The 557,617-nt window shown below is 41.1% G+C and overlaps 24 protein-coding genes across 47 annotated transcripts in view; 13 read left to right on the top strand and 11 right to left on the bottom strand.

Annotated features, from left to right (window-relative positions):
• The window catches only part of fyco1b (FYVE and coiled-coil domain autophagy adaptor 1b), a 16,920-nt gene extending 6,902 nt beyond the window's left edge, over positions 1-10,018 (top strand). For 2 of the 3 annotated variants that reach the window (XM_030075356.1, XM_030075357.1), the window contains exons 8-18: positions 1-1,658; positions 1,835-1,927; positions 2,279-2,397; positions 2,663-2,830; positions 3,017-3,157; positions 3,523-3,725; positions 3,891-4,032; positions 4,517-4,615; positions 5,633-5,843; positions 5,952-6,061; positions 6,300-10,018. The exon at positions 1-1,658 is cut by the window's left edge and continues 781 nt beyond it. In XM_030075356.1, coding sequence (XP_029931216.1) covers positions 1-1,658; positions 1,835-1,927; positions 2,279-2,397; positions 2,663-2,830; positions 3,017-3,157; positions 3,523-3,725; positions 3,891-4,032; positions 4,517-4,615; positions 5,633-5,843; positions 5,952-6,061; positions 6,300-6,375 — 3,020 coding nt within the window. In that variant the 3' untranslated portion in view covers positions 6,376-10,018. The remainder of the gene's footprint in view (positions 1,659-1,834; positions 1,928-2,278; positions 2,398-2,662; positions 2,831-3,016; positions 3,158-3,522; positions 3,726-3,890; positions 4,033-4,516; positions 4,616-5,632; positions 5,844-5,951; positions 6,062-6,299) is intronic. The other variant, XM_030075358.1, reaches the window with a different exon arrangement.
• Positions 10,019-39,696: 29,678 nt separating this feature from the next.
• Positions 39,697-60,054, top strand: adcyap1r1a (adenylate cyclase activating polypeptide 1a (pituitary) receptor type I). The gene is made up of 14 exons (XM_030075378.1): positions 39,697-39,762; positions 42,965-43,144; positions 46,957-47,053; positions 51,279-51,389; positions 51,502-51,602; positions 51,697-51,794; positions 52,148-52,280; positions 53,662-53,815; positions 54,226-54,286; positions 54,767-54,836; positions 55,017-55,108; positions 57,231-57,360; positions 58,618-58,659; positions 59,464-60,054. The coding sequence occupies exons 2-14, from the start codon at positions 43,103-43,105 to the stop codon at positions 59,665-59,667; spliced, it is 1,335 nt and encodes a 444-aa protein (XP_029931238.1). The 5' UTR covers positions 39,697-39,762; positions 42,965-43,102; the 3' UTR covers positions 59,668-60,054.
• Positions 60,055-69,205: 9,151 nt separating this feature from the next.
• On the bottom strand, positions 69,206-88,660 carry ghrhra (growth hormone releasing hormone receptor a). Its single transcript, XM_030073971.1, has 13 exons — positions 88,574-88,660; positions 87,562-87,670; positions 82,247-82,354; positions 78,587-78,687; positions 78,217-78,314; positions 77,546-77,678; positions 75,669-75,822; positions 74,714-74,774; positions 74,462-74,531; positions 74,136-74,230; positions 71,150-71,279; positions 70,509-70,550; positions 69,206-69,358 (listed from the first exon to the last, which is right to left on the bottom strand). Exons 1-13 carry the CDS (start codon positions 88,658-88,660, stop codon positions 69,206-69,208), a joined length of 1,341 nt encoding a protein of 446 aa, XP_029929831.1.
• A 5,109-nt stretch (positions 88,661-93,769) lies between these two features.
• On the top strand, positions 93,770-103,294 carry eef1da (eukaryotic translation elongation factor 1 delta a (guanine nucleotide exchange protein)). 5 transcript variants are annotated; one of them, XM_030075386.1, is made up of 9 exons: positions 93,770-93,894; positions 96,890-97,016; positions 98,407-98,478; positions 99,275-99,331; positions 101,134-101,215; positions 101,306-101,400; positions 101,865-102,059; positions 102,699-102,893; positions 103,170-103,294. In XM_030075386.1, exons 2-9 carry the CDS (start codon positions 96,897-96,899, stop codon positions 103,206-103,208), a joined length of 855 nt encoding a protein of 284 aa, XP_029931246.1. In that variant the 5' UTR covers positions 93,770-93,894; positions 96,890-96,896; the 3' UTR covers positions 103,209-103,294. The 5 variants fall into 5 exon arrangements, with proteins under 5 accessions (XP_029931246.1, XP_029931249.1, XP_029931248.1 ...); XM_030075387.1 differs by lacking the exon at positions 93,770-93,894 and adding an exon at positions 96,773-96,791; XM_030075389.1 differs by lacking the exon at positions 98,407-98,478.
• A 56-nt stretch (positions 103,295-103,350) lies between these two features.
• Positions 103,351-107,846, bottom strand: LOC115375813 (E3 ubiquitin/ISG15 ligase TRIM25-like). Its single transcript, XM_030075369.1, has 7 exons — positions 107,194-107,846; positions 105,891-105,977; positions 105,512-105,745; positions 104,302-104,461; positions 104,156-104,203; positions 104,021-104,080; positions 103,351-103,914 (listed from the first exon to the last, which is right to left on the bottom strand). Exons 1-7 carry the CDS (start codon positions 107,779-107,781, stop codon positions 103,376-103,378), a joined length of 1,716 nt encoding a protein of 571 aa, XP_029931229.1. The 5' UTR covers positions 107,782-107,846; the 3' UTR covers positions 103,351-103,375.
• A 1,338-nt stretch (positions 107,847-109,184) lies between these two features.
• Positions 109,185-115,378, bottom strand: ftr67 (finTRIM family, member 67). 2 transcript variants are annotated; one of them, XM_030075376.1, is made up of 7 exons: positions 114,687-115,378; positions 113,730-113,825; positions 112,624-112,857; positions 112,201-112,360; positions 111,996-112,094; positions 111,556-111,663; positions 109,185-109,783 (listed from the first exon to the last, which is right to left on the bottom strand). In XM_030075376.1, the coding sequence occupies exons 1-7, from the start codon at positions 115,284-115,286 to the stop codon at positions 109,671-109,673; spliced, it is 1,410 nt and encodes a 469-aa protein (XP_029931236.1). In that variant the 5' UTR covers positions 115,287-115,378; the 3' UTR covers positions 109,185-109,670. The 2 variants fall into 2 exon arrangements, with proteins under 2 accessions (XP_029931236.1, XP_029931237.1); XM_030075377.1 differs by having other exon boundaries at positions 109,185-109,738; positions 114,687-115,377.
• A 925-nt stretch (positions 115,379-116,303) lies between these two features.
• On the bottom strand, positions 116,304-125,386 carry LOC115375828 (protein THEM6-like). Of its 3 annotated transcripts, none has more exons than XM_030075398.1 (4): positions 125,257-125,386; positions 123,114-123,618; positions 122,842-122,977; positions 116,304-116,755 (listed from the first exon to the last, which is right to left on the bottom strand). In XM_030075398.1, exons 2-3 carry the CDS (start codon positions 123,612-123,614, stop codon positions 122,870-122,872), a joined length of 609 nt encoding a protein of 202 aa, XP_029931258.1. In that variant the 5' UTR covers positions 123,615-123,618; positions 125,257-125,386; the 3' UTR covers positions 116,304-116,755; positions 122,842-122,869. The 3 variants fall into 3 exon arrangements, with proteins under 3 accessions (XP_029931258.1, XP_029931257.1, XP_029931256.1); XM_030075397.1 differs by having other exon boundaries at positions 116,304-117,426; positions 122,860-122,977; XM_030075396.1 differs by having other exon boundaries at positions 122,874-122,977.
• Positions 125,387-126,226: 840 nt separating this feature from the next.
• Positions 126,227-129,848, bottom strand: LOC115375829 (protein THEM6-like). 2 transcript variants are annotated; one of them, XM_030075399.1, is made up of 3 exons: positions 129,714-129,848; positions 126,741-127,248; positions 126,227-126,590 (listed from the first exon to the last, which is right to left on the bottom strand). In XM_030075399.1, the coding sequence occupies exons 2-3, from the start codon at positions 127,242-127,244 to the stop codon at positions 126,483-126,485; spliced, it is 612 nt and encodes a 203-aa protein (XP_029931259.1). In that variant the 5' UTR covers positions 127,245-127,248; positions 129,714-129,848; the 3' UTR covers positions 126,227-126,482. The 2 variants fall into 2 exon arrangements, with proteins under 2 accessions (XP_029931259.1, XP_029931260.1); XM_030075400.1 differs by having other exon boundaries at positions 126,741-127,276; positions 129,714-129,837.
• A 627-nt stretch (positions 129,849-130,475) lies between these two features.
• LOC115375808 (uncharacterized) lies at positions 130,476-152,497 on the bottom strand. Its single transcript, XM_030075359.1, has 25 exons — positions 152,478-152,497; positions 152,191-152,320; positions 149,731-149,898; positions 149,169-149,306; positions 148,774-148,925; positions 148,374-148,477; positions 147,443-147,632; positions 145,480-145,611; positions 145,035-145,178; positions 144,482-144,611; positions 143,565-143,715; positions 142,405-142,541; positions 141,399-141,510; positions 141,065-141,128; positions 139,400-139,603; positions 139,097-139,242; positions 138,787-138,905; positions 137,631-137,755; positions 137,429-137,526; positions 136,845-136,981; positions 134,714-134,838; positions 134,372-134,517; positions 132,700-132,802; positions 132,167-132,303; positions 130,476-131,858 (listed from the first exon to the last, which is right to left on the bottom strand). The coding sequence occupies exons 2-25, from the start codon at positions 152,318-152,320 to the stop codon at positions 131,735-131,737; spliced, it is 3,216 nt and encodes a 1,071-aa protein (XP_029931219.1). The 5' UTR covers positions 152,478-152,497; the 3' UTR covers positions 130,476-131,734.
• Positions 152,498-153,316: 819 nt separating this feature from the next.
• Positions 153,317-177,580, bottom strand: ccdc24 (coiled-coil domain containing 24). 2 transcript variants are annotated; one of them, XM_030075366.1, is made up of 9 exons: positions 177,524-177,580; positions 176,882-177,025; positions 168,858-169,027; positions 163,427-163,570; positions 163,148-163,252; positions 161,763-161,817; positions 155,675-155,735; positions 154,966-155,107; positions 153,317-154,398 (listed from the first exon to the last, which is right to left on the bottom strand). In XM_030075366.1, the coding sequence occupies exons 2-9, from the start codon at positions 177,011-177,013 to the stop codon at positions 153,450-153,452; spliced, it is 1,758 nt and encodes a 585-aa protein (XP_029931226.1). In that variant the 5' UTR covers positions 177,014-177,025; positions 177,524-177,580; the 3' UTR covers positions 153,317-153,449. The 2 variants fall into 2 exon arrangements, with proteins under 2 accessions (XP_029931226.1, XP_029931227.1); XM_030075367.1 differs by lacking the exon at positions 177,524-177,580 and adding an exon at positions 177,251-177,390.
• A 393-nt stretch (positions 177,581-177,973) lies between these two features.
• LOC115375826 (von Willebrand factor C domain-containing protein 2-like) lies at positions 177,974-180,874 on the top strand. The gene is made up of 3 exons (XM_030075393.1): positions 177,974-178,491; positions 179,507-179,636; positions 180,434-180,874. Exons 1-3 carry the CDS (start codon positions 178,135-178,137, stop codon positions 180,622-180,624), a joined length of 678 nt encoding a protein of 225 aa, XP_029931253.1. The 5' UTR covers positions 177,974-178,134; the 3' UTR covers positions 180,625-180,874.
• Positions 180,875-187,275: 6,401 nt separating this feature from the next.
• On the bottom strand, positions 187,276-332,268 carry b4galt2 (UDP-Gal:betaGlcNAc beta 1,4- galactosyltransferase, polypeptide 2). The gene is made up of 7 exons (XM_030075405.1): positions 331,914-332,268; positions 269,563-269,681; positions 268,773-268,889; positions 219,171-219,358; positions 213,731-213,853; positions 196,979-197,083; positions 187,276-187,590 (listed from the first exon to the last, which is right to left on the bottom strand). Exons 1-7 carry the CDS (start codon positions 332,260-332,262, stop codon positions 187,440-187,442), a joined length of 1,152 nt encoding a protein of 383 aa, XP_029931265.1. The 5' UTR covers positions 332,263-332,268; the 3' UTR covers positions 187,276-187,439.
• Positions 332,269-357,828: 25,560 nt separating this feature from the next.
• Positions 357,829-366,172, bottom strand: atp6v0b (ATPase H+ transporting V0 subunit b). Its single transcript, XM_030075395.1, has 8 exons — positions 365,899-366,172; positions 364,998-365,046; positions 364,285-364,368; positions 362,723-362,800; positions 362,461-362,530; positions 362,219-362,270; positions 361,175-361,365; positions 357,829-360,362 (listed from the first exon to the last, which is right to left on the bottom strand). The coding sequence occupies exons 1-8, from the start codon at positions 365,981-365,983 to the stop codon at positions 360,336-360,338; spliced, it is 636 nt and encodes a 211-aa protein (XP_029931255.1). The 5' UTR covers positions 365,984-366,172; the 3' UTR covers positions 357,829-360,335.
• A 36,178-nt stretch (positions 366,173-402,350) lies between these two features.
• Positions 402,351-418,385, top strand: kiss1ra (KISS1 receptor a). Its single transcript, XM_030075385.1, has 5 exons — positions 402,351-402,597; positions 406,900-407,024; positions 416,154-416,289; positions 416,771-417,009; positions 418,005-418,385. The coding sequence occupies exons 1-5, from the start codon at positions 402,351-402,353 to the stop codon at positions 418,383-418,385; spliced, it is 1,128 nt and encodes a 375-aa protein (XP_029931245.1).
• A 70,631-nt stretch (positions 418,386-489,016) lies between these two features.
• LOC115375833 (ATP synthase subunit g, mitochondrial-like) lies at positions 489,017-491,371 on the top strand. The gene is made up of 3 exons (XM_030075406.1): positions 489,017-489,177; positions 489,438-489,598; positions 491,173-491,371. Exons 1-3 carry the CDS (start codon positions 489,126-489,128, stop codon positions 491,269-491,271), a joined length of 312 nt encoding a protein of 103 aa, XP_029931266.1. The 5' UTR covers positions 489,017-489,125; the 3' UTR covers positions 491,272-491,371.
• On the top strand, positions 490,628-499,987 carry LOC115375809 (outer dense fiber protein 2). Of its 3 annotated transcripts, none has more exons than XM_030075361.1 (16): positions 493,065-493,168; positions 493,494-493,653; positions 493,778-493,904; positions 494,066-494,197; positions 494,386-494,460; positions 494,843-494,914; positions 494,997-495,113; positions 495,211-495,396; positions 495,488-495,597; positions 495,705-495,840; positions 496,673-496,783; positions 497,093-497,197; positions 498,318-498,418; positions 498,587-498,749; positions 499,429-499,554; positions 499,653-499,987. In XM_030075361.1, the coding sequence occupies exons 2-16, from the start codon at positions 493,502-493,504 to the stop codon at positions 499,824-499,826; spliced, it is 1,887 nt and encodes a 628-aa protein (XP_029931221.1). In that variant the 5' UTR covers positions 493,065-493,168; positions 493,494-493,501; the 3' UTR covers positions 499,827-499,987. The 3 variants fall into 3 exon arrangements, with proteins under 3 accessions (XP_029931222.1, XP_029931221.1, XP_029931220.1); XM_030075360.1 differs by having other exon boundaries at positions 493,491-493,653; XM_030075362.1 differs by lacking the exons at positions 493,065-493,168; positions 493,494-493,653; positions 493,778-493,904 and adding an exon at positions 490,628-490,634 and having other exon boundaries at positions 494,034-494,197.
• On the bottom strand, positions 491,113-492,943 carry ift22 (intraflagellar transport 22 homolog (Chlamydomonas)). 4 transcript variants are annotated; one of them, XM_030075402.1, is made up of 6 exons: positions 492,656-492,943; positions 492,463-492,545; positions 492,199-492,288; positions 491,876-492,078; positions 491,620-491,776; positions 491,113-491,479 (listed from the first exon to the last, which is right to left on the bottom strand). In XM_030075402.1, the coding sequence occupies exons 1-5, from the start codon at positions 492,692-492,694 to the stop codon at positions 491,628-491,630; spliced, it is 564 nt and encodes a 187-aa protein (XP_029931262.1). In that variant the 5' UTR covers positions 492,695-492,943; the 3' UTR covers positions 491,113-491,479; positions 491,620-491,627. The 4 variants fall into 4 exon arrangements, with proteins under 4 accessions (XP_029931262.1, XP_029931263.1, XP_029931261.1 ...); XM_030075403.1 differs by having other exon boundaries at positions 491,409-491,776; positions 491,876-491,954; positions 492,027-492,078; XM_030075401.1 differs by having other exon boundaries at positions 491,409-491,776.
• A 2,301-nt stretch (positions 499,988-502,288) lies between the features above and the next one.
• LOC115375820 (CCN family member 1-like) lies at positions 502,289-504,367 on the bottom strand. Of its 2 annotated transcripts, none has more exons than XM_030075380.1 (5): positions 504,224-504,367; positions 503,918-504,116; positions 503,478-503,810; positions 503,113-503,315; positions 502,289-502,944 (listed from the first exon to the last, which is right to left on the bottom strand). In XM_030075380.1, the coding sequence occupies exons 1-5, from the start codon at positions 504,290-504,292 to the stop codon at positions 502,642-502,644; spliced, it is 1,107 nt and encodes a 368-aa protein (XP_029931240.1). In that variant the 5' UTR covers positions 504,293-504,367; the 3' UTR covers positions 502,289-502,641. The 2 variants fall into 2 exon arrangements, with proteins under 2 accessions (XP_029931240.1, XP_029931242.1); XM_030075382.1 differs by having other exon boundaries at positions 503,113-503,312.
• A 3,878-nt stretch (positions 504,368-508,245) lies between these two features.
• bcl10 (BCL10 immune signaling adaptor) lies at positions 508,246-510,853 on the top strand. Of its 2 annotated transcripts, none has more exons than XM_030075392.1 (3): positions 508,246-508,726; positions 509,141-509,429; positions 509,566-510,853. In XM_030075392.1, the coding sequence occupies exons 1-3, from the start codon at positions 508,676-508,678 to the stop codon at positions 509,988-509,990; spliced, it is 765 nt and encodes a 254-aa protein (XP_029931252.1). In that variant the 5' UTR covers positions 508,246-508,675; the 3' UTR covers positions 509,991-510,853. The 2 variants fall into 2 exon arrangements, with proteins under 2 accessions (XP_029931252.1, XP_029931251.1); XM_030075391.1 differs by having other exon boundaries at positions 509,563-510,853.
• Positions 510,854-510,993: 140 nt separating this feature from the next.
• Positions 510,994-517,353, top strand: LOC115375814 (mucolipin-3-like). Of its 2 annotated transcripts, none has more exons than XM_030075371.1 (13): positions 510,994-511,627; positions 513,064-513,285; positions 513,376-513,543; positions 513,673-513,826; positions 514,304-514,385; positions 514,462-514,558; positions 514,688-514,787; positions 514,998-515,110; positions 515,581-515,730; positions 515,989-516,090; positions 516,198-516,320; positions 516,470-516,676; positions 516,855-517,353. In XM_030075371.1, the coding sequence occupies exons 2-13, from the start codon at positions 513,064-513,066 to the stop codon at positions 516,993-516,995; spliced, it is 1,659 nt and encodes a 552-aa protein (XP_029931231.1). In that variant the 5' UTR covers positions 510,994-511,627; the 3' UTR covers positions 516,996-517,353. The 2 variants fall into 2 exon arrangements, with proteins under 2 accessions (XP_029931231.1, XP_029931230.1); XM_030075370.1 differs by having other exon boundaries at positions 513,059-513,285.
• A 677-nt stretch (positions 517,354-518,030) lies between these two features.
• ssx2ipa (synovial sarcoma, X breakpoint 2 interacting protein a) lies at positions 518,031-526,348 on the top strand. Of its 2 annotated transcripts, none has more exons than XM_030075365.1 (14): positions 518,031-518,148; positions 519,327-519,473; positions 519,683-519,846; positions 520,007-520,216; positions 520,991-521,101; positions 521,204-521,339; positions 521,904-521,979; positions 522,084-522,264; positions 523,622-523,769; positions 524,006-524,142; positions 524,378-524,551; positions 524,643-524,760; positions 525,348-525,501; positions 525,694-526,348. In XM_030075365.1, exons 2-14 carry the CDS (start codon positions 519,431-519,433, stop codon positions 525,884-525,886), a joined length of 1,845 nt encoding a protein of 614 aa, XP_029931225.1. In that variant the 5' UTR covers positions 518,031-518,148; positions 519,327-519,430; the 3' UTR covers positions 525,887-526,348. The 2 variants fall into 2 exon arrangements, with proteins under 2 accessions (XP_029931225.1, XP_029931224.1); XM_030075364.1 differs by having other exon boundaries at positions 518,100-518,314.
• Positions 526,349-526,435: 87 nt separating this feature from the next.
• On the top strand, positions 526,436-529,570 carry LOC115375834 (guanine nucleotide-binding protein G(I)/G(S)/G(O) subunit gamma-5-like). Its single transcript, XM_030075408.1, has 3 exons — positions 526,436-526,596; positions 527,884-528,026; positions 529,287-529,570. The coding sequence occupies exons 1-2, from the start codon at positions 526,516-526,518 to the stop codon at positions 528,007-528,009; spliced, it is 207 nt and encodes a 68-aa protein (XP_029931268.1). The 5' UTR covers positions 526,436-526,515; the 3' UTR covers positions 528,010-528,026; positions 529,287-529,570.
• Positions 529,571-531,064: 1,494 nt separating this feature from the next.
• Positions 531,065-547,965, top strand: gpt (glutamic--pyruvic transaminase). 4 transcript variants are annotated; one of them, XM_030075374.1, is made up of 12 exons: positions 531,065-531,157; positions 535,057-535,222; positions 540,700-540,789; positions 540,981-541,089; positions 541,286-541,419; positions 541,950-542,193; positions 543,454-543,533; positions 543,639-543,775; positions 543,987-544,161; positions 544,695-544,850; positions 547,302-547,414; positions 547,646-547,965. In XM_030075374.1, exons 2-12 carry the CDS (start codon positions 535,085-535,087, stop codon positions 547,734-547,736), a joined length of 1,467 nt encoding a protein of 488 aa, XP_029931234.1. In that variant the 5' UTR covers positions 531,065-531,157; positions 535,057-535,084; the 3' UTR covers positions 547,737-547,965. The 4 variants fall into 4 exon arrangements, with proteins under 4 accessions (XP_029931234.1, XP_029931233.1, XP_029931235.1 ...); XM_030075373.1 differs by lacking the exon at positions 531,065-531,157 and adding an exon at positions 534,389-534,538; XM_030075375.1 differs by lacking the exon at positions 531,065-531,157 and adding an exon at positions 534,572-534,646.
• On the top strand, positions 531,164-533,646 carry fuz (fuzzy planar cell polarity protein). The gene has a single exon (XM_030075379.1). It carries the CDS (start codon positions 531,609-531,611, stop codon positions 532,896-532,898), a length of 1,290 nt encoding a protein of 429 aa, XP_029931239.1. The 5' UTR covers positions 531,164-531,608; the 3' UTR covers positions 532,899-533,646.
• Positions 547,966-557,617: the final 9,652 nt, after the last annotated feature.

The raw sequence follows: 557,617 nt of genomic DNA, 5'->3' as shown, positions 1-557,617 counted from the left end.
CAGAGGAACTGAGGAAAAGACTGCAGGAAGAGAGGGAGGAGATTGAGCAAAGATCTAGTGCAAGCGGCAGCCAGAGTGAAGTGCTCCATAGCCAGGTCCTAGAGTTGAAAAAGAATCTAAAAACCAGAGAGAAAGAGCTAGCTATTAGTTTAGAGAGAGTCAGACATCTAGAAGAACAGTTGGAGAAGCTAGATATTGAGAAACAAAGTCTGAGCACAAGTCTTGCTGGTAATGAAACCATTTCCTGTCATCAGAATGAGAAGCTTGAGGACTACAAATCCCAATGCACCAGTCTCATGGAAATCAATGCTAAGCTACTCCAAACAGTTAAGAGGAGTGAGGAAAGCACTCGGGAGCTTGCTGAGAGCAGGGCTGCCATGCTAGACCAGCTAGCTTCTTTGAGGGCCTCTGAAAAACATTTAAAGAGCAGGGTGGAGGCTACCAAGTTGAATTTGGAGGACCGGGAGAAGAAACTTTTAGATGAAAACCTGCATTTAGAGGAGATTGTTCAGAAGTGCCTTGCCCAGAAGGAAGCATCAGATGGCCAGTTAAAGAGGCTTGAGCATGATAACAGGGAGCTTACTGAGGTTCAGGCATCTTTAAAGAAACAGTTAGCCTCAGCTCAAGAGGAGCTGGACTCACTCACAGCCAAAGCCTCTGAGTTGGACAAGAACCTCACAAGATCCCAAAGAAACCAAGCTGAGCTGCAGGAAAAACTCCATGGAGCTGAGGCTAAGCTAAGAGACCAGACCATTAAATGTGAAATTCTGCAAGCTAGGGCAGATGAGCTGGAAAGTAGGACTGGAGAGCTAGACGATGAAAAGGGAGCTGCAGAGAGTACTGAGAAGATGCAGAAACTTCATCAAACTTCCTCCATGGAAGCCAAAAACACCCCCTCCAGGCTGGTGATAGCCGAGGCTCAGCTAGAGCTCAACCTAAGGGAAGTAAGCAGGCTCCAGGGGGAAGTGGTGGAGCTCAGGGCTCAGCTTCTAGCTGGGACTGAGGAGAAAATGAAAGTTCAGGCCTTGCAGGAGGTAACAGAGGCCTCCAGAGAAGACCTCCGTGTCTTAGCGGAACAGCTCAAATCCCAGGTAGAGGAGCTAAACCGCCGGCATGTGGACGAAATCCTACGCTCCAGGGAGCGAGAGGAGGCTATTAGCCGTGACCGGGATGGTGAGGCCCAGGCCCGGGCCAGTCTGGCTTCCGAGGTGATTGCCTCCAGAGAGGAGATCAACAATCTTAAACTGAGGTATGAAGCCTTGTGTCTGGAGAACAATGAATCCAAAGAAGCACTGCATAGAGCCAACACAGAAACAGCAGAACTTGGGGTGCATGTGTGCATGCTAACTGCTGAGAACGAAGAGGCCCGTCTGCGCTGGGAGGGCCTGTCAACAAGGCTACAAGAACTTGAGGAGGAGGCATCTCAGGAGGCAGATAGGTTGAATAACAGCATTGAACAGCTGCAGCAGGAGAACCAGAAGCTCCTTGAGCAGCTCCATAAAAAGGAGGGTCTGTTAGCAGCCATGCAGGAGCTGCAGGAGAAACTGGACAAGGCCCAGCAGGAGGCAAAGGCCCTGCAGGACGCGAGCCAGGAGGAAATCCAGGTACTCCGTTTCCAGCTCAGCAGCCAAGCTATGAGCCATGGCAACCAAGTCCAGGTCAGGCATAATCAATACTTTCAGTTGTGCATAATTGATTTTAATATGTCCGCATTATCAAAGAAAGATTTTAGCCAGGAGATCTTACAATCTGATATGATTGTTTTAACCTGATTGTAATTTTAACCATATTTTCTTAATAACATGATGTATTGCTTTTGTATATCTTCCTCCAGAGTGTGAGCCAAGAGCTACAGGACGTGAGGTTACAGCTGGAGTCCGAGCATGATAAAGTGGGCATCCTAGAGAGTAAACTCAAACAGCTACAGGTGAAAGAATAACCTGATCCCACCTCTGACACCTAATACACAGCTAATCACTTGCATCAAGTAGTTCTCGGAAGGTTTTACATTGTGTATACATGACTGACCTAGATCTGTTGTATTCAAAATAGCTTTCTGTAAGAAGCTGAATGCACAACAGTTCAAGTTTTGCTGCAACTCCGACATCTCTTACAAAATTCATAAATATAGGGCTGTATGTATGCATGCATGTCTGAGTGAGATATGTAAAAATACAAATTCCAGTGACACTACCTTAAAAGTACTTGTAATTTGACTTGCCATGTTTATTTCATGTAAAAAGAGAGACAATACTTTGCTTTGCTGTACTGATTGCAGACTGAGAATCAGAGGTACAGCCAACAGATTGAGGAGAAAAACATCCAGATGGCTCAGTCTGAAAGCCTCATCCAGCAGAAAGAAGATGAGCTACATCAGCTGAAAGGAAATTTATCAAGGTAAGATACTGTATTTGTAATCACACATTTTGGGCCAAATTAAAGCTCAGTAAACAGAGCTGTCTAATCCTGTGCTTTTAGAATAGGGTGTTTATTCTTTATAATGTTCCTGCCTGGGACCTTGGTTTACTTGGTTTTTCTACTTCTAAAATTCAATCTGAAGGCCTACTTTACTTATGATAACTGCAGTGACAGTATTAAAATCAACTAGGCAATCCTTTAGTTTTTTCATATCATTAACCATCCTGCCTGTGTATGCGTGCAGATCTGAGGAAGGCCTAGCACTGGCTGAGCGGACCTGTCAGGAGTTGAATGAGAATCTACGGAGAGTCAAGCAGGACAAACAGAGCTTTGATCTGAAGGCGGCTGCTGAGCTCGATGACTTGTACCGCACCAAGATCAATCTGGAGGAAAGACTTATAGAACTCATCAGGTAAAAACTAACTCTCTGTTACTTCAGCTTTACTCTCATCTGTTGATGTTCATTTTAAAACCACAGCCTGAGTCTTTTAGTTTTCAAATGTAAACTGTAGACTAAACCACCCAGATGCTACAATCTGTAGTTTATCATGTTTGATTTTAACGGGTATGTAAATATGCGTGTTGATGCCCTCTGCAGGGAGAAAGATGCACTGTGGCAGAAGACAGATGCCCTGGAGTTTGAGCAGAAGCTTCGGGATGAGGAGACGGAGAGAGATGTCAACTACTGTCTGGGCTGCAACAGTCAATTCAGCTGGTGGCTGCGCAAGTACAACTGCAGGTCAGACACACTCTTTGCCTCGGTCATCAGTCATTGTAACAAACCATTCAAATACATGATACAATACAATATTCACATACACATATCACTATGACAAGCAATAAATGAGCTAAATGTACTGTCATGTCAACTATTATTATGATTAAATCTCATATAACCATTCCTTCAAATGTTATCAAGATGACAGTGTCACAATCATCTCAGCAGTGGGTTTTTATTGAACATAAACCAACTGCGAAAGGAACAGTGGAAATAGAGCACAAATAGCACAACACTCATTCTCCCGTCCTATATTATAATAATCTGCATTCGACAGCATGGAGCTGTTTTGAACACATTCCAGATCCTGTGATGTCTCTTCGCAGGCTGTGTGGGCGTCCCTTCTGTTACTACTGCTGCAGCAACACAGTGAGCACCCAGCAGGGCGGCAACAGGGAGCGCTGCTGCAGAGACTGCTACACCCAGCACTCTGCAGTGCTAGAGCGCCACCCACAGGAGGCTAACAATATACAAGACACACCCTTCAGCACTCTGCCCCAGCCAGGCAGAGGCATGACTGGTGTTGCAGGTGACAGGACACACACACACACACACACACACACACACACACACACACACACAGAGGAATAATTTGTAAAATATTGAGGTTTGTGCACTTGGTTATGTTTTGGTAGTGGCAAACACTGTAGAAACAACAAATGCAACAATGAACAGGTAAAATGTGTTTTTCCAGGAGCAGACGACAGTTACAAGCTGGATGATGGCGTCTTCGACATCATCACAGACGAAGAAGTGAGCGGTGTGTACGACAGTGACTCTCTCTCCTTTGCTACAGCCTGCTCTCCTGGACACGGGCAGCAGGGGGCAGCGCAGCTGTAAGTATCTCACACACACACACTGCCAGAGAGACTGAGCAGCCAGCAGTAAAGGTTGTAAACTACAGGATGATACTCACACTCCCCACAGATTTTGCATTTACAGATGTTTAATTCACCAAATGACACCTTCCAAACAAGCTGTTGAGGTCATTTCAATCTAACCTTACAGGACAACACGGTGACATAAAAAAAAAAAAAAAAAAAGAGCACATATGCTGCAAAATTGATAAACCTAGCAGCAGCTGAAAGAAAATTCAGGAGAAAGATCTTGGAAAATGATTGAAAAATGACTATCCCTACTTTGCAATAAACTTTGTACATGATGTTTCTCAGCTTTTCCAGTTTTATAAGTAGCATTTAGAATTTATTTCAGGCATATATTTCATACTGTTAAAATAGTATTCTTGTAAAACGCATTATTAGCTCTATCTTTTATTCATTGATCTTTTTGTCAGCAGTTATTTCCTGTTGCTTCTTCTAGAAACAGTAGTGCAGGTGACACCGCTTCAGAGGACGCTGAGGACCTCAGTGCTGCAGTACAGGATGCTGAGATCTGCCTGCTCAAGGCCGGAGAACTCACGTGAGTTTGCTTATTATGCAGCTGAATTTACAATATAAATTATGAGTTTCATGCAGCTTTTTGCATTTGTTTTTCATTGGCATTTCTGTTGACACTACAACTTACAAAATGAAGAGGAAGTGAAATATGAAAGTAACCCATGCGAGCCAAGGACAGCTTATCCACATTTTTCTTCATACATGAGGAGGATCATTTCTTTGGTGGCAGCTTGCAGCGGGTCAGTGTAATGAGTAGGCTGTCAGTCATTCAATCTGAGGAGCCATATCAGCAAGCATCCACCCTATAGTAGCGTCCTTGAGCAACTCATTGAATCCCTACTAGATGGGGTTGGGTATTGATAAGATGTAATCAGCAATAATCAACTACGTGGCTACACACTGATTATCTAGAAGTGCTCACAATTGCATGATTGGGACCTGCATGCACTTTGATGATGACAAAAATGCTGGCATTAATGGTGCTGTCATGGAGCAATTATTTTCATTGTTCTGCTGTTGAACACTCGACCCCTGTTTAAAAAAAAAAAAAAAAAAAAAGATCCTTGTTTCTTGGCCGAGTTTCAGTAAAAATGTAACATTAACTCAGAAGCCCATGTGAGCAAGACAGTTTCTTATTGAGGAAGTTGCGTTGAGGACAGAATGAGGTTTTTAAAGCCACACTCGAACGGTGTCTTGTAGTTTTCCTGTTTTGAGCCTCAAGCTTGTCTACATGACATCTGCACAGCCCCATCCCCATCACATCACATAAAGGTGCAAACATGAAAAATACTGACAAAAATCTAAACCCCGGAGCCGATTAAGGGAACTGTTAAGTGAAATGCTTTTGATATTATCAGTTCTTGCAACGTTGAAGCCGGTTCTTCTAATTCTAGTTCCATCAATGCCCACTACCACCGACACTGGTACTGGCAGAAAACTCAAGGACTCCTTTCTCAAGAGCACTTAATGAGGCGTTTTGTCATCACCGTTATTATTATTATCATTATTATTGTTTTCTGTCTCCTTGCCTTGTTTGTAGGCTGTCTGTCCGCTTCACGGTGGATGACATCTCAGGGTTCGGCGACAGCTCCAGGGAGCTCTTCATCAAGTCTAGCTGTTACAGCACCATCCCCATCACCATCGGCAGTCCTGGTCCCACTGTCACTTGGGTGTTTACCTCTGAACCCAAGAGCATCTCCTTCAGTGTTGTCTACAGGGAGAACACAGACACTCCGCTGGAACAGGCCAAGGTTAGACTCTGGGGATTTCACCAACACCTAATGTGTGCAGAAACATAATTTTTCGTGGTTCCTGTTATGTCTCTATATCTCTGTCTCTATATCCATTGTTATTCCCAGGTCTTGATCCCACTGACCCGTTGTAACTCCCACAAAGAGACAATCCAGGGAGAACTGAAAGTCAGAAACCCTGGAGAATACACACTCATCTTTGACAACTCCTTTTCCAGGTCAGTCACCCTGCATCACAGTTACATCTGTTTGTGTTATGCAAAGGCTTTCTCTTCCTGTTTCTATTCACCCTTGAATTTTTTTTTTTTTTTTTTTTTTTTTTTTTTTTGCATAGCCTTGTTTCTCACAAAACGAGACAGGACGGCGCAATAGAAAACGATCTTGACGAGTGAAGCACTGATCAGCTCTGTATTCTCATCAAATTTTAATGAGCTTTTCCCCTCGCCTGTTTAACAGGTTCATCTCAAAGAAAGTGCTGTATCGCCTGAGTGTAGAGAAGCCTGTGGTCTATGATGGAAGTGACTGCCTGTGAACGGGAGAGAGAGGAAGAAGAAGGAAAATGTGAGGTCCTTATATCTCTCCTCTCTTTTATGATATCTGCCGCAGCATCCCTGTGTAAAAATTGTGCCTCTGTTAGATACTGACATGACAAAGCTGTAGGGCTCATGGACTTTTGCTGGTTTATAAATATATCATCTCAGATGTATCGCTATTGTAGCAGAGGGAGGTGTAAAAGTGAGTGAGTTTTTGTACTATCATTCATGGTGTTCAGGCTCATGCACATGTTGAAGCGAATGGGTCAGTGTCTGCTGGTGTACAGCAAGCTAAATGAAAGGTTATGGCATTTTGAAACATCTCCCACAGCTAGCTGCTCGCTCATGAGGTGTGTTACATCAAATGAATTCTGATCATGAAGTAGCTGAACAAAGGGTGGAAGGAAAATGACGTGAAACACTGGTATATTATTGAATGTGAGCATGCACTACCTTCTGTAAAAGCTTGAATAGAAGTTTAAATGTAGCATTAAGGGTGTCAGACATTAAGCTTATTCTTAAGGTAGAGGTTTGTTACATATTTGAATGTGAATCTCTTTTTTTTTTTTTTCTTGTCAAACATAAACAGTGCACATACAAGTCTGTCAGCACCTGTGTATGTAGCCTATTATAGATGCCTTTTTACAGCATGCTTGCTGAATTACAGTGCAGCTGCATTTTACTCAGTCTCCAAAAGGGATTGTTTGGAAAATTAAGTTTTTTCCCCTTTTCCTGCCTGGTCTCACAAAGCATGATGTAAAAAAAAAAAAAAAAAAAAAAATGGGCATGGAAATAACTTGGATGAAAACTAAAAGTGCAAGAAATATGTGGTAACACTTTATTTGAAGGGGTGTTCACAAGACTGACATAATACTGTCAGGTATCATGAAGATGAATGAATATTGACTGATGTCATTAAGTGTCTTTCGGTCAGTTATGTCACTTTGCCTGCAAAGTTGATGTTGGGTCTTCACCTGGAGTATTACCAATGGTGATTGGAGTTTGACAGTGTAATGACAGCTTTATGGTCATGGAAGGAGCTCATTACACTGTCACAACAGGTAATAACACCTTTTTGATGTCATTACACCAAAAAGAGTCCAAATTGTACCATTATAGTTTAGGACAAGGGCATTATTTACATTGGTTGCATAACACATAATTTCAAAATCAGCAGTTAGTCAGCGTATGAGTACAACACTGAATCGTGGCCTTGTTTTGGAGTCATAGTTCGTACATCAGAGTTGAGCTTCAGTTCCTTTGTGATTAAGACCAAGTCACCATTTGTAACACTCTAGTGAAGAACCTACAACCAGAATCCCCTCCACATCTACGTGTGTTTTGATGGTGGGTGACAGTGCTCCAGTTTCTTTTCCAAAACCAGCTGTCAGGTACTACAACACTACCAAACATCTGTAAGTATGCCTGCTGTGTCATGTTTATGATAGGTTGTAGTGCCTTGGCTAATCGTTGTCATAACCGTAGCATAACATAGCAACCAGACATCTACTTCATTGGAAGTGACAGAAGAGACCACTTGTGACATTAGTCATAACCTTGGCTAATGTCAAGTAGTCATGATAAAGAAGAATGTCACGCTGTCATGACAGAGACATCCCAGGCAATGTCAGCTTTGCAGGGAAAGTGGCATAATTGACCAAATGACACTTTATGACAACAGTCATAAATATTAATTAATGTGTATGACAGCTGTCATGCCACACTCATGAGAGTCTTGAGAAGACCCCCCTCAAATAAATACCAAATATGTTTCCCTACCAAGAAAGGATTACATGGAGGGGAAATGACTAGATGGATAGTGTAATTTGATACTGCTATAGCATGGAAGGCCATGGAGGTCAGAGTGGTGGATGAGTGTATACATTTACTTTCAGCTCTGGCCACTAGGATTCACATCCCAACTTATGGGGAGCTGTAATAGGTTTTCCCTTCCACCTTAAGTTTCTCTTATTGATCTGTGATCAAAACCTTATTCTAATCATAACTGTATTCTTTTAGGTGCCCAACCCAAGCCCTAATATTAAAGCTAACCTTAACCAAAATGAATTTATTTGATTAAATTTGACCACTGTAGTGTTAATAATAATGATAATTATATTAGCCAGCCTTTTCACTAAGAAACATGTCTAATTTGAGCTGTTGCCCAATAATCCCTTCTTGGTGGAGGAACTTAATCTTCATAAAATGGGTGTCTACGACATGTGAACTGTGTTACAGAGTCCATGCTCATTTTTATCAGTTGTTGTGAGACTTGTGTTGCCTACTTAGTTACTGGAGCTGGTTAAGAGTTAGACTTGTTTTGCAAGAAGCTAATTTGTCCAGACTCTGTAACATTCAAGAAAGAACTGTCTTCACTGCTAATGCAGGAGAAATACAGGAGGGCAGAGGGACTTCTGTGAGGGCCGCCACTGCATTATATGGTTGTATTTGTGCCCTTCTAACATATGCTTTAATTGAGTGCAGGGCCTCTGATGATTGCAGTTTAAAATAGGCCTCACTTGACAGATTGTGGCTATTTGGTCCTACTTCTACCTTTTTTTCTATGCATGTGAACACTACGAATGTTTACATGGTTCCGCTATACTTCACCTTCAAAGGGTGAAGAGAGGGAACACAAAACATGTAAGTTTAAATGCTTTAAATATTTATAGTTCTAAGTAAAGAAGTTCTGACTTTGAGTTTAACATCAATCACTGATGTTTTGAAAATGCATGAAATGTAATGAAATTATGAGCCACATTATCTGTTTGTGTAGGAAATAACATGAAGCCTTCAGGTGAAAAACCACATTGTTTTTGAAATATTGATAACTTCCAACATATTTGTAGTTGTAATCAAAATCAATGCAGATTATTTAGTGTGTCAAAATGACAACACATCTCAGCATGCAGCCTTCAAAAAATAAAACTTGAAAAAAACATCACTGATATAATTCAAATAGTCTTATATGGGCTTTCATCTGAAGGTTTAAATTCTGAGATGTACATTTTTTTTTCACTCAAGAAACCTGAGTGTCTTAGAGCTGGTATTTGTGATGATACTTACTTGATTATACTGAAACTCTAAAGTGATATTTCTGTGCTGTCGGTGGCACAGGCCGTGCTTTGCTGCTGATCAGAGAATTTAAAATTCCAAAATGTCTTCCAACATTTTTTTTAAGCATTTGTAATGATATTTTGGACATATAACTGACACGAGGAAGAAACAGGAAAACTACAAATGACATTTTTTTAACTTAACTAAAGAGTAATATATTGCCAAAAAATAATGGGGAAGGTATTTGTCTATTTTACTGTTCTATAAATGGTGAATTCTATTTAAAGGCATTGCAACATGACTGCTGTATACAATGCACTTTTGAAAGAGCTATTTTTAAATCTGTATCCCATGAGCCTTTGTACCAGTTGATGAATGGTTTTCTTCTTCTTTGTATCAGTTTGCCACTGAGTGTGATTGTAGAGGACAGTTTATTGCTGGATTTGCCAGAGGGGAACTTTCACTCTCTGGTTTTTCTGTAAGTGATTGTCTACATTGTTCCATAGAAATATGAATTAAATACTAAAGATTTGTAATAGATTGGATTTAATATTGTGAACAAATAAATAAGGATAGCGTGGTAAACCCTGGTCATTGTTGAATGGTTAATTTACACCGTATCATAGTGTGATTGCTGTAGTTAACAAGTCTTCTGGCCCTACTGGCGCACAAACACATGCTTAGAGAGTTAATAATAGCTAACATACTGACAAGTTCAGTGGCTGTTTTTTATTAATTTGTTGGGATGGAATGAGATTTGCGAATTGTGAGTGCTTGAATTCGCTTTTTGTCCATGTAAGTGTACGCCTGTCCGTGCATCTGTTCGTATGTGTTTGCCCGCACATTCACTTGTGTGTGTGGCCACGTGTGTCCAGGCCACTGTTGTTGCGAAGATTTCCGTCCGACAGTGTTTATGTCGCAGAGGCCATTCCGCTGCTCAAGGTTAATGATCTCATTGTAAATCATGTCACATCCTTCTCTCCTCCACCTCCCCTCCTCTTTTTCTCCACACCTCCTCTCTCCTGCTTTCCTCTCTCCCTGCCTGCCGCCACTGATTTGTGATTCGTACTCATGGCAGTGTGTGTGTGTGTGTGTGTGTGTGTGTGTGCATGTGTGTCGGGGGTGGCAGTAGATGAGGATGTATGTGTGTGTGTGCATGTGTATCTGTGCACAGAATGTCAATGCGGCTAAGAGAGGGTGAATGCTCATGCACCAATCACAGACGTGGGCATTTTACACACACATAAGTATGCAGAGGCAAAAGCGTTCACTTGCACGCGCGCATGAACATACACATTTTATGTTTTGTTGCTTGAGCTGCACATGGCTGCTGCATCCTAATAATAGCAAATCATCGCCTTAGTAAGCCTGGAATGATCTGAGATATATTGGTAATCCAAACAAGCCAGTAGCTGAGTATCAGCTTGATGTGTCTATTAGTGTCCTGACAGAATGAGCGAGGGAGACATACAGCACCTTCCACCTTCAGCAATATTAATATCATTTCCCATTAAAGCAATGCTGTCCACATCTCACATATGTGCATGCCCACACATAAATACAAACGTATGGATAACGTAATGAAGAACATCTCTTAACCTCTCCCCTCCTCTTCAGATCTGACCATTACATACATATCTGACAGCGTGAGAGGAATTCAGCTCTGAAACAAAACGATTGGCCAGCATCCAACTTCCTGCCACCCCCCCTTAAAACAAAAGGGAACCGTGATTATCTGTGCCCTGCCGCCTGTCAAAGCCTTCCGCCATTCATCATTCAAACCTAAAGATGCCCAGACATTGCAGAGTGTAGCTGCTGCAGAGGGTGTGCAAGGCGCCGGCCATTTTGGATTTGCCCGTGTGACCTGAGATGTGTCATCAATCATTTGTTCAAAGGGTTTTTGTGCGCAGAGTTCAATGCCAAACCACTCCAGCAGATGAAAATGTGTCTGTCAACAGTAGAAGGGGGCAGATTGAAATAATTATACCCATCGCTGGATGCACGCCCATGTGGAAGCATAACCTGTGCTGCTGTGTGTGCTGTCAAAACTGGCTGTGTTTCCATTTTTTTGGTACAAGTTACTGAAACACCAAGGCTGCTGTCGGTGGTGTTTTTATGTAAGAATACATTTGTTCTTTCAGCCTAAATCGCAAAAGTGGACCAATAACAGAACATTACCATCGAGCTATAAATGTTTAATGCGCACATGTGGGAACATGGCGAGAGACGAGATGGAACGGGACACGGCACCTTACTTATGTTTTCCTCTTCTTTCTTCTCCACCTTTCTTTCTTCGATATAAAACTTTCAGCCAATAGCTTAGCATTCTCAGTCACAGACAATTCCTGCTACTAGACAAACCAAAAATAAAATGGAAAATAAAGCTGGATTGTACTCAATTACACTGAAATTTGCACTGTAATTGTGTAAGTAAAAGTAAAACTGTTTCATAAAGACAATGTCTCATAACAGAAAAAAAAGCGCCAGAAATGAGCAAAAACTTCATGCTAGAAATGTCCTTGCACATCCTTAGGTGTAAGTTATTAGTGATTTAAGACCACTGCTTACAAATAATTTCATATGCACAGAGAACTACATGTTTAAAGCTGTTACTCAAGTGACCTGGTTTCAGGTTGACACATGTAAATGTCATAGCTCTGTCAGAACCACACCGGTAAGCTTGTTTTCCAATTATGAGACAACCTGTTATGATGCCAGCTTACTCTTATATTAAACAATTAACTGTTGCACATAAATAAATAAGTCCCTTTACTTCCCCCTCCCCCTACTCCTGATGAAATGTCAGACATAATTGTCAGGTATTCAGTGCTGACATCATCAGCAAATTTCTAAAGGTGGAAAATCTAATTGCTTGTGATATTTGGGTATTGTCAGAGGTGAGGATGGCACATTCTCATGTATTTGAAGTAAACTATTATTGCTTCGCTCAGCCAAAGAGACTTTTTGTGGGCAGGCTGTCAAATCTGTGACTTTGGTTAATATGTTGATTGACAGCAACAAGGATGTTGGATTGTAGGGTAACAATGTGAACAGCTTAACCCAAATTAAACTTATAAAGTTATCTGGGGTCCTTTCTTTTTTCCGCTTAGGGTAATACAGTGTGTGTTTACACAAAATCAATTTAATGAACTTTTATTTGCTCAAAAGGAATACTCCAATGTTTGTACAAAATCCTTTTTTTTCCTGACTTACCAAGACTAAGACATGATGTTCAATACCATTTTCACCTCTGTACAACCAGTGGTTTGATGCCGTGGTTAGCATTTTGTGTTAGCTTAGCAGAAAGACTGGAAGTCTATGGGAGTCACTAGCTCTGAAAAAAGTGAAGCTGAAGCCAAAGCTGTCTCATTTGCATAGTGTAGCATGTGCATTTGAAATATACGTCTTAAAATTTTGCTCCAAAAAAGAGTAATTTTCCACATTTATCCTTAAACCTAGTGCAGTGATCTACACAACGCTCAGGACTAATGACTAGGCTAATGACTCCCATAGATTTCAAGTGTTTATGCTAAGCTAATACGAAATTCTACTCAAAGGAACTGAACCAGTGGACATCCAGAGGTGAGAATGTGATCAAATATCTTGTCTCAGTCCGGGTAAGTGTGAAAAGGAGGTATTTTTCCCAGATGTTAGAGTATTCCTTTAACGGCAACTACATTGTAATCATTTTGTGAAGTCCACCTATATGCACCTCCAAAGTGGATAAAAAAAAATTGTACAATCATTTTCAAATCATCCCAGGTGAAATATCAAATAGCACCTTCACTGACACTCTCAACTTGAGAGCTCTTATCCACTCTCCAAGCTTTCCCCTCTGAACACCTTAATATAATCTACCTGCGTGACACTGCATTACCATAACTGAATAAAGATAGGTCAAAATAAGTTGGCAGGCTGTCTGTGTGCAGAGGGCACAACATTGATGGCAAACTCGCCTCTGTGTCCCTGCAGAATATGCTTGTGTGTGTGTGTGTGTGTGCGCACACATCCGTCTGTCTTCTCATGTGCATGTGTGTTCCCTGCGTCCCCAGGCTGAACAGCCCCCTGTAGTGGTAAATGGCAGGTCGTGCTCCCCCCCTCGCAGACAGTTTGCTCCTGTCACATAGAGTTTCACCCTGACACTTTGAGCTTGTGTTTCACCGGGAGTCTCCATCACAAACTACAGGCCTGTCAGATAACTGGCACAACACAACAGCAGAGCGGCGTCTCCTGCTTTTTTTTTTTTTTTTTCTCTCTTTCCTTGCTCCATTATTGCTTGTTCTATTTTTTCTGTTGTCTTTATCTGTTCTCTTTGTGCCCTTTTCCTCTTTTCTGTCCTTCTCTCTTTCTCTCTCCCTCCAACTATTTTCCTCTCTGTGCCCTATCTGCATTCACATGCTACATATGCAAACACATGCAAACATGAACACATGCACGCACACACACACACACACACAAACCTGCCTCCTCCTTTTATTCCTTCTATCTCTCTTTTTTCACTCTGCTTCACTCCATGTTTTTCTCCATTTCCTATCACTCTTTTGCTGTCTCTCTGTGGCTCACTGAAGGAAAACAATTAATGCGTCTGCACTCTTATCTCCTTTGCAAATAATATTTATTAAGCTGAACTTTTGGTTGAGAAAGACCCTCAGAGCATGAGACACACCACCACACATGTACACACAAAATTGCAAATTGCAGTTGACACATCTGCAGACTTCCCACCATTTTTAGAATAAGCTCTGCAACAAACACCATTCAAATGACTCATTTCTCAAGCCAATATATACTATAATGGCAACTGGCCAAAATGTAGCTGTCGATATATAACACCACAGACATACTGTATAGTGGCTCACTCTCTTTCACTGTGAGCAACGGTGATGCCTGTCTCTTAGTGATCAGGGGGAAAAGGAATAAACAGGAGAACATTCACCATCCCCATCTCTGCCTCCACTCTCGACAGTAAATACACCAAACCTCAATCAAGCTGCTCATTCAACCAATCTAACACTTGATTATGAAGGAAATGAACTGGAAAACAATGGACCTGACTGAACACGCGGCGCAGAGCACAGTGGTCACCGCTGAAGCTCCCGCAGCAGGCCCTGGTGGGAGACTTATTACTGCAGGTGTTTCCAGGAAATTCTCTTGCAGGGCGGAGCAGCCGTGCAGTCAGCAAGTGGTTTGTATGGTACTCTAGTTTTTTTTTTTTTTTTTCTTTTTTTTTCTCCCCCCACCACAGGTCTCTCAGGTATCGTGTATTTGTGATGTGTTTGTCACCCTTGGCTCTCTGTGATCCATCATGTCTGGAGTGTTGTCTCTCCAGTTACTCGCCTGTGGCATTTCAGGCAGCCCTGCCAACATGGCGCAGCTATAGGAGCGTCACTAAGATTAATGTGCAGGGTTTATAGAGGGCTGGGGATATAGATCCGCTAGGGAGATCATTAACTTACCCAGGTTCAACAGGAGAGGTGGGAGAGAGACAAGCATGCATGGGTGTATGGACATGTTTGCATGAGTGGGTGTTTGTCTCCTTGTTGTTTCTGTGTCTGTGTATGTGTGTCTCAGGTTACATATGTGTGAAAGACAAAATGAGTGCCATATGTGCTATATATATATATGCATATTGCCCTCATCTACCCACCAACCCCACATAAAATCACACAGATAGGTGCGGAGCATCACACTCGTTCATTAATGCCTTCTATCTAGTGGTAGATAGCGTACTGGTAGCTTGATAGCCACTGTTTCCATGGCAACTCTGTAAGAACAACCTCTGCCTACAACATCTCAAAACATAAGAGATGTTATTTTTAAAGTATATAAGACAAGCTGGCTTCTAAGGCTTGAGAATTGCAAAAAAGATAATTGGTGATCTCTCTCTACATATTGGACTGAATACATGAATACATGAACACACATATTCACGCGGAAAGAGGATCAAACTCAGCAGGTACAAACCAGTCATTTTGCAGATGGAGTGCGGTGCAGAGGCCACAGAAATCTGTGCCTTTGTGATAGCAGGAGTCGGACTGCACAGGCAGAGGAGCGGCTGAAAGGCACAGCTACTCACCCGCTGTTATTTAGAATGAGAGGGACAGGCTGGCTGACAGAAAGAAATGTGATATTTGTATATTTTAATATTCTTTACTGCTTCTGGCAATGCCATTTTAAAAGATATGTCAATAAAATATTTAAACTGGACTAACCTGAGCTGAGGGAACTTGAAATCTAACTTGCTGCTCTCTCTCTCTCTCTCTTTTAATTTCAGTTTACAACAGTGTTATGGGCATACTTAAAGCAGTACAAGGGCACTTTGCACTCAGCATCTCAGATATGCCTTTTCCACCAAAAAGGTTGTGGTTCTAAAACTGGTTTGGTTCAAGATTCTAGGAACCAAGGTGCAAACTAAGGAACTGGCCCGCATTTTGACCAGTTTTTTGGAGTGGAACCATTACATCATCGATGGTGGGTGTGAGCAACACAAGTAAATACTGTGGCAGCTCATGACAGCAGTGTCGTGGTGGCCCCCGCCGCCTGCTGTCAGCTGCAGCACAGAGCACGACCCCTCATGCCTGTTGGAATAACCAGCGTACATAATCTGAGCCTGATTCAGGTTGAGATTTTTTTTGTTTGTATGTTCTGTTTTGATTTGCAGATGTGTATGGAAGTGTGGGGGAATCTCTGTTTAGTGTTGGCAAAAACATTTTTAACCAGTATTTTTAACCAAACCACAAAGTCATCTCCCATCTCTCCGTTCTCCATCGGTTCTGACCTGAGAACTAATTTTTTCTGATTCCAGCTGAGAACCAACTTTTCCATTTGGGAATCAATCTATATTTGGTGGAAATGCAAAGAACTGCTCAAAATTTGGCACAGAAACCAGAGTAGAACCGATTCTTTGTTCTTGGAAAAGTTTGACTTCATCACCCCAACATCTTATGGTGTGTCCTTAAATTTCTGTTTCAGTGGCTGGTTGGGGTGGAAATAGTGAGGAAACCCTTTTTGGCAGCAGGTCCAGCCCACACCAGAATGTTCCTGGTTCAAGTCAGGCCACCACTTACATGACCCAGACATAGTGAAACAATTCAGCATTATAATTTAATCATCTCCTAGTGTTTCAAAGGTTGTAGGGGATGTTACAAACTTCTTCATCTGTCCATCTGAGTCTCCCTCATGCATGCACCAGCGCGCTAACAATCACACACACATGCATGCGCACACTGCTCCCCTGACAGTCTCAGTCTCCCTCTAGACATGCTTCATTTGACATGGAGCATCATGGTTTGGTGTTTGATAGGCTGTCCGTGCAGACTTGTCCGTTTTCCTGTAATGGCAAAGATCCTTTAATGTCGTCTGTACAATGACTAGAAGAGGGACTCGTGGAACATCGCTCCTTCATCAGAGCTCCACATCCAAGGTGGAGACAATAAGAGGATCGCCTCCGCAGCATGACTCTCCTGCTCCTGTCCTCATGCGGCTGGTGCTGCTGATATCACCCCCCTGCCTGCTCCATGTAGCCGAGCTTCAATTGGCTGTGTACAGTAATTCCAATGTAATGCTGCCGGCTCTTCAATGGACACACTTGACAGCATGCGTTTCCATGGTTACGCAATTTGTTCACGGGCCCCCTGCGGCGTGTGTCATTGACTTCAATTAGTGCGGAGGGCCATCTCCCCTAAGCACATACTTACACATGGAGGCCGCCGCTAAGAATGGGAGAAATGCATCATTAGAACAGAGGAGATCAGAGAGTGCAGGACACATTGGCAAGGACTGCAGGGTGACACCAAGGCTTCATGGTGTAATGGCATTCATTGTTAGAGGGAGGGTGTGGTTGTCTGCGGGTGCTGGAGGTTTGTAGTTGTATTTAAGGTCTGTGAACCATCTGCAGTAACCCTTGAAGTTTTCAGAACAACTTTGCGATGTATGTTTTTAATGATTTTTGAAGTAATGGTGTTGGTATAACTGTGAGATGCGGTTTAAATGTGTCTATTGTAATATTTGTAATAACATGACCTATTAGGCTATGCAATAAGCCAGTTTCTTAAGGAATAGTGAATCAGGAATAGTGTATGCACCTCTCTGATGAAGGCCTAGTTGCTGACAACATTTTGGGAAGATTAACAAAATACATATTTCATGGGTGTCTTCTTTCACAGGTATGTGTACTCTCACTCTGAAAAGTTTATTGAGGAATGTGAATGACAATACTTCTACTAATAATAATAATACAAATAACAACAACAATAATAACGGTACTCAAGTTTAAACTCTTCCATGTCGCCAGTAACAACAAATTGGAGCAGTGCAACGTGGAGGTAAAACTTTCTAGGCAACAGCATTTCTTTACGACAACTAAAGTTGCACAGATTCTAACTAAATCCCATGATGCACTACATGGTTTGTTACAGAGAACCATCTGAGAAGTCCTCATTGGAAATTGTTTGAAACAGGACAGGCACATATAAAAAATACTTGGCAGATGATTGGGTGAACCATCTACCAATCACCGGCTAGCCTCAACCAATCAGATCACCAAACCATGCTCCGTAGTAGGAAATTGACGCAGAGAAAACAACAACAAACTGTAGTCTAAGGAATGTTGACAGCAAGTCGGTGTAGCTACCTATGAATTCAATGAATATTCAGTGAAAAAATACACGCCAGTTCTGATATAAGTGATACTACAGCAACATTTACGCTAACCCCTTTAGGAGCATGGTTGGTGCCTGTCACTGTCATCGCCCATAAAGCACACCTGTAGCTGCAAGAAGAGCACTGATTGGTGCAAACCGCCCTGGTTCAGCCACAAGTGCATAACTTGAAGCCTGGCGAGGTGAATTTTCATGTGATTGTGATCTCACTAATCCAGCTGCAAGGTAATAAGTCCACCAGTCTTAAAAAAAAAAAAAATGTGAAGAATTTACTTGCCTTTTGAAGACAAAATCACACAAACCACAGTGAACATTGCTAAACTGCTCCCTGATATGCAAACTTGAGTTTGTTATGAGTATACGTCATCTGGCGGTATGGCATACTTCTCTGATATTACCCTCAGAGAAGGTGATGAGGTTGCACGGCTGCTCCAGTCCTCCCTTAACCTTTTTAAAAGTGTGTCCTGAAGTGGTGGTGTTCACAGCACCATGTAATCTGGGAGCTGTGAACACCAGATTACATGGTGCATCTCTTTGAACTGCTACTGTCGAATCATTGCCAAAGAAGAGCAGTGTACATCCCTCAATAATCAGCAATTCTAGGTCAGTATCTTCGCTCACTTGTCTCCATTCAACTGTGTGCAGGAAGGGTCATTAGCCTCAGCTCAGGCTACCCATTCTGGCACTCTTTCTCTCTCTGTCTGTCTGTTTCAGATCTCAAAAGGATATTCCAGTTCAGTGAGGGTTTGACTCTGGATTAAAGTACTAGTAAAAAAAAAAAACAAAACACTATTATCTCTCTGCAACTTTAAGATGATCCTAGATAAATCAGATGAATGTCTCATTAGTCTAGTCTCTTGGAAATCAAAAACGACTGAGTGTGTTCCCGGAATCATCTCCCAGTAGACGACTGCGATTGCCATTTAGCCACAAACATCACCGGCAAAGTGGCAGGGTGTGCTTTTAAAGTGATTCAACCTTGACTATCCCAACTCATTACAGACACACTCCCAGGCTGCATCCGTAATTACCGTGAACAGGTGCATCACTCAGCCACGTCGCCACCGAGTGAGAGATTTAATTTAGAGATGCTGCCCAGGATATTAACCCCGCTAATTACAACAGCGAGCTCCACGTTCAACCACGGGGATGAAACGTGGACCTTGGGGCGAGGAAAAGCACACAATTACTTTCTCTTTTATTCTAAGGGGAGTGCAGGTGGAGAGGATGTGGTGTTGACACAGAGGAGGAATCCAGATTGGGCTCTTGAGTGCAAAATGTGTTACAGCCAAAGAAGATTGCTTTCTGTTTGAGGACGGACACACGCCGTGAGCACGTTTTGCATCTCAGACGGAAAATTCAAGCCTGAGAGCAAATGTTGTGCAAGACCACTCGTCTGCTCACACGGATACGGAAATGGGATTCCCTGATAGGCCTGGGCATGTAACACTGTCACAAAAAACGCAACAGGATAGTGCCGTTTTTTCTGAGGGTGCCAAGACTCATGTTTGAAAAGAGATTCTTTGCTGTTGGCACGCACCGCAGCACTGCCGTTTTAGGGGCTGTGAAGAATCCTTTTATGAGGCTTCCCTATCAGGGTTTGCCAAATCTTTTCATGCTAGGATCCACAGGTTTGTAGATCTTATTTCTCCTGGGACCCACCAAATATTTTGCGAAGTAAAATTAAGTTGTCAAAACATAGTTAAGTTTCAGTGAAGTTATATTCATCATTAGGCTGAATCCTAAGGATCCCTCTTCATTTCTACTTTTTCAATCAAAACATTATATTAGCATCCCAGGTACTATTGACTTTTCCAACACAATTTTGGATTTTGGATTCAGAAAGAATGTGAAACTTTACAGTCAACAGTAAGTTCTTTTTTCAGGGATGGCATGTATCTGTTTTTGAAGATACATTTTAAAAGTTCTTACATTCTGTATCAGTAAAATAATCAAATCTATCATTATGTGTTGGACATTACATGTCAAAGCATCAGCATCAATTTCTGTCACCCCTTACCGTGAAAAGAATTTATTGATGTAGCCGTCAGGCTCCACGCTGGGACCCACCAGTGGGTCAGGACCCACAGTTTGAAAATCACTGCCCTATAAAACCAGAGCTGGTTGGTCGACATCAAAGCTTTTCGTTGAACTTGAACTTCCGCAGTTTCCAGATTGCATTCACATCAACAACTCACTATGAACATTGAAAGCTCTCTTCTTTGGTATTCCTCATCTAGGAAAATTCAATTTCTTCCTCCTGTACACTTATATTTACCCCAAGTTCACACCATGAACCTATTGTTCTCACAGGTCAGAAATTTAGAAAGACCTAAGATGAAGTGAATGCAGCATTAGTCAGCAGAATACTAAACAACAACTTGTTAGAGGAGAAACCTTTTTTGAACAATTTCAAGACAGATTTCTCTGTGCTTTGAGTTTCAAAAGGACATTTATTATGTTTTTTGGCCTGAAAACTACTGCCAACCCGGTGACAGGCATTTAGAATAAGAGCCTGCTTCATAACCAGTTAAAAGCTCCTTGAATATGTTTTAAGGACCACCCTGGGTCCGTGCTAAAGTTTTAAGTAAAATAATTGAACACTTTTTGTTTTGTTACTCTCTACCATCAGTCAATCAATGAACAGAAGTGGTTCAAGTTACACCGTGTTCATCAGAGAACATAACTCACCCCAAAGGTTGGTGTAGGTAGCTGCTTGTTATATAGTCCTGTAGATCGATGACGATGTAGCCTGATGGTGCTCTAGTCTTCTTTCTGCAGCAGTTTTGCATTTAGTGAAAGTCTGGGAAGGCTCACTCTGGGTTATGGCACAAGGGATTGTAACACCATATCATGTGTATAGATAAACTGCAGTTCTAAACATCCTGTTTCAAATAGCTGTTTCCTGGGGGAAATCTTCTAGTTCACACGAGTGAGAAGTGCGTGTTTTACTCTTGCAGCAGCAGCAACGGCACTTTCTTTGGAATAAACAGAGGAAGAATTAGATAGTTAGAATGACCAGTTTTAGTCACTTTAGATTAAAAAAAAAAAAAAATGTGCCACCTACAGAAACTCAAAGTTCATCAACTGAAAGTCTGCGGAGAATGATGTCACAGTTTATTAGTTGTCACCACAACTAATAACTACTAATAACTACTTCCCTAACTACTTCCATACCTCTTCAAACAAACCTAACTTTTGTGTGAGTCGAGCCATACAGTTATTCTTTCTCCCTTTCTCCCTCTCTCGTACACACACATACACTCACACAGCACACACCAGCATTTTTCATTTCATGTGCATCTGCGTCAGAAACTTTTTTTTTTTTCATTTGAAAAGGGAATAGGGTGATAGCTAGCCTGTGATCTTTTATTCATCCATCCGTCCTCTTTCCTCACTCCTCGCCTCCGCACCAGGGAGCTCAGCATCTGACAGCCCTTACAGAAAACCACCAGCTGGAGTGGCAACAAGAGGAAGAGAGGAGGTAAGGAAGGAAATGGAGAGGAGAGGAGGGGAGGAGAGGAGAGTAAGCAGATACATGAGGGCACCTAGGTTCAAATATTAGAGGTGAGCTCATGTCTCTGTGTGTGTGTGTGTGTGTGTGTGTGTGTGTATCTGCCAGGGACAGGAGGACGGTCAGGGGCAGAATGTGCTGACAGCAGCCCAGCCCCCAGAGCAGAGCAGATGGTTCGAACAGGGACGCGCTGCAGCTCCAGATCAAACCCTTACCCCTCAAAATGTCAGCACAAGCTTTGAATAAAATGAACTTCTAGGTTTTCAATTAACTCGCTCCTTTTCTAAACTCAGTCCCGCTTTGGACTGCCCTGCCTGGAGGACGGAAGTTGGTGAAACATCTTCTGAGTCACCTCTTGAGTCTGGCTTGTTGTGTTACTGTAATGACTTCACACCATATCATTATGACCATATAGGGAAGCCGGGGCATCATGTCATACTTTTCACTCTTTTGTATATATCCTGGGATCAACACATCATAATGTTATGACTGGCATACCAAATGAAAGAACAAAGTCTCACTCTTGCATTCTGTATTCATTATATTTTCATATCATTTCAGTACGGAGTTATAGGCAGTTAAATAGCGAGTGTGGTTGGCTAGTTTTCTCACCTCAGTTGGCTACAAAGCTAAACAGATGTCAGCTGATCTCACACAATACCGCTCAAGGTGCAGCTCCAGGTCCAGGCTAACACCTGCCGTGGAGCTGCACAGCCAACCACTGTAGTCGGGATGGCTGCCTGACTCTCCGTTTCACCTGCGGCGAACGTCTCACAGTATCAAGCCAGCGTGTGGTAATTAATGTTATAATCCTTCACTGTACTCCTGGTTTGTTTTCCAACTTCACGTCAGGTGGTGTGCTGGCATTTTCTGTTTTTCTTTTGTAATCCTGGACCATTTCTGCTCCCTTGCTTCTGTCCTGCCTTCCGTCCCCTAAAACCATATTCACACTACTATATGTTAAAAAGCATTATGCACTACAGTTAGTCCAAGGCAGCACTCCCTCTTGTGAGATACTGCCTAATTTAATATCATTATAGTAGCTGATTAAACAGTACCACAGTGATAGATGCCCCAAAATTTCTGAGATAAGATGCCATGTTTGCTCATGTGCATGAGCAAAAATATAACAAGACACCTCCTCTACTAAGTACGAATACATAATTATTAATATTCTTTATGAAAGAAAAAATTACATAAAATGCAATGCTCCTCCCAGTGCCACACCTGTCCTGTGTCTGTTAATCACCCCTGATTGTTCTGATCCCTCCCAGTGTTTCCCTCAGCCTATCCTCTGTGTTCTCCTGTCTTGTGCTCCAGCCCCCTTCCCCAGGTGTGTCTTGTTTGATGATTAGTTCTCATGTATTTAAGTCCTGTTTTAGTTCTGTTCCTCGTCGGTTCATTGTTTTGTGTTGTACCGTGTTGTTCAGTGTTTTGCCATTCCCTGTGAGACCAGTAAACATTTTGTTAACTTGAGCTCCGTGCAAGTCTGGCTCCTGCTTTTGGGTCCTTCATCCACCGTCCCTCTCGACACACTAAAAGCACTAGGCTAATGTATGAAATAAACTGACAAAGATGAAAACTAAAGACATTTTCTCCATAATTTTGGTTTATTTTATTTAGTTCTGTAAACTTGCAATACAGTTTCAGTTAGTGATTGCTTTACTTTGTAAAGCCTCATTTTTATTTCATTGTGTTTTTCATGCCTAGTTTTTGTTATTTTGTTAGCTCATTAACAATAATAACCTTTGCTATGGCAGTTTCACAATGATTTGAACCAACTTGTGAGCACTCTCAGGTCGTCGAGACAAACTATCAGGTCTCTCAGAAACGGCATGAATGTCACATAGCAGGGAGGGCAGAGGTAACAACGATTCCCATCAGTTGCAAGTGTTAATGCATGTTTTATGACTGGCAGTAGATGGCTTGTTGGTGGCATTAAATTTTGATGTGTTTACATTTAACGACTGCCATTAAAGATAATTCCATGTTGTTTAACACCTAGTCGGATAAACCAAAGCCTTCAGAAAAATATTAGATTCCCGTTTCTAGTCTTAAGCTTGATTACATGAATGTTATTAACAAGTCGGAAAGTGGCACGGTAAATACCATCTGACAACGGGCGTTAGGTGTTGCTGTGCACTGACATGAATATTAAGTTGATATCTTTGCCTGCTGCTGTACTGATTCATGTGCAAAATCCTGAAATGTATGGCAGTTCACATTGGCTAACGTATACAGTACAGGCCAAAAGTTTGGACACACCTTCTCATTCAATGCATTTTCTTTATTTTCATGTCTATTTACATTGTAGATTCTAACTGAAGGAATCAAAACTATGAATGAACACATGTGGAGTTATGTACTTAACAAAAAAAGGTGAAATAACTGAAAACATGTTTTATATTCTAGTTTCTTCAAAATAGCCACCCTTTGCTCTGATTACTGCTTTGCACACTCTTGGCATTCTCTCGATGAGCTTCAAGAGGTAGTCACCTGAAATGGTTTTCACTTCACAGGTGTGCCTTATCAGGGTTAATTAGTGGAATTTCTTGCTTTATCAATGGGGTTGGGACCATCAGTTGTGTTGTGCAGAAGTCAGGTTACTACACAGCCGACAGCCCTATTGGACAACTGTTAAAATTCATATTATGGCAAGAACCAATCAGCTAACTAAAGAAAAACGAGTGGCCATCATTACTTTAAGAAATGAAGGTCAGTCAGTCTGGAAAATTGCAAAAACTTTAAATGTGTCCCCAAGTGGAGTCGCAAAAACCATCAAGCGCTACAACGAAACTGGCACACATGAGGACTGACCCAGGAAAGGAAGACCAAGAGTCACCTCTGCTTCTGAGGACAAGTTCATCCGAGTCACCAGCCTCAGAAATCGCAAGTTAACAGCAGCTCAGATCAGAGAGCAGATAAATGCCACACAGAGTTCTAGCAGCAGACCCATCTCTAGAACAACTGTTAAGAGGAGACTGCGCCAATCAGGCCTTCATGGTCAAATAGCTGCTAGGAAACCACTGCTAAGGAGAGGCAACAAGCAGAAGAGATTTGTTTGGGCCAAGAAACACAAGGAATGGACATTAGACCAGTGGAAATCTGTGCTTTGGTCTGATGAGTCCAAATTTGAGATCTTTGGTTCCAACCGCCGTGTCTTTGTGAGACGCAGAAAAGGTGAACGGATGGATTCCACATGCCTGGTTCCCACTGTGAAGCATGGAGGAGGAGGTGTGATGGTGTGGGGGTGTTTTGCTGGTGACACTGTTGGGGATTTATTCAAAATTGAAGGCACACTGAACCAGCATGGCTACCACAGCATCCTGCAGCGACATGCCATCCCATCCGGTTTGCGTTTAGTTGGACGATCATTTATTTTTCAACAGGACAATGAGCCCAAACACACCTCCAGGCTGTGTAAGGGCTATTTGACCAAGAAGGAGAGTGATGGAGTGCTGCGGCAGATGACCTGGCCTCCATAGTCACCGGACCTGAACCCAATCGAGATGGTTTGGGGTGAGCTGGACCGCAGAGTGAAGGCAAAGGGGCCAGCAAGTGCTAAACACCTCTGGGAACTCCTTCAAGACTGTTGGAAAACCATTTCAGGTGACTACCTCTTGAAGCTTATTTATTTCACCTCTTATTTCACCTTTTTTTGTTAAGTACATAACTCCACATGTGTTCATTCATAGTTTTGATTCCTTCAGTTAGAATCTACAATGTAAATAGTGATGAAAATAAAGAAAACGCATTGAATGAGAAGGTGTGTCCAAACTTTTGGCCTGTACTGTATGCTCCAAAAACAAGTGAGTGTAACCTACTATTAGTGCCTCTGTGGAGTGGCAGGAACCACACACACACACACACACTCACATACACACATACACTCACATACACACATACACAACGCTGACAGCAACAGGAGGAAGTGGAGGCTTAAATTGAAGGGTTAATTGCAGTGAAAGTCAGTTTTGAGTTGATTTACTAAATGGATACATCTCATTGCTGATTCAGGCAGTTAACATGTCATTGTTGTTGACATTAATAACACTTACCTACTGTCTTTTATTTTATTTTTTTTAAACCATTTTTTACATGGACAAACACTGTCAAAATGCAGTGAAACTCAGGCATTAGTTCTGTCTCTCTCTGCCTCAGTTGACAAGCATGCTGTCTAACAAAAGCGTATTGTTTCGAATCAGCCACTGCTCTGGAAAAAGCAGTCGTGCTTTTTATGGAGTGAGAGGATGACATGCATGTGAACCTGCTAGCCCCCGCCACTCAACGTCCTCCAACACTCAAGCAACCAGAAGCCACCTGCTGTCTTCTGTCTTATTTTTCACCCTCTTCAGCCACTCATCCTCCTCCTCTCTCTCTGTCTAATTGTTTTCATGTCCGTCTTTCCTGCCTTTGTATCTACTCCTACCCAATCTTGGTCATTTTCTCTCTTTCTCTCCCTCTCATTCTCTTTCCCTTCCCACCCTTTCGTCCGTTTTCCTTGCTTGAATTTGTCAGCACATCTGACAGGTGGGAGCCTCGCTGCTTTATTCAAGTTTTTCTGTGTCATCTAACATCTGTGGCCAGCTACCTTAGATCTTGCAGGTCTTTTTGCATTTTGTGTCCCTCAGTGCTTGCACGAACATGCACACACACACACGCGCGCACCGACACGCGCACACGCACAATCTGATGCTGCAGGTAAGAGTTGCCATGGCAATCTGTTATCTGTTGATAAGGAGCTACGACTGAGTTTCATTTTCTCAGCGTCCTCTGTCATGGCCCACTGTTCTGCTGATGGATACTGAGCTGAAGCAGTAACAGGCTGTTCACTTGTAGCCAATTAAAACTCACAGTGATGTGTGGTGTCATTTAGGATGTTGTAGGGAACTTCTGTTTGTTTGTTTGTTTGTTTGTCTGCCTGCTGTGGGTGTTGTTGAGCTTTCATGCATTGTCAGTCAACACTTTCGATACTGGTGAGATTTCTGTTTCTTTGTTTAGCATTAGCTGAATGTGCATGAAACTCCTTTGCGATGTGTCGTGCAGACAGAAGGCTTCATTGAGAAAAGAAGAAACGGAACCACTTTTTGATAAAATGTCGAGTGCAGGTGTGTGTGGGGGCGCGTTTGTTGATGTCCTGTGTATCTGTGAAATCTTGCACAAAGCCCACATTTAGATTATTTACACCTAAATACTGGTACATTTATTGAGCATCAGGCCATAATATTCAATATTTAGGATTGACACTGTGGGAAGACAAAGGATTATAGCCTTTGGGCAAATGCTTTTCATGTTTGTCTTCAGGTGAAGTGGACAGTACTGATGAGTAATGACAGCTACTCTGGTTTGTGGTTTCTATTTGATTTAACACTGTTTGTCAGGTCTCTATTTTTGCTTATTTACTCTTTTGAATAGGTTTTATTTCCAGACATAAAGACAGTAATTACATTAAGATCAGACATCTGCATGTTTCTGCTGTTTTCTTATTTATTGTAGTTGAGTATAAATGTCAAGCTAAACACTTAAAGTATTTCCACTTGAATGAATGAGTTCAGTATAAGAATATTGTATATGTTTGATTTTCTTCAGTTACATTCTGTGCACTTAGATGGACTCACTGCACAGACTTATTGTGACCTGAAAGGCATGAATCATATTTTCCCTGTAAAGTGTGTGCGTCAGTGCTGTCAGTGACTGAAATAGAGCCACCAAGATGTGAATGCTGCACAGGGATCGTCAGGCCGGGGTTTAAGCTTTTATTAAGCAGACGTATGCTGCTGCTGTACAAGTAAAGCAACCCGGGGAATACGGAGATTTTCATAAAGGCTGGGGTGACTGCACGCACATGTTAAAATTGAACTCGCAGCATGCAGACAGGAAGCAAACATGATTTAAAAACCAGCACCTCCCTCTTCCATCTTGCCAGTAATACACACCGACACATTTTTCTACCGAAGTACTTGCCAAATAGCTCACTGCATGAGTTACAGCGCAGAGCAGAGGAAAAGTCAGTCTGGGATGATGAATGTACACACATATACAAGAATATCATGACAATGACTGCGCCCCAAGAGCTGTTCAAATATGCATTTGCAGGTGAAAGCACAGTCAGGGGTTTAATTAGCTGGTACTTACACATCTACAGCAGAGTCAACTATAATATTGCTTGATGTAGAGTAAATAATAAATGGCTGTCTGTGTCGTGGCCCCATACAAAAAAGATGAAGCAGACTTTAGTTTTGTGCTTATTCTACCTTTATTTCCTGTTGATGGCAGGGGAAAAGTAAAGTAAAGGAAGGGATGAAAGCAATGAAATTTTCAGTTAACCTATGTGACAAATGCCATTGAAATTTACTTGATGGATATAAATTAAAATCCTGAGATCATCCAGATTATACACAAACAATATTCCATCTGCAGTTGTATTTGTACCAGTATGTACCAATACCAAGTATGGAAGCAGTTCTGGTTATTCACTCAGAGAGCCTCTGTTTCTTATGTCAATATGCTCAGCTTAATGTTTGATCACAACCCTTTTAGGTTTCCATGTGGATGTTATCAAATATTAATAAGTTGTTGTGCTGTGAAAACATTGTTAGTGATGCAGTATATGTCAGTGCTGTTAAATGTAAGTATGTGTGTCTTTCAGTGGGTCTCTACATGCCTAATCAGACTGTAAAAAGTAGAATATGATTTACATCAGAAGTGATGTGAATTAAAAACCATCATGTTGATGTTCAGCTCTGGATTCTGTCTCCAAAGTGTAAATTCATATTAAATTTGAAGTCTTGGGTTAACAGTTGCCCCCATAAAGAGAGAAACCAACCTGTCTCTCAACCAGACACTAACACACTTTGATCTGATGATGAATACCATCATGTTCAGTAGCATCCGGTAGGGTTACAGCAGCCCTGGCATGGTCTGCTCCCTATCTTCAAGCTGACTCAAGCAATCTCTCCTCTGGATAACTTGAAGAAAAAAAAGAAAAAAGAAAAAAAAAAACATCAGACCACCCCATATTTTTTTAGTGTTTCTATTTTTGAATGACAGCAGATCCCAAACCTCTCCTTGAGGTACCTTCATCATTCCATGTTGGTTACAGATCGTGCCAGGAGTTGGAGAAAGTCAGCCAAAAAGAATGTCAGCAAATACATTGTTATTCTTAAGATTTATTTATAGCTCTGCACTTGTTAAATTTACATAATTCAATGCATAATGAGATTGTGTTGTTTTGGTGTTTTGCAGAGGTGTCATTTTCTTCACATAAATAAATCTGCAAATAAGAGCTGATTAACAACATTTTTGTTTGATATCAAAATCCTTGATATTACTGCTGTTTGTTTTCAGCACACCATTTGATGCAAATGACGGTGCCATTATAATCGATAAGGTTTTTACTGGACAGAGTGTTTTTGTGTCCTGCTGACCTGTGGAGTTCAGCAAGAGTCAGTTTTGGGCCCTACTTTATTCTCATTGTATTGTCTGTGCTTCTCCTGTGCCAAATTATAGTTTGCCAGCTAACTAACAAACTGATTAACTAACTAATTAGTCAAAAAAATAAATGAATGCGCTCTTCTCCCATTTGATGAAAACCTTAATAGCATACCATAATACCACAGGAAACACAAATGGCAGTATTCCTGGCAGACCGTGCCATGTAAATCCCTTTTGCCATTCTTCTTCCCATGGCAATATTCACAGTATTGTCCTAATTTGTGAAAACAGGAACTCGGATATGACCCGGAGTTTGGACCACTCCGCATGGGCATGTAAACAAACTGTTGAGAGCATGCTGGTTTTGATAATAATTTAGTTTTGTTGTCCCTTGATATTTGCCTGCCTGCGTGTTTATGGAAGCAGTAGAGTGTGTAAAAAAATGTCCAATAAATAAATAAAAAATACACTATCCCATGTGTCCCATGTGTATTGTGTGCTTACAGTGAAAGGTTTGGTTGTAAATCATAAAACTCTGACTTACTGTATGTTTTTGTTCAATGTGAGTCATCCACTGCTGATAACGCCTCTGACAGCCTCAATAAATACGACACTTAAGACCCTTACTTTCAGTCTACACTGTATAGCATTTGAGAATGCCACATAGCTCAAAGATACACAGTGATGTGCTCTCTATGTGCTTTTACGAGCACATAGAGTGTGTAATATTACACGTCGGAGCAATATCACACCGCTGACCTTGAATTACTGCTTCAGCACACAGCTCGTATTTGCTTTCTGCTAGTTGGCTTTAAACTGTACATCCTCCATGCAGAACTGTACATACTGTATGAGCCAAACAGCCCTTTGCTTGACTTTTTTGTTCCCTGTTTCGTCCCAGCCCACCAGACTCTCCGCGGCCATCACAGAGTGCCAACATTTCATGCTTTCATGCATCATTGGGCTTGGAGAGTTGCACGGCATGTCCTTTCTTTGAGAATACAAACTAAACATCTGTGTTTGTGTTTGTGTGTGTAGGACCATCTCCTTTGGGGAGTCTGCGCTGTCATAGTCTGATGGCTTCAGTGGTCCATTCCTCGGAAAAACTGTTTTTCCTCTGCATGCTTAGAAGTCTCCCTTGATTTTCCTTGAGTCTCCTCATGCAGACTGATATCTGTAGTGGACTGTTTTACATAAACCACTGATAAAGATACTGTTTACGTAAGCATGAAAAATTTCTATGTTCCTGTCCTGTTTGTTACAATATGTAGAAAATGAATGCGTAACAGAAACAATTGTCTCAAAGAGGGATTTAAACTGTATTAGCGCGGTGGAGCTTAGGGCTTTGAATTGCATGTTGCAAATGTTTGGGAATATAGAAGTGTGCATGCCTCCATTTGTGTGTGGTTGTGTGTGAGTGTGCATTAATGCATTAGCTCATGCTGTGTGTGCATGTACCCACTTCGTCTGATGTGTTGGCGAATGATAAAGAAACCATTTCTACAGTTCAGTTTGTTATCATAGATACAGACCTGTATGCATGTGTGTGTGTGTGTGTGTGTGTGTGTGTGTGATAACTGTCTCCAAGCGTTGCTCCCTTTTTTCCATATGAAACCTAATGGAAATAAATAATTCAGTCTTCAGGAACAGTACAACTTCCAGCAGTATTCCGCCACCGCTTTTTTCTTTACCGATCATGATCTAAAATCTTCATTTAAAAAACCCTTGAGGCTGCTGTCTTGCCTCATGAATTTCAAATATTCTTTATTTCCTTCTTTCCTTCTTTATTGCATTCTTTCTTTAACATTGCCAAAACCTCCCTTTGACTCTCTGGCCTGTTTCTTCCCTCCCTGTTCTCCCTGGAAGAGTCAGTACACTGCTTTGAGTCTTGTTTCTGGGTACAGGGCATGTGTACACTTCTCATTCTTGTTCATTTCCCAAATCAAGAAAAGCAAAGACTGGCATCTCAGTACTTCACATACCCAACAGCATCGTATGTAAAGCACTTTAGCCTCTCTCTGTCTCCATGACAACAGGGACGTTGTGTTCCTACATTTTTTTTTCGAAAGCTTTTCGAGCCATATCCGTTTGTGATTGACAGAATGCCGCCGAATTAAAACTCTTCAGTGATGTTTTTGCTGAACTGCATCTTTTCTGTTACATATTTTTTTATTCCTTGAGGTTTCAACTTGGACATCTGAGAAAGCCGTGCAGCTGACATGTATTGTATATGCAGCACTGATTATGTCAGTGAAAATCACCTTATTTTTCTTTAAATTAATATTTCAGGATCATACAGCCTTAAGTGTTTCACATGCTGCAAGATCCTACTCACCAGAATGGGCCAAATGGTCATTCTAGCATACTGAAAGACTCCAGCTGCCTCAACAATGCCTTCAAGCCATGCAGCTGGCCTCTCCTCGCCTTATAATTAGTGGTCCAGGACACAATGACAGTGATTACTATGTTACACACTGCAACCATTAATCAACCACACAACTGCATAGGGATCAGCGTAACACATCTTTGCACATGGATAGGCCTGTTTCAGAATGTCGAAACTAAATGTTTAGCATGACCCTCCATTTTGGAAGAATTAATGCATATATAAAAATATCCACATCAGCAAAAAGAGTGAAACACACTGCTCCACCATACATGCATGTAGGTTTTTCACCACAAATTCTTAAAGCGACGGTATACTCAGTTTTCTTACAGTATTATGTTTGAGTGTTATCTTCATCTCCATCAAGATTTGACAGTTCCTCAAAGTGAATAGCTGTAATTAAATTGAGTTTTAGGGGCTGCATTTTCTACAGTAATCCATTCCAGCAGGGCTTGGTGGGCTTTAGTTCCCCTTGTAGGGTAACAGTATCGTCTGGACCCTATAGATTAACCTACTTTCCGGCAAAGTGAAAATATCCTGCTTGCTGAACTGAAATAACCACGGCTCTTACTAGAGCTGCAAAAATATGTCAGCTAATGTTTTCCTGGATAACATTGCTGTAGAGCTCATCTGCAAAAACTTTGAAAGCTTGTAATAGTAAAGCAGATGTGAGAAAGTCCACGTGTGTCACCACCACCACCTAAAGCTCTGTGTAAGACTGAAGCACTTTACTAGTCCACACCTGTTTGGATAACGTCAGATTGGTAAATTAATCCCGAGTGTTAACAAGTTAACACCTACTGTTACTAGCAGAGGATAACAGGTGCAGCTGAAGTATACATTAAATAGGGCTGGAGGAATAAAATCCTAAATTGTGTTCTGATTGGGACACAATGATTACTGATTTAAAGCGTTTTAATCTCCATCAAAAGCAATGGTTTGACTCAGGAGAAAGACTTTGTCTGGATAGTAAAGATAATTTCATGGTGATTCAGTGATGAAAAAAAAAAACAATAATAATGAAAAATGACGCATTTTAGTTTACTATCCCTTTAACAACACCGTCCAGTATCGCTCTGTGTTTTATTTACTATCAGCTGGATCTGAAGTCCTGTCTAATACGTCTACCTGGCGCAGAACATTTGCCTACAGCTGCTGACTGCCTCAGGGAAAACTGACTAACTGTTTCCATCTTCATAAAGTGCTCTCTGTCCCGATTCAGGTGCATTAACCCTCCTATTCTGTTCATTTTGGGCTAACACTCATGAGGTTCCCGGTCACATGTGACCGGTAACATTGTATTTGATTATAAATCCACTATGATACATATTATCACCTAATGTTGTGTTAGATCTTTTTATCAACTTCTGCTCTTGTGAAAATGACAAGTTTTGAACTTCTATTTGTTATGTATGTGCTGTAGGCCTAATTTACCTGAGATCATACCATTCGTTTTTTAGGGAAAAAAACATTATATAGATATTATTTTGACTATAACAATACTCAGATGAAACATATTGTAGTATTTATCACAGAGTACTTCATTTCAATGTTTTCCAAGGACACTGTTTTGAAAACATTTCAATTTTCTAAATAGTGGCAAAAAAATAGCATCTTTTGTGTTCCCGTCAGCATTGACCACTATGATTTAGTTAGTCATCCTCATGACATTTTCACATGGAAGCTGACCGTTCCTCTCAGGTGGGGATGAGGTCCAGGAAAAATGACCATTTTTGGACCAAAAGGTGACCACAACATCAGCTGGGTCTTCTTCCTGACACCTGACACCTGACAGGTGTCAGGTGTCAGGTGTCAGGTGTTGGCAGTTCCCGTGAGGGTTGCCATGGAAGCCAAAAAGGGGCAAAGTTGTGTGTGTCTGTGTGTGTCTGTGTCCGTGTGTGTGTGTGTGTGTGTGTGTTTGTGTGTGTGTGTGTGTGTGTGCGTGTGCCTGCTCAAAGACACCTACATGTTGGGGTGTGGGAAAGAAGTCTGAGAGATACTTTCCCGTGGGGGTTGCCATGGAAGCCAGAAAGGGGTATAAGGGGTGTGTGTGTGTGTGTGTGTGTGTGTGTGTGTGTGTGTGTGCCTGCTCAAAGACACCTACATGTTGGGGTGTGGGAAAGAAGTCTGAGAGATACTTTCCCGTGGGGGTTGCCATGGAAGCCAGAAAGGGGTATAAGGGGTGTGTGTGTGTTTGTGTGTGTGTGTGTGTGTGTGTGTGTGCCTGCTCAAAGACACCTACATGTTGGGGTGTGGGAAAGAAGTCTGAGAGATACTTTCCCGTGGGGGTTGCCATGGAAGCCAGAAAGGGTTATAAGGTGTGTGTGTGTGTGTGTGTGTGTGTGTGTGTGTGTGTGTGTGTGTGTGTGTGCCTGCTCAAAGACACCTACATGTTGGGGTGTGGGAAAGAAGTCAGAGAGATACTTTCCTGTGGGGGTTGCCATGGAAGCCAGAAAGGGTTATAAGGTGTGTGTGTGTGTGTGTGTGTGTGTGTGTGTGTGTGTGTGTGTGTGTGTGTGTGTGCTGCTCGTCCCCACTGCCTCCCTCGTGTGTTCACACACATCTGTGTCTGCTCAAAGACACCTGCATGTTGTGGGAAAGGAGTGTGGGAATGTGTTTAACTCTATTTTATACACTAATTGTAGTCTTACCCATTCATTTCTAATGACCGGTCATTTGTGACCGGGAACACGATGGGTGTATACAAGTTAAATAAAACATTCAAAAATTAATAAAAATTCTCCAAATTTATTTTATGTGTTCAGATGCCATGTGTGAACAAAGTCATGGAACCTCATGACAAACAGATTAAATTAACTGCATTTTTTGGAGAGAAAACTTGTACACCGGTCAGATTTGACCGCGAACACGACAGGAGGGTTAAGTGTGATTATTCACCAAGGGGAAGAAAAAAAAAAATTATCCGTAATTGTCTCTCAAATTTAATGTGTGCAGAAGACACATAATGGTCCAAACAAATCATTAAGTTTAGAAGCAACCTGTGAAATACCATTTGGAAGTTTGTTATGTTGTTGCTTGTGATCATTAGCGCGGCAATGACTGGGAAATAAAACACAACGTGGCAAAAACAAAGACATCAGTGCAATTTTTTTTTTTTAGAATAAACAGACCCTCATTGAATGTAAAATTAGAGCGCCCTAAACATTTTGATTTCCAGTTTCCATTTTTACTGCATATTGCACTGATCGACACTCTTGCATCATTTCCATTTCAATATGCTCCTATTAATTTGCCTCTCTTTTTGTTCACAGAGGATGGGATACAATCTCTTGTCTTTTTGTGACTCTGTCTAGCCTTTATCGTGTGATATTTGTGTGAAACAAAACCTGCAGAATCCCATACACAATCCACAACAGAGGACACAGAAATATAAAACTGATTTGAGTGTGTTACCAGCCGTATGTGTTCCCAAATCAGTCAGCTGTGAAATATCGGAGACACACTCAACCATAACGCAGCTCGTCTCTTTGATGGTCTGCTTATTGTTTACAGTAACAATAGTGTAGAGCAGCAGTGCCTCCAACCAATTAGTCCCTCATGTTCAAGTTTATGTATTTTGGCCTGAAAAAGCCCCAGACCCGTGTTTTGATGAACTGAACAGAAAAAACAAAGATGCATCCAAGACTGCAGAGAAGAAAAAAGGCAAAGATTAAAGCTTTTTTTTTTTTTTTTTTTTTTTTTACCAAGGTTCAGGAGGGTAAAAATGTAATTCCTGATCTTATCAAGAGTGTCTCCAAACGCACTGTCACGCACTTCCTTTTGTTTAAGGTTTAAGCAGTGGCCTAAGTTCAAAGTTAAAGGAAAAGTCCTTCAATCCATACGACCACATAGACCGTTTGTTCCAACCCTCTAATACAACCGACAGGAGTGTTTCCTAAATTAATAGCACATGTGAGCTGTCGTTCTTCCATTAACACTACACCACAATGTCGTTATTTACAGGACCACTGGAGCTCATTTAACTTTAAAACTATAGTTTGTAATAAGCTGCTGTATAAACAAGCTATGGGGTTGTTGTTTTTTTTTTGTTGGACAACAGCTGCTGCAGTAATCAGGAATGCAACATCGGGGGATTAATCCTCTTTTATGTCTCTTAACAATCAAGGTGTGTCCATTCTAGCTCTGGGTGTGACTGGGAACTGAGATCAAAGTCTGATTTTTTAAGGTCAGAGCAGAGTTTAGTTGCACGGACATTGAAATGTACAGGATGATGTGGTGCTTAGGGAAGATACAGTGGTCAGCTGCACTGTCTGACCTGGTTTATTGATATTCAAAAGGGAACAGTGGTAGAAATGCATGAAAATTTTAGCTAACAGACACACACACACACACGCTCACAAACACACCCGCACACACATACTCAAACCTCACCCTCAGACCTCTTATGCATGATTTAGGGCTCTTTTCCTGCACACCAGGGAAAGGACATCGTGATGACATACGTCATTCATTACAGAACATTTTATTGAGCTGCTTTTCTCTCCTCTGACAACCTGCAATTACATCAGCTTGCTCTGTGAAGTCTATCCACATTGCCAGCCTCACATTAAAGGCAATCAAGAGCTTTTGAGCAGGCTTGCTGAGAACAAAATGGAAGTCCAAGCCCCGTGCTGCCTTGCCGTCACTGACAGCTTCTGAACAAGCCTCTGGCAGACTTTTTCAGCAGGTTAGGTGTTCAATGCAGCATTTTTATAAATCAAAATATCATTGTCGAATCAATTGTGATACCATTTTAAAATCAGGTCAGTTCATAGTTTCTATTTCACAGCAGTTACGTTTAATCAGATTTTTTTTTTTTTTTAATAAATCCTGTAGTTTCCTGACACAGACAATGCTTGTTGGCATTCCCTGTGTACATTTATTTTAAAGAGCAAGAAGAAGTATAAAAGCTGATAATTGACAGCTAATTTTCCATCTGCCTTTCACATGTTCACCTTCTGCCATTGTGAGAAACTCTCAAAGCTTTTCTTCTGTTTCCTTTTGAAAAGCAGCCCTCTTCCTACGTTTTGCCATTAAACAGTACATTCAGTCCCTGCTCCAGTAGTGTACAATGTAAAATGGAGTTTAAAGTCCTAGAGACTGCTTTTCATCTTATTGATGCTCTTGTTTGTTTAGAAGAATTACATGGATGTCTCAGAATTAAAGTGGTAATGATTTGTTGATGGCAATACTACACCTAAAGCTTCAGTGAAACTGGAAACACAAGTTAGCACTGAGAACAGGCAGAAATATGTTTACTATGAAGCTGAAGTTGCCCGAAATGGAATCACGGGTGAACAGATCACTGCATGCAAATAGTGTGTACGCTCATGGCAGCTGCAATACAACAAATAATGTGATATTTTAGTCAAATTTCAGATGATCCCACACTGGAGGCTGGAGTGTTATACTGCAGAAGCTGAAGGCAACTGACACATCATTTTCTTCACCCACATGTCCTTTGTAAGAGAGAGAGAAAAAAAAACAAACAACCAAAAAAGGAAAAGCTGAATATCATTTCCATCATATCCTGCCAGTTTAATGAACAACTAACCTAAAAGAAATGTTTTTTTTTCCTCCTGATTTAGTTTTAATGGAACAATGCAGGGAGCTCTTTCCAAATTCTCTTTTTAATCTTACATTTTTTTAGTGTATTCTGTAAAAACGGACTTGATAGATAGTCCTCTTTTTCATGTGTTCTGTCTTTTTTCACATGTAAGGACTGATTGATTGATCCCCCCACCACTGTAACACCCAGCGGGAGAGAGGTATGTGGGCGTAAGTTGAAGAGAGAATGTGGCAAAGATGAGATCTTTCCCAGTTCCCCACAGTGTTTTCGTTAATGGCCCTTTTCCACTGGAAGAACTCACTGAGGCATGTCGTGACATGATGGCTATTACACCTGTTCTGAAATCACTTCCAATGGCAATGACAAGGTTACACATCGAGTTCCTGGAGCCTGATTTAGTCTCTGCTCGGAAGGTGATACCAAACTCTGAATTTCAGGAACTTTCACGGGCTAAAATGGGGTGAGTAGGTGGACTTAGCACTCAACCACTTGGTGCTTCCCTCCCACATCCTGCCGGAGACGAGTCACCATGGCAATCTAAGGGTCTGATTGACACGAGATGGTGAGAGAGAGAGAAGTAGAGAGCGAGAGAGACGTCCTGTGGAGAGCCTTATTGAGTCGAATAGCAGTGGATCATTCACACCCTCGAGAGACCCTGTCATCCCAATAAAACGACTGACGAAACAAACCACAATCTGTCTGTGTCTCTATTCTCAATTCCCTAAAAATGTCTGCTTTTAATTGCACTTAAGCAAATAGCATGACATCATGATAGTCAGGTATGTAATGCACGATAATGCCTGATTTAACATTGGGAACTGACAAGATGTATGTGAATTGTGACGAAGAAATAAGAGCACCACATTTCAAATTTTTATTAATGCTGAAGTATTTATCATGCAGGTAGGCAGGCTGGTGTGGAGGTAGAGAGCTCAACTAATAGCCAGAAGGCTGCTTTGATCCTTGACACTCAGACACTGCATTTGTGCTACCCACCATCACTGTCAAAATGTCCTTGAGCAAACCACTAAAATCCTAATCTTATCAAGGCCACTGCAATGTGGATTTCTCTGACCTCACTGAAGAAACACATGCTCTGTCTGTGCATTTAAGGGCGTCTTCTCAAAAGACAGTGTTGTGTTGTCTGTTCCCTTTCTTGTTAGTCTGTTCACATTAATTAACATGACAGCGCAGACAACCACTGGCTTTATCTTGCTCTTTGGTCTCAAGTTCCTAGGCAGTCGGAAGGGCAAAACACTTGAAGCCAGAGGAAGATGAAGCAGAGAGTGTTTGCCATGGAAACAGCACTCAAACTGGTGATTCAAACTTTGTTTTACCTGCTATTAGTGTGATAAAAATAGCCACAAGACTGCTGACTGTAATGATGGAGAAACGTTGAAATTTTCTGAATGGGAGCATTTCCATAGATGTCCTTGAAAGTGGTCCAATAACCGTGTTCAAATGGTCCAGAGCAGGCAGGGAGACATGCATCATTCTGGCAGAGGTACTCATGAGATTTTTGATTTTTGATTAATTTTGATAGGACCAGCATCTTAGCTACAGTTTGTGATCTCCTATTTCCGGTTTTGTTCTCTGAGAATATCAACATGGCAGGATTTAATACTACTTATGCCCCATTGATTTATTGCCAAGCCATCAAAACACCCCAGCTGTGTGATCAATCATTTCTATGTTGCGCTCTGCTCAAAACACCAGTCAGCCTTGCTGCCTCTGAATTTCTCTGATGTAGATCATAACAAATCCCAGAGAGGTTTTCTTGCAACAGCAATTTGTATTCTGATGAGGAAATCCAATTATTTATTTTGTAAATAAAATGTGAGGCTAAGGAAGTGATGGGCTTTAGCTGGGCCTATGCTATACCCCTCTGGAATCAACCCAAAGGCAATCATTTGGTCGCTGTCCGTGGTGCTGAAAATAAAACAGGTTGCCTGCGGGCATAATGGGCCAGTCAAAATGTTGCTGGCCAAATGAATGTGAAAGACAACCTCCCCAGATAATTGTGTGTCAGTGAACTAAAGCAAAATCCTCAGTTCCTTAGTACAAGCATGCGCCAAAGTACCTCTAGGAATGACTAAACTTGTGAAAGACTCATACATCGGCGGCGGATTGAGTTCCCTACAAGTTGCTCTCAGCAGGGAACCGGTGCGCCGCCTGGACCTGAGGCCTCCAACATCTGGTCCGGGGGCGTCTGGGAGGCGCAGGCGCAACCGTGAAAAGTTGCGTCACTTTTCTGAGTAGTTTCATTTTTTGTTTAAAAGAAATGCTTGTGAAAGCCACGCGGCTTGTAGTACAGGAGGAAACGTAAAAGAAACGTTAGTTCCAGTTCAGTTTTTTGGGATACAGACAGTGTCTTTTTAAGAGATGTTTCCTCGTTTCTTTCCTTTCTTTTCATGCTGTCTCCTTTGCCTGCATTTGTAGACTAAACTGTTGTCTCGGTTTGTTGCCTATCAGTCTGAAAAGCTGCAAATCCCGAAGGAACCGACACCCTCCTCCTCCTCCTCCTTGTGTTGCAGCAGCAGCAGCCAGCACGGTGAGCGCGTCCTGCAGCAGCAAGCAGCAGCGGCGGCGGCAGCAACAGCAGTACCTGTCATTTGAAGACGATCACTGAGAGACGTGCACCACTCCAAGACAACGGAGAGCACCGAGGTATTTCAACTAAAACAATTACACATCAAACACCACTGAGATCACTGGAGAATAAAGGGTTCGTGTGTAGATATGTGCGCCTCCGAAAATTACGCAATGGTAAGTTCGCCTCGTTGATTTTCTATACCGACTGCTGCGCGCTTTCACTCACATTTCAGTGTAGCTTTCGCTGCTGGGGACCAATTTAGTCGGGTTTCACTTAAGAAAACGGCTGTTTCTACGTGAGATATGAATGGATTTCCTTCTCTTTTTTCTTTTTTCTTATTTTGGCACAAGTCATCTCACCATGCCTTTCTAGAGAAAGCCAGAGAGAGTGTAAATAAGATGGTATGTGGGCGCTTTTATTGCTGATGTTTTCCCCTTGCAAAAGCAAAGGTCACCCACATAAATTCACGATTAAACGTATGCATGCGGGAATTAGAAGGATAAGGCTGGAAAAATTAACCTATCGATTCTGCGCTGCCGAGGTGGGAATTTATTCTCCACTGATAGATATAATTAGCCTATATCCCTTTCCCACGATATGCCTGCAAATCCTGAATATTAGAATACGAGAATTTAAATGATCACACAAGAGTCTTTAGCAGTGGAGATAAACTGTTTTTCCAATACTGTTGGCTGGAGCCTGTAGGAGCTGACACCCTCCTCCTCCTGGTGTTGCAGCAGCTGATTACGACAGGACAGCATCATATTAACTTAACTTACTATATTAACTGAGCTGTCAAGATTTAATCGTTTTGAATGGCTGACAGACACTCGAGGCAACCCCCCCCCCCCCCCCCCCCCCCCCCCACACACACACACACACACACACATACAAACACACACTTGCAACATTAAAAGGCTTGAATTTGGGTCATTTGCAAGCATGTCAAACCATGCTCCCTTTAAAGTTGAAATGAATTATTCATGTTCACCAAGATGTACAGAGGAATTCAGCACACATGGGGAGGCTGGTATTATGCTGAGCCAGATCTATATTCCTCATATATCCCTTATACAATGGGATTAAATAATTAAGGCCAGCATGAAGAGTGTCACTAATAAGCTTTCTCATTTTCTCCTCACCCACAGATAGAGTTATACATCTCTTTCTCTCTCTCTCTCTCTCTCTCTCTCTCTCTCTCTCTCTCTCTCTGTCCATGTATATTTCAGTGTTAGCGTGTGTGTATGCATACGTGGGCCTTTGAGCCGTTCCTTTATCAAGCGTGTAGCCAATATTCATGCTTGACTGTCTTATGGTCGATTGACAACACAGTGATCTCAGTCTCATTGTGGTTGACAAGACAATAGGGCCCCAGTCTGTTTGACATGTTTGAGACGTCTAATGCCTCGTCTGTCATTGGTTCAGCCACTATTCCCACTTATTGAGAGTCTTATGAGGTGCCACGTCCTGCAGTGTGTGATATCTCTTAGGTCGTGCTGTGTAACTTTCAGAGAATGAAATATACCATGCATTCACTCTATAATTTAATCCTTTTTGTAGTTTGCCTCCATTGTCATACTGAACTATACCCAGGGTTAGAGTTTTTCTATCTTGGTATGAATTGCATGTACAATTTCTCCAGCATCTAGGGCATAAAAAATCTTTTCAGGTTTTTAAGTTACTCCTATCCGTCCAGTGCAAAGTAAAGAATCTCCTGCTCCTTGCCCTCAGGACAATACAGTGTTATAGTCTCTGTTGTTTCCTATCCAGCTGTAGTCACTGCCAAACACACAGGGATTAGTCATAGATTCTGAAGACTGTTTTTTAAGTAGCTTTTTATTTGGAGCCTCTAGCAAAATGGTCGCTGTGACATTTTCTCTTGTGGGTCAAATGGATGGGGACAAACAGAGATAATTGATCTTATGTCTGTCTCTGTAACAGTCTGGTTGGGGTCTGTTTAGCTGTTCATTTGCCTGCCTGGCTGCTGAAGTCATCTCCGCCTTTTGCTCTGTCCGTATGTCTGATTGTGTGTTTGTCTGTTTGTCTGTTTGACTGTACATCCGAGCCAGTTTGGTAGCGGCCGTACTTGACAGTTATTATCCTTGTCTATATCTCTGGGTTTTTCCTCTGAGCATGGTCTGTCCTATTACTTGATAAAGCATCCGAGAGCTGCTTTAGATGTAATTGGATTCGGCACTAGAGGGTAGGGACACAGAGAGGAATTTGTGTGTATGTGTGTTTATGTGTGCCTGCGTTAGCCTATGTCCATGTGTGTGTGGGAAAGAGATAGCACTTTTATGTGTGTGTGTCATGCTGCTTGTGCTGTAATGATTGTGCGTGTGTGTGTGTGTATGTGTGTGTGTGTGCACGCGCGTGCGTCATTTTGTGAATTCTCGTGTTTGCTGCCTCTGCTACGGAGCGTGTTTGCTCTGTTTGCAGTGAATCATGGTGTTTTTTGAGAAGCTGTGCAGATGAGTAAGACGTGGAGGCGGTGGGGGCTGACCACCCCCCCCACCACCCTCAGCCCCACCACTCCACCCCCTCCTCCCCTCCTCCCCCGTTCCTCATACGGATCTCAACACTGTCACCACCTTGCTGTGTCGCTGCACAGCGACAGTCTGGCTGATCAGGAACTCGCTGTTGCATCAAGGGATTTGATTGGATTGGATTTATGTGATGAATTGAAAATCAACTTAAGCCTGGTTAAAGATGTCTAAAATCAGCAAGAATGCCAAAATGAAGTTCAGGTTTATTTCCACAGGGGTCCTTGTCATGTACAGATGAGGCATATACAGTATTATGGAGTTAACATTCACAATGCTCTGTAGAATTGCCTCATTAAAGCCTCATTCTCACCTTTCCTAGTCTGCATTAGGTTTATAAGTGTAAAATAATCATAATAATATAATAATGATATCACATGTTCATATGAAGTTGTTGAGTCCCTTTATAATATCTCTAAGATATTTTAAAAATTTAAATTCTTGTACATAATGAATGAATATAGCTGTAAAAAGTCAAATTCTTCATTTTTGTTATTTGAAATGATGGACTAGTTAACAAAAAAAAACAGACATTTCTAGAGATCTGTTCTGACTGAAATGCAAATTTTGTTAATATTCCAAGTATCTTCTTCTCTGTTTATAAAATTGATTCTTCACTCTTCCTGTGCATTTCCATATGGAGCAATTCAACTTCCAAGGCAGTGGCATTATGTGGAGGTTTTATGTTAGAATTTGAGTGTAGCTAAGCAGCAGTCTGTAGTATGAGCCACAACTTTGCACCATCACAGTGGAGAGAATCTGTGAAGACGCTCTGTTATTGTATTGTTTTTCCCCTCACATGACGTCCTTTCCTCTGTGTGTTGCATTTCAGAGCCCTTGATGCCGAAGTGTCGCGAAGCTGAGGGGAGCATTTTCAGTGCATCCCTGTGAACACACACACATACTCACACTCACGCACACCCTGCCTATTGTATCTTGCCTCTGGGAGATAACCACTTCACAGGAGACAATGAGAGGCTTCCTGCTGACAGCTATCATTCTGCTGCCCTTGGTGAGTAACCAGCAAAAGTACTGTGTACATTTGTGTGTGTTTCTGTATTTGTATGTGCATATCGGAGTGTGCAACCTTGTGTCATGCAAGAGGCGTTGGTGTGTGCATGTGCATTAGCGTACATGCCAAGGTACTACTGGTATCCGGCATCCATCTCTGGCTTGCGTGGCACATTTATAAGGATCTGTTTGTGGCAGGCACTGGAAGGAAGGAAAAATCACCATATGCCGCATCAGCACATCAGCATACGCTACAGGTCCTTGATCAGCTCTGTGTTAAGGCGACTGACCGCCTGTTAGAACAATAACAGATGGCCTGGCTGACCGGAGAGCTGCCTATCCATCTGCTCTGACTCACTTTTATTAGCGGTGTCATTGAAAAAAACAGTAGAATGGACGATTTGCAGAGGATATGTGGGAGGAATACACTGGAGTGTTTTAAAGGGAATTATGCAGCATGTGTGCCCACCACTGTAGCTTTGGTTTGTCTGCAAGCTATTATGTGACTGGTCATCCTGGACATCATCCTTTTCTTACATGTAGTTTTGATGATGATGTCCTTGCACTCCTACTTCATCATTTTCTTTTTCCACTTCTTCTTCTTCTTCTTCTGCCTTGGGGTGCAAGCACAACGCACTAGAACCCTATTTTTATTGTGCTGATTCTTCTTTATTTCCCCCCCTAAAATTATCTGGAGCTCAGAAACCATAACAGCTTACAGCAACAAAACCTGCCAGGCTCAGGCTCAAAATCCAAATGCCAAATGCCACTAACCTCTTCAACTCTTTTGGTCAAATCAGTGGGTTCATTATTACAAATTAATGCTGTTTTGTCAAACCTACTGTTTATTTTAAAATCCATTAGAGATCCCAAGGTTTTCCAAAGATACCAAACATGTCCTGCTGAATTACAGGGAAGTGTGTGTAATATGATGCACAAGACGTAGCTTCAGTAAAGCATTGCAACCAACAGATACAGAATGTGTCACATTTGTTGTACAATATTTAGTGGAAATTCACAGTATAAGGGGCTTAATTAACATATTGTTCCATCACAACCAAATATGATGAATGAAGGATATGATCCATTTGAACATGAGAGTGACTCTGGCAATATCATGAATTTACCAGCTGCCAATAACTCATTGGTTATTTGATTCACTTGACATTTTGCAAATGTCATCTCTGTGTTCAGGCCCAACAAGATCTGACGTGATGTACCTCATGAAATTTAGTGGCATTTGGTGATGGATGTCACTTTTTTGACTGTTTGCAGCTATATTCATTGTTATCATTAGCAGCATTAATAGTACTGGCTGTGGTAGTACTCCTAATAATATTACTGAAGTAGTGGTAATGATAAAGGTAAGAGTTGTAGTACTAGTGGTTGTAGAGGTGGGAGTAGTAGTGGTAGGGTGAGGTTGGTGGATGGGTAGGTGGATGGTAAGGGGAGAGTGTTCCAATATGACCTTCTAGTCACAAGCCTGCCTCTCTAACCTTAAGGCTGCCGCCACCCTCGACATATGTTAAGTGTGTCATATTATATGTGTCACACAACTCATTCTCAGTTTGACCTTCTGTGGCTGATGTGGCACCTGGAGCTGGATGTGATGCACTTGTTCTTTGTCTAATGCGTCTGTGCTGTGTGGTAGCGGGCCGGTAGTGGGCCACATCAAATGGTAGTTTTATTATCTATGTGGTGGTGCAGTGGGAGTTACTGAGTTATCTGTCCCTCGAAAACAGCCTTGGGGAAAAACAGGGTTCTGCTGCCCCAAACTGGAAGGCTTGTCGGGATGACATCTGGCGAGGAGAGAGGAGAGGAGAGGAGAGGAGAGAAGAGGAAAGGGGGAGGAAAAAAGCTTAGACTGACAAAGCTTGAATATGGGAAAGTGAGGAGCACACTTGAAAATTTTCATGCTGATTTGCCTATACATTGTTTCATGCAGTGCCATCAGTGCCTTTTAAACCCCCTGTAGTCTCTCCTGTAAGGCTCCAGAGGGTTTGGTATATGTGTGTGTGTGTGTGTGTGTGTGTGTGTGTGTGTGTGTGTGTGTGTGTGTGTGTGTGTGTGTGTGTGTGTCCATCCCAGCTGTGCAGTTTCACTCTAAAACTCTTCACTGTGGGAAGTGTATGACCGAGCACAGTTGGGCCACAGAGGACACATGAAATAATGATACAGCTAAGAACAACAATGGATGCTTGTAGTACTTGGCTGTGAGGCAGACACACACAGATATGGTTTTTGGTGCAAAAAACACTGTAATTTATTTAATAACTGGTGTGCAAGAGTAGTGAGGGTAAAAAAGCAAAGTGACTGGGGAAGCCCTGGGCACAGGCCATTGGGATGCTCGCAGGAAGAGGGAGTGAGTCACACCACAGTCAGGCACACAGCTGTGTGTTTAGCTTCACTCCAGATCCTTTCCTTTTGCGCAAACACTTCCAAACAAGCTTGTCGCAAGTTTGCTCCGTGCCTCTCGCTACACCAGAGAGATTCAGGTCACCACACTGCCTCCACCTTCTTCTCTTCTCTTGGAAGTTGTTAAACTGGTTTTCAGGCTGGGCTGTCAGGGGAGTTGCCAACAGGTGGCCTCTCCCTTAAAAAATCTACCCAGAAAATCCATCTTCCACAAGGAATATATGAGTGCATGTGTGAATGTATGCATAGGTGCTCAAACGTATGGGTTTATATGTCTGTATGTTTATTGTTCATTTGTCTGAGGAATGGTTTGTGTCTGGCATTGATTTTTCATAGAAAAGAAAGGAAGAAAAAGAAACAGTGCCAGCTCAACAATACTCACGACCTGTTATCCAGGCCTCCTTATCATGAAAATGATCAAAACAGAGACGAAACATTTCATACTTTGATTTAGCACGTCTGTCTGCTGTCATGTCAAATAGATACCACTCATCTGCATCCAATTATTTCTCATTTCTTGGAAGGCTTGCCCACAGTATCAGCTAGCTCTTAGCTGGCTACCTGCTGCCTAGCAACGTGGATGTTTGTCATGGGATACAAAGAGTTTCCTCTAACAATGCTTGTAGAGGTTTCATTGAATAGTATCAAACACTAGCAACAACTTGAAAAAAAATGAGGTCATGAATACACATTTTTCCGCCCCTTAACAGTAATGAGACACTTCTGCTGTGGCAGGGAAGCAGACAAAAAAAAAAAAAGAAAAAGAAAAAAAGAAAAATCAGATCGTGTCCAGCTCTGGACAAATGTTTTCTGTCGACCGGGGACTTAAGGGATAAAAACCACCAGGCTAAACAGGCCTAATGGTGTTTCAGTGTTTTAAAATTCTGCCCATTTGCACACAGTAAATTTCTAGGACATCTTCACTAGAGGTTAAGCCCCAGTGGTCTATCTTATCTAGCCAGTTAGGCCTGAAGCCCATTCATATTGTATTAGAGGGCAGAGAGATGGAGAGATGAGACCGCCATGGCTTGGAGGGCTGGGAAAGATTACACTTATAGACTATCATGGTGAGGTAGAGACAGGGGAGGGCGGTTGAGGCTTTGGATGGATGTTCAAACCAGATATGGACTCAAGAGAGTAAGAGTGGGAGAGTTATGGAAGCCAGGTTGAAAGCCATTGATAGACTACACAGATAAATGTGCCACTTATACTGTAAATGAGTAAATAAAGTAGTTCCCCTCACTGCACCATGTGGAGGGACAGTGATTTTTTTTTTCCCCTTTGCTGATAAACACTACTCTGGAAAGGTCCAGTATGTCGGTACAATTTTTACTATGACTGACAGAATGTGTGTGTGTGTGTGTGTGTGTGTGTGTGTGTGTGTGTGTGTTCTTCCAGGTGGCGGCAGAGTCAGAGCACTGCATCATCAAGCGTGAACATGAGAAATGCATGGAGAGGATCGCGCTCCATAACCCCGTCGATGACCTTGAATTTGGTAAGCGGGGATGTGTCCAGTGTGTCCGCTTGTGCTTGTGCTTGTGCGTCTGGAGTGTGTCATCACATCCTTGTGTGTCTATAATTTGGCATGAAGCCAGTGGCTGCTTTCATGGCTCTGCAGTGATTCAACTGTTTACATCTTGGGTAACTTAGCAAACACAGAGCTGATGTTGGACGAAAAGCTCAAACGAAGCTCGTTTTCTGCTCGACCACCATGCGTTGTTCGGTCTTTCCAGTTGGTTTTACTCGTTTCGTAACCCACAGAGGACAGTGTTATCCTTAAATTTAAGTTGAAACATGAACATCGCTGAAATTACAGCAGCATGGTGTCCATCCACCACAACACTAGTTTCATACGATGTTCATAATACAAGTATATCATAAATGACCTCCATCCATCCAGTAATACAGGATTCTTCAAACCAAATGTCCACGTGCGATGTCATGCTGTGCTGCTTTCACAGTTTTCCCACCCGTCCCCTTCCAAAAACATAGGAAGCCAACTAGGTGAAACCTGGAAACAATTATTTTCTTGGCTATGGACCATGGTTTTCATTAGAAACTGCTGTACGCCTCCTGCTGGGGCACTGTGAGAAACTTGCCCAACAGACTGCAACTCCCAGACTGCACTCTGACTCATGGCTTTGTCAGCAGCTACTGGCTAGTGTGGATGAGAAAAAAAAAACATGGAACATTTAAAATGGGAGATAACAAGTTTAAAGAGGAAAGGAGCAGTGAGTTGAGCAGGGAGTGAAACAATTCTGATGTCGATATGCTGGCTAATATATACATAAGCACCCATTTTTTACAATGATCCCTCAAATGTGGTTATCAAATACTTGTGACAAAGCTATGCATGGAGACAGGCTATTTTACAGTTTAATGATAAACTTTACTATCCAAAAAGATGTTAGTGCACTGATGTTAAATGAACTTTACTGGGAATGTAACAATTATGAATAGCTAAATAAAAAACACACTAATAGAACTATACATTTAAATATGTTAATTACACTTGAATTAAGAAAAAGGAAAAATGATCAATTATACATTTCTAAATTACCCAACTCATCTTTTTCTGTGTTATGTTCACATTATCTTAGGTCTTATTATTAGGTCAATAACAATACTGGTCAATTGGTATATATTGGTCTGGTACTAATAAATAACGAATGTTCATTTTCTGTTTTCAGTTGCTTGCATTTAAATGTAAAGCACCAGACCCTTACACCTTCTGTAAAGTGGACGCTTTGTTTATGCATTTGTTCAGCTGTCCAATCTCAGATAATTTGGTAACATATGTCAGCCTTCCCTGCCCCTTTAATTGATTCCTATCTCCCTGCTGTCCCTTTAAAAGGAGCTGTCCTGTGTTTCTGCTGACAGCAAATTGTTGGCGAGGAAATAAAAACGCCTGCTCTGCAGAAATCTGACTGGATAGGAGAGGGAAAGTGGAAAAGGTAGAAAAGAGAAATGAGGACAGCGCAATGGCAACAACATGACAGGAAAGAGAACAATGGCGTCCTCAGAGTGATGTTAAGAACACACCGGAGATACCGTTTTGACAGTTTTCTGAAATGTGAATTGAGTGGCGTGGACCGACTTGAGGCTCGTTCTGATGTTTATTTGTGCCTTACAGAGACAGACTCAAAGATGAAGTACAGGCCTTGCATACCAACTTCTATTCCATCACTCAGCCCTTATGCTAGATTAGTCTGCTCACGGTGATTTTCCCTTATTCAGGTTTATCAAGATCCATTTTAAAGGCAGTGGAATGTATAATTTATGTTATTATTTTGTGAAATGGGCTTCTTTGTCCTGAGATTAGGCTAGAGCACATGTGAAATTGGTGCATAACATTTTGCTCCCTGGTAATCACCATCCAGCTAAATTTAGCTATAAGAGTTCTGAAAGCAACAGTAAAATATTTCCGATTATTCATGACTCATAACTAAATCATCTTCAATCAAAACTTTACCCAGTACTTTTAATGAGAATCATTTTAATCCAAATTACAGACATTTCATAGTGATTATGGGATCTAGCTCCTAACCGTGGTGCTGTTACACTACTATATATCTCAGTTTGTTGCACTGAAGATTGCACTAAAGATTGGGCTGCATATGATACTCATTTAATCAAGTGGCCTTAAACTTTGTTGCATGAGTTACTACGGCATCATGTTTTTGTTTTAGTTTTTTTGTTTTTTTGTTTTTGCTTAACTTCTGATCAGTATTCTGCAGCAGTTGCATTGAACCCCATGACTGGAATATTCCTGATATAAAAATTTACATTCAGTCCACAGCCTGTGTGTTATCAGATCAGCTGTAACAAGAAGAAATTTCCATCTTGTGAATCCAACCATCCACCTTGTGAATGTATGTGTGTGTTCCTATCTGCTCCTCTTGCTCACATTATGTGCATGGCTGTGCCGGACAGGTACACCATCGATGTACGACATGTGCTTAATGTCTAATGCTGCATATTCTCGGTCTTTGAAGCCAGCTGAAGACCCAGTATACTGTGGGATCGTCTGTGCGATAGGCAGCGATGCAGACACATTGCTTTCTGTGCCTCAGTGCAGCTCATTTGGCTCCTATTTGCCCTTTAAAAGGTAATTGGCTTTGTGTCCAGCTCACCAGACAGAACCAAAACAGATTAGAGACTGAAGCAGAATAGAAGCAGATCTCCAAACACACAAATGCGCGTCCACACACACCCATAAACACACACACAAACACAAACACACACATGTGCATCTGCATCCGTGAACGCAATCATACAATAAAGCCCACAGACACACACACACACACACACACACACACACAGATACGCTCTTGCGGATGTCATGAGCCGACAGTCTTGTACCTGCCTCTGCAGCATATAAAACCGCCCGAGCATAAACAACGCAGTAAACCTGGAAAGATAGAGAGAGAAAGAGGGAGGGGGTGCTGAAGATAAAGGAGGGAGAGGAAAGAAATGCAGGCAGACAAGACAGAATGAAAGCCGGCGCAGTCATAACCTCACTGAAAATCAATTATCAAAGATGGATAGTGAGGACGATATTGAGGCAGATGAATACGTAGATAGATAAAAGGAATAATAAAATGTGAAAATGTACTCAGCCTTCCATGTCATCCTACTTGCACTTAGACATTTATCCTACCCATAATTACCAGCCAAGATCATTCACTAACTGTTGCACCCCCTTCTGAGAGCTGGAGGTGAATTGAGAACACTGTTATTTGGGTAGAAATTGTTTTAGTGGACAAATGTGACAAAATACAAGAAGTGTGAGGAACATAGACAATATGCTCACATGCCCCACCACACTCCTCCTGGTAACACTGCTGTTTGCAGCCAAATAGCTGTGGCAAAATGGTTTCTGCAAAGGAATGGGGTTAGTGTTTTGTGATAGGTAGTGGATAAATTGAGCTGGAATTCAGGTTAATTTTAGATTCTTCAGTGAAACCATCGATTTGAACTCACCCATTTATCCAGTTGACACAAAATACAACAGTATCAAAGGTAGTCTATAGATATTCAATGTCTAGGTTAGTATGTATTACAGGAGTACTCTTGTTATGGTGTATTGCTTGGTGCAACGACACAAACAAACTCTGCTGCTGGAATGAGGCCCACTGCAATATAATTTTGGAGCCTCAATGGGAGGTGTAGAGAGGTATCAAAATGAAGCTGCAGGGGTGAGGCTGGCACCTGCAGCTGTAAGCCCCTGAGAAAATGAGGGGAAGGGATAACCATCATTAAAAATTAAAAATACATTCATAAGAGGCAAGGTGGAAGAAAAGCAGGGAAGCCAAAAAGGGTTTTAAAGGCGTTGCTGTTGCCCTGGTCTCACCTTGTATTGATCAGGTAGGCAGAGTCTGTCTGCTCCCACAAGCAGCCAGGTGGAACCATGAATAAGTTAGGGCACTAAAGTTCAGTATGACTCCCCTGCTTCAGAGAGGATCCGACTGAGCTCTTCCCTTTTTGTGAAAAAATAATAATGTACATCCCCTAAGAAAAGGGGAGGGAAAGGCACAAAAGCCAGAAGAAGCTTTTAAGACATGCCAGTACCCCGGTGGTCCCATTAATATGTGATGCAACTGGGGTTTTGGTATTTCCTTAGCATTCCAGTACCACATCATGTTGTGTAATAGCCTAACATTCACTGCATGAGCCCTGCATTTCCTGTTTGCTATTGTATGTTATCTTTTTCTGCTCAGCATGCCCGTGGATGTGGGACAACCTGACATGCTGGCAGGCGGCCAGCGTTGGGGAGGTTATCGTGGTCAACTGTCCGGAGCTTTTCCACGACTTCATGGGCCCTGAGGACGGTGAGTGCCACTGGGAGACGGGCTGGGTCTGCCATTAGAGTTCAAACCCAGTTCAGCTTCACTGCAGTTCAGTTCATTTCACTTCAGCTCATGCGTATCTTCTTGCTGTCAGAGATGGGGAAGGTCAGTCGTAACTGCACCGAGGACGGCTGGTCTGAACCGTTCCCTCACTACTTGGATGTCTGCCTCTTCGATGACAACGCCACCAAACCTGTACGACCTCATTCCCCTCATTTAAATTTTTGATTTATTACACGAACACCTGCTGCTTATACAAAATGACTGACCCTCTGTTTCTTGACTTTAGGACATGTACTATGCGTCAGTCAAGGCTCTGTACACAGTTGGCTACAGCACATCCCTAGTGTCTCTCACCACAGCCATGGTCATTCTCTGCAGGTTCAGGTGAGCTTCATAATGTAGCTTCCAAAGCCAGTCTTCTCTGCCATGGCATGGGTGCCCCAGTGTTGGTCCCCTGATATGATCATTTTACACTGTACATGGCGTTTCACTTGTTCCAGTTCAGGTCATTTTCAGCATTGTCTTCAAACAAATGCAATCACCTCTAACAAGTGCAAAGATCTGCCTTTCTTCAAAGTAACACTATCATGTTTGAAAAAAACAATCCCATTCCAAGTTTCTGAAGCAAGTAAAACCCAGTATTTTTATTTTATTTTTTTTATTTGCTGTAGAGAAATGAGTTTGAAGACATGATGGAATAACTTAAAGATCAGTAAAGCGTGCTCTCTCCCCTCCAGGAAGCTGCATTGCACCAGGAACTTCATCCACATGAATCTGTTTGTGTCCTTCATCCTGAGGGCCATCTCAGTCTTCATCAAGGACGGCGTGCTGTACGCTGAGGAGGACAGCGACCACTGCGTCGTCCACACAGTCAGTAACAGCAGCTACTCCATTTGTGCAGCATCATTAAGAGGCTTTAATAATCACATCATCTGTGACTATTAACAACTACTTCCTCATTTGGTCATCATCAACAAGCATGACCTAAACATCCACACAAGCTTGTTTGGCTGATAACAGCAAATAAAGCTCCCATTTGCAATTTAAAAGCTCAGATTTTTGTCATTGATTTAATTTTGAAGCATATAATTGCAAAAGGAAGTATTTACCTTAGGGAAAAAAAATACCCCTGCTTTAAAATAATGATTTCTGCCATGAAAGTAATCATGCTGTCTTACTAGTTTTGAACATTTTACAGAAGAAAGTTTTTATGTTTTTTTCTTGAACAGACATATAGCACAGTGTTTTGCAGTAAAACCTTCATTTCATTAAGGAGTGCATGTGTATATTATGGACAGTTAATTTGCCTGTTGCATATGAGATATAAATACACGTTCAAAAACTGAGGGCTTGACCCTCCTCTCTCCTACTGTTTTTTGTTTGATGTGCACCTTTGAAAAAACTTCAATCAAATGCAAATATTTTACAAACATGTTATTAGGTGACTAATAGCGTCTCATTGCTAATGAAGGACAACCTCTTAGCCTTTGTCCAGTAACAACACATTTCTCGGTGTTAAGCAGGCATGATAAATAAACCTAATTAGGTACACTAATGGCTCTAGCAATGGCAATAGAAATCTTCTGTTAGCGGAGAATTAACATATCAGTGGCTACTGAGCCCTCTATTCAAACCCTCTGCCTTCACACTGTCGTCATGGCAATCAGAGGTTACCTTAATGGCATCGCGGTACCAGGAATTAGATCTGTGCTCTAATTGGCTGACCCCACTGCGAATATGGACTCTCTCATTAACATGATGTCATTAGATTACGATCCATCTGAGATGTTGTGGGCCGTTGTGTTTGTTGTGCAGTTTTATTACAGATATAGGTTGACAATTTATTTCATGCAGGTGTGTTAAAGGTCAAATCTGTAATTGCTGTGCGCTGCCCTCCATTACAGTGACTACCATTTCGGTTTGCATGGTGATTTACTGGAACAATGAAACTGGTTGCATTGGGTTTTACTGACATGGGCTTTTAAAGGTCATATTTGAGCATATGCAAAAGTTAGATGGTTTGACAAATTGCTAGATTTATCTGTAATGTTTTAGGGGTGCTTGTTCTGGGTGATAGAATAGCAGAATTTACTCTTAGAAATCATTTTGAGAGAGATGATAAGAATCCATTTGAGATATCTCACTGGAAGGAGCTGACCCATATCAGTGACATGAAATCAATATAATATCAGTGGATTTACCTCTGTCATTTGCTCCACAAATACAGCTGACCGTGTGTTTTCCTGTCCAGGTGGCATGTAAAGCAGTGATGGTGTTCTTCCATTACTGTGTCATGTCCAACTACTTCTGGCTGTTCATTGAAGGCCTGTATCTCTTCACTCTGCTGGTGGAGACTTTCTTCCCTGAGAGACGTTACTTCTACTGGTACACCATTGTGGGATGGGGTGCGTATCCAGGCATGAAAAATTATCAGAGGTGGAAAGGCACTATTATCAACTTTTTTGACACTTCTATTTAGAGTAGACTGTACAGGTTTATTCCTGTTCCTATCTGTGATTACTTACCAGGACACAAAGAGTTAAAAATTGTCATAAATAACAAAGCACTTTTAATACTTTAGTTTTATATGACTGATTTAGAGGTGCCATCTTGAGAAAAAGCATGTCTGTACAAACAAACCAGTCTGCTATATATAATCGTAACATAGAAAAAAGAAAAGGGTTTATATAAAGTATGACTTAGAGTCTATGCTTGGAGGGTATTGCTTTATGTTGACATTTCCCTTTAACTGCAGAACTCGAAGCATGAAAAACATTTTTCGCTTTATTATCAATAACGATCTCTGTTATTACAGGAACTCCCACCATTTGTGTGACCGTGTGGGCAGTTCTGAGACTCCATTTCGATGACACAGGGTATGTCTAAATTCCTCTTCACATTTTCATATTTACTGTCAAAAAGGGAAGAGAAATGCATTTCCTCTATTAGCCATGCTGATCATGTAAAAGATTGAGATCACAAAGCACTACAACCAAATTACAAATACATACAAGTTACAAATATCTTTCATGATGCAGGTAAACAAACCTAAAAGTTTAAAATCCATATTAAGACAGAAAACAGCCCTGCATCACAGTCACCTGCACAGCTATGGGGGTTACACAGCTGATATGAATTTGCAGGAACTTTCTTCCTTTGTATGTTTTATATCTTACAGTAAATATGAGGACCACAATTGAAATAAGCCTGCGGGACATGACTGATGATTTGATCTGTGGTTACAATGTGTTTATATTCAACAAACAAATCAAATCACAGATCTCTGGCAAGTGTCATAAAATGGGATAAGCTTTGTTTTGGCAATGAGAATCAAGCCTCTTCTCCTCCTACTCCAGCTGCTGGGATACATATGAGAACACCGCCCTCTGGTGGGTGATCAAGGGACCAGTGGTGGCCTCCATAATGGTATGACAGACTGTGACTCATTCATTCTGCCTCTCAGGTATTGATCACGACTCTTACAAGCACTGAAACGCTGCTCATCTGGCCTAATTTATGACAAGCCTTCCAGATCGATTATTAATGTGTTATGCTCTGTTCAGACACAGTAAAGAGATCATGCCCGTGCTGTTTGTCTCATTTCAGATCAATTTTGTCCTGTTCATCGGGATTATCATTATCCTGGTCCAGAAGCTGCAGTCCCCTGATATTGGAGGGAATGAATCCAGCATTTACCTGTAAGTTACAATCTGGACATCATCAGGAGAGCTGTCATGTTCACTAATACGAGTGCCGTGTGTCTCCAGTGAAGGGTGTGTGCAATTTTCACACTTGAAGTTTCACACTTGAAAATTGTGAAAAATGCAAGTAAATGAGCTGTTTTATGTTGGTTTTGATATATTTAATAGACAGTGCACCTAAAAAACCCTCTGCAGCTGCAAAGACTGTATTGATATTTCCCAAACATCATAGCTTGCTATGGTTTATATTTCGCTGTACTGAGATGTGGAAAAAAAAAAAAAACACAGAAAGTTAGTTAGTGCTCTTTTTTACCTCCTTTCCCTCCCTTTCAGTCTTATTTATGAATACAAAATTGAAGAAATACTCGCAGACAGGACACATGCCACCTGTAAAGTCATTAAATAAAAGCCATAATACCCGGAGGACATTTTTGCTGTGATTATGGTTATTTCAATGACACTAGCTGTTTTAATGTGTTATTAGTGTTTACATCGTTCCTATGAATACAGTAAACACCACTGTCTTTCAAATTTATTGCCATAACTTCCAAGAAGTTTGTCATCTGTCCAATTCTCCCGCAGAATATTCTAAAGAGACCACATGAGGCTGATGAGTAACTGTGACATGCAGTCATGTTGCCTGTCTTACAGCAGCCTGCATCATTTACATATTATTATCATATTATCATAAAGCATCTGACGTGTCCTCCTGAAACCGGGTTGTCTTTCAATGCAGAATTCTTTGCTGTACCTGTTGGCTGTGCAAACCGAACGCCTCAGTCTCATTAAGCATTTGTACTATAGCCAGAAGTTTGTCTTGTTCTGCACCACCAGAGAATAGTGTCTTTTGAGGCCTAGCAGTGAGTGCCACTCTCATCTGTTGCATAGACCTATGCGTGTGTGTGTGTGTGTATGTGTGTGTGTGTGTGTGTGTGTGTGTGTGTGTGTGTGTGTGTGTGTGTGTGTGTGTGTGAGACTGTGTGTCTGTGTCCCTAAAGACGTTGTCTTTGTTGTACTGTTGTGTTGTCTTTGTGCTGTGTAGCAGCTGTGCTCAGAAATGCTTCAGTGAGCCCACACAGGCTGTTCAGCATTCGTGCAGGATGTCAGAGTTATCCGCTATCACAGTGTAAGTGTGTGTGAGTGTGTGTGTGTGCATGCGTGTGTTTATGTGTATTTGATTGCGTGGATGTGTGTCCTTGTGTTTGTGTGTGTGAATGCACGTAAATGTGTTTATGTGTGCTTGTGTTGACCCGCATGTGTGTGTGTGTGTGTGTGTGTGTGTGTGTGTGTTTTAGACTAGAGGTTATTATAGTTTTTCATGCCCTGGACTCCCAAATGCACACATGAGCCAACCCCTACACCAACCCTAAAACCTCTAAAGAATTATGATCAGATCCTAAACAGACATATTGATCTCTTGTTGAGCTACAAGTAGATAAACAAGATGAAAGCAGCTTGACCTTGTGGCTCTATGGTGTCATCACATCTAATGAGACTGTCCTCCACCAAAAAAATGACCCCATAGGTCGTTTGTACAAGCAGGTTAGTGCTACCTGTAGTCATGTAAATAACAACAATGAGGTGGGTCTTAAAGTGAGGTGACGTGCCGTAGCTTAACGAGGTGCTGGGAGGTGTTTGGGGTGGTAAATGAGACACCCCTTCACAGGATTTTCATCTCAGAGACCGCAGTTTGATTGCTGTTTGAAGCGAGTCTCATGTTTGTTTCCGGGTGTTTTGTTTTATTGTTTTATTATTTCTGCATGCCTATTGTTGTCACCATGATGACAAGGTCCTCTAACCTTAACCTCAACATTATACCAACCTTATCGAAGCCTAAACGTAACCAAACTGCGACCGCTTTGACACATGCACCCCACAGCTTGTGGCATATCCCCTGCCGCCCCTAGGGTGTGCTAATTTACGAAACACTCCTGTGGGTCATATTAGAGGGCAGGAACAAACGACCCATGTGGTCGTACGGGTTGGAGGACTCATCTAATATGAAATGATGACATGTGTTCATATACAGTAGGATGACTTTGATTCACGTCTCACCTTATCAAAGTGTGCCTCTGTCCAAAAAGGTTTTTAAAGTAATGCAACTGTGTGTTGGGTGTAGGCGTCTGGCGCGCTCCACGCTCCTGCTCATCCCCCTGTTTGGGATTCACTACACCGTGTTCGCCTTCTCACCTGAGGACGTCAGCAAGAGAGAGAGGCTGGTGTTCGAGCTGGGTCTGGGGTCCTTCCAGGTACACACACTCGCTCTCGCCGCTCTTTCAACTCATGGCTTAAATAAAGGAGTGATGAAGGCTGGGATAGACAAGATAATGAAGCATTTGGAATATAGATGAAAAGAGACATCTGTGCTAAAACTACATTCATCTCAGCGTAAATCACAAATCGGGACCTAAGCAATGAGGAGTGTTACTCCGGTCTGCCCGCAGGAGATGGCAAATCATTTATGAAGTGGAATTCAAATTGTCTCTTCAATAAAGGCTGCAGGTCATGTGGTGTAAAGCGATCAGAGTGTTGTTGACTGATGCATGACATGACCTCTGGGCAGCGAAGTTCAGATTTTTCAAACAGTTATCCATTTCTGCCATTTGGAGCTGTCAAGCGCACAGTTGCTTTGTGCAGCTTTAATAGCGGTGATTGAATCTGTCAGCAGAAGCCTTCAGCTCATCCTGGCCCACAAGCAAACTTTGTTTTACGTAAAATAAGCTGTAACACTTGTAGCTATGAAGGTGCAGTGATTTTTTTTTAAACCAAACCCAACTCTCTGTGAAGTCTGACATCAAACACTGTGTTCAAATGGCATGCGTCGTGTCAAGGCATGAAACAATAAATTCATCTTTTTCCTCTTTAACCTCTTCAACTCCGCTGCTCCGGTGGGTGGGTTTGTCACTGCTTTGTTGCCAAGCTTTTTTCAAATTTAATTTAGAAATTTAATCTAAATTCTTGTGGTGATCCCAAGGTTTCCAAAGACACCAAATATCTCCTACTGAATTACAGGGAAACGTCTGTAAAATGAACAAGGCCTCCAGATATTTTCTAGTTGAGGTAATGCTGCAGCCATAAAACAATGACATCTCGGCTTTGAATATTTCACTCAGTATAAGTGTGATGTAGCATTAATGAGGCGCTTCAGCCAGCAGGGTTGCAGCAGAATATGTATGTGCCATTGTAATGAAAGTCATATCTGTATATAAATATATGTGATTTAGCCCTCACTTGGATGAGGTACGCAAGAGTAGAGCTAGAACAGAAACTTGCAGGAAAGGGGGCTCTTGAGGACCGAGGTGGGGACCACGGTTACAGAGGGTGACATCACTGGGACTGGCCAATAGCAGACCACCTCAGTACTCCCACTTTTCACCGTTAGATGTCAGGCTACACACAGAGTTGAGTTTGAGGTTTGGTTAATCTCTAAAGATGAAAACAAACCACCAGCTGTCCATTTCAAGCTTCTTTTCTCCTAATTCTTGCCTCTGTTTTTTTCTCTTCAGGGCTTCGTGGTCGCTGTCCTCTACTGTTTCCTCAATGGAGAGGTAAGTTCATATCCTGGGTCATACCCAGTCATTCTGATTGAAATCTTATTCAATATTGACATGCACCGACACCAGAAACAATTACAGTGCTAGTTTTGATTTCCATAGATTTCCTTTTATGTATGCATGGCTTTAAGGAATACTCAGGGTTTGTGGTTTGTAATAGTGAGTAACCTGAAAGAGCTATTCACGGATGACAAGTATGCAAGTTTCAGCAGCCTTTACAAGTTTGGTACTTTAAAGGAATACTCTAACATTTTGTGCAAAACTGACTTACCAAGACTGAGACAAGATGCTCATTATCATTTTATGTGAGTCCAGTGCTTCAGTTCCTATATGTAGCATTTTGTGTTAGTTTAGCATAAAGATTTAAAGCTCCATCAAAGTGAAAAAATAAACCTAACAGCAACTCTGAAGCTCTCTTATTTACACAGTGTGTCTAATACGTATTTAAAACACACGTATTAGACGTAGGAGAAGTTAGATGGTGGAACTATAACCATTGAACACATTGAACAGTGTACTGCTGAAGGTGCAGGTAAATCCGGCACAAATTGACTTCTCCGAAAATGACTCTTGCTTTTTAACATTTTTTTTTTTTTTATTATTCCAAGACATCTGTTTCATGTTGTCTCAATCTGGGTAAGCTGGAAAAAGGGTATTTTGCCCAAAGCGTAGGAGTCGTCCTTTAAACTAGATATGGTGACTGATACGAGCACAATACTGCAGTGTTCCGTGCCTTTTCATGGAGCTGGTACAGCTTAAAGTACATTAAAAATGACCTTGTGAAGTTTCTCCCTGAAGGTGCAGTCGGAGATCAAGAGGAAATGGCGCAGCTGGACGGTGAACCGGTACTTTGCTGTGGACCTGAAGCAGCAGAGGCACCCTTCGTTGGCCAGCAGTGGAGTGAACGGGGGGACTCAGCTGTCCATCCTGAGCAAAAGCAGCTCCCAGATACGCATGTCCAGCCCCCTGGCCGAGAACACCAACCTGAGCCTCCCCACCTGAGCGTCTGATTGGTCAGAGTCAGTTTCAAGGTGCCGTCCTACATACATCTAGACCAATCAGAGCAGACCAAAGTGTCCCTAATGTCTTATATCTCCGATTTGGCTATTAGCAAATGAGGTATTTCAGAAAGCATTTATTGAAGATTGAAGATTTATTGGCTTTGTTATTTTATAATTTTGTCGGTTATATAATTTGTCTAATTCATTTATTGGCACAGTGCGCTCTTCAAAGGCATGCCATTTGAATTGTGTTATGATTGATAATGCCCTTAAGATTTTGCAGACAGTTTACCGCATCCATTCAATTGTATTTATTTATTTATTTATTTAAGAAGAAGAAGCTAGAGTTGTTTTTTTTTTTGTTTTTTTTTTTTTATTGAGAAGTTAGACGGGTAAATCTGCATTTTAATTTTACCCCAGTGTTTAATTTTACCTCAGTGTCATTGTTTCCTTTCAGTTGTTAATGTGCAATATCTGCCAAAATATAGCAGATTTGGAAATTTAGGGGGAAAAATGGGGTCATATTTGGCTGTTGGTGTGTACAGTAAATGTGCTTCAAAGTGCCATACAGGTTGCCTGATTGGATCTGATCTGACAACAGTCCAAAGCTGAATAGCAACCAAATCTTCGCCTTGCCTGTACAAATGCTAAATGTTTAAATGTTTCATCGAAAACTCTGTTTTTTTCTACAGTCAGCCATAAGTACAAAGTATGTCAAAAGATATATATATATATATATAAAAAAAAAAAAAAAAAAAAACAACTCATGGATGAATAACTTGTAAATAGTTCAGTTTTGTGTCTGCATTTGATTTGTTTATTTTTTTTATTTTTTTTTTGCATAAAGCGGTATTGTAATGACCTTTTCAACAAAAAAAGGAACTGGAGCCCAAATCTGTAGACTTCATCCCACATCCTGAACGACCTGTAATATCCTTCCCGCTCTGTTCAGATCGATTTTGACAGCTACTGTATCCTTTTCTTCCCGCTCCTTCTACGATTGTCTCGTCTAGATGAAACGAAGTCACTCTGCATTTGACAGTACGCCTTTTTTCTAACTTCATAAAAGTGCTAAAAAAAAAAGAGAGAGAGAGAGAGAGAAAAGAAAAAATAGCATTGTAATCAGGCAAATGTGCCCTTTTGGAAAGGAATCCATAAAAAAAATGTTTGTTATTATTATTACTAGTTGTAGCTGTAGTAGTAGCATTAGCAGTAGTACTAATAGTAGCAGTAGTAGCTGCAGTGGTTACAATAGTAGCTATAGAAGCAGTAGCTATCGTAATAATAATAACAATAATAATAATTTGTAGACTATATAATAATATAAACATGGTGCCATTGTGAATATGTACCTAGATTGACAGTACATGAATGAACAGACAATTAAAAAAAACAAATATATTTAAAATCTTCATTACGACCTGATCTTGGAGAGCGCTTTACTTTTTACTTCCCAGTCATTTCCCCTTTTGGAAGGCGTGTCTGGCATTTTTTTTTTTTTTTTTTTTTTTTTTACCACTGGCAGACTGTGAAAACAAATAGTGAATCTATATTTTTAGTATGGGACGCCCCACTAGAAATGAAACCCCCACCAAACCATGCTTTTTGCCCTCTGAGAGTCATAGCGCTCTGTAGTCTTTGTCCCATCCTTGTTTCCTGTGTCCCGTTCATCCAACCCTGATGCACCACTCTTCCTCTTCCTCTTCCTCTTCCTCTCCTCTTCTGTAAGGTTTAGACCTAAACATCTCTTCAACTCACATTCCAAAGTGCCTACTCAGTCACAAACAGCCACCACATCGATTTCTGACAAATGGACGAACATGAGAGAGTAGCGTGAGGACTTTTTTCTGCAAAGAATGTACAGCTCTGTGTCATTGTGAAGCTACAGATGCCTTTAAGATGCTTTTTGCTGATTTGGTTTCATTTTCTTTCTCATTAGGGATTTGCAGCTTATACACAATGTGGAAAAAAAAAATAGATCCCTGCCGGCTTATTTGAGTAACAATGTGCTCGATGTGCATGAAGTAAAAACACATAATTGCTGTTTTTATCCTGCCTCTTTGTGTAATGATCACCTCTTCAAGGTAACCTGCAAATCCCATTGGACTTGGAACAGGGACAATTAAGCGTGAACCTCCAACCCATGAACAACATCAAAACAGAAACGTGTGTTGCAAATGTTTTAATGTGATCGCTCTTGACAATCGTGGAGTGTTGCCCAATTTTCTTTCCTTTCTTTCTTGTGTCTGTGCACTTTCTGTATCAAGAAAAAAAGCAAACAACAACAACCGCTCAGGTGGATAAATCAATCAAGACGATGGAGAGACATGAACAAATGATGCGAACAGGAGGATTTATCCACTATAATTTTTTTGTACTCCCATTACTGAGTGGAACAAGAATGCGTTCTAGCTTTTTGAAGTGCTGATGTTGTTGAGCAGATAGAGAATATATTTATTCATATCAAATGAAATGGCTCAGTTGAAGCCTGCATGTAAGATAGGTGACAGGTTGATGTTGACCGCTTGCAGTGATGAAGTGTAAGTGCCATTATTGAAGGTGACGGCACGCAATGTGTGGCACAATGTCGCTTATTTCTGTTTCAGAAGAAAAACAAAAAAACACATACAAAAAATAACAAAAAAAGAGTTGCAACGGGTATTATTACCCTCTTGATGTGAGATACGACCATTAAAATAGCACTGTCAGGATGAGATAAGATGCAAGTTAGACATGTGGAGGTGAGAGAAACGCGCCACTCAAAGGGAAGTGTTGCTCTCAGAATCTCTGCGTGTCTAAACTGGGACTAAACACTCTTGTGCTGGAAATGTCACGCGTCAGAGGAGAAGGTATCAAGGGACGGGGAGGTGCCGGAGATAAGTGAGGTTTCAGATGGCGTGCCAGTCGCGATAGATAACGCACAACGTGTGTCCGAGGGCTGTCTTGAAAACAATCTGCTGCTTTCTAACGTGTTCTATCACCAGCCGTCACTCTGAGTCCGTCGGCTCAGATGGAAACGACCATGTCTCAAAGCTGTTACTGTCTGTCAAAAGAATAGGAGCTCCTTCCTTGTGCTATGTCATGTGTCCGCCATGAGGTGGCAGTCAAGTGTTTTTTCAGTTTCTTATAGTTTTTGTAGGTTGGACAGGAAAAGTTAAGTGGCTCGGGGGATGGAGGGGTGGGGTTGTTTTTGACGTAGATTTGCATCGTGAGCCTTGTGCTTTGGATTTAGTTTCTCCTTTTTTTGGAACGTGGATGGTGATGGAGAATTGAGGCACTTATATGCCACATGCATGTTTGACACTGATCACATATTTCTTCTTCTTTTTGTTGTTGTTGTTGTTTTTTTACTACTCACACCAACAGCAAACCGGCTTGCAGGTTTACAGGTTTTCTAACTTTGGAGTGAAGTGCATTCCAAATCCTAAGCGTCACTTTGCCATTTTCTTGTCTATTGTACCCGACCAAGGAAAAAATACATCCTACACGTTTTGTCAGGCGGTTGATTCAGTGTTGCAAAAACACACATTAATCTTTAGTGTTGAAAAAAAAAAAACTCGATTTACTTAAATGTGAGTGTTCTCTGTGTGGCATATCTCTGTCTGTCTTCAGATGCCTTTTATTTGGCAGATGTGCCTGTTTAGCCTGTAATCTGCAGTGTTGAGGTGTGCTCGGTGTGTGTGTGTGTGTGTTTACGTGTGAGAGTGTGTGTGTGTGTGGTGTGTGAGTTCTATTGATTGCCATTGAATTCTGAATGTATCTTTGTTGCTCAGCTGCTCTTAAATGTTGCCTGCTCTCAGTTGCCATGGTGTACAAATGATGTCTCTTCTTGATCATATGTATATACTGTATATGTATATTTTTGGCACACAGGTGGACCCCTTGATGAAGACCTGTGACATTTGTGACTGTGTTTTTTGTACATTTATGTTTGTCTACCTGTTTTCAATGTGTGAAAGTGAACCATAGCGAATCTGTCTATGAGAGTGTATGTGGGCATTTTCTGTGCGCGTGAGAGCGTTTGAAAAAGCTGGTGAATGTATTCCGTGCGCATGTTTGTGTATGACAAACTTTCATGAGGATTATTAACCCTAAATGTGAAAAAAAAAATCTATGAATCCATCATTCGAGGTGTGTTTTAGCTGTGACATGGTGTACAGTTCGTCATGTGGAACATGCGTGGCAGTGTCCAGAACCAGGTCCAAGTTATCGTGTGTACATTTGACTGCAAAATAAAACCACTTGTGGTGAGTTTCTGTGTGGAGCTGATGATTCTTTGCACACCCATAGCTAAAATGGAAACAGGCTCTTGTTGATTTACCCATAATAATTTTGCGGCATATTTCAGTACTATAGTGTCTAAGTCAGGGAATTTATTTTCTCCACAGGCAGATTTTTTTAGACACATAAACAGAACCCAGGTGATATTTTCAGCATTCATGAAATGAATTTAGAATATGAGTATATTAATATGAGTTGGTGTACAGGTATTCTCTTAGTTTTTCCATTTTCTGTTGTTGTGTTGTTTTTTTTTTGTTTGTTTGTTTGTTTGTTTTTTTCTTACCACCAAGGAATCCACATTCTGGGGCAAATTAAACTTTAGGGTGTTTTTTGCTTTTGTTTTTCTTTTGTTTTTGTTTTTTGCTTTTTGTTTTTCCTGAGTCTTTTCATTTTCTACCCTGCTCCCAAAGATGCTGGTGTTATGGAACTCAGTATTAAAGGAATGTCAGACACTAGCACACAGAAGTAAATAAAATTCACATTCTCAAGCATATTTTCAGTCACTGAAAATATTCCACCTCAGCAAAGAACAAATGGAAACAGATTCAATGGAAAATGAAGTGATAGATCACATCATATTGTGTATATACAATGACCATGAAAGGGCTGCCAGAGGTTAACATTACAGTACAGTGCACTATTTATTTATTTGAGCAGTTCCATCATCGCAGCCAAAGTGCACCTCGCTTCCATCCCTTCGAAAGCTTTCCACCGTGCTGGTATGACTGATGACTCATTCTTTATTGCAAGCGACTATTCAGTCATCTTCAGTTCGGCAATATTCAGTATTACACGTCCCCTGCTTCTGCGCTCTTGCCTCGTAAAGAGCTGCTTAACATCAAAGATGAATGTATTCCTCTGCCTGATGTACGCAAGACTTTGACACCCCGAATGCCATTTCTCATCACCTGTAGCAGAGACAGGGACGCAAGTTTGGATTACTCAGGAGCTTTCCTTTAATTAAAGGTTTTGAATTTAATGTTTTCTCTGCAGACAAGAGCACACAGTTGGTCAGATTAGAAGGAACTGGCCTTCTCCTAATCCCCCAGACGAACTACTGAATCCACACACATGAAGTAACAAACATGTTGGTTTTCTGAACCGGGTTTATTCATTTATAAACAACTGTGGCATTCATATGAAGCCATTATGTTATAATCATGAGTTACCTTTGAATCTTTCAGGAAAGGAGAACCAATTTTCCCTACCTCCCCTCTCTCTGTATCACACCACAGACAAACGGGTATAAAATCATACTCATAATTTTGTCTTCCCTATCTTTGCGTATAGTCCAAATGAATCTTTGAATCAATCATAAATGCATACTAAAATGTGGAGACATACAGAGTTTGATTTATCTAAGCATTGCTGGCTTTGTTACGTCTTAATGTCCTTGAAATACCCCATTAGGACACCAAGACCTTGAGGAACACCATATAAAAATCCATGCTGTGATTTGGTATCAAAAACGTTTGACATTTGGAGATTTCCACTTTTTTTGTCAATATGCCTAGAAAGTCATACATCCTCTGAATGGCCTCAGTCTCTAGTTAGTGGTTGTGAAGTTTCATGAGGCTGTGATTATCCCAAGGTCACTACAGGTCATTTTATACGGTGACGTCAAGTTACAAAAAATGGTCTCATTGCAATGAAATGGCTACAATGGAGGCTAACATCATCACACATGAATAAAATTAAATTGACAAGAGTCTCGGCTTTCCAGTCAAAACCAATTTATACAAATTCAATACCGTTAGGCCCCAGCATGCAGAAATACATCATGACAAAAATAACACATTTGCACTGCATGCAAACTACTGCATGGTTTGAGCCGCAAACTGCATGGGATTAGCATGAGGTGGGTTTGTCTGCAAAGGGGAGACCCGTGGGTGCCCATAATATCATTTTCATTCAGGTATCTTTTTTTTTTTTTTTTTGATCAAAATTTTATTTTCATTTTCAATTTGAATAACAAAGGGAGCATGAGTGAATTATACAGAGGCACAGGGAGGTAAAATAACAAACAAGAAAAAAACAGAGGAAATTAATAATAAATAATAAAAAAATAAATAAAAATTAAAAAATAATAAAAATAAATTTAAAAAAGCAAGGGCATTAAGAAACACAAGGTAGAGAATTAGGAATGAAGCTAATCCATAATTAATAGGGGTGGTTAAAAAAAAAAAAAAAGTGCCTCCTTTCCATTTATTCAGACGATTATCATTCCGATTCCAATTTCCAATTTCATTCAGGTATCTTGAGGTCAGAGGTCAAGGGACCCATTTGAAAATGGCTGTGTCATTTTCACCTCACCTAAATTTAGCATTTAGCCATTAACATAAAATACTTGTCATCAGTCGATTCCTTAGCTCCTGAGCTCACTACAGTCTCAAAAAGACAGCATGTTCAAATCTGTAGTTTCACACAGAACCTGTTCAGTCTCTATAATGGTACCATATTGCATTTTTCTAAGACCATGGATTGACAAATATACTAGTATTGCACTGAGGTACTTAATACTTAACCAATAAGTGTTTTATTTAGCTATGATTTGATTGATGGAACCATGTATACTTGAGATGTGTTCTGCTGTAACATGGTTCTTAGCTGCAGCTGAGGGAATTGTTTATTTATATATTTATTGTTTATGTTATTGCTTTCATTCTGTTTTTACTTGGGTTAGCAGTTTCTAAGTATTTACAAATACAGATTTCCATGAGATATTGCAAGTATGTCACCTTCAAATATTTCCCTTTAGACAGGATAAGTGCAAAATTATTTTCCTCATATGAGGGCAAGGTAAGTATTTCCTGCTCACACAAAGAAATTAATTAGTAAACATGGGTGTTCCTTCAAAAGCTATAAATTTCAAACTATAAAGTTGGTGACAGCCCTTTGAATTCATCTTTTTCCACTCCTCCGAGCTTTATGCTCTGTATATTTGGCTTTAGTTGTCCTGTATTGCGTTTGGACTCATTTCTAATTTTGTTGACCTCCAAATGAATTCACTCATTAATTCTGTTGGCAGTAACTGTATATTTAATGTCCATGCACTTATCCACTCCTCCATTTTTTCCCTTTCATTCAGTTATTCATGCACAATTTTGTTCACTGTTTATTCTATTTGTATATATGTACATGTATTGGGAAACCTTACTGAACTGGCACTAGGACCCAGTTGAGAAGGAGAGGGCATAAAAAGAGGAAGAGGGGTGACCTCAGCCTCTTTCCCTGCGTTCGTTCAGCTCAGTTTGTTTGGTGTGCTCCTGTGCTGCAGCAAGCTTTCCATTTTGGGACAGTTGGGTGAGGGACTCGGCCAGGGAGCGAGATGCTCAAGTGCAGACTGGTTTAAGGTTGGCTGAGTGTATCTTGAATCTTGATGGTGAAATGTGGGTTACACAACCTGCAGTATGCGTTAGATAAAGGGTTACAAGACCCTGAAACCAGCTGAGATCCAGCCACTGTTTTTACCCTCAGCTAAAATACACTGATAGCTGTGCCTACATCTGAATTTACCCTGATTGTAAGGGACCCTAAAGGATTTATGTGGGTCCCTTGGGGGTTGAGCAGGAGGGACCCAGAGTGACCGTACCTTGAGTGTGCATTGATATGCCCTTATTTGTGTGTGTAAAGCTGTTTGGAGTGGTACAGCCTTGTTTGCAGTTTGATCCCAATTCATACACTCATAAATATATTGAAGTGTGACCTCCAGACCCGTGTTAACCATTCCCTGTTTGGATAAAAGTTCATCATGTGGTGTGTGGTGTCCGTTGAGTAAACCATCATACTCACCGCTTTAATGTCCAGTTGCACCCCCACAGTGTATTCTGCATGGTTTTCTTTAATTTCCATATATTCACTGGTTTTGGTTGTAACTATTGTCAAATAAATCCAGTATTTTTCGTATGACACCCCTTGCTTATTCTCCTACTGGTGTGTGTGTGTGTGTGTGTGTGTGTGTGTGTGTGTGTATAATCCTCAGTGAGTGGGCCCACTTGGTTACATATATGTTCATTTATCCCATTAGTTATTTCAATAGATATTCCTATCTAGAGCAAGTTGTTATGTGTACTTCTTCATCTGAGAGGTGACGTAATTACTGTTCAGATTATAGCATATCACTACACACTTGAGTATTTTTAAATCCTTTATTGACCTGAAGGGGGCTTGAGCAAACTCTTCTTCTCTCCTCCAGTGCACCAAATGTGCCAAAAAAAAAAAAAAAAAAGAAAAAGAAAACATGGGATTTGTCACATCTGGTAGAAGAAAAAAAATGACAGATGAAGATAAAAAAAACTTATGAATATTCACAAATACTGTATTTCAAAGACGCCTCATCAAAGGCTGCAGACAGCTCCTCAAAATATAAACTCTTCTGTGGTGTGACATACCAGTGTATGGCAGCTTAAGATACACAGGCACACACACTGAAATACACTTGTTCAGGTCCCTCTCGAGCTTGCTTCGAACTCTTTGCCCACTGCAGCCCGCGATAATAAAACAAGCAGAATACAAGCTAGAAGTAAATTTGGCACTACTTCAGTAACCAATGTAAATGGATGATTTTTTGGAAATAAGCATGTGTCTATAATAACCCATAAACACACTCACAATAGCGGTGACTTTATGACCTGAGCAGCCTTAACCCACATCAGTCCTGCACACATCTGGCCCGGGCCTGTCCCAAAAACCAAATGTGTGGCTATGTAACCTGTCCAGCTCAATGCAATCCAGCACAGGTCAATTAGACAAGTTCAGCCTGGCCGGCATAATTAATCCATTCACAAACACACAGTGTTTCCTCAGCTGTCTGTGTGCAATCCCTCACTATTTCCCCCTTGTTGAATCCAAACAGGATTATGCGTTCAAATTGTGAACCAGCAGCCTCACAGAGGTTAGGGCCAGCTCTGACTCTAACTCCAACTGTGGTAAGCTATTTTCACACTGTTGCCACTGCATTCTTCCAAACCAACCACCAGCATAACTCTACTTTTTGGCCAGCAGCCATAATATGAGAGGGGAATGCATTATTATTAAAATCAGACGTGTCATAAACCTTCCTTCACTGTAGTCACGGCTGCTGCTGACACTGACGCATTGCATCCTGACATTCTCACATTTCCTCAGTCACCCACCAAAGTTTGTGCTGGAATAATATCAGCAGCCTGTCAAGCTGTCATGGCTGCATTTCGCTTGACATTCTCACCACGTCCTCGCACTATTACCACAACCTTCCTGTCACTTGATGCTCTCCAAAATCAGACGGAGGAGAAGTTGCTGGTGGAAAGAGGCCTCTGCTGCCCTCCACGTGCCACAACTGTGATCTGAGTGACGGTGATGCTCCTCTTGGACGGGGCGAGGTGGTTCTGGGTGTGACACCTCCACAGCCACCGCCGCAGCTCTGTCTGGACCTGCTGACACAGGCATGCGGGTAAACACACACGTGCACATAGACACACGCGCATACACACAGGGAAGAAAGTGACGAAACTCAATGACATCAAATTCTAGTGAGGCTACTAAAACTGTTGGTGAAAGTAATTTGTAGGATGCAAATTTGGAGTTGGGATTAGAGGATATCGCACTAATAACAAAACTGCTCAACACAAAATACAAATAGCTTCCTACTTTTGATGTCAGTGTCTTAATCCAGATTAGATTTTTAGCCATACAAACACTACTTGGAGGTAGAGTTGCCTCCAAGACAAAAATATACATATTGCTTGACTTAATGCTTCCTGATTCCAGTCTTCGGAGATGGAAAACTCAAATGAAACAGGGCGTCAAGTCAGAATTCCTGGTTGGGAAATTGGGTTAAACTTCTCAACCCTTATTTCACAACTAACATTGTAGAAACATGGCTGCCCACAACATCAACCACAAAAAAGTATGCTTTAAAAAAACGGAACTAGTTGAGTCTCTGCGTGTCGTTTGATCATTCAACGATACCAAAACAGCAGTTGATTTAAAATTTTCACATTGTCTGATGTCAGTTTTAGCTCTTTTTAGCATTAGGAAGCATTCACATCTTCCCACCTTTTGTAGCTCAAATGCGTGTATATCAAATAGTCGGCATCTGACCTCACACATTCCACAGTCAAATGCAGTATAAATTTCAGTAGGTGGTGCCAAATAACCTCAGTTTATTTGTGGTTTGTGGTGCATTCAGGGTACAGGCTACACAAGCTGTAAAACAGTCTGGCAAACCATACTTAACTCTTAGCTGTGTAGCAGGTGGATGATTTGTCTTTCTAATATTTACTAGGCATATAATCAGTCTTGTTAGACAACAGTAAATTATAAAAAAGTAAATGTTACTACTCTATCCTCTCCCTACTCCAATTTTGGTTTACACTTCACCAGAGCATGAAAAAAAGTCGATGCCAGCTGAACTTCTATGTACTTATATACTTTTTATGCGCTCAGCTTCATAGCTCAGTGTTGTGACTGCACTGATAATGAATGAACTATTGTAGCAGTAAGTGATGTTAGAATGAAGTCCAGAGGAAAAGGCAAGAGTGACTTTTGTGAGGTGTAATCTGCTGCACACGTAACACCTACCTCTCCGTTCATGAAGCAGTACAGCAGCGCCACCACGAAACCCTGCAACACAAGACGTTTTGTTCTTGTGAGAGGTTTGATTACCACGTCCTCTCTTCTAAACACCAAATACATTATCCTCTTACGTGCTGTTTTTGGTAACTTCAGTCTTAGAAAATGACTAAAGAAAAGCATATACTCATCAAAATATTTTTAATAGTTTTCGAAGCATTTATTTTCAGCTTCTCTGCTTCACTGCCTGAGCACAAACTGATTAATAAGTAGGATTCTTTACTTCTACTTTTTTTTTTAAACTGTAAAATAACAAAATTGTTGAGATGACAAGGTTTTCCTTAAAAACACATGATGGAAAACTAAGTAGGTTAATAATTGTACTTACTGTATCTTACATTTTAAGCTCATCAGTTTATTTGGTGCACATCTCAAGTCCCATGACACAAAGCTAGCAAGCTTTACCCAGCCTGCACTTATTAGGCCTTTAGCCAAAAAGTAAAAAACTCTGTCTTTGCTTTTTCATAAAATTAAAGTTACCAGTTTAGTCAGCCAACACAATTGTTTTTAAGGTAAGGCTTATTTGAGAAGCTATGAGTGAAAATCCAAAAGACCAGTTTGTGAATCGGGCTCTATTTTTCTGCCTGTACCTGAAAGGATCCCAGTCCCAGCTCGATGTAGAGCCTGGCTGCCACTCCGGTGTTCTCCGGCAGGAAGGCAAACACAGTGTAGTGCATCCCAAACAGGGGGATGAGGAACAGGGTGGATTTAGCCAGCCTCCTGAGGGTGACAGAGAGGGAGGCGGCATGCAGGCACGAAGACAGAGAGTCACGGGATGAAGGGAAACAAGATGCAAAGAAGAAAAAACAAATATTAGGAAATATTAGACGTATGAATGAAATAAATATTGAGGAGGAAACATGTCGTCCCCTGCAAATCATGCATCTCTTGAGCCAATCAGTATCAAAGCGCATCAGCCCTTCAGGTTTAATCAAAATCGGGGCCAGTGGTGGAGCAGCTATGGCTTTGAAATTTTGACCTTTGATCACAGCATCCCCATCAGGCAAATCAGTGTAATTTATAAGGACTGCTGGATTTATGAAGCAAGTTTTGTGTCGATCAGAGTCATGGTGGAGGAGTTAGGGCCTGTCAGAAATTTTGACCTTTTGACTATAGCAAACCCTCCGGCTAATCAGTGCAATTTTTTTTTTTTTCTAAATCAGACCACAGTGCCAAAATGTCCCATCCCTTCGTTTTCATCTAAATAGCACTAATGGTATCTGATATATTATGCTTCAGTTTAAAATTTGGACCTTTAAGTATGGCACTTCTATTGAAAACGTGAAAGGCAGGGTGAAAAAATATAATGGGAAGTTGATTTATCTCATTCAAACAACTTTGTAAATCCAAGATAAACTTTGGAATTGGCTGCAAATTTCTTTCTTTTGTTATTTTATTTATTTATTTCCCACTATTCCTCTCAGAACTTCTGTAAACCTCCATTAGACCAATCTGACTGATTTGTATGCATACATGCACGTGTGACAGTGAAAGTGTAGATATTAGGGCCTCTTATATGACAAAATATGAAGCCCCTTAGTATAATTTTTAACACCAGCACACAGAGCCAAGATGCATCATAAAGTGGACCAATGGTGTCCCCCATGTAAATGCTGACCTTTAATTATATTGCCCCATTACATTAAGCACTGTGATGCTTTTAGAGGCACAGGATCTCAGTGTCAAGATGCATTATCATTCAAAGTTTCACCAAAATCACACCAGTGTTTTGAAATTACATCATCAGTATCACTTTTGACCAACAGAGGGACAGAAAAACAGCCCAATTCATGGTCAAACCGACGGTCCTGAACATCACGGGCCACTATCACTATCATGTTATAGCCCAACAATATCCTCTAGCACTGTACTGTATCCTTCCAACCCTCAGCTCTTATGATCTAACATGCATTAGACTCCTTCAAACAACATTAGATCACAACTGCAACTCATCACAGCCTGTAGCTAGTTACCATTTCTCTGTAGCTGCGCTTTCCTCAGTTATGCCACGAGTTCAGCCATGGGTACTGTAATGTAATCTAGCAGGCCACATATTGATGCAATATGATCATGTTATAATCTTTATTCAGGATCAGACATTGTTGTCTTTGTTACGTCAGGTCATCAAACAGCAACTGATCAAACTCCAACAGAAACATGCATGTTGCTATCATGGATGTATTTATCAAATTCGACGCTTGCATCTGAGTCTGGCTCTCCATCATGTCGCTTTGACTGCCTTTAGTATCGCACAAATGCAGGTGCAGGGCAGCACATAAACATGGGATGTCATTTGAGCACTGTGAGTAATCAAAATACCTGAGAAAATCATAATGACCTGAAAAAAACTGTAAATTACAGTCGCAAGTGAGATATGACTGAAGGATCAAATTCTAAAAAACAACAACAACCAAATAAACAAAAACATCTAATTGCATTTTCAAGGATGTAATAGGATTATGTTCCTCTTTTGTCACACCTGGGATTTCAAACAAGTCCTGCCTTTGTGTGAGCATCACATGATCCGTCTGAATCTGATTGCAGTCGGTGAGACTGAGATGAAGCATTCGGACGTGCAAAACAGTCACTGGAATGGGGAACAATCCTGTTGTGCCACAGTGGAGGAAACATCTATTTTTGGGACCGAGCGCTATTTATATGTGCTCTCATTCTCAAATTAATTCACTTAAGGTGGAATCTACACCAGCCAAGCCCTGCTTGCACTAGAAAAATCATACAGGTAAATCAGGACTTCCGTATTCCCATATGTGCATTTTTTTCTCTCCTCTTAAATGACAGGAAAGAGCTCTGCGTTTGGTCAGCTCACTTTCAGTTTGATCTTTTTTGACAGTTTGATACCATTTGAAATAGCTCAGGATTGTGCTCGGGCCTGGAGTCAGTTAACCTTTAATTCAAACTCACTGGAGCAACAGGCTGGCCCCACAGTGAGAGAGATCATCCCTTCACCTAGATCAGTGGTTCTCAACATTTTGGGCCCCCCAAACTCCATATTTGATAAGATGTAGTGTCAGAGATCCCCATCTGATAAAATTTGGTTATTTCATATCTTTCTGCCCTGTAGATTGGCAGATTAACAGTGAAGAGTGGGTTAAGAGTGGGAAACTTATGAACTGAATAGTCATTCATATACATTCTCTCACTGGACTAACCTCTGGTTAATGAATAATTGTGAAATTAAAATATTCCCCATTTTTCTAGGAACCCACTGGAACCCCCTCAAGGACCCCTTGGGCCCCCAGGACCCAAGGTTGAGAACCACTGACCTGGGGGACCTGGTGTCACCATTTATGTCTGTAAACACTCCAGGAACTTCCCTATAGGGATCAACTGAGTATCACATTATTAAACCCCTTCTCAGAAACTGTAATTTATTTGCTAGCTAGATTATTCATTCTCAGTCATCCTCAGCTCTTAATAAACAAATACAGATATTAAAACTCCTAATGTTTCAATATTTCAATAAAAAAGGCATTGAACTAAGTGAACTGAAAGTGGTCCTGAGTGTTTCGTTGTGTTTGGAAAATGAAAGCCATTGTCTCTTGAGTCATGACTTACATAAAATGCCCAGTGTCATTGTTCCCACTCATGGCGGGAGACTTGAGCTTCTGAACCAGAATCCGGATCACATTGATGAAGATAACGATGTTGACCTGGGAGGGGCAGATGCGCACACAAACAACAAAAGCATGCAATCACACGCAAGCACACAAACATCGAAAACGCGAGAAACACCAAAGTTTAAATGCCGGCTCAGCCATTTCTCCCGCTTAGTCCTGCCTTAACAAAGTTTTTAATATTTATTAAAGTGCAAGATGTATCTGAATAAAAGGAGTAGGATAATGAGTCAAGGCGGAGTTATTTCCCCTCGGGGCTCCACTCACCAGCAGCGAGGCTGTTATGGGTCCTTTAATAATCCACCATATACCAACATTGTCTGTGTCATCCCAGCAACTGCAATAAAAGTCAGACAGAATTCATCTCAGCATTAAAGTTAGACAACAGCAAAGACTGACATGCAACCACTGGATGGAGGTCTCAACCATTACTGTTTGAAGTGGAGCATTTAACGTTGTGCTGTCGCAGTGAAATGGTGACAAGCCACTGGTTGTCATGTAACATGTTGTAGGTCGTACCCTCTGTTGTCGTAGAAGTATCTGGCCAAAACCCACAGTATGAGAACGGTCGACGGGAGCCCTACAACGTCAAATCAGAAGTTATTATTTATGCTCTGTGTAGCAGCAGGTATTAATCATTCAGAATCACTTTACTTGTCAAGTCAAATGAATGTAAAGCAGTTGTTCTTGTTGACGTGACACGCTGGTGACGTGTCCCAGCAACGAAAAGACCCACAGCTCACACAGACAAACTGTGAGTACACACTGAGACACAAAGACACGGGACCAAGCAGAGGACAACACAAATCACTCTCCAATCACTTAAGTAGGATGGATGTGCACCAAATAAGCCTTTGTATGAGGGCGTCAGTCATTTCATATAATTTAGAGTATCTTATTGTCAGACAATCCATTTTAACCCTTAAGCCACAAATACAGTATAAGTTTCCCTAATTCATTTAGAAACAACACATATTTTATAGAAATGTAGAGCTCATTTGAGGGGAGGATTGATTTTATATAACATGCTCCCTGAATCCAAATTTTTTGCTGCAAGAGTCGCTTTTATCATTTTTTATTCATTTACTTTTAAGTAATATAAATTAATACAACTGCAGATATGTTTTTGCAAATTAACTCTTAACTTAACTCTTATTCTCTAATATTGTAACAAATATAAAATCTTTTTTTAATCAAAAATGAGAGTATACTGTAAATGTCTTATTACAATCACAACACTTATTAAATTAAAAAAAAAAAAACATACTGTAACATAAATTTTGTAATTACTTGGTCATTCTAAAGAAAAAAAAACATAGATTTAAACAACTATTTATTTGGTTTTTATGGTATTTATTTGGAAGGATTAGTTATTTTAAATTATTTCTACATTGTTTACATTCTTGGGGCCAAAAAAAATGTACAGTAAGAGAATGAACCTGCCATAGGCTTTATGTCCTGAAACCCAACTCACCCCAGCCAATCAGGATGTACCACCAGAAGTATTTCCTCTGAGAGACGAAGGTGAGGGCCAGCAGAGTCTGCAGGTACATGCCCTCCACCAGCAGCCAGAAGTAATTGGCCAGGATGCTGAACTGGAAGAAAGCTACGGCCGACTTACATGCCACCTGGAGAGGAGACAGCAACACAAGTCTTCAGTGTGTCACACACAGCCATGAGGACTGAGGACATAATCAATACTGGATGTGTCCTTCCAGTATAAAAGTTTGTTTGTTTGATTCATAAAGTTTGGATGGGGCAGTATGGCTGACAGGCCCTCAGATGACTCATCAGTTTTTCTCTCTTGGTTTTACACATTTCTCCAAAGTTAGGTTCATAATCTCAAAACATTTCATTTCATGTCTAAACTCTAGTATATGGCCTAATTATACATTTTTATCACTTTCACACAAATTTAAAAAGGCTGATACTGAATTAAGTGACTGTTAGTTTTTTAAGCAGCTTGAATTTGATCACATTCATCAGTTTCTATGAGTCTTAAATCTATCACACGTGATAATGTCAGAAAAAACATAATAATAATAAACATGTTTGTAAAATATCAGATATGACATCACCATAATTGTCAAATCACTTAGATGTGAAATGATATGTGAAATATAATACAAGCTTTAGTATTTCCAAATGTTTGATGAACAGGCATTTTGCTTACATTTTTTCCACAAATTATGGATATAAATCCATGAAATCATATTATAGAAAAACTCGTACACATGTGCAAGCATAATAATTCAAGAGTTCAAGACAAGAACATGCACATCCGGCACAATAAACAAGTTTCATCATCAGCACCGGTGCGAATATTAATGAATATGTCTTCAAAAGATGGCTTGTGCAGTTTTGATGTCAACATTTGTTTCCATAAAAATATGATTTCAAAGAAATGGAGCTTTTCACTTTGAGTTGGGCTGTTTGGCAAAATGAAAGCATGTTTCAGTGGCTGTGTTAATGGTTTTGAGACGATGACGCTCACCGTGGAAACGTGTCAAATCCAATGAGAAAACACGGAGAGCTTTTTAATTCACACATGATGGGATGGGGAGATGATACTGCACTTTTCATTCTGCTTTTATTTTCTCCAGCCTATACATCAAAGGCATAGTCAATACACTTCACCGAGCATATGTCTTCTGTTGCACATACGTGTCATCATGATACTTTCTAAACCACCCTGGATCAAAAACATGCAGTGTTTGTGCAGGTCCTTAAATAGGCCTACCTTTTGAATATGTCCGGTCTAAGCTTTTGAAACATTTTTATATGGAGTGAAACTGACCTTCACAAAGGCAAGAATTAATTGCAATAAATGAATATGAATTTTGTTTAAAAAGTTAAAGGTAGAAATTTACAACCTTGTCCTACACCACAACTACTGGCCTAGAGACTGGAATTGCCCTAAAAATACCACTGCAATAAAAAAAAAGTATTAGAATAATAATCAGTGTATTTTCAGCAGAATAAAATGGTTTTATGAGTCATGCCACCCCCGCTTAGTTGTAACCTCGTTGTCAGGCTTTGGGGAAATCATCTCAAAAATCTGGGATAAAACCAAAACATTTCAAGCACTCGATCCGACTGAAATGCACTCAGTTTACCTCATAGATACCTCTGCAGCATCAAGAGAGCAGACCTCCTTGCTAATTTTTTGTAAATTGTTAATTAAGGATATATCTTAGCGTTTAAAAAATGTTTTGATGATGATTTTGTTAGTAGCATTATTTGGTGTTTTTTCTACCTGTGGCACTACCTCAGCAGACTGAGACAGATACCATATAGCCACAACCACATGATACCAAGCAGACATGAAATCAAAACACTGCGAGTGCTCACCGTGGACATGGAGCAGTGGTCCAGAGTCTCATCAGCAAACAGCACCGTGTCTTTGATGAAGACAGCGCTGGCCCTCAGGACGAAGGAGGAGAACAGGTTGATGTGGATGTAGTTCCTGGTGCAGCGGAACTTTCTAAAGGGTGGCAGAGAAGCGGAGAGAAATGTACAGGAAGAGACTCACATACGCACATGCTATACGACATCATACATCAAACATCACAAAATTAACACATACTGATTGACTTGCTTGTAATACAGTGACAAATGAATGCCTTCTGATGATTAACATCATTGCTGCATGGACCTTTATATGCACAAGACACCCAGATATGTTCTGTTTGAAATAATGATACAGCCATTAATGATAATAAGAATATTTCACTCAATATAAGTGTCATAGAGGTTCAATGAAGTGTTGCATCCAGCAGATACAGAATATGGCTGTGACATTGTTGTACTGTTGTATTGTTGTAATATGAAAAAAAAAAAAAAATCAAGTTCAAATTCAAGCATGTAAGGTTTATCATAAACCGGTATTTGTAATGGTTCAATTGTTCATAATTGCACTTAGAATATATGATTTGTATCATAACCGGATGAGATTTCCCTTTTATAGCCCTTTCTATTCGTATCTTTATGATCTGTAGCAACACACAGTGTCCAGGTCTTACCTGAAGGCTGTAAACACCACTATGGCCGTGATAAGAGAGATGAGAGAGGTGGCATAGCCCACAGTGTAAACCTGTCTGAATGTGGACAGATAACTAGTCTGGAGAGAGAAACAGACAGAGAGACAGAGTAAGAGAGAGAGACAGAGTAAGAGAGAGAGAGAGAGAGAGAGAGAGAGAGAGAACAAAAGTAATGCAAATGTCAGTTGTCCTGCGCTAAACACACAAATAAGTCTAAAATTACAAGGAATCAAATGAAATCATATAATATTACAACATCAGAGAGAGACACAAAAAGCGAGAGAAAGAGAGAGAGGAAGTCAGATAAATATGTGTTACTAATTGGCACGACAACATGAGATTAAACGTCTACCTCAGATTCGGGCTCAGTGTCATCATTAAAAACACAGGCGTCTTCGTAAGGGGGGTACATTTCAGTCCAGCCATCAACTGTGCAGTTCCTGTAAACATACCCTGGGGTGCGGGTGGACATTAACAGTGAAATTTATTCAGTTTGAAGGTTTTAACAATGTTTTTAAAAGCCTTTCCTACCCAAAATGAATGGATTATAATGAATGTTTTCATAAGTATGTAAAGCCATTTTTAAATTGTCTTGTTACTCATTTTGCACTCATCTTTACTGTGAGTTTTCACTCATACTTGAATGCTGTTCTGTCTATGCATTTACTTCAAATGTTGCACATTACCATAAAATTAACATGTTAACATGGAAACAAGTCCTCTGCTGATGGGTTTTAATGCACAAGGCAGCATGGCCAGCGACCATCAAAACTAATTAATGTTGATAATAGTGTACTTAATATTAATCAATCTGTTTTTCTTCTGTTATGCTGGATACACTGTGGCATAAACCCTTGACTCCTATTACCAACATGCATTAATCTTTGTTTGCAAAATTTTTTACTCCCTCATTTCAGTAAGTTCTTTTGTGAATGGTGGATCTTCAGAATAATTACAAGTTAAAAAGGAAATAGTACTCAAAGAAGTTTTCCCTGTTCTTACAGCTGTCACCTTAACTGTCACCTCTCCTTTTTATCGCATCGGGAGATTTGTCATTTTCTATATTACACAGCGGCACTGTTCTTGAAAGTTGACACTGCTGCACTGCTGAAAATTAGAACTGGCAACCTCTGATTTACTGTGCTGCTATTTTTGATATTGGAGCATGTCTGTGCATCTGTGTTTTATGCTTTCAGCAGAGCAAATATTTTTTGTTTTTTTCATGTCTTTGTCCAAGTCTGTATTGACATTTACTGCTGGTCCACATCCATTTGGAAACAATGCGTGAGGAGAGGGAGCTGTCAGCTGGGTTTGTCCCTGCTATGTGTGTGTGTGTATTCGTGTGTGTGTGTGCGTGTGTATGTGAGTATGAGCAAGTGTGTGTGCCTAAATGTGTATGCCGCAGATAAAGCATGCTGGCATTAGCTGCATATTTTAACATAGACACACAGCGATTCATGGCAGTGGGTTTTCTCTATTCCCTTTGAGCTGGGCAAACATGAACCAGTAGAGGCCAAGTGCAGCCATCTGCACAGCCCCTGTTGTTGAAAAGAGACTGTGATCTGTGTGGGTGACCTGAAATTCAGGTTCCATCAGACTACAGAAGAAAGCACATTATACTAACCACAGAGATAATCGGGCACAAACAATCCACCCTCATGCGATTACAACATGTGTGCCTTTGAATCTGCAAACAGGGATGGTGACCCCATCGTTTGAAATGGGATGGGGGGGTGTGATCTAAGTACTGGGGTGCTGCTTAGCCTCCCTGGCAAAGTCTACACCAAGGCACTTGAAATGAGAATCCATTCCCCATGATCATGAGTTCTGAATATTGATCAAAATTAGCGTTCTCTACAGGGTGGCTGAACTGACTCTACCTTTGGAGGTTAATTGAGCATGATTGACTGGGAGGAGACCCTGGTGCAAAGCCAGGACTCATTAGAGGAACTCCATGTCCCGGCAGGACCCGGGAGAACTTGGAAATCCTCCAGGAAAAGCTGGAGGAACCTGCCAATGAAAATTCCATGCCTTGAACCAAAGGCGTGGAATTATCTCCAGCACGTCCTCAAGATTGTCACTAGCCCCGGACAATTCAAGACTATGATCTCAATCCGCTTCACCTCAGAGTGCAATTGTTCTCTTTTGATTGAATTTTACGCATTTCTCTGTATCTCGACATCATCACAAAAGAGGGAAACCTCAATGATTTTTGAGGCTTAAATAAAGGTTTGAAAGAGTGAATGAGTGAAGTGGCAAGAAAATGGATGGATGGATGGATGGATGGATGGATGGATGGTTCAGTAAATCCTTACTGCTAGCTATGAAAAGATGACTACGTTTTTGGGTCTACTGCACAGAACGGCAGTGCATTTCACACTACTCCTCCAGATATTGAGACTCGCATGGCTGGCAGCTGTAACAGACGATAAGAAAAAGCAGGTATTCTGGACTGGGAATAACTTAAGTGCTTATCTCTCCTATTTTGTCCACGGCTTCACTGTCAGATCACTGACACTTGAATAAATACAGTCCACTGGGGCCAGCTGACCTCTAGATAATCACTAACACAACAAATTTGAAATGCATTCATCTGTGCTCAACCCTTGCTATGCAGATACAGTACAGTTTCAAAGGACTAAACAATCAAACACAAACTTATGTATGTGCATGGACACACACTCATACTTGCTCTGTGGACCATTTCTGTTCTAAACACACTGTATTCTACTTATTTGGAGCACATTATGTAACTGGGTTATTCTAACAGGCCGTCCCATAAACTGAGATGTAAATATATGATGATTAATGATTAATGAAAATTACTATGGGACTTGTCAGACACAGTAAAATCTATTTGTTAATGAGCCAAGTAACATATATCAAAGTGTAAATGTTTGTTCTGAAGTGGCTGTTTCCCAAAGGATATTACATAAGTGCTTTTGGTCACTGAGATATTCACAAGATACAAGGAAGTTAATTCAAATTGCCAAAGCACAGAAAATTATATGAAACTTCTGCTCAGTAAATGGTTATCATTGATTACAAGGTATTTACTGGTCATACTCTAATATAAGGGTGTTTTGAATATGTGCCTTTAAATCAAAATATGTGTGTCATTTGATGACACCAGCACGTTTCCTGTGAAGGCAAATCCTGCAATGCAACCAGTGCCCAAAAGAATGACAGCTGATGACGTTACGAAGCCTTGCCAAAGGATTTTACATCAGCAATCAACAAAGTACGCTGCCAGAAATCCAGAAATCTCCCAGAGCACATATGTTCTTGCCAACAAAGATACGTGAATAATTCATACCAGTGGTGCTTATTATTGATGTCCCTCCACAACTGTGATTCTCTCCAGCATTAGTGCCATGTGGATTATCCAAATATTTATTCTTCTGGGTGGAGCACAAGCACAAGCGCAACAGACAAAGGGACGTCTATAATTGATATTCTGTATTTTGCAACATGTTGACTATGTTTTGTTTTTCTGTTGCTTACAAAGACATTTTTGCCAATGTGTAAGTGCAAATTCAAAGAGTATAAAACATAAGACAAAAAATAACGTCATTTTAATACCACATATTCACCCCTTGCACACTAACAGGTACACCTGTTACAAACTCCACGGAATCTAATCCTTTTAAAATGATTGCAGATGTCCGTGACAATACATATTCATGTGATAATAACAGGTAATGTCCAATGATGACCAAGATATCAGATTAAGTTGTGTTTTTTTTTTATATAGAGAACATGAAGAGGGAGAGAGACAAATGGATGTAGGGTGAAGGGGGGGGGTGGAGAGGGATCCTCCTGCCTCTTTTATGACTCATCCTTGTCTTCCTCGGTGAGTGAAGCCTGTAAACTCTCATAGTGCTGCAAAAAAAACAAAAGCGGGTACCCAAATCCTCACAAATTTTTGTGCAGCTCATTGTAACTGTGTTTTGGTGTATAAATAGATGGGAATCAAATGTGTTCGCTCACATAGCCTGAAATGGAAACCAACCTTGATTGCTGGAGAAGTGCTGGAAGACCTCAGAACAGGATACGTTGACCACCTGGCCCACTTCAGCTCTCAGCCAACACCGTATCTCATCCCACTCTGTTTTACAGCCTGTCAAAACAAACAACACAGGTACAGCAGGTAGGTGGGGGTCAATCATCAGCCAGACAATCAATCAGTCAATTTGGTTCAGCTGTCCAAATATCAATGTATCCATTTAATGTTCTTATGTCATCATTATCACCTTTACTGTACATCTGACTGATTAGTTCAGCCTGCAGGGCCCAAGCTGTCACACACATCTCTCCAGAAAACACAGCACAGCATGGCGCCAAGACAAACAGAGACATCATTTAACTCTCCTGGGTTAGCCAGGGCCCAGACTGTGGATGGGATATCAGTTATGGGTGTGTCTCCCGCTGTAAACACACGGTGTGGAAGTGGTTGCAAAGACAGTCATCACCGCCACACCTGCCAGAGCGTTCCATCTCCTGTCTTAAATCCACAATGTGCCACATATAAATCCTGAGACAAGTCTCTCACCTGTCAACTAGTCATGTTCAAGGAGACAGACAGTGCAAGTCAAGATGGTCTAAAATTAATTATGGTGTTAAATGAGCACAATGTGTGGTGACTGCTCTGGTCAAGGTTTAGATGAAATCCACCTATGAATAGAGCAGCCATTTCTGTTCAAAATAGTTTGTCTGCATGTCAAACAAATTAAGATTTCCTCTCTCAGCAGGACATTGCTGAATTTTGAGCAAAGGCTGTCATTAATTTATTCCAAAGTACACATCAATACTATGCACTGGCTGGCAAAGGGGAGCTTTGGTGTGATCAAAATATGGTATGGACAGGACAATGGATAGAATAGATGGAATAGATGTTTGTACTATCTCAAAGTTCCTTCAAAGTTGTCAAACTTTCCTGGTTTGATATGATTTTTTTTTATGTTTATCAGCTATTACAGTGGCACACTGTACCTTGTTTGTCAAGTTGTCATTAAAAAAAAAAAAAAAGAATATATTGATCGCTGTGCACACAGCAGATGTTGTGTGAGTTGTGTTCTGTGGGTTGCACTGTGCCTCCTTTGAGCCCATCCATAATAATAATCTACGACATTGACAGTGACTTAGGGGCCGCAATCTGTCCAGAGGAATATCCAGTCTCTCTCACGGCCTTATTCCATTTGCACATATTCATCATGTCCAATGCATTACTTAATCCTTCTCCCATGTTTCTGAAATTCTTTGAAAGCCAACCTCTTGTGTCTGTTGGGGTTTCTCAGTGAAAATGATGTCAGTTCCAGTTCAATACACTGACATGATATCAGGGCAGGGGTGTGGTGTTTTTCAGGAGAAAAACCGTCGGTTTTTGCGACAATGATTCAGTGGAAACATCAACATCTTCTCTGTTGGTGTCAAGCTGGTTTCTCTAGAGAATGCAGTCCCCTTCACTGAGCCTGAATCTGGGGATTCATTTGGGGCAGATGTCCTTCTGGGTTGCTCATGACCTCACAGTGTCCTCTCAGCAAGATGGGTGAGTGGTCTTAGGGGTGTCATAAACACATGCACTACCCTGATAGCTCTAAAATGTGCTTTAAGCACACTTTCACTAATGGTCCCAAGTTCAAAATCAATCTAATCCCTTTTCAACACTTGACCACTGTAAAACAAAAGTATTAAATCTGCATAAAGACTTGGCAACCACTTTAGTCCAGACAATTTAGGGGTTTTCCCACAGTTTGCCATGCTGAGTTGTCAGTACTTACATAAATTTCGAACCACACGTTACATTACATACATTAGTAAAAGACAGAGGAGGCTAGTTGAAGGACCCACTGTGGATCATAGCTATGGATGAGTGGCTGACAGTAAGTATGTGAGTGAATGAATAAATTAATGAAATCCTCCATTATTTGGATTGTATATTTAATGTAGGTTCTTTCCACTGCATCTGAACAGCACAAGCTCATGAGTACATCCAGATTGTTTACTTAAGTGTTGGGTGGATTGCTGTGACAGATTAGATTGTGTGTTGGAAGTGTAAATGACTCATGCTGGTACAATATTCCCACATGGGAATTCCCACTCTTACATACTCAAATTTAGATCTTTGGATTTGAGTCATTCAAATGATGAAACACCTTTGAGAAGAAGAAGAAGAAGAAGAAGAAGAAGAAGAAGAAGAAGAAGAAGAAGAAGAAGAAGAAGAAGAAGAAGAATGCATTAAAGATGTTGTGCTGTTCTGATTCTAAAGGATTTCATTTTTAGCTCTTGAGATTAGAGCAGCTAAAGAAAGATGCACCATTATGCAGTGTGTGTTCAATGAGACTTTTGTGCTCATTCATTCACACAACAAAAGAAAAATGATTGCTTCTCTCTCTGAAGAAAACCATGAAATGTGGAAATACCTACACTAGGACTGACATCTTTGTGTTTGGGCTTAATCACATGGGAAATCTTGAACTTTTGGCTGGGATGAATCATAGTGCCATATTCCCTGATGTGTCTCACTATTAATCGTTTCAGGCTGATGATTCGTTTCTACCATCTCGGTTTTTCAGCAAGGCTCTATTCTTGGACCTTTATTAGTAGGCAGTACTCAAGGGAGCTATACACCTTACCCAGAGAGTATCACCTCGTTTAGGACAATAACTTTTGGAATTATTCTGATAAACAAGTAGTTTATCACTCCACAGCATCACTGGAAGATCTGGATGCCCTCATTTACAGACAAGAATGATTTACAGGTAGAGTCTGTGATTCTAGAGAAAGATTGTTGAAATCAAAAACCAGATTTGCAGTCCCTCTCACTTGCACTGCCTCGGTTCCCCCGTCTCCCCTGATCCTTCCTTCCTTTTGCCATTTACAGAATCAGGGTTGTGTGTGAACCCCAGATTTTTTTTTTTTTTTTTTAGCACACACACAGAATGGACAGCTTGTGGACCGTGATAATTGCTGACTTTGACTGACTTCAGATATCAACAATCTTCCTCCAGAGTCACTGACTCCACCATTAAAGTGATACTTAAGGGAGGAGTTTGCATTTGAATGCAAATACCAATGCTGTTATTTTTGCACTGAAGCTGGTAGTTTGCCAATTTAAAATATCTTCAAATATTTTCACATAAAGTATAAGCTACTCCACATTCAGATTTTCAGTCTTGACAGGGTGAGCAGCATGAGCTCTGGGGCCCTACCACAAAGTTAGGCACTAATGACCATGATCTCTTGCATTATTTCAGAAAAGTAAAACTTTTTTCTGTGTGACTTTCCAACTCTGCATGACCATATGTCTCCTGCACAGTCGGCATCATGCCTACAAAAGTATAAACACACATACACCGACAGTGAAATGTAACAGCAGACATTTATCTGTGTAATGAGCAGCAGATCTGAACTTTGTGCCAAAGTATTGTGTTGGTTCAGTGTTGGAAGTCATCAAGGGTAATTAAGATCAAATTAGTCTCAAAAATGTGAAAGTTCATTACTCTCACTGAGGGGCGCTGCCAGACTTTTCTCATTCTGGGGCAGTTTGTGATGAAGTGGGGATGAGTAGTATTGGTGACACAGCCCATTAGGGAGACATTCACCATAGCCCTCTAGGGGACACCAAGTTCATTAGTATCTAATGAAGTGAATCACTCAGAGACGAAGGACAAGCAGGTGAACCTGCCAAGGAGGAGTGGCAAAATGTCAGTGTGTATCAGCATGTTAGGTGATCTATGTGTGTATGTATGTGTTGGATATTGAAATTATTGTGAACTAACTGTACACATTTTGCAAAATATCTTGCCTACATTGAGTGTGTTGTACTATCTTTTTAATAGCTGCATTTACAGGCCAGTTTTTAAAAGTAAATGCTCGTTCTGATGTCGAGGCCAGTGTGTGTGTTCAGATCCAGGCTCATGCTGTGCTGTGCCATCTTTCTCTCTCCTCTCCTGTCTCTCATCACGCAGGAGGCTAGGATCAAGGATCAATGATCAAGGATCAAGGAAATCTTTATTATCCCTGAGTGCCAATTTGTTGTGGATTCAGCAGTAACCACACAACCGTCAGACAAGCAATAATAAGTGGACAATAAATGCAACAGAAAAATCACATTGAGTTACTTAAAAGGCCAATGGCAGTCAGGACAAATGTGTTCTTTGGTCTTGCATGTTGGCAGATTGTATTTGCAGCCAGACAGAGGCAACTTGAGTGACTGACTGGGCCTTCTTCAAAGCCCTCACCTTGTACAGATGAGTGAAGTCATTCAAGGTCGTGCCTCCAATTTTGGTGCACACTTTGACTATACCCTGCAATCTGTTCTGTCTTTGAGGTTAAGTGACCCATGCCAGCTGACAAAGGAGAACACGAGGACAGATTCAGTAAAACAAGAATAAAACATGAAGCTGTTGTCAACATTAAACCTTCAAAGCTTGTGATAACAGCACATGCACTGATGCACCTTTCTACACACAGCAGCCACCTGAAGCTACAAGGTCATCAATGACAATACAAAGCTATTTGTATTGCCGCACAAAGTCAACAGCCTGATCATTACACACCACAGGACAGATGATTGTATAAGTCTTCCTAAAATCTGTTGTCATTTCATTAGTTTTAGGCATACTAATGTCCAAGAAGGACAACTTGCACCTCAGTGTGAGTTCTGCCACAACAGTGCCATGATCGGGGTCATCGCTGCTGAGAAGACACACGGTCAGAGAATCTTAATATAATGCTTCACACCGCTGCTGCATGCTGCCATTTCCAGTGCCATTCTCCTCCTGGAGTTATGCTGGGGAAGAAAACATGCCACCATGCTCTCTCATAGTAAAGTGATGGCATTATTAGCACGCTTTCCACTGTCCTTTAAAGCAAAATCCATTCATGGCATTCACACAGCATTCATAGCTACCATGATTCGACTAAAGCTACAAAGCAGGATATGTTTTAGCCGTGAAATCCTACAGAAACATGTTTACTACATTAAATCCAATTTCTCTGAATGATTGAAGTCTTCAGTTTTGCCTATAATTTTCATCACTTTTTTTTTTTTTTTTTTTTTTTTTTGCCCCAGTGATTTAGCCCCCAGCCTCTCTCCACACTCTTCTCCTTTTTTAAGTTTAGCCTACATTTCCATCTAGGCCTATTAAAAACCTCTCCCCTTTCTCCTCTGCTGCAAGTAAATCAGGATTTTCCCCAATTATGGTCTTATTTTAGTGTGTGTGGGTGTATGTGTGTCTCTCTCTGTATGTGTATATATTTACTTTAACCCTAAAACTTTGGATAACTAGCCCAGGGGACGCAAAGCATCTCATATGGACCTACCGGTGTGGCCGGTCTGGTTTTCTGCCTCTCTCGTCCTAATCAGGCTACAAATCTCCAGAGACCTCAGGTGCTGCGAAATGATGGCGCAGTCTGGATGAATTGCTTCTGCCTGAAAATATGAGACAACTTAGTTATCTGAAGCAAACACATGCAGCAGAGATACATGCCCTCTGTCAGAATGGATGCAAAATGCAGGGATGCTGGGTTACAAATTGAGTGGCTATCTGCATATATTAAAACATCAGTTCTGGTGGAATAAACATTTATTTCCAGACGTCTAGAAGTATTTTTCAGGGAAAGAGCTGCACTGTTTGCATGTTAGACATTTGCCTCTTTCACATTCCCGTAAGGTAGCCATAAAACTATCAGAACTACATTTCCAGTAGTCGGGGAAGCCCCGGAAATTTTAAGATCCCCAGATGAATGCCTGTGGGTTTGCTGATTTCTGAATCCAGCGCTTGTTATAATTTCGAATCAGAATCAAAGTCAGTCTCTATCATCGAGACAAAATCAACTTCAAAGGTCGATGGAAAAGCAACATCTGGACCGCTCAGAACATTTTATGAATTTTTGACGCATCTCTTTCCCAGCTGATCTCGCCTTTGATTGAGACCGCATGCATGGTGAGGGTATATGAGTTAGGATAAGCACTAATTAGGGTGTGCGGCTTAATGAGGACATGTACTCTCTGATTCTGCACAAGCAGCCCAAGTGTGTGCTCGAAACAGACTGGGGAAGACAGAGACAGAGAGATGGTAATAGCTTGCAATAAAATGTCATTAGGCAGTAGATTATTTCAAAATCAGCATATTGGTTTGTTAAATGGAACAGCAGAGGCACCAACTTTTTCATTGTGCATTACTGCGCACTTCAAATCCATGCAACGGACGGACCTAGATCTAAAAAAAAAAAATAATACGATGGCCCAAATAGGAGGCTATTTTTCAACACTTTACAGTAAGAAATTCATCAGAAATGACTTAAGAGTAAACTAAGCCAAAATGACACTCACGATTGGTTTGCTCCACAGATTCAGGTAAAAAATGAGGAGTATACATTTGTAGTTTCGTCCTGGCAGTCCCCTGCAGTACAGTTCCATTTTTATATCTTTCTTTATATCCCACTTCGGATGACAGAAGAGCAAATCCAGGCTTTTTGTTCCTCTGCGCCTTTTAAAGACGATCCGACCTGAAAAAAATGAAGCCCCAATCTCACTGCGAGCTGCAAACTTGCAGGAGTCTCTCTCTCTCTCTCTCTCTCTCTCTCTCTCTCTCTCTCTCTCTCTCTCTCTCTCTCTCTCTCTCTCTCTCTCTCTCTCTCTCGCTGAGTAGAGCCAAAGCAGGTGAATGAATAAGTATTTCCATTCAGAGAAAGGCGAGCCACCTATTTTGAATCTGTGTGCCTGAATGGTGGATGAATGGTGGAGGATTTCCCAAATAAAACCTTTATTTCCATATAGGCCAGGCCAGGATTTACATCATTCACTGTTACAGCTGCACTGGTTGATGAAAAGGTGATAATAATAATACTATTGTATGCCATCATTTAAGCAGCTCTAACATGTAACCCAAGGGAAACTGTCCATGGTGCTGATTTAGCTTTGGAGCCCTTTTGCACCCACTGTGGATTCCAGTAAACATTTTAGATATTTATCCAGAGTTTCCAATAAATAAAGCACGCCTAAATGGTTAAATAACCAAAGGCACAAGGACCATAAGACCTTTTCTAATATTCATGTGACCATGGAACAATGATGTAAGGTTTTTTGTTGTGTTGTTTAGACAGGAGCAATTAGAGTGAGGAGAGAGAAGATATCATTTCAGCTTGTTGTGAACTTTTAACCATCCTCCCTCTCAAAAATCAGTCCTTCAGGGAGACTGATACACATGTAACAATATGTAAGCCTACAAAAAGCTATAATAGCCATGGAGTGAAGGTAATGGCTATTTTATTAATATGGTCAGTTCTGCACAAGGAAAGAATAACTTACTCTTTACAGGGAATATATTTCTGTAGGGCTTAGCAATCAATAATTTTCAACCAGTTCAACACCCATTATTATGGTTTCTTGCACAAAGATTTTCAACCAGCTCTGCACGGTCAGTGGTGCTTTAGATGGTATGTTAGGGAAGGATGATTTCCTTTAATTTGTGTAAGGGGTTGATCTGGCTGTCAATAATTACATTTTTGAAGATGCTGCGGTTGCAACAGCTTAAATGTTGGACAGGTGGGTTATAACTATAAGGAGAGCAGTTACAGTCCCCTGAATGGCTTGGAGGATTTAGGCAGGGAAATTGAGTGATTAATTGTTTGCCTTCCCTTGGTAGTTACCACCGTGATCAGTGGTTCCCAACCCAGTCCTCAAGGACCCCCTATGCTGCAGGTTTTTAGTTCTTAGTTGGATCAGGTGTGCAAAAGTAGAGCTGGACCTTAAGGACTGGGTTGGGAACCACTGATGAAGGTGTCCATGAGCAAGACATTCAACCTCCCTCTACATACTTGGAGTGGTTTTATAGTGAATAGTTGGCAGTTGTAGTCATACCAGGCAGTTTCCAGATGTGAATGTAGAACAGGACATTGCTGAAAAGGAATGCAGGAGCTTAACAACCCTCCTCCCTTCAGCTGCTGCACCCAAGAAACATTTTAACCTCCAATTACACCATTGGAGTTACTCAGCTGGTAATGTGTCATTTTATGCCACAATTACATCTAAGGCAAACATGTACCTGATTAAATAAAGATTAAAAAATAATAATTGTGGAACAGGGAATCAGGTTTCAATCATCTCTGTAGCACAGAGATGATTGAAACCTGGTATTTATCTAATCTTAACACACTATGACTCATGCCCAAACAAAGGGTAACAAAAGGTTTGCAATGTGCCACTGACATCTGTTCATATTATTCTAACATAATGTATTTGCTGTTTAAGCCATTGCTTGTTTGGTTACTGTTTTTTTAATTTTGCTAAGCTGTTTTATCAAAATGAAGGGTGTTGTGTGACGTGAAGTCGCCTAAGAGGTACCAGTAAAGTCGACTAGTGGTTCGCTCATCATAGAAAGTTCACAGGTTAGATCCAAGATCTCTATAAAAGCAACCTACCATTCCTACATGCTCATTCACCATAACCTGATCTGGATTAACGTGTCAGCCAAAATTATTGAGCTTAGGGAAAGCATGGGGCATGTGACTCCAGTGATTGATAATGATTAGTCAGCTGGTATTGACATGTCATTCTGTTGTGAAATGAAGTAATTTGCGTGAGCCATTTTGACCATAATTCACCACCTTTTTCTCTTACCAAAGTCAAACATGAAGATTTCTCCTGTTGTCTCTTAGATATTAATTGCTACTGTGTACTTTGCCTTGATTTTAATCCTTAGAGAGCCAAGCAGGTATAATTTTAAAAAATCATATTAGTTTGACACTATATTTTATCAGCAATATCCCTAACTACTGAATGGGTGCTCTCTTTGTGTTTAAAGCTGTTTTGCTCATAACCATGATTTGTGACTGCTTAAAACTTAAGAACTTCTGGTCCAGAAGTTAACACTTCACACCAAAAGCAAGGAATGCATAATTACAAGGTTCCTTAAATTTCACATCTGGTAAGTGTTGCGAATGGGTTGGATTCTGTTATAGCTGCAAAATAAAGCAGAGCAATCAGTAGCCCATTTTTCCACGTGAAGTCCAATCACAACAGAGAAGAACACAATCTGCAGCAGTGGTCTTGAACGATGCCGTGGAGGGCTGAGTCTTCATTCAGACTCTACACATGTGGTCTCCAGCAGGCAGCTCCTCTCCTCAATTAAAATTAGCATTCCCTCCGCCATCAGTGGCACATGATTGGAGACTCTTGTTCTACAGGAAATCATCAATAAAGAGCGTGTTCTGTAGATGCTGATAGTGCATTTGATGACTCACAGGCCAATCGGCTTTATATTAGATAATTATTTAAGATAATCCATGCCATAACAACTATTCAGTATGTGACCACTGGAAAGCAAAACCATAACCATTTTTATCCACTGAGCCGCACAGGAACCCAACATAACTTCTATATGTGTAATTGGTAGGAATATACAGTATATTCAGTAGGAAGGAACCAAGAATTCAGTGTAGTTGGTACTTAGGGGAGACCAGGTACAATCGTAACATGGGACGGTTGTATCACCTTGAACTCTTTCAATCAGAAACAAGCCAGAGTGATTATACTCACTCTGCACACGCTCAGTTAGATCCCTGTACACTGGGATATTTGTACCAGTGGAGTGACTGCATTTAAATCTATTTTGGAACCTGTATATATTTCATAAAGCCACTTAAATACATTGTTTCAGTAGCTGACACATTTAAGTCTACAATATGGCAAACTGGCTATCCAGTGTAAATTGTTTTTGATTTCATCGCAAAAGGTGTTACAGCTGTCCCTGGTCTCCCCCACGTTCCAGCAAACTGCAAATAAAATGAGTCATTCTTCATGGGGTGAAATTAATGTGGCAAAGCTTTGTGTTACTCTCACATCGCAAACATTCATATCGTGCTCTCTGACTGTATGGCAAATGTTCTGCTCTTATCTGAACATCCCAGCGCAGCCACACTCCTCTCATAGCCCCAGGAGTTACAAGGCGTTACGTGACTTGCTTTAAGTTCAAACTATCTGTCAAAGAAGTAAAGTGCTACTCATTTTCAGCACTTAAAGTTAGCACGCTGGTCCGGGAAGTCAAACGGGCTGCTTCTCTAGCCCTCACCTTGTCAGCCTCCCACACTCTTTGGAGAGTTACTTCTCTGTCAGTTCACATAATGCTGAGTACAGGAACTGTCCTTTTTAAACTTGAGAACATGAAAGGTCAGAGGCGGATGTCTTGCAAATCAGTGGTGTCATGGCCTTGCCTTTCTGCCACACAGACCAGACCCTCTCAAAAGGAATACTTCATCAATAGCCTGAACTCTCGAGAGTGTTCAGTGCTACATAGCACTTTTGAACTCTGTAAATATAGCTTTCACCAACCTTTTCAATCTGACTTGAAAGCTAAAGCGAGCTGAAAGTGAGTGTCAGTGCTGCCTTAAATACCCAGGATGGCTGAGCGGGTAAGGCACTGGATTTAAGGCACAGAGGACATGTAGTGTCCTCATGGGCTCAAAGCCAACTCCTCTTTGAAACCTCACATTTGGAGATGGAGAATGGAGATATTTTAAGATATTTTGTGACACTTTTTAAAGTAGACTAAATTGCTGGTCCTGCTGTGTGTAATAGCCCCTAGCTCTGCCTACAGGCAACAAAGGGATTGTCTCACAGCTGTCAAACGTAGTCCTCCACCATGCTTTGAGTGTGTAATTTAAGTAATGCTCCCCTGCTTCTGCTTCCTGACTGTGGCTTAATAAATGAATTTATAAAAGAATATGCCAGTAGGAATGAAAAAGTTTCTCTACATTACAACCAAAAGCTTGATTGTGTCTACATAGAGTGTCTTAATAGAGTTTTAGGATTTCCATTCCTTTTAATTGTGGATTAGTTTTAGATTCTTTTCAGACACTGTTTTCAAGAGAGGAGAGAGTTTTTAGTGTCTTCTTGTTTACACGCAGGGAGAAAAATACCTTTAAGCTGAGAGTTTTGAAGCCCTCCCAATCAAGCTGGTTGATGACGTATTGAAAATGTAAGTATCCTTGAAAAACAATTAATGAATTATTTATAATATCGCGCATTGCTGATAAACATCCAAAATTGTTCTCGCTACACCTTAATAATTAATATATATATATATATATATATATATATATATATATATATATATATATATATATATATATATATATATATATATATATATATTACGCCACAAAATACTTGAGCAACAATTAAAAATAGCACACATAACACGTAGCCTATTAATAAGTCCTAAATAAAGTAAATAAGTTAAACAGTGAAAGGCAAAAACACCTGACACATTACTGTAAATCTGTGTTAACTAGAACCGCAACTTCAACGCTCCAACCCTTGCGCGTCTTGTGGAATCATGGGAAATGTAGTCCATGACGAAAAGGGATCGTACCAAGTTGTAAAGTATGCTATAATGGTAGCATGAGATTCGCTCTTTTTGTGTGTAGCGATGACTCACAAATATCGAGTCATATCTTTATTTTATATTTAAATGATATACATTATCCAACAGACTGTTATAAACGATTTAGACGAGGAAAACTAACACTCCCCCCTTCGGTTTCAGAGAAATACGAGCGGTCCGCTGATGCGAGCTCTCTTCCACCATCGGATTACAGCCGAGAGCAGGCGAGCGACCGTCACCTAGCCATAAAACGTCGATTAAATCAAGAGTAAGTGCTGTAAATTTGCATTTTTGATGGCATGGGTTGCAAAAGTAAAGTAAACTGAACTTTGTTAAGTCCAGAAAATACAAAAAGTGTGTAGTTTTTCGTGCGCCACGTGGCTGTCTGGACGACAACTTGGTGCGGCTGTCAAAGAAACTTGAGTGGAGGTGGCCGAGTGTGCGAGCAACAGTTGGAATACACAAATGTTTTTTATTATTATTATTTTTTTTTATCAGTATTTAATTGTGTATATTTGCCTTTGCTGTGACCTTTACTGTATATAAACCGCCCGCTGGGGCTTGTCTGTGATGCTCAATATTGAGTTAATGGCCATTTCGTACTTACTTCCTGTGGTATCACTTCAATATTAACGGTACAAGACTTGTAGCCTCGCTGTGATATTTATATCTTCCTGGAAGTCGTTATAGGATTATTTTACTTTCACAAGGAGATGTAAAAATCCCAGCGTTCAGTATATGGGAGCTTTTATTTCTCAATCTCTGTTTCTCTATTGGGGGATGTGTTTAACGTCCTGCATCAGCTTCCCATTCCAGTTTCAAAGGTGAGTGTTGATGTTGAAGCTGCTTTACAGACTGATGCTCTAACCACAGAGAGGCTGGCACTGCTGACTGGAGTTGTGGTGGCAAAAATGTACACATTTATTTGTAGACTGGCAATGCACTGGTTGTGTTTGCACATCTTTTTTTTTCCCAGTATTGTTTGCGTTGCTGTTTTTATTTGATGCATGAAAGTGTCATAGGTTAACTTTCCATGCTTGATAAATCTGTGCGAGTGATATAATTTGAACTTTTGGATTTCAGTACTCCATTCCAATAGGTAGTCTTCCTTATTCTCCAACATGCCAAAACAAAGGTGAGCCCAAACGGGGTTGTACATTTTGTACTTTAGGATGTTTCCAGCAGAAACATCATGTCCCATTTTATAACCTACATAAACACGTTCTAACCTTAACGCCGGTCATTTTCACCCCGTCATGTGTATTACCCATGCAACATTTTGTGTTGTTGGTTTTGGCTTTGGGTTTTCAAAGTCCAGTGTGAGATTGATCAGTGAACTTTTGACTTTGGAACATTATGCAATCTTATAACCCAAAAAATCTACCAAAAAAGACCTTCCTGCATTTTCAGGTTTAGTCTGCAGTTGACATAGAGTTTAAGCTTATGTTGAACAGTTCCTTTAAAAAAAAAAAAAAAAAAAAAAAAAAGTTTTCATGGTCATTGAAATATTCAGACTAAACCTGATGATTTTGATCGATGCTCTGTCTCCTTGGCTTGAAGACCACATTGGCATCACCATACCTGTTTGTTTTTGCTTCCTTCAAAAACCACATCCTGTGATCTTTCTAACCAGTTAGTTCTCTGTGACACTAACTTCACATTGAACTTACGGCTCCGGCTTCTACCTGTTGCTTCTTTCTTTTTATCTCCTGTGTCTGTAAAAAGATTAAGTACAGAAGAGACCCCTTTAATTATTAAGCAATGGATCAGACGTGGAGAAACCCTGAGCATGGAAGAGCCCCTCAGAGTGCCATACCCGTGGGGACGTTCAGACACGGTAATGGTCCCAGTGTGGAGAGAGGTGTCCTGAATGGAGATGACATTCAACTTGGCAGGATGAGACGGCATACACGCTTGTCCCAGTCAGAAAGCCAAGGCTCTGGGGCTGAAGAGGAGTGTTGGGGCTCTTACGGCCGAAGCCCCGTCCTGGAGGGCATGGCGTGGCGCAGCAGCAATAGCAATGGAACGCTCTCATCCTCTCCGAGGAGTCCAAGGGGCTCGTTGACCTTCCGCTGCAAACGCCCGTCTAGCCAGCAGCAGGACCAGGAGCACCCGCCCCACCCCGTTAGCACTGTCAAGGCTTCTGGTACCCCCCACCGCCAGGCCAGTAAGGGCCGAAACCGCACCTCCTCTGAGACCGAGCAGGGGGGCAAGGGCAGCAGGGGGCCGACCCACAGGAAGAGGGGCTTCTCCGAGTCAGAAAGCAAGCCCAAACGGGACAAGTATGACACCTTCCCTCACTCAGGGAATGGGAGAGACATGATGTTGCCTGATGTGTTTTCTCTTTTTTTTTTTTCTTTTGTACCTGTCTGTCTGCATTTTGGTTTTGCCTTTTTTGTATTATCCATTTTGTTAAATATACAATGTTTTGATCATTTCATTTTTGTTTGGATATGCTGGTTTATGGTTGTTTAACGTGAAGTCTTATGTTATGTAATGTATGTCACATTAGGTCTGCCCTTTCTATTTGTTCAGTAGAGTGAACATCTGCTATAATGAAAGATGAGCGTTGGTGGGCAGGGGCCAACCCTTTGTTCTGTAATCCAGAGTTTGCAGACAAGGCAACTCTGTTTCATAGACGGAGGAATGTTCAGATGCCTATGTGTTGTGGTAATCCATCAGTAAAACGACACAGGGAGGTGATGCACATGAGCCCCTTTGAGCCCCTTTCTTTGTATTCACTTATTTTAAGTTCTCTAATGTCACATTGTGTTGTGTTAAAAGCTGTCCATATGCCTAACTTTGATTTGTCTCTCCCTATTGACCTTTTTCACAGCAGCCTTTTTGACATGAAGTGGTTAGCTAATCACAGGTGTAGCTAATGATGTTAATTAAGGCTCTGTTCCATTCAGGTCCTCTTACTGGGGCTCCGATACACTTAAATGGAATAGAGCCAGACACCTGTGTTAACCTGCTTTTTCATGTCAAAATAGTTGTGGTGAAAAAGGTCTATTCCCACCAAATAAACTCGTCTGTGGCTCTGCATGCTGCTTGAATTGTAACTCGTAATATTCATTGTCCTGGTCCAGCATCTAATGAAACACTTGATTAAATGGTTGATTGGTTGCGCTGGCGAACAGATTTAGTATAACAACCTTGTTTTAGGTATACTGTCATGTACTGATCAGTATTTCTGCATTAATGTCAGAATTTCATTATGATGCTTCCTCACTAAATGTGTCTCTCCCATCCTCCCTCCTCAGTACCATCATGAGTGGACTGGAGTGCCTTGCCGCTGAGAACATCTGGTTCGATAAAAACCGTTACGATGAGGCCGAGAGGCGCTTCTACGAGGGCGTCAATGGCCCCTGCACACAGTCACACCAACAGGTAGGAACACACGTGTTGTAGTCCTGAAAGGAGTTTCCTTTGATGGGTTTGCAAAGAACAAAGGTTCCTTGGTTTGGGGTAGTTGGGACATTTTTTATTTTACTTAATTTATTTATTGTTTTTGTCGTTGTTGTTAGACAGGTATGAGTGAACATTCTTACAAAGTCAACCTGTTGACGAGCCCTCTCTTTAACTGTGTCCTGCGGCCATCTTGGTCATCCAGCGCTCCTCTGCTTGGCACCATCTCAAATCATGTTGCTTTGTCAGCGGTAGCTCAGTTCCCTGCCAGTCATTGGTCTGCTCTGAGCAGTAGTTACATCATCGCCGGTCACTGCACTCACCAGCCCCTAGCAGCTGTGAGCTTGTGTGTTAAGCCACTCGATTTAGAAGGTGGCTCAGCTGAGCGGCAGGGGTCAGGTGGTTTGGCAGCTGTCCTGGCTTTTCAGGCTGTCGGGGGGCTGCAGCAGCAGTTTCTACATGGGTCTGGAAAAGAGAACGAAAAGCATACTGTATGATTAGTTCCAGTTCTTAAAAATGGTGAATTACAAAGTCTAAAGTATTTTATGAGGAATTAATTTTCAGCCATTGAAAAGTGAGCACCATTTAACCCAGCTGGAGGGAAATTAATTGTACATTTTTTTCTGTTAATCGTTATCATTATTATTATTTTATTTTTTGGGAGGGGTTATAATTGCCATTTGTCTAGAAACGCACCATTTTTTTCAGCTTCGGCACTCTTCCAATACCTGAATTTGAAAATATGTACATCCGTACTCTGGATATCTTTGTAGAACTGTTTAATGACTTAATTATGTGCTACAGTATTTTGACTTTGGGCTTAAAATTGCATTATTAATATTTAGAATCCATGCAAAAATCTGACTATGGAGTCTGGATCGGTATGGGGGGGTCGATAACATCAGTCTATTGTCTTTAGTATATTTACAGCGGAGAAAGCATCGCTTTTCAGGTGTCGGTGTGACACATTCAGATAAAACATTGATTCAGCTTTTTCTTTTTAGTAGTCCTTAATCACAAGAAATCATAATATTGAAATGCAATACTTGATACTAGAATTGTAATACATGACAAAGTTTTTGTAAATTGCATGGTGTTGAAAGGTCCTGCTAATTCCCACCCCTGGTGAGAACTACAGGGGAGTTTATCATCTGGAGTTTGTGTACCTTCCAGTCTGCTGCCAAAATGTGTTGGAACATTTTTTTTTCTGATGTCATGATATTTGATTTTGTCCATATCGCCCAGTCCTAGGAAGGGTATATGTGTGTGTGTGTGTGTGTGTGTCAGCTTGCTTTTGTCTGTCTGCCATGCTCCTTTCTTTCCTCCCCTCCGCTCTCCCTTCATCACTGTTGTACCCCCACATTGCCCGCAGGAGAGAGAAGCTAGTGCCATCCTGCAGGACATTGCTAATTCGCGCCAGTATATCCAGCAGTGCCTTAACGGAGTGAGTACTGCACTGTAAATGACCGGCAGGCCGACCCCCTGTAGTGGCAGTACTGTTCTCAATAATGTCCGTGTACCAGCCCTAAATGGGGGAATAACTATTGAGATGAAATGGTTTAATCATGACGCCTAATTATGATTAAAGATTAAGTAGCCAGGCCTTTTTAGGAGTTTTTAGCTTGAGCTTAATTTAGCTCCTCATATGGCATAAATAGCCTGAAAGATAATACAGTAATGTCTAATTTTCTAATTTAGGCTGTACTTGACGTGTTCAGTACTACAGTCTCTAAAATGCAATTCATCATTCTTCCCTTCACATCTGCTTGCTTGCTTTCACATCATCTCCATTTGGTGCATTGTACTGTCTGCCAGGAAACTGCTTGTCTGTGCATATGTGTTTAAAGCATTTTTGTACCAAAACTTGTTCAAAGGTGCAGTGATGTTGTCAGGAATTTTGTCTGTAGCTGCTGCAACCACTGTGCGCTTGACATCAGCATATCCAAGTGGATGCCTGACTTTGATGTCATCCAGAAATGTGTTTTCCAAGTCGACTTTATTTTTCCTCAGTACCTGTGTTTCTCTAGTCTTTTTCAAAATCTGGTTTGATCCAGTCTCGATTCCAGTATCAAATACATTTTTAACCTGTTACTGATGACTCATAAGCTGGGTATATGTAAATGTGTATCATCCCGGCATCTGCCTCCAACCTCTACTTTTTCTTTGTCTTTGCCTTTTCTCCTTCCTTTCCTTCCTCTTTACCCACCCTTCACCTGAACCCTGTGCGCTTACGGGTGCAGGTGAAGACAGCCCTGCAGCAAGCCAAAGGGCGTCCTCAGAAACGGCAGCACAGAAACGTAAGTGGTCCTCGAGCACACGCGCTGCTCAGGCTGGGAGATGCTGCATGGCTGGATCAGTCAGCCAGGTGTGGGTTGAACTGCATCTGCCGCTGCCTGCAATGGAGTGTGTGCCTCTGTTACCACAGCTCTAAGATGTTGTGTTTCTCACCGCCCACCTCACTTCCACTTCCTTCCCAGTCATAAGAAGCAGCTTCATTGTCACTAGCTGAAGCAGAAGCTTTATAATATTTGGGCTGCTTGATTATGTAACGTAAATTATAATCCCAATTATTTTGGTTAATGTAGAGATGCAAAGTGGACAGGGTTGTATTGGATGGCCGGGGTTCCAGACAGTAAAAATCTCATTCATTTTTCCAAATGCAAAGTTACTGAGCCTCCTGTTTGGGCATTTCCAAACTTGAATGGGAATGAAACTCTTGTGGTTCAGTCATCACCACAAACAAATAAGCAGTTCATTGAAATAATCCAGGTTCATTGGGGGGAAAAAAGTCAAGGGTACAAGACTGTGTATGTATGTGTGACAACTTTTAGGAGACACACACGTGGACAAAATTGTTGGTATCCTTCCATTAAAGAAAGAAAAACCCACAATGGTCACTGAAATAACTTGAAACAGACAAAAGTAGTAATAAATTAAAAATTACTGAAAATTAACTAATGAAAATCAGACATTGCTTTTGAATTGTGGTTCAACAGAATTATTTAAAAAAACAAAATAAGTAGACTGAGTCCCACAGTGCTTTGCCTCTTGAAACAACCAGTCACCAACACATGCTTGGATCACTTCAGCAAATACAGTGAGGTGTTTTTTTTTTTTTTTATTCCTAGTTGCAACCACTGATCTGGAATACAGCATAGCACAAAACAATATTAACATTATATTGACAATATTTACAGCTTTATTTGGCAACTTTACCATAGTAATGCTTGAGGCTCATGGGTACTGTAGTATTTGGAGCCATTTGACACTAAACCAACGGAAAAACAGTACAGGGCTTCTCAGAAATGAAGTTGAAACATTTAGTGATGGCCATAACATCCCCCTGCAGTATTTGTTTTATTCATCCAGAAGACTCCCTGGATTCTGGATTGACTAATATAGCAGGTGGTTTTTTTTTTTAAAGTAAAATTAGAAATGGGGGAAATACTTCTGGAACCATAGGCCCCGCCCACCTTGCAGCGCTCTTGTGATCACAATTATCAATCATTGCTAATATTGATTTTGGGAAGAAATTTATTTTACTGGACTGTTTTTTGTGCACCCCTAACAACTTTGATTCTCAACCACAACTGACCTTTTAATCAACATTCAGTTGCTATTAAAAGTGGAAAAATAAAGCCATGCTTGACATTCATTCATGATCAATTTTGCATCCTGTGTGACAGCATTTTTACATCTGTGTTGTGAGTTGTCAGTTTCTTGGCTTTGAAAAAATATAAAAATAAAAACTTTGCCAAGAAAAGGTCTGCATGCTGGTATTGTAAATGTTAGATGATGTGTTTGATGTGTAGCAGGAGGAACTCATTTTAATATCAAGTGTGTTGGTGTGTGAAGTGTAGCCAAATCATTATTTTGTAATAATCTTTTTCCTTGCATGGCATTATGTTATTTCATTCCCCACTGCTGGCTATCATAAATGTTTTGACCACTTTTTTTTTTTTTTATTGCCATTTTGCTTGTTTCTTCACTTAAGAATTGGACAGGATCTCAGCCTGGGTGATGATTTTACCTTGTTGCCATTTTGGCCCCGGCCTGTAACATGACTCTCGCTGATTAATTTGTTTGTGTTTGTGTACAGTCATCCTCACATGCCGGAGGGGACCAGGAGTTGATCTCACGCATGAGGAGCTTGGAACTGGAGAACCAGAGCCTGCACCAAGGCATGTGCTTCCATTACGTTTTCTGTGTGTTTGGTGCTTGTATTCACCTGTTCACTTGTGTAACCCCGTGTTCATACTTGTGTTTCTCAGTGGTGGAGGAGATGAGGGCAGCCCTGCAGAAGCTTGAGTCCAGAGTGGCTGTGCTGGAACGGTCGCCTTCAACAGGAGCCGTCCCATGTGCTAAGGTACATTAGTTTGTATTTACAAAACAGATCTCTTTCAGCAGTAACCCATTTTATACTCTTTCTTACTTTTTAACTGTGTTACTTACCTTCTAGAAAGAAATCCTAAATAAATAAATAAACTTACCTGTCCCAAATTCAGTGGGGGAAAAGTAATGTATTTATTGTAGTTACACCTTGCTATCTAACCTAAAGATTATTGGGTCACCTAGTTAATAATCAATCATATTCCTGCTTAAAACATACCTCTGCACTGGAACAAATATCATTTACCTTTATATTTAGCTGCAATGCTTAATTGAATAAAAAAGATCAGTCTGAAGTTTAAGTGAAATTAGTTTTAAATAGGTCTTACTAAACATTAAATTGAACTGTGTGATTAGACTGTTTGAAGCTATCTGTCCAAACCATCATTCAGCCTCTCCCTTGTCTCTCCTCATTCTCATCTACATTTCCTTGGTGCCCAGGCTGCTCCTGTCCAGCAGGTCAAGGTGGAAAATGGTGGTGATGATGATGATGACCTCGACTTGTTTGGCAGTGATGAAGAGGAGGATGCGGAGGCAGCACGTATCAGACAGGAGCGCCTGGATGCCTATGCAGCCAAGAAGGCCAAGAAACCCGCCCTCATTGCCAAGTCATCTATCTTGCTGGATGTCAAGCCTGTATGTATCTCCTGTGTGCTTACATACAAACACACTTGTAAATCAGCTTCTGCAGTTTTCTTGTCCATTAGGCATTGAATTAGCTTCCTACAGTGTTATAGGCATGGAAAACACATTGTGCAGTAATTGTGGAAAAGTCATGAAAATTGCAAAATGTTGGTGCAATTTTAATCTATAATGCACTGGATGCACTATTTTTTAAGTAGCTGTTACCTCCATCAAAAGAGCAACCTGTCCATTCTTTACCAAGGACCCAATACAGCTGTCTTTCTTTTAAAAATTATTTCCCGAAACTTTTCCAGGTATGGAAAACAACAGTCAAACGTTTTGGATAAGTCATGATCTTTGCCTTTAAAACAGTGTATTTTTGATCCTATCAATGGATTTCTCAACATTGTTTCAAAATTACACCAATACAACAGTCTGATTATGAAGTAGCACGCTAGTTAAGATAACTCTGCAGAAATATGTATCGAAGCGGAACCTTCACATTGTGGAAACTTCCCTATATATATATAATGGGAACTGATTACAAGTATCTGTAAAATCTGTTTTGCAAGCTTGTGAATCCTGTGTTGAATATCATCTTGTGAAACATTGTTCTGCTGACTGATCTGTCTCTGCCTCCTCTCCGCTCAGTGGGACGATGAGACAGACATGGCGAAGCTGGAGGAGTGTGTGCGCTCGGTGCAGGCCGATGGGCTCCTGTGGGGAGCGTCCAAGCTGGTGCCTGTGGGCTACGGCATCAAGAAGCTGCAGATCAACTGTGTGGTCGAGGACGACAAGGTGGGAACAGACATGCTCGAGGAGGAGATCATCAAGTTTGAGGACTACGTAAGTAACTACCCTGCTTGTAATTGATGATACAAAAAGAACTGTCATCTCTTAAGAAGTTTATTATTAAGTCAGATAACTAAAAAAATATTAAATGTTGAGGGTAACACCTGAAAAATCACATACCACGAAATGTTAGTGTATGCAAAATGTTTTATTGATTTTAAATTTTAAAAAAAATCGCTATGATATGATACATTAATTTATGCTTGATGTTTAAATAACTTGGCATTCCTTCATAATGTTCCAGCTTTTGATGTTTTTCTTCGATTGCAGGTCCAGAGTGTGGATGTTGCTGCCTTCAACAAGATCTAAGCTCCTCCTCCTCCCTCCACCAAAGTGTTGCTGCTGCTCTCGGCTTGTAGTGTTATTAATAAAATACTTTGCTTTGAGCACAAAAATCTGTTCCTGTTTCATTACTATTCTTAATGTTTAAATTAATGAAAATACGTTGTAAAAACTTGAAGGTACTGAGAATGTAATCAGTTTAGCCCTTTGAAAGAGCAGAGCTTCAACGTAGAGCCCAGCCCCACCCAAAATCCGGGGTAGAGGGGCTGGCTGAACGTGGTCTTGGCTTTATGAAGCAGAACCATTGCTTCAGAAACGTTGTAGAAAGACAGCGTCCCAGCCCTGAAGTCCAGATACACTCCTATTCTGTTGCCACAGGGAACAGCGATCACCACGCTGTCCTTGTTGTGCTGAAACGAGCAGGACGAGTAGCAGCAGTCCAGGCTCCAGGATTTGGAGTTGTGTCCCAGCTTGCTGTCGCTCCCTCCTCCATTCCGGTTCATGCCTTTGTAGCAGACGCCAATGGAAACCCCTCCGGTGCCGGCCCACTCTACCTCCCAGTAGCAGCGTCCGGCAATTCCGGCTCTACCCAGCACCTGCGCCCAGTTGGTGAAGCGGTCTGGGTTTTCGGGGTAGGGCTGTGGCTCGGACCGCGTGGTCACCCCTCTGCGACCGTCGGAGAGGGACAGGTAGGGGTTGGCTGTGCCGGAGTCCAGCGTTATGTCGTTGTAGTCTGGACACAGAGGATGGATGCTGTCAGACTGTCAACTGTTGCTCATTGGGATCAAAAAGTAAGACTGTCAGTCCACTGCCAAAGAGTTTCTCAAATAACTACTTACAATGTAGGAATTCAGCTCTTGTCCTCGGCTCCGAGTTGGGAGGTATGTCAGTATCTCTTACTGTCAGAGAGATTGTATCAAGATGAGTTTATTGTGTATTAGTTTAATTTTGTCATAAAAATGAAGTTACACTACCTTTATTTTTTGCAGTGCCACTGTGGCTCGTTTCTTTCAGTGAAATTGCTAGAAATGCAGAGAGGCAAAAAGCTGTTAGATTTACAATTCTAAATAATTGCTCTATAATAAAATAACCAGCATTCATCCATAATGGAGAGACATACCCTTCTCAGAAATCCTGTTGAATTCTCTCTCACACACTTCATCCAGACTGCCTTTCAGATCAGCCAGGGCCCCTCTCATGGTTTTGTACATGAAATATGGAAGCAGATCGGCGCTGGGCAGCTCCACACTCTTTGAAGGGAAGTGGAGCGACTTGCATTTCTGCAGTCGCAGGGAAAAAACAAATGAGAAGATAGAACTGAATGCACACTAGTGGCTCACTGTGCCTGGTGGAGTGCAGTTGATAAATTGTCCCTTTTTAAATCAGAGAGGTTTACATAAATTTGATGGTTTACAGGGTTCCCAACTGGTCATGGAGTTTGACAGAATTTGATCAGTTCTCTGGTGAAGTCGATGTGCAGAATGTATTTTACAACTTTGCTTCACACTTTCATCGTGCTGGATGTTGTTTTTCAGCTGGTTTTCTCAGCCAGTTGTTTGGGTAACCAGATCATTTGCAACCTGAAAATATTAATTTTTCAGATCATGGAAGCTCTTCCAATAACTTAAAGAAAGTCATGAAATTTTACACAAAGACCAAAATTCAACACAATGTGTCACCAAGCATGATGGAGCCTCAGTACATTTTACTTCTTCAACAAAGAAGAGAGGCTTAGCCTTAACGTCAGGGTTTCTTTGCCATATTGAAGAGGCCTCTAGGACCAAGTGACGGAAAAAGAATAATACATTTTGTAAATGACTAAAAATGTAATAAAAGGTAGTTATATATGCATTTTTAGAACTGTGCAGCACTATAGGGTTGTGCAATATATTAGCATGTGTTTTGGGGTTACAAAAAGTTATTTTACCTTATTACATTCTTATTACATTACAAATACCTTATTACATAATTGGGAATTGATCATATATATTACCTTATTATATTACAGGGACCTTATTATATGTATGAGTTGTTTTTTCCCCCTAAAGTGGATGATGTGATGATTTTGTCTGTTCATTTTCAGTTTAAATATTTGAAAATATTGTAGAGGGCCACATTACCACTGCAGTAATGTAATAAGGTGTTAAATACTGCATTAATTAATGAACATCAACAGTTAATTAAAATTATAATACTGTTCAAGGCACTGTGCGTCATTAGGCAAGTTCTTTTTTTGACTAAGCTAAGTGCAGAATTTGTTACATTATTGGGAAATAATTACAGAATTTTTATAACTATTTCCCAGTACCTTGTTGGGTGCCGATGCGTACCTGCAGGAAGTGGATGTGGTCCTCAGTGTGAGAGAGCTTCTCGAGCTCTGCCTCACTCCTGCGCAGCACCGTGATCTCCCTCTGGATCTTCTCCAGCAGCTCCTCAGCCTGGCTGACAGCCGTCTTCTCCTGGGCTCTGATCAGCTCCCTCACCTCACACCGATGCTTCTCGATGGAGCGGATCAGCTTGGAGAAAATCCTCTCGCTCTCCTCCACTGCTGCTTCTGTAGAGTGCTGCAAAGGAAATTATTTTCTACCTTTTTTTTCTCCTCCCCGAGTCAGACTCACCTTCAGTTCATGCTCAGGAGCTATTTTGGGTGTGTACCCAGTATGTCAGAACAGTGTGTTGGAAACTCCTCTACAGTGGCAGTGCACTCACCTTGATGTACCTGACAACATATCTGAGTTCCTTCTCAACTTCCTTCAATTTCTGCAAAGACTTCAAAGACGACTCTTCCAGCTTTTTCTGAGGAGATACAAAAGATGAATATCACATGTTTCCGTCCCCTTGGGTGCCCGATGCAATTTTGCTGCCGTTGACATTAAAGATAGATAGTCAGTTTTGATGCTGGGATCAAAGGGTGGCACTGCAAGGTCTATCAGCCTGAACCCGAACACAGTAACAAGCTGCAGGACCGAGGCACGGTGCAATATACATTTTTCAATCTGCCTCGACTCAATATTTGAAACACTGAAGCATCTACCAGTTATATAATGTCTATTAAAAAATAAATTTTAAAAAAAGTCTATTTGCCATAAACAGGGTGCTTCACCTGTGCCACAAAAAATCCAAAAATGAGTGTATGCTGTCATGCCTCTGTCACTGAAACAGAACGATTTTTACAGAATCAAAAGGACAGTGAGGCATTATTTGCTGAAAAGCGTTCACTCAATGAATACATTATTTTCACTCTCAGATTTAATATTTGAGCTGTTGGTATAAGAGCTAATAGGGATGGGACAATATGTTTGTTTGGTTTTGTTTAGGCCTTTGCCTATTTTCAAACGGCCAATGTCAATAATAATTTAAATGTTTGCATGAACTGGAAAACACATGCAGGTGTAAAACATGCCCAGCTTTTCAGACAGGCCTGTCTTTAGCAATTTGCAAAGAAAATACCATGTTAGTTTGTTCTGCTGTTAATTTGATAGTTTACTATAACACAATTTTATGATATTTCTTCTTAGATTATTACTTTATATATTGTTTTTGCAATAATTCAAAGGTGCAATAGCCCGTGTATATTTGGTGTATATGGGTGTGCCTCTACATAATTCTTTTTCATATTCTCTGTATACATTGTAATATTATTGTATATGATCCTTTTTAATAATGCACGTTTTTACAAATTCTAATGCACATCACAAATTCTATTTTTATAGTTCTTATCCTCCTTTCTATTTCTTATCATTTCACGTATACTAATAGACATATTTCTCTAGTGTTTGAGCAGCTGCAACGAAAGCAATTCCCCTCTGGGATCATTGAAGTATCTCTGCTTCTGAAAGCTGCTATGAGCCATTATCGACTGTCCGCTGGCCTTCTGAGGCTACAGACCTTCATGTTGCGGTAAACCTGAATTTCGAGTTATTTCAAGCTAAGCCTCTCAGCATGTGCAAGCCAAGCACTTCAGGAACACACTGGATGTAACTGAATGATGACTAGAGGAAAATAAACAAACCTGTTGAGCTGCTCTCTCATCCGCCACTGGGACCGTGTCATGGTCCTTATGCCTCTCTTTGGCGCACTGTGAGCACACACACTGCTGGTCGCTGCGGCAGTACACCCTCAGCTGCTTGTCGTGATGCGGACAGAGCCTCTCCCTGGGCTGATCCACCGCCGAGCTCAGCTTGTGGCCCTTGCCGTGAAAGCGGTCCTCATGGGCCCTCAGGTGAGCCTCGCAGTAAGACTCCTGGCACACGGCACAGGATCTGACGGCCCTGGCCTTTCTCCCCGTGCACACACCACACCGGACATCCTCGGCTTTGGCTGCTGGCTGTGGAGCCGCGGCTTGGAGCCCCGTCCGCTGTAACTTGTCCACCACCTCCTGGAGCACGGTGTTCCTGCTGAGCGCCGGTCTGGGGCTGAACAGCTGGCGGCACTGCGGACAGCTGTACTGGCCCTTCTGCGTGGGCCTGTTCCAGTAGTCCTCGATGCAGTCCAGGCAGTAGCTGTGGCCACAGGGGATGGTCACCGGCTCCCGCAGTACATCCAGACACACCGGACAGCTAAACTGATCTTCTTCTATAGAAATAGTTGTTGCAGCCATTTTCGTGTCACAGCAAACAGGTACAGCGAGAACAACCGACAATGGTAGGCGTGGCCCGCAGGTGTGCAAATGACTTCTTCTCAGGTTTCACCTGTGCGCATGCGGCCTCGAGCCAGCCAGGTCATGGGTTTTCCCCAGGTACACTGAGTTCAATCACTTTCTCTGCTGAGTCATATCATTAGTATGCTCTGCTTTTTTTTTTTTTTTTTTTTTTTACATTAAAGGCAGACTATGCAGTTTCAAATGGGAAAGTCACCCTGCCTTGTTATGATGTAAAGAATCATGAATGGCACTCAGTTCTCCAAATAACAACTCTTTCACACTATCCTAACCCAAAATATAAGTGGATTTTGCTCTGCTGTTTGTATGTACATTTTGTTAGCTCCCGATTCTTTTGTCGCATGCCAAAGAACAAACCGGAGTCAATCTTCAATTTTCAGATGAAATATTTATTATGGTCACATATAAAGCAAGGCAGCGCTGGTCTCAGAGTGACAGGCAGGATCTCTATCAGAATGAGCCCTGATATTAGGAAATGATGCACATTTATCTTCTTGGGCTGGGCCTGCCCCGTACAGAGGTTGGACTTAGACGCAACTGAGAATAATTGGCGGACATGGACAGGCCAACCACTGTCCACGCCTTGTTTCTAGAATGTGTGATGCTATGTGTGTGAATGTTGACTGGGCGTGTATCAAATGCAACAGACCTAACTAACAAGATAGAGAAGGTACATCTGGCTCCTGCTTTAGCTGTCCTCTGCTTAGCGGTCAAGCTGTCCTGAACTACATAATACATTGGATAATTCAAGAGACATTTAACTATAAGGCCAGTTGTAAAAATTTGACATTGAAAACATTGGGTTCACTACAGGCATTTAAATGTGTTCCATTAATTCTATTAGTCTTGGGCATGAACCTTTCAAACTGCATGTCTGCCTTTAAACATTTGCAAAAGTTTTGTGTGTGTGTAATTGTGGCAACCTTCTCAACCTCTGACAGCTGTTTTTACCTTGCAGGTGGGCGGGGACAGAGTGAGCTGCAGAACTGGCACACCTTGGCTCTGTGTGTTGAGGCAGCTTTAAAAAGCCTCTGGAGCTCAGTTTCATCTCCCTCCTGCCTGAGACTGTTGGTTTTTGTTGCTGCACCATACAACACTGCTCTACCACTTTTCCACCCATGCACTTTTAGATTATCCATATGTTTATTGATTTACTTTAATACATTCATTTATTAGCTGTTCTCATTGTGTGCGTCTCCCTTGTTGGTCATGGCTGTGCAGCCTGGCTGTGACATTAATCAACTTATGTCAATTGTATGTTGGACACCATATAGCCCGTGTTTTGTTCAAAGTACAATGAGCAATAACCCCACCTTTCTGCAAAGAACAAACAACCTTGAGAGAGTGTTTAACATTGTTTGCTTTTTTAATCTAAGCATGTCACAAATCACATTGTATTACACTTGTCTGCAAAGTAAAATGATTGTTACAAATCTTTGGTTAAAAAAAAGGAGAATGATTAATTAGAAAACCATAATATTTTATAAAAACATAAATTCTCTCCTAAATGTCACTTGCAAATACTGAAATGTGGCAAGTAGTGAGGTGAGCTCTCCTTTCATGTAGCTTAATTTAGACACAGTTAATACACAGTCAGTGTGGTCTTCAGTGGCCCCTATAAGAGCACATCCTTGTGTCTTTCCCACATGCACTGATGCGAAGATAAATGACTGGCAGTTGCCAAAAAATGAAATATTAAATACAATTCAGATGTATCAGTGCTGATGAGAGTGAAGACAACAAAAGGAGAGCGCTTTAGCATAATGACATTCAACCACTGTATCTTCATCTCCAGTAATGAGATGTGGATTCTGATGTCTGCTACATGGCTATTTCCTCCTGGGGTGTGAGCGTCGCTGCAGGTGCCTCTGCCTGGATCCAGACGACAGTTTGGAGCCTGAGCAGACAGAAGTGGAGTTAGTCAGGAACACCCTGGGGGAACCTGGACCCAGAGGAGATAGTTAGTACTGAGAGGGGTCTTAAGGGGTGATGACATAGACAAATAGTGTAATGAGTTGACATTTCAGTAATTGTATTACAGTTTTAAAAAACTGTTACTTTTGCCATCACCCCCTCTAAATATCAGCTTGAAACTGCATTTGAAATTGCACTATATGCCACCCCTACACCAGTTTTTTGCCCCTTATCCAGAAATGTGTCGCAGTGGAAGCAGGCTGAGGAGGTCCGCCCAGACGGTCCTTTCCCCAGCCACATCCATTAGCTCCTCCTGGGGGATCCCGAGGTGTTCCCAGACCAGACAGGAGACATAGTCCCCCCAGCATGTCGTGGGTCTGCCCAGGGGCCTCTTCCCAGGTAACCCTAACCCTAACCCTGGAACACCTCCACCGGGAGGTGCCAGGAGGCATCCTAACTAGATGCCCGAACCACCTTAACTGGCTCCTCGCAATGCGGAGGAGCAGCGGCTCTACTCCGAGCTCCTCACAGATTTACAAGCTAATTTCCCTATCCCTAAGGGTGTGCCTGGCCACCCTGCGGAGGAAAGCCATTTCCACTGCTTGTACCTCTACCCATGGAGAGGGCAAACTACCTTTTTCCAGTTGAGAACCATGGCCTCAGACTTAGAGGTACTGATCCTCAACCCGACTGTTTCACAATCAGCTGCAAACCGCCCCAGCAACTGCTGAAGGTCACAGCCTGATGAGGCCAGCAGGACCACATCATCTGCGAAAAGCAGGGACGCAATCCTGTGGTCGCCAAACTGGACACCCTCCATTCCCCAACTGCGCCTTGAAATCCTGTCCATGAAGATCATGAACAGAATTAGAGACAAGGGGCAGCCCAGTGCCAAGAACGTGGACACAGTTCTCACTGTGGTTATACAGGGACCAGATGGCCCCCAGAAGTACACCCAGTATCCCATAGTCTCGCAGCACCACCCACCGGATCCCCGGGGACACAGCTGTGAGCCTTCTCCAAATCCACAAAGTACATGCAGACTGGACAGTCAAACTGCCATGCCCTCTTCAGTATCCATGCGAGGGGGAAGAGCAGATCCACTGTTCCACAGCCGGGACGGTAGTCAATTGACAGCTCTGCTCCTCTCTTCACCTGAGTGTCCAGAACATATGGACGTAGGTCTGATGAAACGACTACAAAGTCAATCAATGACCACTGGCCTAAGGAGCCCTGGTTCCAAGTACACTTGAGCCTCCTTATGCTGAAACATGGTGTTCATTATGGACAATCCGAAGTGAGCCCGACTATATCTAGTCGGTAATGCTCCAAGGCTGCGGTTCCAGGTTGACACAGGAGACACAAAAGTCATTCCATGAAATGGGCTTTCCTTGGGAATAAATAGAACAGAAGAGCAACGACTAGACCATATTTGCCCCGGTCAGTCAAGCTTCCTTGATGGCTTCCTGTTAATTGATAACTAATTTTAAGATCCAACTGTTAGTTTTGAAAGCTCAATGAGCTCTGAGATCCCAAGAGACCTTCTACAATAGCTGGCTGCATTTGCAGACTTTTGACTACCTCTGTTTTAGTACCTTGTCTCTGTAAAGCATTTTGTAACTTTGTTATTGAAGTGCCTTGGAACTAAAGATATTATACTACTTGTTCTTATTATTACATAATGAGACAAACATGCTTCATGATGTGCATGAGTTTGCTCACGGAAACCAAGCAATGGGAACTGTACATGGAGTGTTTTCCCCTAGAATACATTTGCTTTTTGATAAAGGTTTCATTTACCAAACGGTGAGAAGGCAAAGCCGCCGAAGGTAGGAACGGCAGGTGCTGGAGTGAGGAAAGGGTTGAGAGGGCTCCCGGTGCTTTGGTCCAGCCCAGGTGTAGGGGTCACTGCAATGACACAGAGCACAAACATTAGATAGTGCAGTGTTTTAGCTCTCCAAACTGACAGCATGCCCTACCAGCCTTCCTTGCACTTATGCACATTCAGCAAACACAACCTAAAAACAAACAAGTCAAGTAAGGAAGCCATGTGCCACATGATAGCACCTACACTTAGATATTCGATTAATGTCTGTAATGGTTAAGTTTTTAATTAAAGCTATTTCAAAACTCTATTCCAGTTATTTCATTCCTGAGGATGGCAGACAGTTCCGCTTCCTCTTACTCTTTAACTTCAAAATTGAAAAATACTGTGAAAAATAAGAATGAGATATAATTACAGCATATCAGTTCATCTGAACTGGACTGGGCATTGTTGGCTTGCATCGTTTCTATCTGGCCAGTGTGATTCGGAGAATCTATAATTGTCACATCTCTCACTGCAAAAGAAAGACAGTAAAAACAGAGACATACATCAGATTGATAGAGTAATTTATGTCAGGAAAAAAAGACTGACAAATATGATCCCTAGTATGGGTTCTTTACCTCTCTCGTAGATGCTGACAAATCCACCCTGACAAACTTCCTGCAATAAAACTTTAAAATCTGAGACAGCTGTCATCACCGGGCCAAAGGTGAGGTTGGTGTCAGCTGTGAGTGACGGCAAGGGTCCCAGCACAGGTGGAGCACGGAGAGACTGACAGCTCTGGTGAGGAAAAACATGTATGATGCTAAGTATAATATGGCGTAAGTAAAGATGAAGTATTGATTTTAATTATGTAACAGAATTAAATTCCATCTGTGGATGGTAGCTTGTGTACAGTACAAGCCTATTTGTCAGGTAAACAACTAATTCTAAGAATGAATTTTCTATATTGAGCTTGTAAAATAGCTATTTTTTTGCTCTGATTGTAGCCTTTCAAGTGTCTCTACTGTGATGATCAGCCAGGACTGCAACAGTGGTATTACCTGAAGGAAGTGGATGTGGTCCTCGGTATGTGCAAGTTTCTCCAGTTCAGCGTCGTTCCTCTTCAGCTCAGCGATCTCCTTCTGGATCTTCTCCAGCAGCTCCTCCGCCTGACTCACAGCCGTCTTCTCCTGGACTTTGATCAGCTCCCTCACTTCAAAACGCTTCAGCTCGATCGAGCGAATCAGTTCAGTGAAGACCTTGTCGCTCTCCTCAGTGGCTACTCGAGCAGAACGCTAGAGAAAGGCACACAGCAAGACAGTGAGCCACATCTCAGTTAGAACCCAACCAATATACCGATATTGTTATGTGGAAGTAAAAAAAAAAAAAAAAAAAAAAATGATGCCAATACTGATATGTGGAAGTAAAAAACTTGTGATGATGGTATTTAATGATAACACTATTTTTAAACTATCTAATGTTATTTACTACTAGATGTACTGTTTTTTGTGGTACATATTAACATATACACTGATATCGAGCACTGAGCACTGAGCACTATATCAGTATTATATTGATATCATGATACAAGACTATATATTGGGGATTTTGGATATGGTAATATTGTGATATGGCATGAGTGCTGTCTTTTCCTGGTTTTAAAGGCTGCACAGCTTTTAAGGGATGCAGTTTTCTTAACTTATTAGACTGTTGTAGCTGTTATGTTATTTGCATCTACCTGTCTGGACATCATATCCACATTTCTAATGAGTTTTTATCAAACATATTGTGTAAATATTTTGTGGAAGCACAAATTGCCATCTCTGCGGGATCGTCAGTCTTAATAAAATGTAGGCCCTCACACAGCACTGCTACTCTCCAACATGTGTATTACTCAGTGTGTGTCTGCAATGAATGCACTACATAGTGACAGTGGTGAAAGTAATAAAACGGCAATGGTGTGTGTGTGTGCCAACTTTTGAATATCTGTTACTTTTGCTTTGCCTAGCACCCATAATAAATCTGGATATAAATGCAAAGCTTTTTAATAAAAAATGTTTGATAAAGCCATCTCAGAGTGAACAGTCAGCAGGACAAGGAGCTAGGACATTGTGATCATCTACTTTGTGATCAACTGTATTCAGCATCAGATGTAACTGGTACTTACAGTGAGAGACAAAACAGCTTGTTTCAGGTGCTGGACCTCTTTCTCTCTCTCCTGGATTCTCTGCTGAGAGCTTCGCTTCATCTCTCCGAGCTGACTCTGAGGAAAATGTTCACGTTACTGATATGAATAAAAACAAGATGCTCTCCTCAGCTGGGCAGCCCCTGCGGATCTAGTGCAACACAGTCTAAATACAGCAGCCCTATGAACAATTTTAGCAGGGTAGAATACTACTATTTACATAGAAAAACAGCAAAACTATAAGAGGATACCCTTTAACCATATGCGTACAACTGTAGGTTTCAGCACAATGAAATCACTATACACAAGGTGTCCATAGATATTAGAGACTTAATTATTGATTATTAAGCCAAATTTTACCCAAATCTAACACTGACTGTGGACAGAATTGCCTTGTCCCTCTGTAAATAAGCACTGCCGGTAAAGTATAAGGATGAGTACTATATATTTGCTTTAGTGTGACGAAAGTTTTAGGCTGGCATGTGGCAAGGTATTAAGTAGATGGATCTATGAACAGTTTCAAGTTTTAAAGTATTTACAAGGACAATTTTGCTTTAGATGCTACTGTAATAAAACTGATTTCCACATTTAAGCACAAACATTGTCAGGGCTTTCTTCTTACAGTTGAGTATGGCAGTTAAGTGTAAAGACAGCTGGGTAAACTGAATATCTACAGGCCCTTTCTCAAACAGATAGTATAGTAGGGAGTTATAAAGGTGGTATTGTGTTTATTAGTGTTATAACATTACAAACTAATGCTGAAGAAAAGAAACAGAAGCATAAATGAAATCATATCGAGTGTCTATATTGTAATTAACACGTCAAAGTGCCACTCATGCAACAATATGGAGTTGTTTGTTGTTTTGCATTCATGTGGGTCAGCAGCCCTATCTCCCCTCAGCCCTGACTTGAATCAATCAGTCAGAAGGTATTGATTACCTGCTTCTGCTGTTTTTCCACCTCGGCCAGCACCGTGTCGTGTCCCCTGTGCTCGTCTGTCAGACACAGGTAACAGATACACTTGTTGTCGGTGCGGCAGTAGACCTCCAGCAGCTTGTCGTGGACCGGGCAGATGGTGTCCTGCAGCGTCCGGGAGGCCGGCACCAGCCTGTGCTTCTTGAAGGCGGCTGACTCGTAGTGGGGCTGCAGGTGAGCCTCGCAGTACGAGGCCAGGCACACCAGGCACGACTTGACGGCTTTGTTTTTCCTCCCGGTGCACACATCACACCCCACGTCCTCGGGCCCGGCCACACTCTGGGTTTCGGGCGGGGTGTCCGCCGTCTGGAGTCCCGTGTTTTTGAATTTCTCCACCACGTCGGCTAGCATGGTGTTCCTGCCGAGCTGCGGCCTCGGGCTGAAACTCTGCCGGCACTGCGGGCAGCCGTACACCCCGAGGTAGTCGTCCTGGTCCCAGTAGTGCTGGATACAGCCGGAGCAGTAGCTGTGGCCGCACGGAATGGTCACAGGCTCCTTCAACACGTCCAGACATATCGAGCAGTTGAACTGGTCCTTGTCGAGGACCACTCCGGCCTGCGCCATGTTGGAAAACACCGTTTAAAGGGCCCAAACTCGGCAGGACTCCTGACAGCTGGCAGCTTTGTTTACAGGATGAGGGCGGAAGTGGGCGTGGCCAACACGGCGTAAGCGGAAGTGTCGCAGCTAATTTCTCCTTCAAGCAGGCAACACAAAACTTTACAATAATGCCGAAATAATGAACATCTTACATTACACACAAGCAGACACATTATAGGTCAGCTAAGGAAAGATGGATGAATGGATGACCAAAGTATAAAAGAGCAGATAAAACAAATGAACGAAACATAATATAAAAATTAAAGCATTAAAATTAGAAGTTCTGCATTAATTCAGTGGATTAACTCTTTTATTCTCCAATGTCGAAAATGTTTATATATGCACCTCTCTCTTTGATAACTGTTTTTTAAAACTGAAATACATTGATGGATATTATATCGAATTTAGACAAGTGTGTAAAATTATAGTTACAGCACCGGAAAGTCCACAATGAGGATTTTTTTTCCTTTATACTCTTTCAAATGTAATCGGTTTTCAGTGTTTTAACTACTTTTTACGCGGTCGAAAATTGAGATTATTTAATTACAGTACTTTTTAAAAAATTATTTACATTTATGGATAATTTTAGATAGAAAGATATATTTTAAAATGGTACACTAGTTTTTCTTGCTCTTTCACATGTGATCGCTTAAACAAGAATGAAGTGAAGGCTGCCTTCAAAGTGAAAAGCAACAAAAGATGACATCAATACAGCTTCACATTTCCAGTTTTTTCCTCTTAACTGTGGCTTACATGGCTGCTCAAATGGCTACAGCCACTAGATGGCGCCACTCGCCCTTGAATACATGTAGAGAGGTAATCTGTAGAGGTGTAGTAAGTTAGATAAGCCCTTAAGGATAGGAGCACAGCACCTCAGGTTATTGCTGGAGGAGGCACGATATGCTGTTCCAGTCCAAATAAAAACAATAATGCAATGCCAGTAACCAAGCCAACTATATCCAATCATCACTGACACACTCCACTAGTTTCCAATGCATTGTTTAATTCAAAATGCATTTAAAGAATTAACAGTCACAATAAATAAAAGACTGACACATGAATCCCTTGGAATAATTTATGTATAATAATAACAGAACAAGTGGAATCTAAATGAACAGTGTATATCATCTTCAAATCACCAGTTTTACCACCAACCAAATAGCCAAACTTTTTGTTCCCAGTGCAATGACAAAATACATGATATAACATTGATGTACAGACATTTTCTTCAAAAATAAATATATATTTTTTTCATACAGAATAATACATACTTTGGTAGAAAAAAAGGTGACAAAAACCTTAGTGCATCAAAAGGGTGGGTTCAAGATTTTAAGACACCTGTCCTGATGATAACAGAGTCTCACTCTACATTCCAAGTGGCCATCTTGAAGGTGCACACTTTGAGGAGTTGCCAGCAGCCTCATGTTAGCATTTGCCTGTGAAAGTCAAATGTGAACCAAGCTATTTGTAAGTGGCTCAAGCAACCCACCCTTGACATGCCTCAGGGATCCCTCAGAATGATGACAGCAAATCAAACAACAGGAATCCAGTTCACCTATATACTTAGGATGATTTGTGCAAACTTTTTGGGTAAAGTGAACACAACCTCCAGAACATACTGAAAAAGCCCATTCAAGTAATTGATCAAACTCAAAATTGGTAAAACGTTACTGTTAATTCTCCTACATTGTTACTATAAATTGCTGCTTATGAGATACAGGCACAAAAAAAAAATCATCCCTTTGTTTCAAAACATGCACAGATGTCGATGGAAAATTATCTCGTGTTCCACATGCATATCTCGAGTCAGATTCTGCTAAAACATAACAAAAGTCTGGAATCTATTTATAGTATGAGCTGCATGGAGAAAGTGCCTTCCCTAGGTTGTCATCACTTCCTTCTGAGACAACAATTGGCTTTCATTATACAGTACTTTTGAAAACATGGAATACCTCAGAGATCAAGTTTTCATATTCAACTGGTCTAAGTATTTCTGTTCAGATCAAGCTTTCAACTAAATTTTCTCTAGAATGTTCCACTGTGTGTGTGGATGTACATGTGCGTGCAAATGATATGTAGAGACTACTTATGATGGGCCCTGGTGTCCACGGGGCCAGATTTATATTCCACACCAAAAGGTTACGTAAGCACAAAACAGGAAAAGTACTTATGCCAAAGAACTTTGCGTGGTTTCATAAATTCAGATTTATAAAACCGCACACCTAAACACAATTACCATTTTATAACAGCCAGGGCTGTGTGTGCAACACTGCGCCTCTTGCAAAGTTTAAATGCCACTACTAGGAGGCTCCAGTAAGTTGGCTCTGCACCATCACTTGTAATGTTTAATGTTGCCACTAGCAGGTTCCACTATCTTATTTCTGAATAAAGTCTGTCAGTAGGTCAGTGAGTAGTCTTGCATAGGAAAACCTAGCTTCACACTTCATTTTAACGCTGCACTAGTGCTGGAGAACAGTCTGGCTGAACTCACTATCACTCTGCTGTGGGGGGAACAAAAACCCTGGCTTGTTTGTATTTGTTTAAACCATGCATAATCATCTTGGGCAGTGCTAAGCCCAGGAAGCCCAGAGTGTGGCTATCTGCAGCCTGCAGCTAGTACAAAATATGCACTCCACAGTTCAACATATGCCCACATCAGTGCAAGAAATACCCACTCCACAGAGGTTAAGTGGAGGCGAAGTGATTTGAGAGGCGTGTCTTGGACTAGTACTGCCGACTGCAGCTGGACCCTCCAGGATGCAGCGAAGGTGCAAAATAGTGTCGGGGAGAGGACATTTGTACACAGGGAAGTGAGCCCAGGCATTAAAATGGGAAAACCCCACATAAGAAAGTGCCACATAAAACAGTAAAAGAGCATGTCAACTGTATGGTTTGACAGCGTAAAAATGAAGTGTGGAGATTCTGGCTATGTGAGACTAGCTCATAGGTGATTGTTTCACGTAGCAATGGGGATTTTGAAAATGGCAACATACAAATAGCAGAAGGGGAGGGAAATTCTAACTAAAACAGTCTGCCAATGGAAAGCATATACCCACAGTCTACATCCTGGCAGTGAGTGCCATACTAGTTTCTAGGCTTTTCCACTATAGCCGCAGTCCGGCAATCACAATCTGTCTGTAATGGTATGCATCTGCATAAGCCTGAATTTGCACTTGAACACACACAATGAGCCATAAATGTTCAAAAAACACCCTTCATGATATGCATGATATACACACTCAAGGAGAAAACCACAATTGGAGTGCAGGGCAGTGAGAAGTTTCCCAGAGTGTGAAATCAACGTCCTTGTGGGACAGGTGGAAACGAGAGAGAGGATATTGTTGGTGGCCTTAATACAAACTTGAAAAGTTTTGCTGAGTGGGAATCACAGCAGGAACGATGGGAGGTAATTAAGCTTTTTGTGTAACTTATACTTTTTGAGTATTTTTATTTTTTCATTATGAAGTGTTGTAGCCTACTCAGCTACATTTTACATCATACTGCTCAGTACAGATTATGTCCAGTAGCCTATCCATAGGTTAAACGAACAAACTGAAGAGCTACCCACAGTGAGCAGTCAGTAAAGAGTCAGGCACTAGCCTACTCTGTGCACTGTAACATCTCCAATACAAAGAATCAGACTGCTTGGAATTGCATTAAACAAATGCAAAACCTTATCCTCTTTTCGAAAAGCTTCCACTTTTCTTTTCTTTTCAAAATTTCTGCATAGACTACTTCTGCTTGAGTTGGGTGTTTTATGCTTTTTTCCACTCTTGCATGAGATGCCAAGAAGCAGGCTACCTTTCTGTGCATCATCACAGTGTCGGTGGCACCTATGGGTATGCGGACCGTGGAGCTCACTCATCTAGATCAGCATCTGGCATCAATAATTACAGAAGCTGACATTACTGGAGCAGTGCCAGACAGAGGGAGATTTTGTTGTTAATAGCCAGGCTACTGCTACCAGCTAGAGGCCACTATTTCATCCTGTTGATGGAAACAGTGCACCAAACACTGACTAATTATTAGGTTGCACCAAATATCAGCATATAATAGAACCCAGGCCAAGTCAGGGGCATAGCCATTTTTTCAGGAGTGAGGGGGACAGAAAGTTCAGGTTCAAGAACAACTTTCTTTTTTTGCTTGTTTTTGACACAGGTAATATTTTGTGTGACTTTCCTTGAACGCACATATTAACAGTTCAGCTCTGTAAATGTTTTGTTAAGGAGGAGCATGAAAACTGCCAAATTTACACTTCCTTCCACAGCAAAAAGCAACAACTGTAAAAACAATGAAACTGAGTAAAACTGATGACATTCATTTGCTCTCCAAACAAAGAGAAAATATGAAGATAAAATAATATAACAGAACATAGCAGCATTTTCTGTGGGGAAAAAGCAACGCTTTAAGTAAACAAGAGCCTTATTAGGACATAGCCATCACATTTTTCCCCCCAGTTAATAACACTGATACTTAAGTGAAGCACGCCAAGTGTTTCTAAAACTCTGCTGCAAGCAATTTTGGCTGTCAAGTTTATCTTAGGAAATGACACACAGGAACTGTTGAGCTGAAAGTGTCACTGCTTCAGGGCCAAGTTCTTAATCTCTAAAGGTTACTAAAGCTTCTATCTTTATTTATTTCCCCATTTGCTTCCACAAGGTGGTCCCTACTCTTCCCGAGGTCTACATAACGGTCTACATAACAACAAACAATACAAAATTCACAATGCGTAAAATAAAAAAAAAAAAATACCCTAAAGCTACTGCAACAAAACATAAACTATTAGATGAGTAAATTTATTTTACACAACCTAAAGTGGACAACAGAAATTATATTAGACATAACAAAACTATAAACTGTCCAAAAGAAAACATAAGAAATTACCAAGCAACTTAAGAAAACAAAAACACAATGCTCGTGAGAAACAACAATAAATACCTGCTTCTGCAGAAGAAGCAAGCACAGCGAGGAGCAATCTCACAACAATTTCCATTTCACTGAGGACAACATACCTGGCACCAACCTTGCAGCATGGTTGCAGCTTCACTGCTTGGCTCAAAGACACATGGACACACTGAGTGAAGCCCTGGGGCCTATTTCACAAAACCTAGATTAGGCTTTAAGCCTGGATTTAGCAGCTATCCTGGCTTAATCTAGCCAGGATTAGGGATTAATGGGTTTCATGAAAGGTGGATTATCTTGCGAGATTAACATGGCCAGTAAGCCTGGCTATAATTAGCCTGAACTCTGTTTCATGAAAGTAATCCCACTTTAGTTACCATGGAAACTTAGCCTAAGCCTTAGCCTGCTCCGACCAGGCTAGAAGTCAAGCTTAAATTAATCCAGTGCCCTGTTGTTCAACTTTGTCAAATTACTATTAGTCAATGACTCCAATCGTAAACCAATGACTTTGCTAATTCAACACCTGTTAGTATATGGAGTAATTTCAAATTATGCTACACTCAAATAAAATGAAAATAAATGCATTAAGATATAATCAATTTAATTATATTACTCTAATAGTGTGTGACCATGAATCATAATTGTTTCACAATGGCTCATGTGATATAATCACTGACACTCTCAGTCTCTCATAATTATGGAAGAACACATTTAATTGGTATTGCCATGCAATTGTGACATTGCACAGCACTGCAGATAGATAGAGTGATAGATAGAGTGCATATAATAGGCCTATAGCATTGGAGATTAGTAGGCCTATATATTGTAAAATGAGATTTATTTTTGTGAGGACATATTCAGAAGCTTGCCTTATTTTGCATTGTACATTATTTTGAGTCCACATAATTTAATTAATTGTAACTACATTTATAAATATTAAATTCGGCTGTTTAGGTTTCATCTGGAACTATATAATACGGTGCACTTTACGTGCAGGTAATGTGAGTTATGATTAAGACTGGTGGAATGATATGTAGACGGTGAGATGTCACTTTTGTTGTCAGTGTTCAGTTGTCCAGTTTTCCTTCTTCTTCTTCAGACATTAAAGTGGATCGAGGTACTCCAGAGAAGTTGTTCCCGTGCTCTTGCTACACCCACAGCCCTTCGATCATTTAATTAAGTAACATATAAGACCATAGGTAAGACATACAAAACCATGTCTTATAATATTTATGGACTAAATGATAATAATATAAATAATATATATATATATTTTTTGGACGACTTACGCATTAAGTTTGTCGGCAACACTTTGCCACGCTTTCTCCCTTGCTTTAATTATAACGCTTGTATTGCCTTTACGGTTAATAACCTCCTTTACTTCCTCATATGCTTGTATTAGGCGCTGAGTCTCGTCCAGACTGAATGACGCAGCCCTCTGCTTCGCTTCCATGATTGGTCACGTTCAAGGAATCGACGATCGACTGGCATGGTCTTTTGAAAGGAGACGTGATCGTGCACCAGCCTGGCTTTCACAATCCAGACTCGCTAAAGTCACTCCTTCTCAGCCTGACAGCCTGGCTTTAGTGGAACGGAATAAGATAGGCTGTACGGGGCAGGCTTTAGCAAACCTGGATTTGTCTTATATCCTGGCTTATTTAATCCACCCTTCAGGAAATAGACCCCTGTGCAGTTCTGGGTTTTGTTGCGAAACATCAGCTCTCACTGTTAATGGTGCCATGTTAAAATTCCCTTCTCCCTTTTCAAAACATTAATGTAAGTTGCATGATCACAACATCAAGAAGCTTGAAACATTTTGCTGAGGTATTCAGCAGCGGAGGGAGGAACATGTGTGACAGCCTGACCAGTCAGGCTTCAGGGAATGGTTTCGGACACAAGGCATTTCAACCGGATAAAGGCTGAGGGCTTCACACATTTGTGGTGCTTTGTTCTATTCCTTGAAATTTCTCCTGTGTTCTTTTGTCGGCTCTTGTCTTGTACACAAGTGACAGCAGCAAGCATGTCATTAATGGTCTGTGCAATAACCAGGAATAAGCTGGAAACTGGACTTCATTTTCACCAACGGGCCAATCAAAAGTCTTCATTCATGAACCAACTGCAAAGAATCACAGACACCTAGAGCGGCTGCATAAAACCCTGTCTGACATGAAGGTGTACAGGGCCAAAAGTGACTGGACAACGGTAACAATCTGTAGCAATCTGTGCACAATGCAGAGGACAGAGGGGGCAGGTACAAGAACTGAGGGGGACACTCCCCCCTCTTCCTTCATGTCCCCTGTGTCCTAACTACAAAGCAAGTGATGCTTTCCAATTATCTTTGGGTTTAGGCTTTCATAAAGAAAGTTAAAGTATTCATGTGCAATGATACCCTGGTAACAAAGGATATCTTCATCATATGATTGTGTATTTAATATTAACAGGGTGAAGGGGTGATTTGAACATTATTTTATGTATTTACTACTTTGCCATTGGAGTCGCCATTTTTAACGAGGGCACACATTCTCACGTCATGTTTTTTTTTTTTTTTTTTAATAAATCCCTACTTTTGCAGTAAAAGTGCCAGACACACATTTCAAGCTTTGTTTTGTGCTTACGCAACTGTGATAAATGAGGCCCCTGGTTTGTCCTCACTTGTTCTTCTCCTCCAGTCCACTCTCTGCTCTCAGGGCCTGGCTGCTGGCTGAAATGAAGCTGATCCAGTGCTTTAGGTCTTCAGGAAACTCAGGGCACTCGATCTGCACACAGAAACACACACACACACACACACACACACACACACACACACACACACACACACACACACACACAGTTAACAAAAGTGACAAAATTGCACCAGCTAGTGTTATAACAATGCAGATCATTTCTACTTACTTTCCTTTTGCAGATAAACTCTATCAGCTTCTCTGGGCTGCCACGCACCACATTCTGCCTGCAGAGCATCACCGCGGAGACGAAGCCATCTCTCTTGGACACGAAGCGGTGCTCCAAGTAAAAGGCCTTCTCATCCCAGCCCAATATTTTGGTCCGAATCTCAAAAGCCTCGCCCAACCCCAAAGAGCGCCGGTAACGAATAGTAGAGGCCCCTACAATCAATTTGGCCCCCATTTTGCACGAGCCCATGAAAATGCCGCTTCGCATGTAGTGGCAGAAGCGGGCAAAGTCACACTCCCTCAGGTAGCGGGAGTTGTTCATGTGACCAAAGTAGTCCAAATCATGGGGGAGGACTATTCCATTGATGCTTTGCTCGGCTAGAAGGTCCCATATTCGGGGCTGAAACCATGCATGGACGAACACGTGGGCCCCACGTAGGAAGTACCACACATCCAGACTGCAGAACAGCAGGAGAAGTGCACACAGCACCAGCAGCAACATCTCTCTGAAATAGAAACACATATTATTGTTGTTAGGAATGATCACAAAGAGCATGAAAGGCTGAATACACAATGCATCTTTATCAGCGGCATCTCCAAGTGATTCATAGATCTTAGGCTGTGTAACAGCTCACACAGTAATAATAATAAAAAAAAACATTTAATGCAATCAGTGCATTATAAAAATGTTCCAACATTTAACAAAATACAACTATGATCTTATCAATGACAATGCAGACATACAGAAAAGCAAGAGTTCTGTGAGTCTGGAATCATCATATAATCCCTTTTTCATTTCTCACAACATGAAAAAACAAAAATACAAATTTTCTTTAAAAGTCAAAGATAATAAACAAAGTAATTTCGATTTTGGTTTCGAAACCACAATCCTAAAAAAATGGTAATAACAAGGTTTATTTGTTTTTGATGTCAGAATCAGAGATCAAAAAACAAGTGTCTGTGCATATTCTCAATCGTTCAGGTCATCACAGGGATAGTGAATCAGGTCAACTGGACTCATCAGTTCATGCTGTTCACTAGCCTAGACTGGTAGTCTGAGACGCCTAGACATATTACCTGATTCAATTTCCTTGAGATACAAAAAACAAGTGAAACAAACATAATCCTTTAGCAGCAGTGGAGTTGGACGAGGGTTATGTTAGCAGGATATCTCAAAAGGTTTTGAATGGATTCGGAAGAAAAACTTTGTGTGAAGGCTGTATCGCTGCTGCCAATACAGCTGGACAGAAGGAGAAAGAAGTGGAAAAAGAAGCAAAAACAAAGCCAACACAATACCCTCAGTATTCGGGTTGTAATTTCACTGATGGAGCTTCTTTTACACTGCTCAGGGGGAGCTTGGCTGAAAAAAAAAAAAAAATCAAAGGGTGTACATAACTGGAGAAAGTTTGCCATCTTTACAGTCACATGTGGAGACCCTGTGCTGCCCTGTGCTGTGGTGACTGTGACCCCCCAGTTTGTGTCAGCATCTGAGGAGGAAAACCGAGTCTCTTCTCAGTTTGAATGGGACAGATGAACCTGCCACAGCTTCCTCTAACTCATTATCCTCTGTTAAAGGCCAACATCAGGACCATGAACCTGGACCTCTAAAGTTTTAAATGTCCGGCTCCCCATCAATCATTGAACAGCTCAAACCTTTTAACGAGACGTCTCCAAGCCAGACAAATACAATTAACTTACAACGAAGAGCTAAAGCTGAGCGAGAAACAAGAAACCGACTCGAGTTTTTGTTTTGTATTTACACAACACGCAATGACAAATCGAGTAAAATCGAAACGAAGCGATTTTCTCATTTCTTCAAATTCGAATCAAAATACCTAAAGGTAACACGGGCCTACCGGGACCTCTGAGCTCGCTGGCTAGTTTTCCTGGTGTGGTGCACAAGAGAGACAGCGATGCAAAGCCGCTGCATTCGTGCCATCATCCGGTTCAACCTTGAGAGGAGATGAGAGCCGGAGCCGCCGCACATGAACGGCACGCAGCCTGCTAGCTTAGCCGCCAGCTAGCGTTAGCCGGCGGCCTCTCCGGACGCGACATCCCGCTCTTCTGAAGTTCCCACAGCGATACGACTCAATTAACGACTGGGAAAATCATAATAACCTGCAGCGGCTGTGACTTTAACTCACCGTGCTTCCAGGAGAAGGCTCTACCATGAGCTGTATGCAACGAGGTGCGACTTGGAGCTTGAAGAGGCGGAGAGGTGCCGGTTGATGTTGAATGTCCTGCTTCCTGGTTTGTGACCGTACCTTCATCTCATTGGCCGAGGTGTCGGAGTGGGATATGACAAATGATGAAAAAAGGAGTTTCATTTTTCTATCAACAGCCAAGAAAACGTAAGGAGCTGCGATACTTCTTGATGCTACCACCAGTTATGGCTTTTGTATGTTCTTTAGAAATAGTGGCTTGATCTTATTAGTAGTAATAATAATAATAATAATTATAATAAAAAAATCTCAAAATCTAATTTTTCAGTGGTCAAAAATGTCTATGTTGCAGAGGGAATATTGCATCTATTTCTGAGGCATAATGTTTCCGTTGCTGGAATAATTATGTTAAGGATTTAAATTGGAAGAAAGATCCTCACAACAAAGTTTTTTTTTTGCCCACAATCAATAAGGTAAAATAAACTGACATTAAGTTTATTTTTTAAAAATCCCAACATTTCTACAGAAGCTTGAGAATGACAATGATGTAAGCCAATTTTTTTTTTTTTTTTTTTTACACAAATGTAAATTCACTTTTTTGAGCAATGTATATGCAGCCTCTGTATCCATAATAATGACAAAAAAAAGTTTAGGTTTTATTATTTTACTTTTTCTGCAGCTATTGTGACACTACATATACAAGTAAGTCTTTCTTCTATGTTGTAACATTATGTATTATTACCATGAATGTATAATAAAGATTAACACAAATGTATCATATTGAGTTGTCATTGGAAACACTGATTACATGTTTCCTATAATGACTGACAGGGCTCCTCCTCACTGTTATTACTAATTTCCTTAAAAATGATTTGCCTGCACTAGATGAAGGTAAAAATTTTACCTTATGCGTGACTGAGCACATGACAGTTTAAAAGAAAGCTCACTGAAAGAGTGCATCAAAAGTGTTTTTATTGATTTCATAGCACACAAAAATATATCTTTAGCATTATTCATCCCAACCCTTGTTTCACCTCTCCAGATAGTGCAAAGTGCTGCACAAGTTCATTTCAGAGGAGAAGGCACATCTGTGTTAGTCAAATAAATATCAGTATTGAACTGAAACTCTCACAACAGTTTTAAATTATAGCTGTTATATTAATTTGCTTCCAAAAAGGCGATCTTCACCGCCGCTGCAGTGTCCAGCCTCACTTGTTCTTCTCGTCCAGGCCGCTCTCTGCCCTCAGGGTCTGGCTGCTGGCCGAGATGAAGCTCACCCAGTGCTGAAGGTCCTCTGGAAACTCAGGACACTCCACCTGCAAGACACAAACCACAGGCTGATCGTCACTCTGTCATCAGAGGAAATTTCTTCACCTCTTTTGATGTTCAGTTTCCATGTGTTTCATTTTTGAAGGCCTGAGATGACCCTCTTCCTGAGCACTGCTGCACCTTGGCTCCCTCCTTACCTTCCTCTTACACAGGTGCTGCATGATCTTGTCCGGGCTGCCGCGGATGACGTTCTGCTTGCAGTACATCACAGCACACACCAACCCATCTTTGGCAGACACAAATCTCTGCTCCAGGAAAAAGGACTTGTCGTCCCACGTGACGATGCGACTCCGCAGCTCAAACCCCTCCCCTATGCACAGAGCCCTGCGGTACCGGATGGTGGTGGCCCCCACTACCATGCTGGCTCCCAGGGCTCGGAGGGCCTTGAATACACCGTTGCGTACGTAGAGGGAGAAGCGGGCGAAGTCGCACTCCCGGAGGTAGCGAGCGTTGTTCATGTGACACATGTCTATGTCGTGAGGGAGGACCCGTCCTAAGATGATCTGCTCGGCGGTAACATCCCAGACCGGAGGCTGGAACCAGGCCCGGAGGACCACCGCCGCCGCCCGCAGGAAGTACCACACATCCAGAGTGCAGAAGAGAGCCAGCAAGGCAGCGAGCGCCCACAGCACCCACCACATCTCTCTGGAGGAACAGGCCACAAGACGAGGAGCTTCAGTGAGGTACAACACAGTAGTTCAGTTTAGGTGTGTGTAGGTGTGGGTGTGAAGTATTGACAGTATGATAAAAATTCAAATGTGAAAATTTCCAGTAATTATAAATGATCTCAATTAAAGGCAGAATGAGAAGGATTTTCAGTCATCACTTATGAGCCACTGGAAGTGTGTGCTGGTGTGTATCTGCACTCTGCCGGGATTTTCTTGTTTTGCTGAGCTCAGGACGTTTCTGGGCGTCTGTCTTTGGGCAGTGGGTGTGTAGCTCTCAGCCAATCACAGTGTGCGGTGCCACATCAATAGCACAACATCCAATAGGAAGATATGAAAATTGTGTCCCACATAAAAAAAAGGACATAAAGTGAGGCCAAGCAGACAAAGCTTGTTCAACAATGAGAGTGAATGTGGGGTTGGCTTTCATCCAATAGCTCTGAGGTAGAGGATGAGGATGAAGAACAATGTGGTGTTGGCCTGTTTTCTGTTTTTTTCCTAGGACAGTGTCCATCTCCATCCTAGGAAATGAAAACTGACTACTAGCAGTATATTGTGTTTGCAAATTGCAACCAACAAATCCTGCTGACTCTGTATCTTTTAGCTGGCAAGTGGTTGTAATCTTTAAAGGCAATGTGCATTTAATTTCATTTATTTACCAAAGAATACAATTCTTATCATTATTATTATTGTGAAATAACCAGATAAATATAATGCATTTTACAAACCTGAATGTTGATTAATTGCCCAACTCATAGGCTACTGAGCACCATTCACAGGAGAAAGCATGCTAACATAATTTTCTCTCTTTAAATTGGACTATGCTAATGTCCTTGCTGTACAAACATTTTTCAGAAATGCAAATTATTAATACATAGAGCTGCTCCTTGTGGCACATCACATCCTTTGTATATCTTGTAAATTCATTATCCTGTTTCAGTGTTGTATTCTGTAACTTGGGCTGGTTTACAACATACATTGCACGTCTGGGGAAGAAAGGTTTCATCATATTTTTTCTCCCTGTTAGGTTTTTTTTTTTTTTTTTTTTTTTTGTTATGGGAGTTGTTGCTTATCCGACAACAGAGTCTAAGGACAGAGGATGTTGTATTGCTGTAAAACCCCTAATGGCAAATTTGTAATTCGTTATATTTAATTTAATTAGGCTATACTTGAAATGACTGGCAATTAAACTGATTCTGATACTGAGTTACATGCATTTTGGGGTTTGAAGTCACTGAAGAGATTCACTGTGAAACAGTTTCAGTGTGTGTGTACGTGTGTGTGTGCCAAAGATAATTTCAATGTTCCCAGTTTTAAGATGGGACACTTGCGACACCCTTTACACCCGTTGAAGCTGAACTCGTAGGCCAGCAGAACAGGTAGAACCGGGTCCACAGGAGAGGCAGGAGCTGGCCCTACCTCTCTACGAAAAAACAACTAGCTGTCTGACAGGCAGAGTGCGGCTGGAGTGAGGCATGGGAAAAGTCACAGGCTGCAGTTAATTCATGTGATTTAGATATGTAAAGTGAAGCGAGCTGTAATTCTTTGATAAAGTAACCTTAGTCCTGTATGGCTTTATTAAGAACTTAAGGTATTCTGATACGTTATGCCATGCCAAACTGATAAACAGAAAATGAAACTTGGATTCAGAAAATTGCCATCACGTCTTTTGATGTGCATTGTTTCATTTTATGCATAAAAGTGGGCTTACTACTACTTAGATAGATAGATTTCTTACATGCAGAATTTGCTGCATTTTGCTGGTATGGATTTAAAGTTCATTGATGAGTGGTTTGATTGGCCATTTTCATTTTTTCAAGGCAGCTGTTGAATGAAAAAAGGTTGGACGCCCCTGACACAGACAATGAATAGAGAGCGACCAACTTGAGTGGCCTGTAGATGTGACAAACACTGTCTATCAATCTGATGAAGAGTTTTTTTGTCATTTATTTATTTAGTCTAACATTTTTAGAGGCTGGGCCAGTTCCTTTAGAGATCATTCAATTCACTGTGTTTTGCTTTTGTTCTGTTTGTGTGACTATAATTACAGACGTTATCTGCCTGTTAATCCTAAAAGTAAACTAACATTCCGATATGTGACTTTTTTTTATTATGAAGACCCGGACTAGAAATTAGACGATCAAGTGCATCTTTGTAAAGTGTCATACAATTAGCTGCACAATATGGTGTCGCGTTGGCTTCAATTTTTTATTGTGCAATCCAGCAATTCGGTTTTTATTCTAGCGTGGTTGTGTTTCAAATCAGGTCTGTGTCATTTTCAGCGGGCTGACATTTAAAGTGTGGTAAATGCTGATCTGTCGAGCCGGTGCACCCTCCTGCCCTGCAACGGTCTTAATGCTACAGTAAACATGAAAACTGAAAATAAATTGAAAGTAAATAAATTCTCTGACGAACTATGGAGAAAAGAAATGTGTTCCTACTCACATGCCGCCTGGTTCTCCCTGGAGTCGATCTGCGTGTAGCTCCCAAACTCCCGACAGCCTGTGCCAGTCAAAGTAACATGATTGCTGCTGCTTCTTCTTCTTCGTTAATTTCCGGCAGACTAGACGTCATGCGGTGTGTTGCTGCCACACACACGCTGAGTAAAAAATAACTCCGAGGAGTGTATGATCCCGATGCATGTAAAATTAAATGAATAAATAAAAAACAAACAAACAAATGTGATTGTCTTACTACCGTCTGTTTTGCCACTGATTTTGGACCACCTCATCTCAATCTGCTCTCTTTAGGTTGAACCTGTTTCACTGACAGACAGCACATAGGGCAAACTTTGTCCTGGTGCAATGCTTTCCTCCTTGCCCTCTGTCCTTTGCATGGGTGGATGGACTATCTTTTACAAGTCTAACACATTTAAGCATATTCCATTATTGTGTTATCAGCACATCAGCAGTGTATTATGGTCACTCGGTGCCATGGGGCAGTCACACGTGCTCATGTAAAAGCATCCACTGACTCTTTGTGTCAGACATTTCAGGCAGGAATAGAGGTTCAAGTCAGGGGCTGCTTTCACACGAGCATCACAGTCCTAATTTTTGCACCATTAACATACAAAGGGAATTCTTTTGAAGATGCTGTTGTGTTAAAATATCACAGCAAACTCTATCAAAAGTCAGCTGTTAAAAAAATATACTCAGAGCCTTTGTTGGTTTTCTCAACTTTTAATTATGAGTAGGCAGTAAGAGCACTTGTTCGTTCACTCCAAGTAGGTAATTTATGAGCAGCTCTAGAAGACAATGAAGACCTCGGTTTCTGCTTCCAAATTTATACCAAATGCCAAGGAGTTGATAAGGCAGGACATCTAGGGCTCAAATTATCACTCATAAATGTCTCAGCTCAACTATAAATGCACTCGAATTTGTGAGCCAGGTACAACCTTAGACATGACAGAATGCAAAAATTCTTTTGAACAATCAAAACTAAAAAGAAGGGAAGAATCAACAGTGAAAACAAGTTACTTCAGAGAATGTAAAGCTGATTATTCACCACCATTGCCACCAATGGTGAGCTCAAAGCAAAAAATAATTCCACTCCCTAATGAGAAATCAGTTGGTTAGATCAGAAAATCAGGTGGCATATGCTGCAGCCTTATCCTGTGTATTTGTAGGCTGAATACCGAACAGGACTACATACATACATAAACCCACACTCTGCATGTGACAATGCATCTTAAAATGATGAAAAAAAAAAAAAATCATTAAACTATCAATAAAAATTACCATCCTTAAGAGATACTGAAAATGATTACAAAATTATCCACTAAGTACAAAATTGTGAAATTACTTAATGATGGTTTGGAGAAGCATATAGATAGAATAAGAGTGTGTAGGTAATCCCTTGACATCATCGAACAATCACACAGAACAGTATGAAATATCATCCTTGAATTAAGTAGTCAGATTACAAAAAAGAATACAACTTCAAAGAGTAAGAGAAACATTTTGAAAAATGTCATCGTATTATAGTTACCTCATTAGACTATTATAAAAGGCAGTGTAACTTGCGTAAAGATAGGTTATAATATGTTTGGAATGTATTTATAGCACAACATTGAGTAAAACAGGCCTTTCAAGCATCTAATAAAATGCTCTTGAGGGGGATGAGTAGGCTTGAGTATAGGTTACTTAAGCTGGCGTGGTGCAGCTTTTGTTTTTGTGAAAGTTGCAATGGTCAAACCTGGAATGTTACATTAAGTACATGATAAGGAGGTATGCAATAATAATATCAGTGAAGGATGTATAAATCTGTGTAATCACAAATATGTAATTATATGTTTTATGCAATTCAAATCCTACACTGAATTTATAACAAAAACTGTTACATGAAACTTCACTCTGTGTCGAATTAAGAGGAAAAAAACAGCAACAGACATTTATTTTTCCATTTCTGTTCACCTCTGAACTGAAATTAACTGAACAATTTTGCCTTGAAAATTTTTTTATTTTTTTCTACACATAGGTCTCTTTAATTTGATCAGAGCGGTAATCAGTCACCATTTTCTTCATTTCATGGGCTGGTTTGAGATCAGTTCTTCTGAGCAGTTTCTTTGAATCTTGTGGCTCATGTCTGCATCTGAAAAAGATTGCACAATTGCTGTCAAAATACATGAAATGCAGCTAATGAGCATTTGGTTGGATTTTTTCAGGATGATTGTGGCTAATGAGATAGTATTGATAGGTATTTTACTCATGTATCTTTTAACAGAAGCCCTCTGATCTAAATGTTAACTAAACAATAAATGAGGTGACCTTCTTTTCTTTTCTTTTTCTTGACATGCACATATAAATGTACCAAAAATAACAAAAGATGGGGTCCTGTTGCTTATGAATAGACGTAAGTGAGTCATGTTAAATTACTGACAATAATAACAGGTGACTCACCTTTTGAGGTGTTTCTCAATGGCCTTGCGTTCGTAGATTGTTCCATATTTTGTTTTCACAGGGTCAACAAACAGCCTCTTGACGAGTGGGCAGAGTAAATGTCCGGGTGGATCATGTGTCACGGGACCCACCAATTTCTTTTGGTAAAAGAAAATAATATAAGAGCAGTTAGAAACGGCATCCTCCACCACTTAGCTTCATCTTGCTATGATGCTTCATTCCAGAGATATTGGCCAATATGTGAAGTTTGACCTTTGCCTGATGTTAACCTGTCATCTAAATAATGCAAAATTTAATTTGCTTATCATTCACACATTACCATGAAGTTTCAATCAAATCCGTCCATTAGTTTTTTAAGTTATCATGCTAACACACAGACAGACAAACAAACAGAGGCAAAACATCTGTAACCGACAGTGGAAGGAGATTATTTTTGTTAGCATTTATGTAAAAGTTGTAAGACACCAAAAATGTCATACAATATACAAGGCACTGCAATATAAACAATTAATTAAACAAAATACAGCATTCACCTTCTCCATGTCATCCAGTGATGCCCCTGCAGTTTCCTCTGTGTGCTTCTGGGCTTCTTTCTCATACTTCTCACGGCTGGACAGGAATTCCTCAGCCAAAATGCTTCCAGGAAAAAAGAAACAAACTGAAGTCAAATACTCCATTCACTTCGGCCCAAGCAAATACACTATCTACATCATTATGAACATGTTAGTATCTGTAAATTGTTGCCAAGAATTCTGAAAGACTGATACGTGAAGGCCCTCCATGGATAGTACTTCTAACTTAGGTGGTGGCTGAACACCAAAATTTGAGTTTGAAAATCAGAACTTTGATAGAATAATTAGTTGTTCAAAGCATGTATAATAAACTGTATGTATATTTTTCATGTTAATGATGAATATGGCTTGCAAAAATACTGGAGACAATATATGACCAAATTTATGTAATTGTAGTGTGTGATCTTGACCACTAGATGGTGTCATCAGTGCAAACTCAAACACAGCGTATGCTTTACTGAACCAGTGCTAGTTGTCAGCCACTGGTTGAAAACTGAAAGTAAAGAGAAATAAAAAGTGTTTTATTATGGAAGATTTGGTGGATCTCTGAGCTTCAGTTAGAAAATGTAGTGAAATGGCAGACTCAGCTACAAGGTAAGGTTTGAATGAACTATTTGTGTCGCTGCATCACTGATTTCTGAGGGGTTTTTTTGTCTGGAGCTTGTTCGAGTGATTTCAACTTAGCTACACATAGTGTATGTTGCTAATCTGAACGACAAATATAAAATAATTAATTGTATAAATACAGTTAGTTTGCTATGATAATGGTATTCCAGACTGAGTGAGCAAGTCTGGTCCTGCAATATTTTGAAATGTGTGTGTTACTCTTCTAACACCAGACTCACTGCCCCACAAAGCTGGCATCAGCCTGGCTATGTGTGTGTGTGTGTGCTGGGGAGCAGGGTAAAGGGCATTTACTTAGGAACAAATCAAAGTGAGCAGACCAACTTAGCTTTTGTCAGAGCTTGAAATCTCTGCAGCCAGGACATTAACAGTGAAGTAACTGGTTTAAATCAACAACATTCTTGAACCCTGGTGCTGTGTTATGGTCATTTGCACATTAAAACAAGCAGATTATTACATTTTACACCAAATTCTGAGCAGTAAAGCTTGCACTAGGTTCACCTAGTCTTATTTTGCCATCACACATCATAAAATACACAAAAGAAAGCTCTCTTCTATATTGACTAAATATGTGTAGTTTAAATTTCTTATATCCTAACCCCTAAATGTATTCTTCTGTGTAAGATAAAAGTATAGACCTTGACAGCTGTGAGCATCAGAATAAAATTTGCCCCAGTTGCATATGGCTTTACATTGTGGGGTGACAGTTGCTGCACTAGTCCCATGTTAGCTACCCATGTTACCACATTCAAGATTGATTGATTGATTGATTTTTGTAGATCAGCCTCTTCATGTTGGAGTAATCAAATAATTATAAATAATGCCAATAATAATCTATAGTTTACCAATGGATACTATTATAATCAAATACAAATTATTACAATGAGGCCACATGTTTCCCTCATACATGGGTAACATTTAAAATCAGTTTATCAAGGAATTGTGGGCAATGGGGTCTACCTGCATTGCCTCAATATGCAACTTATTCATGATTGTGTTTAAATCTAACCTGTCCAGTGGATCTTCAGGCTCGGGGATGATGAGCAGTCCGTATATGGCATCTAGGATTTCTCTCATGGTGATGTGGGCATTGTAGTTACGATCAAATATGTTGTGGCAGATGCGGCCGACATTGTTTACATTGCAGTGGTAAACCTTTGTTAATGTTAAGAAAACAATGCGTCAGTTTCTATGAAAGCATGAATACTGTTTATAATAACTGAAATTGTTGATAGAGAGGAAACACTACCTCTGAAAAAACAAGCAACACAAGAAACACTTAAATATGTGAAGATGTATATGCATAGTGTGAATCACCAATTATTAAATTGTGTATTTTTTAGTAGGATACAGGTGTGATAAAGCGGACAACTGGAGGTTTCACTGGGTAGTCAGGACCAAACTGGCAAAACAGCTCAAAGACCCCATTCTCGTAAGGTGTGTCAGGAGGGCCTTGCATGAGAATCTTCCAGAATGCTGAAAGGTTGAGAAAAGATATACAACAGCAGATTGGTGAATGACTTGTTTCTCACCAAACCAATATAGCTTTAATTAAAAATCACTGATATTTACGACTCAGGGCCCTCATTTCACAAAACTGTTTTTCCATGCCCCTCCACATGTAAATATTTGGTTATTGTCTCTAATAGCCAAGAAAATGTGAAATACTACCCCTCCTGTTCATTTCTTTGTGTAAGAATCAAGTGATTATACATGCCATTTTTTCTACACGGGTGATTAACCACTTGCCCTCGCCTATTAAGATGGTATATTTTGATGCATGAAGTCACATTCATAAATTAGAGGAGTTTAATGTGCTGGTCTCAGGAAAAAATCATGCAGACAGGCAAGAACTGTCTGATGGACTCAAATTAACTGGACCAAACTCAGATTATGACCAGTTCAGCACTCCCAGGCTCCTTGACAATTGTGGAACATGGCTGTTGTTTTTTGGACCTACCCTAAACATCCAAAAATGTTTAGGGTACCCTAAGCACCCTTGAATGTCCCCAAGACAGTCCCTGGGAGGCTAGCTGGAATCCCTAGATTTTAGCAGGAGTTACAGCTTTGAATCATCAGCGTAAAAGTGACAGGATATGCTTTACTTTCTAATAATGTTACCATGGTGTAGCATACAGACAGAATAGAACTGGCCGCAGGATGGATCCCCGAGGGACTCCATAGGTGACTGGGGCAGATGAATAGAAAATCTTCCCTATCTTTAAGATAGGATTTAAACCAGTTTAGTGCTGTACCCTTAATACGAAAACACTGTTCTAGTGTCAAAAACATGTCACGATCCTCAGTGTCGCAGGCAGCACTAAGATCTAGTAAAACCAGGATGACATTTTTTGAGCTCTTGACACAGCCCAGACTGAATATGTTATCAGGTCGCTCTCCAAAATGTAACAATAGTTAGATGCATAACTGATTGAGCACTACACTCAAATGCTCACAAATGAACTGTATTAGATTCAATGTATTTTTCAATAATTTAAGGTGATTATTTTCATCCTTTTTGCCAAACTTTATCAAAATAAACATATTTGGTCTGCATCACAATGATTTCTAATTTAAAATATGGTTATTTGTGCAACAGAAGCGTATTTAACTAGTGGATAACAGCTATACTTAACCATCAAATCAAACCAGTAATCCACCTAATATATGGGCTTCCAAACCAATTATGTGCTTTGGCTGCAGGTTAGTGGCCATGTGAAAATTTAAAATAAATGTCCCAGGCCAGTAGCCTCAGCATCTACCTCTCTCTTGTTGCTCTGTTCTGTCAACAAAACACCCACCCAACTCTACTACTCTTACTAACTATCTAACTTAGCTACACTATGTTAGCTGGCTATCTAGAAAGGCTGATTTGATGATTAATCAAAGAAAAAAACAAACAATTAAAAAAACCTCTGTACAACCTGTGGTAATAAATGTGCAATGTTATGCAATTGTTATCAATTTAGCATAAAAAGAGTTCATGCAGAACCAGCATAATATTGATATTGCTGACATGATATGATATGATATTATATTACATTGACATGATATGATGTAATATTATTTTATATAAAGAATAATGTGCAAAATAGTCTTGATAAGTGGTTACACCACTGAAATTTGAAGTGTGCTCAACAATACACAGGCTTTATACTTAATACTTAAGGAGGAAATCTCCATTGGAAATGCATATGGATCCTTTTTGATCCATTTATGGAAACCTGAACTAGTAATACATTTATTTTATTACAAAGGACAAAAAGTAAACAAAATAATTGAAAGCGAAGGTATTAAAAACAGGATTTTTTGAGGAATACCTAGATCATAAAAAGACAAAATAATTTCATGACAAAGTACCCACTCTAACATGCTGGTTTTCACTGATGTCACCGACTGTTGAAATGAGCACAGTAGTTGTGGTGTAGGTAATCACAGCCTAGGCAAATGTATGAACAAGCTGAAAACACAAGGCCACTTACTGAAGTCTGATTCTGACGGAAAAACATTGAAGAAGGGATGTGGGTCACAATGCAGGCTCTTCAGCTCCTCCAAGATGCGTTTGTCTTTCTCCATGAAACGCCCAGTCTTACACTCCCGAATCTTCTTCTTCAGAGCACTGTTTGGAAAGGTAACTAGTGGTTCAAATGTAACCATTTTTGATTACTACACAGTTTGTCAAAAAAACCTGCTGAGTTGATATTATGGCCGGTGATTATTGCAGCACAGACCATGCTTTTGTGGGCACAGGCAAGCAACACAAGACAAATTCCTAGCACTTTTTCTCATATCTCCTGTCAGCATGTCAACAAACTGCAGTTCATACATTTAAGACTAACAGTAGGTTTTTTAAAGCCAGTTGTCATTTTTGTCATTAGGGAGGAAGCTATGAACCCTCCTTTAAGTGGCGCTCTCCTAAAAGAACAAAGGAAATCAGGATCTGGAATTGCTTGACGTGAGATAGGTTTGCTTTCTATGATTACATTCTATTGATTACATATTTAGCAAGCACAACAGCGTGAACAAAGATGGCTTCTATGCTTAGCAAATCAGATCTATCACTTACCTCTCTGTCATTGTCACTTTACTATTCACCTCGCTCGGCAGGGAAACCTCTGGAGCTGCATCGTACCCATGGCTGGCAAACATCTGTGTTAAAATGCTCTGTGAAAAGACAAGATGCTTTGTAAATTGACAGGAAATAAACTTATCTTATTGCTGTCATGTGTTATTTTCAGAAAACTTCAAGCCACTGCAGCCAAACTAACCTCACTTGTGATGGAAGACGGGTCAAGTTTTTTCTTGAGTTTCCTCATTTCCAACGAAAGAACAGTCTCAATCTCAAAGAGCTTCAGACCATCTTTGCTTGTCTCTGGCTTGAAACAGCAACCCCCTTAAAGTAATATGGATTTCAGACATGTGGTAGATACATTTAGTGACTGAGTTCATTGCCCACAAAGCAGTAATTATTATGTACAAAATATGGTAATTCATATTTAGGAATAGGAAAACATGCTAATGACATTTTCAATATGTGCACTGTGACGATTTACTGATGTTAAAAATTATACGTTAAAGTACTATTCCAAAGTTTTGGGCAAAATACCCCTTTTCCAAGTTACCCAGACTGAGACAAGATGTTAGATACCATTTTCACCTTTGTACATCCAGTGGAAGGTTCCTGTGGGTAGCATTTTGTGTTAGCTTAGCATAAACACTTGAAGTCTATGGGAGTCATTAGCCAAGCTCCGTCAAAGTGAAAAAATAAACCTTACAGCAACTCCTAAGTGGTCTTGTTCACACAGTTTATCGTGTGGATTTGAAATACATGTCTTGCAATAAAAAAGTCATTTTAGGAGAAGTTAATTGATGCCAGATCTACTTACACCTTCAGCAGTATGTGGATCACTTTTTTTTTTATAAGGCAGCTTCAGAGTTGCTATAAGGTTTACTTTTTCACTTTGCCAGAGTTAGGCTAATGAATGCTACCCAAAGGAACTGCACCATGGACGTACAGAGGTGAAAATGGTATCGAACATCTTGTGTCAGTCTAAGGGAGTCGGAAAAAGGGTGTTTTTCCCAAAACTTTGGAGTATTCCTTTAAAACATTTCTGTGCTCGAGTTTGGAATATGTGGAATGAATGTTGTTTAAAAATTAAACTGGAATTTGAGAATTAATTTTTTACAGTTTATATGCATCTCTGCTGATAGGTCATGATGCAAGGGCCACTGTTAGGAGTTTTATGGATATGGTCAATATTGTCATCTTTTAAATGATCATTTCAAATGAAAGGACAATCAAAGTCTTGAAATGAGACATAACAAGCATTTTTTTTATCTTGTTTTGTTTTGTGTCCAATTATGCACACTTGATTAAGTCCAGAACAAAAAAGTTTAGGAAATTGTCCTTCAGTGATCTCATACCTGTTGCATTGCTAATTCCATGCAGCATATTGTTGTCGACTTTTCCAAGTATTATTGCATCCACAACGATATTAGATTTTATCAGGTTGGCTGCAACAGTAACTGGCTTTGCTGCAGATCTGTGAACAAAGATTAAGATATGCTCTCATATCACTCCAAAACAGCACAATTTGCAGTTGTTTCAAACACCTTAAGAGCATGATATTAATGGATGACCAATTCTGGATGATTCTGGATGAATGATTCATTATAAAGAATTAATTATATAGTCATGACACCATAACTAACCAACAAAGAAAGGGAAATTTACCCAACATCATTTCCATCTGTGAGGCATATGATACGCAGTCTGCAGTCAGGGAACCTTGTCTTGACTTTTTCCAGCTCGGACACTCCGTGTTGTAAGGCATCATACAGCACGGTGCGTCCATTTGCCTCAAGATTACGTATGTGTTCCTATAAATGTAAAACATAGTTGACCCTCAACATCTACATTCATGTTCATGACCGTTTCAAGGCATTTGTTTAGGTTCCTCTGCATATGTATGACAGATCTCAGACAGATCCTGATTGAGTGTTTATGAAGACTTCATAGATGGAGTAAAACGTTTACCTTGAACTTTTCCAGAGTTTCTGTAAATGTGTGGAGGGTTTTCACTGTGGAGTCAAACTTCACAAGGCCAATTACATGATGAAAATCGTAAGCCATGGTCCGTGTTGCAAAGTTGTCAAAGAGCTCTTTTACTGCATTGATTCTCTTCATTTCCACACTTCCATAGCAATCCGCATTCATGGATGAGCTTGAATCTACCATCACCTGACAAAAAGTTAGGTCAAGAATAACAATATAATTTTTTATTGTTTTTTAATTTAAAAAAATGAGTTGTACACATTTTAGTTTTAATGTACACAATCTCAAGAATTAGTGCTGGGCGGTATACCGGTTCATACCGAATACCGGTGTTATTTTTTTTTATGATATAAATTTTTCAGATACCCCAATACCGGTGTGTGTGTGTGTGTGTGTGTGTGTGTGTGTGGGGCGCACATAATGTTTGGAACAGCACGCGGAACGTAGCGCCGCGGGACATCGTTGGAGGGGGGACTGTTTTTGCAGTTGCACTCACTAAGCAGTGGGGACCAGAAAATGAAGCTGAAGAACTTTTATCAAAAAGAGGAGCTGTGTCGGCTGTCTGGAAGTTCTTCGGCTTCAAAAAATCCGTCTGGCAAAGGCACAGAGACTTTCCAGGCTACAGCAGCGCACTGACATAGACTGTGTAACAAAGTGAAGAGTTGCCACTCTGCTCTATTTTTACTGGCTAACAGCAGCACACTGGCTTAGCTTGTCTATTCAGAGAAGACGTATCACTTCGGCTTATTTTTCAATCTATGTTATCACATGCATACTACTGCTCATTCATTAGTACAGGGGTGGGCAATCATGTGCCATGGAGGGCCGAGAGGCTGCAGGTTTTCTTTCCAACCAAAAACCACACCAGCTGATTTCACTGATTAGTCCCTGCCCTCTGCTTGAAGGTGAGGTAATCAGTGAAATCACCTGGTGGAGTTTTTGGTTGGAAAGAAAACCTGCAGCCTCTCGGCCCTCCATGGCACATGATTGCCCACCCCTGCATTAGTAGCTGAACTGTTAGGTCTATTTGATAAGTAATTCACATTTTTAAAATAATAATATTTTAACATATTGTTAAATCAGTCAAATCAGTCTGCATATTAATGCAAGTGGCCTTAAATTTGCATAATAAAAAGGTTCTGTATTTTGACTGCAACTGTCACGCATTCTGATTCCTTCACTTCATTAGAATCATGAGTGCCACCTTTTTGCATCATTTTGTGTTGCCATGTAAACCTGTATTAATACTAGGGTGGACAGCTTGGAAATTAATGTCCAGTTGTCTGGACATAAATGTCCAGTATTCATTTCTCATGAGAGTAAAATAGGTCATTCTAAGTTAATTTACTGCAGTAATTCTTCTCCAAATCATTAGAAAATGTGGTTAACACAGTCGTGCATGAAAAAAATACCGTGATATACTGTGAAACTGATATAATTTTGAAAAATACCGTGATATACATTTTTGGTCATACCGCCCAGCACTATCAAGAATGAATCCTTGCTTTTCCTCTCAAAGGGGCTTGGCCTGGAATTCATGATAAGATGGCGTATGGGATAGGATTATTCCCTGTGTATGCAAAAGTGAGGTATTTTCACAATGCTCCATGATATTAAGCATCATGTTAGAGACAATGTAAACATTACCAATATAGCCTCTTTAGGAGTCCTGCTTGTGACAAAGGTATGGTCATCTCTGTGATCACCAGTTCTGTGGAAAAGTTAAAATGTAAACTCACATTTTTAAAACAAAGGGACATACTTACTTAATCAATATATCAACTCAATCTACTGTATCATTTCATCAGGTCATTTAAAAATGCAAAAGCTTTGAATGAAGAGTGTTAATAACAGGTGCAGAATCCAACTTTTCCATTGGAAAATATGTTGCATCGTCCAACTAATCCATTTATCATTTCTGTCATTACTTGATTTCCTCCATACTTTGAGCTTGAACTGTAAACAAGGTTGAGGTACTCACTGGGCTGCCAGCACGTCGACATCCAATGTTTTTAATTTGCCAGCAATACAATCATACACTTGAATTGCCTCAGGGGTTGCTTTATATTTACCCACATAAACACCAAGGTTGTCTGCGGAGAAGAGAATGCTAATAAACAACTCATTCACATCATTATTAATAATTAAGTAACAACATTTTACTTTACACAAAACTTAACACATGCTGTTTTTTTATTACTTTGGACAGAAAAAAATAAGATTTTAATGAAGATAAGAATGGCCCCATGAACAAGATTTGTAGTTCTGGACTAGACAGGACTACTCAATTCATTTTTGTAGGCAATAACAATAGGCTGCCTGGCCAAGGGTCCACTACCTATGTCTATTCCTTAAAATTGGCATAGCTAATACTGCACTGATAAATTCTATTTGTGAAAACATACTTAAGTGTGCCATTTTTTAGTGTATTTGTATTTACATGAAAATTACAGCTAATCAGCATGTTAACTGAATAATTACATCCTTTGATATGAGAGAAAGGAAAGTTACTGGAGCTGCACAATGTATTTCGGCCTTTATTTTTCATGCAAAAGGCTTGATGCTTCCATGGTGCTCTGCAGTGTTTGGGCCTTTATTTATATTGTACCTAAAACACATTAAGCCTAAAACAGATCCAGCAATCTTTTTTCCCTGTATATGTTGCTATATTTCTCTTGATATTCACCTGTCTGTTTGATCGCTAAAAAGAGGTTGATGCACTCTCTCATCTGCAGCTAGTCTACTACAGGACATGCACCACTGGCTGAATGTAAGGTGCGATCAAAAGCATTTATATGTGGGGTAGTATCTATCTACCATCCTGCACTGTTCCATTCCACCCTGTGCGAGATCCTGTTTTTGCTTATACCATTTCTAAAGTAATCATGTTATTCTGTGGTATGTCCATCGGTCCCTGCAATGCTACAACAACAATTCCCTGTACATTTATTTCTGTTAGTCATTATGATTCTGATTTTATATTGTACCTTCACTCAGGAGAACAAGAAGTGGTCCCTGTGTTCCTACTGCCTTCAACGACAGTGGTGGAGTCACAACAAGATGAGGGAACTGTTTCAAGCCTTCTGCCATATCTCCAAAAGTCTTCTCAATATTTATCTGAAAGCTTAATATTATCAATAAAGGTTAGGGCAAAAAATCCTAGTCACACTGATGCAAATTCAGCACCTTGCATGCTGTTGTATTCATAATACCATGAAAACTGGATCACAAGGCAAGGCAAGGTGAGACAAAGAAGTTAACATACCCCTCTGAATCACAGTCTCAGATACAAAGCAAAACAGCATGTAGTAGGTTTTCTTGTGTTGTACTGATGTATTTAAGCATCATTTTTGCCCCACTGGTGAGCAGGAGCCTATACGTATATCAACATGTTGGTCACTCAGCAGTTGAGTCCAGAGAGGCATATTTCTAAGTCTATTTCAACCCTTTCTCTGATGAATTTCATTTCCGTACAACTACACTGCATTCTTAGTTACATTTGGGGGAAACATATTTTATTGCGGATTATGTTTGTTTCTGATGTACCACAAATCTAATCAATATATTTTGTATATCATTTTGGGCATCAATTTAGGCAGTTTCATCACCTTGAACCACCAAAAATACTTAACAAGGTTAAGTCTATGCATGAAACTACGTGATCAAGTTTAGGGCAAGGTTAGGTTTAAGTATAAAAACCACTTGGTTAAAGAAATGCAATGCAACATAATGTAACTAATGTTGACCCATCCACCACCACACCGATGTCCTTGCGCAATCTTCAGAATAAGTGATTAAAAACATCCCAGTGATATGTTGGAAACAAATGTAATCCAATTACAAAATATGTCCCCTTCAAAACATTACTGAGAATGCAGTTTGGTTGTATGACAACATAAAGTTGAAAAGACAGGAATCTCTATTTTGTGGATCATGATGAATTTTGGTGATGACATCCATGTTGCCTAATGGACAAAATCCGGCAATTTTTCTGACCCCATGACGTTCTCTCTGGGGTCAACAGCAAGCTGAGTAGTCAAATTTGCAAACATGAAGGATTAATAGACAGACAGCCAGACAAACTACCCCAAACAATTAGAACAAAATCTATCATAATGCTAGACATAATTAAGTTGGTGATACGTACTTTTGACCCATGACATTTTCATGACAAATCCAAAGAGGATATGTTTTGATGGACGGAGGCAGACTGAGCAAAATTTTCTCTATATCAGTGGCTCTCTTCAGTGATGTTTCTTGCAAAGGTTGTTCAGTGCAGTTTGGAAGATTCTCTCCATCTTAACAAAAGAGAAAAAAATAAGATAAAATTACAGTGAAAACAATACCACAATCTTACCAGACAATACTGTCGTGAGAAAAAAAAATAAAAAATGTGTGTGTGTGTGTGTATATATATATATATATATTATATATATATAATATTATGAAGTGCAAGAGGATTTGATGGGTTCAACCATACAATGGATTTTCTTTACACCCAGCATTAACATCTTGTCACTAGTAAGCATTTAAGTTACAAAAGGGATATACATTTCAGTTTCTTTTCAGTTAGCTTTCAGAAATTATTTGCTAGTTTTTGTTTGACGGGCTCAGAGTACTAATGTACTGATACAATATTGATGTGGTAAGATCTTCCAAAGAATGCTCGCACAGAGAAGATCAATGGATCCTCCTTTGGCAAGTAAACTTCTAATTTCCATTGTCAGCATTTTTTTTTTTTTTTTTTGGGGTATCGCACTTTGGCCATTAGATATTATGTTAAATACATCAGGGAGGAAAGAGGAATGGACTCTGTTGTTATTTACAAACCATGTAAAAGCTTTAAAAGCTTTTGGCTATAGGCTGAGTCACTGTGTTGGACTGTTTTGTCAGTCTTTTGCTACAGAGTAGCAAAACACATTTATTTTGGCATTACTGACATAAAATGCTGGTGACTTTACTTCATTACTTACTCTGCACTGAACAATGAACTGAATGATGAAGAGTGGAATTTATTTTTTCAACATATCTTAGAAACAGGCTTAGTTTCAGGTTTAGTTTCACCTTTGATTTTCTGAAGAACGTGTGCTCTTTCAAAGGAACCTGGTATTCCAGGCACTTTGACAGGATCACAGAAACGGCTGCCGTCTTCAGATGTCAGAGCTATTGGTGCATATTGCTCATGTTCTGATGTCTGCAGCAAAATAAGACAAAGCAGAGATGTATGGGGTCTTGAGGCAGTGACACTTTAAAATCTGGCCTACAAAGCATTTGCAGCAAATTTGACAGTGATGAATTAGTGTGTGAAATTAATAAAATTGCAGAGGAAATCATTAAAATATCAGTTAGGAGTTATGAAGTTTCCATTTAATCCTAAATTTGTTAAGTAGCTAATAATCCAGCAAAAAATAATCTCATTAGTCTGGTTTTGAGTGGAGAGTTTTAGTGTCTAAATGCCGCTTCAGGTGCTTTTCCACCCTCATAAGAATACAATTTGGGGGGAAATAAAATGGTATGATACTGAACTGCACATAATATTAACAATCAACAACTTGAGTCTAAATATATTGTTAGCCTTCAAAGCCTGTTTCTGTTTAAGTCTATATCATCAATATACCTCTGCCTTTGACAGGAGATATGCCCAGCAATATGTTGAGTTCTCAAAGACATCAAGATCCTCGATTATTTTTTCCCCTCGTCCTGATCCAAGTTGTGGCAAAATCTCTCTGAAGAGTATGTACAGGCCTTCAACAATGGATATCTACAGGAAAAGAACAAAAAACATTATTGTCTGATAGCCATTGGTGAAACTGGAGGACCACTTATAAATAATTCAGTTTTAATAATACAAATTAGTACAAAATATACCAATACTATATAATATAATATCTGACAGCGCTCACTGCAAGTATGCAGTGATATGTCACAAAGGCTTAATTATACTACCTAATATTGTTTACCTTATTTTGAACTTTTTTATTGATTCAGCTTGTATGGATAACAGTTCAGTGTTACATTCCTTTGTGAGTTACTTGACAAGTCAGATTAGTATGATTGTTTACCTTTTGAGTCTTAGTTGCAGTTTCATTCCTACAGAGTAACTGATACAAACTTTGCGCCAGGGGGTTACATCCAGTTAGTTTTCGTATGTATGCAATCACTTTCTTGAGTTCATCCTGTGAATTAGATGTTTTCTAAGGGAAAAAAAAAATATATTATTTCTTTATTTATATTAAGGGCACTAATTAAAGAACAGGAAAATTGTAACATGACATCTTTTTAAAAAATATAGTTCCAAAACTCCAAAAATTGTGGTTAATTATATCCGCAAGGCAGCAGCCTGGAGGGGCTCATGTATTTGGTCGTGTGTTTGTCTGTGTGTCTGTCAACATCTAATCTTGCAAACTATCAGGTCTAAATGTTTGTGCACAGTTATGCCTGTATGATGAGGAACCTCTTGTGGTTGCAGTGATTCAAAACCTTGGACAAACCATTGCTGTCGCGACTTCTGCTCTCTCTCTTTATTGTCTATCTATCTAGCTAACAACATAAACAATACACTCATTATCTAATGTGCCCAAAAATGGCTCTCACAACACCATAAAAAGTGTCAGGGGCTGGTGTACTTGGTCAACAAGCGGGAGGTCATACAAGCTTAACTAGACTGATGCTGCACGGCTATAAAATCAGTGTGAAACAGTCGTCGTTGAGCGGTGTGTGTGCGTGCATGTGCGTGCCTGAGTGTGTGTGTGTGTGTGTGTGTGTGTGTGAGAGAGAGAGAGAGAGAGAGAGAGAGAGAGAGAGAGAGAGAGAGAGAGAGAGAGATCTTAGTTATAATTTTGAATTTTACTTTTTCAAGTAGACTTCTGTCAGAAAACCAGAAATGGTTCATGAGCCACAGGTTTGAGAACACTTGTACAATGTGATAAACTAAAACACAAAAAAAGCTAAACTCCAGAGGGGTTTGGCTCTTTTAATGTATATTTTCTATTCTGTTCTATGTTATATTTGAATCATACAGTAATTCAATTTGTAATTTGGAAATTTGAGAATACAATCGGCTGCCGAGTCTCTCCCGAGTTCAGCTCGGTACAAACAGTAGGGTAGCCTATAGTCTGGAAAAGGGGAGATACACCTGGCGGAGATCTGCACTCCACTAAGTATGCTCATCTAGTTGTATATAAAATATGAGAAAAGTCAATATCTGGACTTCTCCAGAAACGAAGAGGGAGAAGAGTATTATGTTCTTAGCTGCTGTAGCCTGACTAAATGTTTAAAAAATGTGTGTTTACTGCTGTCCATATCTTCATATGCTGCATATTAGTGGGAGATTTTTTTTTTATTTTTTTTTTAAATCTCAGGAACTACATTCAAATGCTATATGTAAGGAACAATGTATAGCCTTGAAAGGGGGATCAAGGCATTCACCCTGAGGGGTTTATTTTGCGATAATGAATGGCTGACTATACTTTATTCCACTTATTACATGGCTACTTATAATAGAAAGCAATAATTTGACACAAAAAATTAATTTAACCTGTACACACATTACTAACAGTTCAGCTAGCCTAAAACCTACTTGCCAACCCTAGGAGTCCAGAAATATGGAGATTTTTGAAAGCAGCATGAGGGAGGGAATTATCAATGACCAAATTATCAAATTATCATATGACACCTATGCATGTGCCAAATCATGCTGCTCTCTGTAACTCTAAAACTTAACTCTCCTTATTTTTAATTGTTCCTCCATGCACACTGCTCCACAATACACTGCAATTTGAGCTTCCAGCTCCAGGCCATCATCAGAGCAAAGTGAACAATATACGGTAAAAGTATACCATACAGGTCTACACAAGTAAAACACAGAAAATGGCGCTGCCACTTCAGCCCCAACTTGCTGAGATGCAACTTGTTGAGATGCATTTGGCCAAACAGGAAACATGGAAGTAAGTGTTGAAGTAAAGGGTTAAAAAAGAGAGAGTTAGCGCATAGTGCTCTAACAATATAAAATGAAATATTACTTACAATTGCATAAAGTGAGGACAGGAAGACACTGAGTCCTTTTGGGGTTTGTTGCACTGAAGGCAAAATGTCATCAGTGAAGAATGCCAGGGTGTCTGGAATCTCATCAGGATAGGTGGACAAAGAGAAGTGTACCGTAGAGCCCTTAGAGATTCCACAGTTTTGCAATATGCTGTCACTGCCACGCTCACCCCTGCATAGAAGCAGATAATTCATAAAACAAAGCATATGAGAAAACAGAAGTGGCTCTGTAGGAAAAACCAAATGTCACCACATTAACATTTCCTGTGCTTACATGCACTTTAGTAATCAGGTAATTGGTTATATATGGTCTGTTATCTGATTCCTAATATGCCATGTAAACGAGAAAGCCAGTTTCCATCGAGGTAAGGAACTAAGAGAAATCCAGCTAAGACATCTAGATTTCTGCTGGAGAAACCTGATTATTGTATCATGCATACCCTTACTGGGATTTCTGAATGGTTTGTATGTGTGCATGTGCAAGGAAAGAGAGCACATAAGGAAACTGAATAAACACAATAAATACACATTGTACATAGATCGGGAGAGTAAAAACTATATGCTCTACATGGTTAGTGAAGAATGCTCAATAGTCTAATGTGTGTTACTTCTGATGAACGTGTGTACATGTAAATGTAACAATTGACATTGACATGGTATGCATAAAGCTAGAATGAGAAGGATTTGTCGATTGCAGTTTGTAAGCACAACATCCCCAGCTAAGCTAACCACTGGCAGCGAGTTTTCATTTCTTAGGATGGCAAAAGAAAGGAAGGACCACCAACACACTTCTAGTGTGTCATAAGTGATGATTAAGAGGGATTATTTTTGTATGAATCTATATATTGTTGTTGTTGTTGTTGTTTTTACAAAAATCCTTCTCATTCTGCATTTAAGATGGTCAAAAAATTACTTGTAATGAAGAACATGTGCTGGGATTCCACTTTCTTCTGCAAGCATGTTTCTCAAATGAGTTATTGTGTCACTTGCCAAGTCCATGCTCAGTTCAAAGTCTCCCTATAGACAATATAAAAAAAATTATTAAAATATAAGTTGAGATTTAATTTCAAGCCTACGAAACTGTCAGTACACTATATACATGTATACACACACATACACACTAACTAAAGATTTTAAAAAATGGGGGAGTTTAATCATGCTACTGAAGCTTAATTTTAAAAATATTTAAAGTGTCTATTCCAAGATTCAAGATTTAATTTTCCATCTTAAACTAAAACATTCCTGATGAGCTAATTGAGGTAACAATGTCAAGATGCTATGCTGATGTTTCTGCTAGGTTAAGAAAAACTCACCCTGAGCATTATGTGACATCGAATGACATCTTCTCTAGAGACTTTAGGAACCTCTTGTTTTGGCCTTTGAGGAACTTTAGTCAGGTTTTCCTTTGGTGTAAATATGGCATAGAGCTCAGCTCCATTTTCAATATGTCTGTCTTTTAAAGACCCTGTAGGGGCAAACAAAGTAACATGGCCGACTTATTTCCTGTTGTGCTACTACAGGAAGTATTTCAGAGACAAGTGACCAACTACTGAATAACAGAGCTGATACATCACTTTTAATCAAACTGAAAATTCATAAGATCTCTGTGTGACTGCCAGAAATCCACCATGGCATTGTGAAGATTTTGTAGGCCTACTGCAGATTGTGCAGATTCTGAATCCCTAAAGGTGTTTGGTTCAGTTCTTACATGTGTTGAAGAAAGGGTCATCTGTCAAGGGCATTCCATCAACTGTGTAGAGACAGACACCTTTGGCATTTCCAACGTTTTCAAGGTGACAGATCCTCAACATCAGATCTTCGATTGTGTTTTGTGTAGGATCCATATCTGCAAGTTTAAAGTTTAAAAGTTTAAGTTTAAATCTCAGTAAAACTGTAGTGAGATTAAAGTGCCTCTAAGAGTTTGCAGCAGAAAATGAGAATCAGTCCGAGTATGCAGTTTTATAGGCATATGATAAAAGACAAACCTGACAGATAATCACTCTTAAATAACTATAAACATTTGAGTACAGAGAAAATATAATTGAGCTGGTGGGTGAAAACACAGACATTGTGTAAATAATACAGCTTTGGAGTTCCTGTAAGGTTTATTTCATCACTTTGGCAGAGCTAGGCTAATGACTCCCATAGACTTCAAGTCTTTATGCTAGGCTAACATAAAATGTTACGCACAGGAATCGAATCAGTGGATGTACGAGGTGATAACACATTGTCTGACTAAAATGAGGCTATTAAAGATATGGTTCTCTTACCTTTGATTTGTTTTGGCTCAGGACATTTGGGGTACGTGTACTTGAGGCAGAATGACTCCATTGTTTTTTGCACAGGCATTTTAGCCAGAACTTGACGCTCTGGAGCTCTTAGTCTTCTAATGAAGTTTTTCATTGTTGAAAAACGATTCTTTTCCACATGAGTTAAACCTGTTAAGTAAAATGCAAGAATATATTTATCAATATTTACCCTGGTTCAGTCAAAACTGAACCAGGGTAGAGAAACCCTTCTCTCTTCAATGTTGTGTAAAGTTCATAAAATGGAAGTATTAAAAAAAAAAACAAAAAACAAAAAACGCTCACTCCTTCTACACACACACACACACACACACACACACAACACACTTCTTGTACACACACAAACATTGACACACACTTGTTCTTTGTGTTAAAGAGAGACTAACTTTTCTTATTTTGTCGTGCCTCGGGGTAACACCGAGTCACTATTGTTATCTTGCGTGTTTCTTATTAGTGCCTCGGGGTAGCACCGAGTCACTATTGTTATCCTGCACATTTCTTATTAGTGCCTCGGGGTAGCACCGAGTCACTATTGTTATCCTGCGTGTTTCTTACTCTTATTATTCTGACTTCCTCTTCCGTAAAATTTTGGTTTGCTACTCCTACCACAGTTTCAGAAAAACCTATGACATTATTATTATAAATGTGTGTCTCAGTCGGGACAGGTGTGCTATGTCTTCTGTACATTAGTGGAGTTACCATGGCGACAAAAATCCCAAAAAAACTGCACCAAATATCCCATCCACAATGAATGGCCAAAACTTCCCAAGGCTCCAGGGCGCAGAGCTTTTGACCTGTGTCCACGCACCGAATACGAAAAACGTGCATCTTGTGGAGAAGAAGCAGCGTGTGAATTTTCAAGGTGCTCCGACTTTCCGTTTTTTCCGCAATTCCAATTTGAAGCCGAAATCTGGACGCAATACACACTAATGGCGGAATGTTCGGAGAGCCTGCTAGGGAGAAAGTCCCCTCTCACTGACACAGAGATACACACACGGCTCTGTATCTCTCCTGTTCTGTCTCAAGGGCCACTAGCACTGCAGCCAATGCACCCCAGCACTGACCCCAAACACTAATGAAAGTCCACAGAAATGACCCCAAACACCTTAGCTACCCCATAGCAACCACCCTAACTACCATAGCAACCACCTAGCAATGCCCTAGCAACTGCCCAAAACACCATAGCAACTGCCTAGCAACACCCTAGCAACCATCAGGAACACCACAGAAACACCCTAGCAACCACCCAGACCACCACAGCAACCGCCTAGAAACGCACTAGCAACCACCCAGAACACCATAGCAACTGCCTAGCAACACCCTAGCAACCATCAGGAACACCACAGAAACAACCTATCAAGGCCCTAGCAAGCATCCAGAACACCATAGCAACCGCCTAGCAACGCCCTAGCAACCATCAAGAACACCATAGCAACCACCTAGCAACATCATGGCAACCATCAGTAACACCATAGCAACCGCCTAACAACACCCTAGCAACCACCCAGAACACCATAGCAACCACCTAGCAACACCCTAGCAACCATCAAGATCACCATAGGAACCACCTAGCAACAGCATAGCAACCGTCAGGAAAAGCATAGCATCTGCCTTGTAGCACCTTAGCCAAAAGTCTTGGCTTTTCAATAATGTATGAATGTATTGGTGAACTTTGATAGTTTTTGATCAGTCCTTGTTGAAGAATCATCCTCAATTTAGAGGTTTTTCAGTTTTTAATGGGAGGTAGCATCACATGTGCGCACTAACATGCCCACACACACATATTCCTGTCTTTATATCCTTTTGAGGACATTTATTGACATAATGCACACTCTGCACACTCTTACATAGACACACACCTTCCTGTCTATAATACTTGTGAGGACATTTATTGACATAATGCACGCTCTACACACTCTTACACACACATACACACACAATATATATAACTGAATGCAGTTCACTTTGTTCATTGATCACTGTTCATACTTTTTAGTGACACAGACACACACACACACACGCAGATACACACTCTTCCACGCACATACACTACATAGCTGAATGTAATTCACTTTTTCATACATCACTATTCTTACTTTTTAGTGATTCAGACAGAGGTTAGACGCGCACCCCGGGTAACAGCCCCCTGGCAACAGCCCCCGAGGCACTCTAAAAATTTCCGCGCGGGAATTTTCTAGTTACTTTCTGCTACTCACAAGGCCTGTAATGTCCAGGCAACTCGTGTTATCATGTGTACAGAACTTGTTTGATGTCCCTGAAAAGATAATGATGAACTGTTCCAAAAACAAGAGTCGACAGTTCGACAGATGACAATAACATTCTAGATCAGATTGAGAACTTTAACTTGCAAATGTTGCCAGGAGGAAACTGGTTCCCATATGCATCCATATTTTATCATCTTACCCATTTTATTTAAATCTTCATCTGTTACACCATCAAGGAAATCTTCCTCGTCTTTCACACCCAACTGAAGAAACTTGTTGTAGTAAGACTGCAGTCTATGCTGCTCCAGCAGATTGAAGATTGCATCCATCTAAAGAAAAACATAAAATAACGCATTGTAATTGTTTTGAATACACCAGAGCAAAGCATATGGACAAAATAGTAGGCTACAACTGAGATATGACCTAAAGTATTCAATTCCATAATGTTTTTTTTTTTTTTTAAAAATGTGCAGCCCACAAACTTACCTCGACGCGTGCATACGGCTCAACAGTTGTGTCCTTAGTTTCGGTTTCCATTTATCGTCACCGAGGGATGTATACATGCTTGTGGAAAACGAAACCATACTGGAGAATACATAGGACTCCGCGACGCGACATTTGATCATTTTCATTATCCAAGTGTAAAAGTCTTTCAGACAGGGGAGGGGATGTCGGCCACACATGGTTTTGATCCGACTTGCCCAATATGACTTAAAAGAGAAAAAGCATTGTAGGCTACACACACAGAGAAACACGTTTTCCTGGCAGATGGGTTCCATTTCCAGTAAACCATGTGATTCGTCGTCCTTAGGGAGACAAAATAAGTTACTAAGGGGCTTTCCATTCGCATATTTTGCATCATCATTTCCCCTGTCCCTGTGTCCCTTTATGTGTGTTGTACTGACTCTAGTGCAACCATATCCAGTTTTCCTCACATGTCCTTGTGAAATTTAAGGATTTTTACAATTTTGTTAAGTAACAAAAGTAAACATTACTATTATGACTGTCTGTAAGTTTGTTTGTAGTTTCCATTTAGATTTTTTTTTTTTATCTGAGAAATTAGACATGCAACTCTTCTTAATACTTCTCCAAGACTTCAGACAACTGAATCCCATCTTTACTTGCCTGTCACTCTCCTCAAGACATACAGAGAACAGTTTCAGCCCTGCTCCTGATTCATTTGACATTTCCCAATCAAATATCCAGTAATGAGTGCAAAGGAGCAAGCATTCAAGTCAGTGAACTTGACAGTAGAATTCAGCTTTAGGAGAGCTAAGAGGGTCGGGCACTTGGGCTGTGAAAGTATTAAATCATAAAAACATTCCTTGTCTTATATGGTTTTATTGTAGTCTGTGATGCCACAAAAAAGAATCAGAAAACTTCATTAGAAATGTCTAAAAGATATGTTTATAAAATGAACACAAAGAGACCCTGAACACTCTGTTTGATCATTTCTTGCTACAGCCCCAAGTAACTGTCCCCTTGTAATAACCCAAGCTGGCTGGTCACAGGCTGACCTCTACTGTACAATTTTGGTATTGCAGGAGGAAATGGCTGAAAATACATGTTGAGGCACTCTCGTCCCGTCTGTGCTTTGCCCCTTATTGGCTGACTGGTGGTCCCAAGCCATGCTGTGGGGAAGCTGAAGGACTGTCCATCCATTTGTGGGGATGCTGGCTGGGTACATGTGTCCTGCGTCTGTGAACCACTGATCACAGGGTCACTGTTGGTGTTATCTGCTGGAAACTGGCAAATAACACCTTCAGGTATTTGTGTCTGCGGTGTCACAGTTGCTGAAACAGAATGTTCATTGCTGCTGTAACTGAGCTGGTGACTCTTTGCATCACGGAGAGGGCTGAGAGGAGGGATGGGTGAGGGGCTATCAGTGGTATGTCTTGACCTCTGAAGAAGGAGAGGGCTGCCTTTTCTTTCAGTCTGTGGAGGCAGAACAAACTCACTGCTCAGGCTAAGACTCCTGCCACTGCTGGATAGATTTCTTTTAGACTCTGTTTGAATGCTAGGACTCAAGGTCCTATAACAGCAGAAGTCCAAACTCTTTTTCTCTGGAAAAGGAACGCAGTAAATGTTGCTTTTAGTTATTAGCTGCTCACTGCCATGCCGTGGACGTGAGGCAGTGAAGGGAGCGCTCTCAGGCCCCTCACTAGTGATCCTGTGGGAGCCGGGTGTTTGCGTTATGCTTGGTTCAGTGAAAGTTGGCTTGCTATCATGTTGACCTTGAGTCCTCGCCAGTGCAGAAGTGCGGATCAGTCTTCTAGATGCAGAGGGTTTAGTGAGGGTAGCACTGACGGGTCGGCTGGGTTTAGTGTGGGACAGAGGAGGAGGGGGATGCGGTCTCTGGAATGGTGTAGGAGTTAGAGGTCGCAAAGTCTTTTGTCCTGCTGACAAACTGAAGAAGAGAATCTGAATAACCACCATGCTTTAAAGGTGAATCGCATGAACTGACACACAACACAAAAAAGTACTCAATATTCAGGTTATTCCTCATTCCACGTACCAACAATTCAAATCAGCAAGTTGAATGGAGTTATTTGCCTGTGTTCTATGCTAGTAGTGAATCATAGCAACTGAATACTTTTGCATGCAGTCAGTTTTTAGGCCAGACATGGCAGACCTAATATTATTATTACGCAAAAGCTGCACTGAATGCTTTACATTACAAATTTGTTCACTGTACTATAGTGTTGTGCTTAAAAAAAGAAAAAGAAAAAACGCAATTGCTGTGATAGAAAAAAGAGAGAAAAAAGATATGGTTCACCTCACATGATACAGTGAACTAAGGATGGTTTAACACCCCTAATACAAATGACTGTTATTATAATAAAGTTTCTTTTCTTCTATCACATTCAAAAAACATGAATGTAATTATCAAGAACAAATGCAGAACAATAAAGTGAAGAAGACATTTTAGATACTAAAAGAGCATCCGGTGCAAATAAGAACCAAACACACAAACCTGGATCTCTTGTTTAAATCCTCCATGAGCGAAAGGGAGGAAGATGAGGATGAGGAGGTGGAGGAGGAAGAGGGGAAGCTGATGAGTTGAGGAGTGGGGAGCTCCAAGTCCATTTGGATAATGCGCCTCTGCTCTCTTAGCTCTGTAGAACACACACACACACAAGAGATTTTAAAACACCTTCAGGTATTCAAACTACACTATCAGAGGTGTGCTTGAGGCATGCTGCCAGAAGAACTTCAAAAAGCCAAATTAATGCTTACAAGATTAAAAAAAAAAAAAGAAAAAGAAAAAAAGAAAGCAACTTCTGTATTCCTTTTCAAGTATTCATAATGTGCCCAGATTGCTTTCTCATCCAAATTGTCTAATATTATTTTCTGTGCCATTTATCCCAAAATACATATGTGCATTTTGCCCAAGACCTCAATCTCAGTCTATTTTGCTATGCATAGATTTGTTCCAGTGCAGAATGGCAGACATTTTTACCAGCTAATGGAAGGGAGGATGAAACCAATGATCAGCATTCCCATTTCACTGGTAAATTTATTCATTGCGCTAAAGATTAAATAGAACATAAGAGAAAATAAAACAGTGGAGATTTTTCCTCCCCAACAGACGTCACGCACTAAATGAGGAAAGAGGCCTTAAAATCCAATTGGCCACTAGATGGCAGCACATTGTCAAGTTAAATGTTTATATTTAGGCTCACCTGAGATTGTTGGTTCTGTTTTATCCTTGCACTGACTGCTGCACTTCTGTTGAATAGTCTCCTACACAACACCCACACAAAGGTAACCGCAGAGCACATGGAAGGTACGGCGCGGGGAAGAGAGACAGAAAAAATGTATCTTAATTATACAAGCCAACCACACACTGCAAAACTGTGTAACATAAAAAATCATCAGTGGGACATTAACTAGGGTGCACTGACTGACAGTGCAAGGAGAGGTAAATTGGTAGGAAAGGGTATTAATAAGTACGTTGATGAATGTATAAACTTTTGGACTTTTGGACACTGAAACAAGGAAAAATGAGGATGAAAATTATGGAGGCAGAAACAGAGGAAAGGAATGTGTGTTTGTGTGTGAGAGAGAGAGTGATTGAGTGAGTGAGAGAGAGAAAGAGAGAGAGAGAGAGAGAGAGAGAGAGAGAGAGAGAGTAACCACTGAATGATTGAACAGCAGTGTTCCATCATAATTTGGCCTAAAATATCTATATCCAGAGCAGACGAGAAACCACAGCTCTATGTGTGTGTGTGTGTGTGTGTGTGTGTGTGTGTGTGTGTGTGTGTGTGTGTGTGTGGTACATGTGGGCATACAGCTTGCAAAACTATAACTCCGAGGAAAAGTGTGTTTTCAAGTGTGTGCCTGTGTGTTTGCACACATTCACTATATGTATATGAGCCTGGCAGAGCCATCTTGCCTCCTCTAATGGAGAATCATTACTGCAACCACAGACTGGTAGCCTTATATAGACCATTACACACACACACACACACACACACACACAGGCCTGGAAATGCATGATCAAAATATATATTTTGGATCTATTTTCCCAGTGGGATTCAAACCCAAACCCCTTGGTGTTGCCTTTCAGAGAGCTAATAGACTATGTGCGGTGTGTCTGACAGTGAAGTGGCTGACAGCCAAAAACAACTGCTGCATGAGCACATGCATTCCTAATATAGGCTTTGTGGGACTTGTGGGATCTGAACCCACAACCCCTTGGCATCCACTTTTCAGATATCTAAAGAAAGCCTGTGTGTTATTGTCATTATTCTATGTATATGTGTGTCACAACCCCACTGACAGTCCTCGCCGCTCCTCAGGCTGCTCCACATAGCCTCCCTCAGCTGATGCAGAGCCAGAAGCAGAGGAGCAACAGCGCTGCAACATCGCCAGCGCCTAAACTTGCAATCCTTGTTGACTCTGATGGCAAATTCCCCACACACAGGAAAAAAAAAAAAATGACATGAGCCACAGGGGCAAGGAGGTGTTGGAGTCAGGTTAGGAAAGCACACAGGGAGCATCCAAGGGGCAAGATCACCATCTTCACACTGCTGCCATGGGCTGACTTAAAGGCAAAGTTCACTGAAAATGCTGAACAAAAACAAGTATTTTCCCATGTATTACTGGTGCAGTCTGTATACCTAGATAGCTTCTGTGTGATGAGGCTTCCAGTCTCCTGTGATCTTCCCTGTCTCATAGCATCCCAAGACAATGGGGCTGACAGGGTATTTATTTGTGGAGTTAAACTGTCAAAAATACCTGACCAACATTTACAGTACTATCTTGAGACAACAGGCCAGTACATTTGCATTCAATTTAATATCACAATTAATTCATTAATAAGAGATAAAGGAGGCTAACTTGAGCATAGCCTGGGGTCTTTACCTTTCTTATTAAGTTAACATCTATGTGAAATCCTTCCGTTTTTATGGCTGGTCATTTCATATGTATAACAAAGTGCCCAGTTCATGATAAAACTTTAGATACATCTCAGGAGGGATACCATCCCAACCTGCTGATTAAATCCAGTTCATATCTTTCAAAGCAGCATAGAGTTCATCTAATGTCATGAGAGAGTCTAATGATTTAGCATCCTCTCTAGAACATGTTGGTATATTAAGCCCTTCAAAGAAAATATGAAAATTATTTCTTGTACACTGTTCTTTTTAAGAACATGGTTTCATATATAAAAAAAAAAAGTTGAAACCCTCAGGTAAATAAAAATGGTTCATACAGTAGAACACCATCACTGGACATAATTTATTATATTAGTCATTCAATCATTTTCACATGTTTTTACTAGCCAGTAAAAAAACTGGGATGGCTACCATCCAGGTACTCTATCTGTCTCGCTCTTTGAACTAAAAATTCAGCTCTTCGTGTATGTAAAGCATTTAGCTCTTAACTTTTGATAATTAATTTTCATTTTTCATAGAGTATGCTCTAAGTCTGTTATCTTTTTGAGGAAAGTCTTACTAAGACTAGAGGCAAATGCTATTGTGTTATTTCAAATCCAACCTTTGATAGTATCCCATAAATACATCCTTCACAGAATTCTCATTGAAATGCAAGGATTTCTGTAAAGCTGATCAAAGTACCTCTCATTCTGTATGAATGCTAAATTGAATTCCACCTTGGAGTCTGGTTTGGAGTCCTAGACTCCTAATGTACATATAAACAAAATATACATGAGAAGAAACTCAACAGCAACAGCTCTTTCCTAAAATGAAATGGGTTCTTGTCATAATCCACAGCCCTCAGGGGCAAAGAGTTTAGTCGGGAACTATTTCCTGCCAAAGAACACATGCAAACTGCATCTATCTGCCCTAAAGTTGAATTCCTTGAGGACTGATAGCCACAGTTTGCCGGTGTTCGTTGGCAGGAAAAAGTTCCCAACAAAACTCTTCACCCCCAAAACGCTGTAGATTATGTGTCTGCATATGCGTGTCATTGTTTTTGGAAACAGCTGTTGCTGCTGAGTTTTTCCACATATGGATTTTTGACTGTTTGAGCTCCACAAACAAATACCCACTGTACTAGGGTGAAGGAAGACAGGGAAGAGATTGTGGCAGCATGGAAACCTCACCAAATCACACAGTATCTCGAGTAAGTGGGAATATATACACTTTTTTTTTGGTTAGGGTTAGGGTTCCTTTAACCCACATGGTGCTTAACAAAACGAACAACAAGCCCCCCCTGTAGGACATAAAAGCATCTGTGCAGCCATGTTGGCCTATGCCAGAACTTCATCTAGATGCTGAGCTGCCTCACTAGAGAGTCAGTCACAGGAACAACAACTTCCTACCCGCAGAAGACAGCACACACCAAGAGAGAAGAAAGCCCCACCTGGGTGTAACTCACCCAGGGTGTGTAAAAGTTACAGCAAAATTAGCTAAACTTTGGTGAATGTGTGGCCTAAATTGTAAAGGCCAGTAGATTTGAGGAAGGTGGTCTGCATAATTTCCACAGCTTGAGAGTGATGAGATTTTAGAGCAATTTATTCAATGGACTGCGTGTGTGTGTGTGTGTGTGTGTTTGTTGTGAGTGACTCTGAGCTACCCTCACACTTTCCTGGTGCTTGGCCAAGTCCCTATATGAACCGCTCTGTCTCCTGAGGAAAACTGGTTATTCCACTTCTGTTTAGGATAAATTTCCAAGTGGCTGCTGCATGCTAAACTAAAAGGAGAATTAGATCATACCATACTGAGTCCCAGAATGCATCAGTATTTACCTGGCTCCATTTAATGGCAGATTTAAAAAGTAATACATTTTAACTGCATGGAAGAAAAAATAAATCAATAAGACTTTCAGTTGTTTCAGAAAGTATGGTGGTGGATGGGACACTTAACATTTCTCTTAACCTTAAATATGGAGGGCACAGCTTCCTAGCTGACAGTATTGTTTGTCATTTCTTGCCATTTTCTTCTCATTTTCCAGTTGATTAACAGCAGAGACAACCAAAAATGTAAAAGACGTAGCTAACATCACGACAGGCCTCTAACAATACAAAACAGATGTTCGGATTTGGTTTACTGACAATCTAACAATGTGTGACTTGGGTGGGAATCTATGTGGTTTTCTTTTCTCGCTTAGCACCGCCACTCTGTGCATTATAATCTTCTAATCAGAAACAGAGAACAAATCCCTTTATTCCTCCAAGTACATTTACATGTAGCAGGAATTTGTGCCAGTGGATTGGTGCCAGACTGAATAAAGATTGAGTGCATAAAAATACCAACGAAGACATTTATTTGCTTTCAACTTTGACATCCAATTAAGAGTGCCATCCAAGAAACAGCAATCTGCTTGAATGACAAGAATACTTAGTATAAAGCTATAATGAAGATATAGCTTCTCTATCTGTTTCAATCACATATTTATTGCCAACACATTTTTTTCTAGTCTGAGCAGGTGCTGCTAGATGAGCCCCTGGACTGAATCCATGAACAAAACACACTACGCCAAACACGCCTGTGGCCAACTAGACTAACTAAAGACTTTTGGACTCTGCCATGGAGGGGGAGTGGTTACTGGAAGAAGCACTGGTTGTGAGTGTTTTAATTTGTATTTTGTTTACTATATCGTGCCAAAAAAAAAAAAAAAAGCCACACAGGAAATCCATAGGGCTGTTTCCAGTGTCCTTCAGTCCAGGAACTAATGAGTTATCAAAATCTGTTTTTCACCACTACAGCACCATGAGCTGTGCACCACACCAGACAAGCCACGGCTTCATCTCTTCAGCTCACATGCTGGATGACGACCATTCGTCCGGGGGAACAATTTCCCTACAGGAGTCAATAAAGTATCTCTGTTTAACTGCAGAAATGTGACTGAGAGAAGACCTCTGTGGCACTTCATATGCCACACGACCATTGAGAATCCACCATCAGCCTTGCACTCATGGGCCAGGAAACTGCGCTGTCTATTTTGTCCGTCTAACTACATCATTCCCCAGCTGTCATTTTCTTTAACCAGAATTTGCATTGCAGCCACTGTGGAAAAGCTGCAGCTACACTTCATGTCATCTGCTGTTCAGATGTCTCAAACTCAAGCTAAAATTTTTTTTAGCTCAGATCAAACATTTGAAAAACACGGATTTGGAGAGGTTAATGTCAGTTTCCTTGGCTAAATTGATAACATGTGGCTTCCTCTATATACAATTTCCTATTCTTCAACTCAAGTGCCTTGTTGTGCAGAAGAATTGGCAATGCAACACCCGTACAGCCACACACATACACAGAGAGTACACATCTGGTCTGCAGGAAAGTACTACATCTGGCCTCTCTGGCCAAATCGGTTTCTCTCCTGATGCCAGCCAAGCATGATAGTGCAGCCAGCTTGCATGTATGCAGGCATGCACGCATTTCTTGTGTGTGTGGGTGCACTTATCTTAGTGTGTAGCAAGTAATTGGAGTGATTGGGATTGGATCGATCTTACTCAGCACTGCAAAGCCCTTGGCCAGACAGATGGAAAAAAACAAGCTTAGACTGAGCCCTTACAGGCTCCTGTGTTCTCTCTCTCTCTCTCTCTCTCTCTCTCTCTCCTGCTCTCTCTCTCTCTCTCCTGCTCTCTCTCTCTCTCTCTCTCTCTCTCTCTCTCTCTATGTCTAAAAGAGAGTGGAGAGATTGCAAGTCCATTGCAGGTCTGTTTATGGGGAAAAGTGAGCTTGTTTTGGGGCAAGTCAATATCTGTTTTCATTCTTTATGGAAATCATCAGCACAATGCATATTTGATCAATTATCCTGCTGGGATGAAACTGCCCTTTGTATGATTTGCATGTAGTATTGAAAAGGTTATATCAACAATACCAAGTCTGTGAAACCAAACGATGTTTGAAAAACAGGAGGAATTTGAAGCAAAATTCATCATCACTGCCAGTAAACATCACTGAGTACAACAATCATGTAGATCAAAGAAATCTTATTAACTTCACAAAGACTTAACCCAAATTCGCAACTGGAGTAATAATCATTATACACACTCAACAAAACAGGCTGTGAAAGCTCAGGTAAACTTAAAAGCCATTTCAAAACATGTAACTACTTGTCAAGTTCTCTTTCGGTTCACAGCATCATTATTCAGGATGCTTACGAGGCTATATTTAACAGAGTTTGATACGATGCAGACCTGTCAGCTGCACATCAGCGTCGTAAATCAATACTTTGGTCTTGGCCTGGTTTCCCACAAATACCTGTAGGATAAAGATCCTCGCTCCATTGGCAGCAAACGGAAAACAAGGATTAGAAATTAATTTAGTATTTGGCTGTGCTCCATCTGGTTCTTCTCACCTGTATATGCTTCACCTGGCTTTTCAGTGCTTGACATTCCTGCATTAGGACAGACCTAGTAAGAGAGAGAAATGATAGACAGACAGATAGATAGATAGATAGATAGGATAGAATAGAGATATTTATCATTTGTTATACAGTTTTTTTAGATTAATAATGCTTGCATGCCAAAAACTAAAATCTAGGTCAAAGTGGAAACTTGGTTTTTGACATTCACAACACGTACACACAGAAAAGTGCCTTGGTTAAGAGCTGAGGCTTTGTTAATAATGTTTTTTTTTTTTTTTTTTTTTTCTTTAACAATATCCTGTTTTTTATTTGGAATATTTTTTAGTTCCCTTGCCTTTCTGATCCTGGAATAGCAACACTGTGAAATACACCAAGCACTGTGGTTGGTGGGGAATAAATGTTATAGGTTCATGTGAACCCTTGTTAAATCTGTGAAAAAATGTACGTAAAATTGTTAGAGTATGCAGAAAATGAATACACAATGTCAAGACACATGGTGGTGGATTGATCAGGAAAAGGAAACTTTGTTCTGATGCAGTCACACAGCCCAATCACACTGAGACAGAGCCACAGCAAAATATGTGTGCTTAAAGCGTCTGTTCAGAGACCAAGTTTATCCTCTGAAGTGTTCACGAGGTACTGAGGAAACAGTGTCCTATTTTTCTTTCTTTCCCCTCACTCGCCCCTCTCCCACTGTCTGTCGTTCTCCCTATCTGCGTCTTCTCCTTCTCTGGTTACATAACTACAGTGGATTTTATTCACTTCTCTCAAATGAAGGAAAAGAATCTTCTGCCTGCTCTGCTCTGGTCTGGGATCCATTTTTTGACAATGGAGCCTTTTGTTCTGCTCGAGTCAGGAAATGGGAGAGAGAGGGAGTGAGAGAGACAGTGAAAAAGAGAGGGAGAGAGAGGGAGAAAGAGAGAGAGGGAGAGGGAAGGAGGGAGGTTCCCCTTCAAGGCAGCCTGAATGTTTGCATTGCCCTTTAGACCTCAAACTAGGGGACAGAGGAAGGAAATGGAAAGGCAGAGGGAGAAAGTGGGAGAAGGAAGCAGGGGAGCAACAGACACCACAGAGGAGAGGGGGGACTGAGGGGAACCACAAGGGAAGCATAGGGGGCGGAGGACAGGACAGCACCCGGCCTAAACTGCCCCAACCAACTCAAACCCAAATTACAGAGTACATATGAAATAATGTCACTCAGGACAAATCAGAGTCCACCGACATTAATTACAAACCAAAAAAAAAAAAAAAAAACAAGTCTGCATTACAAATGTGAAATGGTCTGTGTATTCTAGATGAAAGTATTACACCGTTTTGAAAAGGATTGTTTAGTGAAACAAGACTACACATCCTCTCTCATCCTCTGTGCTACTCACCTGAGGTGGGCCACCACTTGGTTTATGTCAGTGACATTCAACTTGTCCTGCACCGCTTCAATCTCATCATGAACACTGGACTGGACTGAACAACGAGAAGTAGACCTGAAAGAGAGAGGAGAAGAGAAGAAGAGAGCAGAGAACAGAGAAAAGCAAGAGAAGAGAAGAGCACTGTCAGTCCCACTGGTACATACAAATATCAAGAAAAAAAAAATACAGAATTTGTAATTCCTAATTTTCACTCTATTAGTAGGGCTCTCTTTTGTGGAAGTGGCTAACCTGTTTCCATGTTGGATGAGGTTGGTATTTCCAAAGCAACTACAGTTACCAGGGTAACTACAGTTGCTAGGGCAGTTGTTAGGATAACACATGGCGTAGTTGACTGTGTCTGAGTCGTACCGCAGCAAGACTTCCTCAGCATCCCTACAGCAGGAAGGGAAGGAGCAAGAGAAAGAGTAGTTTGTTTCCACATTTACACAGATGAGGAAGATCTAGCGGTGCTTTCAACCACAGCACAAGAGGTACAGAAATACATGGACTGCAATTATTTTGACAAACACTGTGATTACAATAACATAAAAAATAAAATAAAATAAAATAAAATAAATAAAAAATAAATAAATACCATGACGATGATAGTGATTTTTTCTGTACTCAGACAAACGTGTTTACTTGCAACTGTAAAATCTGATTTGTATGCCAGGGCATCTGTGTAGCATCACTTACTGCATGTGATGGCCACATTTTATTTTTATGAAGAAACTGCAGCTCCTGTGATTTGGATAGTGCACTTGGCTGTGTTTTTTACACTCTATGACCAGGCTAATCAATATATTGTGATTTGATGATATTTCAGTTAATTGTAACTGGTGGCTGGTATTCTGCTATTTATTCATTTTCTTCTTAGGTTTTTGATAAACTTACAAAACAGCTTATTGTTCGTATAGTATTCATGCCACCAAGACATGCATTTGAAATTTTAGTTAAACTGAACTCAAAGCAAGAGCTAGACAGCTAGACAGACAGGCAGACAGACAGGAAGCCCTTGAGCCTGAACAGAGATTTGAAGACATCAAATGATCTTCTTCCAAAAGGGAGCTGTATCTAAAGAAAGAAAACACTAATATGTTCTGTGTGTAGCAATAGGAGCAGGAACAGCAGCTACATTGTATTTACTTTGACTCTAAGCAGCTTAGAGTTGCTCCAGTCACAGAGTAAAGCCTGCCATAGCATCACACACACACACACACACACACACACACACACACACACACTTACATCATCTTTTAACCCTTTGACACCAGGATGGACTTCAGATTTCTTGTTTGAATGCTTGTGAAAAACATTTAACCCTTTGAAACCTGAGTGTATCGACTTGAATTCTTTTAAAACATATCAGCAAAAAAAAACTTAGCAATAAAAGACCTGAAAATTTGCAAGAAATTGGTAAAAGGTTACGAGAAAATGACCTGAAAATATCTTGAAAAATTTCTTTCTTTCTTTTTTTGGTAATTTCCAGGTTAATTTATTTCTAAGTTGCTCATTGCCAGGTTTCAAAGGGATACGACTGACACACTGTATACATATCTATGTATAGACAGATAGATAGATAGATAGATAGATAGATAAATAAAAAAAACAACAAAAAATTTCATTTTACATGTCCTCTGGATTGTTGGGGCGGGTACAGGTCAGACATTTACAGGCTGTGTTTTGAGCAGTGGTGGGGAGGGTGGTTCAGAGGGTGTTTCTGGGAGAAATTAGAAAAAAAGAAATCTCTTTTCAGTCTAAAAGGAACAGGTGCTGGAGGCTGTGCAGGCAGGGTGACGGCCTGGTCACTTCTCCTCAACTTTATAGTCCTTGTATAGAGGGAAAAAAAAAGGTTCTTTGTTGGCCACCGAAAACCACTCACACTTTAACACTGAGGTGTGTGTGTGTGTGTGTGTGGGTAGGTCATCACGACCACACAGGAGGAGGCCAAAATGAGCACACCAGCACCACCATTAAGATAAATCAGTTGACTTTTACAAGGCACCCACCCACCCACCCACACACACACACACACTATACCAGCAGGTCTAATTACCGGGTTGGCTCAAATCACCAGACCAGTGGGAATGACTTGAGATGGGGACGTGAACCAACAACTGCTGATGCACCTTTGAGCAAATCACTACTCCCCCTAGACTCTTGCTGTAAATAAAGACTTGGGACATCCAATCATTTTCCAGCTGAGATTATGAGTGAGAGCTAAATGGGAAGTGTTGGTTTATATTTTCATGCTTTGGCAGTATTGTTCTCAACTTTCCTGCCAATAAACCATGTTAAACTGAGCTGGATTGAGAACAGTGCTGGAGTGTTATTAGAAGGGAAGTATGTTCAGCTCGCTCCTGAAAGCCACTCAGCTGGGAACTTGGCCTAAATGAACGATCAAAGGCCTGACTTGCACACACACACACACACACACACACACACACACAAAAACAAACATGCATCGAGGTCAACAAGTATACTGCAGCCAACTTCAGAGAGAGAATGTGATTTGTGCTTGCACAGCTTGTGTGGCACCAGAGTTTTTTGGCACTGATCCTACATGGCCAGTAACAATACGGTACATATTTTATTATTTTTCCTCTCCAGTGCTGTTTGCTTTTGATGCATAACTTAACAGACAAGAAAGTCATCTTGGACTCTGCAGGGGAACTCTCAAATTCAACCAAGCGAGTCAGAAATGAACCAAAAAACACGCAATACAGCGACCGTTTGTGAGTGCTGTCACCACTTTACAAAATGTGGACACGTACAATTGTTCTTGATATCTATCCATCTAGCTGTCTATCTATCTATCTATCTATCTATCTATACACATACACACACATATACATATATATATATATATATATATATATATAGTTTTTTGATCTTGCACGATCAAAAAACAATTTTGTCTAACCAATTTGATATTGTTGGTGATTAAGTAGATTCTCAATGTACTGCAATGCACCAACACAGAATTACAATCTAAGAATTAGGGTGAACGACTTGGATAAGATGTTTCAGTCTCACCTCCTAAAGTCTGGGCTAAATTGTATCAAACATCATAAAATCTTGCCTTATGGGAGTCACTGGGTCAAAACCTCAGAAAACACAGTTTAATATAAATCTACTGAGCGTCCTTGACAACTACTGTGATATGGAAACCCCAGAGTTAGTTAACCCACCCAGCACATATAAAGAGGTTCAGACAGATACACTAAAACAGAGCCACACTTACAGTGTGTGATCAGCCAACAAGGACAGAGAGCATGTAGAATGTCAGATATACAAAAAAAGAAAAGAAAAACTCAAACTATAGACTAGAGGCAGCTCTTCCATAGTGTTTTGGATTTAACAGCTTCAACACCAGTGGATACAGAAAAAAGAGAGCCACAATAGAAGGGAAGTCGACAAATTGACAGGCAGTAAACGCTTCGTCACATAGATGGAGAACAATCAATCTTGAGTTGTTTCTCCTAAAAGACCACAACAAAACCAGAGAGGTCAGATGGGGCAACATTCCTGGCAGCAGCGAGCTAGTTGCTGGGATAGTTACTGGCACACACACGTTTCTGGTACTTGTAACTTAGTTCAAATCTAGTTTCAATTGACAAGCAGGGTGGCCTAATGGATAGAGAGACTGTCCTGTGATGGATCAGTCACAGGTTTGACTCCTATAATCCTCATGTCCTGTTTAAGTGTTGCTGAGTCACATACTGCACCCTTACCTGCTCTTCACTGTAGATACAGGCATGAGCTAAATGCCTTCAACAGTTTAAAAAAAAAAAAAAAAAAAAAAAAAGTACAGTAAATGAAATGTAAATTTAAGCAATCCTACAAAAAGCCCTGTCACAAAGGATAATAGAGTCACTGCTGGATACTGTGAAAACTTGTCAAAATGTAATAAAATGTCCCATTCAAATGGATGGATTAAAAAATGAGATAACACCTGATAATATGACAAATTCTTGGATAACATATGATAACATCACATTATTACAATAACGACACTAATTACTTTGGCATGAGGCACATATTTTTTAACAGATGATGTTGTAATAATATTGATTTATACCATTAGTTATACCATCATATACCATCAATCAGCTGGTACTTTGTAATTAATTCTAAATCACCTGAAAAAAATATGTCACATCTCCTCTGAGTAATAATCATTGGTTAATATAATAATGATACTACATTAAAAAAAAAAAATGTAGAAATTAACCTACATTATCAAGCAAGCATTAACAGACCATTTTCTTTACATTTTCAGTGCATTTAGAGTGACATTTTCTCACATGTAATTAGATTATCAGTTGTTACAAGCCAATCTCACTCGTGGTTTGTAACAGTTTTAGGAAAAAAAGAAGGAATACATAGCTACATGAGGATTTTAATGCCAGTCCATGAGCAAACTGGCTCTGTGTCTCCATGTGAGCACTTAACCAAAAAAAAAAAAAAAAAAAACTTGTTTGTAACTAAGAATAAAAGTTGGTTTTACTCTCTATAAGTGTTATGCTGAAAATGTGAATAAACTTTTCCAGCCTCAAAATGTATGTCGGTTGCTCCATATTGTCTGCCCATCTTAGAGCAGAAAAAAACAAAAATACACTGACTTTGATGCGATAAATGGCAGGGCGACTGGAGCCAGTAGTTATTGAGCCTTTAAGATGCTCTTGTGCTACGTTGGCGTGTTGTGTGGAATGCACGGACGTCTTCTGCTCCTATAATTGCTCTATTGTCCCACCATTCCCAAACCATTTTGCAACATCTCTGTGCCAAAAACCTTTGTTCCTCTCCTTTCCAACCCATTTGTAACTGACAAGGAAGCACAATATGGCATTTTATGGCATTCTTTGTTGGAGGAAAAATGACGCAGAGGCTTGTGAGAGCAGGGTCTTAACCTGCTTGCCCAGCCCATCGCCTGGCTGGTGAAAAAGCCAGAATGGTTGTGCTCAGTGTGGACCATCAGTCAGAAATGAGCATTGACAAGGAGATTGTTTCCAGCTTTGAAGAGGGGGGTTGTTCTGTTTTGTGTCCTCCTCAGATAAAAAAAAAAAAAAAAAAGGTTCAGAGTTGGCATTTTAGGAAAGCTACAATGTTACAATAAAGGATCTCTTACTGTTCAAACAGCTGGCAGTTCAAAATAAGCACTGAGTTGCCTGATTGCCGGAATATTGCTCTCTCACGTTCATATAACATGGTACATTGAATTAATGCCACCAAATTGCTAAGGGATTGTTTGAAAAAGTCAATATTTGTTCTTTTTTTCAGTTTTCAAGACTCAAGGAATGATTGAGAGATGATTGAGTGATACCAATTTCGCATCAAAATATATTTGATAGAGGGTAGTCTGCACTGGAACAATAATTGGGATAGGTGCAGTAGGCTATATTGCATTTACTGACCCCATATTCCTCACTTTTACATGGTAGCCATTGTTACTACCCAGTGGTGAGCTGTCTGTATTTTTATTTACTGTGAATAAATTAGACATTTTCATGGGAGTGATGGAATGAACAGTGGAATGGCCTTTTATAGACACTAGGTAAGGCATAGGGAATATGAATAACATAAAAAATCTATTAAAATAAAATGAAACAAAAGTGAAAGAATAAATATGTGCGTTCATGTGCTTGCGTGTGTCTATGTGTGTGTGTCCAGTCCCTACCTCCCCTCCCTGCTGGCTCTCTCCCTCACAGACTGTAGTAACATTTGGATCTCGGCTCTCAGCAGCTCTTTGATTGCAGGAGGATCAGGTAGAGCCGGCTGGGACCCCGCCCTGTTACCATGGTTACCATCTCGCTGGATTCTCTGCCATATGCCCTGCCACATCTCCATCTTGACAACACAAAGTGCGAAACAAGGTTAGTTAGGAAGTCATCATCACAATCATAATAAAAATAATTTGAGTTATTTATACTTAAATTTTATTTTGTCAACATTATTTTTCATCTTAATAAAAAAAATATCAAGTTTCATTTGCTGCACATCTGATACTGATGTTTCTGCGAGAGACACACACATTTTAATAAATGGTGTAACACACAGTGTGACTGTAGTAGCAGCGGGGCAAAAGAAACTGTCGTTGTTATTGTGGAGGGATGAAAGAAACATCTCTTGCTATTGTTCCAACAATGACTCCTGACAGTTTATTCTGAATTGCTTCCTCTACACTAACATGGAAAACTTCAGGATGTGTTAAAAGGCTAAATAATCTGTCAAATGATTGTGACTATGACACATGAAACAATAAATACAGCAAAAAAAAAAAAAAAAAAATAGTGCTTGAGTGAATTTACTTCCAGTAATCCAAAAGCACTTTCTGGGTAACACTTACATGGGCTTAGAAAAAAAGACTTTCGTTATGTGTTACTGCATGTTTCATACCAGGTCTACCCTATTTATTCAAGACGCAATTTTATGTATCTAAACTGCCAACAGTCAGAAAAAAGTCTGCACGGTCTAGGCGACATGTTCCATCAGCGGCTGACAGCTCTCAACGCCGCACCAGGTGAGGGTCTTGGCAAATGAAAACATTTGAAAGTGAAATATGATTTGGTTATCCGCTCTTTCAGAAGAGAGTGGACCGTCCACCTGCCCTGCTCTGAGTTGCTGATCCAGACTTCCACGACCAAATAATTCCACCTGACAGTCTCCCTGGCTGAGGATGATATCTGGGCTCCTCGAGTCTCAGGGAAGGCTATATATGCTGCAGCGGAGGATTATCTTACTTCTTTCATGTCTCAGTGAGACCAAAATGTGACTGTAATCTGTGAAAAAGCAATTATTCTTTGATTGTGCCAGTTCAGTTCAGTAGCTCAGTGGGTAGAGCAGGATGGCAGTAACACTATCAGGACTGGGTGATGGATTCCTACTTGGGCCAGTCATACTTTAAAAAACAGTAACAGTGTGTGCACCCACAGTACTATGAGGCATTTTGGAGTTTTGGGTAGAAGTGTTCACCCAATCACATTCACTGGATGCTATTTAAAAAGCATCCTGGGCTAATTAAGTTTCCATATTTGATTATCCAGCCATTTTTCATACTCACTTAGTCATAATCAGAGTCATGGGGGGCTGGAGCTTATCCCAGCATGCACTGGGCAGAGGGCACTATTTAATTTTCTGATTACAAAATCTAAGCATACAAGCTAGATTACATGAGACCAGTTTTTTATAAGTCAGCACCACAGAACTTAAACTGGAGTAGAGCAGACTTTCCCATTCAAATCAACATACAGCAGGACAGTTGGATGGGCGACCATTTTATGTGAATCGTTGCCATTGCAGAGAACTGCTTATTTACTACTTTTAGTGAGCAGCCACGGCACAACGTATCTTCACAGATATTCTCAGCTCTTAAAGGAAAACTCTGAGGTGTTCCTGTTAGCTTAGCATAAAGACTTGAAGTCGATAGGAGTCATTAGCTTACCTCCATCAAGGGAAAAAAAGAAACCTTACAGCAACTCTGAAGCTCTCTTATTTATACAGTAAATAATTGTTGTTCTAGGAGAAGTTAATCTTGAGGAAAAGTTAATCGTCCAATACCTTCAGCAGTGCACTGATCACTGTGATAGACAGATATTGTTCCACCATCTAATTTCTCTGAAAACGACTGTCATGTTTTATGTTTTCTTTTTTTTTAAATTTCAAGACCTATATTTCAAATATACATGATACCCTGCGTAAATAACATCAGCTTCAGAGTTGGTGTAAGGTTTATTTTTTCACTTTGACAGAACTAGGCTTATGACTCTGGCTTAAATAGGAGCTTGTAAATCACATAGATATAAATGTGAGTAATAGGGTGAAGTTTATGCATACAGTGTATTAGGGGAGTGCGATATATATTGTTTATGATAATATCTCAATTATCATTTTAACAATGTGCAAAATGACAAACGAGTATGGCACACATTTTGAAAAAACCAAAACCAAATCACATTCAGTGCATGTGATCACGCCAGGTGGAACAGAGTGCTGTGCATGTGCACTGAGAACACATGTAGTGTTCATGCATCACAACAAGCTAAGCTACTGCAGCTGCCTGCATGGCTGAAGTTAAAAATGAATGAACAAACATAAACACCACCACCAGCGTCAGAATCAAAGTTGTTTAACTGCTAGATATGGACCATTGTCACTTACATGGAGGTGCTTTGGCTTCGAAAATACAGATGCTGCTCAAAAGACACCAATCTGCAGACCATGTAAGACAGTGGTTGCTGTGAAAAACAAATCCACAACTACGAATGAACCGCCGCACAGAACATGAGGAATATGAAAAGCCTCTGGAGTCAGAGCTTGACCATGACCAACCAACATTTTTGAGGGATACAAAATGTTGACAGTTATCATTATCAGCAAAATCCCCCAAAATATTGAGATATTATTTTTTGTCAATATCGCACACCCCTAGAGTGTAATAAGTATGATCATCACACCTGATGACAGCAACACACTTCAAAGCCAAAGTCATGGATTCAGATATGTCCCACTATCCCACTGAATAAATGAGTGTACTGTACACACATACTGAAACACACACACACACACACACACTCACAAACACACACAGACTAAACACAGCCAATCTCCGTCCATTCATGGCGTAACAGTATTGCTGGTCATGGATTAAATGTCCACCTACATTGGCTAAATGTGACCTGTGTGTCTCAGCCTTGAGGCGATACAGGGGCTTTTCATGTAGCAGCCGGCTCTAATCTGCCGTACCTTTCTACACCTATAGCTTGCTTTTGCCCAAGGCATGTTATGTCCTCAACTAAAGAACGCTTCTATATGGATACAAAATGGAAAATATAAAATGAATTTAGATCGACTGTGCAGTGTTAGCCATGGTAGCTTTTTTTGTCCGTGTAATTTTCCTGAGATGATCGCTGCAGAGCGAGGATTTGTCTTTACCTTTAGACAAACCACAAGGAAGAAATGTGACCCAGGTCAGCCTTGGTGGTGGACTTGTTTTGTACTGAAGGCCCAGGCTCATAGGTGTGCATGCTTTTCCACTCAGAGGCTTGTTTCTCCTCACTAGTACCCAGCACTGTGTGTTAAAACACTATCTCCAGGACAACCACAAAGAAACAGCCACATGGAGATAAGTGAAAAAAAATTAGGTGTTGTCAAAATTGCTGTGAGACAAAAGAGAGGCGGGGTGAGAGAAAGTAAGAGACAAATTGGGTGTGTGTGTGTGTGTGTGTGTGTGTGTGTGTGTGTGTGTGTGTGTGTGTGTGTGTGCGCGTGTGTGTGCATGAGGCATAGCTATAAAACGCATGAAGTCTGGATACCATTAACACCTCCACACCTGTTTTCTGCCAATCATTTCTCTCCCCTTTCAGTGAAAAGACTCAACTTCAAAGGAATCCATTGGAGGATACTAAACACATAGCTCCTGGTCTTTGTATGTGCGCCTGTGTGTGTGTGTGTGCGTGTGTGTGTGTGTGTGCATTTATAAGAACAATTGTCTCCTCCACAATTTTTCCACTCTGTATGTGAACTTTCTATGGGACACACACACACATACACACACACACACACAGCTCTTTTCACTCACAGCGTCCCTCTCAGTCTCTCATGTGTTAAGGTGTTTATGTTACATGCCTCACGGCTCACTGGCAAACAAGTTCTTCGCTGTTTTTTCTCCCCCCGTCTCCCGTGAAACTGTTGATTCCATCCAGGAAATATTTTAAGGGAGCGTTGTTTAAACCTGCCAGTAACATAAACTATTATCGTGAATACTTCCAACTCGTTGCAATGTGTTCTTGAGCATTTTATTTTGTTTGGGAGATATTTTCATTTACAGTGGAAGGAGGGGGAGAGAGAAAGAAAGAGAGAAAGTGAGGGAGAGATTGGGCCAGACTTTAAAGCAGAGGCTAATATTCCCTCTGATCTAACCGCGGCAGACAATGGAGACCTTGATGGAGGGACGGAGGGACGGAGGGAGGGACGGAGGGACGGAGGGGCTGCCTGCAAATCTACTGTTACTGTTCACGGTGGCTGTGTGAGGGAAGGAATTCAAATGTCAGCAAGAGAGACGGAGGAGAGAGAGCAGACAGAGAAGGCAGAGACTGGGGAGACCAAAAGAGAGCGATAGAGGGAAAAAGAGGGAAGCGGGTCCAACCTAAATGTAGTGACTGAGGGCAACCTGCACACGCCTGAGAGCTGAATAAGGGGCTCTGTGCTTTGTTTTCCCAGAAATTTCTGAACGCCTTCGACGTTAAGTCTTTCTTTCCGGCTGGGGAGCTTTACAACCAGCTGCTGCACATGAGTGAAAAATATAAGAGCGATTCTCAAAGTCACACACACACACACACACATACTCACACACCCACACACACACAGTCGGAGTCACAGAATATGTGTTGCTAATGGTCTTATCAACAGTAGGGGATTAGCCTCTTTAACCCTGTTATACCGGCCCCCGACTCACTAAGCTTACTGGGGCCTCCTTCTGTGTGTGTGTATGTGTGTGTGTGTGTGTGCATGTTAAAGCATGTGTGGTAGGTAAGCAAGCTTGTGTATATGAATTAAATTACTTTGTTCTGCCCACATATCCATTATATAAGAATATTATGTATTTATTTATGTATATATTTATTTGTGTGTTTGTTTGTTTGTTTAACAGGGACAATGGCCAGTCACGGACTATCGCACAGTAAGCTGGATAGCTAAATTTCACCTGCAGTCCCTAGACAAGGCTACAGAGAATAAACATTACACATTACAAAACTACCAGTACTTTCCATATAAAACATGACATTATACAATAAAATAAAATAACAATAAACTCCTACAGGTTTAGTGTCTTGTGGTTGATGGTCACAAGTTGGCTATGTTTCAGCCATGATTTCAACGGTGATTTAAAATGGTAGAGATGGTAGAGCATTGTCTGACAGTGCTGGGTGTTGTGCTCCATTACACATCTTTAAGCTGGAAGATTATTCTGATTACTGAATACATGACACTATACCCTCTGCTCTGCTACTACTTTCATTATTATTTTATTTATTTACTTTTAATTTGGTCATACAGATTTTTATTCTCTTTTTTAATATGTGTTTGACTGTGTGTGTGTGTGTGTGTGTGTGTGTGTGTGTTTCATCTTTTGTTTACTACTCCCCTTGCGGAATAGTCCTGTGGATTTTGGATTCTGCCTATGTGTGATACAGGAAAATGGGAGTAAAAATTGCCAAAAGAAAAAAGTGCACTTCAGGTAAGGTAAACACACAAACTACGATGTAAGAGTGACTCTGTGAGTGGGCGCCCTAGTCTGAGAGTGTGAAAGAGAGGCAGTCTTGCATGGCCAAAACTTGAATTGGAGTCAAGCAGACTTTCCTATTCAAACCAACCAAGCAGGATAGAAAGAACTGCGGCCGTTGCACCACCAGGCTAGCTTCTCTATTCCAGTTTGTGGGAACTATGAACGTTTACTTCAGCAAGCAGGCACAGCACAACATGTCGTTTCAGCTCTCAAGAGAGTGTGACACACTTTACTGCCCTATACATGCAACGTCACTGTAGCAAATGACCACAATCGCTATTTTATTCTGCACTAGCCAAATGGCCATGGAATGTTATTTGTTTCTTTATCATGCAATCAAAAAGAAAAGAAAAGAAAATAGATCTGAGAGCAAAACTATCAACACTTCAATCAAAAAATGTTTTATTGCAAGTAAAACAAATTTGTGAATAAAATGGGAGACAAAACCTTTTTGTTTGCAAATCCAAAAGTTACACTGAACTGACCTACACTGAAAGATGTAATTCTATTGGCTGGTCGTGATCGGAGTGACAACTATAATGTAATAGTGTAGCTGTTCTGATCCACACTCCCATCCAGAAGGTGTTGGTAACACTGTAAACACAAGTTAAAAAGGGAAACTGAAAATCTGTATGACCAAATTAGAGGTAAACAAATAAAATATTAATGATAGTTGTAGAACAGCAGGTACAGTGCTGTGTATTCAGTAATCAGACTTGTTTTCCAGCTTCAACACACAGCACTATCAGCTCAACAGCAAGCAAAACTTTTGGATTGCAAAACAAAACTTTGGGATTCGCAAAAAAAAAAAAAAAAAAAATCTTTTGGATCTGCAAACAAAACTTTTGAATGTGCCATCAAAAGTTTTTGATTCACATTTTAATCACAAATTTATTTTAATTGCAATAAAACATTTTTTTTGACTGCAGTGTTGATAGTTTTGATCTCAAATCTGTTTTTTGATCGCAAACTTAATCTGTCTGATTGCATGATAAAGAAACAAAAAACACTCCATAAATGATCTTGGCAAACACTTCAGTGCCCGTTCCACTCCATTTAAGTTCTGTGCTTGCATGTTTGCAGAGTTGTTTCCTATGGAAAAAAAAGGAAATCACATGTGGACAGTTTTTCTCATCTGAAATATCCAAAAATCAGACATGTGGTTTTTGCTCCTTTGACATATGAAAACCTTCTCACGTGTTCTTTATAAGGAGTGTGCACGTACTCGGCGTGTATGTCGTGTAAGTCAGCTGCAGGTCTGTGTGCATGTATAGATGTGATCTGTAGTCAGCCACTTTAGGGAATGACATAAGACAGACTGCGGTGAGCCCCTTCTTTTTCCCGGCGACTGCCTCCTGACCCGTTGATGCACTGTAGGCAGCGAGCTGATAACATCTTCAGATGGAGGAGATTTTGTTTCTGAACAAACGGACTATAGAGAGGGAGTGAGGGAGAGGACGGCAGAGGCAGGAGAGCAGAGGGGAAATGGGCAGGGAGGAAAGACAGGCAGGAGAGAAGGGTGGAAAGAAAGGAAGGGTGGTGATGGAGGCAGAGAAACAGGGGAGGTGTGTGTATTTGAGACAGAGGTTTTTATATGCCGAGTAAAGATAAAGTCTATGTGTGCATGTGTAAAATCTCCAGCTATTGGCTTGATATTAAATGCACATGGCATGGCATCTCTTGCATAAATTGCTGCAAACTTATTTGATTTAGAATTCCCTCGTTATTCAAAACAATCATTTTAAAGGTGGCCTAGTTCTGGTTTGTTTTTTTGTGGTCTACGGTGCTTATGTTACCTCACTGCCTGTCTCCTCAAATTAAGTTTTAAGTTTTAACTCCCAAGTTTGACCTTGGAGGGGGGCTATACGGTGGTGTGTGCCACTATAGATTGCACCTTGGCTAGGGATTTCTCATTTGCGGAGTAAATCTGTCTTGGCTGAGGTCATTTGTTTGCCAAGGCTGAGGGAGAACTTCTTGAGTGCTTTCCATGCTGGGGGCTTTGGGACCAAGAGTTTAGTTGGCCTTGAGTAAATATTGATGTCTGTCTGGCTCACACGTTGGCTTCAGCGGGGCACTGTGCCAGTTAACCCAAATTTCACTTCCATTACAGAGTCTGGGAATCATTATTAATGAGCGCACAGACCCAGACTAACCTATTTAAGTAACCTACTACCAGAGCAAAAGTTTTAAAATTTTCTGGCCGGAGAACTCGGAGCAAATTTCACCCTGAAACCACGTCTTAGAAGGAAATAAGAAGCAGGCCCGCTGCCTGCTTTGAGGTTCAGTGTTGTTTAGGAAAAACGTCTCCTTTAAATAAACAGAACAGGGAATCACGCAAACAGGGGATGCAGTTGGAAAGAAGCTGAGTGGGACAGACAGAGGAAAACAGAAAGATCATATTCCTAATGGTGTCTCACCTCAGAGTATGCCTCGGTGTACATGTCGACCAGGGAGCACCCCAGTGCTGCCTGGACCGCTGGCAGCTCCGCCTTGGGAACATGCTCCACCAGCAGGCTCCACACTGACTGGCTTTTATCAGCACTATGCATGGCAAAGACAATCTAATGTGGAAAAGTGAAAAGAAGACTGATTAAAAGCCCTGGCATTGTAGTCAACACTTTAACATGAGCTATTTCACAGCAGTTGAGGGGGTTGAAACCTTGTAAAGCTTGAAGCTGCATTCCTAGAGAGGAAATTAAATTATTAGCAGGTTTCAAAGGTCCCAGACATGACACCTGTTGTTAGAGCTTGGACTCCAGTATGTAAGTTTGAATTTGAAACTGTACCTTAGCTTATCAGGGGACAGCTATCCCTGACACTCACAGCTCCTCTGTTGACACAGATGCGTTAGCTAGCTAATTAAACGTTTTAAGCTAATGAGAGACACTGAGAAACTGACACACACCAGAAGGCTATGTGGGAGTGTGTGTGTGAGTGTGTGTGTGTTTAAAAGTTGTTTAAAAGTCAAGCCTGTTTAGGTAAAAGACTGTACGTGCAAAACAAAACTTTTGCGCCTACGTTTTATGCGCTCTTATACAGAAAATGTAAACTTTGCTCACCGTGTTGCTTCCTTGTTGCCACTGTACACACTCCCGTTGCTAAGGCAGAAGTCTCGCGAGACAAGGGCGAATAAGTGTACGATAATTGCAGTGTTTTAAAATGACAGCATTAAACATTTAGGTATGCGTTATTGTTGTTGTTGTTGTTGTTGTTGTTGTTGTTCTATATAAAGTGAAATAAAACCGTAAACGGATGTGCATTTATTAAAATGACTTATAAATTACCATTTCAGTTAACAATAACAATGAATTTCAGAACAGGTATGTGCTCTAAAGTGTCTGGGCCATTTGGCTGCATTTCTATTTGAGGATGTAAAGCTGGGGGACGGACCTCAGCTGGGACGGTGAATCCCCAGAGAAGCAGGGAGTAACTTTCTCCGGCTGGGGGATTTTTTTCACGGCTCTGGCAGGTTTTGGCGCAGCCCTGCACACTGCAGCGGAGGGGCTAGAGGGACTGGTGAGGACTTTGCGTTCAGTAACAATGTAACAAAGTAAACACTTTTGGATTTAATTTGGTCTTTAACTACTCCTAACAGGACTAGAGTGGATGTTTCACTGTGCGAAAGTGTTGTTTAACTTTTTTTGGTTGTGTTTTGGACATCAGCTGAATTATGGCAAAGCTTTCAAATGAGCGCCTCTCCTCTGTGCGCACAATGCGCACGGCCATCTCGGCAGTCCTCCTCTGCGCGCAGGCCGTGTTTGGCTTTTCGGTAGCCGGGCAGCAGGAGAGCACCTGCGAAGCCAACGGCAGCGTCTACTACGTGGGGGAATGGTATTTTCTGGACTCTGATCACTGTACCCAGTGTGAGTGCACCGCCGAGGGCTCGGCTTGTGCCCGGACGGAGTGCACCTCTCTCCCGGCGGCGTGCATCCATGTCAGCCACTACCCCACCGACTGCTGCCCCAGGTGTGAGAAGATCGGCTGTGAGTACCGGGGAGAGGTGTACGACCTGGGCCAAAACTTCCAGGTAAGCCTCAGTGCAGCAACACACGCGGGTGATGCGCAGTACTCTGTGCTTCTACACAGAAAGGAGTGGAGTGGCCCAGAGCCCACAGTGTCCCTAAATATCTTAAAAGGTGTCTTCCATAATTAATAGAGACACTTAGATACTTTATGGTAATTTTACCCTAAATATTCCCCGAATGTCTGATCGGGTATATGCAGCATACTGTGGTTGATAGTTTTAGTATGCTTCTAGCCTACCTTGTTAAGGTTTGTTATAGTTATTTTTTGCAACGATCCAGTGACTGCGGGAAGAAATTATGCAATATTTCTGGAAAAAGGAAGATAACAAACTCCAAAAATCGTCTTCCTCAAAATGAAGTAATACCTGTGTAGCTTATCCTTGACTCAGAGTAACTACAGCAGCCCAATAACACGTTTAGAGGGATATTTTATTCATGTCACTGCAAAACTACATCCTGAAATATTAGTGCCATGCCACAGGAGCTAAAACAGACCATAAGAAGATAAGGGCAATGCAAACTCACTACTGAGCACCACGGGAATAGAGTGTAACACTGCAATGCGCAATTACGCACGATCCAACAGTACTTTGGATAGAAGTGAGACCCGCGGGACAAGTGCATTTCCCCCCTAAACTGGAATATTATAGCTGTATTAGACTGAACCCGTTTACATCAGGCTGGGTTATACTGGTAGAGCGCCATGATGCTATAGGTAAGAAGAGGTAAATGGCGCCCCCTTTTGAAATGGCATGATAGAGCTTGATGACTTTTTTCCTGTGTTATGATCCATTTATTCTCAGCTTTGAACAATTTGTAATTTCCAGCATGCCTCATAATCCTTCTCACTCTGTTTCCTTTCAATCACTTGTCTGTGTGTGTGTGTGTGTGTGTGTGTGTGTGTGTGTGTGTGTCTGCGTGGGCCTTCATGCATATGTTTCCATGCATGTGTGGGTGGGTGTGCGTGCCATGCGCCTGTGTGTTGGTGTGTATACGTGGGTTGTGTTTTCTTCCCAGCCGTCGGAGTGTGAACAGTGCACTTGTGACAGTGATGGCATCGCCCGCTGTCTGGTTGCAGATTGCGCCCCTCCACCTTGTGTCAACCCCGTCTACCAGCCTGGCAAATGCTGCCCAGAATGCAAGGAGGGTGGGTACACATCAGTCTACACACACACTTCTTTTTGCCCTTCTATGATGTGTCACTAATATGTCTTATAAGCTTTGTGAAGCTGTGTTATTCAAGATTATCACCACCACTGACACTAACATTCACTCCTACATTTATGGATTGCATGATCAAGTGTCGCTTATTAGGCTTGGGATTTTAAAAATTCAATATTGTGATACTGTCTCATCAAAATATCACAGCATTTGATATTGTTCACCCAAACCAACATTTCAAAGAAGTGATTTGAATCTTTTTTTTTTTTTTTTTTTTTTTTTTAAACTCATTCTTCTAAATTAAATGTTTTATGCACAGGAATTGCACATTATTCAAAACTGTTTTGTGTATTCAGAATTTCTTACGCAACCCATGACTTTTACTCTGTGCATCTGTTCAGCTGCTAGATTGTTAAGTTGCTGCCACCCACCACTACCAATACCAAATCTTTACAGATTTTTTTTAACCAAATAGAAGTTAAAAAGACAATGTATATTAATTTGTCATAAACAAAATTCAACATTAAATTGATAAGGATAGTTATCCTATTACCAGATGTTTCAGAATTGCAACTACTGATGCAAATATTGAATTTAAATGTCTAACACCTTTCTGAGTAATAATGGTGGGGCTCAATATTGTCAGTATTATGGGATATTGGCTCAAGCCTATTGCTGATGGTCTGTGTAACGTCTGCCTGCTTATGCATGTCTTTGCTTGTGGTTTGTGTGGAGGTGTAGTCATGATTAACAGTATCATGTGTAATTCCCCCTCCCCTTCAGGTCCTAACTGCTATGTGGATGCGTCCCGTAGCCAGGTCATTCCCGCCGGTGAGCCCGTGTGGGTCGACTCCTGCACCAAGTGCCGTTGTCATGACGGGCAGGATGCCGGCTACTGGGAGGGAAACCGTCTGGCAACCTGCGCCCGCCTCAAAAACTGCACGCCTGAGCAGCCTTCCATCCAGCAAAACTGATTAACACAATCCCCAAAGAACCAACTGGTGCCCCAAAACACACAATCCAGTATGGCTGATTAACTGTACCCATCCTCCATCGCCCAAGAACCCGCCGTATCCTCCAACAGCACGGTCCAACAAAACTGACCAGCTGTACCGCTCAAACTGCCAGCGATCCAACCAAACATGAAGGATTAACTGTCACTTCAAAAAATCACCAATCCAACAGAAGTGAGCAGGAACCAAAGAACTAATTTTAGCCCCCAGTTCATCAGAGCCGATTATTAGCACTCTAGAAGAACAAGCCATCTAACATTATTGTAATACTGATGAGACCTGGGCAATTATTCACAGTATTAGGCAACTGTGCATACTGCATAGCCTTTATTCCTGTTGTGCACATCATTAACATGGCAGAAATTATTTAAAAAAATAAATAAATAAATAAAGCAGATGAGAATTCATCTCTGCCAACAGAACCGATGAGGTACAGTCCTTGAGAACTAATCATCTGTCAGCGCTGAAAACAACCAGAGATAAACACAAGTAGCACACACCGTTAAAAACATACATTGCAATGTTATGGGGGATAAAAAAATCGATAATTTACACAAAAACTGAGATGAACCAGAGCAAACACCAGTCAATTATTATAAATGTAAATACAACTGATACGCTTGTAGCACAGGCTTACACTGCAATAAATCTCCATCTGAACAAGTCATTTAGTCTCATATTCAGTCTTAAAATCTGACAAGTGGTATGAGATAATCCCACTTGTTTCCAGTGCATTTTCACTTGTTTCCAGAATTATTATGGGAGCAACTGCAAAACACAGCAGAATAAGGAAGGCAGGGTAATCTCATCCCATTGGTAGCATTTGTAGCTATTACTTACCTCAGGGTGTCTCTCATTTCCCGACATCTTTTGGACTTCGGAGAAACACAAGGCAGGTGAAGTCGTGCTGATTCCCTAATAACTACAGCACACTGGGATTTTATTACATTATGATGCTGAGAGGAGAAAGCTGCCAACGTTATTGGATGGTAATAATTTTGTAATGAACCTGTCACGGAATGATGCAACACCAAAAAGCATGCACAAACTGTGATGCAATTTAGACTAGGACATGGCTTGGGAAAGCAACAAACTGTTTGTAATTCTAATATGAATCTCGTAAAACACTTTTCATACTAATTGAAATGTCATGTATAAGACTATGGCGTAATGTACGACTGTATGGTAGTTGTAGACATGGGCATATCTGTAAACGGAGTTTCTTTTAATGAAATGCTAGTTGTGCATGTAGGCTGTATTGCAGAAATAGTTTAATTTACTGCTGTATTCTTTCCTTGGGAAACATTGAGCAGTTTGTCATAGAAACAGGCAATTTTCACATTATCAGTGCATACAGCTGCCACTGACTCTCTAATCAGTTTGACATACAGAATCAAATGTGTGATTATGATATTCTCTATAGGTTTAAGATACACTTGCAGTTCTATGTCATCTTTCAGCTCAATCATAAGGGACATTTTCATTAAAACCAAAAGAAAGAGCGCCATTGTGTTATTTGCGGCGCTTGGGCCCATGCTGGCATGGATTTACTTTCCACAGTATTCTGTAAAATGCCCAAGCAAAAAATTTACCATTATAATGGACAAGCTGTCATTATATTTTCACAACCATGATTGGACCTGAAAGGTTCACTGTTGACCAATCATAGAGCATGACTTAACTGCAGTTGTAATGTCCTTTAATTAACTGAAGTGAAAGGGAACTGAGGCCAAAGTCATCTCCAATGTATGTAGCATGAGATACTGAGTGACGCCTGTCTTCAAGTCACGATTTTTACTGACTCTTGTACAGTCGTAAAAATTAAAAAAAAAACTTTTTTTTTCCATGTCCATTAACTATCTCTGTCTCTCTGGCTCCTTGTGTTTTGAGCCTCTCTGCCTTTAGCGAACTATTTGTTGTGCTTTTATGCCTTTTTTTTGATAAAATAACAGCCTTGTTTCTGTGAAGATTTCCCTGTAGAGTTTTTCCTGCTGACAGTTTGGGGCCAGTGCTCTCCTCAAAACAATAAAAAATAAGAAGTGTTAGAGAGAGAGAGAGAGCTACTGCTGTAGCTTTGCTTTATTAGACAGAATACAGGAAGGGCAACAGGAAAGATGGAAGAGAAAGAGAAAACGGGTGACAGGAAAAGCCGGAAGCTGGATTCAAACTCCAAACAGCAGAGCACCTCAGCATCCTGAGGAACAGTAACAGGTTTGGTTGTTATGGCAACAGGAGACGGGAAGCATGGTGGCCAGAAGTCACAGATATTACTTTGAAAAGCTGTGGGATCACAACAGTCTGCAGGTGAAAACTCATAAAAAGTTGAACACAGACACACAGCAAAAGAAACGGACAGCAGCATCGCCACACAATCTTTAACCGTCAGATTTATTGATTGTATAGAAAAAGTAGGTTTGATATGACATAATGCATTCTATATAAGATATAACATTTTCAACATTCAATGTACAAAAAACCTTAGCTAGAGATACAGTAAATCTTTAAAAACGCCCACAGCTCTTGAAAGTCCTGTCTGCTGTCTGTGGCAGAGCAGCAAAACTGTATTTGAAAACCGTTTCAAATATTTCGCCACTGGAGGCGCGCCTGACACCTGGAACAGCTTCAAAAGTCAAGCACTGTAAGTCAATTAAGGAATATCAAGCGCTCCTCGTTATTTTTCCTTGTTTCCCAGTAACTGAAGCTTATTCAAATACTATTTTACCAAAGTTTGCCTTGTTCATCTTTACATATATAACCACCATTATTGTTTATACACACTGCTGCCCATGAGCCCTCATTGCTCATTTTCTAGTTTCTTCATATAAATGCCACAACAAAAGGGGAAAATGGTTGGCTGTGATGTTTTAGAGCAGCACTGACACATTTAAAGTCTTAGTTCAATAGTTTAATTATAGAGGAAATGAGCAGCCTTTCTGCTGTCATCTACATAGGGTACACACAGGGTTCACATCAACAGGTGAGGTAAAAGAAAATGAAATGTATTTGGACAAAAAGTAGAAAAATTATGACTGCATTATAAGCTCAATATCAGCCCTTCGCAAAAAAAAAAAAAAAAAAAAAAAAAAAATCCAAGAAATGGCACATAGCCGTGTCACTGGGTCCACAAAACCATTTAATTTCTATGCCATGAAAAAGCGACTTCTCCAATTCATAAACCTGTATAGCAAAGCAATTGTGGAAAATTACAGAGGGCAGTGCACATTGCAAAAGAAAGGTTTGTGTTGACCTCTGTGTGTGCAGTCTCCCTGCTGAGGACAGCAACACTCACACCAGGAGAGTAATGCACTCTGAAATAAAAAGGCATCGAAATATATGAGAGATAGAGGGATGGAGAAAGAGATGCAGTGAGAGGGATATGAAGGAAAGGACGAGAGGGAAAAGGAGAGAGCAGGTGATTCACTCCACAAAACAGAGATTTAAAAAGATGTATATGAGTCGGAAGAGAGAGGACGGATAAATAAATGAAGATAAAATAACACTGGCACAGATTCACAGCCCTGTCGATATCTTGTTGAAAGATGCGGCGCTCTTTGGAGACACAGCTGTGTGTGAAGTGGGCCTCCCATCGAAGACAACAGTGTGCCACTGACACATGCAGCATGGATTGGCAGAATGAGACAGAAAAAAAAGGCAATGAAAGGGGAGATAATGCGGAGAAGAAAAGGGGAAATTGTCGGGAGGCTTGTAACATGTGCACGTGCGTGTGTGTGTGTGCGTGTGCGTGCTGTGACTAGGAGTGTGTGTTGGAGGAGAGAGGGGCAGTCAAATCTTCCAACAGGCTTCTGGCTAAGATAACCGAGCGCCAAACAGATGGGAACATTTTTGCTTCAAGGCCGAGCGAAGATAAGACTCACAATACATGATTTTAACCAGATTAAAAGCTGCACTTTAGGCTTTCAGATACAAATTTCAAACAATTAAAGCACTGCACACAAACCTTCGACAATTAGGCTGCCTGATGCATATTTCCAAGGTAGGGGTGAAACTTCTTGTGTAGGTTTGTATCATCATGAAGAAGCACTTCTTAGGCTTTTTCAGAGCACAAGAAATTTAGGAATCATACGTTGTCTTAAGACGCTCATTTCAGCACTTATATCAGGTCAGAAAACAGCAAACAGCACAGTTAATTTACCCCACAAGTGACCATCTATAAGCGCAGGTCTTCGTCACACGACTTCCCCCAAAAACAGTGACCTTGAATTAAAAATAAACTCTTCCGGCGCTGTATTACTTATCTTTCCGCTTGCTGTATTTAACTTCTGAAGGCATCAGTTTGGCATTTAGGCATTACTAAAACAGAAGAAAAGAAAGTGGCAAAAACAAAACAAAGGGAAGAAGAGTGACAGATAAAAGCTTAAAACAGTCAAAGGCTTTCATACACTGATGGAGGAAAATCATGAACCAAGGTGCTGTTTGTTCATTTTTCACAGAGGTAAGAGGAGACGGCGCATTATTGAGTTAAAAATGTTAAAAATAATAACAACAGCTTGCTCCTCGTCTGCTGTTTGTGGGTCTCTCTGTTCCACCCTTAATCTCAGTTAAATTGTTCCAGTAAAAATGTCCTACACCGTTGCATGTTTGATTCATTAAGCACATCGTTTCAGAAATCTGACAGCTCGATTAAATGAGATTCCCATAAAAAAAACCTTGACGTCTGATGATAATGAAATGTGAAGCGGAAATAGGGACGTCAGTCAAACTGCTCAAACACTAACTTCTCATTACAGCCTGAAAAATTCACAATCTCCACCAGCACAAGACTATTACCTCATAATTTCCTCCTCCCGGATATGATAGCCTTTTTCCCCCCTTTCTTTTTTGGAAAAAGATTGAAAAGAAAAGATACCAACAGAAGAGAATGGTGTAGTAGTAATAGTATTAATAGAGTTTTTAATGAATGGTGATACTTTTTTTTTTTCATTTTCATTAAACTTCCAGGTTACATTGTCATCTCCAAAATGACCTCCAAAAAATCATTAATTCACACCCGATCTTCCCTGTGAAGCAAAGGAAAAAAGTCAAAAGAGTCAGATTTTATTTCCACAAAGCTTTCGTCTTTAAAACATGAGCCTGGAATCTATTCTGAAACCTCGAGTATGATTTTTAACCCTCTGTGTTCCAGACTAGTTCAATGTCCCAGCACATTTTCTCATATTTTTGTAGTTTTTGTACTAGGGAATGCACAAACTAGTACGTTCAGACCAGTGATGGTATCTCAATGGGTGAATTTACATTTTTTTTTTTTTTAATACTGCATACATCACACCCAAAATAGAGCTCTTGGAATGAATGATAAATAGAAGACAGACTCTCTAGAAGCCTAATCTGCAGTCTGTCCCACATGGGGTTAAAATCATAACTGAGCCTTCAGTATAAATCTGGCCTACTGTCTGCGGTCCCTTCATTTGATTTCAAAGGCATTCCCCCGGGTAGTCCCACCTCATTGTACTCTGCACAGAAGAAAACCTTTCATATCTTCAATATGTTTATTCTCACTGTAAAACTTTTTGATCACTCCAATAAGTTTCTGGTTCCAACGACTTTAGTCTATATATATATATATGTAAAAAAGAGAGACCAAAAGAGACTTCTCGGTGTTGTAGTAGTGGACGAGCATCAAACATGTTTTATCTTTGTGTCCCAGCACCGTTTTGAGTCTCCTGCTGTAGACGCAGGCACAATACACATTCATTGACTGATATTGGAGCGTCTGATTGACTAGCAGGGTCCAAAGTGAACCCTGACCCAAGCGACAGTGTGTCAACTGTCCCGAATCACCGATATGTGAGTCATCCAGTGTCTTTGATATGCGAGTCATCTCATGTCTTTGATATTGTGTGAAGCATCCAATAAGACTCCACTGACCACCACTGCAAGTCATCATATTATGGTCATGACTTAATTTGCCTGCGATAGAACTCCACTTTCTGTTGACAGCCATTGTATATCTTCTGATACTGTTTCCGTTGATGAACTTGGTAAGATTTGTTCTCCTGAATGAAGACACTAATGCTCTCTTCCCCTTTTTCCTTGTGCAACTGAATGCATGTTTTCCTGTTGGTCCAGTCCAGTAGGATTCATTCCTTATAACTGTATCACCTAGCAGCTTCTTAAAGACCCCATTCGCCTTCAATTTTCAGTATTCCAGGGAATGATCTTGGATACTCACGGATACTCCATTGGATGTGGTCCAATATCCCAAGATCTCCCGCTGGATACTGTCCAGTGTGTCTGAGAATATTGTTGGCTAGTCTCTCATCTTTCAGGGCCAGTTCCTGTTCAGTATCCCCAGATATTCTCCAGTATTCCGTGGAATGTGACTGGCTGTCTTTCTAGTTTCCACTCTTGACGTAATTCAGGCACCAACCATTGTTTTGGCGTTTGATGCTTGAGGTTCTGAAGTCACTGACAGATCAAGGTGGGTGGGGTGGGGGAGAGGTTGCAACCCTGCCATTGGTTGCTTAAGAAGAAGTGGGCGGAGACAGCCTGAGTCCCAAACAAAAGAAATGGCAACCTGAAGGAAAGTCTCAAACAGAGAGACGGAGAGAGGTTGAGAGAGAGACGGAGAGAGAGAGAGAGCATGATGTGCTTGTGAGTCCTCTTCCTTCGCCATCATCCTTCCCTCCTACGTCTTTCCAGATGTCTGACACACATGGTTCCTCTGCTCGCTCGCTCTCTCTCTCTTTCTCTCTCTCTCTCTCTCCTTCCCTCTCACCACTCAACATCTCTCATCTCCTCCTCTCTCGCTCCCTCTCTCAGCCCTTGAAGGGCCTGGGTGGGGGCTTGCCGATCTCCACGGAGATATTTGTGTAGAGAGGGAACCGCTTGACCTGAACCAGTCTGTAGGTCAGGGAGCTGATGCCATCCCTCTTCATTGTGTTCTTCGTGTTCTGTATTTTATTGAATCTGAAGGGAAGGAGAGAGTGAGAGAGAGAAAAGAGGAAAAAAAGGAAAATGAGGGCACAAAGAAGGAAACACAAAATCTGAATATTGATGGAGATCATATCTTATTTTGGTCACCTCAGTCCAAGGAATCAAGATAAGAAAAAAAAAAAATCACCATTCTTACAAGAAACCCCTCTCCTCTGATAGAGCAGTGTGTGTATTTTAATGTGTGTGTGTGTGTGTGTGTGTACGTGAGAGGCATATATGTGTGTCCGTCTCATTGCCTTGGCAGAATTTAGGTTGCTGTGTGCTCAGCTCTTATACACAGCATCTGCCACATACTGAGCATCAGCAGTCTAAACAAAGAAGATTAAATGAGTCTACAGTGATACACGGTGCACTGATAAATATGCATCATCTGCTGCATTATGCACAATAGAAAATACTTGCAGATAATGACAGGCATGCATTATGGATTAGGAAATATCTAAGAACTCATCATTAGCAGTGTTCTCAGCCGGTTATAAGGTACACATGCAGTTTCCGTTGCTATGCACATGTTGTCCAACAGGTGGAGCTAGAGCATTGCGCTGTGAATGAGTGGGAACTATTATCTACTATATCCTCCTGTGCTGTTTGAATTACGCTTGAATATCCCCTTCCCATTGGCTGGGGTTCAGCTGTTACATCAGCATCTGCTATGCATTTGATTTTAGGGTTAAATACAGGAAATAATCTACGACGGGGTTTCATCAAACAGTTATATAGTTTGTGATGTGACCTCTGGCACTGAAATGGCTCGGTAATGCGAAATCTTCCTGTAATAATATCAATTTTCCAGCCAGCCGGAATGGAAATGAGGCCACAGTGTGCCAATGTCTAACAGCAAGTGTACAAAACACCGCAAGCCACTTGTCTTAAAATACCCTTTCTTTGTGTGAACAGAGAGAGAGAGAGAGAGAGAGCTGATGCATCCGAATGGCCAGCTGTGCTCATTCACTTCTGAAAAGATGGCAGTGACTGATGTCTTTTTGTATGATACGCTCGGACGTACAACTGGAGTTGGCACACCGGTCCGACACAGACCACTGGCTCTACAGAACCTTGTCAGATCTGACTAGTGGAGATCTCTCTCTCTCTCTCTCTCTCTCTCTCTCTCTCTCTCTCTCTCTCTCACTCTCTCTCTCTCTCTCTGTGTATCGCTTCCTCTTTCCTCTCTCTCAAATCAGATCAAAAAGAGCTTTGCTGGCATGAATGGAAGAAGCAAAACTGTTGTCAAGCATCTTTCCCTTGAACCGTAACACAATAAGATATAAATAGAATTATGGCGTCTCTGTCCCTTCCCAATGCTTGGCACTGCAACTGAACAGAAAAGGGGGTATGAGTTCAAGAGAGAGTGAAAGGAAGGGAAAGCGAGGAAGGGGGAGGGAATGAGAGGAGATAGCAAAAAAAAAAAAAAAAAAAAATGGGATAGGCAAACTTATGAATAAATAAATAAATAAATACACGAGAAAGAGAACGGTAGACACACGAGGAGAGATGGAGGAAGACAAACAGAGTGAATGAGAGCTAGAGGAGAGAGACCTCCATATAAATCTATCAAACGGTGGAGATTAAAAGCAATAAGCTGATCATGTTGCACTTAATCCAACACACACACACACACTCTCACACACACACACACACACACACACACACACATTTGTATTGTATTTTGGACAGATAGAGGACAGGTCAGAGAAAGACAAAGGCAATCCTAGTACATATTCACTGTAGTATAAAACAAGAACTAGCTAGGACTTACTCATTAGCCTGATTTCCAGTTTAACTCCAAACTGGGCTAAGCAGAGCTCTATTTTTCTATTTTAATTCCACGCCGTGTCTCCCAGGAAAACATTTCTGGAAATCTTTTAGGGATCTTTAACAAAAGCTTATCATTGCCAGCTACACAGAGTTATTTTGCTCTTGTTATATGTTTTGAGGCTGCCTTGGTGAGTAGCACTTGACAGTGTTGCAGAAAAATGTCTGTATGAATTCCAGATTAGAGAGTGACCTAAAGCCCTATTAATGGTGAATGCTATTTTACAGAGGCCACACACACATACACACTAACGCACATACACACTCACATCCACCCACCCACGCTCACATATCGTATCAGCGCTGTCCCAGGATGATAACTTATGAATGGAATATTGAACAATGCTACTGTGGTAGTCATTCATTTGGTATGCATAAAGCACCGTTTGCTAGACAGAATGTGTGTGTGTGTGTGTGTGTGTGTGTGTGTGTGTGTGTGTGTGTGTGTGTGTGTGAGTGTGAGTGTGCGTGAGTGCATGCTAACTGATACTAGCGGATGGTGATGAATGTGGTGCTTTCTTCCTTCCGCTGGTCCAATATCTCATTGCTATGCTTAACCAGCATCTCAGAAGAGCTGAACGAATGGACTCCTGTGTGTGTGTGTGTGTGTGTGTGAGAGAGAGAGAGAGAGAGAGAGAGAGAGAGCGCAGCGGCAACAGTTAACATTCATCAAACAGTTCAGATACTGCTTTCCTTAGGTAAACGCCGGACATTTAGGCTGGGACTCCAGATAAACTCTCTTTAAAGGCTCAATCATTAATCTGAATCTAAATAAAGGGTAGCCCTGCAGCTGAAAACGAAATATGGAAATAAAAGCTCAGTGTAATGGTTGAATTGACTAATAGCCCCCTTCATGTATAGTCAAATGAGTAAAAATGAGTTTTTAAGAAACATTACTTTTGTGTTTAGTTTGTGCTGATAGCAGATGCAGGTAGAGAAAACAGGCCTGTGTTTGCCTCGGGATGCGTCTGTAAGACTCCTGACTCGCACACCTCGTTTGTTTCGAAAGTATTCAATTGGCTCGGAGCTAAAAATATTTCCAATCTTCTCTGTCCCTCCATTTCAGGATATCTTAGATCCTCTAATCAGAAGCTTTTGACCATTCCCCCATCCCATCTGGTGCTTTTGAAGTGGCTGCCCCCAGTCTGTTTACCCATATCCCCCTCACGTCTACCCCTACTGTTGGCATTTTTAAAGCTCATTTAAAAACCCACCTTTTCTCCCAGGTGTCTATAGTGTCTTTTAATGTATTTTAATTTGTTCTAATGCTTTGACTGCTTATGGATTTATTCTTTTATTGTGGAAAGCACTTTGGTGAGCACTGGCTGTTCTTTTAGACGTGCTCTACATATTAAGGTGACTTGACTGCATGTTGAACTGCCTGGGGGTAAGAAAGTCGTGAAACGATATACTGGAAAAGTCCAGCTTGTCTAAAATCTGGCCCGTCTCATATTCTCATGTGCTCAAGAATACGAGGGAGAGATGAAGCGCACTCAGACTGTCTTAGCTCTCTGTTGGCCTTAAAACTTTCAAGTTTCACTCTCCTACTTTTCTCCCTTCCTGATGTTCTGCCTTCTCTCATGACAATTTCAGTCAAGGAAAAGCTTGACAAGTTGACTGACTGAATGCTTGACTGAAGGTTCGAAACCACTGTGGAAAAATCAAAATACTGGCAAAACTGTACTGAAAGAAAGCGAATTTCTTTGAAGGAACAGTTCACCCAAATATTAAAAAAAATATGTATTTTCCCACTCGATGCAGGCTATCCATCCATGTAGTTTCTGTGATTTGAGAAACAAGGAGTACAAATTAGGAGCGGACAGATACAGCTTGCCGTATTCTTCGACAGGAAAGAGTTTTCAACAAAATTCTTCGCCCTGTGGGCTTGAGAATTATGCATCTGTGTCAAAATAGAAAGAGCAGTTGCTGCTGAGTTTTTTACATGTATTTTATTTTATTTTTGGACGATAAAGCCCCCTAAAAAAAAACACTTATCCAGTAGGGGTGGAGCAATTTATTGATAATTCAATATATCGCGATACTTCCTCTTGTGATGCATTATCATTACACATGCGCCAAGTATGATGTTTGAGTTTTAACCTTAATTTGCACAGATACTGATTTGAGCTCCTTTGGCGGGTATTTGTTCCCTGCCTTTAGCTATTTGAGCTGGAACAGTTCTGTCATGTTCATGGTGCATTTGCTGTACATATTAAAACACCAGAAAACATGAATGATTTCTGCTTACTGAAAGATAAATGCCTTTTCCAGGCTAATTTTCTTCTTCAGTGACATATATCATGATGTATCATAACTTACAATACATTGCATATCGCAGAATCGCCTGTATCGTGACACCAGCATTATCGTGAGTAAAATATTGTGATGGTCTCGTATATCCTCAGTGATTCCCACTGCTACTATCCAGCCCTATTTGGACTGAGGTGAAGGGAGACAAAACCTCACCAAATCACCCAGAAACAATCTGGATGGCTAGACTGCACTAGTGTTTAATAGGATTAGGAATAGGATTATATATATATATATATATATATATATATATATATATTTTTTTTTTTTTTTTTTCTCTTTTTTTTTTTCTTTCTGCATTTTGGGTGAACTGTTCCTTTTTAGAGATGACAAACTAGTCCAAAGACAGAAAGATAACAAAGAAAGTAAAGTAAGAAAGAAATAAAGAAAAACATTCCTGCGAATGTCTTGCCTCCATCCACACTGCATCCAGCTGGTCATTCCTACTCCTACATCAGTTGCTTTGAACTAAGCTATATTTAAAATAAATAAATAAATAGATAAAAAAGCCCCCCAAAAAAGAAACCAAAATATCTGAGACATTATAATGAGTGTCCAGGGGGGCTGTAAAAAGGAAGTTGGCACCAACTAACAGGCCTCTATTTTCTGCCCCTTGCTACAGTTATGAATAATGTATCGCTCCCAAATAAATAGCGTTCCTGTTGGTGTCACCTCTTATTGAGGACGTCTGTTCCATGGACCACAGAGAGAGAGAGAGAGAGAGGAGAGCGATGAGAGAGGAGGAGGAGGAGGAGGAGGAAAAGAGGAATTGAGCATCAAATAGACGCACACACACACACGCACACACACGGACACAAACACTTTCTCTCAGTCTAGTGGCTGATTTATTGATTTTGATGAAGGCAACTAGACTAGTCTGACCCAGCCTGCTCCCATCTCTATTGGTGTCATTTCAGCAAGCAATTACTGAGAGATCGCTGAATCTCCTCCTCCTCCTCCTCCTCTCTCTACCTCTTTCTTGCTCTCTCTCTCTCTCTCTCTCTCTCTCTCTCTCTCTCTCTCTCAAACATACACATAAACCCACAAACAATGATGGATGACATAGCATGCAGGCCTGGTTATTTCAGACAGTCTTCATATTGAAGATATCGGTGCCACTTTCCAATACAGATTGTTAATTTTACAGATGAACCTCTTGGAGATTGATGGCTGACATCTCACTTTCATCAGCTACTCGCAGTAAAAAAGTGTCTCTGTCATCTCTGTTCAGATGATATCACAGGGTCCCATTCGTGGTTACTTTGTCCACCTGTGAGGTGACGGGTTTTGTCTTTATGGAGAGGGGTGCGCACAGCTTTTTTGACCAAACGAGGAGCCACATTAAATCAAAATGCAATCGATAAAAAATGCATGAATGCAGATCCAAGGGGCAGGCAAGCCTGTCTCTTCTCAAGCTCACCTCACCCACATACTTTGTTTCAACAGTCTAATGAGCTAAATAAGCTAGCTGTTTCCTACAGTTTGCATTAGCAATGCTAAAAAAAAAAGCTAACAAGTTGTTTTGCTGTGAAGCAGAGTGAGAAGTGCGTGCAGAAGTGTGAAATCAAACCAAAACTTAAAAAAAAAAAAAAAAAAAAGAAGAAGAAGAAAGAAGATAAAAATGCCCTAAACGTAGGGGCGAAACACCATTATGCTGCTACACTCCTTGGTCTAGTCCTCCACAAACATGTCCCAATTAATTAATCTCTGTGAAAACAACAACAAGTCACTCAGTTAACATGTTCGTTCTCTCACAGCGGCGATGGGAAATGTTTTGATCAAGCTCTTCAAACGGGAAGAGCACAGCCGCCTGCGTTTTGAGTGCCACCTCAACCATTTATTACATTAAGTGCCTACTTGTAAGTATGGCTCAAACTACACCACTGACTGATTATGCTTCCTCAAGTGTTCGCAGACGAGAGAGAATGAATGTAAAGATGCACAAAACAAATAAGGATCGGCACTAAGGCTGATTGCGCTTGCTCTTGAAAAACGATATGGGAGGATTCTATAAGAGTGATTAGTTGAGGCGTAGGATTGTGGTGATTCCTTTTTTTTTTCATTATGATGCCACTACAGTGATGTGACACTGATAAAGAGGTTTTCAAAATTCATTCTCTGGGGATAGAAAATCCCTCTGGGTAGTTTTCTCACTCTGCTTTCCAGTTGTGTGGGGATTTTTGTAGAACTTTCCAGCCCCCGCCTCCCAAATAATTAAAAAAAATCTCAAAGATGAAAGCTTCCCATGTTCGATTGTAAATAATTAAAGTTGATGACACAAAAGAAACCCTCTGGAAGAGCCTGGCTGTAAAATGGTTCTCAAACTTGCTGCAAGTGCAAGAGCGAAAATGTGTGAATGTACCTGCAGTAATCCCGATACTGCCATGCAAAATGAAGAAAGTGAAATTGATGCTTTTCCAAAGAAAGATTGCAAAAGGAGAAATCCAAAAAGAAAAAAAACTCAAATCTTGTTTATTTGGATGCACATTAGCTATGGCAAAAAACAGTCAGTCCTCTTCCTGGAGTCCACACACAGCTCTTGCAGCTGACAATTTCTCCAGAAAATTGAAGGGAGCCTTTTTAATCCTCTTATAACTCAATTTAGGGGCCACACCCAGTCTCTGAACACTGCAGTGGCATAGTCCTCTCCAACTGCTGCCACTTAATGTCATCTGAAATCAAAATAAAAGCATACTGGAGGAAGGAACACGGCTCACAATATCTTTATTCTCCTCTAGATACATCAGCAATTGATTTTTGGTTTGAGAAGCATCGTTGTCTGGCCTATCCAGCCATGAAAACAGGGGCTCTTAGAGGAGAATAAACAGTGATAATCCATGTTTAAGCAGCTTAATGTGAGGTGCTATACTCCTGGTGATTAATGTGTCTAGAAGGGCTCATCTCTGGATACTGGGTCTCATTCATCAAGCCATAAAATAACTCATTTGTACAGGGAAGCATTTTCACACATTTGTCTGAAAAGCGGTTTAAATGGGTGTAGCCAAAAGAGCAACATTTAAGCTGCGGGGCAGCATCTTTGAAAGGCAATGTTTGGTTTATTAAATATGCTTTGTAAGGGACATTTCACAGTGTTTAATCTCGCAATGATCAGAAAGGGCAAGCCATGATCTTTGGGGGGATTTTTTTTCTCAGTCTTCTGACATTTTTGCTTGTGCGTCCCTTCTCTCCCTGTCTGCAACCCACATCCATGAAAAGCTCTTACTCTCGCTTATCTTGCAAGAGAAGGCTCTCTGGCTCTTTGGATACCATTCAAGAGCCATTGTATTATGTCTATATCTCAGCAGCACACTGCCCTGTAGCTAACAATCAAGGATATTGCTTTGACATTACAGTAGACAGAGACTCAGCATTTAGCAACACTGGGCACTGAACTCACTCATTTGAGCTGAAACCACGTTTTAATAAAAATTGCAAAGACTAAAGTTTCAGCTGAAAATGAAAATGTACCACGGCCTCTTTGGAAAGCATATCTGATATTTATTTAACATGTCTCGCCCATGCATTTCATCAGCTTCGAGCATTAATCTTTTAGCATCAATCTATAAACATCTCTCGAAAAGTGTGAAAATGTTGATACATCAGTCATTTGGGGAATGTTCCTCTCTCTCCGTCTTCTAATATTTTCACATATTGGGGTAGATCTGTATTCCATAACACCATCCGCAACTCCTGCGGCATCAGAAATATTTAACCGGTGTTTTCTTCTTGTTCTAAATTGTTGGTACATGGTACAATTGTTGGCCTCACTGCGCTGACCCACAGAGCTCAGTGTTATCATTTCTCGATGCTTTTCAGGTTGGAGATGGTGAAATGTACCGATGTGACCAGTAAGCACAGAACATGGAAGCCGCCTGGGTGGGTCAAGCCAATAAGTAATGTTCTTCTATTGCTCAACTCCTACCGAGCTGTCCCAGAGAAAGATCCCCCCACTGATATTCTTACTCTGTTAGATATCCATCTGTGATATTCTGAGCCCTCCAGGAGTTATTTGGGATGAAGTGTTGTGGTTTAATTTTTTTTTTTTTTTTTTTTTTTTTGGTGCATCAACATCTCGACCTCTGACAACCGCTATGGCTGTGAACTTGTGGCTTTCGTTCACAGGTGGATATACAGTGCTTCTGTGTAAATCTGGGAGGAAAGATATGAAAGATATATTACTTATTACATGGCTGTGTCTAGTTTTGCAAAGATGGACAGAATATACACCAATGTTAATATATCCTGTTTTGACCATTATGCATAATCAAAAGCAAAGGTCTTGATGTGTGTGCATCTGTCCAGTATCCACCTGTGCCCGCTGATGTTACCACCGTCTGCCAAGACAGCCAGCTCTCTTTGGCTGTGGTTACACTTCTCTTTTCAACGCGACTTTGCCAGGATGGATTAACCGTCCACTCTGTGCGCCCCGAGATCAGATCTTGCTTGTATTTGGATCCAATCAGCCAGACCACGTGCTGAGTTGGCCTGGCTTGCATTGAGTTTGGATCTCAGTGAGGTGTGGACAGCGTGTGGACACAATCTGGGCAATTTATCACTACATATAGTGCAATATATCCATGCAGGAATAAATCTGATCACTATCTGATGAGGTAGGTCACACTGAAGTGTCAAGTCTGGACACGTATGCGGACACAGCTGAGATGGGCTCTGATGCATCCAATCACCAATGCTGCTTTGGAAAGAACCACGAGGTCAAAGGGCAACCAGTCACGTGATTAAATCCTATGTGCATGTCCTGTTTTTATTTTACAAATACGTTTCCACCACCAATTATCGCATCTATCAAATCAACTTCATGCAAAGCAAACATATAAATTTGCAGCTGCATTATGGGGATTTTAATTGACATTCGCTTTTTCCATCCAGCATTTTCTTATCTGATACAGCAAAATGTGCAAAATGTGCAAGGGGTAGATAGAAACATGGTTAATGTGAAGTCACGCTGTTTACGCTAAGCCAATTATCTGCAGGAATAAGAAAAATGCACTACCAAACAAAAAAATCTGCCCAGAAATGCAAAATACACACATAGGTGCTTCTTACAGTGTTTTACAGTAGATTTTTGCTCCTGTGGAAGTGGCCGCAGTTTTGACTGTGAAGCAGTGGTTGTAGATGAAGAAGTTGGAATGTAGTGTCTGAATTGTGTAGCTGTGCAACAAAAGCAGGAAAATCGATCTGATGTGAAGCAGGAAAACAAGTGCGGACTATGATGCAGTACCTCTGTGGGTTGGGCTCGTTGTGTTTGTCTCTCTCGTGTTTAATCATTCTGTAGCGGCCGATCCGAACGTCTGGCCTGGACACCTTCATGCCGTTCAGAGTGATCCTGCAACACATACAAATAAAATATCAGAGAGAGAAGAATATGGATGGAGAGAGAAAAAGAGAGAGAGAGGGGGGTTTGCAGGATTCAGACTAGCAAAATATACAGACTTAGAAAACTCTACTTACTAAAGGAATAGTTCATCCAAAATGTCTGCAATCTCTCCTTTCAAATAGTTTCTTTGTGATTTGGTTTCCAGTCTGCCGTGAACTCCCCTGCCTCTCTGCACACAAGTACAACGGCGCTGGATGGGTATTGTTTTGTGGAGCTCAAACCATAACAGATTTACATTTGAAAACCCCAACAGTAATGGCTCTTTTCAAAAACACTGACACTGATCCCCAACAAAACCTGCAACACTTGGGGGGTGAGGAGATTTTTAGAGTACTATCCTGCCAGGAAATAATTCCTAATAAATTAATACTGAGGTGAGGGAAAACAGGGAATATTGCAGCAGACTGGAAACCTCACCAAATCACACAGGAACTATCTGAATGGAAAGACTGCACTTTGGGCAAGTGCGAAAAACCTTTTGTATTCTGGATGAACTGTTCCCTCAACCCAAAAGTGCTGTGGTAGCACAGTATTGTTGTTGGAGTTTAGAAAAATGTAACAGGTGAGTTCAAATGCCAATGTTAATGCAAAGTAGATGCAAAAGTTTAGTGTGTAACTGTTAACTTAGGTCTACATTATATCTGGTAAAGAGAAACAGATGCTTTTGTTAAGCCTGTATCAGAAAATACGGAATTGTTTAGTGTGAAGAACAAGTGTGTCGACCTGCGTCTTCGCTGAATCTTCTGGTATGTGTGTTCTTAAAATCAAAATATTAAAAATATATGTCTGTGGTCTTTTTAAAAGCGGTTAAGATAAACAAAATCTTCTAGTCTACACCAACCTTAAGGAGCACATACTAAACAACTCCCGTAAGCAGTGCACATTGCAAAAAGCTTTACAGATGAATCCATGCACTAACAAACAAGCAAGCAGGTACTCTCCAGCACCTTAAAATAAAAGACAGATGTGGTCAGAGACATTTATTGCAACAAGTCAAACTGAAAATGTGCAACTTTTGGAGCTGTGAACTTTGAGGACACCCAAAGGGGAAAAGAGAAGGTGGGGATTTATGGCATGCTTCAGCTTAAACAAGCATGAGATCAGTAGTTTTGGACAGAGTGGTAATGTTGTATTACACCTAAGATGCCACAAGCAGCGGAAATCTGCACTGAGATTTATATCTAATGCAGCAACAAATGGAATATGAGGCAACACAAACAACGGATCTGTTCCAAACAAAGCCTAAACCTCGAGGTTGACAGAAGCCATTGACATTCATACCTGCCATGATATAAAGCACTGTATGTGTGTGTGTGTGTGTGTGTGTGTGTGTACGAGACACTGTGTCCCCTAAGAGCAAATGAACAATTTTTATTTCTGTCGCAACGCTCTGATTCTTGCAGTCTCTGTGTCTTAAAATGCATCCATGCCTGACATTACTCTTCAGCATCTCCTCTCCTCTCCTTCCATTACCTCTTCACATTTCCTCACTCCTCCTGCTCCTTGTGTCCTCTCTCCTCCCTTTCTTTGCTTTCCTCTCTCTTCTTTTCAGCTCCACTTTTTCCTCCCCTTTCCTCTTCTTTATTTTCATCTGCTGCTACCTCCTCCTGCTGCTACACAGAAAACAAAGCAGCGAAGTGGAGGACCACTTCGCTGCTTTGTTTTCTGTGTTTTCTTCTGTCTTTGCTGCCCCTCCCAATTTTCATAAGAAAAAAAAAATCAACAGTTTTCAATATTTTCACCCATACTCTTTTCTTGTCTGGGTGCAAAAAGCCTCAAAAACAGCATTTATACCATCATGTGACACTAAAACTGTACTGGAACTCATTTAGGTTGAGCAGTACATTAAAGGGGCAGTTCAACTAAAATGCAAAAGACATTTTCCCACTTACCCCTAATGCAATCTATCAATTCATATAGTTTCTGTGTGATTTTGTGAGGCTTCTAGCCGCAATCCTCCCTGTCTCCCTTCACACCAATGTGATGGATGGGTATTCATGAGGATAGGTATCCAGAGAACAGTGGCAAACTGCATTTATCCAAGTGAGTTTGCACTCCTTTGGGGCGAACAGATACAGCTTGACTGTGTTCTTCGACAGGAAATAGTTCCCAATGAGACCCTCCCCACCCCCGAGAGCTGAGAACCATGGTAGGCATCCGTGTCATTGTTTTTGGAAGGAGCTATCGCTGCTGACTTTTGCCAGAAGACACGGAAGACCAAAGCACACAGAAACTGGATGGATAAACTGCTCTTGAGGTAAGGGGGAAAATGCCTGTTTTTGGGTAATTTGGATGAACTGTTCCTTTAAGGCATAATGGCTATTCAGTGGCAGGGAAACTATAGAATAGACCCTTGAATGCGGAACTAATTTAAGAAAAACATTACAGAACGGTTAAGTTAAATTCAATGACATAGACAAATATAATGTACAATTAAAAAAGTACCGCAGGTTTTACAGTTTTATGTGTGTTTTTGTGGCTAAGGAGGAGCCTCCATTGTGTCAGTAGCGGATGACATGCTCGATCGATATTTGATATTTAATAGAAGGCCAATATCGGCTTAATGTATCAGCAAATATCAACTTCTTCCATCCACTCCTCCTGTCTGTCTATCCACTTCCCCTCTCTTTCCCCTCTCATCTCTCTTTCCTTTCCTTTCTCGTTCTTCTCCCTTCTTCTCTTTTCTCCTCTCCTTTACTGACAGGCAAAATGTAAATATCCCAGGATGTAGCCCTGTGGCATCAAACGCACATCATCCCATAAGAGGCAAAGCCCAAACTCCATCAAAACAAGCCTTCCATAAATAAATTCATTGGAAAACTGAATAACACATCTTTGCCTCTCTCTCTCTCTCTCTCTCTCTCTCTCTCTCTCTCAAGTCTCTCACTTTGCTGACTTGGCACACACACATAGATGATTGCCTTTGTCAGGGTGTGAATGTGTGTGCACATGTGCGTTTTAGGTAAGCATGCATGCATTTACATAATTTAAACCTTTATTATTGTGCCAATCATGTAAGAGTGTGAGAGTGAGCAAGACAGTCTCTCCTTCCCTTCCTCATCTTTCCAGAGAGCTTAGTGATACATTATGCACAGTTCTGCATCTTTAAAATAATCTCCTTTGTGCCCATTGCCCTACAGAGAGTGTAAAACTTGAGCACAGAGATGAATCTCAATATGTACTTAGCAATTCAATACAAGAGAGATATCTCTGAGCAGGTCAGCGAATGGTTCATTCATTTCTGATTTGATCTGGTATGATTCGATTTGATTCAGTGCCATGAAGAACAATACAGAATTTACTTGTTTACTTGGTGTCCTTATTTTGACTCTAGATAGGGCTCATGGTGATCAACAAAAAAGGCCTAGTAACACCAACTAGCTAAAAAACAGATATTTCAAATGTAGTATCATAATGTGATTATTATACTAGTCTATCTTCCTCCCCACATAAGCTGATGAAAGAACATGGAAATCAGCAGAATAAAAATAAAAATTTGGGGTTGAAGTGGAAACAGTTCCATGAGGCAGATGTGATCAAATATCAATTTATTTGGATGCAGTGGCTGAGCGATGTGTGTCTGTTCTGCTAACATCGACATGCAGCGGCATAATGCGGCCACAAACTGCGGTCACATTATGTGGTATTGTGGCTACAATGCTGCCCTCGTGAGCTGTCAGAAATAATAGTATTATGGGATGAGCACACACAAATGATTTACACAAATCACGCAGGGCAAGGTGGGAATTTCTATAATTGACAAGCTGATGAGATACAGGCAGAGAAAATAGAAACCATTTCAACAGCTAATAATGTAAGTGACTTTTTTTTTTTTTTTTTTAAATTCTTATTAAATTTAGAATTTAAATGTATAACTCCATATGTAAAATCCCAGCTCCTTTTGAAAGATAAAATATATCTATATCTATCGTCTATATCCATATCTATAACTATTTGTGAATGAATGAATGAATGAATGAACATAAATAAATAAGGTTTCAGTGTTTCTGCCAATTTATCAAACTGTAAAACATAGCAAAGGGAGAATAAAATGCAATGCAATAAACTGCAAGCACTTAATTTCTAGATTGTGGTTGGCTTACGATGCTTGATTTGCCGTAAAATGTAAAATCAAATGCATCACCCACTTAGTGGATGTTGTCTGAGGAGTGAAAAAGCATAAGAATGTTATGACTTCAAACTAATCAAAGTTTACAGACAAATTAAATCACTTTAAATCTTCAAACGTACTTGAATGCATAAACACTTCCAAGTTGCGTTGAGCTGTCAAGTCGTTCCAGTGAATACCCCCAGCATCCTGTTAACACAGCGGGGGCTACATTCACTTTAACAGAGGGGGGGTCTACTTACTGCACAAACTGATATGGAGGGAGGAGGAAAGATGCAATGGAAAGAAACACTCATGAGAAATCAATATTCAGGACAGCAACTGTTGAATCAAGATGGCCCAAACAACTTGTTAACAATCCCGACTAACTCCCCTGTGTGTCATGATCAATGAATCTGGAACCTGCCATTTCAATCAGACATTTGTTAAACCTCTAAACCAACTTATGTGTTTGATGTTTTGGGCTGGAGTGCACAGTGCAGTCAGCCCTGACATAGCCCTGTCTGTGACTGAGTGAGTGAGTGAGTGAGTGAGTGAGTGAGTGAGTGAGAGAGTGAGTGAGTGATCACAGTAGACGTCAGCTGCATGTTCGCTACCACTGGTCGACCATGTGTTGGACTTTTCCTGTTGCTCTTTCAAAATGAAACAGTGCACTGCAGCTCACTGCACATTTATTGAGCATACACAGCTGAGAGAGAGAGCTAGAGAGAGCTGGAGAGAACTAGAGAGAGAGAGAGAGCCTGCGCCGAGAAATAGCCCTCTGATGGTGAACAGCCAAGCTCCTGCACATCCATGATTTTATACTTCATGGTGTGTCTGCAACAAGTCCGAAGTGGAGTGGCTGCTTCACATGAACAACTTTAGTGTGACTAAGAGATTCACTGAGAAAACTGCTAAATTGTACTTAACATAAAATTCAGCAAAAAGGTATAAGAAGGTAGTGGATTATCTTGAAATGACTGCGAGAGGAGTCATAACATGACTGTCAGAATGATTCACTGCTTATGCAAACCTCTTACATTTGCACATAAAGGTGTTAAAATAAAAGGCCTACTCCAAATTGGCAAATAAACTCTGTGTGGTGAAATGGCTGGAGGCAGTTGCCAGTGCATTACTGTCGCAAATGTGAACTTAAATTCTTTAAGCTTTAATGGTAAAGCTTTGAATATCGACAAAGGATGCACAGGGTTCTCGGTACGTAAATAAAAACAGACACGCCGAGGAGAAGCAGACTGCTCAAACATATGTTGATCAGAGTTTATTTGGCTGTGTAAATTACTGTGTGCCTTGAAATGCGCAGTTTCTCCTATGTGTGTACTGTCTGCAAGCCTCTTTGAAAGACTCATAAAACACTCTCCTGAGGATTGGCTCCCCATCTTCTCATCTGTCAATATGCAACTTTGTATGATGATTAAATGCTTTAAGGCCCAAGACTTTTTCACAACTGAAACACACACATCAAATAATAAACAAGTTAAAGAGGTAGTACGGTCTCACTTACAAAACAGTTAATATTCCATGCACAAGCACACTGTTTACACAAACATGTTGATATATTGCTAGAATGAATCTAAGTGATGTTATCTGTTGCTTAGTATCAGAAATGCAGAGGGCGAAAAGCGACTACAATTGTGTTATGAAATGTCTTGAAAAGAAACATCCAGAGTCAGTTGTGTGCAGTAGCTATTCAACTTGCTTCTCGTCATTCCTGGAGACAGCATAGCGTCACGTCCTTGACCAAGGAAACACTCTGGCAGACACACACACACACACACACACACACACACACACAAACACACACAGACATACAATACACGCAGACACATTAATACAGCCATGCTTTTCCTCTTCTCTGACAGGAAGTAGACAGTAACATAGTGTGACAGCATATAAGGGATGGATACTGAAGATACTTTACAGCTACTCTGCCCAGGATGGAAAGCTGCTACACACGGCTGTCCCCTGTGTGATGTATATAATCCTGACTCGACACATTCGACAGCCGCCCCAACCGAGAAACAGCAGGAGGGTGGCTGCTGTAAAATTCCCCACGGTCGGGGACCTTTAAGCATTTTATGAGTTTTTCGGATAGCCAAGTGAATACAGATGGGAACCGTAGGATAGACAGAGACAGAATAAAAAGTGGAGAGAGAAGTAGAGCACTGTGTTTTTCAGAGACTGGGTCAGGATTGCAAAGTTGGGCCGGGGCAAGATTAAAATGAGCCCTGAAATTGCCTTGGATGAAGTAGCAGCCTCTGGTTTTTGGCTTGGAAAATTACATTTTTATTTGAAGTTATCTAAGCCAAGTGTCTGAAGTAAGGCTGGGAAATATATCGATATTATATCAATGTTTTATCAATATCATGATATGAGACTCGATATTGTCTTCGATTCTGGATATTGCAATATCGCGATATGACATCAGGATTGTCTTTTCCTGGTTTTAAAGGCTGCATTACAGTAAAGGAATGCAATTTTCAGAACTTATCAGACTTTGTTAGCTGCTCCACTATCATATCTACATTGCTAATGGTTGTTCCTAAAAAAAAAATCTCCTCAAGCTGCTGGTCTAAACACCCTACATCTGGTAAATCTGCCCTGGAAAAAAATCCTCTGCTGCACAGTAAGTGATCTGTTTTACATTTCAAGCAAGAGCAACAGTAGTTTGTATGGCGTGCACAGAACTGGCCAGTCAACATGAGCAGTGATAGGCAACGTGGCTGAGCAGTCAAAGAAAACAACGGCACCTGCAGAAACTTAAACTCCAACAAAAAAGACATCGCAGTATTGATGCCTCTGATTGCCAGCTGATCTCTAGTGTAAAAAGTCCACAGTGATGACCACCTAACTCCTAAGATGTTCCATCATAAAAGAAAGAAAGAAAGAAAAAAGTCAAGCAGCAGTCTACGGGGCCAAGTGTCACAAAGTAAGATGTGAGCCCCTGCAGTGAGTTCCAGTCAAACCCACTCCGGCATGTAGTCTCCTGCAGTACAAAGGTGTCTTGACCATTTGAAAAGCTGCTAACCTTGTGAAGCACGGTGAACTGTCCAGCTAATATGATCTGCCATGAAAGGTTTCATTTGCTGCCTGAGGCGGAGTGGTACAGAATAGGTGTGGGTGCGGGCGTGTGTGTGTGTGTGTGTGTGTGTGCAGTTGAGGACATTATTACAGCTGTCTGGACAGTGGTTTCAGTCCCACACACAGACACACACATGTGTGCGCAGAACCACACACACACACACACACACACACACAGACACACACACACAGACCATGGCCCTATTTGATTGGATTAATCAGGAATTTCTCCAGCTCTCTTCTCCTATTCCCACCAGTGGAGTTAATTGCATTAGAGCGCTGGAGTGGAGGAGAATTGGGAGCTAAGTCTGATGTCCTGCCTCAGTACCCACTGCCTGCAGAAATGAGATGGGGAGGAGGAGGATGGGGGGTGAATGCACAGACAGACAGGTAATAGAAAAGTAAGGTGTGTGAGCATGTGGACACAAGAGAGCGAGAGGACAGAGAGATTCTTCTTGCAGCAGGAACAGGTCTGGGTAAATCTTCGCCGCTGCTGCATGAGAGGAAAACTCATGCAGCACTGATTGTTTACGCTTTATTACATGAATTGAAATCTGGCATGCTCCCTTCAATACTCGGTGGGTACCTTTCCTGACATTGTGGGTGATAAAAATGCCTCAGAATTCATTAAAAACAATGCACATTATGTCAGTTCAAACATGGGGCTGTCTTGTTAAGGTTTATTTTATTATTTCTTAAAAGCCAGGGGCTTTACGGGGCATTAAAAGTGATGCCTTTAACATAAAGGGAGGTAAAATATGACCTCTAGTTGCTGATCATTAAAGCAAACAACCACATACTGTAAATAAATAAAAAATTATGTCGCCAGGGAAGCATTCATGTATCTTTTTTCCCCTCACTTACAAAACGTATCCTCATTTAATTTGCATCAGTTTGATACTAGCTCTTGTGTTTCACAAATAAAAAGGTGGGTAAACCTACTTCTGGTGGGTTTACCCTCCACTACCTCCCTGGGCACTGCACTGGACCAGCAGCTGCTGACTGTGACTCTTCTGTCTGACCAAACCTTCCGCTCAATGCTTCATTTCCCTCTCCCTCGTCCCTTTGCCCTCGTCTTTCTCTCTCTCTCTCCCTCTCCCTTTCCACCACCTCCTGCATTTGTTTCCTTCTTGCACATTTCTCATTCCCTCTCTCCATCTTCCTAAGCATCTCCCGTCTCTTCCTGCCACTTCCCCTCCTCCCTCCATGTCGTGCCCTCTGATCCAATTCTATGCATGGGCAGTGACATGAGGAGAGAATGAGGGGATCAGAGGATGACACAACAACAGACAGAGAGGAAGAAAGAGATGGAAGAAGAGGAGAAAAAGAAGAAGCAGAGGACGAAGAAAAAGAAGAGGAAGAAGGAAGAGAAACAAGAGGAGGAAGAAGGAGAAGAAGAGGAAGATTTCTGCCAGTTGCCATCAAGTGGCATGGTCAACTTAAAACCTCACCTCTCAGTGGGTAGTTTACACAGTGATATAACCTGCACTCACTAATGCATGCAAAGGGTGTTCGTGCCACATTGGCATCAGATTCCATTTGTAAATACATGTTTTGTTTTGCCCGACTGGTGTACAGCATGATGCATTTACTAATAAAGTGAATGGCAGAAAGTTTAGACAATGACAGGAAAGTAATGTGAAAGTCATTTTAGTCTACTTTTCTGCAATTGACCTACACTGCACTAATGGAGGTTGCAGGAGATCAGGCAGGCCACTCAGTCATGCGCACTACAGAAACTATCAGCTGATCCATGATGTGCACCAACCACAATCAAAGCCCCATCAGGGCGGGCGATTTCAGCTGACCTGCCTCAGATTCACTCCTGCTGAACATCTACACGGCTTTCTCTGTTTGATGCTGCTGAAGCTTCCCTCCGCTGACCTTACACTGATTCAGTTCCAGTGTCAAGAGGTGATCTCTACTGTGTCGTGTTGGCTTGTGTTCGGTGATTGTCATATTGAAAGTGTCACATCAGAAGGAAACTGGGCCTGCTTGCTCTGTATGCACCCTGGGGGGCCCGTTTGTTCTCCCTGCCAAACCTTGTGGATGCTTGCTTTGATTTGTCCAGGGAGCGACTGTAGAGAAGAGACTTTAATGGCATAGCTGTATACCCATTTGCTACAATGAAATGGTTTAATCATATGAAAAAAAAATTCTGATTGAATGGGATTTGTCACCCATTTGGTACACAGAGCAGAGCAAAACTAATTTGAGAAACTCAGAGGCACTCACAACAACTCATGTGAGAGTTGTGAAACCATCTTCTGGATGCAGGCGATAATGGATCTTTACAGGAAATGTAAAGAAGCAAAGTCCAGGTCTTAACCTCCTCGTCAGCTATTGTAGCAGCAACCTTGAAACCACATAAACATGGTTAGAATGGATTGTACGGAGGACTATAAGAAATCTTCAGCTGTTGTGAAACTTTGATTGAGAACTTTAATATCTGAACAGGATGCTTTTGGCTTTTTTTTGCCTACAGGATTTGCCAAAAATGTAATATATCAGGTTTGGCCAGTGTTGAGCTCATCTGAATTGAGCTCAACCTCAAATTGGCTACGCTAGACGTGTGAAGGACTCTGTTGTATAGTCATTAGTCCTCTGCTTTCCATCACTGAGGAACATGTGAAATATTTAAATTCCACAGGAATTTCCGCTGCCAATGGAGATTTTAGCATTAGCAGCTTTGGGTTTCCAGAGTTGTTTGTGTCCAGCTCACATTGGAGATCTGTCCTACAAACAGTACTATATTGGAGAAGGTAATGGTATAAAGAATTACTGTCGATCTGTACTGACGTTAATCAAATGGTGACAATCATTATGAAGTTTTTATAATATGGAGAAAATCACTGCAAAGTTCTGCTTCTACATGCTACTTGGGTTCCTATTTGCAATCTGCACACAATCCATAATACACTTTAAAATCTCCAACTCCTAAACAATGATTTGTAATTTTCAACATAAACGGTTTACAGTGTCAACACCCCCTCTGCATAGAACAAGGATATGTTGCTATCAGACCCTTGATAGTGCAAGAATAGATGAAAACAAAAGCTGAGAGGGACCTGCGAATGCCTTTGATGCAGGCCTAGAAGCAACATGATTTTCCTGATCGAAGACCTGGCACTCCGACTGTTTTTTCTCAACATTTCCCAACAGTTAACGTCATTTTCAAAGCTTCGCAGGAACACACACAGTCACTGTGGTGCTGTGGCCACACGGGCACATCGTGCTGGTTCAGTTTGTACTGAAAGCCACTGCTGCAAGGTTTGGGGAGGAGAGAGGAAAAGGGCAAAGAAAAAGAGAGAGAGAGAGAGCGCGCATTGGGAGGGATGAATGTGTGCAGTGCAGGCCGGTCTGCCATGGAGGCCCTTGGGACAGGTACATTCTTTGCCCACGGCTACTGCTGCATGTTCAGGGAGGGTGAGAGGATGGTGAGAAGAATCCCCTGCTCTCTGTCTCTCTCTCTGTCTCTCTGGCGGTGATATCCCCACCAACTTTTTTTTCTTTTTTTTTTTTTTTTTTAGAGGGGCGTAAGTTGCACTGGGGGCTGGGTAAGTGGCATCTATCCTCTCTGCCACGGCTGCCATGGGCTTGGCCACACTGACTAACAGGGACAGATACTTGCTCCAGGCCGGCGTTGAGCTGGCAGGGTCCTTTTGAGGCAGAGGCCATGCCATGGTCTGTGGCATCAAAACTGGCATAAAAAAAGAAATCGCCGAGGGGAACCAAGAGCGAGATAGGGAAAAAGACACGCAGCGGGAGAGGGGAGGAGAAACAGGCTCGCTGAAGTAGAGAATGCACAGTGCTAAAGAGTCATTCGGTCATTTAGTCGATGACCTTTTCCGGAGCAGCCTTCAAAGAGAAAGCGGAAGACGAGTCCGGCGTCAGGCTCAAGGACACTTTGACAGGACACACGGCTGATGGACACATTGGCTGTTCCAGGGATCAAACCTGTGAACCCTGCCACGCTTTGACAACAGAGAGAAAAAAAAGGACCACTTTCAAGGACGCCCCCGCTCCTTGATCTATACCTTATCCTTTCTCTATCCCTTTTATCCTTCTACTCCCTCTAGTCGTTTTATTGAGTCCTGAGAGACAGAGCTGGACAGCCTGTTAGTTCTGCCGCTTAAGTTCACTCAGCTGGAGACTCCATCTTCCCCTCTGCACGACACTATGGCTTCCGTTGTAGCGACCCATGCAGCTTCAAATCCAATGAAATGCTGCTTGTACCTCCAAATAAAAAATAATAACTGGATGTTATTGGTCGCTGTAGGAGACATCTCTCTGCGTGCTAGCCTCTATGGGGAGGTGAGAGGTCAGTGTCTGGTAGAGATTATTGCTCAAGGACACTTCAGCAGACTGAGTGATTACAAACATGGGGGCTTGAAAATAGTATCTGGCTTAAAGATGGTAGCACCACTCAATATGTTGTCTTGCTACTATATAATCACCTCCAACATTAGCCAACATCAATTTTTTTCAACAACTTCAGATGAGGTTTTGAGGGTGCTTGGGCCATACAAGTGGCTTAGAACACAAGAGATCACAGAAAGGGTCCAATTCCAGTACACGGGGAAAAAAAACCCTGCAAGAGTCATGGCTGCAGTGTTGCACATGTCAAATCCAACTTGTAAACTACTTTGCTTGTTTTGAGAGAGCACTTGGGGGGCACTACGTTGCATCAGCTGCACCCGTGCCCGGCACTTGTCCACGCACCATCTTCTTCCATCAGCCAGTCCCTACACATACAGTGTGTTTTCAAGGACATTCCCTTCAGATTGATCTGTAAAAGGCTTTAAAATAAGCCAGCCTTGAAAAGGGAAAGTGGATGGGGGGTGGGGGCCTTAGAAAGTGGTGAGACACAACCTTCATGCTTTATTTTGTTTGCTTGTTTCTGCCAGTGTTTCTTTTCTTGAAGCTATAAAATTGAATTTGAGATCTTTACACTCACACCTTGTAATAAACAACAGGGAAAGAAAGACAGAGAGAAAGTCTAGGAGAAAGCTGTGCGTTAACTACTGACCTTGGAGAACGCATGACATCTCACGGCATGTTGCGCCTTCACCTACAGCTGAAGCATAACGCATGCCAGGCTGTGTGAAGGAAACAATACTAAATGTATTTAGAGTCAGCTGTATGTCCTCTCGCTCTAAATGTGTGCAGCATGTGCGGTCAATGTTTTTGCAGCTTTGTACCGAGGACAAATTCCAGCGCAGTCATTGTATTCTGCAAATAAATTGATTCTGACTGACAGAGAGTAAAAAAGAGAGAGAGCTAAGTATAGAAATCAAAATGTTTCCAGTTCAGAGGTTAGTGTTTGTCAAAAGCCTCTACAGGCAGTACATTTTATTGATCTCCATGGCATATGCAAACTTCAGTCTGTCATCAAGCTTATGCCTCTTCTATCATGGATTTCTCCCTGGATGACTGCTGAATGATGGTGAGTCTACAAAGAAACCCGTGTTCTTTGATTCTGAGGGACTGATATCAAAAACCTGACATTTACTGTTGATGTTTCAAATCGCTGAAAAAATGTTCTGCTTCTAAACACCAGGAAATCTCTCTGAGTTACATCGTGCAATCAACATTTGGCTCACTGTCCATGGGAATAAGAAAAATTAACCAATATACTGCAAAATGGATCCTAACATACAATGTATATTAGGATACATACATACATATATACATTATACATTATATTAAAGGCATCACTATATCCTTTTATATATATATATATATATATATATATATATATATATATATATATATATATATATATATATATATATATGTACACACTTTAACAGCGTTAAAGTATTTTAGGGTGGATTTTTCCTTTGAGATTCAAATCCAATTGTAATCGTAGAGGTGGCCAGTGAGTATACAGAACAGTATTGAGCTAACAAATGAATTGGTGGAGATGTTGATGTCTGAATATTCTGCTCTTTTTTTAAATTATTTTTTGTAATGACATCCTTGCCCATCACTCCACATTTCAGATGGGCTAAAATAGCTCAGCTGAAGCATGGGAAATATCTCTGGGGAAATCTACAGTGTCTAATGACCTATTGCAGCTTCACTGCATAAAAAGATAGAGGTTTAACTTAATCTGTCGTCACATGCATGCACTCATGTACACACACACGCACACAGACACACACACATATACAACAGATTGCCTTCATCACATCTTGCCAGACTCCGACCAACAACTGTAATCCCCTCAATACCGCTGACTGACACAGGCCCTTCTCAGTCTATAAATTTCCCATTGTAAGTTTTTCATGATTGAGTTTGAGTTGAGTTTATTAAGAGTTGAGTTTATTAAGATGATGATGCTATTACACTAAAAGGGGAAAGATAAGCTTCAGTGTGAGAGCGATAGCAGAACAGAGAAAGAGAAACAGAGAAACAGAGTGAGAAGCAGATTCAATAGAGTGAGATTGTATTTATCTATGAAGAACTGTGTGTGTGTCTGTGTGTGTCTGTGTGTGTGTCTATGAGCATAAGAGCTGCATGAAGATGTCATGCAATATATGTTATAGCAGCACCAACTTAACAGTTTTTAGGACGAATCTCTAGTGCCTGTCAACTTTACCAGACCGTGCCTTGTGGAATGACGATATCTCAAATGATGATAATCATTTGCCAACATTAAATTCTGGTGTCGGTTACAGGCGCTGGTGGGAAATCTTCCTGGCCCACAAGAAGTGACAAATCCAAGCTGACAAACACAGTGTGCAGTGTCAAATGTGAGCGCTCTGTGCAGAGAAATCTGGACTCGCTCCTGTTAGACCTCTTGCCAATCTCATCTCTGTGGCATTCTTTGGTACAAACACGATCACGCAATGTGCCGTTTCCCTCTGCAACATGATTTCAGGGTACTGAAGTCTTTAAATTACAAAACAGTTACAAAACATATTTCCTCTAGTTGCGATTTGGGGCCGCTGACATTCAAAAATGCTTAACTCTACTTTAAGCAAACAAAATAAAAGACTACAAAACTACATCTGCATGAAAGTGTCCCTGCTTAGTTTTCTTTGAAGCTAAGCTGACATGACAACAGGCAATTGTTTCATTTGGGGAAAAAATGCATGTTTAATGAGTAGTTCAGCTCTATAAGCAATGTCAAACTGGCACTTCCTGTTTGTTGATGTCACTGATGGAGGTAAAATGCATTGAGAAGGGGATGTGGGGGGACGTATGAAAAATGTCAGCTGTGCTTAAGATGCCAGGTACAGTGAAAGCTCAAGAGGTTGAAAAAATACAAACTATAGCTACTGCTAAAGAAATGAGAGCTTTAGGGTTGATGTGTCTCAAAATTCTTTTCATTTTGCGTGATGCTAAATGGGAATGTCTCCAATATTTTAGCTCATAGTGATCAAGAGAAGTAAAGAAACATTACTAATATCATGTGTTATATAGGTGTTTACAGATACATTCCCGTGAGGATATAATTAAGACAAATAGAAAATGATGCTCCCATCCCCATAAATAGTGCATAAACATAATTATTATTAATATAGTTTTTTTACTTTATTAAGATTTGCATTGCATTAAGACACTGATAATTAAAGGTGTGACGCTATGTATAGAGCTCCAGGTGTTTCATTCCCGGGCTTTACTGGGATGCATGTACAGCTGTGTGACGCTTGCCGCGAAACTCAGGTGTGTAATTTGTCAAATCAGATTGCAGAGAAACCAAATTTTGCATTCCAGGGTTCATCTGGTATGTGGACAATTTTTAGGCCACACCACCATCTGGATATACCATAAATAAAACTAATGACCCTGTAAGAGCTTATAAATCAAATAGATATTCTTTCCTGAGATTTAATTTCAGGACACTTCCATGGTGATATTATGACTGAACTTGAGCTTCTCTTTAAAAGCAGCAACTGAGGTGCTTCAAAAGATTAATTTATTTGCTAATCATTCCCCTTGTCTGAATAATTATAATAAATCACCCATTATGAGAAGAACTCCAGTGTCACTTCTGTGCAGAGGGACTTCATTTTGTCCTATTTCTTCGCTAAACTCTCCAGTGGCGGCTGGAACAATCGGTGTGTGTGAACGTGCCATGTCTGCATATACTTTTGTGTGTGAGTTTGCCACCATGGCCATATGTCTGATGTGTGTGTGTGTGTGTGTGTGTGTGTGTGTGTGTGAGACAGTGGTGTGCAAGGAGTCATGGAGTGTCAGCTTCCGTAGGCTGAGCTGCTAGTCTGACAAGGCTTTGCATTTCAAATACACTTTTACACTCACCTTGGAAAATATTATTCTATATATTATTGGTGCATCTTGACCATTGCAAAACACAACCATCTCAGCAACTTATTTAGTCTTGTTTGGGTTTTCTTCTTCAATAAATAATTAAATGAATACATAAATAAAACCTACAAATAGGTACCTCATACAGAAATGCACATATAGGGAATTTCCATAATATGGTATACACTGTATAGCATATACCCAAATAGCATATTAAAGCACGCTTGCACAAATGAACATAAATATTTATATAAGAAATATGTGTCCTCCTCAGTTTTTTAAGTCAGCAGCTTCCACTGTTATATACATACATATATTGAGCTGGTATGGGTGTATGGTATGGGTGCATAGGCACAATTGTATAAGGACAACATATTGTTTTCACACGTTATATGCACATTGATAAGGTAAACAAACATTCAACATGATACTGATATACCTGAAACAAGTGACAACATCTTGGAGTTGGGCACATTGCTTCACTAGTGCATCAAGGTAAGATGAAACGGTAACACTTTACAATAAGAGTAACAATTAATGCTAGTTAATGCCGTAATAAACATTAAGTAACAGGTAATAAACATTGAGTAACAGTTAACTAACTGTTAACTGATGTGTCTAAGAATCATGTACTAATGCTGTTCCTGCAAAGGTATTAATTTATATGTTATTTAAAGTTTATTGTAGATATTATTAAAATTAGTAAATGCCATAATAATCATTAACTAACAGTTAATTAACCATTACGGCATTAACTAAGGTTAACCAACGTTAATTATTGTACTCTTATTGTAAAGTGTTACCTATGAATCTTAACTAATCCCTGTGACTGGTACTGGATATCACTGGGTGATATCAAGGTAATGTCGAATGATTCAAGAAAATATTGTTTGCATCAGAAAAAGGTGTAATTATCTTAACCTACAGGCAATTTTTTCATGTCCTTTAACAAAAGTAAGATTTGAGGATTTTAATGGCATGTTTAGATTTTTTTTTTTTTTACAGTAGCCATTTATACTGTTTTGTGTAATGCGAGATATAAACGTAGGCACAGCCTGCAGCTTACAGCAAACATCCTTCCATTGAAAGACTCAAATAGTTTGTACAGTTACCTGTTGTAGATGTCGTCGTCCTCCCCTCCCCAGCCCCAGTACTCGTTGGGGAAGCCGTTGATCTTAAGGAACTGTTTTTTACTCAGGCCTGAAACCCCTCCGAAGTAGCCTGCATAGGGCAGTCTGTAGGGACGTGGAGACAGCAGGAGAAGACAGGAGTATAAGGAAACAGAGGGAAGAGAAAAGGAAAAAGAGGAAGGGGGAAGAGGGAAAGAGGGGAGAGGGGGGAGAATTCATAAGGTGAAGTTGAAGACAAGAGACCAGACATTAAATTTTAAAGATGCCAAACGTAGCATTTTAACATCCACAAATCACTGCCACATTAGTTTTCAGACATTAGAGTAACTGCTGTGAAGAAACAGCGCATTTCACACTGAGTGACATGGGAGTGAATTTCACGGGAACTCTGCTGAATTGTTTTCATCACCACACTGGGAGAGAGAGCGAAAGCTTTCAGAGTTTCTTGGGGGAAAGAGCGAAAGGCTGATCGGAAACTCACTTACAGCATGTTTATTTTCTTCAGCAAAGAGGAAGCAAACACATGTAGAACGAAGCCACGGAGAGGGAGAGGGAAGTTATGACCCTGTTTGAGCTAAGCCACACCCCCCCTCAGCAATGCTGTTGCTATGGGAAACGCCCCTTTCAGCCAATGAGCATGGACAGTTGGTCAGTGCGGACTTGACCCAAGACCAACCTTTCCACTGGGTATCGTGACGTTACGTAGTTGAGTTTGGAAACCACAGCCCCACTCACTGCCATGCCCCATCAAGGCTGATCCTTCCAGACAGATGAATGGACGGATGCCGCCATCACACTGCATCCCACTTGACATTTCACCTCCTTGGCTGAGGTAATAAATGACCAATAATAAAGACTGGAATCATATTATGCAACAAGGAAATGAAATGCTAGAAAAGTGATGCAAAAAGATTTCAGGGCTTAGAAGTGTAGGAGAGAGAAGAGAAAAGAAGAGAGGGGATGACAAGTGGATGCTTGGAGGATAGAAAAGTATTATTTGATGTTTCTCATCTGACGATGAGACACACACTGAGGCTGTATTTGGTTGCCTGGTAGGAAAGGACTAGAGAATATTTTCTTTGTGAAACACTGGAAAACAGAGGAGGGAGAGAAAAGAGAAAGGAGGACGTGAGGGGCAAGAGAGAGAGGGAGATGATGGAGGAGGGTCTGTCTATGTTCCTCTCCTCGCCTATGCGTGTGCGTGTGTGTGTGCGTGTCTGTGTGTGTGTGTGTGTGTCTGTATCTGTAGTCACTGGACGAAAAAAGTGGAAAATGTACATTTCTTATTTCTTTAAAAGTCGAGAGACTAGTGGAGTGGGACGGATGTCATCTGGGAGTCATGACAGGCGCCTGGAGTCTAACCAGGGGGCGATGCATGCATACTTCCATGAGCGCGTGCATGTACATGCATGTGTGTGTGTGGTGCGTATGTGTGTGCATCCACTGTATGTGTTTGTGTTGTCAGAAGGATGACAGCTCCCCGTTGAAAGATGACAAGTAGACACTAATGAGACCGTCTGTTTCTGCGCAAGTTTTCCCAGCAACAATATGGTGAGGAGGGCGTGTGTGTGTCTGTCTGTGTGTGTGTGTGTGTGTTTCTGTGTGTGTGTGCTTGAAAGGGACATACTATGGAAGGAGAGAGGAAGACAGAGAGACACAGAGAGAATGAGAAAGACAGAAAGAGCGGCAGAGCCAATGGGAGAGTGAAAAAAAATAAACAAGCTCAAGTCTATTCTTGACATTTGTTATGTTTGTGAACTTTGACAGCCGAGTTAAATTCTATGAATAAGTCTAGCAAGAAAGAAGAAAACCCTGACTCCACAATGTATTAAAAATAAAAAAAAAAATACATAAATGAATGAACTGCAGCTCCATAAACAACAAGGCGGATGATTTCCTAGGCTACGGGCACATTCTGTGCATGCAGAAAAGAGAAACTGTGTAATTTGTGATGAGCTGCGACCAGGTTTGTGTGTGGAGACGGACCGGGACGTTTGGAGGGGAAATCCACAGCAGGGGGTGGGGGGTGAGTCCTTATGAAAAGAATTATATTCAGTGTAGTCAGAGAGAGGACCAGAGAGAGAATTATTCAGTCAGTTGTGATAAGTATTCATTTTCATGATGCCTAACACTAAGTGGTCAATTTGGAAATTATAAATGAAAGTTCTGACAGCATTTTGGGTGTAAATTCAGGAGGCTCATCTCGCTACACAGCATGGAGACCCATTCCCTCAAACCTCCAAAGATGATGAGATGGATGACATGCACGGCAGCATGTGGTAAGGAATATTCTTCTTCTTCAGCAGGCTCATTACAAACACCTTCAGCGCTGTTGTTGCTGATGTTGCATGAAACCTTGACATTTTCAGTCACATCTGTGCGGATAATGTCAGTTAATCTGAGTAAAATACAGACTTCTCTTATCCTGTACGAATGTGCTGTACAAAACACAGACATGGGGGGAATCACACAAGGTCCCCAGGTAACACTATCCAAACACGGCTTTAGACACCAAAGTTCAGATTTTGATGCAACCTGGCAGGGTGTGTTTTGGCAATGATAAAACTCTCAGAAATGCCAGAAACGGTTGTCCATAATCCACAACATGGGAAGAGTACCGACACTGCCAGGACAGGTGTTTGATTCCTCCAGGATCTCCTGTATTAAGACTGCACTTCACAAACTCATGGTACTACAGTATTACTGTGCTTTGGGGGAAAAACAACAACAACAACAAAAAAAAAACAACATCCAAATTGTATCTAGTATGTTAGTGCACTGCAACAGCTCCTGAGACAGATAATAATTTGTGGGATGTTTTCAATAGAGCCCTGTTTTGAAATGGACTTGGCCGCCTCCAAGGTGATCCTTTCTGCTTGCAGTGCTGCTGGGTGTTGTGAGGTGCTAAGGTAATGGAATGGCACTTACTGTGATGTGACTTTCACCGGCAATGTTTTGCCCATTTATCACAAACTTCGACTGCTTTTAGACTTGACAGCAGGTAATGCTCTGGTCCTAAAATGACAGAGCCATGGCAGTAACAAAAAATTTACTCTCTGCCACAAGATAACCTCCTGATTCACTCTGATCTGCATGACATCTGGACCGGTTTCCCCTCTCTCATTCTCTTTCTTCCTTCCTTTTTTTTTTTTTTTGCATGCCTTTAATTCAAGCGCTCCCAAGGCATTTTAAGAGTTAGACAGCAAATGTGTTCTATTTCATAAAGAAACACACAAGCAAGCAGGCAAACAACCAAATGAACGGACGAGCAGATGAACTAACTAACTAACTCATCGTGTTAATAAATGCAGCAACTCATTTGACCTTGGAAACCAGTTCTTTTTAGACCCTGATTTACTAAGGCAGACGCAAACCAGCTGCATGTGCTAAAACACAAAAAGGGCGCAGCTATACCCAGTTTAGCAAGTGATTTACTAACAGCTGACATTCTGATTGGCTAATTCTGCTGCAATTAGCCAATTAGAATACCAGAATTGCATTTAAACTGAAGGACTACATTAGATGCACGCCTTTCCTCTTTTCAAGTATAAAACAAATTTGATCCATAGCTTCCAAATAATCTAATCTAAATCATTAAATATTGTTGGTACTTTATGTTCGAAGATACGGTGATAACACAGATTTTCTACAGTAGATTTTATTTTAAATAATCCTTATGGCAAACAGGCCATGCTTGAAAAATTCAGGAGGGCATAAATTGGTATCGCTTGCATCAGCCTCACCTGATTCTATGACCGAACAGTCACTCTAACCAGCGGCCCCGAGTGTTTTTTCCATCAAGGTGCTAGGAGGTGTGAACGGCTATTTTAGGATGAGCAGAGCCAAGCCACACACCTTACATAGTGCTACATTTCTAAGTCTGCACTGATTCATGGCTGATAAGAAATATTAGCTAGAGCCCTGCTTACCACCTGGTGTTGCGTTTGTTGCCAGGCAGCATTAGCTTATTGAACAGTATATCAGGGAAGTGCTGGGGGCTGCAGGGTGTTCAGCAGGATAACTCTTGCAGAATGACAGCTCTTGGATGGGTGGGTCACACTCACTGACCATGTTTAGGCCATTAATCAATGCTTCCAGGGCTTTTAGATAATTGAGGGCAGGTGAGGAGTCATTATGAAAATGACACAACTTAGAGCAAGCCCTGATGGCAACAACGGTGTGCTAGCTGTGAGAACACTGTCACGTGTGAGGAATGTTTGGCTGTGTGTTGCTAACACGCTGGAGGTCTGCGTGGAAGAGGCAGTCCCTCAACAGAAGATACTCCTGCACACTTACGCTGATCGATGCTGTTTTAGATATCAATGCAACCTTCATCGGTGCTGTCATTAAGGATGCAGTGACCAGACTGGGGTTCGGTTTCAAGTAGAGGCAAGAAATAGACGTGAGCTCTCTTTCCTGTGACTATGTACTTAGTGAATTGTGCCTTTCTGAGATACAGTGTATGGACAGCAGATTAAATACTTTTCATGAGGTTTGCTTGTATGTCTCGCTCCTTTACGCAACAGAAACAGCGGATACACAGGGCTGCCCTCTAAACTGCTCACGGCTTGTTTCTCCTTTACACTTTCCCCCATTATTCTTGTGGCCATTTGTTTTATTAATCTCCTGTATTTTGGAGCAAAGATAGATAATACATGTCCTTGCACGTAGGTTAGATATGCACTGCATCACACGGTCATGTCCGACCAGGAGCACCGTGAGCCAAAATGCCAACAGTGAATTTTGGTGAATATTTTCATGATATTTGAGGGAACAATTCAGCAGCAGAATGAACACCAAGATTGAGAAGAATACTGCTCTGTCAATTCTCAAACTTATTTGGGTAATGGTGTGTTTTTGTATTTTTTTCCTCAGGCGAGCTCTTTCCTGTTTATTTTATAATGGCAAAACTTTGTATAATTAATAACCTACAAATGTGAAAACTACCAGGACAACAGAGTTTAGGTCTAGAGGGACACGGAAATAATTTGTGCATGAGCAAACAGAGTCCATCTGTAAAAAAAAAAATAAAATAAAATAATAATAATAATAATAATTTTTAAGGTAAAACAATCGCTTTAGGCTATGATGTGTAGGCCTACGGCAAGTTGTGTGTGTATGTTTGTGTTAAAGTCATTAATTGGAACGGAAAATGAATTGAGATGAGCTCAAATGAAGCAGCTCTGACTTAGAACAGAGTCAAATAGTAATGCCCAAACTGCATCAAAACAAACTGAACTGAAGCATATTAAATTAATTGGGCAGCATCAGTTTCCAATTTGCAAAAAAAAAAAAAATAACAAATTGGAAAACTTCTGTTCCTAATGTTTTCTGCACAATCAGAAATTAGTCGCACGAATGCACATGAAAACTTGTGCTAACACGGCGGATATCACGATCCCTCATTAGCTCTCTCGCCCACCTGAAGCCAAACTTGTCCATGGCGATGGCGAAGTGTCTCGGCTGGTCGTAGCAGTGGTAGAGGTTGCGGTCGTCCATAGGAATCAGGTCCACGTCGCTGAAGATGAAGCAGTCGTACTCCGCGTCCTTCAGAGCCTCCGTGTAGCCGACATTCAACAACTTGGCACGGTTGAAGGTGTCCTCACCCAACTGTGAGGAGAAACCGTAAAGAAAGATTTCATTGTTTAGATGAGGAGGGCAGATAATTCAGTTTAATCAATGTGGACCATCTGCTAGAAGCGCTTTGTGTGCAAAATGTTATAAATTACAACTTAGCACAGTTAAATGCGTCCTCGCTCGACTGCATCACAATGCAGGAGACGTGATGATACTAAGACAGTTAATGAACTGGGTGACAGGTCATTTGGTTTCTTTAATATAAAACATCTAGTTTTAAACTTCATGGTAGCTTGCCCCCTGGCACGGTTAAATGTGCTGTAATACAAATCAAAGAATCAAATAATGCAGCATTATAAGGACATTAAATGCACAAGAGTACATTTATACCGCCGTATAAGTTCATTAATGTTTCAGAACAAATTCCAGATTGAAGAAAACATGTTTTGGCCATTACGTTTCATTACTAAGTGAACAAAGTGGACTGAGAGTATTTTTTAACAGGGGATGTTTACGGCAATTATGAATCAGATCTTGCCAAATCAGGTCAAAACAAAATCAAAGACATATTGCAGCTGTTCAGGGTGCTGAACACATTCTGCATTCTAGATCCAGAAGAAATTGATGTGTTTATTGACCCCGAGCAAGTTCATTTGCCTGGCACAGTAAAGCACATCTGCCCCTGCGGCTCTGTCTGGCTAATGTTCAAAACCTTAACACAGATAAACTTGCCTTCACCGAGCAAGGTGATATCACTAAGAGGAGGGCACTTTCAATATCACTAAATGTAAAGCATCATCAGTCATCAATATTTAGCATCTGCATTAGTGCTCTGTATTTATCCCTGCATCCGGGATGAGTTGATTGGTGTATTGACCACAAGCAAGCCTGCCTGGCACAGTGAAGTGCATCTGTTTTTCAGACTCTGCATGGCCAGGGTTCAACACTTTGGAGAAGATAAATGCGTTCTTGCCAAGCAGCATGGCGGTGCGGGATAGGCAAGGTTAATAGATATGACAGTAATAAATTCAATAATGTATAACTCTTTTTAAGTCTCAGCAGAGCCTGTGTGCAACAACTTGGCTCTGTAAAATCCACGTCCTTGACAAGCTACAGGGAGGTCAGTGGGAATAGAGCTTCTGTGCAACCCTGACACTCTTTGGCAGACGCTTAAAAAAAAAGAAAAGCTGACAATTTATCCTTTTCAGAAATTCCTTGAATTTATTTTACTTTTCACGACAGTTACAATGAAAAATATCTGGAAAGTGAGTGGAAGAGAGAGAGAGAGAGAGGCAGAAAGAGACATGTGACAGCCAACGTCAAAGGGAATTCAAACCCTAGTGAGTGTCGGTACCTGGAACACACATTAGCACACTGAGTCATCAGGACGACCCATTTGGCAGACGCATTTATCCACTTACTGTACCATGCGTGCTTTTAGATTAGCACAAATGGCCTCGGTCCCCTGCCATGATCAGTCACAGTGCAATCTTTATCAGTGACGTGCTCTGCACATTGTTCAAAAGCCGGCCAGGATGGGAAACTGCCAAAGACTATGTTTAGATATGAGCAGAGCCAGAGGAAACAGCAACCATGGATACCACGTGATGTACCGCTGAATGTATCATATAACATGTACTCACTAGAGCTTGAGATAGCTGTCCGAGCCCGATGGATCCCGACTGCTCCTGTCAACTAGGGTCAGGTTTTGGACAGGACAGAAATTTCAAGTATAAGGGCCGGGCTGGGTTGGGCTTTCAGCCTTGGGGTTTGGATTTTACGTTTAGGACCTTAAAGAATATTTGACACTCACTATTTGTCTCAAAGTCTGTGCTGTGTGAATTTACTTTGCTGCAAAAGTAGAGAAACAGCAGAAAACAACTGAACCCAACTGAAGCAATGCACGTAGGTAGAGTTCAATAAGACAATTTTAATTTAGATTTGGATTTAGATTTCAATTTCAATTTAGATTTAGATCACTGAAATCTGAAGACGCTACATAACACACTGACACGACAGTAAATAAGTAACTTAACATTACCTTTCTACAGTTTTATTGAGACTTTGGATGGAATTTACTTGGGCTTCGATCAGCTTGGTTTAAATATCTTGTTCTGCTTGGTGGATTGGGCTGGGTTTGGACAAAAGTTTTGAAGTCATTGTTGGTGTTGAGGTAAAACCCCGATTCAAGTTGTAGTGCACAAAATTATTTTGTCATAGTTGAAGCCCATCTGCACATCCTCAAAACCACATCCACCTTAAAGGAATAATTCATTTTGGGCAAAACACCCTTTTTTCAACTTGGTGGTGATGAAGCTAGGCTAATGACTCCAATAGACTTCAAGTCTTTATGCTAAGCTAACATGAAATGCTACAGGAACTGAACCACGTACAGAGAAGAAAATGGTATAAAAAATCTTGTCTCAGTCTGGGTAAGTCTGGGGGGTAATAAAAGGGTATTTTGCCCAAAACAGCAGAGTGCTCCTCTAATCTGTCCGCCATTTGCTATGTATAGAAACCGTTAGGTAGCCACTGAGAAATCCACTGATTGTCCTGTTTAGATTGGAGAATGGGTTTTCAACTCAACATCATTTTAGTGTATTTTTCCACATGATTAGTGTAGGGCTCCAATGCAGTGTTTCTTTAAGATTTGGGAACAAATGCATCACAGGTCTGTTTCCGAGAGGACCCGACATGACAAGATTACTTGTATATTTTAATGAGCCTGGGTCCCAAGGCGAGGCTACACTTCTCGTATCATAAAAACAGGGACTCCCCGGTCTGATGAATACCTCAGTATCTGTCATTGAACAATGAACCACGGTTGCAAATTTGCCGCAGTCACGTAGTGTATTGCTAGGCCATTAGGGAAAACCACCCACTTTTGACAGCACTGAGAATCTCCGAGATGATTAATGCATCTGCTGCCTTTCCTTATTTTTGTGCAGGATACAATTTCCTTTTTGGAGGTATACTTGCTTCCATACCTGTGCATTATCTGTTTGGACCGACTGTGAATCAAGTACAAGGCGTAATCCCCCTGGTAAGCCCACTAATACCTGAGATTTGAGAGAATAATCCCCCATGCAGGTAAAAAAAAAAAAATCTATTGTCACAAATCCACTGGGGCTCCAAATATCAACTGAAGTGGCCGTGTTTGGACAACAGTGGGTTCAATGAGTTGGAACAACACCATGCGAGGTCGGGAGAGCAAAACATGACTGATGTCAGCCAGAGGAACAAGCTGTAAGACCAACTGATGAGCTGATATTTCCAAAAGTATATGTAATGAAACCTTCAAAAATATTTGATGACAAGTACTGCAGCATTGCATATGATAATTTTGTTAAGTATTACTTGATTATAAACCATCAATGCTACCTTAACTAAACCTGTAACTATTCCATTTTGGAAAAAAAAAAGTTTCCATCTTGAAAGTGAAAGGAGTGTTTTTCTTCTGCTGCTTCACGTTGCGATCAATAGAGACACTAATGCTAATTTTCTCAAAGAAGCATGCATGAGAGAGGAGAGAGAGAGAGAGAGAGAGAGAGAGAGAGAGAGGCAGAGGGAGAGACAGAGAGACGACAGGAAACGATGAGACTCCAATTTGCTGAGTTATTAGCCAACTCCCAGCAGATGAGCTAATATATCTTTAAAAAGCCAAGTTATCTTTTTTGTTGCTGAGCTCATTAAGCATTATTGGAGTCATTGTTTATTATTTTAATAAAGATGTCTGTGTGACGCTCTCAGCATCCCAGCTTTATGGCCCCTCTAGATCTTCGCTAATCACATCTTGCCATAAGCAAGTTCCCATCCAGGAGTGTGTGGTCAACTGACACCTATTACTGGGACAGGCCCTTTAAGTAATGTGGGTGTACAGCAGCCACAGGATTGATTGAGCACTTCTCTCTGCTGGAGACTGGCAGCAGGCCTCACACAAGAGGACGGAGCAGTTTTCCCTGGTCTCTGTCCATCTTCCACCCCTCAACGGCTGAATTTTTTTCCCCTCAATTTCGGTTGTTTTATTTTTGTTGACACGGTGGTTTATGTGGAGTTGGCATTTTCTCCTCCTGCTGGGTGTGTGGTGTCAACATTTTCCTCTCCTTCAGGCTGCGCGCTCGTTTGTTTTCTGATCAAAACCTGTAACATTTTTTCTCGTCCAGAATGGATTGGAAAGAATTGCTCGGTAACAAATTACCTACGGTTGCCCACAGGGGACGGCGGTCACAGTCATGTGTGAATATTTGACAAGTCAACAAATAAAACGTGAACGGGGTGAAATGTGAGAAAATGATACTCGAAATTAGCAAGGGCATTTTGGCCTCTTCATTTTTGATTTCACAGGGATTTTCCTTTTTTTTTTTTTTTTTTTTCAATTTTCAACATTTTTGTCCTTTGCCCACATTTAATTTCTGACCAGGGTGAACCCATAATGTCAGATGCATGTCAACCAGTACACTACACCTTGACTGAATGAATATTTTGACAAGCATAATGTCTGTGAGTGTTTCACTGAGCAAGAGACCTGCATGCCATCGCCATGAAAAACAGACAAACGTTTGCAACAGCAGAATTGGACAGAGAGGCGGCACTGGCAGCCAAGAGGCTGGAGAAACAGGTTTCTGACCGGAAAAATGCTAGAGCGAATCGGAGTCTGGCTGGGAATATGTGGGTGGGGAGAGTGAATGGAAAAGGCTCATCAACTACCATCAAGGTGCCCACAATGCTCCAGTGCAGCTGCTCAGCGGCTGACAGTAGGGAACTGTGGTTGTGCAGTTCCTGTTACGGTTGTGGGCAGCTCCCTGGAAACGTCGGCAAAAGTGTCAGAGGGGATCAGGATGTTACTGAAAAAGGGAGGATGCACCCAGTCAATTTTGCCTGGATAAATAAAGGCTTAAAAGCATCCCATAGCTGTCTGTAAGTAACAATATAAACCAATGCTATTATTGTTATTGCTCATCAACATGACCTCAGACAGTTTCCTGTTATCATGGCGTTTAGCGATCTGCAGAGCACATGAAATTTGCCACTATCTGGAGCAACATTTCAACTTCGGTGGGATCGATAATTAACCACCTCATCAAGCCTGAGGAAACTGGAAAGACACTGACGTCAGATTTCCAATGAAATATTCAGGAGCCTCAGCTTGAGAGCGTGCTCTCGAAACTTTTTTTTTTTTTTTTTAAAGGGTTTCCTGAGCCTTAGAAAGCCTTCAGTGCGCACACCTGTCGAAACGTGATGGAAAGTGACGGTCACGCCTGCTTTTTAGCATTTTTTCAGCAAAGCGAAGTAGAATATAAATTTTTGCTTAGAGTGTCTGGCAAACCTGTTGCTCAGTTATGTTCGGGGGGGGGGGGGGGGGGGAGGAGGCAGAAATAATAACCGTTGAAAAGAAATCTCACCTTGCAGCACATTCATTGCTATTTCAAAGGCAAGCTGAGATTCCCAGTGGAGAGAATCATTACAAAATGGGATACACACCATTCAGCAAATAATGACAGCTACTTTTACAAAAATCATTGCCGGAATGAGAGTAAAGCACAACATGAGTTTGTTTTTTATGAGCCATTTTATGAAAGTAGCCATGTTTTTAAGGATGGCTGTGGTGTTGAGATGCTGACTGCGGAATTTAAGGTTAGTACACTTATTTATTTATTTCTCTATTTACAAATCACTTCACATTTTGAAATGAAACCATTCCCATCCGAACCCTGTTCCGCATACAGCAAAATTATAGGGTGAGATTAATGGGTAGGAACAAGGTTTATAAAGCTTTCAAGCACTCCTGTCACAACAAATATCAACCTGCTATATAAAACAGCAATATACATAAAAAATGTAGCGGGAGGTGCAGGGAAGAAACACAGCTGCCATCTCGAATTCACTCATTAGTTGTTCTCTTTCCCCAGAAACTTCTCTCTCTACTCACACTTTCATCTTTCAATCTCCCATTTTCCTACAACCCCTCAATGCAACTCTTCCTTCTGCTTCTTCCACTTCCCTCTCTCCTCTCTTTCTTCATCAGCTCGTGTCCACCCCTCATGCTCCAGCTCTCCGTAAGTTCTTCACTGCTCTCCCTCCAGTCATCTGGTCAGTGTCAGTCTCTCTCCACATGCCCTCTGAAAACCAATTAACCCTCTCATCCATATCTGACCATCGCCAGATAAATCCATCGCTGCTCAGTGTGTGTCTACATGTGCGCATGCTTGTCACTCTGCCCGGAGCCAATGTATATTTCCCCCCCCCGGCTATGGCCACAATACACACCCATTAGAAACAACATACCTGGATAGTTGCCATGGCGATGGATTAAGGTCCAGCCAGTGCTCAGCCTGAGTGATTGTCACTGTGTGTCTCTACCAGCATGGTGTGTGTACGTGCACTGTGTGTCCGTGCATGTGTAGGTGTGTATGTGTGTGTGTGAGTGACAGGATTTATCAACGTCCTGCAGGTAGACAGAGGTGGGGCCTATCATCCCATCATTTGGCCGGTCAGTTGCTTCAGGGAAACAGAGACCACAGGAGGGGTAGAGAGATGTCGCCTTATCTCACTTAATGGAGATGGAACTGAATGCGGATGAGCGTGCGCATTCTTGTACGCAAGTGTGTGCGCAAGTGCATGCGTGAAAGCAGGTATTTACTGGCCAGAAACGGGAATTAATTGAAGCAAAAGAGAGAAAAAGTGAAAGAGAAGGTGATGTTTTGTTGTGTTGTTGCTTTCCTGGAGCTGGGTTTCTTCTGCGCAGTTGGAGAATATTTTCATGTATTATAAGCTCGAAATAAAGTGACTGAAACGAAAGAGGGAGTGCTATTCTTCATCAGTGTGTGTATGGACATGTGTGACTAAATAGGCTCACCCATGCATCCTTAATAAAAAGATGATGATCCCTTCATTTCGTTGCCACCTGGGACACAGGAGGCTCATCAAAGCTTGATTAGACACTGCAGTCAACCATGTGCGCACACACACACACACACACACACACACACACACACACACACACACACACAGGCCTATGTATATCTTATTAATAAACCTACAACCTTCAATCATATTTGCAACAGCATGTTGCCTGCTTTATGAGAGCTTGGCAGGGTTCAGAAAGAGGGAAGATGAGCGAGCGTGACAGCGTTGGCACGGGGCCAGAATAACTAATTTGCTGTAATGACTTTCTGGCAGTGCGGGCACAGAGGAGCTCCCTCATAAAGAAAAAGGCCGGGCCACGACGGGCAATTCAATTACCATTCCCCCTTTGTGTAGTCGATAGCCACAGATCAGGGCAACATCAACAAAATAGCCGGTGATGATATGCTTCTGCGTTGTGCTGAAACAGTGAGGCAAGTAATTTGTTGTGAGTAAATAAGTACAGGACAGCACTCCAATATACTGTACAGTAACTTCTGTTTTATTGCAGGTGTCTGGACAGAGACGCCTGTCTGGAAATAAAGAGTGAAACTGCAGTGAAGTCCACTAATGCACTTTTTTCCCCCCCTTTATTTCTTTTTGGCTTATTATTTGGAGGATTCAGCAATGAATTTGAACTGACTAAAGCGTATTGTCCCTTCATGTGTAATTATGCACACAATGTGCAAGTGAAAACAGTGTTTTTGATTTGCCCATTATATGATGACACTCTATAATTCTACTCATAATTTAAGTCTTTTTAACAAAAGAACACATTATGATTAAAAAAAATAATAATAATTGAGGAGGGCATATCTTCAATCAGTTCAAAAGCAGTATTTTTTTTTGCAGTGTAAGCATAGAGAGAGTAAAACTTTTTAATGAGACTGAATGGATGAATGAATGAATGCGGATCTAAGTTTTGGATTCACTGCCACCTTTACTGAATTAACCATGAAAACATACACAGTCAAATATGAAGGTTTCTATGCACGGAGGAGGCAAGAGCAAAAATTGCACAAAATTACACATTGTATTTTCAGATCCTTTTTGCTTTGCTTAGTCTGGGTCTGAACACAATAAAGCACAGAGAGAGTCAAAATATTATATTGCTCACCCACACAAACTATGTCTTTTGACCGGAGTGTGTTATCTCGTCATGTAGTCATTCTCTTGTCAGCCTGTCAAGCCCCTCTATGCTTAAAGTAGGTATAAAATATATTTTGGTTTGTTATGTGGCCCCAAACCTGGGTACATTTTGCTAAAATATAGCCTGCAAAGTCAGAAAACATGCACATACCCAGAGCTGGAAATTTAAAATAGCTGCTGTATGGAGCAAAGATAGGAGGAGAGAGACAGAGAGACAGAAGAGAGTGCGGTGTCGGACCAGGGAGTGACATAGCAGAGTGCTGTTAGCAGCCCCCTGACATGACAGCATAAGTCAGACAGAGATGGAGAGAGAGACAGAGAGAGTGAGACAGACATCCCAGAAGACTTACAGTGGACCGGATGTATTAACATGACAGCAAAGGCAAACAGACGGACAGACAGAAAGATAGAGAGAAAGAAAAGGTCAGAGAGGCAGAATGAAGGACAGACAGACAGGAATAAAGCAGGAGAAAGAGAGAGAGAGAGAGAGAGAGAGAGAGAGAGAAAGAGAGAGAGAGAGAGAGAGAGAAGGCAAGGATGATGATGATAATGACAGAGTAGCTGCCAGGGGAGATGACAGCAAAGGTTAGAACTGCCCTGTAGGAGTTTGCCTGGCATGTGTCACTCACTGGAGGAAAAAAAAAAGAAAAAAGAAAGAAAGAAATAAACACACAAGCACACACACAGCGGTTAGAAGCTGCCACCTAACTTGTGCAGACAGACAAACTGGTGTGCAGGGAGGTGAAGGGCACCGAATCAAACCCACCTGACATTTTGACAAATATGAGGCCAGATGGTTGCTGTGGCTTGTTGCTTTGACCTGCTGTGCCAGACCTGCTCTCAGAGGCATATGCGACTCTGGTAGTAACAAAAACAACTGTGATGCTGTAAAAACCCAAAAGAGGGGCTCCCTTCCAGAGGGAGGAGAGTGCCTCCCCCACCCCCTGTCTCTCTGACATCAGAGCCTGGCGCGCCTCATCGTATCAAACATCTCAACCATCAAGGACACTCAGCACACAAACCCTAACACACCCAGTTAGGAGCGCCAGATTTAAAAAAAAAAAAAAATTAAAAAAGAGCATCCCGTCCATGAGCGCAACACAAATGCCAAAAGGGAACAAGACAATATCCAGTATTCACTTGTGCCTACAGTTTACACAAAAAGTAAAAAAATTGTGGATTCCAGTGTGACGATAGCATGACAACCGATATCACAGTATTGTGGAAAAAGCACGAGAGAGAGGGAACGAGAAACTTGGGGAAAAAGGGCCGAGTAGTTTTTGAAAAGAGTCAGCTGTCTGTGGCGACGTCTCAAAGTACTCAGCACAAAAAAATGTAGCACTTTCCTATCACTCTTCTTTGTCCTCTCTCATCTCTCTCTCTCTCTCTTGTTCACTTACACATGCACGCACACGCTCGTGCACACACACACACACACACACACACACACACACACACAGATAGAGGCTGGTTTACACACTGAACGTCCCTCAAATGTACAGCTTGCTACAGTCAGATGAGTCATCCCTTCCCCGTTTCCCATCAGGACCAATATGGGACACCATCTGCCTCGCCCTAATAATGACAGAGCCTTCTCCAATTTCCCTATCACTCTCAGATATTACACAGCCTGTGTGTGTGTGTGTGTGTGTGTGTGTGTGTGTGTGTGTGTGTGTGTGTGTCAGACAAAGAGTTCATGCGCAAGTAGATGAAGAATGAGTGATAGTCCAATCTGCTCTCGCTGGAACAATCTAGAAACTTCCCCTGTCGTAGATAGGCTAGACAAGGCGAACATGACAAGCTCATAATGATAACATGATTATTTTCCGATGAGCGTCCTGCGGGCATCTCTCCGCATGGATGCCATACTTCTGTGTGACATACATGAGGCGGGGAATTCTTCGTCTTTGCCAAGTCTCTAACAATTTAGCGTTAGCCAAAGGCCCGTGCCTGGATTAATCGGGTCTCAAAATGGATATCAAACGTGAACGGTGAGCACAAAGCTATTTAAAAGATGAAATCATTCAAGTTATGTGCTGTTTTCCCTGCTTGGACAAGGCAAAGGCAAAGATCACAAGGCTGACAACAAGGAGTAAGGGATTTTGTTTTGAAAAGTATTACCTCAAGTGCCATGCGCCTTATCAACTTTGGATTTCAATCCAAAAAATAAATGTAAAAATGTCCATTTATTTAGAATGCAGTGGGTAAAGTACTGGCTGGGTAAAATATTGTTTACATCACTGTGCCACTGTTGCTTTCACGTTGCTTTTCAAGTGGATGCTGGCAGCTGCTTTGGGGTAAACTGGGAGGCATAACTAATCACAGGCAGCGGGTACAACCTGGCCAGGCCTCTGATCAACCTGATCGACACTGTGCATCACTGTGGCTCATTGTGATTGGTGGAGGGAGAGCATCACTTTCTGAGATGACCTCTTTCAGGAAGAGTTTCAAAAAGCCTGAAGATACGAGTCAAGAACCAAGAACAAATCAACACTGATGATGTGTAAAAACTGGTCAGGTGAAAAAAAAAAAAAAAAAAAAAAAAAAAATCTTCCTAGTCATGAACCTCTCCTCACTGTAGGCAAAGACTGTCTCGGGCTAAAAACAAAAACTTGCATGCCAATAAGTGTATAATGAGGGGTTACCTCATGAGATAATTAATTTTGTCCACTGCTTCCTATATTTGCATATCTTCCTTTCCTCCATTCATTAAATAAGTTGAGCGTCTCTGGTTAGTCTGATGCTTTAAGCATGGTGTCTGGCTTCACTGCTTCAATCTAAAAATAATAATAAGAATAATAATAAAATAATCATGATAATAAAATGAAAATCCTCCTGGGTTTGCTTCCAGGCGAACTTCTGTCAGCCAACCCATCACAATTTTTGAAAAACAATCACATATATATATATTTTTTCTTGCAAACAATACAAAAAAGTTGCACTAATTCCCCAGACAATTAAATTAAGTTTACATTGGCTCTTTTTTTTACTATCAGGAGGGCGGGAAGACAGAGATGGGATAAAATATGTAATCAACCAGATAAAAGTCTGTCCAAGGAGGACACATTAATTAGCACACAGAATCTGAGGGGAGGAAGCACGGTGAGCCTGGGAGTTGTCAGGTTTATTTGGGGGGTAACATAGCTGCTGCATGATGCCTTATGAATACCAATCAACACTAATTAAAATACCTTAGTGCTTAAGTCATAACAACCATCAGCAGCAAACCCATAAGTCACTCCCTCTCTGTCTGAGCTTCTTTCCTCACTTCATATCCAGTGATTAATACACCGTTGCTTTCACCTGTTATCAGCACGCTACTGGATGCAGATAAGCTCCTTACGGGGCCAGCTAACATAAATCAGACTTTTTAAAACAAATGTGCGGTGGATGTACTCTGAAAAGATAGGCACTATGATCTATTGGGATGTTACAGCCGTTGTGTATTATTCATAGCCACGTGTGGACTGGGGTCAACAACATGGCCGCTCGGAGAACGAGAGGGGCCTAAAAGCGCTGTATCATTCTAGATAAATTTTACTGTCTTGAGCTGAATCGCCTCTTAGTGAATTATGTGCCATATGTTAATTTGATGCCCTACAGAAGGCCAAAAGGGTCATAAACATTTTCGGTATGGATCGGTGACCCTCGCTGGAGGAGGCTGCTTAAGTGAATATGATATGGAGCATACATGCTGGATGATAAAGTTTTATGCCACGGGTGGTTTCAGCTGAGCAAAGTGATTCGTCAAAGTTGCAATCTATCTAACTGCTCTTGATCTTGTCTCATTTTTAATGTAACTATTAACTGATACCATTTTGTCCTGATTTTTTTTTTAACTGAGTGATACTGTTTTTGCTGATTAATGCCATTTTTATTATATTTACTCCAAGTTTCATTTCATTGCCATTTACACTAATTGATGCATCCTTTATTGTCTCATGCCATTTTTAGTTTGACAACATTTCTCTATTTATTCAGTTGTTTTTATTTTATTAATGACTTATTTTGTTTCTTTGTGTATAATTTCAGTGCACTTGAAAACCAATTCTGGAGCTGTCAATGTGTCTTCTGAGAATTAAATAAAGGCAGAATAGACTGCTTTCCTGGTTGTTGTGCAGAGACTTGGTGTGGTTTGAAATTTTTCTCACATCCTCTCATTTTGCTCCCTTTTCTCTCATGCGCTTTGCACACAGCACAACTCCACAATTTTTTTTGTTGATGTCTTTTCCTGCGATTATGGCTGCTCTGGTGCTGCCAGCGGTACTCAGCTGCACCAAGATGCCTCACTATTGCACCCAAAATCCCAGTAAAGAATTCCCCTCCAGCTATTGTTACTGCAATATCAGATCCCTGCGCTCTTCCCCTTGCTGCCTTTAACGGCACAAAGCGAGACAGTTTTTATTTATGTTTTGATTTTACAGTGAAATCTGCCCACAAAGGGAGAGGGTCAGAGGCAGAAGAATAATTTATTTTGATGTGTTTTGTATTGTTACACAAGCCATAACCTTTGGCTCATAACCAGATGGAAGCGTGTTGTTCTGTCATCTAATAAAGTTATACGCCCGTGGTTTGCCCTTGCCATAGATGAGCACACAGTCGAGATAGGAGACAGAGAGGAGATAAGGAGTTTTCAGACTGAGCACTGCAAGGATAAAGCCCCATGGGGCAAGTAAGCCCAGAATGTGGCCAGTCAGCTTACTGCACAGCGGGAGCGATGTGTGTGTGCGTGTGTGTGTGTGTGTGTATGTGTCTTATGGGTAATGACACAGTGAAAATAAGCATAGGGGGTTCCATTGTCATACACTCACAGGACTCCATAAAGCACAACAGCTAAACTTACAAGAAACGGAAAAATAAACAAGAGAATATGTCCACTGAATTTTCAGTAGAGATAATATTGACTTGGTGACAGTCCTGCAATTAAATTTAGGATGCTACTTGTGGCATTTCCTCCTTTGTATGCAGTTGGGACACAGCATAATGCTAAAAACTACATCAGAAACAATTTCGGAGTTTGGTTTCAAAAGGAAAACCATAAAAAAAAAAAATAAAAAAAAAAATACTATAGTACTGTTGAACGGATGCCAGAAAATTTAGTTCTGGAGCTGACAAAATAATAACACTGAATCTTTCATATTAAATAAATATTGAATGATGAACTTCAGGGAATTGGTTCTATTCTACTATGGACATGCAGTGTTTTAGAAATGAACTCAATTACAGGAAATATCACTATTACAAACAGCAGCTCCAATATTAGAAAGAGGGAGAAAAAAAAGAGAGAGAGAGAGAGAGAGAGAGAGAGAGAGAGAGAGAGAGAGAGAGAGAGAGAGAGAGAGAGAGAGAGAGAGAGCAGTAAAACCTTTCATTAAGTAGCTCAATTCATGATACTTCCCCCTGGGCCTCTTAATTTTTATACCTGACATAATGCTTGGGATTTTTGCCTCAAGAATAACTCTGACAAATTGGGCGTCTATACCGTTCCACTCTACCAACCTAAATAAGACCATCCAGCCCATACTATAACTCAGTATGTCTGTTATGACAGTAATAGGTAACCTTTTTTTTTTTCCCCTCTCCAACTCCTCTGCTCTCACAACACTGAGCACAGACTTTTCAACTCGTTGCAGAATGTTTTCTGACACTTTATTTGTGAGCCGGACGGGTGATGACATTAACTCAGAGCCCGTCCTGCCTTGCAAGACACACACACACACACACACACACAGCGGTCCCTCTTGAGCCCAGGCTGCTGATGTCTCTGTCAAAAATGAGCATATTGATATGGTGGAGTACTTGTACCATAATCCGCATAATCCCTGTAATCTCTTTCGACACCATGTAGATGCATGTGAGGAAATTTGCTCACGCTCAGTTGTCTTTGGAGTAATTGAATACACTTAATAAGCATGCAGAATACGACTTTTCACATCAAAACACCCCTCTCCTCTCTGCATGGTGTAAACTTTACCAGTTACTGAGAGACCTACCATAGATTATACAAATCTTCACACAAATGTGTCTAGTTTTCACGGCATGGGGTCGAATTGTATCATCTGACAAATTACACTCTACTGATTTAATAATGCAAAGCAAACATCTGATCCAACTGATGTGATTGGCAGCCAATCAAATAGAAAAAGAGCGTTAATTTAGTCCTCAATGTAGGAAACTGCTGTTGTAAGGATCTCAGAGCACATCTGTAACACAGAACTGAACAAAGAACTTGTCAAAGACGTTTAAAACGGGCTTACCTAATGTATTGGCTTAACGACATCTGATTACCATAATAACACCTTTCATCAGGTGAAGAATTAAGTGTAGCTGTGTTTTGATTAGCATGATTAATGTTCAGGATGTCAACACATACGTGCACCGTGAACGTCAAATAAACCGAGCAAATAGTTGAGGAGGTTTGACCTGTAGGATCTTTTGGGGGCTACATAATTGACGCTGGGCTTGACAGCACATTCAACACATTTAAGACTACAAGCAGCTGGCAGAAGTGCAAAGACAGATCACAGTAATTGACCAAACTTTTCTGAGACAAAACGACGCAGTCATGCAGCGTCAGGACCGTCCAAGAAGAGAAGCGGAGAGCAGGATGACAGCGACTCTTCAAAGAGATTTTGATGGTGGAAAAAATATTAGTGAGACTGAAACTGGGTCTGACAGCGACTCTGACAGTGACAACAAACTATACAGAACTGAACTGAAATAAACTCGTCTCAGACTTGGGCCCGGGCCGTGGACAAGGCACTGATGCAGACTTTGACAGAGAGGAGCTTGATTTGGGACAACGGCATCCGTGATGAGAGACCCAACTAACAGGAAAACGTGCTGAAAATAAGTAATACATCCTTCAAACTTAAATGAACTGCTGTAAAAAACTACATGTGCTCTGAAGTTGTTCTGAGACATGACATGATACAATACGATACTTCATTATAGTAAAGTTATGTTTCATCCAAGCAGCTGGACTCGTAAAAGAGGAGCTACAGCCTTGAGCTCACCGGGATATCTTTATCTTTCTAGCTTCGTCTTGTTTTTCAATTTTTATGCGAGCTGATAACTTCTCAGATGGCCAGCACATCTTGGTAGCTGCTGTCCAAAACCCACAATATTCAAGGGAATTCTTTACTATTATTATGGGAACTTGGACACTGCTGACTATTTGCATTTCAAAAAGTCCTTCAACCAGTACGCCCACACAGCTTGTGGTTTGTTGCAGGCCTCTAATACGACCCACAGCAGTGTTTTCTGAGCAAACTAGCTAGCAAGCTAGCAAGCTAACATGAGTGTTAGTCCACTAGCTGGCGAACTAGCTCACTAGCCACCAGAGACTAGCCACAAAAATATTTGGTTAAAGTTAGGAGAAGGTTACTGTAAGGTTAGGGAAAGGTTTGTGGTAATGGTTAAGGGTTAGGAAAAGGTCATGGTTAAGGTTATGAAAGTTAGCTAGCTAATATTCGTGAACTTTCGCTAATATTAGCTCGCTAACCTTAGCTAACACTGCTCTGGACTGGATTTGAACTCGGGTCAGCTGAATGAAGGGCATGTTTATTGCTCCATTTGCCATCCCAGCAGCCTCTTTACATCATTGTCCTTCCTGGAAACTACACCACAGTGTTGAACCTCAGGACCACTGGAGGTCGCTCAACTTTAAAACACAACTACAGGTTGTAATAAGATGCCGTACAAACGCCGTGTTGGGTCGTTTTTTTTTTTTTTTTTTGCCGGAGAACAGTGTCTGCACTTACCCATGTCATTCTCAGTAGTCCATTGAAGAAACAATACACTTTGACACCGGTGTGGCCAGATGTAGAAAAATTTGGTGAATTGCATTTATCATGAAAAAAACAAGGAAGCAATTTCATCTCCTGTCTGAGCCCTACACAGCCACAGCGACATGGAGGAGCTGCGAGAGGATACATGTGTGTGTGTGTGTGTACACGCACAACCTGCACAAAAACTGCCACGCAATTTTCACAGCACAAATTTAATAGGTTACTGTAAACCACAAGTGACTTACAACCTGTCACACTGGGCTTAATGAGGTTCCCTGATGACTAATGATGCACCTCGGCCATGGCCTGGCATTCACACCATCTTATGTATCACCGTACAAATGTGTCCCTGTCACATTTGTACGGCGCTGAGGCCCGACAAATTTTGGTGCGCCAGAGCCTCGCACCTCACGAACCTCCCTCCCGACGAACAGATAAAGCTATACTGCAGACCTCTGGTAAAAAGCATAAGGAGGAATTAATTACAGTCGATAGATAACAGTAGCTTGCCTCACAATGACTAGACCTCATCTGCGGTGATGACACAATTACACACTAGGTAACCATCTTAAACCCTTCAGGCACACAGCAGCTGATAATGTACTGCAGTAACTACCGGCTACTGCCATGACTGGTCCAGATGTGATAAAATGTCTCCCTGAATGGGTTGAAATCATAATAAAACCCATAATAAACTGCCGGACACTGTAATAGCATTACATTATGAAATTAAGCAGGAGTTTTTACTGTAAAGGGGATGTACGTCTTTTTAAATGAGGATGTAACAACAATACTAACAACTTGAACAATGCAACAGCTCGAGTTTTTACATGATCATTATTGTGACATGATGCTAATGTTAGAATGTAAGAAAAAGGCCAAGCATATTCAATTAGCAGGTGTTTTGAATTCTAATCATATAGCCATGACTTTTCCTAATTTTCTGCACAAACCAGCCGGACGCTCCAAATCGCACAAGGAAAAAGGAGTTATCTTATTCTGACGGCTTCTTTGTGTCCTTCAAATTCACTTACGTGGCGACATTAGCTACCAATTTATTGTATTGACAGGTTTTATTACATTCAAACCCACTTAGAGCACCACTTTATTGCATTTCATCAAGTTTGTATATTATCCAGTAACTATTAAATTATCAGTTGCTAAGGAGCACCTTGGTAATATGAGGCGATCAATGATCATCCAAATGATGAAAGATAGAGATATTTAGAGCTGTGCATCTGCAAAAATAACTGATTTTATGAAAAATCAAAAACAGACTACATGATATGCAATTAGTTAGATTAGACAATGACTCTTAAAACATACATGCCTTGCGATGCTTTTCTTTTCAGCAAAATGGTACTAGCTGTATTCTGAAAAGAAGTCTTCCTAACTGTTTATTGGCTTTTTTACTTGCTACTCATAAATGGAACAACATTGTGTAAATCTGTTCTTCAAACGTGTTCATTACCTCCCCATTAACTCTGCCTGTGTGTGGTCCTTCACCTCTTCTTTATTTGCTCTTTTATGATTCCACCCCTTGGTCACACTGTATTTTTTGTTTACACAGCCTGAAAAAGTTAGTTTGAAAGTGTTTAACTTTGACTTTCATGCCTGTTGGACTTCTTTTACTGCATTGTCTCTTTCTCCTCCATTCAGTGAATGGCATTATTTAATCCAAACACATCCCTCATTTTCTCTATCAGACATTTAATCTTAATCTCTATTTTGTAATTTTTCACTGGAGCCATTCTTTGTCTAATTACATTTGCCTCTTCTTCTAAATGACTTCCTCCAGCATGCGGGGTGGGTGGGTGGGTGGTGGTGGTGGGGGCTTGATATGACAGTTTATCGTCGAGTCCTTTCAGTTTCCTCGGGCTTCCCACATTTTCAGGGGGCTTCGAGTCTAGCCAAATCTCACGCTGCATGACAACAGGTACACACACACACACACACACACACACACACACACACACAAAACCGTGGGACAGGACGGACTCAAAAGAAAGTGACATGAATGAGGTGCCCCGCTTAATGTTTGGCAATTTCATTTGGTTCAATCTGGGAGCTCTGAGGCTTAATTTGACACAAAGTCTGTCACAGCAGGCTGATAATTTACGCCTCAAATGCAGCACGGAGGCAAAATAATGTTCTGACAGGAAGACACTCACAGGGGCTATACAGCACAGCGACAATGGCTGTTACGACAATAGAGGCCTGTCACTGTGTATTTGGAGACTGGATACCGATGGTTATGAAAAACACGCAACCATGTTGGAAAACTGACAACAAAAAAGGAGCTAAGATTACATTATTTTCCCTTGCTGACAAAGTAAAGAAAATGTATATTTTCTGTGTGCTACTAGGGTTTTCAAGTCATGTCGTAAAATTAATTTTAAGGCACACCGAGCATTATGAATCAACAGGTTTTATAACATAATAACATACCCACCTTTGATTGTGGTGTGTGTGTGTGTGTGTGTGCATGTGTGTGTGTGATGAATAGGAATTCATATTGCCAAACAGACATTTACCACCCTCTGATTCCTTTAGTGACATTTATATTTAAAAACCTTAACACACACTCTGTCTGCAGCTCCCTACAACTCCATTTTAGATTTTGGACTTCAGAAACTCTCAGATCTCAGTGGACGATCAATATAATAGTTTTTAACTGGGTCTTAACTGGGTTGCTTTAAGTTTGCTTATGTACAATTACAACAAAGTAAAATTTAAACTTGAGCTGCCTCATGTCCTGCCCACAACTCTACCTAGGCACAATTTTTTGGATCACAGTCAACAATTCAGGAGCACAGAGAGATCACATGTTTTGTGTGTTTGTATGCAGCTCTGTAACTTAGACCAGTGGTTCTCAATTTTTTTTTAATCTGCTTTGTGACCCCTTAAAACAAACCATTGCCCCCCGTCACAGGCTGAACAGTCAAACTAAAGAATGACCACCTGGGTATTTCATTTGCTTTATTGTCAGAAGAGGCATCAAGTTTTAAAATTACTCAGTATTTCACACCAGAACAGAAAAAAAGAGTAACATACAAAAAAATCATTATGATCATGTTGCATATTACATGTTTTTTTTTCTTTTTTGTTAATGTCTTAATATCTCACACCTCCATTTGAGACCCACTGACTTACAGGATATTGATATGCATATATTCATTTGTAATGTTAATTATTTTACTCATCAATAATATTGATAAACTGTCTCTTGTAAGCCTCGTCTGCCTGAGGATGCAGGTTGTGTAGTCTTGGGATCGGGAGCGACTGGGACCTACTGATAAAGAATCTCTGCAACATAAATGCTTTGAGCTGAAAAATGAATCCTTGCTGAAAAGGGTTTAGTTTATGAAAGTGTTTTGTTACATATTTTATTGTAATGAATTGTTTGAGGGAACAGAAACGGCGTTAATGACTCGCACACCTCAAATCAGCTGTATGCTCGCACCGGAAAGCCCTGGTCCCGCCATGCTCTCTACAACATATTAAACATAACTCATTATGCTAAGGGCTACAATTGGTAATTAATTAATGAAACTAATTAACACATTGATTAGAAACCATTTCTATGTCAACATACTTGCTTTTACATAACACATGTGCAGTATTAATATTAACTCTGTATTTTAAAGCATTTAGGAGTTACAGTAGCTTCAAGAAAATCAGTTTTCCCTCATCAGTATGCAAATTTAAACAGTAAGGTGCTCCAAAAACTAATCAGATCATCTGCTCCACAGGGGGAACCTGTAGTGCAAGTATGGAGCTAATATGTACGGTGTGTTCACGAGAATTTCCCTGCCCACACAGACAGACGCCCCCAATGACGGCATGACGTCTTACACACCATCTACATGAAATATTATCCATCAGGCTCCCCCCATGTGCGCAGGCATGAAAAAAAAAAAATCACAAGCACCATCATAATCACAGCCGAAATGTTTACACGTCCTATAATATTTTAAATAAATTCAGCTTGAACTCATGCAATGCTCTACACGTCCTTGTGTGAAAAACCGTAAACTACACATCGATGGATTCACGCTGAGCAAAGTCACACAGTGGCAGCACAGCAGGTCTGAGCATGAGCTCCACCTTTACTCAGGGAAAGATAATCAAGCCACTGGAGTGTTTAATCTCGACTTCGCCTGCTGAACCATAAACCACTTCATATAACTGCGCTATATTGCACAGACGCGGGGCGAGATGCGTTTCAGCCCATGACAGGCACGCACATCTCCTCTGTCTTGCTTTGACGTGCCTCTGCTCCAAAGGGAGTGCCCCCTTCTGATCCAATTCTTTTGAGAAGCACGCCGCGCCGAGCTGCACAGTAGGCCTACTGTAATGTGCTGTACTTCAAGTGTGTCTTCTCAAGAGATGGTATTATTGTTTGAGCTGGCGGTTACATCTGGCTGTTGAAACGCTCCTGGAGGAATGCTCAGTCAAGTGCTTCAGTCGGAGTTTGAACTCCAGCTGTCAGCACCAGTTTACCAGCACAGTGACGCGGGGCTGTGGTGGGAGCTATAGTTCAAACTATACACTCAAGAACAGAGAACATAGCTGGAGGAAGGAGGGGAGGGAGGAAGGAAGGAAAGATGGGAGGAATCAAACAAACCAATAACAAATGAGGGAAAGGAAGAAAGGATGGAATACTGTAAAAATGTCTACAATAAGGCTGCAACATCCTTACCACTAAAATCACCAAAAATAAACAACAAAAATAGTTGCCAGCTATTTTTATTATTGACTTGTGTGCATGTGCTCTGTGCACGTGCTGGAGCAGTGATATGTGATGCTGCCCAACGCCGATATATTAGGAGGCCCTACGCATGTAGTCAGTTTACGATCTGCCATTAACCACATGAGAAGGACGGTGGTGAATCTGAAAAATGGCAAAGGAGGGTTAAAGAGAGCACAGTAGCACAACAGGGAAAAGGTCCCAAGCGTACCACTGAAATCTTCGAAAGTCTGGGAACATTTTACTCTGCAGTGAATCTGAAAAGAAAGCTGTCAAGTGTGGGAAGCATGTCGGCACACGGCCTGACCGTCCGCAACACTCATTTAAAACAGAGAAGTGAGACAAATTGACAAGTTAAATAAGGCTCCACACCTGCACTCTCATGGTTACATGTCCACAGGATCAGGCATTTACATGCTTCCCATGACGCTGTCTACGTAGGCAACTTCGAGGGACGGGGCATCATGTTGGCCTCTCCTCATTTGCATTACGTTGAGGTCTAGGCTACTTTATGCAAATCAGTGGCGTCCAGTCAGCCTCGACGCCTCTGGAAACTGCTGAGAAACATTTAAATTAACCATTCTCAATCTAAAATGAAGACAGATTGAGTAACTGCATGGTTTACTTCTCGTCTGAAATGTTTCCAGAAACACATTCAAGTGAACTATGTTTTCATAATATAAAGGAAAGTTTTCAAAAGAGCCGCCATGTTGGAGAGGACAGCCCAATAGTAAAGTATTCATCCAATCAGGTGCCGCACTCTATTGATGAAGCTATTTTAATGCATTATTTTGTTAAAATTGCATTGCAGAGACGCTGGGGTATGTGTGAGGTTTTGAGAAATTGTATTGTTACCCGCATTTAAAAAATATATATATTTCATGTCATTAGTGAGAGAAAGTTTATGGTGAATCTTATTTTGTTCTCTGAACAATACTGTGCAACTGATGAATAATGACTAATTGTAATTTAATATACATAATGTAAAGTATACATGTTTGTATTTTGTTTTATACGTGGGTGTGTTGTTTGAAATGGAGCATTGTTGTAGACATAGTGTTTGTTACTGTGGAATAAAATACCAAAAAAAAAAAAAAAAAAAAAGTCAGATTAGTTGTTTACCAAAAATAGTCATTAGCTCCAGCCCGAATCTACACAGCGAATTCACTGCATTAGCTGAATTCAACATGTACACAAACGCTGTGTCATGGTTTATGCAGGTAAGTCGACATCCATTAGAGAAAATTTACCACTTTTACAGTTTTGAACAGCCACTCCGGAGCCATACCAGCTCTGTTAAATGGACCAAAAAAAAAAAAAAACCCTCTCAAATAAACACTTGTCAACTCCAAAGTATTGTCGCTGAAAAATCAATACCTATTAACACTGCAAAATCTGCTCTAGAAGATGAAAAAAAAAAAATCTGTTTTCATTTTGCCTTTCACAGGAACCATCCCCACAGCCTTTCACCTCGTGTTGCCCCTTTATCATCAAAGTAAAAGCCTCAGGTTCTTTGTGGCTTTTTAAGATGCCTCCCTAAGCCTCGGCCTATCTGCTGTCCTCATTATTCTCTCTCTATATGATAAGCCTAATAGGACTGAAACATCACTGTCTGAAGTATTGAGGGCTATTTGACTAAAGGTTATTTTAAAATAAATGTCACAAGTCTCTATTGGAGACTTATAAAACCTGTGTCATATTTCCTGAATGATATCATTGATCGGAGTGAAGTGCACGCAGCAGCGGAAGGCTCTTTCGCTGCACATCACGTAGATTCGGCAATAACAGCACTTTAATGTCCATATTTTGTTGTAAGTACCCTGTGGGGATACATAAAGTGGAGCCGAACGGAGATTAACGGTGTGAAATTAAATTCAAAATCTAATCAATAAGAAAAAAATTGGTTCTGATTGGGAAAATATGAACCTCTCCCTCCTCTGCTCCACGACGTGCTGCGATCAGCTGCACACGTCTGCTCTCGGCGCAGTTTTGATATGGAAATGCACCGAATGCGATTCAATTAATAATTCACCAGCATGTCATTAAGGTCAGTTGCCTCCATGTTTTCAAGCAGGTTTTACACCTGGTATGCAGTTGTTAAAGAAGCTCATGCTATCAAATGCGATGCAGGGAAATTAGAACACTGGTCCCAATAGGGTCGGAGTCTTGGAATGCGATCAAGAAGCCATAAGAAATCTGCAGTCATTAGTTTGCAACCATCTGCCTACTTTTGTCTCAATATGTTCCAGAAAAAAAAAAAAAAACTTGCAAAGAGAAAATGATGGCATTCGCAACACGAGAAATCCCTTGAAAATGATCTCTAGTGAAGGTGAGGATGACGTTTTAAATAATACGGGACATATCACAGGTTTAATCATGCGCTTGTTTGACCATAAACTGTGACCTCAGAAAACAACGGCTGCAGGTATTCAGCCGCTTGTTTGGGAGCGCACTCTGCAACGCTAATTGAGGTCACGGAAATCAAAGGCTGCGTCCTGACCTTTTAGCTCTTCGTCGGCTAAATGGCTAAAAAAAAGAAAGAAAAAGAAAAACTCAATGTGACATGCCTCGCGAAATACACCTGGGAGAATAGTAGTTCAGCAAAGGCATCAGTGATTAAGACAGCTCTAATGTTGTACATAGAGAATCCATTCACACGGGTTGAGTATGTAGCTTTGCCATCTGTTGCAGTCGGAGGCTGTGGCACTCACAGAGATCGACTTCAATTCACCGCTGCTGAAAATGTGCATAAATTACCGGTGTGATTCATGTATTAATGAAAGGACATTACTTCTCAGTTCAGCACAACTGACAACATGGACTGGAGCCGAGCCTGTAAGGTGTTTTACAGCCACCGACACCTCTTACACTTCCAATTAACAATCCAATTAACTTTAACTATCAAATTATAATGAAAGCCAATCTACTGAGGAAATTCAATCAAAACGGAGCAAAACCCCTTTTAAACCCATGCAATGATATTTGTTGCAAAAAGTTTGCTCTTGTGGATTATAATGGATTTAATTTGATATCTTTGTTTTGGAATTAGAGGGAAACTGTTCAGCACTGGTTTGATCATAAGAGGATTAGAGTGAATTAGTTAAATCCCTGTACTAGAACCTTCCTTTCGGCCACATGCTGGGAGTGTTTTTTTGTGAGTTTCAATACTGGGCACAGGTTTGGAACAAAACGCTGAACAGCGCGGTATCATATTCATTCTATTGGCCTTATTTAAAGCACTTCTGGCAAATTACATGGAACAATCCCCCCTCCTCTTTGTTGTTGCTGCTTTGATTTGTCATCTGTCTGCCTGCAGTAGCCCGGCAACACGGCATCATTGGTCTAAAAATCCTTGAATAATATGTGAGGGCCCTTGGTGATATGATGTGACCCTGGGTCAGTTTATAATTAAACCCCAACAGAGGCTGCCCTCCATTCTGCAACATTTTAAAGGTCAGATATGATGGAGAAAAAAAAAACGAGAAGGATGAAGGAGGGAAATGGCAATATCCCACAGAGCAGGCTAAGACTGCCTGTGACCTCTCTCTCCCTAGTGCATATTTACAACAAATTAAGGCCTTTCAGAGGAACATGCAGTACATGGCAATGATAGCTTGGGGAAATGGGAGTACTGAGACACAATAAGGCAAAATGAAACAGTAAATGAACTTTAAATGTCTCTCCCCAGTCTCTATTGTTTGACTAAACTCCTCAGATAAGTTTAAAAAAAAAAAAATGATATAAAATTTAAGATAGGCTGATTCAAAATATTTTGCAGGTAAAATGAATGCACTAAACTATCCCTAAATGAAGTGGTTATTAAGAGGTTAAGGAGGTAAGCTCAGCAATTGATGCTTTTATTTATTCATTTATTTATTTATTTATTTTTTACAATGCCTCCAGGCTTGAGTGTGTCCATGCAGGTGTGATTATGTGTTTGAACGAGACTTTTGTGAGCACTGCCAGGCAAACAGGGAGACGCAGAGAGTGACAAAGAGATGTTTTCCCATCTATATTCTGTATATGTGCATTTATACATACAAGGGTTTCACCTTGAGCATCCCTTTAGAGTGTCTCTATCCAAGAGCTGAATCACTTATCTGTCTAGACAATGTCACTGGGATCAATTTAAAGATGAAGCACGACTTGAACATGCCTTCAAAGTGATAAAATGTCTCAGCAATATAGTTTGGCATCTGCCAGTACGTCTGGAGATTGAAAGGAGCTTCTCAAAAACAATTTACTATCAGCCCTATAAGGGTTAGAGAGTGTTTGTGAAGCTCGCTGATAATCTGTAGCTCTATTATCATGCTCTTAATCTTTTTTTATTATATAATCTTGAATATATAAATTTGATAAAATGACAAAAAAAGTCAAAAAGTTAAACATTTCACTTTCTATGTTGTATTTTAAAAGATACCCCACCATACACACATTCAAAATCAAGTGAAGTCTCATTTAAAAGTTTTAAATCTGTCAAAATACTAGGTTTGTCCAGTTTCACAAGGATGGATATCACAATTACAAAATACACATAGAAAAACCTCTGAACTGGATATGATAGCAGTCTTTTTTTTTTTTTTTAGATTTTTCTTTTTCTTTTTTTTTTTTAATAAACATGATATCTGGAAGAAAAGGCAACATAATTATCAAAATTGCAGGGGAAAACAGAGCAATTTGTTCAGATATGTAATTGCTCACCATTAAATCTAATTTTCATGAGAAACTACAATCATCCGCAAAATTGCTCACTTCTTCCTCCTAGTTACTACAATAATTGCTGGAAAATATCTTTTGAAGCTCCCCAGGCATTCGTCTAATCAAAAGTACAGGTCACATTCAACCGCCGCACTGAACAATATATACTTTTTTTTATTTTTTTTCCTTTCTCTTGTCTGAAACATTTTCAACAACTCGGATTTCCCTGTGTTAGACTGCGGTTTCACAGCTCCGGAAAACAAACTTGAGCTGCAATCCACAACTAACCTTTGCACCATTTATGCAATTTGCTAGTTAGGTTTTAGCAAATCACTGCTCTTACCTTGTCATCTGAAACTCTAAAAACACACAGAGCAATCTTCTTACCTTGCTGTGCCAGTTTGTATGAATATGACTGACATGTACAGATGGCATTCATGAAAATTTAACAGTGAGTTCACTTAAGCAGTAGTTTAGTAGTATAAGCAGTAGTTTATCGTACAAACCAGTGCAATTTGGACCTCTCCTGCTGTTTTGTCCCTTGCTAAAGCTCCAGCTATGCCACATACCTATACCATGTACTAAATTATATTTCACACACCTTACAATATCATGAGTTAATCCTTTTTTTTAAGGGTATTAGGTGCAGGTGGTCTCAGCGGAAATCCCTAATGCTTGCAATGTTGTTTTAGCCATTAAATCACACAGGACATACTTGACCCTGAGGAGCGCTGACCAAGCTTATACACCCCGAACGAGGTTAACACAAGTAAGACAAACATGAAGATTGCTAAACAGCAGTTCATACATTTTGCTACCGCTGCACTAGTGCAGCGTCCGGGATTTTTCTACCAGAGCCGTTCCTGTATTTCTACATGGGAACAACAGACGACTACAAATTTATTTATTTAATCTTTATTACTAGCCTGCTTGTCTTGGTTAGTTTGTTGGTTGGCTTCTTAATTAGTTAGTCTCGGCTATTTACATTATATTTAGGAAAATGCACTATATTCTATACTGTTATCTATGGCGGCATGTTCCTCTGGTTGGAGTGGTCCCGACCAGCCTCAGCTTGGCAGGACAACAGTGTCAGTAAACAGAGTCAACCGAAAAATCTACAACAGTATGCACCACATTTCCTGTATTTTTGATGTTTATTTTGGTTTATTTTTAAGGATCCCCATTCGCCGATAGACAGCTAGTAGGCCTAGATGACAGTTAACAAGTCTAGCCTCCTGAGACCCAGCCTATTCAATTATGTCCTCTGTAGTGGACATCAATTGATCGTCTATATCCCTTTTACTCACTTGAGCTACCCTATCAAGTCCTGGTGTACTGTACAGAGGAAATCCAGGCCTTTCCAATGATATCTTGTGTGATAAGGTGGGATGAGGGAAACACCCACTTTCTATTGAGCCAAAATGGCAGCTGCAGAAAAACGCACGTCGTGAAAAAAGAAACAAGTCAAATATTGCTTAGCTATTGTTTTTTACTTACGGAAATTATATATTTTCTCGTTAATGGCATTGATTGTCTGTAATTGATTATCTGTGGTTATTTGATTGTTTTTTTTATTTAAATTTAAAATGATCTGTTTTTTACAGTAAAATCCACTACAGTGGACGTACTGTAAAATCTAAAATAAAAATATTTTTGTGAAATTCTAAATTGTGAGTTGTTGTTTTAACTCTAAATAGACAAGAAATCACAAAAACAGTTAAATTGGAAGACCCTTTTTTTTTTCCTCGGGTCTCAGGAGGCTAGACCAGTGGTTCTCAAACTTTCTTCAATTATGTACCCTCTTACAGACCCAAACTTATAGACCCCCAATAACCAACCCACAAACATAAACCATAAATGAAAATAAGCTACAATACACTATTAAAATCAAGCACAAAACAAGAGACATTATAACCAACTTATTATAACAGGCTGCTTTAGCTTTAGATTGGAACTATTCTATCTATTGACTGACATTAGCACACGCTGGAGTCGCTGTTTGTGTATCATGCCACCGCACTGGCCACCTGCAGGCTCCAGTGTGTAGTAATACAGTTGCTCTCTTTCAAACAAAATAGGTCCAACATAAGGAACGGTCTGAGAGCGTAGTGAAGCAGCAAAAATACAGAGGATATGGTGTATTCTGTACTGCAAGAGTTTTATTGACATGTTTTTGTGGTTGAAAAGTTTTTTTGTCACCCTGTTTGCTGCTGACTGGGAGATCTCAGACCAGAGGACTCACTGCCTGAGATTCTGTCCATGCAGCCATATCGCCATCATCATATAACGTTACGTTCGGCTGAAAGTGCTCAGCGCTGGCCGGAGCCCTGGCCTCACAGTAGTCTTGCTTGCAGGTCTCTCCTCACCCAGGTAATCCATCATGCAGTGGGAGGAAGGAGAACAGCCCTGAACCCCCCCAACCCCCATCCATCCATTCCCCTGAGTCATCAGCACACACACTGCACTCTCTCTCTCTGGGAGACACCAGGAGGAAAAAAGATGAGAAACAGAGCGGGAGCAGAGAGAGGGAGGTGGAGAGAACGACAAATACACAGCATGAGAGAGACCGGAGGAAGGTGTCAGTGGGTGAGGCGATAGAGAAGCAAGGACAAAAAGCAAAACGGAGATAAGTGTGTAAAAGACAAACCCGTCTGCTGCATACAGCAGTCACGCCTGCTGACCTGGCAACAGACCTCCTGTCTCCAGATGAGCAGCTGCTGCTACAATAAACATACACCCACCATCCCACCCACAGTACACCTGTACACCTCAGCAGGCGACTGAGCCGGTGTCACTGGGGTCAAAGTGCAAGCCCTGTGTTACACCCCATTAGCCCTGTCACTGTTCCACTCCATTTGATCCCAATTGTCAAGTCAGATCTCATTGAGCTGTGGCCTTACCAGTGTGTGTGTGTATGGATGTGTGTATGCGAGTGAGAGAAAGAGAGCGAGAGAGAGAGTAATCTCCATCATTGCTTGAACACTTGGACACCCGGCTCATAACTAGAGTTATCATGAGTAGACTGGACTTTTAAGTGAGTAAATGAATTAAGTATTAGATTTTGCCATAGAGGCAAAATAGGCAGACCGGTCAGCAATTTGCAATAGTAACAGATAAAATTGGCCGCACTCAGTATTTTGTTGAATATAGGTTACAACTCTAAAGGAAAGTAATTAACTTACCCATTCAGCATGCATCATGCCTGATTGAGACTGTACTGTTTCCAACTTTAATCACAGTATCTCACTGGTATAACTGTAAAATAAGCCTCATAAATGTAGCTCACAGCGTTTCAAAAATATCAACAATTTATACACGTGCACCATGGTAATGCTGGAGTTATTAATACTAAGGGAACATATCTAATAATGAAACATGTAAATGAGATACAATCTATTTTCTAAGTAACAGTCATTCCAGATCAGTAAAAACAGTAAGTATGCAATTTATTAAAATTATCTTCGTCTCCTTGCTTCAGTGTCAACTTCACTGGTGTAACAGCAAAACTGATCCCACTGATTTAATTATGCCTGACTTGGATTTTTGCCCGCATGATGCCATTACAGATAATCAAGCTAAATCTGATGCTTTATTCAAATTAATTTGTAAAAAGTCATTTCTGGGTCACAGTGGAAATCAAAACCATTAGTGCAGTGTTGTAGGCTATGGGGGGCACCCTGCTCCTCCGTGGAAATCACTTTAAACTGCAGGCGTCGACCGAACGGCTTGCCCGATGACCTGAGGTCAGTGAGACGTTCACTTGGGCCAGCTGATTGGCAAGTCAGTGGCCCAGTTGGACCAGTGCCCAAAAAAGATCCTGGTCTTCCTAATTCTCACCCAGCGATAAGCCGATTATCTCTGCCACTCTGCTCTGCCATTGGCTGAGTTGTGCTTTTTCTGACAAATCAGACCGGATGCCATCAGGAATCTGGCAAACCACACAGCTGAGTGCCTCGCATGTGGCAAAGCGAAAAATATAAGGGTTGTTTCTTCTGTCATGGAATTAGTTTCCTGGGGTCAAAAGTGATGACTCAATCCCTGTGTTATTTTGTACCAGCTGCTGGTAATTTCTGAGCGAGGCGGATTAAGACGACTCATTTTTAAAAGGCACTAATCTTTACCACAAACACACACTCGGTGCCCAGCAGCACCTAGCAGCACCGCGCATGCATGTTGGCAAAGCTGATAGCTGACAACCCCGAATCAGGATGAATGGAGAGACTCAGCAACCTCATGAATTTGCATTTTTCCCTCCATGTTACCACTCGTTACATTTTCCAAAAAGCTTCTATCAGCTTGTTATGAGGGCTCATCCATGACCACAGTAACCAATACTTTGAAACTTTGCTGTTTGCTTTCAGGCATCTCACTGTTATACACCATTAACTGCCAATAACAAACACTTTATACTCATATTTTACTAAGTATGAAAAGGTGCTCACAGTGTTTTCATTTTATTCTGTTTGGCAAGTGAAAATATATTACAGGAAAGCTGAACTCCAGCCTGTTGGCACTGGGAAAGCTTGAAAAAAATCTTCATGTTGAATCTTGGAAAGAAAATATGACTCTATGACTGCAGTAACTGGGTTTACCAATGATAACCTGCATAGGAATCATCCTTATAAAGTAACAGAACATACAAGGAGGAAGAAACCATCATAACAGGAAAATACTCAGCTCTACAAGAGGATGTTGATGTTAAGTGGCTTTACCATTCACACAGTGAGGTCAGTTGTTATTTGGCAAAAAAAAAATATTGGCATTGTACATCTCTACAAAAAAAAAAAGGATACGTTTGTCTCGTTTTCCAATTTTCTATTGTCGAATAAAGCGAGTGAAAAATGCCACGTTAGGAGGCAGGTGGGTTGGCTGATGGCACAGGACTTTGCCTCTGCAGACTGAGGTTCGAGTCCCATGTCAAGCAAGAGCTGTGTAAATGTTTTTTCTAATGTTCACCAGCTGATATTAGTGAACATTAGCTAAGGTTTTGTAATCTTAACCATGATGACTAACCTTTTCCTAACCTTAACCAAGTAGTTTTGGTGGCTAATGAATCTCATGACATAAATGAAAGTGGCTAAAGCAGCTCCACATTGGCTATAAGTGTAAATTACATTTTTGGTTCAGAAATGTTGACATTATAACCTATTTGTTGGTTTGCAAGAAACTTAAAGTGGCGAGATTTCACTCTGGCGACTGGGTTGTATTTGGAAAGTGCCGGACTGATGCAGCATTTTTGCGCAGCACTATTTAAAACACTGGATGAAGAACGATAAAGTGATTCCAAAGGGCAGATTTATATCATCTGAGGTCATTTTCAGATGGTGTCGATGACAATCACAATAATAATGTAAAAAGACAACAGTACTTTTTGTCCTTTTTGGCAACAGCCATTTCAGAGTGTCAAAAAACTGGGATAAACTGCATTCAGTGAAGTAGTTCATTTTCAGACATGGTCAAAACCTCTGACTATAAACTGAACTGTAGCCTCTTGAAACACACACTATACATTACCAGATATATTTATAGCTTCCAGTCTTTGCTTTCAATACAGCACTCGGTAGGTTACTCTGAAATAGTGTGGAATCTGTGGATGGGGGAACTGGTTACAGGAAAATCATGCAACTTTTAACTGTCATACTGCACAAACAAATAGGGCCTATGGTATGCAATAGTGGTCACACGTTTATGAAAATGCTTCTATTGAATTCCATACAGTGGATTTCATTCAGGCAGGATTAAATTCATCAGAGGAACTCCGAGTTTGGACAAACGAGCAGGTAATTTACTTGGTAATAATCACCGAGGTCATCTGTGAAAAACACAGATTCAGAAGGCACTAATATCCCCGGGGATGTCAGCAATACATGACATTACCTAACGCCCCCCTGCAAAACTAATCATGTCCAAATAGGACTTTTGTGTTAAATATCAGGTGCCCGACATCAAGACTTCTTGAGTTTGACAAAACGCTCCCCCTCTGTTTATACTCTGATCTGAAGAGGCTTTCTTAGAATTTAATCACAAGTTCCCCAGTCTTTAATTGAATTTCTATTACTTCTTCAATCTACCTCCCTCTTTCTTTTTTCTGTCTTCTCTCTCTCTGCTCCACTTGCTCAGCCCTACCAGGGACTGAATAGCATACCACTGAGGGTAAAGTGAGAGGACGCAGAATAACTTAAAGAAACAAAGGTGAGCGAGAGCAAGGTCTCGCAAATGGCAAAGGTTGTGTCCAATACCTTGACAGCACCCGCTTCTCTCCAAACAAGCAATCTGCCGCTTTGTTTAATTTTTCAAAAGCACGTTGCCGTGCCGCAGCAGAGCACGGCAAGTTTCTCCAGACTTTGAGAAGAACAATATCAGCTCTACCTTGACCAATCAATATGTATTATTTTCTGAGATGTGCTAGGCGTTATTGACAGGGTTTTTTTTTCTTTTCTTTTTCTTTTTTTTTTTTTTAACATTTAATGTGGTGCTTTATCCCCTCTCATACCTCCTGGGTTTGAATTTGCTCATCACGATGTCAGATGCCTTTTCTCATTTCGCAGAGTTTTTCTAAGGGCACCGAGCTGCCAACAGGAAAGACAAAGATAAGATGAAGGTCGGCCCACTCATTGGGATTGTGCTATCTTGGCTGATATAACAGCAGCTTTCAAACAACAGCCCATGGCCCGTGATGCAGATAATGCATACCAACCACATGAAACATCCACCATCAACACTATAGCATTTTCATAATATCACTGAGAATGTGTCACTGCGTGTGTGTGTGTGTGTGTGTGTGTGTGTGTGTGTGTGCTAGATCATGAATAGCTAAAGTGGCAGTGAAGTTGTGAGACCTTCAAGGAAATTTCAGCTTTTCTAAGTGGCATGGCTCATTTAGTTAAGACAGATTTTATGATTGGGGGCACCCCAGGGGTTAACTTTTCATTTTTTTTTTTAAATTTATGATTGATAAACTGCGATGATGCAGCTGAGGAAGGCATTTTCCGGGCAAACTGTCAACGCATTATGGTCGAAAATGCAAACCTGATGTGAGCAGTGTTGTCACACGTCTCTGGCCTCTCTTTGCTTTCAGCTGCTGCTGTGTGAAAAACTGATTAGCTGTGGAAAGATTTACAGACCTCGGCAAAATTGGCATTTAATGCAATCAAAACAGAGAGACAAAGCACCTATTGAGTTATTTGATCTTGAAAATCATGTGCTTACTTTCTGTGCGATTTAATTCTTTTCAAACATTTAACAACAGGCTCTTCATATCCAAAATAGTTCTGACAGAGTTCATGAAGGAACAACTTTCTCCTAGGTTCTGTATCTAATGCTTTTCATGGACCACAGTCATGTTGTGATTTATACAGCAATACATGCAATTATTTTTATACAACATATACTTTTTTTATATGTTGCATTTTACAATATAGCACATTGTATTACTGCGTTCTCTATGGAAGACAGGAAAGCAGCTGATCAGCAAGGGAACCACGGCACCAAAATCACTTCCCAATAAAGCGATAATTAATTAAGCTTGTATGTTATCGCCACGAATGCACCGTGAGACAATCTGCGCTTGTTTATGGTTCTGCTGTGTTCTTAAGCCTCATCTGGCGTGCTGAAGGACGGCCTGATCACACAGATGAGATGCTGTGCTTTGCAGAACTTAATGCTCCAAAGGCTGCGATCACACAAACACAAACACACACAAACACACACACACACACACACACACACACACACACACACACACACACACAAACAGTGACTGCTGACAAAGGTTTGAGAGAGCAAGACAGACAGAGACAGAGAGAGAGAGAGAGAGAGAGAGAGAGAGAGAGAGAGAGAAGCAAAGCTCGTCTCTAATAATAAAAGGAACTGAAAGTTACAGGATGTCTTATTTTCCTCATCCTGCTTTGCTTCACACTCCACAGCCATTAGAGGAAAACTACAATAAATGGGAAGCATTTTGGGGCAATTTTCTCAACAATTACGACTAACAGTAGTTATGTTTTCTCTTTCTTTTCTTTTTTTTATTCTATTACCAATGCCTTACAGCTCACCACATTGTGTTTTACACAATGATCTTGTCCCAGCTGGTAATCTCTAATACTGCTGACAGCATTATTACCCGTCCTCGATGCCTTGATGTTTTCCCCCTTTGTTTTTTAGTCTTATTTTTGGTCTTTTTTTTTTTTTTTTTTTTTTTTTTTTTTTTAAGATGAGCTGCACATGCAGGAGGAAAGTGAGGGAGAAAAAAAACAGGAAAAGATACAAAGAAAAAAGAGTGATAGAGAGACACGGCTAACAAAACGGCAGCCTTCATAACAAAAAGCAGCGAGAGCCGTGCAAGTTGCAGAATATTAAATTTTATGTGTCCTTCATAATGTTTTTTTTTTTTTTCTTTCCCATTCCTTTAAAGAAAATATGATGCATGGCCAATATTGGTTGTGGCAGTCAGCTGTATCCATCAACCTAAGGTCCCATTCATAGCTGCAATAACTGCATGCATCTTGTATCCAGAATGTGTCTCACCATTATTGCATTCCAACTCTACATTAATATGTATTTCCCGTGGCCACGGTGATATCAGACTGCAGCTCGCATTACCTGCAGAATTATAGTAATATTTAAATCCTTTACAGAGATGGCAAGCACTCAGAAAATTGAGGTGGAATATTGAGGAGGATATAGGCAACAGCAGTTTTATGTAGACGCTGTTATTAATATTAAAGTCTCAATGAAATGAAAAATGACTTTTCGCCCTGTCAGTCAATTTTCCTTATCATAACAAATACCCACGTAAGAATAGACAGGAAACAATCTTTATTTTCTTGCATTTTTTATATCAAAATCCCATTACCTCGGCTGCTTTATTGGTTACTGTACCTCATGGTCTACTTAGGTGTGCATAAAAATTCCAATCAATAATACCATCTTCCCCTGCATCTTCACGGCTTTCAAAGTGGCACGAGCTGCAGCTCAGTATGGTTGTGCATTTTGAGTCGCTTGCTCTTAAACTCACTGTTTGCCTCTCCTAAGAGACCATGAATGTGTTCTGGTAACTCTGATGTGCTCATTTTGAAGAATCCAAAATATGTGACAGTTCAAGATTATGCATAGCAAATGAATGAGGATTCAAGTGCATAACATTCACCTCCGCCGTGTTTTCTATTTCCCTTCTCTGTTTTCATCCACTGCGCAAGATTATACGCAAAACATTTTTGAACATTCCCTTCCTGTGCCACATCCCAGCATCCTGTTTCAACGGGAAATTTATTTGAGCTGTCAAAGCAGCTTCAAAAGCTCAGTCGGATAAAATGTCACTCGCTCCTCCTGCACAAGTATCCTGATCGTCCGCTTTTGATAAGTTCCTATTTTCAACATTTCTAATGACTTTTATGCTGCCACCCAAGCTGCTTCCCACCTGTTTGATTTAAAAGCGCTTCGTACCTGGATGCATAAAGTTTATTTCTGTTTACGCAGCTGAAGGTGGACTGGAGAACAAACTGTTTCTGCATAATCAGGCCAAATATTTTATTGTGTCTTTATTTTAGCTCTACAAAGCATTTGCAATGGGGTGTGTCTTACATATGAAGACATCCAAAACCTGAGACAATATTGCATTACTGCATCTTGTCTTAAAGGTTTATTATGTTGACATTAAATACTTTGTGCTGCAGTATTTACGTTGGTTAGTTATCTTTTGCCCAATTATCAGCAATATTCAAACAACCATTTGAAATGTCTGCGAGCAAACTAAAATCTATTCAATGGCAGATATTTAAAGTGGAGAAGTTCCGTGCAATCATCCCACAGGCCTGTGTGAGGGTGAAGGAGTGCAATCATTTCTTTTTCCCCTTTCTTTGAAATGCAGCGTGGAGCTTTTCTGCCGAATCAGTGTGCAGGAGCAAACGGAGCAAAGCAGCAGCCAAACGGCATCAGCGAGAGAGATTTGAAGTAAGAGCTGGGGGAAAACAGCACAAGAATAAATGGGTTTGATTCAGAGTGACACTTTCAGGCTGTTTTAACGAGGACTTGTCAAGGTGGTTAGAGGGTTTCATACAGCTGATCCCGGCTCTCTGAATAGCAAGGTCTCAGTTTGCCTGGCTGCCTGACAGCAAAAGAGGAAAGTGTGAACAGTGAAGGGATTCTGTCCAAGTGTCACAACACTGTGACCCTGAGTGGAGGTGAAGAAAAAAAAAAAGAGGGTAGTTTCAGAGTGAGAAAGCGTGCCAATTTATGCACAGAACACACACAAGTTCCTTTATGACATTTCTATCTATTTCTAACTATATTATTTAATAATTTGAAAGCTACTTAGATTACACTGTAGAATCCCAAGAATTATTGGAATTATATATATATATAATTTTATATGTAAATAAAAAATAAATTCTCCAAGTGAGAAGAGAGACTGTACAATTAAAAAAATGCAAAACCATTTTCAGTGATCTCAGTTTTTAATCTTTTATTTAAATTGATGCTGCAACTGAGACTTGACAGAGAATCCCTGAAGCATATAAGAGGCGCTTTAATTAGCCACAAAAGACATCAATATTTCTGACGAACATAAATAAATAAACTGACACCCTCTCTGGAAAGTCACATTTAAATGAAGAAAAATGGAAATAAAAATAAATAATAACAGTAATTATAAAAAGGCTCTCTGATTGTTTGGAGCACATCATGAATATGGCTCATCTGTTCGCTTCGGATTGGTCATGTGATATGTGATAACAAAAAAGTTGTTTGGTCGTTTTTTTAGGTGACACTCACAAAAGAAGGAAACTTATAATCCACAATACACTGTACGTATTCATGTTAGTGTTGAGGGAGTGTCGGGTTACGGTTAGAAACAGGGTCAAGATGATGCCGTGCTCACAATCTCCTCCATTGTTTTAGCCCATTGTCTTCCTCAAAGCAATCTGCACTCCCAGAATGAATCAGCTCACTCGCGATGACAGCACCGCGGCTGCTATTTATCATAACCAAGCGGCGCAGCATGCAGCATGCAAGCAAGTTAAATAAGCAGGTTGGTGTTTTAGCTGTTGATAAGGCGGGGAGCATCGCTGCCACCATGCAATATGAAAACAGATATGAGAATGTTTTCTGTTGATGTAACAGACTTTTGGTTCACGATGTGCCACTCAGATCTATCTTTTTGTCACTTCCAGCTAATTCGGTTAAAATGGTAAAAATGCATTTTAGAAAAACCTGAATGATCCAAGCAACAGCCAAGCAAGACCACAGCCAGTGGAAGTTTGCACGTTCATAATCCACACATTTATATATAATTACTGTATGTCAGGGCGGCCTTATTATGACTCCCAATTATAGTTCCACCATGGTTTAGTTGATGTTTTTTGGTCATATGAAGGCTGTTTTAGCAAATAGGCAACAAACTTTCTGACCAATCACAGCACTTGTGCTCTGAACTGTGCAAGGATCACAGAAATTGAATGATCTGCCATGAAGTAAAGGCCCACAAAGGCTCACGCCGGTTCTACTCATTCAATCTCTATAACTAGGACTCATAATAATGCATCCGGGCATCCTCCGATGGAATGACTGACTTCTTGTCTCTGTCAGTCCAGCAGTGTGTTAAGACATGATGTGACACTTGGCTGCACATCTGCTTTTTGTCACCTGATACTTTGCAGGAGAATCAGTCCAAACCATCCAAAGCATCACCTCTAGTTTACACCCATCACTAGTTTATAAAAAGATGTGACAAATCTTCTTTCCTGAATGACATGTATATCATGAACACCCAAATTATTTATTAAAAAAAGAGGTGCTTTTTTATGCATATGATGTTGACACTTTGGTCCAGTTGTTAGTGATGTACATTTATATCTAATGTAGAGCCTATCTGATTTTGTGATGCTTGACGTTGCTTCAGAGAGGCTATATGTTAGTGTGTTATGCTTCTACATCTTGCACGGCTGTATCTTGGGTTATTGTTTGATTTTATGCTTGCTGCAGCACCAGTTGCTCATCAGGGACAATAAAGTTGACTTGAACTTCAGCAAGACAGTGAGATAAAACACAATAATACGAAGAAAAAAAAAAATAGCCTCACATATTATGCAGTATGGAGCGATGTGTGAATTGGGACTATATTCATCATATTTTCTCTCTCCTCTATTGCTGTCTCAACAACTCAGTGTTAATGGATGCTTGAGTGAAGGGGAGGCCAAGGAAAGAAAAGCCCATTAAATTATGCATCACTAAAATGTCAATTCTGCATGGCACCATGCATCAAATGACTTCCGCACTTAACAGCTAATGCACTTTTGTATTTTAGTGGGTAGGTGGGCGCTGTGTCTGTGTATGTGTGTGTGTGCTGAGCTTAAGATATGTCGGATATGTGTGATGTGGCCCCAGTGATTTTACGATGTTTCAACGAGCTGTCTCATCGACCAAAGTCAGCTGCTTGTTTGGATTCTGTGAAGTTTGAGTTTGGAGCGGCGTTTGGAGAGAAGTGCCCTCTCATGTTGACATTACAAGTTATTTTGCTAAAGTAAATGGAGCACACAGGCAAAGGGCCAAAACAAATTTAACCAATTTATGTCTATCAAGATTCACAAAAAAATTAAGACTGTGCTACCTTTGACACACCGGGGCTCAAGATGGAAACAAACAGCACGTTTTCAGGGTCCATGTTAAAAAAATGACTTTACAGGGTCACTGTGAAGCTCAAATTACATCCTGTTATATGAAAAGTGTTAAGATTAGTCATAGTCATTTTGTTTGTGTGGGCATTTTTATACTCAGTAGCATACAGTACATATTCTAGGTAATCCTGTATGATTTTAATGTCCACATTTAAACGTTTGTAAAAATATTTATGTATCCTGTAATTCAGCCTTGCACCACTTATTCTGCACAGCCAACGACCACAATGAAAACAAATCTTTGTCTTAACTAGACAGTTAGTTAAGAGTTATGAAATATTTTTTGTATTTTATTTTACTTTAATGCATTTATTTATTTAAGAATTGGGTCAAACCATTTCGAAGGGTATATGGTTTGTGATAAATAAATAAATGAATACATAAATGGCAGATGTTTCCTTCTTTCTGTCTATCTTTCTTCCTCTCTTTCTTTCTAATTCATGCCAATAAACAGCTGCATTAATTGCAGCGACTTCAAAAGCAATTACATCATTGACTGCTTTGGGCCCCTTGTATCGTCACATTACATAGTTTTCAAGGATCTATAAGCAAGTGAGCTACGAGCTGTGCGGTTGAGCTTTAGGCAAAAAAAAAAAAAAAAAAAAAAAAAAGAAGAAGAAGAAGAAAAAAATGAGGTCCCTCTTCTTTTGAACATTTGCTGGTAAAGCCGCCCCCTAATGTTGCACAGTCAGGAAAATCTACATGTCATAGCAGGTAAGAGGAGAGGAGAGGAGAGAGTGAGAGGACAGAGAAAGAGAGAGCAGAGAGTGAGAGGAGAGAGAGAGAGAGAGAGAGAGAGAGAGAGGAGAGAGAGAGAGAGAGGCCTTTGCAACTAAATCTATAATTCATCACAGCGCAGGCTGGCGCGAGCACATCAACCACTCTGCACCTGGGACTCTGGATGGGGTCTAAGGGTATGGCGCCAATAAGACCATTATTTTACTGTACAGCTCCTCTACAAAACAGTAACAACGCTCCAGCAAACAGCAGAACATAAAGTTGCAGATGGACGAGGTGGAGGAGGAAGAGAACAGAGTTGTTGCTCATCAAATCAATATCCTATTCCATGGTCAATTGCACAAAAACTCCCTCGTTGTCTTTTCCTTTTCTTTCTTTCTTTCCTTTTTTTTTTTCCTTTTTCAATTCGTGGTAGTAGAAGATGGAATGTGCGTCACCGTCCTAGAGGGAGAGTGAGGGTGAAGAGGAGAGAGAGAGAGAGCGACAGAGAGAGAGAGAGAGAGAAATGGAGATAGATAGAAAGAGAGAGAGAGAGAGGAGGCAGGGGCGCAGCCTTTTCTTTTCTCTAAGAGGTTTATGTCTACATATCTTTCGCAGGCGTGCAGCCTTTCCAAGTAGATAAGAAAATAATGAATGTTACAATTAAATAGCCTTTGTTCAGTCTATCACCTGAATAAAAAATAGCTAATACCAGCCAAAGATAAAGAGTGCCACGGATTGAATATACTATGTTGTCGGCTGGATTTTTCCTATCTCCCTCTCACTTTATATATGGAACTAGCTACAATATTTGCACATTTCTTGCAGTCCTAATCATATGCACTATTTGTCATTGCAATGTCCCCATGTTATTTCAATAACCGCTTAGACTTATTCACATTAGCTGCAGAAGTCTAATATAATTTCCAGGTTAAGTTCCAAAAAAGAACAAACTGTATGGAAAATAACAGAAAAAGCCGGAATGACTCCAAACTTCACTTCGCTTAAGTCCCACTTTTCGGATATTCGGTATTAAAAAAGAATAATCTTTGGTTATATAGTGGCCACGTTAACATGCGTGCTGCTCAGCTGCTTTCAGGACACATCACATTGAACATTGACCCAAATCTTTACGCAGATGTAAGATTTGGTGGAAAAAAGTATTAAATCTTGAAATGGAAAACATGTAGTAAGCCTGAGTCTCCTGCTACGCTCTGAGTGCACGAGATCCACGTGCACTGAGTCTAATTCAATCCCACAATATTGCAAAGTACATGGCACAGGCCCTATAATGGGGCAGGGTTTGTTAATTCTCTGCCACAGCATCGCACGCTAATTGTTCCAGCGTGATAGCGTTGATCAGATAGCAGCCACCTCCCCCATAGCTCTGGCTTCTCATGTGGGTCCAGGAAATAGGCTTCAAACCCACAGAGAAAAAAATATGAGGAGCAATGGACTGTTGCAGAGCGAAAGGCTGAGGGCCAAGGTGAGCAGATGGGGCTCCACTTGTGGCATTGTTTACTTGTAGTGTAGGTATGAAAAGTGTGGCCTCTAAAAAATCTGTGAAATGAGAACAATGTCTTCAAATGCAAGTATGTGCTTCACGTATGAAAAGTGGGACAAATGCTTTACGCCACCATGAAGGACCGTATGCGGTGGAATGTAACAGGGTTTTCCACAAATGCCAGCTGACTACTTTCTTACTGTTTTTTTTTTGGGGGGGGGGGGTTGTTTTTCTCTCACAGCTAGCTGCTTCTTGCCCTATTGATGTAAACTGCTTTGCATCCAGTTGTGTGTAGGCTACATCAGTCAATCAGTCAAACAAGTAGCAGGCAGGACAAGTCAGCCACAAGTTTGCAGGGGTTTGCCAACTTATGTCCAAATGATTTTCTGCTTCTTCATTCTACAAAATGGACTCATGGCTGTTTGTTACTGTGAGCTCTTTTTCATGGGATCCTAGGATTCAGAAAACATGGATGGACTCGCAGAATTTGATATGACAATGCAATCAACTGTTAAACGTGGAATATCACAGAATTTACCAAAATGTGGATGCCATTTTTTTTCACAGGACCTAAGCTGAATGATCAGATTAAAAAAAAAAACAAAACAAAAAAAAAAAAAAACTGCTGCAGCTTGTGTGGTGTGTCACACAGACAGCAGTTTGTATCTGATTGCACTAAGGGCAGGGCTCAACCACACACACACACACACACACACACACACACACACACACACACACACACAGCTCATCACTTCAACAAACTCAGTTTCATAACTACTGAAGCAGTTTCATGTACTGCAATGCACTGATAATCATTCAATTTTGAATATTTTCTTATTGAATTTCTGAAATTTTACTTGTTTAGACACTCTGGTGTTAGGCACACAGAGGTCTGCTGCTTCTTCACGCTCATCATGCAATGACCACGTTCCCCCAGCTGGACCTGGTGCTCACAGTGGAAAACAATGAAATTAAGTGTTGAGCTTAGGGTGGTGGAAGGGAGGAAAAAAAGTTTTATTCACAGTCTAACTAAACTAGACTGAGACTGAGTTAAGAACATGTTCAGCTGTTTGAAAATGTTGCCATCTGAACTATTTGACGATCATCCTTTTTCTTCCTCCTCCTCCTCTTCTTGCTGTTTCTGCTCTTCATTCCCGATCTGCACCTACACTCTGGAGGTGATGCTGAGACAGAGTTTCATCTCATGTACACATATAGCAAAATTAGATTAGTGAGCTACTAAAAAAAAATCACTGTTGAATTTTACACTATGGTACTGAAATAGTATTGAAATGTTAGTTATCATGACAACGTTAAGGCCACTGAGCTTAAGTAAAAGGTTTTGCCAATTAGTCAAGGGCAGAGGTTTATGCCAGGGTTTCCAGCAGTGATTTGGGCACATACACACACACACACACACACACACACACACGACTGTTGCTATGGCCATTCCTGGGTCACTGAAATGTCTGGCCCGCCTTTATGTGACCTTTAATAAAAAGTCCAAACAAATAAAAACAGAATCGCACGGAGAGTTTAATTCCTTGTGATTCTTTAGTGTTCACTCACTGCCGGATGACGCTGGGGCTGGAGTGTAGGTACAAATTGTAAAAAAAAAAAAAAAAAAAAAAAAAAAAAAAAGCAGAATATAAAGTGGCTGGATTGTCTCTCCTTTGCGCTTCAACCTGCAAAAATAGATGCACATGGGCAGGGAGGGGAAGGGGCGAGGGTGTCTTGGTGGATGAGTGAAGAGCATTAAATGAACTCATAATGTTGCGTGCACTGAAACTAGATGTCATCATACAGTATGTCATATTTCACCCCTTTTATGCCTTGCCTGTCATTTTCTGCTATATTTGCAATGAAAATGCCACAAAAATACCATTTTGAGGAAAAAGTAAGCTGACTTTAACCTTTTATTCAAAGCACTTCAGAACAGGGGACTTCAATTTTTTGTCATAACAGCCTGAGCAGGGATTTTTTTGGGGGGGGGGGTTTCTACCATGAACACGTTGTAAACACTTTATACCGTGCACTTCTTTAAAGGCGGGCTGGAGGGGGGTTACGAATGCTTAAGAAAAAGGCCAAACATCAGAGGCCCGCAGACATCAAGGCTGAAATGAGAACAAGCAGACTATAAGGTGGCTGTTGCCCTAAAGACTTTGCCTGTACCTGTAGAGGATTAGCTGTTATAAACTGATAACGACATCTGGGCTCACATACCTTAAGCTCACACAATAATCATAACAGCAGATGGCATTTCTTTGTTCACCCCTGCGCCCCTCACCCCTTACCCCACCACCACCACCCTCCCTCTCCCTTGTTCTCCCTTTTGTTCTCCCCCTCTCTTTCTCTCCCTGGGCTTTTCTCCAATTTACATGATGAGTTGATGGCCAACAAACAAACACTGGCCCGGATCCTTGGCAGGCAGAGAGGACACAGAACAGCGGGACGGAACAGCAAGGTTGCTGCTACTTTCCGGACGCTCCCTCTGCCCCGCCGTTGTACTGTGGCCTCACCGACAACGGGGGCTTTCAGCCTTTCGGCGCTCAGGCACAGTTTGAGGGACACGACACCTATCAAATTGCTTGAAAATTAAAAAAAAAAAAAAAGCAATTGCAGAATAAGAGCAGCAGGGTGGCGTGGCTGCCCTTCAACCCCTGCGTTCATAAGCATCCGTCCTGCTGAAGTGTCCTTGAGCAAGACGGTGAATGCCTCAGCTCCAGGTCCCCTTTAGTAGCAGTGACTGTTGATTTCCTCACGGAGAGGGGCTGAAATGAGATTCCCTGCGGTGATCAATAATATTTTCAGCAAACACGAGCTGAAAATATTTGGCTGTGGTTAGGAAAAGGTCACTGGAAACCTCAACGAGCACCAAATTTCGTTTGTTGTTGTAAATATGCTAATTTGGTTTGAAATAAATTTGATGTAGATTTGATTATTTGATATATTTTTTGGCTGAGAATGAAATCTCAAGTCTGATCGCTGGCAAACCACAGCCACGGCACAGCATTGCTTGGTCCGACAGAGCCAATATTACAAGAGCTGCGAGGAGGAAATGCTTTCAGATACATTATCAGGACAGCGCGTTACTGTAGGTTTCAGTCAATTCAAAGGCCTGGCCTGTGATTTAAATGGAAATGAGTGTAACCCAACAAGGAGAAGATTGGACAAAAGGGTTGGTGAAATATTTTCATGCTCAAACCTGTGAGAAATAATAAGGACTGACAATATGAGACGGCTAAAACAGTGGCTGCTTCAAAAATCTGAAGGGCGAATGCCAGCATGGGTGTGTCTGTGTGTATGTGTACATCTGAGTGCATGGCCACGTGTCTGTGTGTCTGCAGGCATATGAGCATATGTGTGTGTATGTGCAAATATAGCACTACGCTTGTTCAATTGTGTGTGTCGATGCGTGCATGTGTGTCTAAGGTGGAGGTGTAAAGACTAAGGGCATGTTTTGTCTCGGAGGGGCTCTTCATCCCAGAAAACGACTGTTTTGACTCTGAGGACATGACAGCCATTATCTGTTAGGCAAGGATAGTACTGGAGGGGGGAAATTATCGCCACCTCTTCCCCTCCGCCTCCCGCCCCTCCCACCACCAGGCTCCCCTCTGTGGCTCGGTGTTAAAAGGTTTCAGAATTCCAGTCATTTAACACTCGAGCGAACACGATAGAAAAGCGGCGTCCGCCATGCTCTTGGAAGGACATGCCAGGTGTAGAGGTTTAAACGCCCATCGCGCGAGATGTACTGGGATTCTGCCTTGTTAAAATCCCAGCCTCTGTAGCTTTGATTCTGTATCTCTCCACCTCCACCTGGCATGACTGTCCTGCTTGTGCATCTACCTGCTTCACGGTCTGTCCGGGTACCTCCCTGTCTGTAGGGCTGCAGTCAACCAAAGAAAATCTTGGTCGACTAAAGTCCTGAAATTTCGAGCAAAAGTCAACTAATCGGGGGGCCGCAGGAATACAAAAAAAAAAAAAAAAAAAAAAAAAAAAAAAAAAAGTTACTATTTTTAGATTAATTAACTGGGCAGTAGCCTACCTGGTAGCCTTATCTGCCTAAATGAATTATAAATAAACATAAACAACTAAATATCATAGCCTATGATTTCCCAGAATAGTACTATATCAAGCTGCCGTTGTCGCGGGTGTGTGCACCTGCAGTTATAAAACAATTATTAGACTAAAACTTTGAAATATGCCAATTCTGACATGTTTATACTCAAAACTGACGGAGCAACCTAACACAGACATGTTAGCTTACCGTTTTAGGTGTTATGCCATGTTGGTTGTTGAGCTGTGATATGCAAACTGTTGTTTGCAAAGTTTGCATTTGACTTTTTTTCCATCTATTTTGGTAAAATGCTGCCACACTGACGACGTCTTTGACATGGTAGAGGACTAAATGTTCATTAAACGTTCTTAATTAAGCAAATAGTCGGAAAACCAGACCTAATTTTTTCTTCAATTCAGAACATACCGGCCTACCTGTCTGTCTCTGCCAGTGGGTTGGGCTAATCCAAAACTGAAAACAAGGGGGGTGTTCTGAAGACAGACTGTTACCTGTGAAACCGTTTGTTCTGAAAACAACCCCATTAGCACTTAGTGCTTTACTCATGATAAAATTAACACGGCAAATAATTGACCAATCAGATTTTGGTTGACCAAGAACGTATCACCAATAAATCAACCAGTCGACTAACAGACTACAGCCCTACCTGTCTGCTTGTCCGTCGATCTGTGTGTCTGTGTATCTGTTTGTCTGGAGGGAATCTAAAGATGCCGAGGTGTGGCAGGGAGGGTTTAACAGGGAGAATGAGGGAACCAAAAAATTGCAAAAAAAGCAAAGATAATTGCATGTTTTTACATACCATCTGCTGTAGAAATTGATGGGAAAAGTGTCTAAAGGGCTCACACACACACACACACACACACACACACACACACACACAAGAGAGGCTGGGCTAAATTAAGTGGGCAGGATAGAGTGCTTTTTTTTTCCAAGGAAGAATTAGCGAGGCCTCAAGGTAAAAAGATTGGGAGCCGCTGCAGTTTCAGCACTTTCACTTTGCTACAGTAATCTGGGGCCATATCAATCACGCTTCTAAAAATACGAGGATTGATCTAGGATCAATAGTAAACCACATGGTCACAAAACCTTCAGTATAACTCGGGAATGGCAAGAGCCGGTGTCAAAAGCACACAGTTGCAGTTTTAGATCGTTTTTTTTTTTTTTTTTTTTTTTTTAAATCCTGGCTCTAAACCCTGTGGTAAAAGAGGGCTTTCGAGCTAGTTAAATATTTAGATGATTGATGTAAAGTGAAGGCGTTGGCCAGAGCTCATTTCTAATATGAAACCTGCGTGTGCAGATTCCCAAACACCTTTCCGTCTAATTTGGACTTAACTGCAAAACGATGCTGTTAAAAAGTCTATTCCAGACACTGATGACACAAGATGAGCAATTGTTAGATAAAAAAAAAAAAATACAATGTGTAAGCTCATAAGGCACCTCCTAACACATTAGTAGGAAATTTAATTTAATCAAAATAGTCAGAGAGAACAACCAAAAGATTTACCTGGTAGCATTTCGCTGATGAGTCAGTCGTTTTGGGAACATCGAGCCTGGTAGTCTATCGCCGCTTTAGAAGACGAAGAGAGCGCACAGCAATCATTATCACTTGTAGTGGAGCTGAAGCCGACTCCTTGCTAGTGTTATTTCAACACTGACAACCTCTCTGAGAGTTCAAAAGCTAATCCAAAACACAAGAAGAGCTCTGCCACTACATTAAATGCAGAAATTGACCTGCACTACACTACAATGCATATATACACACCCACTGAGTTCAAATGGTGGAGGAAAAAAAAAAAAAAAACTCCCACCAATAACATTAGAGGAATTTCCACTTCAAAGAGAGCTCTCCGTGAACTACGGCATCTATAAGAGTAAATTTTGATCGTTTCTCTGACAATTATATGCCAATCTTTGGATGATCTTTCGATTCCAAGCACGTGTCAAAAGCTAAAATATGCAACTGGGGCTCTCATGGTGTGACTGTCAACTATAAAACATATGATCCTGTAGTGTGAGCTGCTGTAAGCATGTTATGAGCAACACTGAGGCTGGAAAGAGGATTCTAGAGGGTTAGGGTATGTTTAATGATTAGGGAGACGACCTTCAGCTAGAGGACTTGGGTTCAAGCTCCTGTGTCGGCAATGTGCCCTGCTGAAGTGTCCTTGAGCAAGACATGAAATCCCTGCTCCGGAGCTGAGCCTGACCTATGACCCTCCTGTGAGTGGAATGAGAAAATGTGAAACTAGCTGAGGATAGGTGAGACTGATGGGAAAAGGAGAAAGGCGCAACATGCAACACAAGGCATGAGTCACTGAGCAATCACACTGCCCCTAGATAAAATTTAATGTAAAGACACAGTATATACAGCCTCAGAGCCAAGATGGACATGGATATGACATGCTTCATGGAGGTGTTAGAGAGATTTCCTTTATAGAGACTTGGCAAAAGGAAAGGAAAGGAAGGGAAGGAAAGGGAAGGAAAGGAAAGGAAAGGAAAGGAAAGGAAAGGAAAGGAAAGGAAAGGAAAGGAAAGGAAAGGAAAGGAAAGGAAATGTCGATGCCACTGTAAGTCTAGACACCCTTATCCTAGCTGATAGTTGTGCATTTGATGAAAAACAGTCAGAGACGCTCCGAGAGCATGTGGTGTGTTTGTGTTTGTGTGTCTGAGAGAGAGACACGGAGAGAGACAGAGAAAGAGAGAGAGAGACAGAGTAAGAGACTGGAACACAGCCATATTAAGAGCTGAGCACAGCAGGGCAGGCGGAACCAAAGGTCCACTCCACAGAGGGAGTGATTAAGGCGTTGCGCGAAGCCCATAGGGAACAGAAAGGAGACCTCATTACCCATAATGTAGAAGAAGAGGAACTCTCATCCGAAGTGGTGCGGAAAACTCGCACGCTCTCATATTCAACAACACAGCACTGCTTAAAAAATAAACTACACTGAAACGTGGTACTAAATGCATCGTAATCAAAGATAGTTTTGAATTCTTTTGTGGATGATTTTTTTTTTTTTCACTCAGTTTAGATAAGAGCAGGAAGGTAAAGCCATCCAGTGAAGGGAGCGCAGGGATGTCCTCAGGGCTTTATGCTGCGCTCCACACAACCCGGAAAGTCGTAATTTCCCATTCGGCACGTCGTAATTATGAGCTTTGTGCACGCCACACATTTCCAGGTCAGAAGCTGGAATTTCCCAGTCACATCACTCCGTTACTATGGCGATGCCTAATTCAGCGTCTGGCGAGGTAAGAAGAGCGGGAGAAACGGATGCTCACTGATGTTTTTGCAAATGGTTTCTGGTCAAAACTATTGGCAGAGAATCTATCAAAGTAATATCTGTAACTGCATTGGAAATCACACTTAATATTTAAATTTTGAAAAGATTATGAATGCCGTAACAGTGATGCAGCGTTACTGCTCACAGCACAGGTTCCCATGTTGACGGGACGTCACACAGCTGCCGCTTGGGAAAGTTACCTGGGCTTTCCTTTGCATTTTTCCCAGCGGGCAGAAACTCCAACTTTCCAAGTGGTCTGGGATGCGGCATGTGTTTTTTCCCATAATTTAAATATGAGGAGAATAGTAAAGTAAGACAGTAAAGCCACCCAGTGAAGATACACAGTTGGAAGTTGTTGGGTACAGGGAGTGGGAGGTGCATCCTCAGGGATTAAGGATTAAGGCACCTGCATGTTGACTCATTCTACGAGTTCAAGCACAATGCTAAATTAAATACCTGATATGATGATAGCCACGGTATTCAAATATATATATATATATATATATATATAATTTATTCATTTATTTTTTTTTTTACCATGTTTACATTTTAACAGACAAGCTGACAGATGTAGTTAATGTCTGGTTTACGTCATAATCTGAGTTTGAGATGAGAATACTGCAAGACTACGTACTGGTCTACGGCTATATTCAGCTTCCTATTACAGTCCCCCTCCAGCCACTTATTAAATCCCTAAAAGGTCCTCTCTGTTCATAAATATTACATATTGAAACTTTTTTCTATGAAAAATATCCTTTAATGCCTCAAAATGGCATACATATAACTCTACACCTGTCCCTCATTAACAATGCACGGATATAAGAATATGACGAAAGTTCCCAGTCCACCCCCCAGCCTGCTCGCACACTGACTCATAAGCTAATTTCGATCATATTTTGTACTCTATCCAAATACAAAAATACTTTTTTTCAGCGAATCTTTTAGTTACACAAAAATTTCAGCCATTTCCAATTGGTCTGGTTGATTTTTTGAAAATAAAAACTTCCAAGGGATCAGCAGGGCAGGTGCTAATGATATGGAAAGCAATGTGCTGTCGGATGATGGATTTGCTCTTCAGGCTTGTGAGATCACGAACCTTGCCTGTCTCAATCTGGATTTTTGAACTTGTTCTTGATACACTGCAGTTTCAAAGCAGAAAAACTCAACCATGGCGACTGCTTATTTTGCGCATAATATGTTGGTTAAAAACTTCTGCCTCCATCCAAAACATCCAGTCATTAGTACTTAATGGGGGTAATATAGGGAATAATCAGCCTTAGTCTTATACAGCAGGGTGTTTTCAATGAGTTTATTAGTCACCAACACATTCAGACCATGTTTCATCTGTTGGTATGCCACATGGGGGGTGACCTGGGAGCGAGAGTGCACCCTTAGCTTCCTCTGTTTTGATCCTTAAATAGGCGCAAGAAAAAGCTTTTAGACAGTCGATATTAATGTGCTAATAAATCGTATGTATTTCATACAATCCGCGAGGACATCCTTTACGGTGGTTACATGTATAAAGGCCCGACAGGTAAAGGGCGCAGCAGACACCTCTAGCTGTACCTATTATCACACTAAAGAACACTGACTTAGGTATTTTTCCCATGATATACCTTAAAATAGGGGGTCTTTAAATTAAAGTTTTAACATTTTTGCCCATGACCTAAATGAAAAAAAAAAAAAAAAAAGAAAAAAATCCATCCTGGGAGGTGTTGGTACTTATGCCATGTGGGAGCTCATCAACAGAGCGGCCCGTGGCCCACTTTACATCCCAAGCCGGTGCTTGAGAATCCACGGCTTTTTTACGCAAAGATTTAAATGAATCGTTTTCAAGATTAGGATTGGTGACACAAGGTAAATCTGGTCTAATATCCACAATCCCATAAGGATGAGGCGGCTGTGACTGACGTACCTGGTTGATGATGTAGATGCCGTAGTCGATCCTCTGTCGTCTGAGGATAGGGTGGAGGTAGTGGAGCCAGTACTTTAAGTGGTTGTCCCGGTGGCGGAACGGGATGATAATGGCCACCTAAACAAGAATAACTCTGGCTGGTGATTTGTTCGTATTTAATAGTCCACTGATCTTACCCCATTTGTAACAGTTGGAGAGCCACCCACCTGGATAATTAAACCAATACAAATGAATATGACAAGTAATCAAAAACATGACAATAATCAGACAAGGCTATTACTATCTGGAACTGCTTTGCTGACGCCAACTGTGAAAGGGAGACCGTCTTTGTGGATTCTGAGGGATGTTTGTTTGACTAATTTTGCCCAAATGAGCTTTATTTCATCCTAGAGTGAACTGTTCCGCATCAGGAAATCATATCCCTGGAAAATCCCCCTGCTTAATGTCACAGCGTACACAGAGTTGGTCTCTCATTCATTATGAATGGGGCAGCTCCAGATGCCAGTGAAGGTTTTTAGTCTCCGATTTGAGGCCATCTCGTGTCTTGCCTTCAGTGAGTTGTTCAAAAGTTGCTCATAACTGTCTTAATTATAATATATCTGAGTTCATCAAGGTATGTAGCTGTTTTAAGGCTGATACAGAGCAGCTGATCATTTTAACAAGGACAACAGACTCCCTCCCCTCAGCTGGCTTCCCTATCCTCACTCCCGTACGACTACCTCCATAGGAGACTGTCTGACCTTAGGTTTTTCATTTAAAAATGGTAAAATACAGACAAGCATATACAGACCTTCCATCTGGGCCGACAGTCAGGGGGCGTGTAGCGGCCCCCCATTGTCACGTTGGGATTTTCCTTCTGCACTCGCTCCATGGTCATCTGGGAACTAAACTCGATCAGCAGACGCCCCACTGAGGAACGACGGAAAGATGGATGGGTTGGCAAGATGGGGGGAAGAGGGAGAGGAAAACAGTGGAGAGGAAAGGAAGTTGGAAAAAAAATCATGAGGAGAAAGGGGAGACAAGTAAGAGAGGGGGAGAAAGAAAGAGAGAGAGGGACGCAGGGAGTGAGGGACAGAGAAAGAGTTTTTAGCATCAAAGCAATACGAGTATCAAAGCGATGTGTGCAAAAATAATGGTTTCAAGGGATATGCTTTGCATAATGCAGTATTTAATAAGATGCACAGGGCTTGGAAAACATATAGTCCTAAAAAATAAACAAAGACTTTGAAGTCAGTCAGTGTAAACACAACATGAAAGGTAATTATCCTGCTCAGTGATGTAGTCACACCATATGTTATATCACAATAAATCTATCCATCATTCCTTTGAATAGCGACGGATCAAACGCACATTATCTGAGCGGGTGCCCGTGTGCACGTGTGCATGGCTGTGCGCTTGTGTTTGTGGTTTAACACTCATTTAAAAGAAGGGTTCTCTTTAAATCTCTGGCCCGGACGGTAAATATAGTCTCCCACTCAGGGAGCCAGGATCATTAAAATATACTAGCAAGCTTGCTATTTGGGCAGCAACCAAAGCCCTGGAACCATGACCCTCATTTTAGGAAACCAGGATTTAAGTGTTTATGCTGTAGCTCAACACTAAATTGTCAAATGCCATTTCTGCACGGTTTGCATGAGGAGCTCTACAGTATAGCAAAGTAGGGGTGCAGCACTGCACTATCAATTGATGAGTTAATCCTGTATCGCTTTCAAAAAAAAAAAAAAAAGTCTATAAAAAAGTGTCACATCAACAGTTTGTTTTGACAGTTTTAGGCATGAGATCCTTGCTCTTCTTACACAGGGCTGGGTGATATGGACACAATTACATCTTTAATCAAACACACACACACATATACACACACACACACACACACATACACACACACACACACAGAGAGATACAGATAGATACATAGAGAGAGAGAGAATACAATAATAATTACATTACAGTACAGTATTACAATACAGTATCACTATTTTGGCCAGCTCTGTGTGTATGTACCTCAGTGTTGGCTGAGTATGAGTGAATGGGCTATAATTCAATCTGCAGTGATCCAAGGTAGAGAATATGTATGCACAGTATGGCATGATATGTTCATGAATATATGTGAGCACTGCAGTGCAGTGGAGGCGAGGGAGAGGGGCAAGGATGACATGTAGATGTGGAGCACACACACACACACACACACACACACACACACATACACAAGCTAATAATTCACTTAGCATCGGCGTATCAGCTGAGGTCAACACCAATCAAGGTTGCACAGGCGGGGAGCGTGATCAATGCCAACAAGGTTACATGTTCATAACACACCTCTTTATCATACCTCAAGAGCTGAATGCAAATAGTCCTGCGGCCTGACCACTTCTGAAAGTCATACTCTCTTCTTCTGTTTCCCTCACTCATCCTATGTGCAAATCATCGCTCTTTTGCTCCATTCTCTCTCTCTTTTCCTTTTCGCGGCTCCCACTAATGAGACAGTAATTGGAACATGGTGTTTTTGGTTTGTCTCGGAACGCTTTTAGTTAGGACTCAGACAGCGAGAAAAATAAACAATAACACAAAGAACGCAAGCCCTATCGCAGAAATAACACTATTTTTAGCCGGCATCAGTCCTTGTTATTGTGTATTTATTATTATTCATTAATATTATTTTTATTAACAAGTGCTCTCTCCATTGAGAGCCAGATGAAGAGGTAGTGATCAGTCATGCAAAGCCAAATATTAATTATAAATTTCCAAGACGTGATCTGCCCACCATTCCTCTTTTAAAATTGAACAATTCACCTACTGGCAAGTCCTATAATATATTATATTTAGGGCAGGCTTTAATCCAGTGCACGGCAATGAGAGCATTGTGTGTTTTTAGTACATTCTGTCCCTGCAGGAGACCTGGCTAAATAACTCAGATCTCACTGTGAGTTCTCTAAGAAGGCTTGCAAACTGGGTTTTCTGGAACCACAAACTACTGGATTTAAAGTCGCTGGAGTCCCTGGATTTAGAGAAAATTCACTCTTAAGGTGTTTTTTTTTTTTTATGTAAAATATTTTCTACTGAAGACTTTTGTCCAAAAACACAATGCAGTGCTATGACTGCTTAAAATTTTAACCTGTGTGAGTGAATAAAAGCCCTAATTAACTCAGTGTTACTGCCACATTGTACTACCTGAGCTTTATAGGAACATAACTGCCTTTTTTTAGTCTTAAACAGTTAAAATGTTGATTTTAGGTCCATCGTCTGTCTTTGGGGCTAAAAATTAGATTGCTCTTAAACATGCATTCAGAGTAGGGCTGGGCAATAAGGACAAAAATCAGATATTACAATATATTAGTTACAAGATATTAGTTAGGATGATTATTTGTGTGTTTGATAAGCAATCATCAGTAATATGGATATGATGACCAAGCAGGTAAATTGCATCTCTTTTACGTAAGGCTTTAAAAATCAGGTAAAGACAATAGCTATTCCATATGCCAATATTACAACATCTAAATCACAGTACCAGATGATATCTAGTCTCACATCACAACATTGTCATATCATCAATATACTGCCCAGCCCTAATTCAGGGGTTAAGCTAGAATTAATGTTCTGAATCTATCTTTAGGGTTCAATATAAGGTTTGTTCTAAAACCTTGATGATGTTTTCAGAAACTAGGATTCCACTTGTTGAAACACCCATGCAAGGACTGAGACCTGGTTGAACAGATACACAGGTGGAAATGCATCTTGTATTTGTAAAAAAAGCCCTGTGCAGTCTCATACCGGCTTGCAGAGGATGTGTGTGATCCAACTGCAACCAGATCTCAGAGCAGACACTCGAGGTGCATAGCAATACGAGGTGTGACTGTAATCCAGTCCAGGTGTAAAGAGGGTCTAAATTCAATTCAATTCAATTTTTTTTTTTTTTTTTCTTATAGGTCCTTCCCTGAAAAATGTCCACGGTGCACAGGAAGTGCTGCATTTTATGTTGCATCGCTGCAGGAGGACAAGATGTTTTGATTGAGAAGATGGCGACAGGAGGAGGTTGGGCCTCCAAATGGACCAACGATCGACTACTGGAGCCTTTTAAAATAAACACTGACATCATCCACTTTTTGCTCTGACAGAGAACGCATGAATAATACAATGAGTGTGTGTGTGTGTGTGTGTGTGTGTGTGTGTGTGTGTGTGTGTGTGTGTGTGTGTGTGTGTGCAGTAATGCTAGTGGAGGGAGAGAATAAGAAATGAGAGTAATGTGTGATGAGTTGATAGTAGTGCAATTATCACACACACACACACACACACACACACACATACACACACAAGCATGCAAACACTATAGCTCATGCTTATCTGTCTAGCAATATTATAGTAATACATTATAATCACAACACTTGATCGCTGTATCTGGGACACCCGTTGCACTTTGGGGGAAACATTGCTGCTTTATCTGCAACGCACACGCACACACACACACACACACACACACACACACACACACACAGTCAAAAAAAATCCCCCACAATAATGACGAACCAAATCTCTGAGCTATTAGGTTAGCAGCACATGTACTGACACAATACAGCGGGAGCAGACCTGAGGCGGTAAACTCTCGAAACGCACCACACACACAGCACGTTGGCCTGTTTGAGTCTCTGATTCAGCCTGGGTCACACTTTACAACAGGAAAACACAAACAGGAGAAAAACGGAAACACTGCATGATGTTGCTGGATCCAGCGTAGCATCCATGTCAACATTTCTCGGCTTCTCTCCGGTTTCTTTCTATGTCTGTTTTCTCTCATGTTGATCGGTCGGGCCCTCTCTCCACATAACTTATGCATAAAAGCTGAGGGAAATAGAACAGAAGCTCCAAAATCATCTCTCTCCTCTGAATTTGAACGTCTTCACATAGGATCTGAGGATCCCCAAGGGCCCCTGCGGGGGTTCCAGAGGGTCCCGCAGCCAAATGAGAAATAGTTGAACTTCACCAGAATTTAATCTAATCAAAATGATTCCAATTACAAAATGTCCCGCATGAGAGATTTAGCTGAAGTTTGGTGGTAGATTCAAACAAACAATTCAGTGAATCACACTGCTTTACTTAAAACCTTGTATGAAAATGAACTTGTAAACAGAAACCATATATGTCTCATTATATGTTCCTTATATGTTATTTAAACATAGACATCAGAGTGAAAGAACGGATATGAAGGTGCAACTTTGGCCTGTAGCCTTCAAGTAGAAAACAAAGCACCTAAACTGTGGCTGCCAAATTAAAATTCTGTATTCTGTTATTCATGCATGCAAGTTATTTGAAATAACACCCCGATTATTTAATGATAAAAAAGTATTTACTGATTTTTGTCATGGTCACAATACTGGTCATTTGGTGGTGCCAAGTCTAAGAACTAACAGTATGATGAGAGCTGCTTAGAAATTATGGAGCTTCTTCTGGTTGGAACATGCTTATCATCAATCTCACACAGACTAAGGTTATGAAAACAAAAGCTGGTGATTTTTTTACAGCATTCAGCCCTTTTCCATACTGTAGCATTTTTAAAAAATTAATCCAAAATTACACAGTATTGTAATATTGAATCACAGTAATCACCGCAATACATATCGAATTCGCACACAGGTATTGTGAATTGTATCGCATCGTAGGTTCCTGCAGATTCCCATCCCTAATGATTCTGTGCTCTTATTTTGATACATACAGGGTAAGCCTACATTAGAGTAACAACACTGAGCTACAGAGTGATGTAGCAAGTCGTGTCGATACTTTGATACTAAAAATGCTATTATAGATCATGTTCACATGGTGGCCGTTTTCCTCTGACGTCACGCTCAGGGTGGGAAACTCAGATGCTGTTATGATGTCGTTCTGCTGTGTTCCCAGCTGCATGTCATATAAACAGAGGCATTCTGACAAATTTGTCATTTCAGCGCTTCCCAATTGATGAACAAGTGAAAACATAATGGACGGTGAAAATCTGGAAGGACATCAGGCCATATTTCAAAGTTAACCCTTTGGCGCATAGCGGTCACTACAGTGGACAGCTGTTTAAAAGTCATTTTCTCCTAAATGCAATGGTTTCTATGGTGGAACTGCATATCAGCTGTTAGAATGCTCTCTGCTGCTCCCCTCCATTGAGGTTTATGCAGAGACTGCCAATTCTTGCTGCTGAAAACATATTAATACTAGTATCATGACATGGTAATACCAGTCCTACATCCTTAAAGAAGTAAGGAGACTCACAAAAGTGTTCATGCCCTAAGAAGAGTAAAAACACACAAAAAAATCTTGACTAAGGCTTTCATAATTCATGCATCAAAGGGTTAAACTACAAATTTGATAACCTACTAGTGACCCTTAGACAAAAGCTTAAGTTAGCATTTGATAGTGTTACATGATACCATAGGAAAGGTGTAAATTATTATGAAATATCAATGAACATTATAGAAACATTTATTAAACATTTATTAAAGTCTATAGGTTACATTATTAACATAAATAATGTTCATATAGATTACATCCAATGCAAAAGTGTGTTGCAAGCACTTAGTAGTGAGTGTTTCGTGCAGCATGAAGAGCGAATATTATCCAGAAATCTGTGTTCCAGTGAGAATAACGTCAAATAACATTACTGAGTTAACCAGAACATTTCTGAGGTCGGGTGAAAACATAGCAAGACAGTTCACATTAAACTACACGCTTGACATTGATGACATTTCAGAATTAATTTCTGCCATCATTTGAGCTTCCCACCCTGAGCGTGACGTCAGAGGAAAATGGCCGACGTGTGAATATGGTCTGTTGGTGTCATTTTCTAAACTTTGCTATTGACCTGATCGCTAAGTATTGATTCTGGTGACATCCCTAGTATCAACAGCGATTCAACATGATACCAAATCGATAATGAGCGTCTTCTCGTGGAATAAGATCTGATCAAATGAGAGCCTGTGGTGACATCAGATTTGAGAAGCCCCGGTTGAAATCCTCCTCCGTCCCGTCAGACGGCATGACTCTCTCTGCCTCTCTGCGGACACCGCGCCACTTCCTCCTGAGAATTGCTCTGCTGATCCACGGTCACTGGTCAGGCCACTGGACCATAGAAAAGTACACAGCGATGGCTTTAGGAGATAGGCCGGTCACAGATCAGCACTCCTACTCAGATATTTTCTGCATGGCGCCTGGACGATGCTTTAATGAAACCACAAGCAGCGCCGGGGTCAGATTTCAGGGAGAATTTTCGGGCTTATAATTGAGTTCGGTTCTTTGGCCTCGGGATGGGAGGAAATGAGAGTGAGAGAAATGGAAAAAAAATGAAGAGCAAAAAAAGGGGAAAAGGAGAGAGAGAGATTGTTTCTGTCCTCCTGCCTCCCACTGTCACAGACTCTGACAATGCAGACTTTCAGCTTTCTGAATCTTATTAGCCTGTCCTCTCTCTCTCCCTCTCTCTTTCTCCCTCCCTTTCTCTCTCTCTCAATCATTTACAAGTGCCTCTCCCAACTCTGGACCATAATTGCCTATTCTTTCCAAGGTTGAGGGCAGAAAGAGAGGGAGACAGACGGAGGGACAGGGAGACGGCAAAGGGTGGAGAGATGAGGGAAAAAAAGGACAGAAAGAAAGAATGGAGAGAGAGAGAGAGAGAGAGAGAGATGGAGGAAAAATGTGAGTCCATATGAAAAAGAAAGAAAAAGAGAAAAAAAAACAGAGGAAGAGGAGAAAATAATTAGGAAACTGTTAAGCGTGCTCAAGCCAAACACTGACACTGCCTCTCTCTCTCTCTCTCTCTCTCTCTCTCTCTTTCTCGCCCTCTCACTCCCTTTTTCCTTCTGTCGTGTTATTCTCTTCTTCGTCCTCTTTTTCCGAGCCCTGGTTGTAGTGCCGTCCTCAGCTGCCACCAGTGACAAAGCATTCATGGCGAGAGCTAACATGCAGGTAAACGGAGGAAAGTGAAACCACAACAGCCAGCACTACAATCACCACGACGTTTCCTCTTTAAATTGATAAAGTGGAGAATATTTTGCTCCTCCCTTTGAGATATGAAGGCACTAAAAGATTGTCCACTCTGGTGTTACCAAATTTAGTCTTTGATAGCGCCGCCGGCGTGGGTTTTGCTCTAAAATGTTAAAAGGCAGAAGAAAAAAACTCAAAACTGACATGATAAAATCAGTTAAAAACATCAACCAGCATATGAAGCAGTTTGAAAGCTCACAATCAAGAAAGGCTGCTTTTAAATTTAATAACATCTGTGGGATGAACTGCAGTGTACGCCGACGTCTGATACCCGGATAAGACCGGAGTGTGCGATTATATGAGTTTTTGATTACACCTGGTCTTCATGTTGCAGTTGCTTTGATTAATATTTTTGTTTTAGTGGCTCATATCTGATGTAAACAAAGGACTTTCCTTTAACATGTTGCAAATATACAACATTTAAATAAAGGCTATATATATATAAAATGGTATAATTCCAGTTCACTTTGGGGTTTTCTTAAAGCCACTGATAAGTCATTTCTAGCCTTCATATCAAGGCAGCACTTTTCTCAGTGCTTAAAACCGATCCTGAGCAGCATCACCCACCCAAGCATGAATAAAGTATTTAATGGCTTGTATCCATGTGCACAGTGTCTTCACTGTCGTGTTTTTGTTCAGAGAGGAAAGAGACTGGGAGTGGGGGGCACGAAGCAGATGGACAAACCATGTAACACAACAATGTGTCCTGGCGAGAGAGAGAGAGAGAGAGAGAGAGAGAGAGAGAGAGAGAAGGAGAAGGAGGGGGAGGGAGAGAGACAGAGAGAGAGACAAAGACAAACACTGATAGGGCTGCAGAAACGTATGGACCAAGATACTATCGGACTGAAGAAAGGAGAAGAAGAGAGAGGAAAGAAAGGGCAGGCAGAAAGAGTGATCTGAATAGAGATGTAGACAGACACGCACAGTGACAGCATGAGTAAAGACAAGGACAGAAAAATAGAAATAAAGGATGAGGAGGCTGGAGATACGGAGAGACCAAGATAACGGAGGACTAATGTGAATGAGAGCCACAGATAGTGGGTGGTGGAGAGCCAAACGCCATGGCAACACCACTGCTGCCCAAACGATGGTGGTGTTTGGTTACTGCGGCGTTACACTACATTACTGCTACTGTTGTTGTGCAATTTCTCATTCGCCTCTTAAAGTGCTATCCACCAGATATCCAGAGAATTAAAACATGCCCGGGCAGGAAGATGCACCCATTTGTATTTGCCTGTTTATGCTGGAAATTAACAATAACAGCGGTGAAGGTTCATATATAGTAGTAGCTGTGGTTCACATTGCTGGTGATCTATGACTTGTGTTTGCATAAGGCCCTTTATACCAAGAAGCCCCGCATAGGAATTAGGAAAAGAGATGCGCAAAGTTCAAAAAAGAAAAAAGATTGAGATCACTAGAAAAGCAAGAGCTGGTAAGAGTAAACTGTTTTTACATAATAGTGATGGAGATCAACTGTGATATGGCACAAATGGAGACAAACAGTATGCTTTTCTGTCAGATCTCTCTCTACCTGTCAATCTTTAACTATCCTTTGTTTGATGGAGCTCGCTCCTGTTTTTGAAAATGGTGGCAGTAACACTATGTTAAGCGCCCAAACTCTCAAAGAAATCAAAGAGGGACTGGTTCCTCTGGTGAATAAAGGTGCTCCTGATTCCTCAAAGGGTTCCTGTCTTCTGGGGACGGAGTCTCAGATCAAAAAGGGGTGTTTGTCTTTCTGGTAAAGATTATTAGCCAGGAGAAGCTCAGTCGTTTCATGAATTCAGCACATCCACGACAGCCTTTGATTCACCGTCTCATTAGACTACTCATTGTCTCTCTGCTTCCTGACCCGTGTTTGACACGCCTCCGCTTTCCAACACAGACATTTCAACAGCTTAAAAGTGGACACTCAAAGCTTCCCCACCACTCCATTGCTTTTCTTTTTCTTTTTTTTCTTTTTTGCACACTCAGTGTAGCATATTCCATGACTAGTCTACCTACAAATAAACTTGCCTGATCTGAAGCAATTCCTAGAAACAGTCCAGTGCTCCAACACTGAGGAGACTAATACATGACATGACAAGGTTTCACACTTAATAAATGCCATTTCTTCATAAATGGATTTTGTTCGTTTGGGATCACACACTTGACAAGATGAATTTGGGGATCACACACCACGTATGAAGTTCCAGTTCAAAAGGCCTTTCATCGCCATTTTTTAGGAGAAAAGCTTGCATCTCCCAAAACCTCTGCACTCTTGGATCACGGAAAATGACCAGGGAATTTTTGACACAGTAAATTATTTGAAAATCAGTTTAGCATGTATTGTGTAACCTGATCTGACACTTTGTGAATTGCCCTAATGCAATAAAAGCCTCTCATCTGGTCGTCAAGCAGGTTCAAATGACCTACAAGGCCAAGGTTGGGTGCAGGACGATGTAAACACAAATTACATCGGTGTTCACATTTTTCAGCAGGCTGTGTCCATTGCCTTCTTTAAAAAGAGGTTCTTTTTAGGGGCTACTCACTAGCCAGATGCTCCGTATCGTGCTAAAGCAGGAATGCATGTGCGCGTGCATGAGTGCCTGTACCGTGTTGAAGCACATCCCCTCCAACCGTGCCAGAGCGGGGGAAGTGTACTGTATTCAAGCACGGTACGGAGCGATCAAACTAGTCAAATAATCCGGATTTTAGGGTCAAACGTGCTTGGGCATGGCACGAATAGGGTAATGTGAGTAGCCCCTTGAAGACATTAAAAGTTGTTTTTAAAGCACAGATACAGTTTTTCTGTTGCCATGTTAGAAAAAGAGACAATAATGAGACCATAATCCTTGATTATCATCATCCTATTAATCTGGAATTAACCCACTCCAAGTAATCTAATGGAGCTTTGGTGGGACAGCAATGGTTAGGAAGGGCTTTGCCCACTATGTGTGTGTGTGTGTGTGTGTGTGTGTGTGTGTGTGTGTGTGTGTGTCCTTGGATGCTGTTTTGGGCACAATTTGGACTCTTCGCCTTATTACATGATATCAAATCTGGCTCTGCCCTGCATGATTGGCAGAAGAAGTCACACCAGCATGCCAGTGTTTGTGTGTGTGTTTGTGTGTTTGTGTGTGAGTGTGTGTTTGGTGGTATAGCTACAGGTCTCGGTGCCACTGTCCAGCTGGCACATGTGGAAACTGGCACACAGGCAGACACACACACTCCCACATATGCAGCACCAGTGTTATCCTCAGGAGGGTGTGTATCCTGAAGCAGCCTTGGCCAAGTGAAGGCAGAGTCCAAGGTCATGATAATGGGCAAACAGCACATGGATTGATGCGGTTCGGGTGAGCAGGCACGAAACAAAGCCCCTGATTGGGAGCTGGGCCGGGGCTAGCCAGAGGATTACAATGTTGACTTGACTTTTAATACTGACAGTATGAGCCAGGACACTGAGAAACACTGCACTATACAGCCATCAGTGGAATACCGAGTTTGTAAACTATATTTTTGAATGTTATTTTGTGTACAGACTGTGACAGCAAATTTCCTCCATAGAAGACAATAAAGAATGAATGTGAATATGAATCTATTTTCCTGGAAACAAGAGAAAGACATGAAAAGTCTACCATTAAAGAAAGTAAATCTCACTCGTTTTAAAGCAAATCATAATAATTCATCTTTTTTTTTCAACCAAGAGACATTTCTTGTTACTGGTGCAGTGATCAGCTCTTATATAAGAGCACACTTATGTCGTGAAAATCCTCACAACAGGGAGAGCTGCACTGGAAAAAAGTCAAATTACTTTGCCCTACTGGTGGTTTCACATTTGTGCTGCTTAATATGTAAAACAGATGGAAAAAATACTAACTACTAAGTACCAAGGTGACTTTTTATCGTCCAACCACACATGAAGTGACACTTCTGGATACACAAAAATCTGATTTTGCTGATTTTACCACAATCAGAAGTGGTCGGGCAGATGCCACTACCTGCTTCCGTGTTTCCCCAACAGCACCTTTTTACCTTTTTATATTCTTGTCAAATGTCAAACCACAGCAACAAAAGCTGTGCTCCAACTCTCTCAGTGAGATGTCAAACTCTGTCAGAGCAACAGTGTCAGAGAAAGTAGCACCCACAGGCAGACACAAAGCACTAAGAGGGCGACAATAAATCGATAATACAATATATTGTGATACTTCCTCTTGTGAGGTGTTATCAATACACTAAATATTTGAGTTTTCAACTTAACTTGCAGCACATTTGAGTTCCTATGGCAAGGCAAGGCAAGGCAAGGCAATTTTATTTCTGCAGCACATTTCATACACGGAGCAGCTCAATGTGCTTTACATACAAAACAAGAAAAGTGAAAACAAACAATTGAAAAGAAACAAACATTTAAAAGAAATAAGAAAATCCATACAATAAAAAGAAAACAATTGCAGAAGAAAATAATAACAATTAAAATCATTATAGTTAATAAATAGATTACAAAAGTGCAGAGAAATAGAAAGGCAGAAAGAAAGAAAAAAGCTAGACTAAAATGGAGTATAAAATAGGAGTGCAGCAAAAAATAATGAATTGCTTTAAAATGGTAACAAAATACTAAAAAGCTTTGAAGGAGCTCGCCCATAAGCACATGAAAAGAGAAATGTTTTTAGCCTGGATTTAAAAACATTCACACTTGGGGCTGATTTCACTTCTGTTGGTAGTTTGTTCCATTTGTGTGCAGCATAACAGCGAAATGCTGCTTGACCATGTTTAGTGTGAACTCAGTCCATAGATCTCATAGATCTCAGAGCTCTACTGGGCTTATATTCAGTTACCATGTTGTTGACGTATTCTGGACTTAAACCATTCAGTGATTTGTAGACCAGTAGCAGAACTTGAGTTGGATATGAGTTGGATTTGTTCCCTGCCTTTAGGCATTTCGACTGCACCTGTTCTGTCATGTTCATGTTGAGTTGTTGTGTGTATTAAAACACTGAGAAACATGATTGATTCCTGCTTATTGAAAAAATTCAGCCTTTTCCAGGGTAATTTTTCTTCTGCAGTCACATATATTATCATGCATCATAGCTGATTATTTTACAAAATATTGCAGAATTGCCTGTATCGCGATACCATCGTTATCGTGGGTAAAATATCATGATAATATTGTATCGCGAGTTACCCGGTAACTCCAACCCCTACTACACATGGATTAGTGGATTGCTATGTCAATCATTATTTCACAAATGGTCAACTGTAACCTCTCGTATCCAAAAATATCCAATGAACAGGCCACACACACCCAAATATTCAGAACAACATAGACTCATCTTAATTTCATCAGTTTATTTTGGCCATTTCAGCAAACTCACATAGACAGTCATGTAGTAAACAAGGATGATCTTTATGGCACATTGTTGACCTCAGTACCATGTGACCCTGGAGGCCACTCACCTGCCTACACCTGTACATGATGAAGGCCAAAAGGGTGAAACTCCAACACCACAAGTGAATACTGTACCTCTATGTAGTCCAGACACAGTCTCAGCATAACATATAGGCCATAGGAGGGCTTTCACACCTGCACCTTGTGCCTTTACCCCCTTGGTCTGGTTTTGTTTGGGTCATTGTGAAGCCAGCAGTCACACTCAGGTGCAGACTAAAGCAACCGGACCGAGACTCTGTTGAGAAGGAGGTCTCGGTGACAAACGTGACCCAACCTAGATTTGACCCAGCTACAGGAGGCATCGTGTGTTTCAGGTTGAGGCAGCTGCTGTAGCTCAGGTGCACATGGTAGCCTTGTAATTAATAACAGAAAGAAGCAACTGGGTAGTGTGAGCATCGAGCAGTTAGCAGCACATAGGAACACAACGGAGCAAGTGTTGACATGGAGCAACAAGGAAATACATTGGTATGTAGCCCAATTGCGGACTGCAACAATGAAGAAATGCCAAGGCTGCTGCTGATGCTCCATGGCCACACCGGATACTGCATTGGCGAAATGTGTTTGCACAATAAAGTGAGAGAGGGGGAAAAAACATCCCCAAGTAAACACTTCCTTTCTCCACCTTGCAACCCTGTCATATTTGTCTGACCCTGACCGATGAGCAGGCTGACAACTCCCACGTGGCTTTTGTTGATTTAGGTTCATTTGAATTTTTTTTGCCGTGTGAAATCAAACCGAACCAAGCGAACAATACCACAAAGTATCGGCTATTTCATTCATTCAAACCACAGCAAACAGACTACCAGTGTGAAAGCGCCCTAAGACATGGAGGGACGGCAGGAAAAAGAAATTGGTTAAATAAATAAGTAAATACAGCCACAGGAGACGCGCCACAGCCATTTTCAGGACAAGTACGGATGCACAACAATGTAATCTCCTGGATTTCAAAAAAAAAAAAAAAAAAAAAACATGTCAAAGCACCAAAGTATACATAACCATAGCCTGAGACATCAGATACAGCCGAACGAATCCTAATAGTGAGCACTTTCAGCAGCCACTCTATCGTCTCTGCCTGGGCTCAGAGGACTTCATTAGTATCGCTTTCAAAGACCAGTTTCAGTCTCAGGTGCTTTAAACGCTGCTCCTGAGGGCCGTTCACCAAGACGTACCGATTTCTCATCCAGCTGCAGAATTTGTGATGTTTGCCATCTCTGAAGACGGTATTTTGATACTGTTATAATCTAGATAAGAGGCTGGAGACGCCAAAGAGATAATCATTTGACCCCCTACTGCTGAAGAACAGGAAGGGACAGATTATATACCCTGGAACTGTAGTCATCTGGGATTAAGTTACCATTGCAATTTAAAGTCACACTTAACCTGCAAGAGATCAATGCTAGTGTTGTGTGTTTGGGTGTCTTTGAGAGTTAATGCAAAAACACATGAACACACACACACACACACACATGCACAAGTATATGTGATAGATGTCAGTGTACAGTGTTCAGTGTGTTCATGTCTGTCCTTATATGCCTCTGCTTTAATCTCCTTCACTTCCTTTCTCCCAGGAAATCTCCCTTCTTCTGTCTGTTAACATTAAACTGGTGCGCGCACTCACACAAACTCACACACACCCACCCACACACATGCACACACACAGAAATACATGAGACAAGAGACAAGCACTGATATGCGCTCGCATGCACACGCTGGTACACAACCACTCACTCACACGCTCTTATTACTCCTGAGGACATGACTGCAACACACATACACATGCTACACACATACACATGCACACACGCAGATACACACACACACACACACACACACACACACACACACACTCACTCACTCACTCACCCTGTTGGACCTGACTACTTCAAAGAAAGCCAGTTTCGAAATGAATTCAAAGCAGCCATGCCAAGCTGGTAAGGAGGTGGTGGGGGGTTACGAGGCATGAGAAAATAATCACACATACACACACACACACACACACACACACACACACACACACACACTGGAAGGCCTTCTAACAAAGCAAGAAAATTGTTTATGTCTCAAAAATTGATTGGATTTTCAAATGTAGCCGAATCCAAAAATTGAGCGTTATCCTCCATTAAATCCCCACTGAAACAAAGTTTCTTCAGCACAGTAGATCGCTAAGAGTGACCTCTAAAAGTGCTTGCACGGAGAATTATTTTGTAATGCCTTTATACTCTGTATTGTAATTACACTGGATGTAAAATGACTTAATGACTGTGAGGGTAAAGTGCAGAAGTTTTCATTTCAGTGAATTTTCAGCCACGTCATTGAAACAGTCAGAGGACGGCTACTTTCTGCGCTCGCTGCGTTCAGTCTCTGCGACAGTTTAGTTACTGAACAAGAAAGGAGACTGTCCGTGTTGAGACTCTGCAGCAGCGGCACGATGAATAAAAAGCGGCTTGATAACTCAGGCCCTTGTTTACACCACAGTGCATCATTATAATTAGGAGCCACACAGAGTCGTGAAATCCTCGGAGTCTCAAAAACACCTGAAAATAAGAAACCAGCTGGGCTGTGATGTTTATATGCAGCAGAATTTTGGGAAGTGCACATTCCCAATATGACTAGTCCTGGTAAAGTAATACTGTGGGACTTTTATTTTGTTCCAGTGTCCACTTCACAAAACAGACTCTATGTTGTTGGGTTCAAACCCTTTGGAAAAGAGGTGACAGCAATGGACGTTTACGAAAATACAAAGCAGATGATTGGATCAGAAATCTGTCTATCATCAGCTAACTCATCCAATCAGGAAAAAACGAGAGTGCAGAGGCCCAAAAAATGGCAACTACCAAATTATAAATTATAATAAAGTTAATACTATTGACTGTGCTGTAATGTTATATATGGTGTAAGCATATTGCTAGGTTGGTAGCATATTCTTAGTTGTGTTCTATAATTTTTTAAGTAATGTAAAATCACCAGAACTCATAATTACAGTTTTATAATGCATATTCATATATTCATATTCATATAAAATTTATATATCTATCTATGTGTACTGTATTAGTATGTACTGTATTATTATTGTGTTATTATTACTGTATTAGTATATAATGTATTATTAGTTGTGTTTCAAATAACACTGCTTCCTTTCTTCCTTAATGTTGTGTAAATCGTTTTTCTTCATGTTGGCTCCAATGAAAGTGAGGATCGGTCCTCAATGTGTCGCCGAGACTAAATTAATAAAGGTTTGAATGAATATTGGGAGAATCCAGCCAACTCCTATCAATAACAGTAGTGGTATAGTAGCAGTATAAGTAGTACCAGCATTAACAGTATACCAGTTTATAATAACATCCTGTGCTGTTAAAGTGCGTCATTGAAACTATTAGCTGCTATTTTCTTTTTCTTTTTCTTCTTCTTTTTCTTTTTTTTTTGTGGCGCTATGCTGCTCGTTCACTGGCAACACTGGAACAGCTGCAGTATAACAACTACATATGCAAAATGAAGTAATTACTGAGCAAAACCTTAATCTGTCCAAATACTTCTGGCAGCCTGAAATGGGTGTGGGATGTGCTTCAACTGTTCACACAAAACAGCAGAAAAAGTCCATCAAAGCACCTTCACGGGTCTGCCATTTCACACCCGCGGCAATAAGAGCACACAAGGCAAAAAGTACAAAACGTGCTCAAAGAGCTATGACGTGCACTGTGTGACGGGAATGAGCCAGCGAGGATGAGGCATCGGTGTAAACATGAGTCATTCAGGAGCTTTGTGGCCCAGACTAATTCATATATGAAATGGCAGTTAAGTGGAGCTGCGAGCCAGACAGACGGGAAGACGCTCAGACGGATGCAGGGCTATAGGAGACAGACGGAGGAGCTGGAAACCCTGAGCTGGAAAGGAAAAAGCCAGTGGAGAGCGTGATTACAGAGAGAGAGAGAGAGAGAGAGAGAGAGTTATCTATCTCTCCACCTGGTCGTGTTTGCCTTGCCAGAGGCCCTGACAGGCTGGTATGGACTTAACTGCACCTGGGTTCTCTCCCTCTCTCTGTTTGTCTCTCTCTCTCTCCCATGAAAGCTCTCTATCACTGCATTGGCAAAAGGTAGCGAGCTAAAATATGGTCTGCAGTCCAAAAAGAAAAAAAAAAAAAAACAAGCAGGAAAGCAACATTTCTCTTCTCCAATTCTTCCATCCAGCAATTATGCAGTAAACTCGTCTGCACACTTTAATGATCGGTGCGCACGCAGCCGCTGTTTCAAGCGGTGTGCATTGGACTCAGCAGGGGTCTTGTTTGATGCGGGGGGTGGGGGGTGGGGAGGTGGGGGGTTGTGGCGCTCTGAAGCCGATTCCGTCCAATAACTTCCAATGACTTTTCCAGGACCATTCCAAAATGTGATCCTAACTATACAATAATCCAATACAATAGTCCTATTTTCAGATCTTTGAAAGTTTTATGCCTTCTGTTGACTGGCTGAAATGATCAATTCAAGAGTAAAAGATAAAAAAAAAAAAAAAAAAAAAAAATACTTTCCAAAGTCTTTCCAAACTTTCCGGGCCTGGAGACTTTTATTTTTAAAATCCATGGCTTTTGTGTTACGGCAGGAAGTGATTCTGTGTCCGGGGAGTAAGACAGCGGCTCCACCCAGACAAATGCTGCATAAAACAATGAAAAATGACCCTAACCCGCATACAAGCACCATTTTCTGCCAATACAACACACACACACACACACACACACACACACATATATATATATATATATATATATACAGTGGACTTAAACAGGTTTGGATATGCTGATACAGAGAGATTTGATGTTCATGGCAAATTAATATAGGGGGTACACACACAAATATAGGTGCATACACACACACACACTGAATTTCTTTGTTTTCCTTTTTTCACATATAAGCTCACTTTCTCGCTCTCTCTCCCCATGCACACACACAAACAACCTCTCACAAACAAACCTGCACACACACACTCAAACAAACATGCACACACACACATGCACACACACACACACACACACACAGCTGTGATCAGTGTAGGTGTGTGATGCCAGCCCGCAGCTGATGATGATTTCTACCTGTAAAAATGAGAACAGACAGCGAGATGTGGTTCCTTTCAGCTCTGACAAAACACACACCTTGGCCAATTCAATTACACACACACACACACGCACATACACACACACACACACTGAACTGCTCAATAACAATACATCACCGTCTTCATAACAAATCACCTCTTTCTTTCTTTCTTTCTTTCTTTAATATATCCCAAAACAACAGCGATCACTGATTCAACAGAACGTCAACGGTGCCATCTAACAGGAGCGCTTTCCGTTTCCGAAATGTGAGGCGGACGATGCAGCAAAAGAGATAATAAATGTACAAGGAGGCACAAATGCAAATGGGGATTAAGGTGAGGAGAGAGAGAGAGAGAGAGAGAGAGAGAGAGAGAGAGAGAGAGAGAGACAGGGGCACAGAGAAAAAGTCAGAAATTATGTTTTCACCCAACTGTCAGGCAAATTTTTACACAAACTTCTGAACTGTCACAAAAAAGTTAAATGTGAATAAGGTGTGTTTCCGTCAGCAGAGTTAGCTGCCTGAATGGTAAAAAAAAAAAAAAAAAAAAAACATAAATAAAAATGACACTCACAGGAAAAACAGAATTGATCACAAAACAATACTTTACACTGTAAAAAGCCTTTGAACTGTTGCAAACGACACTGAACAATTTATGGGACCAATCATGCCAAGCCAATGTCATTACTTATCCAAAATGTTTATTTGCATTGCTAGTTAATAAAATTTCTCTCTTTAGCCAAAAATTACATAATAAATAAATAAATATTATAATATATAAGTTTAATAATAATAATAATAATAATAATAGTAATACCTATGGCATAGTAGTAAAATAATATTTTAAATTCAAAGTAAAATTAAATTAAATTAATCATCAACATTAAACTACAGAAGTTCAATAAAAAGCTACAGATATGCAGGAAGACCCAGAAACACTAAAAAAGAAAAGGAGCCATGCAATCTCTGCCATCTCTCTCTCTCTCTTCTCTTTCACGCACGCACACACACACACACACACACACACATACACACACAACCTTCGGACCTTGGCGGAGGTTCAAATGGGTGCTGATTTAACTGATTTAACTGCGGTTTTGCTTTTCTGCCGGGCAGAAACCCCTGGCAACCCGACTCTATCTGTCTCCCAAGACACAGTGACCGATCCGATTTCAACAGAGTGCCGTGAAAGAGCTGAAGGAGAGAGGGAGGAGAGAGGAATGCTGGAGAGAGGGAGGCGACTGAAAGAGGGGAAACAGAGAGAGAGAGAGGGGAGGGGGGAGTGCATGGAGGAGGAGGAGGAGGAATGCATGCAAAGCGGCGGAGAGAGAAAGATAATCAACGATGGAGAGGGCTGGAGAAAAGTAGAGAGAGGGGAAGAAGTGAGAGAGAACAAAATGCATGGAGGAGGGAGAGAGAAAGAGAGAGAGAGAGAGAGAATGTATGGAGGAGGAGAGAGGAAGGACAGAAGGCTTCTTTTGTTTCCCCTCCATCAGCAGCTGTCCTCTCCTCCCTGTTCAGCATGCTCTTTCATCTACAGCCACACAGACACACAGAGAGAGAAAGAGAGAGAGGGGGAGAGAGAGAGAGAGAGAGAGAGAGAGAGAGAGAGAGAAAAGGGGGAGGATCAGATGAAATCCAATTTTTAGTGTTAGAAAGATGAGCGAGGAGAGGAAGGAGAAATGAAAAGAGATATGGGATGAAAAGCAGGGTCAGAAAGGAGAGGAGAGGAGAGGAGAGGAGAGGAGAGGAGAGGAGAGGAGAGGAGCTCCGGCTCCACCAGCGTCTCTCCCGTGGTAAAGCGATCCTTCTGCCCCCTGCGCCGCTCACACTGACAACAAAGCCTCCAGGTCTCCGGCCTTGCTTGTTTGCACAAAAAGCATTCAGATACACAGAACAAGGGTTTGTTTATCTGGGATTTTACTCCTCTTGTTTCCTTTTTCCCTCTCACTATTTTGATGAATTATTAATGTTGTTTCTTTTTTTTCTTCGCTACTGTTGAATACTTTTCTTCGGAGTAAAGTGCATAGAGCTGTGTTTGCATATGACGTGCATGGATTCAGATAGATAGATAGATGTAATATCTCATGTGATATGTTACAAACACATTAAACCAACGTGAGATTTCAGGTACGCCATTAAAGCTACCGACAGCCAGCAGCAATGAGCAAGCGTTCCAGGTGCGGCTCTGAAAAGGCTTCCTCCTGCACGTACCAAGCAAGAAAACTCCAATAACCGGGCGTATTGAGCGAAATTATATTTTTGTATTACGCCACATATCTTGTTCATTACGGCCATTCGGAGGAGCGGTCAGCTCGGATGTCTGAGGTTTGAATAAATGAGCTTCCATTGTGCTGTAAAATATGTCAGGCAGCTGCAGGAAAGCAATATGAAATAGGCCGCCTTGGGTATAAAGGGAAATGTGAACATGATGTATTGCCAGACATTTGCTGACGCAGGTGTTATGAAAACGATATTCAAATGCCAGCCTGCCAAACGCCGCTGCCGGAATACATCATGGTAACAGTGTCCTGCAAAAACTTTGTGTTGGGGAGAAAAGTCGGCTCGGGAGGAACCGGGGCCTGGTCGATTTTCCGCTTGACTGTGCGATGTGCATGTTGAGTCGCACAAGCTGAGCGGCAAAAAAAAAATCTCAAGGAGTCATTTAGTCTCATACGTGTTTACAGCAAATGTTGTTAAATCTTCCAGCAATTACAAAAACGCCAGTGGGAGTTATGCTTGGATGAAAAATATAACTACAAAAAACAAGGCAGAAAGAGGCGGATTGGCTCTCTAGGATAAAAAAAAAAAAAAATGACATTTCAAGAAATTTGAAGGAAGTTGGATTAACTTTGGAAAATAGTGGAATTATCTCGTCCCACTGGCAGATTTTTTTAATTTGATATATTAAAAAAAAAAAAGACTGAAAATGAGATTCCACTTGTTAAGATGGAGATTTTTGCATTGAGTGCACTTTTGATGGTGTGGCTTCGTCATAAGGGCATCGTCTGTGCATGGAGGAGGGTTCAGGTTTGGAAGTACAGTCCGAAAACCCCAAAACTAAGACAGAGTCCAGACGAAGACAGTAAACTCACTTTGCTGCGAGAAGAGCACAAAAGGTACCAGCGGCATTTCATCACTTCATCAAACAAAGTGACAGTGAGCCACCTGCCTGCCTGCGAGTGAAACCTACCTGCTGCTGCAAAAAACAAACTCCACAACCAGAGCTGGGGTTTTTTTGCGGAAATCAAATGCCAGACGCGTGCGAGGCTGGTAAAGGGAGCAGCGCTCTGTCTGCTAAGTCATGCAAACAGGAAATACAGACTGTTTATGTCAGCATAAACACTTCATTAGCATAACCCGTGCTCTGTGAGCGACTTGATAAGCAGTGTGGCAGACGCTGGCTGCATCGCCGAGGACGCATTGATAGATGGATGGATGGAAAGTGAAAACGGCAGACGGGGGAAAAGAGGAAGAAGAAGGGAGGAGGGACTAAAGAATAAGGAAACAATTGGGAACAGATGGGAAGAGAAGGAGACGAGCAGATGACAAGACGAGGAGGGGAGGCAAAAAAGAACAAATAAAAAAAAACAGCGTGATGTGGGCACGCAGAAAAGTGAGTCTTGACAAATGTATTCTTCACCATACCCAAGGTTTGAATAGCTACTGTCATGCCTGTGAGACCACCCCCTACACACACACACACACAAATCTGTTATCTGTCTTTCTTTATCTCTCTCAGGCTTAAATCTGTGTGGAATCGCCATGTTTCCTTTCAGCACTGCAGAAAACACTGGAAAACTACTTCAATCTTTAAAATCCGGGACCGTAAAGAGCGGCCGGAAAAAAAGCAAAACGAGCAAATGTGGCATCGCATCGGTTTACTTCCAAAGCGTCTGCAATGGTTGATGGCAGAAAATGATTTCAGAAATCTGCGAGATCAATAGTAAATATCAGGTTTTGGTGGCGGTCCCTCGTAATCACAGAGAGCGTCTTTCCTGACTCGCCACTTTGCAACAGTCGTACAAGAAGAAAATCAGTCCTAACAGAGGCAGGGATACCAATTTCTCCGCTGACAGTGGATTCAATTGACCATAATGCTATGCAGCTGAGGAGACGTGAACCTCGCTTTTTCTCGCTCTCTCACTTCCTATGTTTTCTAATAAAAATAGGAAATCACTTGATATAGAAGTAGGCAGGTTGAAGGGAGGTGGGTACACTGAAAAAGTCGGCTAAATTGCGACACCTCATCACAAAATAACTCCTGGGACGCAATAAACAATGAAGACTGATGATAAACAGCAGTGCACCAGGGTGGCTTTTTACCTAAGCACTGCAGAACAGAGCCCAAAACTGTATAGATGTTAAAATGTTTGGAGAAACAGGCCATTAAAGGCACGGCTGCTGCTGGGGAAATCTATACAGTAATGTGTCATTACATTCCTTCCTCCTATATTCTGAACAATGTCATGTTGTTGTAATGTACAAGTGCATCTAAATCAGCTTATTTCCAGCAGCTCCAGTATTTACATGATAACCATCAAAGTTTTTGCTTCAACAAAAACCATCCAACAGCATCTGGCTGCTGGATTTTCATCTTCCCACTGCGGCTTCCATCAAAAGCAGAAAACCCATGTCGTCCTCAAGTATTTAACTCCTCTGCTGCTTAAACTAATGTTTGCCTCTCTCTCTCTCTGTCTCTCTCTCTCTCTGTCTCTCTTTCTCTCTCTCTCTCTCTCTCTCTCTCTCTCTCTGCAGGTCAGTATCGGTGGAGCTGTTCTCTGGCACAGTCATTTTTGGCAAGAGCTGGGAGTTATAATAACAAAATCAATTCTTTAAAGGCCCAATCTATTAAAAAATGGGGGTTTTTTTGTTTTTTTTTTTTCAGCCCACTGCCTGGCTATGAGGAAGCTGTAAACTGGCATGAATGAACAATGAAATTCAGGGTTTCTGACAGGGCTGGGCGATATGGATAAAATCAAATATCACAATATTTCGATATTACGATGAAAATGTCGAAACAGCTAATATAATGCTAACATGACTAATATCAGGACATTACATTATTCAACATACCAGATGGTCTCGGGTCTTATGTAAGAATGTCAATCTAAAATTGATATATTGCTAAACCATAGCATGTGATATTCTAAATAAACACTGCACATCCCAAACCTCGACCCTCTCCTTGTGTTTTCACGCTGAGCTCAGAACTGGGTCACTCTCGTCATACAGGAAATAATGTGAAGAATTGGCCTATAGGAAATATAAGTGGATGCATTTCTTCCCATTCAGAGTCCAAGCAAATGCATCACCCTCCTCCCCACTGTGTGTATGTGTGTGTGCATGAATATGTGTATGTGTGTGTGTGTGTGTGTGTGTGTGTGTGTGTGTGTGTGTGTGTGTGTGTGTGTGTAAACCTTTGTTGTGCTTGTCAGCCACGGCTGTCAATCACAGCTCTGTTGTTAATGGAAATGATACACCCACAGTTATCAAGCCAGGTGCTACATATAGTAAAATGTGGGTGCATGGAGGCAAAGACACTTTTAGTCCATTGATTGCACTGTTAAGGTGATTTGCCAACAGTACAAACTGACATTAACCCTCCTATTATGGTTGAGGTCAATTTGACCCCATTCAATGTTTAGCGTCTCTAAATAAATGATAAACATCGGGGGTTTTTTGCTTCATATTTAATGAGTTTTCCTAATGTAATGGGCACTACCGGGTAAACATGACATTCACATGATGATATGTTTTCAATGCCCTGTAAACACTTTGTACGCATCGGTTATAAATGACAAAAATCTGTACTTAGAAATAATATAAAGCCATTAAAACACCAAAAAGATATTTCTTTCCAATTTTAGGTCAATCAGTGACATTTTATGGTGATTTGCATATTTTTCCATAGTTGCGTAATAGGAATACTGGATGTACCAACATGGGCCTATGCTTCTCCATACAACGCATACCCTTCATACCTTCAGCTTCTTGGCATTTCGCCAGAGTATACGGTATATGATGATATTTGTGTAAAAAAAATTATCCTATTATCTGAGCTGCTGATGATAGAAGTAATTGTAGCATGTATGACATTTTGTAGAACACAAAGTAGTGTGTCAAATATACAGTTAACCAACTTCAAGAAGGCTTGTTGCGTTTAAATACTTACGGCCCACAGAATAATGAATAGATAGGAGATAACGTTGTGGTGGCACACTGGCAGTTGAATAAAATTATGTGGCTGATAAACTGTTTTTTGGCATGAACTCCAAAATAACCGCAAACAGGGGCAGAGCAATTTTCTTTTTTACTAGTCCTGTAACGTTTTTCCCACCGCTCGCAGTCACCGTCTTTCTCAGCTCAGCTCAGCTGCACTGCCCTCTAGTGGCACAGGCTGTGCACTACAATACATCACCTCAACACAGCATCTCCAAACTGATATGGATTGACTGTCTTTATTTTTGACGGTACTTAAAATCATACCATAGGCGTTTCTAGATACACTGGTATACCATAATACCTTGATACCGCCTAAGACAAGCAATAAAATGTTAATATGTATTAAGTCTGTGTAAACAGCTTAAGGAAACAAACTGTTCAGGTAATAAATTACAACAGCGTGCTAAGTCGTAAAAATAATGTATTAGTTGACCCAATAACGAAACATTTAATTCATGCAGTGACTTACGCCAGATTCAGATCATAATAGATTTCCCGGAAAAATGAACTGTCAACTGGGAGAAAAATGTTCTCGTCAAGTCGCTGCTAGTAATTACAAACAGGATATGTAGGAATTTATTTCCCAAATCTAATATCTCCCTCTTGGCATCAATAAATTGTAGAAGCGTGTCAACACGAGCAGAGGATCTACCGATGTTGGCAGTCCAAGGTAATAAAAAGCAAAATTTACAGTTGTATTAACATCAATGCAATCAATACTTCTTATGAAGAGTGGACAAGATCTTCAGCAATTCATCAAGGGTTGAGCTAAATTGAAAAATAACAAATGATTTTGGATGTGTGCATTCCAACTGGTTAAAAAATTAATGCTTTCGAGTTGTAGCAACAAAACGGTCCCATTCCTCTGTGAAGACCCCATCCCGCTCCATCCCATTCCAAGCTTTCCCATCCTTCTGGGAAACTCACCAAGCTCCATCCTGGAACGTGGATGCGCTGTGCACGAACCTGGAACTGACTGTGACTACTACCGTGATGTTTGGCGTACGAGCATACACAGTATTTGACCTCACGCATGGCTCTTAAGGATTTATTGCACGAACAGGTCTCATTACATTTCCATTACAGAAGTTGTACCTCTAATCCCAACAAATCCATCAAAATGTATTGATAAAGCAAAGCTGCAGAAAAAAAGTGTTTCAGTCACTCACTTGGAGTAAAAAAAAGAAAAGAAAGAAAGAATAACTGGCATGATACATACTGTAAGTAGTCAATACAGGCTATGAATAGTAACAGAACATATTGAAGAGAATTTAAAAGATGGCACCTGGTTCTTGCCGGTCACAAAGTTAAATCTATTCCAGTCTTTGCATCTGTAATAATATGGGCTACTGCTCTGGCTGTTAACATTATCTCTTACCAACCTATTTAGACTTATAATATAGGGACAAAAGTATTGGGACACAACTCTTAATCACTGAATTCAGTCCTATCACCATAAGAACTTGACTGGCCCGTGCAGAGCCCTGACCCCAAGCCTATCCAACACCTTTGGGATGAACTAGAATAGAGATTGTGAGCCGGGCCCTCTCGTCCAACATCAGCGTCTGACCTCACAGATGCTCTTCTGGATGAACAGGCAAAAATTCCCACAGACACACTCCAAAATCTTGTGGAAAGCCTTCCCAGAAGAGTGGAAGCTGTTATAACTGCAAAGGGGGGACCAACTCCATACTAATGCCTATGGGTTTAGAATGGGATGTCATAAAAGCTCCTGTAGGTGTCATGTGCAGGTGGTCCAATACTTTTGTCCATTTAGTGACTCAATTTCCAATTCTCACTCAGACTTCATTTACTAAAAAGAACCTCACCGCTGTTCTTCATTTGGACCCATAGGGTTTAGACGGGGACAATTCAGGTTTCATTCTTTTAATTAACAACTTGTAATGGTGGAATGATGACAGCCATTTGTGCAATCCATCCTGAGCCGTCCCCACCGGTCCTCAATATGTGATATTTAACCCATCATTAACTCCCATTAGCATCAAACTGCACGCCGGTAAGTGTGGATACCTCTTGATTACCACAGCAATGACCTTACTTGATTGATCCCACCTGGCAGTCAAATACATGCAAATAAAAGGAATACATACGCATTTACAAATATTAAGTGCATTTTTTGTGAGGGTTTTTAGTTTCTTAGTGGTTCTTGTATTCTTCTTATTTTCTCTGACTGGTGCTAGCCAGGTTATGAAGGGGGGTGTAAAGGAGTGAGTCTGCACAGTCCCTTACAGATGGGTGCCGTTAGAAACACAGAACGCTAAAGCTACTGGCAGGCAGCCATCAGCGCCACGCCACCCACTCCATGACAAAATGTCTCCGTGACAAACTATCCATCATGGATATCTGACATTTGTCTTACAGAGAGAGCCAAATCTTATCCTTCTGTATTTTATGCCTTCGAGTGATTTTTTGTGTTTTTAAGAGGTGTAAGTGCCTCTCACTCTATGTGGGTTCTTGGAAATTAATTATTGTAGGCGTTGTAATTGTTGCAGGAGAATGTGGTGATTGTTGGGAGTGGAACAGGACAGGAAAATCACAAAAAGGATGAGGGACAACTGGAAGTGGCAAGGTATGAAACTCACCTTTCAACGAATAATGAAGGCAAGATTATATAAGCAAATGACTATGACTATCATTATTATCATTAGCAGTAGCATTGTAAGTGGCAGCTCTAATAGTAGTGGTGGTAGTAGTGGTAGTATTAGTAGTAGCAGTAGTAGTATTGCTGGCACCACTGACTCAGAAACATATTATCTCAATCCTCATCCCTTTCTGTGTGGGAGTTTGATTCAAACCCAGGATATTCTGATTTTTGTTAAAAAAAAAAGAAGTTCATATATATATAGAGAGAAAGAGAGATTTATCTGGAACATGCAGTTCTGCAGGGATCAGATCTATACATACAGCAGGATGTATAGTATGAAGTAATGTTTATTCAATGTACCGAAATATTCACGATAGTTCTAGTCATAGATATTTTGTGTTACTATTTTTAACAAATACACTGAAAGAACATATTTTGACATTTGATCAGAATATGGCTGAAAATCAGGAGAAGTGGGAACACCGGGAGAGAGCCATGAAAATCTGGCAGGAGGAGGGTTTGGCGAGTGCTGTGTTAGCTCTGCAATGGATGTGACGCCCTGGCGAGGGCGTTTCCCTGTCTTCTGCCCAGTGTATGCTGGGATACGCTCCAGCCCAGTGTGATTGTGAAAGGGGCTAAGCGGCTTGATGACTGAGGCATTATTACTGTGACCGTATAGTGCACCCTATGACCAGTAGGTAAATTAGCTGGTCAGAGTTTAAGCAGCCTGCCTGAATCTATCCTAAATGCCCCTCGGCAAGACAGTCAGCTAACAAGCTTCGTCTCTAAATTGGAAAAACTCAGCAGGTTGCCGTGGCGACCAACTGGGGCGCATCACTCTGTTGCTCCCTCTGATGACGAGTCGACAACTTTGTGAAATCTTATCACTTGGAGGGCGCAAATTGGCTTCAAGCGGAAACTCGTCCAGTATCGGCTGCCATTCGCTAATTATCTGTTATTTTACTTCTCTGCTATTTTCTCAACAGGAGAAGGTCCTTCATGTCAGACGCCGCCAAACAAACTGCCTGTCCTCCAGCCGCCGAGGCAGAGAGGCCCGCTGTCTGATCCACTGACCGAGAGCGCCACTTACACACAGCCTACATCAAACATTTCTCTTTACCATGGAAGTGGAGAGCTTGTGGAGAGATTACAAATATATTACATGAATTAAAGGGGCTTCCCATGTAAATTTGCAGGTTTGTTGTAGGATAAGTGATGCCTGTGTTTAATCTTTCCTTTCTTCCTCCCTTCCTACCTTCAGTCCCTCCTTCTTTCATCCCTTCCTCCTCCTCATCCCTTCCTTCCCTTCTTTCCTTCTGACCTCCCCTTTTCCCTTCCTTATTTTCTGGAAGGAAGAGATAAAGGATCCTTCCCATTCCTTCCTTCCTTCCTTCCTTCCTTCCTTCCTTCCCCAATTTTTCCTTTCTTCGTTCCTGTTTTCCTCTTTCCCCTATTCCTTCCTCACTTCCTTCTGTCCTTCCTTTGTCTTTCCAGAAAATGAGGAAGGAAGGAAGGGAAAAAAGAAAAATGATCCTTCCTTTCTTTTTTTCTCTTTGCCTTCCTTTCTTCATCCCTTTCCCCTGTCCCTTCCTTCCTTCTGTCCTTTCCTTTTCCCTTCCTTCCTTACTCATTTTCTGGAAGAAAGGAAAGAAAACAGAATCCTTATTTTTCCTTTCCTTCCTTCCATCCATCCTTCCTTCGTCATTTTCTCAAACCCTCTGTCCCTCTTTCTTCTGTTCCTACCTTTTTCCTTTCCTTCCTTCCTCCCTTTCTTCCTAACAAGGAATTTCAGGGCCAATCATGGCTGGGAGCTACAGTCCATCTTGATTTTTTTTTTTTTTTACTTATTTATTTATCTATTCATTTATTTATTTACTTATTTATTTTTGCCCAAGTTAAGACCAGAGTCCCTATTTCTTAGGGCAGAAAAACATATGTCAAACTGCTCGGTTGCGCTGCTTTAAATAGAGCAAACATAAGCAAAGCATGTGCGTCGCTCTCTGAAATGTAAACAAAAATTGTAAACACGTCTCAAAGCCGGAGACAGCCCCAGAGTTTAATCTGGAGCCTGTTTTATGAGTAAACATCACTAGTAGGAAATTAAAAAAGAAAAAAAAAACAGTATTAATGATCAAATGGGCTGATTTTAATCACTTACAGGGCTAAATTTGATTTGAATGATTTGGGGGTGCAGAAGTGATGAGAGGAGACACCAAAATGCAGAGCGTGTTAGGAAGAATTTGAGTGTCAGACAGGCTTTTCTCTCACGGATAAGACAAACAGCTGTTGCTCTTAGATGTTGTCTTGCAAAATATTAATGTGCAGTGAAGAGAGCAGAGCAGAGCAGAACAGAAAGAGAAGAGGACTGAGCACACCAGCAGAGAACAGAGCAGGGAGTGTGCAGACACTGACAGAGGAGTTGTGGCACTGGGACAGCACTGTTGCTCACACAGATGGCTGTGTCCCATTCCAAGTGCTGGGAGGCTGATCCGCTATCTGTGCCTAATTGGGGCAGGAGGAAGAAAGATCAATTCCAAACCAGAAGGTTTCGGCTCTGGCGTGAACGAGCCCAAACTCTGAATGTCTGGGCTCCTGATGGACCGGCTCCAATCTCGCGGTCCCAGTGGCATCCTTACCACCTCAGTCAATAATATTAACATTAGCTTAATTGGGCTTATTGCTGGGACAAGTGCCTCTCCTCTCCTCTCCTCCCCTCTCTCCTTCTACATTTCTCCCCTGCCCCCGTGCTCCTGTCTGAGCGCAGCATCGCCACCACCAAGTTACGCAAGAACCTCATTTGCAGAGTTTCCCAGTTTCCCCTTTTCATGCAGAGCTACAGAAGATGCAGAAAGACTGCTGACAACGTCTGAATGCCTCCAAGCTTTGATCGTTGCCATGGTAATCAACAGCGAAATCAGTATTCAAATCCTTTATTTATGTATTTATTTATTTATTTATTTATTTTTCAAGAGATGGTAAACAGCAGTTGGCAATCCAGCGCGGGAAAAACAACAAACTGCGCGATGGAGCCAGCAGGACAGCACACTACAGGACAGTGGGTTGCTATGGCAACATTGTATTGTTTGCGGTAAGAAAATAAATCATAGTACCAAACTGTTTTGTGTTTGTTTTACATAATTCTGCTCGGTGATACTGGTAATTCATATAACAATAAATTTACTCCATCAAAATAAACTGAAAATTAAAATGTTTATATCTCCATCCAACTTCAGACGCTGGTCATACGATCACATCGCAGTGTTGCTGCACCTGGATTATCACACACCTGGATTATAACACAACTGGATTAACACCTTTTCATTGTCCAAATCTGCTGTCATTTCTGTTTTGTGATGTAGGCCTGCAACGTGACATGAGGTTGTAAATGCCAAAAAGCTGATATATTTTTAAATATTATAATGCATATAATATATTGGACTGTTCCACAGCCTTCGTGTTGGACTGCACACACACTTGCTCCCTCTCTCTCTCTCTTTCTGTGTGTGTGTGTCTCTCTCTCTCTCACACACACACACACCATATAATGAACCCATGCCCCCCCCACCCCATGTTATTCTGCTGCAGCAAAAAGTTAAAATATCTGAGCTTTTTATAATGCATATACTACATATGGGACTGTTACACTGTCTACATGTTTGACTGCACATACACACCGTCTCTCTCACACGCACAACACATAATTAACCCTTAAGCTTTGAATACCATCAAATTATTACTGCCAAAGATTCAAAGCCAAAGTATTGGGGACAGGCGTCCTGCTGAGCGGAGGCTAAACCAGGCTGGACAGGCCGCGTGCTTCTGGACTCAGCAACAAACAGCAAAATGCAGCAGAGCACATCACAGGACGGTGCTGAGATTAAACTGCACTCACACGTGGGGTGGACTCTTCTGATTTTCAGTATGAGCTGACTGCCCATATTGGTGAAAGTTCCTTCCATCCATGTTGTATCTCTAACACTGACTCGCCCTCCTTCCGGTCCACCGCTGATTATTACTGATGACTGCAGGAAAGTTTCCAAGCAGTGGGGGAGGTTGTCCCCTATAACACTGTATAGATGGTATATAGACGATATATATACATGTCTGCTCTAAGTGCATGAGTGCACTGCCCTGCAGAGTGTGTGTGTGTGTGTGTGTGTGTGTGAAAGAGAGAGAGAAAGAGGCATTCCATAGTTCAAAGCGGTGACCTAAATACAGGTACTGTACCATGCTAATGTACCATACTGGATCTCTCTGACAACAAAACAAAACAAAACAAAACAAAAAAAAAAATTAGACCCATTTCTCTTGGACCCAATGTTCAGTTCCCAATTTTAGAGAATTTCATGATGCAGTGGAAGCCTGTTCTCTGGTAAGTTTCACATTAAAGAATTTTCATTTTGCAACATTCCTATTTCGAGATTAATAACTGGCTGAATCTAAAGGTGAAAAATGTGCCTCTTTTTATAAATATCACTGAATAACCAAAAGCCACAGGTAAAAAAAAAAAAAATGTAGCTGAGAATGTAAATCCAACAAAGAGTGTAATATGGTTTTTTGTCTTACCTACAGAATAATGTGTGCATGCCGCATGCCAAGCTAAATCTGCCAACCCCAGTGCCAATAGATAGAGACAGAGCACAATGAGAGATGTAGGACGAGGTGACAAATCACCACTTAAGCTTCTGCTGCCTGCCCACACTGCACAATGCAGACCTGGCCATATGTGAAAGCCATTGAACACCATGACAACAGTGGGAAAACAGGCTGCCTTTACAATTAGTGCCAAGTGTACGGCATTGGCAACAATTAGAAAAAAATGAATTGAATGTAAATTCAAAGCACCGCAAATAGGCAGGAAGTTTTCACCTCGAGCACTGACACTACTTTCCCCAGATTGCCTTCATTCCTCTGGCTGAACATAGATTTTAACTCGTTTCACACTAACCATAAACACAAAGGGCATTTGTCCACCTCACAAAAAAAAGATAAGAATAATGATAGGATGATAAGAAAAAATTATCACTCCTATGTTTCCTTTGATAGTCACTGAAAGTAGTTACATGATATTACAGCTGCAACTAATGATCACTGATGATTTTCATTGTCAATCACGATATTGATTATTTAAAAGAAATATTTGTATATCAAACATCAAAAATACTAAGAAATGTCCATCGCAATCCAAATAAGGTCTTATAATTATTTTCTTAATTTGGCCAGAAGCCGAAAATAGCCAAACATTCATTTTCAAGTGATCATAAACAGAAAAGGAAGCAAATCTAAACTTTCCTGAAGCAGCCGCCTGTAAACGTTTGCTATTTTTACTTGATAAATGTCTAAAACAATTACTTAATCGTCTAAATTATGCACAGTTAATTAATAATTAATTTGTTGTTCCACATTTTTACTACATGTCCAATTCTAATTATGTAAAATATCTTGATGACTTGGATTTAGTTACAGCTGCATGGTCTTCTTCCAGTTTTTAGGGCAGCACGTGTGCCTTTTCATGTTTATTACTAAGTCTGTGTCCTTCAGCCTGGGTTTAGCTCTAAAAAAAAAAAAAATACACAGTGCAGAATCCTGTGTTCATACTAAAACTTCAACAGCCTGTTGTGGGATGAGCCTCCTACCAAAGTGTGAAGCAGAGGGAGGTTGGGAAGAAATTAAAGCGGGTAGTTTTTGCTTCCATCCATTCACTTTGTTGTCTGTAGTACAAACAAGTGTAGGGAAGACTGGACAACTTCTGTAGATCTGTGCAAATCGCAAACCGCTCTGAACACGCTTTCCTCTCACTGCAGAGCTCCCTCTAATAGCCCGCAATGAACATTCAAAGACTTCAACATGAGTGGAAGTTTAAAGAAAAAACAAAATAGTACTGCAAGCAGAACAAGAAGCAGTGCAGCAAAACAACATACCTCAATGTGGCATTTCAAAAAAAAAGATTTATGAGTTGGCCAGGCTAACTAGTGGATGTCTTTCACTAGGCCCTTAAATATAATTACCTCAAAACTGGTCAACTGGAGATGAAATTAACAAGTCCTGGCAATCTAGCTCTCTGCTTTTCACCCCAGGCCTGCTGCCACACTGCCAATCCCCTTGGAAGTAACTTAAGTATCACATGTGCAAAGTATGAGACACAAATTTGTTTTACATTTTTTTGGTGGATTGAATGTAAACCACGATCAAATCCACATGAAGAACAGCCTGAGAACCATAGACACTCTGAGACTCCAAGACTTATGATAAATATCAGCAATCAACTTTCACCATGATATTGCTAACTTCAACAGTTTCACGTACTGTCATTGTGCAGCACGTAAATTATGAACCCCCCACCCTAAACCCACGACACACACACACACACACACACACACACACACACACACACACACACACACAAACACACGACCACCACAAACATCTGCTCTCTCCCTAAAAATGATTTTGTGATTTTTTTTTAGTTGATCTAAATTTACAGTTTTGACTAAGGCCACCATTCCTGGAAATCTCCAAGACAACTGTGATACCATAAAACACATTATCTCATTCTCTGTTGATCATCAACAGTCAAAAAAAAAAAAAAAAAAAAAAAAGTTAAAAGGAGCAGTGGGACTTTGCCTGGCCTCTTGCTTGTGATCAGCTCCTGCTGAGTGTTATGTGAAGAAGCTTCTTTAACGTTTAGCTCTGCCGTTGCGTTAGTGGAACGGCTTCAGCCTGGACTGAACGTTGACAGTAGTTCACACGAGGCATGAGGATATCTGGGTGGTCTGTCTTCCTAACCACACAGAAGAGCATCGGGGTCGGGAAGGCCAATGACAACATCCAAACTGACCCTGGACAGCCTCTCATTTTGAATTTCAGTGTTGTAATCTGCTGGTGCAGCCCTGGACTTTAGTTTTAAGATAGTTGCAGCATTACAATGTTGAATCCTTAATGACAATTAAGGATTGCCATTAAGGATGACTTGATTTTTGTTCTTCTTCTATTTATTTCTGGCAGATTAGACGTCTGTGTGACTGTTACCATTGGTACGATGGACAGTAGTTCCAAGTGACAGCAGTTCTGGATTCCAAAATAAAAACAAAAACTGGTGAGTTTTTATTTAACATTAAAAATGAAACGATAAAAAAACACCATATGCAAAGGCTGCCCCAAAGAACTGTCCTCAGATTATAGAAGCATGATCTGCTGAACCAAACTTAGTAGAGACTAAGGGCTCTAGTTTCGCAGACCAGGCGAGGCGGGGGCGTAGCGCAGATGCGCTTCGCCAACTGGGTGTGGCCAGGCGGATTTTCCAAGTTTGGCACGCCGTTCTCGGTGGCGCAAGTACTCCGCCATCCCTCCTACCGGCGGAGGGGAGGAGAGAAGGCATGGAGTGGGTTTGACACAGCCGATTCACATGTAACCAATCAAATGAGCCCCTGTCCTTGCCTTTAAAATGCGCTGCGTGAAGGCGTAATGAAAGTTTACACAGCTGACATGGAGGTCTATTGCCGCAGGCGGAGCGGAGCTCAGGAGACAGGCGCGGAGCGGAGACCGGCGAGCAGTGCGGACACGTCACCAAAACCTCACAGGCAGGCTTCCGGGATGTTAGACACATGAACGATGCAATAAATACCGAAAAAAACACTATTCAATGCTACGATCACAATCAGCACATACATATATCTCCATATCAACTGTCCCGTCACAGCTGATGTCAGATCAAAGGAGATTGGCACCGTTTGTGCTGATTGTGAGGTTTTGGTGATGTGCGCCTGTCAGCCAAACTTCCACTGCGCCAGCTCCGCTCCGCCTTGCGCTGAAAGTAGACGTGGTTTCAGACGGCGAGCTTTTGGCGCACCTCGGCGAAGCCTTTTAGCACGAAACTGTCACTGCGCCAAGCCGAATCTGTCGGCACCTCCCCCCGCTGCGCCGCCACTCCCATCTCGGCGAACCTCCGCCTGCGAAACTTGGACACTGTCCGCCTCTCCCGCTTTGCCGGTCGAAACTAGCTCTGCGCGGGGTTCGCCTCACTGCGCCACCCCGCGCTGCGCCGGGAAACTAGAGCCCTAAGAGGTAAGACTTGTCTGGGTGTGGTCAGGGGAGTCTGAACACGCCAGTCATGGTCCCACGTTTCTACAGTCTTCCATTCCTCAGACAGGGGTTCCGGTTCTGTCAGGTCTGACTATTTTCCTTGCTCCAATCGACTCGGGACCATGTCCAATCAGCTCAGCAACTCCCAAAACCTCCAGAAACCCAGTTTGGAATCACTGACCCAAAGGGAAAGGGTTAGAATAGTGGGACAAACAAACACACACACATACACACACACACACACACACACACACACACACACACACACACACACACACACACAAACCACTTTCCAATTATAGTATTAGGAAAGGATAAGGCACAGCACAGATGCAACTCTGTGTGCACGAGTGTGCACGTGAATGTGTACATGTCTTCTTGAATCTCCTCGCCACTTTGATTATGATGAAAGAAAGATGGAAGAAGACTGTTTACTCAAAACTCTGGTTTGCAGCATTTTGTCAGTTGACAAAAATGTTCAAGCAAAAGGACGATGAAACATTCAAGCAGTTTGTGTCCAGTGTGCAAATTGTACAAATGCAGTAAGACAGCCAGAAAGAGAGAACCAAGACTTGTTTCTGTTTGATGGAAAGCTTGAGTTTTGACACACTCCAGCCATAACTCATTTGCTTAGTGAATTCCTTGCCACTTAGCAAGATCAGCAACCACTTTCATGAGACATTTTTTAGATGTTTCATTCGCTATCAAAACATTTACTGGCCAATGCTATGTGCTATGACATAATCAATGGGTGCCACGGGTTTTAAAAACTTTTCTTAAGTAAAAAATTAATGTATGAATGGAATGAATATATCCCTCCCACAAATTCACACAACAAACAGGAATATTGATACATGTGCACCTGAGGTGATGATCATGCATATCATGGTATATCCACCTTCTTATTACGATATGTCGAGCCCATTTGTATGTGGCTTTCTTTTTGCACACAACACCCTGCAGCATGTCTAATCTGGCATCAGTTTCCTCATGAAAAACAATATATCTGAAAAAAATGGCAAAGGCATTAAAGAGGACATGAATAATAAAAACATAATCATAATGACCTCAGTAATGCACCTCATCTTTCATGTAATGCTTGGAATGTGCTTTTACGCACGAACTGTCTCCTCACCCGTTTCATCTCAGCGTAAAGTCAGCTGAATTTTTAAAGGGATCATCAAAAGAGATGGCACTACCAAGGTGCCTGGAGGGTGCCAAGAAATCCCACAAATGTGCAGAGTTTAACAGATGCCCAGTGCATCGAGCGTTTACACATGGATAGGGCCTCAACCAATGAGCCGTGCTGTCTTTTGAAGGCTGATTTGCAGAGCCAGATCACACAGCTGACATCCTTACCCCTGTTACTCCCAGTAATATGTGCGCCCTTTCCGTCCTGACAACAGGTGCTGCATCAGACGGTGCATCCAAGGATGATGTGGGAATATCTACAGCTTCTGGCTCCCACTGCCTGGCACACTTCTTATTGATAACGAGCTCCTAATGGTGATGTATGTATATAGGCGCTGACGGGCAAAGATTTACCATCAAGGACAGATGTTATGGGTTTTCTAAATCATCATTGATACTCATGCAGCCATCAAGACACTGAGCACACACCAACAAATGTACAGCAACAGGAAAAGATATCCCATGAACGTGCAACTGAGACTCAGACATAAACCTAAAATGTTTAATGCAATCCAATACAGCCAGTGAGTGTCTAATTGGTGAGTTCTTGTCTCAAATCTCTCCAGGCTTACCAGTGCCTCTATTACCTGTTACCTGCTTTCCCTACATCTCCCCCCATACTAAATCAAGTGTAATGAGTAAGAGGGAGTATGGGATTGTAGTGTTTACCTGGGTTCAAGTGGGACAGTTTATTAATCCCAACAAGGTAATAGCCTATTCTTTTTTATGTTCCCTTCCAGGAGGGACAGAGCACAGGGTCACTGACAGAACAGCATCTCAACGGGGGCTGGATATCTTGCTCAAGGACACTTCAGCAAGGCGGATGCTAGAACTTGGGTCCTCCATCTGAATCATGACTCACCTTCCATTCTTGGTTAGTCATTTTCTTGGAGAGACTGTGTTTCTAATATACAGATCCAAAGTTAGAAACTTCAGATATTGTTAATCCAAAGACTGAGGTACCCAACAACATTTGACTGAAGCTTCATCAGCTGGCCTGAATGCCAGTCTGACCAGAGCCCCGTCTTTGTCCACCAGCCTGTTCTGTCCCTGATGCTGGAAAACAGCATTTTAAGACGACAACAACCCCCAGCTGTCAAACATGTTAAGGTATAATTTCAAATTAAACAGTGCAACTGGAAAGCTGTGGGCGATGGGCCACAGAGAACGTGAAGACTTTAGATGAAAAAACAAGGCGTGAGGCGCTGCAGGAGAGAAAGTGCATTTTGCTCGCAGGGGGGACAGAAGGCGCAGGAGATTTAGGAGTCGGGTGGGATACGGTCTCTCCAGCTCGCTATTTTCTGACAGCTGACAGGGGATTGGAAGGTGATGACACAGAGGAACTGCATTAGCAACAATAGACATTTTAAAGGGCAAGGAGCAACAGGGGTAATCTGTATGCACAGCAATGACACCTTGGATACAGAGAGCTGACAGGAAACCGGGGATATCACGGCTACCTGTATACAGAATGACTGGAGCGAGCTGTGACAGTCGAGCGTTCACAGCCGGGACAAGCCGCGCTAAACTAGACTTGCTCTTCTTTTTACCTTGAGCTTCACTCGCTGATTATTTGAGTCCTAATTCTCTCTGGCACATTCATACAAATGGCTTAGCGTGGACGGATGATGTCATTATGATGAAATGTATCCAGTCCCGATTGTCTTTCAAAACTACAGCATGAAGGGCAAAAGCAGTTTGAATTTCGCACTCCGCTGTCATAAGATCCGATGAGATGAAATATAATAACTTGATGAGTTAAGAGCATTTGTCTCTGCTATTGAGATGCTTCGATCATGTCATGTCGTCCTGGACTGTGGTTTATCCTTACTGAGAGACACCTCCGGCATGTGCAGGAATTTTTATAAAACTGGAAATTATGTCAGCAGCAATCTAAGATCGATTTTTGAATAAAAGACTATGCATTTTAAAAATTAGACCAACCTGTGAAAACCTCTGGTAATGTCCTTGTGGCCTAAAATGTGGTCCTGTGGAACATGGCTCTAATACTTGCAGAGGTAGGGATGTGATTCTCACAGGGACCGCTCATGTAGAAAGGGCATATACTCACTGGATTAGTGCTGAAATGATTACCTGATTCACTGATAAGTTGACTGACAGGAAATTAACTGATCAGAATTTTGATAATCCATTAATCGTTGAAGCCATCAAGTATAAACACAAAACATTTGCTGTTTACAGTGTCACAAATTCTAAAATTTGCTTACTTTCTTCCATTACAAATCATTAGAAAATGAATACTTTTACTCTTTTTTTGTTTGTTTTTTGTTTTTTTGGTTGCTGGTCAAACTAAAGGACAAATTTAAGCACAACAATTTAGGGTCTGGTAATTTCTGATGAACATTCGCCATTCTATTTGACACTAAACTAACTGATCCACTGATTAATCAAAAAAAAAAAAAAACTCTTGAAATGTTATGTAATTCATAATATTTGTAAACAGACACATCTTAATCAGAGATGTGTAAAGCTACCAAACACTCAGAGAGTAAACATGTGTACTTACATATTAGCTCTGTTCTGCAGTTAAATTCAATTGGACACACTGCTGTCATTCTAATGACAAGTAATTAATCATAAACTGAACTCGTGTTGAGCAGTAAATAAGCATGGTTTTCATTTGTAACTCTTCTGAAACAGAAAATTCCCGCTAGTGCCTGGCAGTTGTACTGGCTATTTGCCAACTGGATGTTGCTCATCACAGATATCTCAGTATAAGTTGGCCGATATGCAAAAAGACTATACATATTGCTGAGGAAAAAAAAAAAAAGAACTTGAGATATTATATAACAAGTGTTATCATTAAATACTTTGTCCAGCCGACTCAATTATTGTTTACGATACTTGGTAAAGCACATGGGCTGGCAGAGTAGCGTATCACATCTGAGCAGATGGTGGGGCAGATTGTGCTAAGAAATGTATTGTTCAACAGCAAAATATCAAGCCTTTGGTATATATATATTTAATACAACCATTTGATTAACAAATTTGATGATAGCATGCATTAATGTATAAAAGAAAAAGACTGCCAATATATCATTATCAGAAGTTTATCACTCCCACATATCAATATTTTTTATGGCCCTAAAGCTCCAGTATCAGCGATTTGATCCAACAACACATTATTAAACAGGAACTGGAGGGCATGATAAAATGTTTCCTGTTGGTTTTCCTTAATATTCAGTTTACTGGACTTTTCAAACTTTCAGCTAAAAACAGACATTTCATTTATTTATTTATTTATTTATTTTTTTTATTATAAACCATTTCACGGTTTCAAATACCAGATAACTAGTTACCACAATACTGTTGCAATTCCAAAATTCTCTCAAAAAGTCATGGTCATGACATAAAATTTTGGTTATATCGCCCACCACTAGATAAAAGCACCCATTACACAGCATATGTTACATTAAAGTCCTAACAGATAATGTCATCGTTTTTTTCTTGTACTTTATCAGGACGCAGCGGCAGCCAGAATTAACAGGGTGGACTGTGTCACAGAGCAGCAGGTTGCCCAGCTGGTTTCTGTGCTGTTGTTCCTTGCAAGTTTAGTTATAATGATGCCACCTTGGGCAATGTAGATGACTGCAAAATGAGGCCAAAGAAAAAGAAAAAAAAAAAAACAGAAAAGGGGTCCTCAAATAACCACTGCTGATGGGAAGTAAATAGGGAAAAAAAAAAAAAAAAACATGGAAGTTTTATGATCAAGTGGCCAAACTTTTAAATAACCATTTTAACCAACAGCCTAACTCAAGGGAACTACCTGGATTGTTCAGAGCATTGATTTCCCACTGTCTCTGAGTGGATATGTGCGCGTGTGTGTGCGCGTGCGTGTGTGTGTGTGTCTGGGGAGAGAGAGAAAGCTGTGTCTCACTAACAGCCTACATGGACTCCTCACAGGTAATTGGAGCAGGATTGAGGAGTTCTAATTGGAACTCAGAATGCCTGTCTGTAGCTCGCGCGCGCACACGCACACACACACACACTCACGCGCGCGCGCACACACACACACACACACACACACACACACACACACACACACACACACACACAGAGCAGTGTGAGTCTGACTGAAACAAAGGGAGGTGAGAGGGTAGCAGTCTCAGGTGGTTCTCTGCTCAGGGCTTTCACTTTGGTCTGGAAATTGAACAGCTCCAATATACCTCTCCTCTATTCAGCTGTACTCACTTTGTGTGTTTGTGTGTGTGTGTGTGTGTGTGTGTGTGTGTGTGTGTGTGTGTGTGTGTGTGCAAGTGCATTTGTGTAGGCGTGCACAAGCATGCAACTACATAAATGTGCATGTCTGTGTGTGTGTGTGTGTGTGTGTGTGTGCGTGCGTGCGTGTAAATACAACAACAAGAGTGTGCAGAGATTTTGAGGTTGTACATCTCCCTGCAAGAGATCTGTGTGTGCACGCTTAGGGGTGCTGGTCTGTGGTGTGTGTGTGTGTGTGTGTGTGTGTGTGTGTGTGTGTGTGTGTGTGTGTGGGTGTGTGTGAGAGACAGAGACTGACAGTGCAGTCAATGAGCCTGTCTCCAGAGGAAGCAGTGACCGTGCTCTTATATAAAGACTAATATAGGCACCAGTGCAGTCCTCTTTGATTTGGCTATTATTAACACTGATAACACTGACCGGGAAAAGCTGCCATAACTTTGACTTCAGTTTGGTTATGGCCTATTCACTTACATGTGTTAGCATTTCATTCTAATGTGTTTGCTTTGAGCAAATCGATTTGTCATATATATATATATAATCTGCCAACACTGACACATGACAGCAGTGTGCACCTTTGTATGTTTTGCGTAATTCCCAGAGCTCTGAAAGCAATGAGAAAGCATCCTACTGTTTAATCTTGTGGCTCAACACACTTCTTACTTGGGATGTTACAAAAAAAAAACAAAAAAAAAAACACACTGACAATGATGTTGAAGACTTGCATTTTTTAAACAGATGCTAATTTCTTCCACATCAGATGAAGTGTTACATGTCTTCCTGAAGGCTCCGTGGCAGGAGCATGAAGACGGGGATCAGGTTTGATAAATCCCACCCTGATGTACTCGCACTCCTTTGGCTAATCGTGTGCTCCATGCTGCCTTACAGTAATTTAGAGCCCAGAGAAGTCAAGGCGAAATCCTCACGAAGATATACTGAAAAGCAAAAAGGGCCTGAAAAAGAACGGATGGAGGTATCGAGAGAGTGGCGGTGTTTGTGAGTTGCAAACGTCTCCCGAGTCGCTGCAGAGCAATAATTTCTGACTACATTTTAAAAATTCATGTCTGAATGGAATTTCCATCTGTCTAAACGCTTTTGGCCATGGTGAAACAGGGGAAGGCATGTACAAGATGGGCCCTATTTCTTTCTATTTCATCATGCATGTCGCTAGCCTATCAGTCAGCTTGGCCAAAGTTTATCTTCAGTGGAAGCTCTTGGGGTAAGCTGGTGCGATGACTAGTTAGTGGCACTCGGCTGCCTTGCCCACGTTGGTCCTGCTCCGTCAAAAATGTCAATAGTGGCCTATGAAGAGTGTCTGTAACCATGGTAACACAAAGGTGGTAACACAAATTGGTATTTTGTAACTTGAATGCACAGTTAAAATAAAATAAAGTAAGTATTTATTACTGGAACTTAAGTCTAAGAGTCTGACAGTTCTGCTAGCGGTCTGTAGGTGATTGTATGGTCTGAGCAAATGACTCAATCAGTGACTTTGCCATGTTGGGAGGCCTGTGTTGATGGTAATGGGGCAAAATAGTAGGTTTGTAGCCGTGGGAGGAAGTTCACGCCAGAGTCAATTCTTCACAGTACAACTAATTTATGCAAATATTGGGGCTTGTCTTACTTTTCACTGAACACATCCTATGGCAGAGAAGTAGGGTCACCTTTATACAAGCACAATTTAACTATCTGCAAACCAGCTACTTCATTCTGCAATGCTTTAGTGAAGCAACCTTGTCATATGAATTAAAACTCTTTTTCTGCTTGTTGTATACATGCAATTCAAGGCAGCTGTAGCTCTTCTTCTCTGTAAACTAAACACAGGCTCAGCCTAAAAGACAAATTTCTCTCTCCAAACTAGATACTGTAGGATACTATCATAAATGTGGTTTTGGCACCACAGGTATATGATGTAGCCTGGGAGCCAGACAAATCTGCAAGCTCATGTTATTTGCTGTGGCAGATTGGTCTGGCCCCCCTCCCATTCAGACAGATTTCCAGCTGACCTGGCCCAGGTCGGGCCAATCACAATCTAAATGGGGCGGGTTTGATATGACGACTGACAAAGGAGAGCTGTTGACGTTTATTCAATAGTGTCCAGAGGCAGTTTGGTCTACAACTGTTGAGAGCCTGTGATAACACCACAGGCAGTCCACAACGTGAACTGGTCTGGCAATGCCAGGCCATACACTGCAAAAACTCAAAATTTTACCAAGAATATTTGTCTTATTTCAGGTCAAAATGTCTTATTTCTAGTCAAAATATGTCATTACACTTAAAATAAGACATGATCACTTCAGAAGTAACTTGTTTTTAGACAATTTTCACTTGTTTCAAGTGAAAATTGACTTGAGACAAGTGAAAATTTGCTTGTTTCATTGGCAAAATTTGCCAGTGGAACAAGTGAAAATTAGCTTGAAATAAGTGAAAATCGTCTAAAAACAAGTTATTTCTTAGGCGATCATGTCTTATTTTAAGTGTAATTAAATATTTTGACTAGAAATAAGACATTTTGACTTGAAATAAGACAAATATTCTTGGTAAGGTTTTGAGTTTTTGCAGTGTATATGATGGTTTAGTCACTATTTATCCACAATACATATTCCTATAGTAAGCTATCTTACCATAATTCAATTCAAACACATAGTTGGTGATTCAGTGTCATACTATTGACAAAAAAGTGTTTCCGTTGATTTTTCTCTCTAACAGTGAAGGGGAGTGTATTTTCAGCAGCACTGACGCTACTGAATGACTATAGAGGTATTATAGGAATACTACAGGCAGCAGTGTGTCTGCCCATGACCCGCTCGTTGCTTGTAACTTCAATCATGAAGGTGTGACTACACAGAAACAGGCCACATTTTATTTATTAAAACTTAAAAAAATTGATCTTACCATTGTGGGCCGCCACAGGAGCAAACTGCCAACTAAACTGTCGTTGTGAAGACTGACTGCGCTACGATGACACTCACCTGCATTCTGGGCCAGAGGTTTAGAGTTATGGTTGAATGAGGGTTGATGTGAAGGCTGCCTTCGCAAATGGGAAACAGGCCAGCAACTTTTCTGACCAACCAAAGCGCTTGTGGGTATGTCTTGCTCAGAACTGTGGTAGGATTCATAATAATGCCTCCTCACTGCTGGAGGGGAAACATGGCCTACATGGTAAACAGACCAACCAGACAACATCGCCAACTACAGAGCCCATTGCGACCACTAATGTGGCTAAAGGAAGTGCTCGATTCCAGCTTTAAGTACGGCTTGAATTCAGTGTAAAGTTTTGCATTTGCTCACGCTCCAGTCTGAGGCACATGTGCAAGAAACTAATTAAACTTGGCAACCAGCTTCCTCCCTCACTCCAGAGCCATGTTTGACTGCTGTGACAACTCTGACTGCTGTCACATTCTGCCAGACCTCCGCTGACCTGCTCCGCGAATCCCAAACCTTCAAAGACTATGAAGTCGACACATCAAACAATGGCTCCCGACTGTCCAAATATTTGCAGAGCTCGCTATATAAATCATCATTTATCCGTTCCCTTTGCCGGGGTGTTGTGTGAGTCACCTAATAGCCTGAATAAAAGAGTTGGCAGATGCATTAGCCTCTTGCATTATGATGACTCATCAGATGGTATCATTACAGAAAAAGGCAAAAGTAGACAGTCAAATACTAAAACTCAGAAGACAAAAAGCAGCCTTTGCTCCTACAGGGACAAATGATTGGAGTCAATCTCATCCTTCCCACACAGTTTTTTATTAGAAGTTTCTGTAACTGTTGGCATTATCTTGGACCAAAATGCGAAGAGTGAAACTTTTGTGAATGGGGAACCTTTTCTCAGCAAAGGGCGTCTGCTGTGTTTGCTGCGTCACTGTGCACTGGAACGCAATATAGCGATTATACAGTATCACTGCATTACGGAGGGAAGTTGCAAACAAGTGGCCATTAGTGGACATTGAGGCGCACATAATATGTCTGTGCTGGTTATCCATTAAAACAAACAGCCATCCACTCAGCTCATTCAGAGTGTGTGTGTGTGTGTGTGTGTGTGTGTGTGTGTGTGTGTGTGTGTGTGTGTGTGAGTCCTCCTGACCCTCTAAATGGTCCTATTCATTCCATAGAGGATGTGGCTTCACGGCCAACACCGCGCTGCTATCTCTGGCACACTAAACTCTTCCTTCCTCTTCAGCCGCTCCCTCACCTCTTCCTCCTCTTTCAGCTCGCTCTGCTCACTGTCCTCCTCTTCCTCCCTGCTACTTTCTTCTAATTATCTTTCATCTATTCAGCCCTCTCCTCTTCTTGCGCCCCTCCTCCACCTACCGTCTCGTTCTCCTCCTCATTTTACATTCTCATTTTCCCTCTTCCACGTCTCCTTCGCCTCAGCTGCCACTTTCTCCGTTCCGCTACATTGTGAATTATTGACCTGGAGAGCACTTTAGCTCTTGTTACACCTACAATGAAACATGAGATGACATATAATGCAATGTATTATGTCACATAATGAAATCATGTCCAGTTATCTTGCAAAATAAGCACAGAGAGCACATTACATGTTTCACACTGCTCTGTTCAAAGAGATAAAAGTGCAATGGAAATGTTCACTTCTTTGATAGACCCGGTTTTGATGATTTATACGTTTTTCCTTGATTTTAACGTCTACATGGTCCATGAGGGGATTTTCATAATTCTTGCTTGTATGAAAATTAATCAATAGAATTGAAAAATAAAATGAAAACAGAACGTCAAAGATGGCTTACGGCTTTTTTTAAATCATTTTATGTTTGATTAAAATATGGTTATTCATTTAAAAAAAGCTATATAAGTCTGGTGAAGACGTGGAGGGGTACAGCGCTCCCCTCTCGGAGAAGAAGGCAGCAGGTGGCACAGTGAGAACGGGACGCGCATTTCCATTCCAATCAAATTCAAATTCTTCAGATTCTTTGCCTGTGACACAGCAGCGAGCGCCCGTCCCATTCATTCGCATTCCAAATCTCTCCATTTGCCGTCCGCCGGTGCACCAGAACTAGTAATAATCCTTTTAACTAATCCACGTCAAATCTCTCACAATGCTAATCAGCTGGGCACGATGGTCCACGGCAGCCATTCATCTGTAAACGCTCCTAACAGTGCTACGGCATGCATAATTAAATCGTGATGGTAATTTGTTGTATTGCTGAGATTGGCGATGGCTTAACTATTCATGTGCTGCAAGGGGCCGGTGGTTCACGCCCATTTTACAGGCCTGAGAATGAAGATGTGGTAGGAAATTAGAGCATGTCATGGTGAAGAAGTCTGATAGATATACAAATATATAGACAGATAGATGGATAGACAGATAGATAGATAGAGCAGAACAGTCACCAGTGTCATCTGTCTCAAATCAGCTGATGATGCTCAAATCTGTCTGTCTCTGTTCCTTTGGTTCCAGGTCTCGAGTCTTTCAAGCAGTGACATAACCACCTCGCAGCCTTAGGCTTACATCATATTGTAGACCTATAGATAGAAATATTGATGAATCCTGCATGCGTGTTCACTTTCAGGGTTATGTAACCACTGCAGTTTTGCCACACACAGCCATTATCCGCATGAATCACATAGGCGGCAGTCACTATACCGTGGGAGCTTTATTTTGCGAAGCGATTGTATGCCTCAGCACCAATTGATGAAAACGCAGCGTACACACGAGGCGACGTGAATGACAGCTCGCTTCGAGGCAGAGCTCCTCGCTTGTTTCCGAACGCGAGATCCACCTCGTCAGAGACATTAAAAGCCAACCTCGCAGGGTGGTGAATGTGACAAAACGTCCGCCCACTCCACCCTATTCAGCGTCTCTCTAAGCTAAGTGCGGGAGCGCGCAGGGGGATTCAGTAATGTGACATGATGTGATTGATCTGAACACGAGTTTTGACTTTCGAATCCCTTCGCTTCTCCCCCGCTGATGCTCTGTCAGTCTGCCTGCTCATTAAGACTGTTAAAACCTCATGCTAATCAAACGAGGCCGAGGTCAGTGTGTGCATGCCTGTGTGTGTTTGTGTCTGTGTCGACTCTAATTGCACAATATTCCAGCGAGCAGCGGGGGCACATTCATTTAGAGTTTTCTCCATATCACGAGTTGTCACCTGTCATGCAGCGCCTGCGGCAAGACTGGGTTTTGACGGTTATATTTCAATGTCAAACTACATCCAAAAACGCATATATATTGAAGTATTTATCCAAAACAATTAAATTTTTTTCAATAACGCATTACTGGGTGGGAGGATTTTCTAAGTGCAATAAACATTAATACACAACGATTGAGACGCATTCCCAGAAATCCATTGTTACTGACTGAATTAAAGGGTATATGAAACCATTATCTACTCACTCGGTTTGCTGAGGCATCACGGTTTGATGAGTTCTGCTGCTGTTGGCTGATCGATAGGGAATGTAATTTTTCATCACCGACCTACCCAAATAAACTGCTCCACTCCTGCTACCCAACCAGAGCAACAGACGTGTGCTGATACGATTTCGAAAAAGAGCCTTATCAGAACATGGCAGACAGCAGGGGGATAGATAACATAACAATTACATGTTTTTTTCTCGGTTTTATGATAAGTGATTTGCAGGCTACAGGCCACAGGCTGCATTGTTTGTGGTGATATTTAGTTGTGAGAAATCTGACAGAGTCAAAAGCCGGTGATGGTTTCAGCACTTCAAGTCCATCGATGTGACTTGCAGCCCGGCACCGCTGCAGCAAAGTGGCAGTTTTACACATGTTGCTGCTGACAGAGGACCAACATTTCAGAGCTACCTTTCAGCCGGCCTGGTATTTTCCATCTCAGGCTTTCTTTCCAACACAATCTATAACTCTGTGAAGAGTGACTTAAATTTTATGCCCAAATAATCCATCCTGATCCGTGCTGTTTCCAATCCAGTGTGAAAATGAAGGGGATCTAAAATATTTGCCTTTAAATTATGTCCAGCACATTTTATGACTCTTGTTATTTTAGGTCGATTGCTTTCTTCTATATCAGCTGAGTATTTTGCTTTACTTTTGATAGTGACAGGACAGAGAGAGACGGGAAAGGCAGGGGAGAGAGAGGGGATGACATGCAGCAAATGACACGGGCTGGAATCGAACCCGCGATGCCGCAGCCCGGGTTTGACAACGTGGCACACGGTGTACCAGGTGAGTGACCGGGACGTCCCACTGGGGATTTTGATCAGTTTTGAATGTTTTTAAACATACTAGCCACTGTTAGCTTAGCATAAGCGCTGTTCACCACTGACTTCTACAGTACAGACGCATTCAAATGATCATCAGATATGTATCAGGGTGGAAATGGAGGAAATCATTGGACCACAGACTTGCCTTTTTTAACATTTAATTCTTTAATTTAGCCTTATACCACTTGCTTTCTGTGTGTGTATGTGCGTAAGTGTGAATGTGTGTGTGTCATTGTTTCATTGTTTCCTATTGGAAAGCCCTTTGTGCTCTGAGCTTGAAAAGTGCTATACAAATAAAGATTATTATTATGACTAGTATTATTATTCTCATTGTAGATGTACAGACGGCAGAACCCATAACAAAGATCTTCTCTAACAAAGAGCATGTTTTCCAGTGACCCACAAAAAAAAAAAAAAAAACAAGAAAAGGCTTATTTTTTGTAAATTCATTAATATGCTAAAATACGTCATAACCATGTTGTATGTTATTTCAAACTCAATCCATTTAAAAAGTGAGTGACTGTCTTATCGTGTCTAAAAAGCCATTCTACCTATATATCCTATAAAAAAAAAAGAGCCCCTAAACATTTCAATATGTCCATCACCCACAGGAATAATCGCCAGTATAATTCTGCTCCAGGACGGCCACCCATCATTGAATTTGCTGACCTTGTGTCTTTGTAACGAACTACGCGTATGCCAACTCACTTTTCCTTTTCACAACTTATTGTCAAAAAAAGAACAGCGGCACACGAACACAGCCGTGGCTCTGCGCACTAACTCATGTCAAAAGCTACAGAAGCCGCTCTCATTTTCCCTCTTCATGACCGACCAGAGAAACTTTCTGTGTGAACAGGTTCAGGGATTATCCCGTACGGGTGTAAGCAAATGTCTTTGAACTTTCCAAGCTGTGCACCGTTATCTCCACATAAACATTTGGGGCACACAGTCACAAAGTGGCAAATGCTTGCAGGTGGGTAAACACACACATACACACACACAACCACACAAAGACAGGGCAAGACAAAGCTGATTCATTCATTCAGGACACAATACGGCCGATAAATCATCAGTAAATGGTTCGGCTGCCCTGTTTTCTTCATGCAACAACTCCTGAAACTCTCCTCCTGCGGGCTCAAAGGGATATAGACACAGTCCATCTGCACAATGCCTCGTCTGCTTTTCACAGAAAAGATGGGAATCTGAGCAAAGCTGCACTATTGCTTTGTTTTCCCTCAAAACCAGCTCTCTTTCGGATTTGCCTGCTTTCCTTTGTTATTATCTGTTAGTTTGGGCGTGCGGCACTATGAACGTGTGAGAAACACAGAGAGAGAGAGCGCGAAAGACACAAAGAAGAGCGAAGAGAGAAAACGAGACAGAGATAGGTGAGAAAGAAAATGAGAACAAGATAGCGTGAAAGGAAAGAAGTGTGTGAAAGAGAGAGAGAGAGAGGCAGAGAGAGAGAGGCTGACAGTGTCTTGCCAGATGACAGCAGTGTGGAGGCAGTGTTTTGTCCTTTATCATTTGGAGAGCTCGCTCTACCGCTCATTAGGGCACACACATCTTAACTTTGAACCAAGACGACAGTAGGCGCTGTATTATTACTGCAAGACACACACGCACACACACACACACACACACACAGCTGTAGCCTTTCATTGATTGCATGCTTGTTGTCTAGCAGAAGCCATTCAAGAAACAGATCTATTTACTGTTGTAACGGTCTCAGAAAGAAAGAGAGAAAGAAAAAGAAAGAAAGAAAGAAAGGAAAGGAAAAAGACTGAATGAGTAGTCAGGCAGATTAACGTTACGTAAAACAAATACGTTAAGTGGTTACACACATGCATGGAAACTCATGCACAGACACACACACACACACACACACACACACACAGGGCACAGAACAGTCCCATGGAAAGCAATGAATGGCATTGAGGAAGCAGGGCCATTGTAACAATGTTATGGCGGCCATTATGTTGTCAAGAGCCCTTTTGCCTTCACGGCCGGCGCTGCGTCGGCTCTCTCGCTGTGTGGGAGTGCATAGCAATGTGTTTCTGAAGGGAACGACCTTGTTTATTGGCTTGATTGAAAGGACTGAGCAAAATAAGCTGCTTTCCTTTTTCGTCAGATTCATGTTATTTCCCTGCCTAATAAATGCAGCAACACTGGCAGAAGACATGTTTTCCCTTAGCTACTTTACTGTGTTTTATCTTACCTTTTTGTATCGCTTTTTGTTTGAGTCAGCATTTTTGTGTTTAGGGTTTACAGCAAATCTGGGTAAAACTGAATATCTCACTGAACATACAGAATTTCAGTTTGGCACCGACATGAGACCTGCACAATGATCTTAGCTGTTTTACTGATTTAGATTATAAGAATATCATTATATTTTTGCCACCTGCTTCTACTGTTATCACACCATTGAATGGAGGAGAATCAGTCGTAATAATCCCCAGAGTATGGGTGGTAGGTGTCTAGTAGGGCTGGGTGATAAATCAATTAAATGCATTAATGCAGATTTATGTTTTAAATCGATGCAAAAAAAAAAAAAAAAAAAAAAAAAAAAGCTACATTGTAAAATCGTGATGTTGGCTACATATGTTACAATGTTATAAAAGCAGCTGAGCGGTTTGTTGAAGAAGTCAAAGCCAGAAAATCACATGCAAATCACCAGTCACATGATCATTGGAAAAATTGGAAATTGTGAAAAGTTCGATGAAAAATATATATATATTCCTAGCATTAACCGCTCAAATGTTGACTAACTTAAGCCACTCCACTCGTCTTAGCTTTCTTTAGCTTATCTTTTGTTTTGTACTGGGTTAGAGGGAGGAAAGAGTCTTTGTTGAGGTTAAGGAGGGGTTTGTTATGGTGGTTAAGTTTAGGAAACGGTCATGGTTAAGGTTAGGAAACTTAACTCGACGTTGGCTAACACTGTTAAGTCGGGACTTGATCTCAGGTTGTGGAGTGACGGTCCGTGTGATTTACCCATCCACGAGCCCGACCACCTTCCTCTGTGATCGACTTAATTGTTCTTTATTCTATGTCACGGTGCGTCTGGCTCCAGGGTCCCATTTGACTGGTGAAGACGGACTGAAAATAGGAACAGATGCTAACAGAAGGTGCAGCAGGGAACTACTAACCCAAACCTGTGGGGGTGATCACAACTGATAATGTCCATTTAATGGTGTGATCATGGTGGAATCAGGTGCTTTTGCATGGTTTAACTTACTTGATACTTTTGTCATAAATAAGGTGCCGTCTATCACGTTCCGACCCTAATCTGATCTCCTTCCTCTGACCGTATATAAAAAGTCCTGCAGCACTCTTGTTTTTCAGGACCACACATGCAGCCGTTGCACATGTTTCCCATTTCACCACATGCTTTCCACACCACTGCTACGGGGGAGCTGCGCTGTCTCTCTGCCTCGGAGAAAAATTATTCAGAAAATTCAGATTTTGCTCGCTTGGCAGGTGGGAGGCATAGATGCAGTTCTATATACAGTCGAGTATTTGAGACAGAACAGGCTGCAGTGACGAGTGGAGGACTGTCACATGCAGGGTGGGGGAAGTGATGGCTACCTCTGGTCACACAAAGGGATTGTGCAAAGTGATAGGTTTCATCTGTGATGCTGTCCTCTACCCCATCACAAAATACTTCAACAATGTTCAAAAATACCAACTGGCAATGCACTTTGCATGTGTGGATGTATTTTGCTCTTTGAAGATACATGTTTCCGTGGATAAATGGCCAAACCTTGATGGTGTAATGCCACATTAAGACACTTCAAGTGAAGCTACAGTGATGTTTAATTGGAAAAAAAGTCTAAGCTGTAAACATCCTGGTGTCAATGCCTCAGAAACAGAAATCACAGGTTTTGTATTTTGCACTGACGCTCAACAATCATGCAGCCACAAATCAATCATTTAGCAGAAGGGGGAGAGATACCACTTTCTCCGGCAACATAAATCCGTGGCATTCTCCTCTGGTAGGTCTAAATGGACTGTGGAGAAGGGAGGGAAAGTGGCTTGTTTGATGGTACAAAAAGTGCTAGGTAATTTCAAAGAAAACACTTTCTATAAGCAATTTCACAACAATATTGCATCAAGTTATATGATAGGATACCGTGACAGCGCTGACCACTGTCATCACAGCCTGACGTTTTGCCTGTTAGAGAGCTCGTCCAATAGCCTGACAGCTCTAGTCTTTCTGGGTAAGAGTGTCGGCTAAAACAACTTCTCAAAAGGCGTGCTATAAGATAGTCAGGTTATAAAGTTAGAAATTTATACATTTTCAGCGTAATAAAAAACAAAATGCAAGGGGAAATGCTTCACTGAGAATCATAAATACAGTAAACAAAGTAGAACAAAATAGCAGCATTACACTGTCCTAAATCCATTCTGCTCACAGAGCTCAGCTGTGACCGTGCTGTTCCCATGGCAACGCCACATTGTTTACTGTGCCGTGGCACACTTTTGGCTGCATGTTTTTTTTTTTCGTCTTTTTTTTTTCAGAATGTATTTTTGCCAGCTCAAACACTTTACATAGTATCATAAAAAATACACTGAAAAACCTGAAAAAGGCCTTGAGCTGACAGTAAAACCCACACATATACACACATTTATCACATTAGTGTGATCAGAAACATCTCACTTTAGGAACACTACCCACCTGGTGTGTCTTTGGTTAAATATACTGTTACTGTTGTATGAATTAATTATACACTGACTGACTGATTGATGAGTTTATAGTTTGAAGGAGTAAAGTGGTTTCTTCACATTTGCTTTGGTGAAAAACGTGAAACTCAATCAGTTATCTATAACTTGTAGTAATATTTAAGTAATAGACCTGGTAAACATTAAACATATTGAACACAATTGTATTCTTTATGTATGAGCAGGTTCAAACTGTGTTGAATTTAGCAGTGGAAATAGTGGAAATACCTTGGAATTTGTATCTTGAAAAAAAAAGGAGTGCCTTAGGGCATAAACCTCACTGAGCCAAATGACTAAAACTGAATATGAAAATGTGACTTCAATACTTCAAACATAATTCTCGGGAAGTCTTTTCTCATAATCCAAGTGATGTTTAATGTTTAAAAAGGTTAACAAGCTGAACAGCCTCATAAAAGATATAAATTATACACCGGCAATCTAAATAAAGAAAGCAATGTATAAGTAAGAGCAGCGGTCCATACACATTCATCACTCTTCATACTCGCTTCTCTTTGCTTGATTGTAAAAAAAAAAAAAAAAAAAAAAACCTGAAACTTGTGTTCACCTGCAAGCCAAATCAGTTTGCCTAATCCAAATCTAAATGAAACCCATACTTTCAGTTAATTTTATGCTTGATCTGAATTGGATGCACACTGCATAAATTTAAGAGGACCAGAAAAAAAAATAATGATAAAACTGTGTGTGGTGAGCGGGAAGGGGCAGGGCCGGAAACATACTATAAAGTCTGATAGCATCAGCAGGAACATAGCATCCGAAAATCTAAATATAGCATCAGAAATGCACCTTTTTACAAGTGCACATAGAAATCAAGGAAATCAATCAAGCACAGAGGACATGGAGCCGGTGCCACAGTGAGGTTTGGTTATAATCCTGTTTTATTCCGGCCAAATACATTTGGAAGATGCTACTTGAGCCCAAATGATTTTTAAGGCTCCAGGTTGCCAGCAACATCCAAAGAAGCATGCTGCAATCAGACACTGGTGTGATCAGAGAAGGTAATCCTTAAAGTGGTCGTTAGGATTGTTGCCCATATCGTGGGATTTGCTGCTCTGTGTGCGTGTAATACAGCCACCAAATCTGCTCCATTGATTCCTACCATGTAATAAGAACACAAGCTTCACCAGGAGTGTGTTGTAAAATTTTTTTTTTTTTAACTTTTTTTCCATCACTTTGGTAACAAAGGTGCTGGAATCAGCGTTGAGAGTGAAACCAAAACAAACGTGCATTGTGCAACATGTATCCTCCAAAACATTTTTTTTAGCTATTGTGTCGCCACTCAAAAAAATGTGTCTTCATTCATTATAGAGCAGCTTCCTGTCATGAGGGCGGGATTTTCACCGGGAGTGTAAGGTTTAATGGACCAAACTTGGTGGATGTATTACAATCGCATAGGGCAACTAACTAGTACCACTATAAAATCTAAACTATCGCCTTAAAAGTGTTCCCTCCGTTATACATTGCATATTTGGTTCTTTTCCTGCAGCTGGTTCGAATTAGGGCTGAATTGGGTTCTAACTGCTATGAACCACAGCAGCGTTTGCCCAGACCACCTCCCGCTCACTCGCCTCTCATTGTGCTCTGCACCTGAGTGCAATCGCTGAATTTCCACCTCCCAAACGAACCCCACCGAGGGGGCAAACGCATGCATTTCATTCAACCCGGGCATTGCTTGTGTGATAGCGCAATTAAAGGCCCGGTCCATAATTAAATAAGCTAATGAGCCACTAGAGGCTTTCTTTACACTGTAATTTATTTGAATAAAGACTTGGACTTTTTCCAACTCTGATACGTACGGGCTTAGCTGTTCTGATGTTTTGATGCCATGACTGATGTATCTTGCTGTGAACATTGGGCTACATGTGTAAGAAGCAGCAGTAAAGCTGTGTTTTCCATCTACAAATCAGAAAAATATATATGAGGATATCATACAAGATGGTCAAACAACCTATTGATTGTATGCTGGAAGGCTTTATACGGTCTGATTTGCATTTCACAAGCTTTCGATTAGATCTTATTTGCAAGATTGCCAATTAAATATGTTGCGTGGCTTGTTTGTCTTCAGCTCCAGTCTGCAGTGTATAATGAGAACATGAAGCTGTATCCCAGAACAAGTGCTGAAACTCTGACTCAGCCAACGTTGGGCATTGTTCTAAGCCTAAGCAGTCCCATTTATACCCTTTATTAAAGTTGCACGAGGAAGGCTCCACAACAGGCTGCACCACAAACTGAATGTTCAATGAGCACCGAGCAGGTGAGGGTGCAGGGGTAAAGGGATGCGGGCCTCCTCAGATCTCGCCTGGGTTTAACAGGTCTCACATTTTAACAAGGGAGGACACATGAAACAGTAATATGTATTTTTGTTCAAATTCACCTCCCCAAAAACCACCCATAGTTAACAGGGGACACACGTGTAAAAGTTTGGGGGTTGCAAGAGTGATCTCATGCCTTCAAATGACTCGGACGATGAATAAATCAAGATTGTACCTCTCTGGTTTGGAAGTGTAAAAGGCTCAGCAGTTTCCACACTGCAGCGGTTTTCCACACTGATTGCACACATGCAATAGTGTAAAACATTGATGAGAAGAACGGGCCTGCCATATACGCGGTCGCATGAACAGTGAGCAGGATAAATGGCAGCAGTTATGGAATGGCGTGCTATTAGTACAAGGAGGTGGCAGGAACCGAGACAGGAAGAAGAGCAAGAGATGACAAGAAAAGGAAGCGGGCGAAAAAAAAAAAAAAGAAGAAGAAGAAGAAAAGGTGCGGCTTTTGAGTTCCATCCCTTGACAGTGAAACTCATGAATAAGTACTAATGCAGCATCCCGCCATTAGTAGGAGAGGGAAAAAAAAAAGGTCTAAATGGTGAATTAAAGAGAGCGAGATCAGAGAGCGAGAGGGAGAGAAGCTGGGAAAATGTGCGGATGAAAAAGTACAAGACCACGCCGCCTCACGGAGATACCAACGACAGCTAGTTAGCGCGGGCCGCCTCGCCTCACGGACATTCAGCGCTCATCTCCCATCATGCATTTGTCCAGCATTTGCACCGCACTGACCGGTTGCAACTTTAAAGACCTCGGTTGCTACGTGATGCACAACACCGAAAGGGCGCTTTATGGAGATGATGCAGGTAGGGAGAAAAAAAAAGAAAAAAGAAATCACACTCGAAAGAGCTCGAGGCTACGATACACACGGCTTAGCAAATTTGTGCTAAAGCCCTCGCTCTCATCGCAGCTGATTTTCAGGATGGCTGATGACATGTTGCAATCCACCCCATGGGGGCCGGGCCATGGGAACTTCCCAGACTGCCGCTCGGCTGCTCGGCTTGCCGCGGTCGCTCCTGGTGTTACATGGTGTTCGAGGATTTACAGAAAGAAAACCCATTTAGTTCATGTTCATGTGTCAGGGCCCATGTTCATCGAATGAAAACCAACCCTCTAATTTGTAAAATACTGTAAGTGTGGAGTCGGACGATAGACGACAGAATAGTAAAGGGAGAGCGTCTCCTCTGTGCAGCTGCAGCACGGAGCAGCCAGCACAGTGACTGTATAGTTTAGTATTTTGTTGGGAGAATTCTTAAATGAACACGGAGTCACCGAAGTCAAAGCAGTTGTGTTTATTTCTCTTGCAGCAAGGAGTCAAGTCAGTACAATAGCACAGAGTTATCTGAAGAAAAAGTTGAGCGTGTGAGTCTTTATGTGCATGATTGTTGTCCAGTCATACATGTCATTGTTGCCATGGAGACTCATCTAGGAAGTGAAATAAGTTGGGTGCAGTGCAAGATGCCACGGTGCAAGATGCTACACTCTATGGTGAGAGTGACCATGGACAACAAGAAGAAGATACATGAGAACGCCATGTTCGAACACTGCATACTGGCACTCTGTTCTTTCTTTCTTAGTATAAGATAGGCAGCACATTTTTCTAACATATTTTTCATTACTTTTTATTTTATTTTTTATTTTATTTTTGTTTTCAGTTCAGTTTAGTTTAATTTAGTTTCCAGAGTGGGTTTGCTTATCTCCGTTTAGCTTTTGTTCTTTAAAAATATTTAGTTTTATTTCAGTTTTTATTCGTTTCAGTGTTATTTTTAGTTTGTTTTGTTATAATAATATGGAGGTGTGCTTGTTCAGAATAAGTATTACACTACAAAGCCAACACTTTGTGAAGGCAGTTCACTCCCAGTCATGTCTCAGGCTGAATAAAATATATATATATTTTTTAAATTTTTTTACACACCAAGTTTAGGTTTAACTTTAACACTAATAATAATAATCTTGCTGTCAGATTTAACTGATCACATGACAAGAGTAAGGAGAATCGACCGACGAGGCGACACTGGAGGATTGGGAAATGTTTGTTTGTTGGTATTTCACATTTAAACCCGATGCTACGAGGGAACCTCATGACGTTAATGACAGAATTAACGCGACTTTGCCTGATGAAGGCGGCGGCATCAGGAGGCGACACGTCTCGTCTACACACACGTCTTCAAGTGCAGCACGAGAGCGAGGCTGTTGTGTAAGTAATGAACCATCCCTCTAAAGTAAAGGGAAGAGCTAAAGATCTAACGCTGAAGATCAAAGCGAGCGCTCTGCAGATACTGAGGCGAGGAATAGCTCTCTTGTAAAATGTCCGCTGTAATCGCTAACACAGGTGTTGTCACCAGTTTGTTAAGTGGTGGGGAAACTTGCTCAGCGTGGCATCCATAACTGAGCGGATCCAGAAAGTTCACGCCTTAGGATAAATCATGTGCTGTAAAACTAAAAAATAATACTAATAACAATGAATGTAGACTAATGTATGATATGAAATTCGATAAAAATATGACATGCATGCAGAATAAAAAAAAGTCACACATGGTATTTAACAGCAAGAATAATAAGAACTTATGAAGAACGCAAATTATGAGAATTTCAGGTATATAAACAGAAATTTCCAAGTATGTGGATGCATTAGCAGCCACTCACAAGCTCATACATGTGTATGATAAATAAAAAAATACACTAAATCTATGCAGCATGAAAGAAGTGGGGGTAAAATCATAATATGAGATTATGATGAATGCAAATTGTGAGTGAATTTACAGCAAATGTTAGGATCGCACTCGCATTTCCAGCTCTGCAGAGGATCATACTTACGTAAAGGTGCGCAGACAAGCGCTGTAAAATAATTTAGTCGTGATTTGTCATTTTAAAAATTGAAGATTTGTAGTCCCGCTGCATTAAGATGGCTGGAGGCGCTTCTTTTCCTGTGGCTGGCCGCTACACAAGCCAAGTCGGTTCATTCTGCCTAATTACATTTGATCGGGAAAACCCTGCAGAGCTCCCAGTTAAAACAAAGCTTCAAAAAATAGCTTTTAACCTCCCACTGAGCGGCGTGTGTGTGTGTGTGTGTGTGTGTGTGTGTGTGTGTGTGTGTGTGTGTGTGTGTTGGGGGGGAACTGAGCGTGCGTGCACCCACACATGCTTGTGTGTAGGAAGAAGTGAATATAGTATAGCAAAAATAAATAACCGCTTTCAAGCTTGAAGATAGCTCTTCATTTGTTGTTCTCGCACACACACACACACACACACATGCACGCGCGCGCACACACACACACACACACACACACGCATAACCTGTTCCCTAAACTGACTTCAAATGAAGCCATTAGTCAGAGGAAATTGCTCAGTCGAAATCCACAGATCAAAACTGAGCGCTTCAAACCTCACGTGTCACTGACCGCAATGCCTGCTTTTAATCGGAGGCAGCTTCCACATCAAACTCCGACACAGGCCGTGAAAACACAGCCAGGGAAACATTCAAAAAAACTTCACATGGAAGTTCGTAAAATTTTTCATTTATTTTGCATTTGCTGCGAATAAAAATTCCATGACATTTCCATGAGGAAGAGCATGAACGTCGACGGGCGATATCTGGCAGTGTCTAGGCTGCAGGCTTTATTTATGTATTTATTTTATTTTTATTCTTTACTTCTGACATGTAGTTGATTTGCATGATCCACACACCACCTCCAACACACACACACACACACCACACACACACACACACACACACAGACGCAGGATATAAACTGTGGATACTAGCCACTCATACAGGCAGCACCTGTCAGCTGGTGTTCTGGGACAGCCAAGGGCTTGTTTGTTTGTTTCTCTCTCACTCTATGTATGTATGCGTGTGTGTGTGTGTGTGTGTGTGTGTGTGTGTGTGTGTGTGTGTGTGTGTGTGTATTCCGCTACCTCTATCCGAGGTCTCTCTCTCTTTTTTCCCTCACCACCCTCTCCTTCACCTCTACACCTGCTCTTCCTTTACTCATCCCTCCCCTCTCTCTCTCTCTCTCTCTCTCTCTCTCACTCTCTCTCTCTCGCACCTGTGACTGAAACACAGACTCGCTCAGTCTTTCTCTGCCTTCCTGCTCATTACAGCCCCGAGGCGCCCACTCCATCTCAGAGAGAGGGAGAGAGATAAGCTACAAGAGTACACCTGTGCCTGGCATGAATGCCAAATCCAGAGTCACTGACAGCCAATTCCAGGCCAAATAATGGAATCAGCGAGCCTCGGCTTCAAACAAATCAGCCTGACAGCTTTATCTACTAGTCCCGATTTTAAGTCGCGTCACAGACCTCATTATCGAACGAGGAAAAAAAAAAAGAGCGGGGTTCACGTGGCGACGGCGGGCGCATCTGCTGTCCACGACACGAGTTCACAAAAGTCATTAACAGCCGGAGGAAACAAACAAAAAAAAAATACTCCGTTTTCATTTTAATCGGCAAAGTAATGAACAGTAGCATGTTGGCAATATAGACAGAAATATTAATTTGTTAAATCATCCTCTGTTACATAAATAGTGCATGAGTAAATAGGTAAGTACATAGATTAATTTCTTGGCTATTTTTTACTTTATTTATTTAATTCGCTGTTCTTCTATTCATTTATTAAGCATCAAAGTGCCAGACAGAATTCTCGCCTTCATCCCCCAAATTTAATCTTTCCTCCACCACAGAGTCATTGTATTGACAATTAAAGTGCAAACAAAGCCCATGTGGTCTCCAGCTGAGAGACACAGTTTGAGGGAAACTGGCGGAGCTTAGCGTGAGCGCGGCTTAGGCAACAGATAAGGGCTCCGAGTCCCCGGCACAGAGGACTCTTCCTCTTTGAAGCTTTCATGCTGTCACTTAAGGGCTAATACGACAACACAACTACCACCAAGCGTAACCATCGACAAACCGAGAGGGCGGCACCTCCGCCTTCCTCATTATCCCGGTCTTAGTTTGTCGGACGATTTCGTCGACGCTCTTTTGATCCACGAAGAACGGCAAACAAACTGACTTCAGCTTCAAGTTGTGGAACCAGCATTTCTGAAGTCGTGTGCAGCACTGGCAAAATGCAGATTGGCCTCAAAGGGTGGGTGGAGGTGTTAGATGATCAAGTTTTGTAAAATGGTGATGGTTTGCAGTGGTTAACGAACAGTCCCACCGCCCTAACAGCAGTAACATATATAACAACTCCATGGAAATTAGGTTTAACATCTCACTTTACATCCAACCTGTGGTCCAGCGTTCAAAACACACAATTTCAAAAACTCAACAGAACTACACAAATCACACAAACGACCCTTTTTTTGATTTAAAATTGCAATTTTCACCGCCATTCAATGAGCCACTGGCTGCTGATTGGCTGGTGATATCGGTGGCCCCGCCCACCTCCATGGGACTTTGAGCAGGGCCCCTTTCGGTGGCGGCAACAGCGGCCAGAAATAAATCGTCAAAAACTTGTTTTCCCTCTTCTGAATCGCCGTAGTTGCAACTAGGTTTAGCTTTGGTGAATAACTTTTTACTACTTTTTAATTTGTCTTGAACCCTTTGATGCATGAATTATGAAAGCCTGAGTCAAGATTTTTTTCTTATGTGTGTTTACTCTTCTTAGGGCATGAACACTTTTGTGAGTCTCCATACTTCTTTAAGGATGTAGGACTGGTATTACCATGTCATGATACTGGTATTAATATGTTTTCAGCAACAAGAACTGACAGTCTCTGCATAAACCTCAATGGAGGGGAGCAGCAGAGAGCATTCTAACAGCTGATATGCAGTTCCACCATAGAAACCATTGCATTTAGGAGAAAATGACTTTTAAACAGCTGTCCACTGTAGTGACCGCTATGCACCAAAGGGTTAAATAAAACTGGCTCTTTCATAGACAATGACACTATATTGTCAATGAATGGAAACATGAGTACTGTTCATTTTGGTAAATTTAAGTGAATAAATAGTTTTATTGGAAGCAGAAAAAATATATTCCACCCAACTGAGTTTTTGGGCCAAGGGTGTCCTTATAGTTTCCAGAGATGATGATGAATGTAGCCGGTTGCACCTCCGTCTTGGCAAAAAGCCCCACCGCCATCTTTTCAAACTATTTCAGCAACAGGCCCACCTCTTCCTGCTACCTGACTCTCCTCATCACCGCTGCAGCCGAGGCGTGCAACCGACTGTAAGAAATACTTTCCCAAACAATAAAACGCATGACAAAGTGGTTCATGTGGCCAGCAGGGAAATATCTGGCCAAGTTTAGATTTTCTCGGTGAACTCTTGACTTTGTTCTATTATTTGCCCTGTTGTTGGTGAGCGTTTGTTGCAGATAGCGAGGCTGGAGAGAGGAAACGTTTCCACAATGTAATTATAGATCTGGTAAAGCCCGGGCTTAGCGTGACTCCATCAACCTCTGATTTGTTGGGCAAATGGATGATACTGATGATGCCGAGGGATGGGAGTGTGTGTTTGTGTGTGTTTGTGTGTGTGGGAGTACATTATGTGTAGGGGGAGTCAAGCACACATGCTATATATAATGTTTCCTGTTGTGACCAGTGGGACCAGTGCAGGTGTTTATGTATGTGTAGAAGCTTTTCTGCTGATGAAGGGGATTTATAACAAGCTATAAAAAAAAAAAAAAAATTACAGATTCTTTAGAGTCCCATGGTTCATTCATAGCAATGATGTATAGATTTTTATCTGAATGCACAGAGGATTGTTGTTGTGTGAAAAATTGCAGCAAAGATGTAAAGTATTAAGGTTAAATTTATACAATCGGGCTCTTTGATTTTCATTGATTAAATTTAGTGATTAGATACTTGGATAAATTAGATAAAGGGCAGACATAATATTTAGCAAACGACTTTTCAAGACTTTTATCCCTGAAAATATGATATCACACAACTGGGGGCCAGTCCTTAATTGTATAGTCATAAATAATTCACAATGTATCTTCATCATTTGAAAACTGCTGAAAAAAAAATACAGCCTCTGTGTTGTCCCAAATTCAAAAAGTTATGGACAATCTGAAAAAAAAAATCCATAGTTAACCAGGATACTTGTAACATCATGCTGTTTAATTTGTACAAAGTACATCTATTCAGGCTTTGTGTGGTGTTTCACAAGATGAAAGCACAAAAGAGTCTATTGTATACTAAGGTTTTTTACCATATGTGTGTGTGTGCATGCATGTGGGTGCTCTATGCTGCTGTGTGTGTGTGTGTGTGTGTGTTTGTGTGTGTGTGTGTGTGTGTGTGTGTTTGTGTGTTAGTGTTAGTGTGAATCTCCACTAATAGCTTAGCTGTGACTCTATAAGGGTGAAATACTACTGTGTAAAACGGTGACATTAAATCCATTTTATGTTTCAGGCGTCCTCAGGAAAAAAAAAAAAAGAAATAAAAAAAAAAAAACAGAATTACAGCAGCACTTGCTCTCCCACTAATTGGAATAAGACTGCAGAAGCATTTATTTACAAAATATAAAATTGTACCCTCTGGCTCTGCAGCTCACATCAAGGTCTCATCACTCCTATTCATAACACTAATCAATAACCTGCTAACGCTCCTGGTTTACATTACTGGCCATGTGTGTCGGCCATCTGAACAGAAACCAACCCACTGAAGGCTGCATAAGGAAAAAAAACAGCTAATTAGACAAAACAAAAAACAAAATCTTGTGACTGCGGCAGTCACATGCTGGCTGCAACCATATTAGGTAATAAAAGCTCAAACAACATGAATAAATGTAAATAGATACGTAGATAGATAGATAGATAGATAGATAGATAGATAGATAGATAGATAGATAGACAATGCTTGTATTTCAGTAGAAGCAAGCAACCACACACACACACACACACACACAGACAATAAAACATGATAAAACACAACACACACTGGGAAACTCGCTTCATTTCAGTCATGTGGATTCATTTGGAGGTGAAAAACATATTACAGTAAACGTATGAATCATCCTTAATAGCACTTTGCAACTCTGAACTCTGCCCTTTGGAAGTGGAAATGTACTCAAACACAAGAGCTTACTCACCCAGGCCGGGGGGGATCTCAGGGCACGGCGGCAGCGGCTTGGGGGAAGGCGTGTGATTGGTCTCCGGCCTGGCGCTCGGCACCAGCTGCTCCCCCGTGGCCAGGTAGCTGGCTAACGTCACGTTGGGCCGGGACAGGTTGTAATAGTAGTAATGATGCCCGCTCCCCGCCGCTCCGCTCCCGTTATTCCTGGATCCGTTGCGTCCGTTGTTGAAGCGGCTGAAGAGGTCGAAGCGCTGGGAGTAGACGTCGAAGTACAGGATCATCATGATGAGGAAGTGGAGCAGGCAGAGCAGCAGGACGCCTTTACAGATGCGCTCCAGAGTCCGGCCCAACATCAGCCGGGTCATGGCCCACGACAGTGACCGTCCCGCGACGGCCAGCCGCGACAGAGCTGGCGTGGCGCGGCTACAGGCATGCGCTCATCTGGACGGCCGGGCGGGCGGTATCCTCTACTAATAGATGTCTGATGAAGGCATGTGGTTTGCTGATACCTGACTATCTGACTTCTGCAGGGGTCATTGATCAAGAGAGGGAGGGCATGTGGGCGTCTAGGGCGGTGCGTCCTAAAGTCTGCGCTGACAGCCTGTGTCCCGAGACTCCCTGCATGACAAGACGACTAAAACACTTCAATCAGCCTTGATCCCAGTTTGAGACTGAATTTCCCCTCTTGGTGTTGCAGGCTGAGCATCAAGAGCCTCTGATCTAGGCAGTCATGTGTTGTCCCTGCTCTACAGATGACCGGTAAAACACAACAGAGGACATAAGGCCCTTGCCCTGGGTGAATGTTGCTGATATGAACGTGTGGTCATACTTTGAGTCAGTCTCTGTATCAGTGCTGGGCTCTCACTGCGGGTTTACTACCTAACAGCAGACACACAGTCATCACGTACTTTATTGATATCCTGCTGTTAAAAGCCACCGCAATCCGTCAAAGGACTAGTGCTCTTGACGTCCAGGTAATCTGTGAGCCGCATTCATCAGGGACCAAAACAGAGGGTCTCCTCGGGCGTCAGGTTAGTCAGACTGGCAGCTCCTTGGTTGATGATCTTAAGGGAAATTAAAGGAACACTCAGGCACCTGGGGGCAAAGATAGGAGGAGAGTGGGGAAATAAATCAATTAGCCAAATCATTGTTAACCTCCTGAACTCTTAAGCTTCAAAGAAAACACATTTTTTCCGTGTTGTAGGACAACATCGCACACATATCAGGTACCTGCTGGCTGCAACACTTACATCACACGTACGTTGAATGAAATATTCAAACCCAAGATACCTTTTTTTTTTTTTTTTTTTTTTTTTTTTTATAGCTGCAGCAGATGGATGTGAGGTGCATAATTCTATCAACATCTCCCTGTAATTCAGTCGGACATATCTGGTATCTTTACAAGCCTTGGGATCTGCTCTGGAATTTCAAATAAAGTTCTGGGGGCTTGAAGAAAACTCGGCTGCACAGCAATGACAAACCCATCCGTGGGAGCGGCAGAGATGAGAAGATTTAATTACACTAAACGATCAAATTTTGATTACTAAATAATACAGGTAGAGTAGCATTAATTAAAGCCACTGTTATGCATTTTCTCTACATATAATGACTTATTGCATTATTTATTGTATGGAATCCAACCGTGCATGATTGATGTTTGTGTATACAGTGACTCTGTCCTTAATCGGTGTGCCTGGTTGAATAACAGTGCAACAAACTTAGAAATTCACTGTGGATAGACAGAAAAAGAGAGTATACATGAGTGTGGGCTGACAGAAACAGAATCAACGACAAAGAGCATCTACGGACGCAAACAAACAAGAAGCCTTGACTGGGGCTGTTCAGCAGAATTGACATGCCAAGTCAATTTTCCAGTCAAGTGGTTTAAAAAGCGTTTATGATGGAATGAGACAGCGAGTGGGAATACAGAATGCAGCGAACATGCAAGCAGCTGCGGGAGAGAGAGAGAGAGAGAGAGAGAGAGAGAGAGAGAGAGGGGGCATTTAGAGCGTTCCCACAGGCAATATCTACTGTGGGTTTATGGCTTTTCCGATCGGCGAGGGAAAAGGAGAAAATGAGGTGGAGGTGCAGGGCAGAGCCTGACTGACACAGCCTGACCAACTTTTATGAAACCGCGAGTGAGTGAGCGAGAGAGAGAGAGAGAGAGAGAGAGAGAGAGAAATACCAGTGTTCATAATTGGAGAAGCAAGGATTAATAACATTTGACGCATCTGTCAGTAAAGATTTTCTTCAGTGGTGACATCAGAGACATCCCTCAAATTTGGGAAATGTCAAACGTGTCCCTCAAAAAACACAGTGCCACTCCTGTGGTGGCATGTCAGCCACACTTTAATACAGAAAGAAAAGACTTTTTGCCTTTGCCTAACACCTGCTGTTCACTTTTCATATTCCATTTCATTTCTCAGCATTTCCAATCATACTTATCTGACGCTTTAACCAGGCTTGAGTTTTGGAAAATGCTGCCGTTTATCTCTCGTTTAAATATACGCCACAAGCCGGTAAGGTGACACGCAGCACAAATTAATGTGCTGTTTGACTGAATATTTTCCAACTCTTGACCGATGCTGATGCTGATATGCAAAACATATTTCTTTCTACCTAATTGAGAACATCAAGTCTCTCCTTTAGCGGAATTGAGATATTATTATGCCTCCTCTTATTGACAATGAATAAAATGCTTTTTCAGAATGTACACATTCACTGGGCAAAATAAGTCAGCTATTCCAACTTAGGATATGTTAAACATGCCATATTTATTTTTATATTTCATTTTCTCTCGAGCAAAACTGTGAGTTTCATCCTACTTAAACAGGCTTGGAGGACGCTCTCCCTGACAGTCCTGACAACAGCCACAACCAGGGAAAATCTGACCTATTTCACAAGTCGCAAAACAAATAAAATGTAATCTCCATCCACGGGGATCACGCGAAAGTAAGTGCGTTGTACAACTCAATGTCGGCAGTAACACTGGCAGACATTTCCACTTCAGGTCGCTGCTGATGTTTTATTCTGAAGCCTTTATTGGCTGATACCAATGACGTGATGATACTGTTGTGCATCCCTAAAATAGACATGTTTCTATGTTATTTCTTGAGGCAAACTAAAACATATGCTGGGCAGATTCAGCTGATGGCCGCTGCATGTCCGGATAGTTGGCTGCCTCTTGCTGTGGCTGTCTTTTGTCTGTGGACAGCAAATTTGAGGCTGCCAAGACAGAGCCTCAAGGGGTCCGTGTGTGTGTGTGTGTGTGTGTGTGTGTGTGTGTGCGCGCGCGTGCGCACTGTGTATGAAATGAGACTGCCAGTTAATGAGAGGGATTTCTGCTGACCGAAGGACCCGACCACGGCGCATCAGTCGCACCCTGACGCCCGTTTGGGTCAGGGTTTGATTCCCGACTGTGCCACGCTGCAGTGATATTTAACAGGCTGGCATGTATCAACAGAGGAATTTCAAACATCCAGTCCGTCAGACATGTAATCAGAGCAGCCAATTTCTGCTTTATTCTGCTTCGCCAGTGGCGCTCACAGCCACCTGCTTCCCTTCAGTGTCCAGCAGGTGTCGATGTGAGCGTGACAGCATGGCACTGCTGAAAAAAGAGCAGAAGAGCTCAGTTTTACCAGCACGCCCCGGGAAAATAAATGTCAAAACGCCAGAGAAAAAAACAGAAGAGAAAGGCAGGAGAGCCTTTTTCATCACAGATGAGTGGCTAAAACAGACTTATCAGGGATCAATGTGGATGACACATACATATACAGATATACATCACAGTTCTGTCTCCTGTGTTGGCTGCTATGAAGAACACAAGCCCACAAGCACTAAATCCACAAGGTATTTATCATCAGACAATCCACTCAACTGATTTTCCAAGATAACAACTATTCAATGCAGTTCAAATTTTATTTTTATAGCACCCATCTCATACAAAAGCAAAAGTGCTACACATTAAAAACAAAATATAACAGCAAAAATGTGCTTATAAACGGCGATATCCATGCATACATACACATAAATAGACACAAAGACTTAAACATACAAACTGGACAAATACAGTGTGTTCATTTAAGAGAATGTTTGATGTCTTCAGTTTGGTTTTAAAAGAGAACAGCGCTGGAGCAAGTCTAAGATCAACATGAAAACTTCCAGACTTTTAGGTGCATAAATGCTGAGTGCCGTCTCACCAGACTTGGAAAACGTTCTGGGCGCATGGAGCAGGGATTTCCAGCTTTTGACTGGAGGGATCTACTGGGATTGTAAACTGACAGCATGTCTGAGATGCACTGAGGAGCCACACCAGCGAGTGCTTTGGAAACCAAGAGGAGGATTTTCCAGTTCTGAAAACAACAGGTAGCCGGTGAAGGTTTCGGAGGTTTCAGTAACGTTTCTGTCCTGTTTGGAACTCACGCGGCTAAATTCTGGATACGCTGTAATCTATCTTGGTAAACTACTGCCTTGGGTTGACCAAAACAGTGGCCGATAAAAAGGTGCAGAGGAGCTGTCCATCTCACTTGCTCTCTCCCTCTCTTTCTTTAACTCCGCTCACAGGGCCTGTTTACAAGGCGGTGCTGAGTGTTCACTTTCAACTTAGTATGTAAACGTTACCTTGGGAGAGGAAGTAAGCCAGGGATGAGTCAGTGAATTCTTTTAAGTTGCAAAGTCAGAGAGGGATGGAGAGAGACAAATGAGAGTCGCGGCGAGGTGGACGGCCACAGTGACAGAATGAGAGATAGACGGCACTGCATTTATTCAAGGATCACAGTAATTCCTCTTTTACAACAGCAAGACTCAACCAAATACACTGGCATTAGAGAAATGCCGCAAACACATCTGAAGTGGAGCAGGACGGCCCATTTCTGTTTCCACTCAGTTCCAGATTGCCTGGACACTCCAGATGTCACCTTCCAAAGAAGAGTGGCCCTGCCCAACCGAGTGAAAGATAGAGGCGTGAGAAAGTGTGGTTGAGGAGGAATTATCTAGGAAGTGAACAAATGCTGAAGGCACCAATTAGGCCAAAGGGTCAATTTGCATCATCTCTCCAAGCTTCCTCAGATCAATCAGTGGAATAGCCTTTTTTCCCCACAGCAGCCACTTTGGCATGAAATAGCAGGTAAACACAGGTATTATGAATCACATTAATGAAGGGTCTGTTCCATTCTGGTCCAAAAGAGCCAGGGTCCTGCTCATGTTGTTCATGCTGGAAAGACTGTGGTCCTTTTAAATGGAACACCAAGCTTAATCAGTGCCATTAATGACGCCTGTGTTTACCCTGCTATTCATGTCAAAATGGCTGCTGTAAAAAGCCTCCCTTTGTAAGGACGTCTGCAGAAACTTTGCATAACTGGGACATGTTGGCTTACCAATTTGGAAACTTTAACCTTTAAAAGGACACTGCCGATCCCGTTTTCTAGTAAACAGCCGTGATGGTACAGGATGTGTGCCGAATTCGGTTTGGCAGATTAGAATTCAAGGCTAACTTAACCCAATTCACTCCCATTCATGCTGAGGACATTTTAAAAAAACAGCTCTGTGAAACTTGAATGTTGCTATGCGTAGGTAATTCCATCTTGTGCATACTTGGCCTGTGAATCCAAAATTTTCACACATGAAAGGAACTGTTCTTTTTTCTCGTGGCAAATAGTTTGAGTGTGTAAAGCGCCCCCCACCACACTGCTAATGTGTCTAGCAATTTTTTTTTGAAGGAAACCCCGCAAAGCATATTCTGCAGTTTGCAATCAATATTTGTGACAGACAGAAACGATGATAATGGCTGACAAGAAGGTAAAGCAAGGCCAGTATTGTCCTTTAATTCTGCAGCCCCTGCCAGCAAAATGACTGTATTTTTTTAAATGCCAGAAAACAGTGCCAAAATGCATCATCCCTTCAGGTTTCTTCAATTTTCGCGTTTGAGTTGTGAACTCTGACCTTTAATCATAGCGGCCACATGAGGTCGCAGAGTGGAACACAGTGCAGAGACACACTTTCCCTCGAAGTTTCAGTGAAATCAGACCCGTAGCGTCTGAAATAACACCTGGGATATCACACCTGACAGACTGATGGATGAACAGACGCAATCCAATTCTTAGTCCCCCCCACCTCTGATTTCATTGCATGGGGTGAAGTAAGGACAGATACGAAGACAGACAGAGGGATGTCATTTTAAAGTAAGAGTGCAGTCTCAACATCACCTCCCTTAAGAAGGCAACATCTACTGTAATTTAAAATCCTGTTAAACTATGTAAATCTTCACTGGCATGATTAGGCTTGTTAGACAAATACACTCTTTATTGCTATTTTTAAAAGTCTCTAGATAAGGTGGACATACACTGCAGTTGCACATTGTGTGGCAGTTTCCCACAATGCAAAGTGCATACACATTTAACACACTGCATTGGAGGAAGGGCCAGGTGGGCCGCCTAACATTCTTATACATCTGGTTTTGTTTGGGTTCCCATATTTAGGAGAAATGCAATATATTTGTGCTAGGAATTAGGAGCCACAGATGAGTCGAATACAAATATGATAAACCAAACTCCAAGATGTCACATGGAAGTCTAAGAAAAGTCACTTCAGGACACGGGTAGAAAATAAATACAACTTGCTATTTGACAATTCTACTTCTGGAGTTAGGATGATGGATATTTGTCAGGCTTTGAGCTCAGCATTGCAGAAAAAAAAATGAATTGATGGAGACCGGGGTTTTAATCCAAGTATGACTTCAATCAGCATTTGGTATGTTGATGCACCAAAACCAAGGCTTTTAATAGAATATTAAAATATACAGCACCGGCTGACCTTATAAAAAGTGAGGATACGTGTGAGAGAGACACTGACAGGGAAAAATATAAAACTAAACAGGCTGTCATCACTGCTTCACTTCTGGAAAGGTTGGGTGCATTTATTTGATGTGTCACTTTCTTTCGTTTTAATCATCTTTCTAAGAAATATTCTTCCTTTCCTGACAGGTAAGAAGCCTGCTGGGTTCTGCATGGTTATGGCTGAGGAACATTTTCAAATACACACATACAGTTCACACGAATGCATAGATAAATATAACACAAACACATGGACACATATGATGCTCCATTTGTCAAAATATAAAATGATAATTGAAGGAAAATGCATACTGATGCGGTCACAGGGTGGCACTTTAACAGATACATGAGAGGAAGGGAGTGGCCGAGGAACGCCGGGAACGAGAGATGAGGATCTTTTTTTGCTGTTTCATCTGGATACTGACGCGGCCATGTGTAGTTTGGGATTCACGCCGTGAAACGTGCTGTCAGAGGAACATATCAACACCTCCTTCGTTGCAGATTTTTATTGCCATCAGATGCAAGAGTGACAGGAGGCGCGGTAGTCACCCGTTCCCAAACAATTTCTTTTTGCATCAAGCTGCATCTGTCGCCTGAAAATTAAACATATATTCGGGACATTCCAGTCAATTGAAGGATCTATATCTCCTTGGTCTCGGTGACGGTGACTCAGGAAATTACTGACAGCTCACATCGTGACAAATGCAGGTACTGACACACGCGGGAGAGGGAACAACAAGACCTCACATTCAGAACAAGGGGTCAGAGCAGCAAATACCACGGCCAGTAAATTCCACATATCACTCAGCATATTTACAAAAAAACAACATTTTTCACTTTGTGTGATAGAATCTAGCAGTGCAGGGCATGAGATTTAAGCAGCGATGGGAACCCCTGTATTATTGTTTTTGTTTTTTTTTTTTGTTTTTTTTTAATAGGTGATTAAAGACAATAATTTGAATAGGCTGGTATTTCATACTGTATTTAATATGATACCGTGCTAAATTACGTTAAAATATTTTTTCCCCAGTTTGTTAGTTTTTCTTATTTTGTGTCTACTTCAGTAGCTCTGTCTATCTTAAATTTCCTCCAGGATCAATAAAGTATCTGTCCATCTATCTATCCATAGATCTATGTTGTTGTTAGCCCAGTTAATGGTTGAATAACGTGATGCCTGAATAATTTCATGATTTAAAACAGTGGTTCTCAACCCAATTTTCAGCTACGACCTGTCTGACCCAGCTTTACTGTTGGACCTTCACACACTTCCATGAGTACCCCGTTCAGGTAATTCTGTTTCAACCTATCAGCACTGAAGCCCTAATTGGATCAGGTGTCCTGAAGGGCAGGTTTGAGGACCACTGATCGATCAATGAACTGGTGAAGTGCTCAAAAGACCCAGAATGCTGTCCTTGGTGCTGAAAGCTTTCTCGCCAGTTGGTCTGATGTTGTCATTAGATGTTGGAAAGCTCAGCTCTGATGACCCCTCAACTGAAACAGGCTGGGACCTGTGAGCACTTCCTGTACCCGGCCCGTCATCACCTGCTTCCGCCGCTGGATCTGAGAGCCTTTATTTTTACGGCCAAGAATATGACAGTCAATATTTGTATTTATGACGCCTCTTTCCCCAAGCCAGAATCCAAACAGCCAAGCTATGAACTTGTGATGTCATCCAGATGTGGGGGGTGGGGCTGCAGGAAGTGACTGTAAAAGTAATGATATAATTTCTGAATCAAAGAATATATCCGTGTCCACATGAAAATCCACCTGGATGCTCACCTGGATGGAACAATTACAGTTTGTTTATTTCTTCCCGCAAATTCCTTCTTTAAGGTGTAGCTCTGAAATTTACATTTTAATAACACTGCAGGGCTTAGTCTTACTGCCGTGCTCTCTGGTTATGGGTTGTTTACATGCAGAGAGATTTGACTCTCGCAGAAAAGAGATAGAAATAACATGCAGTATATGAATTCTTCAATTCAGTGGATGTAACATGGAAGTACCAAAGAGGATACATGTGAACACGGAAATAAGATTAAAAAGTGAGAGATAAAGCATGTGCATGACTCAATGAGACACGAACGTGTGTTCGCACCGATCTGTCACAAAGCACAGCCGGCACACTTGTGTGTGTTTTAAGTCAAAGCATTTAGTCTGGAGCGCAGAACATGAAACAGGCCAAAGCACGACTGTATGGCTACACACATGCATATCTACAGGCCTTAAATGAAATCTTTAAGAAACTGTACTTGATGAATAATTAATTTCTGGACTTGTCACATGAATGTAATGGATGCTTGGTTTTTAGCACACACACACACGCACACACACACAGACACCCGCACACATCAAAAAGGAAATTCAAATGAAGTGCCAGCTAAAGCTCTCAGACCGTCGACAACATCTGTATCTTAAAACTTTAATTGGTTGCCAGACGGGTGGCGGCCTGGTAATTTGTGAGGGTACATAATTCATCGTGTCTAGGGCCAAACATATGCTGGTAGGAGGGATGGCCTATGACTGAAGTTAAGACTTTTACATTGAAATTTTGAACTCTGTTGGTATAAGTAATGAAAAAACCTATTACTGGCCTTCATATAAAAATAGAGATAAAAATATAGATAATACAGAAAATATACCTATGGCCTTTTCACAATATGGGCACCCATTGATTCTAATAATTAAACTGAAGTTTGGATTTCAGTAATGTTAATATATTTTAATTCAAAATATAATTAAAAAAAAATCACAATTACCATGAGTTGCTGACAAGGTTTCCATGTTCTGTAACTGTAAATGTCAACGTGGGAACTCACAGAATAATCTTCCCCTGCCTGATTTACTGCTTGGTTACATCATTCTTGTGCACTCAGCTTGTGATTCTAATATTTCCAACAGCACCTTGAAGGCAGCATGTTACATTGTCTCAGTCGCGTCAGATGCTGCCTTCAAGATCCTCCTCCTCATCAAAGCTTTCCCCTGAGTCTTAAATTGGACTCGGCATGCGTTCATGTGCTCTTGGTTGGAAATACTAGCAAAATGGACCCTGTAACAAAACTTATGTGGGGACTGAAGCCAGCACAATGTTCATAATCTCTTAATGAAGGCAAATAATCACCATATCGCTCACTGCCATTTCAACAGCTTGATTTTGTCTTGGTTTTAAACGCATAAAAAGAAGAAATTCCCACTTACCCCTGGTGCAATCTATCCATCCAGAATACGCGCATTATGTATCCACATGCCCCAAATGTATACTCCTAGGGGCCAGATAGATACAGTTTACCGTGTTCTGTGGCAGGAAATGGTTCCTAATGAAACTCTTCGCCCTCGAGAGCTGTGGATTATGCCGGGTATCCTTGTAATTGATTTTGGAAAGAGCCGCTGTTGAGTTTTTCCCCCATGTAAGTTTGTCACTGTCTGAGCCCCAGGAACAAATGCCCACCCAGCCCCTCTGTATCGGGGAGCCGGGAGACAGGGAGGATCGCTGCAAATTGGAAATCCTCACCAAATCACACAGGAACTATATGGATGGACAGACTGGGGCTGAACGATATGGTGGAGAAAAAAAAAACATATTGCTATTAATTTTACAGGGATTACCAGGAATTATAATTTTTGCATTATAATTTTCATTTTCACTGAAAACATTTTTAAAGTCATGATGGTGTGGCCAGGGTGTCTCTGTAGTACCATAATTATTTACAACAATGTTTTTCACACATTTTGCTTTTACCAAAAAAATTGCAGCAATTTTGATAATATTTTGGTTAATTATTCAGGCCTACCGGGGGCATGTAAGAAACTATTTCTTTATATTTTGGGTGAATAGCTCCTTTAACTATCTAACCATGGTTCACCGTCACACAGTTACACATGAGAGTCTTTTATCCTGCTCTGTTAACCTCTGGGCAACTCTGCTGGACAATTTGGAGGCTGAGTTGAACTTCAGCTCAATTTAAGGGGACAGGGGTCATAAGCAACCGGTTTTCAATTTTCCAATTTTCACTCAATCTATTAAAACTCTTAAACGGTCTGGAGGTTTTAACCAACAATCTTTTAGTTGCAAACAGCCTCTCCTCGAATCACAGGGCTTTCGATTCCACACTCTGCGGCACAGCTCAGATTCACTGAGTGTCTCTGTGTCGGGTCAAGGAAACTCTAAATGAAAACGAAGGAGGTTGCTGAACTCACGCCTCTGCTCATACCTACTGTTCCTCTCCACAGGCAACTTTCCTCATGCCGTACCACTGCTTCTTCCAGCCGAGCAAATAGGATTGAGATTTAAAAAAAAAAAAAAAAAAAATGTCAACGTGCTCTCCAAATGCAAAGTGATACGTCAAGCCTCTTAAATGAAGCAGTCACCACTGTTTTATTCTGAGGCCAAAGATCAGACAAGGGCTATAGGACAGGAACGACTAAGACGTGGATTAAAAAAAGTTATATCACAAATTCCAAGAAATGCCCAGTGATACGTGACTATAAACCGTAATATAGCAGCATGCAATTAAAATGTGAAGACTATATTAAAGCTGGCTGTCAAATACATGGAACACACCGCAGCGCAGGACGGATTACAGACAATATGATATAGAAACAGTATCTATCTCAATTTAGAAATGCAGGTAGCGGTGCTGCCAGTCTCCTGCCTGCAGTGCACCACAGAGGCATCGAATTAGCAATGTAAAATGACACGCATCAAATAGTGCCTCCAGTGCATTTTGGGCCATAAGCCAGCTAAATTACTGTAACTAGGGGCAACCGGGGAGTTCAATAACACCCAGGGGGAATTCAGTAACAACCTCTCTACTTTTCTTCAGTTTCATTTTTTTTTACATACGGCATGAAAGCAACATTGCACTGAGGGAAAGTTTTAAAAGCAGCACATATGCACAGGCAGCTATCCAAGCCATATCACCACTATGCAAGTTTTTTTTTTTTTTTTACTGCAATTACAGGTTTTTCATTGATTCCAAAGCTTCCCTTCGCTGTGCAAGTAATCACGGTAAACAACACCTCGGATTTGACTAGTATGTTCACACCGCCGCTTCTTCTTCTGCGCCCAGTCGTCTCCACACCTCTAATTGCCTCTCTCTGCCGCCTTGCCAGGTGCGAGTCTCAGCCAGGTAGCGCAACACTCTGCTGGCACCTCAACACACACTGCAACACGAGTCCGCTTCAACACAGAATTACCTCTGCAGGCGGTTGATGTGAAGAGCTATGTGATACTTTACTGATCTTTGCTCAGCTACAAAACAGCGCCACAGGAGCGGGGAGGGAATCGGTCTTTTGCCCAAGGACACTTCAGCAGGGCGGATAGTTGTCGACACGGGGGCTTAGCCCAGGTCATTGAGCTGAAGGACAGTCTTGCCACCCTGCCTTCCCAAGAAGACGGTAGGAAGGATATGATAGGGAGGGGAGTGTTTGGATGAGTGAATGCTGAATCAGGTGCAGATGCATCAACTGAAAGCATCAAACTTCAATCTGATACTGAAGAGACACATTGCAGATGGGCTGTTTGGAGATAAAATGGTACAGTTGTATTGCCTGGGGGCAACCCTTCCACCCATTTCCATCCATTTGTCATCAGAAAGCAAAGCATGTCAAATAAACCAAGAATACAGAACTTAAAATAGGCCTTGATGTCCCTGTTAGTGACATCATCCCTGATGATCACTCATAATAAGGCTTAATGCAACAGAGCGGAAGGCCGTCCTTTCCTGAGATGCTTTACCGAAGCGCACACACACACACACACACACATGCACACACACACACACACGCACACACACACACATGCACACACATAGACAAACGTACTCATACACACCCTCCATGCTACATCCTGTGTCCCTGGCTCTGTGTTACTCCAGCAGATGTTCTCAGCGGGGCCCTCGGGCTACGAGTCTTGTTTTGTTCACTTTGTTTACTCATCCTAATGTAGAAGGACAACACACTTCAGCCTCATTTGAAGGTTATGCACAGCTGACAGCCTTGACAGCTACATTTGACTAGAGCTGGGCAATATATCGATACTATATTGGTACTGTTATATTGGATTACATTTCATCTTGGATTTTGGACATGTAATACTGTGATATGGGGAATTTTATTTGAAAAATGTAGGACAGCTATCTATAGTAAGTGAACATTACTAAAATGACTGTATTGCTGAAACTGATTTATCTTTTCCGATTCTGATCAAAAAAGCCTTCTTTAAACTATTGGATAAGATCATAACCTCCTTTACCCATAGAGGAAAATCACAAAAAATTCTAAAAAAGCACTCTTCAAAGGCATAGGAACCTAGCTGGCTTTGCTCTCCCCAATTTTATTTATTATTGCTGGTTGTAAAATACACAGGAAATTCAGCACTGGACTCGCAATGGTTGTAGCAAACCAAGGTGTGAGGTATGGCTGCAAAAGGAATATGCAACCAGTCACCTTCATTTTGGCTCTTAATTAAGTCCCCAACCCTAACCTTTAAAGATTAAACAAAGGTCAAATGTCAATCAAGCAAGATCTGGTGGCAATTTAAGAGGCTTTTTGGTTTGAATATGGCTCCCATATACTCTCCTATTTGCGGAAAACCACAATTTTCCTCTAGCCTCCTCTGATGCTACTAAGCTGGCATAATAAGGGAATATTATGATATGGCAAAAGCACTATCTCTTCCTGGTTTTAAAAACCATTGCATTACAGTCCAAAAATGCAATTTTCTGAACTTATTAGACTGTCATGGCTGTTGTATTATTTGCCTCTACCTGCTTGGTCATCAGATCCACATTATTAATGACTGTTGATCAAAAATCTTGTGCGTAAGCATCTCATGAAAGCAGTTATCACTATAATATCATCACAGTATGAATCAGAACCTGACCAATAGTTGTTGGGTTTTGGAAATCGTATTTGGTAAACCAAAAGTTGTAATAGAGCTATGCACTGGAGGCTTGATATTGAAAAATAAATTTCTTAACACAACCCGCAGCATCATCTGCTCAGCTGTGACGCGCTACTCTGCCAACTCATGTGCTACACAAAGCCCTGGAAACAACGCAGACAAAACAAACAGACTGACAGACAAATACTGTTTTTAAACTATCTCAAGTAGTTTTACGGCAATATCTGCTGGCCTTTTTTTTTTTTTTTTTTTTTGCATATTGGTCAACACATAAGCCAATATCAGTGTATCTGATGATCCAACATCTGCCAGGTAATACCAATACTGACACATGTGGCTGTAATTATCATGTTATCTGATTTTATCTGGTTTGCATCGCTCAGCCACACTTTGGACTAGTATTTGGAGTTTTTTTGGTCATTACAAGGATACTTGATTTTTATTCACAGCACCCCAATGTTTGAGGCAAACAGTACAAAAACACTGTTTTGCTTTTGAATTTGATAAATCTATTTACTGCTGCAGTTTAGATTCTGGGGCGGCGGTTGCACCATATCACCAAAATCGAGGAATGCGCCTTTAAATAGTGACATTTTTTCATTGCTGCACATTTTCACTGTAGCAGATGGGCGGACTAGCCTTCCAAAATGGGTCTGACTGTAAAGAACAACAAAAATCCTTGGCTGGATCCCGGTCACAGCCAGAGTCTCTCCCTCTCTTTGTCTCTCACTCCTCTTCATCTCTGCCTTCCTCCACTGAGCCCCAGGCCCTGTGCATTTCAACCTACAAGCCAGCCCTCCCGGTCTCATCAAAAATGCATTAGCCATGCTACACTTGACAGTATGGACTGGCAGTGGCGCCTGTGAGCTCTGTGTGAGCTCTAATGCTGTAGCCTCTCACATCTTGCTGTAGGCGAGTCCATCTCCCAGAAACCCACCAGTGGACAGAAGTTCCTGTATCTCTGGCTCGGCACTACCCGCCACATCGCCACAAATGCCCTGTATCAGCTCCCATTAAGGCTTTTTAGGAGCGTAATCAAGATTATTCTTCACTGCAGAAGACAAAACAGGAGGTCACTTATAGCCTGTCTAATAGCATTACACTCGATTATCTCCATTTACCACTGAATTATCCCTATTTGCAATTTCCCGATATAGTCAGAGGTATTGCGGCGAATCTAAAATCAACAATGATCGCTTTTCCACTGCAACAAATCGAATTTATTTTAAAAGAAAAGAACAGCCTAGTCAGGGCTCCAGTGAAGATTATCTCCCTGATCACAGCACAAACCAGAAGAGAGGGTGTGAGAGAGAGAGAGAGAGAGAGAGAGAGAGTCAACACATTTATTATGGAGGATCTGGGTCATGTCACCAAGAAATAGGGAATTGATGGTAACGATGAGACATCTTGTGCAAGAGCTCAGGAAATGCCCTACTACTATATTATACCGCTGTCCCGTCACATAGTAAATATAGAGTACTATACACTCTCAGAGGCACTTTACCTTTTTAGCCCCCTCTCTCTCTCTCTCTCTCTCTCTCTCTTGCTCTCTGCTTTTGCTTATAGATATGCCTACTGAACCATTCGACATCACATCATCAATCTCTAAAACAGCTGAAGTGGACTGGAGTTTGGTTCTTTGCAGTTCCAAAAAGGGCAAAACACACAACATAATCTAAGGGGTCTTTTAACCAAACGATTGCACTCAAAAGTCCAATATTTACCTCATTATCTCCCGGGTTTCCTCACTCACAGACTTCTGGACGCTCAATAGCCATCTGCTAGAGGAGCTGCGCTGCCTTCATGTGCTCCTTGTATAATGCTGCCTCTGAGCTGGAGAGTCGCAAATACTACTCATCTTGTATTCAATGGTGACATGTACTTCAAATACACATGGTACACTGTGTAAATAATAAAGCTTCAGGGTTGATGTAAGGCTTGCTTTTTCATTTTGACGGAGCTAGGCTAATGACTCCCATAGACTGCAAGTCTTCATGCTAAGCTAACACAAAATGCTACCCAGAGGAACCGAACCACTCAGCGTACAGAGGTGAAAATGGTATCGAACATCTTGTCTCGGTCTGGGGAAGTTGGAAAAAGGGTATTATTTTCCCAAAATGTTGGTGTGTTCCTTTAAAAAGCTTTATGGCTAAAACATATTACAAATGTCTGACATCTAAAAGTTAAACAAAGGGCATTATGCAGAATTTTACTTTTCCTTTGGTTTCAACCATTTTATTGGGTCAGTCAATCATGCTCTATGCATAATCGCAATATTTCTACTGAATGGCATTTCATGGCAGCTTCTGCTACTGTAGCTTCTCTGCTGGCTTGTTGTAGAACAACCGAATGTCAGTGAAGAGAATCTACTAAACGATGAGGTAAATGTTGGACGTCAGAGTCCAAAGTGCAGTGGGTTGGCTTGAGAGCATTTGGATTATGCTGCACAAGCTGTTTGGAGTCAGCTTATGGATAATCTATTTCCTTTTTTTGGAATTCTAAAGAGCCGGTGTTAGATTTTTATTAGCAAAATACTTATTCCGACTGGAAAGCAGAATTCAGTGGATCTGGTCGCATTTTGCAGAGAAATATGCAGATAAAAGCTTTCAAATTTTAAACTGTAGCTTGAATCATAGACTGGATTAGGCGAAAACCCTAATGTATTTTCCCAATAGAAAAAATGCACTGGTTCCTTAAGTCCACATTTTTGCCAAATGTTTGCAGTGAACATTACATCTGATTTCTGAAGCCTGTTAGCGCACCAAAGGCCAATCAGGCTGTATCACAAATCCAGTGGCTCGCCTGGATATTCTGAATGCACTGAGGCTGTGATTATTTTTGCAGTGTGCAGACTTCAATCCTATCTGTGGCGGAGCATCGCTGAGACACATTACAGCGTGTCACGAGTGAATCAGCCACTCCACTCTACTCCGCTCCTGCACAACACTGACCTTTCAGTGTTTGTGAACGGAATGGATTCAGCAGTTTACCAAGTGCATCCCTCATTGTGACGGAAATAATGTCAGCGGCACTCCTGCACCCCCGTGCGCGAACAAACAAACAAATAAAAGAAAACAAATGGCACCGGCAGGGCCGATGTGACATGTAAACAGTGAGAACACAGAGCCGGGCGAGCCTGCATCCCATAAGCGTCCCACAAGCATAAGCATTTTCACATCAATTAATCATGGTCACATTATTGCATTACCGTAAGCAAACAAGAGAACAATGCCATCCTCTGATAGTAATGATAATAATAGCAATAATAAATTCAATTTATTGAGCACTTTGCAAAGCAGGTACGAGCAACCAAACAAAAGACCAGCAGTGATAAAATTAACAAATGATAAAATACCAATATAAGAGAAAGCTGATAGGCTACCGGTTGTCTCAGCCATGGTGTCCATGTTTACATTAATTATACCAAGGTATTGCAATTAATTAGCATAGTTTTTAAATTAGCCGTAGACTTAATAAACAGTAAGAAAAACAGACAGAGGGAGGGTAAACAGAGCGGTGCATGGTTGATAGAGAGAGAGGGAGAGAAGGAGAAGAAGGGGAGAGAAAAGAGCAAATAAAGATGCAGGAAGAAAGAAGCGAAGACAGGAGAGGGAGCGTCAAATGAGGGTGGCAGTGGCCTCTGCCCTCTCCACTACTGAGAGGAGAGGAGAGGAGAGGAGAGGAGAGGAGAAGAGAGGAGAGGAGAGGAGAGCAGGAGGAGCAGTGGAGAGGATGAAGCACTAATCTTTACCTTAACATCACTGTGGAGTCCTTCACATATCACTGCCTTCTGTGCAGATTTACCTGGCGAGGCGTTTTGGGTTCTGTGCACATGGACAGCGACCGTGCTGTCACCAGGGCTGGGCCATGTGGACCAAATCAAACATCACGATACGCCAGGTTTGGATCATGGGTGCTAAGGAGCATTTCTCCAGTAAGAATATCTATGAACAGGCCACTCTGCAGAAAGCCAACAAGATAATTAATGATCCATCACACATTCTGCACAGCGAGTTTGAGATGTTACCTTCTGGGAGAAGGTATAGAGTTCCTCACTGCAGATTAAATAGATTTAGAAATTCATTCATACCTATGGCTATCAATCTAGTAAATAAGGCCAGTTAGACCAGTGGGATGTTGATTTGCGCGTCTTGCACAGGTGGCACTTTACTCTGTACTTTTTTTTTTTTTTTTCTTTTTTTTTTAGTACTATCTATTTATTGGTATTATGTTCCTGTACTTGTATTATGTACGTATTTCATGTTCTTTTTTTTTTTTTTTTTTTTTTATAGTACTATCTATTATTGGTATTATGTTCCTGTACTTGTATTATGTACGTATTTCGTGTTCCTTTCATGTTTTTTTTTTTTGTTTTTGTTTTTTTTTCTGTTTGTGTGATGTGCAACACTCTGTTTATGTACTGTTCGATATGTGTGGCTGCAGCATGGGCGTTGGGGCCCAGAACAAATTTCCCACTCTGTGAGACAATAAAGGTAATCTATCTATCTATCTATCTATATGTAACCCCATACCTCAGCAGCGATGTGAAGATGATCCTGTGGGGACAACTGTTGGTGCTTTCATAACATATTTACACACAAGAGGTTTTTTAATAATCAGTCATCAGTAATGTGGATATGGTGACCAAGCAGGCAGAGACAAATAACAGAGCAGCTATTACATTCAGAAAATTATATCTTTTATTGTAATGCAGCTTTTACAGCCAGGAATTACAATATTACGATATCTAAAATCCCAGACGATATCTAGTTTCATATCACAGAATCAATATAAAATAAACATATCGCCAACCGTAGATGCCACAATGCCAGAATTTTGCTAATTCATACCAGTACCAGAGAAACTCCTGCAGATTGTTGATTCCTAGTGTCGATAACATGGCAGAACTGAACATCTCTGTCAGCACACACTCCTTTATTGAGAAAAACTCTGCCTTTGTGAGCATTAACAAGTTAACAGAAACTTGACGTTTCAACTAGAGCTGGGTAATACATCAATTAAATCGATTAACGTGAATTTATGCCGTAAATCTGATGCAAAATACAGCTGAATTGTACAATTGAGATGTGGAATACATGTAACGCCGAGTAATCTGTCAAACAAGTCCCAGTTCACTCCTCTACACAGAACGTGCATGCCCAGAAACGCATGCGCCAATCAGCTGTCACATGATCACATGTGTTAGTTACAGTGGTGACATGTCTGAAAAAGATTTTATTTTTTTCAGTCATATCACCCACCCAGCCTTGTTTCAGGATATAAGGCAACTTTAATGACAAGAGCACTGAGTTACAAGTGCAAAATACTCAAAAAAAAAAAAAAAAAAAGTATGCTGTTAGCCTATAACAGTAAATACAATGTTCTGATTATGCGCTCACCTTTTGGTTTACAGTCCTGTCTGTCAGCACGACAAACAATTTAAGTGGTTCAGTATTTAAAGATGAAGGCTGAGGCCATATTCGAAAACTCCGAGGGCCCGGTGGCTCACCTGGTAGAGCGCGTATCATGTATCAAGGCTGTGTCCTTACCACAGCCGCCCATGTTTTATTCTAAGCCCAGGCCACTTGCTGCCTGTCATTCCCTCTGTCTCCCTGTGCTGCCACTACTGAAAAAAGCAGAAATGCCCCAAAAAATTATATATTTGGAAAAAAAAGAACAGAGCACTGAGCTAGAGAGTGAGGTCAAGTTGTATTGATATCATCAATACTAACAACACTAGAATTGGGACTGACTGCAAAATTTTGGTATTGACTGGGCAGTGAAGTATCGATTCTTGTGACATGCCTCCTACTGATTAGAAAAAAGCGAAAAACTGAGAGGAGGAGAGGAGAGGAGAGAGAGAGGAAAGGGAACGGAGCTGATGAGAGTAAAATCCAACCGAAATCAGAGCAAAACTCCAGCTCTCAGTGCTCTGCCCATGCAGATATTAAATTGCCTCTGAGCCCGCTCTGATCTGAAGGAGGCTGGACCACTTAAAAGTCCGATTCACATCTCCTCTCTGCTTTCCTCCCCACAAAGGGAAGGTGCTGCCACCTTATCTTGAAAAAGGCGGGGAGGCGCTCCCCTCCTCCTCGCACATTTGTGTATTTGTTTTCCCAGACAATGTTGACAAGAACCGGAGCGACGAGCGAGGCAACCCGGTGTGAGGCGGTATTTGATGACACTCTTGAATGGGGACTATCACATTAAGTCAGACGACACTAACTGGTAAGCCATTCAAGGCATTCTCCGCTGTCTGGCTTTTCTCCGCATGTGGCCTACACACAAGCGCCGTGCAAATAAAACAAAAAGTGCTGTCTGTAGCTACAATCCGCGGCTGTGAAGACGACGGCGACAGCGGCGGCATCATCATCATCATTTCTCCCTTTCTCTCTTCCTCTCTCTCTCCCTCTGTCTCTCTCTCCCTCTCTCTCTCCCTCCCTCAGATCCAGCTGCTCATTTGGCAGAGGAGCAAAGAAATAAATGAAGTGCTCCAGCGGAAGGAAGGCTTCGCTGGGAAAAGGATTGTGGGTAGAGAGAGTGACATGAGGATTTGGTGAGGGGTTTTAAAGACAGTTTATTTAAATGAGTGTCTATTTTTCGCCTTAAAACATTGCCGGGACATTAGGCTTACGCTACTACTGTCCAATTACGCTTTCAGTGGTGGTGAATCTAATCAACTTGTTTCCTTGGATACTGTGTTTTTTTCCCCACTAACTGCTGAGTAAATGGCTGCAACAGAGAGAGCAGTGTCATTCACCAACACCCAAGACACACACACTGAACGGCAGCTCCTTCGCTTTATAATCCCATATTTTGTCTATATCTTCCTCTTGCTGTTCATTTTTTAAACAGCAATCAGAAACATCTTGCTATTATCTGTGGGAGAGGGGGTGCTCACCATTTAGAGGACAACAGGCTTATGGCACAGTGTGATGAATGTCCACAGTAACCCATTAGTGACTCATTTTGTATACTGATGTACAGTGGTGGAGTCCCTCAATGCTAACTCATTTTTAGTCAAAATACTCCCACTGTGCAAATGCATTTTGGATTATTTTCAAGTGATGGGTTTTTTGAAGCTAGGGATGGACTAATAATATTGTCAGACTATCAGTATCAGTATTATTTCTAATGACAATATTTGACACTGGCACCTGTGTGACCTGTTTTCTGGGGGGGTGTCACTTAAAACAATTATAAAATCATCCACAGGGTGAACCACACACGTCTTTTGTTTCAAAATTACGTTAAGACTGGCTTTTCTGAAAAGCTGTGCCTGCATTTGCATTATGACTCTTACAAATATGCATATATCATCACTGTCAGATGAAAACCTTGTATCTCCAATTTTGGTGATTTTAAAGTTTAAGCTTAATTTGAGTACTGACATGCTGCTCTGTGGATTCAGAAAGTTCTGCCACCCTTGGGGTTGTAGAGGAACCTCTAATAAACTATTATATAAACTGAAAAATGTACAGTGGCCAACATAGTGACAAGACTGTTTTCCTTAGTTTCTGAAAAGTTGATGATATGGAGATACAAGGTTTTGGTTGGACAGCATCAGCCATTATGAATGGGCAGATATCAGATATCGGTATTGGCCTCTAGGAAAAATACGGCGCATCCCTGGGTAAATAGCACAATCCCGTGCAACCTCATGGAGGGACAGGAGGGTTGCAGGGTTCGTTCGAGGCCGAGGGCAAAGTGCTAAACGCCAAGTACCTGTCAGCGGCCAGCGGCCCGCTAGTCACACCTGCAGATGGTGACTGAACCTCCTCACCTGGCTCTCCTCCACTCTCTGGCCCTGTCAGCTGTTGTGTTAGCTCAACGAGGGATAAAAAATGAGGGCAGAATCTGCATTCTCTTCACCAGAGAGAAAAAGATTTCATGATTCCATAAAGGCCCCAGCATTTTGTCTCGGAGCTCCCAAAGATGCACTGTAAAGTCTCCATCGCAGAATAAAGTAGAATGGAGGAGAATAAAATGATGTGCTTTGTAGTTAAGGCTGTGGGATATATCATTATTGTGATATGAGACCAAATGTCATCTGGGATTTTATCACAATATCACGATATAGCACGAGTGTTGCCTCTTCCTGGGTTTAGAGGTTGCATTACAGTAAATGGAAGCAATTATTAGACTGTTGCAGCTGTTCTGCTGTTGGCCTCTATCTGCTTAGTCATCATATCCACATTACTAATGACTGTTTATCAAAAAATCTCTTGTGTGTACACAGCTTATGAAAGTACTGATAGTCGTCCCTGCAATATCAACACAATATTTTGATAACTGGGCAAAGATATTATGGTATTTGTTTTTGTCCATAGCACCTAAGTCTGCTGCTACATTTTAATTGCAGAATAAAGTAAAATAGAGGAGAATAGAATGACCTGCTTTGATCCTGATTTACTTCATGGCCTCAATTAGCTCTAAACAACACAAGCGCACCCACCCACCTACACACACACACACACACACACACACACACACACACACACACACACACACACACACACACACACAGGTGTCCTTCTCTGACTCGCCCCCTTGGTTGCTCAGGACTGGCCTTTTTAGTTCCCATGACAACAAATCCCAACATGGAAGAGCTATCAGAAGAATCCCCCTCATGCACTGCTGCCCTGACCATCACTCTTGGAAAAGGTGAGGAAAAATGACTTTGTAGGCCCTGATCATGTTATTTACACAACGTTGATCACAACATTCGGTTACAACAAAATACACAACACGCTCCGGTCAACCGAGGCAGGAGCTGCAGCCGCTTGTTTTTTTGGCTGAAGCTCTAAAATGTTATTTGCGGGGCGTCTAGTCCTCTGCTTTTTTCTTTTTCTTTTTCTTTTTTTTTTTTTATCCAAAAAGCAATTATGAAGATATAAACTTTCAGCTCGTCTTTATTGTAAGCTCGTGCAACAGCGGAGGGCTGTCTCCTGTGGGATGTATTGAATCCAGAACTATTTGGCAATTGAAGCATTTTAAAAAAACACCACTGAGAGAAGCCTTAGGAAGGAAAACGGAGGAACTTGTTTTCATTACATACCCCTGAGACACACTCATATTTATGCAAATCAGCCGATGGATCAGAGCCCTGGAGCTACTGAGGGGTTTGTGCCTTTTCAAGGGCATTTCAGCAGGGATAAGTGCTGGTTCTCACCCCAGGACTGAACCCATGACCTTCCAGTCACAGGGCCTGTCCGCTTAACCAGAGGCCACCCCGCCACCTGTAATTAAACGACCTGACGCCATAACCATCTCTCTGCTATCTGCACACTGTTGATAGGCCTCCAGTCACAGATAAGGCACAGTGGGCCACAGATAACACACGATGGGTTTCCACAGCAGACGGTCAAAAGAGGCTACCACATTAACATCCAGCTCGATCGGACTGAGCTGAACTGAGCCGATACGCTTTGGGATACTGAACTAGTTACACGCACGCAGTGGGAAACATTCACATCATCCACGCTGGATTTGAGTGTAGGAGACAAGCAGTGTGTACACAGAGCTTACAAATCAAACCTCCATGGACGAGTGTTGTTGTACACTGATGGAATTTGATGTTGACGGCTACAGAGGAGTATAAAGTCTATCCCAGCCCTGAGGTAAACAAATGTTGGGAGCTGACATAAGTACCTCTCTGCCATGAATTTCAGCAGCAGTGCTATGCTTTAAAACACACACACACACACACACACACACACACACACACACACACACACACACACACACACACACACACACACCCTGAATGTCTCTTCAAAATAAGACCCGTTAAGCAGATATGTTTTGCACAGCCTGGATTCACAGGGCAACACTACACAGGCTCAATCCAAACTACTCTCCAAGTGGGTTTTTATCATCTCATGTCCCGCTAATCCGCATTTCTCCAGTGTGGTCCCACGCACTCTTGCAGTGGACAACTTACTTAGGCTGCTGCACAGGGCGAGGAAGTTCCAGTCCACTTGCTAATACAGCCCTAAAGAGATGCCACGCCACAAAATGAGAGAGATGTCAGATGTGATTATGGTGTGGGTGCACGGCTCTTGCATAAACGCTTGCTGAGCTTAAGCTGCGCGTTGGAGGCTCTCCTCTTAAATCTAGCGGCTGTGCAGCCTGGATCTACTTGCTCTCAGGACCTTTAGATTAGAATGACACCCCCTGGTCTTTACATCTTCACAGTGAGCAGATGGGACACAAAAATAGAGGCTGCAGTTCTTGACAAGTGCTTATTCTATATAGTTAGTAAGTGGGTTTCACAGCTGCCAGGATCTCCAGGTTGATGCACACACAGAGCAGGGGGACCTTTTATTTCAGCAGCCTCCAGGCTCCACAGCCCTGAGGTGGCTCATCCACAGGAAACATTGCAGGGAGGCTCAGTGAAGCCTAGTATGGCGGGTCTAAAGATGCTGCTAGTTCGTGGAAATGTGCATGATAACAAAGGGGGGGAAGGCGGATGGGGCAGCGCTTCCGATCACATCTCCGGAATAGTCACAGATCTAATAAATGCAGGAGGTCGCAAGATGGCAGGACGGCTAGATTGGAAACAAAAGAAAGCATGGACGCGATGCTGGATGAGGCAGTTGCATTGTATCCCACAAGCAGATAGAGCACCTACCTTAATGTTGTCAAGCGAGCACTCCTCTATCCATGCATCAGCTTGGCTTTGCAGGAGCACCAATGGATACAGACCATCTGAGTACAAAAAAAAAAATACTCTTGCAAATGAAAACAATGTCAATGCAGTGTGCGCTTCATTGCAAAACGCTGGGGAAAAAATTATTGAGGGAATTTTATGAAGAAAAAAGGATGAGAAGCTAGTGTCCCTCTGCTTAGTTGGCTCTGCTAAGGGAAACTGTTCTTCTCGTCTCCACAGACAGGCTGTTACGCCTGCTCTTTATCAGGAAAAAGAGTCATAATGTTAACACAACGCCCGCCGACTGGCTAACGCGCACCGCGGCGTGATTCTACCGCGAACCGGCAGCGGGTGGGAGCTATCTCCTGCCTTTTTCCGTCATCCCGTTGTGTTTTGGTGTGGATGATATGAAGGCAAATAAAAGGATGCTCTGAGGCTGTGGCAGCGAGCAGGTCCCTTCGCTCCTGCTGCCTACGGAAGCCGGGATGGTCTACGAGATCGCTTTTTATTCTTCTTTTTGAACACAAGGGGAAGCGGCGGCTGGGGAGGGAATAACTCACACTTTTCCGGCCAGATGCATCAACACACAGCACATATATTACTAACCCTGACAAAAATGGGCTATAAACATGGTATGTAATTGCCAGAGACACTTAAAAGGCCATTTTCTATACTGCTGCATCATGTGACCCATGACTGCATAGTTTTAAAATGTTGCTGTAATTAATTTACTGTATAGCTGCTCTGTAGCCGATTTTTCTTAATATCACAACATGGTTAGTAAGGATCTATTTCATAAATATTTCATATAGTTATGAGTGTGAGTTCATTACAGTCACGTTTGTATTGTAGGCTGGGATTGTTAAAATGAATTCAACAACACAAAAGACATAAAGGAAAAAGAGAACCTCAAAAGTCAAAACAAAACATGAAAATGATCACATCCTGAGAGAGAGACAGAGACAGAGACATGACACCAGTGTTTATAGCTGGAATATTATAATTGGATAATTTGATAGATGTTCAGGCCTTTCCAAGATGTAGTCCTCAACAGATTTGTCATTCAGCCTTGTCATGTTTTCACATTAAATGGAAGTCGGGATGCTCTGTTCTTGTAAATCCAGCTGTTTATGAGTAATTAAATGGAATATCTATGATGCCCTTTTATTTTGAAAAGTTAAATATTGCGCAGCATAGCAACACATTTCCATAAAAATGTGTTATTGTAAAGTTGCGCAGAAAAGTCAGTGTGTCCATGTCCCAAGCTGTGCCCTCCGCTGCAGGGTCGAGCCCGTCTCATCAGGGAGGAGGACTGGCTGCGCTGTGGTTTCCTGCGCCATCTAGTGGCAGCAAGCGAGTACTGCTGGTTGAAGAAATGACGTTTGTCGCCTGTCAGGTCAATGGTTTACATTTATTACAGCTACTCCAGCACTACACAGCCACCAGCAATCTTTTTACCAGCGGGGAACTAGTATATGGCAACAGAAATGACAAACTAATACAAACTAAATTAAACATCATTTCAAATGAGCACAAGCAGAGGAAAAGCTCTTGATTGGAACATTTTATTTTTCAAGAACATTTATGAAGCCAGAAGATCAGTTTATTATACACAATGTCAAAACAATATGTATTTTTTTTCTTTTTAATCACCATCACATCAACATAATGTACACACGGTACCAGCTACAGTCACTGAAGCCTAGGGCTGCATACAGAGCCTGATTTCCCAAAAGCATCTTGGAGTTAAATCCCAGCTTCATCATAAACCGCAAGGACAAATACGATCTAACTGCTAAGACGCTTATGGGAGGACAAGTCTAGATATGGACAAGATGACCCAACCTTTTTTTCACCCTTCTCCAACAATGTTTATACTGTTTCTCCTTCACATACTTTTAAGAGGTGTCAAGGGAAATTTTACAAGGAAAGATCTGAGACGATTAACAATCAGCCGTGGTCTGTCATCTTAACATTTCTGACTTAAGGAATGATGCATTACTAATAAAAAGGGCTGCTAAACAAGTTCCTCCTGTCATTTACATGAACTCTGCAATCTTACTGAAGGTTGTTTTGCAGCATTCAGCAATCAGCATTCTCACCATCTTTGTTTTTCTCAGCCAACAACCAAACGTTGGGATGATTAAGGGAACCCAGAGAAATAACCTGTTTACCCTGATTTACAGATCCACATCAGCGGCAAAAAAGCTGCAAACACTGCGCAGCTATTAGTCGACATCAAAGTATACACAGACCTGGATGACAAGGATTTAATGATGTGTTGTGATGCAGCAGGAATCTAATTTTGTCACCCACTCAAGCTGCTAGTAGTTGCCCAGCTGCAAGTATCTCAGGGCCCAACTGGATGTCTCTTCTACCCACACGTTTAGCTCCTCTTTAAAGGAATGTTAAAAAAAAAAAAAAAAAAGAACCAGGGAAAAATAAGGGAACAAAAAAACACCACTTGAAGCAACACTGTCAAATGGGTGTGCCTGTAAAGGTGTACATTCAAAACAAGCCGGCTGTAAAACAAATAATGAAAAAAAGACAGAAGATCGCAGACTTGCAAAAGAATTCGGCAACAGTCAAGTGGTTCCATGCTGCAGTGGAGTCCATTTTCACCAAGAGTTTTGGGAAGAGCCACATACATCAGTTAATATAAGATCTAAGTCACACAAGTCAGGACTAGGACTTTTTTTTTAATATCTTAGCACAAAGAGCTCTGCTCAAATGATTTCTAGCTCAGTGATGGTGATTCTACTTGGGCCAGGAAAAACTAAAACCTCTTTCTGGACTTAGATTCAGTGATGAATAGTGACCTGGGGGCTTTAGAGTACAACTCTTGGCCCTCGGTATTGAAAATCTGCCTGCCAACACTTTACAAAATAACACAGAATCTTCAATTTAATGTCTGATTCATCATGTTAAAACTACTAGAGAAGATCACCACCTTGTTAAAAGTGAAATAAAGAAAAAATAAAGAAGGGAGACTCAGAGCAAATAAAGTGCTGGCTGAGAGCGATGATGAGGAGTGGCTCATGGGTTTCAAATGGAGATTATCTTCGTGCCTTCATGTTTTTGGATAACACTGCTCCAAGCCATAATGAACGGAATGATGGAGGGGGATCATGGACGGATAGTCATTTGGAGCAGAGCTGCTGATGTGAGACTGAAATCTGCAACTGAGATCTGACCCTGTTTTGAGCTAAGTCTGTCTTGTCCTGTGACCTCACCAGTGATCCCGGATCAGTTCTGTGGTGTCTTCCAAAACTCTTTGACTCTACATGAATCCTGATAGCGAGAGGCCTGATGAATACTGGATTTGGGCCACAGTGCTGATAAGGACCACTTGCTTATTAATAAACAACAGTTAAAAAAACAAGAGAAAAAAAATTAAACAGCTGACAGACCAGGCTACAGTACATATAATGGTAAACACCCTCATGCTTCACAGGAAAAGAGAAATCATGTGTCCTGCATGTACACACACACCCACACACACAAATATTTTCAAATACTCTAGTCTCATTTTTAACCAATCATACATAAAGAGTGGTCACACAAAAAAAGATGTTGATGGCATAAAAATAAAGATCGCTAAAACACAGCTAGATGAGTCACTATTTCTCTGTATTTTTCAATAAACTTACTTCTACTCTGTCATTTATTTTAAGTTCAAATAGCTAATATTTGTTGTGCCAAAGGCAAACATGACCATCATCTGTATGGTTGGTGTTATGAAAGCAGTCGCAAACAGATGAATGGAGAGAAGGTGAAGTGAGATGTACAAAATAGTTGTAATTCAAATGAAAAGTAATGGGTCATAAGCTATTTTAAAGAGTATGGTGTTTTTCTGTCGTGTTTTCCCACCAGACCCCTGTGTTTCTTGTAAGACAAAAGGCTGTGCATGAACCACTCTTCAGCAAATGGATGGTTAAAAACCAATCACAGACAAAAAAAAAAAAGACATTTAAATAATTTACGATGTATTTACACAATAATCCATCTTATTTTCCAGCAGTGTCTTTATATCTTCTCATCTTGTGGATAAATCTTCTAGTCTCCCATCTTTACTTTCGACGTCTGGAAAAAAAAAATCAAATCACAGTTAAAACAAAATTGGTTTATGCAGCAACAGCAAATCTAACAGTTTACATTGGTTCAGCTGAACTGAGATGTTGGAAAAGCTTAATCATGTGTTTTGTCATGACATATTCCTAGATCATGGTGGAAACAATGAGTATATTTGCCCCAGGACCTCTCAGCAGTCATGCAGAGTTTGCAAGGAAATGAATGAGACTGAACTTTTTGGAGAGAAGGATCAGAGCCTCAGTGTTTACCTATCCTCAGTGGCGGCTTTTATTACATATACCTGTACAATCCAATAAAAATGTTCAGCCATAAAGTTTACTTTTATGACCATATAATGCCCAGGTTTTCTTTTTGTCACAGTAATAGAGGTGTTCATTCAGCTCTATGTTTGGCACTGAGCTCATAGTTAGTGTTGCTGTTGGACTGGACTGCATTTTACTGAGAGGTGTTTCCACTGTTCTGTCCTCCTCATGTACATATAAATACAGAGGACAAAAAATTAGAAACACCTCTCAATAAAATGTAATCCAGTACAGGAACTCTGCAGACTATAATTTCAATAATAAACACAGAATCAAATCTACACATTCTCCACAATGTGAAGAAAAACTGAACATCATAAACTTTATTAAAAGGTAGAATTTATGGCAGAGATGTTGCATTAAACTATATTAGACTGTAAAGGTGGACCTGATAAAGTGGCCACAGAGTATATGCAACTATACTACCCTAAAAAAAAAAAAACAACAACATGCGGTCCAGGTGGCGCTGTCTCAAAATAAAAAATAATCTGTCTTACTCACCTGCAGAATGGCTACGATGACACCGAACAGACCAATTGCGCTGCCAAAAATTTCCACGATGAGGATCTTCACAAAAAGACTGGCGTTCTGGGCGTCTGCCAAGGCTGCTCCACTGCCCACAATGCCCACACAGATCCCACAGAAGAGGTTGGAAAAGCCCACAGTCAAACCAGCACCAAACATGGAATAACCTAGTGGGACAGGAGCCAAATCAGTCAACATTATTTATAACCCACAATAATAGGACTGCAACCAAACATGTCAAGTTCCTCGTCAGGAGTTGGAACTGGTGAGTCAGAGCTGCTGGAGTTGTTGACGCGTTTAAGTTTAGAAATGGTCGGATTCTGATGTGGTCTTTGATCACTAAAATGTGCAATTTAATACCTTTTGTTTAAACATTTTTGATATTTCTACTTTATTCAATTATGATGGTATAGAGAGACAGGAAAGGAAGTGTAGACGTGGTATGCGCTCTACTATATGAGCTACCAGAGCACCCCGAGTTAATGTTTCTCTGGTAGTGACAGATATATGAGCAGTTTTCCACAGATGTCCACAGATCAAGGTGACAATTCCAAGAATGAAAATATATGCATTTTGGGGGGGGGGGAATTTAACTTTACAGAGCAATGCATATTTAATACATATTTCTTATTCTGCAGGTTTTGAATCCCTCCATTCCTTACCATCTCATTTTTGTAACCATAGCCAATCAAGTTTACAAACCAACACTCAAGCCAACATGGAGCAGCAAGATGTGTATGTATGTCTGACCACATAGGAAAAGAGGAAAAGAAAAAAGTTCAACCCTATGTACTCTTATAAGGTTACATATTATCATTGATGTTGCATGCATTCCAAGAGCTGTTTTATATTGTAATTTGTTTTTTTCTTATACTTATTTTCCCTTAACTTGCATAATCTACTTCAGTTGCATTCTGCTTCTGATTATGCTTACATTTGGAAAGAGCAATAGTAATGGCCACAGACAGTACCAAACAAGGGTGGATTTTGTATTCAGATGCATTATGCCTCTTTTCTTACCAGCTTGGTAGTTCCTTGCCCCAATGGTGTCAGGAGTTGTTCCAGTGAAGCTCTACAACAGGAGAGATTATTGTTTTATTATCACTCAATTAGCCTTACTCACTTTTAGATGTCATATTAAACTTCCTTCAAGCAGAGAGACTGAGCTGAGCTCCGCCTGTCTGTAATCCACTTTGCCTTAACCAGCAGTAAATAAAGACAACGGGGATCATTACCAAAACAATAAAAAGCTTGTTGCTTACCTCAGCCATGTTACTGATGACAATAGCCATGATGATCCCATAGATGGCTACAGCTTCACAGAAGATGATGCTAGAGAGAGCAAAAGATCCAGAAACAAACAATCAACAAAAAAGAGAAAAAGATCAGCTTCTCGTCAGGTGTTACATAGTTGCTCCTACAGGGAAAACTCACTACCACAGGTGCCATGCACCCACAACACAGCTTGTACATGTATTTACACAGAGGTCAGCCGACAGAACAGGTTATCCTAAATGAGCCTACCTGACCAAATTCTTGGTTTTGATTCGTGGAGCCTTGACACCACCGCCGATGATGCTGGAGCCAGTGATGTAGATTCCCCTGAAAAGCAAAACCAACATCAGGCAACATATTTTGATGAGAGAAGACTACCAGGTGATATGAAAGGATTCAGAAGTTCCAACCAATGGACAAAATAGAGTTTATAGAGTTTTATTCTTACCCTAACCTGAACATCAAATCCCATTTAAAGTTGTTTTAACACTATGTAGTGTGAGGGGAACTGATTATATGGCCAGAGTTTCACCTGCTATCCCATCTACCTGCAAAGGAAGGCAACTTCATGCCAAAGGCACTGAGGAGTGGTGTTGGAGCACTAATGACAGTTTTCCAGTTCCACAATCTTCCACTCTTATGAGTGTTTGCAAAAAGAGGAAATTATTTCTATTAAAAGATCACATAAAAAGGTGATCTGAGCTTAGTTCCTCTGAGAAAAAGGAAACAAGCATGGGCGTTATGCTGCTGGACAGTAAGGAGGCAGGACATTGTGCTGGTGAATCAAACAAAATCATTATCAGGCATTTGGAAGGAACAAAGAAGAAGTAGTGAAATACAACACCAGTGAAACGACAATTATTGTAACTTTCAGGGCTTATTGTACTGTTTTTTCAACTGCCAGTATGAAGCCTAACAGTACAGTGTTTCCCTTGCATTCACACTGAATTGGAGCAGAATTTTAAGCACTGCTGCTAAAATTTCTCTGGTGATTTGAATGGGACAATAGCCCCATTCAAATCATCAGTGATGGTGCCAGCAGGACTCAGCAGGAGAAAACAGACAGTGAGAAGAAGAAGAACGGAGGAAAAAGGTTAGCAGTAAGTTGTCAATGGGGAAGCAAATGTGCAGTACAGGCTACAGTGTGCCAGTTAATATATGCTGCAGCATTTCAAGACCAAAAAAAGTCTGGTTTATTGTTTCCCCCAACCGCTGAAAAAGCATAAGGGGGTTAGCCCTTGCAAAAAGCTCCCCTTACTGTAATTAATTGGGTTACGAGCAACATCCCACCGCGTTTCATCCGCTGTCTCAAAGCAGTCATCCTAGGGGAAACACTGGTATATATACATGCTTGTATATGTGTTTTTCTGAAAACAGATCCCCAGTGCAACAGCTCAGGCTCACTAACAGATCTCTAACTAAATGTCAGATCTCAAGAGAAACCTGAGTAAGCAATATTTCAGGGTGTTAACAGGGAAAATAAAAAGAAATATTGAACTGCTCTGAGCACAAATTTCTTGCAGGCATATTTTTATCGCTCTTCGGATTACACTTTGGCAAGCTATATCACTTGTCATCTAAAAAGGGCCTTTCTTCACTTTATTCAGTGTTTATCATGTAAAAAGACTGATGATTGCATTGAGAGTCTGGCATCAGCAATATCTTTTAAATGTATGTATTCTGGATGTTATGTTTACTTTATTTATCCAGGGAAGTTAACTGAGCTTGCCACCTTTCACAGTCATACTGTTAAACACAATCAAATCTTAAACCTGCCCTGTAAAATACACTTCTTTTTGGTAGGTACTCACCAGGCGGCCCCCACCACAGACAGAGAGATGGCCAAGCCAATGCCCAGGTTGGCCCACATGAAAGGTGAGGTTTCTGTGAGGAACCTGGGAGCAAAGAGGGACAACCGATTACAACCACACTTAATGAGGCAGGCTACCATTTAGTGTTGTGTTTTTACTTTACTTTCAGTTATTCTCTGTGTTTTCCAGCTATAGTATTGAGTCAAAGTCTCGTTTGCAACAGGATTAGTGTAATTCTGTTAATCACAAATGGCACGGCAAATTTTTAAAAAAAGGGAAAAGGAAAAGAGAAAAGAAGAGATTTATGTGAGCAATTAAAGAGTAGCACAGCCCTGCTGGGTGTGCTAATTCATTTCTATGCTATTTTTTAATTTAAAACCTTAATACAGCTGAGAAATCATCTATTTAAAGCACAACTCAAAAATGGGAAAAGTCAAGGTCAGATGAGAGGCTAACGGATGAACAATTAAAAATGTCTAGCAGACTGCAAACCTGGTGCCACATTTGTGAAAAAATACGACCTACAAAGTCAAATCTCGTTTCACTTTATTATTTCTCTTAGGACTTTCACCAAAAGCGGACAGTTACTAAAACCAGGTAAAGTCAAACTGGGACTGTAAGATCAGTCAATTCTTTTCACCAACAAAAATTTATTTTGACAGGATATTGTACAGCTGAGCGAATCAAAAGTTGAGACCATTCTAACGACTTACCATGCCACGTCAAATCGGAATCCTAGGTCAAAAATGGTATAGCAAATACCTACAGGAATAAAGAGGAAAATATATCTTAAAATCAGAAAATGAACACAAGAGACAGTGTTTAGAGCTGCATGCCTATGGCAGAGCTAGGTGTGTATATGGAGGGGGAAAATATCTTGTTCATACTTTAAACTGAATGTTATTGCATTAAAATAGCTCCATCTGTGCACCATGTATGCAGAAGCACATTACTGTGCCTCAAGTCATGGAAAGAAGCTGTACTGTGAGTGTGTGATAGTTCACACTCACATGAGAGATGCTGCACTTCCTGTTCATTTCAAACCAACTAGCTAACTGAGCGAGCAAAGGTAGAAGGCTAAACAGGCTTCGTTGACTTGAACAGAGCAGCCACTCGGCACCACGTCTTACCTCCTACTAAATAATGTTAAAATAACTCTAAAATTATCATAGCAGCACACTAAAGCCCATGTTAACTCTATATAGACAGCGTTAGGCCAGCTGCTCTGAAAGCTAACTGCTAGCCACCTGACGTTAACGCTCATTTGCAAGAACTGACCGAGTAAAATTAGTGTGAAACAACACTGCGACTTGAACTACATGTAAAATTCCCATATTACTGAGCAATAATAAAGTTATATCAATTTCACTGTCGACATGCATGAATTTTGCTTACAATCTCCGTTGTGTTACAGTACTAGCTAACAACATCAACCTAGCCGTCCCTACGCTCTCGTCCCAAGCTTTAGTCAGAGCCTTTGTACATCTACCAAAAGCAACTACTAATTTATTCCAACGACAAAATAAATGACCGAAAAAACAGTGGATGCAAAACAAATCTAACACATAGGCTGGCTAATTCAAGAGTCATAATTCAGCGAAAATATCGCCTTACCGACGATTAGTATGGTGCTCCAGAAGGCCAAAGTGACCCCGGTGTAGAGAATGGCGTGTCCGTTCATCATCCACTCTAGTAGCATCTATCCTGATGGTTAATTAAATATTAACAAGGTATCTGTGGCTTGGATTTCCGAACTGACGCCAATTCGCCCCCCAAAAACCTAAATAAGTCGGTTTTGTGAGGCGACTTCAGTCGATGGAGGAAAGCCGAGCAGCATCGAAAGGGGAAGCTGGCTTGTGTCAGCTGATCAAACTTGACTTGCATGTGACCAGAGACGTGACGACGCCAAGGCTGCGACCGGCTATTGCTTTCCTTCCCTCGTTCAAAATGTGCAGCTACTGTTTTCCGTCGCTTGTCGCTCACAGAGTCCCTCACAAGTAGCATGCTGGGCTTATACCATGCCAGTGACACACATACACATACACATACACACACACACACACACACACACACACACACACTATGCGAGACAGCGCACATTTATCCTGGAAATGAATTCATCCCAGGAAGGCTGCGTTCCATTCCGGACATTTGGAAGTTACCTGTGCAGCGCTCGTAATGGCCGCTAGATGTCGCTCTTGGACTGCATAACAGGTCGGGTTTTACCTGCGATTTACCTGGGGCTCAGAGGAGAGTTCAGACCTCGAGATTTTCAAAATACGTTATCAGTAAACTCTACATCACAGTATCTGTTTGTTATTTTTTATTTTATTTGAATTTTATTCATTTCTTTATTGTTGCTTTTATTCCTGTATATGTAGTATTACTTAAGTAATTAATTTAAACTATTTTTATTATTATTATTATTATTATTATTATTATTATTATTATTATTATTGTTACTGTTGTTGTTGTTGTTGTCATTATTATTACTTACCTCTAACTTGAATTAATTGTTATTCCATACAGGATTATGTTTGACAGTGTTTTGGCAGATGATGTGATATGACTTTGCAACATTTTTTAGTTCACTGTTTTTGTTTTTGTTTTTTGTTTTTTTCTATTCTGTTCAGTGAACAACCCCTCATGAAACCAATGAAACTGATGAATTTTAAAGGGTGATTCACATTGTTTCCAACATTTAGAGACATTTGAAAGAGCATAATGATGTTGCACTCAATGTGTTGATTCTTTAGAGAGCATTATGGGCCCGATATCAGGGCTGAAATTCTATCCCACGTCTAAATTTTCAGAGGGTTTGAGTTAAAAAATAGCAATCTTTAGATCAAATCACATCACAGCTCCTGTTTCTGCACAAGGCATATTTAAACTCAACATCTGTTTTAGTGTGACTTGCAGCCAAACTGTTCAAGGACTGCATTTTGCAAGAGGACCATGTTTTCCGAAAATGTTCTTGGCTGACATGAGAAGTGTAGTGTTGCATAAACACCACAGGAATTGAATTCACAGTAGCCAGTGCTAAAACTACTGAATTTGGGGTGTTTTAGGATTGGACCTCAGTGAACTGAGGCGTCCTCCTTTGAGGATTAGGGTTTTGTTAGAACAGCATGTCATCATCTTACAGAAACTGTTGCAAAATGCCTATAATCTTGATTCCTTTTTTGGATGAGTTACGTCTACACACTGTATGGAAACACACTGTGAGACCACAGGGAACAGAGAAGTTCTCTCTCCACTTGCTTCCTGCCTCAGGGAAGTCAGAGGTCAGGATCAGCGGCAGAACAGCACCTCCAGACCTGGCAGAGATTCAGTGTCTTGCATAAATCTTGCAAAACACAAATGTCTTGCATCTCATCAGGGCAAATGCTGATTTATACATGGAACTGAACTTGGATCCTACGGTTACAGCTGCATTATCTCAAACTGTCATGGGTGGGGACATTTCAGGCTAAAAAACATGAGGTAAACATGTCAATCACAGGTTTAAAAGACAAATTATGTGCTTATTTTGCATTTTTGCCAATTGAGTTTAAGGAGTGCTCACGTAAATCAACCTTCTGCAATTCTGCATCTACTTTTAAAGGATTATCCATTCATGATGCCATCCTGCTGCCCAAATATGTGTGACGGTTTACTCACACCAAGAATTTGTAGCCTACCACTCACTTAGTGAGGTCAGATCTGAAAAGTAATCATGATGTAGATGTGGAGGCATGAAGTAGGTGTGTCAGCTGCCAGCAGAGCCCAGGTGGGAAGTTATGCACTGGCCTTATATTTGCTTTGACAGCCTGCTCAGTGGAAAATTTTAAGCCACACCACTCAGACATGCTATGGAAGGGGTGTATTCTGACTGCTGGACAAAGCTGCAGTGACAGAAGGCTCCACAGGAGTGGACCCAAGGAATAATGTGATGGCTGCCAGCTATTGTAGTTGCAAACTCTGAAATCATCTCTGGGCATTGTGGAATACACATATGAAGCAGATGTGATGATTTTAGGACACAGATAAACAGACAAGCCTCTTGTTTGGGCTTGGATGGATGCAACTTCTGGGGCCACAAGCTCATGCAGTGTAGCTTCGGTCGCAAGGAAGTCCACTGAGACAGAAGTATAAAATTTGCTAAATTGAGCATTTGTTTTGGTCTGCTTCATGGTAAGAGGATGGAAAGAAGGAGGCTGATCCGTGGCTCAGTCACCGGTGAGGCACCTTGGTTTAATTTATCCTCCATGGTAGCTCATTAAGAAACAGAAACAGCTATGGAGGGTGGCTGGTCAAGGAATTAGATCGAGGCAGTTAGCCTACAAGCATCTTTGCCGAGGGTAGTTTACTCATAAGCTTTAGATATTGTAGAAACAGCCCTTGCGACCACGGATGAAGTAAACAGCATTGTTATTATTATTATTATTATTGTTAGTTGGGGGAAATTTCACTGTTGCTACCTTGTTAGAGCCTGCTCGATTGTCACCTCTGAGGACAACACACACACCTTTGATCTGCAATTTCTCTAACTTGCATGGGTCCAGAGGAAGTTTTGGAGTCTAAACAGCAATTTCTTCAGCTCATTCTACTGCCAAAGATGTCTCTATTGTGTTGTTTTTTAGCATTGTGTGATGCTAAAAAAAAGTTCTTTTGACAACTGTGGCATACAAAATGACAGCATGATTGAAAGTTTTGCAGCCGCATGAGGTCATAGCCATTATATTTGGTGACCCAAGAGAAATTAGTTTGACCTCTCTGTCAAAGAGGAGTTTGAAATGTGCTTTTTCTATCCTCTTTTGAATTTCTGATCATATTCTCAGACACCCTCAAAGCCTTCATAGAGCATTCTTCAGAAGAACATTAACACTTAAAAGTTATTGTACCCTGCAGAGGTGATTATAACTCCTAACGCCTCATTCAACGGTGTGATAACATCCAAAATGGGTGGTTTCTGAGTGTTGCCAATGAAAATGTTTTAGAATGTGTCTGAATGCCACGCAGTCTCTGCCTACAGTCCCTTCTATTATCATTATCTGCTACAAGGAAACAACAGTCATCAGGACCTTGTGAGCTTGGGATTACGCTGCGAAATACCAATTTCACCGGACTTTCATCGCTACCAGGACATTCCAGAGGACACCAAAACAAAACAAAAGCGAGGCTGCAGGGCCGGTGTGTTAGCACGGCTGAAAAGACAACCCTTTAAGCCACCGCCTCCCAGCATTTTCCAACGCCAGGTCCGTAACTAACAAAATCAACGAACTGCGCCTGCACATCGCATCCAACAAGTGTTTCCGTGACTGCTGCATTTTTCTCATATCAGAGACTCGGCTATTCAACTAGCAGTTTGCACGATGCTTTCTATTCTGCCCTGCATCGAAAGTACAGAGCCCTAATTTCGTTGCATTATTATACCGTATATGATTGTGCAATGACAATAAAGATCTATCTATCTATCTATCTACAATGATAACTTTGACAAAGCATTTCCCCACCATCAACCATCTCCCTCGCTGTCTGATTTTCAGATTAGATGGAGGAACACCTCAGAGGCTGAGAAGCCTTCACAGGTAATTCCACTCACTATTACAGAAATTGTTACCTCTAGCCCGAGGATGTTTTGCTCCCATCTGATTGCCTCAGTGCTTTTTACTCATTCACCACTTTGCAATCTGGTGCCCTGAAAAACAAATTGGTTAAAATCACTCTATCTTTATTCTACTACTACTTTATACCACTGCTACTTATAATAATAATAATAATAATTATTATAATAATTATAATAATAATAATAATCTTTATGAGCACCCCCAAGAAAATGAACAGCATGATGCTCCAGCTCCTTACCATGGAGACGGAGTGACTGCTTCCCACCTGAGGAACACACAACCAGACCACCTGAGGCACTGTTTCATAACCAGCCTAAACATATTCTTATATTCATATTTGTTAGCATCCATACATCCATCCTCAGTCAGGCTGGGCCAAAGGTTCAGGGTCCTGACTGCAAATGCTTGATCAAGCTGATGCCTCCAGAAAACATAAAATCCATTTAGTGCTACATTTCCAAATGACAGCCATTGTAAATGTATTACAGAAAGCGTGTTTCTTTTAACTTTGTTTTTGCATAAGACTTTGCCTGGCCAGCTCTCCTCATTATTTCATATTGTTCTACAGAGTTATCAGGTAATTGGCTTGAGTGTAACAACTTGAGTCAGGCCCTGTCCACCCCAAACTTTTTTGATCATTTTTTTAACATATAGTGAACAGGATGAAACACCTTAGAATTTGATTTCATAAATGAGATGCCATATCCTTTTATCTCCTGTCATTGCCAATAAGGATATGAATTGTGGATGTTTAATTGCTAAGCTTCTGGTGTAACCAGTAATTCTTCTGTAATCCCTGCAAACAGATTCACACACAAGTCAAGTATGACTGTTGTTGAGCAGTTTTCAAGTCCTGGGTCTTTCTGATTTTCAGGTCAGTCCATATTCCACCTTAAAAGCTGTTATAGATCAACACAAAACATAAACCATCTTCTGGATTCAAATCCACTGCAATTCAAATACATTCAAATTTGTGTACTTCACTGCACCTCTTTGTGGCTACTAGCCTGTCTCTCAGTTGAGTTTCCTGATGGAAATGGCGAGGGGAAAAACACTGCAGATAAATTGCCTCCCTGAGGTAATAGTTAAATCCTCATAGCAATACTCTGGCTGAGTTTTCTTTGTTACTTATTAGCATGCCGACTTCTAAAAATCCAGCATGTTTTGTCTTCATTTGCGTGTCTCACAAAGCCCTAGCTGTGAATAAATCACACATGTAGTCAGCTATTTGTACTGATCTGCAGCTCAGTACACACACTGTACCGAAACATCATAAATTATCCAGAGAACACATCTGACTCCTCTTCTGTGTTGGCACATGAGCCAATCAGCTGCTTATATTTACATCTGCATTCAGATTTAGTGAACAGACTGTGCAAACTTAGATGTGTTTACTTCATGATGACATTGTTAGTCAGTATTAGTCACAGACTATTTGTATTGAATGCAGAACTTCTGCAAATTCTTTCACTTCGGAGATGCACATCTGCAGTGCTTAATGAATTCTCATTCGCTGAGCTCGGTGTCCGTCTGTGCCTCTCATCATTAACTGTGAGGTCTTCTGTTCCTGATGTTGGGTTTACTTCTGCCTCAGGCTTTCCAGAGTCTGATCAAACTCTGTACCTTTTAGCTTGTTTTGTTCAGTTCAGTTCAAATGCGGTTCACCCTCCAACAATAGAACCACTTGGAATCCTCCAGTGGCAATAATGCTTGTTTTTTACCGGCTTTTCATATCAAATTGACCTTGGACACTAAATGAAATAATTGGCTTTAGTCCACATTGCAGTGTTTGCAGCTCAAGAATGATTTGCAGACCGTGCTGTGAAAACAAAAAGTCAACCTGCATCATTAATTATCATGCTGAATGGCTTGCAGCTTTCAGTTTTGTTTTGTTTTGTTTTTTTCCGTTTTTCTCCTCCAGTTTTCAGAGTCAGTATGACCTTGAGCTGGTCGACTCTGCTGCCCTAAACAGGCTCAGGATGTTAAGATGGTGCTTTTAAAATAAACTGAGTGGTGGTGACCGAGGGTCAGCAGAGAGGCCAGTTCCCCATGGATGAGCTCCCTCTGCTCTAACGATGTTTGCTCCATATAAACACCAGGGCACACTGACCTCAACATAAAAACTGACCAATAAGCACAGCAGAATTCTTGAAATGATAGCTTGGTTTGAACACTGGAGCCATTTTTTCTCCTTCTTATTTATAATGTAAACCTATTGAATCAGCCTTTGGCATCCAGAAGACATCCAATTAACTATGTAGTCGTAACTATGTAGCATGCTGTTTCAAATCAGAGTCTTACTCATGGAAGGTTGAACATTACATCAGAACAGAACATTTCTTTTATTTTATAAGCTTATCAGCTGTAATGTGACTGCATGCAGGTGAAATCATACCTTCTTATTGTACTAAATGGCCAGTTCTGATTCAAGGCACATTTCCCCATATCTATGATGCAGAGGCGTTGGCCTCTATGAGTGTGTTTACATGCAGATTGTATTCCATCTAAAAAGCTCATAACCCAGCTAAGGTCTTCTTCATGATGTGCTGCTTGCATGCATCGTCATGTCCCTATCACAAATATGCCAGTGAGAATAAACAGAGACTTTCCAAGTTAACGTGGACAGTATATGAAGTATACACATTTTATGAGTTCAAAAACACCATATTAGAGTATCCTGATCTCTCTCTCTCTCTCTCTCTCTCTCTCTCTCTCTCTCTCTCTCTCTCTCTCTCTCTCTCTCTCTCTCTCATTCTCTTTCTCTCTCTCTGAAGTTTTCATCTTTCAGCAGCAAGCTGGCTAGACAGCTAGACAGCAGCACTTGGTGTTGAGGGCAGAGGCTGAGGACCAGGATGCACAGGCAGGTTATTCCAGGTTGCTGGCATTTGACTTAGTAAGTAATTTTCCAGTGGAACAACTGTGATAGCATGAACAAAAAATAATGCTCAGGTTTGAGGTGATAGGACAGTGTACAAATGCCAGAAATTCCAAAGATTTCAGCTTGCTTTTTTCTGGCTACATCTTTTTTTTTCTTGCTTATAATTGTACAGATAACAAAGACTTACTGGCAGACAGCTACACTTTGAGTGAAACGTAGTCACAAATCAAAATCCGTTAAGGAAACAGCAATAGGAAAGGTCATGCCATTCAGCACCACTCTATGTTCAGTGCAACTCTTGGTGACAGTGACGTTTCAACGAATGAAAAATGTGACAATTTCTTCCCACTGCAACAAAACCAACCTACAGTACTTGGGAATGCTGTTGGTTAATTAATCTGCATTATCTCTGTTTTGCATGTTTTGATTTTCAGTAAAGCAGAGGGAATATAGACAACAATAAACAACAACAATATAACAGTAACAGTCCACAGTTGAAGCTCTTTGACCAATGTGCTGTTGGCCTAAAGGATTCCAACTTGTCCTTCCTCACACAATAACACTAACAGCAGTGTAAGTACAGCACTTTTCGTGACAGTTGTACAAAGTGCTGCACTTACCTGAAGAGGTGAAAATGTTCCACACAAAAACATCTCGATAGAAAGTGCAGTTTCTGATTTCGGACTCAATTGATTGGGATGAGTGTCCTGAACCAAACGGATTTTTGGAAAACCACAAAAATGGGCAAGTGGTCAGCAATGTGCAATTTATTCACACGTGCAATGTGCACAGCACAACAGGTTGTAAATCAGAGAGGAAGAACATTGTGTTAACACACTTGCTTATACAGCCGTCTCCCCCACCCTGACGCCCACCCAGCCACACACACACACACGCTAAATTCAAATGTCGCATGTTCAGATATTGACAGATGCCAAGGGTTAATAAAAGGGACAAGGCAGAAGAGAAAGGCAGCATAATGTTCCATTCCAGTTCATCAAGCTCTATTAACGATGCCCCATTCAATGTGTTTACACGCACACCAATGGGCTGTTATTTTCTGGGATACTTAGGTAGTGTATTTTTTTTTTTTTTTTTTTATGTAGTGCACAGAAACAGCTTATCTTTGAATCCTGGTTAAGAAAAATATAATATGGTAAAATTCCATGGATTAGCCAGAACGTTGTGATATTTACACATTCATATGTTGTCTGCTTTTGGTTGTGATCTGCCTAAGCACCATGTTGACTGAGCTCTGCATGTGGGATATGATAATGCATAAAAACACATTTTCACAAATAAAAGCCTGACCAGAATTATGGAAAGTACCGCGCACACATAAAATTGTTGTATTTCTGTCTGCCTCTGTCTGTCTCATTGTTGGACCCCCCTCTCCACTCTCCCCTCCCCGCTCCCCCAACTCCAATTTGTAATCATCATTCATTGACATCAGTGAGTGTATAATTCTGTCTGTGGATGCCACAGATGCTGCTTTAGAAAACAAACAGACTCCATGTACTTTCAGCCTCACAAATTACCTATCTTTAGAAAAGTACATCGAGTGGAGAATGCAAGCAGAAAGCGCAGAGTGAGATGTGTGCTAATAAGTGTGTGACTAATTTCTAACTGGAAGCTACTTACCTCAACTAACGTATTGTGTGCTTGTTTGCCAGCTTGCTCGCTATACCTGGTGAAATGATGATGCATGACTGGAACTGGATTGTCAACAGTAGTGTCACAATGGAGTATTTACCTGGTTTACAGCTTGTAAGCAAAAGACACTTTTTACAAGTGAGTACTTGGCGGTCTTGGATGCAGCCTGTTGTGTCACTCACCTTGGTGCACACTTACATAACAAATGGCAAAATGCTGTGCCGGTATAAAATGAAAAAAATAAAAATAAATAAAATCACAACAGACAAGGCAGATGAACTCTGCAGAGGACAGGTTGAACTATTTAATATTTTAATACCATCACATCTTTTCAAACCTTTGCCAAAAGACTGCTTAGTAATGCCATGTTGTTTTGACTGATTGTTCCGACATCATGGATCACCGAAGAAATTAAAAACAAAAAAAAAGTGCTCACCATCATTTTTTTTTTCTTCTTCTGTAAAATTGTAACAAATCACCCACTGTGTATAATCTGTCAGTTTGTTCCAGCTCTTGAATAGTATAATCAACCATCAGCTCCCTTTGGCTTGGCTACTACTGCCTAATTCATCATGTACCGGCGCTCTGATGCCCTGGAACAGCAGGCAGACAGAACCCAGTGCTATTGATCTGTTTGTGCGCTGCAGCTTAATGATGATGCTGCAGTGTTCCCGCCGTAATTTTATTTAGCACCGATGGGTAATCTCTGTTTTGGCGCCACAGCGGTCACTGTTTTGGTTTCTCTCTCTTGTCTTTGCATATTTCACCAAAATCTAAACATATAAGGACAACGTGCCTTTTTTTTTTTATTGAAGCAAAGGTGGTCGTTTCCTCCTCATTTTAATATCGTCTTGCTGAGGAAACACAGCAGAAAACCAGATATGCCTTGTTATAGTATCCCTGTGTCCTTCCAGCAACACAGCTGGAGTGTTAGAGTGGTGACTGTGGTCTGTCACATCCTAGGTGTTCGTTTTAAGAATAATGAGTGTATTTGTGATCGTTCTTAATTAATGTGAATGTATTTTAAAGGCCTGTTTTCTCATTTTTGTGTACTTTTATATTGTTATTCAAAATATACAGTGATATTTTCTCAGCCCTCTTGTTATTCTGTTTAGGCTTTGAAAATTCTTTTTTTTCCCTGATTTGGGTATACTTAATGAGTGACTTTTTTCTGTTCTTTCTACTTACTTTAATTTTTTAAATTAATAGATAGATACTTTATTTACCAAGGCATTTCATGACAAAACCACTGAGTCACCAATAGACAGTCAGCTCTCACACACCTCCACACAAAACCTCGCACAGGTTGGGAGCAGGAGAACCATAGTTAGGATGGGGAAAACTCCTTCCCACACCAGCTGGCCGCATCGCTTAATTTATTAAACGCATTGCCTGTCTTAAAACTTAATGGCTCGTGGAAAAACTAAAAATTTTGATCTGTTTTTGGTGAATAGCGGGGAGCAATATGGTCGTCCAGATGGTAACAGTTCAAATGAGCACATAAGATGATCCCTGTTGTCTCCCACAATGTTTTTTTTTTTCTTATTCATCAATCTATCTCTGCAGATATTATATTTGGTAACATGATACCTAATAGTTTAGAGGCTGTTGTTAGCATTTTTCTACCAGACTTTTTCTGCACCTCAGGAGCATTCCCAAAACAGCAGATGATGCAGAAGGCCAAAACACTTTCAATAAAAGCGCTGTTAAACATAATGCTTTATATGAATATTCAATGGAACTGATATGATAATGGCTTTTCTTGGTCACGTATGGCCATTCTGTGCTGTCTAATCTATGCTGGAAGAGCCCTCTGTGTTTATGGTGATGAACACCTGTTTGCTTTATTCTGTTTGCCACTGAGGTGATGTTTTATCCTGAAGAGGGCAATATGTGGTGAAACGCTGATGTCATCTAAAGAATCAAGACTTTTGCATCAGAGTAATGAGTGGGTGGCTTCCCTCTCCTCCCTCAGCAATAGTGAGTAAGCCTGTTTTTGAATGTTGCCAATAAAAGCAATACCTGCGGGTATAAATTCAGGAGGGCACTCCATGGGGATGTTGCACTTGTTTGATCGAGAGAAAACTGTGGGACTGTTTTATCACTAATGCTGAGATAGATAGACAACATCTCACAAAAAACTGAGTCATGAAAAATCTATTTCCTGGCTTTCCCTTGGACCAGTGGTGGACTCAGGCTGTTTGAAGGGCACCTCCTGCATGAGAAGCAGTCCCACCAGCATGCAAAAAGCTACAGTGATGAAATAATCTTTGTCCAGAGCAAATAACACTTTTTGCATTATAATAGTGAATATAATTGTACTGCATATAATGTTGTCCTATAACTGTACTGCAAAAGAACACAGCCTGGAATTAACCTCACCATCATGCAAAACAAGATGTATTCTCCCTCAGTTTGAAAGGATGGTTCAGTTTTGTTTGTTTGTTTGTTTTTTCAGTTACATATTTTTTCAGTGATAATCTAAATTAAGGCTCTGCAACACAAGCCAATACACAGCTAGCAGTGAGTGGACTTTCAGCCATGCATCCCTTTATCTCTCTCCCCAGCCTTACTGCTGCAGCTTTGGAGCCGTCCTGTCCAAGACAAGCTGCCTCTGGTCCTTTTCAATCTGTTTTCTCTCTGTAACCTCAGGGGAGTTCAATACTAAAACCTCTCTCAAATTAAGTGAAAATGCATTCTACATCCAACTTTAATGCTACAAGGCCGGAGACGCTTTTTGTGAAAATTACTGTAAAATAAATTCCCTTAGAGAAAGATTTTTTACATTTCCTTACATTTTTACTTGATTCCAAATTGACGTTAGCATAGAATCAGCTTAGCCAGGTACGTGTTAAGTGAGTGAGCTCCTTAGCTAAGCATCTAGGCTAAAAATGTGATAGAGCTACAGTATCTGTAAAAGCACTTGCAGTGTACATACATTTGTTGCTGGTAATTGGTAAAAGTTTCCAGCTTGAAGACAGTGTGCTGTGTTCCCACTCTGTGGGAGGATGCAGGGTTACAGCTCAGCCTGTGGGAGCCCCTCTGACAGCTGAAAGCCGGCCCTGGTATTTTTTCTCTCCATTGTACGCACACTTGATGGTGTTTTGTCACTTGTAAGAGCACCTCAGAGAGCACCTTCTGAGTTTTTGTCATCAGAAAGACTCAGAGGGAACTTCACTTTTATCCCATTGTAAGGACACCTGTCCTACAGCAGCACATCACATTTTCTCCACTGGCGGCTCATCAATTAAGAAACTTCCACATCCTCACACATGTAGCCTTTACAGCACTTACCCACTGGAGGGCCACTTCTCCATTAGGGGAGCACCTCATTTATTATAATTTATAATTGTTATTGTTTACTGCATGAAGGTGCACACTAGAGGGTATTCAATCTTTATGTGAAGGGCAGACAATGGGGCACTTCCTCTCATTTTTGGCACTCTAGAGAGCAGTTTAGTGATGCTTTTTCAAACATGGGGGCACCAGCGGGGACAGCTGCCCCCCATTGTGTCCCTGCCAGTCCCCCTGCGCCACTGTGGCTGTTCAATTCAATTCAATTCAATTTTATTTATTTGTATAGCCCAGAATCACAAATACAAATTTGTCTCAAAGGGCTTTACAGAAAAATACAACATCCTCTGTCCTTAGACCCTCACATCGGATGAGGAACAACTCCCTAAAAAACCCCTTTAACAGGGAGAAAAATAGGAAGAAACCTCAGGGGAGCAACAGAGGAGGGATCCCTCCCCAGGACGGACAGACGTGCAATAGATGTTGTAAACACAGATAACAAACAATAAAATGTATGAGGATAGATAGGTGGCAGATGAGGGATGATGACGCCAAGGCAAGCTGGATGCACCAGAGCAGCCAGGGACCCGGGCCACACAGCCACCTACACCACGACGACCTGGATCTAAAATAGACAGCACGCACTCGGACAAACACACATCAACCATTCACACACACTCACACAGAGACAAAGGTGGCACATTAATTATCTGGAGAAGACTAATTGATAATTAGCTCCGTGAGAGCAATAATTTCATAATCTCGTCGGCAGGTGAGTGCTTGGGTTACTTCACTGAGACAGAGAACCAGCCCACCGTACCACTAACCGTCAGCCATAAGTTAGGCCGAAGAGATGAGTTTTTAATCTAGATTTGAAAGAATCAACAGATTCAGATTGCCTGACGTCAGCAGGGAGGTTATTCCACAGCAGCGGGGCACGATAGGAAAAGGCCCGGCCACCTGCTGACTTCTTCTTAATCCTAGGTAAGCAAAGCAGCCCCGCATTTTGAGAGCGGAGAGCCCGCGATGGAATGTAGGGTTTAAGGAGATCCGAAAGGTAAGATGGGGCAAACCCATTTAAGATTTTGTAGGTTAACAGAAGCACCTTAAAGTCAGATCTAATATGCACAGGAAGCCAATGAAGGGAGGCCAGAATTGGAGTAATATGATCAAATTTTCTAGTTCTAGTTAAGACCCTAGCTGCAGCATTTTGAACCATCTGGAGACTTTTGGTGCTGGCCTGTGGGAGACCTGAAAACAGGACATTGCAGTAATCAAGTCTGGCTGAAACAAATGCATGAATTAAGGTCTCTGCGTCAGCCATGGACAGGGAAGACCGAATTTGTGCTATATTACGTAAATGAAAATAGGCAGTCTTGGTGATATCCTTAATGTGCCTGTCAAAGGATAAGCAGGGATCAAAAGTAACACCGAGATTTTTGGCTGCCACACTTTGTGAAATCACACAGTTGTCAAGTAGAACTGTTAACTGTTCAAAACAGTGTCTATGTCTGGGAGGGCCGACTACTAACATCTCAGTTTTATCTGAGTTTAATAGCAGGAAATTTAGTGACATCCAATTCTTTACCGCAGCCAGACAGACCTCTAATCTATTGATCTCTGTGGGATCATCAGCCTTTATGGGCAAATATAGCTGAGTATCATCAGCATAACAATGGAAATTAATACCATGGCTACGTATAATTTGTCCAAGTGGCGAGATGTACAGGGAAAAGAGAAGAGGACCCAGGACTGAGCCCTGAGGTACCCCGCATTTAACATTGGAGAATTTGGATCTAGTATTATTGTACATGACAGACTGTGTTCTTTCAGATAAGTATGAGTTAAGCCATGCACGAGCCAGGCCCGTGACACCAAAATTCTCAGTTAGTCTCTCTAATAAAATGGAATGATCAACAGTATCAAAGGCTGCACTGAGGTCCAGTAATAAAAGCACAGAGGTAGAGTCCGCATCAATAGCCAACAGAAGATCGTTGGCAACTCTAGTAAGTGCTGTCTCAGTGGAGTGACAGGCCCTGAAAGCTGATTGGAAAGGCTCATACAGCTGATTCACTGCCAAATGGGTGGAGAGTTGTTGAAAGACAACTCTCTCGAGCACTTTAGACATGAACGGGAGATTGGAAACTGGGCGATAGCTATTTAAAGAACTAGAATTAGAATCAAGATGTGTTTAAATCGACCGCTTTTAAAGAAACCACATCTTGAACTGATTGAGTAGGCAGGACGGCCGTGATACATCCTCTCTTCAGAGCCTTGATGAGATTTTGCTGATGAAAATGGAGTGAGGTGACTTTTCAAGGTTGCGTTATAAGTGATTGACTTCAAATCAGGATTTGTAGTTTGCAAACAAGTCATGCTTTAATGAAAAAAATTTGGATGCCATATTCTATCATGATCATCACCTGCAAGATTTTAACACCAACTTAAAGTGATTGATGAGCTAGTTTCCACCTTTACCTTTTAATTTCATCCACTATGGATGCGAGGAGTGACAGTCTCCCATAAGGGATAATAAGTGGACAGGCCCAACATTAGAGAGCACTAATGCTGTCCTGGTGGCAATTAGCAGAACTACATGAAGGCTGTTCCTCAAGATGAAGTGAACTGATGAAAGTAACGTTTGTTCAAAGTGTCTGACGCATTGATTAAAATCCAGTTTGGGGGGCTTTGATATGTTTTATTCACATCAGACAGATCAATGACTCACACAAGAATCACTATACACACAAAAAAAAGTACTTCTGAGGTAAATTGTAGTTCTAAAATGCACCAAGGGGCAAATCCTTTGAGGTACACTGGTACCCAAGACAATTTGCAATACATTAAATCACAGTGAAATGCAACGTGACACAAGGTTGGTCTAATTAAATGACCAAATGCGTCACAGAGGCTGAAGGCTGTCCTGTCCCACTTGCTTGGTTTGGTGCTGAACAAACTGAGGCAGCAATGAAACAGCAAAAAATACACTTGAACTTTAACTTGAAAACTGTTCCACCATCCTGTTGCTATAGCAAAGGATGCTGCAGACAAATTGCAAAACCAGTAATTTGCTTGTGCATCCGACAATTAGATATCTATATTTAGACTCAGACATAAGTAACAAGGCCTCGGTCTCACATTCCTTCCTCAGGACTGTAGACGGTATGAAGACTGTATAGAGTCCATGGTGGAGATGAATAGACTGAATGATGAATTAATGAGAGGCAAAGGAAGGACAACTTGTCGCCTTCACTTTGAGAGACCTAGACTCTTTTTCTCAAAGTGATTCGTTTGCACTTTCGAGCCCTGACACCAATACTTTGTTTACAGGGTAACAGTATAACATCAGGTTCTGGCACACAGGGTTTTCATAATTCACTAATTTCAGACTGTAAAGGGAGGGGAGAAGTTGTCTTAGGCCAGCAGTGTGGTTTGAGTTTTGCTGCTCCAAGGAAAACTGACACTCTGTGGCCCAAATGACGATATGAGACAACACTGTCTTACCAAGTGGACCATTCACGGAGCGGACGAAGAAGGAAGGGACATTATGTCATTGTGTAGTGTAGTAATTACCGTCCGCTGGGTCTGGTCATTATTCAGGAAGCGGTACACTTTTTGACTGCATCAGTTTGTGCAGCTTTTGGTTTGGATGTAAATTGCTGTGCTGTCCAGACCAACCGTGGTGTTGTGTTGTCGTGCTGTTGTTTTGCTAAGAAGCGAGTCAGAAACCAAATCAGAAACTCTACTTCAGTAAAGTGGCACCAACATCTGGGACCAGTGCAAGTCAGGAACGCTGTTTCTACGACGTCCTGTGCCTTAGTTCTTTCTACCTTCCTTGTGTTGTCTTAGGAAATCCTAATTTAAAGTGACTTCCGTTTGCTGAATAATCTGAAGAAAAACAGAAGGCTTAGGCCCTCTCTCAGCCTGGGATGAGCTGGCATTGCCGGGATTTGGAAATTACATGTAACCCAGTTAAAAAACATGTAATAAATAAATAAATATGTTATAAATAGTGTTAAAATCATTAAATATGGTTGAGTTTAAAAAAGGATTTAATAGGATCTAAAAGACGTGATGTGTCTGGTATGTTTAAAAAATATAGTGTTTATTTCATGTACAACACTATTAGTTTATTAAGTTCATTGTATTCATTTATTTGTGTAAAAACCAATGTGTTATTGAAGCTACAGTCACATTCAGCATTTATGGGGTTAAATTTTAACATTCCGCAGAGCTACGTAGCAGTGTGTTTCAGCACGGACTTGGTAGAGAGACGGACTGACCGACAGAGAGACGGGTGAAGAGTAACGCAATTCAGAGGTTATCTGTATTTGTTTTTTTATAGTTTATAGTGCACCAACCAGTGTGTGGAGGTTTCCGGGGATAGTTTGCACAACTGTCAGTGACTGGAGTTGAAGCTACGCATTGGGAGAGACAGCTGAATATCTTCGTTGTGTTCAGAGACTGTTTTGAGTGTGCGCTAATTTTGATGCTAGCGCTAACGCTAACACAGCCTTGCGCCGTGCATTAATAGTGAATGGACCGGAGTATAGCCTGAGTTTAACTTCACCAGTTGAACTGTTACGGGTTTAGCTGTTGGTTTTCAACAAGAAGACTCACAAGGACCACAAAGTTTAAGCTTGGAGCTTTCACCCTATCTTCTGCGGACACGGGGAGGAGAGGACGGTGACCGTGAGGAGCGCCATTGTTATGGACCCTGCCTGCCCGGGAGTGACTGTCTGACTGACTGAGACATTAAGGTAACACAGAGTTTTGTTTTCGCTCACTGGAGAGTGAAGCGGCCATTGTGGTTTTGGGCCACTACGTACCCCAGCATCGAACCAGGCCTGCAACTTTTTATTTGTTTATTCAGTGAGTTTTGCCGGCTTTAGGTGACTGCTAAGGTGTGCGTGTGTGTGGGCCCACATTGATCGCTTATGTGATATTGAGCATTAATATTATTGTGTGTTTTGCCAAATTCAGTTTGGAAAAGATATATTTTTCTTTGTATTTCTGCAATAGAGGTATTGCCTAATTTTACTTTTTCCTTCAAGAAGGAGGGAATTTCATATATATAAGTTTAAAAATATTTTCTATTGTCTATGTTAAGTGGTTGTTGATCTTGTATTAATAATCCATTTACTAAATAGTTGAGAATTATTTTTCTAAAACCTAGAGTGTGTGTGAATTTATTGCTCTGGTTTTCTTATAGATAGAGGGTATATATGGTGAAATCTTTAAAAAGTTTTAAAGGTTCATTTCCTAATATTTAAGATTTAAAAACTGATAAAAAGAAAAAGAAAGGTTAATTCATAATTTATGGTGTTTAAACTATGGGTGTGTGTTTTATATAAAAGAGGTCCAAGATATTAAAATAATAAAACTGAGTTAATTGTAGGTTAAATAAATTAGTTGTTAAAAGAACCCAAAAGCCCTCCCTCATTGTTAATATTATTGAGGGGAGCGCTACATAAAATGGAGGCACCGCTGGGATCGTCTTGGATTTCTCAGTAAAAAGTAAAAAAAAAAAAAAAGTTTAAAGTACAAAGCTAATTTAAAATAAGTGTTAAAATGGAATATGCCAACCTAGTGTCAGAGTTCAAAAGCTGGTGCCGTGGCGAGGGTTTGGAAGAGACTCATGCGCTGATGACCATCATCCCAGAGGATGTTGAGATCACCAAAGTTGAAGAAACCCTTCACACTATCAAGTGTTTGGGAAAGGTTCGTGTAAGGGGAAGAAACTTCAGTGCAAGACTAAACCGTCGGATGGTCTTGTGTGAAAGCAGAGAGGAAGTTAAGGATGACATTGTTCCTTCTGAAGTTGTGCCTATTGATGGTGGAGAGGCGTGGCCTATTATCATCATAGGAAGTACAGAAGCACAAGCAGCTGCTGAAGAGTTTAACAATAAACTAAAGGGGTTGCTGCAGGCTGAAGGAAAGACAATGGAGGACCTTAAGTCATTATTCCCCAGTGCACCCCCACCCACTAACTCCACTGAATCTATTCTACGTGCCGTTGGTGATTTTTTGGATAAGACGACAAAGCCATCTGATGGTGGGAGCTATTGTCGATTACGCATGTTCTCAGGAGTCCTACCAACCCCACCAGGTGAAGAACCCCTTGACCATTGGCTAGAGCAAGCATGGCTTATGGTGGAGGAGACTGACTGCTCTGACAGGGAGAAAAGACGTCGTCTAATGGCAAGTTTGAAAGGGTCTGCGCTAGAAATCGCAAAAGCAGTGCGGCACGCCAATCCTGACGCCAGCCCAAAAGACTGCTTGGAAGCCCTTGAAAGTGCTTTCGGAAGTGCTGAGTCTGGAGACGATCTCTATATCGCTTTCCGATTGATGCAACAGCAAAAAGGAGAGAAGCTATCTGACTTCCTCAGACGTCTAGAGAGGTCTCTAGCAAAGGTGATTCAAAGAGGTGGCCTCCATGCTAGCTGCATGGATAAAGCCCGATTGGAACAACTGCTGCGGGGTGCTACCGGCTCCGACTTGATGCTGATCCAGCTGCGCTTGCGAGAAAGGAAGGCAACGCCCCCAACCTTTCTGCAGCTCCTGAGTGAGATTCGTACGGAGGAGGAGTACGAAGCTTCTAGGAAGAAGCTCACTGCCTCAGTACACCAAGTACATGCCAATCCAGAAGTGGATATGAAGCAAGCTGAGATCCAGAGCTTAAAAGCTGAAATGAAAGAGCTAAAGTCAATGGTAGCATCAGTGGTGACAAAACAAGCTCATGTACAGGAAGATTACATGGAGCCTACACCCAAGAATACACCGCCTGGCCCAGAGAACCACCTAGACACTGAACTGGCTGCTTTGAAGAAACAGCTAAAACGTCTGAAACAGAAAGCTAACAACAAGATGACTGAGCACAAAGCTACAGCTGCAGTATCGACCATGGAGGCTTCTAAACAGAGCTCCAATTTCCCCAAGAGAGCACCAAAGAGGTCAGAAGAGACTTTCTGCTATCGGTGTGGCGAAAATGGTCATTTTGCTGCGAAGTGTCACAGTCCTGAGAATCAAGCAAAGGTTATCAAGAAGCTAATACAGGCTTTGAAGGTGACAAAAGACAAACAGCGGTCAGATAATGCCACAACCAGTGAAGTTAACTGTGATGTTAAGAAAAGTGCTGTCACCACACCAGAGCCTGCTGGCATTCCTGAAGGCTTGATTGGTCCACCCAGCATTGTACCACTGAAAGTGAATGGACACTCTTGTGACGCCTTGTTCGACAGTGGCTCTCAGGTGACTATTATCTTTGAGTCGTGGTATCAAACATATCTGTCAGATGTCCCAATTCGCCCAGTATCTGGTCTTGCCCTATGGGGGCTAAGTGAATCTGACATCAGCTATCCTTACCGTGGTTATGTGGTGGTCGACCTTGAATATCCTGAGAAAGTCGCAGGTGCCGACAAGACTATGACCATCCTCGCTCTTATCTGCCCCAGCCCTAGAACTGCAGACCAGACTCCTGTCATTGTGGGGACTAATGCCAGTCATGTCCGACGTCTTGTGCAGCGATGCAAAGAGGAGGGCATTGACATCACACAGACACTGGGGATACAAGCCTGCTACAGGGACACAAAGATAACACCACATAGCACTACAGCAGCCATTGAGGAGGACGATGATGTTGGCTGTGTGACATGGCAAGGCCCAGGCCCACGGACTCTACCTCCTGGTGGTGACTGTATGGCAGTCTGCAAAGTCAAGTTAAGACAGCAAGTTGACAAAGAAATCCTGATGGTTGACTCCTCTCCTGTAGCTCAACTCCCAGCTGGTGTACTACTTCAGCCTATGGTGGTGCCCAGCGAAGAAGTGAATGTCAACCACTTCAGAATCTTGGTCCAGAATGAGTCCCTTACCGAAACCATCATACCAGAGGGAACCATTATTGGGCATATGTATCTGACTGATGCAGTCACTTCCCTCACTCCTTCCAAGTCAAATTCAACAGAGTTTGATGTTAACCTGATTGACTTCGGAGACTCACCTGTCTCAGAGGAGTGGAAAGAAAGACTCCGTCAAAAGCTATCCACAAGGTCCCAGGTGTTCTCCCTAAATGAATGGGATGTTGGACTGGCTAAGGGCGTAGAGCACACCATCCGGATGTCAGATCCACGGCCATTCCGGGAGCGTTCTCGTCGCCTGGCTCCAGCAGATCTGGAAGACGTGAGAAAGCATCTCCAAGAACTGTTGCGTGCGGGGATCATCAAAGAGTCTCGTAGCCCTTACGCATCCCCAATTGTGATTGTTCGCAAGAAAAATGGAACCATCAGGATGTGTATTGACTACAGATTGCTGAACAGCCGAACAATTCCCGATCAGTACACAACACCGTGCATCGATGATGTGCTGGACTCCATGACAGGGAGCAAATGGTTCTCCGTGCTCGACCTGCGGAGTGGCTATTACCAAATTGCCATGGCCGAGGAAGACAAAGAGAAGACGGCATTCATCTGCCCACTGGGGTTCTTCCAGTTTGAAAGGATGCCGCAGGGGATAACTGGTGCCCCAGCTACTTTCCAAAGATTAATGGAGAAGGCTGTGGGTGACATGAACCTGCTCGAGGTTCTTGTATATCTCGACGATCTGATTGTGTTTGGCCGAACCTTGGAGGAGCATGAAGAGAGACTTCTCAAAGTCCTCGATCGTCTTGCAGAGGTTGGTTTGAAGATCTCGTTCGACAAATGTCAGTTCTGCCTGCCAAAGGTAAAATACCTTGGACATATTGTGTCGGCCGATGGAGTCTCACCTGACCCAGCCAAGATTGAGGCAGTTACAAATTGGCCACAGCCTACACACCTGAAGCCTCTTCAGTCCTTCCTGGGGTTTTGTGGCTACTACCGGCGTTTCATAGCCAACTATGCAGCCATCGTCAAGCCATTGTCAGAACTGACGAAAGGCTACGCCCCAACCCAGAAGGGTAAAAAGCCAGACAAAGACAGCACAAAGACTTACCTCAAAGAGTCTGAGCCCTTTGGTGAGAGATGGGACCAGTCCTGCACTGAAGCGTTCCACAAGATTATTTACTGTCTCACCCATGCACCTGTTTTGGCTTTTGCAGATCCTAACAAGCCATACATCCTGCATGTTGACGCCAGCTTAAAGGGGCTTGGCGCCGTACTTTATCAGGAGCACAGTGAGGGTCTGAGGCCAGTGGCATTTGCCAGCAGGAAGCTGAAGCCACCAGAGAGGAACTATCCTGTACACCAGTTGGAGTTCCTGGCTCTTAAGTGGGCAGTTGTGGATAAATTCCACGATTATTTGTATGGGGCCAGATTCACTGTACGTACTGACAACAACCCACTGACGTACGTGCTCTCAACTGCCAAGCTTAGTGCTGTAGGACACAGGTGGTTATCTGCCTTATCCACCTATGACTTTGATGTTCAGTACCGACCTGGCAGACACAATATAGATGCCGATCTGCTATCTAGGAACATGCCTGATGAGAGTTCAGTGGAATGGGAGACCATACCACAGACAGGTGTGAGATCCATCTGCAAAAGAATCTGCATCCCTGGATCCTTGAACAATCCACCCAGGTATGTGGATCAGTTGGGAGCCTCTCCTGACTGTGTGCCTGACACCTATGCATTCCCAATGCATTTGGAGCTAAGGTCCTTGGGACAAATGTCAAAGCAGGAGCTGAGTAAAGCCCAAGAAGAGGATGATGTCATTAGATCTGCTAGACAGGCAGTCAAACGTGGAAAATGGCCTGACGATAATGGATCCAGTCCAGAAATGTCTCGTCTGAAAAAAGAGATGGGGAAGCTAATGATGAAAGACGACCTACTTCATCGCCTTAGCAAAAGACTCTCCGGGGAAGAAATCACTCAACTTGTCTTGCCAAGGGAGTTCAGAGAAGTTGTGATGAAGGCCACACATGACGACCTAGGACACCTTGGTGTAGAAAGAACTACAGACTTGTTGAGAAACAGGTTCTTCTGGCCTAAGATGGCTGGTGATGTCGAACAGTACATAAAGAACTGTGGAGAGTGTGTCACTCGAAAGACCCCTTGCCAAAGAGCAGCTCCATTACACCAGATTGTGAGCAGTGGACCGATGGACCTAGTATGCATTGATTTCTTGTCCATGGAGCCAGATTCTTCCGGCATTAGCAACGTGTTGGTGGTCACGGATCATTTCACGCGCTATGCTCAGGCTTTTCCCACCAAAAACCAGAAGGCGCTGACAGTAGCGAAGATCCTGGTGGACAAGTATTTCATACACTATGGCCTACCAGCAAGAATCCACTCGGATCAAGGGAGAGACTTTGAGAGTCAGTTAATCAAAGAGCTCTTGAAAATGATGGGAATCCGTAAGTCCAGGACCACTCCGTATCACCCTCAAGGGGACCCGCAGCCTGAAAGGTTCAACCGAACTCTACTTTCTATGCTGGGAACTCTGGGTTGTGAGAAGAAGCGGCAGTGGAGTAAGCACCTTGGATACCTAGTCCACGCGTACAACAGTACTAAGTGTGACGCTACAGGGTACTCACCCTATTTCTTAATGTTTGGCAGAGAAGCAAGGCTTCCCATAGACCTGTGCTTTGGAACCTCTCCCGATGGCAAAGGTGAAGGATGCCATTCACGTTATGTTGCCAAGTTAAAAGAGGACTTGCAGAGAGCTTACAAGCTTGCCTCTGAAGCTGCTGATAGGACACATCAAAGAAACAAGAGGTCATATGACACAAGAGTGGGATTTCAGACCTTGGATGTTGGTGACAGAGTACTGTTGAGGAATTTAGGACTGAAAGGGAAACACAAGCTGGAGAGCCGGTGGAGCCCTATCCCTTATGTTGTGCTGGGAAAGATGCCCAATCTTCCTGTGTACAGAGTGAAACCTGAAGATGGAAAAGGAGGAGTCAAAACCCTTCATCGTGATCATCTCCTGCCTATTGGACAGCTGGTGAGAATGCCAACAATGGAGACGGAGGACGACTCACATGTCAAGCCAAGAACAAGGGCTGAGACAAAAAAGAAACAAGAGAAAGTCTTACCTGAAGCTCAGGAAGTTCTTCAAGAGTTTCAAGACTCAGATTCATCTTCAGACATGGAGTACTACAGACCTGAGAAACCCTATAGTACTTACCTGAAGGAGATATTGCAACAGGAAAGAGACCCTGACAGGTCATCAGACCTCATCCCAGATGACAGAAATTCTTATCACCTGTTGGATGGAAATCATGCAGAGGATAGCATATCAGAGGATGACAGTGTGGAAGAGGAGCACCACAGTATGGGAGAAGAGGATACAGATGGAGATTCTTTTCCTGAGGAAGAAAGTGCTCCAGAGGCAGTCACTATGCCTGAAGTGACTAACAAACCTGAAATTCGCTCAAAAAGAAGTGTGAAACCAGTCATTAGACTAACTTATGATGAGCCTGGAAGAGCGAAAGATCAGCCTCTCACAATCGTTCATAGAGGTGTTATCATTAAAATTTGTAAGAGTTAATTGAGTTAGCTCATGCACCCTTTCTGCTCACTCACTTTAAAAGTTAAGTTCATTTGGTTTGATGAGGACATCAAAAACATTTAGAAGGGGGAGGGTGTAACCCAGTTAAAAAACATGTAATAAATAAATAAATATGTTATAAATAGTGTTAAAATCATTAAATATGGTTGAGTTTAAAAAAGGATTTAATAGGATCTAAAAGACGTGATGTGTCTGGTATGTTTAAAAAATATAGTGTTTATTTCATGTACAACACTATTAGTTTATTAAGTTCATTGTATTCATTTATTTGTGTAAAAACCAATGTGTTATTGAAGCTACAGTCACATTCAGCATTTATGGGGTTAAATTTTAACATTCCGCAGAGCTACGTAGCAGTGTGTTTCAGCACGGACTTGGTAGAGAGACGGACTGACCGACAGAGAGACGGGTGAAGAGTAACGCAATTCAGAGGTTATCTGTATTTGTTTTTTTATAGTTTATAGTGCACCAACCAGTGTGTGGAGGTTTCCGGGGATAGTTTGCACAACTGTCAGTGACTGGAGTTGAAGCTACGCATTGGGAGAGACAGCTGAATATCTTCGTTGTGTTCAGAGACTGTTTTGAGTGTGCGCTAATTTTGATGCTAGCGCTAACGCTAACACAGCCTTGCGCCGTGCATTAATAGTGAATGGACCGGAGTATAGCCTGAGTTTAACTTCACCAGTTGAACTGTTACGGGTTTAGCTGTTGGTTTTCAACAAGAAGACTCACAAGGACCACAAAGTTTAAGCTTGGAGCTTTCACCCTATCTTCTGCGGACACGGGGAGGAGAGGACGGTGACCGTGAGGAGCGCCATTGTTATGGACCCTGCCTGCCCGGGAGTGACTGTCTGACTGACTGAGACATTAAGGTAACACAGAGTTTTGTTTTCGCTCACTGGAGAGTGAAGCGGCCATTGTGGTTTTGGGCCACTACGTACCCCAGCATCGAACCAGGCCTGCAACTTTTTATTTGTTTATTCAGTGAGTTTTGCCGGCTTTAGGTGACTGCTAAGGTGTGCGTGTGTGTGGGCCCACATTGATCGCTTATGTGATATTGAGCATTAATATTATTGTGTGTTTTGCCAAATTCAGTTTGGAAAAGATATATTTTTCTTTGTATTTCTGCAATAGAGGTATTGCCTAATTTTACTTTTTCCTTCAAGAAGGAGGGAATTTCATATATATAAGTTTAAAAATATTTTCTATTGTCTATGTTAAGTGGTTGTTGATCTTGTATTAATAATCCATTTACTAAATAGTTGAGAATTATTTTTCTAAAACCTAGAGTGTGTGTGAATTTATTGCTCTGGTTTTCTTATAGATAGAGGGTATATATGGTGAAATCTTTAAAAAGTTTTAAAGGTTCATTTCCTAATATTTAAGATTTAAAAACTGATAAAAAGAAAAAGAAAGGTTAATTCATAATTTATGGTGTTTAAACTATGGGTGTGTGTTTTATATAAAAAGAGGTCCAAGATATTAAAATAATAAAACTGAGTTAATTGTAGGTTAAATAAATTAGTTGTTAAAAGAACCCAAAAGCCCTCCCTCATTGTTAATATTATTGAGGGGAGCGCTACATACATCTTACATTTCAGTTTGACTCCTGTTGTGTTTGGTTAGGATCTTCCTGTCCTACAGTTCTACTCAGTTGCTCATGTTATTGATGGAGAATTTCAGCGCATAATTTAGTTGCTCTTTTTTTTTTTTTTTGTGGCATGGAACCTGATTGTTTGCCTCTGTTCCCACCTGCTTTGATGTCTTTCACAAAGTCTTGAGTATGACTTTAATCAAATATAACACCATAAAAAATAACACCATATTAGATTTAAAGGGAGAGAGAAAGAGACAGAGAGAAAAAGGAACATTAAGCAAGCAGGAAGGAGAAGAAGAGGATTGATATTGGTTTAAAACTCAGAGAGAGACAATTTTCATAATTTATATCTTGTTGGAGATATCTAGTCCATCGGAGGCAGATTTTGTGCTTGTGTTTCCCTTCACCAGCTCTCCTCTCCATAAACTTGAAGTCCTTCTGAATAACAATAATTCTGGCAGTAATACAGCTGGCTATATACACACCCAACCACACACACACACACACACACACACACACACACACATATATTTGCCATGCAAGTCACATCCATCTCTCTCACCATCATACACACACACACACACACAAAGGACACACTTCACAAAACGTCAGCATTTTAAACAAATATTTTAATTCCACCTCTACTGTGTGTCTGTGTGTGTGTGTGTGTGTGTGTGTGCGCGTGTGCTTGTGCTCATGTGTGTATGTTTGTGTGTGTGCTCAGCCTTTAAATTCAACTCTCCTCTGTGAAACAACGGCAGAATAGCAGAAAACTAGACGTGTCCACACCATCCATCTGGGTTGCTGCGGGTGATGACAGCTGATGCTGGCAGCTGTTGGTTTTACAAAGTCACCACGTCTTATCCCTTCACAGTCTGTGGAGAGTGAAGGATGTAAAAAATCAGCATGGCTAATACCACAGCATACCAACAAATACACAAATTAGACATATAGATCTGGTTCACTGATGGTCTAAACAACATACAGTATGTTCTGGGTAGGAACATACACAGACAGGAGTGTGTACCCTGTCAGCGCTGTATGTTCCCACGATGTAGCATGGAGCACATATGATACTGGAAAATAAAAATGAAATGTCCATAGCACATACATGCGTGTGTTGATCATTCCCTGAAAACACTGAAACTCCATATCTTTGATTGTTTAACTCAAGAGATTCGCTTTATTGTTCCACACAGTAGGACATTTGGATTGGGTTTTCACACATCCATAAAATAAACATCACACATTCATAGACAACAGAGCTTGATCATAAAAAAGACGCTGCAAGCACCAACCTGGTGAGCCTACTGCATGATTTGTAACACTCCTTGAATCTAAGTTGTATCCCTACTGTTTTCCCATCTGTGTAATAGAAGACTAATCATCTCCGAGCCATTGAAGGCATCTCAAAACAAGGACACCGCTGTCCATCATACTGCGCCGTCTCATTGAACATTCTCATGCAGCTCAGCGCGGCTCTGAAACGTGACCACAGAGAACCAATGCATGCATAGTTTACATTATTAATGTGATGGAGGAGATTTTCTGGAGAAGAGCAGCTGTGCCTTGCCTGCCTACCTTGGGTAAAGAAAGGTTAAGTAAATGCATCAATAATGTCTAGAACGCGAGCTCTCAATGTTTTGATGACTCAGGACCAATTTAGGGACCCAACACTGGATCGAGGGGCCGCCCAAGAAAAAAACACGGAGAATAAAATATTACCGAAACAATTTTTCTCTTTAATAGCCTATTCTAGACTATGTGCCAATCGTGAGTGATGTGAGAAATGTCTGTTGTTTTTTCCGAATGAATTTGTAGATGTTTTTAATGACAAAGGTGCATGTTTACAATTCACAGATTGGAAATGGTTTGCAGCCAGTAAAGTAAAATCAACACAATTTGCAGCTAATGAGGCTAAAACAGATTTGTGAAAACTAACTGTGTGGCAGATGAGCCTCTCTGCAGTGATTCAAGCTTAGTTGTGCACTCCATGCCCCTGAACTTACATTTTATGATTGGTATGTTAATGGCGTTTCATATTAAAGTCCTTGCACATTACTGCACATCACTTTATCCAGCCCGTGAGGTACAAGGAAGAAAGCAGCGCTCCATTTCTCCTCACTGACACAATGTGTTTTTGGGTAATGGCCCCGGCTCCTCCATCTCACTTTTAGAGCAAAACTTCCTCACACAATAAAACTGTGAGACAATCACCCTCCAATCACTGTCCAATCACCGCACCATAGTGGAGGCCCATCACAAGGCATTTGGAGGAGATGGGAAGCGTGAGACTCACTGAGGTCAAAAGAAATTACAGATTGCTTAGTCTCCCTCTCATCTAAAACTGGTCAAACATCGCAGTGTGTGCCCATTCTCAGCTTGTTCTCTGCATTCGAGCATCAGTAATGTCATGGAAAAATCCCCATCTCTTAAGAGGAGACACAATTCTTTAACTTAATGTGCTGCTCAATCCAACGCAACATTGATAACAAAAATGTCGTTTGCATAATAATGACTGCAAGCCTAAAACAGTTTCATCTGACATGGCTCATTAGAGTGACATATAGAACAAATTAAAAGTCAATGTGCAATATCATGCTGTCACTCATGTGGATCATCTGAGTGTTATCCTTGTATCTCTTTAGTCTCTCTTTATGACCCTGGGTCTCATAAAGAACAGAGAGTGTGTTTTTCAAAGGCTGCAGTGCAGATAGCATATCCAGCATACTATGAGTGTACCTGCTTTTCTTTCTTTCTAGTCTTTTTTTCCAAACTCCTTTTCTGTATTTGTCCGCTAGGAGTGAAATTGATCTGAAAACAGTGTCATCTCAAAAGCTGTCTGCTGTCTGAATCTTATGTCAAGAGCTTTTAGGCTGTGGACAGCACTTTTCTCTGCATCGAATCGTTCTTTATCGAGAAAAAGAGTGGTTGTGTGAAAACGGCCAGACAGAAGCTGCTGTAGAAATTTACAGTATGAAAAAAAATGTAGGGCGTCCGTCAGCCATCCCACAAGCACCGAAATGATTGTTGGCACCACAAAAACATTAAGCGGTGAAAAATCGAGGATGACTTGCCAGAGTGTTTTGAGATGCAGGGACTTATGATATAATGCTAATCTTTATCTTCTGCTATGGAGGCTTATGACGGCAACACAGGAATAAATTACCCCCCAGATGATAGTGGAAAGCAAGATTGATTCTAATCCTAAAAGAGCTTTTATAAATTAGAAATATTAGGCCCAAGTACATGCTGTAATAATAAGGCAGACATTGACAAACTCCCTAAAAGGAAAAAGATAAATGACAGTGTAAAAACCAGGCATATCATTTAGGACCCATAAAACAAACATGCAACTATGTGTTTATTATTATTACTGTAATTATTTTTTTATCATTATCAGTATTATTATTTAGATTTTAATTTTGCTTTTCTTTCTCCTTTTCACAAACATTGAAAATAAGACATACATTTCACTCTGACCTTAAATTGTACAGTGTCTCAGCCTCAGTTCCACAACAATCGACAGATACAGGAACACAAATTCATTCAAAATGTTACAAAAAATATAAATACATATATAAAATAAAGTAATTGATCCCCACAATTACATCAACATTATATATAGTTTATGGTGTACATTTTAGGACATCGTCAGACCTCAGCTTCAGTTCTCAGACATTAGATATACAACATCGTTCCCCAGACTCAGAGGCTCTACTTTTTGGGAAAAACTGTCCTGCCTCGAGGACAACGGCACATCAGACAAAACAGTTTCAGGCAAAACTCCCTCAGACAATTAAGGGATTTTTGGCTGATGCTGTTTTGCATTAAGGAGTTTTTTCTGATTTATTTTTACTAGACAGAGGACTTGAGAAATGATGCTGCTTTGTTTGACGTCTAAGAACTGAAGCAGAGGTCTGAGGATGTCATAAGATACACACCAAACATTTTCTTAAACTCAGTTAAACATATTTGTCTGGCCTGTGTTTTAATACAACAGTATGCTCAAAGAAGTGAGTCAGTGTCTGACAAGAACACAGATGATGAGTCAGATGCCGTTTATCCGTTTTGGGGGGTTTGCCATCTGTCCATTTCCCATGTGGGAACCTTTCACATGTGTTGGACAGACCCAGTAATACACTGTGAAGTTCTTTTTCAAGCTGGATGTAAAAAGGTAAATTTTCCAAGTTCAAATACAGTTTCCAGCTTCATGCAATCATATTCTGAGATCAAATTCGTTCCAAAAAAATATGGGCGCAAAGGAACTTGGAAGCCTTGATATACCCTTTGAAAAATGGGCTTTCATTTTTTTCTGAGGGGTGTATCAAGGCTTTCAAGTTGTGGACCTGTCGCCGCAGGGTTTATGCCAAGCCACAAGGATGGAGTCCAATTTTTTATTTTCGTTTTAATTTTAGAAGCTCAGCCATTTCAAAGTGGCCTATTGACAGCCATTTCATTTCCAGAATAGCAATGTTCAGTGACTTGTAGGACTGGAATCCAGGACTCGGACTCGAGCACTGATGACTCGGGCTCAGACTCAGACTCGTGCATTAACTGCCTTTGGACTTGGAGGCTGTAGTTGAGGACTGGAACTTTTTTTTTTCTTGTCTACAGTTTTTGTTGTCATTTTTGTTTAATTTATATCTTGACTTAAACACTGAGGACTCAAAACTCGACTGAGACTCGAGGTCTAGTCACTCGCCTACAGCGCTGGCTCGGTGATGAGTTTTGTATGTGGCAGGTTCTCTGTAACTCTCAGACCCTGATAAGTGTTTCAATGCAGAATATGATAACGCAGCTGTGGAAGCTGAAGTGTGTCATCCTGCACTATCCTCAACAGCTGGTACAACTGAGTCACATAATCTATTGTTTGTTGATACAGTTTGGATTTTGAAGAGCGTGGCGATTATTTCAAGCCCGAGGGGTCAGCCAGCAGCAGCAGCACCCCTCTGATATACCCACTCTCCACCCACCTCCCTTCTCTCTCACAGCCAGGCTCAGTTTCTACACAGCAACTCCCCCACAGAGCACAAAGGATAGTTATATAGTTACATCCTGCTTACTTTGAGAACAAAATGTACTCTTTCATTACCTGCAAAGTAAATCTCCCAACTTACAGTCAACATTAAGGTAAACATTAGCCCTCTACTGTCAGTGCCAAGTAACTTATGTGAATCAGTATGTGTGGAATGAATGGATGAATGAGTGAATGAATCCTGTGGAGGAGTAAAGTTTAAAAAAAGGAAAGGTGTGTGCAGGGACATCAGGAATTTCTCTCCGATGCCAGTAACAAATGAGGACGACTGGGATCATAATCACACATTTGTCAGATGAGTTATTGGCCATTCTCTGGAACAGATGATAGATTTCAGATTTGCTTTTAATGGAGAGACAGAGAGAGAGAGGGAGAGGGAGAGAGAGAGAGAGAGAGAGAGAGAGAGAGAGAGAGAGAGAGCAAGCTGGAAAGGAGAAGTAGAAGATTAATATTGGTTTAAAACCCCCCTCAGGATCTTCATCACTCAGCTTCATTTCCCTCATTTTCAGTTTCTCTGTGAGTTACAGCTGGGTATTAGCTTTTCATTAACTTTTCATTTCTACTCTGAAAGAGATCAGGCACAGCTGTATTTTAATGTAGTTACATTTTGACATTGTGTGCATGTGCACAACAAGAACTTAAAGTTTGTTGTCTGTGATACAGAAATGTTGTCGCCTAAAGTGAAGACTTCACTGCACACAGCAGCTGTTGGTGACACGCGTTACTCTGTGGCTCTAAAGCTACCTGCACACAGCAGACTTTGGACTTACACTGCACTGTTTTCAATTCAGCCCAGTATGACCTTAAAACATGCAATGAGAAGAATAAAAATATTTTGAGGCCATGAATTACTAATTCACACATCATAGTTAATTTGTGGCTATGAGGTAAGTGAGCAGGACTCTTTCTCTCTCCTGGGAGCAGATGCAATTAAATTGAATAAACGAGTTGTATCTTGTGGCTACAGAAAATCATGGCCTGGAAATATACATATATATGTATATATATTTTATTGCAATTCATAGGCTCTTCCATCTGACTATATATTTTAACCTTTAGAAATGTAGTCAGTCAAATATAGTCATTTTTTCAAATTTTTTCTTTTGTTTTTTTTTTAAGGATTCTTAGAATTTTATCTTGTCTGCATGAAATTTGGACTAGAGCAGGGGTGTCAAACTCGTGCCATGGAGGGCCGAGAGGCTGCAGGTTTTCATTCCAACCAAAAACTCCTCCAGGTGATTTCACTGATCACCCTACCTCCAAACAGAGAGGCGGGACTAATCAGTGAAATCACCTGGTGGAGTTGTTGGTTGGAATGAAAACCTGCAGCCTCTCGGCCCTCCATGGCACGAGTTTGACACCCCTGGACTAGAGCATCTCTGGACCTAGACATCTATAAATAATATTTGCATGATGGATAAGTCTAATGGGTCATATTTTGTTAGCTCATGAACATTTAACAAAACACGGCTCAACACAAAATTGGTAATAAATCATTTGTTAACTTGTTTCTCAAATCAACCCAAAATTCGAATTCGATACGCACAACAACGTTCACTGACCACACAGCCAAACTGATTAGATTATGTCTCATAATTGACATTTCTATCTGTTCCTTCATGCAAATTCTTTTGTGCTGTTTCCTGTGTGTCAGTTGGATTTAAACATGCAAAAACAAGCATCCACATACATTTCCTTGTGATATTTCAGATTAAATGTAAAAATGTCCTTATGCTTAGTAGCACTGTTCATTAGCTTACAGTGTATATATTAAGTCTTGAGTGAAGTTTTGATTCAAGGCACAACAATATGGTACAATTGAACAATAAACACATCTATATTTTAAAGCAATTATCTACACACAGTGAAGAGGAATAGCTATGAGTTTTGAGTAAGAGTAATGAATGTTTAAATTTCCACAATTGCATTTGATTAAATTCAAGGTCATCATGCCTTTCGGCTCATTGTGTTTGCCGACCCTGTCATTCATGGCTTTATGACTAATTCATTCTCAAGCAATGAGCACTTAAATGTCCCTGCAAGCCACATCAGACATTTGCTCTGTTGTTGTATTGTGGTCTGGTGGAGGTGAATCTGCAGGCTCCTGGTGTCCCTCTGCCCTCACAGAGCAGCTCACAGACCAATCACTTCTCCAGCAGCAACCTGCTGAAACGTCCACCGCTTTTACTGAGCAAATCTGTAAACATCAACCGCCTTCTCTTCTCCTCTCCTCTCCTCTCTTCTCTTCTCTTCTCTTCTCTTCTCTTCTCTTCTCTTCTCTTCTCTTCTCTTCTCTTTTCTTCCCTTCTCCTCTCTTCTCCATTTCTATCTTCACTTCCTCTATTGAAAAAATCCTAAAGTTCAAGTGCTCAGCCCTCAGAATGCCAATGAGTGCTTCGCTGTGCCTGCGGAGCTCAGAGTGCTGAACTAAAACACAAATGAATACACTCGGGAGGGTGCACAGTTTCAGGGTACATGCATGCCGTGAGTTCAAATCCCAGCTAACGCAGTGCCGTTGCATCACTCCACGCTACTCTGTCTGTCTTCTCTCTACCTATCATGTAACTGCAGCGGACAGCTCGGCGAGGGAGGAGAACAAAAACAAACAAAAGAAAAAGAAAAAAAAACACACTGGCAGCGATTCAGTTTGCTGCCAGGACAGAGAGCAACACAACACGAGAATACAAACATGAGTGTGTTTGCACCAAACACTATGATTACCTATGACTTTTGTTGTGCTTGTTTTTGTGCCCCTCTCAAATAAAATTTTATTTATTTATTTATTTATTTATTTATTTATTTATTTAGAGAGGACAGTGCACATTAAATAACATTGCTGTAAATGTGCCAGTGTTGGCCAGAGGCTAGTTTACAACCGCAGTCCTCCGGCATGATGTTAAAGAACCATTAAAATATACAAAAAGGGACACAAGGGTCATAATACATAAAAACACAGGAGACATAAAATTTTAAAAATTTTTAGTAAGAATACAACATATCCATGTGGGAAACAGAGACCAGCAGACAATGACACTAAAAGAGAGACAATCAATTATGCAATTAAATAAAATTGGCCAAGATGGGCTGTCAGGGATGGATAAGTGAGATGGAGGTGCAGCAATGCAAAGACCAGAGCAGGGTTTCTTGTTGGAGTTGTGCTAAGATGGATTGAGAAACACAACGAAACCAAAGACATACAGTGTAATAAAGTGCTACAGTGCTCATGGAAAGTGCTGCAGTGCTCATAAAAGTTGTTGAGGTTAAGGGTTAGCTGTCAGAGATGAGTAGAAGGGATGGAGGTGCAACAGTGCAAAGACCAGAACACTATTCCTTGTTGGGAGTTGTGCTAAAGATGAATTGAGAAGAGGTAATACATTTGTAAAGTGCTGCAGTGCTCCTTATAGTTTACATATATTACATTACAGTTTGCTTTTATTAAAAAGTTACAGCCAAACAGGAAATGTGTTTTCATGTAAAGATATGACATTCCCCAGATTCCAGATAACACCTCCACTGGCACACGTGCTGCCCAGTTATTATCAGTACCTCCAGCTCCAGTCCGTAATGCATGTTATATAATATAATACAATAGGGTAACATAATGGGTGACTTCCACAGTGGCTACAGTGTATTGTGTGCTAAAAAGTTACCAGTTTTCACAGTAATTCACATGGTAAGTGGTCACAGGTAAAACTGAACGGCGTGCTCATCCATCACCAGAAATAACTTGCTGCTGAAAACACCCACCTTCCATCTGGGTGTCATCTGTAAACACCTGTTTGCTGCGTTTCAAAATGAGTTTTTACACTCCTGTCGAGGGAGACATTTCAGAACATCACATGGCTAAAAATAAATAAAAAAATAAAAAAATAAAACAGATGCGTTCAGATCGGATGTTTGATGCTTCACTCAGAGTGAGGGCAGCGAAGAGCAGCACACAAAACACCCACCCGATCCTACAAGAAGCACCACTTAACCCCTGATTGTCTGGTGTCATTTTGCAGAGAGAACAGTCACTACCTGCCACTCCGACTAAAATGACTGCTTTTGTTGTTTTTCTGTATGAACTCTGGCTTTTACATACAGGTGATTTGTTTTTTGAGAGTTTTGCCATTTGTCCAAAATAAGACATTTGCCATTTGATTAAATGACACCTACTCATATAAGATGATTAATAATACAATATGTAACATGTTTTTTTTTTTTCTTCTTTTAATAATTGCTTCAGCCTAATTTTCACAATGGGCAGAAATCTGTTTTGCTTAGACACAAACAGCACAGACTCTAAATCAACTCAGCACTTGCAATACATGTTAGGGTTTGGAGACTTTACATTGATGTTGATGCAGAGCAGAGAATGTACAGTAAATTGTTGGTAAAATCACTGACTGCCTTACATCTGACTTTGCACAAATAATGCATTTTGGACACATGCAGTGTTCCCTCTCTGTTTTTCTAGCATCACAGTAGACACCTTACATCCATCAGTACATACTGGTAAATAGGATTTTGACTGAAGTCAGTGTAAATTAGAAATCCAGGGCATCATTAGGAAAAGCTCATTGAACATACAGTATTTAAAAAATATTTGGTGCCACCTTACAATATATGTTTATAATTATGTTATTAACAGGTCATAGCACAGTATTCATACACTGATGCAGGTTTACTATTTGCTAAGCTAAGCAATTAGCAAGATCTGAGATTTAACAGCGGTATATCAGCGGTATATTAGCAGTATATTAGCGGTATATCAGCGGTTATCAGCGGAAACTTGATCTTGCCCAAGAGTGAGCCTGCATCAATGTCAGAAAACTGTGTTATAATGTGTTTATAACTATTTATTAATGATTTATAAATTGTTTTCAACTTAATTAATAATGTAAATTCCAATGTGGTACCAATATGTCTTTTGCTCATCATTATGTCATTTGTGCTCTGAAAGCACAAAATTGGTTGGCTCACAAATTTAAACTGGATAATACAGCCAGACTGGATCCTCTGTATTGAATGATCAATGATCAAATCAAGGATTTACAGGTTTCAGGTTTAAGTTTTGCAGGTGGAGCCTCCATATAATACTGTAACTGTGTCCTTTTTCTTCTTCTTCTTCTTCTTCTTCTTCTTCTTCTTCTTCATATTTCGAGTATTTCTGAGTACAGTATGCTGTGTTATCTCATGGAGTTAATGAACTTCCTGCAGGATAGGATGAAAAAAAGAGACTGCAGATTGAGTGGCAGCAAAGTAAAGGTGCATGTGTGAATGCATGTGTGTGTTGCTGTGTGTGTGTGTGTGTGCGTGTGTGTGCACTTTATGGCAATTCTTGCAAAAAGGGGGATTGAAGGATAATGTTGCTAGGAGACCCTGACATCAGCTATTTATCCTGGAATCATGCAGTAGCCCACGTGCATCCACGCTGTGTGTGTGTGTGTGTGTGTGTACCTCCTTCTCCCACTGCGTGTGTGTCCTTGAGCTCTTCTATAAAACCGGCAGCGTCTCCTCCACTCTGCTCGCAAGTCGAGTGAGGTCTGGTCCGTTTCAGCTGAAAAACAACAGTTTTAACTGCGCTCGGGGCATAGAGAGTGTTTGAGCGGGAGTCCTCTTCGTCAAAGTTACAGATCAGAGACTCACTCCTGTTCAAGCCTGCTCCAGATCCCCGGCTTCTTTTAAAAGGGAAACCAGTGAATGTAGACTGGCACGGTCCTGGGAAATGGATTGAACTGAACACTGGAGGAGAAGACAAGAAAAGGAAATAAAGAAGGACTGTTTACCTAGGGCTGTTTGATGGGAGAGACAGGTAGAAGACTAACATCTATGCCTCTCAACACTCAGCCTCCTCCTTGTGAACAGGGCTGATTTGTCAAGTCAGAGCTTTTTGAAATACAACGCAGATCGCGACAAGGGAGCCAGCTGTTGGGAAAATGAGTTCCACTTTATATTTTCTCTTTCATTTTCTCTTCCTCTGTATTGTCTTCACATGAACTGGGCTCCGTCTCTCTCTGCCTCCTTGCTCCTTTGCAAGTTCCTCTTTGAGCTGTGGAATGCAATGAGATAAATACCTCTCCTCTGTCAGAGTGAAACACACGAGGACTTACTCTTACTCTCTATCCATTTCATCCAGAGTCTCTGCCCTCTTTTCCATCTGACTCCAGCATCTCTTCATTCTTTTGCTCCTTTTGCTCATCTCATTAATTCTTCCCTTTTATATCCAAGCTGTTTTCCCCCCTCTCTCCTGTGTAGTCTTATCTGGAAGTGCAGCTCTTTCTAATCTGCACTTCCACTCGTTCTTTCTTTTCATTATTCTCCTCTCATACACTCTTCTCTCTTCCATCCCCCCCCCCCTTTTCTCCCCTCTTTTTCTCATCCACTCTCCTCTCTCTCTGCAGCCTATAACATCGTTCTCATCTCATTCTCATCATCATCTTTCACCTGACAGAGCGGCTAAAAAGCCCTCTCTCCTCTTTTGCCTTTCTTCCACCTCCCTCTCATTCCTCCCTCCTTCCCGCCGCGATGTTCTCCTCCGAGGATCTCTGGAACTCCACAGAGCAGCTGTGGATCAACAGCTCCGACCTGAACTCCACTCTGGACAGAGATAGGGACGACGACGAAGGGGAGCAGCACCCCTTCCTCACCGACGCCTGGCTGGTCCCCCTCTTCTTCTCCCTCATCATGCTGGTTGGACTGGTGGGAAACTCTCTGGTCATCTATGTCATTTCCAAACACAGGCAGATGAGGACTGCAACCAACTTCTACATCGGTGAGAACAAGAAGAAAGTTCTTTGTGTTTGTATATCTGATGCTTCCCTGTGTAATGGTCTGATTGGTCTGGGTTGTCATTGTTAAGAGTCTGCCTGAAATAGCTAGAAAAAAGTTTTGTGATAGATACACATGACAAGAAAAATAAAAAGAGCATACAGTATGTTGGAAAAAATGTATTTATAAATCCAGCACTGGGCTACATAACATCATGTATTTCAAATGTTATGGGTTCGGATGTGGCTCATGTTGCATGCAGCTGACTCCCAGCAAACATTTACCTCTCATCTTTATACAAACAGTGGGATCCAGGGACCGCCAGGGGTCCTCAAGGTTTTCCCAAATGTAATTTCACGACTGCATCACTCATCATAGAATGTGCATGTAAAAGCATGATCACAGGTTACACAGGTTTCACTGTTTGACCACTTACAGTACAGACAGTGATTTTACTTTAATCTGAATAACAGCTATAGCTGCAAAATCATCTCTCATCATTTTTATCCCAAGTTCTGTCCAAAAACTTCGGTCGGTTTTAAACCATCGATTCCAGTTCAGGAATCGATGGTTTAAAACATCTCTTTTGTGGGTCCTGGGAAAAGTGTGGGAACCCCTGATGTAGACAGCTTAATAAAATAAAATGTAAGTAACTGATTTTCACTGTGAGAGATAATCATTTTGACTTGCATGATTAGTTAAATCAAGGGCTTAACTGATCGTGTTTATTTTCCAAACCCTGAATGAATTATTCAACTACTGTGTTGCTCATGTCTACTAAATTAGTAAAACCTACATTAATATTAACCAGTAATACTAGTAATCATTTAAACTCCTATAAAACAAACAAACAAACAAACAAAAAAACATTACTTTTAGGTTCCATAACAAAAAAAAAAAAAAAAAAAAAAAAAAACTTGTCATGATTGATGGTCTAGACTTTATCTGGGGAGCAACATTGATCTCTATTATATCAGCCAAACCAAGAAATCAATGGCGCACGTCAATCGTGGCCCTGTAGCATCTCTTAGGGATTCAGTGCACACCGACTTTGAACCAAGGTGGCTGATGGTGGTCGGTGATCTAAATTACGTTTGGCAGACCTGTGATGTCATGAGTCTCTTCAGTAGAATTACAATGTAAAGCTGGAGGATGGGTGAGGAGCAGTCCAAAAAAAAAAAAAAAAAAATCTCTAATTGTGTGAGTGCTGATTTGTGTGTAAGTGGGTGGGGGTGGGGTTACTCATCTGACTTGAAACCCATATATGCCTTCATATATCTTTCCATAGTCAGCCCGCTGTGTGTGTGAGGTGAATTTTCACATGATATACCATAATACCCCCGGGCCACAGCGTAGAGGCGGTTTAATACCCAGCAACATTTGATTAGTGCTCCTCCATCTGCCTGCTGGTTCAACATAAAGGTCTGGCTGTTACAGTGTGATTAGATCAGCTGGAGTAAGAAATTGGAAAAAGTGGGTGGTGTAATTGTCAGCCACACACAGGGAACGGAGAACCAGGGAGTCCCAACTCAGCTTGTAAGACGATCAGGGGGCAAACCTTATCACTACAGCCTCTTGCTGGTGCAAAAACACTTTCTGAGCCTGAGGTTTTTTTTTTTTTTTTTTTGTGCTTTCACATGAGGATGGTTCTTGTAATATCAGGCTGGTAGTATGGATTCACATGAGTATCTAATAATTGTGTATGTGTGTGTGTGTGTGTGTGTGTGTGTGTGTGTGTGGTTTTGTATTAACCGAAAATTGTGATAAGACCAAGGCAGTATTTACATTCTGTTGTTAACCAGTCAATAATTTTAGGCTTGATTTTCAAAAAGCACCCCAGCACACCATCTTTGATGCAATGTCATTTAATTAAGTAAATGTTTTTTAGTGCTTAGATACCTCAATGTTCATTCTGGTTCTGTTTCTTTATATGAAACTTGATTCTTTGCATTAACAATGTATGAGTACTTCTGGTTTGCACTATTATCTACAGTGGAGTTCAATGGGCAAATATGTATCAAAAAGCATCAGTATATGTTAAAATAATATGGTGCACTCTTAAGAGGGCTAAGAAAAGTTTAGTTTCCCCAAAACTGTCATTAAAAAGAATTATATTCTCCAAAATGCTGCAATTTAGGCGTGTTTACACCAAAGAGTCACAGCGAGAAGAGTTGAAACTTGCAAAGAAATGTGCTCTGCAACAGCCTAAAACCTGCCAGTTTACACCAATGAGACTAGACGAGACAGAGTAACTTTTCCACAACAACCATCATCTTTAAAATTTCACCAACTCGGCGTATACTGTGTCAACTCAGGAAAAAGGACAAGCTCTTCCTTGGTATTTCCTGTGGAGGAAGGTTCTTTCTCTTGAAAAGACTGATTTCTCCTGAGGTTACACCCTGAACACCGTGTTATCGTTGTGCTTAAAGATTTATAAGAAGACTTCCCTTGAAAGCAACTTACTGTCTTGCATCCAGACCCAGACACACACAGTCTGTGTCTCCATCGGTGTGGAGGTAAACAAACATTTTCAAACCAGACATCTGCCACTCAACAAGTTTTAGTCACAGAAACGCTATCCGCCGGCTTGTTTCCAGCCGAGATGAGGTAGTTTACACCGCAGCAACTTTTCTCTGCAACATTTTACATCAGTTTCGTCTCATTGTGAATATTCGGTCCAAACTTCAGCTAGCTGCCGAAGAGCGTCTACTGCAGGCACCGATCAGGCACCATGAGAATAAAACAAACCCTTTGCTAGGACAGTTAGGAAACTGTTTCAGGACAAAGTAAGTGTTTACCAGTCAATTTTGTTCTCAGGCAGAGATGTTGCCCCCAGTTTTCGAGAAATTATTATTCATTTTCGAAAATTATTTTTCAGTTCACCAATGGCAGGGATAGGCAACCATGTGCCAAGGAAAGCTGAAAGTCTGATGGTTTTCCTTCCAACCAAAAACTCCACCAGATGAGTTCACTGATTAGTCCCTCCTCTCTGCTTGAAGCTGAGCTGATCAGTGAACTCACCTGGTGGAGTTTTAGGTTGGACTGAAAACCTGCAGACTGTCGGTGCTCCATAGCACACGGTTACCCCTGACCTATGGTCTTAACGTTGTCTGAAGCAATGCACCTAATTAGTTTTCTTTTTTTCATCTTTTTTCAATTAACCAAGAATCACTGGGTCGGCATCACTTTTATTATGGAAAAATCCAAACACACATAATACTGCCTCAGTTTCCTCCACAAGGTGGAGCTGTTAGTAAATTTTAACTGAGTAAATCTAAATTCTAATCCTCTTGTCTTGAATGAGTCTTGAATGAGCTACTGGATATTTGAATTTCCCTTAGGGGATGAATAAAGTCTTATCCATCTATCTATCTCTATCTAAACTGAATGAATCAACCTACATTTTCCTACTTAAATTAGAATCAAAAGAGCTGAGACTATATGTGTAAGTAATTGCAAATGGTACAGCAGTTCACTAACAAGTCAAAATAGCCACCCATTGTCCTACCTTACCTCTTTCATTCAGCATCAGCATCTTCGGAGTGATGGGGGTGGGGGTGACAGGAAGCCCAGATGACTCATAATCGTATTTATATGCAGGGTTGGGGAAGAGACTTTGAAATTGTAGCTCTATAAGCTACAAGCTACTCATAAAAAACAGCTTGAAGCTACTTATCAACTATGGCAACAAATAAATAAATAAAATAAAAACCTCTACAACTGGAAAATAGGAACCTTGTTTGTTTGTTTGTTTTTTTCTCAGGGCTTTTTAATTTTTATTTGGACATCAATCTCAGAGCACCTTAAATGAACCAGGGTGTCATAGTAATGAATGTGGTCAGCTGCGGTGGCAAATTGTTTTATGAATACAAGCATGTGATTTATACTATTGCAGGTTTGTCCGGATGTTGCTTGTTTGAGTAAATGAATAAATGACAAAAACAAATAAGAAGCTACTGGAGTGCAGCGTTCAGGCACAGGCACTCATGTAATCAATGAGTATACATAAATGCATGTGTAATAATGCAGCACGCCCACCTCTTTCTCAGTGTATCAGCCTGGTTATCACTGAGAGGGATGGTGGGATCACACGTATTGCTGAGATTTCCATTTCTCTAATTTACTTGGTTTCTGCATCGTTTTTGGACTAATGTGGTGCCTCTTCTGCCCTGTTTTTATAACCTTGGGAAATGTGCATGATCGTAACTTAGAATTCCTCAGTAAAAGAAACACTGTCTTTTTCCCCAGAGTCACTGCAGATTCTCTTGGAGATCTTTCCTTATGTTTTTTTTTTCTTCCTATGCAGCAAACCTGGCTGCCACTGACATCATTTTCTTGGTGTGCTGTGTCCCCTTCACTGCTACCCTCTATCCTCTCCCCGGATGGATCTTTGGTGACTTCATGTGCAAATTTGTTGCCTTTCTACAGCAGGTAAACTCAGGGTCCTTGGTAAAAGATTCATACAAAAATGTTTTATTCTTTAAACCACTAACAACCACAGATCAGTGTTCTCTTTGCTAAGAATGCACAAGGATTTTTTTGTTGTCTTTTCACAGCAGGTATACTGTAGAATCAACGAAACTGATAAAAATTGCTCAAATCTCCATCTCCACTTTTCAATCCCAGCTTTAATGCAGGTAACGGGACAAAATCACATTTGAGTGGTTTAACAGCAGAGGCATTTCACATATACCCTTTACCCTGCATCAGGCCTACAGGTACCAACATGGGGGGCTGAGTAAAACGCAGGGTTAAACTTATTAATGTAAAGCCTTGGAGGTTTTTCACGTAAAATCTTTGGCAATGCACAGTTGCACCATCAGGGAGAAGACGGCCTTAGCTCACTGCCAAGATCAGCTTATTTAAAGGCAGAAGTTACCTTGAAGACATGGCATGTATAGTGATATGTGGGAGTAAACCGTAGGTCTTTAAAGGGTATGTCACCCTGCACTGTAAATATGCATAATTGGTACCTAGTCCAGAACAGCATGAGAATCCCATTTATGTGCTGTCACTGGGTCTGTGTCACCTTAAATAACTGGAAATATGCCATTGCTCCTGTTCAGTTAATGAGCAGCCTGTCAGCGTCTAGTGAGACTCTGTCCCATATTACAGCTTTTAATTTATTTTCTGAATGGGGAAGTGTTAATTTTGGAGATGGCAAAGGTCCATCATTTTTATTTGGAGACGGGAGAAAAACATGGGCCTCATTCATTATGAAGATGGAGAGGCGTGGAGGAGGATCTGCCAGGTGGACAGAAAAAAAAACATGTTCCTTTTGAAGACATAATGTCTAAATGCACATGACTAATTTAAGAGTAAAAGGGTAAGATATTAGTCTGCGAGGCACACCAAGAACATAGAGAGGCAGGCGGAGACGCTGAAAGCATTTTAATTTTGAATATGTAGACTAGTACCTTTTGAAGCTGTCTTTGTTAAAATGCTAATTCTGAGTTTGCTTTTGAATATGGAAGAGACAATCGCCTGTCAATCATGCCTTTCTTCTTTGCCACTCCAGTCTTTGTGTTTGTGTTTCTCTCTCTGTCTCTTTTGCTTTCTCATATTTTTCTCTAATTTCATCCCTTTTCTGTTTAGAGAAGGACATTCTCCTGATCTCTGAACCCGTGTATATTTCAAAATTTTAGCTTAGCGTTTTAACTATATTAAAGGACCAAAGATCGATTTTTTTTTTTTTCAGGCCTTTATTGCTAGGAGTCTAATCTACTGGCAACAAAGGTGTGAACCACTTTTCAACATCAGTCAGTGAATTGAAAACGGAGATCAGTGCATAAGATGATGGCCAGATTTCTAACCTAACACTTACCTGTAAAATACTTAAAGGGATGGTAAAGTAAGTTATGGATTTTTTTTTTTTTTTTTTTTTTTTTTTTTAAGAAAAGTTTTTTTTTGTCATCATTGACTGTAAAAACCATCATGAAACTATGAGAATCTGAAGTCCTTTCTATGCAGAGACAGGTCTGGCGAGGGAATAAAAAGGTACATGAAAAAATGGATCAATCCACTCTGAGCACCACTTCAGTTTTTATTCTTTTTGCCTCTGTTTGATTTTCCATTACGCTCAACAAATGGTAACAGTCAGTAAGCACAACATGCTTATTTTGTCCTGTACTTGTATGTAAATCCATCATCTTAGCAAGGATTATATTTTATTAATCTAGCCTTTTATTGGAAAAGGCAATCAAAGGCTATCAAAGGATGTCAATCTAATAAGGAGCTTCAGCTAACAATGGTGTCAGTCATACATTTTCACGTCTCGTACTGATGCCAAAGGCAGCCTTCAGCGTTGAGATGACACACACTAGACTGCCTCGCTCTCACGTTCCAGTGTCACATGGTTAGCTTTAGACATAAAAATGACTTGGTTAATGTTGGGGAAATTTGCTTACGGTTAGGAAAAGTTTAGGTTTAGATATAAAAATTGGCTTGGTTTTGGTGAGGTTTAGGCAACAAAATGGAAACTGGACACGGTCTCAGCCACACACAAACGTTTTCACTGGAAAGGGGAGTCAAACCCAGGTCTCACGTGTGAAGGTCCTGTGGCTTACACTTCCATCATCCACTCCACCCACCTCCCTCTGTGGATTTCCTCACTCTTTATACCCACCATCCCCTGCATCTCATGCTGACACAAAAGGGTGCCTTTGGTGTTAGACACAGAAGGGCGGGACTAAACTGAGGTATTTGACATCCTGGGAATGAGAATGAGCTGAACAAACACAAGCACCGCATTTAACGTAGAGAGTGCAATACGCCCCGCCAGGATGGGCAACACCGCATGCACCATTCAGTCTATAAGTGATCACGTAAAAAACAAACCTAAAACCCAAGGAAAGTCAGAATATGTGACCCACACAAGGATACCGACTAGTAGAAGTGGAGCTGTGGGTGAGCACACAAAGCAGTCACAAATGGTCTTGACCACCTGCTGAGTCATCATTATCTGTCCATGGTGCGCCTTTGAAAGTCAGCTCTCATCTTGAGGAGCCACATCTTTCCAGTTATGCCTGTGCATTTATCTTTTCATCCTGGCATTGGTCAAATATGTAGGGAAGACCATCCATCTTGAACAAATACATGCCAAGATGATTGCTGATTGAAACTTCTCTTCACTCCTCTTACTGCGGTGCAAGACAGTGTCTAAGTCATTTTGTTTGCCAGTCGACACTGTGGCTTACAGGTCTGGTGTCTTCACAGTCCTAAAAGTGAATGAGTGCTGACTTCAAAGTGTGGTGGGGGGTGAGAGAGAGACGGGGAGTGCTGGTGTGGTTGAGAGGCTTTTTGATGGAGGTAGGTGTTTAATTCAGACCTCAGAATGTCTCAAGCTGAATGAAAACAAAGCTGGCACACTAATTTAAAAACTGCTCACTAGCAATGAAAGATGTGTCCTAATGTGAATGCTACAATGTGGACTCTCTTCAAGGCTACGTGTGATAAACATTTTTTTTTTTTCAATAGCGCAAAAAAAGTAATTGAACTCCACTGTGGCTTGATTTGGCAGGAAGAACAGAAGGCTGGACTTGTGGCACCAGTGTGTGTCTTTGAATGTATTCAGTGCTTGCTTTGAAGAGAAAAGTGTAGAAAACATGAAATGACGACTATGCTCTAATCTCCTCTGCTTCTTTTTCTCAAGAAAGGGACATAAAAGAAATAAAAATGCACTAACTTACTCATCCTCATGTCAGTTGAAACACTGGTGAAGTTTCTAAATCCACATAAAACAGAGGTAATTTGCAAGCACTGGTTTGTACCACTCTTCTCCAAAACAGGTAAAGCTGTCAAGGTTCTTTAGTGTAACAAAATGGACAAAAAAAAAAAAGGACCATAAAATTATACCAGATTCTGAAGTCCAATGATTGCAGTGCAGGTCCAAAAGTGAGAGGAGAGGAATCAGGAGAGAGGAGTCTTTTCTCATTTCTTTGGATGGAAGGACAGAAGGGCTGATAAAAGTTGGGGACATTGGATCTCGGGCATTTATAGATTTTCAATCAACTTTTGTCAAATCTAATTACAAGATTGAATTAGCTTAGCCTTCCCCGATTCCTTTATTTATTATTTGATTCCTTTATTTATATTTTTCTTTAGTGAAGGGCAGGCATCTGCTCTTGAGACCTAAAACAGAGGACTTCAGACCGCGCATGTTCCAGCATGAAATTGAAAGTTTTAAACAGCATTAATCCCCAAATCAGCTAAGGTACATTTGTTGTTAAAGCGAGATAAACAATTAAAGTGCACGAGAAATAATAATTGAAAAAAATTTAATTATAGGAAAACTATTTCTTTTGAGAAAATAAGGTAGCTTAAGGTAATGTCTGATTAGCAGCCAGTCAGCACTGTCTTACTGGGGTGGTTGACCGATCAGGTGAGAGCAGAGCAGGTTGAGTGCAGCCGGTGCTGAATGTCTTTCAGCTTGTTACTAGGGATGGCACGATACCATTTTTTCCTTGCTGATCCGATTCTGATACTAAATTCTGCCTAAAAGCCGATACCGATCCGATACCAGCGTGCTTCTGCTGTAGCCTACACTACCAACCTTACATGATATGATTGCTGTCAACAGGTTAAACCCTTTGTAAAACATGAAAGAACATACAGAATGAATTCCACAGAACTGTTCTTTTATTATCCAACTTAGTTTGACAGTCTAGACACTCTTAAACCGTTTTGCCAAATGGCTGACATTTTGCAACTTACCATATTGACCCGCATAAAAGACGACCCGGATTTTAAGACGACCCTTCTTTTTCAAGACCCTTTTTTGGAAAAATACTTTTTATATCGACAAAATCTTGTTTGAATAAAAAAGCCACTGGCCGGCATCAGGTAATGGAGTGATGGTGGGAATAGACCTGCTTCTGTCTTTACTGCCTGGGTGCAGTTCATGCAGTGGGGGGTGGTGGAGCCCCTGTTGGTGGGGTCGGTGGAGGCACTGCTGGGGGTAGGACCGGGCTTGGCTTGAGGGGGTCCAGGGCTGGTTGTTGGAAACTGTCCTGCTGCAGTATTTGCTGGGCCTGGTGTGTTGTGTGCTTGGGGACATGGTGGGCTGATCGTGGTGGAGCTCGTCTCGCTGCTGGTCCAGGAAGCGGCATTGTTGGTCTGTTTCTCCTGCGAGGTGAGGGTTGGCGTCTGTGGAGAGAGAGATCTTTCAGCAGACATGATCATATAGACATTTGACATCCAGTTTGGGATTAGGGTCAATGTACACAACGGGCCTCTGGGCACCGTCTTCAGTTAGACTGGCTTTAATCCTGTGGAAGGTGTCGGGGTGGAGGCCTTTTTGGTCACTGCTCTGAGGGACGCTGCCACTCTCCCCTGCTGGCTCCTCAGGTCCTTGGTGGGGATCCCAGCTGCTCCTCTGCAGCTTTACGGCACACTGACCTTTCTCTGACCTTCCCAGAGTTTCAGTCAGAACACCATTTGGCACACGTGATATCTGGTGTCTAAAGAATTACTGTGTCGCTTTTAGTAGCACACAAAGACAGTCTAATAATGACATCAGACGAAGGCACGGATCAAACGGAATGTCACATCTGAGGAAAGGAGGGGGTTTGAACCAAGTGCTTTGGGACTTAGAGACAGAAGATTATCCAACTGAGTTCATGCTACCTCTCTGACTTTCTTGCAGTTTGAAGTTGAGCCAAGCTGGTGCATAATGTTTTTTTTTTTTTTTTTTTTCTGAATATAATGGCAAAGTTATCAATGCAGTGGAAGTGAATGAGGCTCCAGACACCTCAGTTTGAAATTTTTAAGTCAGAAATCACACAGTGGGGTGAATAAGTACACCATTCAGAGCATTTTCAAATCAGGTTGGAGCATGTATTGTACAGTGACTGAGCAATGCATACATTAGTTGTTTGAAAATATATGGTTACTACAGCACCCCCTACTGGCTAGATGCCATCAAGTCTGGCAGGGCGGCTGAAATTTGGTGTCAAATGTGGTGTCACTTGGGCAAAATTTGTGAGAAAAGAAGCATTTTGGACAAAATACAAAAGAACAGGAAATCTCCCCAGGTGTACAATGGGAGTGGCCTACATGGATGGATGCGTCTGGACCCAGGAGATCCAGGAAAAAATCATTTGTGGCTACCCATTTACAGTTCAGGGGTTGTGGGCAAAAATGTAAATCGCAGCACCACCACTGGGCCAACTGGTATAATTTCTGTTGCCTGGGTAAAGGGTGAAATTTCCAACCGATCTGCAAAGTTTGGTCGCTGTAGCTCTTTTGGTTTTCCAGACCCTTTTAGCAGAGAGGAACAGAAAGAAAGAATCCATCATGCAGTGCAGTCTTTACAGCCTTGACTGCATCATGAATGGACTGTGACCTGCAGCTTTACTGTCACAGGTCTTCAACAGCTTCTGCAAATATGATGTGTTATATTTTGCCTTGGTATTGGAGTATGCACATTATCTGTGAAATGTTTTTATATACACTTAGCAAATATGATAATGTCCAACCCTCTGAAACCTGAGCTATTTCATTTGATTTCAAACAAACAAAAAGGACCAAAAAATGTCCCCAAAAACTGATGGGAAAGAACAGAAAAAACACAAGAAGATTATCATAAAATTGCCACAGAATTGTGAAAAATAAAGTAAGTAAATGCATAAATAGCAGACGTTAAGATAAAATTTGAATTTAAAAAATTAAATAAATAAATACATAGAAGACAATTAACAAACAAAAAGCCCAAAAAAGGCTGCCCATGGTCTCTTTCAAATGGTTGTCCAGCATTAGTGATTTTATTTCCCTGGTGTTTACTGTCCAGCCCACATGGCCACACAAGACACAACCACACAACAGTTTGCAGTTTGTATAGAACAAATCCATCCGTAAACTTGGCTATCATGCAAACAAAGTTCACTGTGGATATTACCAGAATCCATCTTTTCTGATGCTTATCTCAGTGTTTCCTAATCATCCCACTAAAGAGTCACGCAGAAATAGAGGTCATTTAGTTATAAAGCACGCTGCCCAGCCCAGCTCATCACATAACTCTCAGTCAAGTGCAAGCCCCTTCCTTTGAGAAGGTATTTTGTATGAAGATAACAAGACGGTCTACAGTGCAGCGGGCTTTCTACAAATTGAAGGATCACGTCGCAGTCATAGCCTGTGCACACTTACCCAGCCAGCAGTGCACTGGCCTGAATATCACCCCTCTGCCTTCATCATATCCTTTGAAACACTGCTCTGAATCCCTGAAGGGTAATGGGTGCTGGCTTCATCACAGATAAGAGAGAAGGAGAGACAAAATTGGATCCTGTTTGGAAAAGAGCACAGAGAGAACTTTTGACCTTTTCTCTCTCTCTCTCTCTCCCTCTCTCTTTTATTTCCACACAGTAAGTGCCAGTATACCTTTATAGAAACTGTGTCTTTGCCTCCTGCAGAATCTCATAACATATTATCACATATACAGTTATGGTCATGTCTCCATGGGTCTAGTGGACACAGCATAGCCCAAAGCCATATGTAAAAAATACATATATTTTTATTCAGTAGGTGAGGTGAGGTTTTTAGATGAGGGCACTGCTGCAGATGAAAACTTCCTATTCTCATGAACTGATACACTGAGCTATTAGTCATTTTTACACTAATGAATATTTTAAAAGGTTTAAGCAAAACAGGGATAAGAGCGAGCATATTAACTCAGTTTTAGCTACACTCCACTGGCTCCCAGCGTCTTTTAGCATGGATTTTAAGGTTCTTGTTTATAAAACTCCTAATGGCTTGAGACCGGCTTACACTGCAGATTGTCTGTCGTTTTATAATCCCTCACAAGCTCTTAGATCTTCTGCTGCCGGATTTTTAAATACAAACAATTATAAGCACAAGAAAATAGGCAGCAAAGCTTTTTTTTTTTACATGCTCCCAAGTTAAAAAGGCTCAAAATTATAGAGTAACCTACCAAGAGCTATGCAGTTTCTGTGAACATTTTTCAAAGTTTTATTTATTTAGTTATTTATTTATTTTTATTTAACTAATTCTCTCGTATTTTATTACTCTTGCTGGTGTTTGTTTTTACTTTCCTTTATATATTTTATTTTATCATCTATGTCTTTTTATTGCCAAATTTTATTGTCTTTCTATTTGGCCCTTGTTTTAATGTGTTGCATTTTTATTTTTCATTTTACTGTAAAGCACTTGGAGCAACATGTATGAAAGGTGCTCTATTAATAAAGTTTATTATTATTATCATTATTATTATTATTATTATTGGTAGTAGTAGTAGTAGTAGCAGTAGCAGTAGTAGTAATATATGAATAATAATAATAATAATAATAATAATAATAATAATAATGATACTAATAATAATTAATATCTTCTCCCACAGCTTAAAAAATAGAAATTAGATTGGATTGTTATGGGCACATCTGTTTGGACTTACATTAGCATTCTGCAAACATGCCTGTGTGTTCAGCTGAATCAAGCATCACTGAACCTAATTATACATTAAATTGAATAATTCATATGTTAATTAAAAATTCTTGACACAAATGCTGCTGCTCTCTGGCCACCCCCCCCCCCCCCCCATCTCATTCCTTTGTATCTACCTCTGCCTCTGCCTCTGCCCGTGAAGCCACCAAAGCTCATCAGTGAAAACCTCAGACATGTTGTGCAGATAATTGGAAATAAAGGCTGTTTCTCTTGAGCACGAGACGGCTGCCTGAGCTGAGCCTGTGCACTTTAATGAGCGGGGAGAGCTGATACATGTAAGGCTGAGTGCACCGTTCACCATCAGAGAGGTCATGACAAACTTCTGTAGCAATTAGACTCCTGCTGCTGGGATCCTCACACACACACACACACACACACACATACACACACACACGCACTCCTCTCACTGCGGCTGCATTATATTATCTTTTCATGCAAAAATGTGTTTATTATTTTATATGAATATTTACTGTATTTATTATTCAATTTTATTGCACATTTAATGTTTGTTCCTCTCAAAGTATTTCCATTTTAGCCACTTTAGAAGTTATGCTTTGATTTTGTAGCACAGCAAATGTGGACAAGCTAATTACAATATTTAGAAGCTTATAATTTTTGTATGAATAAATTTCCATTTTCCATTCCATTTCCAATTGTTAATATAAAAGCTAATGCAAATGTGTATAAAGTTAATATAATATAATATAATATAATATAATATAATATAATATAATATAATATAATATAATATAATATAATATAAGTTTTTATTTTTGCTAGAGTGTGTAAATACCCTGTTTTAGTTGTTTGATGTTTGGTGTTTTGGTTGGTGTTTCTAATTTAAATTGCATTGTTGCAAAGAAAGTGATGAGCTTTATGTTTCCAGAAACAGCAATTTTTTGTTTAAAATTCATGTATTGAAAGTAAAAATGCCTGTCTATTATTTAGCTACATTAATAACTTTTTTCTAAACTAAAATAAACTTTAGAGAAAGAGAAGACAAGAAACAAGTCTAAGCCCAGTGTGATTGCTGCCACAGTCCAGGAGACCCTGCGCTGTGTGGGAAGGTGTGTGTGTGTGAGTGTAACTGTGCTCCCTGCCCCCCAGGTGACGGTGCAGGCCACCTGCATCACTCTGACGGCCATGAGTGGGGACCGCTGCTACGTCACCGTCTACCCTCTCAAATCCCTCCGCCATCGCACCCCGAGAGTCGCCATGATTGTCAGCATCTGCATTTGGATAGGTTTGTTGGGCTTGCTTTATTGAAAACATTTCCTTGGCAGTGGACTCTCACTTGCTCTTTAATTCATTCATTCATCCACTAAAACATTAATTTATTCAATCTTGTTTTAATCAGTCAAACATTTAGTCATGTTTAACCCATTTACTCATGTTTTATTGAAATTATTTTCTTGGCATTGCTACATTTTCATTTGTTTAATCGTTCACTATCACCCATAGAGGGTATTAGAGTGTATTAGTGATTGTCGACATTAATTTCTGTCCATAAAATTAATCATAAATTATGCATGAAACTTAACTTGGTTTCTGCTACTGCAAGTGACATTCAACATAACTAAATGACGCTGACATCTGGAAGTCACACTTCCAGATCCTTCACTATTTAAAAGTGGAGAAAGGGTGTAATCCTGTCACTTATACTCTAAAAACTCTTGCCCATTGTTGCAGACTGCCTCAACTAACCGAGTCATTGTCCCACCCAGGCTCCTTCATCCTGTCCACTCCTATTTTCATGTACCAGCGTATTGAGGAGGGATACTGGTACGGACCACGGCAGTACTGCATGGAGAGATTCCCCTCCAAGACCCACGAGAGGGCCTTCATCCTCTACCAGTTCATAGCTGCCTACCTGCTGCCTGTTCTCACCATCTCCTTCTGCTACACCCTGATGGTGAAGCGGGTGGGTCAGCCGACTGTCGAGCCTGTGGACAACAACTGCCAGGCATGGACAAGCTTTTGTTTTGCTCTGCTTTTCTCCATGTAGACATGATTTGAAATATTAAAGTCCCCCTCCAGTCGTTTAGTAAGCCCCTAAAATAATCTGTGTTCATCAATATTACATATTTAGAAGTTTTTTTCCTCCCTGAAAGTACTACCCTTTTTGTCTTAAATGTAACTCTAAACCTTACCCTCATAAAAAGTGTCCAGATTTATGAAAATGCAAATAGTGTCCACCCACCCACATGCCTGCTGGTAAAAGAGCTCTGTTCACAGGACATGAAAGTCCCATCCTGCAACAGTTGTGAATATTGTGCCATGTTTGGTAGCCTGACCAAGAAAAAAACAGCGAATCTCTTAGTTACACCAATATTGTTAATGTGAAGCAGCCATTCCCTCTTGGTCTTGTCAGTCTTTTGAAAATAAAACACTCAGGTGGGTCAGTTCTGTGTTCACAACCTGCAGAAGTCCTGCCTCATGAGAACGATGCCATATTTGTGCTATATTTCATGATCTAACCATTATTTTTTTTCAGTGAATATCTTAGTTACACTAATATTGTTCATTCTGAGTTGGTCAAGCTGATTTTTTGAAAACAAAACACAACCAGCGGTCCAGCACTGGCACCGTGACCGGGGGAGCTGCTGCTACTGATATGACAGCACCCTGTCAGTCGGTGGGATTGGCTGTCAGATTTGTGACATATCCAATCCAGTTGGTTCAGATTTTAGGGGTGTGCACTCACACCTCGTCCTTCAGTAGAGGATTGACAAAGAGGACAAATACAAGATTTGGACAGATACAAGACAGTACAGTCAAAGTCAGACATTTTAGGTGACATAAACATAGGATAAACATATTTTTGAGTGCAGTGGGACTTTAAGCCTCATTCCTAGTTGTTACAATAAGAACTCTTCTCTTCTCCTCTCTTCTCTTCTCTTCTCTTCTCTTCTCTTCTCTTCTCTTCTCTTCTCTTCTCTTCTCTTCTCTCCTCCACAGGTCAACCTGCTCTCTGAGAGGACGATCAGTATCCGGAGCAAAGTGTCCAAGATGGTGGTCGTGATCGTCCTTCTCTTCACCGTCTGCTGGGGTCCCATCCAGTTCTTTGTCCTCTTCCAGTCCTTCTACCCAAACTATCGGCCCAACTACGCCACCTACAAGATCAAGACATGGGCCAACTGCATGTCCTACGCCAACTCCTCCGTCAACCCCATCGTCTACGGTTTCATGGGAGCCAGCTTCCAAAAGTCCTTCAAGAAGACTTTCCCCTTCCTGTTCAAGCACAAGGTCAGAGACAGCAGCATGGCCTCGCGGACCGCCAACGCTGAGATCAAGTTTGTTGCTGCAGCGGAAGGCAACGATAACAACGGTGGGAACTGAAACTGAAGAGAGACAATATTTATTTTGTGTGGTATTTCTATCTGGAGCAATAAAACGAGAGGACAAAAGCGACAAGAGTGAGAAATGAACTGCATCACCCGTGGGTCCATCGTGTGAGAGACTCAACAGATCAGTTGGAAAGGAGGAAAAGGATGATTTCGAAAGGATACACTGGGTTTGGCAGAAATGTTTTTGTCACATTAATGAATAACATTAATGAACTAATTGATGACACAGTGGAGAAACACAGATTTCAACTAATAATGTGCCAAATGTGTTGGCACAGTACTTTACCTGTTGCACTGCCAAGCCCAGAGAGTTGTGTTGGCATGACGCTCTGTCCATTGTGCTGCCAAGGACCAAATAACAGAAGCAGAGATCTGATGACACAAAGAGGAAATTTGGACTGTAAGCTCTGAGGCAGCACTCCTAATCCCTGTTGGTTTACGCTACGGCTCTGGTATAAACTACACTGAGTATAGAGCAGCTTTCGAACAGCTGAAGACATTTGATAAGACTTATGACAGTGACACAGTATTTTGAAATGGCCCATATATGTACAGTGAAATCGATATTTAAGGCTGTACATAACTACAGGAACATGTTTTTGAACATGTTTTTTGCTGTATTATTGATTTTTTTTGTGTCACTGAACAGTTCAGAGCGAGTGAGAGAGAGAGAGAGAGAGAGAGAGAGAGAGAGAGAGAGAGAGAGAGAGAGAGAGAGATGCCAGATTTGAACCCAGGTATGTAATGTGCACCTTAAAAAACTCAGACACTGGGTGACTAGAAAAATATGTTTGTGTATGTGGAGACAGGAGAAACTAAATTGATATACTGGACGTGTATACCCCCTCACTGCCTGCCTCTGATTGGCGTTGAGTGAAGTCAGGGTTAGCCAATCAGAGGCAGAGTAGGATCAGGCCCTCCCTGCTGCATGTATGTCCAATATGTCAATTTAGTCTGCACAAGAAAAATAGTTTTTTCGATGGAGAGAAAGAGAGGCAATGAATATCTTACATCTCCCACAAGGAGGAGTTTATGACAGTGATAGTGCCAAGATGGTTTGGGTTCAACATGCAAAGAGAGTATTTGCAAAAACATATCTCCAATTGGATTCATCTCTAAAGATATAACAACATAGAAAAATATGTTGTTTTTTTTCCCCCAGATAATATGCAACGAAAAAAAAACCATCATCTGCTAATAGTAGGGAGGTAAATCACATGTTTCATCGTGATACAATATTACATCGACTCTTTGGGGAATGATATGATGTTTGCTGATATCTCAAAGTCAGCCATGACATAATTTAGATTCGATTCAGGTCAGGGGCCTACAGTAGATATGAGATGGTATCATTATGCCCATTTATACCATGGGTGAATACTCTTTTCTGATTGGCCAGCAGGTGTGCATTGAAACTGTGTATTGCACCCGTAGTTCAGCTCAACATTAATCACCGTTCTGGATTCATCCGCTACCCAACTTGTAACCATAGCAACATTAAAAAGCACAGCTGTCAAAGCTTAATTGTTATCAACTGCAGCAGCACAGCTGGGTTATCAACTTGATAAACTAACAACCGGAGAGGAAACCACACCAATGGATGTCCTTTGTTGTTTCCTCCTCTTTCTTTGATGTTTCTGGTAAATGCCCGTGGTGTGAGCGGGAGAATCAACTAGTAGGAGTACGTCAAACAGTTTTAAGGCATTTCACGGAGGTTCCTTGCCTCCACGTTGTGCCTAAAATCAGCTTAACGCACATCTAGTCATTTATTATCCCTTAACACATTACAATAATGTGTTTCTGTTTTGGGTACTTGGCTGGGCTCATTGTGTTTCCTGAGTATTTTGTTTGCACATGGCATGTGATTTTGACAATTGACCTGTCTTTTCTCTGAAATCCAAAATATTTCCAAGCTGCTGGTTTATTCCTGAGAGGGGAGCCGATATTCTTTTGTGTTTTTCTTGTCTGCTGGCCACAGATTGGCTGCTGCCATTATCGGTCTGGTGCTGGCACTGTCTGAACGTTTAGGAAGGCAGTGTGCTTGGATGGAAATGGTGACACAGACATGCCATGGGAATTTTAAAATAAAAGTATACCTCTAAGAAGACGATATGGATTGATTTGATAGATTTTCACTTAATATTGATTATTTTGGATTGTTGATCATCAGGTCAATATATTGATCCAGATTGTCATTACACCCCTAGCCAAAACACAGGCAATGTTGGCTTTTGAAACAAAATTTTGGATTCATAAAGTATGTTATGCATCTGTTTTTGCAAATTAACTCTTCCTGTGTAACACACTCAGAGCCACAGGCTGAAAAGGCCCACAGGACCAACATTTTCTGTTTTTTTTTTTTTTTTTCTATCCTCTTTTAGCCAGCAATGAAACAGCCGGTGAAGGCCAACACAGGGTTAAAGACATGTTTTTTGTGTTTGGTGAAAATCCAGCCAAGCAAAGCTGCTGAGCTCCAGCTGAATGGATGTTTCTTTAGTGCCAAATGTGATGTGTGGGAGCCGGATGAAACAGGGGCTGCGAGCACTGAAGCATGGACAGTGTTGACTTTTCTTTTGTGCTCCTCAAACGTACATTCACACCTTTTCTTCTGTGTGTGTGCATGCACAAACACTCATACACAAGACTGTAGAGACATGTACACCAGGACACACACCTCCACCTGCTGAACCCAGGTGCCGGTGTGTGTAATCAGTTGTCACATCTTCATTGAGAAAGACTCACAAGCTTGTCAGTGTAAAGTCCACATGGCAGAGGTTCCTTAGGGCCTCCGCCCCGGGCCGATGCATTTGAGGAAAAACTTGCCTAGGGAGCAGCTGCCTGGCACTGGGTATAGAGAACACCATTGTGTTTTAATCTTTGGCATATTCCCGCGATCTAAAAGGAGTGTACACAGTCCTTAGTCTCCTCATCCCACACGTTGACATTAAAAATCTGAACTTCAATTACAGCCCATAGAAAATCTGCTAATGCAGTTCTCATTTGAATTGCAGATTCATCGAAGGATTTGCTGTCACCAAGACTTCATTTGAATAATCAAATTGTCCTTTGAATGTGAGAAAGGGATATGAGTGTGTCCTCCTTTATGCTGACGCAATTGTTTTTAAATAGACCCCCCACCCCCCCACCCCCCACCCAAAAAAAAAAAAAAAAAAAAAAAAAAAAAGCTCTCAAGGATTCTTACATTTTACAAGGAAAGTCAGGGAACCTTTTATGCACAGAAGTTAAAAAAGCCTTTAGGGATGGCTACATATGCCTGCAGTGTAGCTATAGCAATGAGGGATTGTAACTTGTGCATAAATCAGAGTGCTTTTGCTTTCTTTTAATTAACCTCAGAGTCTGTTGCCCTCTAGTAGCTACAGCCTCAAGTAAAGTGCATTTTTCACTGGACTCAATGGGAGGGGCCATTTGACAGCAGCAAATGTCACTCTGACACTTAACACCACTCAGCTGGTTAAAGCTTTGTCCACGGGCGGACAAATGGCACGGTATGAAGTGCACTGCAAGGCCTTTTTTATTGCTATTGACTCAGAGCACTGCTATAAAATGTTCTATGTCTTATTTAGATGTTGCTTTTATTTACTTGTAATGTTTCCTTTTGCTATACTTTACTGTGCTGCATTAGCTCCATGTGGGGCAATGTGCCAAACATCCAAAAAAGACCAATACTACCAGTAATATAACATTATTTATATATTTATTCATTTTGCTTTAAAAGAAGTATCATAATGTGTTTATGCTGATTCTGACACTGTGAATGTGTTATGTGTTGATTATTGCCTTCATTTGACTTCAAATTAAAGACCTCAAAGACTGTCTGTCATTACAGCCTTGCAGAGTATAATTCAGTTCATATCTGAGTGGAGAGAAGCAATGTGAAATATTCAAAAAAAAAAAAAAAAAAAAATCCTCTAGTGATTCCTGGAATCTGACTGACAAGACCAAGAGCGGTGATTTGATCATTTCTCAAGGTTTTGAAAAACCATCTCAGCAATTAAGAATCGTTTTCTTGTGCTGATGGGCCGTGAACAGAGGGATTAGGTAGAAATGGTATAATTTAACCTATGACTCACTGGGTGGTGCCAGTCATACATCATGAGTCACATTAGATAAATACAAAGGTAGGTCTCTTTTAACTCTAGCTGAGCTAATGCTTCCCTTTTGCTCCACTGAATTGATTGTTCCATTTTTTCTCTCTCTTTTTAGCCGTAGCCATGAACAAAACCCGTTCTGCTTCCATACATGGTTTGGAGGAACTAGAGATTTGAGTTAACTGTGTAAAATACTAAATTGAGGATTGATACAGGATTGATCCACAGAGGCGAGTACAGTGTTATTATTATCAGTGTCAGTATGGGAATTAAATTTAATTACAGTAGTGCACCAAATACTTATTCATGAACCTTTGTGTGGTATACAAACTACTTACAGGTTTTCATGATAATAATAATAATAATAATAATACTAATAATAATAATAATAATAATAATAATAATAAAAAAATACACATGTTGATAAGCAACAGGAAAAACACAGAGTGTAATGGCATATATATACAATTGCCTGTTTCCTGTTCTTCCTTTTTTTTCTGTTGGGAAATCTTTTTCAGCCACTTCAGATTATAAGCATTCTGTTGATTTGATTTTCTTATCTACAATAACTTAATTCAGTGTGTGGAACAGTACGATAAGCTTCATGTACTAAATCAGCGCTATGATAAGCAAATCACTGATGATAAGGAGTGTACTCACCATAGAAATCGAATGACTGATGAGGACAATGACGATGATGAATGAATTAAATTTCTGTGGTACTCACTCACTAAAAGTGCAAGAAAAAGAGGTAAGGATAAAGCCTTTTTTTTTTTAGACTCCAAGATATAGACAGATTAGTCAGTGTAAGAGATTATCAAGGGGATAAAACATGAAATACTTCTCAAAGGGAAGATTTGTCACCTACAAATGTTGAGGTGGTATGACTGACATTCTGAAAAGTGGAAATAAAATTTCCTCATCATTTCAGGGACAATTTGTTTTACCGTCAGTTGCAGAGCCGCCCGCAGAATCTGAAGAACAGCTTTTTCCTCAAATGTCAGTGATATAACAAATGTCAGACAGGGAGAAGAGTGGCCAGCTTTTTCCCATTTGTGCTCCAACCATGTGCTGTTAACATCCTCGCTCTCACCAAAATAAATAAATAAATGAAAAGAAAAACAGTGACATGGATTTTCAGATGTAATTACAGTGACCATCACTGAACAGAAGACGTGCCCACACTGTGTGCCATTTTACTTGGTGATAACCTCAGTAACAATAATGAGCTGAAACTCCTCTGTTGTCAGTGTTGGGCTGAGTCAAATGCAGCTCTGGGAAAGAAATGCACCATATTTGGTAGGTAGGCTTTGCATTATCCCTTCAGTCTGAGGGAGCTTGACCTAACGGCTACAGAAAACAATAAATAGTCAGAATGTGGGCGGTTTTATTGCCCAAACAGGATTGAGCCAAAAGTAAAATGATGGCTGCAGGATGATGCATCATACTGTATGTTGCTCCCCATAATGCACCTGCCCTGCAGATCCTATAGTTTTGTGGCTGCTGCAGAGAGTTACATGAATACACACTTTTCCATGAACTATTCTTCCGTAAAAAAAATAAAAAATAAAACTTAGCAGTATAATAGTGTTACAATACCACCCAATTCGAATGTAATCAGTTTGAATGGTCTCCAGAGTGAAGGTCTGTGTGATGGGAACAGATGATAACAGCCTTCTGTCACACTAGAAGGACCAACAGGGACTTGCTAACCCATAGCTATGACTGATATCGCCCGTTCAATGGTGTGATAATGTTTGAATCATGTGGCAATAATTAGGAATTTTTGGCTACATGTCTATAATCCCTAATATCGCCTTTGTCAAAAGAACTGAGCAGGCTACTCCATAACTAACGCTTATTAGAAATATTTCTCACAAATAAATTATGCTCTGAGACAGGCTTTACCACATTTAATTTTGTTGCTAAAGAAAAAAGAAGAAGACAAAAGTGCAACAATCTGTCGCCCTCCTACACCAAATGAAATAATCACAAAAGTGTTCCTCAGTTCTTGCCCAACTAATTGACTTTAGTTTACATAACAGATCCTCAAAGTCAGATCTCACCCAAACAGCCTTTGTGTTACTGACTGAGTTACTGTTTCTTCATGTTTGTTTCTACCCTTGATTTCATGTAGACAGATCATAATTAATGAATGGATATGGTTTGAGCCCCCTCAGGCCGATTGAAACATATTCAGAGCGGCTGGATACATTCTAGGAAATTCTCGAAGTCCTGCTCCTTTGGAAGTCCTCGTCCTCTCAGATCTCAGCCCGCCTCAGACTGGAACGCTCCAACCTGGCACGAACACCCGGCCGTCATTCATCGGGTCCCAGGCTGCCCCGCCCTCACCTGCACACAGGTCTGGACCTCTCAGCTTGTGACAGACAAATAACACCTTTCCTGTTTGTTTGGGCTTCATTTCAGCCGAGGTATGTCACCTGTTGCTGCAGCAGCACTTCCCTCACAGTTTCCTTGACAACTCTTTTGGTGAGCAGAGGAAAATAAATACCGTTGCTCTCTGTACACAAAATAAACACATCAGAGGTGTCATGTATAGGTGTCATGCTGGCTTGTATGAAAAATAATATCCTCTGTACTCATCAATATACAAGATGTCCTAGGATTAAACATTATAGGAGCAATGAAGCTGAATAAGTTAAGATTTTTGTATAACACTCTTTAATAACCATCACTAATAAATGGTAAATTGTGACAGTTAATTAAACTTTAGTCAATTTTTAGTATCCAGTTAACAAACAATGAAAAGATAATTAATAAAGTTTACTTATTGCACAGGAAAGTATTTATTACCAGTTTATTGTTGCACACATTATAATATTTTTCACACAATATGACGTATTCATTAATGATTACCTTATAATCTAATCTAATATTTTATGACACTTTGGGTAATGACTGGTTTGTAAACCATCTATAAGCTTAATTTGGATGGCTATTATAAAAGTGCAGCTGCTGCTTATAATAATTAGTTAATGAATAAAGCCACAAGCGGTGATTTTTGGTTTCAGATTGACACAAACCAACACAGACCGTTAGAAGCTGAAAACTCCAGCAGCTTAATTAAAAATATTCAACTTCATAAAGGCCACCCAAATAATGTTTAAAGATGCACAATATTTAACTATTTACCAAGTATTATTACTGTCTGCAGCAACTTTACAATAGCTGTCCAATAATGTTTATAGATTGTTTACAAACCAAGTATTAGCCATTAAAAAGTGTTTTTAAGAATCTGGTCCATCTGTCCATGTAATGTTTATAGATGTTTAACAAACAATTTCTTAAAGGTTTACAAATTATTAGTTAATCATTAACAAATAGTTAATATTATGCATGACGTTATAATGTGTGCAACACTAAACTCTTTATAAGTAGTTCACTAGGTAATTTGTAAACATCATTAATTATCATTTTATTGTATTAACTATTAACCAAGTTTAATCAATTATCAATTTACCATTAATTAATAATGGTTGTTATGAAGTGTAGCCAATTTTTAGACTTAAAAAATTTGGCATCATACATTTACCCCCATCACTTGTGAAATGCCTCTAAATATGAGAGGCAGTGCTTTATCACATGAACATTTCAGATTTTATAAACGGGTTCAGTCATCTCTCAAATGTATAAAGATAAACTATTGTAATTACTTCACCTGGCTGAGCCTCCTGTGGGAGGCCACAGGAAATTAGACCTCATATTTGGAAAGGATAGCTACAGTGAAAAATGCTCAGGAGAGCAGTCGAGAGAGAAAACATTTTCCATATGGCAGAGCAGCGTGTTATTTGCCATCCTGTTTAAAGCCGTGCCACTTGACAGATCTTATCCCACGAGCAGCCGACGCTGCGAGTGTGACAGAGGAGAAAAAATCATTTCATGACACACTGCCACGGCCATTATTTTCTCAGCTGTGTCCGCTGGAAAATACAAAGAGTTTTACTTTAGAGCAAATGAGTTCTGGGCTCATGTTGTGCATTGGACATCACTCATCGTAGAGAGAGGGGAACAGAAAGAGAGAGAGAGAGAGAAAGAGAGAGAGAGAGAGAGAGAGAGAGAGAGAGAGGAATTATAATAAGTGACTTCCTCTTGAGACTTGGCATCTCAAAAGGTCTTGTAGCCATTAGTCGGTGTATGAAACATCATTTTAAAGGATTTCATCATGACCAGCAGTGGAGCACCTGAGATGGGAGCACAAGTGGCTCCAGGCAAACACTCACACTTCATTTTCTAGCTATTACACTTTTTCTTTCTTTCTTTCTTTCTTTCTTTCTTTCTTTCTTTCTTTCTTTCTTATTTTTTTTTAGGTTTCTTAATCTTTCTTTTTCTCTGAAACTTTTCTGTCTACCAGGTCCTCATTACTGAGTATAATTACCCAAAATCAATAACAATTACTCAGAGTCGTGGGCTGCATCTCGGTGAAACAGGCTGATCTCTTTTCCTGCGTGTGTCTCTGCTTGTGCAGCGGGGTGACCAGTGACCTGAAGTCCTGCACCTGGCAGCGTGATGAGTGGCAGTTCATTCAGAGACACACACGCCTAAACAGGACCCGGGGCAGCCTCTCTATCAGAGGACCTCCTCAGCTGATAAGCTTGGGGCTCTGAATAGGAACAAAATGGCTTCTGAACAGGCTCTGAGAACACGCCTGAAGGCCGAGGGAACTCGTGGTCAAAGCTGGAAACCAGACTGCGCCTGTTGGGCTCTGTGGAGGTTTTTGCTGTCTGTCTAACTAAACAAAAGACAATGGGAATTCTGAAATATTTATTGCACTATTTTTTTTTATTTTCACCAACACTGAAATATCAGGTTTCTCTGTTGTTGATTTTAGGGGCATTTAACAGGGCATAAGGCTGGGATGCCCATCAAGCCAGTTTTTGTTTTAAAGCTTTACACGGTACATTGGTCTAATGTGGAAGGCATAAAAAGAGGAGAAAATGCTCCTTCACTTAGTCATTTGACTGATGATAGCCTACTTGTCTGTTTCTTAAACATGAGAGTCAGGTTCCCAAATTGTCGGAGGCTTTAAATGTCCTCGCTGAAGCCTTGGGTCTAACAATTAATCAATCAAACATTCTAACAGTCCATGACTCCAATGGCATAATGGCAGCATTGTATTTGAAGGACTGTATTCACCAAATCTGCAAATGAAAGGGTCGATTTAATTTTTCTCCCAAACTACAAAAAGCTGAAAATGTATTCTCCATTGTTGGCTCTGGAGAGAGACTTCACAATACAAGGTCGTGTGTGGCTTTCAACAGCTGAAGGCTCCTCCAGACTCACGTACCAACACTATTGATACTGAAACATTATTGCTGTTAATGCTTTGTTATTCAGGTTCATATGAGAAAAAATGTGAGAATATTTAGTAGGAAAAATGCTATTAGAGATGAGCATGATCAAGGATTCAGTGTTTTAGGCATTAATATGCTCAATCAGATATTCTAAATTAATTAGCTTTTGCAAATAATAATCCCTGCTGTTATATACCCAATTTAGTCTTTGAAAAGTGTGGTGGTCTAGAATTTGTTTTAGTTGTGATTTTTCATTTAGTAAATTACCCTGAAATTAGACAGTTTCCACAAATAAGCCCCTGACTCATGGAAAACTGCCTTCAATTTAACACATAATTTTTCATCCCATTCATGTATTGTGTGAAGTAATCATTATGTTTTATATAAGTCCATATCTTTGACTGAGCGCACTAGCAAAGGTGTGACTCATATTTTATGATTTTATGAACTGTAATAGAAACATTCTCTCCTGTGAGGGTTTTCCTCAAACAAACGAGGGTTTTTTTTTTTTTTTTTAAGTCTCATTTAAACATTTTAAAATGGTTGCTAAAGGCAGTGGTTCTCAACCTGGGGCCCAGGGTCCCCAAGGAGTCCTTGACTGGGTTCCATGGGGTCCGCAGAAAAATGGAGAATATTTTAATTTCACTGTTATTTCATTGATTAGAAGTTATCCCAGTGAGAGAGAGTATAAGACAGTTCAGCTCATAGGTTTCACGCTCTTCACTGTTAATCTGCTAATCTCCATTGCAGGAAGTTATGGAATAGCTAACTCTTACCAGCTGGGGATCCCTGACAGCACATCTTATCTGGGTCCGCGGCCTGATGTGTGTCAGTGTGCGGGTCCTTGACACCAAAAAGGTTGAGAACCACTGGTTAAAGGTTCATAAGGAAAATGCTCCTTCTCACCACATCTTTCCCTACATTTGTGATTGGTGGTATAGAGAGTATTGATCTGAAATGTAGAAGGAAGGTATTAACTTTGGACCAATTCTGCTCTCCGAAAGCATCAATGAAAATATCCAAACATATTCTTACTGTCTAATAAGGCTAAGGAAACTCATATGAAAATACTATATAATTTCTACCCTTGTAGTTGTTTTCTACACAATTTGTGTGCAGAAATTGGTCCTTTATGTTGTTTTTGTGGTAATGAAACAGAAACAAATGTACAATTTTTTCACACAATTTTTTCACACATTTTTTCAACAACTTATTACTGGTGCTTTTTAGAGAGATGCTTAAAATCAGTTAATTGTGACTAATGGAGGAAATGGTCTTGTGCCTTGTATGTAACACTGCTTCCTCACAAATAGATAATGCTATTAAGATCTACTGATGGGCAAATTATATATTCAAAAGGCGAGAGAGACTCATTTCATTACTTAAAATGTCCCATGTCAAAGTTAGTTTTGTTTCTATCCAATTAGAGCATCTCACATGATAGCAGAGGTACTGATTTATTGGGGTGAAAATTTCTGTTAATTCCCTCTGCATGATGAAATCTATGAATCTATAAAAATCTATAGAAATCTTTGATTACATTGAAAAGACAAGAACTATTTAAAGCCATAATGCTACTATAATATGTATTGTAATTATTTAAGTATAACCCCTTACAATTTTTTTGTAATGTTTTTGTATGCTTTGCATTGCACTTTTAACAATATCTTTGTGTTTCCTGGGATTATTATGTATTGCAATATGATAAATTATCAATTTTAAAAAATGAATTAAGTAAAAAAAAAAAAAAAAAATGAATGGTGGCCTTGCCCTCCCCATCACTAATTCCAATCAAGGCAAAGGGGACCTAATAGATGGAAGAAAGAAAAAAAAAAATCTGTGCCATGGTCTCCTGTGAACCCTCAGTCTGTTGTGCTATTCTGCCTGAGGAGGGCGACAGAGAGCCAGAGACACTTGGCGCACACATTTTAGTTGTAAAGCAAGAAATCACTGAGAAAAATAGGCAAAAAATGTCTGGCAGTGAGGGCTAATGATCTGTGGTAGTTTTTCTTGGCAACGATGTGTGTTTTGAGGAGGGAAAGAAATGCTGTGTGTGTACATTGTGTGTGTGAAGACAGAAACTGTGGCTCTTGTAGGGCCTTGCTTATACTGCAAAGACAGAAACACTACACTGCAGCATGACTGTTGACACCACTGCTTCTGTTCTGGCCCCCAAAACCACATCAGATGATTCGAGGGCCTCAGAGGATGATGTCAGTGATGTGTAATGGAGCAACTGGACTCAGCTGAAAGAATTATTCACCTAAAAGATTGCAGCACTATTGCATAAACTGGCGGATTAACTCAATTTGAGTGTTATACGCAGGGCGTTACCCCTGTCTTGTGGAGGTGGACGTTGCCTGGTGGTCTTCACCTTGATGAGAAATGAAAAATAACAAAAAAATAAAATGGAAAATGGTGGATTCTTGGTTCCCTAAAAAAATAAGGCATTTATGGCCATAAAGTGATGAAAAGAAGCCACAATTAAACTTTTTTTCATTCCCTTCCAACTTGAGTCTGCACTGAAACTTTGTCTCTTTAATCCAACTGTTCCAAAGCAGCTATTCATCAAAATATTGCTATACCGTCTTCCACATCCTTTTCTTTTTCTTTCTTTCTTTCTTTCTTTCTTTCTTACTTTCTTTCTTTCTTTCTTTCTTTCTTTTCTTTTCTTTTCTTTCTTTCTTTCAGTCTTTCTTTCTTTCTTCTGTCTCAAACACCATGATGAAGAATGACGGCGGCAGTGAACGCACCAAATTGTCAACTGAGGGTTGGAGAGGAAAATAATTGTCAGTGGTGGAAAAGAGGGAAAGGCAGAGACGGTCAGACACAAAGAGGCCTTTCTACCAGCGAGGAGAACTGCCTCACGTCACAACACAAGCAGGAAACCACACCAGCTCCACCACCACCTTGCCCCTGGGAGAGAGAGAGAGAGAGAGAGAGAGAGAGAGAGAGAGAGAGAGGAATGGTGAGGGAAGGAGGGAGAGAGGAAAGGGGTCTGGGAGATTTAATGAAACACAATATCCTGCCTCTGGTCTAAAAATAAATGGAGCAATGAGCGCATAAACACAACATATAGACCATGAGTATGTCACTGTTTGTGTGTGTGAGTGTGAGTGTGTGTGTATGATGTATAGACACATGGCACAGAGGAGAGGTGCGAGAGGCTTGTTTTCATTTCCCAGGTTTATTTGACTTGAAAATGAATATTGTAATTCCTTGCTGCCTCCACTGCCCCATTACAGCTCTCACACACACACACACACACACACACACACACGCACACACAATGAGGCGAGGCAGCATCAAGTGGTGCAGAACTGCACGCATAGGGGTAATGTCAATTAGACTATAGGCACTATACGGACCATCAACCCTCTGCAATATAAGCAATTAAATGGTAGACTGAGTGCAAGCAATTATGGTGAACTGTTGCGACTTTAGTGCTGCATGCGTTTGTCAGTGTTTAGTTTGTTAAAGTTTGTTGCTGCGCGTGGGTGTGTGTGCGTTTTTGTGTGTGTGTGGTGAGGAAAGTGAAGCTGAAGGTTAGGGTTAGGGTTATCATCAGATTCACTTAAATTGCAGGGAGAAATTACTGTGACTTGGTGACACCGAGTCAGGAAACTACTGACAGCCCACATGTTAGTTAAATGCAGTAAATACACACTGGCATACAGCAGGGCTTCACACTGAGTCGAGGAGGACAAGGTCAAGGGTCAAGGTCAAGGTAAACTTTATCAACAGGACATGATGTTGATGTTGGACATTCAATATTAAAAAAATGATATAACATGGAACTGGACAGATAAGTTTATATTACGAGAAGAAAACAAGGTTCTCACCAGTTTACTGCAGGAGATACTATTGCAATCGATCTGCACTGTCCCCTCACATTTTATAGTTGCTGCATCCCTCCATAACAAAATTAGATTTTAATTATTCATTTTCACCGTCCTTGCAACTAAATAATAACGGGACATTGTTTTTGTCTAGCTCCATCGAAAATATGTCTGTACCACATCACTGCTCTCTGGAAGACAAACGATGATGATTATCATTACAAATACAGGACCTGATTGTCTGAGTAACGAAAGCCATGTATGCTCTGCACGTCATTCAGGAGTCCTCAACCTCGTCACACTCCTGCCACAAAATCTACGGAAAACAGCCAAAGCAGATCCATCTTGAAATAGATGAACACTCTAACTAAAGGCAGACTCCTCTCAAATGAACAGCACTGTAACATCTGGTGCACTGGAGCGGGGCAAAGAAAAAAAGGGCAAATGTTTCTGCCATTTTTTTCCTCTCTCTCTCTCTCTCTCTCTCTCTCTCTCTGCTTTAGCACCCACCCTACCCTCATTCTGCCCTTTTCAGACGGAGCCAAGCGGTTCTTCAGAGGTTTCTGGCCGTTTGAAGTGAACACCCGGAAAATTAGCTGAGAAACTTTCCGGCTCTGAGGAGTCAAACACGAGGGTCACAGCCAGCCAGCTCTTCATATGCCGTTATGCATGTTGTTGTTATGTGTGTTGACCTTTTGAGGACATTACAGAGACCTGCATTCATTTCCTTACCCTCATCCCAACCATAACCACTACTTGCCTAACCCTAACCCTAACTTTAACCTAACCCTGACCTTAACCACTGACCAAAGCTGTTTCCTAATTGAGGCCATGAGTTTTAGACAAGCCACCCAGTTAACTGATGTCTGAAATTTATCCTTGAAAGTATAGCTAAGTGAGACACACACAGACGATGGCCATATTTCTGTACATACGTAATAATGTGAACTGCTAGCAATGTGCATTTTCACATTCATTTCATCCTTTAAAGACATTAAAGAAGCTGTATTTTTACTTATTGCTGTATTATTCTCTATATGTTCAGTTATTGCAGTTATTCATCTTCAGTACTCTCTATTTGTCTTATTCCTTATCTATATTTTATTCAACGCTGCAATAACCCAGATTCCTCACGGAGAGCATCCATATTTAATTTAATCTAATATTATCTGTTCTGAACGCGGGCTTTATCTTTATTTTCTTTGGGTAAAGTTTTCTAATGCAGAAAGAAAGTATTTCACAACCCTCTGGCCAATCAATAGATAATGATATCTGCCTATATAAAAATAAATAAATAAATAAAAATGTGGCATCCAGTTTGAAAAGCAACATGTTTTCAGTTCCAGAAAAGAAAAAAAAAAAAAAAAAACTTTTGAAGATAATGTAAAACTATGAGTGATAAGTACTTTATGGATTACAGGTTTGGCCCCATATAGATTATGTGCATGACAGCCCCTCTGCAGCCCGCAGTGCTGTGTTGTCCTAAGGCAACATGGTGAACCCTGAACCTGAATCTACCTGTACCTGAGTTCTTGTGATTCTCTGCTTGTGAGGACCAAAATGTGCACGGGCATGAAGGAAATCCTCTAAAATGAGAACATTTCACTGGTTCTCACTTCTTTCGCATTGGGTTAGGATTAAATTTATGGCAGGATTAGGGTGAAGGTATGCAGCGATGAGAGTGAAATGAGTAGCCTACCTCACCCAAAAACTATATATTTTGTATGATTTATTCACCTTGAACTGTCTTACATGTCTGACAAAAAAATTTTTAATCGCATGACTCACAGAGAACAAAGAGTCCACTGTGGCCACTGCTGTTAGCAAGGAGTTGATTCAACAAAAAACTACAAGACTACAAGTCTTGACTCTTCATTTGTATGTTCTGCCAAATAAATCACCTCCTTGGAAAATGCACTCATCCACAAGCACCTGTGCACAACTGGCCTGCACTTTCACTGGACTGAAGTCCCGCCTCCAGCTCGCTCATTGGTCAGGAGGTCCTACTCACTTACTGGCAACACTGACACTTCTCACCACTGTAAGTGCATCCATGCAAACAAAAATTATGAATTTATGAAATTAAAAGCAATGAAAAGCTTTTTTTTAGTTGGACATCAAGACAACTTCTTCTATTCCTTTTGGGTTATAGCTTAGAGCAGTCGTTCTCAAATGGTGGTTTGTACTGCAGAGTACGTGAATTTTTCAAAAATGTTAATTTGAAAAATATCGGTCATGCATAATTCCCTAACATAATTAGCATATGCTATAATAAATTCAATAAAAAACAAAAATGTAAGTTTCATAAACCACATTTCACGTTCAGTTTTCCCTCCAGGTTTCGTGTCAGATGTGTGTGTTTCTGGTGTAACTGGAGCGAGGACGTTTGTTCACCATGACTGGGAAGCCAGACAGAAATCAAGAAAATGGATTTCTGGTTGAAACGCAACAGTGATACAGCTGAAAACAAGGCGAAAGAAGTGAAAAAGAAGCAAAAACAGCCATCAGTATCTTCAGGGTCAGGTTGTTGTTTCAGACACTGATGGAGCTGGATTGGACCTCTTTATACAGGCTTTTTTTTCTACCAATTATTTTTTTTGTGTGTGTGTGTGTGTTTTTTTTAGGGGGAACTAGACTAAAAAAAATATTTCAAAGGGAGCACATTATTGAAAAAAGTTTGAGAAGCCCTGGTTTAGAGAATGAAAGCAGTGCATGCAGATCGTCGCCTATGATATCATATAGCATTACGAACACATGCGTGCGTCTTTGGGCTGCGGCAGAGGGCAAGTTCCTTTATCTTGAAAAAGTGCCTGTTATCTTTGCGGGGCACTGACCACTACCTACTACTTTTCTCTTTTTTTTATCAGCACTGTGTCAGGCGTGAAATTAAAAAATGTAATCATACAGTAAACATAAGTACACCAATAGGTTTTTGTGTGTGTGTGTTTGTTTTTTAAGATGCAGGGACCTGTATTTGGCAGTACATGACAGTGTGATAAGAGACCAGCAGCAGCCGGAGCCACATGGAGATTATGTGCTGCCTGGTTCAAAAGGCAACCACAATTGATCACCTGGATGCAGCCTGTGTGTTAATAAGTTGTAACTCACCAACCGTTGTTTTCCCTTTCCCTTTTGTCCTCTGACAGCAGCAATCGGTATGATTTATGCCCATGTGCATTGCATGTGTGTGTGTGTGTGAGTGATTTTGCATGCAAGGGTGTGTGCTTGTACATGTTCATGTGTATGGGGAGTACTTGAGTGTGCAGGACTTTGTGTGTGTGTGTGTGTGTGTGTGTGTGTGCAGTAGAGGATGCCAAGGCACCTGGAGCAGGGCAGGTATTATTAGTGATGCTGCCAAGAGACACTTAAAGTGCAGCCACTCTGTCTAGCACAAACATGCCTGTCTCGGCACAGATCAGTGTGTGTGTGTGTGTGTGTGTGTGTGTGTGTGTGTGTGCTTGAACTTTGTGGGATTGTGTGTTTGTACATATCCAGTATATATTCTGTTTTAGTGCATGTTTGTGTGTGTGTGTGCATGCACAGTACATTGCCGCCTGACACACCCATCTCTGAATAATGAGGCACACACACACAACACACTGTGTCTTCTTTTCTTCTTTTTTTTAATGAAACAGTTTGAAAGCAAAAGAAAAAGGAAACGGGGAAGGAAATTTATGGCATAATTCCCTGCCGCACCAGCAGGGGCACACGTGGTTCTGGAGAATTAATCACTTGACTCTCCCGGCGTTTGTCTGCCTTTTCCACCACAGCAACTCTCCTTTTTAGAAAACGGAGCATCCCAAAGTTCACATGTGCACCAGTTCACAGTCCAAGAAGCATAAAAAGACACACTAGTTTTCCTTTGATTAGAGCCTGAACTGCTTAAGCAAGTTCACTGAAATATGTGTGCGTGTGTGTGTGTGTTAAAGGCGCTGAATTGTCCCATCTGCTTTGTTATTCATCGGGCTGGTCTTGATATTTGCCACCAACTTGATCCAGCATATTATCTGCCATCACACGGTGTGCTGAACCTGTTGTGCCTCAGTCAGGGAGGCGCTGGTGTTGGCTTTCAGGAAACTTTGCCTCCCAGTTCAGATCTGTTTCTTTTCACGTCATTAAAGCAGCACAAGGGAGGGACGTGCGGATCGAATGGCACATCAGACACGAAACTGACACATTTTGATTTAACACGTTGCTGTGTTTTTGGATCACGTGGATGTTTTTTAACCAGGACGTGTGGAAAGTTAAAAGCATCGATTTAGCAAGAACAGTCACTGTCCTAGATGTGAGATTTTCTGTCACTTTTTGTCACTTGTGTCATTTTGAAAATCATTTTATCATTTTAAATGACTTTTGAACTCTTGACTATGGAGTTTTTGAAATCAAAGTCTTCAGTGGGATTATTTTCTTTAGTTATTCTCTTTAATTATTCAGTTTTACTATTGTTAGCTTGTGTTTGATTTACTTTTTACTTTATTTTAATTTTTTTTTTCTAATAACAAAATAATTGAAGTGTGCGTCTATGTAGAACAAACACCAACTATGATGTAATATTACACTTCAAATCTAAACGCAAACATGTGTGTCATTTTTCATCTTATTAGGTAAAACAATTTGAATTGATATAATTAACAGTTTATAATTACAATGAATTATAATTAATAATAAATACATTTATACAGCATTTTATTACATAATTGAAATTCCAAATATTGTACATAATAATAAGAAACACAACAACAACAACAACAACAACAACAACAGTAATATTGATTGTTGATTTGTATTTATGGAAATCATGTTCTTTTGCCAAATCAGTAGTGAAATGACCCGTAGACGCTGATTATTTATGAGTATTCCCTGATACTCTGACAGCATTAAAGCATAAATTAAGGCCAGCCCATGCAGCGTCACAGCGCACGCAGAGGCAGCGTTCTCGGCAGGAGATGAAATAATTCAATAATTTCAGGGTCATTTGGACGCGTCCCAAGTTGTTATCGCAGTGTGTCATGGAGCCTGAACGCTCTCCAATAACACTGCATCATTTTGATTTGCACACTGGATGTCTAATTGGATGCTTCCACAGCGCAGAGTACACGTATTGATTTTCTGCTCAGGAAATTTGATGATTGATTGTGAGTCGATTGAGCGCGGCAGAGACGGGGGGAAGCGGTAATCGTGTCATGTGCAGAAATAATTACTCCTTTTTGAAAGCCACTTGTTGTCACCGAGCCATTAAAAGTGCACGTTTCGCCAAGTTTATGTTCTTACCTGTCAACAGAAACCTAATGTAAACTACAAACAAAAACTTCAGTCTGCAGTCACTCATTTAGGTGATTGTTGGCATTAATATCTACTTAAATAAAAAAAAAAAATATCCAACACAAAATTGCATAGGAGGGTGTGATGAGATAAAGGCAGAGTTTAAACACTAATACTTTACAGTCATTCTATAATTCACGTACCAGCAACTATAATTATTTTTTACTATTATAATACATAGGATGTGTTTTAACTTGGACGTGACGTCTTGAGCACAGATGCTTGTGGGCACCACACACACACACACACACAGACCGCGGGTCCATACGGTGTAATGAGGTCATTACAGCATGTCAGAGCAGTAAAACAGCTCCTGCCATGTTCCAACCTGAAGACAAGAACAAATCCAAGCAGACAGCAGCCACGCTAAAATCAGCCCTGCCCTGGCAAAACACAGCACACACATTTCTATGAATGGAACAAGTTTAGTGTGTGTGTGTGCGTGAGTGTTTGTGCGGGTGTGTGGCTTTCCCCAAAAGAGCAGCGTGTTCTGTTTTCAGTCTGTTGTTCACATTCTGTCACTGCAAAGCGAGCGCTCGAGACTGACTTTAGCCAGTTGGAGACTTTCCCTTTAAAAGTAATGACCACTTTCATTATACTGAATGCTTTGTGCAATATCTTCAGCCTGAGATATTTATCATCGTAACGGGGCATACGGTTACGCCATGAATCACCAAAACCAACAGCGAGACCTAGTCAAATAAAGACTGTTTTCAAGACTAAACAAATCATATTAACTGGCTACAGGAGGAAGAGGATGAGAGGAAGAGGAGCAGACAGAATATATAAAAGTGACTTTGCACAACAAAACAAAAAGTTCCACATTCAGCTGACTTTAACACTGTTTAGTGATTGTGTGTGTGTGTGTGTGTGTGTGTGTGTGAGAGAGAGAGAGAGAGAGAGAGAGAGAGAGAAAGAGAGAGAGAGTGTTAACAGCCAGTCAGCTTATAAACACTACCTCTTTATTGTTGTGAAGGGCCAATCCACGATCCAAACATGAACCAAAGGGCAGCCTCGACAGCAAAGCCTCATCCCTCAAAATTCTGCAAAATTATAATATTTGCCAGTCGGGGAAAATGCTTTGACGATGATGAAATGCAAGAAGGAAATCATTTTCAAGGATGAACTGAAAGCTCGAACTTACCTTAGTTAGACATCTTACCACTTTGAAAAAAAATGAGAGACACATCAAGCTGGAAATAACAAAAAATTGAGCTAAGTTCCTTCAGTGATAGACTCTATTTGTAATTTGACGCTAGAAAATAAATGTCAAATGGAATTAGTATAGGGTTGTAAAACAGCATTCTTAATATATATATATTTTTTTTTTTAATAACAAGGGTGTTATCAATCCTTAAACCCCCCGAGGCCTGGATTTACTCGTCATTATAATCTGTGACTCTTGACAATTTAGGCTGCAAAAGCTGAGAAACTCCCGCTGTAACAGACTTCCAGGGGCCTGTTCAGTCAGAGCCACTTTCAAGTGCCAAAAAGGCATATGAAAGCAGCGTCGTAAACGCTGCTAACTGTAATCACTGGAGACTCGGTTGCCAGAGAGGCTAACGTTAATTACCTGAAAACTCACGAGGCCAGCAGCCACATGCAAGCCAAAATGACATGGGAGTTATTAGAGACGCTTTACTACGTGGAACGACTGGAGGGCAGATGAGATGTTCCCTCTGTCTCCGTCTCGCTGACTTTTTTTTTTCTTTTTTTCACTTCAATCTCTCTCTATCTCTGTCTGCTCCCTTCTCATAATTTCTGCCTCTATCCCTCTTTATCTCTCCCTCTCTCTTTACCGCTCTCTTTAATAGTCGCTCTCCCGGTCTTTAACCATGACATGTTTCCTCTCTTGGCACAGACTTCATAAATACTGAATAATGAGGAACAACTTATTTATTGCCTTACGAGTAACAGAGCCAACAGCTATGGTAAATCTAAGGAATCCAAGGACTGTGCTGTGTTTTCTGGGAGGTGAACATGCCTGTTAAGATGGAGTATCGTCCAGGTGTCCCGGGTACATTGTTCACCCCGGTGCTTCATGCTGACTCTTGAACAAACAGAAGGCTACAATAGACTATTTCAAAAGTGAGTAAATGAAAATGTGAAACAGCAATAAAGCTACAAGGAAGGGTTTCTTCTTAAAAATGTGTGGCTAAGCCTGGAGATTAGTGAAAATGCATGCAGAATATGTCAGGGACAGCCTTTTCTGTTTCCACAGGAGGAGAGCAAGGTGGGCGATGGGAAACTGTGCAGCGCTCAAACAAATTTACTGCTGGGAAGATGAATATGTAGTTGCTCTGCTGAAATAGCTCCAGAAAATAAGTGCCTGCATCAGCTATAGTGGGTTAATGATATTTCATTTTTCAGGTTTACGACTCTCCAGGCCATATCATAAAAAGAAAAACAACTTCAAGGCCAGTCCTCGTCCTGCGGATAACACGAGCGTATGCTAAAGAGTTAGCGAGGAGCAGCACAGCAAACAATGGATGGGTGAGTGTGGAGTTTCGTCACTTGACTCCGTAAAACCAATGCACTTTGCAGGTGGTGTGTAGGTGGGACGTGCAGTGCATTGTGGGAAACTCACAATGCCATGACAGGAGGATAGTGCACTTTGATTACATTCTGCTTGTACACACACACACTATATTCACCCCACATATAGTTTCTTTTAATGGTTTAATCCACCATTTGATATTAGTGCTTAGTAACACATTCAGCTCAAATAAACGTACTAATGGGTCAACACGGGACGTCCCAGTGGCTCAGCTGGTAGAGCACGTACCCATTCATTTCAGCACTCATCTCAGTAGTCCAGGTCCTTTGCTGCATGTCATCCTCTCTCCGTCTGTCACACATTTCCTCTTTCTTTCTCCACCGTGCTTATCAAGTCAATCGGAAATACAATAAATAAATGATACAAAACATAATAAACTAACCATTAGCTGCCACAGCCTACCCTGGTCTTACGATCCTTATTGCTTCGAAGCCACTGTGATTATTTTGGCGCAACGTTAACACCAATACTGAGCTGCACAAGTTATTTTTGTACCATATTTCATCCATTTTGGCAAACCCACATTGTCAATAATGCATGACTCAGGTTAAATATCAGCCAAACAAGCTGGTAGCACTCCTGTTGCGAGCCTGTTCCAGACATGAGTCTGATCTGTGGGGCAGAAAAGTTTTATTTTCAGAGCTTATGGCCCCCTAAAATTAATCAGCTCTCTCTATTTTTAAAATTGTGGGCAAAAGGTCATGGGATAAGGACAATAATGCACAACAAGGCGGCCCAGTGAGGCATTAATGGACACCGTGACACAAATCTTCACCTCCACCTTGTCCATTAATTCCGTTAATAAGGACACCGTGTCATGCATTACCGCACATCGACAAGCAGGCGAATCTCCCCTAAACTTCCTGTATTCCTTTAATTTGTTTCTCGGTCTTCCTCAGCCCTCTCAGTATCTGTCGCCCCCTTTCCTGTCTCTCCTCCTGCTGCTGCATCTTCTGTTCTGCCTCCATCTCCTCCTTCTGTCACCCCATTAGAGACAAAGCGAAGCCATCAGCCCATCGATCACGCTAACCTCCTGTGTGACCCCTTGCCAAATGACGCCCCCAGAAAGCCAGGTCTGGCCCATGCTGCTCTTTGTTTGCTCTCTTCCTGTGCAACTCAGAGCTGCATTGTGGTACTCTCAACAAGTGGCTCATTTAGCCGCTGCAGCAACAGCAGCTCCACGTGTTGAAATATGCATCCTGCTGCAAATGGACGTCCATTCAAAACAATGCAAATACAGTTCACTGTGATATCCTCTCCAGGACTGACTGGGTGGGCACAAATTATTTCACCTCTGGAACAGCAAAATGTAGCTGTTTCTGGAACTTGGAAAAGACTCAAGTTTGATACCTGGCTTGTAAAGAGATCAGGAACTGGAGAGGTTTGTTTCGGTTTGCTCTGTCTCCCAGGCAGAATTTATTTGCAACAGATGAGAACTCCACAATCACGATGACCGCTCTCACGTCCCCAAAAATATTTACAGCGTTAGCGGCGGTGGCTGTGGTCGAGCAGCTCTCCACTGGCAGTTTTAATTTGTGTTTTTTCCTCCTGACTGGCCCTGTGGGTGTGGCAGCGAGGCAAAGAGGAAGAAGATATGCAAGAGAAGTAGATGAGCAGAATAAAGGCTGGCAATGTAGACAAGAACAGGAGACATGAAGAGGTTGAATAGAGGGGAGGGGAAAAAAAAGGGGAAGTTGAAAAAGGCGGCAAACAGAGCCATCTGAAAAGCGCGGTTTGCCAAATTGTGCTTTCCCGCAAAAGACAAATAATATGAGTCAGTAGTTTCCCCAGCTATCTTAGCAAGCCAACCAAGAATGCAGAGCAAGTTTAGTTTACACACCAGATTCATCTGCAGATGTAGTGTGCCCACTTTTAGGCAGACATCTTTGAAGTCATTTGACAATTTTAAAGAGGAAATGTTAATGAATGTGAATGTTTTTCTTAAAGAATAAATGGTGGTCATCATTTTATTTACCACTCCATCACTTATGAGGGGTTTCATTCCTACTTACTGTGTGTCCACAAATGAAGAGTTTGTATGCAAAAACATTTCTCCAACTGTGTTCGTTTATTCCAGGTAATATATCAAAAAAGTAGAAAAAACACACATTTGAGCTAATGCATAGGCAATATCAGCTTTTGCAACAGAATTTTGGATTTTGGATTCACAAAGTATTTTGTGTGAAGCACTATGCGCAACAGCCACCTCATTATTTATTTATTTATTTATTTAGATAGTTTGTTAGAAATGCATTTTGGCATGGATTTCATAACTTACAGCACTGTATGAAAATGCAAATCATCCCATCTTCATAAATGTCTGTAATTTCAAGGCACAAGTCTTAAAATAACAAATAATTTAAATGCTTTTGGACCTAAAGTATATTGTGGTTTTTCATGTAATTTCACCTGACAGAATAATCCAAGAATTACTTTAAAATCTGATGCAATGTACATCACATCACACACACACACACACACACACACACACACACACACACACATATATAGTTTTTTTATTTTATTTTTTTCAAAAAAGACTGGGGGCGAAGTTAAGGAAGATAGGCGTTGGAGAAGTTAACATCCGCTGGAAAGAGAAGTCTCCCCACGGAGGGAGGCGGTGACTCATTCACCTTGAAGAAGAACATAGCTGGTGGCTGAGTCACAGGGGGTCACACCCCGCCTCACATCGACCAGTCATTCAACCGGTTCTGTCTCTGTCTCTCACACGCGTGCGTGCGCACACACACACACACAGACACACACACAAAATACACAAACACAAAATAAACCAACAAGTGCACAAAAAAAAAAAAAAAAGCTTTGCACTGCAGGCAGACACGTACTCGGAGGTTCACACATGCTGAGCACGCAATGGATATTTATGTAATTTCAAAGCATGCATAAACAATGACATACCCACACCCACACACACACACACACACACATACACATACACACGCACACACAAACCAGTATTTTAAGTTAAGTCCTATCCTGTATCATAATTGTGTGTGTGTGTGTGTGTGTGAGAGAGAGAGAGAGAGAGAGAGAGTGTCTGTGTGTGTGTCTGTGTGTGTGTGTGTGTGTGTGTGTGTTTGGAGCTGCACAAGAGGGAACAAGGAGCGTTTGAGCTGCTAGGATGATGTACTTCTCCCGAGCACACACAGATACACACACACACACACACAGATACACACACATACAAAATTCACACCGTAACACAGCGTCGTCTAAATTGGAGTCACATTCAGTTCGACTTTATGCAAATACTGGACGTGGCACAGATCGTCCCATCGACGCCGTCACGGCTCTCTATAAAACTGCGTATTACGCAACGTGAAACATGAACTGCTCACATTTATGACGGTTGCCACGTACTTCGCTGTTTTACGCTCTCCCTCAGTTTTCATCTGCAGGCATTAGCATTTCAATACAGACGCTCGGCATTGTTCGTCATCAAGCCAGATACCATGTAAAGGGCTCCGCAGTTATTCCCCGCAGGCGCTCCTTTCAGATCTCCATTGTGAATCGCAGACAGCCTCAAAGGCAAGAGACTTTAATGTGTTGGCATGTTGAGAGACACACTGAGCTTGAATGGCACGCTGATTTTTTACTGCGTGTCTTTTATAAAATACTGAAAAGGAAAGGATTCTGCCACCAGTGTCAGGAGACATCGTGAAGCCGCGTGGAGCCGAATGCAGGTCGATCTCTAGTCACACTGGGACGAACCTGAAAGGAAATGCGCTGACACGTCACTCGAGCAAGGCAGATGTTCCTCAGTGTGGAGTGGATTTTCTTTTCACATGATAAGCACACATGATGAATATCTATGTGGCAAAACAGATATTGTCTCTTGCTTAGGCCTTTCACATTAGTCATCTGAAACTAACCGTCATTGCAAATACACTCCTCTTTAACCGTACTCCAGTTTGTAGTGGGTACTCCTTTTTCCTTCTTAAAACTCGAGGCTGCATAGATGTGCCCGCTCAAGACTTTTTATTCACAATTGCAAATGTAAAGAGGGGAGAAAATGATTTAGACCACAAATGTCTTTTATATAAATCGTATTTCTCAGTACACCCATTGCACGCACAGCCCTGGTGAATGCGGGACCTTTACTTTACTTTATTCATTGATTCAAAATCGTGCTGCTTCCGCTGCGAAACAGCAGCTACAGAATTTTGATCCAAAGTGACTCATTCACCGCTCCATGATAAAAATATGAAATGTGAAAATATAAATTATGGTACGATTTAGTGGAAAGCCAGTTACTGCCATTGGCAAATCATAATTTTACAGAAGGGATTTTCTGTATGTTATGAGGTATATTTCTAAAATGAATGTGAAGTGTTTTGGAAATGAACTCTGTGGATGTGGACGATTTGGTGCCCTTCATTCAAAAAAAAAAAAAAAAATAATAATAATAATAAAAATAATTTCTTAGACAGTGTCATGGATGAGCTCCAGAAAAACTGAAGCATGAATAAATCACAGAGCCATACAGCATTTATTTCTACGTCTCGCAGCGACGCTGGGCTGGCCACGATGCACCACTGAAGACAGGCCCTGGATTTAATGTACTTTATCAGCTTGATCCTTCTATGAGTTTCCTTACATTTTCCCCCCACTCTACACAGCTTTCCCTTCCAAGGAAAACAACACTGGTGAGTTCAGCTGATCTTTCTGAAAGTATAAGAACATCCATTAGCGAGGGTCTGGAGGCTTTATTCGTTCCACTCAAGGTCAGTCCATCAACTCCATGAAAACGTGGCTGTAAATTACATCAAGCTGTGATTTAAATTTCCAAATTTCCAACATTAAATAACACACGCACTCTGTCTGAATGCTGTTTTTGGTGCAGCAGGGGTGAGTTAGAAAAAGGAACTGTTAGCATATTGCATACAGCCTACTTCCCTCACGGCCAATGCCATCAAATCCTAAGATCTCATTTAGTTTGAAACAATATGTTGGAATGATTTATGACATGGGTGGGAGATTTTCCCCCTGATGTTTTGAAGTGTGCAGCAGGCCGGGGCTTTTTTATACAGCTTCCCACGGGAGCAAATGCCTGCACTTTTCAGGCCTTGAGCAAAGAGCACAGACACAGTGCCACTGTAAAAGAAAAGGTTTCCCTCCAAAACAGGCATCTCTGCACATTTACAAACAGGCAAACACACCCACGGCACATGCATACACACACACACACACACACACATACACGCTGCAGAATGTGTGTGCACGCCCAATACTTTGACACAATGCCACTCTGAAGCACACTTTCCACATGGTCGGCTGGCTATTCCAGTAACCGGCTGGCATACTGCTCACTCTTTTCCACGGGGGGAGAGAAATTAAAAGAGGGTATCAAGGGTGTGGACAAGAGATGTTAAATAAGCACTTTTCCTGCCACCACTGCCAGTCACAAAACTACTAATTTGCCTGTCGTTAGTTTTTACCGACAGCACTGTTGAACAAAATGAAACTTTGTGCTATAAAAATGACACATACATCGCGCGGTCTGGTGTGAAGCACTGTTTTTTTGCACATGTGGAGACTCGTGAAGTTTAATGCAGCGTTTCGACGGATGTAACCAGTGAAAACGGACAAAAAGTTATCCCCTTTGGCTTTCATATTCTGAAGAAACTCACAACATGGGAATGTAGTGAGTTTATTAATATTTATACAGAAAATGCTTATACACAGATGTAAAATCTCCGCTCTCGAAACGGCGAACAAACTTTGAGTTCAGGGAATCACATGCCTGTGAATCATCAGCCGTGGGCAGACCAGTTTACTACTGAAACACCTAACTAATTACTCCCATACAGGATGGCAGCGGTTTTGCTAAGGACTAATATGGACAAGTGAGCACAACTTTCCCTTGTTTGTCTCTATATCACACAGGCTTGCACATACTGACACATTGTAAAAAAAAAAAAAAAAAAAAAAAAAAAAGTTTGTACCCTGGATCATTAAATGAATAAGACGTAAAAAGTCGTATTAGTGTGAAATAGATTCCAGGTTTTGGTTGTTTTGCCATAATGTATGGATAAATGAGAAATGGCCATAGTGGGTAAACTTTCATCCATGCAGATGCTAATAGTGGCTTCATTTGTCAACACTTCTTTTTCTTGCAGGGAGAAAACAGCAGCAAAACAAAGGTGCTCTGTGCAACATTTCGGCTTCAGCAGTAACAGTATATGTCCTTGTCAGTACCAATGTTCCCACATCAAGCGCATGCAGACGACAGAGCTACAATTTGGGGCTTGGGTCTGCAGCGTCTCTCCCCTATTGCTTTTTAATGAGCACTGACTAGAGCAGAGATTAACCGAGATCTGGCTTGCATTACCCCCAGCAGCTTCGCCGACCTTAGATAAAGATGAAACGCGCTAACGTGAGACCGTCAGGTGGGTGGCTGTTTGGCTCAGCCATATTGTCAGAAATGAATGGCCGTACGACGACTACACCCAATTAGGCAGAATTGAATGGACAGCCGAGAAAGCTACACCCAATTACGCTAAAATGAATGGACATCTACCAGAGCTTAACCAAATTAGTCTGAAATGAATGGAAGCCAATGGAGGCCGCCCCTAGTTACACAATAAATAATTGTAAGTCAGTCAGAGCTGCAGTTGCTGGTGCATAAAATTAATCTTTTAGACCTTACATCAGACATTACAATTATATCCAGAGCCTAACATGATAAATAGGAAGTTAAATAGTGTAGAGGTCAATATATGCGTCGTCAGTGTTTCAAAGAGCGGGTGTGTTTTCAATAGGATTTCTCACTGAAACAGACATTGGTTTACTTGCGCGTCTTGAAGAGCTAATAAAACTGCCCATACTGCCAGGGTTCATCATAAAATCTTAAGATCTGAAGATGGTGTGGACAGATCAGATGTGAGGCGATGAGCTTCCAGACGAGGGCTCGTTCTCCTGGGTGACATGCGGCATCTGATCCTATAATGGAGTCTTGGCTGCGTCGTGTGCTTATTGTTCCAGTGGTTATGTAAAGATACAAATACCACAGTTTCCTATGCTTATTATCAAATAAGCCCAATCTTTTGGATCTTGTCGAGCTTCATTGGCAGGAGACGGACAAGGACTCCCACATAATATTCAGACGGCTACCGCAGGATACAAAGTGCTAACGTAAGTAGAGGTTTTAATGTATCAGGTCACATAAGGCGAACGTGCCTTTTGTGTCTCGCTGCGAGGAAGAAAGCCGCAGAAGTCTGAATCGAAATTCAATTTGTCTTTCTCTGCTGAGTCCCGTATCTTAACCCCTTCTTTTGAGGTGGATGCACACAGAAGATGGATTTAGCCTCAGATGAGCCGCCCTACTCATTTTTGAAAATTGTATTTCCTGGTTTTTCACTTTCTCCTTCACCACGGTCTTGAAAAAAAAAAAAAAATGGCTGGAAGGCAACCTTGACACATAATTACTTCATGAAATTTTGTAGTGGTTTGTATTCAGCCTTCTCTTAACCCTCGAGTTTAACTCCATTTCTGTTTCTGGAAGCATCCATCCATCTCAGCTCCCTTGATCTCCGGTCCAAACCACAGCGATGACTCACAGCGAAATGAGCTGAAAGAGGAGTGGGGGAAAGGACAGAGAGCAAGCAGATTAAGTCGCGGGGAACGGTTTGTGGCCGGGAATCAGAGAGACGTAGTTTGAATGCGACTGGTTGCGGGTGCTGGAGGCCTATCAGGCGGTGCAGTTGCCTGGAATAACAAACAGAGACTGTCAGGATGATGAGCGTGGATGGTGGTCCCTACCATAAGCCCTTTTATAGTCAAAAAGAAGAAAAAAAAAAAGATGAAGATGAATTTCACTTTAATTCTGCGAGGGTTTTGGAAAGTCATTCAGCATATGTAGCGAGCTGTCTGCAGATGGTAAAACGCTGTAGCATTAGATTTCTCCTCCCTATGGTTAACATGGCGCTCACTAAAAATATCACTGACGTTTTATTGTAGGCACCCCTCTGGGTATCCTCTGGTTCAAAACCCCTCCTCAAAACAAACAGCTCACTGACGGAGTATTTGGAAATATTTCATTGTCTCAAATCACGAATGTTCTTCACCATCAGTTTGATTTAGTAGAAATGGCCATAACTTTAATACTAGGCCTGCATCAAGAGTTTGTTTTTCACTTCCTGTCTCAAGAATGCACATAACACATTTAACAATTTTAATAGCCAATGGCTCTGATCACCAGCCACGCTCCAAACAGGACACATTCTGCAACATAATATCTAATTATATTATCATTATTGAGGAGCTTTTTTGGTCATTTTATTTTCTCAGTTGCTGTATACTCCGTTTTAGTGGCACTATATTATTTATTTGCTGTGTCAAATGTTTTGCTGATTATATTCTGAATATTTACTGATAGTGTAGGTACTTTTCCATTGCTGTAATTATCATTATTGAAAGCTCTATTGTTGTTGATTCATTGTTTTGTTTTGTTTTGTTTTTTTCTTTTGTAGTTGTAGCTACATAATTATTTGGCATTATGATGTCATGTTTTGTGTAATGATGTAATGTTTACTTGTGTGGACCCCGGGAAGAGTGGTTGCTGCCTTGGGAGTGACCAGCTAACTAAATAAATGAACTCATTTTAAGAGTGTAATTTACAGTGGGGGATTCAAATGTATTCGCCATCATATTAAAGCTACCATCAGCTGCTGCTGCTGCTGATAAGTGTGATATTATATCATCGCCTACATCGAGAACAGAGGCTGTGAGCGAGTCCAAATAACATAAGGGACCAAGGCCAGATAGGAGCCAGTTGGCTAAAATGTTTATCTGTGCTTCTACGTTTTTATGCTCACACAGCCGTGAAACGGTCATAAACTGAACGCTCGATTTATTTCACTTTATTGCATTTGTGTGAAGAAAAATAAGAGCCCTTTAAAACACCTTACAAGTTTGGGAAAGGCTCCGCTCAAAGTCAGTAAGAGGTGCACGGAGCCTGAGATGTTTTGGAACTGCCGATGTTTCAGGCTTCCCCAGATGGTTGTAGTTGAGCACCAGGCGGTCTGCCAGGCCGCTTCACCAGAGGCACTACCATCCACGGCACAATATTCCCTCCTGAGGATCGTCCAAGTCCAAAAAAAACAAAACAAAACAAAAACAAAGTTCTGTTTCTGTGATAAATATATAATCAGGGAGGAAAAGCGAGGGCGTTGCACATGGAAACGTGGAGTCGTATCGCGTTCTGTGTCTCCTCGGGGCCGAGCTACTTCCTAATCTGACTGAGTGGCGATCCGTCGCCATCAGGCCACTCCGTTTCATGTGGTACGCACAAGGCATGGCAACAAGGGACACAGTAGTTGTTATTTCTGTCTTGTCGTACAAATTGACACACTGCACCGCAAATGAGCGAGCTTGTTCTCGTCTCTGTCCGCAGCTCCTCTCTGATTCAGCCCATTCACTTGGAGCAGTCGTTGGGGAACAATCGATTCGGTTCAGCTGGTCAAACACGGCACTGAAGAGTCTGTCTAAACCTTTCATTAACATGACTAATGACATGAAATATGAAGTGATAATAGCAGACCTTAAACAAACATGACTCACGGCCTGTGGGGGATACAGATTCAACAATATAACAGATGTTAGTTCTGAATCGAATGTCTGTTTTAAAAAATGGTGCCTATTGTTCGGTTTTGTGACAGCACATTATGATTTCTTTTTACAAGAAACATAAATGAGAAATGGGATAGTGATTAATACAGCATTGTGTATTTAACCCAGTAATTTTGTCTATTTATTTGACTTTTATGTAGGCTTTTATGGCACTATTGTAATCTATCTGCACATTTATGTTAAGAGGCTCTCAACCAAAGCATATAGCCTTCACACACACATACGAAACTGATAAACTGCACAAATTCATTTAATTTGAAAGGTCTGGAATGTCAAGTAGCGCAAGATATAACTAAGTGAGATGATGAAACTGAAGGTCACATTCACAGGTACTTCTGAGAAAACTCAAGTTTCTCAGGTTTATATATTCAGCACAGTGAATACGGCTTTCTCCGGATCGACACAAGAACAAAGTTAATAATATTGAGAGAGAGAGCTTAAGATGTGCTTTTTTCCTTAATGCTCTTCTGAAATCTGTTTCCCAGAGGCGCCCTGCTGGTTCACCGTGTAGAGCGCGTACCACGTACCACTGAGGCTAACGCAGTCTCTGCGGCATGGGTTCAGATGTGACCCCGGCCCTTTGCTGTAGGACATCCTCTCTCGATGTCCTGTCTTTCGAGTCTCTCTCTGCTGTGTCTCTCTAATGAAGCAGGCTGGGGTTTGGTTGACGGGTCCCCTTACGGGCAAATTCGAGGCAAGAAATAGCCATGAGGCATGAGGAGACACGATTGATCTAACCAATTCCCCTGTGTTGGGAGGGATACTTTCTAAATATTAAAGTATACAGATTACAGAGTTTCCCTGTTAGAAATAATAATAATAAACTAATAATGTAGCTATTTTAATTACGTCATCAAAGTAATGTAACTTACTACATTTCATTACTTTTTGATTACTTTTCTAACAATTGAGTTAAACTGGACAATAAAGCTGAAAAGTCCTAAAAACAAATGTTTAAACCAGGAGGTGTGCAGCTAACATAAGACCATAGGTACAGCGGCTTATTATGACCTACAGTTACGTTTTTAAGTCAAGCGACCTCTAGTGGTCCTGTGAATAATGACACTGTGGTGCAGTACTAACGGAGTAACAAATTCATTCATTGTGTTTAAATTCTTGCTGATCAGTGTTCGTTTAATGTCACTAGCGAATCACTAGCGATGATTAGCAAACATTTTTAGAGGGCTGGAACGAACAACCTATGTGATTGTATGGACTGAAGGACAATACGCATTGATTTGATCGGCAGACAAGAGGCGGTATAAAATTCAAGCAAGAAAAAACAACTCTCATAATTTGAGCACACACTGCCAAATGAATGTCTGTCTAGCTGTAGAATCAGCTCCTAGCCTTGATGGTGTTTTGTCCCAACAGCCTTGCTGAGCTGTGCTGTCTGGAAATCTGCCAAAAGGCATTCCTGCACGGCGAAAACATGTAAAGCAACTGAATGAATGTTATATTCAGCTTTTTACCACAAGGATATACAGATGTAAACCCTCTCTCATCACCCACATTTTGATTAGTAACTGTAATTTAACTACATGTTTCTTCTCAGTAACTGTAACAGATTACAATTAATATTTATTTTGTAATTTAATTACTAGTAACTAGTTACTCCCCAACACTGCCAATAGCCTACACAGCAGCGAAATCCAACTGGTTCAACCATGGTTTTAGAGAAAACTTGTCTACTTGCCACAACCACAATTTTATGCCAAAAAATTCAGAGCTAAAAGTTTGAATTTGCATGATGCCACTGCTTGTGGGCTCAAAAGTGGTGTGACGGTGTGAAGCACTTGCTCTAACTAAGGCAGGTGGGAGAACAGACGACTCAACAGACAAATGGGATTTACTGTGTGGGCAAAAGAAAGTCTCCGCCAGGCCAGCTCAGACAGTTTAGTACTTCCTTTACCCCCAACTGTTACAATCATAACTGTTACGAGTAAAAAAAGAGGCCTGGACTTTTACGAGTACATTTCCATTGTTCCATTCACAGAGGACACACAGGGCGAGTCTGTCACTGGTGACAGTGTTTTACTGCGGTTACATGTTCGTGTGACTCTGCTCCTGAACTACAGAACATACTTCTGTCTCCGCTCGTCCTCTGTCTTTGTCCCTGATGAAATTAAGGCAGCATGCTGTGGGGTCGAGCGAGGTAGCTGTGCACCCTTCGCCTTCGAGTGGAACAGAGAGGATGTAATACTCACGCATCACTGTGTGTGTGTGAGTGTGTGTGTGTGTGTGTGTGTGTACCATACCATCTGGTTGCCATCAGCCAGAGCCATGGGCCTGCTGACAGTCAGGACCAGCTGGCTGACTGGACAACAGTGCAGACCAGAGGCAGACGGCGGCTGGGTAGTGGCTGCCTGTGGCCAAGAGGTCTCAGAGTGTGGGAAAAAATATAAGACCAACTTCATGATGCAAAAAAGTTTGTCACTTATATTTTTCCATTGTATCATTGAGAAAGCTATGTATTCTGTATGTTTCATTAGTCCCCTGTTTCTTGATGATTAACATTCCTTGTGCTTTATTAACCAGGGTGAGGCTGGCAGGGACAGATTTAATGCCCTTCGTGGGTTTGGCAATGTAAAAGTACAACTTATAATCATAGTGCAAAACGAATATTGATTGAGACAATGTCGAAATATACTGAGCAATATTTACTTTACAAGCACGACTGCCGAACATTATTGCATTCTGCTGCGGTATTTATTCCTCCATTTAAAGATTTCTTTAGTTGTGTTGCTCAGCATTTAGTTCATTATGTGTTTATACATTTTGAATCCGATTTATTAAAGTCTTAAAATTGTGCAATAGCCGATGACATAACCCTGATTGGACAAGAAGATTGTCTTACTGCTGACTTTGAACACTGAAATGGTTTCAGTACCCATTAGTGGTTTTAGGAAATCTGTGTCTTTGTGTGTTGGATACAAAAAAAAAAAAAATCATGCAAACACTGAGCAAGTTAGAAAATTTACTGTGTGTGTCCACAAAGATGGCGAAGAAATCTGGAAGTGAGACTATACTGTACGTCTGCTGTTTTACAGCCCCTGGTCATGATAAAAGTTGGATAAAGCTGGATAAAGTATGACAACGAACCAGAAGCCAGCCAGACTCAGAGGACTTCAACATCCTGTACACTTGGCAGCGCCTGGGCCTTTGTAGCCTCGCAGTGATACCAGCCATGTGACTGGCCCAGTCCCTCAGGACAAGACCTCAGTCTGCTTATTGTACACAACTCCACAGCTACGGTTTTCAATATTGTGAAGCTGATTTGAATGTGTTGTGAAAACCGCCTGAGTACAGTAAGTGCCTGCCCGGTGAGTCAGTGTGTCTTTGTTGCGGCCACCTTCCTCATAATGGCCCCAGCAGATCAGACTGGACCAGGCCTGACCGCCGCAGAACAAAGCATGGCCTCTAGCCACTGTCTTGTTCCCACACTTCCACCACTAATCACTGAGAGAGAGAGAGAGAGACAGAGAGAGAGAGAGAGAGAGAGAGAGAGAGAGAGAGAGGGAGAGAGCACAACACGAGACAAAAGGAACCGGGCATAGCTGCACCATTCAGCGCTTCCATCAAAACAATATCTGTGGAGGAAATTGGATGTAATAGACTACGCAAGACTAACATTCCCAAAAGTGTAAACAGCATGGCGTGACGCTAAACTCAGAGTGAAAAGTACAATGTAACACTGCAGTGTATTTGTGTTTAGCCCTGTTCCTCTATAAAATGTAAACAGTTAATGCATTTTGTGCCATGTACAAGCCCTCCTCTAAACCTCCAGACACATTTGACCCCCTGTAGGCCCGGTCCTGTCTGGTTCCAGTTACAGCTTGGGTGAGCGGAGCTGTACCGTGTTTGTTGTGTCAGTGAAGCTTTTTCTTGTAAGGTTGCTGTGCCTGTTTGTTTTTTGTTTTCCTGTGAGTGTGTGTGTGTCAGCAAACTGCGTGCGCAGCAACTGTTATTAGATCAGATCTTATGAGCCATGAAACAAAAAACAGAAAGCTCAGAGGGACTGTTGGGTAAAAAATAAATCCACAATCTGCATCTGGAAAGCAAAAAATCATAAGGGATTATATACGGAAAAAACATGGGGTCAGAGGTGTTATAATCAGGAATCGTGCAGAGAAAACATCCCAAACAGAAGCTTAAATGTCAAAAAAGACGAGGTACGCGTGCGCTGCAAAGCTGGCCATCGTGGGGTTGGTGCAAAACAAAAACAAAATCTTTAAAATGCCGGTGTAAAACATGACTTTTTAAAGGTTTTGTGTGACTCCGAGTTACTGTAATTTTCCAAACTGGTTGTGACATTTTCAGTGATCATGTATTGTGTCTTTAGAGGCGAGCCTGCATGCCCCTGAGGTCTGAGGGCTGTGACTCATGCTTAAAGCCTTTGCGCCTGTGACACGGAGAAAGGAAATCAGAGCCAGATGCCAACAGATATCCACTAGCACATGGCTCACGCGACAGACCGTGCTCTGGTGTGTGTGTGTGTATGTGTGTGTGTGTGTGTGCTTGTGTATCCCAAACACTCGTACACAAAGGATTCAGGTGCATCTCAAGTGATTTTCCTGTGGTCATTTCACATCAGTACCTCAGCTAAATTTTTCCATTCGCCTTATCATACTCAAAAATTCCCCTCCAGGATCAAAACAAGGCTGACAAAAACACACACTCATGCGCGCGCACACACACACGCAGCCATTTACAGTAAATTTTTTATCAAGGGTTTTACTTGTTTATCGAGCAGCCTATAATTTTGAGTCACAGTTTTATCATTTTCTTGTTTATGTTTTCCCAGATTTTGGTGAGGAAAAATGTTTCAGCTAAAACCGAATTCACCAAACATGTTTTAAATTAGCAGAATTTGAAAACTGGCGCATGGGCTTGTTTCCATCAGAAATATCTTAATATACTCCGGTGCTCTGCCAATAAATTATTCAAAACCTAAGCAACCAAAACTGTGGATCTTTCACCATCTGCTTACATAGTTGACTCAAAGAATGAACTCAAGAACCTAAGTTTATGAAGTGCAGCTTTCATTTTTTTTTTTTTTTTTTTTTACAGTTTTTTTCCCTTCCATTTTAATCCAAATAGTGGTGAGTTTTGTGGTACATGAGTTCCTGTTTTTGCCTCCTTTTCTCACACACTGCTGGTTGGATTGACATAAATAAAAATACATTTACAAAGTAATTGACTGAAATGAACATCCACAGGCAAACACAAGATTTATATCTGGACCCAGTTGGTTCTCAGATGAACCCTTTCCTATAAATAAGCTACATTTTTTCCCTGTAAAACTATTGCTTAAAAACATGCAATTTGATGAAGCAAGTAATTTTCAAAAGTTGTGCAATGCCACATGCATGAAACAAATCCATGCAATGTTGTTTTAAAGCATTCTAACATGTAGTGGGTCTATGAGGGGAAAAAAATTGCAAAGTTAAACAAACGTAAACACGTATAAGAGCGTCAGGATGGCCTTGTGGTTAGTGAGGTCATTCCCCAGGCAGAGGACGTGGATTTGATTCCCCATGCAGCCATTCATGTCGCCGTATCCTGGAACAAGATGTTTAACCCCTTCCTGCTTCAGGGGCACCACACCAGTTTCCCTCTTCGGGATGATCAGCCCGTATCAAATTAAAAGGGGAAAAAAATGACCAAAAATGTTTCAGGGAAATTAAGTCTCTTCAGTGTTAATCCTTAATTGAATAAAACACCGAAAGATGGATATGGTAAAGCCATTTCCCAAGGGCTTCACCTTTAAATGATGCATCACTTTTCAGCTGGCTGCATTAAAAATCAAAGGCTACTCTGTACATCTGGAGAACATAGACAAGTATGTGTGTGTGTGTGTGTGTGTGTTGGGGGGGTATTACCTCCGAATCTCCCACCAGAGTGATCTATCACTTGTTATTAATCAGAATAAGGAAGCAATCCATCACTGTACGTGAAGGCGCAGTAACCATTCCATCTTTCTATGGCTGACACATAATCACACCATGTACTAAGGGTGGAAGGAGTAATTATAAGATGTGGCATGAGAATGCCAGAAATATGGCTGCAGGGCAGTCTATTTTAATTCATGAGGCACATGTTGTGAGGATAAATACAGATAGAATGTCGTCATAAATTTCCATAACGCACATTTTACATCAGCGTCTAAAATGATTAATGTGGCATTCATCTCGAATCAGCGATAATGCATTAATGGTCCAAAGCGATGGTATCTAGACCAAAGTACATTGACAGAGACATGAGGTTGAGAAAAAAAAGCCATAATTCAAACCTACTGTTCAGTAGCTGGGTCAAACAACTTGTGTCTTTAAGAAAATTAGTCACCTGGACATTAGTAACCTGATACAGATCCGTCAGCAAGTAACAAGAGTGACATTGGTGGTATTGCTGTGTGAATGGTTCCAATTTGACAGCCGCTGACCCTTATCACTGCCGCTCGTGCACCCACTGCTCCCGAGTTTGACGTGAACCCTCATGTGAATAATGTTGTTTGCATTTTCCGCCACATTCTTTTGTAGAGCACACAATGTAAAGGATTAGTCATAGTAGTTGCCGGGTGTGTCGGGGTAAATTAGACCAGATTTACAGCGAGGAGTCATCAGCATATTGTTTGAACTTGTTTGACTGAGTCACTTAAGCATTGTTTTCAATTCCTGTCTCCAGAGACAGGAATGTAGCCTTCTTTTAGCTTCATATAAGGGAGGAAAACAGCTCCAAAAAAAGAAAAAACCCTGTGGCTCATAAAGGACATTACACATACCACAGAATCTAAACAAACTCGGGATTGTATTTACTAAGATGCACACTAATTGCATCTGTGTGCAAAAGCTTTACAGGTGCAGCTCTCTAGGGTTTTGCACTTGATCTGTTAAGACCGAATATGCAAATCAAACAATCAAGTTGTGATTTTTGGCTTATAAATCCTGGCAAAACACGAGTACTATGTGTGCATGACTCCCAGGTGAGATATGTTGGCAAGCGGTTGCACCCCTGCACAGGGGGGAAGAGCGGCCGGTGAGTCACAGGCCGCCAGAGGTTTTGTCAGGGCGGGCAAAGAATGACTCTACTTGGAGCTTCCCGCTCATTTTTTTTTTTTTTTTTTATCTCACCAAGCAATGTTTAAAATATCTATATTCTTATTCATAATGCTAAAATTACTCAGAAATGTAAAGTATAGAAATTAATAGACCAATCAATAAATAAATGATTAAATTTTTTTGGAAAACTCTCCATCTTTACAAGTTATTTACTTTAATATTCAGATTTAAATCTTATTTCTCTTAAATCAAGTGAAAAAAAATCTGCCAGTGGCAAATCTGGTAATCCCACTTGCTGCAGTTTCACTTATTACAGGAATTTAATTTGGGTATAAATATGCTGCAATACAGAAGAATAAGGCAGAATAGCTCACTAGTACCAATAAAATGACATTTGACTCAAGAAAATTCTTGAAGCAAGTATCAGCAACAAGTGGGATTAGCTAATCCCACTGTTTTAAGAAAACAGGATTTTAAGACTGAATATGAGACTAAGTAACAGACATAATATAGAGATTCATGCAGTGTCCTCCACTGTATTTGGCACTCTACCCTTACCACTCTTCAGAATCCATTTTTATTAGGTCAGACATGCTAAGAGTCTCTCACCTGGTGTCTAACCCATGTGCACACACAGAAATTATTGTTTGCACACATCAGAATCCACTAATTTCTTTATACGTGTAACTACATTAACACCGCCACAGATGGTTTGTAAAAACAGCCCTGCATGTTAGGTTACAGCTCTACTGACAAACTGTGTTTTCTTTGTAATAAATCACACTGATTAAAGAGCCGTCTACTTACAACAAAGTAAACAAAAATCTAGAAAAAAAAAATGAAATTTATCTCTTGTTTCATGGTCAACTGGTGAGTAAGAATGATTGTCAGACAATGTTTTTTTTTTTTGCACCCTATTGCCATGATATTAAACATTTTGAAATGCTTGATTTTTTTTATTATCATTATTTTTTATGCAATCCCATTCACAAGAGGAAGATACTTTGCCTCCAAGTCTGACCAGTGAGATTGAGCTGTCATCACACACTGAGGGTGTACACAGCGTAGGCCTGATGGAGCACGCCTGCCTCTGTGTAAGTGTTTCCATATTGCCAGTTTGTCTTTGAGTCTTGCATTTTACATTTTGACCTCTGCCTTGCCAATTCACATACCATTAAATACTGGGGAAGCTTAATGTTCTCTGGCACCAGAGAACAGCTAAAATAAAGTAACTATTTTGTGTGTGTGTGTGTGTGTGTGTGTGTGTGTGTGTGTGTGTGTGTGTGTGTGTGTGTGTGTGTGTGTGTGTGTGTGTGTGTGTGTTGCTAAGATTTCAGTGTGTTTCAGTATTTTAATGTGCAGCCCTGATCTATTTCATTTATTGAAATTTTGCTCATTGTCAGCAGTGTTATTCATTCACTCCTATGAGGATTTCTAACAGAGTCTCTAATGCAGACATTGTTTCAGCAGCCATATTGGTTGTGAAGGCACTGATCGGCTATGAAAGCGCATGAAAAACCCCTGGCTAATTAGTCAAAGTGAATGTACAACAGATGGATGACAGCCTGCGATGCTGAGGAGAGAAAATAGCAGAGCATATTTTTGGTAATCTCTGTACAAATACAATCATGAGTGCACATTTGCAACATCTTATACTGAAACTCAAAGTTGCTGGGGTGAATCCTTGGTTTCATTAAGCTGAATGGATCATGTTGGCGCATGTTAGCCAACCCTACTGGCATGATGCTTGTGAGTGAAACCTAATGGCTGGCATTAAAGTGAAATTACTGTACGAGGCCCACGTGGGAGCATGCTTGCTTGATCTCCCAGCTCGCCAGCCACTCTGGTCTATAGTTACCCGCTCGACTCAAAGACAAATCTTCAAAGAAGGGGACATCAGAGCAAGAGCAGCACAGATTAATCCTTAATTGGGAACAGAATGAATTGGAGCCACATTGCTCCCATAACAGCTTGTTTTGTGTCTGAGGACATTTCTTTCTCTTCTTTTTTATTACTGCTCAAGATTTCATTTTGTGAATTGACACTTTGGAAAATGTGTCTTTGCCAGAACCACATGGTGTTTAGCTGATGCATGAGGCCCCTTTGCAAAATTACTGCAGCTGCCACAGTAGCTAGCTGTGCGGCAGAAAAGGGAGCAGCCAAAGCAGTCTAATTCTGAGATCACGCTTAATCCAAAGTACATTTATCTTGCTGCAAGCTGAGCGCACAAGTCTCCATGTGGATCCTGGAACACTGAAACATATTGTGATGAAAGTGATCAATCATGGTTATTAATTGTAGTGTTACAAAATACTCCAGTTTTTCATGCAGTTTTGATGCACTGGTTAAATGTTTTCATCACAAAAAAAAAAAACTTCACAGAAAGCAGTCAACAAAGTTTTTCTAATGCAGTCAGGATGAGTCTAAGTTAAATAAATACAGCATATACAACACTTCCACTGCAACACACTGGAAAAACAGCAATCTAGCAGCATCAGAAAGTGCATTGAGCTTGGCTGGGGTTTAACACTTTCCCATTCTGAAAACATGCATGAGCAAACATTAAAACTGAGGCTCGGCATGAGAGAATACACAATCCATCAACTGTCCTCGTTCAGTGTGTCTCCAGGTTTTTCTCTCTCAAACCTGCTTAGGGGCTAATGAAAAAAATAACAATCACTGGGTTTCTTATCAAAATGGATGGTAAAAATAGAAGAATATATTTGTATAACAGATTGTTCAGGCTTTGTAGAACATTTGTGAAAGCCACGGCAGCACTGATATCAACACACATGAATTTTATCTTTTACTGCAGTGCTCAGAAGGGTGATCATCTCAGCTCTCTGACTTGTTATGTTCCCCACAACTCACAATATTCCTGACAGCTCGTTTAAGCTGTAATATGTGACAAATTTAATGATAATAAATAAATAAAATACAGCCCTGTCTTCATATTATCCAGTATTTCCTGCTTTTGATATATTGTGAGAGTAGCGACAAACTTCAACTAATTTTATTTTCGGCACTGTGTAATACTAATGCTAATACTAATAATACTAATAATACAAACACATACAGCTGGACTACCTGTACCTCCACCAGTTGATTTATATCATTAATCTGAAATATAGACATGTTTTCCTATGACACTGAGTACAGTCTTAGATCCAAGCTCTCCAATCCATACGACCACATAGGTCTTTTGTTCTAACCCTCTAATACAACCCAGAGGAATGTGGGTTAGTTAGTGAGCAAAATTCACAAGACGTTGCTTAACTTAAAAACATAGCTATTGGCCATAATCAGCTGCTGTACAAACGACCTATGGGGTGTTTTTTTGAGGACAGTCTCCTTAGATCCCTTGACAGGAGCCGCCTGTTTTTTTTTTCTAAATGGACTCAATGTAAATCCAGACATCTTTTGGAGTTCACCACTTGAAGTTCAGCTCAGTTTGGCAGCTGCGGTGTTGCCTTTGAAGCGTGATGATACCCACATTTAGTAGTCCATCTCCAACAGCCCTACTAATTTGAACACTGCGATGCTCTGCGTGGAAAAAGCAGCAGTGCAGAGGGAGGGAGAGGGGGGAGCAGCTATTAAATCAGTCTGATGTGTAGAGACTAGATCACGCAAAGCACAACAAAACATCCAATGACGTCCAATGAGGTACACACATGCACAGGTAATACGTAACAGCAATAGTTTATCATTTCTGATCCCTTTCACTATGGTTCTATCGCCACACTTCTTTCTTTATTTCTGCCACTGTCTTCTTCTCTTTGTGTGATCTTATTTCTGATTTCTTTTTCTCTCTCCGTTTTGACTGTGAGGCACTTTGCACACTTCATTCTTGAAAGGTGCTGCAGAAACTACTAATGGTAAAAGAGGATGATAATGGCCATGCCAGGTCTGCAGCTTGCTCAGGAGTCCTTCTCTTTCTCACGCTCCAAAATCTACTGAGTCAGCACAGACAGCCCAAACAGCCCCATCTTGAAGTACGTGAGCGGCACCATAACCTGTTGTGCACTGGAGTGGGGCAAAAAAAAAAAAAAAAAAAAAAAAAAAAAAAAAGTAAAGCAAAGTGTTCCTGCCCTTTTTTTGCGCTTGATGGCTGCAGTAAGCACCATCATTACCCTCGTTGTCTTTTCAGACACTGCCAACTTGACACCCAGTCGCTTGAAGGGAACACCCGGATAATTAGTTGAACAGTTTGATGTTGTTAATCAGCCTGGATTCAGCTGTAAGAAGAGCTACTGTTGTTTTAAGATTCAGCCTGAAGAGACACTCTCATGAGTCAGACAGGAGGGTCAAACGGAGCCAAGTGCCCGGGGGCCTGTTTGACGCACGGTGGAGTGCTTGGAGTTGCTCTTGACACTGCGAGTGGGTGTCCATTCAGACCACTGTAATAGAAATACGAGTGCTAACCGGTGAGTGTTATTTCTCAGCATTAACCTGTCTTGTTTTGTCATTCACACAACAGCGTGGCCACGGGAGCCTCTTTAATTTAAAGCACAGGTCCAGAATGATTCACATTTTTGCTTTTTTTTTTTTTCTTTTACTAGGCAGAGTAAGGCCCCTGTCATGTTAATTGTACGGCTGTCATACATTTTTAAAACCACTTTAATCACTTGGAAATTGTTGGATTAATTGTGGTTAATCATACACTGAAAATGTATGAAATTACTTGCTTTGCTTATGCTTTCACTGCTGTGTAGTGCTTTTTTTCGAGGGGGGTGGCATTAAGGGTCAAGAGTGGGTCAAAGTTCAGTTTATTACAATTGGCGTTAATTTTTTATTAACGCTTTAAGGTCCTCAGATTAACTGCATGGGTTAACATGTTAACTTTGAAAGGTCTAATTAATTGCACTAATGTTTTTCCATGCATGCTCCACGATTAGGCCTAAAGATATTTTTAAATGATTTTTGTCACAGCTCTTGGGCTTTTTCACTCTTCCAGTAAAGTTAATACCTATATCAGTCATAGCGTAATAAACACATCTGTGTGAATGACAGGCCACCAGTTGTGTTTTGTAAAATTGTGTCAGATTGTTAACATCAGGTTGTAAACTGCGGCTCTTATCAACCGTAAGCAATCCTCCTGTTTAGGTAGTGTAGGTTGGAAGCAGGGTTTTTTTAAGTTGAAGGCCTGTCTCGTTCAGGAAGGTACACATTGGAGGCCTCCTACACTGAGGTAGCAATACTGGCACTACAGTCAGCAAGTCAGCTGTCAGTAAGGTAGCTAATGTTAAAAAGTTTGGTTACCATGGAAACTGGCGACACGGTGTGGAATTCTTTGCTACAATCATGACATTTCTTGTTAGTTAGGTTTGACCGGTTTGTGTAAATTCAGGTTTGACAGGTTTGTGTAAATTCATGTAACTTTTTGGACAAAATGGGTTTATTAATGAGAAATGTTCCTACCTGTGTACCAAGATGATTGACAGCTACCTCCATCCACTGTCTCATGCTATAGTCGGTGGTAAACTAGGGGAAAGACTTATGTATTTTCCGGTTTAAGTCTTTCACACAATAGCTAATATTTTAAACTATCACGCAAACCAAAGCAAAATGTTTCCACCAGCTGTCGTCCATAAAATTAAATGGAAAATAAAGTTGAATTTTACATGGTCATGACTTAAAATTGATGCCCTCTTCTTTATGTGGATACTTATCTATCCAGTCTTTATTTAAAAAGCAAAAATCACTCACAAAAAAAATCTGAATCATTTAATTTGATTTAACTGACTGGTAGAAATTTAGTTTTCTCATGTGGGAAATGACCAGACATCGTCCCTGTGATGAAAGCACATGCGTCCTCGGCGTGATGAAGAGTGTCCCGAGGTGAACAGGGAGTATGTGCCTCTTTTGAGCCAGTCACAAAGGAACATACCACACTGTCAGTCTAATTACTACTGATTTACGATGCAGTCTAGCGTCGCTATTAGCTTTTCAATTGCCACCACAGCGCCTATATGTCATATTGTGACTGAGACAGAGTGTAATAGAGTATTGTATAACCATGAGTGTGCCTTTTTGAAACTGATACAACCGACTTCTGTTTCATTTGATATTTTCCAAACCGAGTCAGAACCAGCTGAAAATCAACTTCAAAGCTGAGGCATGAAAACACACTTTCAATTAGCAATTTATACACACAGAGGTTTGACAAAATGTTAACTGAAGACATTACAGGACATAATGCCACAAATGTAGATATTTAAATAGAGCAGAAACTAAGTAACACCAATGTTTTCCCTCTTTTTTTAATTTAACACAGCCAGCATGTTGCACAGGCGGACAGCAATAATGTGTCTGGACTCAAAAAAAGAAAAAAAAAGCTGTGACGCTAAATAAAATCCCAAGACAAGACTTCAGCCTGTTTTATTTCAAGGTCGACAACAAAAAACGCCCTGATAGTGTAATTTTACTGAATGCATCTGCAGTACCCCCACTGTGCTGTTCTTTTAGCGGTGGGCAGTCGTATTGTGTGTGGTGGTGGACTTCATTACGGCAGCACACAGCGACAGAGAGAGAGAGAGAGACAGGAAGAAAGAGCGAGAGAGGGTGAGATGAGATCCCATCTCTTCATTTGAGAGGAGTGACATTTGGAACAAAGAGGCCAGTTATGTGAGTAGTTCTTTCTGGGACAGGCAGACTGACAGAGGCCAAATACTCCCGCCCCGCCAAATCAACCGCCCACGTAGGGTGGGGCCACTCCAGGATGACTCATTCATACACACAGAGGAATGAACACACACACACACACACACACACACACACAGTGTAGGCATACAAATTTCTCACACATATTTTTAATGCAAAAATGTGTGTGCACATGTACGGCCATGCACAGTCAGACATAGACATACAAGGAAACGTTTACTCCCACTTTGCTTATGCTCCCTCTCTTTCACACACACACACACACGCACGCACGCACACACACACACACACACACACACACACAGTCTTCTCCCGGGTTTTCCTTGCTCAGAGATACAGGTGAAAGTGTTCCTGATGGGCCTGCATGTCTGGTATCTCCTGTCACTGATAGTGTGTGCAGGCAGCCTTTGTTTTCACTTGCCGTCTGGGCAGCTGGCCAGACCAAATAAGACTTTTTTTTATAGTTTGTTTCTGGAGCCCTCCTTTGTCAGATAACATTTTATAAGGCTTCTTGCAAAGGGTTTGTCAATATTTCGGCATCCGTTTAGTCACAGTAAATTACACTGGCCAGACAAATAAACACCATTTATTGGAGCTGGTGTGGCTTTGCTATCATTGGTGGTAAATTCCAATTCAACAATTTGAGTGAACTTCTGGCCGGCTGCGTAGGCAGAGGCAGCGCTCGCTTGTTGCCCTGGAACATCTCTGTATGCTCCTTTATGCGTCATCATCCCTGCGCCCTGCAAGAGGGAAATGATGAGATTCAGAATATGCATCACTGTCACTAGCTGAGCTGTTAATGTTAATTTGATAACTTTGATAGAGCTGGCTGTTCCCTAGCAACATAATATTTGGCCGTAAATAGAAACTAATGGACAAACATGGCCTGGATTGGCAATTTTCCAGATGCTACCTCTGGTTTCGGCGGCCATTCTTATGAATGATTAGCCTTTTGCTGGAAGTGCAGCAAGGATGAACTTTGCCATGATTTTATTATTAACAGAAGCCTGAGTTATCCCCTGGAAGGGAAATATAAAACAGTTCAGGATTAGCATTGGTTCAGAGCGACTTTATCGATATATTCGAGCTTAAAGAAGCTGCGGTGTTTGTTTCCAGCGCATGGAGTCAACCTTATTAGATTGGATCCGATTAGAGTGAGTATTCAATGTGGATTTGCCCTTAAAAAATAACACAGGGTCAGACTACCAGGCTAAATCCATAGCTATGAAACTGATCAAGATCCAAAACATGTTGAAAGGGTAGAAGTACGCTGACATAGCCAAGAATAGGAGTTTGATTCCCTCTGGACCGCTGTGCACTCATGGTATTGTTAAACCCTTCAGATGAAAGCGGCCACCAAATGGCATATGTTATGTTATAATAAAATGAGATCAAATGAACGGCAGGGCAAAGGGAATTGCTATGGGATTGCACGTGTTTTGTTAACGCCAACCAGATGTAGGCATACTGTATGATTACTGCATTATAGCATGGACTGTATACCCACTCAGACAGGAAAGAGATGGCAGCTGTTAGCCATCAATGAGGAGGCGCAGGGAACCCCAAACTATAGGCCCGCGCTGCTTACACAAACACACATAAATGTATACACGTGCACAAATGCACAAGCGCCCGGATGCACATGCATGCACGTACACAGGAGTGTGTGCGGGGGCGTGGACGCACAAACACAGTCGCAAACTAATCCCTTTGATCAGGGTAATCCAGTGTTTAATGTCAGGGCCCACCGTACGCCTACTGCCATCTTATAAGTACAGAGCTCCTGCCAAATAACATAAACATCCTGAAAATGACCGCTGCTCTGCGTCATAATTTTCTTTTCATAACATAGCCTACTGCCTGGTTATTTCAAGGCTCTGGGTGAGCCTGAAACCAGAAGTTTCCTCACTCCTCCTCTGTTGTTATTTAAGGAAAACGCCAGTGTTTCCCCTCCTGTTCTCTCTCTCTCTCTCTCCCTCTCTCTCCCCCTCTCTCGCTCTGTGCTTGTTACTGGGTGTGGTCTTTCAAAAGCTAAACTTCTGTGAATGATGTAGGCTCTGTGGAGTCATCGCTTTGACTGAGTCCACACCCTTTAACTTAAAGAGAGTTAGGAGGAGGTGGAGCAAAGTGCTCGGAGCACAGTCTGAGCTTGGACTTGCAGCTTGGACACTTTTGGAGGCAACATGTTCGACATGACCTGCGCTGTGCTGCCTTCAGGCTGCACTCTGTCACGTTTGGATCTGTTCAATCTGGGCATAAACAGGCTTTTAACAATCTCCACTTACAGACCCCTGAAAGTTCATTTGGTGTGAGTATAAGAGCCATTTCTAATTCTCTGCATCGGCTGAAGTTTCAGAAGTCACTAGTTTGCGTGTGGCGGCACTTGTAAAGGTGGAAATGACAGAGACAGAGTTCATATAGTCATTATATGTTCTGGAAAGTTGTGCCGGATGAAGTTTGTCATTATATGTACTGGATTTACTGGAGTCAGTGCGCCTCCCTTATGTAGACCTTGGCTCCAAGACGTTTTGTGGACTTTTGTACAGTGTAATTATTCACTGATTCCTGTTTGTGATTCTGCATTGAAGCACAGACACCTCTGTAAAAACATAAGAATTCTTAATACACGTTTTTTTCCCCACATATTTCATAATTTACAATTATGAGATATGAAAACCTTAATATGTTTGCTTATCTATGTATTTATTTAGTATTTGTGGTTTGTTGCTCAGTTTATTCATTTATTAATTTACTTATTTGTTGGTTTGTGCTATTTGTTTGGTGACGATATGGCTAACTTCATCAGGATGGCCATGAGACACCATTTTGAACATCTGTGTGGGATCAAGGTTTCAGCTCATTGCACACTATAAATTAAAGTTTGATCCTAACAAAGAACATAATATGGTGGCCACAATTTTTAAAAAACTGTAAATATCGGTAAATACTAGTGGTTTCCCTGTGGATGTTGCTAATTTGACATTGAATCTTAGGTGTACATACAGATACGAACTCATGATATCCGGCCTGTGCATGAGAAAGGCCTATTTGACCTTTATTACTAGATCAGAAAATATTTATTAAATCTGCAAATCGTCTGTACTTTCCATATAACTTGGAGTGATGGGTTTCAGATGCACAATGATGCGCTATCTCCATTTTATGGCTGCTGAAACATTTTCTAGCGCGGGTTTCATGTGAACGGCTCTTTATTTGAAATGCGTCATGGTAATTATTGTGCACTTTAGTACTTTGTTAAGTTACATTGTACCTAATACATCCCCCAAGTGTAAGCCTTAAACATTAGCTTTAATGGCGCTAACACTGCAATTTTTCCATTGTGTGTAATTATTTGAATGCAAACAGCTTCTCCATTCATTGCGTATTTGACCCCTCCTCTTTCGTCCTCTTTCCAATGCTTGGCTTCACTTTCCGTCAGAATCAGTGTCTGTGATCAGCTCTGCTCTCAGAGGCCGCTGTGCTCCGAGCCACTGAGGATCAGGCTTGTTTAACTGTAAAGGGTGTCTTTTTTACTCATTTACTGTACAAATACACACAGCATTGGTCAAGAGAATATGAAACTCAGACCATCTGGCCTCGCTCTCTCTCTCTCTCTCTCTCTCTCTCTCCATACATTAAATGTTGGTACAGATGGAGGAAATAACCAGGCTTTTCCACCTGACATCACTTGGTGATTAGACAGATGAACACACACACACACACACACACACACACACACACACACACACACACACACACACACACACACACACAGATGTGGACCCTCCCAGTTGACTCTCTGTCCAGTTGGCTGTGGCCGTGCAGACCTGGGGTTCCTCAGTGGAAATCAAACTGTAACACACCTGCCACGGTCTGTATGTCAGTGGGAGTGTTTGGAGACAGAGGCCAGAGTTGATTTAATTTCACTGACGAACTGCAGCACTGAGCAGAGGCCAGGCAGGAGCGGTAGCCTGTCACCATGAAGAAGCCCTTTTGACACTGAAATATGTTGTATGCAAAGCCCACCTGCTGCCCACTAATGACTTAATTCTGTTCCATATATTTATTTATTTATTTATTTATTTGCAGATTTTTGTGGCACACTTGACCTTTACTTTGTTGGATTTGTTCTTTGTTCTTTTTTTTTTTTTTTTTTTTAAAGCAATGCACTTTTAATTTTTTTTTAGCCACTACTCACTATTACAGTACAGAAACAGTACAGAGATTTCTTTGTCCCGTCATGCCGCCAACTGTGACATGGTTGTGGATAAATACTGATCAGTGGTAATAATACACATTATTATACTCATAATCATTACCTAACTAATTGAGCTGAATTAAAATATTACAAAATTTATAAATAGTGTATGTTTGTATATAATTTAACAAATAATATCAGGTTTATTAAATATTATTATTAAAATGTATTTATTATTATTATTCACAAAAATAGCTATGTAATAAATAACTAAAGAAATTAATTAATTAACTAATACAGTTATAAATGAATAAATACATTTCTTCTTTTTTTAAAAAATTTAATTAAATTAATTTTTTTTGGTGCTTATTTTCCATTTATGACCAGACTAACATTGGGTATAATTTAACTTGAGTTAATTTGGGTTTACTGGCCTGTGCTGCAATTTATGTGTGAATGTGCAGGTTCACCTGTGGCTCTAACAGAGCTCAGCACATCAGAGCTGCACCGACACACACACACACACACACACACACACACACACACACACACACACACACACACAGAGGACGGTGTGCAGGCCTGGATCATTCAGTTTCACTGACATAACCCTCATATTCGCTGCACATGACTGATATCGGGCAAAGTAACTTTCATAAGTGCTCTTCAAATTCACGTGCGGAACAGCCTGCAGGAGTGATGGGATTGTTCTACTGTTCATGCAGGTTATCTAAAATTTCTAAAATTTGGTTCCAAAATTTGCAGTGAAATCACATCAAAGAACTTACACACAGACAGAAAAAGGGGGGAAATCCAGCTTTTGTATCTTTTGCTGTTGAATGTGAACTGTTTTTCATGAACAGTGGACCTGTTCTGGATTTTTTCATTATTAGTGTGCAAATTGTTGGATTAATTTGTGTCAGATTGTTAAACCCACACATGTGACAAACCTGATATCACTGAGAGCACAAACATCTCTCACCTAATCTGTTTTTTTATTATTATTATTATTATTTACTTACCATTAACATTCAAAAAGAATTTTGGGTAGTATAATATATATATAGTATAATGTAGTAAAATTACAATATGCTAGGCTTTAACATTCTTTTTGTAACATTTGTTAAAACATGCCATTAAAAAAATTCACCACTTTACCTTTGATTATCAAAACCTCATTTCTATAAGGGCAGTAACTTAATGGAAAAAAAGACTTTCAGTGCCACTTGGATTTTATTTTTTTTTTCTTTTTAATTGGATTTGAATACATAGCTGTCCATGTAGAGACAATGTTTCTGTTGTATTTCAACACCACTAATCAAAACAAGAAATTTGTGTCAGCAAAGTGCACCGAGGACAAGTCAGGGAGGGAAGAAAGAGAAAGCAGGGAAAGGAGAGCAACAGAGACACAGAGCGGGAGGGTAAAGTGGCATGGAGGGACAGGCCGAGGGAAAGTGAGATGAGAGTCAAAAAAACGGGGCTGAGGCAAAGCAAATGAAAAAAAGAGAGAGAAAATAAACACAACAAAGATGAAAGGCTAATTCCAGGCAGAGATTGAGTGTTGGAAGAGTGAGAGGATTTGTTCTCCTCCGTCTTGTTTACAGGAAGTTCTTTTAAAGTTCCACAGATGGCTGCATTCACAGAAAGGCTTTTTATTGCATTTTTCCAAGCCCCGTAAACTCCCCCAATTCTGCCTATACCTTCATTTATGTGTGGGAAAGTATGATTACAGCTGCTTGGCTCAAAGTTCGTCTCGTGTCGAGTTTTCGTCAAGGTGGACTGCATGCGTGCTGCAGGTCAACTGCCTGCAGTCATCACCTCCTCATGAATTATTTCTGTTTTGGCAACGTGGGACTCTGCCTCCGATCTGCACTGGGTGTCTGTCTAAGAGAGAGAGAGAAAGTGTGTGTGTGTCTGTGTGTGCGTGCGTGTGTGCGTGTGTGTGTGTGTGTGTGTGTGTGTGTGCAGGGTTATGTACATTATGCATGTGAATGTGTGTGTTTTCAATCAAGGTCTTTGTGGTCAGCGCTTTTAACACCCAATAAAAACAAACTCATTTCATCTCCTTCCTGACCAACTAACACACTAACAGAGGCAACTGCTACAGTCCTCCAACCAAACAACAAAACTGCATTTGAATTCCTGCATTATATTGCTCATGCAATGTAATAATTCCATACAATTCAGCCGACACTTAAGACGATTAACACTTAACCTATTTTAAACCCAATTATTACAAATAAGCAAAAATCAAACACTTATTATGCTTTATCAGATTTTTTCAGCCCCTAAATCAGCAAATTCTGAAATGTTTTTTGCACAAAATGAACATGTTAAAAAATGTCACTTTTGAATTGATAGTAAACAAGAGTATGTATGAAGCTTTTGGAGAGTTGCTGTCTTTCCTCTCTGTGAATTTTTTTTTTTTTTTATTTATTTAATTATTTATTGATTTTTGAAGCAGCATGTGTTGGCAAGTTAGATATAGAGACCCCAGCAGAGGCCAAAAAAGACAGGGAGAGAGAGAGAGAGAGAGAGAGAGAGAGAGAGAGAGAGAGGTGAAAGGCTGAGGCCAGTGTGGTTGTTCAGTATTTTCGACTGCCCTCCTTTGCTGAGGTGGACCTGCACAGTTTAAGGGTCAGTTTGGTCCCAGGCACCCAGAGCATTAATTTGGTCCTCCAGTCCTGACTTGAGCCAAGACTGTGAGTCCACAGAGGGCGCTTTAAAAAGCTGGGAGGGCTTATGTTCCCCCGGTACCATGTTGAGAGGTAAATAAAGTTAAGGGCTCCTTAAGGGCTGTTTTGCCTTCAGATTTGCTGGGACGCTGGTCTGTAAGAGATTTAGTGAGCGAGGAGGTTCTGTGGAAGTGATTTGGCACGGGCGACCAAACCTCAACATAATTATTTTTTTGTTGATTTCTTTCGCAGGCAAATGTAAACCATCCTATGATCTGTAATTAATACCTTTGGTTTATTTATTTATTTATTTTTTGTCTTACACATATGTTGTTGATGGAGACCTAATGTGGAAAAAAAACATATACAAGGTTCTGTTTGGACATTGTGAGGCCAAACGAGTGCCAGTGGAGCTGTTAAACATGTATTTAATTATGAAATCAATATGTTCCATTTGGGGTACAAAAATAATGAGATATCCGCCTATTATGTCTACTCTTTTAACTTTTGATTTATTTAATCACTGATAAACACGGAAAGGAAAATGATTCTCCTACCCAGCGTGCAGTCTCGAGCGAATGTTTCCAGTTACTTGTTCTACTGAAATATCCTTATAATTGCCAGATTTATTGTTTGTCAAAGTCTGTCAGATGGTTCATATTTGGGCTAAACGTACCACCATGAAAAAAAATTAGATAGACTAAAGCACGATATAATAAATGAATAGCAGTTTTGTTGATCCTTGATCGCATACAGGAAACCAGAGCTTATGAATTTTCACAGCTTATTATAGAGTAGCTCCAAATACCCTCATCATGATCACTGAACCCATGGATTAAACAAAAACATAAATTTGGATCACCTGCTAATGTTTCTAACAGGTTCAGACTGGATAGAGAGAGAAGTCCGTTAAAATCATGGTTAATAGATGGCATGTATCTTACCTTAGATAGATAGATAGATAGATAGATAGATAGATAGATAGATAGATAGATAGATAACAAACAAATTCAGGATCTAGGTCTTTGGTGTGGCTGCTTTCGTAGAGCTCTTTTGTGTACTGCATGCCGCTGTATTTCAATCCAAACATAACTGATTCTATTTGCTTCATTTTACTAAAAGGATTTGTTTGTTGGTAAAGAAATAGTTGGAGATGACGGGGTTGTCCTTTTTTTTCCCCCCTAGCTCTGAATGCTGAGTTAACATTGGTCCTAGAAATCTGCTCTTGGCCATGAAGAGCTGCTACTGGCTATCTGGTGTGCAATCTCTCTGTCTCTGAGGCCCTTCTGTTTTCTCCCGCTGAAGTTCTCACTGTCTGGCCATACGTCATGTCTCCTCTCTCCAACGACCCTCCCTTCCCTCTTCCTGCGTCTGCCTTTCTCTCTTTTCCTCTTGCTTCTCTGTGTCTTTCTTTCCGTCCCTCTCTCTCTCTCTGCCTCTCTCTCCCTCTCTCTCGCTCTCTCTCTGCCCGTCTTCCTGTCTGTCACTCTGCCCCCCTCTACAGAACATGCCACGGGCACAAAGCCAGCTTACATCAGCTTGGGAAACCCTCCTACACATTTGCAAGAAATGCAATGCCTCCTTTGTCTGCCATGGGCTTCCCACCCCGACACGGATACTATAGGGGGGACATCACCGCTTGAGCCACTCAACGACCTGGAGTGACCCCACCTTAAAGGAATACTCCAACGCTTTGGGCAAAATACCAAAACACCCTTTTTCAGACTTACCCAGACTGAGACTAGATGTTCGATGCCATTTTCAACTCTGAACACTCATTGGTCTGGTTCCTGTGGGTAGCATTTCTTGTTAGCTTAGCATGAAGACTTGAAGTCTACGGGAGTCATTAGCCTAGGTCCGTAAAAGTGAAAAAAATAAACCTTACAGCATTTATCCGTTCGTCTATCGCAGTGATCCACACACCACTGAAGGTTTAGGAAGATCCAGTACAAATTAACCTATCCTAAAGCAACTCTATTTTTTCTTGTTTTTTTTTTTTTGTTTGTTTTATTCCAAGATGAGTACTTTAAATACACATGATACATTGTGTAAATAAGACAGCTTTGCAGTTGCTATAAGGTTTATTTTTTCACTGTGATGGAGCTAGACTAATGATTCTGATGGATTATTCCTTTATGGTGCTGAAAAGGCATCAGCCCCTAAAGTCAATATCCAAACCTTGAGCATTAAGCATGAAGTGGCAAGAGTGATCAGCATCCAGCGGTCGGTTTTACAGCAGGTTTGTGAAATCTGCTGCAGGCAAGCTGTGTAAACCAATCATTCACAAACCCCAGACAGAACCCCAGCCAATCATGTATGCACTGGTCTGCGCCCAGAAGATGTGACTAGCCAAAATACAGCACAGCTGAGGCTGTTGAAATCAACAGGGGATAATCACAAGAGAAAGGCCCTGGCTGGCAGGTCTCTAGAGAGTGAAAGGTAAGCTTAGCAGGCTGAAACTCCAGTGATTGTTTGGCAGACGGAGAGGACTGCCATACATGAGGCCAATCTATGTGTTGAGTGCAGAAAGGGCGGCTGCTGCCAATATTTGGGTGCCTCGGGAATGGAAGTGATTTAGGGCAGGCCACTGCAGCACCCTATGTTGCACAGACATTTATCTGCCAAATAGAGGGATGGCAGGAGAGGGCAATTTTCCACCAACTTTATACCTGTCATTTTCAAGAACAAGATCGTGCTTGCTGATATAGCGATTCAGTAAGGGGTTTCTGCTGAGATTGCCCAGGAGATGTGTGTCAGGCTGTGTCCCATTCGCTGCCAAGCCTTTTTTTTTTTTTTTGAGGCACTTTGGCGAACAAGACAGGCATGGTAAATGTTTAGGGTGCAGAGGCCTGACCTCATGAATCACAGCTTGCAAGTGGGCTGTTAGACAGATGTGGATTTCTTTTTTTTTTTCTTCTTCTCCTTCTTTTTGGTCCATAACTGATGCAGATTTTCACGCAAAAAAATGCTTGCAATTGTCATAAAAATTCTCTCTTCAGCCTGAGATGACTGGCAGATGATTTATTAAGTGTGTTGTTTCCTCTTAATGAAGCCAAAGGCAAATCCAATTTTCTGGTCCACGATCCTGCCATTCTGTACATCTGCTGCGAGACATATGACCCTAATTTATCTTGAATCCTGCAGTCTGTTCTCTTCTATCTTTCATCTGTTTCCACATGAAATCATTTTCATGTGTTTGGATGGACAACCTTCACCCATTCAGACTCAGGTGTGGAGAGAGAGAGAGAGTGAGAGAGACAGAGAGACAGTGAAAGAGACAGACAGAGGAGCAACAGTAAGAGATGCTGTGGAAATGACGGACAGAAAGTGAGAAACAACAGAAAAAAAGAAAGTGGAGTGTGAGTGGAGGGCATTAGTCATGTACTTCCTGCTGTTATTGAGTAGCTCAGGCGGTCTGGAGCTCGGCCAGTTCAATTGTTGCTCATTTAGCTGTCAAGCAGCCACAGCCAAGAGGAAGACCCAGGCAAGGAGTGAACAAGCACTATACTGGTGTTACTGTAAGTCTTCATTTTGTTGTTGTCATGTGGCTGTTTTTTTTTTTTTTTTTTTTTTTTTTTTTTTAAACATGTGATCGACCCTTTGAGGGCAAAATCAAGGGCAACTGGAAGTTTTTTTTTTTTTTTCACCCTTAGTAAAATTGTGGTTTCAGATAGATGTGTCTCATGTGTCTCGTTGTCTGTGGGTGTAGCCTCTCTGGTTATTTTGGTGACCCAAAAAAAAAAAAAAAAAAAAAAAAAAAAAAAAACTTGGGAGCTCTGCCTACAGATTAACACTCTCAAAAGGAGTGTGCACAGGTTTCCCTACCAGTATTAATGCATTTGCTGCCATGTTGTGCCACTGCAGATCAGTATACAGAAACAGCATAGTGATCTGGCTGTTTGCACACACACACACACACACACACACACACACACAGAGGGAGAGAGGGAAATACGGATGGAGACAGGCAGACAACACCAAGCTATTGAGTTACCATGACTAGCTGTCACAGCCAAGCACAGAAACAGACTAGCTCGGGGCTATTATTGTCAGCCAGCTGTGAATCCAGACAGAAGTGACAGAGGATCAGAAACTATGAGGCAGGGTGGTGAACTACTGCAGCTTTCAAATTGCACCACAAAAAAAACAAACCAAAAAAAAAAAAAAAAAAAAAAAAACTCATGATAACAAGGTTCTCCAAGGATATGCAATAAAAGTTTGCAGGTGATTCTGCTACTTCAGTCTCACTCCAAATTGTATGTTTTGTTAATGAATTTTGGTGCGGACAGACCAGTGAGCTTCACCATAGTTTTAAAACGAAGAGGCGGCTTTGCTGACCTGATTGTTCACCGGCTGTCCAAGCAAACACACATCACTTTTATGTAATGTGTCGGAAGCAAATGAAAACTATGCGTATCTGTGTTTCTAGCCTCAAGCCGTCTCAAATTACGGCTTCAGATGGATCATTTTCCAAAGCCCCTACCACCCAACTCGCCGTTCACGTAGATTAAAGCCAGCTCCTGAAGTGAATGAATGGATTTACATTATTAATTGAAGGAGCTCTGGCCAACAGCGGCAGAAACAGCACGCATATGGTTGTCAACGGTACAGGAAGGCTGCTGTTTATTCTGGATCGGTCGCTCATATTTCCTGTTCTACCAAGCACTGTGTTGAGATAAATATTTGGAAAGGCCAGCCGTGTTCACCCCTCAACTCCTGTTTTTGGAACACAAAATCAGGGGAGCAAGATCTTTTTATAACTCTGGATTTGAGAGTATTATGCTGACTAACATCACCATCCGCCTTCCACCATCCTCTTGGTGGAGATGCATGATTTTTTTTTTTTTTTTTAGGAAGAGGCATATGTTTGTTTTCTGATCAGCAAAATTGTTTTTACATATAAAACATGGTGATCAACAGGGTTAAGCATGGCAGAGGTTTTGTCATTTTGCCACTGAAAGCTGACTAACACATACTTCTTTATTGCAGAAATACTAATAGCATATTTGCACCTGTGCATTTACATACATGGTTGCAAATAAACAAGAATCCGTGAGTCTTCCATTGATTCAAAGCATTTTGATTTTCCTGCTATTTTTCAAGGTGCAGAAGAAAACTGCTGTGGGTCAGCCCTGCTTCACCTCCACTTTTTTTCCCATCAGGTCATAGAGTAGTTGAGAGAGCATGTAGGGAAAATAAGAAAGGTGCAAAGGGAGATGGAGGAGGCACTGGGACAGCTCATGGGGTTCAGCAACAAAGATTAACCATCAAGTAATGACGAGCTCACACCAGTAAATCCGCTTTAAAAGGAGTCCATTATCCAGAGCGGTTTGACGTTCAAATTATTATCAACAAAGCCACTGAAAGAAAAGCAATCCATTGTCTGACACGAGCAGATTTTCCTCTTTTCTGCCCTATTGTGATAATAAGTAAAATGACAACCAAACCCTCCTTTTCCAATTAACAGAAGAAAGGAGGAGGCGGCGGGGATGTGATTTTGCAACTATATTGGGACACACTGTTGAAACACCATTATTGTGCTACAGTGTAACACATTGTTACGAAAAGACAGGCCTTTTCATTAGGCACACTGCTGTAGATTTCCCTGACAAATCCGTGTCTTACTCATAACAGAGACGCAGGCTCGCTGGAGACAGCTAATTGTGGAAAAGCTTTTTGTGGCAGTCTGTGTGTTTTGTATTACGTTGGAATTGTTTAGTCATTTGATATAGCAGCTACATTCTAGCGTTGTATGTCTTCAGGAACAAGACAGGGTAGGCATTATGGTGACTTGTGACCAAATTAACTCTGCTTTTGGTTTAACGATTGTGTGGTTGCTTTGTGTGGAGCTCACTTGAATGGAAATCTAGCATTAATGAAAATATATGCCCCTATAGCAGAGAAATGTTTTCTTATATGTTGCAGGTACAGCCATATATGAGCCAAACATACAGTATGTACCCCCTCTGGATATGAATAGATGTAGCCCACATATGTTGAACACATGTAACATATGTGTGCATATATGAAAACAATGTTGTTATATGTTAGACATATATAAAAACGTGCCAAAATCAAATATGTTTCATATCTGAGGATTAGAATGAACATATTCTGTATTCAACAAGTCATCCAGTCCAGACAACCTCATTGTTCCAACCCTCTAATACGACCGAGCTCGCCAGTTACTAAAAATACTTGGTTAAGGTTAGGAAAAGGTTATGGTTACCATGAGGGAAAGATTTGCTGTAATGCATAAGGTCTGGAAAGGTCAAGGTTGAGGTTACAAAACATTAGATAACATGAGCTCGCTAAAAACAAACACTGTTCACCCCCTGAGCAACCTCAATATTATGGAAATCCCCTTTATGCAAATAGATTTCCACATTTCTCACAGCTGTACCTGTAACCATCACAGCGCTGCAGCACTTCAAAACACACACTCATGCGTGCAGACACAAGTGATTGCTCACACGCACTCAAAAATGCTCATGCACGTGCACACACACACACACACACACACACACACACACACACACACACACACACACACACGCACATGCACACACACAACAACAACAGCTTAGTCTTAAATGCCATCCTGTTTGTCCAGGTGCATCAGTGAAAAAAAGATTCCACCAATTCCTGCTGCGTGTATGCCTTAACATTTAAGTGTGTGTGTGTGTGTGTGTGTGTGTGTGTGGAGGGGGCGTCTGGGTGTGTGTTCTCCCATAATTACACAGTGATGAGGGAGTGAATGTGCTCCACCACGCTGATGTGTGCTCAGATAGACACCTGCAGTCTGCTCTTCTCTCTCCTGTTCTCTCTCTCTCTCTCTCTCTCTCTCTCTCTCTCTCTCTCTCTCTCTCTCTCTGTGTGTGTGTGTGTGTGTGTGTCGTCGCCACCCTCTACCTCTCTCGCCCCTTCTCTCACTCTGTCCATCAGTCTGTCTCGCGCCACCACGTGTATCTTTCTCTACTCCTCACATGTTGTGTATGGACATGATTCTCTGTGTTCTCCTCCCTCCTCTCTCCGTCTCCTCAAACAGGATCCTGAACAGATAGTTTAGCTGGAGGGATTCCTGGCAGAGTGATTTGGTTGTGATGTAATATAAATCACATTGCCAGGGATTTCCAACCAGCTACAGCTGAAAGCCACGCCAGTTTCCAATACCTGATGACTGCTCAGCAAAACACTGGAGCAACATGATCAGAGATCGCCGCTCAGGTCTGCATCAAACATGGCGAATAGAAGAAAGAGGAAGGGAGTCACCGCCGCCCATGGAGGTGCCGAGCTCCGTCCAGAGGTGCAGGACTTAGCTCGCTTCGTGAACAGTTCAGTGGAAGCCTGTGTTCACAGTGGCTAAGTTCCGCTCCTCACACGCCTGTCCGACGTGCACCAACAGCTGTGAAAACTCAACACGGAATCAGGGGGTTTAATAAAGTTATGTGCCGCTGCAATGTGTGAGGAGCTTAATTTCAAGGGGATGAACATGAAAATTTGATGCTTTGTTTATGCACATAACTTTCATCCTCCCACACACTGCAAAAAAAAAAAAAAATCCCCATCTTGTCAAGTCATTAAGTCTGATATTCAGTGTTAAAATGTTGTTGTTTTGTTCAAACACGTGAAGAAATCTGCCAGTGGGATGAGATAATCCCACGTTTCCAGCGCTAATCAACTTGTTTTTCTCAAATTTTCACGAATCAAGTGTTATTTTCTTGATCCTAGTGAGCTGATCTGCCTTATTCTGCCATTTTCCCCAACATATTTATTCTTGTTCCCAGAAAAATTCCTGAAACAAAGTGAAACTATATTGGAAACAAGTGGGATTATCTCATCCTACTGTCAGTTTTTTTTTTTTTCACTTGTTTTAAGAAAAACAAGATTTTAAGACTAAATATGAGACAAAATGGCTTATTGCAGTGCTGTGAACTTTGTAGAGACAGTCTATAGGGGACGTATTGCTGAAATAGCTGGCATATAGGAAAGTTCAAGTGAGCCACAGAGCATTGTAAGCACTCTAAGATAGTAGCTGACATTTAAAGTATAATGACATGTTTTCATACAGGTCAGTAATGTCAAATTGTGTCATCTATATCTTAAATTTCAAAGGCTCAAAGGCGTTTGTGGAGATAATTTTCTTCTTTCTTTCCCCGGCAGTAGTGGAGGAGAAGCAGCAGCATGTCAGCTCATACAGAGAAGCAGAGGGAATGGGAGGAAGACAGAGACGGGTAAGAAGGGAGGGCAAGAGGCAGCGCAGGGAGGGCTTACTCATACAGGAAGGAAGTCCAGGAAATGTCCCATCGGGAAAACAAGTAGCAATGCAACTGTGAACCCTGAGCTCATTTACTGTCTGGGTGGCCATATAGGGAAAGGAAGGACTGTGTGTGTGTGTGTGTGTGTGTGTGTGTGTGTGTGTGTGTGTGTGTGTGAGTGCATATGCAGGTGCCCATGTGCATCTCCGTATCAGAGAGGGGAAAAGGAGGGGGTTTCCTTTGAAAATGTCTTTCGACCAGACAATAGTGCCAACATTATCCACTGAGTGCAGTCATGTAAAGGTTTCCAAGTGTTTCATATTGCTGTAGACTGTGTTGTGTATTGTAATGTACCACATGTGTAACAATGAATCAAATATTACCACTCTGTTTGCTATTTTAACTTCTTTTCACACCGGAAGCTGTTTGTGTTTTATTACTAGTCAACTGTGACACGTTACTCCAAACTGAGCATTATGGCTGGACAGTTCATTGAAATGTTATCAAATAGCCAAATTGCAGGTAAAGCTCAAATATGTGACAAAGTACCTTTATAAACAAAGTGTTACGGTGCTACAGAGATGTCTAACAAATCATGGTCTACAGACATAAAAAATGTTGTTTTGGATTTGAAGTTGAGAACAGGTGCCCCTCTTTTTTGTCTCTGCTCTTTTTACCTCATTTACAGTTACAGTAATCCCTGTAGGTGGGGAGCTTATATTCTGGGGTCACTGTTGTTCCTTATAACCAAAATCAAAGAGTGTGACTTTAATAGTGAAAATGAAATAATACCCACAAAAGTCATTAATCATATCACTGTCACAATATCTGTCAAAAATAACTGTTATATGATTTTTGTTATACCACAGTGTTCATCCCGGTAACATTAAGCTATAAGACTGGCTCCAGCATAATGACTGACATTGTTTTTTTTTTGTTAGACGAAAGCTTAATCGTCAGAACCCAAACAATTTTCTCAGAGCAAGACAAGAGATAATAAAGCAATGATTTTCATGAGCATGGGCCCGAGGGTAATGTAACGCTGAGGCTGACAAACAACATCAAATTAACTGATTCTGAGTAAATTAAATGGCAGAAATAATGGAAAATCACTTACCAGCTCCTATTTATCCCTCAGGTGGGATTTTAAAGACAACATCATCATTTTTTTTCTTTTTTGCATTAGCTGGTTTAGAACAATTTAAGGTGTAAGGTGATAAAGGCGATGGAGACACATGAACACGGCCCTCCTTTAAAGGCACGTCCTCCTGTGGTTGCGTACCTGTTAATTGCTTCCCCTTGTGGTGAAAACGGGGCGGTGCAGGTATCTGGGCTCAACCTCCTGTGCCTACTGAGCTGATAACAGTTAGATGTAAAACAAGCACTGGCTCAGTTCAGCAGGAACCGGAGTTAGGCCCTCTAGAAACTGCAGCGGACAGGGGAGGATCGCTTGACGCATTCAACCTGCTACCGAAATAGACACCGAAATGCCTTGTATGCATGAGAAATGTTAGCCGTGACACTGTGAATGTACATGTATTTGAATTTGCGACATAACAGCTGGAGATGCCCAATCAAGATTTTGATGTTATTTCTTTTCTGCTCTAAAGACAATTAGACAGAGAAGCGTCCTCACAGTGTCGTTCGTAATCAAGGCCGTTCAACATCTAATAGCTGGAGTGCGATCATCAATTTTCTCAGCCTGAGGAGGAACGCACACGCACACACACACACACACGTGCGCACACACATCCTCTTTGAATTTCAGCGTCTCTCTCTCTAGCTCATGATGGAGGAAATCTGCTCCTGTTGGTTTGGTATTCCTAAAAGATCACAGGAGCAGAGTTTTTCCAGATGTATTTTCTACAATCTACTGTAAGAGGATCCAGGAAGTTCCCTCTGTGTGGCGTATGTCATGTGCTCGGATCACATTTGGGCCCAGACCAGCGCACTCGTCTCTGTATCGAACCAAAGGTAGTAAACATGCCGTGGGGGACATTTGTAGTTTTTTATTTCTGCTTTATTAGGAGGAGTCAAGACGGATGGGAGAACATGCACAGCACAGGCCTGGAGCCGTACGCACAGCGCGCTGAAATCAAGGCAAGAGGACTATTTCTTTATTTATTCATTTATTTTTCAGAGATTTACTAGATATATCTGCATGGCCCACATTGGCGTGGGACTAATTTTACCCGGGGATGTATAATAATTGAGCAATAAGGCCATAAGTAATTTTACTCAAAATATGCACTGGGTAAAATTTATTAGGAAAAAAAGACAGAAAACCTCGCTCAGTTTACCCATGCTGCATCTTGGGCAAACAGAGCTCCCCAGGCAATGCTTGGCTAATTAAAATTGACACCCCAGTAATTTCAATAAAAGGCTTTGTGTTGTGTTGAACAAAAAATCTGCTACTTTTATATATTTATGTGTAATATACATTATGTTAACCATTACACTGCATATATATGTAAATCATGGAAATGATATAAGAATATAAGAACTTCTTATATGATTTATCTGGTCAAAATTTAAAATTACATGAATATAGCAGTTGGCTTATTAAGATTTTTTACCAACTTATTTTTTTCTTTCTTCTTTTGTAGCAAGTGGACACACTCAGAAATGTTAAGCAGTTGATGAAAAATTGACATAGTAAATGCACATACTGACAGTCTGTGATGCATTTGTTCCTGAGTGTTTGTTTTAACAATCTTTATCATTTTTTACAATTGTTTGCTTCCAAAATCACATGTGGTGTGTGTGTGTTTTTTTATGAGCTGTGGTCATCAATTCTTTTACAGTGAAATGTGGCAAATCAGTCACTGTGTGTGAGAGAAGATATTTAACTTGGTCCAGCATGTCATAACAGTCAGATGAAGTTTAGCCCCAGGCCACCTTTGAGAAAATGTGTTACTTCTGGAAAATACAGCAGTTGGTAATTTTCAGTTCCACTATGATGCCATATGATGCTAGTCCAATGCAAATCGGGCTTTTCGTCCGTGTTTGAAACAGGAGTAGGATGTGTGTTTTTTTTTTTTTTTTTTTTTTTTTTTTTGGCAGGATCTATCTCCCTCCCACACCTTGGCTATTTGCCACCAGCAGGGTTGGGGCTAATTTCTCTCCATTGGACCAAAATGGTAAGCACCAGCACAAGGTTGTTGTAAATATCCTCAAGGCATTTTTCACAACTGGATCCTCACTGAGCGTCATTTAAGGCTTATGTGTGAATCCTTGTGGATATCACAGGGATCAGCGTGCACCTCCAGCAACGTGCTGAAAAATGCTCTGCAATAGTGTGTTACTGCATGTTGTAGTCTAGCTACACTGCAGACCAATAGAGGAGTTGTAGCATTGTTTATTTAATGTGATTTTATAGCTTTACTATTAAGTGTGTTTGAGTACCAAGAAAAGCACTATACAACCAAAATGTATTATTATTGATGTTGTTGTTGTTGTTGGTAATAATAGTATAGTATTTACTTGTACCAATATAAAGGGAAATGAAATGAGTAAATGAATGAATGAATAAATAAATAAATATTGTAAATATATTAAGTCATTCCAACTGTGATTCTGGTTTTAATTCCAATGCAAAGGAAGCTGAAAATATATTTTTTGGAAGGGAAAAACCGTGCAAGTAAGCAAGTAGTAACTAGGAAACACACATAAATCAATAAATATGGGCTATATTCCTCTGGAAAAAAAAAGCTGATGTCTGTTGTGCATGACAAAACATGAAAGTAGAGCGGCATTACATAAATACATTGTAATTTTTTTAAAGCTGTACATTGTTTTGTTTTAATTCTCCTCTTGGTGTTATAACTTGGCTGAGAAGAAATCAGTAAAGCTGAAGCATCTGATCGCCATTCTTTGTCTCCATTCTGTGCAATCTGCAGCCGTGAGTCATGTATCAGGCTTTTGTTTATCATCTGGTGTGTTGTACCTTAACACACACATGTGCACACGCTAATGCACCGCACGTATATTTATATAAACACGCACACACACACACACACACACACACACACACACACCCTCTCACACAGCACCCACTTTTTCACCGACTGTATACCCGCTCAGGCAAACTCCCGTACACACAGCCGGTTGTGCTGAGATGACAAATAAAGAAGCTGGTGGGGTTTTACAGCTCACAGTAGATTCATGCCAGCTGTGCAGATCCCACAGTTACAGAGGCTGCCTTTTCACTGGTACCTAACAAAGAACTAAATTCACTGCAATGGTTTTCACCCATTTTAACACCACAAGGAGCGCAGTAAACACAAAAGAAAACTGAGTGAGGGCATTACATTCATGCAACAGTTACATGTGAGGAGTTATACTATACCTCGTAAACGAGACAGTAAAAACACAGCTGTAATGTCATAGTGGAGGAGGAGGGGGTTCGCGTGACAACAGATCATCTTCCTCTATCTGAGAGAAACCACAGCAACAGCTGTCTCTGTGTGTGCACACATGTGTGTGAGTGTGTGCGCAAATGTGTTGCCTGTAATCTGTATTCAATATAAAAATAAATAAATCATTCAAAAGTGCGTGTCAAGCTTTTTTTTTTTTTTTTTTGATGACCTTAAAGTCAACTCCACTCCATGAGCTCTCAAATTTTCAAGTGTTCGGGTAGACTCACACATTACTGTTTCATTTCAAAATCACTCTTCAGATGTGTTTAAACCGCACCAAAATTGAACATAGAGTATTTTTATTGCTCTCTTGAAGGCTAAAAAAACAGACTGGGTCATAATTTAAGTATTCATGACCTCAAGGTCTGAGAAATATCCTTTTAAAGGCAAACACTAAAGAAACAGTCTGAGGGTTAAGATTGAAATCTCCAGCTATACAGCCTGTGAATTATGAAACAAAAAATCAACATCAATATTTGAACAAGCAGCCTCCCGGTGAGACTGAAATTTGAAATTACTCATATGAAAAGACAGAATTAAAGTGATATGTGGGCATTTCTAGCCTTTTAAAATTCTTAAATTTCTTTAGTGTTCTTCTATCAGTCAGGAGGAAAGATGCAATAAACAACTTGGAGTCTGAGGCGATCTGGGGCTTTTTAATTGGTTCCAGTGTGCCAAGTACATTTAACAACGATCAGGGAGAGGTGATGCCGTTTGACTTGTGTGTGTACATAAGTGGGAAGCACTGTCTTCTAAGTGCAATTATCATACAAATCGCTTACCGTGAATATGAGGGTGCATAACACGAGCCAACAAACATCATCTAAGTGCCTAAAATGTGCATGTAAATGTGTATGATCACAAGGTCATATCAGTGTCAAAAGCATTAGCTACAATTTGCATAACCACCGCACTTATAGAAAATGCATTCCACATTTTGAATAAAACATTTACATTTCAAAATGGGGAACACTGCATACATCCATGCTGCACCTTTATGCACCACATCAGTTATTTACACCACTACTAACACTATACTGGAAACAAATTAATTGTCCTTAAACACTACACCATCCATCCATCTATCCATTCATCCATTTTGTATTTGGGTCAAGGTCTGGGTAGACATTCATTTGGAAATGAAATGTCCTTCAACTCTTGCAGCTTGGTCATGGCCCTTTTGCGTTTGATACTGACACCAAAGGCACCCTCTGGCGCCAGGATGAGATGCATTGGGCTTTTTTGCTTTTATCACGTGTCAGAGTCACATGGTTTGGGTTTAGGCTGCAAACCCATTTGGTTAAGATTAGAGAAAGGCTAGGTTTAGGCACAAAAACCACTTGGTTAAAGTTGGGGAAAAGTTAGGTTTAGGAATAAAAACACTTGGTTTAGGTAAGGCAAAGGTTAGGCTTAGGTAACAAAACAGAAAGTGGACATGGTCTCGGCCTCTGTGGCTTACATTCTGATCATCCACCTCCTAAACACCTCCCTTTGCAGACCTGCTTGCTCTTTATGCTACATCACCATCCCCCGTGTCTCATACTGTAACCAAACAGTGCCTTTGGCTTCTAATGGTTGCCTTTGGCGTCAGTATCAAAGCTGCAGTATTTGACAACCTGGGAATGAGAATGGGCTGCTGACAGATACCTGCCAGGCCAGCTGCAAGGTGTACTCCCTGCAGTGTGTCAGTATACCTTGACATTTTGTCCCAGTCATTTGCATCCAGAACATCACCAAAGGCACACTGGGGGGCATGCTTACATGGTGCCCAAACCAACTCATCTCGCTTCCCTCAGTGCTGAGAAGCAGCATCTTGTCTCCGAGGTCCTGCTGGATTGCTGAACTCCTCACCCTGTCACAGAGTGAGGCCAGCCGCTTTCATTTTGGCCTCCTCCTTTGTCCTCAGTTTTATTGCTTTCATTTTTTCAGTCACCACCCAGAGCTCTTGGCCATAGGTGCAGGTCAGAGCAAAGACAGGTAGAAAATTGGTATACTGAAAACTTTGCTATTCAGCTCAGCTCTCTCTTCACTACCACAGTCTGATACCCACATTACTGCAGCCAGTGCACCAAACTGACCCCAGAGTACCAGGTGCTGTGGTCGCTGCTGCAAGCCATTCGGTCCCTATGCACTTGGAGCCAGATCTGTTTCCATTCAGGTATTTAATGGACTAGAAACACCAAAATATGTTCTTTTTTAAGGTTATTTTTCAGGCATCATTGCTTTATTGGATCGGTACAGAGGCAGAGAGAGGAGATAATATGAAGCAAAGCACCCAAACTGGAATTGAACCACTCGTCTCAATGGCACACACAGGCCACCAGTCACCCCCTAAAACATGTTTTCTGAGATGTTAGTTGATACTGTATCTAGATGTTGTTTGACAAAGAAGACACTAGGTGTTACTTCCACATATATGCTGAACTGATGATATTGTAGGCACTAAATCAAAGTTCTCATTGCCGGGATTAAAAATCAAAAGTGGGCAAACATTAGATGTTTTGTAGTGTTGTGTTTTACTTCAACTCTGCGTAATCAGATTGATTTGATAGCCGGTCCTCTCACTATGTCCCAATTTCCCTCAACTGCCGCTCTCCTGCATTTCATTTTCAAACTAATTGGGTAAGCGGAGAGGGACTGAAACAGGCAGCATTGTCTCTCTTTAAGCTGAGCTTGTTCAAAATGGCAGGGGTGCGCATTATCCCTTCTTCGGTTTGTGATAGTCGTGGATAGAATTACAAGGCACAGCTGAGGTGTGGAAAGTCCGACTCAGTGACATTAAGGCGGTATCTGCTGTTTGCGAATGATGCTGACCTTCCTGCACCATCGGAAAAAAACATGCACTGGAGCAGTCATCTCGGGGTATTCATGAGTGAAGATAGGAAGGCTCTAACACTGGTTGCAAATTTAAAATGATACACCACAGACTACAGAATATAAAACAGCAAATATATTCCACGAAACATATTGCTCTTCAGACACTTAAGGCCTCAAGTTGAAACCCGACACAGACAGCAATTCTCAGTGTTTTTCGCTCCCGGATAAAGACAGAGAGTGACAGGCAGACAGCAACAAAAGAAAGACAGAGAGAGAGAGAAAAAGAGGAGTCAAAGAGATTAAGAAAGAGAGACAGGACAAGGCAGATGATAAGAAGAAAAAACAAAGGGAAAGAAGATAAAGAGGCACACAATGGAATAATTCCTCTGGTCTTTTAAATCCCCAAAATACCTACATTTAGATGAGATTAAAACAAATGACTTCATCACCACAGTCTTGGCAATCAACTCGACGCTTCCACGCGGCACACGCACAAACATACCTAACTTGCTGATGTCCTTATCTGTCTTCCTACCCTGGAGGGCTAAAACAGATTGCCAAGGCTGAGGTGGTGATGTCATTTGTTTTAATCTCATCTGCATGCACTAGCTGTTTTAGACCATGAAAGGCAAGATTTACTCAGTCATTGCAGCCCCCCCACCGCCCCCCCACCCTCCCCCGTCTTCTGTCCGTCTACGTCGTCCTGTCTCTGTCTGTCGAGGTGTCTGCCTGTTTCTTTCTAGCAATGATTTTCTGCCTGTCTCTATGCCTCAGTTCATCTTTCTCTCTGTCTGTCTGCACATCTGTCTCTCTGTCCATGAGAGAGGTCTAATCAGACACCCACTGTCTTTCCCACTCTTTCCCAAAATGGTTACAGACAGACAGGTTTGGGCAATTGTTTGCTCTTACGGTGAGCCGTTGGAATGAACACATGGAGTTGCTTCTTTTCCTTGTGCTCGCTCTTGAAAGATTGTTGTATAGTGATCTGTATTTGCCGGAAACATATTAGTAATGTGTTCCAGTGATGTGATGACTTTTTTCAGTAACAAGTAGTGCAACAAATACAATTCAAATTCAGCATTGACATTACCATTACTTTTCCCAGTAAGGCAACGGCTATTATGGATTTCATTATAGCCCCTAAACCTTGTCTTTTCTCTCCTTTCAATTCTTTTTCCAAACCCCTGTTTTGGTTTAATGTGGACAGGTTACATAACATACGTATGTAGCTACTAAGAAAAACAAAGGACGGCGAATATGGATGATACACTTAGTTTGAGCTGCTGAAAGTATTCCAGTCCTTTTCTGCCAAGATAATGTGCACTGTTGCGAGACAGTGTGGCTGATTCTTGGCTGCTCTTTTATATCTAATGTAAAGCTTTCAGCTGGCATGGTGTCAGTTCTGATGTGGTCAGGAGATCCACTTTGTTCTCCTCATTCAGTAAATGAGGTTAATTCAAGACGTGTGTCCATCATTTCACAGAGCTGTGGTAGATCTTGGTTTTGGAACGATGTCACAATAAAATGATAGCAGTTAGTCTTGGACTATCGGGTCACATACTGCAAAACCACGCTAACTAATTAGATGATATCACAGGGTTTTTGATTAGGGGGATAACAGAAAGCAATGTAACTAGTATTGCAACTGATTACTTTTCATGATGTATAAATAGTGAAAAAAATGTGATCATCTTTTTTAAATGTAAGTAATGAATGTTATATTATATTGCATTACTAATTTACCCAACACTCATGGTGACAGTAATTTTACACAAGGACAAAGGGTTGCACTCCCAAAAAGCTGCCAGCTAACAGTTTGGTGACTGAATAATAAAGTCTCATTCTCCTAACAAACCTACCTCACTATGTTGGATAATCTGAGCTACATGCCCTTAAATGTTGATGTAGTTGTACCTTTTCTCTGCTCTTAATGTAGTTTCCCAGTGTCCTAATAATTTCTGTTTTTTTTGTTGTTACTAATGTATTCTGCTCTTACATGAGAGCAGTGCTGTGCTGTGAGACTGTCCCATTATGGAATCAAAAATAAAAAATAAAAATTGAGCAACACTAAATAAAGCTATTTCTCCACCATTATTTTTGCAAAGGACAAGTAGATAATTGTTCTGGCTCCTGAACCTCTTAAATGTAGGCTTCTTGAATTCTGACCAGTGACCTCTGTTATTTGGCTTTGTCCTTGCTGTTTTGTATTGTAGCCTGTAAGAGGATGCCCTCTAGTGGTTCAACACTGGACACTCCAATCGCAACACAATATGGGCTGCAAGCGTGCCATCCTTGTGCCTCTTTTTTCCTTGTAATCTGTAACGATTGGGGTCAATATGGCGGGATTACATCAACAAGCCTTAAATTCTCTCTCTAACTCTGTTACAAATCCCTTCAGTCACAGTGGATGTATGCTGCCACAAACCTCTGACTTTGTGCTAATTTATCTGGCAGCAGCCTCAACTGACAAAGGTCACATATTAAATACTTCTGTACACAGACTACTGTACAGACTCTAATTCCTTCATAAAACAAACATCTGTCTCCTTCTCCTTATCCAATTATGTCTGTTTGTCCCCAAGACATCCTTATTCTCCCGGGAGGTAAAGATGCATCGGTGTCAGTATATTTAGAGGAAAATTTTCAGGCATGAATCAGCATTTTCTTGAAAAATGAAATTCAAACAGAGGACATCATTTGTTGGGTGTTTTCCTGGAAAATGCCTGTCTAATCTGCACACATGCTGGCCTTATTACTGCAACAGTTTCTGGTATGTAAGCTACAATACATGCAGTACATAACATACTGTGGGTCAGAGAATCAATAACAGTAACAGTAACTTAGACTTCCATATTACGCAAATATACACACACACAAAAGTACCACATGAAAAACATGCCACATGAAAAAAACACAGTACAAAGTAACAAAGTAATCCCAGCTTACTTTTGCCTCTATCTATTTTCTCCAAAATGAGATTAAGACAACGTGTGACAAAGTGTTGTGCTGTTGAAATGTTTCTCTGAAGCATCAACAACTCTGAAGACCCTTTGAGATCTGGTGAGCATGTAAAACTTACAGCACGGTGATAAAATCATAATGAAAAACAACAAGTTTGTATCGTAAAATATTTATGAAGTCATTTTGAGAAACTTTTTCTTGTAATTTCTTATACCAGTGTCCAACACCTAACAACTCTGCTGGCTATGACACTTAAATTATGCAGCAATGGAGTTAAATTGATGTCTCTAAGTAAACACACCTTGTGTTTCAGTAATTGTAAATTCATCTCTAGCATTCCTATCTATTCCTTGATGTCTACATTGCATACTAAACATCTGGAGGCAGAATGGTTGTCTGATAATAGGAGGATTCCTAGTTCGAACCTCAGCTCCTCCAGAGAGCATGACAAAGTGTCCTTGAGCAAGACACTGAACCCCTAACTGATGGGCAGCTTGGCACCTTGCATGGCAGCTGAAGAAATGCAGTCCATTTACTATTTAACTACAATGGCTAGAAATATAATAAATACCATGTATGTGGGGGGGGGATTGTATTTAAATCTAAGTTTGCTATTGTGATTTTTTTTTTTTTTTTTTTTTTTTTTTTTTAATATTCTTGACTTTGCCAGCGTATTCAATTCATAGAAACTGAATGAACTGAATTGAATTGCTATGGTTCAATTATAGTTTTATTCTGAATAACTTGCAAAATGAGCGCTTGCTGACTTTTATTTTGAAAAATATAACCCGGAGGTGTCGTCATGCTCCTTCAGTTTTCCCTCTTCCTCTGCAGGCTCGGTGGCTTTGACCACGGGGACAAACGGAAGGCAGCCAAAATCTTTCAGAAAGCTGCAGAATGGCGCAGGCGGTACAGAGACTGGTAGCCAAAGTGCCTGGTTTGGTCGGCGGTGAGTAAATTCAACTTTTGTACTCGGTTTGAGATGGTGAGGAGTAAAACATGAAGGTTAGCTACAGCATGTTAGCAGTAGTACAGCAGTAGACCTGAGTGTGTCCTCACCAGGTGTGTGGACTTTAGCCAGGTGGACAGCTTTTGCGCCCAAGGTTATTTTCTGCTGTGTGTGTCTGCTGCCAGTTGCTTGAACCGGGGCACAAAACAAGTGTATTGGCTGGCTGTTTTCATGTCTTTAAACACCTTTCTGTGTTGCAGGCGCTGTCACGTACGTCAGACCCAGACTAGCGACCTTCTGGCACTACGCTCGGGTGGAGCTGGTGCCTCCGTCCCCGGCTGAGATCCCCAAAGCCGTGGAGGCCGCCTCCGGCCTCGTCAAGAGCTACCAGGCAGGACGCCTCGGACAGACCACAGTGAAGGTAAATCAGCCAAGTGTGGGCTGTTGATGTCACTGCTATTGCCTCCTAATGAATTACTTGTAACCACTCTCATAGATTTATGTTTGAGGCCTCAAAGTGTGGCATATTTAAATAAAATGATTAAGTCATAGGGCTGGGCGATATGGACTAAACCAAGTATCACAATATTTTTTGGCCAAATATTTGGGGAGGACTATTGGTGCTTTCACATAATAGTTATCCAACGGGGTTTTGATATATAGGCATTTTGATGAATGTCAGTGTTAAGGGAGGCAAATAATAGAGCAGCTCCAATAGTCAGGTAAGTTATAATTACATAACTTAACTGTAGTGCAGCCTTTAAAACCAGCAAAAGACAACACCTATGCCCTGTCACCGTTTTCCACCATCTAAAATCAAAGATGATATCTAGTTTCACAAAATGAAGACGTGTGTGAATGGACTGGAATTGAGTGTACATAGCTCTATATTGTGCCTTATTCTGTAAAAAGTGAAACTGAAGGAACTTGGTATACAGTTTGCTCTAGCTATAGAACCTGCGCATTGTCAGACCTAAGGTGGTATTATTTTTAGGAGCATTAGGATATGTAAACCCAATGAAGCTGCAAAACCTTTGATTTATCAAAGAGAATAGTAAGTAGAGTATGTAATTTGTTGGAATATAAATGTAATGCATTTTGACCCTCACTCACTCAATAAAAAATATTTTTTAAAAAAGGATATGTAAACCCAGGGCATTTTTAAGGGCCATTGTTAAAAAGAAAAGATGTGGAGCACAACTTGTTTTGCTTATATCGATAGAATAGTAATAAAGCCAGATGATTAAAAAACACACCAGCCCAAAGGAAAACAACATAAAAAAAACAAGGTAATAAAAGGAGGCACACATACCACATAACAACGTGGAGAAAATAGCACTAAATCAACCAAGTGCATTAACAACACGTAGAGGAAATGAAAGGCATTAAACTGGCCTGCCTGACAAGAATGCATTAGTGAGGATGTGTCAGTGTGTTCAGAGAAAGACGTGTCCTCTGTCACGGGCTTGGGATGTGCTTATGCATGAGATGGGACTCATTATTGCACTCCTATTTCTGTCCTGTTTCTGATTCTGTATCACCTTATTTTCAAGTATTAATCATTGTTAAAATGTACATTGCTGTTGTCATATGGCTGGTTGATAAAATATATCATCACACAAAAATATCACAATATCTTTGACTACCTTTATTAATATTGTGGCAAAATGGGAGGAGTGACTAATGGTGTTTTTATGAAATATTTGCACAGAAATTATTTTTTGATAAACAGTTGTTAGTAATGTGGATAGAATGACCAAGCAGGTTAAGCAAGTTGAGGATACTGCATCCCTTCTCTGTAACACAGCCTTTAAAACAGACACTTTGTGCCATATCACAATATTACATTACTCATTGTAATGACATCTAGTCTCATATGATATCAGTTTATCACCCACCCCTATAGCACTATATACTCTCTTTACATCTAGAAACTTGAGTGAAAGCCCTGGCAGTAAATTCCAAGTGTTCACTCCTCTCTTTTTCCCTCCATAGGATGCGATCAGGAATGGACTGGTGACCACCGAGGTGCTAATGTGGTTCTACATTGGAGAGTGCATAGGCAAAGGAGGCATTGTCGGTTATGATGTTTGAATGTTGGACCCCTCTTTCTCATTGTGCACTTCTGATCATTATGTTCTCAACGTCTTGCCTCAAATGTTCTAATAAAGAGATATCTATAGTTTGAGAGATACACTTTGTTTCTTGAGTATTTATTTAAAAGGCAATGCTTAGTTTGACTGTATTTTATTCATAGCTGGTTTGAAACATTGTATTTTGACAAATGATGTACAAAAACACTAATCTGATGTTGGTTGAGACTTTGTGCACAGTGAACTGAGAGCAAAGATGTGAGTTTGTTCTTACTTTACATAGATTGTAAATGCTATTGTAAAAAAAAAAAACAAAAACAGCTGGGCATTAAGCTGGATACTTTGTAGGCTTCACTGCTATGTAATGATGGACATCTCCTCTCGTTCTCTACTTTCTGACAATGTGTTCATAATGTTGCCCAAGTATCTTCTGAAGGCCTGTCTCACATCTTCCGGCTCCTCCTCCAGGTTGGAGTGAATAAGCGGAAGTCTACTCAAATGTGCCGCTGCATAAAAAAGAAAGAAGATGTTAAAGAAAGAAGATGTTATGTTAACAATGAGCATAATTTGTAACAATAGCACATGTGGCCTGCAACAGGGGTTACCTAAAGGCAGCCGCCCTTCCTCTGTCCCACTGCCAGGCTTGTGGTGAGCGATCAGAAGACACTGGCTGCTCTGCATCCCCTGAGAGGAGATAAACATTGAGTGCCATGTCTCGATTTCTTTCAAGTGACTTGGAACATCAGGATTAAATACCATCACCACGCCGTTGGAGTCCTTCATGATTGCTGGCCAGCATGATTCAAATCTGTGTCAAATAAGAAGACATTGGAGGACTATTTACACCTTTGTAGCATGCGGTAGAAAGGAGATCATTTTCTTTAAACCTCAGTTTGTTTAAAATGTGATTGCGATGCTATGTGCTTACTTGAAATCCCCTGCACAGTCCCAAAGCTCCACCTCACATGTGGAGTATTTGTCACCACTTCCTTCATTTTGGGATTCAAATTCCAGTATCCTTGAAACAACAAAAACATGCATTTGGTTTTTGGGACTTGGGACTTAGTTTTTCCTTCAGTTTGCTTTCCAAGTGTTCTGTTATTTTAGGAGTGGGGGCCAACTGGTTGTACAAAGCGGAAAGACCAAAATTGTGGTACTAAAGATTTATTGATAAAGTTGCAGTCCACTGTACCTGACACCTTGTGTAGGACTGTATTCTCCTCCCACAGTTTCTGTTGTGTCGGAGAGGAAATTTGCCAGAACCGTTTTCCCACTCTGGAAGATAATATAATGGTCATGTCAGCATAATCACACACACAAAGCAAATAATTTTATATAGGTGTTACTAGTTAGTTGCTGTGCTAAAGGAAGAGACATTGACTTACTTCAGTGGGTCCAATGAAAAGTATTTTTGCTTTGAACATTTCCAATCAACGCTAGCTAAGCATTAGCTGGCTAGCTACACTTTGCAGCTAAAGCACCGGTTAAACTCTTACCCGACGGAAAACAAAGCTGGGCAGGCTGAATAATGAAGCAACAAGTTAAAAAAGCACAGAGACTAGGCTTTGTGCTTTCAACATTGAAGTTTTATATCTGGACGCGGCGCTGTTCTGCTAATTTCATGTTAGCCTGGCTACCAGGTTGTCTCTTAGTAAACTTCCCCTTCGTTTCTATGGTTTCCATAAACGGCTCTGTTGATTGGCTTTTACTAAATTTAATCAAATGAAGCACCGCCCACTTGGTCCGTAGGGAACAAATCAACGCCCAGCAACGTTGTTTTCCTGTCTCGGGAATAGCCAATCGTCTGAGACCTTACAAGAAAGAAGCTGTTGGTTTTGTAGTAGCTGTCGAGCCAAATTAAATGGCAGCGTGAGGGAGAATAACTCACATTTTCACAGGTTAGTTGCATAGAAGAGAGTACTAAAGTGAGGTTACATGTAGCGATAAATGTCTTACATAAGTAAATTAATATTTTTTTTCTATAATTTCACTGTAGTCTAGACGCTAGTGTCCTGCATGACTGTCCATAGTGTTGGTTGCTAAGGAGTAAGCTTAGTTAGCTTGCCTGACAACCCAGTAAATACAGTAGTATCCGTCAGGCAGAGCTGTTATGTTTTTGTTCCAGTAAAACTACATTAATTTGGGAGATCCAATAATAGTGGAGTTACGACTGTGTCTAACATTTGCCCTCTGTCTTTCCGTGTTACCTTGCGGCATCAATAGTAAGAGCCATGTCTCCAGAGGAACCCTTTCCAGACTCTCCAGTTGGTCTGAGCTCCACCAGGGAAGATGCTCCTCTGAGCTGCGGTGATCTGGATGGCTCCCCGGCGGCAGGCAGGAGGAGCAGGGCACACACAACACCCCCAGAGGTTGACATCAGCTGGTGAGGTCCTGCAGGATTTCACATTTTAACATTTGCATGCTTCATCCTTCACCCTTCTGCAGCCACAGTGGTTTCAGCCTAACTGATTCAAGGCATATCTTTTGTCTTCTCACTTTGCATGTAGTCACAGAGACTTTGCCGACAGGGGAAAGAGCCCTTTCCTGAATATATTGATGGAGGCTGAAGCAGCTGCCAACTCTGCAGCCATACAGCTTGTGTCTTTTAAAGATGCCATGGGAGATGAGCTTGCAGTATGTTTCGCTTGTTTTGGTATTGTATATGAGCCTTGGTGCTCTTCCAAAAGCCAAAAGCTTGACTTCCTTGCTGTGCATTATATTAGTATGATGCACATTTATTTATTTCACGTTTGCATCTAATAGTCATAGTTTTTTTTTTTTCTCTTGCAATGAAGGATTCTGGACAGTCTGCTACCAATAAGCACCGAGTTACAAGGCAGAGAGGACTTTTGCTGGAGAAGTTGGAGGATTTTAAGCGCATAAATAAGTCAGTTCGGCAGAAACTGAAACAGCTCCAGCAATCAGAGGTTTGCTACAACACTTTGTTTTTTGTTCATGATAGCAGTGACATTAGTATAGTATAGTGTTATTATATTAGTAGAAGTTCAGTTCATAACTTGTGGAGATGAAGACACTGGCAGCTTTGAAGTTTTGTGAGAAAATGGCGGTTTCTTTGACTTGTTTTAAGAACATCTCTCTCTATTTCTCATGTAAGGCTGATCGCATTGACACTGACAGACAGATCGATGTCTTGCTGCAGAAGATCACACAGGCTGAAAGTGAAAATCTGGTGAGTGTTGCATTACATTTGTGCAGTGAGGAGAGTGAAAGACCTTCACTGAAACTCACACTGACTTAACCTGTGGCACGCTGTCAGAAGCTTTACTCTTTAAGGGTTAATCTGCTTATGTCAGGTTAATAACTCATTTGGTGGTTTTAATGGGCCTGCTGGTATGAGCTGGCCAAATTCACATCAAGGATCGGGTCACTATTGGGTCATGCTCCTATATGTACTGAGTTATAAGAGTAAATAAACGAAGTGCTAGAAAAGCATGCATTTTAAAATCTGTGACGCACCATTAAAAATAGCTCTTCTACTGCATGATGTCTGTGAAATCATTGATTCAACTCCCCATCATCAGCTGAGTGCAGATTATTCTTGTCTTCACAAGCTTCTAAAAAGAGATTTGAGTGAGACTGAGGAAAGAGTCGAAGAGCTGATGGACCTGCGGAGAAAAGAAAAGGTAAGTCTTGAAGTGGTGATATGGATGTGGCTATAGATGAATGAATTCAGTGCATTCAAAACCATTCTATCCATCTTCATAGGAGAACATAGAGAGCGTAGTTCACGTGACCAAGTCTGTGGAAGCCACTCGAGCTCACCTGCAGGGGCAGTTACGCCAAAAGGAAGCCGACAACAACCGTCTGGCTGTGCAGCTTCGGGTACAAAATTGTCTATTAGAAAATTGTGCTCCAGACAAAGTATTTTAGAGAGAATATGTCACATTTTAATATCAGATTGGTTTGTGCTCTATTCCAGGCTATGGAGAGAACCGTGACTGAGCAGAAGTTGGAGATTGCTGATCTGAAAGTGGCGATCTCCTCTCTGTCTGAGAAGGCAACACAGGACAAAGACTCGCTCAAGAAGGCCACCCGAGCCCAGAAGCAGAGAGCCGAGAGGTTCGAAGCTGCTGTTGATAAATGCTATACACAGCTTAGAGAGAAGGTATGCAGCCAAAATGTTGCAGGGTTTAAAATAGGCTTACTGTCGCTGAAATCTATTCTATTTTGAAATCGTCTGCTTGGTCGGCATATAGGATGCTCAGCTGGCCAAAGCTTGCTTGGAAAGAGACTCCTGCAAAAGGCAACAGGAGCAGATGACAGGGGAGAGGAACCAACTCATTGCTCAGATAGAATTATTAAAAAGGTTGGTAGTTAATCTACCACATACAGCGGAATCATTCTACATGCACTGTGTGAGATGACAGCAACCAATTTACACTGATAAATGTAAAATGTGTTTCTCCCATGCAGCCAAATGACAGACTTGACAGCAAGGATACAAAGAGAGAGGGATGACTTCAGTGCAGGTAACCAGACTGTGATAAGGAGGGTTGAAACACTTAATGCTGAAAATGGAGACCTCAGCATCAATAATGCAACAATACAGGTATAGTAACTTGCAACCTAAAATATATAGTATTATCCATAATTATTCATAGTGCTGTTCAGTGGGCAGTTTTGTACAAACTGGCTTTAAGCAGGCAATAGACCTTTAGATCAGCAGGCAGTTTGACATTAAAAGCAGGTAAAAACGGGTGTTGCTAATGATATGAATTAAGGTTCTGTTCTACTGAGGTCTAACAGAGCCAGAGTGCTGCTGTAGTTCATTCCGGCTCATTAGAAAGGCTCTAGTCCACTTAAATGGAGTGCAGCCAGAATTAATAGCACTAGTAACACCTGTGCTTATCTGCTATTTCATGTCAAAACTGCTGCTGTGAAAAAGATCTGTTGTGAATAATAGATGGTAAAAAAAGAAGAGGCCAAAGAGGTGCTGATCATTTCCATAAAGCGTGGCTGGTGGAACTCTGTAGTGAGCTAATTAGCCATCTTCCTTGCTTTCATCTCTCTTTCATTCATGTGCATGCTTACTAATTTGAAAAAAAAAAAAAAAAACTTTCAGACAGCAAACAGGTGCTCAGCAGTTGTTGTACAAAGAGGGTGTCCACTACAATGATTAAAGTTTTTTTCAGTGGTGTTGCCTATACTTGTTCCAAGGTTATATTTATACAACATCACTGTCCTGCTCATAAGAGGGTTATATAAAATATAAAATATGCTTTATGATAATATTGCTATGTGAGAATTAATTTAATTTATAAAACGGATAGTTCCAGTCCTTGATTGCTTCACACCGTGCCTAACATCGGCCTTTAGCTGTTCTAAAATCACTGTAAACCATGGCCTCTTGTCGCTTATTGTTTTAGTTTGTGTGACTGCAGGCATCTATTGCTGAGTTGGAGCAGCAGCTGGCTGATTCTGAGGCTGCGCTGATAGAGGAGAAGATCGTGTCCCAGGAGAGGAAACACCAAGCCAAACAGTACCAAACTCAGGTTAGCACTCACTTACTGATTTTGTTCTTGTAGACATGGTGTTTAAATTAAACCCCTGACTGAGTGCCATAACCTGCAGGCAACTGCTAGTCCACTTTATCATCCCTTTTTATGTTTAGTTTTGATTTCGGGCTTTGCTAACTTTGTGTTCTGCCTTTTGTATCTCCCGATTTTAACCTTTTTTAACCACTTTGGAACAGTGCTTTGAAAAGTGCTGTACAAAATGATGATGATCACTATTATGCCATGCTTTGCGGACTGCTATTAGATTAACAGTAATTTTGAATCTATTTTGTATGTGTCTTCTAGGTTGCAGAGCTTCAGGCCGAGGTCGATGATCTCAGGATAAAGTATGCAAGTGTTTTAAGAGACACAGAGAATGAGCGAGATAGAAAAGACATGGAGGTTGAGAAGGTAAAACCGCCCATATAAATAGTTTTGCATTGTAGTCATGCAGACTTTGCACAATCCCTAATGAATACCAGCATGTACATTTTTCAGTATGTAATATTTCATGTAACCAGTTAATTGTTTGTTTTGTCTGTTTATAATCAGTTGTCCCTCTAACAGCATTGTTGGTGCATTTAACCACAGTTTACACAGCTCGGCACTGTTTATTGTTCTGCTGAATGGCCAGTAAATGCGTTGTTTGGCTTTTCTAGTGCTTCTTCTGCAGCACTGGACCTGCATGTGTGGCTCACTGCCAAGCCTCCTAAATCTTAACAGCAAAGCATTTATGCTAACACTGATGCTCCGTCTGAGGATGAATCTTGGCATGTTCTGCATGCTTTACACAATGTTATGCTTCTGTGGGCAGTCAGGATTTAGTGTGAGAAGTGTTTGCGGTCTTTAGGCTAATATTTTGTCTATCCCCAACCCCTAACCCCTGCTGCCATCCTGCTCTGGAGCCCAGGTCAGGCAGGAGCTGCAGGGGCGTCTGGACGAGCTGAAGGCTTACCCTGAGTTACTGAGTGCAGCCGAGCAGAGGCTCATCGAGTGCCAGGAGAGTCTGCGACGCTCTGAGAGGGAGTGCTCAGAAAAGTCAGAGTCCATTAGGCAACTGCAGGTTAAGGTGTGCAACAAGAGCTGTGGTGGTCAGAGAGAGGAAAATGCAGCCATTTGTTGCCTCTGACCACTAGGCGGCAGTAAAGCCACATATGTCTTGTAATGTGTCCTCTTCTCTGGTGCCGTTTGAGTTGGTGTTGATGTTTGTGATAGAAAGTTGTTTGATTGCAGTGGACTATAAAAGTTCTGTAGGTTGTAACCCTCTGTACCTACATATCCATTTGTGTTTTTGTGCTTGTACCTCCTTTATAGTCTCAAAAATTCTTTCTAGTCTAATATCAGCAACCTTGAATCAGTAATAATTTTTGCCCATTTTCTGTTTGCAGAGGCGCAGCAAATTGTGTAAATGGGCTTTTGTTTTATCCAGTGAGAAATCTGCATGTAACATAAATCCTTTGCTCTGTTTGCTTGTGCCCAAGGTGAGGGATATCAAAATATCTATTCTGATAATGTAGTTTTATGTGCACAGATGGACAGTCAAACCAAAAAGCTGAGATCATCTGTGGAGATGAAAGAGTCCATCCATGAGGCGAATTCACAGCTACAAGAAAAAATGAATTCTCTTCACAAGTAAGAAATCCCTTCATGTCTGTTATCTAAATGTCAACGTTTTAAAGTTCAGGGTCTGTTTTAAAGGTCTCCTTTTCATGGATTTAAAGAGAGGAATTATTGGAGCTGGCCTTGCATGTGGTTGTGTGTGTGTGTGTGTGTGTGTGTGGCTTGTGTGTGTCATTGTAGGAAGGCGGAGGAGCTGGAGCAGGAGAACCTGGAGCTGGTGCGGAGGCTCGCGGCTCAGGAGGAAGCCCTCAGTTACAGTAACCGGCAGCTGGATCAGCGCTCTGCAGAGTGCCAGGCGCTCAGCCGACAGCTGGAGGCTGCTCTGTCAGATGTCAGGCAGCAGGTGAAGCAGCATGATGATGTTTACGCTGGAGTTAAAGGAACATACCACTTATTTTGCATGTTTAGCCTAATATCTACATTATCTACATTATACAATTGTATAAACTTCACATTCCCGCTAATCTTTTCCCAAAGCAAGCAGTCGTATTTCAGAACGCCAGTATCTTATCTCCCTTTTATCCAACCATTGGATTCATATGAAAATTAACTTTCTTCCCATCAGTATTCCATCACCGTAATGAAGTTGTCCACATTGGTTTTCCTAAAAGCAGCAGCACTGTTGTGTTTCGAGGACTTGAAATTGAGCAGAGTGAAACGGTCCCTCCACCAGGGTAAAAAACGTTTGCTTTACACAGCTAATTAACAGTTCTGCAGTTTATGAGTGGCAATGACTTTGTTCGCTGCAGAAGCAGAACATTATAAGGTGGGTGTTTTTAACCAAAAATTCAAATTTACAATACAAAAAAGTTTGTTACAATGTAAAATGTGGGGAAATTGTAATACTGAAAATCACTGGTGTGGTCCCCTAAAGGGACAGTCTGTATTCCGAAAGCTTTTACTTTTGTTACATTTACTTTTACTTTTGTTGTAAACATTCGAAAGTGGTCTTACTAGGCAAAATCTCCACAAGAAGTGTTTGTGTTTTGTAATCAGGTAATTAAAATTTTTTCCATGTGCAGGTCAGCAAAGTGAAAGACAAGGCTGCGTCCAGAGAGGAGGCCCTTCACACCAAAACCCTGGAGCTGGAGGCAGAGAAGAGGAGAATGGAGACTGAGCTGAAGCGTCTTCGTCAGAGCAAGCTGTCTGTGAGTATCACACAAAGACATGTCTCAGATTTTACTGAATCCATCCAACATAGAAAACCTGAGAAAATCCTTCTGACTGTCTATATGTTGACCCGTAGGCAGAGAAACAGTTTGAGCTCCGCCTGAAAGACCTGCAGCTCAGCCTGGACCAATCAGAGAGCCACAAGCAAAGCATTCAGAACTATGTCGATTTCCTCAAAAACTCATATGCGACCATGTTCGACGAGGGACTTACATCATCGAATTTTGGATCATCATATTTTTTAAAATAACTTTATATGGATTTGTCTGTTTTGCTCTTGGAATTGTATACTTGTCATTCAGATGTACTGTAAAAATTATGAGCCCTATTTAAATCAGGATAATGTGTGTGGAGGAAAAGGTTTATCTCAGATGTAGAGTGATGAATTGAATTAAAAGTGTATTTTTCATAGATTTGATGTATTTATACTTGTTTTTGCACTGACTCGAAAAGGCATCTTTGCAGACCCAGTTCTTCATTTTATTTCATGTCATGCTTTAGCTGACACTCTGTGAAACAAATGTTTTGCCATTGTGATTAAGTTTCATTACCTGTTTCGGCACATTTCTCCTGGGACTTCTTGCAATGTGTGTGTATGCAAAACTTGAACTACTGGTGCTAGAGTGTCTTGTTCCCATACGATTATTTTTCAGCAATATTTGAACTTCACTGTGTCCTTTCTTTCAACCTTGACACATACCTGAAAATTAAAACTATCAGAAAACTAAATATAGTGTGGGTGCATATGTCCCAGCAAATGATACACATGGTAGAATCAACCTATATAATATTATGTGGTGCTTTGTGCAAACATGAAAGATGCTCTGCTCCAGCTTGCCGCTCCACCTTGGCGCTCCCACCCTCGTACGTCTTACTTAAGCTGTGCTTGACACATATGATGACATGGGAATTTTTGAGCTCTGACATACAGATACGCTCACTGCACTGTAATCCCACTGATGCTGAAAACCAGCTTGTGTTAGTGCTTTCTGTGCTGCCGTCGGTAATGATCATGGATGAGTGTCGAGTTTATTGTGTCTGTGTAGGCATAGTGCTGGTTCTGAGCTAGACAGAAATGCATTATGGTTAAAATCTGCTGTTTGTCATGCTGTATGTTCTCCTGAAGTCAGTGTAATGGGTTTCTGGGGGGTCTGTTTTTTAGACTTATCCATCCAAACCCAGCAGTGCTCATCAGACTACCGAAGGCCAAGTTATATTCCTGAGAGCTTGATGGTAGGATTTCCACCAGACATGTTTTGCACTGTGCTCAGGCCTTCTTGTTTTGCTGTTGTTGTTAGATTCCCGGTCACATATCATCCGAGGTCCAGACCCCTGTTACACTCTGATGTGTTCTTGCGGCGGACCTGTTCCCCAGAGTGAGCAGCGCTCCTCTCAAGTTCTCAAACACAAAGGCCTATTGTGCTCTCTGTCAGGGGATGGAACCGTTTCACTTCTCTGTGCGTCAGTGCCTCAGTTCCCTTGCTTTGCTCTTGTTCTTGGTCTCTTGGTCCTGCCCGTTTTTCGCAATTCTGTTGACTGTCCTTTGGGAATTTGTTTTTCAACTCTGTTTGCTGGAAAATATGCTTACGTCTTGACTTTTGGCAATTTGTTTGGTATCACAATTAAACACCATGATAGACACACCCTGAGCTTTATGTGCTTATTAGATTCCACTGTGTTGATGAGCTTTTTTTTTTTTTTTTTTACAAGAATAATTGAGTGCTGCTGAGTCAAAATGTCACAAACAAATGCAGTTAATGTATACCATATCCATTCTGAAAGTCATGTGCACTGTTTGTTATGCAATTTGATTTGGTGCTCTGGTTTACTTCATGTTTAATTAAAAGAATACCCCTGCCTGTGTGCATTTACCAGTGTTATACCTCAGTTTAGAATGGGCAATACAATTTTAATCTGCATTTAATCTTTTTCTTTGTTTTCTTTTTTATAGAAATGACTTGGATGTAAGAAAGCAGTGAAATTACATTGAGTTAACACTGCTGGAACACATTCTAGCATTCAGTTTAAGTAGGACCTACATGTCAGTGCTCAAAGAGCAACAAATTTCAGATGCATGATTGTGGTTAGTCATGATACAGCTTGTTCCTCAATTTTGCACGTGTTAAAGCTGGTGAGTTTTGATCACTCTTGGTAGGCATATCATATTTTCCACAAAACCAAACACTGCAGCTCACAGACAGGGCATCGGTCCAAAAGAGGCAAAGACACTAACAGATTTACATGACAGCCATTCCCTGAGCTACTCAGGTGTTTAAAATATAGGTCAGCCAGATACAGTGAGCGCCTGGTTCATCCTCAGCTATAGACTACACATTAAGTTAAAAACACTTAACACAAGGCTCTGCAGGATTTCATATTTTTCATTATTTATTGCATCATTGCAACCCCAAATTTTATTTTTCTGTTTTTTCCTAAAAATAAAACAATTGTCAAACTACATTGTTTTCTGTGTTTATTTGTAAAAAATAGAATCAGTAAACTAAGAAACTGATAGTTTGGCAGCTGAAGGAGATATCACAAGGTTTTTATACATTTCAGTCATATCCAAACTTAATATTTTACATAGACAAAGTAATGTAAAGATCATGAGGCCACCATTATTTTTGTCTAACATACATTATTATATGTAGTATACAGTATGCAACAAATTATATTCAAAATATAATTTCACATAAATAAAATTATAAACTATAGAAAACATACAAAAACATAAGATATTTTATAATGATTTATGTTACAGCTGCCATTATATATGTGATTTCCATGTTAGTGGAACTGTCTAGTGATTAGGACCTTAGGTGAAGTATGAAAATAAAACTGGACATAAAAAAAATAAAAAATGTAATGTTACATAATAACTTCAAAAAGAAGCAAATCATCAAGCTCCAGTGTTATGAAGCAAAATTCTAAACAATGAATTTCATTATGAATTTCAGCCTAAAAGTGCAAATTTGTTCACGTTTCATTTGTTTTGTTTGTCAGCGTCCTCCCTGTCACTCAACACTTAACCTTTCCACTCAAACCCATGCTGCTGTGAGTCTGCTTTATGCTCTCAGTGTGTGGAAAGCACTGAAGTGTCTGTAGAGAGCAGGAGGCTTGCTGTTGCTGCGGGGGCAGTTCAGGCTGCACTTGCACGACTGGATCATCATCACGTTCTTGCTGAAGGTGTCTCCGTCTTTGCAGCGGAAGCGGACGGGCAGCGTCTGGGTCTGGTCAGGCCCGCAGCACCGCCCGTCTGAACAGGACCCGCAGTACCTGGGCCGGAACTTCTTAAGACTAAGGCAGCCTGCGTAGGACAAGTGTATTGGATGTCTGGCCTTTTCCATGTGGCTGCATTTCTGACCATCCTGTTAGGGAGAGAAGATCAAGAACTGTGATACAAATGTAGAGGAACCACTTCATCAAGCTGATCATGCTCTATGAAGGATGTTAGGGGTATAGATCAATATGTAATGAACACTGTAATATGCATCTTTAACAGCTATTGCAGAATATCAATGATGTCCAGACTATACCTTCAAGCTGGCTGGCTGGTTGCACGGGCGGACTTCACAGAGCCGAGTCTCCTTCACCAGTTTGCACCGGCTGTTGTTGTTGGTCACCCTAGATGACACCCCAGTACCACAGGACTTGGAACAAGGGGACCATGCTGTGGTTTGGATCACACACGTCCTTCCTTTGGATGACAGAGGATCCTTGGACTGAAATGTGAAAGCTTCTGTGAAGAAGAAAAAAGTTACGGGTATAGCAATGAAACAATGAGCAATGAAAAAATTAGGAAAATAAAGCCAGCTTTTGTGCATCAGCATGGTTTTGTAATTCCACATAGATTTCTCATTGTTTGGCAGGATTAGGTATGTATTAGATCCAAACTGCTTACCAGGTAACGACTTGGGTCCTCCTCTCCTCACTGGAGCCGGTTCATTCCTGCTGGTGAGGTCGTCTTCAGATTGTCTGTGCTGCTTGCTGTGCTTCCTGAATCTGGATCTCCCTTCTTCAAGACAAACGAGCTGTTCACAGCAATGGCCTGGCATCTTCACCAGCCTGGGCTTGGCACAGCCGAATCTGGGCAGCGTGAGCTCACGTGGGCACAGGGACACACATCCAACAGCACCGTCCATGCACGTGCACTGGTGTTTGCAGTTTGGATGGAAGCTTTCCCCATTCTGGTAAATCCTGTTATTGAACTCACATGATCTTCCATCCGATTTTGCTGTTTAGAAAAGGGGAAGTTAAGTTTGACATAGTAGAAGGTCGAAAAGTAAAAGTAGAAAAGTAGTGTGTGATCGAGTCAAGATTGTCTGCGCAAAAGTAATGTACCTCGGCAGATGCCTTTAGCTGTGCCTCCTCCGAAGTTGCACTCAAGTCCTTTGATGTGGTCACATGGCTCTGTCTTGCTGCAGTCCTCATTGAGCTGCCGTGCACAAATTTTACAGCAACCACAGTTATCCATTATGAGATTGGCACATCTGGGCACCTCCGGAGGACAGCGGCATTCCTTTGGGCATGATGCTGAGCCCTGCAGGCAAACATTAAATGAGACATTACTAATCAGAAGTGTACTTCCAAATGGGTTTTATCAGATAATATAAACACATCATCAGTGAATAATGATTAATGCCTCACCAAAGTAAGAGTCCCACAGAGGAAAGCAACAACAAAGACTGTCCACATCTTCAAAAGCTGATGGTACATTAAGTGCAAGACTCCCTTCTATCAAATGGCAAGCTTGGCAGTGAGATGCACAAGTTGAACTGACGGGTCCTTGTTCTGCTCATACTCCTCTGTGTCCCCGTCTCCTTTTATACACCCGAGGCAGATCTGACGTATGCGTGAGCTGACGAGGTGTTCAGAAAGTATGAGAGGAATGCCTCTCAACGCGTCCTCCCATAAAGCCAAGCTCCCCCTCCTCCCCTCGCTCAGTGAGCCACGAACCACCCGCTCTCAGTTCCAGTCTTCCAGGGGTTTATTTCCATTTATATAAACATGTAATTTTCATTTTGATATGTTGTGTTATCTTGACGTGGAACCACAACTGACTCTTTTAGCAGAAATCCTATCCTTCCATAAAGAACTATCCTTTCATAATGAATTAACTTTTCTATTGTACTGTCTTCTATTCAATGCTATTCTACTGACACCAGAAACTGCCACTATTATCCAGTGTATGCATTTCTTTGTTTGGTGCTAGATGCATTGTTACTACTTTAAAGATAGGACTTTTACATTCCTGTTTGATAAATATTAATTGGAGGCACAGAACAGAATTTTTAATGGAAATGAAAAACAAAACATTATGTAGATCTGAAATTAAAGTGAGGTGAGGCTCAAATGATCTAAGTTCTGGCTTCGATGATGTAAATGTTGAATACCTGAAACATTTTGTCAGCCCCGTGCTTGCGGGTTGGATCCCATAAGGGAATTAACATCAGCGCACCACAAGTCCTGGCGTAAATATTAAAAGAGAAGCCACATATTTCTATGACCTACTGAGTTTCTCGCTCAGCTGACTCTGAAGCAGCGTTTAGACTGTTGCATATTGTCTATGGTCGATGTTTGTGTTTTCAAAGGTGATTTAAAGGTGAAGCAGTGTGGCATTAAAACCTTGCCAGTGCTCGAAGTCCACATTTGTCGCAGTTGAAATTCCCATCAGTCATCAACTGGGGTGTGAACAGATAAGAGTTTGTTTAACTTCAGTATCTCAAAATAAGACGAGTGCCTCCTGGAATGTTTGAACCTTCGGAATTCTTTGTTCAATCTGAATGAGCACGTCCAGTATGAGAAAACACACACAAACACACACAAACACACAGAGAAAAGATCCCAGAAAGCTTGAGCAACGCCTGAAGCAACATTCCATTCAGGATGAACATTGTAGGTTTCTTTGAACAAACCGCACGGAAAAAGCATCCTATTCCACCCACATCAAAGAACAATGAAATTTATCAGGAAAAATGCCTTTCCTCTCGTTACAGCCGCTGAGAACAAGAGACTGAGGAAGGCAGACAGGCACAGCTCTCGCTTTTACTTCTTATTTAACTGAGGTTAAAAGGGCCCTTTTGATCGGGGCCAACTGAGGCTGATGAACAACGTCCAAGCATGAGCTCAACACATCCACCAATGCCTGGAAACTGCTGACTGTTGTGGTCTGGAGTGGAAAATTTTCCCCCAAAAGCCGCAAAATATAAAGAATGTGCAGAACCAGGTGAGGTAAGAGGAACAACGGATGTACAGCAGGTGGCTGGATGACGAGGAGAAGGACGAGCTATGGGTTACGTGTCTGATCTGTTAATAATGTTGCAACATCCATGTCCCATCCTGAAGACATCAAAGCTCCACTCCCACTGAGCATCACATTTATCTCATTTTATATTACATGCTTATAATACTGTAACTATTTGATGCCTCCATGAAGCTCACAGAGAAATTCTCTTCTTTTTGAGGTCAGGGTCAGAGGTAGAATGGGGCCCCTGGAGCTGGTAGAGATTTTTTTTTTTTCTTGTCTTTTTTGGCTCAAGGACACTTCAGCAGAGCAGACACCTAACAATACAGGACCTTAAAGTTGCAGGAAAATCTGTCCTACTCATTGCTGCTGTGAGACACAGTTAATGTAAGACATTTTGTAAAGTATATGTGTTTAGGGCTAGCTGATACGGACAAAGTCAAATACCTTGATATCTTTGACCAAACACCTCAATATTGATATTGTGACGTAAGAATGACTGTTGCCGCTTTCAATAGCTGTTTACATGTATGAGATTTTTGATTTAAAAAATAATTACTGTGGATATGATGCCAAAGCAGGTAGAGGCAAATAAAAGAACAGATAAGTTCATAAAACTACATCTCTTTACTTTAATGCAGCCTTTAAAACCAGGGAAAAGCAACATTTCATTTTAGTGGATATTTGAATTTTCTTTTAAATGACCCCCAAATTACACCAACATTTACCTCAAAATTTATTGAAAACCCAAACTTTTATATGTACTGTGACAACAAACTCATTCCAAATGATATTGCAAACCAAATTTCTTGTTTTCATTTGAAAGTTTTCCTGTAAGAATCCTATGCGACTCGGCTACAGAACTTAAGTTGCATTCAAGTTGCACATTTAAAGATTTGGTGATGTTCCAGAAATTCTATTACCAATCGCACCCTGGTTTCATTTTTATGATCGAATGATTTGAAATACTCATCTGGAACCTATCATGAAATTCGTGGCCCAAGTGTTACCAAATATTACAATATCAAAAATCCTAGACTGTTTCATATCACAGTATTGATACAATGTTGATGTTTTGCCCAGCCCTGTAACAGTAACTTTATTAGCCACCACTCTTTACTTTGACTTGCAACATAAAATGTTGCAAAATGTTGCCTTCATACTAGGGGATACTCTATCAATAAGACAGGGCATTTGTTTCCTTTTTGTTTGCTACCCTCCTCTATGATGGCTCTATGTTAATGATAAAAAAGACCTTTCTGCTAAAATTAAAGCTCTGAGTAGCAGTCAGGAGAATGGAGAGGCAGCAGCAGCTGTGTTGGCAATGGCTCTTGGTAGAAAAAAACACACACACACAACAGGTCTGACACACGCTTGTTTTGACTGCTAAGCAAGAGCAGGTCATTCACTGTACGACAGACAGGAATGTCTGTAGGGGCTGTGCAGACATGATTGCAAATCCAGTTCATTACATCATTTCTATAAATGAGTTTTCCTTCCTGCGTGTCTCATTCCCTGCAGGGGCTACTCACGACTCACCAGTAGGTACACAGTGTCCATCTGATCCCCTCACTGCTGATTCTGCATTAAATATAAGCCACTCTGCCGTCAAGTTTGACACACATGGTAACCCGTGTAAAATATAGGCTACCCTACAAAATATCATTTTGAGAGGAAAGTGGATGTGTTGTGGGTGTCTGTGGGTTTGTGTGGACAGGCTGATCTAGATACAGCTCAAACCTATAAAAACAGACATTTAATGAACATCTTTTGAGCTGATCTCTCAGCTGACCTTTGAGCAGTTGCTAAGATGCAGCAGCAGGTACATTCAGCAGCCGTGTGCTGCATGCTCCCCAGTCAATCTTCATCATTACAGGAAGAAGATGAGGAGGGCAGCAGAAAGGTCACAGGTAGCAAATCCCTCTAGATGGGGATGTTTTATGGAAACATTTACATTTCCTGACATGACAAAACAAGCCTGTTGTTAGGGAGCACATGTCCTCAGAGTGTTTGCGGAAAATCATGATTAGAGGGGAAGTGAAAATCTACACTGCTTGTGTTAATGCCATTTTGGAATTTATTACTGTGAGTTTCATTCAGGAGAACAATGCCCTCTGCCTTCTCAGATGTAATAGAGCGAGATATGTGGAGTTTATGTATGTCGTTTTATGTAGTTATGTAAATGTATAACTGGTCTTATCTCTTATGTTTACTGCCATTTAATGCCACAATCCCTCAGCCTTTCTTGGTAGGTCGTTTCAGTTCATAATATTGCAATACTCAAATATTGCAGCTGCCACGACTGCCAAGCCATTATGTGATGACAGCAGTAAGGACAGGGGCTTGAGACGTTTGGGCTGCATGTAGAGGTGTAACAGCGACATCTTGTGTTGCTGACGGGACTCACATGACTTCACCTGTGTGAGTCGGAAGCATCGACACTTGAACTCGATCGATCAACTATGAGGAAAGCGGAGCAGACGCGTAAACTGCTCTCATAGGAGAAGTTTCCTCTTGGAAAGTAGGACTGTAGGAATGTGATTAGTCTTTTTGATAGTAAGTTTATAGGCTAAAGAAGCGCTGGCAGCGATACGGACTAAACTCTGTAATCTCTGCTCTTGTCTACGTAAGACTGCAAACAATCAGGAAGTCCGGGGGATTTTCTATGCGGCTCTTGAAGCGCAAAACGTGCATGGACAGTGGATACTTTACCTTTTAACGATCAATAATGAAGAGGCACATTCATTAACGCGAGCTGTTACTTGATTTTTGCTGTTTATTATTTACCAACAACTCTCTCAAACTTGAGTAAGTCTCCTTACGTTGTTCGAACACCTGAATTTTCACTTAATAGGATGGATGTTCCTCACCTCACAGAAGATGAAATGGCAGAGATTAAAAAAGATGTGAGTATGCGACTGCTGTCAACTCTGGCTTGCAGATAAATAGCGTTTGTGAGCAATAAAAGTGTGTGGTAATTACAGAGAGAAGCTTGATGTATGTGTGTAAGTGCATCCTGTGGCCTAACCGGCCTGTATAAGTGGGAAATACCCCACCACACCCTTTATTTGCTCACATCACAGTGTGTTCACCTATTCCCATCTTTCATGTGAGAGCAGCATATTGTTGAAGAATACACAGAGGCTTTAAATCCACGCTGAAAGTTGTCCTGAAAGTCGTTTCTGTTTAGTTTTTAAACCAAGTAGTAATTTCTCTGAATCAATACCCAGACCAAATAATTGTCCCCTCCTGTTGAGGAAGTTTGCATAAGACCCAAGTTCACTTTGTTCTCCTTTTCTTAATTCCCTGTGGCTCTGCAGGTGCTGACCAAACTGAGGCACTACCTCTGCGACAAGATCAGGGCCGAGCGCCACCTGGACTACCTGCGCTCTCGCCGGATCCTGACACGGGACGATGCGGAGGAGATCTGTTGCCGGACCACGCAGAGCAAGAGGACGGGCATGTTGCTGGACTTCCTGGCTGAGAACCCTCACGGCCTGGATGCCTTGATTGAGTCCATCCAGCAGACGCGCTCCCAGAACTTCATCATCGCCAAGATCACAGACGCAGTGCAGAAGGCCAAGACGGAGAAGCTCGAGTCACTTCGAGGTTAATCTGCTGTATACGATCAAGAAGAGAGTTCCCCAAGCTTAAACCATTTCAAAATCTAATGTGTGTTCTTGTTGGTACAATTTAATGACATACTTCTCTTCTTTCCTCTTCAACTCTTGTCTCTCTACAGCAGGAGCCTCCGGTTCCTCATCTGATAGCAAACCGAGCACTCAGGGAACAACCAACGACCTCTCCAGGACATTTTCAAGCGAGCCTACCATGCTTTTCCACCCAGTCGGCGAAGCAAGCCCTTCCTGTTCAGACATAGTGGGGTCACTGAACATGAGCTCTCTAAAGAAAGAGGGGGACTTGTCCTCTGTGGGTGGGGCGAGCATCGCTGTGTCTTCCTCCACAAGCCCCTCCACCCTGCCCAGGCCTGGAGACCCGGGAGCACCTCCGCTGCCTGACGAGCTGGTAGAGTCTTCCACCAACATGGATCCCGGGGCACACGGGTGCACCAGCACGGGAGGGGACCCCAACTTCCAGCCCCTGAGATCGCGCTCTCTCACCCCAACATCGCACAAGGACGTCTTTTCCCTTCCACCAAACTCTCAATGAGTTTCCCCTCAGGCGCTTGAAGGGACAAACAAAGGAGTCTTCAATCACAAACACACACTGTCACTGCACTTGGTGGTTTCCCTGTGCCTTCTGCCTTAGATATTGCTATACTTTCAATACTGTTTTTTACCAGTATGCTAGGGGTGTAAATATTTGGCTTAACACTGACTCAGTTTGATTCACAATTCACTAGTCAGAAATTTGATTTCAGAATACTTTTTTTTTTCTTTTTCATGATTCAAGTCAATGATTCAATTCAGTACTTTTAGCAGAAAATTTCAGATCTATCAATGAACATGTGCAGTAATGCAAAACTAACCTTTTTCTTTTGTAAAGTAAAAAAAAAAATCAAACAACAAAATTACTTTAACATTAGTTGTTTTATTATAAACTTAACTGATAAAAGAGCTGCACTTTTTAGTATTCTGTTAGATTATCCCAGTGTTACAACAACAGTACAACTTAATTTTTTTTAAGAATCTTCAGTGAATCAGTACAAAGACTTTTATATCAATTCAAGCCAAAGTCAGAGTGATTTATTCTGTTTACCTCAGCAGATGGATTGAGTTGAATCGACAGAGTTTATAGTCGGTGCACTGAATGATTTATTACACCCCCACAGTACACAAATCAGGTTTTCTTTGTTTGTTTTTACAGGGGGAATAGGTATATTTTATTGTGAAAGTTTGATCCATCTTCTCTTTTATGTGCTGCTCATTATCTATCTTTTGAATATGTGAGTTCCTCAGAAACTGTTACCTGCCAAAAACCACAGCAGCTACGGTTTGGGTGCAGTAAAAAAAAAAAAAAGCAAATGTCTATTAAACACTGGAATGAGTACTTGAGTATGCACATTTAGTGAGCCAGTGTGATCCTGTAAGACAGTGCTTTTAAGTGTATCAGGCCAGTATCATTCTAGATAATGACTTCCAGCTTTATCAATGCAGCATTAAGTCAAGAGCAGTTTGCTTTACGATATCAGCACTACAGAAGTATGGAATCACAAAGCATCCTGTGGGATACAAACTGTGTCACATGATTTAATTCTGCAGGCATGTACAATAACTTAAAAGCAAACTAAGACTATTCTCTACAAAGTCAACTATTTTGTGTTTTTATAAGTGACTGTATGGCTGTTTAGTTTTTTTCTCTGTGGATGGGCAGCTTTATTAAAACGATGTCTCCTTCCCTATAAAGAAATTTATCCTAGTTTGTAGTGTTATAAATGATTTAATCTATGCTAGTAAGGACCTACAATTCATGGAGCTCAGTGGGGAACCCCTTTGACCTTTGACCTGTCGGCTTCCACTGTTGGTGAAATAATCAGTGCAAATCTGCTCATGCAAAACGGTATTGTTTGGAAGAGGTCAAATTCATGATGAAATCATTCGCAGACCTCAGAAGCCTCAGTGTCAGTTTCTCTGTCTGTGTGTGTGCATCTACTGTAACTGAGAACTGTCTTTGTTTTGGAAAAACTGGAAAAGCCTAAAATGACGCGTAGGAATGACAGTCATTGTGGTGTGAGCTGCTCTGTTGACTGCAGCGACTGAGGTTGGTACAGACCAAAGACGCCCTTCCAGCATTAGGCAAGTCGCTCTGTGGCCAGCAGCTCTCCGGTGTGAGGCAGGTGTTAGCAGGTAATTCATTTTTTAGAAATATGTTTCTTACCCTCTGATGTGGAGCTTGCACTCTCCTTTTCAATTTACACTGTTACGCAAAATTGATTCAAATATAATCTAATGTGTAATAGGTGATATTTTGCAAAAGCTTAAGTACCTTAAAGTTTTGTTCATGATTGTTTTCTGAAATGATTTTGTTGTAAAGAGTTTTGTAATTTTACATAATGGCTTAGTATTGTGATATTTTGTGTTTTAATGTTTTATAAAGTGTGTGCATGCTGTTGGGAGTATTTCTGTCATCGTCTGTGAGTGAACTGCAAATGACATGATGTTGAAAGCCACACAATTACAGCTTTCTTGAGGATTAGCATTTATTTTAGTGAAGTTTAATTAGACAGACTTTATTTTACCTTGTGGAAATGACAGAAAGACAGCCAGTACATGCAGGAGAACCAGTTTGATATACATCAGAATGACTGGTATGGTTGGACTTCTGCCTGCTCTCCTCTTTAACGTAACACTACTGAGGGATATTGAACTTTTGACTCTTGTGATGTGTTGTGAACTTGAGGCAAAAGAGAGACATCTTGAAAAATATAAAGAAAACCATGAAAAAAAGGTATATTACTGTGCATTTGTGGAATATATTAGCACTGAATGAAATAATTAATCTTCCCTTACTGCTAACTAAAATAAACATGCAGTGGTGGAAGGAGTTCTACAAACTTCTGCTCAAGTAGAAGTTACTCTTATTTTGCTGACATTTTACTAAAGAAGAAGTTCTGTAAAAATTAACTTAAATTAAAAGTAAAAAGTAGCTCATTTTAAATGTTCAGGAAGTAAACATTACTCAGTTACTTTTCTTTTCCATGCAGTTAGAAAAGTGTGAAAGAACACAGTTCAAACTAGAATCTTTTAAAGAGGCATTCCGCAAAATTGCCAAAGGTTGATTGAAGTGAGGACCCTGTAGACTCAACTGACAAATGTGAAATCAGCACATGAGCACACTGATATTCCCCTTTTTCCTCATTTTTGCCAGTTGAGTCTAAATGGTCCTCCCTCCTATTGACCATCTGAAGTTTTCCATCATGCACCTTTTATTGGAAGTGTGGCAATGACAAAAAGTAGAGCCAACAAAGTAGAAGCAGATTCCTCTTATCTTACCTCTTTTCTGGCTGACCTTTTATTGTGAAAGGCTCCACAATCTGTCACTGATCATTTGCTCGCTGTAATGAATCTGATTTGAAATGTAGTGAAGTACAATATTCAAAAATTACTGCGTTTAAAATTACACAAAAAAGCTACTCAACTACAGCAATGTGAGTAAAAATAACAAGTCACATCCACCTCTGTGTGCATGTAGTGCCATTTGGACACACATTTTTAAAAACATGAAATAACCCAGTCGGCAGTGGCTCACGTCCCGTCCCATACTGCCCTGTCTTTAAGTGTAGATGGAGGACACGGAGCCCCTGGTGGCTGTGAGGCCAGAGGAGAGAGCGCCGAGCAGCAGATGGTCTGCGGCTAAGCAGAGCCCTGAGTCTAAAATGGTGGAAGACTTCAGAAGGAGGCTCAAGTACTTCTTCATGAACCCTTGTGAGAAATACAGAGCCAGGGGCCGCAAACCGTGGAAACTGATGCTACAGATTTTAAAAATTGCAATCATCACCATCCAGGTAGGATATGCTGTCTCCCTCATGTAATATCATCAGTAGTAGTTAAATATCTTGTTTGTCTCACTGGCATGTTTTGTTTGCCTCCTGCAGTTGGTGTCTTTCGGCCTGAGCAATGAAATGATGGTCACCTTCAAAGACGAAAATCTGGTGACGTTCAAACACCTGTTCCTCAAAGGATACACGGACCAAAGGCTGGGACAATATGCACTTTACACAAAAAGAGATGTCTATGATCACATCCACTACATTATCAACAGGGTACTGAAATATTTAATTGCAATCAGTTAAAAATAGAAGCTATATGATGCATTATTCACATGGAGATTTTGCATTGTGAAAATTGCAATATTAAATATCTAAATATCCCTCCTCATCCATTTTTTTCAGTACATCACTCTCCAAAACCTGACAGTGGGCAATCATGCATATGAGAGGGCAGGCGGAGTGTACACCCCTCTGTCCGTCTGTCAGGAGTTCTACAGGAATGGCAGCATCTCCCCCGGCAACGAGACCTTTGACATTGACCCACATATTGAAAAAGGTACAAAACGCACATTGATGCAACATTCATCCATACCCCAGCGGCATTCATGTATTTATTTTATAGCTTTATGTATGTTTTATTTTATTTTATTTATTTATTTTATATTTTTAATGTATTTTTTTATTTTTATTTTATGTATTTTTATGCACATGTAGTTAATCATTTGTATTTTAGTGCTCCTTATGGATGGACTAACACTAGTTCACCCTACATGTACCAGCCTCCTGTTAAATAGCTAGAGCCTGAAGGAGTCTGGATCCTTGGTATTTATGGAAAATGAATCATGGCACAAATGGAAAATAAACACTGTTGCTATACTTGTGACTGCATGAAAAAGAGGAAGCTTGCATGCTGCCACAGTGTGCCCTCACAGAAATCTCTGACTAATCATTCTTTCTGGTGAGCTATAAAAGTTGGATCAAACTGCTTTTAAACATTGAGGGTGTGTGTGTGTGTTTTGTTTTCTCCTTACAGATTGCTTTTCCATATACCCAATGCAGTCCTATGACAACAACAGTTTGGCAGGACACCTGAACTTCTCCCTAGATTTCAAAAGGTGACTGACTAAAAATACTGGTTTCATGCCTGGTGAAGAGAGTACCGCCTGCTGATAAAATGTTTTTTGTGTCCAGGCTGCTATCAGTCAACATCTACCTGACTCTGAAAGCCATCAATCTGCAGACAGTACGCCACCATGAGCTGCCAGACTGTTATGACTTCCAAATAATGGTACTATAAGTGACATGAGTGAGAAAAAAATAACATGCACTTTAGCATTTAGTCATATTTTACCAGGGAACAAAGCATACAGTAGGAGTTAATGATAATCTCATATTCTGTCCCTTTATTTTTATACAGATCGTGTTTGACAATCGTGCACATAGCGGAAGAATAAAGGTCGATGTTGACAATGATGTCAGTATTTATGAGTGCAGAGACTGGAATGTGGCAGGCACTTGTAAGTACCATGTTTTTGCCTTAATTCGTGCTTCATCTGCACCCGATACACAAACAAAAACACTCATTACTGAAGCCAGAAGAGGGCACAGTTGCATTATGTACTAATCTCGAAATGTTTATTCCAAGAGAACAATATCGCATCTCTCAGCTTTTTTTTTAAATACCAAAATGACTGTAATAATAATAAAAATCAAACTCTTGGTTCTAGCTGGGAAAAACGACCACCGCCTCTTGTTGTTTGACTCTCTGGTCATCCTCGCCTGCTTCACCTCCCTCATCCTCTGCACCCGATCCATCATCAACGGAATCCAGCTCCAGTTTGTGAGTTATGACAGAAAAGCACATGGATATTTACAATCAGGTCTACTTCAACACAACCAGGAATATCTGGCTGCTATCATCATCAGGATCTTTCTCAGCTGCCCCCATAAATACACACTTCTGCACATTTGGGCTGTGGGTGACAAGGTGGCACCAAAATATCAGTCATGGGCAAGTGGGCTGGTAAAATTTAGCAACATGTCTCACCTCCTGCTCAGTGTACGCTGGGATACGCTCCTGCATAATCCTTCAAATAGGAGTAAGTAGGTAAACAAAATGAATCAATAAATGAACTCAGCAGGCTAACTGCCCTGCTGGGTAGAAAACAATCTCTGCTACTTTTAGTTTTGAGATGATTCACTCCCTGAGCACTTCAGGGACCATAAGACCTCTCTTGCATTGTAACATGTGCATTTGATGCGCATTTCTCTCTTGATATATGTTACACTATTTCCATTTCTCTCTTACAGGAGTACAATATTTTCTTCCATGCCTACTACAATAAAATTGTGTCCTGGTCAGATCGCATGGAGTTTGTGAACGGCTGGTACATCCTTATTATTGTGAGTGACACACTCACCATCGCCGGCTCAGCCCTTAAAATAGGAATACAAACAAAGGTTTGTTTATTATTTTGCTTTATTAGAAATAGTTTTGACTCATTCATGCAGCATATCTGTGGCAGGAAAGCTGAGCAGTAGAATCAGTTTATCTTTCAGAGCAGGGCAGCCTGGTTAATGGTGTGAGAGCAGCACTCATAGGATAATTTATGCTAACAGGCAAATTATGAGAGCCTTTATACTTCTATGATACAGCTGGGGGAACTGATGCTTCTTTAATGTGTCGATCATCTAAGTTTTATTTTTCCCCTTTCACAGTACTTGACAAACTACGATGTTTGCAGTATTTTGCTGGGGACAGCCACCATGCTCGTCTGGGTTGGGGTGATTCGTTACCTTGGCTTCTTCAAGAAATATAACGTAAGAACTTCAAAACATCATTTGATTTTGCATAATACATCATGCCAACATGTAAAAATGATGATGTTAAAAAAGAAAATAAATGAATAATCCTCATTCCTTCCTAGATCTTAATCTTGACCCTGAGGGCTGCATTCCCAAATGTGATTCGATTCTCCTGCTGTGCAGCCATGATCTATCTGGGATACTGTTTCTGTGGCTGGATCGTGCTCGGGCCTTACCATGACAAAGTATGGAAGAGTCATAATCACAGATCCATACGTCTTCATACTATCTCACCTGTTGGAGACTCCCTCTAGTGGCCTAATATGGTGCTTATGTGCTCTGGCAGTGCATCTATTAGTGGAAAAATAAGTCACCAAACTGTTTTTTATTCCAGTTCCGAACGCTGGACAAGGTGACAGAGTGTCTCTTCTCCCTCATCAACGGCGATGACATGTACTCCACCTTTCAAAAGATGAGGGCGAAGAGCTACATGGTGTGGCTCTTCAGCAGGCTCTACCTCTACTCCTTCATCTCCCTCTTCATGTACATGGTGCTCAGCCTGTTCATCGCCCTCATCACCGACACCTACGAGACCATCAAGGTCAGCCCGGGTCACCGGCACATCACACACACATGCAAACACTGAGACGTTCATGTGTGCATCTTGCTGTTTAATACAGGGATTTTTTCCTATTTGTGACAGACAACTTTAAGGAGAAATACAGTATGTCTTTATTGTTTGCATTTTGCTTAGTTACTATGTGCTGCTTCTTTTCTAGCATCACCAACAAGACAAAGCGCCAGTGTCCCACCTTCACGCCTTTATCGCCGAGTGCAGGGACCAGCCCGAGTCTGGGAGATACCAGACCGAGGAGGAGAAGGCCTCCTGCTGCTCCTTCCCATGCTGCTGCTTTACATGAGAGCAAAATGAATGCTGATGATTCCTCTACCTGTGCAGACTGTTGACATGACAGGATTGGAGAGGGTCTTGCATCAGTTATTATAGTTTTATATTTTTCATTAGTTTTTTTTATTTAATGTTTAATTTTTGTTTTAAATTCAGTTTAGCTTCAGTTAGTCTCCAGAGTGGACTTGGTTGTTTAAGTTCAGTTTTTAGTGTTTTAAAATGTTTAGTTTAGTTTTTATTAGTTTCAATGTTATAGTTTTTTAAATTATTATAATAAAGGGTGTGTGTGCTCAGAATAGTCCCAGTCCTAGTCTCAATAAACACGAGCTCCGACACCTCTTCATGCTGGTTGTGACAAATTTGACCAAACTGACAAAGACTAAAACAACAGACATTTTCTACATTTTTTTTAATATATATTATTATTATTATTATTATTATTATTTTATTTTGGTTAGTTTTGTAAGAACACTATCTTTTCAGTTACTTTTCATTTTTCTAAAGTCTAGTTTTTTATTTTTAATTCGGTTGACTAAAATGCTTTTTTCACATCTATTTTCAGGTTTTAGTTTAATTTTAGCTGACTATAAAACCTTGCATGACACGTGTACAGTTTGGATTATTTAAGTTGAGCATTTGAGCTCACGTTTTGCCTAACAAAAATGCTTCATTGTAAGCTATGTAAAATAAATAAATAAATCCTTATGGTCTATCTGTGTCAGGCATTTTTGGTACAGTATGTTCCAGTCATAATCAGGGAAAATTGTTGTATTTTCCAGTGTATCCCAAATTATGTAAATAAATGCACACTATTTATCATTTTTTTTTGAGTGCATGTTGTATTATGTGATGCAGTATGATCCTCAGAGTGCCTGGATGTGTATCCTACCTGAGAGATGACATTTTACCGCTCACCAACGCAAGTGCGACAGTCCGCCTATGTTTTTTTTTTTTTTTTTTTTTTTTTTTAAACCCTGCGCTTCCATTTCCATAACCGAGCAGGTTCACGACCAATGAACGGCTCGGATACTGGTTGCCTAGCAACGCTGTGTCCAATGACGGTGCTGCTTGGTGTGAAGGCAGAGCAGGAGTGGACTTCAAAACAAGCAGCAGGCACGGCGGACACAGCGAGCAGCCTCCGGGCCGCACTGACGGAAACGACACAGGTGAAATACAGCCAGCGTGTTAATCACTACTGACCAGGTGGCGACTGAACCCCGCAAGACAGCTCATGCTCCGACGAGGAAACGTATTTTTTGATTGTGTCGACATTACTGACCGTGACTTTTAACTGAACTCGTCCTTTTTCACACAGTCGGAGCTCATTCGCCTGTGAGTACGTTTAGCTTGTTGACGTCGTCTCAGGTTAGTTAGCTAACCTAACTGTTACGGCCTAGTGGCTACACAGTGCAGCGACAAGTATTTAAATTGTGATTTTTTTTTTTTTTTTTTTTTTTTTTTAAGGTTAATTTCAACTTGTAAGGTATGCTAAACTAAACTATATGGGCTTGTTAGCAAGTCGCTTTAACCCACCATGACCCGACACTGTGGCAGTGAAAAGGTCAAGCTTAACGTCGCTTCGTAATTTAAAATGATGTGAAAGCTGTGCGGAGTCTGTCAATGACTATTAAATGCCAACATGGCCATAAACAGTACCATACAAAAATATATCTAACTAATAGAGAAATGGAAAACCTTGACTTTCTCAGTCACGCTTGTGTTTAAAGTCACTGTGAACGCCTCAGGGCTAAATGGTGCATGAGTATGTAACTTTAGATAAGAGTTGAATGTTTTCTGCATAATTAGATAAGAACCCAAGAGACAGTTTGCTGCAATTTTTTGACGGTGGCTGATGTTGAGAGCCAGGCTAACTATTTATGGCAGCCAATAGCCTCAGTGATTTAATTATCGAGCTGTTTTGGCTGCGTTCCTGAAGGTTTTCCTGCTATGCACATCCTACTTCACAGTGTACATTACAGATGTTGGAATATGAATATTCATGACACAGTACTGGGTGTGTCAAGTGCAGAAATCTGGTCCAGCTTGTTTTACCTGAACATGTAAACATCATATTGTTGTGTTGAAGGACCAGAGGTATTAAATGCACGCTCCTAAATGTTCTGCCATCTTTTTGTAAGTGCGTTATTTGCAGTGTCTTTCCCTGCCTGAAGCTGAGATCATCTTACTACCATACCATATATCTGTCAGTAGCCAAAACAGGAACCCTCTTAAACTCCAATTCAACCCCCACTGACATGCAGCTAACAATTAATCCTTGGTTGGTGCAGTGCCAACCCAGATTATCTATTGCTGGTTGGTGTCACTGCCTGTTGCTCTATTTCAGGGCTCTATTCCAGTGGGAGCCTCCGATCCTGCCGCATGATCGCTAATCCACACAGACAACCCACATAGCTGATGACCGCATCAGTGTCCTGATGTTTGGGTGATATGGGAGACTGGTGGACAACTGCGCCAATAGAGACATCTATGGGTAATCAGCTTCATCGAATGGGGTGTATCTGTCAGGGTGTTTCAAGAATAGAAAGGTCCGTAGGCTGTGTTTTTTGGGATCCACTAGAGGTGACCCATATTTGTGTTCTCCTTTTAGAGTGATAACCTAATTCAAGCCTCTCTGCAGTAGAATGGAGTTGCAGTGTACTCATCGACTGCATTGTTTGTCTCTCTGTCCTCTGTGTTTAGGAAGCCATGAGATCTCCAGCATATCACGCATGACAATGTCCCCTTCCAGGCAGAACAATTTTGTGTCAATGCACTCCTTGCCACTGTCCAAAAGCTCATATAACGTGATAAGTGCCTTCTGTACAGAGGACAATATTCCTCAATGCATTTCTTACATCAATCAGGTACTGCAATATTCAGGTTTAGTAATACAAAGACTTGGTCTGTGCCTTTGGGATTACAATCTCATTTATATGAGATTGATTTGGTTCTAATTTAACTTCTTTTGTACTGACATGACCTGCTAATACCACAGCAGTGACATAACCCCTCATTCTTTCACAGGAGATTGCCTCCCTGGGCCTCTCCTCCTCATGTATCAAGGCCAGCTCAGCAGGGGGAGCCAGCCTGGACACAGTGTCAGCTCTGAACATTATGTATGAGCTGCTGCAGGTTCACTGGCGCAGTCAGGGCTCTCTGGGCGAGCTAGAGAGAGAGCAGCTGAAGAATTCCAGCACCCTGGACCACCTACAGATCAGCAACTCAAGACTGAAGGCAAGAATGGCTGTCAATTTCTCAGGATAGCCGCTACTTCACTCCTATTTCAATACCAGCGAGTGCCCTTTTCCAACACACTGTTAAGCATTAAAGGACCATACCAGTGATTTGGAATGTGTGGCCCATTTACAATTTCAATTACCAATTCCCCACATTTTACATTGCAACAAACCATTTTACAAATCATGCAGGGGTACTTATGTTTTCACAACATATAATCAAATAATCCCTCTGTTTTCAAATTTAAAGTTTTGGTGAAACCCTTATAATGTTCTGCTTCTATGGCAAACAAAGTCATCCCTATTAATAAGCCACACAGTTAACTGATAATTTACTCTGTAAAGTAAATGTTCCCCTGGAGGCTGCAGAGGAACTGATTCACTCCACCCAGTTTCATGTCATCAAAACACAACAGTTCTGCTGCTTTTGGGAAGACTAATATTGGCGACTTCATCATAGTGATGGAATACTGGTGTGGAAAAAAGTTTGAATTTTCTGAAAGTTCATTTTCATATGAAAGCAATGGTTTGATAAAAGGGAGGAAACATTATATCTGAGTTATAAAATGTAACTGCTTGCTTCCAGAAAAGATTAGCAGAAACGTGAAGTGTGTAAATTTTGTGGATATTTTGCTAAACATGCAAAACCACTTGTGTGGTCCTTAACTATGTTTGTGCTTTCTTTTTAAATAAGGTAAATTCAGCACAGCTGGCCGTACAGTGTGCTCTGTTATGCTGTGCTTATAATAAGGCTTTTTGCATTTCTCCTCAGGATCAGTTGGAACTGTCTAAAAGGGAGAAATCAGGTCTGCATGAGGCAGAGAGGCAACTACAGCTCAAAATCAAGACTTTGCAGCGTTGCCTAAAAACAGAAAAAGATGAGGTAAAAATATTTTTGGTTTAATTTGTTGCACAGTCAGCAGGACTTCAGTTTCTCCTCGTATGTAGGGAATTGGTGAAACTATGATTGAAACGTCCCTGACAGGTTCAGAAGCTCCAGAGTATCATCGCCAGCCGTGCCTCTCAGTACAATCATGATGCCAAGAGGAAAGAGAGAGAGTGTGCAAAGCTCAAGGAACGCCTCAGCCAGCTGCTGGTTGACAAAAAGGATAAAAAACTAGGTAAGCATGCCAGACTCTGCCGGTCAAAATACAGCCTTTAGTTCCCTTTCAAACATACACTCAGTGGCCACTGTATCAGGTACACCTATACAATCTAATGCAGGTCAGTGCAACAGCTCTGCCATAAATTCTACCTTTTTTAAAAAAAAAAAAAAAAAGTTTATATGTTCAGTTTTTGTTGACATTGTGGAGAATGTGTAAATTGATTTATATTTATTATTGAGGTTGTAGTTTGCAGAGGGTTTGTACTGGACTTCATTATACTAAGAGGTGTTTGTAATCTTTTGTCCTCCCAATTTATATTCATGAGGGAGACGGAATATCGCAAACAGCTCTCAATAAAATGCAGTCCAGTACAACAGCAGCACTAACTATGAGCTCAATGCCAAACATAGAACTGAATGAACACCTCTATTACTGTGGAAAAAAGATAACTTGAGCATTATAGGCATCATTTAAAAAAAAACTATGTGTTTTAAATACAATGCATTCAGCTTTTCCTTTTTATTATGTCAAATATGGAACAAGTGACCTTATTTCCAGTTTGCTCTCTCTCCCAACTAGCTATCGATGTACTGAACTACCTGGGACGACCAGATGGGAAAAGGATCCAGTGGAGGACAGCAAAAATGGCAACCAGGTATTATGCCTTAACAGGTCATTTGTGATCTATTCTGCTGTTTCTCTTGTTTTTGAGAATGTGCAGAATAAATAAGGTGTGTATTTGTAAATTCATACCTGCAGCCACGAGGGTGACATGTACAAGTCCTTGCTCAGTGACTATGAGGCACGTCAGAGATCTCTGATGCTGGAGAATGCCGAGCTAAAGAAAGTCCTGCAGCAGATGAAGAGAGAGATGATGTATATCCTGAGCCCACACAAGCCCTGTGCCAGAGGAGCCCAGGCCGATGACAGCAATGAGCAGGTATTTCTATCTTTATTTCTGATTGTATAGACAAAAAAACAATTTGTAGCTTGGCTGGTCTGTGTGGATGTCACTGCTCTCTTCAAGGATAATGCAGTATGGTCTCTGTGTTTGCACACTGCAGCAGTATATGGGTCTTCAGGAAGGATGAGCCCACAACATTCAGTATGGTGTGTACTTTTTTTGGGCTGCAGTGCTGTACTGTACAAAGTCAATGTGGGAAGAAATGACAAGCTTATTCCAGGGGGAATCTCATTCTTAGTGATGCGGTGTCTGCAAACCATTGTCATTTCATCCAACAGTCTTCTCCCACTGTTCTAACCAAAAGGGAAGCAGTAATGCTTCCAAACAACAGGCATAATTTATAATCAGGGACTTTCCATTCCTTGTTTGTGCTGTGCATTTTGATATTTCAGAGAATTTGTTGCTGTTTTGTCTTTTTTGACATGAAATGTTCCATTGGGTTTAATTTTAAAGCAGCATGCATGCATTTCCTTTGTAGCTACAGCTGAGTGAATGTTTTGTTTTTGTTTTGCTGTTTTTCAGAGTTGTCTTTTTTTGTCTTTTATGCTTGTTGGAAAATCATGCCACCCACAAATGAGGAATATTGTTTCAAATCACTAGATGATTAAGCTTGCTCAAGTTCAAGTTATGCTGTCACAAACCAATAGTATTGTCCAACTTGACCTTTTGGCGTACCTTCCAGGGGCTGGCAAAATAAAAAAACTACCTGCCAAGAATCCCTTTTCTAACAGCCAGAATAAATGAATGTAGCCTACATTTTTCACAGACATGTCACCCCGCTCCACTTTATTCCCACAGTCCAAAGACATGCAGGTCAGGTGGATTGATTACCCTTAATTGCTCCGAGATGTGAGTGAGTGTGTTTTTCTGTGTGTTACCTCTGTGGATGGACTGGCAGCCTGTGCAGTCCTACCTTCTGCCCAATGCATGATGGGATAGGCAGAGCACCATGTGGCCCTGACTAGGAATAAGTGGCAATAGAAGATGGATATATATGTCACTCTGTATGTTTTCAGTGCTTAATTTAAACTTTAGTCATTCTTGTGTACTGGAGATTAAATTGTTTGTAATTATGTCAAAGTTCACCAGACCTCAGATGTACTGTGAAACATATTTTCAAAGAGTAAGCAACAGCAAAAGACAACATATCAGAGGCTTCCAGATGTTACTTAAAAAATACCTCCAGTGTGACAGGAGGCCATCACTGATTAATCTGCCAGATTTTACTGGCAGTTGGTGGTAAATCATTGCTCATCTACACTTCCTGTCCCCTCACCTTTGTTCACATTTATAGGGTTTAATGTGACTATACACATTCTGCTGTTTTGCTCAGGCTGGTTCAGACGGAGAGGAGAAGGCAGGTGACCCCAGCAGGGAAACCCTGGATCAGTCCTGTGAGCATGCCAGAGAGCAGCTCACCAACAGCATCCGCCAGCAGTGGAGGAGACTGAAGAACCATATGGAGAGATTAGATAGCCAAGGTATAAGCAACAATGTCACATACTTTTATAGTCTGCAAAAGTAAGTCAACTTCTCAGTGTGTTACAGCTTTAAAGATAAGTAGACTGTTATGAGTTTTATATAATGTCATGACAAACAGTTCAAAGTTAGTTGGCTATATTTCAAGCCCAGATGAACACAGCTTTGTTTGATTTGGCCTTTACAGGCATTCACCTGGAAAAGAGTTTATCAACCATAGGTGTTTTCATTTTTCAAGCATCTCTAGTGCAGAATCAACTTGAGTCTGGTAAAGAGGTGGTGCCCAGAGAAATCCACGAGGAAGAGATGGAGAGGATGAGGCTCGAAGTGCAGCAGTGCAAAGACTTCATTCACACCCAACAGCAGCTCCTCCAGGTCAGTGCCTGTGCCGCTTGATAAAACCAGAGACAGTACAGTGCAAAAACTGACATACCAGTGCAGAGCACCAAGTTTCTATACCAACATGAGGCTACCTAGTATGTGCAAATTATACAATATAATTTTAGTATGAATAAATTAATGCTTAGTTCTTGTGCAACAGCTGTTGTTCTGACATGCTCCAGACTTAATTTGGTTATTGAATGAAATATGTGTGTTTCTGCGTGAGCAGCAACATCTCAACTCATCGTTTGATGATGAGACGGCAGCTCTTCTTAACGACTGCTACACACTGGAAGACAAGGAGCGACTCAAAGAGGAGTGGAAGCTCTTTGAGGAGCAGAAGAGAAACTTTGAGAGGGAGAGAAAGAACTTCACTGAAGCTGCTATTCGCCTGGGCCGGGAGGTACTATTATCTTGTAACGTAACATAACTTTATTCTGTGTGTGTTGTGAATGTTGTAGTCATATTCGTTTTATCTGTTTTATATTCCACAGAAAAAAGCCTTTGAGGAGGACCGTGCCTCTTGGCTCAAGAACCAGTTTTTGAACATGACTCCATTTGTAGACCGCAAGAGACGCTCCTTGTCTGACTGTCAGAGTGCCTTATCGATCAGTAAGTTGAAGTGATACTCACACTGGAGTTTATATGTGAACAAATACTACAGTGGGAATACAAACATTGCAGTTAACACGGGTATATATTGACATGGCCCCTAAATGTTTGATGTTCTTGGTGCAAATTACCCTCAGGTCCAGTCTTTTTCTTTGTCTAAATGCAGCTTGGGAACATCATACAGAAGTATAATATTTGCTGAAAAGCTAAAACAGATGGGAGCAATAAAATATCCTGTGAGGAATATGATTTGAGGATGATTGGAACTCCTTAGTCTGCATGACGTAATCTATCGGTAATTGCAGCTTATGCAGTTGAATGAAAATTAAAATGCTAGCCATAAGAAACAAATCAGCTAAACTATAAAGAATATTAATAGTAACTTCTTAAACTGTACAAGTAAACCGCTCAGCTCATAAAATGAAGTATTCATGTGCATGGAAACAGTCAATAATGTTATGTTACATAACAGCATGTATAGGAAGGATCCTCATTCATAACCATACTTAATCCACAGAAAGGCATGCAGCTATTGCATTACCAAAATTGCAACAGATTTACAGATCTTAATTTGTTTTTTGTTGCAGGAAGTGAACCAGAGATGAGGGTGTCTCCCACAAAAGCTGAGCTGACCAAATCGTCAACGTATGCTACCATCTCCACTCCTAAATGTGCACAAAACGCTGTTGTGCCATCCACCACAGAACTTTACCGGACTCTCCGCCTGATACCAGACAGCAGGTAAATTCAGTCACTCAGATTACTATTGTTGGCCCTCATGTAGTTTTGGACTTGTTTACAGTTGTGTTACAGTATCACAAGTGTATCCCAGTTAAGTGCGGGTGGGCTCGATGAGGACTAAACCCTCTCTCTGGTATTCAGCTAAACAGCATCACCGTATTTACAGCTATTTCTTTTATTTTCCCCTGTCAGCACCTCCAGGCATTCAAAGGTAGGGAGCTGGCAAGACTCCAGCACCATCCAAGATGGAGAGACTCGGGCCAAGTCGAAACACAGAGTCCGATGCGGAGACTTGAGTATCTTCTCTTTGGGTGAAGATGAAAACAGCCTCAACTTCAGACAATCCAGTGCCATTGTTGTGGACTCCACTTTACAGACAACATGAGTGGCCATGCCATCAACACTGCCTCAGGATGCCATCATCTTTTTTTTTTTTTTTTTTTGGCAACATCCCTATATTGTTTTATTATGGGACATTCATGGATCAGACATCGAAGCTGATCCAACAAGAGAGCACTTTAATTAAATCTGCCACTTTTTTCCATTACATGCAAATCAGCATTTAGAAGATATAAAACTACATTCAGGTCAAGGAGAGTATCTACCAAGCACTAATTTGAATAAACTGGAGCTCAAGAACACTCAAGTTTTCTACATGTTGATAAGATACTGGATGCTTAGAGTATAGTTTTCAGCTGAAAATTCATTTTAATGTTTACATATCCTTAATTTTAGATGTATAAATTATATCATTTAAATGAAAGCTTATAACGCTTAGATCTATATAACTTGGATTAATAAGAATATGCTGGTTTAACAGTGCAATAAAGGTGTTTTTAATAAGCTGTTTCTCTTGTCTTTTTTGTCTCTGGCTCTGGTGTGCTGCCCACTAGCGACTATTTATGAGAAGTGCAGGTGCTGGTGTGAAAACCGGAATCCGGATGTCATCATCTTTGCTTTTGTCTCCGCATCCAGCCGACGCCGCTAACTGCATTTATCCGAAAAACAGCGAAAATGTCGGGTTCCTCTAATCTCGTCGCCATGAAGAAAGTCGTACAGCAGCTCCGCTTTGAGGCGAGCATAAACAGAGTGAAGGTACGGATTACGTTTTTATTTCCATTTTTTGGTTTAAAATGCCTAGAAAAACGTCAACCATCAAGCTGATCCGCTACCAGCTCCAGCTAGTAACATTAAGCAGCGGCACCGGAGGATTAGCCGCTAGCTAATGTTTAGCAGAGCAGGGCGTGGGGCAGAGGAAGCTCTCAAACTACATTTGTCCTGACACACCGCCGACTAATATTACAGTTTTACAGATCAGAGGCTGGGTCAAGTTTTAGTAATCGCTTGAATCTTGTTATCGATGTCGGGCTCCTCACTTTCCATGGCATTACTCAGTCAAACCTGTTAAATTCTCGCCTTGTTACTTCTCCGCTGCTCGTGTGGTTACATCTTCTTTTTCTTAAAGTGATATGAATAAATCCACCTGCATTCCTTGTGAATGGTTAGTGTTGATCTGCAGTGGTTGATCTTACTGAGGAAAAAGAGTCCCGAGTTGTGGGACTACAGCTGTGCTGTCTTTAAAAGTGGGAGGAGTACGGAAAAATGGCGGTGTGGAATGGATGGGATCTAGTTTTGGGATTACACTTATGTCTGGGTAAAGTTTGGGATTATACTTTTGAGTATATACTTAAGTCTGATCATTAGAGTTGTAATAAAAGAAATGACTTATCTGTAGATCGCTGTGATTTGTCAGTGAAACATCATCACTGAAACTGAAACAGTAAATTGGTACACAACATCGTATTGTGTAATGTATTACCACCCAAACCGACCCACAACTACCGGGTTTCCCTGCTTCAGTTTGGCAGTAGTTACTCATTTGCAAGATAGCTCTCCAAACTAATTTTTTAAAAAATGCCAAGGCAAAACTAATAATCACAGCACTTAGGGTCGGTGATACCTTTCAAATAGTAATACTGGCACTTACAAACTAAAAGAAGCCTTTGACAAGAGGTTTGGACCACTCACTTAGCCTTGTAAACTATCAAATACAAAAAAAAAAAAAAAAAATGTGTGTGCATTAGGTCAGGAACCGCCAGCAGCATGACTCTGGTCTAGGAGATTCTCTATAGAGGAGGTTTTTGAAGTTGCAGAGAGCCGACAGTATAACTGTGCGTACTGAATATTGCTGTACCAGGTGATAAGACAAACTTACAGTGTACTGATCCTGCATTGTTCAGGCTTATTGTTGGTGAAGAAAGTGGACATGAAGACGCACGTTGCAGGCGTCAGGCGTCATCTTCATGGATACTGTGGAAGTGTGTTACGAAATCCTGTATGACGGTTTTGGTTTTCTTCTGTGGTGTCTTGTTGGTGCACCAGGTGTCCCAGGCAGCTGCAGACCTCCAGCAGTTTTGCATGCAGAACGCCCTGCAGGACCCCCTGCTCACTGGCGTGTCCTCCAGTACCAACCCATTCAGGCCACAGAAAGTCTGCTCCTTCTTGTGAAACCACTGCATTCATTGGTAGGTATGCTGCCCTGCTGACCTGCTCATACACACTCACACCTAATTGTGGTTTAGGATGTTGCCATCTCCTCTTCATTCCAGTCAGCACAGAATGGAGTGAAAAAAAAAAAAAAAACTCAAAGCCCTCCAGAGGAACTAAAGCCCCTTTCTCGAAGTTATGTAAAGGTAATCAGATCTCCATCTGTGTGTTGTGCACAAAACATAAAACATGTGGTAGAGTTAATGTATCTTAATGATTATGTGTATATATTATGTGTATATACCCAAAACTACAAATCCATGCGCAGTTCACCTTAAACTAAAAATGTTGCCATTGTGCATTTAACCTCATATCAGCTGCAACAATGAAAGTATGTCCGAGTAACACATGGCAGCCTAGCTGATGCCACTTGTAGATAACCTTTGCTACTGCAGCTGGAGTGAAAATGAAGGAACTGGTTCTTTAGAGTTCCAAAAAGAGCAAAAAGACCATAACATTTCTCCATACAGCATAATAAGTGTGTGGAAGCCAAACAGTTTCACCACGGGCCCAAAGCTCCATGACACAAGGCTTTATTTCCCAGATTTTCCCCACTTGTTCTGCGCTGCTCTAACCATCAGTACAGAGACAAGCAGATGCTGCTTTCAAGTGCTGTCAGAAACTCTGTAATCTAAGGTAGAGCTTGGCTGACAGACCTGACAGAGTGGCAAATCCAAAATTGGAAAGTCAAATTATTTTACATGATACACAAATGCCAAGGTGTGATATTCTCACTGTTTAATTTTCAACAACTTTTAGGGAAGAAATTTATTGAAACTTACCAAGTTGCGAATATTTTGTGAAATTTCTCTTTATTTGGGGGTTTTCTTTACTTTTCTCTCTTTACTTTGCAGCACAAAGTAGCTTTGTATCACTTGCTCTCTAGAAAAGTCACCAAAAAAGAAAGGAAAAAAACTTGTGTGACATTTTTTTGACAAAATTACGTGAATACCCACTTTATCTCTAGCAGCATGTGAAGGCACTATCAGTTTGCTGTAGTAGTGACAACTGGCCCAGTGTGGAAATGCAGGACTTTTGGGCCCATGCTGCAATCACTTCAAACACTTGGGTCATGCTGTTTGCAGTGATTGTATTTTGTCGTTTCTTTCCCCAATTTGGTGTGAGAAGATTTTTTATTTTTGTGCGGAACTATTCCTTTCACTGTTATTGATCATATTTCAAATCCCATGTCTAATATCTTTTTTTTCTCCATCTGCTTTTTATGTTCTGTTCCACAGGCCTTTATTTTGATGCTACAGGGAAAAGTTGACCTCAACACTGCTCCTCATGCCAAGCCATTATACTGCCATAGGATCTGTTTGAGTGTAGAGCACATTGGAATCATGTCAGGAAGATGACCGTCTATTTTCAGCCACAGTAGAAGAAAGGAGACAGTTTTATTTTTCATGGCACAGTGTGATTTTCAAGTAAATTATTGTGCCTTTTCTATTGTTCTATTTTAGTCATCACTGTTCTTGACTTTTTGTATTTAATGATTAAAATACATTCTTTACTACTCCAAGTTTTTGTGGATTGACGTTTGCTTTTTTGTGGTTATTATTTGACATGATGTAACAACTTGTGTGATTTTAGAGGCATTTAATTCAGAGATCATCCAGTAGATCGTAACACCGAGGCACCTGATGCTGAGAACATGTAAAATAGCAAAGCTTAAATAGAGCTGGCTTAATTTACCACCTCAGAGGACACAGCATTTCCTTAGTTCCTCTGGGCCGTGAGGTCATGGAAAAGTTTCCCAGCACCTGACTCTGACTGGCTGTAATTATAAAGAGACTTGAGATGAAGTCGTCAGTCACACTGCGACAGTAATTAGTCCTACAGTGAAAGAAACACACCTTTATTTTCTTATTTGTTTTTATTGTCTCAGAAAATAAGTTGTTTTTTACATGCACATATAAATACACCCACTAAAAAAAACATGCTCTGCCTTGATAGAAAATAAAATGTGACCAGCAGATCACCCGTATAATTTAACCACAGAGTTGCTGCAGTTGTAATTATTTTTTAATGCCGTTGCTTTATATGACTTACAGGTAATGATGGGTTCTGCTGACTCAGTATGTTTTAGATCATGTTTGTACAGCTGCCTGATTTAAAAAAAAAAAAAAAAAAAAACATCTGATTATACATGTTCAAAAATTCAGGAATAAATAAAGGTGATTATTTAATGGATTAAATAGACAGTCCATTTACTGTCGACCAAACTGGCCTTTTAAGTTGCACTTTAGAAATAGATTTCAGAGGCAAATTCATGCAGATGTTGAGACTGTTGAGTAAAATTGCTGTTTAACATTTTTAAAGATTGTGTCAGGCTAATTAACAGAGTATTTTGAAATAAACACTGACATCTGTGTTTACAGTATTGAATAAATGACAGATGAATGGGGGCTCCACTGCCAGGCTGAAACAACGTTCAGCACCTTAATTTTACACACTGAATTTATCATAATTACACAGAGCCCTCTAGACCCCCAGGGGAATATTTTTTATATAAGCAAGGGCTTAATTTAGGTAATTTGAAGGCACAAATTCCTAATTCGAGGGTACTAATTACTCAACTGTGCATTTCCTCCTGTAGTCCACACTTTAATCGACCGGCTGGATTTACTGCAGCTTTACTGCTTGGAGCTGAGTCCTTGTTACTGGACGTCCACTGTGTCATCGAAGTTTATACGACGAAGCCATTTGTTTTCTGAAAAAATACAAATAAGATTTCAAAGAAATGTAACGTTAAGCCAAACAACACAGTATATCCTAGTATTTCAGTACAAAGTCAAAGTAAATCTATGTTTAATCAAAAGATTGCGTGAACTGTGGAAAGAGATGCACCATTCAGATATTCGTTCCTATGAACTATTAAAAAATGATTAAGATTTGTCCTCGATGTGTGCGCGTACACACCGTGAACGTGTGCCGGCTTGTTGCACAGCGCCCTCTGGTGGCTAACACGTGATTGTCCTAAAGCGCCCGGCTCTCGCGAGAATGAAACTCGCTGAAGTTTGAGAGAAACCGCCATGGCTGTGTGATGGAGGTATTTTAAGACCACGGAGGCCCCCTGAACAACATGGTGAACACTGGCTGAACTCAGGTCTGTCTGCCCACTCCTCTCTCCGGACTGTTTTATGAAGTTTGTAAGGATTACCGGCGCCGAATGAAGCGAGTTATATTCAACAGTTCGACAGCCCGACCCAGTCATGTGACAGAGTTGCTGTGGCAACGACGGTTGTTTCACCGTAGTAATGTTAGGCAGGCTAATTCACGTTAGCAAGTCAGTGATATTTTAACTAATGAAGGCCAGCGGACAGCTGCGTGGTGGTTTTCACCTCTGATTGTCCATCATTTTGAGACAGGCAGCGACAGAGACACTGGGTAACGTCAGGTAATAGATAGTTAAGTAGGCTAGCTTTGTGAATGGCTTGCTAGCAGCCAAACTTTGCAGTGATCTCGAGCTGGAGTTGACTGGTTAATTGTCAGGCTAATGAACAGCACTAACTGGATGAATAACATCTGTCAACTCTGTTGACTGCGTAACAGTAGATATGATGCTGCAGGATGGGTCAACGCAGCTCCTCTGCCTCACAGCCAGCAGCGGTGTCCCCTTGTTCACGAGAGGAGCCTCCAAGCAGCTCCCTTTCTCTGTCATCGGCTCTCTGAACGGAGTCCACATGTTCGGAGGAGGCCAGGGAGTTTTACTGTCCAGCTGTGAGACTGAGCGTGGGGGCAAAGTGGTGTGGAGAGTCTTCCAGGACAGCGTGATGCTCATCGCTGTGAACGGCGGACAGGGCGGCGGGGGAGGCAGCAGCAGAGGGGAGGAGCTGTCTTTGCAGCGGCTGTTGGAGAACGTGTGGAGCAGCATGGTGCTGGTGCTGGGGCAGGATGAGCTGGCCAGCGTGAGGAACGTGGAGCGGCTGAAGAGAGACCTGCGCTCCTGCTTCAGCCTCATCGACCAGCTGCTGGAGGAGAAGCAGGAGGGCATCATGGGGAACCTGACGCACTGTGCCGACTGCCTGGTGCCACCCAACCCCACTCTGCTCCAGGAGGCGGTGGAGAACTTCACACAGGCTGCCGACAGTGAGTTTGGTTGCCTCATGGTGCACGGGCGGATTGCTGTAGCGACTGAGAAGTGGTGGCGCCTGGCACCGCAGGAAGTAGTGCTGCTGTCTGCTTTGATGCGGTCCCTCTCAGCCTCTGGTTCAGCCTCGTGCGACTACCCGGTGTTCCTCCCTCATGGCAGCCCCACTGTGGCCCACCGGCTGCTCCGCTTCCAGCTGCTCCCGGGTGCAGATGTGTGCGTCCTGTGTGGCCCCACGCCCTCCCTCCTCAGAGCTGAGACCACGTTGGTGGGGCGTTTCTGGTTACCACTGGCAGACACCCTGAGAGATTGTCTGGCTGTCGGGGAGCGCTGCCTACCAGGATCTGTATCCCTGCGCCCTGATGTGCTGGCACTACTTCTCATCAACCGTGAAACCCGTCGCTCCGTCTCCTGTGTGCGGGCCTCCAGTGACTCCTCTGTACCCTCCAGGGCTCGCTGCTGGGAGCTGCTCAAACTCTTCTACATCTTCAGCACCACACGCTACTTCAGCCAGGAGGAGACACTGTGTGTTTCCCCAGAGGAGAAGCCTCAGAGAAGCAGCTGTGAAGATTTTGCCCCTGGTTTCTCCCACCAGCCACTGCAGTGCTACCTGGTCACAGAGGAGTGTAAATGCTACACCCTGCAGACTCCTCAGCACCAGCTGTTTCTGCTCACCCCGCTCTCAGTACCCACCTTTGCCCTCCGCACGGTGGCTACACACACACTCTCAGCCATCACTGCTGCCACTGGGTTTTAAACCATCCTCATTAAGCTTACCTGGCATCACTTAATCACACAAGCCTTAATTTGGGCTTTTCTGTTTACTGTCTTTATTGATCATTTCAATCAGGCAAAATTACTTGAAAAACTGATCCTGGACCAAAAGAAAAAAATCTTGGTCCATCTGTCCTAAGGACAATTTGAGTGATTATCAGAGGACTGGAGAGATGAAATAAGTAGTATTGCTATTGATTTTCTGAACATATGAAATCATTTGAAGTGATTTCATACTCAAGACATCATTTGAGGGAATAAGCCCTGAAACCTGTACAATGTTGAAAATGTTATAACAAAGTGAGGTTTTGCTTTAAATTGTGTTTTGCATTGAAGAAATTGTAACTACTGGACAATTTTGCCCTCATAATCACAGCCGGCCTTTCATGGCCTCAACACTGTCGCTGTAATAAGGTCACAGTGCTGCTCAGACCTCCGTCCAAATGCCTAGATGTTCCTCATGTAAGTTATAACCTAACCACTGGGACTGCACTGTCTCACAATGTATACTTGATGATTACAACTGCTGTTGGAGAAGCAAAACATACACTGGGATAGTTTGAATCCTCTTTGGCCTCATAAAGCTGATAAATTTGACTGAATTGTGATACTGGCTCAAGTTGGTCTGTCTGTGACTATTTTTAAAAATGTTGTAATGTTTTGTTTCTTTTCTTGAGACCACACAACGTTCTAATTTTCATTCATTAAATATACTTGGGTACATCCTAAGACTTCTGTATTACCGAATAACTTATTTGCTTTTTTTTTTTTTTTTTTTTTTTTTATAAACCACTGATGTGATACCATTTGCTATCTGCGGGTTTGGTATTTCACAGAAAAACTTCTAAAATCTAGCTCTGGCTGTGCAGCTGAAACCAAGCACCATAAATCATTTGGCTATAAAAAAAAAAAAAAAAACTGGAGTAAAAACTGTGTTTGTGTGAGAGAGAAAGAGAGAGAGTGAAGGTATTATAAAGAAGAGAACACATGCTGTGCTGGCTCATCCTAGTTTGAATGTGAAATTTGACACACTTTCAAGGTCTGACCTTGTTCCTCCACTCGTCCACATTCCCATCATGCTATAGGCTCAGGCTATAATGACTCCGTCCTGAAGTATTTACCACTGCATTACATCTCTGTGGCTGTCTGCTATCTTTCTTGTCTTTCTAGAGTTTGATGGGCTTCAATGATCCCAGGGAAAAAGAACTAAGCCTATAATGTGTGAATGTGTTTGAAAAGGTTAATAAATCTGGCAGCAAAAGGCCGCAATTACCTCTGGATAATTTAGGAACTTAATTGTGATTTTTTTCATCTAGGCAACTTAGGTTTTGTCATAACAAGATGCTTGCATGTGTGTATAAGGGCTGAGCTATATGGGCTGTATTGTTTAAGCCGCAGACAGTTGGGTAACTGTGGGCTCATGTCCAAATAGGAGGAGCAGAGTTCTTTTTTTTCTGCAAAGTTGCCCACCAAGTCTCCTCCCAGCATGTACAGCGCGCACTGCTTCTCCACGACAAAAAGTAAGGCGGTGCAGCGAGCTGCAGCCAAAACTGGAAGCGGCCCCCGGTACCCTGACACTGGTCCTCCGTAACGGGAGAACCGGCACTGATTGACAGCCTAACGGTGCGTAGTGTGACCGGAGGGGAGGGGATGAACGTGGAAGTGAGGAGCAGCACAAAGGGGGAGGGTTACACTGGCTCAGCAATGCGGCCATGTGTGCTAGAGGTGCAGGTCAGCAGGCATGCATTTCAGATTTGAAAGGCTAGATCACTGTGGATGCAACCGAGGCTTAGAGAACCAAGCAGGCGCTTAATTATTATCATTTAGTCGAAGGCGCGCATCACATCTGAGGGGTCCAAAGGTCCCGGGCGCCTTGTAGGAGTGTGGGAGCTGTAGTTGCATAACTTTGATCTGTTGCAATCGGTGGTCCCTGTGCACCGCATTTTTTTATTATTATTATTTTTTTAAGTTTATCTAACTTAACTGTATAACATGTCAGTGGCACGGATTCTACCATCCAGAGGCGCCCGTCTTTTAGCCCGGGGGCGACATGACGCATCAGCCGGTGGCAGCGGAGCGCAGAGCCCCGGGCCGAGGGTCCACTCTCTGACTTCTCCTCTGTCCTCCTCCTCCCCTGCCAGAGCCCTGTCCGGACTTCCCAAAGGAAAAATGACCGAGAACGGAATGGCGTCCCGGGGCAAGGTGTTGACCATCGACACCATGAACCCCACCGTGAAGAAAGTGGAGTACGCCGTGCGGGGGCCCATCGTGCAGCGCGCCGTGCAGCTCGAGAAGGAGCTCCGAGAGGTTGGTCCGGCAGGTGTTCACCTCTCTCGCCTTTATGTCGTCTTTTATCTGTGCATCTCCGTGTCCCGCTTGTGTGGCGTTATCTAACCATGCTTTGAGCGTCTGCTTGGTGCACGTGCGGCTCATTATCTTGCAACAGTCTGTTGTCTGAAAAGTAACAGAAAAGTTGCAGAGCTGAGAGCGACATCAGCAGGGAAGTTGTCTCAGCTGTGCGGCGTGGCAGATTAATCCCTCTTTGCCACATCACACCTACAAGCAATTCTCTAAGATGAAAATGAAGACATAGTTCTTGATGCTACAGACATGCTCAGGATTTTTTTTCTGTGTCTCTCATTAGATCAGCAGACTTCCATTACTCCTCATGTGCTTACTATTTACACAGAGATGGAAGTACCAATTACATTCACTCATGTTACTGTAATTGAGTAGCTTTTTGTGTACTTGTATTGTTTGAGTTTTGTTTTTGAGTCAGAGTTTTACTGAAGTACATTTTTGCTTGAGTAATAGATGTCACTATATTTTAAGCCAGATCCATCACAGAGAACAAATGATCAATGACAGATTGTGGAACCTTTCACAATAAAAGTTCATAAATTTTGTCATGTCCAAATTTCCCATAAAAGGTGCATGATAAAAAACTGGAGACGGCTGATGGAAGTGTGGGGGGAAAAGGGTATAATAAAGGTGAGTTGGCCTGATGATGAGAACCACGTAGACTCAGCCATCACTTCATGTGCTTATTCTACATTTGTCAGTGTCCACAGGGTTCTCACTTCAGTCAACCCTCTAAAATTTTGTGTAATGCACCTGGTTTAAACTGTGTTCTCTCATCCTTTCATAACCACATGGAAAACACAGTTAATGTTTTGAAAAACGTTTACTTCTAGTACATTTTAAATGAGGTACTTTTTGCTTTTACATAAGTTGATTTTTTTTTTTTCAGCAGAACTTCAACAGAAGAAAAATATCACCAGAGTAACAAGACTTCTGCTTGAGTAACAGTTTGTAGCTCTCTCTCCACCATTGGTGTTATGATCAGAGTAGAGCTCCCAAGTGTTATCATTTGAGAGAATAATATGTAACCAGACCTGCAAAGTCCATCAGTTGATTAGAGATCTATGAAGCTACACACACAGTGTACTGAGCGTGTGGTTGTAGAGTTGTAAACATGCTTTGTAAGAGCCAGTGTTCCCTGTTATTGCCCGATTATTTGCATCAAACCCCAGATGAACTACACACCCCCCCCCCCCCCCCCCCCCATTATAATAATCTCTAACTCCTGTGGTGCAGTCGTCCTCTGTCAAACTGTCTTAACACCCCCCACTCATCCACCCCCTTGCTGTCACAGTTCATAGAAAGATCCCATCAAAGAGGTGAAAGTCCATAGTCTGACTTATCCAGCTTGTTTACATCAATGTCCCACCGACTGACCTCAAAGTGACGTACTCACTTACCTACAACAATATCTGCTGTCTGCAATACCTAGTCCTAAAGAGACCCCGGCTCTCTCTCTCTCATTCACATGCGCACACACACACACACACACACACACATTCCACCCCTCGCACCAGTCCAGGGGCAGACTGCCCCTGGACTGTGGCCCTCTCCTTTTTCTTTTTAACAGCTGTAGTAAAGCTGTAAAGGGTTATCATTATAGTTAATGGTCTACTCAGCTGTCAAGAGGTCAGTAGGAATGTTTATATTATGCTCTCAAATCAAATGCATCCGGCATTTTTAAACACGAGCGCTACTTTTAATGTGCAATACAAAATGGTTGATCCGACTTAATTGGCACCATCAGCAAAGACCATTAATACATTTCCTTGTATAAAAGTGTCATCCAACGTCCTTCCTCTCACACTATTTATATTGTTGTCATGGAAACCAACGCTTAGTGTACAAAGTGCAGTCTGGTGTGCAAAGTGTCCTTTCTTGAGTGCTTTGTACAGGAAGGGATGAGTACGTGAACAGGGGTTTTGCCCAGGTGAAAGGTACATTTAGTGGCTGAGGCCAGCGAGGACAGTAATGACAGATATGACCTTTAAACCAGATGGTTCACTTCCACCAAGGATTTTTCTGTCCTGTTTGATCAGACCCGCACTCATCCACAGCCAATCCCCCCTCAGCCACCAAGGAGCATGGGATGTTTTATTTTTCCCCCATTTACATGCTCAAAAAGCAGAAGAAACTGGTTGGAGTCAGTTTAGGAGAACACGGTGAATAATCCCTCGATGGAACAGCATTTTCAGAGGTGACACAGAGAACATTACCATACCTTTCACAGCCACCGAACACATGATGTCTTTATGTCAGAGGTGGAACGATTAATTTATTGCATCAGTACATTGATTATGAATCCTGTCCTTTCACCTTCATTGGTCTGTTAACAGAAATAAATGGAATAAATCACTCAGAATTCATATGAGACGCTTTTACTTGATTCATCCATCACTAAAACCTAATATTGTGATAATATTGAATGAATTGCAACTTAGTGAAAACAAATTAAATTCTCCCCAGAAAATAAATTCCCTCTTAAATCGACTTGTGAATTGAATTTGAATCTCTTAAGCCAAAGATTAACCCTTGCATCTTGGTCAGTGGAAGTGCTGCCATTTCCATTTTGGATGACTACATCTGCTGCTATTAGGTATATAGTTTTTTTTTTTTTTTTTTTTCTTTTTTTCTTAGTGTTCCCGCAAACTGTTTTTCTGCATGTGGGTATGATTTGAGAAAATAGCTGCTACAGTATTAATGTTTCCACATTACGCTGAAGTCCTGCCCGGCTCTTCTTCCTCATGCAGCCTCTCATCCAATCTTTCCCTCTCAACCAGCTCCCTCCTTTATTACAGGAGAATCTACCTTTTCAAACTGAATTCTGAACGGTGTTGGATTACTGTGAGAAAACAGGCCACAACGGTGTCATTTACTCCCTTTTCTTTGTGAAATGAGCACTGCTTATCTCAGTTCGAGCCTATTCTGTTTCATACACACCCTGTTCTTAGAAATTAAATCTTTATCTCTTTAGTTTCATGTTTGCCTCGGTGTCACTCCTTGCTGGAGCAGAAAGTGTTAATATCACCGATTGCTCTATGATTTTCCAAGCATTTAGGAGTTAGAGCTTGAGCCACCAATTAACCAGTGAAGTGCAGCGATTCAAGTTCGCAAACTGAGGCTGTACAGTTGATGCACTGTGGTCTTTGTTGTGTGTTAATGAGCGGCAGATGATGAATAGGGACCTTGTGGAAATGCTCTCTAAAGCTTGAACAGCCTCCACGGGGACAGAAAAAGAAAGCTGGCTTTTGTGAGGTTGTGCAGCCAGAAAAATGAGCTCCATGCAGGATGGACATCTGGAGATTTCTCTCTGTCTTTAAGTGTTTTCAGATGCTTTGATTATTGAATATGTATCAAGACTACATTCCTGAAAACTGTAAAAGTGAGAGCAAAAGCTACCACAAAACTGAAATGAAATATTTCTGTTATTATCCGGACTTAATATGAGGAACAGCTTAAACCACAGGGGCTTGAGCTGTATTATTTCATTAATGAAGCATTTTATTATACGGCTGAGTGCGGCCTGAGCTTTACACAACTGTTTAAAACAAGAGCTCATGTTTTCACCTCTGTGTTTGTACTTGAGCAGATTCTGTTTGCTTTTCTGCGCCAGGGGGTGTTCTGTACTGGAAAAGCACCCAGTTCAGGTTTGATTATGAAAGATCTCCTCATCTGACTGTGAGGCTCCGCTGACCGAGGGGTGTGCTTCACTCCGCACCGTGTTATTGGCCCAGCTTTGCAGACACTGCTCTGCCCTGGGACCAATGAGAGAGAAAGACATTGTTCTCTCAAATCTGGATTGGATTGCATTGGACCGCTTTGATTTCTGCAGGGTGTCACTGCGAGGTCCCTTTTGTGGCCCCGTAGCACTGTCACACTGTTCCAAACATCTGGTGTTAAACTATGCTTGTGTGTGTGTGTGTGTGTGTGTGTGTGTGTGTGGATATGTTTTGCTATGACAAACCATTGAGAAATTTTCTTGGGAGGACAATTTGGGTTTTGAGGGCGTTTTGGGTGGTTCTCACACAGGAAACAGTCTCATTTTGGTTTGTTGATTAAAGTTAGGGTTAAGCATAAGCTGGTTATAGCTAATATTAGGGAAAGGCTGTAGAGAAAAAATATACATCAATACAATGTCCCCATACATGTGTGCCTGCATTGCTGTTTGTCCTCTGTAGCTTGTGTTATGGACCCAAAAACCAGTAGTTTTACATCCATCCACACTTTATCCCCCACAGTAAATTCTTCATTAAAAAAAAGTTTGGCAAGTTTTTACTAACTTAAAATCTTTTTTTCCAGTTGGAAGCTGACTTTGAGCGAAGCTAGAAGTCTCAGTGTAATGCACTGTATGTCTCTGGGTTTGTCTGTGAGAAGGTTAAGGTTGTAAGCACGATAAGACAATTTGCACAGGGTGAAACTTGGGCCTCATATTTACTCTTTCCATCAAGTATGTTGATAACACTGCAAAGTAATACAAGTAGTACATTGTGGTCTTGACCTTTTTCTTTTTTCTATCTAGAACAAATACACGTTTGCATTAAATTTCATAGTTACTTCTACCAGTTTAAAAAAACAAACATTGTCCTGTGTCTGTATTGTGAGTGCACATCCGCAAGTGTGTGTGAGAAAGGGAGAGGCTATGAGAGGGAACAGCAGATGCCAAATATTTCTATGTGTCCTGCATTCTTGTCTGCTCTCATTGCAGAAGAGTGCAGACAAAAATCCCGAGTCCCATCTGATGGGCATCATTACCTCTTATTTGTTTTATTATTGAAGCATTATTATCAGCATCGTTATAAAAGCCTAGAGTTATTGATTACCCAGATACTTTAATTGCATGTTTCAGTGATCAGATGAATTCAGAGTTAGGCCTCATGCTGAAATGGTGAGGATAGTGTGCTTGCAGTATGTGGTTTTCCTGACCTGAATATGGCTGAAACTGGGTTTAGTTGCTATACTGCAGCCTAGAAATTCTGACTTTTGTGGAGCATTTCATCAAAAATTAATTTTCATTTTATCATTTTCATTTTATTATATTTTTTGGTTGTTTTCAGTGGAAGTGGAATGAGATAAAAACATACCAGTCACTAGAAATAAATTATTACAGACTATATGAAAGAAATCCACTAGCTGAATCAAATCAATTTATTATTCAGCCTAAACTTCAAAAGTTTAGCTATGTGTTTTAATATGGTTTGTGTATGTGTTTTGGCCTCTTCATGCACCAATGCCACTGACAGAGCATTCTTTACACCCTCCCACCTGGAACTTAAATCTGAAGTTAAATCAACCCATTTAAAAGTTTAATTTGAGGTCTAATAGAGTGCTAAAATAACAGAGAGGCGTTAGTCTCGTTTTTTGTTTTTTTTTTTTCATCCACTCTGCCGGTGTCATCATTCCTCTGTTCTGTTTGTGTCCTGCAGGGAGCGAAGAAGCCCTTTGCTGAGGTCATCAAGGCCAACATTGGTGACGCACATGCCATGGGCCAGCAGCCAATCACTTTCTTCCGTCAGGTCTGCACCTAAACTCCCCCAACCTATCATCTAAATATAGCGCTGCTCTTCAGATTTATGAATCTCTTTATGAAACCATTTTCTTCCCATGTGAATACATTTGCACTAATTGATTTTTGTCAGGAAAGTGTGCAAGATTTTGCATAATTCCCTGTCCCGCTCAGCCAGTCCTTTTCATTTTTTTTCCCAAGGTCTTGGCACTCTGCTCTTACCCTGAACTGTTGAATGACAGCACATTCCCAGAGGATGCTAAAAGTAGAGCACGGCGCATTTTGCAGTCCTGTGGAGGAAGCAGTATCGGTGTGTATTGAGTGTGTTGGCTGGGTGTGCATGTACAGTAAGCTTTTAATAACTCTGACATCACCTTTAGCCTCTTTAGACCTTGCTTCTGAGGCCTTTCTCTTCATGCTTGGTTGATTTAAGTTTTATGATTAGCCAAACCAAACAAGCCAAACCTTTCTAGTAATTTCACCATTCCCATCTGACCCTTTCTCAGGTGCTTATAGTGCCAGTCAGGGCATCGACTGTGTGCGTCAGGATGTGGCTCGCTACATCGAGCAAAGGGACGGGGGCATTCCCTGTGACCCAGACAACATCTACCTCACCACAGGGGCCAGCGATGGCATTGTGGTACGAAATACCTGTCTTCTGTGAATTTGAATTTCTCCTATTTGTATTTCTGTGCATGTGAAGTGACATCTACCTAATCTGTTAGTCCTTATGTCTTACTATTTGAGACACTTAAAGGTGCAGTCACTCTTATCAGATTGTAAATTAAAAAAAAAAAAATGAGCACATTCTCAGACGATTGTATTTATTGTTACAGCAGGACTTGTCACACAGTTCCTCCAATGTGAAATGAGTATTATGTTGGCCTTACATGTTTTCTAAGTTAATGTTTCAGCCAATGCTGCACTGTGACTCGGCAGTGGTTAGGATTAGCAGCCAATATGTTGAAATGCTTGTTAATGTTCATAGAAAGTTATAGGTAAAGAAGTGTGTACTGATTACATAGCAGGAATGATAGAATTCCATTGGTATTGGTTTCATCTGCCAGATCACTATATCAAATCCAAGAAATTTAGAAGGTAACCTGGTTGATTGAATTCTCCAGCCTCAGCTTTGCTCTTGTCCTTTACCGCTCTGTCTGTCACTCCCAGACCATGCTGAAGCTGCTGGTGTGTGGCGAGGGGAAGAGCCGCACGGGTGTGATGATCTCCATCCCCCAGTACCCGCTGTACTCAGCCGCCCTGGCTGAACTGGGCGCCGTGCAGATCAATTATTACCTTAATGAGGAAAAGTGCTGGAGTCTGGACATCAGTGAGCTGCAGCGTGCCCTGGATGAGGCCAGGCGCCACTGCAACCCCCGAGCCCTCTGTATCATCAACCCTGGAAACCCCACCGGTAAACTCCATCACTCCAATACTGTAACACAGGGATGTTGAAATGTAACTGCAACCATGATGTGTTGTTACAGCACAGTTTTAAAAGGTTCCTCAGGGCCTCAGTCACTTTCAAATCTCTCAATCTCAGAAAGTGATGTATGATTATTCCACCAATCACAATGAGTTTCATGTTGGGTAGGTTAGACCTAGGCCTGGACTAGGCTTGGGCTAGCTGCTTGCCTGGGTTCAGCCCAGGCTTTTTGCTGCATGTCATCCCCTCTCTGCCCTGTCTGTCCTGTCTCTCTCCACTGTGACTGTCTAATAAAAACAGAAATGCCCAAAACGTTATCTTAAAAAAATAAAAAATAAGCCAATCAGCTTCATAAGCTAACGAAAAAGAGGTGGACTCGGTACGGATTGGGTTGCAACAGGGTCTACAGTCTTATTCACTTGCAAGGCCTGTTTGAAATCACTGGAGGGGGTGTGGCGAGGGAGGAGATGAGACTCATTTTGATTGAGGTTGTCATTGGTAGAGAAAATGATAAAAGTCACTGAACTGATTCAAGAAGTTTGAAAATGATTCAGGTCAAGGAATCACTGGAGCGGAGTTAAAGTAAAGTTTATTATCTCTGACAGTAGTAGCATGGTTGATATGGCAGCTGTTGGTTTTATTCAGGCCAGATCAATAGTGGGACCGATACCAATATCAATATAAAGAAAGTAAAGAAAAAATAAACACATCCACTATAGCAATATTGGACAGTATATATTTTTTTTTTATTAATAAAAACATACACACATTTGCAGCATGGAATCATCTCAACTGGTAATCAAACTCATAAAGATATGTGCTGGAGACTTAACAGTTGAACAGCTCTCCCAACTCACTGCTGTACAGTATTGTAAACAACTGATTCTCCTGGACAAATGATTTAATTATATCTCTGTAACATGTTCTGATATGTTTGGCATATCGGCCAACATAAATGCCAATACACATATAGCTAATGGTGAGCCAGTGTTGGCCAAGTGAATATCTAAGTCAGGCTCTAATCAATAGAGAGTTATTACATGATTCTGTTCAGCACCGTCCTGATCAGGTAATGTCAGTGAGTTTTACAAGTCCATGTGTCCATTTACGAGTCCATGTAGTTCTGCAGTGCAAGCCACTAGATGGCAGTCGATGATACTGCCAGTTAAATCAACACAAACACACACACACACACACACACACACACACGGTAACATTGCTGCAAATGGACCTCCTTCTCTCTCCCAGGTCAGGTCCAGAGCAGACAGTGCATTGAAGATGTGATCCGGTTTGCAGCAAAGGAGCGTCTCCTCCTGATGGCTGACGAGGTACTGGAGGATGAAACTGGATGACCAGGACTAACTGTCGTCATTTATCGTCTCCTCTTTACCTCCATGTATTTTTTCACCTCTCTTTCTGTCCCCATCACCCAGGTGTACCAGGACAACGTCTATGCTGATGGCTGCAAGTTCCACTCCTTCAAGAAGGTCTTGTTTGAGATGGGACCAGAGTTCTCCAACAACGTGGAACTGGCATCTTTCCACTCCACTTCTAAGTGTTACATGGGAGAGTAAGTCTTTCCTACTGAGATAAATCTATGTATGCTGTATTATGCTGTCAAGTTTGACAAGTATGGTAAATTAGCTTCAACTAATTTTCTATAGTTGTGTAAACATATTGGACCAGCCACATTGATTTTGACACTGAAGGAAACCAAAATAAATATTCGTTCTTTCTTTCTTTCTCTCTTTCCTCTTACATTATGTTGTCTGTGTTCCTAGGTGTGGTTTCCGTGGTGGCTACATGGAGATCATCAACATGGACGCTGAGGTGAAGGCCCAGCTGACGAAGCTGGTGTCGGTCCGTCTGTGTCCCCCTGTCCCAGGACAAGCTCTGATGGACCTGGTGGTCAACTGTCCCCAGCCTGGGGAGCCCTCCTACAACAACTTCATGAAGGTACACAGACGTACATGCCAAATTCCACAACTCACATTACCTACACTAGGATGCTAGTAGTTTTGAACACTTACTTTGGCACTTCATATTTGCCCATCAGATTGCCTGAGGGGATTTTGAGATCTTGGGATAGACTTTAAAAAAAATCTCCACTTTAAGCCATTTAGTCTTATAATCAGTCTTAAAATTGTGAAACAAGTGAATAAATCTGCTTGAGGGATGATAAAAATCCCACTTGTTTCCAATGCTGTTTCAGTTGTTTCAGGAATTTTCATTGGAACAAGAATTAATATGTTGGAAAAGGCAGAATAACACAGATCAGCCCACTTGCAGTAGGAAAATGACACTTTATTTACATCCTGTAGTTCATGTGACAGTGCAGTTCATGTACAGTCAAAGCATGTAAAGTCACAAGCTTTACAAATGTTGTTACCACTGCTCACTATTCCATTCCATTCCTTCCTTGCTTCTTTCCTTGCTTCCTTCCTTCCTTCCTTCCTTCCTTCCTTCCTTCCTTTCCTCCCTCCCTCCAGGAGCGCACAGCCACCCTGGGCGTCTTGGCGGAGAAGGCCAAGCTGACAGAGCAGATTCTGAACACTGTGCCTGGCATCAGCTGTAATCCTGTGCAGGGTGCCATGTATTCCTTCCCTCGCATCACCATCCCTGAAAAGGCCATCAGAGAGGCTAAGGTCAGGCCTCATCCTGCTCTGATAAAAGTTTTAAGGTTTAGCTGTCACTTTACCAACCCTTCAGAAAGATGTTGCTCAGGTCAAGTAAAAGCAATTTTAAGGAATACTCCCAATGGTTTTGGGCAAAATACCTTTTTTTCTGACTTAACCAGACTGACACAAAAGTTTCACCTCTGTACATTTGGTTCCTGTGAGTAGCATTTCATATTAGCTTAGCATAAAGACTTGGTGCCTATGGGATCATTAGCCTAGCTCTGTCAAAGTGAAAAAATAAACCTTATAGCAACTCCAAAGCGGTCTTATTTACACAGTGTATCATGTATATTTGAAATACGCATATTGGCATTTTAGGTAGAGCCAGCACAAATTAACTTCGACTCTCGAAAACGACTCTCTCTCTCTCGTTCCCCTTTTTAAAAAAAAAAAAAAAAAAATTAAATCCAAAGATTTGTATTTCAAATACAAATGATACACTGTGCAAATAAGACAGCTTCAGAGTTTTTGTAAGTTTATCTTTTCGCTTTGATGGTGCTAGCCGAGTAATTCCCATATATTTCAAGTCTATGGGAGAGGTGAAATGGTATCGAACATCTTGTGTCAGTCTGGGTAAGTTGGAAAAAGGGGATTTTGCACAAAACGCTGAATGAAACAGATAATGTACTGTGATTATTAAGAATCTGTTCTCACCCTTACATGCAAAAAGCACCCACTCATTCATCAGTGTGCGCCCACAACTCCCACCCCTCCACCACCTTACGCACACACACACACACACACACACACACACAGCCTGCAAACTGCTCAATACACTGACCCAAATCCAATCTTACATACATCTGCATAAGATCAGGTACAAAACGTTCTGAGAGCTGCAGTACACCTCGTTCATCACTTAACACAGGATTAAATAACAGTTAATAGCCTCCACATTAATCATTAAGTATAATATGCCTCCACTATCTTGTGTGCTAAGGGAACAAAATAATATTTTTGAAAACTTTGTATCAGTTCTGTCCCAAAGTTAATCATTCAGACGGAGAGAATGAGCAGAGTCACTGTGTGAATCTTATTCAGGATAAGGTTGGTGTAAAGCTGACCTACTAACTCCTGATCAGTTCCTATGATCGTAGTCCCTAAAAGACTTATAGAATTAAAACACAGCACGTGTGGTTGACATTGTGGTTGTGGGGTTCATTCACTCATTTATTCATTCGTTCATTGGTATTCACCTCTAAATGACAGCCTCTGCCAGCAGGCTTAGGAAATAAGTAGGGAAGGAAGAAGCAAATGTTGGCATGAAAAAGTAGGACAGACCTAGTTAGGATCAGTAGCAAAGTAAAAGTGATGAGACTTCAAAAGATGTTTAAGAGTTCAGTTTTCTTTATATAAATCTGTCACTGTAAATTAAGTTGTGATTACCCAGTCTAATGTTGGCATCTGAGGAGGACACTTTTGCTAGTGCCAAAAATGGCTCAAGTGAGCTGTTTGTGCTTTCATTTGGTCCAGTTTGGGACTTAATTGGTTTAATTTGCTGCAAATTAAAAATCCTTTGCAGTGAACTTGTAAGTCACAAATGAACGGCAGCATGGAGAGGAATAAATAAAAGAGGCCTTGATGGGGCAGTTCAGTAACAGTGAGGCAAAATGTACACACCCTAGTATGGAGCCCACTGCATATTACCAACAGGAGTCATCCCGTCAGTGTACTCTGAAATTCAAAGAAACATAAGTATCACAGCAGTGCAAAAACTACCAAAACAAGAAAAAAAATCAAAGGAGCCTCATTCAAATTCATAGTCAAATACTTATACTGGTTCTATGTTACCAGCATATCAAGCTCCAAGATACATTATAATGCTTTACAGGTATGAGGGTTGTTAAATTTGCTAAGCCTGATTTATCCCCACGTACCTGGAGCTCCACTTTGATCGGTTGTTGTCGCTCACACCCATGAATACTGAAGCCAAGGCAGGACTGCAGAACCAGTCCCTATAGTGCCATCGAGTGGCCAATTTCAGAACTACTGGAAACTCCCCCATCTCCATGCAAGCCAGTGGGACCACAGCCCAAAGTCTGGTTAAAAATACTAAGTCACTATTTTTAATTAATAAATTTGTTTATTTATTGGTGACAGAGTTGTTTAGGTTTACCAAGTGAATGACAGATTGTCTGTGCATCAAAAACCAGGCCCTGCCTCTGTACCTGTAACCAAAGGTTAACTGGCCCTCTTCATCATCAGATTAGTAGTAGGGGTTTTGAAAGTTAATATCAGTTCAGAAGTTCGAATTTTTACAGTGAGGAGTTTTAGCCAAACAGGGCAATTTTGGTCAAGAGCAGTAGTTATTTGACTAATTTATCACTACCAAGAAAAGCAAGCAGATGTGCTATCCTATGTAAAAACTGTATTCATGACCTGTCTCATTTTCCTTTTCCTTTTTCCTGTCGTTCTTAGGAGAAGGGCCAGGCTCCGGACATGCTCTACTGCATGAAGCTGCTGGAGGAGACTGGGATCTGCCTGGTGCCTGGCAGCGGCTTTGGCCAGAAGGAGGGAACCTACCACTTCAGGTGCAGAACACATTTCAAAAACCAAAGTTTCAACACATAGATGCCAGGTTCAGGAAAGGCAATGATCAAACTGTTATTCAAGCACACCTTTTCCCCATTAATCGTCCAGGTTATTGCTTTACTCATCAGGTCGGTGATTCTCAACACATCCTCAGAGTCTGTAATGTGCACCTGTAGACCAAGGCGTATGCAAGTCATAGTGACACTTTGCTCTCGCTCCTCCCCATCCAGAATGACCATTTTGCCAGCGACGGACAAGCTGAAGATCCTTCTGAGTAAAGTGAAGGAGTTCCACCAGAAATTCACCCAGCAGTATTCTTAAATTTGAACATCTCCTCCTCCAACCAGGATCAGAATCTGTCACCAACAAGTGCCTTCGCTACTGCGGCTCTGATGGTCTATGATGATGCACTTTAGCCTTTATGACATTCTCATTCAGACTTGTATGGACAGTACACAGAGTAGCTTTTGTGTAAAAAAAAACAAACAAGACTCAGACTGGAAGAAATATAGTTGATATTCAGGGACGTGTAATTTTGGTACAACATATGTGACGTTGTTTCATGTCTGTCGATTCATATGTGTCATCTCAGTTTTGAAGGATGCATGTGTCGCTAGGTGGAAAATTTTGAATGTGTATGAGACGCAGCTTGTTTATATGCATGCCAAGCTCAATCAAGTGAGGCTGTGTAAAACTTGTTGGAAGTGGGAAGTTGGTCAAAATATAAATATTCCATTCCTGCAGATATGCTTTGAGAAGGATAATATGTAAAAAATAAATAAATAAATAAATAAACAATAATAATAATAATAATAATAATAATAATAATAATAATAATAATAAAATAAAAAGTCCTGTTTTTATGATAATTCAAAAATGATTTTATACTTTCAAAATAAAATATCAATCTGTTATGTCTGTCATTATTTTGTCACACTACACAGGCTTTCAAGATGCTTCAGTTTGCTGTAAGACTATTAACTCCCCAGGCTGAGATGGAAATACTGTTTTGGCACTATCTCAAATACCCAAGAGATTTTTGTCACTCTCAATGAACTCAAAACGCATTGTCGAAAATGAGCTGCAAACACTGAAACAAAAAAATACAAGTAAAACAAATGATGCCAGGTCAGAACAGGCACTGGGTCCAACAAAAGGAGTGATATTTTCAAAAGAGGTTGGACTTTTGTAATTATTAATAATCATGAAGACGTCCAAGTTTGACAATTCCCCATAGAGAGTGAGGAGCCTATTAAAACATACACACACACACACACACACACACACACACACCTGGGAGATGGCCAGCTGTCTGTACCCTGTTGAAACTGTCACCTTTAATGATGATGTTGCTCATCTTGACTTCAACCTCCACAGATTGTACTGATAGATACTATAACTGCTTTAATACTCCATTAATCTGTCATCTATTTTATTGCCCAGTATGCGGTTTCAAAGCAAGGTAGGATGATGAATGGTGCTGCAGATTTATGTGTGTGTGTGTGTGTGTGTGTGTGTGTGTGTTAGGAAGAGAGAGAGAGAGATTGAAAGACTGCTGAGAGTCTATTAAAGTGAGGCATGTAGTTTGAGGAGGTTTTGAGCTCTTTTCTCTCGACTTCACAGTGGCTGTCAACTTTAATTATCTTTGACAAAGGGGCTCCTGAATCCTAATTATCCTGCGCTTTGTCTTTCCTGGAGCCCCTCACCATTCGCTCTCGCAGCACGACGTGCTCACACGTTCCAGTCCTCCTCACCCTAAATTAATTGGCCGCGCTTGCATTTTCTCTCTTATCTCCTGACATCTTTCGGGAATCAAAGGTCATCATTAGTTCGGGTGAGGATGTAGGTCAGCAAAGAGACAGTTATGCATCACTTATCAGCGTTGTCATGTGCTCCTCCTCGCTATCATAAGCTCTCTCCCGCTGCTTTGTGGGCTTGAAGGCTGATTAATGTGATGGGCAGCATATTGAGGTGTAATGTGGTTTGTGAATATACAATCACCCTTGTGCTCATTATTGGTGATGCATGTATGTCTGCACAGGTTATGTGAGTGCACACATGTCTCTCTGTGTGGAGCCACAAACAACAGGCTAAACATCATTCAACAGGTCACCGTCTAAACATTAGTGAACATTTAGCATAGAAATAAACTGTGATGCCCTGATTGACTCAAACCAAACCTGAGGGACTGGATGTTACAACTCCAAATTAAAATATTTGAGTCATCTGGCCTTTGAGTGAGAGGAACTATAATCAATAACTAAAAAAAATAACAGCAATTTATGCACTGTGGAGATTTTATATACATGTGTATGCATCCATCCATATATGTGTGTGTGTGTGTGTGTGTGTCTATATATAGATCTATATATAGATATTTACACATATACATAGATACAGATATATATCTGACATATGATATGGCAATATACGTTGCCAATTATCAGGTAACTACTGACTCTATGGTGAGAACATCTTCAATCAGTCACCAGTGGAAGGTATTTTCTATTTAAAAAAAAAAAAAAAAAAGAATGAATTAAAGAAAGAAAAAAATATAACATGATGTCTTATAAAACATTTAGCTGGTCAGGTGTGGACTCTAGCAGTCGCTGTAGCTGGTGGAGGAAAGAAAAAAAATCTGTTTCCTGGCATAATTGCAAATATATATTTTTTTTTTGTGTTTTCCTTTCAATTTGAATGAAGTACATAAATTGATATTGTAATACTAGACTATCATCTTGGATTTTGGATACCACAATATCGTGATAAGCCCTAAGTGATGTCTTCTCCTGGTTGTAAAAGCTGCCTCACAGTCAAGAGATGCAATTTTCTCAAGTTATCAGACTGTTGTGGCCATTTCATCATCGTATTCACATTACAAATGATGTTTAAATATCTCATGAAAGCACCAGTTCTCATCCCTACAATATTGTCACAATATTGTGATACTGGATTTTGTTCATATCGCCCAGCCGTAATATCAATGTAGTTTGCCTCAGGTAAAGTTTGTTTATAAATCCTGTGATTAGCTAAATTTTCCTCAGGCACTCACACATCTTGTCCTGTGAGGTCAACCCGCCTGATTTGACGCCAACATAGTCTAAAACAAACTATAATAACTATTTGCAAATACTAATTTACCCAGGTCTCTGCCTCTATCCCTGCCTGTGCTGCAGGTGTGCTGTGTAATTGCCTGCAAGTTATCATTACGGTGCAATTAAGACGTGCAACAAGTGGAAGTGCATTGTGGGAACTTTGAATCAGACCTGAGAACCACCGGCATCTCCAATCACCAGCTCCATTGTTCTCCTGATGGTCTATGGTGGAGTTAAGTGTGGACACTCAAAACCCTGGCATACTCTTGCTGCAATCACCTTGCAAGACACGATGATTTGCAGTTAGTTGCAATATAATTGCACACGGCGGGAAAGAGAAGGCATTTGTACATTTGTGTGCTTGACAGTGGCTGAGTGTAGAATCTGAGCTGTGACAAAGCAGAGACGATTTACTTTTCCATATCCCATCTCCCTCTGCACTATTCTGTGCCAGCGTCGTTTTCTATTTGCAACACGAAGAGACTATACAGAAAACAAATTAAAAGAAACTTTAGGTCGGGGAGAAATTGAAGCCAGACAATTGGTAGTATTGTCACATTGCTCAAGGAGGTGAAGAGAAAACACCCTCTTGGGATATTGAGGTGCAGCAAAACAAGATTTAGCCTTTACGAAAAAGTCAAAAGCCTCAATGCAAATATCATTTCCATTCAATACATAAATAAATAATAAATAAACAACTTTTTTTTTTTTTTTTTTTGACAAAGGAACATTTTTCTCAGGGCATCTGGCATTCCTTTGTAGAAACTTGTTTAATGCATTAAATTAAGCTAAAGCACCATTTTATCCAGATTACAGGTTGCCTTTCACATTATACATTTTTGATAGACTTTTCAAAATCAAACAGCTAACAACACATTACTATAGAGCCTTACTGTGTGTCATTACAGCAAGTTCAGTCACTTGCACAGCTGTATTTTCTATCTCCTTTAAAATCAATATAGATTAATAGCCTGCCTCAACAGAGAGCTGCAGTTCTGCTGTTTTACATTTTCGGACTCCACATAGCTCCTCAATGTGGAGTCCTTAAAGTTCTTGACTTTATATTTTAGTCGCATGTTGTTGCACGAGTTAAGATTTGTCTATTATAATGCCACAGCATCAAGAAGAAGAAGAAGAAGAAGAAGAAGAAGAAGAAGAAGAAGAAGAAGAAGAAAGTTAAGGCACCATTAAAATAAAAAAGGAGTGTCCCTCATCACCTATATAATAGGGAACTACTTTATGTTTTAGTCACATGTTGCGTACACTGAGATTTGTTTGTGCATCAGTGAGAAGAAGAAGAAGAAGAAGAAGAAGAAGAAGAAGAAGATGATGATGATGATGATGATGATGATGATGAAGAGGAGGAGGAAAGTTGTCGCATTATTAAAAAAGGGAGGAGTGCACTGTATAGCCTACATTATAATAGGGAACTACTATATGTTTTGTTAACACTCTGTTGCATGTCCTAATAGTCGCGCATTGATCTGGTGATCTACATGAAAGATCTGTAGCCTAGCCTACAACTTAGCTCCCCTTCTGCAGTGCTTTTTTTTTTTTTTTTTTTTTTTTTAATAAACTTCTCCACGTCCTGGACTTATTCCACTAAACTATTATATTCTGCTCATTTACATATCCACATTTTCATATGGCGTGCACGTCAATAGCGGGACCAGGGTTCAGCCGCAGAGACACAGGCGGCGGGCCATCGGCGGAGCAGGGCCCGGGTGATAAATCTTGCTCTGATCTGGTTTCTCGGTCGCTCTCACTCCTCAGTCTCTTTCTCGGGGTAATTAATCAATCCCAGACTGGAGTCATCGATCGGCCCCTGTGGCCCCCGGTGTGTTTACACTCCTCGATTTTATTTGCCACTAGAAGCTCCTCGCTGCCGCTCAATCTCATCGGCAAAAAATGTGACACTCCGCCCTCTGATGCCATCAGCAAAACGGCACATCGATTGACATCTCGATGAAAATCAATCTAATTATTTTTTGTTGTTGTTGTTGCTGCTGTTGCAAAGGGGGATTTGGTTTTGTTGTAATTCGCTGTGGTGATTATATTCCAGGTGACAGGAGATAAAGCTTTTCTGGTGAGCGTTTAGAGACACTTCTAGGATACAGGGGCGGACATCTCTGTAACAAATACAATATTCAATTCATACATATTGCATAAATATGGTTCATTCCAAAGTGATTTTGAAGAATGGAAATAGTTTTTCTTTTTGTGTATTGTTGGCAACATACACATACAAATATAAACAGTTTCCACCTGATGTATAGGTTTGGCTTGTATGGGGCTAGTGCTTTTCTTAAATATAAACCCATCATGTCATGCATAGTGGATGTGACAGAGGCCCTGGCTGCATGAAAGCCTACCATGACATTTAACTGCTCAGCTGTGTTGTTAAGTAATTAATTCTTCATTTTAAGGCTTAATACATCCCAAGTTCCTCCATTGCAGAGCAGCTGTGGAGGGGTTTAGAGTTAAATTGTTGTTTAAATGCTGTGTCAGCGGCTTCTCCATTAAAGATATATAAACCAATGAAATACAAATCAGCCAGACCGTGCTTACTGAAGACTATCAGCACAAAATATTGTCGATTAGTAAGTATAAAAACATCAGTCAAATCCTTTAGTCAAATCCTAGCTTCCCTGTTCTTCAAATGAGCATCATCTATAGGCCATTTTGCCATATTTCAGCCATATCTATAAGCATATTCTCAACTATATGTGAAGCTTTTTTTTTTTTTTTTTCCTTTTTGCAGCATGGCCAATCTTATTTTCAAGTTGCAAGTGAGATCTTTAATTCTCACACTTTGTATTTTGGACCAAATTCAACCGTTGTGAACTGAACTTGCTGGTGCAAATATTGTACACAGGAGTGAGAGCAGAGGGTGGACTGACTAGATTGAACACCCACATGGGAGAAAAAAAAAAAAAAAACATGATAGAGAAAGAAGTGTGGGAGCAGAGTAGACTTACAGGTGTTAATGAAATATGATAAAGAGGTTAAAAGCAGAGGGTGGTGGGGAGCTGTGTGTGTGTGTGTGTGTGTGTGTGTGGTGGGAGTCCTAGATGGTCAGTGGGGGATGAAAGAGGTAAACTTATACACTGCAAAATACATATTACACATATACATATTACATTATATTTACACTGGTCAGGCTCCATGACCTAGGTTATTAAAACACTGGATGATAATGCTGGAAGTGTAAGACAGAGACAGGAACCCTCTCTGCCTTTAGTTTGGCATTTTGGAAACAAATCAGCACCTGGCCCAGTGGTCGGATACAGCGGATCCATACAGCCTGAAGTTCAGTTTCACTTCAAGGATCTGCAGACGCTTCGACATGTTGTGGAAAACGTGCAGTGTCTGCCCGAAAACAAAGTACAGCTCTGTAGGAGATGGACTGGATAGACTGATCACATATCATCAAAATGATAAACAAACATCTTTTTTCAGTTTCCCTATTTGAGGATATGGTTCTGGTCCAGCTTCCTTTCCCCTGTCTGCACCACTGCTTCTCATGACCGTCAATATACAAGCTCAGAATAGAAATGATTGCCTCATTATGAATGATTCAATCATCATTTTGATAATCTCATTGAAGCATTTCTTTTCTTGTGATATGTATAGCTGTTTCAGAGAGCCACGTAACTAAACTGAACCTGATGGGGTGTTAGTCAGTGTGTAAGCCCACAGGCTCTCTGAACACAACTGCAGGAGCTTTTTCATGGAAGTGGACTCTAAATGGTCCACATTTTAGGTTTGGGCACATAACTTCCTACTTGTGACCTTTAGTCAAAGTCCTCAGAGGAACATACAGGCGCTTTTTTCTTTTCTTTGCCCGTAGATTCTGTGATTTTAGCGTCAGCTTCATGAGTCATGTTGCACAGGTCCTGTTCACCGTGTTGCGCCTTCTTGTTCTTGGTTCAGGTTAAAATCAACCAGGTGCACTAACTTGTCCTGCGCTGCCCCCATGCTGCACAACAAGCCGCCATGTTAGGTCTTTGCAGAAGTGAGGATGATTCTCAGGGAACAGAGGGCCACCAGCACTCTGTGTTTTCCTCAATGGCTTATGGAAATCGTCTCAGGGATTAAACTGGAGAGGCTACGAAGCAAAAAACACGGTCCCTATGAAAAGTTAGAGAGTATCTGGGCACCGAATATTATGACACCCTAACCCTCAGTCATGAGCTTTTTCCTATAAGTCTTTTTTTCTACCAGTTGTTTTGCAAAAGAAGGAAGTCTTTCTGTTTTTAAAAAAGTAATTAAATATTAGTAGTTGTTTTTTTTTTTCTTTTCTCTGTTGGTGTAGGCCATCACTTGCAGGTCACTAAGGTAAGTCACTTGCCTGACAGTGTCGGCGCCAGAGCTCCTGACAACAACCTAGCAGTGCAAATTTGATTTTGGTCCATGCAGAAAGTTACACACTGGCTGAAAACATGCCTCTCTCATACGCAGTTACCATGAAAATACCCTGATGAGCCTGACGTATATTGATCATATCTTTCTAAGCTCCTTTTAGGTTTTTGTTTTGTTTTTTATTTATTTATCCTTCATTTAGCCAGGAAAGTCCCATTGAGGTACAAGATCTCCTCCTCCAGGGCGTCAACACAATTAATTTCACATATGCTCCCATGTCATGTTACGTCCAAACGATGAGCGCCCACATTGGTAAAAGGTCTGTGCAGTGTTCTCCATCTCCCGAGGAGACTGGATAGTTTTGCTGTAACAAAAAGTATTTCAGGGTTGGTGTACAAAAGTGTCACAGTTCTGTATTTTTTGGACGCTGGTTTTGGATTTTTGTTGAACTTTGTCTTTTGAATTTCCCCTGGACTTTGTGGACTTGTGTATTCTTGCTCTGTTGTGTTTGTGGACTCTGCTCATGCTGTGTTTTCCTTGTGTTTGGTGTCGTTTCCTTTGCCCTGCAGTGTCACTCATTGGTGTTTCCATTAATGAGTGTCTTGTTACTCCATCTTGTTTGCCCCCTCCTAGCTCCCACACCTGTCCTGAGTCTGTGTGGTTATCCCTTGTTGGTCTGTTCCCTCCCCTGTGTATCTCCTGCTTCAGTTTTCTTCCTTGTCTGGTTATTGTTTTACTGCTGTGTCTTTGCTGTCTGTTTCAAGTGTTTCCCGGTGCTTCCAGTGTCCTGCTGTTCTGAGTTTATTGTTAAATATTATAGCTCTTCGAGTGTTGCCTGCCTGCTCCTGCGTTCGGGCCCTACCTCCTGCACCCCCCACAAACGAGAGAGACACAAGCGCCTGATGAAAAGCTTTGTGACTCATAATATCTCAGCTCTGTGTGTGACAGCCTGGAAGGCAAGAAAAGAGCAAATTGGTTTGGATTTGAATATGGCCGGTGCCACTGAGACAAATCTGTGAGATGAATACAGTAAACAGGACTGGGCAATGCTGGCACATTTACGGAAGTTCAAAAACTTCCCTCTGGGAGGTGCTGTAGAACATCAGAGCCTCTTGTCTCCTGTTCCATACAGCAGTACCTGATTGAGGGCTTTACATGAATCTCTGGCTGTTGCACTGGGATTTTTTTTTTTTTTTTTTTTTTTTTGCATTGCATTGCATTGCATTGCATTGTTTTCTAAGTATGGCTCAGTTATGTTGTCCCTGTGTTCTGTGGTGTTTAATTTTTTCCATCTTGTTTTTCACCATGTGTACAGAGGAATGTTTATATTTTGTTCTTTTTTTTATTATTGTTGCTGTATTTTATTACTCCACCTCTCCTGCTTGTAATGTCTCAAAAAACAAAAAAGCCTTTTGTTGCAGGGAAGAACCATCAGGAACTCACAAACTGGACCAAATTATCACAGCACAGCTGCAAGATTCGCTTTTTTTTTTTCCCTAGTAAACATCAAATCTAGCTCTGTTTGTGCTTAGCTTCCTTCAGCTGAAACATTTATTCACTGATAAATTTACTGAGAAGTGTACCTTTCCTTTAAATTTGTGTTGGTTGTAAACATTCGGGCTACTGAGTGTTTATTCTTTGTTTGGCTCACCAAAAAAGAGGACAAATTGGAGAATTCTGTGTCCTGCACCCCTAATAGATACAAAAATAAAAACAAGACCTGCAGCACGGCAACAAAAAGGCATGTGCAAACTTCAAAATAAAGGTTGGCAGGAGTTATCAAAGAGAACCGAAAAATGAAGCGCAAGTTCTGATTTCCTCCCCTTGAATGAGTTTGGACTGGCCTGTTTCTGCTGTACAGTATAAACACTCTACTATGGGTGATGTTGTTGCTTCTCTAGCTTAAATACAGGACAAGCTTTGAGTGGGCGGTGCGGTAACGCATTCTGTTACCCCCCCACTGGGTTGAACTGCTGAGCCCAGCCTTCTCACTGTCTTTTCTGTGGACAGAAAAAAAGACAACAACGCACACACACACAAACAGCAACTCAAATTTCTAAAAGAGCAGAATGTGTGAAAAGTACTGTAGAACACACATCTTACCACGCTGCTGTCCAACACACATGGTGTTGTATCAGTTGATAAAATGTCATAAATGTCATAACTCTATAGCCGGCGAGCTCTGTTAGTAACAAACATGGGTGTCAATCGGCAGCTAATAGTTTTTTCTATATTCTCGGCCTGTAATAGTGGATCCGCTCTGTTCCCCGCTGACAAAATCCTTAACAAACCTGTCTCGGGTTTGATTGCCATAACCACAACTGAAGCCCGTTTAGCCACCCAGGTCAGGCTGCACAAAATGTCATACATATTTCATACTGCATCAGGTCTATCTGACAAAAGGATTTTTTGTGAATTGACTTCACATCTCATATTTCATTAGACGACTGTAAAGCCTCCGGTCTCTGGTCAATTGGGCTGTATGTTTTATTCATGTCCTCTGAAAAGCCGCTTGTCCGGATGTCAAAAATCATCAGGCTCCCTCAGGACTCTTCTCTGACTGATTGTAAATGAACTCCAAAGTCGAAACTCCAAACAACCTGTCAGGGATCTCTGCCAAAAGGAATCTTTCAACACAGCGCAGAGGTGAGCTGAGTAACTAAGAGCTGGTGTCGGACGCAGGAGAGGGAGGGGACGTCAGCCTCTGATACACGTGAGCTTCACTTTTAAACCAAACTGAGACGT

Source organism: Myripristis murdjan, chromosome 17 (genome assembly GCF_902150065.1).
Source record: "Myripristis murdjan chromosome 17, fMyrMur1.1, whole genome shotgun sequence".
Classification (NCBI taxonomy): domain Eukaryota; kingdom Metazoa; phylum Chordata; class Actinopteri; order Holocentriformes; family Holocentridae; genus Myripristis; species Myripristis murdjan.
This window is presented reverse-complemented; position numbering and strand designations above follow the sequence as displayed.

Coding starts and splice junctions, on each gene's coding strand:
- LOC115375813 (XM_030075369.1), bottom strand. CDS start 107,781: ATGGCTGCAACAACTATTTCTATAGAAGAAGATCAGTTTAGCTGTCCG. Junction 104,081..104,155: donor TGGCACTGCAAAAAATAAAG/GTAGTGTAACTT, acceptor TCTCTCTGACAG/TAAGAGATACTGACATACCT. Junction 103,915..104,020: donor AAGAGCTGAATTCCTACATT/GTAAGTAGTTAT, acceptor CTCTGTGTCCAG/ACTACAACGACATAACGCTG.
- LOC115375828 (XM_030075396.1), bottom strand. CDS start 123,614: ATGTTGCTGCTGGTGCTGTGTGCACTTCTCCTGCTGTTCTGCAGTCTG. Junction 122,978..123,113: donor AGTTTATCTGCAAAAGGAAA/GTAAGTAGAAAT, acceptor TTCTGTGTGCAG/ATCGAGTGCCCTGAGTTTCC.
- LOC115375829 (XM_030075399.1), bottom strand. CDS start 127,244: ATGTGGTGGGTGCTGTGGGCGCTCGCTGCCTTGCTGGCTCTCTTCTGC. Junction 126,591..126,740: donor AGCACCTGTGTAAGAGGAAG/GTAAGGAGGGAG, acceptor TGTGTCTTGCAG/GTGGAGTGTCCTGAGTTTCC.
- LOC115375826 (XM_030075393.1), top strand. CDS start 178,135: ATGGCAAAGCTTTCAAATGAGCGCCTCTCCTCTGTGCGCACAATGCGC. Junction 178,492..179,506: donor ACCTGGGCCAAAACTTCCAG/GTAAGCCTCAGT, acceptor TTTTCTTCCCAG/CCGTCGGAGTGTGAACAGTG. Junction 179,637..180,433: donor CTGCCCAGAATGCAAGGAGG/GTGGGTACACAT, acceptor CCTCCCCTTCAG/GTCCTAACTGCTATGTGGAT.
- LOC115375834 (XM_030075408.1), top strand. CDS start 526,516: ATGTCGGGTTCCTCTAATCTCGTCGCCATGAAGAAAGTCGTACAGCAG. Junction 526,597..527,883: donor CGAGCATAAACAGAGTGAAG/GTACGGATTACG, acceptor TTGGTGCACCAG/GTGTCCCAGGCAGCTGCAGA.
- ift22 (XM_030075402.1), bottom strand. CDS start 492,694: ATGTTCAAAGCAAAAATACTTTTCATTGGACCCACTGAA. Junction 492,546..492,655: donor TTTTCATTGGACCCACTGAA/GTAAGTCAATGT, acceptor ATTATCTTCCAG/AGTGGGAAAACGGTTCTGGC. Junction 491,777..491,875: donor GGAAGGGCGGCTGCCTTTAG/GTAACCCCTGTT, acceptor TTTTTTATGCAG/CGGCACATTTGAGTAGACTT.
- b4galt2 (XM_030075405.1), bottom strand. CDS start 332,262: ATGACCCGGCTGATGTTGGGCCGGACTCTGGAGCGCATCTGTAAAGGC. Junction 219,359..268,772: donor GCATCTACATCATCAACCAG/GTACGTCAGTCA, acceptor TTCTCCTCACAG/TTGGGTGAGGACACCTTCAA. Junction 187,591..196,978: donor AACGAGCCCAACCCACAGAG/GTACTGCATCAT, acceptor CCTTCCCTTCAG/ATTCAATAAAATACAGAACA.
- LOC115375808 (XM_030075359.1), bottom strand. CDS start 152,320: ATGGATGCAATCTTCAATCTGCTGGAGCAGCATAGACTGCAGTCTTAC. Junction 145,612..147,442: donor TGTCCTCACTTTATGCAATT/GTAAGTAATATT, acceptor TTTTTCCCTTAG/AAAACATCTAATTCACAGGA. Junction 134,839..136,844: donor TCCGTCAGAATCAGACTTCA/GTAAGTGGCCTT, acceptor TCAACCTTTCAG/CATTCTGGAAGATTCTCATG.
- bcl10 (XM_030075391.1), top strand. CDS start 508,676: ATGGATGTTCCTCACCTCACAGAAGATGAAATGGCAGAGATTAAAAAA. Junction 508,727..509,140: donor TGGCAGAGATTAAAAAAGAT/GTGAGTATGCGA, acceptor GTGGCTCTGCAG/GTGCTGACCAAACTGAGGCA. Junction 509,430..509,562: donor GAAGCTCGAGTCACTTCGAG/GTTAATCTGCTG, acceptor GTCTCTCTACAG/CAGGAGCCTCCGGTTCCTCA.
- ftr67 (XM_030075376.1), bottom strand. CDS start 115,286: ATGGCGCAGGCCGGAGTGGTCCTCGACAAGGACCAGTTCAACTGCTCG. Junction 112,095..112,200: donor TGTCAGCATCTACGAGAGAG/GTAAAGAACCCA, acceptor TTTCTTTTGCAG/TGAGAGATGTGACAATTATA. Junction 109,784..111,555: donor CTTTGCCTTCTCACCGTTTG/GTAAATGAAACC, acceptor CTCTGGGTCCAG/GTTCCCCCAGGGTGTTCCTG.
- LOC115375833 (XM_030075406.1), top strand. CDS start 489,126: ATGGCGCAGGCGGTACAGAGACTGGTAGCCAAAGTGCCTGGTTTGGTC. Junction 489,178..489,437: donor AGTGCCTGGTTTGGTCGGCG/GTGAGTAAATTC, acceptor TCTGTGTTGCAG/GCGCTGTCACGTACGTCAGA. Junction 489,599..491,172: donor TCGGACAGACCACAGTGAAG/GTAAATCAGCCA, acceptor TTCCCTCCATAG/GATGCGATCAGGAATGGACT.
- ssx2ipa (XM_030075365.1), top strand. CDS start 519,431: ATGGGAGACTGGTGGACAACTGCGCCAATAGAGACATCTATGG. Junction 519,474..519,682: donor GCCAATAGAGACATCTATGG/GTAATCAGCTTC, acceptor CTCTGTGTTTAG/GAAGCCATGAGATCTCCAGC. Junction 525,502..525,693: donor CGCCTGATACCAGACAGCAG/GTAAATTCAGTC, acceptor TTCCCCTGTCAG/CACCTCCAGGCATTCAAAGG.
- ghrhra (XM_030073971.1), bottom strand. CDS start 88,660: ATGGAACTGTACTGCAGGGGACTGCCAGGACGAAACTACAAATGTATA. Junction 74,231..74,461: donor CCATAACAGCCTCGCTGCTG/GTGAGTGGAGCC, acceptor TGCCCCTCCCAG/GTCAACATCGTTATCTTCAT. Junction 70,551..71,149: donor TGGGACTGGGATCCTTTCAG/GTACAGGCAGAA, acceptor CTTGTGTTGCAG/GGTTTCGTGGTGGCGCTGCT.
- ccdc24 (XM_030075366.1), bottom strand. CDS start 177,013: ATGCATAGTGCTGATAAAAGCCAGTCAGTGTGGAGCCTGCTGGTGGAG. Junction 163,253..163,426: donor CTCATCCAACATGGAAACAG/GTTAGCCACTTC, acceptor TCTCTCTTTCAG/GTCTACTTCTCGTTGTTCAG. Junction 155,108..155,674: donor AACAGAACCAACAATCTCAG/GTGAGCCTAAAT, acceptor TGTGTTCTACAG/AGCTAAGAGAGCAGAGGCGC.
- eef1da (XM_030075386.1), top strand. CDS start 96,897: ATGAGTGGACTGGAGTGCCTTGCCGCTGAGAACATCTGGTTCGATAAA. Junction 101,216..101,305: donor GAACCAGAGCCTGCACCAAG/GCATGTGCTTCC, acceptor TGTGTTTCTCAG/TGGTGGAGGAGATGAGGGCA. Junction 101,401..101,864: donor GAGCCGTCCCATGTGCTAAG/GTACATTAGTTT, acceptor CTTGGTGCCCAG/GCTGCTCCTGTCCAGCAGGT.
- kiss1ra (XM_030075385.1), top strand. CDS start 402,351: ATGTTCTCCTCCGAGGATCTCTGGAACTCCACAGAGCAGCTGTGGATC. Junction 402,598..406,899: donor TGCAACCAACTTCTACATCG/GTGAGAACAAGA, acceptor CTTCCTATGCAG/CAAACCTGGCTGCCACTGAC. Junction 417,010..418,004: donor CTGTGGACAACAACTGCCAG/GCATGGACAAGC, acceptor TCTCCTCCACAG/GTCAACCTGCTCTCTGAGAG.
- LOC115375820 (XM_030075380.1), bottom strand. CDS start 504,292: ATGTACCATCAGCTTTTGAAGATGTGGACAGTCTTTGTTGTTGCTTTC. Junction 504,117..504,223: donor TCTGTGGGACTCTTACTTTG/GTGAGGCATTAA, acceptor GTTTGCCTGCAG/GGCTCAGCATCATGCCCAAA. Junction 503,316..503,477: donor AGGACCCAAGTCGTTACCTG/GTAAGCAGTTTG, acceptor TCTTCTTCACAG/AAGCTTTCACATTTCAGTCC.
- adcyap1r1a (XM_030075378.1), top strand. CDS start 43,103: ATGAGAGGCTTCCTGCTGACAGCTATCATTCTGCTGCCCTTG. Junction 51,390..51,501: donor CTTCATGGGCCCTGAGGACG/GTGAGTGCCACT, acceptor TCTTGCTGTCAG/AGATGGGGAAGGTCAGTCGT. Junction 55,109..57,230: donor AATGAATCCAGCATTTACCT/GTAAGTTACAAT, acceptor TGTTGGGTGTAG/GCGTCTGGCGCGCTCCACGC.
- gpt (XM_030075372.1), top strand. CDS start 534,908: ATGTCAGTGGCACGGATTCTACCATCCAGAGGCGCCCGTCTTTTAGCC. Junction 541,420..541,949: donor GGGCCAGCGATGGCATTGTG/GTACGAAATACC, acceptor TGTCACTCCCAG/ACCATGCTGAAGCTGCTGGT. Junction 544,851..547,301: donor AGGCCATCAGAGAGGCTAAG/GTCAGGCCTCAT, acceptor TGTCGTTCTTAG/GAGAAGGGCCAGGCTCCGGA.
- fuz (XM_030075379.1), top strand. CDS start 531,609: ATGATGCTGCAGGATGGGTCAACGCAGCTCCTCTGCCTCACAGCCAGC.
- LOC115375814 (XM_030075371.1), top strand. CDS start 513,064: ATGGAGGACACGGAGCCCCTGGTGGCTGTGAGGCCAGAGGAGAGAGCG. Junction 514,559..514,687: donor GTTATGACTTCCAAATAATG/GTACTATAAGTG, acceptor ATTTTTATACAG/ATCGTGTTTGACAATCGTGC. Junction 516,677..516,854: donor ACACCTACGAGACCATCAAG/GTCAGCCCGGGT, acceptor CTTCTTTTCTAG/CATCACCAACAAGACAAAGC.
- LOC115375809 (XM_030075361.1), top strand. CDS start 493,502: ATGTCTCCAGAGGAACCCTTTCCAGACTCTCCAGTTGGTCTGAGCTCC. Junction 496,784..497,092: donor CCAAACAGTACCAAACTCAG/GTTAGCACTCAC, acceptor TGTGTCTTCTAG/GTTGCAGAGCTTCAGGCCGA. Junction 497,198..498,317: donor AAGACATGGAGGTTGAGAAG/GTAAAACCGCCC, acceptor TTATGTGCACAG/ATGGACAGTCAAACCAAAAA.
- atp6v0b (XM_030075395.1), bottom strand. CDS start 365,983: ATGCTACTAGAGTGGATGATGAACGGACACGCCATTCTCTACACCGGG. Junction 364,369..364,997: donor TTCCGATTTGACGTGGCATG/GTAAGTCGTTAG, acceptor CTTTGCTCCCAG/GTTCCTCACAGAAACCTCAC. Junction 362,271..362,460: donor TCATCAGTAACATGGCTGAG/GTAAGCAACAAG, acceptor CTCCTGTTGTAG/AGCTTCACTGGAACAACTCC.